The sequence below is a fragment of the Tamandua tetradactyla genome, chromosome 11 (genome assembly GCF_023851605.1).
Source record: "Tamandua tetradactyla isolate mTamTet1 chromosome 11, mTamTet1.pri, whole genome shotgun sequence".
NCBI lineage: Eukaryota > Metazoa > Chordata > Mammalia > Pilosa > Myrmecophagidae > Tamandua > Tamandua tetradactyla.
In genome coordinates, this window is record NC_135337.1 from 37,699,516 (window position 1) to 38,184,795 (window position 485,280).

Genomic DNA, 485,280 nt, shown 5'->3' on the forward strand with positions numbered 1-485,280 from the left:
AGTTTCCTAAATGCTAAATGGGGAAAAGAATATCTACTTAGCAGGTTTGTGGTGAGACACGAACAGTATACTGCAGGTAAAATGCCTTGTACCTAGAAAATTGCTGTTAATGTGCCAGTAAATTCCTTGCTTTGATTTATACTTGTTGCTTATAGCATTTGCACGCTCCTCAACTCATTTGAGTCTCCTAAACACCCTGTGATAAAGGCAAGGCAGTACCATGAGTCCAACCACCTGAAAAGGCCAATATTTGACATTTTGACCTACAAAAATGGATTATAGATCCACCCTAATATTTCCTTATTTTCTAGAGAAGTAATCAACAGTATATAGTAGTTCTGTCTCTCAGAACTGGCTTGTTTTGCCAAGTGATCAATGGATTGTTCATTGTGGCTCAGTGGCAGAATTCTCACCAGCCATGCCAGAGACACAGGTTTGATTCCTGCTGCCTGCCCATGCAAACAACAACAACAAAAAGACAAACACACCAAAAGAAACATGCAAAGATTATAAACAGACATTTCAGAGAAGAAACACAAATGGCAGATAAATGCATAAAATTGGGCAAACTTACCAGCAATCAAGGCATACAAATAAAACAAAAATTAGATGCATTTTTTCCCATATCAAATTAGCAGTTTTTAAATGTTACTCCCCAGTGTAGGAGAAGGTATAGGAAGCATAAAATAGCATAACTTCTCTGATAGTAATTCAAAATATGTACAAATACCTAAAACAATTCAGGAGTCAATGTCCAGGAATTTACTTCGAAACACACCCAAAGATTTAAAAATGCAAAGGTGTTTATTACAGTGTTATTTACAGTATGAAATTATAAACAATATAAATGTCCAAAATAGAGAATTGATGAAATAAATTCAAAACGTATGTAATATGTACTCTGCACCCGTTAAAAATCATACCTCAGAAGAATATTTAATGACATGAAAAATATTAATTTGTTGTATCAAATAAAACATACAGTTACAACTTGGAATAAATAGGATATGGTCTCAATTATGTAATTAATTATACATGCACACATACACACTCAAGTGTAAAAGAAGTCCAGCAAGAAATCTACAGCACTCTCAGCAATTATTATTGCAAAACAATTGTGGAATTCTTTCCCTGTTTTTGTATTTTCCTGGATTTTCTTTAGTGAACATTTATTTATTATCAAAAAATGTTTTGCAAAATATTAATGTTTTAAAGTAAAACTTTACTCAATTTTCCTAGAGAACATAAAGTAAGTCATCGTGCATCATCTTGCCAGATGAAACACTATTTTGATGTGCTAATATATGCAAAAATCTTACAGAACATTATACTAAAAAGAGGTGCCAACCCCCACCCATTCAGCACATGATTGAACCCGACCCAGCCATCAGCAACGGGATGAGAGATATGGAGGAAGAGCGGGATGTGGAATTTAACTCACTCATCAAACCAGAAGTCAGTATTTTCAGAGTATTGAACACAAGGCACCTGGGTGCAAAGTTCAATGATGAGGAATCCAGGAGTTGGTGAAAATTCTATAATAATCCAGTATTATGATAGAATGGGTGAGGAAAGAAAGGTAAGAAATTAGAAAATGTGTCCACAACAGATGTATCCAAAAGCTTTCATGCATTTTGTTCCATAAACTTACTCAATAGATGATAGTTTCTGTCCCTTGAAGCTTCCCAACTGTCTGGGAAGTTATCAGACTTCCAACACTTGCAATGAAATATTCTTTATTAATAGAGCTTCTTTCTCCTCTGTTTTTTCAGTATGTTACTGATGCAACTGGATGCGTTTTAAGGGCCCCTATTCCTAGGAGGACCAGCAGGTACAGGAGAAAGGTCTTATGTTTCTTGTCTTGTCCTTTGGACATTAGTGAAATCTAGAGAGCTAAACAGGTGTGTGAGCACAGAGAAAATGGGTTTTGTCTTACATTCATAGGGCAAAACTACTCCTTGTGATTCCATGATCTCCTTTTCAGTTCACCAAAGTAGTGAAGCCATACTCTAGCTATTAATAAAATATCTCCCCCTTGGGAAAACTTTAATAGTTACCCAGAGAGCATGTAGTTGGGAGTCTCATATCCCCCCCTCCCCTCCCCCACACTTTCTTATTCCTGGACATGCAGATAAAATACATTTTTCAGCCTCCCTTGTGGTCAGATATGGCAATATGACTAGGCTCCAGTCAAAAGAATGTGAATTAAAATGTTTTATTTTATTCATTCAGTAGTTATTTCTGAGCAGCTAAAATGGAACTCAAGGTGGGCTCTGGGTCTTTGCCAAGAGTTAAAGGTCTAATTTTCAGAACTTAGATACAAGGGACAGAGTACTAGTAACAGAGTCATTATTTTAACTTCAAAGATGATGGAAAGGAGGTTTTATATCATTTCTTCCATGGTCAGCATTGTTCGTTGAGTCCAGTGGTGAGAGTACAGTGAAGTCTGCAGTTAGAGCTAAAGGGCTCACAACTAAAGGGAGAAAATGGTTGCAGAAGTCAGGAGCCTAAAGGATCTGGTAATAATGGTAGTCGCTATGCATATTGATCTTTGCTGGACTACCTCTCTATCTGTTTTACTAAACAAATAAGCATATACTCAATCACATAGTACCAAGCATTGAGGAGATATTAGGACTACAAAGAAGATTAAGAGTTTCTTCTCATGTAATAAAGTTATACATAAGGTGATATGGGAGCCTAGGAAGAGGAAGGACTTGAGGTCCCTTGGAAGTCTTCCCAAAGTGCAGTTATTTGGGATAATTCATGAGTAGCGGGATATGTGCAAAGGAGGAGAAGTCTGGAGGTACAAAAAGGGCATGGCATTTTCAGAGAATGGCAAGAATTTTTGTGTGACTAAAACATAAAATAATTCCAGAGAGTGTTGAAGAAGAAGAATTGTAGAGTATCTGAGAAACTTCAAATTTCTTATTCTATGAGCTAATATTGTAAGTAAAAGACTGGAAAGATAAGGCGAGAAGAGAAGAGAGAGGACATCTATCTGCATCGATAGAACCCCCAGGTATCCATTCATTTAACAAAAATTTCTTGTGTCAGATACCATTCTAGGTGCTTGAAATGTATCTGCATAAAACAAAGATACTCTCTCTTAAGGAGCTTACATACTAATGTGGAGATAGGCAATTAACAACACATATAATAAACATGCAAATTCCAGAGTAAGGTAGATGATATGTAAAAGAAGAAAGAAGAGGGTAGGATAAGAGGGATCAGGAGTGCTGAATTTGTTTGTGGGAAAGAGGGTGTTGTAAGACTAACTAGGTAGTCAGGGCAGGCCTCACTGAGAGAGAAGATTTGAGCAGAAACTTAAAGTAGGAAAGGGATTCAGCCAAGCAGATATCTGGAAGAAGAGCATCTCAGACAGAAGAGCAAGACAAATAAGGGTTCTAATGTTCGAGGAACAGCAAAGAGTCCAGGGAGTCTGAAGTAAAGTAAGCAAAGGGAAGAGAAGCAGAAGATGAAGTCAGAGAAGTAATGGAGGAGGTGGGCTTTTGGGGCCATGCAGGTTTCCATAAGGATTTTGGTTTTTATTCTGAGTAAATTGGGGTACCAGGCTGATGGGAAAGTCCCAATGGAGAGTTGGGACATTGATGATGTCTTTCTGTAGAAGGGGAATGGGGCATGTTGTACAAGCAGAGAGCTGGCTTTAGCTAGATGGGACCATGGGTAATTCACAGTTCATCTGTGGAAACAGGCCACAAGGCAGAGTATGTGGGTGCAAATGTTAGTAGAGATTGGAAGTGGGCAGGAATCTGTGAACATTCTCTTCTGATTGCTTCCATGTTCTAATTGAAGTAAGAAGCAAGGACTTTAACTGAGAATGAGTATGGGGAGGAGGAAAACTTGGTTAACTGAGAGAATAAAAGGACCAAGAACTAAGAGGGTGCTTGTCTGGCAACATTAAGGATCCACTTAGCCACAGCTGAGTGGCTGTGTGATTTTCTACTGCATGGATGGGAGAGAAAGAGTCCGATTTAACCAAGATTATGGTTTAACCAAATGAGTTTGAGGAAATGAGAGAGGGTCGAGGGAGAGGCCAGGGCTTACAGCAGGATGTGATTATGATGACTGAGCATGGGATTTAAGCTCAATTAGGAGAATGAGGACATGAAGTGTGTGAGGGACAAAGGTAGAAGAATCAATAGAGTATAGTCCTGTTGGATCAGGGGATTGTATGGTCTGGGATTCTATAGAGAATGAGCTGGAAAGATAGGATGAGGTAGCCAAGAGAGGATAGCATTAACTTGAAATTCTGGAGCAGCTGCTATTGTTAGTATGAGAAAGTCACAGAAGTGAGACTTAGAAAAACCATATTTGGTTGAGCCAAACTAGAGATAAAGAGTCACAGGTCATTGAAGCCATGTTGTGATTGAGTATCCCAGAAAAAGTATGTAGAAGGCAGAATGAACAGGGTGGAGTTCAGAGCCCTGGGGGGAGTACATCATGGTCATAAGGAAAGGGCCCAAGGAGTGGGAAAAAGAGAATCAGGAAAAACTAGTGTTATGCAAGCCAAAAGAGGAACATAGAAATCAAAGGAGAAAGTTTGCTGGCAAAGTCAGATTCTTCAAAAAGGTACAGTAAGGTAAGGACCAAACATCGTCCATTAGACTTGGAAATTCATACATCAATGTATGAATTTAGCAGCTGGTGGGATGAGGAATGAGGAGTAGATAAAGATAGGAAGGCAGCAAGCACGGACCTCACTCTTTGATGAAGCTCAGGAACAAGTCAAGAGGTTGTTAGACTACATCTGATGGTTAGTCCCCTGTGGCTGTAAGCTAAGCCTACTAACAGGACCTTCCCTGGAAACACAAAATGAAAAAAAAAGAAAATATAAAAATGTCTCCACTGCTTTAAATCATGCAGATCAGTATGCGCACATCTGTAAAACACTGTTGTCAAGACAACTGGCAAAGCCTGGCAATCCCATCCTTCACTTCACTCATCCATCACCTTGTTCTGTGCCTGTGGGCGCCTGCCTTTTTCTCTCTGTTGCTGTTAGATAACCTAATTTAGATGAGGACCTACCCATTTCAGAAACAGTGAAATCGTTATCATCTTTGGATTGGATTATTGCCCATTTGAGGTGGTGGGAGTGAAGAGGACCTGAGGTAGTCACGAGATGTAGGGATGAGCGTGACAATGTTTAATGACTTAGGCACGAAGCCATATGTCAGCATAGCCAAGTTACAATCCTAGCCTGAAAAACCCAGCCATTCGTTAGAACAAAGCCTTTAAAGGCCGGGTATTTTCTTATTTGAGAAAATGAGAATGAAAGTATGAGCCATCTCTTTCACAGGATTGTTGGAAAATATATGTCGAATAGCTACAAAGTATCCCAAGAAAAACCAAGGCTTTTAGAATGATATTTTATTGATTCTAGGTGTTATGAAAAACTATTGGGCATTGGTTGGTTTCAGCCATAAATATGGGAAGCATGATATGTCACCTAACTTACTGACAAAGGCATATGGTAATAAGGTAACTTCAGGATAGTCAATGGAAGCAGCCTCTAAGTTTTATAGTATAATAAACATAATCATTCGTATTAGGCCTGTATCTAGAGTAGACAAACACCTCTAGTAAGTCAAGAAAGAAAGCTATCTTGGCATTCCAGATCAGCTCTGCAATGTCTTTAAATGCCCTCTAGCATTTGCAATGCCCCTTTTTATCAAGGATGTTTTGACTGTCCTTGCCCTAGTTAAGAAAACAATTATCTAACCACGAACTCATTTCTACCCATTCTTTCAAGTAACATGGGGCCTCAGGATTCTGGGGATTGGTTCACTCCTTTGGGGATACCTGAAGCCAGAGTCCAGCTGCCTGTGTCAGGCTGAACCTTGGGACAGCCTTCCCTTCAGCTGAGCTTGGCCCCTGGGTGCCCTGTGTCAGGTCTGTGTTTTAGATCTACTGTTCATCCTCTTCCCCCATCTCCGTCTGCTCTCCATCTTCCACCATTATCAACTGCCCTATCCTGGGGAACCTCTACTTTAGCCAATCCCTTCATTTTTCAGGATGAATATTGATGAGTATGTTTCAAGAATACTGTTATCTCACATATGTATTGCATATTAAAATTAATACGCTCTCCCATAATTGTCTCATTTGAGCCTTCCAGCCAACCTGTGAGAGATAGGGCAAATGTCAGTAGTAGCACCTCCGTTTGGAAAGACCAAGGCTTAGAGAGGGCAAACATGACCAAAATTACACATTAATTTCCTATGGATGTTGTTGTAAATTACCACAAACTTGGTGGCTTAAATCAACATGAATTTATTCTCTTATCATCTAGAATTCAGAGATCTGAACTCAATTTCAGTGGGCTAAAATCAAGGTGTCTGCTGAGCTGTTCCTTCTGGGGGCTCTAGGGGAGAATCCATTTCTTTGCCTTTTCCAGGGTGAATGCTTTTCTCATTCCTTGGCCAATGGCGCCAAATCACAACACCTTTTCTCCCCCTCTTTCTCTGATCACACTGCCTTACTCCTCTTCTCTAGCCAAATCTCCAACTTCCACCCTCTTATGAGGATGAGTGGGATGACATTTAGAGTTCACCTGGTAATCCAGGATGATCTCCCCATCCCATGATCTTTAATTTAGACATCTGCAAAGTCTCTTCTGCCATACACACATTCACAGGTTCCAGAGATTGGGAAGTGGTATCTTTGGGAGCCATTATTCAGCCTACCACACACATCAAGGAACTGGCAAGGGTTCTACACTCTCGGCCGCCCTCTCTTTGGAATTTACAGTCACTGAAAACATTAGTTTCCTTCTTGCTAAGGAGACCCTGGCACTTTTTTTTTTTTTTTTGACTTTCTTAGTCAAGGGATGATCAAGAGACTCCTTTGAGTTCCTTGTGGACAGAACAGGCTACATAGCAACTGGCCATATCGCTTAAATGCCTCCAGTAAGCTGCATGTTGTTTTCATGATTCCACATCTGAGCTTTCAGTCCTCTTTCTCTGGATACATCTTCTTTCTCTTTTTTCTTTTTCCCCATTGTGAAATATGCTCTTTTTTGCCTCATTCCTCCACGCCTGGTGTCCATGGGTTGCTGCTCCAGTTCACCAGAGCTGACAGCATCCTAATTTAGTGTCATCTGCAGTTCTCGTTGATCTTCTGTTTACTTCCTGTAGGCCTAGTTATTAATGGGGCTTTCACCGTTCTATTGCAATATACAAAGACCTCTCCCCCACGACACCAAGTTACAAAATGGCCCATTAGAGAAAGTGTTGTGCCTCACATTTGGCAAAGGAAAAGCAAACACATACAGACAGCCAGCTCTTCTTTGGGGCAGTTAATTTTAAAAATCACTTGATCCTTTCTGGGCCCCATCAATTTAATTACCAAGATTAAAATATGAAAGAACATTTTACTCAGAAAATCAGACCCAACCCAGGTGAGGGAGTACTGTGTGCCTGCTGGCTGAGAGCAGATGACTCCAAGGGTTCCCTACTGGCCCAGGAACCTGTGGCCACCTCTGCAGTCTGTCATATGAGGCTCTTGCAGCAGGAAGCTGGGGTCAGACCATCTACATCCCTCCATGACCACCCATAGCCTTGTCAGGGAAACCCATGGGTAGGGGGCATTACCTCTGTATGGTAGATGAGAAGTGGGATAATAAGCCCAAGATCCCAACACTTTAAGTGCCAGAATTAGAATTTGAACCTAGATCTACTTGACTTCAAGGTCAGCAATGAGGGAAAATTGGAGGCAAATGCCATGTTTATGACACCCTCTTCACCAATCCCCAGTGGATCCATTCCAAGAATTCAGAGCATCCCCGAATAGAGATTTGAGTCCACTAAAACACATGTGGAAGAAATAAAACCTAGATGTGAAGACATTCATAGTCTACCTCCTCCCATCTCAAATTGTTTAGTTTATACAATTTAGATAAAATAACTTTTTAAACAACATTTCCTTTTTATTTTCTACTTTTTATATTGAAATAATTTTAAACTTGAAGGACCATTTAAAAAATAATGCAAACCCTGCACAGAGAGCTCCAACATAATCCCCCTTCCCCCCAATACCCAGATACCCAGATCTACCAGTTTTAACATTTGCTGCATTTGCCGTATCATTCTGTCTGTCTATCTAACTCATTCATCATACTCCTTGAGCACATAATATCACCAAATACATTTCCTATGAACAAGAATATTCACTTATATAATCACCTTAACTGTAGTAATCAAATTTAAGTAATTTAACATTGATATAAAACTTAAATTCTATATTCCAATTTTTTCCTATGTCCCATTAATGTTCTCGTGAGCCTTTTCTCTTGCATTCTTAAATTCCATCCAGTTTCATGTATGACATGTAATTGTCATTACCTGTTTATCTTCCTTTCTTTTATTTTTTTTAATTGTGGAAACATATTCAACATAAATCTTCCCATCCCAACCCCTCCCAAGCACACCATTCATTGGGATTAACCACGTTCACAGTGTTGCAGTGCCCTCACCACCACTCATTACTAGAACTCCTCTTTTACCCAAAAAGAAACCCTGCACTCATGTTGCATTAACTCTCCATTCTCCTTGCCTGCTCCCACACCCACCCTAGTAACCTGTACTCTACTTTCTGTCTCTGTGAGTTTGCACATTGTCTGAGATTTCCTTGTGGTTACCATAGGATTTATATTTAACATCCTAAATCTATAATAATCTCATTTCTTTGATTCCAGCTTAACTTTTTTTAACTTAAATTTAATAGCATGTATAAACTATGTTCCAAAACCCCTTCATCCCCCAGATTTTATGTAGCTCTTGTCCCAAATTGTATATTTATACATTGAATCTAAAACCATTTATTTATCTTTACATTTTATGTATTTGTCTTTTAAATCCTGTAGGAAGTAAAATGTGGTGTTACAGATCAAAAATATGGTAGTACTGGAACTCATATTTACTTACGTCGTTTTCTTTGCCGAGATCTTTATTTCCTCATGTGGCTTAGTCAACTGTCCAGTGTCCCAGAACTCACTTTAGCATTTCTTGTAGGGCCATCCTTTTGGTGATGAACCCCTCAGCTATTGCTTATCTGAGAATAACTTATTTCTGAAAGATGGTATTGCCAAATATAAAATTCTTGGTTGGCAATTTTTTACTTTCAGCACTTTAATATGTCATCTCACTGCCTTCTTTCCTCCATGGTTTCTGATGAGAAATGGATGTTTAATCTTATTCAGGGTCCCTTGAATATGGCATATTGCTTTCAGAATTTTTTCTTTATCTTTACCATTCAACAGTCTGATTATAACATAATATGGTATGGGCTTATTTGAGTTTATTCTGTTTGGATTTCATTGAGGATCTTGGTTGTGTATATTCATGTCTTTTGTTAAATTTGGTAAGTTTTTAGCCATGATGTCTTTGAATATTCTCTGTACCTATTTCTCTCTTCTCCTTCTGGGACTCCCTCAGTATGTATATTGGCACACTTGATGGTGTCCCACAAATTCCTCAGACTCTGTCCACTTTTCTTCATTTATTCCTCTTTCTGTACCTCAGACTGATGACTTCAATTGTCTTAACTTCAAAGTCACTAATTCTTTCTTCTGCCAGCTCCAATCTACTGTAGAACCCCTCCAATGAATTTTTAATTTCTTTGACTGGGATCTTCAGCTCTGTTTGTATCCTTTAATAATTTCCATCTTCTACTGATATGCTGTTTGTGTTCAACTATTATTTTCCTGATTTCCTATAGTGCTTTGTCTATATTTTCCTTTAGGTTGTTGAACATATTTAGTGCTATTTTTTAAAAGTCTTTGCCTGGAATATCCCAGGTTTGATCCTCCTTATTGATGGTTTCTAACTCTTTAATCCTGTCCTTTGCCTTGGCCATCTTTTCCTGTTAATTTGTTTGTTTTGTAATCTTTTGTTGAGACATGGACATTTTGATATTTTAATGTGTTATCTTCGGAATTCAAACTCTGAGGCATCTATTCCTTAAAGTTGTATCCAGCTATTGTTATAATGGAGCTTTCCTTAAATTCTGGGAGCTAGCAATGAAAAGGAAAAAGGGAGGAAATAAAAAAACACCTTTTGCCATCTTTACAGATTGACCTGTACAAGCACTCTCTTTTGGAGCTAACCCATACAAAGAGTTTAGAGAGTACTCCAAGCCAAAATTAAGAGGCTTTCTGGTCCTTTGTATGCACAAGTCTTATTTTAGGCATGGGTATGTGGCCCTGGGAATTCCCCCATTTACATGGCTACAAATATCTCCTCTTCCCTAGGAAACAGTCTCCTCATGGTTCCAGGTACCACAATGTATGTCCTACAGCCAGCCCCAGGCAGCCACTAGACTGATCTCCCACAGCATTCGATAGGAGAGCTCTGTGAACTATCTTCTATACCCAGGGTAAGTTCCGGGCTGGCAAGTCCTTCAGACTATCGCCAGACAGACTGGGCCAACATACAGGCTATCAGTGCATGCACATGGGCTACTCTGTTCCCTCCAGAACAAGGACCAGGATCTGCACTGGGAGCTTGGGCCAGCATGAGCAAAGCCAATGAGAAACCAGCCAGGGTGACAGAAAATTTAGCCACTTTTGAGTGGTCTTTTTCTTGATTCAGCACTTGCCCTTTACTGTGGTCTTTTTAACTGTTTTCTGAAGCTTTGAGAGAGATGCTTCTGCCAGTGCTTGCTGATTGTCAGTGCTTCCATGGGTGGACAGAGCACTGGAGCTTCTCACTCTGCTATTTTGATGGGGACCAGACAATGTACCTTTTCAAAAACTATTGGTTTCTGCTTATCTGTACTGCTCAACTCTTTTAAAAAGGGTCTTTTTGTTGAAAATGTGAATTGTCTGTTTGTTTTCTATATGCTCAGCTCTTTGACCACAAAACAGAATGGAGCCTTCCCAGTGGGGCATGTACATTACTTCCATTTCTTTTTCCCTTTTCCCTTTGGATGTGCTTCAGGAAGCCCGTTTGGGTCATCAGGCTCTCCTGGGTTCATATTTACAGGCCATTTCCACAGCATGTCAATTTTCTGTGGGTACCCAAGTTTCATGCATAACAGCAATGGGTCATTAGTCCAATTAAGTCCACAGCTTCTATAAGGGAAGATGGAACACAATATGTAATTTCATCTTTTTTTTCTGTGAGGGTTTTCAATCCTTCCACGAACTAAATCATTTTATCAGTTTAAATTTTTTTTTTTACTTGTCTCATTAAACTACAGAACTGGAACATACTCATGAATGGTTTCTTTCTGCTTTAACTCAAGCAGTTCCTGACATAACAAAAACTGGTAATTAACTGGCTCGGAGACTTTTACAATAGCCTCTTTAAATAAGTTCCAGTATGCGGCATTCACAGCTCAGACATTGCTGATACCCCGCAATACACCCTCTATTAAACAAGCTATCATTTCATGCCATCATCTCCCCCAGCTCTTCGCTACTGTCGTTCTGCTTGGAAATACCTTCCTCTCTCCAATTTCCTTCTTTAGCAAAGTCATTCCCTGTATGTGTGGCTCCTCCCTCTCCATTCTCAGCCAGGCACCTCACTCCTCAAAGAATTCAGTCTTGCCAGCATCATGGGGCCATGACTTGGGTTTCCTAAGGTTCATTTTAAATTTAAATGCAGGGACTCAATCAAGAGGAATGTCACCTTGATATTGGCTTTCAGAGTGAGAGGTTGTTGAACCTTGCTCTGTTATTCCACTTCTCCTTTCCACTACCAACCTTGGCAAGGACAGTACCAATTTCTTTCTGGAAATAATCAATTCAGTACAACAAATTACCATAAAAGCCCCCTAACTGGTCTCTCTGCTTACAAACTTTCCCACCCTCACCCGCTAGCTTCTTTGCCACAAAGCAGCCAGAGTGCTCTTTGAAAATGTAAATTAAAGTGTGTCACTCTCCTGTCTGAAAACCTCAAATGTTCCCATTGCCCTTAGAATAAAATAGAATTCCTTACCAAGGCAGGCAAGATCTGGAACATGCCCATCCCACCAGGCTCATCTCTTACGCTTTCCTCCCGTTCACTGCTCCTGCCTCCCTCAAAACCTCCTCAAAGCCAAGAGTCTTCCTGCTTAGGGGCCTTTGCATTAGCTGCTCCCTCAGCCTGCAAAGCTCATTTTATGGCTGGATCCTTCTTGTCCTCAGCTCTCAGCCTAGAAGTCACCTCTTCTGGGAGCCTTTCCTTGACCCCTCCTACAGCCCCCGCTCCACACACGGGGTCAGTCATTGTATCACCTCCTCCGATTTTATTTTCAATAACAATCGTACTTGACAAATTATCACTACAGTCTTTTGCATACCTGTACCTGTGTCTCACCCCATAGAGTGTAAGGCCCTGGTGAGCAGAGATCTTGTTTGTCTTGTTCACTGTCACATCTACAGCACGTGGCGTATAATAGATACTTGGAAATGTTCCTCAAATGAAGGATTTTAATGCAGGAGCTCTATTTGGCACTGGAGTTACAGTAGTGATGAAGTTCCTGCCCTCTGGAGGTTCACTTGTCTCCGCAGTCTGGAGGAGGAGACAGGAAAATATCATCGGTGTTCGCATACTCTTTGAAAATGCAGCAGCGATATGCCATGGTGGAGTGCAGCACGGGGCCTGGTTGGAGCAGAGCCCTCCCTTGTGCTCTGCCACCACGGCCATCTCTAAATCAAGGAAAGGTGATCTTTGGCAGAGATGTGGTGCTGAAACACAGTGACTGGGCCCTCAAGTCAAACAGCAAAAACCAAACTGAAAAGAAGGTGGGTCTTGGTTAAATATACCAACCCTGTTATAACTCACCCTGCTGTGCAAATTTATTAAAGTGGTCTCCAAATAAACAAGTCTTAAAACTAATCAGGAAGTGGAAAAACATAAAAATAATCCCCAGCCCACAACACATACCCATGAAAACAAGAAATACCAAGAAAAAAAAAAGTTCTATATAAAACCCGTAGGGCCAACTCTGTCCTCAATTAGTGGTGCATGCTGCCAGCTGAAGTCAATGGAGGTTTTCAGTCCAAAACAGAAGCAGGATTTGGGACTCACTATGCATTGCATTCACTTTTAGGTAATAAATTGGTTCATCAAGTGGGTGTGTGTTGGCCTCCTTGACGAGGTAATTAAACTGAACAACACCATCTTCCACATCGAGATTGACAAGGGCCAATGAGACAGTAAAGAGATACCCTTGTATGGGCTGTGTGGCCATCAGTGAGGTGGGGGGGAGCTCTTGGCAGCCAGGCCTATGCCCCACCCAGGGCCACCTACATTAATTTGGGGGTCCCAGTGCAAAATGAAAATGCCCCTTGTTCAGAAATTATTAGAAATTCCAAGATGGCGATAAAACAGCGTTAAACCAAGGCCCAGTCTCCTCTGAACACAGGGTCCTGTGCAGCTGCAGAGCATGCATGCCTGTGAAGCCAGCTCTGAGGGGGGAAATAATTCTGGAAAGAAAGCCTAGAGTCAAGTTTAGAGCTTTCCATCAGGGTCACAGCTGACAATTTTGGGGCACTTCCCATGTGCCAGTTACTGTTTTAAGCTCTTTTTATGGTTTCACTCATTTGTTGCTTACCACCAGCCCATAAGATAAGAAACCAAATTATCCCCATTTTATAACGAGGAAACTGAGATCCCCAAAGTCATGCAGTTTGTAAGTGACCAAGCTGAGATTCAGAACCAGGTGGTCTGGATCTATTAGTCAAAGTCTACCACCTCTTACCATGCTCATCAATGGACATGTCATTCTATGTTTCTCTCATTTTGACAAGACTCTGACCCCACCTCCTGACAATTTCCGTCACTCACCCTGCCTGAATTCAAGTATCTACTTTGTGGATTGCCACCTATGTGAGCTTGAACAAGTTCCTTGATGACTCTAAGTCCCCCTTTCCTCATCTGAATGAGGAGATTAAAATAGAACCTATCTAGTGGTGTTTGGAGATGTTATTGAGAGAACTGAAGTGTCAGATGCATGGGAAGTGCTTAACAAATGTTAGCTGCTATTGTTGTTGTTATTTGCAAATCTTACATGAAGAATCTCAGACTGATTGCTGCCATTTGTTCTCTCCTACTTGTGGAATTTCTAGCACGGAAGAACTATGACCTATCATATTTTGCTTAGGAATTTCCCCATTAGCCTAATAACAGTAAGAATAATAATAGTCACCACGTGTTGAAGTTTATGAACCATGAACTTTACTTAGATTGTATCATTTATTCCTCAAAGTCTAATGAGTCTCTCTGTACTTCTGCATCAATTTTCTATAAACCTAAAACTGCTCTAAAAAGTAAAATCTGCTGAAAACAAACAAACAAACAAATGAACCTATTAAGGGGTGCCAAGACAACCGAATAGGGAAAGAACAGCCTTTCCACAAATAATGCTAGGACAACTGGGTATCCATATACAAAAGAGTAAAAGTAGGCCCCTACCTCACACCATATGCAAAAATTAACTCAAAGTCAATCCTAGACCTAAACACAACTATAAAACACTTGGAAGGAAACATAGGAAACATCTTCATGACCTTGAGTTAAGCATTATATCTTAGATATGGCACCCAAAACACAAAGTACAAAAGAAAAAAAACAGACAAATTAGAATGTACCCAAATTGAAAAGTGTTCATCCTTCAAAGACCACCTCACAAAAGTGAAAGTGAAAAGACAAACCATATATAAAAGCATATATTTGATAAGGGACTTATGTCCAGAATATATAAAGAACTCTTTATAATTCAACAATAAAAAGTCAAATAACTCAAGCAAAAATCACAAAGGATTTGGATAAACCATTTCTCCAAAGAAGATACACAAATGACCAAGCACATGAAAAGACGTCCCACATCAGCAGTATTAGGGAAACGCAAATCAAAACCACAATGAGATACCACCTCATACTGCCTGAGATGACTAAAATAAAAAAGACAGATAATAATTAGTGTTTTTGAGGATGTGAAAAAATTAGAATCTCAGGTCAGTATTAGTGAGATTCTAAAATGATGCAGCTGCTTTAGAAAACAGGTAGGAAGTTCCTCAAAATTTAGTATTACCACATGACCCAGCAACTCTATTCCTAGATACATAGCCGAGAGAAATGAAGACGTGTCCATGCAAAAATGGGTAATGAATGTTCATAGCAGCAGTAATAATATCCAAAAAATGGAAACAACACAAATGTCTATTGATGATGAATGAATAAACAAAATATGGTATATCCCTATAAAGGAATACTGTTCAGCAATATGAAGAAATGAAGTACTGATGCATACTACAACATGGGTGAATCTTGAAAACATATTAAGTAAAATAAGCTGGTCAGAAAAGTGCACATTGTGTGATTCCATTTATATGAAATGTCTAAAATAGACAAATCCACAGAGACATAAGTTGTCAAGGGATGAGGGAGGGGAAAGGTGACTGATTACTAATACGTAAAGTGTTTCTTTTTTTTTTTTTTTTTTTTTTTAAAGGAAAGACAGAGAGAAGGGAGGAAGGATAGAAGGAAGGAAGGAAGGAAGAAAGGGAAACATTTTTAAACATTTTCTTGTTTTATTGTATTCTGTTTCTCCGTTTTTGTTACATGGGCTGGGGCCGGGAATCGAACCGAGGTCCTCCGGCATAGCAGGCAAGCACTTTGCCCGCTGAGCCACCGCGGCCCGCCCAAAGTGTTTCTTTTTGAGGTGATGAAAATGTTCTCAAATTGGTGGTGATGGTTACACAACTCTGTAAATATACTATAAACCACAAAACCAGTTTAAATGACTGATTTTATACTATGTAAATTATACATCAATAACACTTACTAAAAACAAAACTAATGAAATAGTTCTCATTCCCTGTTTACTAGACAAGGAAACTGAGGTTCAGAGTAACTTTAAGTAACTTAGGATCAAAAGCAGGGAACTTAGAGTTACTATTTGAACCCCCATTTATCTCATTTCCACATCTATGCCCTTAACTAAACCACCTCCAAAGCATTGGGAATGAAAAGATTTCTGACTCATAAGAAGGCAGAGGCTCCACTAGATCTGAGGTCACATAATTCAGTCCTCATCTTCTCCAGCTCCGTCCTAAGTCCCAGGCAGATGTGCATGTGGTCAGATGCATAGGAAGCCTATGAAAGGCATAAACCTAATGTCAATGTGACATCAACCCAGACTGTCGCCCATTGGCTCTTATGGAGAAGGCTTCCCCAACAATCGATCGTAATGACTGAGGCTCAATTCAATTGCTTAGAAATCCTCATCCATCATTAGGACAGCAGAATAGCAGAGCTGGCCTTGCTAGACCTGGTCTTTCACATTCACAGGCTTAATGCAAGTGGATGTCCCTTTGCCCCTAATAATTCCCCATTTTGGAGCACTGAAGCTGCTTCTGAAGTGGTACTCAATATATCCCTATTATTTATTATCCTAGTGTATGCTAGGTGCAATATATATGCAATGCATATATATATGCTATGTGATATATATATATATATATATATTGCAATTATGTGCTGATCCCTCTTCCTCTATCCTCTCCTCAGTGAGATTCTTAAAGGAAAGACCATGTCATATTCATTTTTAACTTTCCCACAGCACGGAAACTTCCCATGGCTTATTATAAAAAAATTCTAGCACGATTTCCTGAATGTATACTGCGTGCCATGCTCTGGGCTGAAGTTTTAATGAGTTATCATTTTTGATTATCCTAACAATCCTGTGAAATAGAAACTATCGCAACTTCAATTTTTCAGCTAGTAAATGGCAATTTTACAGCTAGTTGAATGTCTCTGAAATTTCCTCTCTTTTGTGGCTTGCCTTGGTAAAGCCATGGAATTTAGAGCTTCTTATATAGACTTGGTAAATAGAGATGCCAGAGACAGTGGTGTCAACTTGAACATGTCATACAGAAAGCACTCCCCTTAAATGTGGCCATACCAGCCATCCCAGGGCCCAGGCTGCTTACAATCCAACCTTTCCATGCAAAAATTAGTTAATACCATGGGGCATACTTGAGAATTACCTTTGCTAGAATTTCTCTTTCTACGCAAAGGCAAAGTGAGAAATGGTACTGCATTCTTAAAGTCTGAGTAATTTATTTGGAAGCTTTTCTCCTTTCTTTGGGTAGAGCTTGGAATGTTTTCCTAATACTTGGGATTGTTTCACTTCTAAAGCTCATATCACTTAGTCCGATGGCGGGTAACAATTTTTTGGAGTACAGGAAATCACCTTTAGTGACTAAGGTAGGCTAGAAAAAAATAGGACTATTATCTATCTATTCACGATTGACTGGGTGAAGAAGTTGAGGTGTTTTACTCACATCCCAAACACACATAATGTCCTCTTTTGAAACCACTTATTCAGTTCAAAATCCATCAGCCAGGCCTTCAAAGGGGATTTTCTCATATTCTTTCTTTGTGATGTCAGCCGTGGGCAGGACTCCCACACCTTTATCAGCTCTGCAGCACTCATGAAGGCCAAATTTATATCATTCCAGTTTCAACTTCACACCCGGGGACAGAATTTAGGACATGAGTTCTCCCTGGCTTGTAGATGTGAATAACTGTAAACTCTGGAATATCCCCATGGCCACCTTCTGTTGGCCCAGCATCCAGTCTTGGATTGCTGTTTGTGCCCCCAATGTTTTGCTGTCCTTGCCAGGTCTCCCTTCACCTTACCAATATCAAGAAAGTGGGGCAGTTTTGTTGTTTTTCCCTATTTTGTGTTACTTTTGGTTTTGATATGCATTCGTTTTGCTTTCTTTCCCTTGTGAAGAGTGAGATTTATGAAACAGAATTTCTTTTTTAATTTAACTGTTCCTCTATCTTTTTTGGACCCTGCCCCTCTTCTACCACCTGGTACTCCGTCTTCCTTTACTTCCTTGCTGCCAGGAACTCAACACCCTCATACCACCAGTTGAGTATCCTGAGCCTGCCCAAGGCCCAAGCAGAGTAATGGAGAAGAAGGAAGGGAAGGATTGATTCCAGTGAAGACCAGAACAGTTAGTTTGGGAAAGCCAAGGGCTATTGGGAGCTAGGGTAATCCAGATGTCAATCAGAGACACTTATCCAGTCAAGATCTTGGGGAATATAAAGAAAATTGTCCAGAACCCGCCACCCATTCTGTTGCTTTGGAAACCCAAAGCTCTCTTTTAGATTTCTTTTCATTCTAGGGGTCCTTCCTCAAGATCTTTGGCTCCAACTTCTTAATTTGCTACCTTTGTCCCATACACAGCAACCTCAGTGTGGAATTCCATTCTTCCTTCATGTTCTACAGTCAAATTTTAAAGAAATTCTTCACTCAATTCTTTCACAGTTTTATTAAACTTTATTGAAATGTCCCAGGAAGGTTTACATTCTTTTGCCCCATTCCATCTCTGGTCCTCCTCATCTCACTGTTCAATTCCACTCATCCATCTTCAAACTTTTCTCCATTTGTTGCACAAAGCTGCTTCCCTCACCCACTGAAGCCTGCATGCCATCCTGAGGCCCGTGCTCCAAGCGCTCACCAAATCATCTTTTTTAAAACCAAGGACACTGCTCCCCTAAAAGAAACTCTGTTGCCAAATACTGGAGTCATAGAATTTTCTCTGCCTGTTACCCTAAGAAATCCTGGGATTGTGCAGAAAGTTGGGAGATGTCATGTTCTTCTGAGATGCTGATGGGTGCAAAGAGGAAGTTAAGAAATAGATAGGAAAGGCAGGGAGGGACCAAACAGGGAGATTAAGAATGGGTTGCACAGATGCCAAATGAGGAAGGGAAGTGAGAAAGAGTGAGAGAGGTAGTATTCAAGAGGAAGAAAAATCATTGTTTGGAGGTCTGAAGGAAAACCTCTGTGTCAAAGACATTAGACAACGAGAGTGAGATAATCCCTCGCTGGACCTCGGCTGCCCCAGGAACTATCTGCCAGTGCTATGGAGACTTACAAGGACTTATTTTCAGCGTAGCTGGAAATTTGGGTCTCCCTGAGTGCCAGCCTCTCATCCATCACTCCTGAGTCATGGGCAGGAGAAATGAGGCATTTGAAGTTCTGCTTCTGAATTTTGATCCCGGGTTTGAACAAGAAGCTTCAAAGTACTTTTGCTTCCCACATGATCCCCTCGCTGCAGCTATATCAGTCAATCTCAAAAATACACTCATTAATCCTAGAATGAGCTGGGACTCAGCATCAAGGGATTGAGAAAACCTTCTCGACCAAAAGGGGGAAGAGCGAAATGAGACAAAATAAAGCTCTCAGTCAATGGCTGAGAGATTCCAAAGAGTCGAGAGGCTATCCTGGAGGTTATTCTTGCACATTATATAGATATCACCTTTTTAGTTAAGGTGTAATGGAGAGGCTGGAGGAATTGCCCGAAAATGTAGAGTTATGTTCCAGTAGCCATGTTTCTTGAAGATGATTGTATAATGATATAGCTTTCACAATGTGACTGGGTGATTGTGAAAACCTTGTGTCTGATGCTCCTTTTATCTACCTTATGGACAGATGAGTAAAACATATGGATTAAAAATAAACAAATAGTAAGGAGAACAAATGTTAAAATAAATTTGATAGATTGAAATGCTGGTGTTCTGGTTTGCTAGCTGCCGAAATGCAATATACCAGAAACGGAATGGCTTTTAAAAGGGGAATTTAATAAGTTGGTAGTTTACAATTCTGAGGCTGAGAAAATGTCCCAATCATAGCAAGTCTATAGAAATGTTCAATCTAAGGCATCCAGGGAAAGATACCTTGGTTCAAGAAGGCTGATGAAGTTCAGAGTTTCTTTCTCAAGTGAGAAGGCACATGGTGAACACGGTCAGGGTTCCTCTCTCATCTGGAAGGGCACATGGTGAACACAGCATCACCTGCTGTATTTCTATTCTGGCTTTCTGTTTCATGAAGCTCCTTGGGAGGCATTTTTCTTCTTCATCTCCAAAGGTCGCTGGCTGGTGGACTCTGCTTCTCATGGCTGTGTCGTTCTGTTCTGCTCTCTCTGAATCGCTTCATTCTCCAAAATGTTTCCTCTTTTATAGGACTCCAAAAACTTATCAAGACCCACCCAAACAGGTGGAGACATGTTGTCACCTAATCCAGCTTAACAACCACTCTCGATTGGGTTATGTCCCCAGGGAGATGATCTAATTACAGATCCAAACATACAGTATTGAATAGGGATTATTCTGCCTTTATGAAATGGGATTTAGATTAAAACATGGCTTTTCTAGGGGACCTACATTCTTTCAAACCAGCACAGCTGGTGATAGGTGAGGGGGAGCGGGAAGGAGTATGGTATGTATGAATTTTTTTCTGTTTTCTTTTTATTTCTTTTTCTGGATTGATGCAAATGTCCTAAGAAATGATCATGGTGATGAATATACAACTATGTGATGATATCACGAGTAATTGTTTATATACCAAGAATGAAATGATCGTATGGTAAGAATGTCCATGTTTGTATGTTGTTTTGTTTAAAAAATTAAAAAAAGAAAATGCACTCATTACAGGAGGGAAGTGTGGTGGGTTCGAATCCTGACTGAGTACTCACTACTTCACTACTGACTGTAGGCAATCGTTTTGTGACTCAGTTTGAGTTTTGGTTCCTTTGTCTCTTAGATGGAGACAAAAACATTGTTTTGCAGGGCTAAGAGGATCAGAGACTATCTGTAAAAGGCACAGGGTCTGATACATAGCAGGGGGCTCAGTAAAGGACAGCTGGTCCCATACATGGGTCATCATCATTTAGGTTTCATTAGAGCAAACAATAAAAAATGCACTATGCCCCATTGATTTGGTTATGGTCAGTGGTGTGGTGTGCTGGTAAATCTATAGCCCTGATTATAGAGAAGTTACAACCCAATGGGGGGAGAAGCTGATTCATAGCAGTCCCTGGTTTCCATGGTGTCACTACCCCACCATGGCTGACTTCAGACTGCCAACGTGATGTGATGTCATCAAGGGCAGACGTGGGAAGAGATGGTGCAGGTAGAGCCATGTGTTTCCAGCATGCACCTGCCTGCAATGCTCAGGGCTTTTCAAATACGTTCCCACACCACATTTGATGCTCACAAATTACGGTCATGAATTTCCAACTAAAATAAAATGGGAAGAAGATATTGTATAATATTCCCCCCAAGTCAAGAATAGACTCTTAACAGGAAGCTGGGATTGTTCCTTTGGATTCTTTTATTGCCACTTTTTGTCACCATTCCAGTTTTCATGATTTTTAAAGAAACATACCATTAAGAGGCACATGTGTGTGTGTTTGCATGCATGCGCTAGGCTTTTCCCACCCTCTTCTCTGGCTATCTACGTAAGTATGAATTATATTTGAAAATCAGTCTTGACTAAACTCTTCTAATAGCTTGTAACATCAATTTAATGGCAGATAAAATAAAGGAAAATTATATTCTCCCTCATTTCAGCATTAAGACCTTTTAATTGTTTTATTAAAAGAAAAAGAACTAATTTCCCCCTGTAATTACCAATGTATTTCCATCACCCCAAGAAATAAAAAAATGCTCCTTTCAGGGGCAATTTTAACACCTGTAAATACCCCAGATGGTAGAATAAGTTTGTGAGAGCTAGAGAGGAGAAGTGTTTGTTTTTTAGTCTGGCAGTTTCTCAGTTTGCTTTTTATTTTTTTTAATTCTTTCATTGTAATTTTGATTAGTGCTGGATAAATAGTGCTTGAATTAAAAATCCCTCCTGTATGATTACACTCAGCATTCTTGCTACCACTTTCCCAGATTCAACATTTAATGAAAATATATGTAGGTCTCAATATAAGATTCAAGTTGGTCATATTTAGCACTAGAGCAGGCTGCAAAGGTCATCGCAGTCAACCTTTGCACTGCAAATGAGCAAACTGAGGTTCAGAGAATACCATGATTTACCCACAGGGAATTGTATAGCCTTTTATTTAACTCCAGATGATTAGAGCCAGCCCAGCCCTCCAGCCTCCCATCCTCTCCACACACACACACACACACACACACACACACACACACACACACAAGGTAAGACATGCAGTCACAAAATGCTGGTGAGGCTAAAAATTTGAATATGCAAAAAATTCAAGAGCATTATGATATAATAATACAAAAAGTTATATAAATACTCATTTATTCATTCAGTAAATGTTTATTGAACACCTGCTCTATGCTGGGGAATGCCATTTGCTATTATATATATTTATATTTGATAATATATATTTTAAGCTTATGAGAGATACTCTTTCCTCGAGCTCCTACACTGTTAGTATGACATGCAGTCCTCTCAGATGGAAATAAACCATTAAAGGAAGTGTGTGTAGACTTGCCCTCTATTTTTTCACCAGAAACTTGACTGCAAGGTAGCCATAAGGTCCAGAATTCTTTATAGCAAAACCTGGAGAATTTTGCTGTTTGTTGTTTATTTGTTTTACTCTGGACTTTAGAAAGACAAAAAGGATTTGTCAAAATGATCAAACCCTTACCATGGCAAGAGAACACTATATTGTTTACCAGGCACATAATTTAAACATGTTTGCCATCCATTGGTAAGTTCTTCCTATCAGTCATATCACCAATGAAATGAGGATGACTCTTTGAATTAGGCACTTCTAGGAAAGGAGCTAGCTCCATCATTTACCTGCTGGGTGAACTTTGGCAAGGTCCCCCAGAGCTCTGAACCTTAGACTTCTCATCGGAAAAAAAAAAAATGGGAATAATCCTACTTAGCTCAAAGGCTTTCAGGAGATAAAAACGTAACTAGTTATGTAGAACTTCCACACAGCAACCCACAGGAGAATCACACTGTTTATGGCAACTCCCTCTCCTTTTTTATGGAAGGGTTGTCAACCAGAAGAAAGAAACTTCAGGGAAATGAACCAGAGGAGGGGATGGATGTGAAAAGAAAGGGGTGGGGGATATGAAAAAGAATTGCTTAGATCTGAGACCCAAAGATTCAGGGTGGAAGAGACTGCTAGCAGAGAGCAAAGGGCCCTCTCTGAGTGTTCTTTATGCGATGTGAATCCCTAGAAGTTTCAGGAAAAGTCAACTCTGCTGGTTTAAATATGTTTCATAACCCAGAAAAGCCCCTGTTCTTTTAATCCAATCTGGTGGGGCCGACCCATTGTTGGGTGGGACCTTCTGATTAAGTTGTTTCCATGGAGATGTAACCCCGTCCATTGAAAGTGGGTTTTAATCTCTTTAAAGAGAGACATTTTTGGAGAGTGCTCAGAGAAGCTACAGATGAAAATGCTCCAGGAGAAGCCAGAAGGACTCATAGTCATTGACAGAGCCATTTTGAAACCAGGAGAGAAGATCCAGCACTCATCACCATGTGCCTTCCCATGTGACAGAGGAACCCAGATGCCATCGGCCTTTCTTAAGAGTCAAGATATCTTTCTCTGGATGTATTAATTTAGACATTTTGATGGCCTGAGAACTAACAATTTATAACCTAATAAATCCCCTTTGAAAAAGCCAACCCATTTCTGGTATATTGCATTCTGGCAGCTTTAGCAAACTGAAACAGCAACCTTAGCTCAGAATGAGAAAGCAAAAGGGCTTTCTCTCAGTCAGAGACCTAATACCCTCTACAGAAGTCCCAGTTAGAAAAATGAATGCTAATACACCTACAAACATATGTATACCACAAGTCCCCATGTTCTGAGGGAGACATTTTCATATAGCAAGACTGTGACCACTCTTACAATTGGCAGTTTTATTTCCAAAGCCTAATATCCTTTCAGTGGTCTTCCAATTTGGGGAAAGCTCCAAAGCAGTCCTGAACTCAGAAAATAATTCTCTAATAGACTATTCTCTAGTAGTTGAATCCATATGACTGAGCTGTTCATTTCTCAGCCTGGGATTTCTACCTTGTGACATATTTTAAATCTGATTAATTCATAGACCACCCCATGGGGCATAAAGAATTCTCGTTAGCTGTTGCCATGGCTCATGCAGAAATGATATTGATTCCACATCAAGATAATTCTACTGAGTAGAAAACAAAGTAGGAAATCATGTAAGAAATGAACTCTACTCCCTGTTAAGGGGCATGTTAATAAGGGGGTGATAATAATGTAGGCCATAGCCAGTTTATTTTCTAATAGAGGATAAATTTGTTGTTGTTGCTGTTATTTTCATTTTTGTTTTTCAAGTAACATAGAGGATTCTAAAGGGATTAAATGGGAGTGATAGGGGATAATCCTGTCTCTTTGCTGTATAACAAAGTACCTTAAAACATAGTGACTTATAACAACAATTATTTTTTTATATCTCATGAATTTAGTAAGTCAGGAAATTCAGGCAAGACTCAGTTTGCTGATTCACCTGCTCCATGTGAAATCAACCAGGATTATTCTGTGCTTTTCAGGTATCAGATAACTTCAAGATGGCTTCACACACATGTCTGGCACCTTGGTGGAAATGGCTGGAAGGCTGAGCTTCTTTGGGACTGCTGATCAGAGTACTTACGCCTGACCTCTCCAACATGGTGGTCCTCAAGGAAGTTGAAAAGACCTAGATTGCTTTGAAGAGACCGTTGGTAGAAATATGGATGCTAACGGTACTTCTGATGAGGTCTTACAAGAAAATGATGAATGTGTTATTGGAAACTGGAAGAAAGGTGAACCTTATTTTAAAGTGGTAGAGAACTTGGCAAAATTGAGTTGATGTTGGATGGAAGGCAGAATTTGAGAACAACGATTTTGAATATTTGGTCATAAGGTTTACATGTAAATGTGGAAAGTGCAGCCTGGTTTCTCTTCACAACTTATAGTAAAATATGAGAGGAAAGGGACAAGCTGAGACCTGAACTCCTGTAAAATTCTGAGTTTCTGGAATGCAAGTCCCCAGAGAATAGTGTTCCATGTGAGAGTCAAACTGAACATGGACCCAGTCAACCATTTCACTGCAAGTCAGGATTGGAGGTGAAGTCATGCAGAAAGGATCTATGGAAAGTCCTACTGTCTGATGGCTTGGACTCTTGTATACTACATGCAAAGCTGACAGGCTTTTTTTGGTGAGATCTGTATGAATGGAACCACTACCAGCCTGAATTAAAAGGAACAGAAAAGGGCCAGATTGAAAGAGAAATCATTTCAAGGGCAAGACCATGGAAGTTGAGATCTGGACTGAAGACTTCTTCTTGGGCCGAGAGAGCGGACCCACCCATGTGTGTGGAAAAGGTGAGTATGCCCCAGCACTTGGAGAGGGCAGGTCTTCTTCCCTGTTGTTCAAGAAGACTGCTACCATCCTAATTTTCTCAGATGCCCAGAGGATTGTGGAGAGTCTGGCCCTCACCCCAATGCTGGATGAAGGTGAACCTTATGTCCCAGGGATTACAGAGAGGCTGGTTTCCACCCAATGTTGAAAAAGTTAGTTGGGGAGAGCCTGGCCACTGTGCATGTCCTTGGAAGGGTTGGGGCTGCTGCTCCATCAGGCCTGAAAGACAAAGCATCCTTCCATAGAAAACTCTCAGACCTTGAAATCTAATGGCATAGACCCTCCTGAGTTTTAGGATTGTTTGAGACCCATGACCCTTATTTTCCTTCCAATTTCTCCCTATGGGAATGGTAACGTTTATCTTATGCCTGTCTCTCCTTTGTATATTGGAAGCAGATAACTTGTTCTCTAGGTTTCACAAGCCAACAGATGGAGGGGAATTGTGCCCAGGATGGAACACACCCATAACAGATTTTGATGAGACTTTGTACTCATTGAAATGACTTAAGGTTTTTGGGCTATTTGATGGAATGGATGCATTTTGCATATAGGAAGAACATGTCTTTTGGGGGGTCCAGATGGGGAAATGTAGTGGTTTGAAGTTGTATGTACCCCAGAAAAACACATTCTTAAATGTAGTTCATTCCTGTGGGTGTGGACCCATTGTAAATAGGACATTTTGATAAGGCTATTTCAGCTAAAGTGTGACCTACATCATCAGGATGAGTCTTAATCCTCCTACTGGAGTCCTTTATAAATGAAATGAATACAGAGACAGAGAGAGAGAAAGCCACAGAGGCAAGTAGCTGAAAGTAACAAAGCCTAAAAGAGAAGGAAGAGATCAGCAGATGCCACCATGTGCTTTGTCATGTGGCAAAGGGGCCAAGGATCATTGGCAGCTGTCTTCAGGAAGTAAGCATTGCCTTGATGATCCTTTGACTTGGAAATTCTCTCAGCCTCAAAACTGTAAGCTAATAAATTCCATTATTCAACCAAACCATTTCATGGTATTCACTTTAAGCAGCCTAGGAAATTAAAACAGGTGGGAAGTGAGACTCAAAAGAGGCATGATCAAGTACCATCAGAGGGTCACTGAAGTGCATTTATAGGAGATTGGATCTGGCCAACTCAGAACTTCTGCTTTCCTGGGTGTATTATGCAAGTCTGGGGCTGGAGCTGAATTGCTCATGAAAGTAGAGGAGAGGCAGGGTGCTGTCACCAGGGGTCCTTCTTCTCTGCCCATCCCCCATGCAATTCTCAGCCTCTCCTCTAAAGAAATATTTAGCATTAATTAAAGGATGTTGTGCCATTGTGTGACCCTAGATTCCAGATCTGTTCTAAGCATAAAATCTCCCCCAAAGTAACCTTGGATCAAGGTTGAGTGATGGTCACGATGCTGGAACAATGGGGTTGAGACTCAGGGTGCAGTTCTGCCTCCTCCAGGCCTTGCACCCTGGAGTTCACTCTGCACTTTGAAAGTGTCTTGATCAATATTTTAATTTGTAAAACAGGGGTAATAATGTCATTACCACTGGCATAGAATTTTTGTGTGAATTAAATTAGAAAATGTTCTTGAGCAGTCAGTGAATACTAGAGATGGCATTATTGTTATTGTTATTGTTTTGTAATGGTGGTAGTGTTTTTTTCCTTCTTCCTAAACACTTGCACAGCTGCCTCATTGGCCATAGAACAGTTTCAGAATAGCATAGGGTTTATCAGGGCCACCTTCACCATTACAAAACTATTCCTCCCTAAAAAGAGTTTGGTAAATGGTCCTCATATTAAATAAACACAAAATACAATCTACCAGTAGGAACACAGTGCTGGATATTGCAGAGCAGGGAGCTTGCATTCTCCTGGAGCTATTCTTTCTACCTTGGCAACAGTCATTTTCAAATAAATATAAATTCCAGTTGTGGCAGTACCAAGACCCAGTTGTGACAAAAGTGGCCAGTCAAGCCAGCGGAATTATTAGGGCTAATCTATTAAGAAGAAAGCTAACTGTTGGTTGGGTGTGAAAGCTATGTAAAGCTGGAGCTTCACTTATCAGGATAGTTTTCTTCAGTATTTGGGGCAAACTACTTAATTTCCAAATGCCTGAATATATTCAGAAGTCAAACCATCTAGGCTTTACTTAGAAAGAATGAGATGAACCAAAGAACTCACCTGAAGATAACTCAGAGGAGATGCCTCCCCTTATAGCCCCGCTTGTTCTCACCCTTTGCAGATGTAAATATGCCATGAAATGGGGCAAGACCTTTGTGAATAAGCTTTGCAGGTGCTTCATTATTCTGCTAATATCAATATTAATTTTTGCAGACTTTTTTTTGTCAGAGCACCAGGCTAGTGTTGCAACTTGTACACAACCTGATATTTGGCCAGGGGATTTGTGAGCCTGCTCTAAAGTCACCTCCCCCGCCACTTGCCCTGTGGCACCATGTGAAAATCTGGTTCAAACCCAAGACAGTGGGGGAAAGAGAGGGCGATGCAAAGTCAGGCCACTTCTCCCAGGCCAAATCGCAGAAGCTTGAAAACGAATACCTGGGTATTATATGCCTGCCTCTCGGGTGTTTTCGGCGCCAGTTTCCCACTTGGCCGCATGTGCGCATTTAATTAACGCTCTGCTCATCACCTCCTTGGAGTCATTAATAATGATGCTCTGTGGATAACGGCCTGTCGCAGAGCCTTCCAGAAGCACACCGCTGGCCACCATCTCCCAGCCATCTCACGGCCACCCACTGGCAGCTGGCGTGGCCTTCTAGCCAGGGTTCAAGCTATGAGTCGGCTCTCAGGACCAGCTCAGCTGAATTCGTCTTTCCAGTGAGATGTCTGCATGCAGCCATTTCATGTCCTTCACCCGCTAATGTTGTGGAGGTTTTTTTTTTTTTTAATTCTATTAAAAAATGCAATTAAATTTGTCTCATGGAATTTGCTCTTTAAAAATCCAGACAGCTGCTTGCTCATAGTGGCATTATGCTCTTGATTCTTACACATTTTTTTTCTTCATCTCCATTCCATTACTTTACTGAGGATTAAAGACAGGCTTACCAGATGGCAAATGCCAGGATCTCTTCCCACCCCCACCTCCCGTTCGGAAGACTAGTATCATATTGGCCATAATACTCAGCCCAGGTTCCTCTGTGCAGCTTTTGGAAGAGACGAGCTATTGTTTCACTTAAATTCATTAGCTGATGCCTAAACCACAATTAAGGAGCGGGGGGGGGGGGGGGGGGGGGGGGGAGGTAGAAAATCTAGGTGCTGCTCCCAGGAACTTCCTGGGTCTCTCTCTCTGTGCCTCAGTTTCTTCATCTCTTCAATCTCACTTCTTCCCCAACCACTTCCCAGCCATAAAGCATTCATTAGGCTGTGAAGTAAATGAGGTAATGTCTGTGGTGAGATGGTTTGTGCATTTCCAAAGAAAGACACCATATAAAAAGCATTCTGATTGCTGACAGTTAGGGATGCTTAGAATTTGGCCTGGCTGGCTTTATAAACTATTTAACTGCCGCTTCTTGCAAAAAAAACCTATTTTTATCAGTTAATTACACAGTTTTCTTATTAAATAACAATGTGAAAGCTTTTCTTACTCATTTTCTCGTCATGATTAATTTAATCTGCCTCCCTTTATTAAAAGTCCAGGTTTTTTCCCCCCTCATCTTATCTACTCTGGTAGGTTGGGAAAAACCCCACAGCTGTTCTGCTCCTCTCAGCAACATTAACCCATTCTACTTCCATTCTTTTTTTCCTTGTCCCAAATTCCTAAAACAGTCTCTTTCTCTCACAAGAATGTGTCTGATTTCTAAGGAAGCACCAAACACCAAGGACAGACCTTGCCCCCACAGACGGCTTTCCTTCTCCTTTTCTTTCTTGCACACTCCCTCAACAGTTCTCAGAGGTAGACCAGATTTTAACCCACCCCTGGTTATATCTCACACAGAGAGGGGCAAGAGAATTGGATAGGAAAGCAACTGCTCATGCTCTATTTCAAAACAGGTTCATAGGGTGTGACCAGAATTAGAGAGGAGTAGGAAAAGAACGACAATGCCAGAGGCATTTACCACACTTGGGGACTCTTTTCTAATATTATCAATGACAACAATCATTAATCTCTTGACCCAGAAATGGGTCCTACATGAGGCAGATCCTCACACGGTTACTTGAACCAACAGAAAGAGAATAGAGTTGGGAGAAGAGAAGTCAGATTTTAGAGGTGAAGCAGCCACAACAATTACAGAAAAGATCATAGAAAAAAATTTCATGTGTGTGTGTGTGTGTTTTTTTTTTCACTTGCCACTTGACTTGTGGTAAGTAGGAAGCTCCTAAGATGGCCCCCGCTGATGCCCACCACCTGGCAGTCACTCCTTTGTGTGATCCCCTCTCCTTGAGTCTGGGCTGGACTTATTGTGATGCCTGTCCAATAAAGAGAATACTGTGTAAGTGATGGATGTCACTCCCAAAATTAGATTACAGAAATGACCGTGGCTTCTGTCTCAGCTACTGTCTTCAGCTGTCTCACCCCCTCTGAGGGAAACCACCTAGCACGCTGTGAGTTGCCCATCGATGAGATTCATGCTGCGAGGACCTGAGGATCTGCTAGAGAGCAATGATGGTCCCCAGACCAACAGCCTGAGAGGAACTGAATCCTACCAGCAATCACATGAGTGAGCCTGGAAGCAAATCCTCCCCCGGCTGAGCCTTCATATGAGATTGCAGCCCCATCCGAGAGCTTGATTGCAAGAGCCTTAGAGACTTTGAGCTAGAGGCAGCTAGATAAGTCATACCCAGATTCCTGGCCTGCAGAAACTGTGAGATAATAAATGTTGTTTGTTTCTTAAGTCACCAAGCCTCGGGGTGATTTGCAACTCAGCAATAGATAACTAATATAGCACTGTTCCCACAGTAAAGTCAATTCAGAGTTATATGACATACTACCATGCCCCTGTTCCCCTTTCTTTTCTCAGCAAAATAATTAATCAACCATACCTTCTTCCATATTGGATATAGCCTTAAAACCCTTCACAGCACAACTTTCCAAGCAGCCACCCCCAATGAATTCACTGGACAGATGAGAGAAAATCTATTTGCCATCCCTGGAATGATGTAAACAGAAAAAGAGGCAGAGTTAGAAGACCTGATTTCTACTTACAAGTCAAGGGTCTTACACTTTTTGAACTTCCGTTTATTTGTTGATAAAAATAGAGATGATTTGGGTGGATGCTTTGAGGTATAAGTAACAGAACTGAAGACAGCATAAAAAAAGGACTCTTCTTCTTTCCATTCCGTCATCTTCAGTATGTTGGCAACTCCCCTATCGACATAAGATAGTTGTAGCAACTCAAAGCCTCAAGTCCTCCCAACCCATGGCCCATGGCATGAAAGGGAAGCAGTCTTGCCTTGTGTCCCATAAGTCAGGAAAAATTTCCTCAGAAATCCCCCAGCAGACTTCCCCAAGACATGGCTTGTATACCTACACCTAAAGTTATTACAGACTAAGGAAAACAAGATTACTATGAAAGGTTTGGACCACCCACATTTCACCACCAAGGCTAGGAGAGTACTAGACACCCCTGAAGTAGAAGACTATCCAGCAGAAAAAAGCTGGCAGAATTTAAAGATCTGCGAGCATGAACTGGCTGTTGGGTAAATGTATTAGTTCACTTAGGCTGGGGTATAACATTCATGGCTTAACCCAACAAAATCTTATTTCTTGTTCACACTACATAGCCAATGCTAGTCAGCTAAGGGATCTGTCCTACTCCACAGAGTTACCCAGGGCCGCAGTGACAGAATTCCCCCTTATCAGCACAGGGCCCCAGAATTTACTGAAGCAGGAGAAGAGAGAAGCTGGGGTGGCCCCTTCTGCTATGTCACTTTCACTCACATTTTCCTGGCCTGAACCAGTCAGTAGCTCCATCTAATTGCATGGGAGCTGGAAAGTATGGTTTTCCATGTACCTGAAAGAGGAAAATGAAATAAGAATTGGTCAACATATGGCATTTTCTTGACCCGGTAGGTAAACAACAGTGTCTGTAAAAAGGCCTCATCTCCTCATACTGTTTTGTGGGTTCAAATGATGCAATGTCCTTATTCATATCTCAAATATTCATTAAACACAAAAGATCTACCAAGTACTGGGCAAGAAGAGGTCATACAAAGATTAGTAAGATATAGTTACCTGTCTTCACAGATACAACCACTGAGAAAATAATCAAACATCTGAATGTTATTCAAAAGGTCTTTGCCCTTTTCTTCTGCTTCCAGGCCCCGAGTACTCAGCTTGCAAATTTCAAAGTTTTTGCAATGCTCTCAGGAGGTGTTACAACCAGAAAGCACAAAGGACTGATCTGAAGTGGCTGAGTGTCCAGGGATGCATGGCAATAGATGGTTGAGACAACTCTCTGGGCAAATCGGCAGAAGACATCCTCTCCCTCATCTCACAGTGTGTCAAAAGAATGAGTTGTTACCTTGTTTCTTTCCAAATCCCTTTTTGTGTGGCTCCTTTGCCTCTTGAGAGTGAAGAGATTCCCACTCGAATCAATTCTATCAATCCATTCACATCTCTCCTCAAGCCCTCCTCCCTTAGCCAAAGTTATCAGCAACTGTTTGTTATTTTGCCTCATTCACAAATGCCAGCTTCTCATAGAGGGTGTCGTGATTCTGTTATGATTGTGTGACCTGCATTTACAGATAGACTACAAATGTTAGTGATGATACAAATTGCTCACAAGGATTGCCTGGTTGTCTCACATCAGTACAAGAGGGTCTTCTCTAGCCAGTCACCAGAGTGATGGTGGTTTTCCATCTTTAACAATGGTTTCCAGGGTTGCCTTGAGCACTGACAGCCCCATAAACCAGAGAAAACAGATCATGGCAGAGTATACAAGGGAGATGATTTTCCGTGAGCCAGGCCTGTATATGGCACCCATCACTTCTGCTCACAGACCATTGAAGAGAATTTAGTCACGTGCCCACACTTAACTGCAAGGAAGGCTGGGAGATATAATTTAATTGTGTTCCCAGGAAGAAAGGAGAACAGATTTTGTTAGACTCAAGCAGTCTCTCCCACACTCACCCACACAACTTCCTATTTTTCAACTTGGCAAAAGCTGAGACCACAGAGTATTTCTATACAGCAATGTACTCTATGGCCTGCCAAGGCAGTGTTTTTTTATGGAAGACGATTCACAAAACTCATGGTGCAATTAATGGACAGAGACATGACCTACCGCCTTGCTTTCCTGTAGTATACCTCTACCTAACTTCTTGGTCAGGTCTTCAAATTAAGAATATGGTGTGATCTAGATATTTCCAACATGGGGACAAAAATGGATATTCCCCAAGTAAGCATCATTCTTTTTCAAACAGTAACCAAAAGGAGAAAGGCTTGAGGAAAACTCAGACATTTCAACAGCCATAAAACTTGGGAAGAGATGCTTCTGTAAGCATCTTCCATTCATTCATTCATTGAAAAAACATTTATTGAACACCTAGTTTGTGGCAGGCTGAGCACCTAGTGGGTGCCAGGCAATATGTTAAGTACCAGAGATACACTGACATGTTACTACTGACATGATTTCCTGGATCTTACAGTATAGACCCAAAGGAAAGCATATAAAAACACAAAGTAAATATGTATCATAATATGCAATCATAAAAGGAAAAATGAGCCAAAGAATAATAGCAAGTAACTTCCAGGGAAGACAATAGAGTAGGGAACTACTCTATTCTATTTGAGGGACTCACTCCTCCTCAAAAAGCAGCTAAGAGGGGCGGGCCGCGGTGGCTCAGCGGGCAAAGTGCTTGCCTGCTATGCCGGAGGACCTCGGTTCGATTCCCGGCCCCAGCCCATGTAACAAAAACGGAGAAACAGAATACAATAAAACAAGAAAATGTTTCCCTTCCTTCCTTCTATCCTTCCTTCCTTCTCTCTGTCTTTCCTTTAAAAAAAAAAAAAAAAAAAAAAAAAGCAGCTAAGAACAAGCAAAACTGTCTGTAACAACTGCTCTGAGGCTCCAGAAGCTACAGGAGCACTGTAGAGCATCCACTGAAGAGAAGGATAAAGAGGCTGAGAAACTACAGTGAACTATGACTAACTCACTCTGCAGTGGTAGCTGGCGCCCATCCCCAACCCTCAAAGTGAACCACATTGGGTCTGATACTGCAGACAGAGAGGGTCGTAGAAGCCGTCCTCACCAAGAACAGAGGATGTCTTCAATGAGTGCTGATCACAGCTCTTGATCAGCTGCTCCCACCCTGGCCATTGTTTCAGCCCTCCCCATTACAGAGACAGAGCCAAAAAAAAAAAAAGGTTTAAAGATGTACTGACTACTTAGAGCTTCAGAGAAGATTTTGCCAAAGAGCACCATTTGCTGGGCAGGACAGGAAAGTGCAAGTTTGGGGAGCTGACAAAAGAGCTTTATGGAATCTTTCCTGAGCTCTTACCTACAGCCCTGTGGAACTGGCCTATGCCCCTTCATAAGTTCCTAGATGTGCTTTGGCTATGAATGACTGACTTGAGAAAGTCCTTTGCAGGTGACCCTCCTTCCAGATTTGCCTTCCAAGCAAAAGTAGCTAGAGACAATGAAAGGAGAGTTTAAAAATAAACCTCAAGGGCAAAACAAACAGAACAGAACAAGATCTCTGGAGAAGGAACAGAGGAAAGGAAGCTTACTCCTGAGGATGAGCAATTGCACAAATAAAGAATACATAAAAATTATACCAGAAACCCAGGACAAGAATCAGATGTAGAAGAGTTGAATAAATATGATCAGATAAATACAGGCAATTCTAAAGGTTTAGAAGAAGTTGAACCAAATGTTAAAGAAACCCTTAACACTGAGCCAATTAACAACAAAACCCAAGACAAGAGACAGAAACTGACGTTTAAAATAAACTCATCAAGATAATCAGAGGCCTAGATGTCAGCAAAAAACAACAAGCAATATAAGAAACAGGAAGATATGGTCCAGTCAAAGGGACAAATTAAAAAAATTAGAGGAGACACAGAATTTGGAACAACTAATCAAAGATGTTCAAATAAATTCCCTGAATCAATTCAAGGAAATGAAGGAAAATATGGCTAAAGAGATAAAGAATGTTAAAAAGGCAGTGGGTGAGTATAAAGAAGAATTTGAAGTTTGAAAAGAAACATAGCAGAACATACAGGAATGAACGGTGCAATAGAAGAAATTAAAAAGACAATAAATGCATACAACAGCAGATTTGAAAAGGCAGAAGGAAAAATCAATGAACTAGAAGATAGTACATTTGAAATCTCATAGACATAAAAACAGATAGAGAAAACAATGGAAAAAATTGAGCAGGGTCTCAGGGAATTGAATGACAGCACAAAGCATACCAACATATGTGTTATGGGTGTTCCAGAAAGATAGAAAGGAAAAGGGGCACAAAGAATATTTGAGGATATAATGGCCCCATTCCCCCCAAATCTTATGAAAGACATAAACATGTCTAAGAAGCACAATGTACTTCAAGCAGAATAAATCCTAACAGACCTACTCTGAGACATATATTAATCAGAATGTCAAATGCCAAATATAAAGACAGAATCCTGAAAACAGCAGAGAAAAGAGATTCTTCCATACAACAGCAGTAAGATGATGTGCTGATGTCTCATCAGATACCATGAAAGTGAAAAGGCAGTACATGATAAATTTAAGTTACTGAAACAGAAAAACTGCCAACCTAGAATTCTTTATCCACCAAAACTGTTCTTCAAAAATGAGGGAGAGTTCAAATATTCACAGATAAACACAAACTGAGAGACTTGATCAATAAGAGACCAGCCCTACTAGAAATACTAAAGGGAGTTCTGCAGGTGGAAAGAAAAAGATAGGAGAGAGTGACTTGGAGTAGTGTGAAGAAATGAAGATTATCAGTAAGGGAAACTAAAAAAGAGACAAATATAAGATATGATATATAAAAATCAAAGGATAAAATGATTGAAGGAAGTATGCCCTTTACAGTAATATCATTGAACATATGGGAATGAAAGATGCAATAGAAGAAATTAAAAATACTTCTATTTTTAAGAAATTAAAAACACTTCCAATTTAATTTATTTTAAAAAACTGTATTTTTTATTATTCCCCAGTCAAAAGACATAGATTGGCAGAACGATAAAAAAAAAAAAAGATCAATCTATGCATATATCCACAAGAGACTCACCTTAAACCCAAGGACACAAATAAGTTGAAAGCGAAAGGGTATTTCATGCAAACAGTAACCAAAACAGAACTGGGAAAGCTATACCAATATGAGGCAAAATAAAATAGACTTTACATGCAAAACTGTTATAGGAGACAAAAAAGGATGTCATATATTTTTAAAAGGGGCACTCCACCAAGGAGAAATAATAATCATAAATATTTATGCACCTAACCAGAGTGCCCCAAAACATATGAGACAGACACTGGCAAAACTGAAGGGAGAAACAAATGTCTCTACAATAATTGTTGGATACTTCAGTGTACCACTCTCATCAATAGATGGAACATCAACGTCCAGACAGAGGATAAAGAAGGAAATAGAGAACTTAAATGTTATGATGAATGAATTAGACCTAAAAGACAAGTACTGAATATTTTACCCCAAATAGCAGGTTATGCATTCTTCTTGAGTGCTAATGGATCATTCTCCAGGTTGTCCTGTGACCCACATGTTGGGTCACAAAACAAGTTTACATAAAGTTTAAAAGATTGAAATTACACAAAGCACTCTCTCTGACCATAATGGATTAAAGATACAAATCAGGGTGGGCCATGGTGGCTCAGTGGCAGAATTCTCACCTGCCATGCCAGAGACACTGTTTGTTTCCTGGTGCCTGCCCATGTTAATTAAAAAAAAAAAAAGACACAAATCAATAACAGGTGGAGAAATGGGGAATTCACAAGTATTTGGAGATTAAACTACATGTTTTTAAACAATCAGTAGGCCAAAGAAGAAATTAAGAGAAATCAGTAAATATCTTGAGACAAATACAAGAACCCAAAATATCAAAACTTGTGGGATGCTGTGAAGAAATTGCTAAGAGAAAAATTTATAGCCCTAAATGCCTACATTAAAAAGAAGAAAGAGTTAAAATCAAAGCCATAATTGCACAATTGGAAGATAGAAAAAGAACAGCAACTCTAATCCCAAAGCAAGCTGAAGGAAAGAAATAACAAATATTAGAGCAGAAATGAATGAATTTGAGAACATTAAAACAACAGAGAGAATCGACAAAACCAAAAGTTGGTTCTTTGAGAATATCTCAACAAAACCAAAAGTTGGTATCTTTGAGAATAAAGTTGATGAACCCTTAGCTAGACTGACAAAGAGAAAGAAGATGCAAATAAGTAAATTAGAAATGACAGGGGGTACATTACAACTGAGCCCACAGAAATAAAAAGGATCATAACAGGATAATATGAAAAACTGTGCGCTAAAACTTAGACAACTTAGATGAAGTGGACTAACTCCTAGGGACACACGAACAACCAATACTAACTCTAGAAGAAATAGAAGACCTCAACAGACTAATTACAAAAAATTGAATCAGTCATCAAAACCTCCCAAAAAAGGAAGCCCAGGAACAGATGATTTCACAGGTGAATTTTACCAAGATTTCAAGAAGAATTAATAGTGACCCGGCTTCAACTCTTCTAGTAAATTGAAGAGGTGGAACACTATCTAACTCATTCTATGAAGCCAGCATTACCCGAATACCAAAGCCAGGTAAAAATACAACAAGAAAATAAAATTACAGACCAATCTCTCCAATGAATATATATGCAAAAATCCTTAGCAAAATACTTGCAAATTGAATCCAACAACACATTAAAAGAATTATATTCCATGATCAAGTGCTTTATTCCAGGTATGCAGGGGTTCCTCAACACAAGAAAATCAATTAATCAATATATCACACTAACAAATCAAAGTAGAAAAACCACATGATCATCTCAGTTTGATGCAGAAAAGGAAGGCATTTGACAAAATCAAGCACCCTGTCTTGATGAAAAGTACTTCAAAACACAGGAATAGAAGGAAACCTTAACATGATAAAGGGAATATATGAAAAACTCTCAGCTAACATCATACTCAATGGTGAAAGACTGAAAGCTTTTCTCTAAATCTGGAACAAGACAAGGAAATTTATTGTCACCAATGACATTCAACAATGTGCTAGAAATTTTAGCTAGAGCAGTTAGGCAAGAAAACAAAATAAAAGGCATCCAAATTGGAAAGGAAGAAGTAAAACTTTCACTATTTGCAGATGACAAAATCCTACATGTAGAAAGTTCTGAAAAAGCTACAACAAAGCTACCAGAGCTAGTAAGTGAGCTCAGCAAAGTGGTGGGATATCAGATAAACATGCAAAAAAACAGCAGTGTTTCTATACACTAGTAATAAGCAATAAGAGGAGAAAATTAAAAAAAAATTCCACTTACAATAGCTACTAAAAAATCAAATATCTAGGAAAAAAAATCTAACCAATGATTTAAAGGATCTATACACAGAAAACTACAATGCATTGCTCAAGGAAATCAAAGAAGACATAATTAAATGGAAGAACATTCTGTGTTCATGGATTGGAAGAATACATATCATTAAGATGTAAATTATACCCAAATTGATTTATAGATTCAATGCAATCCCAATAAAAATTCCAAGAACCTACTTTGCATAAATGGAAAAACCAATTAACAAATTTATTTGGAAGGGTAAGGGGCCCTGAATAGCCAAAAGATCTTGAAAAGGAAGAGGACTCACACTTCCTGACTTTAAAGCATAAAGCTTCAATCTTCAGAACAGTATGGTACTGGTATAAACATAGATATATTGACTTATAGAATTAAATTGAGGGGTCAAAAATAGGCCTTAACATCTATGGTCAATTGATTTTTTTTTTTTTTTTTTTTTTTGGTGCATGGTCAAGGAATCGAACCCAGGCCTCCCACATGGAAGGCGAGCATTCTACCACTGAACCACCCATGTGCCCTAAAAGGATTTTTTTTTTTTTTGCATGGGCCAGCACTGGGAATTGAACTCAGGTCTCTGGCCTGTCAGTTGAGAATTCTACCTATTGTGCCACCATGGTCTGCCCTTGGTCAATTGATTTTTGGCAAGGCTGCCAAGTTCACTCAACTGGAACTGAAAAGACTCTTCAACAAATGGTGCTGGGAGAACTGCATATCTATATCCACAAAAATATAAGAGGACACCTATCTCACATCCTATACAAAAATGAACTCAAAATGAATTAAAGAACCAGGACCATAAAACTCATAGAGAAGCCTCTTCAAGATCTTGTGTTAGGCAATGGTTTCTTAGACCTTACACCTAAAGCACAAGCAACAATAGAAAAAATAGATAAATGGGCTTCCTCAAAATAAAAACTTCTGTGCTTCAAAAGACTTTGTCAAAAAAAGTGAAAAGGCAGCCTCACCTTTTTTCTCCTTCTCTCAATAGGAGAAACTATTTGGAAACCACATATCCAATAAGCATTGAATAACCAGAATGTATAAAGAAATTCTACAACACAACAATAAAAAGGCAAACAATCTAATGTTAAAATGGGCAAAAGACTTGAATAGACATTTTTCCAAAGAGGAAATACCAATGGTGAAAAAATACATGAAAAGATGCTCAACATCACTATTAGGGAAATGCAAATAAAAACCAAGCTAAGATATCATTTCACACCTACCAGATGGTCACTATGTAAAAAACAGAAAACTACAAGTATTGGAGAAAATGTGGAGAAATTGGGAAACTGTTTCTTTGCTGGTAGCAATGTAAAATGGTGCAGCCATTGTAGAAGACAGTTTGGCAGTCCTTTAGAAGCTAAACATAGAATTGCATATGATCCGGCAATCCTGCTACTAGATATATACTCAGAAATACTGAAAGCAGGCATGCAAACAGATGCTTTGCACCAATGTTCATAGCAGTATTATTCACAATTGCCAAATGATGAAATCAACCCAAGTGTCCATCAACCAATGAATGAATAAACAAAATGTGCTTTATACATACAATGGAATAGTATTCATCTGTAAAAAAAATGAAGACCTGATGCATATGATAACATGGATAAACCTTCAGGACATTATGTTGAGTGAAATGAACAAAAGGACAAATATTGTATGATCTCATTAATATGAACTAATTATAATAAGCAAACTCTTAGAATTAGAACCCGGAATATAGGTTACCTGAACATAGAATGAATGTAGAGAATGGGGAGCCAATGCTTAATTTGTGCAGTGTTTTCATAAGGTTGAATGTAAATGTTTGGAAATGGGTAGAGGTGATGGTAGTACATTATTGTGAGTGAAATTAACAGCATTGAATTATGCATGTGAAATGTGGTTGAAAAGGGACTTTTAGGGTTGGATATGTCACTGGAAAGAAAGTTAGAGGATAAACCATTGGACTATAGAGCACAGTGAATCCTGTTGTGGATGATGACTGTGGTCAATAATTACAAATACAAGAATGTTCTTTCATGAACTAGAGCAAATATACATCACTATTATGAAGTGTTAATAATAAGGAAAAATACACTTAAATCATACTGTGGACCATAGCTAACATTGATATTTTAATACAATTGTAACAAATATACCACGTCAATGCTAAATTTCAATAATATGAGGGCATAAGAGGTGTGGGGTTTTTCTTTTTGGAATAATGAAAATGTTCTAAAATTGTGGTGATGAATGCACAAGTCCGATTATACTGAGAGCTATTGACTGGACACTTTGGATGGATTGGATGGTGTGTGAATATATCTCTAAAAGTGCTTAACAAATAAAAAAGATAAGAATAACAGAAGGGGTGGGAAGACATGACATTTAAGCTAAGTCTTTGAGGGTAGGGCTTAAAAGAAAGTGGGGGGAGCGGAGAGAGCATGCCAAGTAACAGACACAAGTGTAAAGGTTGTGTGAAGGGTAAGAGTTTGGCTTGACTGAGGAAGAAAAGGGCAATCAGTCTGGCTGAAGATGGTAAGAGAAGAACTGGCATGAGATGAAACTGGAAAAACAGGCAGCAGCTAGATCATGAAGAGTTTGGTAGGTCATGATCAGGAGTTCAAATTTTAATCTAAATAAAACAGGAAGCCTTTGGGGACTTTAAGTAGTGAAGTGAGTAAGTGCACACATCTTAAGATTACTTTCTGCTGAGTGTGAATCAGGGGAGGAGGTAGTTAGAGTGGAGGCAGGAGATAAATTGGGAAGCTGATGTAGTTATCCAGACAAGAGATGGTATGTCCCTGTCTAGGTCTCCAAGGAAACTGAGGTAGATTTTGTTAAAGCCAGCATGACTGCTGATAGATTGAATTTCATTGGTGAAGGAAAAGAGTGAATCAAGGATGACTGTTAGGTTTCTAGCTTGAGCAAGAAGGAAGTTGGTGGTGTAATTTATGAGTTGAGGAGGAGGTGAGGGATAAAGACACATCTTGGAGTGGAGCCCATGGTTTTATTTGGAATATGTTACGTTTGATAATATGTATGAACCACCCAAGTCAATATGCCAAGTAGAGAGCGGTATTGAAGAGTCTGGAGCTCCAAAGAGGGGTCTGCGGTACAGATATAAATGGGGAGTCATCTGCATATAGAGTATTTAAGATTCCTCACAATCTTAAGAGTGGCCCTAGCAGAGAGTTTCCTCCTCCCAGCACCTCCTGCTCCCCAGTCTACTCCAGCAGTACCAGTGTCTTTTATCTTGGAGTCTTATGGAGCAGCAGCTGCGGCCTACAGAGGTTTTGCACAAGATATCTAAAGGTTTTCTCCTGCTCTTCTCAGAGGGCTGAGCATACTGCAACAATCCTAATTGTTCCAATGTGACAATCCTCGCTGGGCAGAGCCCTAGTTGGGCTCTACCCAGCTGCTATGGTTCCTTGGTTTGGGGAGAAGACAAAGACAGCATTTCCAATTCCCTCCCAGGTTTATACAAAACATTCATCACCTATGCCCAAGATAACCCATATGGCCCAATATATGCAGCTACCTGAATCCTATGGTGAACACACATACACACATCCCATCCCTTCAACAGAATTGACCTAAACTTTGTGAGGTTCACATGTCCCTGGAGATGATCTCATTTGCCTGCTTCAAAAGCGCTTTGGTCTGCACAGCCTGTAGCAGCAAATTTACACTTCAAAAAGCAGACAGCTTTTTCCACATCTTATTCACTTAATGGGTGAGAATGTAAAATTAGTTCCGTTGCTGATGAGGACCTTGAGCCAAATGAAAAGTGTTCATTTGTCAGCACAGACTTACAGCCTGAGACATGATTATATAGCTAATCCAATAATGGGTTTTGATGCTGAGCATTTATTTATATACAGTATGTCTTGTTATCTGTTGATAATCAGGACCTACAATTTACTCTTTCTTGTGCATGTAGTGTGAAATAGCAACATCTCCCAGACATATTGCATTTAAGTACCAACATGCAAACACATACAAAAAGCGCCATCATCAGCAAAATATTTTATTTGCTTTCTTATAAAAAAAAAAAAGAGAAACAATGCTTGAATTCAGGCTTTTACATTTTAAAATAAAAATATTAAATAATGCAGGCCGTCTCTCTCCCAGGACTGCATAAGGGTTAAAAAACAAAACAAAAAACTGGAAACAAGATTTCCTTTATCATCTAGAAACACCCTAATCAAGTAAGTTCTTCTTGCTCTTTAAACATTCTGAGGGTTAAATCCCATATGTAGTTTTACATAAAACAATATAAACCAAAAAGATACCTGGCATAAACCTTCACAATGCCACCACCTGACTCTCTGGCTACCTGAATCTTACAAACACTCTGCTTATTGCAAAGATGCACATTATCACCCTGTGAGCATGGAAACTGTAATAATTATCTTAGGTAAACTCTTCTTTTAAAAAACAGTAAGTTAAGATTAAATATAAAACCACCACATTCTTATAAACTCTTGCAGAGACAACATACTGCTACATTATATTGTTTCTTACCCTGTGGACCAGTGTAAATGTCTATCACTAAAATATAGGGATACTTTCGGCCTAATATAAACGTAAAATGCATAAAATCCAACATTTAAAACAAGCCAGCATTTTTATAGTTATTGTAGAGTATGATGCATTGTAACGTATCCCAGATATAATAGAGCCTATGGGAAAGGAAAGGCACGTCAGGATTAAGTATTCTGTTAATTTTCAAACGGGTGATGCACCTGTAAAAATCTGTGAAAAATCCTACAACACTTGGGAAAAGTCAGTGCAAGTCCCTTTCCATGTAACCATGTCTTGGATGGGCCTAGAAAAATCCAGAACAAGGAGGCATCTGAAAGCAGTTATCTCCAGCTGCCACTTTTCTCCACTTAGCAATCTCCAGCCCAAATGAGACTGAAAGGCCCAGTCACTCTGTGATATACGAGAAGGAAGGGGGGCAAGTGCACTTTTTTAAGCTGAAATTTATTCCGCAATAAATACTTCAATGTTGGTGTGACATGATGTTTTATTGGATTACACTAGTTTGCTAAAGAAATCACTTTGGGAATAGCAGAGCTTGTGGTTTTGTGGGTAATGCGTTTGTAGATGTGAAGGCTTTACACTGGGAGAGTGTTGGAGAAGGATAACGAGCCAAATTAGGAAATGGCTAAATACATGCAAATCTATGTTATGGCAATGTTTTGCCTCTTAAGTCCAAGTGGGATTTTTTTTTTTTTTTTTTTTTTTGTGGTTGTTGCTTTACCTAGGCTGGATAATTCATTAGGCTTTGACTCAGGTAAAGAATAAATGAATATAGCATACATTTACATTCTTACTTTAGTCGCAGAAACAAATCTTTCTTGTACCAGCCAATGTAATCTTCAGAGTTTTTGTTATATAAAACACCTCAAGAAAAATGCACCTTGGTAAGATTTACACTTTATTACTCTAATGATTCTACAAACACTCCCACAATGTGATGAAAGACAGAGCAGTCCCGGACTGATTGAGAGCTAATAAAAATCAGTACTGAAAACTGAAAAGAGCACCCTTATCATCTTTCTTTCATTTAGAGCTGATTACTAGGGGATTATAATGCAATCACAGCTATGTGTGAGAGGTAGCTATGGGAACCAGTTTTAACTGTTTATCTAGCCAAAGATCTTAATTTAAGTTTGAACACTCTGATTCATTTATATGTAAGACACCAAGGAGACAAAATGCAGTAGAAACAGATGCGCACTTGTTCTTTCCATTTAACTTCATAAGCTACCAGCCAATTTGTCTTTCAGGGACAAAATTAATTTCTGATGACAATGTGAGCAAGTAATAAACTAGAAGTTCCTGTCCTGGGAAACTTGTTAATGCCATGTAATGTTCTGGAGTTATTTAGGAGGGGAAAAAGGAGATTTGCTCCTGGAGCTGCAGGGGTGTCTGTAACAGACTTGCCTTTGTGCCAGCCTGTAGTCACTCCAGCAGAGGTTATGACGCCTTCTCTAGACGTTGGCTTGAGAAAGTTCAAAAGAAAGCATGTTGCTTACTCTTTCTTTCCTAAGGGGTATTTTTGAACTGCTGGGTTTTTCCTCCTATTCTGTCCCATGATTCAGATTTGCTCATAGCACAAACCTCCAGCCCGTGGCTGCCCAACCCTGGCCTGGGGACAAGGCAACTAATGATGAAACGAAAATGAATCACAAGACCTCTTCCTTGGATCCTCGGTTGCTGATAAAACATAGCCCTCTGCATGCTGGTGCGCAGCACCTGAGAAGTTTCATGTCCAGAGGAACCCAGGATGTGTGCAAGGAACTCCCAGAAATGGGGTTAAGTGTGTTAATCTATTGCTATCCGGAGAGAAGGTGCCAGCGCGTTTAACAAAGCACATGTACATACAATTCAGATGAAAAATAGGACTGGCAAATACCTCAAAAGTACTCTATGGAACAATTTATGCCCCCTGTCAGTAACAACAACAATAATAAAAATAATAATAATGCTAATAATAAAAGCTAACCTTTATTGCACTTCTACTGTATACCAGAGAATAAATTGGGCACCATACATGCATTATTTCATTTCATTAGCATATCTAGCCTCTAAGGAAGTTATTTCTATGGCCATTGTCTAGATGAAGAAACTGAGTCACACAAAAATTAATAGTCCAGTGTCACAGCTAGCAAGTGGAAAAGATATTTGAACTTGGTCTGCCAGACTCCAAAACTTGTGTTTTCAAGCACTCTGCTCAGCCAAACCTCAAAAGTCTTTATCTTGGCCAGTATTGTTTTCCCATCTCATTATGCATCCAGTTTTTTAGTATCTCTAAACCATATTCAACCCTTAATCCTAAACCCGTAGTTTTTATACTCTGCCTCCCTCTTCCAACCCCTGCCTTCCCCTGTCTGTGTGTTTCTGTTCTGGGGGGGATCTCCCCACAGCATAATGGCTGTCCATTAGTGTGTCTCTCCCATCCTCCGACAGTTTTCATATGCTCCACATGAACGATCCTTTTCCAGAAATACTTTTGAAGAAAGTCTAAAGTAAGCTGAAAAGTATTGCATTTTTTCATCTCAACGGGGAAATGGATTTAAGAAAAGGAGAGAAGAGCCTGCAGGTCTTTCAGATTTTAAAAAGAATTCAGCACACTGACGCATTGGCACTGGGTTTCTATCACAGAAGCCATGAGAGCATCTGCATTTACACACTGACACGGTTCTCTTCGTCCTTGATCATGATAATGGCTTAGAGTTCTGCTGAGCCTTTCATCCAGAAGGTGGCATTTGCCCCTGCTGAAGCTGGCCCCTTGAGAACCTCCCACGACCACCAAGTGTGTCTCCTCCAAGGGGAAAGGGGAAAACTGCTCCATTAGGGGAGAATTGAAAGGACAAGAGAGCACCATAAACTCTATTTCCAAAGGCAAGGAAATAACCGTCGGACTCTCCGTATTGACTGCCCCATCTGGAACTCAGGTCCTGCAGAAACCATCTACAGGGCAGCATGAGAAATTCTTTCAGGGCGGAGGGAAAGCCCTGTGTTGGGAGCACCAGGACATTTTACTAATGGTCCGATTTCCCTCTTTTGTTTTTTTTTTAACCACATCAAGCAACAGGGGGACACTCCTTAGGACAATTCTCACCTGCTTCCCCTCACCCTGCAGGGGTCAGTACTGTTTGATGAGCATGAGTAATAAAGACAGATAGGAGCTGGTTTGTTGTTTGGGGATAAATGGGATCTAGCACAGATTCCCTCGCCCAGTACAAACAATTGTGTGACACATGACTTAAGGAAATCAGGTAAAAGTCAGACGCACTCTCCGCAGGGCCCGGGTTCAACCCAGGTGTCATCTCCGGGCAGCGTTCCTTGACATCCCTGAAGCTAAGCCAAATGTCTGTCCTCCATGTTGCCCTAGCCTCATATATATACCTGGGAACTTCGCTTTCCATCATTGTGTGATAAATAACCATCCTTTTTTTTTTGAATATTTAGTATGTGCCAATCACTGTGCTAAGCACTTGACACATAAATATCTCATTTAAGCCTTACAATCATCCAAGGTACTATCATCCCCATTGGACAGGTGAGAAAATTGAGAGTCAACAATATTGCAAGTCCTCAACCAGTACGTGGCAGAACTGGAATTTGAAAGTAGGTCTTCCTGTCCCCAAAGCCGGTGCTTATCCCCACTGATCTTAGAAGCCTGAGGCTGGAATCGCGCTGTGTCCTGTCTCCTCAGCACCTACCACATTACCAGGTGTACAGAGACCCTTGACACACACTTGTTGAGCTGAACACCACTTTGAGGGGCGCATCTGTGGGGAGCTAACTGGGCCATACTAGGATAAACAGAGCAAACCGGCATTCTACCAGTTGACTATTCTGACTTGCCTGAGACAACAATAGAGAGTTAAAAAATAACCCAAAATAGTAGAAGGCTTTAAGCAGGGTCCTTGGTGTCATGCTGACACACCAGAAAATGTGTTGTCTTCCTGAATTCAGGTGTTCTTTTCACTGAATTCAGTCAAACCAGTTCTGCATATTGACACAGGAGGTGTAACTTATAGCGATACAATTGTTATGCATCACTGCATAATCACTTCTGTCATCCATCGCTGTCCTTCCCTGTCAACACCGCTGCTGCCGCTGCTGCTGCTGTGGCAGCAGCTGTATATTTCCCCAGAGAGTGGGGAAATCTCCTTGGGATAACAAGAGTCCTTTATGTCTGAGAAATGAGCAACCTTACTCATCCTTCTCTTTTGTCTCCATATCCAGGAACTTAAGCCCACCTGTTTTGTCTTCATCACTGGTCTCTCTTCTGTCCTTCCCATCGTCCCTACTACTGTCCTAGCTCAAGTCTTGATCAGGTCCCTTCTGACTGTCTGTCTCCACCTGGTCCAGGTCATTCTGTAAGTCCCCACCAAATTATTTCTTAAACATGACTTCTTTAATAGGTCACCCCTTCCTACACCCAAAAGCTATCAATGGCTCCTCATTGTCTTCAGGAAAAAGTCTGCACTCTCTTGTTTGACGTTCAAGGCCTCCACCATCTGGCTTTAACTTAAAACCCCAAATTTGTTTCCCATTCTTCACCCAACTCAATGTCCCTGAACCACCCAGCCGGTCTCTTCACTGGTTTACAAACAAGCCATGCCCTGTACTGGGCTCAATGCCATCCACACCCTACCCTTTCTTCAAGGCTCAGTTCCAGTGCCTCCTCTTCTCGGGAATCCCCAGTTACCTTTCCCTTCTGTGAACTCTCATAGTTTTTCCTGTCCGCATTAAAGTCACTGAGTGGTACATGTGAAGAGTTATGGTCCAACTACAAAGCCTGAGGAAACAGTCACCACAAGGCTGCCCTCAAATCAGACACTAGCTGTAAGTTCAAGGGTCTCCTGGACTACCCTTCTTCTGATCAGCTGGTTACATAATTGGGGGTTCCCACTACTACCTTCAGGGTTCCATAATTTGCTAGAATGACTCATTACCCTCACACAACGTAAGTGTGACAATACTCAAAAAAGTCCTGCCAACCAGGGAAGCTCACATAAGCTTCAGTGTCCAGAGCTTTTGTTGATGCCTCATTATGTAGGCATGATTGAATCATTGGCCACATAGTTGGACACAGTCTCCAGTGCCTGTCCTCCCCCTCCTTCCCAACCCCTGCCCCAGGTGGGGCTGATATTACAGGGCTCAAGGCCCTGACCTTCTATTCATATGGCCAGCCCCCATCCTAAGGCATATCTCCAGCATAGACTGTCAGGTGGAGTGGAAGGGCCCTACATGAATAACAAAGACACTCCCAACACTTGGGAAATTCCAGGGAACTGGGGACAAAGTCCAGCCAATTGCTTCATTATACCATACATCATTGTATATAACTTTGCATTGTGATTTTACTGTGTGAATATTTGTGTGCAAAGTCCCTGGCAAGTCATGGGCTCCTTGAGGGTAGAGACCATCTCTCTTTTCTATCTGCTCCCATATGGCCTAGGGCAGTCAGCATTTTATTGATTGTTCTAAAGCTGTTTTGTAAGACTTGTATTTGGTCTGAAATGATCTGTGTACTCTCCAATCCAGAGACATCAGAGTCCTTGTGCTTCCCCAAGTGTCATTTCAGCTCTTATTTCTAACTATTTGCACAAGATGTTCCTTCTGCATGGAACTCTTAACCTCTGACACTCACCTTCCCCCAACCCATTTTCATGGAGAGCTACCTGGTCTTAGCTTTGATGTCACTCTCTCCAGGAAGTCCTCCCTGAACCCACAAGACTAGGTGAGGGTGGGTTCCCCAGCACCTTATTATGTTTAAGCCAATGAGCAGTTATCACACCATGTGTTAGTTAGATCTCTTTTGGTTACATGGAATGGAAAATGACTCCAACTAGGAAAAAAGAGCATTTATTGTCTCAGGTAACTGCAATGGCCAAGTTGGCACTGGACTCCAAATGTGTAGTCAATTCATTTTCATTCTTTCTCTCTTCTTTCTCTCTCTCTTTCTCATCTACTGACTGCTTCTCTCTGTGTGGACTTCATCTTCTAAATATTAAAAAGTCAGGGCATGAGGGTAGGGAGGGAAGAGAGCATGACTGTAGAGACCACTGGGTTTATACCATCCCAGTGAACTCAGGGGAAACAGAGCTGTTTTCTTTCAACAACCAGATACTAAACCTTAGGGAATAATCTTGATTGCCTTTGGTTGGGTTTATTCCTAGGCTAATCACTGCAGCCACAGGTACAGAAGTCAAGTCTGAATCACCTGCCACCCCATCAGTGTCATATTAACTACTATGACTGGTACTCTCCCAGCACCACCTGAAATTAGAAAAGGGAACTTTGCCATAAGAAGGAGTAATCTGTTACTAGATACATGGGGAAAGGATACTGGGTAGACCAAAATAATAGATGTTCACTATACAACATCTGCTCCCTCTATCTACTGTATACTCCCTTAAGATGCTGTTACACAAGATGCCAGAAGGTGATGAATTTTTGGGTGCAGGTGGAAAGGTAGTGCTCTCTGGGACTTTGGCCTCAAGGTTGTAGGAAATCAAGGCAGGGGCCAGGATGGAGTGCAGTTCTTTGGATGTCACCCAAAGTATTGAAGATGACCCCCTTCTGGATGCTCAGCTCCTCCCACATCACTCATTACATGTTCATTTTAAACCCAGATTCCAACTTCTTTCTACAGTGTGCCAATTTGAAACTGCACTGTACCCTAGAAAAGCCATGTTCTTTAATCTTGTTTCAATATTGCTGGATCTTTATGATTAAGTTGTTTCCATGGAGATGTGACCCATCCAATTGTGGGTGGGATCTGTTGATTAGGTGGTTTCCATAGAGATGTGTCTCCACCCATTCAAGGTGGGGTTGCTTACTGGAGTCTTTTAAGAGGGAACCATTTTGGAAAAAGCTTCAGAGCAGGCAAAGAAAGAGATGTTTGGAGATGTAGAAAGAAAATGCCCCCAGGGAAGCTGTTTGAAATGAGAAGCCAAAGACTCCAGTACAGTACACACCAGCCACATGCCTTCCCAGCGGATAGAAGTGTTCTGGACCCATCAGCCTTTCTTGAGTCAAGGAATTTACCCTGGATGCCTTAGTTTGGACATTTTTATAGCCTTAGAATTGTAAACTTGCAACTCAATAAATTCTCTTTTTAAAATTCTCTTTTTTAAAAACTGAATAAATTCTCTTTGAGAAAGGAAATGAAGTAGGAGGTTTCACTATACCTGACTTTAGAGCATATTACAAAGCTACAGTAGTCAAAACAGCAAAATGGCATAAAGATAGATACAGTGACCAATGGAATCTAATTGAGTATTCAGAAATAGACCCTCTCATCTATGGACAATTCATCTTTGATAAGGCAGTCAAGCCAACCCACCTGGGATAGAGCAGTCTGTTCAAAAAAATGGTCCTTGGAGAACTGGATATCCATATGTAAAATGAAAAAGGATCCATATCTTACACCTTAGACAAAAATTAACTCAAAATGGACTAAACATTAGAGTTAAGACCATAAAACTTTCAGAAGAAAAAGTAGGAAAATATAAATCTAGTAATAGGAGGTGGTTTCCTAGACTTCACACCCAAAGCATGAGCATTGAAAAAGGAAATAGATAAATGGGATCTCCTCAAAATTAAACACTTTTGTATATTAAAGAATTTTTTCAGGAAAGTAAAAAGGCTGCCTAAGCAATGGGAGATATAATTTGTAAACCACATCTCAGATAAGGGTTTAGTATCCAGAATATATAAAGAGATTCTTCAACTCAACAACAAAAAGACAAACAACCCAACTTAAAAATGGGCAGAAGACATGGACAGACACTTCTCAGAAAAGGCTAAACAGCACATGAAAAGATGCTCAATCACTGGCTATTAGGAAAATGCAAGTAAAACCACAATAGGTATCATCTCACACCCACTAGAATGGCCATTATCAAAAAAACAGAAAACAACAAGTGCTGGAGAGAATGTGAAGAAAGAGGCACATTTCTCCACAGTTGGTGGGAATGTAAAATGGTACAACCACTGTGGAAGGCAGTTTGGTGGTTCCTCAGGAAGCTAAGTATAGAATTGCCATATGATCCAACAGTCCCAATACTAGGTATATATTCAGAGGATCTGAAGGCAAGGATGCAAACAGACATTTGCACACCTTTATAGCAGCATTATTTATGATTGCCAAGAGATGGAAGCAGCCCAAATGTCCATCAACAGATGAGTGGTTAAACAAGATGTGGTCTATACATATGATAGAACATTACACAGCAGTAAGACAGAATAAAGTCATGAAGCATGTAACAACATGGATGAACATTGAGGACATTATGCTGAATGAAATTAGCCAGAAACAAAAGGACAAATACTCTACAGTTTCACTACTATGAACTAACACTAATGAGTAAACTTTGAGAGTTGACGTTAAGAATATAGGTTATTAGGAGACAGAAAAAAGGTAGAGACTGGGCATTTGGTACTGAAGGAATACAGATTGTGCAACAAGACTGACTGTAAAAATTCAGAAATGGATAGCACAATACTACCTCACTGTAGCACAATAATATAAGCACACTGAATGAAGCTGAATGTGATTGAGGGGGACGGGCTGGGGGCACAGATGAAACCAAAAGGAAAGATAGAGGATAAAGACTGAAATGGTATAACTTAGGAATGCCTAGAGTGGACAATGATCATGATTAAATATACAAATATAAAAACATTTTTGCATGAGGCAGAACAAATAAATGTCAACTTTGCAAGGTGTTGAAAATGGATGGTATAAAGGAAAAAGTATAATCAATGCAAGCTAGTGTCTATAGTCAACAGTAACAGTGTAATACGCTTCCACCGAACCTAACAAAGGCATTATGCCAAAGCTAAATGTCAAGGGGAGCAGGGCATGGGGGAGGGGCATGGATTATCTGCTGAAGAAAAGGAAATGTCTTCAATAGATTATGGTAGTAAAGGCATGTCTATACACTTAGGTTGGATTGTATAATGTAGGAATAAAACTATTTAAAAATGAACAGAAAGAAACAAGTGCTAGAAAAAATATGGAGAAAGAGGTGTACCTATTTGCTGTTGGTAGGAAAACTGAGTGGTGCAGCCCCTTGGAGGGGAGTATGGTGGTTCTACAGGAGGCTAGGTTGGGCTGCCACATGATCCTGAAACCCCAGTAATCATTATATACCTGGAGGAACTGCATGTGAAACATGAATGGACATGTGCACACTGGTGTTTATGGTGGCAGTGTTCACGATTCACAATGGATGGAGTTGGCCTAATGGTACAATGACTGAGAGAAGGTAAGGAGAACTGTAGTATATACGTACAATGGACTACTGAGCAACCACAAGAAGGAATGAAGTTATGAGGCATGTAATTAGGTGAATGAACTTTAAGAACTAATATAGAATGAAATATCAGAAAGAAAAAACAAATATTATCATGCCTCACTCATATGGATTAATTATAATATACAAAGTTGGTGAATTGAAGTCGAGAGCATGGGTTGTCAGGTTGGGGCCTATTGTAAAGGGTCTTGATTGTAAGCTCTTATAGCAGTTATATATATTCAGGAGTTGTAACTGTTACTTCTAAATTCTGAGATACTGAGCTATTTGTATATAACCTAGGTTTGTCCTAGAAACCTTGGGTATTTATGTGACACCTGAAACTCAGAGTTATAGCTCTGAAGCTATGAATGTCAACATTACCCCATGTAGGAACTGTTAACAAAGTTGAAAAAAGGATCAAACTTCAGCTAGAGATATGAATGAAGCTGATCTGCATAGGACTAAGATAAATTGGAATATAGGGTAAAGGATGATATGATCCGTATTTTAAATGGTGAAACCAAAGGGAGAGATATTTATTTGGTGCAAAAAAAATTTTTTTGGAATAGCACATTACCTAATTTAATGTGTATGGTCAGTTAATTGAACACCATAAGTACAGGGAATCTTGAATAGGATATCAGATTTTGCTGGTTTGTTCAGGTGAGTGTGATGCCCCATATATCCCAGAGTAATTTGGGCAAGGAATAAAAAAGCATTTGCAAAGTCCCCTTGGGGAACTGAGGAGAAAGGAGGAAATATTTTCCCATTTGGGGAATTCCTCATATTCTCACAAGCAGTGGGGGTAACTGCTTCAACAGGATAAGCCTATTGAGGTTTGCCCCTGCGAAATTTATTTCTGTAAAGGATAAGCTAAACCTACTTGTAATTATGCCTAAGAGTCACCCGTAGGGAATCTCTTTTGTTGCTCAGATATAGCCTTTCTCTCTAAGCCTACCCAGCATGTGGATTCACTGCCCTCCCCACTACATGGGACATGACTCCCAGGGGTATAAATCTCCATGGCAACATGGGGTAGAATTCCCAGGATGAGCTGAGACCCAGCATCAAGGGATTGAGAAAGCTTTCTTGACCAAAAGGGGGAAGAGAGAAATGAGACAAAATAAAGTTTCAATACCTGAGAGATTTCAAACAGAGTCAAGAAGTTATCCTGGAGGTTATTCTTATGCATTATATCGATATCTCTTTTTAGTTTATGATGTATTGGAGTGACTGGGAGAGAAGTACCGTAAACTTTTGAGCTGTGATCCAGAAGCCTTAACTCCTGAAGATGATTGTTTAATGATACAGCTTTTATAATGTGACTGTGTGATTGTGAAAACCTTGTGTCTGATGCTCCTTTTAACCAGGGTATGGGCAGATGAGCAAAAAAAAAAAAAAAAAAAAAAAAAAAAGGATAAAAAAATAAATAAATAATAGGGGGGATAAATGGTCATACAATTTGGATAGATTGAAATACTAGTGGTTAATGAGAGGGAAAGTACGGGGTATAGGATGTATGAGTTTTTCTTTTTTCTTTTTATTTCTTTTTCCAGTTCTAAAAATTATCACAGTGATGAATACACAGCCATGTGATGATACTGTGAGCCACTGATTGTACACCATGTAAGGACTGTATGTGTGTAAAGATATCTCAATTGAAATTTATTAAAAAAAAAAAGCCCTTGCATTTTTGATATATTGCATTCTGACAGCATTTACCAAACCAATACATAGCAAATCTTCTCTTGGTCATACATATAAGTTGTCTGGAGAGAAAGTAATTCATCCAGAGTTGATGTTCTTAAAAAATATATAAGCTCTTCAGAAGGCCATGTGGCTATCTCAGTAACATTTAAAATGCAGTTTTCTTTTTGGGGTGTATGGGTGGTTCAGCAGTGGTTCCGTGATGGAGACCGAGGTTCAATTCCCGGACCATGCACCACTCCCGCAAAGAACAAAATGTATTTACTTTTTCACTCATATCTCTATTTCAAAGAATTTATCATAGATGTATTTGTACACATGTAAAGATGTTTTTAATAGCAATATTGTCTGTAATATCAAGAGATTGAAAACTACTTACCATCAAGAGAACACTTTGTAGCCCCACCTATATAAGAGAATGCTATGCAACTGTTAAGAAATGGGCTAGAGGGCTGACTTCCTGAGGCTGCTCATGAGGATGTCACATCTGCCCCCTGGTGCACTTCAGCCCCGAGATAAGATCACCGTGGAGCCCAGGAGCCAGCCTGCCTGAGGTGGTGCCTCTCCTCCCAGATTTTATCATGTAGGCAACCTGCTACAATTGGTTCTGCCTGCATGGACAGCCTAAAGAGGCCCCTTGGCCCCAGGGAGCCAGGATGCAAGCCTCTTTCAACTCTAGTACTGCTCCTTCCCTTCTCCAACAGGCTCTGAATCAAGCTGCAAGGTCTGTGGGCCTCCTTCACAAACACAGCCAGGAAGACAAAAAAATCTGAGACCCAGAGACACTAAGGCACTTAGATACAACAGTGCAAGGCCACACAGCAGCAGACCTGCTCGAACTAAGAAAAATTTCATACATGACTTGTTCAAACCGAGTGGGGACTGGACCCTGCCTCTGTCTTCTCTGCCAATGGTTCTAGGCTACAGCCCTTCAGAGGGAGGAGCTCACAAAGATGAAGGTGAGGGTCCTGAGGAGCAATTTCAGTCTCCAGACAACTTTACTGAAATGTGCCAGAAGAAGGAGGAGCTGGTGTTCTTGGTGCTTGGCTAGCTGCTGTAATCTCCCAGGAAGCAGTTCTCATGCCCCCATCTTGTCCCTGGAGTTCCCCGAGCAGCAGGCCTTCCTGACCCAGCCTCACATCACCACTGCATCTTCTACCTCATCCAACCTTTCTTCTTTATCTACCCAAGCCACCTCTCTTGGTCCAAACCAGTCTCACAAAAATCCGCAGGCCAATGGCCATGAGTCTCAAGACAATGAGAATCCATTTACTTGGAGAGTACAGACAGTCCAGACTCAGAGGACAACTTCATGCCAGCCCAGAGAGCATCTCTGTCTGACCTGACTAATCTGGAAGACATTGAGGCTGGCTATGTAGAAGCTGTAAGAGATCCTGGTTTTCAACTTTGTCAATTACAAGGGCTGCTGTGAGATGCAGGAGTTGATGGAGAGGATGACTCAGATGTACAAGGATCAAAAAGGACTCTAACACCTGGTGTGCAGTGCTGAAGCTCAAAATGGAGAACAGTTTCATCCAGCATGGAAGAGAACCTGTGTAAGATCTGTATGGGCTCATCCACGGACTATTCTGCTGGAGTGTGGCCACATGGTAACTTGCACCCAGTGTGGCAAGCACATGAATGAGTATTCCATCTGCTGGCAGTATGTGATCTGAACAGTGTACATCTTCTGACCCTGAGGGCTTGCACTGGCTTCCTTAGTGCCTTTCAAGGACACAGCCCTGGGTGTCTGGGCTCAGAGCTGGCCAGCTTGCAGAGGGGTGGGCTAATAAAAGAAAATTTGCAGAGTGTTCCCAAGACTAGGGCAGGCAAAGATGCCATGTCACTCTGGGTTTGCCCTTCTTGCCATGAGGGTGTATCTCTTGGCTTGACAGGGCCCCTGAGGCCAGGAGAGACTGGCACAACTTGCATGGGCAAGCCCTTGTTTTTATGATCTTGGGGTGATGATGGTAACTGATGAGTAGAGACTTTCCAGAACTTGGATCATGTCTTCCTACATTCTCTGAGACCCTAGACAACTTCTCGGGCAGTTCCACTCTTCCTTCCATTCCCCACCCAATCCCTTGGGAGGCTTGCATCTGTTTCACCAATCAGAAGTCCTGCTAGAAATGGTTCTATTTCTGTCTAGTATATTTGGATTTATTTATGGTCTCCCTGGCTTTCTGTGCTTTAGCCTAACTTTACTAAAGTCTTTGGCTACATTGCCTAAATTCCATTTGTTTCTTTGGACCAAAGAGATAGCTTACCAGACCAACAGTGGTCCTCACAAGGATAGAATTTTAGACCAATGAACTTAGACTTTGGTGAGAAAGTAAACACACATACTGTTGAAAATCTTCAAAATTGCTAATGGTTGCTTCTTTAAATGCTGAGATTGGAAGCTATCAGTCTTTTGACCTGACAATGGGAGCCAACAGAAGATCTGGCTCCCCAACCACTGGGAAATTCCAATCTCATCTGTGCTGCTTCCTCTCTTGGGGCCTGACTCTGCACCATTCTTAGTTTTATTTTTATTTTATGATGAAAGGGGTATTTTGGGGAAGGCAGTGTCTTTCTGCTTAACTGTCAGGAGTTTTTATCTACTTCCCCTGAGACTGAAGTCCGTGCCTTTCCCATGGAGTTTCTAAAGCATGGACTCGCTGACTTTACATTTGAGGCATACAGACTTGGGCAAAGCGCCTCACTCTTCTCTAGTCAGACTTTTCATGGAGACCAAACCTTTAAAACAGAGCACCTAAGAGGGATCAGAAGGTACTGAATTAGGCTGGATTCTCTCCTTGAAACGGCAGTCAGAAGTCATAATCCCCCAATTTAGTGGGAAGTCCCTACTCCCATTTCCTTTCTCAGCCCACATTTGCAAGAAGGTCAGGAAGAAGCATTCTCTAAGCCCTTTAAGGAGGACCATGTACTCAGTAGATGATGTTCTTGAACGCTCTTAGGGTCTTTATACCAGTGGAGACATGAAGGGCTTGAGGAAAGTCCACTGGAGAAGCTTAGTCAATCACAAAACACATGCTGTCAGAACATCTGTGTGTGTTCCAATTACCAATGGAAGAACTATGCAAATCCAAAACATCTGAGGGCCTTGGCAGAGCCCCCTCTTCAACCAAGATCTCTCAGACTAGAGGAACCAATAATGACTTTGGGAGGCAGTGGGCAACCCCTACTGGGGGGACCTATATTATATTGGTCCAGACATACTTATACTTCTCCTTCATCACCAACCACTAACTCCTGTTGGGGAAATAAAATTATTTCAGGAAGTAGTTCGTCAGCTGAATACTGGACTACTTACTTTGGCATTATACCAAGTTCTGGATGATTTGATTCTGAACCATAGCCTTTGTAGAAGTTGGGAGAATCAAGATTTCCCCATGAAGACATCATCTTTTAACCTTTCTGCTGGACAGCAAATACTATAGTTCACAGTGCCTACCAACTTAGCAAAAGACCATTCATTCAACTACTCTGTAATTTCACTGCAAACCAGGTCTCTATATATACAACTTAGTTAAGATCTAGCAATAACTTCAGAGCAGAAATTGGCTCTCTGCCTACTCATAAACTGCTTTCTCTCTTGAGGCCTTGCCTGTCCAACCTTACTCCCCACATTCCCTCTTAGTCATGATTTGAAAATAAAGGTCCAATGGCTGATTAGTAACCTCCATAAAAATTAGAACTGATGTCATTCACTCATTTTGGAGAAAGAACTTTCCTTAAATTTTTAAATCTCTTTTAGTGAAGATTTCATTTAAGGAAAAAAAGTGTTAAACAACCCTGATATTTTGTACCTTCTTTATTGTAATACCAAATAAAAATTGGGAGTACCAAAAAATAGAAAGAAAAGAAATGGGGTAAGATAAGAAAAATAAAATTGAAAGAAGGGGGAAAAAATTATGATGCTTTGACTCTTTTTCCTCAACACCTGGCACATGAAGCTGCCCAGCCAATATTTGATAAATGAATGAATGAATGAATGCTTTGGGTGTTGATCAAACACCTTGAGTCCTAGACAAAGAAACACGGTGTCATGTTCAAAAAGCATAGATTTGTACGCTGTGGTCACTGACTGCTGCTGCTTTCCTTTCCCAGTGAATGAGACAGAGGATTCATAAATGGATTCTTGGAGGGTCTACCTTGGCTGCTCAAAAAATCTATAAAGCAACATCCAAAGGAGAACTCAAAACTTACCTTGGATCTGGCAGGATATGAACCTAAGGTCAGAAATCTACCTCCTTAGGCCTGAATTATTAATTATGTGATAAAAAAAAAAACATCCAGAGCCACACTCACCTTAATCAATGATAACTTCAGCAGCAAAGCAACTTAAAGGAAAGCCAAGGTCAGGGAACCTCTCTCTACACTGAAGAGAAGACTGTTGTATCTCCTGTTCTTTCTGGATAGAAGAAGTTATATCCTTTATTTATAGTAAAGAAATTCATATTCTTAAAAAAAAATACTCCAGAGCAGTTTGCTATCAAGGCAAAGGACAGCAGGGTGATGCTTTCAGAAAATCACCGTGAAGATATCACATTTCTCATCATTTGGGAGCAAAGAGAGGAGCAAGTAAGATCCTATAAGTATGCACTCATAGCATAAGAATAATTCCATTCAGAGATCATAATAAAGTTTGGCTTCCATAACCCTGTCTGATGGTTAGTTCTTTGAGATCAAAGATCCTATCTTTATCTCCTTGTAATCCCTGTAGGGACTGGCACAACAAAAATGCAGAAAGAGGAGTTTGGAACTGAAGTATTTCAACCCATCTGGAGTTTTTACCAACCTAATTTTATAAAATGTAATTTTGCTAAATCTGATGTGATCTTGACTTTCAGAAACAGAACCACCATCTTGAGTTATTGCTTCCAGAAGAACTTCACTTATAATGGTGTAGCTCATCGTAGGCTCTTTAATTAAGGCAAACTAGATGCTTTTAAAATTCATTGTTGGTCTTACTCATCTTCCTGTTATCTGCCAAATGCCTGTAGTCTTTTTGTAATGAATTAGGCCACAATATAATGAATGTGGTGCTCACACCCAATGCTGTATAACTTTAAGTAATTTTTGCCAAAACACAGACACATATACACACCAACAATTATCTTTAAACAATAAGCTTATCTTTAACTTCAGGTTATAAACTTAAGGACTAAGTTTATTATTCTTTTAAAAAATAAATGCTTTTAGAATCCTTGTTAGCTATGAGATGAGAAAGCCCTACTCCTTTATCTTATAGCACTCAAGCATTTGCACACAAAAAAATTGGAAAAAACTTTTAAAAGGCTTAATTTAATTCTTAAACTCATTAAAATTTTTGGTTCATCACTAAACAAATATTGTCATTTAATAATTGCTGATATGGTCACCTATTTTACTTTCCAAAGCTTTCAATTAACATTAAACTTAAATTGGTAACTTTTTAATTAATACCATTGACATAATTATTTCCTATCTTTCTATCTGATCTTTCCATCATTCTTTCCCCATCCTTTACAGCTTTTATTGCAGCCTTCGGAAATACCATCCTAATCAAGTACTCCTTCTCAAAGTCTTCACTTGCTAGGTTAAAGTTGAAACTCCTTAGCTGGTTTTCTGGGTTGAATAGTGTCCCCCCAAAATTCATGTCTGTGCAGAATCTCACAATGTGACCTTATATGGAAACAGAGTCTTTGCAGATACAATTAGTTAAGATGAGATCATATTATATCTCATTAGATTAGAAAAGGCTCTAAATCCAATACAACTGGTGTCCTAAAACGGAAATCTGGACACAGCAACACAGACAGAGGGGAGAATGCCATGGGAAAACAGAGACACCCAGGGAGAAGACAGCGCATGATGGTAGAGGCAGAGATTGGAGCGATGCAGCCACTAGCCAAGAAACATCTGGGGCCAACAGAAGCTAGGAAGATACAAGAAAGGAGCAAGACCCTTTTGACCCCTTGATTTCAGACTTCCAAACTCCCAAACTATGAGTGAAATTTTTCTGTTATTTTAAGCCACCCAGTGTGTGGTTCTTTGTTACACAGCCCTAGGCTATTAATACAGAGCATGCACAAAACACCAGCCTCCTCAATAACTCCCCTCACTGTTGCAACACTGATGCTTTCTGCTAATCTCAGCAATTCACTGTCACTGACCTAGGCAGCCTCAGCCTCCTCTTTTTTGCCTGGATTGTTTGCCCTCACTTCTCCAACTGTCTAAGTGCTACTCTTTCTTCAAAGGTCAGAGTATGTCTCACAACCACAAGCCTTGCATGAAACCCCAGCTTATAGGTAGGTCTCCAACCTGTGAATTCATGAACCTGGAGTTCAGGCCTCTGGCTTGGTACTTAAGTATTGACATGTGACTTTGTCTCTGTTGTTACCTACCTTTCCCAGCATATATTTCAGTTCTGCTGGGTAATGAGCATATTGAGGTCAGATCTTACCTTGTACTTCTTAGAATTCCCTACAGCATTGTGTTCAACACTGAAGTAGATCCTCTTCAGAGGTTTTTGTCTTTTTAAAATTTATTTATTTTTTTACTCTTTCTGACATATCCAAAGACAGAATAAACAGTATTCTATTTCAAACTACTTAATCATCCCATTTTAAATTCAGAGCAGGTGTGAGCTAAGACAGTGAAGTAGAGAGTGAGTAAAGTGTTAGTTAAGAAAGTTCTCTCCTGAGAATTGATTCCTTCATGAAGTGTGGGGTAAGGAGTTTATTTAGGAAAGGAAAGGACAAAATAGAAAAACTGGAAATGTGTCCTTCTCAGTCTTACTTCATTAGTTACTTTGAGGTGGTGTATATACCAGAAAAGCAGAAGCATGCATGTTCAGATACATGTGTCATATCTGGGTCACACAGAACAGGGCATTCTGGTTTACACAGTGTCCTAAGCACAAATATCTGCCTCCCCTTCCTCCAAAGATCCTGTGAAATTACAGAAAAGAAGCATTGTAAAATAAGGAAACCAAACCAGCTCTGGAAAACTAGAATGTGACATCAGTGGACCAGAAATGGAGGAATTCCTGGACGATAGAAAACACATGGGATTAGAAAGACAGTAAAATGAGAACTGAGGAAATGGCTAGGAAGTTCTGGACCAGCTCCAAGCTCAGATTCAACACATAGCAAATGCAATGCTGGAAGATTAGTAGGAGGTGGCAGGGTGGGGTGAGAAATCATAAGAGCAATTAATTAAAGAACTGCATTTGGAACAGCTGAACCAAAGAGGCATTACCCTCCTCCCCTCAACTCCTGCACACCAGCTAACAATTAGTGGCTTTTGCCTTCTGGGGAAGCCTGGAGGATTGCTCCCTAGAGAAGGGGACAAAGTGCCTATTGAGGGATACTAGATAGGGGCTGGGCCCTGAAGTAGAAGCATGGTAGAGCTCAAGGCCTGCAACAGCCACCAACGAAAAAAGTAAAAGTGTTCAGCCTTGAAGAGGATGATCAATCATTCAGGGTTGACCAGATGGTTCTGATTTGTGTCATAATCTCCATCCAACTTTTGATAGTTTTATTTTCACTTTCAAAAATATCCCAGTGTGGAAATTTTCTGTAGCGCATAATCTAACTCAACCTATCTGTAATAGCTCATTTGAACAATTGAAACACAGGGAACCCAGAATAAGGAGGAAGTCCTTTGATCCTGTATAGATTATTGCAATGCCTGGATACATCCTAGAGTATATTACACAGATAATCAAAAAGTATTGGCAAAGTCCCTTGAGAAATGGGAGAAAGAATTAAACCTTACCAACAGGGAGTTCCCTGATACTGTGTCAAACTTTAGGGACACCCAAATTAATAGGCCATGCCTTTGATCAGGAGGCTTACTCTTGTGGAGTTTATGTAGGTAGTGGAGAAGCTTAGGCCACCTATAGGCATGCCTAAGAGTTACTTCTGAAGGACTTCTTTTGGTGCTCAGATGTGGCCTCACTAAGCTGAGCTCTGCAAGTTAAATCATTACCCTCCCCCCCACCCCCACTACATGGGACATGACATCCAGGGGTGAAAGTCTCCCTGGAGGCCTGGGAGATGACTCCCAGGGATGAATCCAACCCTGGCACCGTGGGATCAACAATATTTTCCTGACAAAAAGGGGAAAAGAAGTGTAACTTATAAAGTATTAGTGGCAGAGAGAGTTCAAATAGAGTCCAGAGGCTACTCTGGAGGTCGCGCTCTTACATGAACCTCAGGTAGACCTTGCTACCTATCATAACCTGCCAAACCCCAACCAGGACCATTCCAGCCAATCCCAAAGAATACTTAGGGTAATATATAAGATTCCACAGGGTCTCATGCACTAGAGTAACTTTCCAGAAAACTACAACCTCCAGGTGGGTCCCTGGTCCAGATAAGTCCTGAAACCTAGAGGGCCCAGCCTCTCCAGAACATCAGTAGTTCCATTGCCCTATCCCATATTAGTGACAGACATTTCCGATATGAAAAATTTAGAATGGCCATAACCCAAACACCCCTAAAAAGAGGGATGGAAAGATCACAGATGATCTTGTGGAGTTATACAGTGAAGATAGGATTTAACAAAGGAATGTGAATGCTGAATCATTACATTATATCTCTTAATCTCCAGTATCTTAGAGCAACTAGAAGTAAAAACCTAAAATTGTAAATTGTAACCCATGTCAAACTCTGTAATATATTCTACAACTAATTGTGGTGCTGTGCTTTAAAATTTATTGTTTTTTGTGAATATGTTATTTTTTCACCAAAAAAAGTCGATTGTGATGATAAAAAAATATTTAAGCCTTCTAGCCTCCTATATTCTGGAGCAGCTAGAAGGAAAAATTCTGAGAGGATGGTATGGTAGCCCATGACAAACTCTGGGATCTGTCCTGTAACTACTTGTTGAAGAGTGCTTTGAAAACTATTGCTTTTTTATTTCTTTGCTTTGTATATATGTTATACTATACAATAAAAAAGTTTTTTTTTAAAAATCCCAGTTTGAGTAATAAATTACACAGGCACCTTATTCATGACGTAAATAAATCGAAGCCATTTTACTCAGACCAGGACCCAGACTCCACGTGGGTATTCAAGCCTCCCCAACCTCATCTCTGTCTGTGCAAATCATTATCCATGCGATGGGCTCCTGTTTCATTTGGCCAGCACATGACATGGATGCCACAGTTGACACAAATGCATAATGCAGGTTCTGAAATTTTTTCTTGCCGCAAATGTTACAGGATGTGCAATCAACATTTTAAAAGTGTTAGGTTAGCTCCCCCCCACCCCCACCGCTACCATGAAGTAAACAACCCTTAGCAAACATTCCAAGAAACTTCCCTCACCCATAACTTCCCGAAGGCCCTTTGCAAAACCTAACCTGCCCGAGCTCATGCGGCATTCCCGTTCCTGTCCTTGCATCCGGTAGCTACAATCTTGCGATAGCGCCCCTTATCCAGCATCTGCCCTCTGGCAGTTACAGCTCAGGCAGCCACAAGCTTGCGATAACTCCCCTCTTAGCCCCCTGATTTAAACCAATCAATAAAAACCTGCCAACTAACTACCCAAGCTCAAGCGAGCTTCCCCCTCAGTCATCCTATCTACGCTGTAAATTGGGGTTGTGACCAGCTGAGGCGTCAGCCTGCCTGTGCATAGCCTGGCAATAAACCTCCTGTGATCGAGTTTTGGTCTTTTCTCCGTCCTCCTGGTCGAAAATTTAACAAAAAAAACTATTACTAAAATGAAAACCAAACTTTAAAATTCTCTTAGAGTCTTCATGGACTACTAAGAATGTCTGGGAACACATTTTTAAGGATCACTAAATATGTAAGGAAATTAGGAAAAGGGAGAAGCAACCCTCTCAGAGAAAACAAAGACCATTAAGAAAATAAAAAAATAACTTTAAAGGCTCAATTCATTTTTGAAGAGATTCAAGAAGACCATTTTTCCAATGAGCACGAAGTGTATTGTTTTTTTAAAAAGCATTGAAAGAACAAGGGTACAAAACAGTATTCTTGGAAATAGAAAAACATAATGCCTAGATAAGAAATTCGGTGGACAAGCTACACAATTGAGTGCATTATGGAAGACAAATCAGAGATCTAGCAAACAAACCCCGGAAAATTTCTCAAAATATGAAATGAAATAAGCAATGTATAAAGTATAAGAAAAGAGAGATATCTATGAGTTAGCAGAGATTCTGGAAGCAGAGGACAGAGATGACAGAAAGGAGGAAATAATCAAAGACATAATACATGAAAAGTTATTTGAACTCAAGGAAAGACCAGTCTCCAGATTTAAAGGACCCATTAAATGATGAACAGTGTGAATTATGAAAGAGATCCATATCAAGATACATCTTAATAAAATTTCAGAAACCCAAAGACAAAGAGAAAATCTCAAAGATTTCCAGAGAGAAAAATTAGACTGCTCACAACAGAATGAAGAGTGGACTGGCATCAGAGGATTTATTCACATTTGATGCTGGAAAATAGAAAATTTCAAAATCCTAAGGGAAAACTATTTTAAACCTAGGACTCTATATTTGACTAAACTAAAAATCTAGAATGAGGATAAAAGAAAGATATTTGCAGAAATACAAAGGCTGAAAGTTTTCCACCATGTATTCTATATGACAAAACAGATTATTCAAGCAGCCATTTCTGAAAAGCAAAAAAAAAAAAAAAGAAACGGAGTCTAAAATAGAAGACTACATGAAATAAGCCAAAGAATACAATTGACGCAGGAGAAATTCATAAGGCAAGGAAGAATCCGCTTAGCTTTAATTCTCTTTTGAGGGAAAGTCTGAGAATATCGGGTTACTTTTCCTTCTCTATAGGTTCAACCACAGATTCTTTGGTTTTGCAGTGAACAATGTCAACATAACCACAGGGCTATTTTACTGGGGTTTAGTTATGAAAATCAAAATGTAAACTAAGTACAGAAAATACTATAATGACGAAACAAAACATAAATATAAACTTTAACAATGTGCTATTAATCAAAACTGGGAGAAAAGAGATGAGCTATAAGAAAGGATAAGTAAACTAATCTAATTTTTTAAAGCAGGAAGAAATAGATGCTCATTTCAATGAGTCAAGAAGCAGATATTAAGTACATTTGTTAAGATTGTAAAGATGATCTTTGGGATAACTAAATGTAACGAACAAGCCCTGAGAACAGAGTGGCACAGATGAGTCATATTGTGATTCTACTAAATTCTGTGTGTTCCAGAACAAGCCGTCACTAGATGCTGTCCAACACCCCTTTTTGCTATAAGTAAATTTGTTATTTTTATTACTCCCCTTCTTACTATTATTTACATGTGCAAGTATTGCTTTTCTAATTTAAAATAACTAGTTTAAAAACTTTGCATTAAGCACCCTTTACACAAAGCCCAAAAGAGGTGACTAAGTTTTGGAAATACCTGGTTTTGACAGATTGGTCCATCCATGAAACGAGAAACATTCACTTTAGCTCTGAGTTTCCCAGTTTGCTCTAACCAGTCCGCATGTCAGAATGATCACTCTTAGAGGGCCTGGACTACTTCTTTACAGGTCCAACTTTCCTGTCGCATCCTTTTTCTCTAACATTGTGACAGGGACAATTGCCAGCTACCAGAGGATTCTCGCGGTGAGACTCACCCGTTTCAAGTGCATTGTGCCTGGCCGTCTGGTGAAGGCATGAACCCCTGGGGTGGATATGGACAAAATTCTTATAAGCCCCACATTATAGATGATCAAATAGAGGTTCTGAGAAACTGACCTGCCCCAGGAGTTAAAGATCTCCTAAGTCACATCCCCCCTCCGCCTCTCACATGGGAAGGGAGGAAAGAATTTTTACTTTGCTCAAGGAAGGAAATAAATAGGCTACAGCGTCCATTTACTGGATGGCAACGAGGTTGATAAAAAGCATATCACCTCTACTGCATACACATCTCCAAACCATTAGAAATGCAATTACCCAAAGCTTGGGAGGGGAACCGCACAGCAGTCCTCTTTCTTAGTCTGATAGCTTGATCTGAACGATGATTTCAGAAGCCAAAACACTCTTCTGCAATGTGAAGCAAACTTAGACGATTGTTTTTGCATAACATTTCTCTATTATGCATAGATATAAAAGCAGACTTTTAGAAAAAAAAACAGTTTATAGTTACTCATGGACCAATTATTTGGTTGGTGCATTAACCAGACTTTGCCAATTTGTTCTTTTACTGAGTGTTTCAAATTTCATGCTTTTCTCTTCTAACCTTTCATCCTACCCACTTTCTTTAACCATTATGAAAAAGTTCACCACATTTACAGAAACAGGGGAAAGTATCAATGTTGGATATTCTGTTCCTGCGTATCATATCATATTTAAATAGCATTGACTTAACTTGAAGATAAATCTTGATCCTTATCAAAGGAACTTTTTTATCTTTTTTGGGGGTGTGAGAAAGTTTTCTTTAATATTGTCATATTAATCTTACAATAAAATGAGGATCAGAATTGAAAAACTGTTAATGTCTTCTCTAAAACAGAAACCTCAGTCCCTGAACAAAAAGTGTTGGTTACTAAGTTGACAGGGTACGCCTGACTGGATGTTTTCCCAAACTGCTCCCCAGCTCTGTATCAGAAAAGATCTGCCCAGAAGTATAAACTAATCAGCCAGGTCTTGGCAGGTCATTTTCAGAATCAAGTCTCTTCCATTCCTACCTCTTTTTCACCCAGGGGGAAAAACTGTCAACTTCACAAGTGAAGACTTCTGGGATAACTATAAATGGGCATTTGCCTTCCTTTTCTGTTCCTGCAACATTTTGCCAAAATGAACAGACTGAGGAGGGTTTAAAACTAAGGAAAGAATAAGAGCAGTTGAGAGCCGGAAGTGGTTACTGAGTTGAAGAAAGTAAGTTTCCCTTGGCTTGAGAAAGCTGGGCCCTGAGTTTTCTAAAGCTAATGGGGCCAGGGTGGGGGTTCCAAGAGGGCAAATTCCTTCCTCCAAAACTGTCCTCTCACATCCCAGTGTCCCCCACCCCATCCCGTCCCCTTCACTGCACCTGAAATCTACTATTAAAACTTCAGTCTTTGGGAAGGAGAGTTTTGCTGTCCTAGAGCATCCTCATACGTGCAAATTGCCCTGAAGCACTAATAAAGGAGACTGTTGTTCATATTCTCTAGGATAAGTTTGTCAAGTTGTCTTCCCAAAATAAATTGTAAGAGGAAGTAGGCTGGACAGGGAGAGGGAAGTTTGATGAGTGGTAAAATTGGAAAGATATGCCTGGATCTCAAAGCCCTGCCCAGGGAATGAAAGGGGAAGGAAACTGATATTTACTGAATGATTATGTCTCCCAGACATGGTCCTCAGTATGTCACACACACAGCCTCGTAGCAGCTCCAGGAGCAGGGATTACTGTTTCCATTTTCCAGGTAAGAAAATAAAATCCCAATAATGTTCCCTAACTTGCTTGTTTGGGTTGTCTGTTATTGCACAGCAAACAGCACCCCAAAATAATGGCTTAAAACAGTAATTTTCTCTCATGATTTTGTGGGTTGACTGGGGTTCAGCTAGACAGTTCTTCTGGTGGTCCTGCATGGGCGTCTCAGAAGACAGATGGAGCTGGAACAACCAAGAAGCCTCCCTCAAAGGACCAGTGCCTTGCTGGGGAGAGCCACAAGGACTGATGCTGGGAAGCTGGGATGCTAGGAAGACTGGGCCTCTCTCTTGCCACATGGTATCTCTGGTGGGAAAGCCTAACTTCTTACACCATGGCTCAGGGGTCCCAAGAGGAGGAAGGAGGCGCTGCCAGTCCTCCTAAAGGCGAGCCCACCAGGCACAGCATCATGTCCACCATATTCTATTGGTCACAAGCCAGTCACAAAGCCAACCTAGATGCTAGGGTGTGGAGAAATAAACTCCACCTTTGTAAAAGGGGAGTGACAACAAATTTGCAACCATCTTTAACCTACCACATGACCAAAGTTCACATAGGGGCAAAAGACCCAGAAGTTTTCACAGGTCTTGGTGCTTGTACAGCGTGGAGCAGGGATAGTGCTATAATATGGACTCAGGTTTATAATGGAGCTATGGCAACGGGCAAGGACAAGGACAATGAACAGCTGGGGAAGGAGTCTACTGATGCAAGTCCTCAGGAAGGTTAAGGACACAGGCTGGGGTCTCTAGGCTCTCCAGAAATCAGAGCATCAGCAGAAGATTGGACGAGTGTTTTCAATAAGTGAAAACATGCAGTGCCCACCTCCACTGAAGAAGCAGTCAATGCAGGCAAGGTACAAAGACATGCAAATGTATCAGGCCTATTCTGGGGGCCCCAAAATACCGAACACAGTTTATAATCACATTCATTCACCTTCTGCCTTCAGGGCAATCCTTTTTCTCCATCTTCAACTCATTCATTTATTTCTTCATTCACACAATAAATTATAATCGAAAAACTGATATGAGTCAAACGCTGTTGAGGGCTGCGGATGCAAAGAAAAACAAAACAGGAGATCCTTACCTTCAGGGAGTTTGCATTTTTTTAGTGGGAGTGACAGATAACAAGCAAAATTGTTTAGTAAATTACACAATATTTCATAAGTTGATACGAAGGAAGCCAGAGAGGAGGGTTGGGCAATTGTACACGCGAGGCCTCACAGATGCTCAAAGACCTGAAAAAGGTGAGGGAGTGAGTTCTGCCCATATTTGGGTAAAGAGAATTCCAGGCAGAGGAAACAGCAAAAGCAAACACCCGGAGCAGTTCTCCAGTATGCCTGCGGTACTTGACCCTCTGGTTTCTGTGCTGGGAGCAGAGAGCAAGGGCAGAAACATACACTCTTTGATTCATTAATTTAACAACATTTATTAAACCTACCACTCACCAGCATTGTACTCAGCACTGGAAATACAAAGATAGCTAGGCCTCTACCCTCAAGGAGCTGATAATCTAGACCAGGGAGACAGGTAAACAGAAATTTTAACCTGGCATAAAATGCCCGGTAGTGGATGTAAGCAGTTTCTCTGCAGGCAAGCTGCTCTGCTTAACTGAGATTGTCTGTCCTCAGTCCGTCTGTCGACAGATCAGAGAGACAAGGGTTATGTTTTGTACTCAAAATCGTTATCTCTGCCCATATCCTCAAATATTACAGAATCATAATTTTTATTAAATGCAAATTTTATTATTGCACTTTAAAGCAAAAGTGCTGGGTAAACTGCATAATATAATCACCATATGACTATCACTTTGAATTAGTATTGCAGATACTTCTAACTACTTAATTATTTATTTTTAAAATATATTCCAATATTTTAATTACGTTCAGTTAAGTGTACTTGAATATTTGCGGCACTCTGCATTATTTATATGAGAGAAAAAGCAGCCTAAATCAAATTGCCCTGGCATTCCGTAATTTGTGCTTGCAAATCTCTAAAATAGATTTATATATAGTTACCAAATGGTTATTCTGGATCTGCGAGGATTTTAAACTTTTATTTAAATTTTATTTTAACGTCCCACAAAAATGAAATTTATTGGTTTCTTTATACTACTGTCTTATCTGATTATTCATATTCAATATTTGAGGAATACTAACTAGAGCTGCACACTCTTCAAGTAAATACAAATGTGTAGATTTCATGTCATCATTCCTAACTCCCATTCCATACTCCCCACATCCCATCCCAATTCTGGAAATATTCTAGATTCAGACAAATCAAATTCCCCAGCTGCTGAAGGGTAAAGAGTTAGGGAAGCTGTGTGGGCTTAGAACAGATCATTACAAATGGGCAGCGGGGAGAAATTAGAGACTGCAAGGGAATGTGCCACCCTGTGCTAAGGAGCAAAGCGTATCACTGCTTTAAGGAAGAATCTTCACGGCGAAGCTTACACAGATGTGGGCACTGCTAGAACTGACCTCAGAAATAATGAGGGGCTACTCTGTTCTTCGGTATCTCTCCAATGTCTTTGCTAGTTTTTAAATTCATTTAGAGTCATTTTTGCCCAGAGAATAAAAAAAATTAAAGTTCCAGTGTTTCAATAACCTTCTTTATGTCACACAAATCCAATAGACAGACTCCCAGTAAAGAGATTACAGCTTGAATACTTAATCCCAATTTGGATGTTTTTAAACAAGGCAAACCTGGCCTTAAATGCAATGTGCGCAATTTAGCTAAGTATAAAATACTAATGCAAAAACACGGCTATAAATATAGCCAGAGAATCTGGCAGGTGGAAGCCACCCAATAGCCACCTCTGTACATTAGTCTTCCAAATCAAAGCCTGGGTGAATAATGAGTGTACCCATTTCCAGGTTGAACGTACAGGTGGCTCCCAGCGGGCCATCTCAAAGCCTGGGAAAGGAGGGCTGCTTAGACCAAAAGTGATTTCAAAAACTAGGCTAGGATAGCAGTTTTATTCGGACAGGGATTGGGCCTCCTCCAACCTCTCCTGCTTTCCTTGGTCATCCTAGATTGGATTCTCTTTTCTAAACAAAGAACCTGCATATATGCTAAATGCTCAGGGACCTGGTTTGCACCCAGGCAGCATAGAACCATGTTACAGGCCTGGGCTCAGGACCCAGAGTGCCAGGTTCACATCCCTTCCCCGCTACTTACTAGCTGTGTGACATTGGGTAAACTGCTTTATCTGTCTGTGCCTCAATTACTTCATGTGCCAAACGAGGATAGTAAGACTCACTCCATGAAGTCATGTGACAATTGAAAAGCACTTAGAACAATACTGGCCCATGAAAACAAGAGTCTGTTATTATTATTGCTGTTGCTATTAGAAAACCAGACACCAAGGCTGCTGGCGCTGCTTTGCGTGGTGAAAGTTTGGGCAGATTATTAACCCTTTCCAAATTCACTTCCTCGCCCACCTCATCCTCTTCACATTTCGCGCTGTTTGCCTCTTCTTAAATCTCTGTTAATAGTATGTGAGCTCCATAAATATTTGTTGGGTGAATGAAATCTCGGGTCACTAATCCTTGCCCACACCTCCTGCAGGCGCGCAGCCGCCATGCCCGTGAGGGAGAACGTATGAATGAAAGGCTCTTCGCTACTCCTAGCCCCAGCCAGGCACAGATTTGGTGAATGGAAGGAGGGAAGGAAGGGAGGGAGCACAGAGGGAGGGGCGGAGGGAAGAAAAGGAAGGTCTAATCATGCCCTCTGTCCTTGGAGAAACCAGTGACAATAATCCCAGTATAAGAATAAAAGGAAGTACTTTAGAATAACAAACCATCCCTTGCTTAATTCACAATCAAGGCCTATTTGCATTTTTACTGAACAGATAGCAATAAAATTATAAATTTCACATTTTAAAATCTCTCATACAAGACCTTCATAAAAATAAACACTGCTATTCTTCTCTTCAATAGGTGGAAGTAAAATCGTCATGACTAGTATAAATGTGAGTAAAATAATTCCCAAGGATTTTGCTTCTCGCTCCACAAACTTAAATAATTTCATCAAACATTGGTCTAATAATTATCACAGTTTGATCTTTGCAAATAAAAGTCATTCCTCCCCCCTTGAGTTTCTCATCTAACTCCAACAGAGGCCAATCCAAGCTCAGATACTTGAAGATATGTCTGGCTCTTCCCTCTCCTTCTCCAGAGGTGGGAATCCAACATTCAATTGCCAAATGAGAAACCAGAACAATTCAATATTTGTCCCAACTCTATGCTTCCCTGGCTCTTTGACAAATTTCCTTAACTATGAAATAGAAATAATCTCTGCTTCATTGGTTGTTGAAAAAGGTAAGGTAAGGAAGGAACATGTTTGTCAATTGGTTGATAGTAAATGCTCAAAAAATGTTAGTATCAATACAATTATTAGTAATATCTTTACTAAGCAGAGAAGTGGTCTTGGACAAATCATTAAAACACTCTTGATCTCTTTTTCCTTATCCATAAAACCAGGGTTCAGACAAGATTTTCTCTAAGGTCATTTCTGACTACAAAACCGACACATCTGTAAAGAGTTTTATAAGGCACTTTTGTGTACATTCACTCATTCATTTTTCACTCCCCTTTGGGGATAGGTGGTATTTCTTCCCATTTAAAGGTTAAAAATAGAGACTAAAAATAGCTAAGGAAATTGTCCACAATAAATGTCAATGACAGAAAAGGCAGCACTCAGCCCCTAGTCTACTGATACCAAAACCAGGTTGTTTTTCAATGCACAGTGCTGATTCCCTTCCCCAAATTTATACATCCATCCTATCCTTTCCATTTCTAGTGTCATCATCTCAGGTCAAACCCTCATTCACTCAGTCATGAGTGTCTGAGTCATTTCACTCAGACACTTTCACTCACTCATTTCATATATCTGAAACTGTCATTTTCATTAGTCAGAAGATTGCCCAACACTGCTCCAAGCACACTGCAACTTGACACCACAGACTCAGAAGGTTTCAGGATGTCCTATCCGCAATTGATGTCCTATCCGCAATTGCTAATCATATGAGTAAATCAGACACTCACCTACTCATTCAACAAATACTGACTGAGTACCATACACTGAGCTATGCAGTGAGAACACAATGGTGAGAAAGAAAGTTGCATTCTTTCCTCAGGGAATTTACAGTCTAGGAGAGGAGGCAAACATTAATTAGATAGTCACAGAAAAAGATGTACAATTAAAATCATGGTAATAGGGCAACCATGGTTCAGTGGCAGAGTTCTTACCTTCCATGCCAGAGAGCTGGGTTTGATTCCCGGAGCTTGCCCATGTAAAAAAAAAAACGTGGTCATAAAATGCATGTAGAACTCTGAACACATGAAACAACAGGATTTGACCTAAATTAAAGAAATCAATGAAGCTTTCCCTGAGGAAACGACAGTTGAGCAAATCCTCAAGGGTGAAGAGCAGTGGGAAAGGTCCGTCAGACAGAAAGAATGGCACATGCAAAGGCCCTGGGGAGGGAAGAAGCATGGCACAGTTGAAAGAGTCAGAGAAGGCCACTGCAGATGAAACCATGAGAATAATAAGGAGGATAATACATATTATTTCTACCACCTAGAATTTCCTCCCTCCTCCACATATACAAACCCATCTTTTTATGTTTTACTTAAGTCCCTTCTCATTTATTAAACAATCATCAAATGTTTATTGTGCATCTACTTCTATATTCCAGGCATTGTATTAGGTGATGGGGATACAGGAGTGAGTAAAACAAATCCCGATCTCGTGGTTCTAGAACTTGAGAACCATCCAGATCCTAATGTTCTGGGTCCCTTTGATCCTCCTAAACACATACCAAATTTATAGACCACATCTCACAAACCGATGCTGTCTTCTATTTTTCCATTTGTCTCATCACATTCATCTTGTCTCCTCAAATAAAAAGGAACCTCCTTGAAGACAGAGAAAAAAAGCGTTTACCTTCCACATCCTCTCTACACCACCTGCAAAATACCAAGTACTTAGAATTCTTGAAAAGACTGACAGTAATATGAAGACCCTGTATTTGCAGAACTCTTAGAATAAACAACATACTTTCACGTTCATTGTATCATTAGGACAATCTCTAAACTAGGAAGCTCTATAGGAATGTTGGTTGCTATTGTCAAGGTCAAAACTGCTATTTATTGTTGCTGTGGCTGTAGGTTCACAATACTTACCCACTAGACTTTAAGTCTATTTGCAGTCCTAATTTGGACAGGCTGTGAATGATAATTACTTCATAGTGGAAAATCTACAGGTGAGATAATATTCCTTTGTCAGGAAACTCAGTTCCCATCACTAAAGAACAATCAATATTCATTGACAGTCATCTAAAATAACATAGACATCAAAGGAATATAAATCCTCATTTACTTCTGTAGCTATAGGGAAGCTAAATTCCAAAGGAAAACCACCCAGTATATGGTCCTATATCAGTTTTCATTGTAGCACTTCTATATATGAAGCTGTCATTTTCACTAGTCAGAGGATTGTCCCACACCACTCCAAGCACACTGCAACTTGATACCACAGGCTCAGAAGAATTCATGATGTTCTATCTGCATTTGCTGATCAGCCCTCAATCCCCCAAATTCCAGAGAACAAGGATTAAGACAGTCCCTTTTTAGACAGATCATCTCTTGTGGAAGCCCATAGAAAAACAGATTTGAAAAGAAAATGAAAATGTAAGTTTTGACAAAGACTTAATTTTCCCCTTTAGGAACAAGAGTCGAAATTCATTGTGTCAAAAGCTTTTGCGTTTTCTTCCATCACAATCAATATCTTCCAGTGACCTGACTTGACTGAGAGTTTTGCATGGATCTTTAAAGATGAGAAGAACTGAAAAGGCTCAAGGAATATCAGACACCCACTGCTACTATACTTCATATAAAATAACTTAGGAACACATGCCTTCAATGACATATTTCTTTATATTTTAGAGACATATCAAGAGGTGATTATCAAGGATTTAAAGATCAACCCACAGAATCACATTAAAAATCATAAGCCCACCCCCAAAACCTGCGAAAATTCGCTTTAAAGGCACATGTTTTAATAAAATTTATTGCACATAGTCAAAAACATAATTTAAATATCCTGTTTCATGTGAATAGTTTAACCATTTAAACACATCTCCAGTTCAGGATTTAAACTACTCTCTAATTATGTAATTATAGTGGCCACATTTGTGGGTATCTGCTCTCACCTTATTCTCTCGGAATTTCTGCTATTCCATCTGGCTATACATGATGGGTCAAAAGTGGACACTTGACCCCAGTTAGGCCAACCAGATTCTGTACTAGATATTTGGAGTTGAAACCAAGGAAACATTCATCAGACTCTGTTGGTGCCTGAACAAAAAAAATAACTTCTTTTCATGTGATCTAAGAAGCAGAGAAACCCATGCAGACATGCAGAGATGCAGAGAGGGACAACAGTGAAGGAGATATATAAACAAGAGCAGAAAATAGAAAGGAAGAAATCCCTGATTTCTTTTATGTTTCCGGTTCCATTTTGGTCCATTCCTGCCCTGAAGCCTTATAACAAATTCCCTCCTCTTTAGAAACCATATTCAAGTTGGTTTTCTGTTGCTTATAGTCAAAGAGCCCTATTCAAAACACTCTTGGAAACAATCAAATGCAGCCTGGTCTAGAAGGCAATGCACTCATTTATTCCACAAACATTTGCCAAATGAGGCACCAAAGACCCAGCTAATTGTGAATTAGTCACAATCTCTGATTCCAAAAAGCTCATGTTTAGTCGGGAAGACAGAGAAATAAATTTGAAAAAAGAATACACAACGTAGGCAGTAGATTCAGTGTTGTAGGGTTGTGTAGGAACAGCGGGCTACAAAGGAAGGCAAGGTGAATTTCTCCTGGGGGTGTCTGAGAAGGTTGTTCAAAGAAAGTGATGCTGACAGAACAAAGACTAGGGTAGGCAAGGGGGAAAGCTCTCCCAGCAGAAGGAAGTGCACACACAAATATGGGTGGGATGAAACAGGGTGGTGTGTTTAGGGAACCATAAAGAGTTCCACAGCACCTGGTTCATGCGAGGACTAGGAGATGGGACAGACCACGAAGGGCGGGGTGGTATTCGATATGATGAATGTTAGGCTCGTCATTAGGCACTTGTCTCTAAAGTGAAAGGGCTCAAAAGCTTCCTTGTCCCCTCCAAGCCCTCTCATGTTCCTGAAGATATGGAGGTGGTACTGACCTCACTTTTCAAGGTAAGAAAAATGAGGCACTGACAGAGTAAAGGTCGTGCTCCTTCAGGTCATCTGAGAACTCTGGAGTTAGAGCTCTAAAGGACAATAAACTCTCTTTTTGCCCACAGTCATGGAAAGCTTCAAAAGAGGACATTCCTGAGAAAGTAACCCCAACACTGTAGGGCCTGGAAGGGGATGGAGATCAGAAAGCTGGGTTTCTCAAATATAGGTATAGAAATGATATAAAATCACATCAGGATGTATCTCAACAGAAGAGCCCTTTGGAACATTCTAATACATGCCTTTCCAGTCATATCTGTGATAGAAGACTAATGGGTAAGAAAAACAGGAAAATATTTTGGGAGAAGGATTAAATATGAAGAGGAGAACCCAAAAATATCAAGAAGAAAGGAATAAAGGACAAATTCCAAGAAGCGGAGGCATATAGGTAATTAAGAAAGCAAAGTCAAAGAGAGGTGTGGGTATATTTGTTCAGAGGGGGAGCAAGTATTGAATTTTGAAGGAAAGGTTATATTAGGATTAATTGAGATAGAATCAGTTACCCAGAGCAAGGTGTGAAAATAAAACAAACATCCCCAGTTCAACTCTCAACTCAAAAGTTTTTGTAAAAAAAACTTTCAGGAAGGAAAAAGAACAGGTGGGACTAAGAGTTTCCATTCTGAGCGATCTCAAAACAATTATTGATAATTGCTTATCCTGACTTGAATTATTTCATTCTAGGAGAACCAGATGGTCCAAGCTAGTCTTTTATTTGTCGGATTTAGTGAAGTTCAAACAAACTTTGCCACCACACAAAAATTTAATAAAGTCAGAGGAACGAGTAGTACTTTCTCTTAGGCTTTCTTAGAGCTCTAATCCAACAGCTCTGGCAGGGCAGCCTCAGTGCCTGGCCTGCTGTCTTTTTATGTTGGCCCTTGATTGCAAAATAGCTCCAGCTGTTGAAAGACTTATTAACCCTTTCCCATTAGAACTATGCAAGAAAAACAAAGCGTTCCTCTGGGCCTGGCTCAGTACCAGGTCAACTAAATCCAATCTCAGGAAAGCATTCTGCACCCAGGAATATCCAATATAACTCTTCCAACCCACCCTCCTCCTAAAGTCCTTCTTAAAATTTAATGTGCATATGAATCACCCAGGGGTCTTATCAAAATGCAGATTCTGATTCAGTAGGTGTGGGGTGGGATCTGAGACTCTGCGTTTCTCACAAGTGCCTGGTGATCTTGAAGCTGCTGGTCAATGGACCTCTTGGCCTAGAGAGGTCTTCTTAGAGGGCTCCCAAAGAGAAGCATCTGAATGATCATGTAAGAGGCTTAAAACATGTGTCTGTTTAGACCAGGTGAGTCCAAAGCAGAAACAACCATAATATATAGAAACTTTTGTAAAGCTTTCATATCAGCTGCTGCAACAATATCCCCCAAAACAGGGACTTTCACAATGTGCCAGCTGGAGGTTGAGATAATCACAGCACTTCAGACATGGACTTTATTGCCAGGGCAGATAATCACACCAAAAAGGGGAAGAGAGCCAGAAAGCATTCAAATCTCTGGGCGAATATGACTTGCAATTTATTATCATATGAAAAGCATAAGAAGCAACAGCATTGTGATTTTTTTTCAGGATATAGAAAAATTGATAACATCGGAGTTGAGCTATCTCCTGCCACTCTCCTGTCCTGATGCAGTCCCATCGTCTGCAGACCTGGAGGGTCTGGCTTATCTCCATCTATCAAGGGGTCATGTGTGGTTACCCAAGTTAGATAGAAAGATTGCAAAAGAAGCGTGACAGAGCGAAGGACCCTCTGCACCACAAGAAATAACGTTTGGAACAACGGACAGCTATTATCCCCGAGGCACTGTTTTATCTGCCATAGCTCCATTCCTGTTTTTGAAAGAAAAAGTCCCAGTGATGGTTGGGGAAGCCAATCCCAGGGGTGTACCTAGGATCCTGGAGCCTGGGTCTTCTTGCCTTCACATTTATCGTTCCTTGTGCCTAGAGCATCCTGGAAGCTTCTCCCTCCCAAGAAAGGTGTCATGACTCATGTCATTAAGAGGCCTTGGCTGTCTTCAGGCAATTGCTCAGATTTTTTTTTTTTTTTTTTTACCTTATTATCAGTCTGCCTTTCTTAGCAAAGGTCAGGAAATGGACAGGGGACGTCTCGTCTTCATTATAATCCACTGTTTGAAGCATTTCAATTAAACTTCAGATCAGGCCCCAGAACTGAGGCTGTTTTAACGAGGGTAAGTAATGACCTTCTGTTGCAGGTGGTTTCTGGCACACCATCAGTTTTAATTCTTCTTGATCTTTCTGCACCCTTTGATAGCCGGGATCAAGGGTTCCCTTTATATGCGTCAAGCACGTTGGAGGACTTTTAGGAACTGCACTGATATGGCTTTCATCCCTGCAGTCTCAGCCGAGCTGGTTGCCACCTGTAAGTTCTCCATGCTTGTTTAATTTAGCAAAGATTAAAAGACCACTGAAAAGACAGGGCCCATGTACTAAGCTGTGAGTATCTGCATGTGTCCCCAAAGCAAGTGAACCTCGGGAAGATTCCACCGAGATAGTGGGATAACCCCTTTGATGCTCCCTGGTCAGAAGGAAGCCACACGGGAGGACACAAGAGAAGCAGTGCAGGCACGGCAGGCTTAAGGGGCACACGCTGGGAGTGGGCAGGTGCATGCCTGTGTAAGCATGTGTGTGCGTGCATGTGTAAGCGTATGTGCGTGCATGTGTGTGTCTGGAATCTGAGACTTCCGAAAGTTGCACTGGTTTCATATCACTGGGTCCTGGCGCTTGTGAAATTTCATTTCCTTAACAGAGACATGGATACTTTAAAGAAAGGAATCCTTTTGAAAGGATTTATCACATTTTTCATTCTGGATACGGGGCAGGAAGGACAGATAAAATACCTACTGTCCTTTCAAAATCGAGGAATTTCATAATTGCACTCATTCTTTAACGATTACTGAACTCTACAATGTACCAGGCTCAGTGTTGGGCTGTCCCTACAGAAATAGCAGTGAATAAGACAAAAGATTTCTGCCTCAAGGAGTTTAGCCTGTTCTGAGAGATTTCTATTTAAAAAATATATATTTGAACAAATAAGGGTTTTGAGCAAAACATGAAAGCACTATGCAGGAGAGGGCCCGTTCCTGTGTGAATGTCTATTGGACAATCTACGTGGTCCGAAGGCTCATATTTGGTGCACATTCCAGAGGTTGCCCTCTGGGCACTGCAGTGGCGAGGCAGGACTTAGAAGGAAGATGAAGATATCCTCACCAATACAAGGCTATTAGCAGGTTTTGGTGGGTATGGATGTTCTCAAGAAACAAGTTCAGGAACTTTCAAAATTTATTCCAAGAAAACACAGTTAAATATCTGTGAACTACTGTCATCCGAATGGTGGAATAGCTTCCTGGCCAAAAGCTCGGACTCTGGAACCAGAGGACCTGATTCCACTCTTAGTTTGGTCACTCGCCAACTGTACAGCCTTGGGCAGGTCACTTAACTTCTCCCAGCCTCAGTTTCCTTAATTTTGCAAAATGGGACTTACGGGCAACCTCATAAGCTTGTTCAGAGGATTAAATGAATTAGCAAGTATAAAATGCAGAGAACAGTGCATGGAAGTGTTTACCATCATTCTGAAGGTCAAATACACTTGCTCCTGTTGGGAGTCAGCGTCATTCTCTCCAATCTAGGCCACTTCTCACACTTCTCCTTACCAGGGGCAGTTTGCCTCAGCAGGGCTTTTCCTGAGGTAGATCTGCTGCCTGCTTCCCACCGTGTTCCCATCTTCTGCAGTGAGGACTGTCCTCCCTCCAGGATGCTGGAAATGGATTATTTGAAAGAAATGGTTTCCTGCACCTTCTCATTCCTTAAGCTGTTTGCACATGCAACTAGACGGTTTATCAGGAAGGGTATCAGCAAACACTGTGTGCTTTACTGCCGTCAGACGGCACTGGCACTGAATTGAAAAAGCCTTAAAAATGGCCATCAATCATTTGATATACGTAGGCAGTGATCTATATTGATACGGCTGCAGCTACCACCTGAAATGGTTTGTCTTTCATTTTACCCTTTATATGAGGGTTATTGCAGTGCACACCACTTACAACAGACATGGTTATTATGGACAATTGGTTATAGTGGACGAAAACTGATTTCCCAAACCAAACATATTAAATCCAATACATTTTTCATAGGTTATAACCAACAGAAACCTTGGTTTCAGCTGACATTTTCCAGGGGCTTTAATGGCATTACTGTAGGACTCGAAAGAGGAAAAGGAGGGATGGCAGGATCGAAATGAGGCTGGGGAACACCAGAGGTTTCATTTCTGACAAAATAATTATCCAAGGGTGGGAAACTATTATGGAGTTAACCCCCAGAGAGCTCCTGTTCAGGTAGTGAGGTGTCTGTTAGCAGCTTTTCTGCAACCCCCACCCCAGCTGTGGGCCTCACGATGCCGGTGGCAGGGGAGAGTCAAGGAAATGCACAGCCTGTCTAACACAAGACTTCCTTTCCAGAAGCCAGCTGAACCGCAGCTGGTCACATCTTAGCCATGGGAACCTCTAGAGCAATGAGCACTTTTTATTTCTTGATGATATTTAGGCTAACTGACCCCTTTAAAGGAGTATTTAAGGGGTTGACTAGGGCAGGACAGGCTAAATGACCTTTGGAATGCATGCTTTAAATTCTCTGTTTCTTCTTAAACCTAAAGTCATGGAAAATGCATGGAAACCATCATCCTGATTTTTTAGCTCCACAGTCCAGCACATACCATGTGATAGGTTCTCCTTTGTGAGGGCTCTTCCTCCACAGAAGTTGAGATCAAAGATCATCAGAGCTTCCTAGTGGTTTTCAGAATGCAAGGTAACTTCCATTCTGTAACATGTCTACCTGTCTTTTACCCAAAACCCACTCCTATGCTCCCCTTTGTGCTGCACCCACCCCTTTGGATAGTCAAGGGAGAAAAAATAAGTAGAGTAGATTAAAAATGAAGCAGCACTTTGGTTGCTCAGGATGTGGACACCTCAAGCACACGTGAACTTTAGAGTCAATGAAATGTGTATTTGCATCATTCTTCTGCCCCCTAATAACAATATTGCCTTGAGAAAGCTTCTTCTTCATACGGAGGCTCATTTTCTATTCTTAAATATTGAGATGATAATGCCTATCTCACATGAGGCAAGAATCCTCTGACATATCATAGATGGAAGTGTCTAGAAAGTGCTGACACTAGAGGAGGCCAAAAGGAGCATTATTACGTAGGCCTCCGGTATCCCCCCTTAGCACCCCTCACATCTCTAGTTTACTACTCTTTACCCTTGTTATCACGGTTTCCTTGTCTATCTACCCCCACTTTCATCATGGACTAAGACACATCTAATTCATCTTCATATCCCCAATGCTAGAGGCACCATAAGTGTTTGTTAAATGTTGGTTGAACTTATAAATGTGAATGCTAGCTTCTTTTCCCACTTAGGTACCTTCCCTTGGGCATGCTTAAGATCTCAGCTTTAGGAATTCTGTCTTCAGTGTTTTATTTCCTAGACTTTGAACTTTGTGTTTCCCAATAAAAAACGAAGCAACCAACTCTCTGTTCTGAATCCATTCCCTGCTCCACCTGCAAGAGGTTGGCTGTTTGTCTCCTCTGGAGTTTCAGCCTTTATCAAGTTTGAACACTCTACTTGACCCCTTTCTCAATCCTGCTGGTCAGAAGTGAGAGCAGTCCTCTGCAAGCATAGTGCGGAGTTACTGAAGACCAGGAGGTGCTCAGCTGGGACCCACAGTCGATCCCAGCAGTGGACCCTGGTGTGGGGTGAGTTATGCAGAAGTCCTAACCCCCAGCACCTCAGAATGTGCCCTTTTCAGGAAGAAGGGTTACTGCAGATGGAATTAGTTGAGATCATATCAGAGCAGGGTGAGCCCTTAATCCAGTATGACTGGTGTCTTCAGGAAAAGGGGAGAAAAGACACAGACAGATCCAGGGGAAGAATGCCATGTGATGACTGTGGCAGAGGTTGAAATGCTGCAAGACAGGGACCACCAAAGATTGCCAGCAACTACCAGGAGCTAGGAAGGGGCGAGGAAGGCTCCTAGAACCTTCAGAGGGGAAAAGGCTCCTAGAACCTTCAGAGGGGAAAAGGCCCTGCTGACACTGTGATTTCTGACTTCCAACCTTCACAACTGTGAGACGACAAATTTCTGTGTTTTAAGACACCCCGTTTGTGGTACCTTCTTACAGCAGCCCTAGGAAATCAATACAGGCCCTTTACCAAGCCTCAGTTTCCTTATCTGTAAAATCTATGGGGTCCAGCTCTAGAATACATGAGAAATTGTCTTGAAAGCTGGGGAGTTACTATACAAAGGTTTTCAGACAAAATTGTACTTAACTTTTAAGGATGCTATTTGAATATGTCACTACTCAAATGAGTGTTGCACCCACTTTCTATCACGATCATTCTAATATAATTGAAAACTGGGCAGTGGAGCATCAGCTCCTCATTATCAGATCCTGGCACCCCCTCATTAGCCCACTGCCTGGGACCATCCACTCAAGTGGCTATAGATATCTCAAACATCATCCCAGAGCAGATATGTCCACTCTCAGCTGAATATCCCATTCTAATCCTCTGTATCAACAAGCCATTCTCCCCAAAGGGTCCCTTAGCTGTGCTGTGTGTGCCACTTTCTAAACCAGCCCATCAGTCTTTTCTTTTTGGTCATGTGGTAGCAGCAGAAAACAAGTGAAGTTCAAATCAATCAAGACAATCGATAGATAATAATTACTGTTATTTCCCCAGGTTTAGGAGGAAAAGGATTTGAGTGAGCCTTTTGGCTGAAACCAGGTTTTGAGGTTTTTTGTGGATTTCCCTTAACCCACTTATCTCTTATCTTGCCTTTCTCTCTCCCTTCACACCTTCCCTGCGTCACCACAGAGAACTGAGAAAGAATTTTTAGTTCACCAAATGTATTCTTTGGATCTGGACTGTCTTGAGCATTTTCCATTAAAAACTGCTTCCCTTTCTGGGGTCCCACCTTATCAGATGAGGCATTTCCAAGGAAGAGGCCCAGGAGATGCATGTCTGATCTAGACTTCTTTCAGGCCCTTCTGAAAATTGGTCCTCCAGGGAATTCCTTGTATTTTATGCTCAGAGAGACAACATTTTTACATTTGGTGTTTTTGTCTTTTTGTGTGCCTCTTGCATATAGCAGTCCCTCGTGTTTGATGAATGAACAAATGATTTCAGTTACATGCTTCCTCAAATACTGAGGCTGAGCTTCTGGTTCCAGGATTAACTTTTCACTAAACCCCGTTCAAGCCCAGACTCTTCATTTCCCAGGTTGGGCAGGCTGGATGGGTCGGCCCTTCCATTCAGTGACCCAAGGCGCAAAGGCCCACCCAGGGCACGCTAAAGGCACCCCTGCACGACCGACTGGTAGACAGAGACCACTTTCAGCCACCTCCACTTGCTGCTCTGTGGCCCTGGCACGTAGGTATCCTCAGCAGTAATGAGAAATAGAGAGAAACTGAGGCAGACACAAGCTCTTTTTTTTTGTCTTGTTCCTTGTAATGAGTGAGCAGCAGAGGTTACTAGTAGAATTGCTCTTTGCTATGAGTATTGGACTGTACTTCTTCCCAAACAGATTCCAGCTGCTCAATCTTCTGCCCCAGCCCTGGCCCAGGAATTCCAGCCCCGGGGTTTACCACATCAACTCCCTGAGGCCTCTGGAGGCATAGACCCCCCAGTGAGCTGGAACCGCTAAGTGATCATTATGTAGTGAAATAGATCAGACTCATATTAAGAATTTTGCCAATTGTAGGGTATGTGAATGATCTACCTTCAAACAGTTGCATTTGGATTCACTGACTTATTAATCCATTATTTAAGTGCTCCATAATTCAAAAACTCCCTTGCTTCATAAGTGGTAAGAATTTCCAGTTGAAGACAATCATTTAATCCCAACACCCACTGTATCCCTAAAGGGCTCTATAAGGAAAATACCAGTTAAAGAGAACTGAAGAAATCTTCATTGGGTAAAGTAAAATGTCCTTAATTTGGGGTTGTGTCCTTGATGAGCAGAAGCAGAAGTATATACACACACACTCACACGTATGACATTAAATATATATGTACCCATCTATAAATGTCCTCTTTTCATAGACTTTTCCACACACTCAAGCTTCACACACAAGCTGCACACCAAAGTTGTGACTCTCCTCATTTTTCAAAGAGGGTGAGTGGGAGAGAAGAGGGACAAAGCGAGACAACTTCACCCATTTAAACTTGCCTCATGAAAATAATGATATTGATCAAATTTATAAGGCTTGATCCTAAAGGGAATTGTTTAAGCTACTTCCAAATGAGAACAAGTGTAATAAAAAAAAATGCATGTAAAATGTAATGTTATCATATAAAGGGCTCATTTTTGCAACCTGTTAGCCTTGCTTTCCCTCATATTAAAGCAGTTAGGCCAGTCTACAACCTCCAGCAGTGATTTAGAGAAATCCCTGGGTATAGCACCTAAGTGGGGTCAGACAGACTCTATAAAGCTTCATGTAGTTTTGTATTTTTCTGGTACATAATACAAGAGAGGGAATAAAATCAGCTATGAACGAGAAGGAAAGATACTTCCTTTTTTTCTGTGTTTGCACTTTTTAAAATGTACCATTTTTCCCTGAGGGGACAGAATCACTATTGTGTTTATGAAATTCACAACTGTATACAGACAAATCAGGAAATACCAAAAACAAAAAACACTTCACAGTAAAACTGAGTTGCCAGAGTTGCCCGTGGCATGTAATGAAGTTATACACTGCCTTACTACTCAAGCACTCCAAATTCTGAAAGTGCCAAGGAAATCATTTCTTAATTATTGGTCGTTTTAATCCGTGTCCCCCAATTCTCCTCTGTCTCCCCACCCCCAACTCCCCTCCTAAGGCATTCTATGTATGTGTCCATTTCAGTGTATTACTTTTTACATCTTGAAACTAGATTTTTGTGTCCTTATACTTCAGTCAGGGAGAAAGGAATTTAGCACAAACATTCCAAAGGAAATTCTAGTAGGGTGATGAAACTAAGTGTGGAAATTTCTATCTCAAGGGGGATACAGGTTTGGGAAAGTTCTTATTAAGCAGCAATTTTCCATGGACTAAAACTGTACTCTTGTCACTGCTACTGTAAGCATAATGAGTCATATTTTTGAATGCCCCTTTACATTGCTGTATTTATTGTTCCGAATGAATTCTAAAATGGAATCTTGAAGTCTATGGGGCGTTTATGACTTTAAGGTTGATACAAAACAGATCACAAAGTGCCAATGATTTCTCTTCTTCCCTAGGAAGGACAAATCACCTTCCATGTGCGTTGTGGTGAAAACTCTAAAAAGCCCCAAAGGAGATACAGAGAAATAATGATCCATTGGTTGTAGCTGAAGATCAGACACATAATTTCTGGTAACCTGCACTTTCCTTCCCTCAGGTCTTGGAAATGAGGGAGAATTGTGGCTTCCATTTTTAAATACATGGAATCTTAAACGGGCAGTGACTTCCATCCACAGCCATAGAAAATATTGGGCTATCAGGCTACACCCCAAGATAAGAGCAAAACCAAGGTCTAAAAGGCTCAAACTTGAGCATCCTGACTCTGAGAAACCTATTAAACTTAGACAATTGTTTGCTCGAGTTTCTTTAGGAAGTTGGCCTCCCATCACATAGGAGATTCAGCACATCTCCTCATAGCATGTGATATTCTGTTTTTGGCTGAGAAAGCTGTACCCTACATCGCACAGCTCTGCAGCAGGACCTCTTCCTACTTAAACACTCTCGCTTCCCACATGAGCTGCCATATGTCTTACCCTTCATAGGAAGTTGGGTGTGAATCCATTTTTATTTTAGCAAGGACTCTGATTCTGTTCATCATTAATCTTCCCCCTTTGTCTCATCCCTCATCTCTTGCCAAGTGACTTTTCAAGTACTCACTGAACTTATTTTAAAGGACAAAGCATTCTTATACTCCCTCCGTTAAGAGATGTCATGAGGAATGAAGAAAATGGCTGGAGGAATTTTTTTGTTTAATGAGGGATTTGTGGAAAGGCTTTCACATTTGAGTAAATGTCTTTCACTAAAGGAACCCATTAAAGAAAGAGTGAAAATTATTCTAGCAGGCTCTAAGTAGAAACCAGTGCAAGGATTCTCAAGCTTTAGTGTTGTTAGGGACTCCTAGGAAATTTGTTGAAAATGCAGATCCTGCATTTTCTGATCCTGACTCCGTAATTCCTGGGGTCCGGGAATCTATATTTTTGAAAGCTCACCAGGTAAGTCAGATGCCGGTGGTCCCTAGACCACACTTTGAAAAACACTGACCCAGTGGATGTTTTTCCACATCATAAAGATAATTTGCAGCCCTGGCTGGGGAGAGTCTGGACTCAGGATATTGGAATGCTAAGAGGTCAGAGACCGAGGGCTTAGGCTGGGGCGTGGGGGCCTGGGAGGTCAGAGGTTGCCTGCCCACTTCTTTTCTGACTCTGAGTAACTTGGGTTTTCTTGTTTTCAGAGTTCCAAACTCACCCATTAGCAAAATAAAGAGGAGCCTGTTCAAATTCTTTCCGTGAATCTTTCCCGGGTTCCTTAGGAGCAAAAGGCCTGTGTTCTCCCTGGAGCTGGCTTTCTCTTTGTATAGCTGTGTGCTTCCTTCTTCCACTCAGTCGTCAGCACTTAGTCTATAAAAAGCCGTTTTTCTGTTCGGTTTCACATTTTTAATGTGTACCATAACTAATCTGGACTTTGAAAATCAAAATGGGGTGCCCACATGTGCCCCGAATGTAATTTCTTCTCAATCTCTGGAGCTCTTATATTTCATTTTGCTTACCGACCTGAGACACGGACCCGCAAGGATTACTATTTCTGCCCCATTCAATTCACACACAAAGTAGAATTCACAGAACCTGGCTTAATTTTTTTTTTCATATAAGTAATTAACTCTACATTTTAAAAACACGTTAAGATGTTTTATTTCTTAATCAGCTAATTTGACCGGGAAACAAAGATGCCTTTTATTCACATTTTCTTTGAGTCCGTGTTACTGTAGTAAAAGTTCCCCACAAGATTTGGCCTTCGCTCACAAGGTTTGCTGCTGCCAATTAGTTCCCAGAGCCGCTATTTCACAAAAATGCTTCTCACTTTTAAAAAATGTAATTGAATGTCTGTTCATCACAGAGCTTCTTGTGTTCAGCCCAGGGTGTTAAACATTTTTCGGGTTGACTTGGGTCAGCTTTGAAAAATTTCAGACAGTGAAACTTGAGAAGGGACTGTACGCTATAGAGTGTTCCTCACATCCTGTTAAGTATTAAGTGGATATTTAAAATGGAGTTGTTATACCTCTACCCCGACTTAAAGTGAGCTGTAGAGTTTACAAGACTATTAATTAAATGAGAGGATTGCATGGGATGCACATGTATTTTCATAATCATTCACATTGGCGCAGAGTTGCCCTCCAATTATCAGACTAATTAAAGTGACACATTGAGCTGCAAACTGTAGATGGCTGCATTTCTGCATAGATGCTAATGCTGATGAAAGTGGAATGGTAAAATTTTCCTTCTTAAAGGAAGGGAAAGGAGTGAGAGAAGAAGAAAGAATTCGCCCGAGTGAACCTGACTCCTTTCCATTCATGGCTCCCCATTTATTCCTCTCCTGGATCAAGTTTTTAATTTAACAAGACTGAGTTTTGGAGGGGAGGAGGGGGCGCTTTCAACCCCATCTGTGTGAGGCCAGAGTGTGCCCCACCTGGTGGTGCAATTGATTCTTGAATTAACAGGGCTTTATTTCGGCACAATAGAGCAATTGTTTGGTTGCTTTTAAGCACTAGGATTCTTGGAATCTGATGGGCAAAAAAAATAAATAAATAAATCAGACTGCAATGTGCAGCTCTTTGGGCTGCTAATTGCATTGGACCCATTATCCTCCACAGCTCTGGTTCAGACTCTGACACGGCCGACTTGGAGTCTGAAATGTAAATGGATGGGCTGCTTTTACAGGTCATACTGCTACTAAGGAAAGTCCGGCCCCCGGAGCATGTTCCTAGGCCTGGAAAAGAGAAGAACCAGGTAGGAGCAATTATTCCAGGGATGGTGTAGCTGCTGGGATTTGGGGCTGGAAGGGCACAGCCATAGGCTCCTTCCCCTCCAGCACCACCCAGTGCGGGGAGCTCAGGACAGAGCAAGTCAGGCTTGCTGGGTGACAGCAGAGGTATCAAACATCCATGCTTTTGCCCATCCATAGCATCCTGGGAAGTAGGAGCTGAGGGACATCTTCCTTCCTACCTCCCACACCCCACCCTTCAAAAGGATGTTTCATTAGCATAGATTTAGCAACTCTTTTCCCTGCATCTCCAGCTTTATCCTCACTCGGTGGCTGCCTCACTGCCCATAAACCCTCTTTGAAAAGACCACATAGTTTACAAAGATCCTCTCTTCCTCTATAAAGAAAAGTTCCTTTACTCCTGGAGGCTCATCCAAAAGAAATAGCCTGCACGGCTCCCCAGCCCGGATCTAACACAAGGATGGGAGTGTTCAACTTTGCAAGACTCACCCTCCTGCGGAGGTGTAGGCTCTAACCACAGCTCACTCCCTGAGGGGATCGACCATAAGTTTATTTAACAGTAACTTTAAAAGCAGGGACAGACCAGGCACGGACTGCAGCAAACTAGAGAGTGGATGCCCATCGGAAATGGGAAGTAAATACCCTGCTCCACCCAGCTGCTGGATTTTAGCCCAGATCTTCCAGAAATCAATATCTTGATTTTTAAATTATTCGCCACTAATTCCATTTTTTTTAAATAAAGACTTTTATTAAACATTGTAAATTGCATTCAGTAAAAAACAAAAAAACAGGGCCAGGGCCAGTGCTTTTACCTCTGGAGTTAGGCCCTGAGAGATGAGGAGGGAAAAGGATGAAGAGGGCATGGGTGAGGGAAAGGGTGATTTGCAAGTCAGGCAGTTCTGGGGGCTCAGAGGCAAACTGCAGCTGGGAGAGGGAACTGGATCCAAAACTCCAGCTCTCCAGCCTGGATAGAAAAGACCTGGAAGGGCAGGGAATGGGGAACTTCTAGGGAGCAGGGCCGCTGACAGCATGGGGCCACCTGTGCAGGAGCAGGGTCAGAGGGCGAGGGAGTCGGCAGGGTACCCCTGCGTACCGAAGCACTGGTTGCTGCACCGAAGGCAGGAGTCTAGAGGGGCTTTGGGGTGTTACTTCTGAGCCTAACTGCTCCAGTTCAAATCCCAGCTTTGCTACCTACTCCCTGTGTGATCCTTGCCAAGGTACAAAATGCTTCTTCCTCAGCTTATGAAATGCTAAAATGAGGACAATAGCAAGTAGTAACTACACAATCAGGTCATTGTGGGAAATTCAGTGTAAAAGCCTGATGTGTAGTAAGTGTTTAATAAATTCCAGGTAATCTGTCATTAGGAACCAGGCCAAGCCTCCTCTCCTTGTTTCCTGAGTTAGGTTCAGAAGTTCAATTTAGGGTCTCCCATGAGTCCAAGCGTCAATCAACAGCATTATTGCAGCACACGTCTAGGGAGACCTCGCTACTGGCAGGCTGAGTTTCTGGCTTTACAGAGTTCACCTTTAAGTGGAGGAGACAGAGGCAGCAACACCTGTGAGAGAGCAAAGGGGATATGTCTTATGATCCTCAAAGGGCCATTTGACTTTCTTTAGGTCCAATCTTTCAGAGCTCTCCACACTGTCCCCTTAGAGATTGCTGTCCCACTGTCTGCACCATGGAACTCTAGATCAGGCTGGGGCAGGTTCCCTGCCCACCACTATGCTCTGACCTCTCCCCAGACATCCGGAAGAACTCTCCCCAACCTGATCTTGCTGTTTGCTGAATTTGACCCTGATTTCTTTCCTCATCGGGAAATGAGAAGATGATGCTTTTGTCAGAGTGTAATTATTGCTCCTACGTGTATTAAAAGGTGTGAAGGCACCAACCTTGGCAGTTCTGCAACAAAGCCAACCCACCCATGCTCTTGGCTCAGAGATGGACAGATGTACTGTGTTTGGGGCCAGGTCAACACCACATCTGGATCCCTATATTTGCAAGTAAATAGAAGCGCATGGAGTTATTAGTTTGCATTTATAAATTCATTAGCATTCATAAGTAATGTCAACACAAGATGAGGAATTAAGCTGGATAGTTTGGGAAGGGAAGATGAGGGAAAAAACTCCCCCCTACTTGGATTCATATAAATGTTATTTCCTTACAATTGACCCCCACCTAGCAGTCAGCAGAAATAAACACAAACATACAGGGCAAGACGGTAAATTCCCTGTATATGAGGATGGCCTCTCTGGAGTTTCTGGTTCCCATTACTAATCTAGCTCATATTGAATGGATTTGAGACTTGGTGTAAAGAAAACACGCAGTAGCAATATTGCCATACAGGGTGGTCATATGTGATTCTTTTTCATGAAATTTTTAAGATGAAAGGGAGCTTGCATCAAATTCCACCACGCTTCAAATAAGGAAACCCAGATCCTAAAAGTCAGTAACAGAGCTGAGTCTAAACACTCCTTATCTCTACTTCTTTTTCTATGACTCAAAATGGGTGAAACCAATCCATCAGATTTGAGGCTAAAAAAGTTCACCTAGGCCCCATGTTATCACTTAAACTGCCCTTCTCTATCTTGAAGGCATGCTTCCTTCATTCTCTCTTTTGGGAACCAAGCAGCATTCACTTCCCCTTTTGGCCGATGTTTCAGCCCCAACTCAACAAGAGTCGGTAGCAGTCAGTGTCTATACTTTGTTCTCATTGCGGCAGGCCAACCAAGCGGGTAAACTACAGGAACGGGCCCACTTCTAATCGAAACAGGATGGAAATTGAACTGGGTTTAAAGAATTCAGCTAACAAGGAACATAAAGAGGCTTTGGGGGACTAGTGACAGTGATTGGGTGAAGAAGGTGACAGAGGCTTGGTTAGAAAAATAGAGACCCCGAGAGGGCTTTCAGCTATCAGTTCTTCCATCAGTTTGGAAATCTGATCATTTTAATATGGGCTTACAGCGTTTGAACCTAATTTAATATTGGTTTTAATAGGTTAAAGCCACTTTTCAAAGCTTTTCTCACATTCAGTTTATACCCAGGTGTTTTGGTTACAAAAAGTTACTCAGAAAAGGATAGCACCATAATTTTGGTTGTAGCTCTCACCCCTCATTGTCTTATGTAGTCTTTGCTGCATTAAATTTTCATCTAATTTCTTAAGGATCTCCTATATCTCTCAGTTATGATGCCTGGTTTCAAACTTGACTTTCAGTACCAGAGCATCACAGCCATTCAGCCCCCTATCTCTGTGTGCAGTATGTAGGTTGGCACCTTGGGCTATGTTAGAACATTCAGTGTTAGATCTATGTGGACTAGATGGGAAATGAAGGAAGACCAAGTGCCGACCCAGACTACAAACTGTTCAGATCCTAAAGATTTTTATGGATCCTTAATTTGGAATGGCTGCCCAAGCATGACATCCTGGTAATATAATTTTCATATTCCCTGTATCAAGGACAAAGCCTGGCGCATAGTATATGTTCAATGAATGTACAATGGATGAATAATAGGCCTCAAATATTATGAAAAGGCTGTATAAAGATGGTGAATGGCATCCAAAAGTCTAATCTGATGTATAAGAAATGGAAGCACTGATTTTGAGTCAAATGGTCAGGCTGCCTGAAAGACAAAGAAGCTCACGCACTAAAAGAAGCCATATCTATTTCCACTAGACCCAGCCCTGTAGACACAGCACTTATACTATAGCCAGGGCAAACTACAGCTGTAGCTGGTCTCGAGGTGGTAAGTCATACCATTATTTCCATTCACTAATGACCATTTTGGATTACCTTTACCATCAGCTAGTATCCCTACTGGTCTGGGTGGCTTACCTGGTGGGATGACCCAGACCCTTATCCTTGGGGGATTTCAGTCCCTGGTCACCATGATTTTCTCAGGCCATGGCTGCTGCATTTATTCATTTACCATAAAACTCAGTAAGGGAATACAAAAAAACACCCAGATGGATCACTTGGGTGCCAAACATAGGTCTCTCTGTCCCCATTGTATAAAAGCAGCCCTACCTCTTCTTGATGGTCAAGGTCAATTGCCACTGCTAAAATGGTGGTCCCTTGACACATGGAGTCCAAAGTGCCAAGGAGGTAACCATTGCTTAGAGTTCAATGGGACTCTTGCTGTGTCCTGTGGTAAAAGCTTTTTCCCTCTGGAAACTAGCACCACTAAGACCAAAGAATCCATAATTGTGGGGAAGAAAGCACAAATTCTGGAAATGATGGTAAGCAGGACCACATCTACTTTCATGCCTCAGTTCCTAGACTTATGAGTTCTTCCTACTGGGACATAGTTCCATATAATGATCATTATTTAAAATGCATACTGTATCCTGGAGAATACTACCCATCCTTACAGATACTATCCCCAGGTTGGTACTTCAACAGTCCATTCCATCACTTTTATCAGACAAGCTTCTTTTAGGTGGTACTATATGGGATAGGACCAGTGGGTCCCCTGGTATGTGTCCACTGCTGTACTTCCTTTGCCATGAAGTAGGTCCCTTGGTATGATATTATGTTATTTGGGATCCCTGTCAATGGATAAAATACTCTGAGCCCACAGATGGTGGTGTAGGCTAATGCCCTGACAGCAGGAAAGACAAACTCATACCTGGAACTTTGTTTTTTTCAAGTTTAAATCAGTTGCTTTGTTCCTTCTAGCAAAGTAGTTAATTTGCTGACTGGTTGGTGATCTCAAAAGATAATGACATGCTCAGGTCACAGATTTAGTCTCTTTGACCAACAGCTTGGACATTTGGCAGTAGCAATAGCTCTATTGGCTTGGTGAGTAGGGGCCCATACTAGGGACCCATGTATCATCTCCAGTCCTGCCGCTATGGTTACTCCATTTATTTGCCCACTGCACCCACACTAGGTGATTAAGGGCAGGGGCTGGCTGATTTCAACTTGCCTTGTCATTCTTTCTTCTTAATTGTTCCATGCCTCTTCTGTATTGGACACTGTGCAGTATAGGCTTCACCTTGTCCAAAAGAAGGTTTGGCCCTTGCCTAGCTCCTTGAAGGTAACCTCTAATCCCTTATAATGCCTTGCCTGATAAGGGTGTCTTTGATTACCTGGGTGCCTTGGGCCACACCAGATAATCTATGCTAACTAACAATGTGAATTATGTTGGGGCCTTGAGCCACATAGTGACAGATTGACCTTTGCAGGGGCTGGGGACTAAAGGTCAGCCAGGTGGGTGGTCAGTTATGCCTGTGTGGCCAGTCCCTCATAAAAACCCTGGACACCAAGGCTTGGGTGAACTTACCTGATTGGCAAAACTCTAAGTAACACAAAGTTACTGGGCGAAATGAGTGCTGTTCACACAATTCCACTCAGGGAAGACAACTAGAAGCTCATGCCTGGTATCTCCTGGACCCTGCCTATGTGTCTCTTCCCTTTATTGATTTTGCTTTGTATACTTTTGCTATAATAAACAGTAATCATGAGTATAGTGGTTTTTCTGAGTTCAATGAGCCATTTTAGCGAACCAATGAACCTGAGTGTGGTCTTGGAAACTCCTGAACCACAGTAATTCTCTGGTGGGTGCTAACATGGGTACAAAGATCTTCACACAGCATGTCTACTCCCAAGGAGTGCCTCTTTCCTAGATTCCCTTGTCACTGATATTCTAATCTTTCTCCTTCAAAGCTCCTGATCATTTGGCCAAGCCACTTACCACTACCCATGAGTTTATGTATATTCTCTTTCCACACAAAGTGGATGAGCAGATGCAACACTTGAAGTGCCCATTGGGAGGATTTCCCCTAACTGTTGACTTTCAAGGTCACCCCTGAGCAGGGCTATAGTGCAGCAGCAGTCCATTTTTTGCTTGTATTCACAAATCAAGACAACTCCTCTGAACCAAGCTCCATCTTGGTTCTCCATCAGTTGGTCATGAGAACAACCATGCATTCAGAGGTGCCCACTAAAGGAGAGGGCACATAGCAGTGGGGGTAGATGACAATCTGTATCATGCAGCTTCCATATACTCTCAGGCCTTGCTCACGCCCAATCCCAAATGTGCTGCATCTGTTTTACAATGGATTACTTTTGGGCTCACCCATCCAATCTTATGACTTGTTGGGTCTGACAGAAACCAGTCACAATGGGCGGTTCTGCCCTCAATCACTTGATAACTTTTCATCTGATGTTCCATGTATACCAGTGTCCCAAAGCAACCAGGAGCTGTTTTTCAAAATGTGTGTAATGTATTCTCTGGGTCCTCCCACTGAACATAGTTATCTGGTAGATTTTCCAATCTTATGCAATATATCCACTCTGGCACGTCCATTGCTCTGAAACTTGTGATCACTTCTTCCACCAACTGTCATGATAATTCACTTCCACTTTATTTTATATGGACTATTAGCACCATTTCTCAGGATCCTTGCCAGTTGTTAAATCTAATACCTCAGGAGAGTATTTCCATATTGATAAATTCTCCCTTATCCAACTTTATATTCTACCCACCTTGATCCAGTACTCTCAGCATCCAATCCCTTAAAAAGTGTCCCAAATCCTGCTAATACATGTTGGCTAGATCCTGCAGCTCCTTCATATATAGTAATTTTCCTCCCCTAGCAGGCTCCACTACTTAGTTGTGATTGAAACCTATTTATAGGTTCAGCTGTCAAGAAGAGAGGTGCAAATCTTGAGGGAGCACATTTGTCTTTTAAGGCAGAGGCCTCTGAATATTCTTCAAATTAGAGGGGAGTAGTGCTAGCCTACCAAAGAGGAAGGGGCTAGTCCTGGAGACCCAAAGAGTTGATGGAAATATGAAATCTCTAAATGTTCAAGTGCATCAACTCAAATGTTTCCATCTAGTATCTCAGGTATCATCAGAACCCTGGCTTTGGCATAGCACACCTACCTAGGTTGAGTATTCAACCTTCCTTGGAATTCTGCTAATCTTAAGATTAAATTCTGGTCTGCTCTTCAATTTTTTCTTCCTTCTAACTAGAGGGGATAGCACTCATTTTATATCCAGATAGGAGGCCTTCTGGTTTTCACACTGAGTCTTTAATTGCTAGTTAATCAGTCTCTTCAAAGCCTTTATTGTCCCCAGCCCATTCAGTCCCATTGTTCTTATAATTCCTGTTTCCCCCATGTTTCTCAGATACCTGATATTTTCACCCACTAGTGCATTCCTAGTGCATACCAGGACCAGGGTCTATCTCTACCCCATCCACCCTCATAAAATGGGGTCCTCATTACCAGCCAGTGGGTGACCCAGCTCCAGAATCCCATTTAAGCATCACCTTTCTCAGACTACTCCTGGTATCAAATGTTTAGGTGAGGTCCCCTGAGAAGTCAGCTTTGAATCAGAGATTTGTGTGCAGGAAGTGTACTAATGCATGCTCTTAGTAATCACCATTTTTAGAAGGGAAAGGGAAGAGAAGGAAACAAGCCTAGGGAGAAGCTGGGCTGTGATGCAGTCACAACAGCTTTGAAGCTGGTTGGCACTAAGGAGTTTTCCCAAGTTAAGGTGAGATGGACACAAGCACCCCTGCAAAGACCGGTCTTTGGATTCAGGTTATCCCAACAAAGGGGGTGTGACCTTGGGCAAATAGGTTCACTTAAGTAGAGAACAACTTGCAGAGAAATCTGCCAGTTGAGGGCTGTGAGTGAGAGCATTCCCAGGAGCTGGAGGAATAAGTCCTTCAATCCTGAAACAAGATTTGGGTGACGTGGCACAGTGATTAATAGAGTTCAGCTCTTCAAGTAATTGGGTGTATAAATGTGAATAAGTCCATCACATTCTATGAGTCTCCGTTTCCTGGTCTGTAAACTGGGAATGACAATAATTTCTACCTCATTCAGTTATCATAAAGATTAAATAAAATAATAACGCAATGCATCTGAATGCAGAGTTTTGTTTATAATGCACACTGTAGCTTCCTTTAGCTGTAAGATGCTTTGAATTTAGGTGGGAAGCAAAAGTTAAACCATAGGATACTACAGAAACAGTTGCTACATTGTGTGTAGGAGGAACTTAGAAGAGGGGAAGATCTGGAAGGGAAAAGAAAAGCAATTTCAAAGAGGAGATGGTCAATGGATACACGGAGCTGAAATGGGTGGAGTAGGGGGAGAAGACTTCCAGGTGAGATAGTAACAGGAGAAAAGGCTCAAGAAACAACAATGACATTTGTGAGGCAATGAGGAAGTTAGCATGATGGCTGTGGTGCTTCATACCCAGATGTAAACTAGAAAGGGGAGAGCATTATGGAAAGTTTAGAAATCTAGGCAAAAAGAGCAGCCCTGGAGACCCCCACAGACCATAGTTCAATTGGGTTCAGAAGTAGTTTGAGGAGCAGCCCTGTGGAATGGAACATCATGGCAGAAGAGGGACAGAGAAGATGGAGAGGGGGAAAAGAAAGGGATGAGGAGGAGGTAGAAATCTGATGACAAATTATGGATTAAAATCCAATCCAGTTGGTGAAAGAGAAAACCAGAAGAAAGGTAGAACAGAGCTTTAAGAAATGATGGCCATTTGATTTCAGAAGTTCCAACTTAAGGAGTTAGAGTATTATCAAACTAAATTTAAAAATAAGAGTTGGTGAGCCATGTAACTTCCATGAGAAACAATACAAATATACATATTAAGAAGCCCAATGTTTTGCTACATCATAAATAGTTCTGAAGTAATGACCTTTCCTAAAATGGCTACTTTATCAACAGGTGCAATATTATACACCTGCCCAACAAAAGAATCTAAACGTCACTAACTTCACAAGAAAGAGTAATTGGCTTCTAAAACCCTAGTTTATTATTATGCTATTTAATAATTTGTACTTATATATCATGTAAGGCAGAAATTGCCTTCTAAATTTAACTCTCTAACTTACACGTTAACTCTTTAGAAAGACAATAAACATGACACTTCACTTTTAACTGGTCCACTCATTTAACAAACATCATTTGGATTTCTACATGCTAGGCATTGTGATGATGTAGAAATTCTGCTATGTGGAATTTGATTGTGTGCCAGCTCCCCATTTAAAATGGGACCTTCCCAAGAAGAGAACCACAACTTGTTTTCTTCTCTAACATCCTGGGGTCCCTCAGTGCACCTGGACAAAGAAGAATTATCCCGTAAGTGTTTGTAGATACCCGGAATTAGCTATGTCTATGCTATTATTATTAAAAACATAAACCTAGAAATTTTTTTACTTCTAAGCCAAGAAGTTTCTTCTGAAGCCTGATCTGGCCTTATGTCTGCTTTCTTAGAATGGTAAAACATTCATTCATCCTCCGAATACAGTGAATTATGCAATTTCCACAGCCCTTTGCATTTGCTGTGGACAAGACCAAGGTTGAGGCTGAACCCCACACCAAGATCTGCTGTTTCTTAAAGATTTTGGCTTCCCTGAAGGTTTTTACATTGGGCAGAAAAATAGAATTCTGGATCTAAAAATCACTCCAAATCAATATCCTCTTGTTAGTCTGGGTCGGGTGTGGGGAAGTTCCATTTGGCAGTTCTGATTAATAATGCAGTCCCAACTGCTTTCAAGTGCCCAGCACAGAACAGAACTGAACTGGACACTGGGGCTTCTCTCCGACTCAGGCCTCGGAGTCTCACTGTGTGGGTGAGACCATGCTCCACCCAGCTTCTTTGCAGGTGTTTGGTAATTTAGCCCCCTTGCACAGATCCAAACCCATCCTGTGCCATCGCAAAATCCCAGGGAAGTCGGGAAGGATGTAAAGTCATAAGTATGTGCCAGAATCTTGCACTTTCTGTCCTTCCCACATCCCAGTGTATGGGCCATTATAAACCTGGACTGCTAAGACTGGGAAGGTCTCCTTTGCTCCCAGACCTGCAGGGGCAGAATCTGGCCCTACTCACAAAAGCAGCTCTCCAAGCCTGAGGACGGAAGTGGCACCAAAAGTTACAAGGTACTCCCCTCCAGGCCTGTACCAATGGGACGGTCAGGAAACAAGACCCATTTTGGCAAATGTCAAAAATCAGGCCCCAAACACTCAGCAGGCTAAAATCCAACTAAATAAATTGCTGGCCATTTTAATTGTACAAGTAACCACCCCTTGGATCAGGCTTTAACTTTTATTCCATGACATTGCTCAGAGAATGATGGTATTAGGCTACTGCTCTCTAAAGAGCTACAAATGAGTCACATTTAAACAGTGCATCTGAAGAGGGCTGTTCTGGTTTTCCTGATCTTTAAAAAATGTGGCCTATATCACTTAGTTGAATTTTGCAGGAAAAAAAAAACCTCTCCGAGTTTCTTTCTTTTTGCCTTTTAGGGTAAGAGGGTGGCACAGTCTGTCTGTGGCTGAGCCTACAGTTGTGCATGAAAGTTAATATTTCCAGAACCCTGCGTGGGATACCTTTCCCAGAATTCATGTTCTCAATGGGAAACTGAAATAGCACATGAGAGTTACCCTAAGTAGATTTAAATAATTAAATTCAAAAATTCTCAAACCACTTGCTGTTTCAAATTTATTTCTTTAATAACAACCCAGACTCAGCAACAGACTGGATTAAGATTTCATTTATTTGAAATTTAAGGTATATCCAGCTCTGGGTGTTGTTTATAAGTATTTAAGGGGAAATTTGTGCTTGGTGAAAATGAAGAGACTCCAGCATTATAAATTCATTTCCTCTATTATAAGCAGGGCCGCGCCTGCACACTGCAGCTGTTCCAGGAGGCAGTCCCGGCAGGCCTGAGGGCGAGCGGCAGAGCACACGACCCTTTGTTTCACCACGAGAGGAGACCTGGCCGGCCCCATAGCCTTAGCAACAACTATTTCCTCAGTGGCGCCAGGCAGTTGGGCAGGATCATCTGGGGTGGTTTTCATGTGGTGAAGTAAAGCATCCCTTGGGATTCCAGGGCGACTTCTAAGGCTCCATTTTCACCCCTGACCTCAAACCATGCCCAGACAGAAGGCCACGGCGGCCTGAGCCCAGGGCGCTGCCCTCGGAAACAAGCCCGCCCTGGTACATTCAGCAAAGCCGAGAGCAGGTGCTACATCGCAGGTAACAGCCCAGCGGTCCTTACTATTCATGCTAACAATTTTACAAACAAGTGAGTTTCTTATACAGTCATCACGACCCCCGGGCATTCATCTTCTTTTTAAGTACAGAAACCTTAATTAGATTTTGACCACAGACCCGGATTTGACTTTACCCTGACAGGGTTTCCATTAGTGTAATCTGTGGGGGAATTCACTGTTTTAACATCTGTGTGCCTGAGGCCTATCTCACATTTACTGCAAAACTCTGAAAAGCCTCCCTTGTACGGCTGTATGTTTCTTCATGCTCCCAATTTCACAGAAGTCATTTCAGCACCAAACGGTAATTAGCAAAGGGATGGGCCTCAGCTGACATGAATGCAATTTATTGTTTTCCACGAGGCCCTGAACCAAGCAAACAAAGAACACAGTCTAGCTGTCTGGCATTTTATTAACTTGTATTGTGCGCTGTACCTTACTGAAGGGAGATCTCCAAGACAAAATTCAGCAGTTTGTGTGTGGCAACACGCAGACTTTGGAAGAATATTAATTTCAGTTCAATTAGGCAAGTTTTGTGGGACCTCAGCCTGTATTATAGGACAGCCACTTTTATAATTATCTTCCATATTAACTTTATCATCACCAGACTTTTGCATAAATGCAACCTTTCATCTTTAAAATGCCAACACTTCTTCAATTTTGGCAACCGTACAGCACTGCTAATTATTTGCTCATTATGTGTGGTTAACTGATGAATCATTAATAAATGAATGTATGGCTAATATATTTTTATGGTAATTGGAGATATAACTGATTGCAGACTTCCTTAGCTTCTCCAAACGGCACTGAATGAGCAGTGGCTGCCTAATTGTTTACAGATGATATTAATGCCCCCCACCCAGCGTTTCCCACAGTTGTGGTTTATCACTGGCATATCCTCCTCAGCCCAGGGTGGTGGCTGAGCCTGGGCAGAGGGGAGTGGGTGGCAGCATGCTTCCTTTATTGTATTTCTATCACCTCATTTGTTTCCGCTCAGTTGACACATAACCACGTATGGGCCTTACGGCCATTTGCTAGCAGTTCGAAGACTCCTCATGGATTCTGTTTGCTCAGACCTTGGCAGGGCCGTAGCTATGACATTGTTGTGGTTGTCCCTAGTCAGAAATATATAAAGACTCAGAAGCTGACGCACAAACACATGTACCATCCTACTGCCACTTGTCTTGCTTGGCACAGCCAAAGGAGCAGAGGCCGGTGGCCACCCAGCCTGCTGTCTCTGTGGTTGAGTTGCTAAAGGACACCCTTTGCAAACTTTGGTTGGGAGCCTAGAGTTCAATTTACACCGCTGACAAAAGTCCAGAATACAAAATCAACCAGCAGTCCTATAACTCCATTCACTGGCTCACCGTTCCACAGCCAGTTAATGGGTTTGGTGATAACTGCTCCCTTACATAAATTATATCTATAATACTGCAAATCAGTCTCCACCTATAGGTTAAAAACAAAGAGTCTGTATTTGTTGACAATTCTTGTGAAAATGAAAGATAGAATACTGGCCAAATAAGGCTTGTTTAGCTTCATACAAACAGACGGAAGATCAAGTTAAAAATGCAAAGGAGATTACCAATCCTTAATTATAATTATTTAACCAGGTGGGTAGTTTCTCCTAATGAACATTTCCATGAAAACAGAATAACTAATGACAGTCTTAAAGAAGCCTTTGTCTTTCCATGTACTAATGATCACATTTATAAATATGCAGCAAGGCCCCCGTGTACATTGCTAATGATAAGTAATTAAGCACCAGGCGTGGGAAGCTAGTGAAAAGGGTCATGTTAATGCAGGAGAGGAAATTAAAAATGCAATAAAATAAGTTGCCTAGAAAAGATTAAATAAACTTCTGGCTTCTCCTCCTTCCAGAAGGAAAAGAATATTTTCCCCACTCTCACAGTAAAGCCATGCCAAGCCATCCAACAGCTGATTATAAAGTCAGTCAGTAAAAGTCATCGGCTTGCTCCCTGCCCCTCTCCCTGTTTTATCCTACTGGTTTGCAGTAAAGGGTGTGGCTAAAAGTAAAGGACACTTAGGGTCACTGAGAAAGAAGAAGGGCTCTAAGGAAAAAGGAAACATCTGCCAGTGAGGATAGATACCTGCCACTGGTGAAGTAAACAGGACTTTTGTTACTCTTGCTAATGCACCACGTTTCTTTCCTTTTTTTTAATTCAAAATTTCTGGTTTCCACTCTTGTACCCACCAAGCAACAATTCCTCCTTTCCCCCTCATCCCAGGCCCTAGTAAACTCTAATCTACTTTCTGTCTGAGGAACTTGCTATTTCTAGATCGTTCATTTACGTGGAATCATACCCTTTTTGTCCTTATGAACCTTGCTTATTTCACGTGGCACAATATCGTCAAGGTTCATCCATGTTGGCACACGCATGAGAACTCCATTTCTTTACATGGCTGAATAATATTCCATTGTGTATATATGAATAAACATTTCATCTGTTGATAGACACCAGGTTGTTTCCACCTTTTGGCTACTGAAAACATTGGTGTAGAAGCATTTTTCTGAGTCCCTGTTTCAATTCCTTTGAGTATATACCTAAAAGTGAGACTGCCTAGTTAAATGGTAATTCTATGTTTAACTTTTTGAGAAACCACCAAATTGCTTTCCAGGGAAGGTACACCATTTTACATCCCCACCAATGATGCATGAGGGTTTCAATTTCTCCACAGCCTCCCCAACACTTATTTTCCATTTTAAATTGTTAACCATTCTTACCACTTGTTAATAAAACCATGTTGACCAACTTGGATTTCTTCCTTCAGCTTTCCAATGGAAAAAAAAAAAAAGAGGATAAGGTAGGTGCCTCTTCCAATACAGTGGACTAATCTCTCTTCAGATTGTCTGCTACTGGCCTGATCCCCATTAGACTGCAAGTTCTCAGAAGGTGAGACTGTAACTTTATTTTATTCCACACCATGTCCCCCGTACCTAGTGCCACACAGATACCGTGAGTGCTTAATAAATGCAGGTTCTGTGAATGAATGACTGCATACTCAAAATAGATCATCTATAAACCAAGTGGCAGTTTGTCAAGAGGCCTTGAACCTCACTCCCAAACCAGACCGCCCTGCCACCTTTGTCAAACACTGTTACCCATTCAAAAGGGATGAGGCATTTCTCTCTCTTATTTGGTTCCTGAGAAAGGCTCTGCTACTTTCTTCAATATATCACCAAAAAGAATAGAAATTTGAAGCTTTAACAAAAAGTGATCTTTGTAAAAAAAATCGTACAGTTGGTTGTAAGACTCCTGTTTAGGGATTGAAAAAGGAATTCCAGCCTTTCCCTTAATCATTAAATACACATAAAATGAATATGTGGCTTTCTTGGCAAAGGAAAGGGGACTTGTGTTTAGATCTCCAAAGGTCTAAAATCGTGTAATTTTAATTCTTTTTTTAAGGTGTCTTAGCAAAGCTCTTAGGCCGCTGAAGATTTTCTCCTTCAAATATTTCAGACTCACTCATCACAAGTCTCTGAAGATCTCCGCATTCCCGAACTCTTCCATGTGGTTAAGCCCGCAGTGGGAGAACCTAATTTTCTGCTGCTGCAGTATAGGGTTAACAAGAAGGCAACCTTGATCTGAAGAAAACAGCAGCCACAAATGAAAATTAAAATTTTGGTTTGATATTTTGGGTAGTTCCCTCCCCACCCCCTTCCGCTCCCGCCCCCCACCTCCTGCGCCCTTCTTTCTTGAACATGTACTAAGAAAAGAGTCATAAAGCAGAAAATCCAGGGCTTGGCTGTTTCTTCCTTGTTTTAATACTCCTTCTGAATTGAAATGAATCATTTCCTTTCACATAAAATCTTCAACAAGGCCACACTTCCTTTGTTACCAGAGTGTTGTCATCAGCAAGCCGGCTTGACTCTTTGGAAGGCAATGGAGCACTTGACAGTGGGCGTGCGCCTGGCTTTGCCTTACAGAAAGGGCTGCCCAGGGACCCTCGGGGTTGAGGACGGCGCCGGCTCTGCCCCGGGGACACCTTGGGCGCGTCCCTCCCGGACCTCTCGGGCAGGCCTTTGGTTTCTCGGGGCTTGCCGGCTGTCCCTCGCCCGCGGGCGTCCGGGCTGGCGGCGCGGCGGCTCTGCAAGCTTCTCCTGACCCCCAGCGGCCGAGCCTGTCATCGGGCCCACGCCGGCTCCCAGCTCCCGGGGTAGGCAGGGGCAGAGGCGAGCCCCGCCCCGAGATGCCCCCAGATCCCGGGGAAGGCCAGCGCCCTTCGCTTTAATTGACAATTAAAACCGACTTGGGTTCTCACAAGAATCAACTGCGTGCAATTTCGCAACCGCGAGTTTCACAATCCGATTCCCTGGAAGCAAAACCCAACAGTTTCCCTGAGGTTTCCTTCGCGCCACACCTCTCCGTTTGCGGTTGAACTTCCCCCTCAAGTTTCTCTTCCCACACACGATTTCATTTTAGAGTCCGTCGTGGAAAAACAGTTTAATTATGTGGCTGGGGGTCCGCGCATCGCCCCTGGCCGGGTGCTGAGTCAGCACTCGCGCGCGGCCCCGGGACGGGAACTCTGCTGGCGAATGTTTATTACCAGAGCAGCGTGGCGCTTCCCCGGACGCTGGGGACGCGAGGGGGGGACTGATGGCCTCCGCCGGCCCGGCTGCCTGTGCAAGCTCTTTCGTTCCGTCAGCCACCGAAATCAAACAACCTGAAATAAAGCCTCCGTGGCCATGAATAGAATGGAGTCAGCAAACACTTCTGACCCTAGCGGTGAGGTTGCCAGATTTAGCAAATAAAAAAAAAACAAAACAAAACACGGGGCGCCGGTTTGGGTTTGAATTTCAGATAAACAACAAATAATTTTTAACATAAATACGGCCCCGTGCAATATTTGGGACACGTTTTATACTAAAAACGCATTTGTTTCTCCGGAATTCAGATTTAATTGGGAGAGGAGAGGAAGGGTGCTAGATTTCATCTGGCAGCCGTCCCTAGTGGAGAAAGGAGAGGTGCTGTTTTCATGGTTTTACAGCTCATCTTCTGACCGGTCCGTGGAGAATCCAAGGGACCTGAGATTCCCCTAAGAGTTAGGCAAGGATTTAAATGGTAGGAAAGAAGTCAGAACTTGGATTCTTAGAGCTTCCCTGTACTCTTCAGGCTTCCCTGAGCATTGACCCATTTCTCCGGTTTTTTGCTGTTCCTCTCTCCCGGTCTCTGTGTGCAGAGGGGAGCGCCCTGGGGTGGACAGTCCCTTTCCCACCCACAGCCAGCCTTTCCGAATCTGCCAGGGGCATCCTTGTTCTCAAATGTTGAAGCAAAAGCCAAAAAGGCAAGGTAACTATTTTTAGGGGTTAATAGATTAAACTGCAGCCCAGTTTTCAAGGGACAGAAGTGCTTACATTCTAAAACTGCTGTTTGTATCCACAGACATGTAAAAGGGGGCAAAAAAAAAAAAAAAAAAAACACCCAGAGAGTTTTGAATTACTATCTTCCATTAAAAAAAAAAAGGCTATGGCCTTGGGAATACTGTACATATCTGTTACCAGCAGTCCTGCAAACCACCTCTGCAAGCTTGTCAGTTAAACCAAATGTTAAATGGAAAATATTTGGCGGGATTTAAAATTAGACCCGCACACATTACTTACAGATGTTCCAATGAGAAACACTTGAAACTGAACCACGCCAAGTAATAAACCCCACAATGGTGTTTTTTTTATACCTCAAGTTAATTTTTATTATATAAGTAGCCATATGAAGAAGGTATTGCATACTGCTTAAATTAAATACGGAGGAATGGAATCAGCAGTATCCCTTTACAGCATATGGCCCAGCAAATCAAATTACAAAGCTTTCCACATCTCATTAACTGCAATGAGTACAGTGAGTTTTCTAATAAGTCACATCTTTTTCATGTGAGTGGTGAGCAGTGACTTATTGTAAGAATTCACAGGATGACCCTTGTGCTGAAATTAAGAACTAATCTAAAATGGGCAGGGTCATCTGGTCAAGGCTGATCATAACATTTCCTCATTATTGTTTTAGTTGGCATTGAAGCATATGTTTTTCTGGTGCCCCAGCTGAAAAATGCCTTTGATAATTTCACTGACAGCAAATAACCCACACACTGCCATTTAATGAGTTTGGGCAGGATTAGCTGACAATAAAAAATATAATATAAATGTTTTTATTAGAACTGATTTATTTTTTTGCTGGGGAAAAAAAAAAGTCACAGGGAAACGCAGAGCTGCCTTCTACCCTGGCCATCGTCGTGTTAGTGAGGCAGGTGAAAAGGCAGGAGGGCCTTACAGAGCCCAGGGCTGGCGAAGACAGTCCCTTTTGGCTGCAAATGGTGAAAGGCAAATACCAGCTGGAACTCACACTCAGATGTCTGGTTCCTCCTTTGCACAACAAGAAAAAAAATACTTCTACAATCGCTCATCATGTGGCCTTTGCTAGAGATGAATTACCAATTTACAACCTCTTGTGTTTGGAGAGAAGCAAACTGTGCTCTTTTGAGGCAAGAATCAGGAACTTAAAATCATTCAAGCCTTCTTGTTTATAAGGCCAGAATGAGGCCAGAAATCCATTTCCCTCATTCCAAGCCCTTTCAATGACGAGTTTCTCACCATCTGCACTAATAAATATGGACTGGTATGTGTGCAACCATACACTGTGGAGAAGGGAAGAGTGAAAGGATTTTAAATGGTTGCAAATTGCCCTCCTGCTGAGATAACAGCCGTTTGCATGTGAGCCTCAGTTGTTACACATTAAGAATGGGCATTTGGTTTCTTTTTTCCACAGCTGTGAGTGAAGGGGTACATTTCAGAATTACAAGCGAGGAAAAGAGTCTGTTGTTCTTTTCTGGCTGCCTCTTGCCCAAAAGCTCTGCCATCACAGCTCCAACATGATGAATGGGGACAAGATAAGCAGAACAGTCCCAGGAAGTGAGAGCAAAAGGATCATTGAAAACGGTGAGATGAGTCCTGAGATGGAGATCATAAGCTCCAAAACTCAGCAAAAACCAAAGGGATCAAATATCAGGGCAAGGCCAGAATGTCACTGTGACCTAGTAGGTAAGAAAGATATCCGTGAGGTCGAGGTGCGTTTCCCAGAAGGATTAGGAGGCTTCTGACTGGACCCTAGACACAAGTGGTCATAGGGAAAGCTCTCTCTTGGAAAGGTGCAAAAATAATTAAAAGAAGGTAGTGCCGTTTAGCAGAGCCCAGCAGTGAGTGTAGCACAGGAAAAGTAAACCCAGCATAGATTAAAGTTGAGCACCCAGGGCTAAGTGATAACGACAAGACTTGTAGGCTTCCACCCAGACAGAACGGAATGGCTCTGTCCTCAGCATAATGTAACGTACAATTGTGAAAGCTTCAAAGAGGTCATCAGATGATATACGAAAGAATCACAGGAGCAGAATAGCAGCCACAGTGAGACTGGAGTGCCCCTATATATCGGAAAGTGACCTTTGGGCCAGAATACTTCTAAATGCATCCTCCAACAGAAGGCAACCTACCCCAAGATGGGACTGTGAAACCCAAGTCACGTAGCTTCCCTCTCAGGGGATACCGAAGTGAGGGAGAAGGACCCTGGGAAACAAGGAGTATAGGATCTGAAACATCAAGGCCAAGGAAGGAGATGGAGAGCAAGAACTGAGCCTAGGAAAGACAGTGGAATCAGGTTTGGGAGGCAGAGATCAGAAAGGCCACCTGAGGAGGTACTCTTGAGAAGTACCTGTAATCGAGTCCACAGGGAGAGAAGGAGTAGTTAGGGTGCCAAGCCTCCAGGGACGCCCAAGACAGGATGTTGAAAAAAATTTTTTTTAATTGTATAAACATTAAATGCATGGCAAATCTCTAGTGAGGAGTTGGTAGTTAACATGCAAGGCAACTATCCAGGAAAATTATACACGGTTCATCTCTAGTGTTGTTTAAGGTCTTCAGAATAAAACCTGTAGTAGTCTTGCTCACCTGATTTCATCTTTCAGTTGTAACTGAGCCTGACTAGCCACCAGATGCTTAGACCCTGGTTTCTTAACTGGAACCTAGACAAGGACAATCCTTGAGTATTGCTAGGTAGCAACAAACTAAGTAATATTTGCACAGCTTTACAGTTTACAAAGTGTTATCATAGCTTTTCTCATTTACTCTTCATTACAATGTTGTGAAGAAGGTGGAGCAAGGATTATGAGTCTTACTTTAGGAAAGGCAACTTACCAGTAGCTAAGAAATAAAAGGGCCAGTTCTCAGAACCAAGTCTTCCAAGTCCAAACCCTGTGTAATTTGTATTACAGCAGATGTCTTTTATGTGCTCTTCAGATAACACCTTAAACTGCTCTGGCAGACTGAGGAAATATCCATGTTCTCCTGTGGAGGAAACGATCAGGGCTTTAGGCAAGAGTCTTCAGAAGAGACCATCCTCATCTAACCTCCCCTAAAATCTCTCTATAGCTAATGTGTCTGTGATGGACCTTCTGACTTTATTCGTCCCCTGACAGGCCCAGACAGCACAGTGCTGCCAAGATTGCATTCTTAAAAAAGATGACTTCTAGTACCCCCTTGGTAGCCACTCAGTAGCTGTGCTTGAAATTCTAGCAATCACTATGCTTAGAATTATTGCCATAGTTGCTTTCTTGGCAAAAAAAAGAACATGAGAAAAAAGTAAAGATATACACTTGGAAACATAGATTTGGACAACAGTCAAAGGAGCCACAATAAATAAACCTATGTGGCTTTACAAGCGGCATGAACCAAGGGAGCATCTAGCTCAAAGGAGGATGGCATTTGGAATTGAAGTTACGAAGGGGTATCTACCTTATGCACCTTTGATTTTTCTTCTCTCTACCATTTCCCCCTCTTTTTCCCACCTGTACTTTTGATGTTGCTCAGGATATAGTCAATATCTAAAAGGAAATGGGTGATTCTCTCCCTTCTCTCTGCATTTTGTCCCCCAACTCTAGCAGGGCTAAACCTGGAGAGGTTTCTTGTTGACACCGTACAAGTAGCAGATGAATGTTTAAAGTCGGCAAAAAAAATTTTTTTAAAGTAGAACACACCTTATCGCTGCGTGGGCAACGGTGGCTCAGTATCAGAGTGCTTGCCTGCCATGCCGATTCCCGGTGCCTGCCCATGCCAAAAAAAAGTACAAGTTGGTTGTGCAAGTGATTATGAGAATTCTGCCTCTATTTAGGAGGCATTGGTGACCTCATCCTTCATCACAGTTTCCTATGCTCGGTGTTACACACTTCCCTCTCATTTGTCCAAAGCAACCAAGCACAGAACAGAAAGCCCTGGCACACTTATGTAGACAATTGATACAAAATTTGAGCCTTATGCTGATGAATAAGAAAAAGGTTTAAGCCTAGGAAAACATTCCTACTGTTCTTACCTCTCAACCCCCCACTCCTGCTTTCTTTTCTAAACTTCCTACATGCTACCCATTGACTCTCCACAAATTCTTGCAGCCCTTGTTCATTCCCATCAACTATGGCTTCTGGTAGACTCACCGTTCCCCATCACTGACCTCCAAACTCCTGCCCAATGTACCCCCAATGCTGAAGGAATCTGCTCTGTGTTTTCTGTGTTGCTTTCCCCTCTTCCTATGAAGTTCCTTTCACTGTCTGTAGGAATAATTCCTGCAGCTCATTGCAGCCCCTAATGTGTTTAAGTGGTGGAAAATTCACCATTCACAAATTGATTGACAAGATCTTAGAGGTGGGAAGGGTCATTTGAATCAGAATTTGTCAGTTTTCATATTTTTCCAGTTTGTGACAACTTTTTTGCAAAATGAGGGTTCTGGGCCTTCGTTTCTAATGTTCTAGAAGTCTTCAAATTGCTCAAGGTCACACAGCTATAGTTACTAAAATTCATACCCAAAGTAGAACCTGCTCCCTTCTTAAGGCCACACACTTTTCAATCTGTTATGCTGTGTGTGTGCACCAGCACAAGATGACTTGCCTGCCTTGTCTTAAAATGGCAGTCAAACTATGAGCAATGATATGCCACAAAATTAGGTAACCTAGATGAAATGGACAAATTTCTAGAACAACCTACATGAACAACCTACACTGACTCTACAGGAAATAAAGGACTCCAACAGACCAATCATGAGTAAAGAGGTTGAGAGGTTGAATCCATGTTCAACGCTGAATGAAGCTGCATCTGAGCTATAGTTTTTTTTTTCTCTTATATATTTTTGTACTTTTTATTTTTAGTTTTGTTTTCTCTCTGTGTTATCACTTTATTTCTTTTTCTGTTGTCGTGCTATTTCTTTCTCTAAATCGATGCATATGTACTGAGAAATGATGACCATACACCTATGTGATGATATTAAGAATTACTGATTGCATATGTAGAATGGAATGATTTCTAAATGTTGTGTTAGTTAATTTTTTTTAATTAATAAAAAAATTAAAAAAAAAAGAATTTATGGAGAAAATGGTACATCAGTAGAACAAAAGTGATCACATTATATTTGTTCTTGATTTGGTGTTACATGATGTGAGACTGTCAATAAGACCGACTTTTTACAAGGTTTAATGTATTTTGGATACAGACAAAAAAAAAAAAAAAAAAAAAAGCTCCCATGAAGAAAAGCCCAGAACCATATGGCTTCATTGTTGAATTTTACCAAACATCCCAAGAAAAATTAACACCAATCCTGCTCAAACTCTTCCAAAAAATTGAAAAGGAGAGAACACTTCCTAACCCGTTCTATGAGGCCAACATCACCCTAATACTGCAGCCAGATAAAGACACCACAAGAAAAGAAAATTACAGACCAGTTTCCCTTATGAATATAGATGCAAATATCCTCCACAAAATACTAGTACACAGAATCCAACAGCACATTAAAAGAATGATATGCCATGGTCAAGTAGGATTTATCCCAGGTATGACAGGGTGGTATAATACAAGAAAATCACTTAATGTAATGCACAGCATTAATGGAACAAAAAAACCACATGGTCATCTCGATTGATGCAGAAAAGGCATTTGCCAAAATCCATACCACTCTTGATAAAAACACTTAGAAAACTAGCAATAGAAGGAAACTTCCTCAACATGACAAAGGGCATCTGTTTTTTTTTTAAAAAAACCCATAACTAGCATCATACTCAATGGTGAAATACTGAAAACTTTCCCTCCTTGATCAGAAACAAGACCAATGTCACCACTGTTATTCAACGTTTCACTAGAAGTCCTAGTCAAAGCAATTAGGCAAGAAAAAGAAATAAAGGCAACCACAATGGAAAGAGGTAAAATTTTGCCTATTTGCAGATGACATGATCTTACATATAGAAAATCCTGAAAAACCCACAATAAAGCTACTAGAACAAATAAGCGAATTCAGCAGTGGCAGCTTATGTGGTGGTTTGAAGTAGTATGTAACCTGGAAAATCATGTTCTTAAATGTAATTCATATCTGTGGTTATGAACTTTATTGTAGGTAGGACCCTTTGGTAAAGTTGGGTGTAAGCCCATCCCAATCAGGATGGGCTTAATCCTAATTATTGAAGTCCTTTATAAACAGGATAAAATTCGGACACAGAGAGAGCAAATCACTGAGAGCATGAAGGTGGACCTCAAAGAAACCCAGAAGAGAAGAGGGAGACCAGGAGATATTGTCATATGCCTTGCCATGTGACAGAGGAGCCAAGGATTGCTGGCAGCCAACTCCAGAATGCCAGTCTTCAGGAAGAAAGCATCACCTTCATGGTCCCTTGATTTGGATTTTATTTTAGCCTTAAAACTGTAAGCTAAATTCCCATTGTTTAAGCCAATTAATTTCATGGTATTTCCTTGAGCAGCTAAGGAAACTAAAATAGGGTACAAAATCAACAGGCAAAATCAGTAGTATTTCTATATACTTGTAAAGAAAAATTTAAAGAGGAAAGCAAGAAAAAAATCCATTTATAATAGCACTAAAAGAATCACATATCTAGGAATAAAGTTAACCAAGGATGTAAAGGATTTGTACATGGAAAATTGCAAAACATTGCTAAAGGAAATCAAAGACCTAAATAAATGGAAAGACAGTCTGTATTCATGGACTTGAAAACTAAATATTGTTAAGATGTCAAATCTATCCAAAGTGATTACAGATTCAATGCCTCCCAATCAAAATTCCAACTGCCTTCTTTGCAGATATGGAAAAGCCAATATGGCTTCCAATATGAAAGGAAGGGGCCTCAAATAGCCAAATAATCTTGATAAAGAAGAATGAAGTTAGAGGACTCACCCTTTTCAATATAAAAACATATTACACTGCTACAGTAATCAAAATAACATGGTGCTTGCAGAAGGACAGACATATAGATCAATGAAACAGAATTGAGAGTTCAGAAATAGACCCCTCACATCTATGGCAAACTGATTTTTGACAAGGGTGCCAGTCCACCCAATAGGGAAAAAATAGTCTTTAATAAATGGTGCTGGGAAAATAGGAGACCCATATACGAAAGAATGGAAGAGGACCCCAACCTTATATCATATACAAAAATTAACTCAAAATGGATCAAAGACCTAAATATAAGAAATAAGACTATAAAATTCCTAAAAGAAAACATGGGGACACATATTCAGGCCCTTTTTAAAGAAGTGGTTTCTCAGACTTTACACCAAAAGCACAAACTATAAAAGAAAACTAGATAAACAGGATTTCATCAAAATTAAAAGCTTTTGTATATTAAAGGACTTCTTCAAAAACATAAAAAGACAACATACAGAATGACAGAAAATATTTGGAAACCACCTATCCAATAAGGGTTTAATATCTAGACTATATAAAGAAATCCTACACCTTAACAATGAAAAAAAAACAACCCAATTTAAAAACGGGCAAAAAACTTGAATAGAAATTTTTCTAAAGAAGATATACAAAAAAGCCAAAAAGCACATAAAAAGTTGTTCAACATCATTAGCCATTGGGGAAATGCAAATCAAAACTACAACAAGATACCATTACACACCAATCAGAATGACTACTATTTAAAAAATAATAATAAAGAAAAGAAAATAGCAAGTGTTGGAGAGGATACAAAGAAATAGTAACACTCATAACCTATGTGGAAGACAGTTTTGTGGTTCCTCAGAAAGTTAAGTGTAGAATTACCATATGACCTGGAAATCCAACTTTTAGGTATATACCACAAAGAATTAAAAGCAGGGACTTGCAAAGATATTTACACATCAGTGTTCATGGTGATAGTATTTACAATTGCCAAAAGACGAAAGCAACCCAAATTTATATCAACAGACAAAAGATAAACAAAATGTGGTATATACATACAATGGAATATTATTCAGGCATAAAAAGAAATGGAGGGTGGGCCACGGTGGCTCAGTAGGCAGAGTTTTTGCCTGCCATGCCAGAGACCCAGGTTTGATTCCTGGTGCCTGCCCATGCAAAAAAAAAAAAAAGAAATGAAGTTCTGAAACAGACAACAACATGGATGAACCCTGAAGACATCATGTTGAGGTAAATAAACCAGACACAAAAGGTGAAATATTGTGTGATCTCACTGATATGAAATAATTAGAATTTTTCTATTCTAACAGAGTCAGAATAGAATTGTTCTACTCTAAGAGAGTCAGAAACTAGACTACAGTTTACCAGGAGCCAAGATGGAAACTGGGATTAGAAAGATAATGCTTAATTGTTTCCGAGTTTCTGTATGGGGTGATGAAAAAGTTTCAGTAATGGATGACGGTGATGGTGTCACAACATTGTGAATGTAATTAACACCATTGGATTATATGATTGAATGTGGTTGAAAGTGGAAATTTTAGCTTGGTTATAGATTACTCAAATAAATGTTAAACAACCATAGGACAACACAAACAGTGAACCCTAATGTAAACTATGGAGTATAGCTAATAATACAAGTAAAATAATATTCTTTCATCAGCTGTGCAAAGATACCACAGTAATGCAGAGTGCCATTAACTGGGGGTTATATAAAAACTCTGTGTTTTCTGCATGGTTATTCTGAAAATTTACAACTCTAATGAAAAAATTAATGTTTAAAAAATGGCAATCAATTTGAGACCAAGGCACAATTCTCATCTTTTATACACTTTAATACTTAATAGAGTATTGGTTACTGAATTGTGTCTCCTTAGATGCAAACACTACATTATCCATCTTTGTATCCTCCCACCACCAACTGCCACCCCCTCCTTTAATGTTAACATATCTAAGACGCCTAATAAATGCTTTTGAGTAAACACATGAATGAAGGACCTCCCATTTTTTATTACCTCAATGAATACTGCTCATCAATTGATTGGAACTGGGTTGCCCTAACTCCCAGGCTATTAGCCATCCAGATATATTTTCCTATGGTCCTGACTCCAGCATTAAATAGCTGTCACTCAGCAATCACATAAGTTTACTGTGCCACCATTTCCTCTTCTGTAATATGGGAATAAAATAGAACCTACCTCATAGAATTGTTGTCAGGGTTAAATGAGACAATCCATAATAAGCACCGAGAGCAGTGCCTAGCAATACATGACAAGATGTTCAATAAATAATAGCTATTATTATTCTATACTCTATGTAGTGTAATTCTTGCCATGCTTGTTGTGTCTTGGTCTAATCCCCATCACCGATGACCTGGCTGGTGGTAAATGGTCAACAAAAACATCTGAATGCATGCATGAGAGGATGAAAACCATGAGAGGTGCAACTCTCTGGAGTGTGTTGAGAAAAAGTGGATTGTTCATTGCTATTTCATAGCTGGCAGGAAATTCCCCAACCCTTGGACATTATAGACAATTGCTCTGGTTCACACTCCTATGCCATGTAAGAACAGGGGTACAGAGGGGCTCTACTGCAAAGTGGCTGTGAGCACAGATGATACAGCCACAACATGGATTTGAATCTGAGTTCCACCACTCACCAGAGGGTGACCATATGTTACTTAATTTCTGTGCCTCTGTTTCCTCATCTGTAAAATGGGGACAAGAACAGTACCTACTCAGAGAGCTTTTATGAAGATTGAATGAGTTAATATTTAGAAAGTGCTTAGTGTCTAGCTTACATAAGTGTTAGCTGTTGTTATTATTATTATTATTATCAAATCACCATCATCATCATCATCACTTGTGAGTGAGGACATGGCACAAAGAAGACCTGAGAGTTAAAACAGATGTGTTGCACTGTGTTTGTAGCAAAACCTTTTGCTGCAGATACAGAGAATCTATGGGATAATTAAAAGGCAGTGCTCAAAATAAAGATGATGTTGTGTCATGGCAATTTAGCTGTCATTAATATACCATTGGAATTATTTTAGGTTCACACAGTCAGAACCACACTTGAGGTAGGGGGTGATGGGAAGAGGGTTTTCAAAAGAGTTTCTGATTTGAAAATACAAAAGCTGCCTTGCCTACCAGCTCCCACCACAAACACTGCACTCCAATTAGGTGAAAACACATCTGCAGCCCAGCACTACTCCTCCCATCCTGCTGTGGCTGTGGACCACTTTTCCCTCCTTGCCAGCTCCTTCTGACGTAGATTTTCTCATCATGCTCCAGTTCAAGGACCCTCCAGAAACACAAGGAGGCCATTCCATTTGCTGATGTGTCTCCAAAGCCGTGGGGCTACCTGAGAAGCCAGCTGCCAGCACAACAGCCGCCCCTCTCTGGACCTTGCCACTGCGAGACTGCAGCTCGCCAAGGATGCCTGTTGCAGACCATGCCTCGCACGGGTTTCCCCCAACCTCCCCCAGGAAGCAGGGGGAGAACCTTAACCAGCTGTGCAGGGAGGGTAGCAGGACCCACCATGGGGAAGACCTGGAACACTGCAGCTTAAGGGAACTTCAGGAAAAGGAATCGAAAGACTCAGAGCTGTTAAACAGCAGAGTGGGATTGAAGCAAGGAATGAAGAGAGCTTTGCATTTCCTACTCTTCATCTATTTCACCATAATGTTTTGTTTTGACCCTCCTGCAGCCCAAAGTAGTAAGGTGGGTCACCGTATGCCACATTCAGCCACAGATTGAATTTTAAATTTTTCATGATTAGCCATCTCAAACCCTATCTACCTACCTCAAGATTAGAAGCTGCCACTATTTTACAATTCTCTTATAAGGGCTGAAATCAAAATCTCTTCATGAATGAAATTTATCTCATCAGTTGTGAATGTGCCTTGTGGTTTGTTATCATTGAGTTCTTTATTCTAGTATTTGCTCAATCTACCTATTCAGTTTACTACATGCCCTATTTTTTAAATTGCAAATGCTCTGTTGTTTGCAGAAAGAAAATTACAACAGAACCTGTCATAAGTCTATCACTATCAATACCTGTTGCATCTATTACATATCATGACCTTTTGATGTTTAATATCCAAAACTTCCCTTCCCCCACCCCACACAAACTAAAATGAGTCTCTGAAGATACATCACAAATGGGTCAAATTTGCTCAAGATTCATGGCTCTTTCATACTACTACTATAAAACACTTTTGTGCCTATTAAAGTAATATTTATAAGATATTAATATATAAATATAATTTCCATGGGATAGCCAAGCCATTGCATCAAAATTGCAACAATTTTGAAAATCGCTGGGATGAGTGACTGCCAAAGGTCCAGAAAGTGCCCAAAATGTGGTTCAATGGGTTTCTCATGTTTGGAGCAAGACAGAAGCTTCATTCACTTACTTACCTGGTCAGGTGCTCACTCTGCCTAACTGTGGTGGGCAGATTCCATCCATTTAACACGCAATTTTAATTTTTTTAAAAGAGGATATTGTCCCTCTTTAAATTATGCAAATAATGTTATAATGCTGAAATCAGAATTCCTCACATCCTTCCCATGAATGTCATCATGCTCTTTGGAGAGATGGGCAAGGGAAGGGTGGAAATCTGCATGCTGGAATGTGCTGGGTTTGTGACACTGCTCCTGTGGAATACAAGATAGGCACAGACCTCTTGAAGCTGGGTCGGAGTCCAAGGTAAACTGCTTCACAATCACTCAGCCAATAATAAAATGTTTTGAAAAGCACTTAAGCTTAATGGGTTGAGGTGTTAACTCAGTGGAAGCTTCTGTTACTATGGAGAGGGACCATGCGAGTACAGAGCAATGCCATGGGCCTGGGAAGGAAGCGTCCTTAGGAAGAGTCATGCATGCACAGTAAACACATAAGAACGAGGCCTTCTGTCCATGATGGGTGGCCATGTCCGGCCCAAAAACATGATGATGATGGGCTCAAGGGAGGTCTGCAGGGTTCTAGGACAGACCTCCAATAACCTTGATGTCTCTTGGTTTGAATCAACCCTCTTGATTCCCCCCTCTCCCCAGGCTGACACAGACCAGATCTCCAAGGACCAACCCCTGAAACTTCTCACTCCCAACACATCTTGGCCATCAGTGCAGATGCCTCAGACCATACCCAGACATTCTAGACTGTGTAGACCGGTAAGTGTCTGCTGGTCTCCCAGGTGTACATGTTACATCCCCAAACCTCCCAGACACAAGGCAGGCCAGGAGATATCACCAGATCCAGGAAGTTCTCCAGCAAGAAGGGTGATTTTAGCTCTTGCTGACTACTCATTCAATGGTCTTGATTAGTCATATTATAATGTGGTTTCTTGACAAATGAAGCATTGCCTTTAAAAGATTTCAGTCCAAGCTTCCTCTAACTGCACCATACTGTGAGTACTCATGTTCTAGCACTCCAAGCCATCTGGCACCAATCTAGTTCAAGGGCTGTGCACCAAAGGAGGAAACTGGTTCATCCTCACACCATTCAACATTCCTGATGGTCTTCTTTGGTGCAAGACATCCAGAGGGGCTGAGTCATCAGCAGTTAAGTGCCTTCTGCCCCATACTGTTGAGTCATCTGAACAGTACTCCAAGCCATTGCTGTTGGCTCAGCAACAATTTAATACTTTGACATTTATCCTTCACCAGGAGTATCCAGTCTCCTAGTCTAAGATTCAAAATGTTCTTTGAAACAGATAATGTATTCTTTTAGATGAAAGAAAAAAACAAAATAATCAATTACCCACAGATGAGTTTCTTGTGTGTGTGTGTGTGTGGGGGGATCTTTGCCACTCCAGGTGGAGATGATGAGCTAAGGGTTTGATTTTTCTAATTACACACAGCTTTCAGATAGGGGTGGGTAAAAAGAGACGTGATTCCTCTCCTTGTAGTCATGATTGCTCTGTTGCAGCTAATTAAACTCTAATTCATTAGAAACAGGGACAAGAAACAGAAAAGAAAAAGAAATAATGGGTTCCACCAGCCCTTAGCCCTATAGGAACCTCTAATTAAATTTGGCACATGAGCCCCACCAGAATGTGTGATCCAGGAGAGTACAGACCTCGTCTGGTTTGTTCACCAATGCATCTGCAGAACCTAGATAAGTGTCTGGCACATTGTAGTCACTCAATATTTATCTACTGAGTTAAGCAATAAATGATTGAATGAATGAAAGAATGAACAAACAAATGAACTTGGCCAGAGTCATCCAGAGCAGCAGAGGAACCAAATGTCATAGTGGATAGATCATGCAATTGAAATCAAATGTGTTGGGTTGCGTCCCAGTAATCCTGTCTTCTGACTGGGTGAATTTGGGTGACTTGTCTCACTTCCCTGAGTTATTTCCCCACCATAAAATGGAAGTAATAATAATATATATTCCCCAGGCTATTTTTAGGATTAGGTGATATAATACATGGAGAAATACCAGTTACCTACACTAGAAAGTTGGAAGTTACCCTATAACCCACTGCCTCATTCACCCCCATGACCTGTTGGCCTCCGAATCCTACAGATTCTACCTCCTGATGTCTCCCATTTCTTTGCTTCCTCTCTGTTCCCACCATCACTGCCTTAGTTATAGCCCTCATGACTCTCACTCAAATTATCTCAATTCTCTTGAGTCTGGCTCCTCCCCAGTCCCACTGGGACAGGCTTCATGGGTGAATGACCAGTGCAGTGGCACAGGCCCCCAAACTCAGAAGGGCCCCATGTGCTCTGTGCTCTGTAGCTGCTATTTTGAAGGTCTTAATAATTTGGTTTTGGGAAGTGAAATCTGATAGGACAATAGAGCATATGCTGGGGGCCTTGGCTCACAAGTGGTCTCATCTCCTGCCACCTCCCCCATCCTAGGACAGATTCTTGGTCACTCATTTCCCAGCCCAGCCCTGGTGCACTGGGTCCTATCTGGCCTCCCTCCTCTGAGCCCCTCCCAGTAACCATTGGCCACCCCCTCCACCCGCAAGGGGTCTTGGGTGTAAATGCAGGGAAGGTCAAAGTTGGACACAATCTTGCTCACAATATCTAGAGGAGGAGCATGGCAGTGGCAACCCCACCCTAGGCTGGCAGTGCCATAGCACATTTGGCAGGCAACTGGGTGCGGGTGAGCCTCTTGCCCACCCCAATCCAGGAACCTAGTGTGTCCTGGCAGACACAGAAGTTTCAGTGCTCTTGGGGCTCACCTGCCCATTGTGTGTTGGGTCACTGGGCCTGTGGGAAGGAGAGATGCATGGCTTGACTCTCCTACCCCTCATTGGGACATGGTGCATCAATCCAGCAGCTAGTGGGAGGGAGTACCCAGCAGGCAGCAGGGCACACATGTACACCAAGTCATGGGGAGGACTCCCAGGCTACCCATGAGTATTCCTGTACCCCAGGGAGTGTGACTTTAAATAGCAAATTTTAAAATGCATGACAGGTTGAGAGACTGCAAAATAAAGGGAAAAATTCAATTTTTGTACCTTTAAAGCCATTTTTTCCCTGGGTTTTTTTTTTTTTTGTATGCTGTATGGCAGGGTCACATTTCATTATTTTTCCATGTGAGTATCTCATTATTGTAGCACCATTTGTTGAATTTTTGTTTGGTTGGTTGGATTTTGTTTGTTTTTTTGAAGGGAAGTACACAAACCGGAAATCAAACCTGGGTCTCTCGCATGACAGGTGAGAATTCTACCACTGAACTACCCTTGCACCCCCTTTTCCTACTTTTTTTTTTAACAAGGGGCCCCACATTTTCATTTTTCATTGTGTGCAATACTGGTCCTGGCCGCCAACATGGACTTCCTAAAGCCTAACCCTGATCATGACACTGGCCTGTGAAACTTCTTCAGTACTTCCCCATAACTTAAGAGCATGAATTTCAAGTTTCTTGACTAGGATCTCAGAATCTTCCTGATCTGGCACTTGCTCCTTTCCTTAGCCTCTTCTTCTTCAGCGCCCCCTCACTATCCTGCTTCCTGAGCCATCCTGAAGCATCAGTGGCCTTCTGAACACGCTCTGCACCTTTCCGTCTCTGGTCCTTAGGTATTGGTTCCCCTGCCGGGAACCCTCTATTACCGTCCCCTACCCACATTTTTATGTAACTATGTTGACTCAAACGCCACTTCCTTCCACAAGGAGTCCCCAACCACCCCCAGCTCCCAGGCTGAGTTGAGGGCTCCTCCACTCTGCTCCTACAACCCCTCACCCCCACCCCGCAACACACCCCAGGAGACCTCTGTCATTGCTGTCATCATTTCACCCTAAAATCACTGATGGATCCACCTGGCCTCATCACCAACTCCACCCAATATGGTCCTGATGGCAGGGACCTTATCTTATGGAGCTTTCTATTTCTAGCATCTAGCACAGTGTCTGGCACTTTTTTTTTTTGAAATGAAATTTTTGAAACTGGCTCTCTCTGCTTAATGAGATCATGTGAATCAAACAAGTCATCATATCAACCCTTTTCTCCTGAAAGAGGAGTCTTTGCAATAACAAAAATGCCCAAGATACCATTTAAAACCTATTTTATAAACCCACCACTTACTGATCATGTTACCTTCATTGATCCCTTGGGCTTCAGCCCTGGCTCATCACTAAATCTTGGCCACAGAAATTGGAGATAGAAAACACTGGGTTCATTCTCTTAAGAGAATAAACTGTTTTTCCCTGCAATGCATTCATAAAGTTCTAGCAACCGATTCCCAGTACATGGATCTTCCCCCCGCCACTTCTCTGTGGAGACTGATGCCCCACATAAAGGGATTCGTGGCCCAGGATCTGGAATCTAAGCATGAGCTACTCGATCATCTGGTCCTGCTCCTCTATTTTTTTTTTTCTTAACTTTTTTATTGTATAGTATAACATATATGCAAAGCAAAGAAATAAAAAAGCAATAGTTTTCAAAATACTCTTCAACAAGTAGTTACAGGACAGATCTCAGAGTATATCATAGGCTACCATACCATCCTCTCAGAATTTTTCCTTCTAGCTGCTCTAGAACATAGGAAGCTAGAAGGCTTAAATAGTTTTTTATCATCACAATCGACTTTTTTTCCTTTTTTTTTGTGAACAATAACATATATACAAAAAAGCAAGAAATTTTAAAACACAGCACCACAATTAGTTATAGAACATATTTCTGAGTTTGACATGAGTTACAATTCCACAATTTTAGGTTTTTACTTCCAGCTGCTCTAAGATACTGGAGACTAAATGAGATATCAATTTAATGATTCATCGTTCATATCCATTTGTTAAATCCTGTTCCCACTGCATAACTCCACCATTACCTTTGCTCTTTCCATCCCCTCTTTAGGGGTGTTTGGGCGATGGCCATTCTAAATTTTTCATATTGAAAGGGTCTGTCACTAATATGGGGTAGGGAGATGGAACTATCTGATGTTCGGGAGAGGCTGGACCCTCTAGGTTTCAGGACTTATCTGGACCAGGACCCATCTGGAGGTTGTAGATCTCTGAAAAGTTATTCTAGTGCCTGGAACCCTTGTGGAATCTTCTATATTGCCCTAGGTGTCCTGGTTGGGGGTTGGCAGGTTATGATGGGTAGCAAGGGCTAACTGAAGCTTGCATAAGTGCAACCTCCAGAGTAGCCTCTCAGCTCTATTTGAACTCTCTCTGCCACTAATACTTTATTAGTTACACTTCTTTTCCCCTTTTTGGTCAGGATAGAATTGTTGATCCCATGGTGTCAGGGCTGGATTCATCCCTGGGAGTCATCTCCCGCGTCTCCAGGAAGACTTCCACCCCTGGAGGTCATGTCCCACACGGGGGGAGGGCAATGATTTCACTTGCAGAGTTGCTGCCCCTCATTTTATAGTTGAAGACTCTAAGGAGCAGGAGACCAAGTGGGTGCCCCCCTCCCCCATCCCAAACCCTCAGACCATGCTCTTTCCATACAACCTCTGGTGAACTTGGCTTTTGTTCCTTTTACCCAACTCTCTTTAACAATACGAGGTCATCCTTGCATTTGGGTTTCTTTGTTTCAGAATCTCTAGACAGCAATGTTACCCATCAACTGTCTATTAACTCAAAACCTATCAGCCTGTACTAAACCAAGCCCTGATTCTGACACTGTCTATTCTTATTTCTCAATGTAGCTTTTTGCTCTCCCCAAATGTCCATCAGGTAGTTAATTGAAAATCGGGAAGGGGGAGAGATGAGACTATTGATGAGCCATCAGCGACTAGAAAATCCGGTTTACTTCACAAAGTCAAGTTACCTGAATTGTTGGGGAGCCGATGACAAAGAAATGATCCTTGTTGATATGCAGGATTGACACAGTAGCCACACAAACCACATTCGATATCTCTGTAAACCAGCTGCTCGCTTGCTTCTTGGGACACGGCAATTGCTGCTACCGTCATTTCATGAACAGCTTCCTCCTTCTTTGGCCTCCATTAATGGATGAGTTAATCAGCTAGAAGCTTTCTGTTCCCGGAGCTTTCCAAACAGACTGGAAGAGGGTGATTCTATCGTACACATCCCCATCACATTGCTTGCAGCCCTCAGGTTTCAGATGTGTCAGTAAATATTCCTTTTAAGAAACACACGAACCCCTAAATGTTGCCTCCCTCATCCCTTTACTCTCCCCACCCCATCTCCATCCTTCAGGCACATTCTAAACTTACAGAAATGTGGCCAGGAGAGAGTTAGACTATTTAGTGTGATGCAATACAGCCTGTTCAACTTTTGCATAGCAATTCAGCAAACACAGTTTTAAGCATTCAATTCTACTTCTATAGCTTCTTAAAATTCCCTGCAATATAATTATACTGATGGGAATGCAGAAAGATAATTGCTTTTAGAGGAAAGTTTCTCCTTTGTTCCATGTTCATCTGGCTTCCAGAAATGGAACAAGAGCCCTTGAACAGCAGAAATACGCATCCATGTGTCTCTAGTTATCATTTATTTACAAAGATAGACCTTGACAAATGTAATTTGTTCAATAAAATTAAAAGGATGCACGATAATTCACTTAGACAAAGAGACTTGAAAGGGGACGTCATCAGCAGCAGCGCCGTCCATCATCCCAAATGATCAGCTGACTTTGAAGAAGTGGCAGGTGTTCCCCTTTTGGAATGCAGCACTGAAATAGTATTTAGGAGAGGAAGAAAAAGAAAGAGAGCTAGGAATTGGAGCAATTCTTTATTCAGGCAATAATTATACAAATTAGATCTATGAAAGCCAGCGAATGACTGTGCCTTGAACCCTGTCTGTGTGCATAGAACAATGGGGAAATTAATAATTAAATCTATTACATATGCTCATAATTCAATACAAAAGATACCTCAGTAGTTCAAACACTCCTGTATTTTCATTTGAATAAGGCTTTCATACATTCTCCTCATTATATATGTATTATATTTTAAATTTAACAGCTTATTTTGTTGCCTTTATGTTTGAATTAATAAGGGCACACTTTAATGCACTAATGGGGAATTGCATTAGCTGGCTTTGCAGGCACAACTTTGAAAAATCTCCAGTTCTCCAAGGGTGAAATCAATTTGTCTATAACATGTTGTCTCACAGACACATCTGGAATCTTGGAATAATAGCTCCCCTCTATAAGCTTCTGATTTGGGCCTCTGTATTTGGATCCCTAAAGTAAGAAACCTTAGCTAAATTGGACAAACCCATCAATATCATCTTCTGGATTTTGCAATCTCTTAGCCAGCTAACATGGTTTCCAGACTGGTCCATGCTAGTTTTCCAGAGAGCAAAAATAATTTTCCTATGAAAGAGTCAAGGTTTATTTTGAATATAATCACTCATTTTCTCTTTCTTGCTCCCTCTCTCCCTCTGGCTCTCTTCAGATCCCTATTTTTAACTCTTCATACTGCCTCTGAGCCATGGAGAGTGGAGAAGCTAAAGAAAGTAAAGAAAAAAAAAAAAAGAGAGAGAGAAAGGAAAATTTCTCTTATAGTGGCTAATGGTAGAAGACCCCCTACAATTACTGGGGTGCCAATTAATAGCACCAGGGTTACTGGAATTCTGGGAGGTAGGGTGGCAGTTATTCTACTGGAGCACTGAAATCCCAGGGAGCAAAAGGAAACATCAAAATGGGGGTCCCAGAGTGGGCCACGGTGGCTCAACAGGCAGAGTTCTTGCCTGCCATGTCGGAGAGCTGGGTTCGACTCCCGGTGCCTGTCCACGCAGAAAAAAAAAAGGGGGGTCTCAGTCATGTAGAAATTGGGGTGACTCCATCGGAGCACTGAATACTACGGATATGGCCAATGGAAAATGCCCACCACTCTGCAACCCAGGAAAAAAAAAGACAAAGAAGTCAGTAGCTGTGAGAGAGAAAGAGGGGAAACTCAACCAAAATTTGCTCACATCTTGGTGCAAAGTGGCTGCCAAAATAGGCGCCGCCGCCCAGGCTCGTGGAGCCTGCCACGGCAGTATGACAAGGAGTTGTGTGCCTTCGGAGGAGCGCCAAATCCAATGATGCTAATTGCATTGCAGATTTCTAGCATCATTAGCAATTCTTAAAATTGCATTTGCCCTGCTTAAGTTCTCTATTTTCAGCCTGGTATAGGGAGGGGGCAGGTCTCTGAAGGGGATTTGGGTTTCAGATAAATTCAATTGGACATGTTGGCTTCAGGTGTGCAGGTGGAGGCTGGCCGTCAGGGATTCACAGACCAGGAAAAATGCTTGTTTGTCTTATTTTAAATGCTGATTGCCGGGAGAATAAACAAAACCCGCAGCTAAATGGGCCTTAAAGGAACACTGGGAATTTTGGAAAGAAAGAAAGCCTTACAGAAAAACGGCTGGAAGTAGCCCTGTGGGTCCTATGGTGACAAGCACTATCCAACCACCCCGAGCGATGGAGTAACTTGCATTGGAAATAGTTAGTGCAGAAATAACCACTCCTCCCCTCTCCTTTTGTTTGTTTGTATTTAAAACAAATGAATAAAAGCCAGATGAATTGGTGTTTCTGCTTTGTTTGTTTCCTTAAAGAGAATATATTTGCTCATTAGCTAGACAGCCGGCTCCAGAAACGAAGTCCAAAGTCTATGTCTCTTGTGAGCTTTGGCAGGAGCACTGTCCCCCAACATTCCCCAGCTCAAGCATCTCAGTACCGTTGGGAAGGGAAAGAGACATTGCAAGAAGAGAGCAGAGGTTGGAGCCAGGCTCTCCCAAGGCTGCTGTTTGCTGCTAATAGGGCAGGACCCTGTACATTTAAGTCTTCCATTGTCATGTCATAGAGAGGTCACCAAAAGCATCCTCTCACGGGGTGCCTTCTACTCTGACTCTTGCAGCAGAAAAGGGGGCCAGCTCCTGGGTACTTTTCCCAATAAATTTATCCCATGTTATTAAATCACTAAGCACATGCATATATATGTATATATATACACACACATACACGCATATACTTACAAATGTATATATTATGCATTCAGCTCTATATATAAACACACACATAAAGGAAGTGTATCACTTTTAACTGCGTCGTCTTTTAAAAATAATTAAGCCAGTTTTAGCGAAATATTGTTTAAGGCTGCTGGCAAGCTAAGGAGCCATCTTTAGCAGAACATTAATAAACTGAGTCATGCTCACTAGGAGATGGCCAGGCCAGCTGTATCTGTTGCATTCGTAGAATTAAACAAGCTCAGCTTTCTGATGAGGATCACAGGGTCACAGGCACAGCCACAAGAGTAGTGAGTCCAGGTTCCTTTCCGTTCATTGCCACACACAGTCCTTGGAGCTGCACTGCAGTTCATGGACCTGAGCTAGAAGAAGGTTTGCCCTCATGGCAGAAAGCACCACAGCAGGGATCTAAGTCCATTTGCTCTGCCCCTGGAATATCAAGGTCACCAAACACCAGGGCTGGTCAGATGTCCAGACCTCCTTCACCTGTCCGTAGGCCATGTCCAACCAGGATTGGGAACTGGGCTGGAGAGTGATCAGAGCTTCCCTTCTCTGTGTCCCAGTTTCTTCAGCCACAAAGTGAAAGATGATAATCGCCTTCTCAATTCCATAGTACCAACAAGATAAAAAAAGGGTAGAGAATTAAGCTTTTAAAATAAGGGTGATCAGGTAACAGCATGTGGACAATCTCTGCAGAATAAAACCAGGAATTTGGATAGGACTTTTCTTTACATTTTTGGCAGCAGGAGGCATTAGAGGCAAAGGAATATTCTGTTTGGTTTTTAATCAAAGGAATGTCTTTTATTGAGAAATCTTCACAAACCATACTGACTTTCACTAAAAGCAGAATCAGAATTGCTGCCATGTGCAGTCCCATGGAAAGGAGGTGACCTGTATAAAATCTCCAGTGTACAGGAGAGATACTGACATGCACCAGGTCACACATTTATCCCCTGTGATCTGGCCATGTCATGAATCCCTCCTCAAGAGTCATGGGAGAAGAGGATTTTGGGCAGTGAATAAAAAAGTGTTTGTAAAGTCTCCTTGGGGGACTGGGGAGAAAGGAGGAAATATTCAACTTCCTCAACTGGGGATATTCCTGAAATTCTTGCAAGCAGTGGAGTTAACCAAATCAATAGGCTGAGCCCTCAATCTTGGGGTTCACCCCTCTGAATCTAATTCCTGCAAAGGAGAAGCTAAGACGACTTGTAATGATGCCTAAGAGTCACCCCCAGAAAACCTCTTTTGGTGCTCAGATGTGGCCTCTCTCTCTAAGCCAACTCAGCAGTTGAACTCACTGCCCTACACCTCTGTGTGGAACATGATTCCCAGGGGTGCAAATTCCCCTGGCAATACAAGACAGAACTCCTGGGAAGAGCCAGGACCTGGGATCATAAGATTGAGAAGGCCTTCTTGACCAAAAGGGGAAAGAGAGAAATGAGACAAAGTCTCAGTGGCTGAGAGATTTCAAACAGAGTTGAGACATTATCCTTCTTACACATTATATAGATATCCCTTTTTAGTTTATGGTGTATTGGAATGGTTGGAGCGAAGTACCCAAAATTGTTGTGTTCCAGTAGCCTTGATTCTTGAAGACAATTGTATAACGATATAGCTTTTACAGTGTGACTGTGTGATTGTGAAAACCTTGTGTGTGATGTTCCTTTTATCCAGTGTATGGACAGATAAGTGAAAAAATAAGGATAAAAAATCAATAAATAATGGGGAGGGGAGGGATAAAGGGTAAAAAAATCGGGTAGACTGAAATACTGGTGGTCAACAAGACGGAAGGGTAAGGGGTATGGGATGTATGAGTTTTTTCTTTTTTCTTTTTCTGTTGTGACACAAATGTTCTAAAAGTGATCACTGTGCTGAAGACACAGTGATGATACTGTGATGATGCTGTGAGCCACTGATTGTGCACCATGCATGGATTACATGTATGTGAAGATTTATCAATATTACATATATGTGAAGATTTATCAATAAAAACAAACAAAGAGTCATGGGAGAGGAAAGCAAGCCAGCTACCCTCTCTTCCTTTCTACCTTGAAGAGAAGAGAAAATAAATGGTAACCCATAAATGAAGGAAAACACTAATAACTTAGGGAACATGTCTCCTAATACTAGAAAAGGTAGTTTCTGAAAGATCAGTCTGGTGGAAAAACGAGCGGGATCATGATACCAGCTCCCATTTATCCAGCCCTTGTCATTTGCCAGGAGGGCATGCTATATGCATAGAAATTCATCAGCCTCACCACAACCCTATAAGGTAGGTAGTAGGGTTCCCATTTTAGAAAAAAGGAAACTGAGGCTCAGTGAGCTCCCACAGCCCAGAGCTCATAAACCAGATTCACAAGGCCTGCACATATGGGACCCCTGTGGTTCCTCTAATCCTTCCTGGTCCCCCCTCTTCCTTCTCCCTGGGTCAACTATTCCTGATCTCTCTAGCTTCTCTTTGGTCTCATAGCTAAGGCTAAGGTAGTTGAAATTTCTTTCCACTTCTCAGCCTCTACTCCAATCCCCATCCAATTCCCTGCCTCCACTTCCAGCCGATAGCTCCATGTGCGAAGTTTTAGACACAGAATTTGTATTAGTAAAAAGGCTACTTTTGGAGAAGAAAGAAATGCTATCCTTGCCCTCAAATCACTTTCAGATCTGTTAGGTCAGGGAAACGGGGAAGGGAATGGCAACCGGAGACATGCAGACTGTGTCGCCCCTCCCAACGTGGCTTCTGGAACTGCTCCTTCCGGACACCTGACTTCCGGAACTGATGACCCGCCCCTTCCCGACGTCACCTGACCCCCTTGCTCAAAAACTGCCCAGGTCATCACCCAGGCGCTGTCTCACCTCCCTCCATCTTGGATTCGGTGAGCTCAGTCCTGGAGCGCAGAAATACCCCCCACCCCCCTTTAAAGTTCCTTGTCTATGTTCCTTCTTTCTCACCCTTTTGCCTCCTAAACCTTTCAAGATCCTTCGGCCCTGGTAAACAAGAAAAGACTATGCGCTTCCAGCGTTCAGGCGCGAGGAAAGGGATCCAACCACTCCATTCTGGGTTCTCCACCTTCAAAAAATTGAAGGAAGTCTCACGCGGGTAGCGACCACGGGTCGGGCCTAAAACCAGCGCCCGGCCTGGCCGCAAGGGCCCGTGCTGAGGCCTTCGGAGAAAGGAGCCGCAAATTGGTGGCGCCTAACGGGGAGCAGAGAACGGAGAGCCGAGGGGGGCCAAGAACAAGAAGCTCTTTGTCAGGAGCGGCAGAGGAAATGGGTCAAGGTGTAATGCAGCCTGGAGGTGAGAGGACAACAGTTGACTTTGAAGCTAGGAAATTTCTGTTGTGATTCGAGAAAAAACTGGGAACCGTTGCGGGGTTGCCAGAATGGGAAACGACGTGAAGACGAAAGTGGAGCCCCACGAGCGGTGCGCCCAAGGCCGACCCCGCACTGCTCCGCGTCCAGCGCCCTGCACCCGGTTCCCCCCGCCGCCTCCAGGGGGCGCTCAGGGCGGCGGGGCTGGAGGAGAGGCCGCGTCCAGCACGCACCCGGCTGAACACCCGGCTGAACACCATGACCCGCGCGCCAGGCGCTTACACTCCCTCCGGCTCGACAGTCCCCACGGCAACCTCGTAAGGCCAAGTCTGAGGCGCCTATCATCAAGCATACTTTGTATCGTGGCTGCGGCCTTTTAAAAATAGGGAGGAATAAAAGAGGGGCGGGGTACATTTAGCACCCAAAACCCTCGTAATGATGCCACTGAAAACAAATGAATCATCAACAGCGCAGGCGGGCGGGAAGCGAGGGGGCAGCAACTGGGAAGCAAAAAAAAAAAAACCCCTTGGTATTTAAAAGGCTGATTTGGAAACTCCTAACACCATATGAAGCACGATTTCCGCCGCCTTGCGGGATAACATTAGGCTCTCCCCGCGGAAGAGCCGCGCTTTGGGTGGGCGGTCGGGGTGGCGAGGGGCGGCCGGCTTTCCGGAACCCTGACCTTGCGTGGAAAACCTGAGCATTCCGCGGCGAATCCTCCCGGGCTCTGAAGGCGCCGCGGGCCGCGAGGATGTTCCTATGGCGCCACCTAGTGTCGGAGCCGCAGACAAACGCCCGGGAGAAAGTAGCCAGAACTGAGGCCGGGATCAGTCCTGAGACCCGCCCCCTCCCCAGCGCACGCACCCGGGACCCCGGGATGGGATAGGCATGTCAGCCCTGGGGGCTGCTGGCTGTGGATCGCTCACATCTTTCGGGCCGGCAAAAAACAGAATAAATGACATTCCCTTTCAATGAGAAGTCCATGAGGTGATGTCTGGTTTTTTTAAAAATATAATGGCAAGTCGATTATTAATTCATCCAGAAAAAATATAGATGCTGTCATATAAACATGTGTCCCCGAGCATAAGTGAGCCTCAGACCATCTGGAGGTGGTGTGTCTGTGAAAGTCTGAACTCCAGGGCTTTTCTGTCTCTGATTGGAACAGAAAAGAATATTTCCATTAGTGATAAATTGAGGACCTCCAGAGAAGAATATTCTGCAGTGTAAAGGAAAAAAATTAAAGATCTGGGAGCCTGGGTAGGGTTCTGTCCGCAATTATTTGTGTGGCCTTGGTGAGGGGGAAACACCTTTTGCCTCTCAAGACAATGATGAGAGGTCGGGACTACACTGTCCCCACAGTAGGTGAGGAAACAGGGACTCTAGGAGGTTACCCGAGGTCAGACAGCAGGTCAATTGCAAAGCCAGGGCTCCAAGTTCAAGCACAAGACCATGCTCTTTTCACAAGGCTTTTACCCTGTCCGTACTTTGGCTTCCTCATCTCCAATAGGACGGGGCTGCATTAAGTAAAGTCACTTGGTCCCTCCCAGTTACAGCGCAGTTTCACTGGTCCTTTGAAACCCAGTTTTAGAGTTCACAGACCTCATGGTGATAATAAAAGGACTTTTCAAAAGGATTTATCCACCTATCATTGGATTTTACTTTTGGCTATGTACCAAAACAAATGTGTTGGAACATCAAACCGCCATTAAACTTCAGGACAGTGGAAAAGGAGAAAATCTCCACAGGGTGTGGACTGATAACTTATAGATTCTGTGGCAAACACCAGACCTGCAGGGCACTGCTTATCTCTTGCAGCCACTGGCCTCTCAGGGGATAATTGCCTTCTGATAATTGTTTAGACTTGATAAATACACGAAATCGGGCGGCCAACAGTTTATCTGGCTGCCAGTTCAGATCTGGACAGAACTAGATTAAGGAGTCAGGCACATTTGCAATAACCTCAACGATAAAACCTTCCTATCTGAGGCAGTTTATCTCCTCCTCGTGGGTCATGTTGTCCAGTAACTGCCAATTCCAGAAGAAGGAAGGAGAACAGACCAGGGGCCTGGGAACCTGGCCTGCTTGCCTTGAACCCTCTCTTCCTTCCATCCCCTCCAGGTCACTGCTTGCGGGTAGAGGGGGGTGGTACTCTGCCTTTGCCTGGAAAGCTTGGAGGAAGATGTTGCCAGACCTTCTTAGTGGGGAAACTGGGCAACTAGACCCCAAAGCCAAGGTCACCTAGCTCCAAGGTTCAGTTTTTCTCCCGGGCTCTTCCTCTACCTTAGAGGAGCAAGCTACAGAAACTTCAAACCTCACCAGCAAAGATAAGACCCTGAACCGCAGCTCAGAAGATCTTGGTCCCTTCTGGACCACAAACTCTCCATGTGACCAAAGGCAAACTAAAACTTCTCTAGACCTGTTTTCTCAACTCTGGCATGAGGGATTTGAACTAAATAATCTCTACGACCCTTCTGAGCCAGTTTATAGACCTGGGTCGAACCAACAGCTTGATTAAAATACCATCTCCCTTACATTCTTCTTCAGTTTCCTTTCCCTGCAGTCCTCAAACTCTTTCTCAACTGCTAGCATCTGACCATTCAACGCAGACTTAGGAGACCTGCCAAGCCCATTACCCGGATATAACAGCTTCGGCTGGGAGACCCACGTGCCATCCCACGGGTTAACCATACTCCCTTTATTTTTCATCTGTCATCAAGAAGGAAGGCCACCTGTTGCTCATTCTCTCCTCCTACCTTTTTTCCTTTCCACCAGTGGACTCTTTTGCCTTCCTTATACAAGAATCCTTGGGATCAATTATTGGGCAACTCCTGCCCTTGTCCCCTCCTCTCTCCTTCCCCCTCCAACCATAGAGCAATTGCTTCCATAAAGAAAGCCAACATCTCTAGCAGGACAGCAACCAAAAGTTGTGTTCAGGTGCCCTAAAGGCCTAGCCAGACATCTTTTTTAACCCTTCAGGGGCCTTATCCATAATTGAGTGGTAGTCCACTGAGAAGAACTTTTTAAAAGAAGAAAAAAACATTGTTTTTCCAAGAACATTTTGTACCCCTGCAAGAAATTCAAAGTGAACTAGGAATCCTGTGCCTTATGTTCCCTTGTAGTAGAAAGGACAAGGAAAGGGTACAATCCCTTTTTCTAGGAAGAGAAATCCTAGTTGATTTAATTCCTTTGTGGTGGCAGAAACATCCACTTCTTTCAGAGCTCCCCTGCTGTGCTGGCCTCAAAATAGGAACTTCTACTAGGTGCTGGCTAGTTGGGTGAGTGGATACAACAGTTCTGATGGCTTTATTCAGTGTCATAGATTTTTTTCAAAGATGCCAGCAAAGGATCACTAAACCACCCATCCTTCAGAAGCCACCCTCCATTTCCCTCTCTGCCCAACCTCTGACCAAAGCCATGGAAGGCTTCTAAGGAAGCCCCTCTCCTGACTCCTGGACCAGTATCTTCTCTCTGAGAGCCTTGTTTCGCCGACTTCCCTCTGAAAAATGATGATTCATAGCTGATAGTAGGGACAAAACAGCATCCTTTGATTCTTCTTACCATTTCTCTTATCTTTATAGGGTTCTTATTAAGCAGTATGTCTAAATTTATGTGATGTCGTGCTAGGAGACAGTGTTGTCAACATGCCATTTCCCATGAGCACTGAATTCAATATCAATAAGAGATCTTCTCCATGCAGAATCTTCTCTAGGCAAAACTGGGAGCTGAATATCCACAAAAAGAGGGTAGAGAACCCCTAAAGACAACCAAAATAACTGAAAAATTTGCTTCCTGGGGTCACTGAAGAGCTCTCCTCCTTTGGAGGCATTGATCTGAGAGATGCCAGCCTCTTGCTGGGGCACAACTTTGTAGAAACCAGTATGGAAGTAGGGACACAAAATCCTGGGGGACCACCCACTGCTAAGGGGTTGAATCATTACCCCTTACTTCATATTTTTGTAAGCTCTTTTTTTGAATATGCAAAATATATACATATAGAGTACTTTTATCCCTCTTTTCATATTGAAAATGAATCGGCTAGAGGAAGTGGAAAGGGGAAGAAACTAGCATTGAAACAGCTATGTGCCAAGCATTGTGTTAGATGTTAGGCATCATTCTTCTCTGGTCCTCCAGTCTTGACCAAGGAAGAAAGGACATGGCATTACCCTCTTCTTTCATATTCGAATAAATGCTCATATTTGTAAATGGTTTGTATGCCCAACAACAGACTGTGGGTTACGCCCACAGGATCTCCACATCTTGTCTGATTCTTCTAATCAAATAGACCGTGCTTCCTCCTGTCCATTATTTTGATTATGCTGCTCCCTATGCCTTCAGTGACTGCCTGCTCTCCATACCCATAATCCCATTCCTCTTCCATTTTCCAAGACTCTTCTAGGCTTCATTCCCTGGAAGTCTTCCTTGATTCCCTCCCTGATCAGTTCCATCTGAGTTTGCACCAATATAGATGTCTTGTCACCTCATAGAGATGTTACCTCTGTTGTAATAACCTGCTTATTTATCTGCTTCTCCAAGTTACTGTGAGCTCTTTGAAAACAAGATCTTGTTCATATTTGCATCCCCAGCCTCTGTTGGTAGAATTCTAGGCCACCACTTGTCTAAATAACCCTTCTATGTTCTAAGAAAAAGACACTCTTTCCGGAAAAGTGCAGGTCCATCCCTCTTCCCCCTTGTTCACACTAATGGCTTCCAAGCATATGATCCCATTGTTGAAATCAGAAAAAGGCTTCCCTACTTTCCTAAAGTACATGTCCCTGCAGCAAGGAGCAAGGCTTGGCAAATAGTGAATGAGCAGGATTTCTGAACCTACTTGCTTCTGCCTCCAGGCAATCTGCTCACTTGTATTTGGTGGCCCTGGTTGAATCATTCACTCACTCACTGAGACAATGGTCCACCTCTTTGGGTCTGGGGTGCAGCTTCCAAGATGGTAGGCTGCTTTTCTATCTTCCTATCACTCGCCACCCAACCGTAGCCATGAAGTGGACAGATTGTGTATCTCCAAAGGCAGAATTCCCCAGGAAGCACAAATCCAAAGCCTAGAAGAGAATGGCTGAAGAGGTCCAATTTCTTCCAGGCTCCTTGCCAATCTCCATGCAGGCCTGGGCACGTGGGCTCATTTACATGGCTGGTCTGGAGACTATGGCAGATGAAAGTACTCAGATAGTTTTATGTGTGTTGCTCATCATTAAACCTCCCCTTCAGGGTTTCTTGCCGCCTTTGGTTTGTGTCTCAATCTGGAGCAAATTTAAGCAAAGGTTTAGGCCTCTGTGTTTCCTTGCTTTAATTAATAATTCATATAAAATTTAATCAAGGCATAAGCTTTTGTGGAAGGTTATAAAACATTTTTATTTGCCCTGGAGATCAGAATGACCACTTTCTAAATCTGTGAAATGACTTTTTTTTCCCTAAATGAGGAAATTTTACTCTCAACTGTAAATTTCAGCTGTTTGCCATATGTAACCACAGAGAATCTGTTTATTGACTTAGTATATTAGAAGTAGTTAGGCAGGAAGAAAAATAAACCCAAACTCCAGACGGGAGAAACTGTGGGGAAGGAATAAAGAGATGGAGTTAGAATATAGCAAAACTCTAGCCTCGGAGAATAGCAGAGAGAGACAAATGACTGAACACACCTCCCAAAGGAGAGGATAGGTCTAGTAATCAGATTGAAGACAAAGAGATTGGCTGAATCTTTGGAGAAATAAGCAGAGAATACAAGGGGGTAAAACACAGATGTGGTCAGGAGAAAGGATACCCAGACATTGCAAGCGTTCTCCAGGGAGGGGAGTGTTCAGTCCTGATTAAATCTTTAAACATAGGACAGATTTTCACCTGCCTGGAATAGCAGAGGGATGGTCCAGGCAAGGAACACCTCCAATACCCATGCATCATCAAAGCCATACCACTGGGAAGCTACTTAAAAATGCTGATTCCTCAGCTTCCATTTTAAATCTCTTTTAAAGCTCTGCAGAGTAACTCCAAGACTCAACCAGGTTTGGGAACCAGTGGTCCAGATGACCTTTCAAGGTCCTTCAGCTCTACTGCTCTGATATTTTTAAAAATTAGGGTAAGGGAGAAAACATAAAGTTTGTGCAAAAAGAACTAGGCACCATCCATGGATTCAGATGATAATGTATAATAATTTGTTGTTCTCTATAATAATTACTGTGAAAACAGTAAGTTATTGAATAACCTGATAGTAGCCTGAAAGAAGGGTATTATTTTAAAGATGAGGAAATGGAGTCTCAGAGAAGTGAAGTGACCTGACCAAAGCCACACCACTCATAAGTAGCAGAGATGAGTTGAATCCAGTTCTCCAGAGTGCAAATACTGGACTCGATCCGTGTGACCTGCGTGGATCAGTCCTCCTTGAAGTTAAACTAAGTGTAACAAGGAAGTTCAACTGGTAGTAAAAGCTACTAAGTATTTTCTTTTTCTTGGCTGCTCAACCAAGTACCACACAATGGGCTGGTTTAAACAACTGGAATTTAATGGCTTATGGTATTGAGGCTAGGAAAAAGTCCAACTCAAGGCATTATCAAGGTGATGCTTTCATCCTAAAAACTAACTAGCTGGGTCTGGCTGCCAGTGGCCCTTGGTTCTTGACTTCTCTCTCACATGGTAATGCACGTGGTAGCCTCTCGTGGCTTCCCTCTTCTCTTCCGGGTTCCATTGATTTCAGCTTCTGGCTGCTCCCTTGTGGCTGTCTCTCTTTTTCTGTCTGAATTTCATTCTGCTTATAAAGGACTCCAGTAATATGCTTAAGACCTATCCTGATTGAGTTGGGCCACACAACTGAAGTAACCTCTTTAAAAGTTCCTACTTACAATGAGTTCACACCCACAGGAATGAATTAAGTTCAAGAACATGATTTTGGGGAGAACATAGCATCAAACCAGTGCACAAAGGAGAAACCCCTGGAATTCCAGCTACAAATCCCAAACAGCACAGTTTCAGGCTTAAGAGGCCAGCCCAGATTAACAAAACCAAATGGACTCTGTGGGGTCTGATGACCATCAACAATTTCCCAAAGTGGAAAAATAATTCCAAGAAATATAACTCTGACCCTAGTTTGGTAGTGTTAGCTATAAATAGGAAGCCTGAGCTTTTCCTCATTTAAGCTACACCCTTCCTCCCCCACCCAGCCTTAGCCCCAATCTTTTCCCCAAAATCCCTGTGTACCACGGCCAGAGTGGCTGGCCCGTGCATTTCCAATCATAGCACTTTGGAGACAAAGTGTTAATGTGGAGTCCCTGAAGGGCCTAGGAATTCCCAGTAAGATGTAGAATTGTTTTAGAAAGGTAAAGGGACTACCTTAGACCATACATCTAGTTATATAAAAAAGTAAACCACAATGAGTTCCTGAGCTCCTAAATGCACTGGCTTCAAAGTGAAGGGAGTCATCATGGAAGAAGAGGGGCTCCGCTGCCTGAGCCTCCTGCATCCAGGGATAAGGATGACCCGGGAGCATGGGTGAGTGTGCCGGTTTGAAAGGATTTATATACCCTAGAAAAGCCATGTTTTAATCCTGATCAATGTGGTGAGTCCAACAGTTTCTTCTAATCTTTATTCAGTACTCTAGGTTGGAAACTTGATTGGGTTATCTCCACAGAGATATGACTCAGTCAACTGTGGGTATTAAACTTGATTAAATGAAGACATGTCTCCACCTATTCTACACGGGTCTTGATTAGTTTACTGGAATCCTATAGAAGAGGAGATATTTTGGAGAGTCCCTTTTGACACCAAGGAGAGAGCTGCAGAACCACAACAGAAGGACGAGAGAACCACAGAGTCTACCAGCCAGTAGCCTTTGGAGATGAAGAAGGAAAATGCCTTCTGGGGAGCTTCACGAAGCAAGAGGCCTGAAGAGAAAGCTAGTAGATGCTGCCATGTTCGCCATGTGCCCTTTCAGCTGAGAGAGAAGCGCTGAATATCATCGGCCTTCTTGAACCAAGGTGTCTTTCCCTGGATGCCTTAGAGTGGACATTTCTATAGACTCGTTTTAATTTGGACAATTTCATGGCCTTAGACCTGTAAACAAGAAACATATTAAATTCCCCTTTTTCAAGCCGTTCGGTTTCTAGTATATTGCACTCTGGCAGCTAGCAAACTAGAACAATGAGCTTCAGGAAAGCGTTAGGAACCCACTTCACTGAGTGCCTGGCCTGCTCCCTAAGTCTTCCCATCAACTACTTGTTCTGTTTTTAAATGTGTATCCTTCCTTGTTTCAAAGGGAACTGGAGATACCTATAGAATGCCTATTATGATAAACACAAACTACAACTAATACAAGGCTATAAATAGAAAATGGAATACAGAACGAGGCTGTATCAATTCACATCAGACACATTTTTTTGGATCAGGCATAGATTTGGCTTCGCTTTCTAGCTGCCATGGCAAATGTAAAGTGGGGGTGGGTGGAGGTGGGGTGGGAGCACATCTGGTCCATTGGAGAATTCAGTGAGCATTCAGGCCCTCAGGAGAAGTTGGACTGCTTCAGATACTAATACCAGGAGACAGTTTCTCCTCGGAGCTCCACTAATAAGAGACTTGGTAAGATCATAAATATTGGTTTCAGCAACATGCTGACAGTCTATGCAGCAGTGATGTTTCCAGGGAACGTTTCTCAGCCTTCAGGGTAGGTTGATGGCTTGAAACTAAACTGCAGCTCCGCGGAAGAAATATCACAGGCAACGATGGATATGAAGTAGTCCAGGTAAACATGTGGGATGGTTGGGGGGCGGGGGAAGCATCTGTCTGTCACCTGGCTGTTGGGAGAGAGCCTGCCTGTCCCCTGCAGTGGCCTCGGCATATGTACAGGACCATATGACAGTCCCACCAGTGCTCAGTTTAAAAGTAAGACTTTCAAATAGCTTCTTAACCACCACCAGATTTAATGCTGATGTTTTGCCAATGTCCTCACGTTCTCCAGCCTCAGTTCCCTTCCTAGGAGGCTGCAGGAAAGCCAGTCTTTGGCAGGTTCTTCCCATCCCAGGTACTTCCAAGAATCCCTAAAGAAAATTTCCATGTCCCAGAGAGGGAGCCTATTTGTCACTTGTCTTGCCCAGGGCCGTTGCTTCTCTCCCTTCAGGTCTCCTCTGCCTTCTCCTGGTTCCCCTGCATGGACACAGGTCCCTTCCTTAGTTCCCCCAGAACATAATCGCAACCAATCTATAATACTGAGTTTTTCTAATTTCCTAATACTGAGGTTTTCTGAAAGCTTAAAAATAGTAGAAGGAAATTACAAAACAGAAAGGAAAAATATAAACCTTAGACACAGGGAACCTTAGTTAACATTGTCCTTAGCTCCAAAATGTACCCCCACATTTCAGGGACCCGCCCACTTTCCACCCAGTGAAATGCTTTGACTATGGCCTCTCCAACCAGAAGCCAGACTCCCCAATATTTCAAAAATTGTGAGGTGCCATATAAGCTCCGTGAGCACCCCCTTACACTCGCTTCCACGAAGCAGGAGGGGGCTGGCCATGTTCATCCTGCCAGACTCACTCCTCCTGGCAGAGGGTGGGATTGCTTTAAATGATTGTGGCTTGGTAATTTTTGGACTCATTTACAAGGAAATGCAACTATCTAAAATTAAGGTTCAGTCATGCAGGGCACTAGCTGAGGATTTGTTTGTTTTGTTTTGAAACCGCAGTCTTGCTTGCTAGACTGTTATCACAGGATCTAGCAAGGGGGCTGAAGGCTTGAATTCACTGTTTAAAATCTGTTCACTCCCCTGATGACACTCAAATGAAATGGCTTTAAATGAAGGGACTGTCCAGGTAAGGCGATTGGCCACATGCAGCTGCGTTCCAGTGCCGGTAGGGGAGGAACGGGCTGGAAAGCTAACCGTGCAGGGCATGTTACTGCCACTGGCTCTGGGCTCTGCTTCCCTTCGTGATGTGTGCGGGAGAGTGTCTGGTCAACTTCAAAGACCAATGCAACTTCCTTAGATCTTTATTTCAGATTCAACCCAAGTCTGATCCAAATTTGCCAAGGAGGGGAGCGGAGGGGTGCGCTGCGTTTATCTTAGTTTACTCTCAGCAAAACAGATCTTCCTGAGTCGAAGGGGGAAAAGAAACCAGCTTAGACAGAAGTAAACAGGCTCCAAGGCCCTTTGGACATCAAATCACACTAGCAAAACAACCTTTAGATGAGTTAAGTGTAAACCAATCAGAAACATATGGACCACATTTCCCTGAAAATACACAGGGGTTTACAAATTACAGGCACAGAGGGTTGGCAAAATATGATTCAGGTTTTGCCAAACCTAAAATGTTTGGAGAAGATTTAAAGAAAGTAGACTGGCCCAAAATGCCTCCCAACTTTGCCCATCCCTAACGCTGATAATATCCCACACAACCACAAGCATTTAAGTGTGTGGGTTTTAAGAGTTTTATACATTGAATAAACTTAACTACTCACAACAAGCTGAGATTCTTTTCCAGATGAATGTTCATAGAAAGCTGAAACTGCCAAATGACCACACTCACAAAAAGAAGAAAATATCAACCTTTTGAGTTGGGTCAAGGAAACACATTAAATGTTTAAACGCACATCAAAGTGGAATTTTCCAAGGGTAAAAGCCTGTAGGGTGATCAGCTATAATTGCATCTTCACGAAGAACAGCATCTGCTGCTTCTTTGGCTGGGGTCTAGCTCTGCATGACTCGGGCAGGCAGTGTCTTGTGTCCATTTGTTGTATACGGGACAATATATCAAATATATTCACTAGTGCCTCTGTTACTTTGTGACTCTCCCACGTGGGACAAGTTTGCCATGACGCATTTTTGTCTTAAAGAAGGGTAGTTTCAATGGGTCTGGAGCACCCAACATCCAAGTGTCTAGGTTTTGAGATTCAACAGTGACGTTCCATAAAAGATATCAACAATCTGGTGAATTCCACCCTCTACATCGTGCCCTGAGATGAGACCAAATCCCCAGGTGGGAGAGGATGCCAGGAAAGCTGACAGAAAACAAGGGGACTGCTCAGTGGGTCCCTGAGAACGAGCCTTATTGCGGATGCCTCCCCTAATCTGCACCAGACTAATTCGTGGAAGATGGAGAGGAATGAGAGAACTACCAATGGGTTTTGGGCAGCCAAGAGCATAGGATGCCTCTTCCCTTCTTTTCTCTGATGTGGGGCAGCAGCATCACAAAGGATCTCAGCCCCCAGCGTGGGCAGAAGCAGCAGAGTGGAAGTGGCTACTGATGTGCCCAGATAGAGAGGACTGCTGCAGTCTCACAGTTTCCATAGCTCAGAAGCCATGTGGGAGACAAGAGAATTTCCTCTAAGTGGGGAAAGAGAGAGAGAGAGAAAGTGCAGCTGCCAACCTGCATGGGCCATTGACCAAGGATCGGGTGGAATGATACAAATCTCAGAGGCTGGCATGGACAGACGATCTGGGTCAGAGGCCCCTTCTCTCCACCCACCCACCCCCATGCCTTGGTACTAAGAGGCCACCCAGAATGGAGACACAATCCCCAGGGATAGAAAAACTAACTAGAAGTAACTGAAAGTGCCAGCCTCTAAGTAGGATGGGGGACTTGAAGTAGAAATCACACTGATTTACTAAAAGAAGGTAATGTTTCTTGCACATACGAGCTGTGGCCTGAGATTCTTGCCTTCTTGTGTGGGTAAGGTCACAAAGCTGGTCGGAGGTGGTGTGCCTTTGAGAAAGTTCAGGATGTACTCTGACCTCTAGAAGGAGCACACTCCCCTCTTCATCCCCATCCAAGGAAGAAAGGAAACTTGGCCCGGGTCATATGGGATGAACTCAGGCTCTGGGAAGGGATGGAAATTTCAACTGAAGGAGCAAAGGATCTCAATGGAACTAGAGCATGTCAACAGCTACCTTTCACTGTTTCTCTCATCACTTCTTCATGGGACACCATGAACTTCTCTGTATGACTGAGGTAGTGAAATGAGGATGGGAGACAACCTTCCCACCCTACCCCCAGAGAAGGCCCCCAAGGAACACGCCACAGTAAAGCAAGTGTGGAGGGAGCTGCTTAGTCTGCCCTGTCCTGGGCCTCACTGAGACTCAGGCTCCCTCTTGTTGCATTGCTTCCTCCTGGCTAGAAGTTCTCTTCCAGGGCAAGGCCCTCAGGGCAGAGGGTGAGGAGGCCAGGCAGATACCTCCACAAGGGACCAGGTCCCTGCTATTACTGAACAGGGGAGGAGACTGACTTCCTGGCAGAGAAAATGCAATAGTGGTAAAAAATATATAGTGGGTTGTATTTTTTTTTTATCATTAAAAAACTTCTCACTCCTGCAGTGGAGATCTCTGAGACCGGGCTTTGGTAATTTCTGCATGTTGGTGCTTGACAGTAAGGACAAACTGGCCATTCCAGAATGATCAGAAAATTGAGTCCTAAGGGTCAAAGCTGGAATTTCTTTTTTGCAGAAGAGACATTCTTTGTTCTGGGGTTTCCTTCTAGTGACGCTCTGGGTCCTGTAGGTGTAAATTAAGTGTCTCCTTTGGACCTGACATCAGTGAAGCTATCCATGTGCAAAGAACATACTTTAGACAGAGGTGTCGGGAGCAGAAAGTCTTCATTATTTAATAATATGGGGAAGGACTCTTAATGAGAAACTATTCAATGGAGAAACTAAATTTTATAGTAAATAGGGGAGGAAAAAGGTTTAATTAGAGCTTGAACTTGAAAAGTTAAGCACAAAATTATGAAATTAAGTACTTTTAAACTTCTACTTAATAAAATTCAAGTTGCAGTTACAAACATGAATTAATTCTTAGGCTGAACAAAGAAACACCTCAAGTTCATATTAGAAAAATTTTTCCAAAAAAGCACACAATAGCCCTTTATCATTTGATTATATCTTACTTAAGAACCCATTATATAATGATACAATTTTACAAAAGTATTCAGGGGGTTATGAATTCTTCCAGAGCCTTCTTGGAACCATTTTTCTTAAAATATATTTTTTAATAGAGAAGTTGTAGGTTTACAGAAAAATCACGCAAAACACAGAGTAACCCATGTACCCTCCTTGTTTCGATTTGCTAATGCTGCCGGAGTGCAATATACCAGAAACGGATTGGCTTTTACAAAGGGATTTATTAGTTTACAAATTTACAGTTTTAAGGCTGTGAAAATATCCAAATTAAGGCATCCAGAGAAAGGTACTTTGAAGAAAGGCCAATGGCATCTGGAACACCTCTGTCATCTGGAAAGGCACGTGACTGGCATCTGCTAACCCTTGCTCTTGGTGCATTGCTTTCAGCTTGTGATTCCAGTGACTTTCTCTCTAAGCATCTGTGGGTCCTCACTTAGCTTCTCCACGGCAGACTCTGGGTTTCATCTCTTAGCTTAGCATCTCCAAACATCTTTGTCTTGGTTTCATCTCTCTGCTCTCTGTCGGCTCTCAGATCTCTTTCATACAGGGCTCCAGGGACGGATTAAAACCACCTAGAATGGGCAGGGTCACATCTTCATGGAAACAGTCTAATCAAGAGGTCCCACCCAACAACAGTTCTGATTCCACAAGACTGGATTAAAAGAACATGGCTTTTCTGGAGTACATCACAGTTTCAGACCAGCACACTCCTATTATTAACACTTCGCATTAATGTGGCAAACATGTTACAATTGATGAAAGAATATTATCCTAATTGTACTATTCACTATAGTCCATAGTTTACATTAGGTCTCACTGTGTGGAACAGTTCTTTGTATTATTTTTTTGTTTTTCATTTTTATTCTAGTAACTTATAGACAACTTAAAATTTCTCTTTTAACCACATTAAAATATATACTTGAGTGCTGGTAATTACATTCATAATGTTGTACTACCATCACCACAATCTATTATCAAACTTTTCCATCACCTCACACAGAAACTCTGTACCAAAATAACATTTACTTCCCATTCCTCGCCCCTAGTTTGGTTGGCTTACTTCACTCAACATGATATCTTCAAGATTCATTCATATTATCATATGTATCAGAACTTCATTCCTTTTTATGGCAAAATAGTAGTCCATTGTATGTATATACCACATTTTTTTCATCCATTCATCTGTTGATGGCCACTTGGGTTGTTTCTGTCTTCTGGCAATTGCAAATAATGCTGCTTTGAACATTGGTGTACAAATACCTGTTTGAGTCCCTACTTTTAATCCTTTGGGTAATATTGCCAGGCCATATCATAATTCTATGCTTAACTTCCTGAGGAACGGCCGAACTTGTCCACAGTGGCTGCGCCATTTTAAACTCTTACCAGCATCCTCTTCAACATTTGCTATTTTCTATTTTCTTAATAGTGGCCAAATATTCTAGTGATTGTGAAATGGTATCACCTTGTGTTTTTTTGAGCTCTTCAATAAAGTTTTATAATTTGTTTTCATTATTAGTGAAGTTGTGGGTTTGTAGAATGATCAGACATAAAATACAGGATTCCCACATACACACCATCCCCAACAACTTGCATTGGTGTGGAACATTTGTTACAATTTATGATAGGACATTTTTATACATGTACTATTAATTGGAGTCTATGGCTTAACTTGGGGTTCACAGTATACTGTAATTCCATGAATTTTTTTAAATTTTTATTCTGTAACCATATATACAATCTAACAGTTTCCCTTTTAAATTCAGGTGTATATTTCATTGCTGTTAATTGTGTTCAACATTTACCACCTTCCATTACCAAGACATTTCTATCATTCCAAATAGGAACCCTGTATATTTTGTCTTAACTTCCCCTTGCCTATTACCTCCCCATCCTTGGTAAACTATATTCTAGATTCTCACTCTATGTGTCTGCTTATTCTAGTTGTTTCAAATCAGAGAGATCATATAATATTTGTCCTTTTGTGTCTGGCTTATTTCACACAACATGACATCTCCAAGGTTCATTTATGTTGCATATATCAGGATTTCATTCCTTTTTACAGCTGAATAATATTCCATTGTATGAATACATTTTATTCATCCATTTATCTATTGATGGACACTTGGGTTGTTTCCATCTCTTGACAATTGTGAATAGTGTCACTATGAACATGGGTGTGTAAATATCTGTTTGAGTCCCTGTTTTCTGTTATTTTGTGTATATTCCTAGGAATAAACAACTTGATAAAACTAAGTATTTATCAGGAACTGTCAAACTGTCTTCCACAGTGTCGGTACCTTTCTACACTGCCACTAGTAATGAATGAGGGTTCCTATTTCTCCACATCCTTGTCAACACTTGCTATTTTATGTTTCTTTAATCATAGCCATTCTAGGGAGTATGAAATGGTATTTCACTGTGGTTTTAATTTGTATTTCCCTGATGGCTAATGGTGTTCTACACCTTTTCATGGGTTTCTACCCATTTGTATATCTTCTTTGGAGAGATGTCTGTCAAGTCTTTTGCCCATTTTTAATTGGGTTGTTGGTCTTTTTGTTGTCAAGTTGGAGGATTTCTTTAAATATTCTGGATATTAATCCTTTATCAGACAGATGGTTTCCAAATATTTTCTCCCATTGTGTACATTGCTGTTTTACTTTAATTATAAAGTCCTTTGAGGAATCAAAGGTTTTAATTTTGATGAGGTCCCACTGATCTATTTTTTCTTTTGTTACTAGTGCTTTGAATATAAAGTCTAAGAAACTATTGCCTAACACAAGGATCTGGAGATACTTCCCTATGTTTTCTTCAATGAGTTTGATAGTTCTAGCTCTTATATTAAGGTCTTTGATCCATTTTGAGTTGAATATTGTATATATTGTGAGATAGGGATCATCCTCCTTTTTTTTTTGCAAATGGAAATCCAGTTTTTCTCAGCACCATTTGTTGAAGAGACCGTTCTTTAACAATTGAGTGGTCTTTGCCCCCTTCTCAAAAATCAGTTGGTGTGCTGGTTTGAAATCGTTATCTATCCCACAAAAGCATGTTCTTTTCCTAATCCAATCTTGTGAAGGCAGATCCATTGTTCAGGGTGGAAAATTTGATTGTATTGTTTCCATGGAGATGTGACACACCCAAATGTGGGTATGACTTTTTTATTAGAAGGAGATATGATTTCACCCATTCAAGGTTGGTCTTGATTCGTTTATTGGAGTCCTTACAAGAGTTCATGGAGCAAGAGACAGGTCAGAGCCAACTCAGATGCAGACATTTGGATGCTTGGAGTGCCAACAGGGAGAGCAGACACCTAGACGCAGATGTTTGGAGATGCAGAGACCTGCAGACATGTGCCTTCCCATGAGATGATAAGCAAGCCAGAACCCAGAGTTGTGTCCCAGAGAAGATAAGTGATGGCCCACAGATGCTTAGAGAGGAAGCTACTGGCATCTGGAGCTGAAAGCAATGGAGCCGGAACAAGGACCAGCAGATGCCAGCCACTTGCCATCCCATATGACAGACATCAATCTTTCTTTGGAAACAAGTTATCTTTCTTGGGATGCCTTAGTTTGGACATTTTAAGACTTTACAACTGTACACTTGTAATTTAATAAATCATTTTTATAAAAAGCAATCATTTCTTGGTATATTGCCTTCCTCAGCATTAGCAATCTAAAATAGTTGGCCATAAATATGAGTATTGATTTCTGAGCTCTCAATTAAATTCCATTGTGCCAGAACCACCCTGTTTTGATTACTGTGGCTTTATAACAAGTTTGTTTGTTTGTTTTCTTAACATGGGCAGGCACCGGGAATCGAACCCGCGTCTCCAGCATGGCAGATGAGAATTCTGCCAGTGAGCCACCATTGCACTGCCCTGGAATAAGTTTTTTTTTTTCTTCTATTTTTGGCTTGTGCAGGGTTGAGGATTCAAGCGTGGGTCTCCTTCCTGGCTACAATAAGTCTACCATTGGATGGCCCCTGCACTGCCCTCTTGGTTGGAATAAGTTTTAAGATCAGGAAATATGAGTCCTCCAATTTCATTCTTCTTTTTCAAGATGGCTTTCGCTACTTGGGCCCCTTACCCTTCCATATAAATTTAATGATCGGCTTTTCCATTTCTGCAAAGAAGGCTGTTGGAATTTTGATTGGGATTGCATTGACTCTATAAATTGATTTGGGTAGGACATCTTAATGATATTTAGTCTTCCAATCCATAATGTCTTTCCATCTATTTAGGTTTTCTTAGATTTCTTTTAGCAATGTTTTGCAGATTTCTTTGTTCAAGTCCTTCACAAACGTGGTCATATTTATTCCTAGATATTTGATTCTTTTAGTTGCTTTTGTGAATAGAATTCTTTTCTTAATTTCTTCTTCTAATTGTTCATTGCCTGTGTATAAAAACCCTTTTGATTTTGAGGTGTTGCTCTTATACTCCGTCACTTTGCTGAGTTCATTTATTAGCTCCAGGAGCTTCTTTTGTGGATTTTCCAGAATTTTCCATTGTAGGATCATATCATCTGCAAATGGAAAGTTTTACTTCTTCCATTCCAATCCAAGTGCTTTAATTTCTTCTTACCAAATTGCTGTAGCTAGAACTTCCAGTACAGTGCTGAATAATAGTGGTGACATTGGGCATATTTGCTTTGTTCTTGTGCTCAGAGTGAAAATTTGTCTTTTACCACTGAGCATGATGCTATCTGTATGTTTTTCATATATGCCCCTGTTTTGGTTTTCTAAATGCTGCCAGAATGCAATACACTAGAAATGGAATAGCTTTTAAAAAGGAATTTATTTATTAAGTTACAAGTTTACAGTTCTGAGACCAGAAAAATTTCCAAACTAATGCATCCTGAGAGAGATACCTTGACTCAAGAAAGGCCAATGTCTGTCACATGGGAAGGTGCATGGCTGGCTTCTGAGGTTATTGCTCCCGGTTCCATTGCTTCCAACTCCTGATTCCAGTGGCTTCCTCTCTAAGTGTCTGTGAGTCTTCGCTTAGCTTCTCCAGGGGAAATTTCTGGGTTCTGGCTTGCTTATCATCTCATGGGAAGGCACATGGCAATGTCTGTTGGACTCTAGTTTCCTGTCTAACTTCTGTCAGCTCTCTTAGCTCCTGATGTCTCCTGGGGTTTCTGTGTTTCCAAATATCTGTGTTTCTGTCAGTTCTGAAGCAACTGTGCTTTCTCCAAAATGTCTTCCCTTTTAAAGGACTACAGTAAACTAATCAAGACACAACTTAAATGGGTGGGGTGACATCTTCATCTAGTCAAAAGTTCACACCCATAGTTGAGTGGATTATGTCTGCATACAATCTAATCAAATGGTCCTACCCTATAATATTGAATCAGGATTAGAAGAACAAGGCTTTTCTGGGGTACATAAGTTCAAACCAGCAGAGCCTCTTATCAGGTTGGGGAAATTTCCTTCTACTCCTAGTTTTCTAAGTGTTTTGTTTTTTTTTTTAATTTTTTTTATCAAGAAAGGGTTTCTAGACTTTGTCCAATGCCTTTTTTGTGTGTCAGTGGAGATGATTACGTGTTGTTGGTTTTGTGCCGTTCATTCTATTAATATCGTGTATTGCATCAATTGATTTTCTTACTCGAAACCCCATTGCATTCCTAGGATAAATCCCACTTGATCATTGTGGTACTTAGGGTAAGGCATCAACTTGGCCAGGCAATGGTGCCCAGTTTTGTTGCTGTGAACTTAAATCATCAGCATGTGAATCTCATCTATGGTGGATTACATCTGCAGTCAGAGGAATGTTTTCTGCAATGAGTGACATTTAATTAAAAGGAAGCACCAGAAGAGAGAGAGGCACATAGCTGAACTCAGCACAGGTCAGCAGCTCAGTGCACCTCAGAGCTAATATAGGCTTAGACATTTGGAGATGCAGAAGGGAAATGCCCCAGAGAAAGCTGTTTGGAACCAGAAACTGGGAGAAGGGGCTAGCAGACATTGCCATGTGACTTACCATGTGACAGAGAAACCCAGAGAAAAGCTAGCTACCTTTCCTCCAAGAAACTATAAATTTGTAACTAAATACATCCCCTTTATAAAAGCCAGTCCATCTCTGGCATCTTGCATTCTGGCAGCCTTAGCAAACTAAAACAATCATGCTGCATGATTCTTTTAATGTGCTTTTGGATTTGGTTTGCTGATATTTTGTTGACAATTTTTGTATCTATATTCATAGGGGAAACTGGTCTGTAATTTTCTTTTCTTGTAGTCTCTTTATTTGGTTGTGGTATTATAGTGATGCTAGCCTCTTAGAATGAGCTAGGAAGTGTTCCCTCCTCTTCAATTTTTTGGAAGAGTTTGAGCAGGATTAGTATTAATTCTTCTTGGAAATTTGGTAAAATTCATGAAATGAGCCATCTGGTCCTGGGCTTTTCTTGTTGGAAAGTTTTGAATTACAGATTCAATCTCTTCCTTACTATTGGTCTGTTGAGATCTTCTTTTACTTCCTGAGTCAGAGTTGGCAATTTGTGTATTTCTAGGAATTGGTCATGTCATATAGGTTACCTAATCTGTTGGCCTAAAGTTGTTCATAGCATCCTCTTATAATCCTTTTTATTTCTGTGGGGTCATTTGTAAGTTTCCCCTTCCTGTCTGATTTTAGTTATTGCATCCCCTCTCTTTTTTTGTCAATCTAGCTAAAAGTTTGTCACTTTTATTGATCTTTTCAAGGAGTCAAATTTAAACTTTGTTGATTCTCTCTGTTGTTTTTATTCTCAATTTCATTTATCTCCACCCTAATCCTTGATATTTCTTTCCTTCTATTGGCTTTATGTTTAGTTTGTTCTTCTTTTATGGTATCCTCCACTTACGTGTTTAGATCTCTGTCTTGAGATCTTTCTCCTTTTTTAAATGTAAGTATTTAGGACTATCACTTTCCTCTCAGCACTACCTTTGCTGCATCACATAAGTTTTAGTATGTTGTGTTTTCATTTTTAATTGCCTCAAGATATTTCCTAATTTCTTCTATGACTCACTGGTCGTTTAAGAATGTGTTGCTTAATTTTGCTGTATTTGTGAATTTGCCAATTCTTCTTCTGTGATTGATTTCTAGCTTAAATCCAGTGTGATCAGAGAAGATACATAGTATGATTTCAATTTTTTTTATTTATTAGGACTTGTTTTGTGACCTAGCATATGGTCTATCTTTGAGAATGATCCATGTGCACTAGAGAAAGAATGTATATCCTGCTGCTATTAGGTGATGTGTTCTATAAATGTCTGTTAGGTCTAGTTGGTTAGTAATATCATTCAAGTCTTCTATTTCCTTATTGGTCTTCTATCTGAATGCTCTATCATTCCATTATTAAAAGTTATATACTGAAGTCTCCTACTATTAATGTAGAACTGTCTGTTTCTCTCTTCAAATCTGTCAGCATGTGCTGCATATATTTTTGGGCTCTAACATTAGGTGCATATATAGTTATAACTGTTCTTTCGTTTTGTTAAATTGTCCCTTTTAAAATATATTGTGACCTTTTTTGTCCCTTATAACAGTTTTTTACTTAAAGCTTTTTTATTTGATATTAGTATAGCAACCTCTGCACTCTTTTGGCTACTATCTGAATAGTATATATTTTTTCCATCCTTTCACATTCAACTTTGAATTGTCTTTGAATTTCAGGAGAGTCTTTTGTATGCAGGATATAATTGAATCATACTTTTTTATTCACTCTGCCAATCTCTGCCTTTTAACTTTAACAGCTAAATCCATTTACATTTAAGTAACTACTGATAATGTAGGACTTTCTTCTGTCACTTTGTGTCATGGTTAGGGACACGTGTCAACTTGGCCAAATTGTGGTACCTGTTTATCTGATTGGGCAAGCGCTGGCCTGTCTGTTGCAATGAGGACATTTCATAGGATTAGGTCATGATCACATCAGCTGCATCCACAGCTGATTCCATTTGTAATCAGCCAAAGGGGAGTGTCTTCTGCAATTAATGATGCTAAATCTAATCATGGGTAGCCTTTTAAGGAGAACTCAGAGGAGACAGGTTCCATTCCTGCTTTGGCTGGTGAGCCTCTCCTGCGGAGTTCATCCAGGCCATTCATCAGAGTCGTCGGCTTTGCAGCCTGCCCTGTGGATTTTGGACTCTGCATTCCTGCGGTCACGTGAGACACTTTTATAAATTTTATATTTGCAAGTGTTCCCTGTTGATTCTGTTTCTCTAGCGAACCCTAACTAAAACACTTTGCTATTGGGTCTTTTTAAGTGTCATACTTTTTCTGTCCCTGAATTCTCCCTTTAATGCCTATTTTCATATTTATTTGATTTTTTGTATTGTACCACTTTGAGTCCCTTCTCATTTCTTTCTTTATATATTTTTCAAATATTTTCTTTTGTTGTTACAATGGGGCTTAAATTTAATGTCCTAAATCTAAAACAAACATGTTTGATTTGATGCTAACTTAACGTAAATAGTATATACATACACTGTTCATATATTCTCCATTCTACTACCTTTTTCTTGTACTTGTTATGAATTATATCTTTACATTGTATGTCCCAAACCATAGATTTATCATTAATTTTTATGTATTTGCAATTTAGAACCTGTAAGAAGTACCAAAAACCACCATACAATAGTACACTGGCATTTATAATTACCCACCTAGTTACTTTTACTGTAGGTCTTTATTTATTTATACTTCTTTGATATACCCTCTAGTTGTTTACTTTCAGTCTGAAGAACTCCCTTTTAGCATTGTTTCTAGGGCAAGTCTACTGGTGACAAATGCCATCACCTATTATTTGTTTTGGAAGTCTTAAGCTCTCCCTCCACTGTGGAAGAGAGTCTCACCAGATACAAAATTTTTGGTTAGCAATTGTTTCTTTTCAGCACTATAAATATTTCATTCCACTGGCTTCTTGGTTGCATGGTTTCTGATGAGAAATTAGAACTTAATCTTATTGAGACTCCTTTGTATATAACATGTTGCATTTCTCTTACAGCTTTCAGAACTCTTTCCTTGTACTTGGTATTCAACAATTTGACTACTATGTGTCTCGGTGTGGTTCTCTTTGAGTTTATCCTTTTTAATGTTCATCTGGCTTCTTTAACATGTATATTCATGTCTTTCATTAAGTTTAGAAAGTTCTCTGCCATTATTTCTTTGAATATTTCTTCTACCCCTTTATCGCTTCTCCCATAATGCATATTTTGGTGTGTTTAATGCACCCCACAGGTCCCGTAGGCTCTGTTTGCTTTTTAAAATTCCTTTTTTCTTTCTCCTCCTCAACCTGAATTATTTCAATTTTCTTGTCTTTGAATCCACTGATTCTTTCTTTGGCTATCTGCTGTAAAGACTCTCTAGAGAATTTTATATATCAGTTATTGTGGCCTGTAACTCCAGTAGTTCTGTTTGGTTACTTTTCAACTTTTTTTCTCTCTGAGATTCTCATACTGCTCATTCATTGCTGTCCTGATATGCTGTAGTTATTTTTCTGTGTTTTCCTTTTTCTCCTTGAGCATATCAAGGATCATTTTTTAAAAAGTCTTTGTCTGGTAGGTCCAAAGTCCAGTCTTCTTCACTATTTCTGAATTTTTATCTTGTTCCTTTGCATAGACCACTATTTCCTGTTTCTTCTTTTGTTCTGTAATCTTTTGCTGCACACTGTACATTTTAATATTTCAAATCTGGGATTTAGTTCCTGAGCTGTCTGTTTCTTATATTTGTATCCAGATAGTGATATGATAGAGAGTTCCTTAAGTGCCAGGAGTTAACAAAAACAAGCATATCAACACAAAAATCATTTTTCACAGTCTTGGTTTTGAGTTGCTTGGTACTCTCCTTCAGAGTTTAGCCCTGTAGTCAGAGATGACTATGAAGTGCAGTGTCATTTCTGTCTTTTCTGATGCTGTGTTTTGTCCTGGGCTCATGCTTGTTTGTGGTCTTAGGAATTTACCCATTTTTAAGAATACAAATGTCCCCTCTACTCCCTATGAAAAAGACTTTTTCCTCCTCCTGGATGCTTTATTGTATGATTTAAAGCCAAAAATTCCTTGCCCTGGGCTGCTTTGACTTAATTGTTTCTAATACTGCTTTGGCTGTCCACAAGCTGCTTCAGCCTTCAGGGCAAGTTCTGGTTTCTCCAAGTGGTTTCCCGGTTCAGATTTTTGGGTTGCTACCTGATAGATTGGCTCTGACATTTGGCACTCTGGTATGTGTATAGAGGTGTGGTAGTTTGGAGCTGTTATGTACCCAGAAAAGGTCAGGTTCTTTGAATTCATCCTTGTGGGTGCAGACCTATTGTAGGTGGGACCTTTTCATTAGGCTGTTTCTATTCAGATGTGACCCAACCTATTCAAGGTGGGTCTTAATCCTCTACTGGAGCCCTTTATGAGAGGATAAAAGGCAAAGATGGTTGGTGAGTGCTTAAAGAGAGAAAGGCCCTGAGAAGCAAGAAGGAAGTGAGAGAGGAAAGCTGCTGAAAAAGGAGCTGAAAGTAATGAATCACTGGAGTAAAGGACTAGCAGATACTGGCCATGTGTCTTCCCAAGTGACAGAGGAAGATTGGATGCCAATAGCCTTTCTTCAGAGAAGGTATCTTTCGCTTGATGCCTTAATTGGGACATTTTCACAGCCAGAGTAAATGTGTAAATTAATAAATCCCCATTGTAAAAGCCCACCTATTCCTGGTACATTACATTCCAGCAGCTTTAGCAAACCAAAACAAGGGTTATTCTGCTCCCTTCAGCACAAGACCATGGCCCCACAATGGGAGTGCAAGCTGGCTTCACACTATGCCGTGAAAATGAGGGTGGGGTGGAGTGATGACCTAGCAAGGGCACCATGAGCTCCCCTAACTCTTTTTAAAAACTGTTTTCTTGATTCAGCCCTTGCTGAGTTACTACAATCTTTTACTATTTGCTGGAGTTTTAAGGAAGATGACTCTACCAGCTCTTTCTTGTAGTTCAAAGATTCTTGGGACAATGGCATCCTGAATCATCTTGTGCCACCATCTTAGTTAACCAGACTTTATCATAATCATTTAATACATCCAGTTTTCTCTTTGAAGTGCCTACAGTTTCACTCTTTCTGTCCAGTTTTCTGTTTTCCGATTGTTAATTGTTAACCACACCACTATTTGCTAACAACATGCTATGCATCTGCTCAATGTCAGAAAATCCTCCATCTTTTGCAAGATTTGAACTTTGACTTAGCAACAGATTTGCATAGTTTGCATAATCCTGTCAGATATCTATAAAATACCACAGTCTTCAGCAGACTAATCCAAAGTGGGCTGGGGAGGAATGATGGTGAAATGTTCATTAGTAAAAATGTTTATGTTATCACAACTTTTCTTTCCTTGCAGGGACTCAGATAATGAGTATTTGGAAAACCTTTATAATTCTTCTGTTCATTAAAATTGGGGAAGAAAGCAGTACATCTCCAAGGAAAGTTTGTCCCCCCACTCCCAACCTTTTTCTCTCTCTTTCCCTCATTTTTACTGGTATTTTTGAGTGGGACAGAGGAAAGGATGCTTAGTCCTGAGATATTTTTGAGAAGGAACAAAGGAAAAGATGCTTATTTCGCAAGCTGCCAGAATTACAGAATATACTGTAACTAGAATAGCTTTTTAAAAAGAGAATTTAATAAGTTACAAGCTAACAGTTCTAAGCCTATAGAAATGCCCAACTAAGACATATAGGAAAAGATACCTTAATTCAAGGAAGGTTGATGGATACAGAACACATTGTCAGCTCGGTAGTCACATGCGGACATCTGTTTATCCCTTGCTCTTGGCTCCATTGCTTTCAGCTTCTGTTCTGGGGGGGTTCCTCCCTTTGCTTCTCTGTAGCGCTGTTTTCATCTCCTGGCTTTCCTTGGCTCTCTTCAGGTTCTGGTTTGCTTAACATCTCATGGTGACAGCTGCTGGGCTCCAAGCATTCTCCAAACATCCGTGTCTCTGTTCTCCAAGTGTCAGCATCTGTGTCAGGTCTGCTCTTAAGTTTTTGTTGGCTCTCTCATTTCTCATTCTCTCCAAAATGTTTCCTCTTTTAAAGGATTCCAGTAAACTAATCAAGACCCATCTGGAATGGGTGGAGTCACATCTCCTGATCAAAGGTCACACCCACAATCGGGCATGTCACATCGCGGTGGGATAATCTAATCAAATGTTTCCAACGTATGTTATTGGATCAGGATTAAAAGAAACAGCTGCCTCCACAAGATCGAATCAGGATCAAAACATGGCTTTTCTGGAGTACATAATCTTTTCAAACTGGCGCAGACACCCAGTAACATTAGCCTCTAGTTTAGGCTTAAATTTGCACTTCAAAATCATTCCCAGAGGCTCTCATGAGGTCCAGGGCAGATCATAAATGTAGGAGGTTGAACAAGATTTGATGCCAGAGTTATCCTTAGAAATAGTGTTCATTTGCCTGGGTGTGGAAATAATAATAGTGATGATGATAATAATAAACATAACTGGTGCTATTAATTTCCTAGGGCTGCTGTAACAAATTACCACAAACTTGGTGGCTTAAAACAATAGAAATATTCTCTCACAGTTGCAGAGCCCAGAAATCTGAAATAAAAATATTAGCAGGGCCACTTCCTATAAAGGTTCTATGGGAGAATCTGTCCCTCGCCTCTTCCAGCTTCTAATGCCTGCCGGCATTCCTGGTCTCGTGACTGTATCACTCCAAATTAACCTCTTCACCTGACTCCATCTTCAAATGGCTTTTTCTTCTCTAGTCTGTCAAATGTTTCCCACGTGTCTCTTAAAATGACATTTATCCAATGTTATTAGGACCCACCCTGATAATCCAGGATGATCTCATTACAAAATCCTTAACTTAATTACATCTGAAAATACCCTTTATCCATATAAGATCACATTCACAGATTCCTGAAATTAGGATGTGGACATCTATTTTGGGGAGCCACCGTTTAGCCTACTACACTGGTATTTTTAACAAGCATGAAATATAGGGTATAATGAGAAAATACTTTAATTTTTTTCCTTCCTTACTGCCCACTCAGATTAATTCTATGGGTTCCTGTTTCCTCTGCATCCCTGTGAACCTCAGGCTAGCTTTAGAGCTTATGTTTTTTGGGATAATTAAGTCCTCTGTTCACTTCTTATCACCAGAACAGACACACTCAGGAAGTAACGTGTCCAGTTCCATGTCATAATAAAACATGCCAAACTTACTTCTTCCATTCTCCAGCTTGGGCCTGTTTAGAGCTGGAAAATCTTCAGTGATAAAAGATAGGGGATAGGACCAGAATAGGGGGTATGCTTGGCTTTTCCATATCCTAGTCCAAGAGTCACATTTTTACCCCTCCTTTTTCTCACCAAAAGCTGCCATCCATTCTTTGCAAGAGAAAGGGGTCAGGTGGGAGGAGAGAGGAAAGGTCACAAACTATCAAAATGTGACATTCTTAGCCATTGTGGTTGACTCTGGTCTGCTAGGAGTTCTTCCTGGAGAGAAAGATGTTGGAGCCAGAGGAACGGTCTAGATCTAGTCACAGTAACATTTAGGAAGGCAGGAGCTTGGGATTGTTCATCTGTGTGCCATTGGCTGACAAGTGGGAAGTTAATTGGAAGACAGGAGTCATCGTCAGAAGAGGAAATTCTAGGAAGCTTTTCCTGTGTTTATGTAGCACACAGGATTGGTTCAAAGGCCACCCCTCAGGGTTCCTATTTACCCTGCGTCCTGCCTCTTGGTTAGAATGTGGTACCCAGGCCTAGTAGAACCTGTAGCAGTTGAAAGTGAGGCTGCATCCGTGTTCATGAAAACACCCCAAGATTTTTACACAGGCCTCATCTTGCATAAAATTCAGTGAAGACACAATAACCATCTCCCCTTATTAGTTTCCCGTGGCTGCTGTAAACAAATTAAGCAAATTTCATGGCTTAGAACAACACAAATTTATTATCTTACTGTTCTAGAGGTCAGAAGTCCAGAATGGGCTTCCCTGGGCTAAAACGGAGGTGTCTTTGTTCCTTTCTGGAGGCTCTTGGGGAGAACCTGTTTCTCTGGAGGTTCTTGGGGAAAACCTTTTCCAGCTTATAGAAGCCACCCACGTCCCTTGGCTTATGGCCCCTGTTTCCATCTTCAAAGCCAGCGATGGTCAGTTGAGTCTTTTTTACATCACATCACAACACTCTGATACTGATTCTTCTGCCACCCTCGTCCATCTTTAAAGGGCACTTGTGATTCCAGTGGGCCGACCAAATATTCCAACATAACCTCACTATTTTAAGGTCAGTTGGTTAGCAACCTTAATTCCATCTGCTACCTTAATCTTGCCATGTAAGGTAACGTGGTAACAGGTTGTGGGAATTAGGAGATGGACATCTTTGGGAGGCCATTAGTCTGATTCCCACACCTGCCTCAATCTGGCCAAGCATTGAGCTCACACACACACACACACAGTCACACAAGCTCACAGCTAACACACATACATGCTCCCAAAGAGGAAAGCTGAACAATGAGTGCACTCATTTTTAGTGGCTTCTGCATCAGTTATATATGGCCCCTCTTCTAAAAGAAGGCTTTTACTTTTACAGACTTTCAGATTCTTAATCACATATTAAATTAGAAATGCTTTAATCAATTATAAAGAGCATGATGCATGCAGATATGATCTTGAGACAGTTATTTAACTATTTAGATTGGGGCATCATCTGGGTGGAGTCCCCTGTTACCTGCACTCTTCTGGAGATCTGCTCGCATGGCTTGGCCCAATCTGCACAGCAACATCTGCACGTTTTTCCAGGCTGCTTCCTAGAATTGGAAGTGTTGACTGCCAGATTAGAGATGCTGAGAAGAAAGAAATATTTTATATATTTAAAACCCCACAGTTATCTACCTTTATTATTAAAAAAACATATGTGCCTCCCCTTCTTAGTGGATGTGTCCCTGTGTATGTAAATCAAATTCTTTATAAATTGAGTCATATTTTAAGTGCACTAGGGGAGCTGGCTATTTAAAGGGATCCTGCTGTGAATCTCTTTGTCAAGCCAAGAGCCTGTTTGTGATGCTAATTTTCACCCCTTAATTTGTCTGTTTTGTCAGTTTAGATTTTCATAAAATCCCCCAAATTCATAAACCAAAGCAAGGCACACCTGTATCCCATATTTCAAGGGTATCTTTTTCATAAGAGTTCAAAGAACTGTCAGGTGGATTATCTCATTTATCTTTCTAACATTCTTCCAAAGGAGTTTGGGGCAGTCATTATTATCCTCAAAGGAGGTTTAACTGTCTCCCAAATAGCCACTGAGTGGCAGGGGGCCCCATGAAAGGAGAAGGTGCTGCTCAGCTGGAGAACTATTTACTTTCCCAATTAAAAACCGGCTCTGTCCTGGAGGGGTGCTTTGGAGATTTCAAGACGCAGAATGCTTTTTCATACTTTTTGCCACTCCTGTCCAGATAGAGAAACTGAGGAAAAGAGAAGTTAAAGTGCTTGCAATTCATTGAATGTTAACTGAATGCCCACTGTGCCTAAGTGTTAGGTGGGGTAAATATTAAGATGACTGGCACAGTTCCTGACCCAGAGCTCTCAGCCTGGTGGAAGAGACAAGCAGATTAACAACACCTTGAATGAAATTAGGTATTATTGGTAAGGAGACCTAACTAGGTAACACTGATGTCTTCCTCTGGCTCACAACTTCCCCAAGAATTTTACAATATTACCTCATTCAATGCCCACAACATTGTAGGGTAAGGTGAGTTTGGGTTGCAATTTTTGCAGCACAAGGAAATTTAAAGATTAGTGATTTTCCAAAAGTCACATGGAAGGGAAGTGACCAAGCCAGGACTTTACCTAAGTCTGTCTCATTCCAAAAGCATGTGCTTCACTTGTCAGTGTTCTTGACCATAGGCACAAGCAATGGGTTTTGTTGGTTCAGTGACTGGAGAAATAGATTCTGACACTCAAAGATCTGTCTCTCAAAGAAATTGTCCCAGAGAGATGCCATTTGAGTTTGACCTTAAATGGTGTGCTGGTTTGAAAGGAAGTATGCCCCCTAGAAAAGCCATGTTTTAATCAAAATATCATTTCATAAAGGTATAATAATCTCTATTTAATACTGTATGTTTGAAACTGTAATCAGATCATCTCCCTGGATGATGTGATTTAGTCAAGAGTGGTTGTTAAACTGGATTAGGGGACGACATGTCTCCACCCTTTTGGGTGGGTCTTGATTAGTTTGTGAAGTCCTATAAAAGAGGAAATATTTTGGAGAATGAGAGATTCAGAGAGAGCAGAGCAGAACGAGAAGCCACAAGAAGCAGAGAGTCCACCAGCCAGCGACATTTGGGGATGAAGAAGGAAAACATCTCTTGGGGAGCTTCATGAAACAGGAAGCCAGGAGAAGAAGCTAGCAAATGATGCCGTGTTCGCCATGTGCCCTTCCAGATGAGAGAGGAACCATGACTGTGTTCACCATGTGCCTTCTCGGATGAGAGAGAGAGAGACCCTGAACTTCATCGGCCTTCTTGAACCAAGGTATCTTTCTCTGGATGCCTTAGATTGGACATTTCTATAGACGTGCTTTAACTGGGACATTTTCTCAGCCTTAGAACTGTACACTAGCAACTCATTAAATTCTCCTTTTTAAAAAGCCATTCCGTTTCTGGTATATTGCATTCTGGCAACTAGCAAACTAGAACAAATGGTGAGAAGGATTTCCAGAGAAAATTGGGAAAAGAATACCAGCAAGGGTATGAAAATATGCATAAATGGTCTGGTGGGCCCAGATTATAAGACAGTTTCCCAGGGAGACAAGACTGAAAACGGGGTTAGGGACTTACTGTAGAAGATCTCACATGTTACATTAAGGAGCCACAACTCCTTCTTACAGATGGGATGCTACTGAGACTTTGTGAGGAAGGTAGCAACATAACCTTTCTCTTTGAAAGACAATTCTGCCAGCAGTGTATAGAATGAGTTTGAGCCACATCAAATCTTAATATTTAAAGTTGGATGGTATTCTGTCTTCCAACAGAACCTCAAGGACATTATCAGAACCCCTGGTGAGAAAGGAGCAGCATCAGAACTGGAAACTATTTTGCCTGATTCTAAGTTTAGTTTTCTTTTCCATACTAAAAGGACCCTCGAGTGAAACAAAGGAGGGTAGGTCCTGGCCAAGGTCACCACAGGTGTGACTCCCCTCCCTCTGTGCCCAGAAATGTCATACACAGGAGTGGCTTCTGGTGTGTATTTCTCTCCACTCTCTGAGAATCTGCGATAGCGCTAATGGGGGTGTGTGACCAAGCTCAACTCTTGCCTTTTATGTTGACTATCTTTCAAGGCATTTACTGGAAGTTATCCTTGTTGTCTATTCTAAGGCACATAACAGCTATTAAACCCACAACCTCTGGGGCATGAAGAAACAAAGATAATCATATTGCATTGTATCTCTTCTAAATCATAAGTTTATTAGACTCATCTTGATGGAGTTGCAAGGTCTTCGAGCTGCAGAAACCACAGCTAGAGAAGATGGTGGAACCGGAGTGGTCTAAGGTAAGAAGAAAACCCCAGGTCCCCCTTTATCTCTATCTGCTCATCCTTCCCCACCCAAGTTTTTAAGTCTTTAAAGATCCATCCTCCAAAGCAATTGTACAAGGCCACAAAGAAGAACTGGAATAAGATATATTTTTTCTCTCTCTTTTTTTTTTTGCCTTTTGGCCTGCAACACAATTCTTACATTTGTTAAAGATCTTCTTTCCTGGAGGAAAGGAAATGTAAGCATAAAAGCCACTATAATAGTATTGTCATGAGCAGTTGTGGGTTTTGGCATGAGGCCGGGGCCACCTGGGCTCTAGAGGCCTCAGTGACTAAATGGGAGACTCAGGCTGACACGTGGAGCAAGGTTTTCAAAGCAAGCCTTCTCCCTTGCCTGCCTCAGTCTGACACAGATGGGTCTGATCTGTCAGTTGGGAAGGTGCTGAGAAAATCTCCCCAGAACACAAAGGGAATGTCTGGGAGTGGCAGATAGGGAGAGCAGTACGCGGGGTTGGGGAGAGGCAGCCACAGAGGGTATATTCTCATTTCAGAGCAGGTGCCACCTATGAATCAAGACTCTTGGGTGCAGGAGGCCCTCCAACCCCCCTGCCTCCATGCTGCCCACCCTCCTCTGCTAGAGGATAGCTCAGTTACCACAAGGCAGAGATTGTATGCCTTTGGCTTCAGACTTTGTGGGCACTGTGGAGATTCAGCCTGCCTTCTCACCTGGAATGTTACATTTGCTTATCAAGATATCTCTGAACCCCATCTTGGCAGACGGACCCCTGGACCCAGGACCACAGAATTAAATTAGGAGATGGCAGGAAGCGGCATAGGGACACTGGGAAAGAACCAGATCTATGGGGTCCCTGGGTTGTCTGCTCTGTGCAGGGCCTGGGATGTGGCATCAGCTGCTCAGCACCTCCCACCTCCTCAAAGCAACATGGATAATCTCCCACCACTGCGGCTGTTGTGCAAAGGCAAGTTTGCATGTGGAGACCTTGCTAGAACCAGAGAGCCCTGGAAGACTTCTTAGGATGCCCTGGCTCACCCCCAGGTGCCAAGGACTTGGACTTGACTTGCAGTCATTCCCATGCAGATGGAAAAGTGGATCCAAGGCATCCACAGTGATTTTTCAAATGCTGTGTCTTGTTATTCTTTGAACAACAATAATGACAACATAATACTTACCATCTATTGACCTGGAGGTTATATGCGAAATAATAAAGACTAGGAGGAAGCATTTTAATAAATCAAAGTGGCCTACATATGCCGAAAGGGAGAGAGGCTGCCTATTCTCCAGATGGAGAGGTGGTCATCAGTTCTTGCTTCTCTCAACTCCCAGTTGCAATCTTTCCCTTGGAGGGCCTAGAGGATTTGCAGTCACAGCTGCAGTACACATGGGTGAGTGTCACAACTCCACGGTCCCACTTCTCCCATTGCCAAGCCCTGTGGGCATTGTGTGAAAGAGGCTGAAAAAGACACGTGGCAAGGTTTTCAAAATAAGCCTTCTCCCTTGCCTGTCACAGCTGTCACAGCCTAGATCTCACAGTGGCTAAGAGCTGGAAATGTGTAGTCAGATCTGGATTTGAATCTCGCCTCTGGCACATCCTAGTGGTGTGATCTTGGAAAGGGCCTGGACCTCTAGGATCTTCGGTTTCTTCATCTATAAAATAGGGCTATTGGTAGTATCTTCCTCAGAGGATTGTGATAATGGTGAAATAAGATAACAAATACAGAATACTTGGTTTAACGCAGCACATAAAAAGTTCTCTATAAATCCCAACGGTTTTCCTCTTTTAAAAACAATGTGTTGAGAATGAATTGCACCTGAAGGTTCAAGCTGCTTCTTTGCTGCTCCATCCCCGGAGCGTGTGGAAGCAAGTCTGTCATTGCCAGGCAGGAAGATGATCAGTTCTGATTTCCCTGGAAGCCCCTTGAGCTTGGGCTCTTGCTTCAGGGAGAAAAAGTATGTAGATGGAATTCATGAGAAACAGCGGGCACTTCTATTTAAGCCACACTGCTGGAAGAGTCCACATGTAATTGCAGGTTTCAATCTCATACCACCACGAATAGTACCAGGGATTTCCAAGTAGCTCCACAGATGTCGCCAGGGCAGGACAAGGAGCCTTCTTGCCATTGAATCAATCACAGTAAAACATGAGGAGTGACCAAAGAACACTGGGTCAGGCCCACACCCATCAAAGGAAAGGTCAGGGAGAAAATGATTACTTGGTATCTATTTTGGACTCTTGGCTATGTTTCTGGATTTTCTGGCCATGGGTAGTCTAGTAGCCATTTTTTTGCTCATCCTCCCATATTCATCTCACCCAAAAAGCAGAAACTTATCATATGGGGCAGAATTAATACCTCAGTATGAAAGAGTGCATCCAGGAACCTTTTACTTCCTATTGAACTGCTCCCTTCCCTAGTGGATGTTTCAGAAAAGTTTACCAAGAATGGGAAATCGAGGAAAAACTATAGTTTATAAGGCAGCCCAGTGTAAATCAGATGGTGTTGGAGGTTGAGAGACCTGGGTTTAAATCCTAGTTCATAACTTATTTGAGGCCTTGCATGGGTTAACAACCTAGCTGAGCTTTGGTCATTTTACCTGTAGAATGGGTACCCTGATCTAGTGGTTTTTAAACTTCAGCCTGTATCAGTATCACTTGAAGGGCTTAATACCCAGGTTGTTGGGTCCCAACACCAGAGTTTCTGACAGAGAAGGTCTCAGGCCTGATAATTTGCCTCATAACAAGTTCCCAAGTGATGCTGATGTTGTTGGTCCAGGACTGGGCCTGTTTAGGAACCACTGTCCCTTTTTAATCTGTGTTACAGCCCTTGCTTACTTTGAGAGACAAGCATGTGGATGGATGGGGATCAGGTTTAGTCCATCTTCTGCTTACCAGCTGCATCAGTTTCCTCAATTGTACAATGAGGATAGTGATATCATCCACCTTCCAGGGTGAGAATCAAATGAGAAGACAAATGTCAAAGTGCCTCGTAAAGCATAAAGATCTATATAATTGTAAAGGATTAAAAATGAGGATTATTGTAAAGGTTAAAGCTGCCTGTAGCACAATGCCTGGCACATAGTAAGGGCTCACTAAATGTTAAATGGGAGCACAGAACCCAGTAGTTAAATGTAGTCACCGATTCTATGCCAGGGATTTCAGTCTCCATCATACATTAAAACAAAAAGTGGTGATAAAGTTACAACACATGAAGTTCATATTCCAGTCGTGGGTGGCAGGGACCTCCTTGGCTTCTGATCCAGTTCATTATTCAAATCCTTTTACATCAGAGTGCTCTGCTGCTTAACGTGGAACCAACTGTGGATCTTGATAAGAGGAAAGGGCTGGGCTCTGTTTCCACTTTGCTCTTGGCAGTCCTCAGGCCTCCAGTATAACTTTCTTACAAAATGAACAGTGTTGGCTCCCAGAGAGACCAATCTAATCTCCTCTAGTCCACGCAGAAGATACATATCAAACATTAGACTGTCTGACTGCATGAGCACAGCAGGAAAGGGCATCTAATTCCGTCTGGATTTGGATCAGTGTTTAAATGATCAAGTAGGGAGCTGTTAGCATGGTAGAAATACAGAAGCAAAATATAACTGGTCCACTTTTTAAAGATCGTTCTTGTCTAAGGTTTTATTTGAAGAGTCCCCCAACGAGACAAAGAGAGAAACAGAAAAAAAGTGAGAAAGAGAGACAAGGATGTTTAAAGTCCATAGCCTTTTTAAAAAAATACATGAATGAACTAACATCCTGCATTTTCACTTATGGGCACAACATTCAGATAACCATACTATGCCAAGAGACCTAATTACTAATCCTCTGGAGAGTTTTAAATTGCTTTTAAAGGAAAAAAAAATGTGTCTCTAGGTACTCATGGTTGAATAAAATGTCACTAATGCCCAGTCAGCCATTTTCAGAAAGTAGAATCACTGGTGATTTCCACTTCAAGTAGAATCACTGGTGAGCTCAGTTTCCCAGAGAAGGTATATTTCAGCAGTTTTCAGTTTTGAGAGATGCTTAAAAACATACAACAGTTTCTAACATTTAAGACTCTGAAAACTCTCCCCATTGTTTTTTCTTTTCTCTCTGCATTGTTTCTATGTTCCAACCTGATTGTAATGTCAAGGGGGGCACCTAGAATCAGTAAAGCAGATGCAAGGGAAATGTTATGGCCACAAACACTTCAAATAAGTCTCTAGAGATGCTGCATGCAATACCCTGATTTAGATCGAATTGCTTCACATTGTGAAAAAAAAAAAAACTAAAGTTTAGAAGACAGCTCACTTGGGAACTGTAAGCCTATCCTTTGCCAGATTTTTACACTCAATTAAATGCAGGTTAAAGCTTTAATTTGGTACTTTAGAAGGTGTAATCTTTTAAAAATCACAAGTTAGTAGAGTTTAAATGTCAGAGTTTCTTTGACATCAAGTTTCTATTAAGAGGTTGAAGGAGGGAGAGGGAGAAGCTGAGGAAAGAGGGAGAAAGAATGAGAGGAAGAAGGAAATTGTTTCTAGGGTCTCAGGGTAGTCACTCTTGGATCTGCCTGTGACTCCCAAATCCTTGGAGGGTGGCCATATCTAGTGGACTGCTCGGGGGGATGTATTCCCCAACGTTCTTAGAGTTCAAAATACTTTCTCTTTCTTTACAACAACCTCTTTTCTCCATTTTACTAAAGTCATCCTGCCTAGAACACAGATCAGATCCATCTGACTCAAATCCATGCCCTCTTCCTGTCCCTGTGGGAACAGACCAAATTTCCTGTTTAGAAAAGTCATCACTGAACTGGTATTTTATTCAACCCAATATCATATAATATCAAAGGAAACAATCAAGCACTGCTAAAGCAATGAGCCAGTGGCTGGGAATTGAAAACCATATAACTGAGATTTTCTCCTTTCTTAAAAACATAATCTTGAGAAATGTGTTTTCTCAATGAAACATATGGACATGTCCAACCTGGACAAAAATGTCAATCAGATTTTTTTTTCCTTACACATTTCCTTTTTATTCTAAGTAGAGAGTCCTTTCCTTATTTTTATTTTGTCTTTTTTCTAAGTGTATAACCTGAGAATACCTTGTATATTTTCTATCTGAAATTTTCATACCAGCAATCAAACACAAAGCAAAAAGCAGTAGAGACATGCCTGTCAGGAGAAAGCACTTTCATAACTAAGCTAAAAATCATTACAGGCCAGTGATAATGAAAACCTGGTGGCAACAATATCCAAGTTAAGGTGTTAAACACTGAACACTAAATCTGCTTGGAAAATGTCTGTCAGTGAATCCTACAGAAGAAAATATTAAAAAGGACACCAAACCACTTTTCCCCTTCCCACTGGGTGTTTATTTTATAGCTTTTGCATCAGGTAATCAACTGAAACACTTCAACAGAAAGCTGGCAGAAAGTGAAGGAAAAGGAGTGATTATCTCTCCAACAGATGTGACAAAATGGTTTCAAGTTGGAAACAGTATTGCATAAATGAATCAAATGGGAGGAGGGAAGAAATAAGAGAGAGAAACCAGAGACAGAAAAGAGTGAGCATCTTCCAACGTGGACTGTGAAGAAAAAAGGCACTATTTAGCTGTATATTTGTAAAATAAAACTCAAAATACACAATTCATATTTTTCAAAATTACATTCGACACGACTTTAAACATGCTCACATACCTGACTCTCAATTGACAGGCCATGAAAGCTGCCTAAAAGTCACATAGACAGCACCAGTATGTCTAAATCATAGGCTTGCCAATAATGTGTTTTACAGGTATCTTTGCCATCAGGGTGCATTTTATAAATAGTACTACAAGTTCACAAAGCTGTACAAATTTAAATTATAGAATAAAATCCAATTTACTGATCACCCATTTCAATCTCTAAAATTCCCACTCCAGGAAATCAGAAAGTAAGCTCCACTTTGGAGCTGAATTGGCAGTGAATCTGAAAAAGGGTTGCTTTTCTCTGAAGGCTGGCTGAGCAGTGGTTCAATTGGCATCATCTATCAATTTTGCACTGGGCAAATGGATGTGAAACTTTAGCAGCAATAGCACTGCTTCCTCTCAAAGTAAATAGCACTAATTTATGAAGAGGCAAACTTTCAAATCATATAGAAGCACCTGGGCCTCTTAGAGACAAACTTCATAAAAGGTCACACTGGGGGCTTCTCATAATAAAGGATTCTAGGGCACTGTAAGTGTGTCTGAGAATGACCAACGGGAAAACCCAGCTAAATGATTTACACAGATGTTCTCTTTGTAGAATCTCAATATAAATCAAAATACTGGCTATGCATTTGGGAACCAGTCTTTTGTTAAATTCTCTAGTGCTTTTAGAATTTTTATTTGACTTTATTAAAAAAAAAAGAGAGCCTCATTTACAAACTATTTTCTTTCTAACTATACAATGAACAAATCATCAGCAATATCAAAATACTGTTTGAAAATCACTAATGGCACTAACAATTTGGAGAATTTCCAGTAGGATATATGTTAAGAAAGGTAACAGATTACAAATCATAGGCATTAACTCAATTTTCAGAGTACAAAATAAAATTTTAGAAAGTCAGTAAGTTTAAGTTCTCTGATCGTCAATAGTTTAAATCCAATCACCTGGAATTCAGGAGCACCCAATATGATCAAAGTTGCACAAACGCTTATGGATGACAGAAAGTAATCCCCATGCAATATTTTAGGTGTTGCTATCAGATATATTTAAGTAATATTTTACAGATTAAAGCTGGGTAAATCAAAATATATCCTTCCCATTACATTTTAAAACAGTCACAATAATTGATTAACAGTTGCCATTTCACAGCAATCAGAAAACAGGAGTTGATACAAGTTGAACAAAAAGGTACTTTTTCCTCTTTTAGGAAATAACTATGTAGATATATAGTTATATGCACATACACACACACATTATCTTTTAAAATTCAAGGTGGTTAATTTACTTCTGTGTTATAAAAAAAATATCTCCTATGGTCAAAAATACTGAAAAAAGCTCAAAGGCTGAAAAAAGACCACATTTGCCACTTTAAAAAAATACATTATTGTCTCAGTGGTTCTATTTATGTAACTGATTATAAAGTTAGGCATTACCCTTGTAACTCTGCACTTGACTCCTGGGACTATACTGGACCAGATGGAATTAAATCCACCCTTTTCTCAGCCTCCAGGGACTTTCCTAACTTAAAAGATGATAGAATAAATCCCCCTATTCTCAACTGGTAATCTGGAAAAGAAAACATGCCCACTGGAAGCAATCTAAGTCATAAAAGTTTATGAATCTGTGGGAGAGACTGCATGAACCAGAGGGCTATTCTTTGGATATAAGTTAGAAGCTTCTGGAAGTGTATGAACTCTTTTTAGTTCACTAGAGAAAAATCAAAAAGGATTTCTCCATAAAAAATGATTTCTCTAGTGCAGATGTTATAAACCATAGCCCAGAGGCAAGAGCTGACATGTCACCTATTTTTATAGATCAAGTTTTACCAGAACACAGCCGCACACATATTGTTTATGGCAGCTTTTGCACTACAGTGGCAAAGTTGAGTAGCTGTGACATAGACTGTATGAACCGCAAAGCCTAAAATATTTACTCCCTACACAAAAAGTTAACTGACCCCGAGCTAGTGTGCTAAATACTATCCTGGTTACCATGTACCTCTAGAAGACTTTAGTTTGTGTTCCAAGAATAACCTGCACACTAGATAAATGTCACAAACTCCCAACTTGAAGTGGTGTTTTCTCCTTTTGGGCAAATAAATAATTTGCATATATTTTTAACAAGCACTTGTAAAAGCTAATTAATGTATTTAAAAAGAAGGGGGGGGGGAAGGAAAGTTAAAAGAAATACAAGTAAGAAAAGTACTCCTGAATGTGTTCTCTTAATATTTTTATACTACCGTGAAGAAAGGGTGAGAAAATGATTCTTTTTATCAACTTCCTTTAGTTTTTCTTCAAATTTGTTTGTAAAAGTTTTTTGATAAGTAGTGCTCCCCACCCCCCACTCAACACCTCTCCAGTTAGTAACCTTTAAGAAGTCCTGCCTAAAATGTTTACATAGTTTGGTAAGGCCTTGTTCAGGAATATTTATTTAAACTAAACATATTAAAGAACTATTCTTTTAGAAAATCTATTTCTAAAATTCTGTATCTCTGTTACTCCGAGAAGGGGAAAAGAATGCACAGGGAAATTAAACTCCACAAAATATATCTTAGAAATCATAAATATAAAATAGTCACCATTTCTGACTGGTAATGTAAAATAAAAACAAAAATCTTTCAAATTTGGAGACCAAAATCTCTCCTCCCCTAGTCAGCTAGTGAAGTCCACTTCTAACAGGGAAACTTGTGAACTCAAGCAGAGGCTCATGAAGTCTTAAGAGTTCACAGGTGTTTCATATTTCAAAAGCTGTGAAACATAGAAGATAAAACACTGAGAAGATATTTATCAAACATGAATTTACAGCATGATTAACTTTTTTTCAACCAGCTTATAAGTGGATTTTTCCCTTTCTTGTGTTAAAAAATGAATGGAATGAAACTACGTTAAGGATGTTTCTATAATAATACCTTACATTTATATAATGCTTTACTTTTCTCAAAGTGCTTTCACAGGCCATCTCATTTAATCCCCACAACATCCCTGTGAGGTAGGTACAGCAGGAATTATTACCCTCATTTGAAGATGAGGAAATTGAGGCAAGGAGCCTAAGGTCACACAGCTGCTAAGTGGCAGAGCCAGGACCAGAAATCAAGTTTTCTGACTCTCTGTCTGTACTCTCTCCACCATAAATACTGCCTCTAATATTGAATGATGTACTGTGTATCAAAATTGAAAGATTACTGAAATTCATTTCAGTGATGTCTTGACTGTAAAATTAAATGAAAAATACAAGAATAGTAGGTCTGATGGTTTTACTTGACATAAGAAAATTGGTGCAAAACCACTTTTGTTTAATTACTTATAACATTTTGGTCCAAATACATAAAATATGCAATATTTACAGCATTTTCCTTTTTTGTAAATGCAATGCTTTAAAACACATTATAAAGCACCTTAGTAAAAATAGTCTACAGGTAAAAGTACAGAAGAAGTAGGAAAACCCTACCCATACCACAGCTCACTAATGGAGTCAAATATAGAGTCACCGATATCTCAGTTTACAGCTATTACAAATAATCCACAGAGAAACAAATCTAAACTTACTTTTTTATATCAGTGTATGGAAGTCTTAACTAAAACTTCAGATAATGTCAACATTCTTTTAAATGTCCTCCCAATCTTGATACTGGGGAGACAGGAATGAGAATACTGCTCTGACTCCCTATTTTTTTTTTTCACAGTATTAGTTATGGTTTACTTTTAAAAAAAACAAAACAAAACACTAATCATCATTTAAAAAAATGAAAACAATCTACATAAATATGGGCAAATCCGACTACAGCAGAAACATTTCTTAGCAAACATGATAGAACATTCCAATAAATTTCATGGGACCTGATTCACGAAAACAAAGTACACACTGTCAATCAACTATTAACACTATTCAGTAGAAGTGTATAATCCAAACCTCCAGGTGAAGGTGGAAACAGTAAATGGATTCATCTTCATTCATATTAGTTTAAAAAATGCTTTGTCAAAAACGGAGTATCAGAACCTTTTCTGAAGTTGTATTTACCATCTTGATTAGACCTGCTAGGTGTTTATTTTAGGCGAAGTGTAGGGTTTTTTTTCAGGCAGGAGGTTATAACTCCCACCAACATTTAACCAGAAAAAAGAAAAAAATCTGACTCAAACTTCTCAGAACACTGACATACCAGCCAGTACCTACTTCCTTGACGTTATTGTCCTGTTTCCTAACTCAGTTCAATGCAAACTGTCTTCTACATCTATCAGCAATCCAGGTGGCGGAGCTGAGAACTATGGTGAAGAGAGGGTCAAAACATTAGTTCAAGAATCTAACAGCCACATCTTATACTTAGTTTGATTTAGGGTAAATCTTTTCATAAAAAAAGTTTTGTGCAAGGATGTAGAGGTCTCCATCTTTTTCTCTAACAGCGTGGGCTCTGATGAACTGGAACTGCTCTAGTGCAAATTCATAGAACTCGTTCTCCATTTTCCAAATGTCAGACTGCTGCAGCTTTGCAATGGTCTGTTTAGTGGGGAGTTTCTTCTCTGTGGTTTTCCTAAGATGAGATTTCTTTCCTACTTAGGAAGGAAAAAAAGAAAAGATAAATAATTCTTGGAGAACACACAAACGTCAATGCCTCTTTACTTGAAGAGATGGTTGAAATTAATAAGACAAACTGAAGGTTAGGTAATATAACAACTGTTTTATATTAATATAATTAGGGCAAAAATGGAGCCATAACATATAGAACTGTGATTTATTCCTTTATGAAATAAATTCTTAACCTATTAATGACTTAATGAGATGTCAAAAAATAAAGGTAAGGATCATCATGCAGTAAAGTGTAGGCTGTCACACGCTGTATTCTCAAATGACTGGTGCTCTGACAAGTTTATCTTTAAAAATATGATAAAATATCTATTGCTAAATTTCATCCTAATTTCTCATATTCTACATTCTCTATAATTTTGTGTTGGGAGCTAGGGCATAGAAAGAAATTCCTATGATTACCTCTTACCAAAGAAAAGTAAAAAAGCCAGAATTAGATGGGACCAGCATGATCACTTTCAGAGATACAATACTGTTGGGGTGCTGAAGCACACTTTTAGGGTTCTACAATATAATAGACACAGGAAATAATGGTCATTATTAGTATGACTTGGTCCACTACTCTTATAATGCCTTTATTAGTGTGACTTGGTCCACTACTCCTACAATGCCTTTTTAATTCTCAACTAATGCATGTTAGGCACATTAAAAAAAAAGATTCAATGAACACTTTCTATGTGCCAGGCATTCTTTTTTTGTTGTTTTGTTTTTAATACAGTTTTACTGAGATATATTCACACCGCATATAAACCATCTGAAGTATACATTTATGGGCTCACAGTATCATCACCTCGTCTTGCATACATCCTCATGATCAATTTTAGAACATTTTCATTACTCCAGAAAATAAAGAAAACCCAAATCCCCCCATATACCTTATTCCTCCATATTACTGGCCCATCACATTGATGCGGTACATTTGCTACTGCTGATGAAAGAGTATTAAAACATTACTGCTAACTGTAGTCCATAGTTAGCAATAGGTACATTTTTTCCCATATACCCCTCCATTATTAATCTCTTATAATAGTGTTGTAAATTTGTTCTAGTTCATGAGAGAACTTTTTTATATTTGTACAGTTAATCATTAACATTGTTCACTACAAGATTCATTGTGTTATACATTCCCATGTTTTAGTTTCCAACTTCCCTTCTGGTGACAAACATGACCCCGAACTTTTCCTTTCTACCACATTCACACACCATTCAGCACTATTTATTATCCTCACAAAAATATGCTACCATCACCTCTGTCCATCTCCAAATGTTTAAGTTCAATTAAACACTTTCACATATTAAGCAACTAGCCTCATTCTGTAACCTAGTAACCTATATTCTATATTTTGCCTATGAGTTTACATATTGTAATTAATTCATATCAGTGAGATCATAAAATGTTTGTCCGTTTTTGTCTGACATTTAATTTAACATATGTCCTCAAGTTTCATCCATGTTGTCATGTGCTTCAGGACTTCATTCCTTCTTACTGCTGAATAATATTCTATCATATATACATATATGCCACATTTTGTTTAGCCATTCATGTGCCCAGCAATTCTTTTGTACTGAAAATGGTGAGCCCAAGCAGACAATACACCTACTTTTTGGAGCTATTTCTTGTTTTATTCTGAAGAAATTTCAAATTATATATATTTTTCAAGTTGCAAACAAAAAAAAGTTAAAGAAGCTCTCAAAGGAAGGTTATCCCTGGCAATCCCATTGCACATTATACACCCAAAAGAACAGAAAGCACAGATTCAAACAGCACGCTGATGTTCATAGTGGCATTATTCACAATTGCCAAAAGATGGAAGCAACTCAAATATCCATCAACTGATGAATGAATAAGTAAAATGTGGTATATACATACAATGGAATATCATTCAGCCATGAAAAAAAGAAATGAAGTCCTGATATGTATAACAACATGGATGAACCCTGAAGATATCATGTTTAGTGAAATAAGTCAGACACAAAGGACAAATATTGAATATCTCACTGATTTGAAACAATCAGAATAAGCCAATTTACAGAGTCAGGATCTAAAACATAGGTTACCAGGGGATGGGGTTGTACATTTGGGAATAGGGAAGGGAAATGTTAAGGTTTAAAATGTATAGGGTTCCTTCTTGTAATGATAGAAACGTTTTGGTAATGGATGGTGCTGATGGTAGCACAGCATTGTGAATTAAATTAACAGCACTAAGATTATATATCTGAATGTGATTAAAAGGGGAGAGATGTAAGATTGTATATATAGTAACAGAATTAAAAGAGAAGAAACCCATCATTTATATACCTGTGCGATAGAGTTCTGTAGCACCCCTGAAGAACCGGGGCAAAGCTGCCTCCAATAACATGATAAAATCTTCCAGCTCTTCAGTAACTCCCACCAGGAAGTATTCATTAATGAGGTTATACTTGGCTTGATCCAAAGCCCACCTGCTTCCCACATTCCTAAAGCCAAAGAAAAGCATTAAAAACTTGGTTGTGAAATCTGCTAAGTATTTTTTCATGCCTATGACACTGTATATTATAAAGAAAAGAGAAAAAACACATGTATATCCAAAACCTCAATGTCCTTCTAGAAATGTCATTCGATGACACACGTGTTTTTAATTTCCTTGGCCTACACCTCTAGTTTCTGCTCACCTATGTAGTACTGTATCAGACAAGAACTCCTAAAATAAAGTTTAGTTTGAGGGCAGCTTTATATTCTTACCATTCGATTTAGTGTGAGTTTAACTTTTTTTAAACTAAATTTTGTTATATTAAAAGCTCTCTAGTAAAGTCTAAGCTATTTGCATTTAGTGCTTATCAATTTGTAAGCATAGGTTTTTTTTTGTGAGCATAGTTTTTCTGAAATTTCTGAGGAATAGAAAATATGTATGAAATGGTTCTTAGAATTTTTTTTTCATTATTAGCCGATGGTTATTAGAGATTTGGCCCAAAATAAACTATACTTTTGGGCTCTTTTTAGTATTAACATTCTTTAATAATAATTCTAGCACTGCCCTTACACAGCAGTGTGAGCTTCACCTGGTAATTTAATCTCTCTCACTTTTAGTTTTTTCAACAGTTAAAAAACAAGAAAAGGGCAAAGGTAAGGTGAATTACTTGATTTCTACAGTCCCTCCTATCTCATGAGTCTATGAAACATATAAAGAAATTCAAATAAATATCCTCAATTATACTCAATAGAGCAAAATACTCTTTATTGTTCTAAGACTCGGTTTGGAAAACTTTTTTGTAACGGGTCAGAGGGTAATTATTTTAGGCTTTGCAGGCCATATAGTTTCAGTCACAACTATTGCTCTGTTGTTTTAGTGTGAAAACAGCCACAGACAACAAGTAGGCTAAGGGATGTGGCTGTGTTCCAACAGAACTTTATTTATAAAACCTGGCAATGGACTGAAATGGTCTGTGGGTGGGAGTTTGCCAGTCCCTGTTCCAAGGCAAAGGTTAAACATGGAGAAGACTTCTTATGGTTCCAATTCTTCTTGTGCTACTATGATGTTTTGATACAGACCACTGAGTAGGACCTTAAGGTTCACAGTAACCTAACAATACATCTTAAATAATGAAGAGAAGAAAAAAGGCATTCCTGCATTTCTGATTAGTTTTGAGCAAGATAGTAACTTTAAATGTAATCTTATTTTTCTCTACTTTTCTTATTAAATGATGGAACAGAACAAATAAATATGTACATTATTTTCAAAATCTAAAAACTCAAACCATGAGGAAATAAATTTTTTATTAAAGAGAAAATATCTTTATTTTCCATCTCACATTTATCAGCAGACTAAAGCATAACCATAACCTTGGCTTCTCTCAAGGCCAAATACAATTTGACAGTAAAATCAGGTGAATAATTTACTCACTAAGCCTTGATCAATAAGCTTAGGAGAAAATGAGGTTTATGAAATGACCCCCTGGCCCCTAAATTCAGAGCTCTGCTGGAATAGAGCAAAACATATAATACCAAAAACAAACAAAAAGATTTAAAAAAACTATATCTAAGAAAACACTGCAAGAACATTATAATGAAGAAGCTTTTTAATGCATTTAAAAGTTAATACAGATTATAGAAATAAAAATGTTATCATTTTAAACTAACTTTATCTTACTTACCAGCATTCCGAGCTGTGGCCACAGAAGAATGGGATTTGAAGCCAGAGTTTCTCTGGAGCACAGTCTGAGCCGCCCTCAGCTACACATTCATCAAACGTCTAGAGCCAAGACAAAGCAGTACAGGTGAATGCACACACATACACACCACACACACACACATATGCAAGTCTTAACTTATCAAAGATCTCAGTGTGGTAAGTTTTAAATAAATGGGCAGGAGTGGGTAGATTGAGAGAGTAAAGGGAAAGGGATAGGCAGGTTAAGAAGACACACTTGAGATACTACGGAAAGTTAAATATTAACTTTCTCTTACAACTGTGTTTAATGCCATATTTGTAAGACTTTTTAATTTTGGAATGGAAAATCCTCCACATATTAATCTGTTCTTGAAAATAAGTACTGGCTTATGTTGAAGGTGTGTCATTTATAATTGGTTTGCCTTTCCCAAAGGAAATTGAAGAAAACACAAGGCTACATATATGTGTGATTCTTTGTGAAGTAAAAGCAGGACTAAACTTAAGTTCTGTTTTCTTTAAAACAAACACAAATCATTACAGAAAAGAGAAATGACTTCAGATACTTATGACTCACATGCCCTCCCCTTCCAAATGTATCTGACTGAATTAGAAGGGGGAGAGACTCACAGGCAATGGATCTAGCAAATTAATCAACTTCACTTTAACTGAGTACTTAAATATCTGTCACAGGCACTTGAGCAGTAAGGCATTATCTATTACAGATGATGTAACATAACCGGAGAACAAACGTGGGAGCTTTGGTTGGTATAGTGAGACATCTACAAATACTACCGGTTAATTCTGCAAAGAGGGAGAATGCAAGAGTAGAAAGAGCATTCATCCTGAGTTAAGGCTCCTGAGTTACTAGAATCAGGTTTGGTTCTTATTTAAATAAGTCTTTAAGGTCTCCAGCCCTCATGTTTCTAATCTATAAAATTAGATAAACTCAGAGGACATTTTGAGCCCAAAATCTATGAGAACAGATCCACAAAATTCTTAGATATGGCTATTAATGGAGCTACACTGAAACGATTCTCCTTATTTTGGCAACATTCAAGAGACAACAGAAAAATGCAGCCCATGTTTTTCTGTAAATTTCTCTTACAGAGATGACCTTCACTGTGATTTAAAGAAAAGAGGTATGACTTGAATTTGAATCCTGAATCTAGTAGACTGAAGTTTTGCATTAGTTTCCTTAAACAAACACCAAAAAAAAAAAAAAAACAAAAAACGAGGGCATAATCTTACTTTGAGTAACAAATAAAATTATAGATGCAAAATTATTTACCACAATTACTGCTTCATAGTAGGCAATCAATAAATGGAATGTGTCTTTGTCTCTCTCTCTCTCTCTTCCCATACCCCTCTCCTCCCAAATAGTCAAATACAATGTTTTGTTTGTTCCTGATCTCCTTGACTTCCATAGCACTTGGCCGCACTAACCACCCTATTCTTTCTGAAAACCTCTTGGTCTCTCTGCCACGAACACATTCTTTTCTCTTTCTTTGAACATTCCTTTATGGCCTCTTGTTGGTTCTCGTACATTTTTGAATTTACTATCATTATCTTCATTGAGGGTATGTTTTTGTCCTCCTACCAAATATGGAAAGTTATCTCACTTATCTTTTCTTTGCCTGCTCCCTTCCTTAGCCCACTTATCCCACTTCATTGGCTTCATTGAAAATTTCAAGCAAAAAACTTCCAAATCCATACCCCCAGATCTATTATTTTTTACTTATGTTCTAATACCTACTGCATATTTTCATCTGAATTTCAAGAATTACCTCATGATCAATTTTTCTGGCAATGGGATTATTTTTTATTCCCTTGTAATCCAGACTGAAGATCTCAGAACATTTTTTAATCTTCCTTCTTTTCCTCACTTCTGTGAGGTAATGTGTCTTTCCAATTCACCTTTTCCTTTTCAAACCTACCTACTGCGTCCTGGTTAACTTCCATCAGACATCTTACAATACTTCAAGTCTCAAAATAAAAAACTCTAGACTCTTTTCTTCTCCCACAATACTTAAGAGTTCAGTACACGAGAGAAATGAAGTTTTTAAAATTAAGAAATATGACCAGCTTTTCCTTTAAAAACCATCAATGATTAGAAAGATAAATTCTTTATGAACTAGGTAAAAATGATTTTTTTTGGCATGGGCAGGCTCCAGGAATCGAACCCGGGTCTCCAGCTCAGCAGGTGACAATTCTTGCCACTGAGCCACCGTTGTACCACCTTAAAAATGATTTTTATGCTTTTTTTTTTTTTGCATGGGCAGGTCTCTGGCATGGCAGGTGAGAATTCTGCCACTAAGCCTCTGTCGCACCACCCCCTAAAACTGATTTTTAAAAGCATAAAATATCAAAATATTCTTTAGACCATCAGGATGAGTTCAGATACAAAGTGTAGATAAAAGTAAAGATTAACAAAATTAAACACATTTGACTCTTGTATAGTGATGACAATAATATTTACATTCAAATCTCTCAGCAAATGATCTTGCTTCATATTTTATATAGAAAACTGAAGCTAAGGAGCTCTCTTGATTTCCCACTTAGATAAAATTTTATCTGCATCTGCAGCTCCCTACTACCCCCACCTTAAAGAGGTATTTCCTCCTCCTATCTATGAAAACCATTCTTATCACCTTCTCAGAGACCCTGCTCCAGCAATTTTTCTCCAGTTTCTTGTATCTTCTTGCTCTTGCTCTCTTCAGATACATAAATATGCTCAAGTGTCTGTCATCTTAAAGAAACATTCCCTGTTGTTTTCTGTTTCTTTCAAAGCCAAACTTCTCAAAAGTAGATGTCTCCCCCCCCAAAAAGAAAGAAAGTACTTTTTCTCCCTCCATCTCAACTTCCTCACCTCTCAGTTACTCGCTGGTTCCCATTTAAACTCCTTTCCCTGAAGTCACTACTGATTGCCCTCATTTCACTAACCTCTTTGTAATTGAAACTCTTCTTCCATCTATTTCAAGGCCTCCTCAGGCTTGCCTTTCTGATTTTCTGACCTCAGAATGCTCCTCTTTCTCTGTCTACCTCTTAAGTGTTGTTGCTCCCCAGATAGCGATATTTGGTGTAACCCCAACCCCTCTACTCTTTTCTTTTTCCATTTTCATTGGTCTTCTTTCACACTTTATATATTCCAAGTACAATTTCATTCAATTCTATGGTTTCACATCGCACTTCCTGTTGATGATTTCCAAATCTACAATTTAGTTCAGACATTTTTTCAGATAAAATTCTAGTGAATACCTCCACCTACATAAACACATATATAATATGATTCGATTAAGTCCAATTTGAACTCATCAACTCTTCCTTTAACTCCATTACGACTTGCTCTTCCTTCTGTTTCCTCTTTTGGTGTAAGGAACCACCTATGGTCCAATCAGAAATCTTGGAAAAGAAGAGGACAAGGTTGACTCCAGATTGAGCAACTTAGGCAGATACTAGGAACTTTTGCTGAGATAGAGAACAGTGGCACAGGAAAATTTACCCCATAAACAAAAGCTCTTTGGGGTCCTCAATAATTTTTAAATGTGTAAAAGGGGTTCTGAGGCTAAAATGTTTGAGAACTACTGATTTAATCTATATAGTTTTTTAATGCTGACCCTTTAGATTAATTAATATCCTGATTTTCCAGGTACTGGACAGAGATTAAATTAAATAAAACTTTAGTTCTAGTTTATGAAAAACAGAATTTGAAATCACCCAAAACAAAACAAACGTTTTGTTCCTTACAAGATCAACTGAAAACTATCATAGGTAGAGTACCTATACCTGAAATGTGTTTGAAATTACTGTTTGAGAGTGGAATCAGAAATCAGTTCAGATTACTGAAGCACTGTAGTTTGAAACATAATAATTGCCACGAGTGCCATATTGAATGTTGTCTAATATACTTCAAAGTATCACTTGAGGTGCAAATAATATACAATTTCATGGAAATGAAGCTATCTAGAGTTTTTGAGAATAAATGCCATTGAGAGGTTTTCCACATCATTGTGGCCACCCTTTAATCCCCATTATCCTCAAATACCCAGCAATTTTTAGGAATGGTATGTACCATGCAATTTTATCACCTTTATAGATATAAGTTTAGAAAAACTCTTGTCAATTAAGGATATATTGAGTTATTTGCAGTAAAGCAAGTATTAATGTCATCAAACTTATTTAGGTGTCAAAATGTTACCAAGATCTGTATCATGAAAAATAGACCAAATATTAAAAATGTGTAATCATCAATGAATTTCCAAAACTGAAAAAGTCCATTCAATCTATCATAAAGCAAAATATTTGTTCACTTTAATAAAGTACCCATAGATGGCCCTGCCCTTATAGAATTAAGGCAATAAAACAATAATGCTACATCTAAATAAGAAGGTGGGCTGATGTATATGTTGTAATGATATTAGAAATAAAAACAAACCCAAACCCTATCACAGCTAGGGTAAAGAATGATTAAATTCTAGGCTTGAGAGGGCATTTCTATCTAAAACTTTCAAGAATGAAATGGAGATGGTGCTAAAATATCTGAGTTTTTTTCCATGAGTATTGAATATGCAACCTGGAACATCTCTCACATAAAATCTGTGGAGTAACATGTTATATTCCTTCTCTCCTTTCTAAAGAGTATAGAGGGCGGGCCACGGTGGCTCAGCAGGCAAGAATGCTTGCCTGCGATGCCAGAGGACCCGGGTTCGATTCCCGGTGCCTGCCCATGTAAAAAAATAAAAAAATAATAAAAAAAAGAGTATAGATATTAACATGGTGGGTTCTGGAATTGGAGTTCTTGGGTTTAAATTTCAGCTCCACTACTTTCTAGGTGTACAACACTGGGCAACATAACCTTTCTGCACCTCAGTTTCCATGTAAAATGGGGACAATAACAACAAATAACTCATAAGATTGTTGGATGAGCTACGTGATATAAAAATGTAGTGCTTGGGGGCAGTGCAACGGTGGCTCTGTGGCAGAATTCTCGCCTGCCATGCCAGAGACCTGGGTTCAATTCCTGGTGTCTGCCCATGCAAAAAGAAAGGAAAAATATAGTGCTTGGTACATGATAAGCATTCAATAAATGTAAGTTTTCATTTTCATTAATATTATTAATTATTGAGGCTTATAGTTACCCTATCCCTCAACTACACTGGATACAACCAAAAAACCATGATATCCAGCACTGACAGTGACAGCTGATAGGGACCGACATAACCACAACTATTTTCTTTACCAACATTAAAATCCTTTTGGTTGAATGACAGAGATAGGCATTAAAATTTACTGAATAAGAGGTAGTGTAAATGATAGAGCTATAATAAAAGAAAAAGAAAGGAAGACTTGAAGTAAATTTAGAAATAAAAGATCAATAAATTCTAAAGCACTACATCACGAAAGAGTTATTTCAATAGATTTTGTAATACCATGTAGAATCTCCCTATACATATTTTAGGAGATTAATTCTAAAAGACAGCAGGGCACAAAAAAGGTTTGGTTGATGTTATGGGTTGAACAGAGTGTTTCAGAAAGATTGTTAAAGTTCTAACCCCTGGTACTTTTGAATGAGACCTTATTTGGAAATAGAGTTTTTGCAGAGGTTATCAAGTTAAGATAAGATCATACAGAATTAGAATGGGTCATAATTCAATATGACTAGAGCCTTACAAGAAGCAGTTTTAGTTTACTAGTTGTCAGAATGCAATATACCAGAAACAGAATGGCTTTTAAAAAGGGAAATTTAATAGGTTGCTAGTTTACAGTTCTAAGGCTAAGAAAATGTCCCAGTTAAAGCAAGTCTATAGAAATGTCCAATCTAAGGCATCCAGGGAAAGGTACCTTGATTTAAGAAGGCTGATGAAGTTCAGGGTTTCTCTCTCAAGTGGAAAGGGACAGAGCGAACACAGTTAGGGTTTCTCTCGCGGCTGGAAGGGCACACAGCAAACATGGCATCATCTGTTAGCTTCCTCTCCAGTTCCCTCAGAGAGGTTTTCCTTCTTCAACTCCAAAAGTCGCTGGCTGGTGGACTCTGCTTCTTGTGGCTGCATTGCTCTGCTCTCTCTGAATCTCTCTTTCTCCAAAACGTTTCTTCTTTTATAGGATTCCGGCAAACTAATCAAAACCCACCTGAATGGGTGGCCTCCACCTAATCCAACTTAACAACCACTCTTGATCACTCAAGATCACATCAAGATCACATCAAGATGTGATCCCAAGTCACATCTCCAGGGAGATGATCTAATTACAGTTTCAAACATACAGTACTGAATAGGGATTAAAAGAAATGGTGTCTTTACGAAATGGGTTTAGGATTAAAACATGGCTTTTCTAGGGTACATACATCCTTTCAAACCAGCACATTCCACCGTCTGGACCCTAAAAAGGACATGTTTTCCCCATATACAAAATATATTAATTTCATAATAATATCAGAAATCCTTAAACCATTTCAATAGCAATACAAATGAAATACAAAGTTAGAAATGTATAAAATCTCATCAAGTCAGTTATAGGCATGGTCTGTCCTGAGGCAGAATTATACTCTGGCTCTGGAACTGTAAAACTCAGAACATGCTATTTACTGCCAACATATGAAAGAGGAACATTCATAGGATACATATACCTATTTCTATAAGGAGGAAGGAACACAGGGGTCACCAGACCCATACAGTTTCAAAAAACCCACAGAGTAAAATCCATTAGATTTCAAATTCTGAGAATCACTTATCTTCGGGGCTTTAGAAAGCAGCAGTCCCACCCTTTCCAAAGATCTACACAGAGGCCTGCCTCTCTCCGAACACAACCTTGGGGGGGCACTGGGGAGACCACCTTTTTCTCGGCGCCACCCTCTATAAGCACTGGGGCGACATCTGGGCTCTCTGCCTTGTCCAGGGCACATGCTCAACACCTCCATGTGGTGGCAGCCAGGCTCTCCCCAAACCCCAAGGAATGAGCACATTCCTCAGTCAAGGCCTGAGGCGGCATGACTCTTCCACTGCAACGAGGTGGAAGCCCCATCCTCTCTGCCTTTGGGGCAATCTCACCCTCTCCCCAGGCTTGGGTAGGTCCACTCTCTTGGCCCAAGGCTTCTTGACTTCAGATCCCGGCCTCCACGGTTTGCCTCTGAAGTTATTTTTCCTCCAGTGTCCCTCCTCTGAACCCCCCAGTCCAGACTGGCAGTGGCTCTGTTTATACTGGTCCCACAGCACTCTCGTTGGCTTTCTACGCAGTAGCTTTGGATCATATCCATCAGAAATAAGGAGTTTCCACTAATCCTTCCTGGACAATTCCATGTCCAATCCTGGCTTTCTCTGAAATGGCTGGCTGGTTCCACATTTGGCCAAATCTTCATGTGGGGCACTATTCTCTGGGGTCTCCCTTCCTGGAAGCCCAGAATTTTCTAGAACATCAATTTCTGGTTTCTTTGTGTTCAAGAGTTCAGTTCTCAGCCTATCTCTTTCCTGTCACATTTCACTATAAGCTGTGAGGAGAAGCCAGGCTGCACTTTCCACATTTAATATGGAGATCTCTTCTGCTAAATATCCAAGTCATGGCTTTTAAACTCAGCCCCCAGCCAAAGATACTAGTCAATTTTGCCAAAATATCTGCTATTGTAAAACAAGGTTTGACCTCCTTCCAGTTTGCAATAACACGTGCCTCATTTCTAAGGCCTTATCAAAAGTATCTTCAGAGTCCTCATTTCCACCAACAGTCTCTTCAAAGCATTTTAGGCCTTCTCTATCAAGCTCCTCAGAACTCCTTCAAAATCTTCCCCTTATCCATTTAAAAAGCTGTTCCAACATGTTTGGTATCTGCAAACTGCAGCAGCACTCCACTCCTGGTACCAAAATCTGTTTTAGTTTGCTAGCTGCCGGAATGCAATAATATACCAGAAACAGAATGGCTTTTAAAAAGGGAAATTTAATAGGTTGCTAGTTTACAGTTCTAAAGCTGAGAAAATGTCCAAGTTAAAGTAAGTTTGTAGAAATGTACAATCTAAGGCATCCAGGGAAAGACACCTTGATTCAAGAAGGCTGATGAAGTTCAGGGTTTCTCCCTCAAGTGAAAAGGCACACGGCGAACATGGTCAGGGTTTCTCTCTCAGCTGAAAGGGTACATGGCCAACACGGTGTCATCTGCTAGCTTCCTCTCCAGCTCCCTGGGAGGCATTTTCCTTCTTCATCTCCAAAAGTTGCCGGCTAGTGGACTCTGCTTCTCATGGCTGTGTCGTTCTGCTCTCTCTGAATCTCTCTTTCCCAAAATATTTTCTCTTTTATAGGATTCCAGTACTACTCAAGACCCACCCAAATGGGTGGAGACATGACTCCACCTAATCCAGTTTAACAACCACTCTTGATCACTCAAGGTCACATCAAGATCACACCAAGATGTGAGTCCCTAAGTCACATCTCCAGGGAGATGATCTAATTTTAAACATACAGCACTGAAAAGGGATTAGAAGAAATGGTTGCCTTTACAAAATGGTATTAGGTATTAGGTATTAGGATTAAAACATGGCTTTTCTAGGGTATATACATCCTTTCAAACCAGCACAAGCAGAAAAGAGACAGATACACTATCATCATCTGTGAAGATGGAGGTAGTGATTGGAGTGACCCATCTATAAATCAAGAAACACCATATATTGTCAGCTACCACCAGAAGCTAGGAAGGGGCAAGGAAGATCTGTGAGCCTACTGACACCTTGATTTCAGGCTTCTAGCTTGGGCAATCCTCAGAACTTTGAGAGAATACACTTCTGTGGTTTTAAGCTACTCAGTTTTTTGTACTTTGTGACAGCAGCTCTAGTAAACTATAACACAGCTGGCTATCTACATTTGGATCGATCAGTACCTTCTGCCCAAAACTTTGTGACTAAGAAAAGAAAGAGTAATTTCTAGAAAATATAAAATAGTAAAACAAAACAAAAAAACATTGCCATCTCATGTGATACAAGGATGTTGATTTGTGTCATAATATACCAAGTATCTAGCACCACTGTGCAACACTATAGGTTTAAAAAGGTGCAGGAATCACCCAGTTAGTCATTTACTAGACATTTACAGATGAACTAGGTATGTACTGCACTGTATACTGGGAAAACAAAGTGAATGAGCTATAGCCCCTGCTTCAGGAAGTTCATAATATTTAGAAGACATATGTAAACAGATAATCCAAATATCACAAAATAAGTGTTTAAAAAAGAGATTTTAATGGAGCACTCCAGGATGACTTTTGAAATTCTGTCTAGAAAAGACTTTAAAGAAGAGTTAACATTTGAGCTGGATCTCAAAAGTTGGACACAGATTCTCTAGGGTGAAGGAAAGGTATCTTAAATATAGGTAACAACACTTGTACAAAAAGTACAAAGTAATGAGTTTGGAGGAAATGGTGACATTTCATATGGCTGAAGCACAGGACTTCTAAGGGTTTATGAGGCAGGAGAGGTGGGTCTCAGGTTACATCAGATTGTGTCTCTTATGCTTTGGGCAATCCTGAAGCATTGTGGTTCAATAAAGATGTTCCAGAAAAGTGACAAATTCGTTTGGTTTCTTAGAAAAATAACTCTGACAATACTCTGGAGAATGCATTATAATGGAAGACAACACAAATTTGAAATTGATAATTAAGAATTCTGTTGAGTCACTATTCTTTCCTTTCCTAAAAAGTAGCTGCTTTAGCAAGTGTTTCTACATTGATGATCACAAATCAATATAAATTGTCATCATCAAGATTAAGATAACCAAAGTACATATACAAATACATCATATTAGTGAATAATTATAATGGTTTGATAGAAAATTAGTTAACAGGGCTATAATAAAACAAATATTCAGCCCCGAAACCAAAGCAAAATGTATCTTATGCTCTACTATATCATTTGTATAACTGGTCTTACTTTTGCTTCTTTACAGTTTTCTGTTCTTTTCAAAATATCCACAATAAGTAGAACATTTATAATCAATAATAAATAAAAAGCACATTGTTCATCGCATTGCATAAACAATTATCTTTACAAACATCTTAAAACTAAGATATTACCTTTTTGTCTCCTTGTTTTCGTCTCCTTAACCCTGGTCTATAATCATCTCCAAATCTCAGAAAGTAATAGTAAGAAACTAGCCTCTCAATAGGATCCCTAATGACATTAATGTAAATGGGCTTCTTTTTCACCCCAAATCTGAAAAAGAACAAAATAACCAAAGATGAATTCAACATTTTCATTCTGTTTAAGGATGTCTTGAAATTATACGTAAAAGTTAGAAATCCTGCTCCTCTGTAGAAAGAAGAATATGAATTGTAGTAAAATAGAGCATGCAGATATTTGGGAAATGCTTTATGATTATTTGTGTCACAATAAAGTACACAAGAAATAAGAATTTTTAAATTATGGCTGACAATAAAGGAAAGACAAGGAAAATGATTGAAAAATAATTTTAAGCCTTACTGGTAAGAATTGTGTAAAACATTTTAATTCTATGCCTGCAATAGATTTCAAGTCCAAGTAGACAATTCCTTCTCAGGTTAGCAGGTACATACTTTTAAGAAAGTATTTAACATTTATAATTTAAAAGTGAACTTGTAAAAAAATGCTTTATTATACTCCATAATCAATCATCTGGCACTACAAAAAGAGTCACAAATCCTCATTAAATATGTAGTAATGATTTCTCAAGTTTCTGGCTCACCAAACTAGGTAAATATTATCAATGCAAGTAGCATAAGTCAACATAAACATGAACATTTGTTTCTGGTTTCTCCTGCTGCTGATTTTAAAAACAAGTTAGAAGTAAACTATGTTAAATTTTCAGCATTATTTCCTTAAGGAATGGTAAAGAGTTGAAGAAATAAAGAAGCCTTTTACTTCATCTATCATTATAGATTACAGATTTTGTAATGACAGCTGTCAAACAGGCTGGCTCCCTGTTTCAGTATCCTCTCTCACTTCTCCCAGTCTTTAAACTTCAGTTATTTTTGACTCTTTCTTTCCTTTATTCTTCATTTAATAAAGTTACCATGACCCTTTTGACTTTTCCTTTGTAAAGCTTTTCACAGATTTGATCTGCCTTCATCATTCCCTTTTTTTCTTTACCATTGCTTTCCTCCTAGGCCTCTTGCTTAGAATACTGCAATAAACTTCTAGCTGGTTTTCTGCCATCCAATCTCTACCCTTTCAATCTATCTTCCACACCAATTATCAATTGATATTTCTAAAACACCACCCATTAGATCACTCTTCTTAAGAGCCTGAAATAACTCTACTGTTCATACTGACATCAAGCCCAACCTTTGCTTTGTTGTTGGTAGCACTTTATTGATCTATCCTTACTTTCACCTCTCCTCAAACAAGAAACCATCTGTATAGTTAAGCTTATCTCTTCTATCTTCTCCCATATTATCTTAGTTATACCTATTTCTCCTTATATGCCTTTGCTTTTTCTGTTGCCTTTAACTAGAATGCTATTCTCATTTCTCTAATCTTTCTGCTCATCATTCACTCATTCAAAAGATACCTGTTGGGCACCTGATATAAGCCAGACACTATTTTAGATTCTAGGAATACACTGGTGAATAAGAGACAAAATTCCTGTCCTTATAGCTAATACTCTATCTAGGGAAGACAAACAAATTAACAAGCAAATATGCCAGTGTGATAAAGTGCCAAGGAGGAAAATAATACAGTAAAAGGGAATAGGGAGTGCTAGGGGGAGGTGGGAGAGTGTACAATTCAAAATAGGAGTTTTATTTGATGAGGGAGGAAGCCATGCAGATATTTTTGGGAACTGTTCCAGGAAGATGAGATGCCCAAGTATGCAGATTCCGAGGCAGCTAAGTGCTAGGTGTATTTGAGAAATAGTAAGGAGATCAATCTGGTGTAGATGAAGCAGAGAGGGAACAGCAGTAGTTGCTGAGAGTGGAGAGATAGGGGCATAGAGTGTAGGAAGCACAGATCGTGTGGGCATTATAGAACAGTATAAGCAGTAATTTTTACTTGGAGTCAGGAAGAAGGTCACTGGAGAGTTAAGGCAGAGAAATGCCATGCAATCACCACCACAAGCAGGATATAGTATATTTGTATCACTTTGTAGTCAATGCTCTTGCCCTACTCTCACCCCTAGCAACGACTGATCTGATTTCTGTCCTTCTAGTTTTGCCTTTTCCAGAATGTCATATAAATGGAATCTAAGACTCTAGTAAGTTAGAGATAGTGAAAGTTAGAGAGAAAAAACGTAAGTCCACAGAAATCCTCACTTTAGCTAACAGCTTTTAACTTAACCTTCCCTTCCAATATCATTTTCCAAAGACACTAAAAAGCATCTAGTTAACACAACCAATTTCACTTCTTCCCCTTTACCTCTGCCTATTACAACCAATGTGTCACATACAGTGGGTATTCTGTAAATGTTTTTTGTACTGAATTTTAAAATGAATAGTGAAAAGAGACTACAGAAGAGAAAAACCAATGAACCCAGATAATGCACTGATTCTTTCAGCTTCTGAACTATTGAAAAATTAACTGAACATGAAGCTCTTAACTTAAATGAAATCTTATGTTTATACAAAACCTGTATTCAAAAATTAAATCAGCCTGAACTGTTGTGCTTATAATGCTGTTGGGGAGAAAAAAAAACTTACAAGAGAAAACACTAGGAGGGTCAGTTAAGAGTTAAATTGCCTTGTAGAGTTAGCTCACAGGTGCAGAAAGTGCCAAATGAAAAAAGCACTGTCGGCTGGAGTTATCAGGAAAGGCTCTACATAACACAAGATTTTGTTACTGCCCCTCGACAGTTTATTCCATTCTCTATATTGCAAGTGGAATATTCTTAGGACACAAATCCATGCAGTCACTCTCCTGCTTTAAACTGTAGAAGTCTGTACAAATTCACAGGACTTTATACTTAAAAAGGATGAATTAAATTCTATCCCAATAAACAAACAAAAGCAAACACCTTATCAGTTACATCTTATATTTTCATATTTTAATTTATAAGAAATAATATAGAACTAGAAAAACCAATGGCTTACATTCCTTAATGTAAAAAGATACATGGTCATATGGTATGTTAGTTTTCCTTATGAATACTGCTGCACAATTCAGGATGATATTACTTTTTATTTACCAGATACAGTTGGTTTGGAAACTCAAAGTAAAAAACAAAAAGCAAAAAACAAAACCATATTTCTATTAAAACATCTCTCAAGTTTTGTTCACAAATACAAATTTGGAATGCATAAATATTATTGGCATTAAGTTGAACTATATGAAATTGCATTTTTTAAATGTCTTTTTTACTTTTTAATCTTTTTTAGTTATTTTTATTGCTATATATTATGTATTCCCATACCATGTAATCATCCAAAGTGTACAATCAATGTTTACAATATCAATACATAGCTGCACATTTATCACTATCGTTTTTTGTGTCTATGTGTGAAAAATAACACATATAAAAAAGCAATAAATTTCAAAGCACATCGCAACAATTAGTTGTAAAACAGATTTCAGAGTTTGGTATGGGTTACAATTCCACATTTTTAGGTTTTTACTTTTAGGTGCTCTAAGATACTGGAGACTAAAAGAAACACCAATATAATGAGACAGCAATCACACTCATTTGTTAAACCCTATCTCCTCTATATAACTCCACCATCATCTTTGATCTTTCTCCCCCTCTCTAGGGGTATTTGGACTATGTACATTCTAACTTTTTCATGTTGGAAGTGGATGCTGATAATACGGGATGGGGATGGAACTAGCTGATGTTCTGGAGAGGCTGGTTCCTCTGCATTTCAGGACTTCTCTGGTCCAGGGACCCATCTGGAGGTTGTGGGAAAGTTACCCTAGTGCATGGACCCTTTGTAGAATCTTATATAACGCCCTAGGTGTTCTTTAGGAATGGTTTTGGTCGGGGTTTGGTAAGTTATGGTAGTCTAACTGAAGTTTGCGTAAGAGTGACTTCCAGAGTAGCCTCTCGACTCTATTTGAATTTTCTCAAACACAGATACTTTATTTTGAAATTGTATTTTTAAAGATCAAAATAGCTGGTTATCAGCAATTTCATGTGGTCCAACTAAATAGTATTTGTTCCACTCAATGCTTTCTGGATATGTTTTACCCAGTCAAACAACACATAAACTTTTGAGAATCTATGTTCCTGGTCCTTTGTGCATTTGAGAAGATACTTGCTGTCAAGTTACTTAGACTTCAGTTTTGGAAGCAAGATGAACACCCATTCATAGGAAGTAATAGTTAAGAGCATGTACGGAGTGTGGAATCAAGTAGACCTCAGTATAAAGCCCAATTCTATCATTTAATAATTGTGTGACCCAGGACAAAGTATTTACCTTCTCTGCACATCATTCTCTTCACCAGCAATGTATACGATGCTATTTACATCACAGAATCATTTTGAAGATTAAAGGATAATGTTTGTAAAGTATTTTACTCAATGTCCAACATATACTATCCATTCAATAAAAGGTAGCCATTATTACTGAAAGTAGTAACAATAAAAAAAAAAAGAATAATAACAAAGAAATATGGGCAAACATTCTGAACACAGAGGAGTATAACAAGGAGAAAGTGTGTGCTAGGGAGTGGTAAAAGATAAGAGTTGAGAATTAGAGGTAGTAACTAGATCACAGAGGGACCTGAAAACTAGGCAGAGACGCCCAGAAGTGATGGGAAAGGCAATGAGAAGTCACTGTAGCTTCTTGAATCATCTTCGTGAAAATATTTTGGAAGGATTATATGAAATATTATTATGCAGGATTGCCTGGAAGGCGGGGAGGAGGAGGGAAAAGAAGAGTACCAGTGACAGGGAAATAAGTTAGAAAGCTATTTCAAAGATCAAGGTGGTAGATTGGTCTATAGTCCGGAAAACACAAAGGAAAAAGATGGGACTAATCTATAAATAATGAGGAAAACGCAATGATAGTATGCTGGTTTGAAAGGATTTGTGTACCCTAGAAAAACCATGCTCTAATCCTAATCCAATCTTGTGGGGGCAACCACCTCTCTTAAACCCCATCCAGAAATGAATGTTGGGGGCTTGACTGGATTATTTCCTTGCAGATGTGACATACCCAATTGTGAATATTAATCTTTGGTGAGAAAGAGATGTGACTTCACCCATTCCAGGTGGGTCTAGATGAGTTTACTAGAATCCTTTAAAAGAGGAAGCATTTTGGAAAAAGTTGGAGAGCAACAGAACCACGGAGAATGATGATAGCAACAAGAACTGCAAAGACCACACAGCCAGAGACCTTTGGAGATGAAAAAGGATAACGTTTCCAGGGGAGCTTCATAAAACAAGGAGCCAGGAGAGAAAGCTGGCAGACACCACCATGTTTGCCATGTGCCTTTCAAGTTGAGAGGGAAACCCTGAACTTCATTGGCTTTCTTGAGCGAAGGTAACCTCTTGTTGGTGCCTTAATTTGGACATCTTCTCAGCCTTAGAACTATAAACTGGCAACTTACTAAATTCCCCTTTTTTAAAGCCATTTCATTTCTGGTATATTGTATTCTAGCAGCTAGCAAACTAGAACAGATAGATACTTATTTTTAAAAGACTGTTTTGGTTTGCTAGTCAGGAAGACCCAATATATATATACATTGGGTAATATATATATACTTTTTTTTCCTTAGGTGCATGGTCTGGGAAGATATATATTTTTAAAAGACTATTTGGTTTGTTAAAGCTGCCAGAATGCACATATATCAGAAATGGGCTAGCTTTTACAATGCGGATTTATTTTAATTTATAGTTCTTATATCATGAAAATGTCCAACTCAAGTGTTCTAGTTTGCTAGCTGCCAGAATGTAATATACCAGAAACAAATGGTTTTTAAAGGGGGGAATTTAATAAGTTGCTAGTTTACAGTTCTAAGGCTGAGAAAATGTCCCAATTAAAACAAGTCTATAGAAACGTCCAACCAAAGGCATCCAGGGAAAGATACCTTGGTTCAAGAAGGCCAATAAAGTTCAGGGTTTCTATCTCAAGTGGAAAGGTACATGGCGAACACAGAGTTCCTCTCTCACCTGGAAAGGCACATGCTGAACACAGTCAGGGTTTCTCTCTCATCTGGAAGGGCATGTGGAAAACAGGGCGTCATCTGCTAGCTTCCTCTCCTGGCTTCCTTTTTCATGAAGCTCCCCAGGAGGCATTTTCCTTCTTCATCTCCAAAGGTCACTGACTGGTGGACTCTGCTTCTTGTGGCTATGTCGTTCTGCTCTGCTCTCTCCAAATCTCTCTCATTCTCCAAAATGTATCCTCTTTCATAGGACTTAAGAAACTAATCAAGACCCACCCAAATGGGTGGAGACAAGCCTCCAGCTAATCCAGCTTAACAACCACTCTTGATTAAATCACATCTCCAGGGAGACGATCTAATTACAGTTTCAAACATACAATACTAAATAGGGATTAGAAGAAACAGCTGCCCTTACAAAATGGGATTAGGATGAAAACATGGCTTTCCTAAGGTACATACATCATTTCAAACCAGCACATCAAGCCATCAACAGGATGATTCTTGGACTCTGAAGACAAGCTGCTGGCATCTGGGACACCTCTGTCACATGTGAAGGCATGTGGCTGGTGTTTGCTGGTCCCTATCTCCCAGGTTTCACTGCTTTCAGCTTCTAGCTTTAGTGGCTTCTTCTCTGTTTTTGGCATGTCCTCTCTCAGCTTCTGTCTCTCTTGGCTTCTCTGAGTTTCTCCTTGCTTCTGTGTGTTAGCTTCTCTGGGGGCTTATTCTGTCTTTTATCCTCTTACAGAGGGCTCCAGTAAAAGGATTAAGACCCACCTTGAATGAGGTGTGTCACATCTCAATTGAAAAATCAAAAGGTTCCATCTACAACAGGTCAAACCTACAGGAATAGAACAGGATCTTGTCTGGGGTACATAACAGCTTCAAACCATCACAAAGACCATTGTGGTTACTGTAGTTAATAGGAAGAGAAAGAAAGATTAAGACCACTTAAAAATTAAGTTACTAACTAATCTAGAAAAGAGCTAATGAGACCACAATTCATGGCAGAATGAAAAGAGAAATAGATTTGAGGAACATATTCATTTTTCCGTTCTATAAAACTAAAATCAGTAGTATTTAGTGACTGATTCAATATAGGTGGTAAAGAAAAGGCTGTTCAAGATTATTCTAAAGTTTCTTCCTTGTGTGTTATATTAGAATAGGATTAAGATAAAAAGGAACAAGATATACCAGGAATGCAAACATATAAAAAGGTAATTTGATATTGTTTTAGTTTCTTGGCTTCTAAATCAAAATCAGACAATGGGCTGGCTTAAACAATGGGAATTTATTGGCTCATGGTTTTGAAACTAGAAAAAGTCCAAACTGACACATCAACAAGAACACTATGGTGTTCTGGGGACAGCCGCTAGTGATCCTTGGTCCTTGGCTTCTCTGTCACATGGCAATGCACGTGACAGTGTCTCCTTTCTCTTCCAATTTCTACAGACTTCCAGCTCCTGGTTGCTCCTCAGGCTTCTCTTTCTGTGTCCAATTTTCTTTGCTTCTAAAGACTTAAGTCATATTATGTTAAAACCTAGCCGTATTCAGTTTGGGCACATCTTAACTAATATCTTAAAAGGTCCTATTTACAAATGAGTTCACACTTACAGAACCAGGAATAGTACCTGAACATGCCTTTTGTGGGGGTTATTGTTCAATTCCCAATAGTCTGTCTTCTGAACCCTCAAAAACTACCTTCTACACCCCCAAAGACATGTTCTTTTCACATGCAAAGTACTTTCATTCTATCACAACATCCTAAAAGCTTAAGTCATTTCAGTAATAAAGCTAAGTACAAAGTCTCATCAAAATTGGCAAAGGGTGTGGTAAACCCTGGGACAAAATTCCTCTCTGATGGACCTGTGAAACCTAGAAAACAAGTTATCCTTTTCCAATTTACAATGGTGGAGCAGGCATAAAAATAGACATTTCCATTCAAAAAGGAAGAAACTGGAAGGAAAACAGGTACCAAGGGTCCCACATATGTTGGAAACCCAACAAGGCAAATACCATTAAATCACAAGGTCTGAGAACCATCTGCTGCTTTGTCCTTTAGGCCTGATGGAGCAACAATCCCACCCCTTCCAAGTGCTTTTGCACCAGCCATACCCTCTCCAAACACTAGGGTGTAGTCCCCTCTCAGAGCATCCCAGGCTGTCTAGAAACACTGGAGCATAGGCCCCACCATCTATGAGCATTGGGATGGCGGCACTCTTTGTGAACAATGGGTCCCTCCAAGCACAGGGGTGGACCTGCTCTTTCCATGTACATCTGTGGGCCTACTCTCTTGGCCCAAGATATCTTCTGTATAGATTTCAGTTTTCATGGTTCTGTCGTTGAAGTCATTCTTCCTTCAATTTGTTCCTTCCCTGTCCCCTTCAGGCACTACCTCTATTCATATAAATTTCACAAAATCTTGTAGCTTTGGGTGCAATGCCAGGGGTCCAAACTATCAGACAGAACTTTCCTGGATAATTAATTGCATTCCCAATCCTGACTTCTACTGAAATGGATGAGTGGACCCATGTTCAACCACACCTTCTTTGTTCAATCAAACCCTTTTGTAGAGCCCTCTCCTCTGAGTACTCACTTCCTGAAAGTGAAATCCCTGATAGAGCTGCTTCTGGCACTAGTCTCAGAGGATGCTACTAGGATAGGCTGAGAATTTTCAGTGCCATCAATTTCTGGTTCCTTTGTGCTTAAGAGTTCAATTCTCAGCTTATCCCTTTTCTCTTGCATTTTACTTTAAGCTACAGGGCTGTACCTTCCACACTTAGCTTGGAAATCTCCTGAGTTAAATATCCAAGTTCGCTGCTCTCAAGTTCTTCCTTCCGTCCAACATCAGAACACAGCTTCACCAAATTCTCTGCCACTTTATAACAAGGATTATCCTTCCTTCAGTTTCAAATAACACATCATTTCCTTCTAAGGCCTCACTGGAAGTACCTTTGATATCTATATTTCCACCAACAGTCACTTCAAAGCAATATAGACTTTTTCTATCAATACCTCACAATTCTTCCAGCCTCTGTCCACTACCCAATTCCAAAGTTGTTTTCAGTATTTCAGAGTAGCATACCTCTCTTTCCAGTACCAAAACCTGATTTAGTTTCCAGGCCATTGAAACAAATACCACACAATGAGTTGGCTTAAACAATGGAAATTTACTGGCTCATGATTTTGAGGCTAGGAAAAGTCCAAAATTGAGGTATCAGCAAGGTGATGCTTTGCTCCTGAAGACTGTGGTGTTTTGAGGCTGGCTGCCAGCAATTTTTGGACCTTGATTTTTCTGTCACATGGCAATGCACATAGCATTAGTGTATTCTCCTTTCTCTTCCAGGTTCCAAAGACTTCCAACTTCTGGCTGCTCCCTTGGTGTTTTAGTTTGTTAAGCTGCCAGAATGCAATATACCAGAAATGGAATGCAGTTTCCTTTTAAAAAGGGAATTTATTAAGTTGCAAGTTTACACTTCTAAGGCCATGAAAATGTCCAAATTAAGGCACCAACAAGAGACTACCTTCACTCAAGAAAGGCTGAAGCTATCTGGAATCCTTCTGTCAGCTAGGAAGGCACCTGGCTGGCATCTGCTTGGGTCTATGGATTCTGGACACCACTGTCAGCTGGGAGGGCACATGGTGACGCCTGCTAGCTTTCTCTCCTCATTTCATAAGGCTTGCCTGGGGACAGTTTCCTTCCATATCTCCAAAGGTCTCTGGCTGTGCAGGCTCTGTTGGCACTAAAGCTTCTTCTAAAATGTTTCCCTCTTAAAGGACTCCAGTAAGCAACTCAACCTTGAATGGACACATCTCCATGGAAACAATAAAAACGATTCCACTCAGCAATACTGAATGAAGATTAAAGAAAAAGGCTTTTCTGGGGATACATGACAGTTTCAAACTGGCACGCATGGCTTCTTCTTCCATGTCTGACTTCCTTTGCTTATAAGGACTTCAGTCATATTGGATTAATACTCACTGTCCTTCAGTTTGGGTACACCTTAACTAATAACATCTTCAAAGGTCCTATTTACAAATGGGCTTACACCCAGACCCAGGGGTTGAGACCTGAACATGCCTTTTGTGGGTGGCATGATTCAATTCCCCACAGTTATTATTCTAAAGAACTGAATAAAATAAAAAATACAAAAACAAAAACAAAAAGGCTTGAGCAGACACAGACCTGCCAATAAAATGTGTGCTTCTTAGTGATCAGTCTAAACTATAAGAGACTTTTCATTTTTTTATTTTTCTATCTTATTTCCTAGGTTTACCGGATTTTACTGAATTTATATTCTTTTTAATGTTTCTGCTAAGGCAATTAAAAAACTATGTGATTAAATACTTTTTTCACCAAATATGACTATTTTCTCCTAAAGACAAATATTTTAAAGGACTCCACAAAGTACTGGGTCAGGCAAGAATATTTTTTGAAGAATAAGTTATTTAAAAAATTGGTAAGGTAATGTTTTTCCCCCTCTTCCTTACTGATTTACAGTGAGTACGGCTGTCAAACTTAAAAACATTTTAAAGGATAATAGTTACATCAACAATAGTTCTTGACTATATACATTAAAAAACATTTCTTCTAGTTGATTTTGTTTAGGTATTTGTTTAAAATCTTGTAAAGTTTATGAAAATATTCAAACCTTTAAACTTTTGGGTCAGTACCTAATAAATGAGATTAACTTTTTTAAAAAGCTTTATATTTTTTCAACTGTGAGAACTCCAGCATATATCAGGGCTTCATTCTAAGTACAAGATTTTTGCCAAAAGCAAAAGCACCCCATATATTATTTTAATAATGAAAACATAAGGTATTAGAAACTAAGCTGTATGAGGAAAAAAAAATCATTTAGGTGATAGGGTAACAAATATTCAATTCAAAGATAGTGCAGCCCTCTGGGAAAATATGCATATGAATGAAGTTTATGAAATTGGTTCAATGCCTCTGCAAAGAAAAAATAATTAGTTTATTTTAAAGATGCTTATAATATGTTTTCAATATTATAGTATAAATTATTTATAGAAAAATGTACATCTGACTTTAAAGCTACTATTTTATTAAAAGATCTAGAATACTAATATGAGCAACCAGAAATAGGAATATATCATTTTATATATATAATACTTGTTTTTTTTTTTTTTTGGGATAGGCAGGCTCTGGGAATTGAGCCCAGGTCTCTAGCACAGCAGTGTAATTCTTTTTTAATTACATGATTTTTAAAAAATTAAGTATGATTTCATTCTGTTTTTCTTTTCAAATTTAAGAAATTAAATTTAAGTGGGAGATATCAATTTAATTTTCAAATTTTACATAACATACCCTTTAAAGCTGACTAATACATGAATGGGTATTACTTTGAAATCATGACTGCTAATGAAAAGACTCAGCAAACAAGTTTAACTAAGAAGCAAAAATAATGAGTTTTAAATGTTAATCCAGAATCTTCTATTAGGGAAAAGATTTGGATTTGAGATTCTACTATAAAGGTTTCATGTGTATGGTAAAGAACTTTCAGATGAATCTAAGAGCAAATATTTAGAATATTGCTTTTGACTAATTGTCTGATTACTGCTTAATGTGGCATAGACTCTAGAGGGAGTCACATAGTGCTTGAAAACTGTAAATAGGGCTCTAGTTTTGTGAATTTTTCTTGAGAGAATTGTGATAGAAATACCATGGATGTGGTCCTCTCCAAAAATGTGAGAAAAGAGAGTTATCTTCATTTACAGGCAAATTCAAGCATAAAGGAAAATCACTAATTTGTTTTTTCATGTCTCTTCTTAATACATCACATTTTTTAAACTACATCCAGTTAGCTCAGGGGTTAGGGTTCAGTTTACTGAGACTTGGCTGAGAAGCAGACACATCGGGACACCAACAACTGAGTGACAGCTCTTTGCTTTCTCAGTCCTCAGTCAATGATGTGGAAAGTCACAGTCTGATTGGCTTCTAAGTTAAAACCTGAAATAGTATCATTCTGGTTGGGTAAGAAAACATACATGCAATAATGGTGAATAGTTCTTTTAAAGAACAATACCTAAATTTAATCTACCTTGAATTTCTATAATTAATGAGAATTGCCAATTTATGAACACTAGAGGGCAGTAAAATACTATAAGGTATATTTAAATTACAGAGCTAAAAGTGGCAAAAGTGAGACTGTACATTTGTTTTATTGAAAACCAAAATCATAACAATTTAATGAATTTATCCCTTTTTCAGTTGCTAAAGTTCAAATATTCTTTAGCATGTGATTTGAAGTGTAACTTACTTTGCAAAATCCAAATAAGCAACATGTCCATGATAAAACCCTGGTTTCATCTCTTTCCAGGAAGTTATATTCTTTACAAAGCGCACCTAGAAAAGGGAAAACACACTCATTACTTAAGTACAATTAAAAGAAAATAAAATTTGATGATAAAATACTTTCCATTTAGGCACACACCATTTTGACAATTACAGAGCCTGAAACTCAGGTTTTAGACTAAGGAAAGTATAGCAAAATGTGTAACAACTAACATCATAGCTACTACCACTACAGTCAGAAAAGAGTGAAAGCTGATTCTGAAAATAAAAACACAAAATGCAATCTTTTATAATGCTGCATAGGTGAGTGCATTTACAAGGGTGAGGGTGGAGGAAGAGTTCTTCTCTATCAGTATATACGAAGCAGTCAGCACTGTAGTATAGGGAGATTCTATGTATATTAAATCTGTTTTCCTCTCAGGGGCTTGTTATTAATAAAATTCATTTAAGCTTAGAGACTCAACAAATAAAATTTACTAACCCTTAAATAAAAGTGAATACGGAAAAGATGATGATTATAATAATAAAGAACTGAGATCAGACAGATAGCATAAATAGTTGATTAAAAAAAATTAGAGATGAGATTTAGGTCAAATAAAAAATTGAAAACATCTAAATATTACTTTTTTTGGGGTGCACAGTCGAGGAATCAAACCTGGGTCTCCCTCATGGAAGGCGAGCATTCTACCACTGAATCACCCGTGCACCCTAAATATTACTTATTTTAACTAATTAGAGTTACAATTATACAAAAGATTATTTAATATGAAAAATTCAAAAGGTATAAATACTTTTTTAAATTTTGAGAACTGATTAATATAGAGAACATGATATACTTAAGTATTGCCAGCAATAAAGCAGCGGTATTCAATTTCTCAAAGGAAAATAGTAAAGATTTTTGATATGTGAGTATCCGTATAATAAACAGCAAATAGTTAAAAACCTCTTATGAAGATAGATACAATTTATTGGGGAAAAGAGGGGAGACTGGACTTACTGCCTTGAAAGTTGTGATCTCAGCCTCTCAAACACAGGACTGCCATTTGTCAACTGGCTGTTTATCAGTATTTCATTTACATTTTGAATATGATTAGTTATATAGAGATATGCTGGAGCACTTCATACCAGATTAGAGTGAGTAAATGAAAAAAAGATTGATAGTAAAGGCTGCTGCCTCCTGTATGTAAACTGAGAAGTTAGGATTTGGGGGATGATTATTATTGAATCATTATACAGATACTACTTTTTACTTTCTAGTATATTAGAATAGAGGGAATTAGAATCAGAGGGAAATACCTGAAATCTCGGAACTCGAATCCAGCTGCCTTGATCTCTGATAATGATTGTATAGCCTTTAAATTGTACCCTTGTGATCAACTGACCCTCACTTGTACCCCCCTATTATCCATTATCTTGGTCATTTGAGTGCACTGGACAGAGAACCCACTGCTTTTTATCAGTATCATGGATAAGGCCTATTGGTGGGGTAGGGTAGAGAAATAGTGAAGAAACAGTCATATTTCAGAGTAGGTTAAGTAGGGAAAAATAAAAGGTTCTGGGAGTAGAATTTATTTTTTTAGTTAAAGTATTAGTCATATACTAAGATAAATAATGGTGCTTTTAAAGGGGAAATGAAAAGAAACTTATCCTAATATCTTCTCATACACACATACTCTTAAAATAAATATGAAAATCAAATATAGGCAAAATTATGCTGCATTAAAAAATATGCAATTTCATCTTAGCAGATACTTTCAGTTTTTCCCATCAAAACAAGGAGCCAAATAAATATGTGGTTTGAAGTTTTCATGTTCTCCCCACTTGTTTTTCAAGTAAAGCACTAAATAGAATGAAAATATCAAATGGCTAATAGAAATGAAACAGAAAATTAAAACTAGATAGATAATCTAAAAACTGAAGCCTTAAAAACTTTGTGTAGAATATGAAAAGGCTTTATAACTGCTACTTAATGGTAAATCATTTCATTATAAGTACTATGAAAATCAGTTTCAGTATTTTAGCCAAAAATGAGGGAGAAATAAAATGCATTAGGGAATAAGGAATTAGAGGTGGTGGTTAAAGGGAACTTAACATACTTCAATTCAGTTCTATTTTCCAGAGGCTGAGATTTAACATGAACATGGGGATGTAAGAGGAAAATAAAGAAGGGAGATGCTAGATTGTAGCCTGAGGAAACAGTGGTATATAAAGCCAAATGTCACAGAGGCTCACAGCACAAACTTGGAGTGCAATGTATTGAAAGAGTCAGGCATACACTTCAAGTGCCCTTTTCTCCTCCACCCTTCCTAAGGAAGGTCAACTTTAAACTAAATCCTAAGGATGAATGACACCTAACTGATTTGTGTCTTTCAATAGGAAGTGAAAAGCCCAGGAAGCTGGATAATATCTACACTGCTGCAGGAATTCTCAAGTTTGAATATTCAAATGAAACACCTGAGACTTTCGTTAAAACGCAGATTCTGATTCAATAGGTCTGGAGGGGGGCCCAAAAGTCTGTACTTCTAAAGAGTTCCCAGGTGATGATCGTGCTGCTGGTCCAGGGATCCTACTGAGAAGCAATGTCCAAGAACTGGCTCCTTGGTTTTGTTAATGGGAGACTTGTTTTTGTAGTGCCTGAAAGGAGACCCAGGACAACAGAAACTCTTTAGGAAGGATATTTTCATACCCATGGTTTCCATGAGACGAAAAGAAGTACATTCAAATAGAGCAACTTCTCAAAAGATTATCTTATAAGCTACCACAATATATAAAATAGAAGAGCGGGCAGGAGCCGGGTCAACCCTACCTGCTCAGTCTCTTTCCCTTACCCCCCACACAGTGGTGTCTGAGCATTCCAAGAAACTCAGTTCAAAACTAATGACAGGCGGGAGGCACAGTGGCAGAGTTTTCGTCTGCCATGTCAGAGACCTGGGTTTGGTTTCCGGTGACTGCCCATGTAAAAAGAAAAAAATACACACACGCATACTTATATATGTATATAATGACTTAAGAAAAAGGGAAAGAGTTAGAACAGGAAAAAGTATGAATCTTCCATTGCTGTCACCAATCTCAAATTCTCTTTTTTACAGAATCAGAATTTTAGAGGTAGAAGGGGGCCCTGGATTTACTGTTTTCTTTATTTCTAGTTTCAGCTTCCAGATAAGGAAACTGAAGCCCAAGAACCATGTGCCTTGGATTCTGGTCCAATAATCCTTTATACACTAGCTAATTTTCCTAATTTATTATTGTCTAACTTAAATAAGGGGGAAAACCCACAAGAATTTGAAAGGAAAAGAGAAGACATCTGATCAACAAACTTGACATTGAGATTTGCTCATCCACTGCTAAGGTAATCTCTCAGATCTGGCTGTTACCCAGAACTACTCCACCTCCAAGATCTGAAGGTTCTGCTAACAGTCCTCTCTCAATCTTCATCATAATCTCATTTTCCTTTCTACACTTGTTCACTACTCTTACTGGACAAACATTTCAAAAATGATCCCTTGATTCATTCACTTGTCTTTTTATATTTTGGGTAACTCCACAAGTTGCTGAGTGCTGCTGGTCAAAATCAAAGACTAAGTCTATATGTCTTTGTAGGAGTTTGAACTTTATTTCCTAAATTCATGCTCTCTAGGGTAAACTTAAGTGGGTGATTACTGCTTTTAAATTCTCTAGACTCTGTTATTGTTAAAGTCTCTAAAAAACACAGAATCTCTTTTTAATCTCCAACTAAGAGAATGCCAAAGAGAATATACTAATACTTAGCATATATGTATACCATGTATACATATGTATACATGGTATACATATATGTTAGAGTACAACAATGGTAGTAGTTGTACTCTATACAACTGAAAGATAACCATAAATACTGAAATAGAGAAAACTGAACCACTGTTTCTAGGGGAAAGACAGAGTTAGGTTCCTATGAGTCTCTGGTCACAATATTTTCATCAACTGATCAGTACATAACCTTATTTTATGTGTGTTTCTGTTAAAGGCACCTTATTTTCATATATTTAACATATATTGCTGATTCATTAACATTGACTCATAGCCAACAGCACTATAACTCATGCCTGAACGAAATTTATCCAACACATGTTTTCTCCACAAGGCACATCATAGCCTTTTTATGCTAAGAAACACTAGACAGTATTTTTTACTATCCTTAGGGGTGATTTTAAACAGCAAAATCACCACCAGAAAATATAAAACTGAAAAAAAAAAACAAAACATGGCACCAAATATACCATGGAAAGGACACAATACAGCAGAAAGCTGAAACAAGGAAGGCAGGGTGTCAGCTTGCTCAGCCTCATCTGGGAATACGTGTATTAGGCAACTCAAATTTTTCACCATGTGCCTACCCAATAAATGACCTCAAAAGCACCACAAATACTGATTAAAATTAATTTTAGTGAGTAGGCAAATTCATAAATATGGAATCTAATTAATCCCCTTTGAATAAAAGTATTTTTTGAAAGTTTTCTTTTCACAAAATTAATTTAGTCCCTTCTCCTTTTACCCATGTTCTCTAGAAAGTTCTCTGTGTAACTCTCTTTTTTTTATAATTTTTTTTTTTTTTTTAAACATGGGCAGGCACTGGGAATCGAACCCGGGTCCTCGGGCATGGCAGGCAAACACTCTTACCTGCTGAGCCACCGTGGCCCACCCTCTGTTTAACTCTCTTAATCTCCATTTTCCCTTCTTCCTCAGTCCAGCCCCGTTCCTGCTCTATCATTTTTTTGTTTTCTCACCACTCCTGCACCACTTGCTTGGTCTTTCAGTTTATTTTCTTACAATTCCTCTACAGTGGGACATTCCGTCCTAGACCTCAAGAAAAGTCTTCTGGAATACAGTGGAGTGAGGTGAGGAAATGGAGATTACGTGAGCAAGCTTTTACTCAGTTCATTTTATGGATGCTTACTGACTATATTTGAGACCAATGAAAGGTAAAATGATAGGCAAAACAGAGCAAAATTTAATCATATCAAATGAGGTCAAGGGGATTGAAGACACTGAAAACTCTAGCTTAGGGAGTATATCACATAGTGACTTGATTCAAAGAGACTTTTCATAGTCTAATTGAAATAGGCTATAAAGAAGGATGTTTCTAAAGTAGTAGTTAGATACAGTACATGAAAAAAAGATGCTTTTATGGCTAGCCTGGAGCAGAACCTAAACTGTGATTTCTGTCAGGTTTTATCACTCAAACAGAGTCAGGCTAGCAAGTAATCAGAGGAGACCTTTAGGGAAAACACAAGCAATATAGGTAGTGGTGGTGTGATTTATTTGCTTGTTGAATTAGATCTGAGCCAGTGCTATAGGAAGAAAAAGCTAAAAAAGCATCATTTCACTAACAGTTATCTAGATCCACATTCTTTTTTTTCTTTTCATTTTTTAAAAAATTAGGGCAGCTGCAGTTTTACAGAAAAATCATATAGAAAGTACAGTTTCCACATATATCCTTGCCCCATTTTCCCTTTTATTAACATTTTACATTAGTGTTAGTTCCACATTCTTATTAATCATATTAAGATTATTATAAATTAAGAACTAAACAGCATTGTGATTATCTGTGATCATAAAAGAACTTGTTTTCACTATCTAAAAGAGAAAGAATACCATCCTGAACGTCCTGGCCAAACTCCAATTTTGTAATTACTATCTATTGAATGAATACTACTATTACCTTCAATAATTACCATATACCAAACTACTACTCATGCATTTACTTAAAAATAAACATCCCTTGTACAACTCTGGGCTCTTCTTATATACAAAAGGGGAAAACTAAGTAATAGTTTGATGGAAGTATAAGAAACTTTCAGCAGGAATAGACATAATAGCTTCATTAAAGTTCAGAACTGTGTTGCTCAATCCCCCCTCCTTTTTTTTGTCCCAAATCTACACAAAGGATCAGGATAAATCATGCTCTCATTTATCAGAGTAGCTCCCTCTACCAGTAATAATCAACATGAATGGTATATTCATCTACAAACTACAATTAAAACTAAGTTGGTTCATTTGTTCATTCGATCATTCAACAAAGAATTTATGGAATATCTACTGTATCTCAAGCACTGCTCTAGGTACAAAGGATATAGTGGTAAACAAGAAAGGCAAGGCTCCTTCCCTAAGGAACGTACATTATAATGGAGGAAAAGACAGACAGTAAACACATAAATCAATAAATAAGTTAATTTCATAAGCTGATAAGTACTAGGAAGGATACAAAAAACATGATATGGTACAAGTACTTGGTAGAGCATTTAACAAATACAATGGCTAGGTAATGTTTTTCTAAGAGGATGCCATTTAAGCTGAAACTTTAAATGGATAAGATGAAGCCATTTGTGGAAGAAACCAGAAGAAGTACATTCTAAGAAGAAATGGCTAAATACAGAGGCCTTGAAGTAGGAAAGGCTTGGTACACTCAACAAACCTAAAGAAGGTCAATGAGGCTAAGGAATAAGAGATTAGAGCCATGGGCAGGGGCTTAGGTAAGAAATTTGGATTTTGTTGGGGAGGTAGGAATATGAATTTGAAGATAATTACTCCAACATTCTAGGGAGATTATAATGTGCAACTTCCCATTTCTTCAGTCTAGATTTGCTAGGACCAGCATCCTGACTTTTGGCAACAAGGGGAAACTTTTTAGAAATTCAGAATAGCAGGCCCCATCTTAGTCCTTCAGAATCAGAATCTGCATTTTAACAAGTAATTAGTTTACACACAAGATGCTGCCATTTACAGTTATTTGACAATTACTTTAAAGACAAGATATTTTTTATTGTAGAGATATTTTTATGATACCCAAGCAAACTCCTTCTTCCAGCTAGAAGGAAGTGGTCTGATTACCTGTCTCCGGCCAATTCTGATCTATTTGCTTAGTGAAAACCATCTATAAAATGTAGCTCTCAATAATAAGTCCACCTTATTCTTATTACTTAGTCTTCTCATCTCTTATATTTTCAAATGTTTATCTCCCCCCTTGTAATTTTTTATTTAACCCCAACTATTTAACTGAAAAATTTCTAAACTACATAAAAGTTAAATGAACTATACAATCAACATCCAAACACTCTTCATTTAAGGTTCACTTATTTTTAACACTTTGCCATTTTTGCTTATCTTCTTCCCCTTTTCTATATGCATATATGCACTTATTTTTTTTCTTAACCACTTGAAAGCAACTTGCAGACATCATACTTTATCCCTAGTTACCTTAGTATGTATTGTCTGTGGGTACAGTATAAGTTTTGATCCAGAATTCAATCACAGATCGTAAATTACATTTGCTTTTCATGTCTCTTTAATCTTAGGGGACACTGTCCAACCCCCCATTTTTTGGTTGTCATGATACTTTTAAAAGTGTCCAGAACAGTTGTTTTTTGTAGACTTTTCTATAATATGGATTTTTCTGTTTGCTCAGGATTATATCTAGCTTAAACATTTTGGTAAGAATACTATAGAAATTATATGTTTTCCATTAACTGTCCTCCTGGTTCTTATGTCTATGATTTATGTTTCTAAGTAAATTTTAAATATACTCCTTGAAAGATATGGTCTTGCTTTTTATTTCTTTCGTATTTCCCCAAGTAATATAGCACAATCTCTGTAGATATTACATATTCAATAAACAAAAAAAACCCTTGAAAGTGGACTTGACAACTGTTTCTAAGGATAGAAAGCTATGCAGAGCTATGATACAATGAATAGCGTTATGCTAGATTAAAAACATTTGGAATTTGTCTCTAAAATATCTGAGAAAAATAATTAAACAGGTAAATAATTTAGAACAGTGCCTAATACAAAATATGTCAGGGAAAGAGTTGGTGCTAAAGGCAGAGATCAAGCAGACTAAACTGCTGAGGTTAGAAGGATAATGGAATAAAGAGTGGCTGCCAACTGTATCCCAAAATATTTTTATTAGTAAACCGGGAAGATTGAGACAACAGCATATATAATAAATTCTCATTTCTTAAGTTTCACTTGAAGTAATACTGATTAGAAACTTTTGTAGGGAAGAAGGAACAGTAAAACAGGTCATTTAATTCCTATATAAAAAATAAAGCAGCTGAGAACAGCACACAGGGATGCTAAAAATATGATATTAAAATAAAGATACGTTATAATAAGGAATATTTAAAAATATATTTTCAAGGCATCCAGTATAATTTTAAAATTTTAGATTTAGAGTTTACTATAGTGAAAATAAAAATGCTCTCTGTCATGAAAAGGAAAGAGAAGCAAGCAATAAATGACTTGTTTGAAGAGCTGTTTCTATATAGAACAAGAGACTAATATATAGATATACTACATCAGAATATAGTTGGTATGTAAGCCATTCCTAATTAAGACCAGGTTTTGAATTACCAGCCAACATTTTGAAGTATGTCAGCTAACGATTAAAATTATTTCTCTTTTCTGACCCATAAAAACATATTCTGAGTATTGTCTGCTATATAATCCATTGCTTTTAAATTAGCATCCTAATTAAGACCAGGTTTTGAATTACCAGCCAACATTTTGAAGTATGTCAGCTAACGATTAAAATTATTTCTCTTTTCTGACCCATAAAAACATATTCTGAGTATTGTCTGCTATATAATCCATTGCTTTTAAATTAGCATCTATGCTTCTCTTCTGTGGATCACCCCCTTCCCCTGATAAATATATATATAAAACTAATAAGCTAATAAAAAGCAGAAATTTATCTCATCCAAATGCACCTAGGAAAATGTACTACTATAAATGCTATATCTGGTGAGCTTCTGTAGATTTTTATTTCATGATCAAAATGGTAGATGTCATTGCCAGACATCTTAATGTCATCAGACAACTTTGCTATGCTGGATGTAAAAGTGAACAAACAAGCTAAGATTATTTTTCTAAAAACAACTACTAAGTAATGTATTATTATTATATAAGCATTAGCAAATGTTCCTTTTAAACCACAATAGATTCTGAAAAACAACAATACAAATAGATTTAAAACCTACTAAACACTGTATAAAAACTGTATCCTTATTCTACTTGCCCTTGAGACATACAATATTAAATAATGAATAATTTTTATGACCCACTTAGCTAAATAAACTTATGTTTCTTCTCATTTATAAAAGACTTATTTGGTTTGGCAGACAAATGTAGATTTTCGTTTCTATGAAAAAGAATAATTGAGGATCCTGTGGAGTGCCAAGAATTGTATGGACAGATGATATGCCATATACCACTAGCCTTTACAAACAGCTGTCTGGCAAAGAAGCCAGTCGTAACCTTGTATATTAATGCTACTCTCTTGCTCCAATGTAAGGATTATAGTTTTGCCAAATAGTGTAGTAATTGTCGATTCTGTTACAATAAAAGAAATTTGGCTGTTTTCACAGAGGTAAATATTACTCTAACTATAGGACTAGCATAAATATATTTTTAATAAAGCTACTGTTACATGGTATTGGGTTCTAATAGTATTTTTCTTCTGTTGGGACCTAATTCCATCTATAGACAGAACTTTATTAATAATTCTAGACAGAACTCCAGGCATGAGAGAAATCTGTACCACTACTGTGAAAGAGATGGGAAAATGTGATGTTATTAGATAATCTGCCCCATTTTTCTTTAAATCATTTTATGAAAATACCTATCTATTCATCTTTTCACCAAAAATTTCTGAGAACTTAAAAGGCAAAAACTATATTAAAAATACAAGCCACAATCCTGTTCTCTAGGTAAAGATGAGATGAGGCTAGCTACAAAATTGGCCCACATAAAGTAGAGGAGGATAGTGACAAAACTGACCCATATAGAGCACAGGTGTTCTTCAATAAAATAAATATTTGTCTAACATAATTTGAGACAATATAATGACTTTTATTGCAGAATATCTTGCCAAAAATATCACATATTTTAAAACTGATACAATATTGAAGAGCATCAATTTCATTCTTCAAAAATTAACCCATTCATTAAATTACTTTTTGACAAATATCTAAATACTGAGTATATACAATAAAATGAGCCAACCACTATGAAAAAAGTAATATTATACAAACTTGGTAAGTTCCTTCCCCCAAGAGGCTTGTGATTAGTTGAGATCAGTATATATATTTCTTTAAAATGTTTTACCCTTTTGAGATACAAAATTTGAGTGAGAAAGTGACAGAAAGTATTTAGACGTTCCTAAGTGGTATTTACCTGATCTTGCAGTGACATCACTGGATTATTTTTGGTAGTATTGATGTGAAGGACATGGTATTTATTCTTTGCACACAAGTCATAAGCAATATTGGTAAAAGAGGTGCTTGCAGTTTTGGGGACTCTGTTATAAATGATCACCATGTCCTCTTCCTCAACTACAAACATATCTTGCCGAGGGCCATCCATTGTGTGTCGCTGCTCAATCTCTCGGACTTCATGTCTTGCGATAGCCCTTTCTGTAAAGAAAAACAGATAGAAATCATTATTAGTGAGACTATAAGGAAGTTATGAACACTAAATTTTAGGCCATAAAGAAAGACAAAAATATAATAAACAAAGAAAACAACAAAAAAGCAAAAGGCAGAGGCACATAAAAAATATGGGTAAATCAATTGAAATTTTAAGATGATCAATCCAGCTGATTCTAAAACAGCTACAGATAGGACAAAAGATAATTTTCCTATCCAAGAACTGGGTAAAAGCAGTTGAAAAAATGTTTTGAGGTCCAAAATTTCAGAATTATCTTTGAAGGATAACAAAAGAATAAATAGTCATCAAGTTTAGAACATCACAGACCAGAGAGTACTTCAGTGCCCTTCAAAAGGGTACTTTACATTCTAACAGAATTTCTACAGCCTGAATTAATTCTAAAATACACAAAGACAGATGGCATGGAAAATTAAACCTTGCAGTGAACAATGCATTTTGAAAATAAATGATTTTAATTTAAAGCAAAGATTTTGAAATTTACTATTTAGGATTTAGTTACTCCTTGGTTTACCAGAATGTAGTGAGGCAATGATTGTAAATGCTGATGTGACTTTGGGTAACAAGAGTACAAAAAATAGCACCACAAAACCTTTTTCTTTTTGATGTTGAGTTACAGGTAAGTCCTGGCTATGTTCATTCCTTAAATTCCTGTTTTCTCTAAATCAAATCACTGTCTACCATGCAGTTTTGCTTTCTACTTCTATTTAATGTAAACTTCAGCTTTAAATATTGTTTAGGAAAAGGAAGAAAGAGAAGAAGAAGGGAAAAGAAGGAGAAATGAGAAGGAAAACCTAACAAGATTGCAAATTACTTTGTATGGGGACAATATATCACATAAACCATGCACCCTCCTACCACCAGACCTTTCACAAGCTGTCCCACCTGCCTGGAACACTCTTGCACTCTCCTTCCCATTACCTTATTCTCCCAACCCGGCCATAGTTAACTTCTCAACTTTCACGTTTCAACTCAATCATCATTTCCCAGGGAAATGCTACCTGATCTCTAGGTCAAATCACCTTTATATATAGTCTAATACTACATGTCTCCTCGTACTCATCATTGTTGCAGTTTTAAATTTATATGTGTGATTACATAATTAGCATCTGCCTCCCACAGTGCTGACGATTTAATAAAATGACATGAAAAAGTAATGTGGCATAATTACAGCAGCCAGTTCAGGCTTCAAATATTGTCAGACCACACATCTTAAATTCTGGTTCAGAAGATATGGTCACCATGTTACAGATAAAGTCTACTTTGAGCTGAAAATTTGCATTCAGAAGACTTGAATTAAAGTTCCTGCCTTCCTTAAAAGTGGGCTTTGGGTTAACCAAACAGGAGGAAAGGCACATATATGACAGATGTACATATATGCTATATAACTTATGTGCACATGTATGTATTCTTTTTTAGAGGGGTGGGGAACAGGGAGAAAAAGAGATAATGAATGCAATGTTAAGCACATCAGGGACATCCAGGAGATATTACGTAGATGACTGGGAATATGGTTCTAGAGTAGAGAATAAAGGTTCAAGTAGATAAAAGACATCTGGGAAAACCACAGGAATAGATGAGGCAACTTAGAATAGTATCACGAAGAGTGATCCTATGGTATACAGGAGAAAATACAATCAATGCAAGCTAGGATCTATAGTCAACAATAACACTGGAATATGCTTCCACTGAATGTAACAAAGGCAGTACAGCAAAACTAAATGTCAATAAGCGGGGGATATGGGGGAGGGGAGTGGGATTCTTGGGGGAAATAAAGGAAGTGTCTTCATATAGACTGTGGTGGCAAAGGCATAGTGATTAAGGGAATAGGGCTTCTTCCCTCTTGTAGGTTTGCCATTCTCCAGGTCCTCAAAGTATTTACACTCAACTGCCAGACATGGGGAGACAGGGTGAAGAAAGCACAAAAACTTCTTAATCATTTTGGCAAAAGAACCAGTTATATGGCCCCACCTAGCTGCACGGGGGGTAGTTAAAATTTTAGTCGTTGGGTAGGCAGTTGCTTCTTAGCCATAAATACATAATATGAGAAGGAAAGCATGAATATTTGATGTGTAGTTTAGCCATCTACTCATGTAGGCACACAATGCAAGTCCACAAGTGATAAAAATAACATAGATAGGGATACATAAGAACTTTCTCTCTATCTACATGGAACATAGCATCCATCTTGGCACCCGAGGGCTCATTTACCCTGGCACTTCCACTTGGGGTAGTAGCAGAGATGATGATGCTTGATTGGAAATGGTAGTTGCTCAATAGACAAAGAGGTGATAAGCAGATGCTTGGAAGTGGGGGGTCATGGTGGGAATTTTCCTTTTCCTTTTTTTAAAACATATAGGAAACATCCCAGTGGGTTTCCAGAAATATTAGAACAGTATTTCAATAGAGAATGAGGTCCTGTGTGAACACGTGGGGTCAAGACCAAATGCGAAACAGGCTACTAATGTAACTCAGATTCCATATATAGTCACGGGGTTAATGAGGAGGACACTCGAGTTATCAGTTTTAGACACAGTGAGTTTGAGGTGCCCATGGAATATTTAAGCAGGTTGCTGAAGACATACATCTCAGGAGAAAGTCCTGAACTAAAGATAGAAATCTAGGAGTCCTAATACAACAGCAGCAACTGGTGTCAAAGAAGTGAATGAGATCATGCAGGAAGAGTATGGTGTTTAAAATAAAGAGTATCAAAACAAAATTTTGTTTTGACTTAAAGCTCTCTATTATCAACACGCCATACCATATGTACAATACAACCAACACCAAAACAGTAATATCACAACCAAAAAACAGTCTGTAAAATCATGTGCTAACCTATTGAGCACTGTGTTTTTAACCACATTGTCCACTTTTCAATATCTACTATTTAGCACCATTTCAACAGATAAAGCTGTTGAAAGGCACACGTTTGCATCATCTCTTACTGACATGCATTCGGAATGTTTCTGGAGGGCATTGATAAGCTTTGTAACTCAGAACACACACAGTTGGGTTTCATTATTATAGAATACACTTAATTAAAATAAATCTTTCTGGCATTCTTTTCAAAGTGAAAAGAAAGATGTTCTAATATCGAAGAAATGAAGTAGGTGGAAAGTAAACTATTCAGGAAAGAGATTTAAAAACTGTCTTTTAAAAGACGCAACTGGGGGAAATACAATAGGAGAGGTTCGGGCTTCGTAATCCAGCTAAAATATTAATTTTGACATTAAACTGGCAGGAAGATTCAGAGATTTTCTCAAGTCTTAGAAGCCCAAACTGCCATTAAAATAGTTATGCTTTCATTGTTGAAATAAATACCATACCAAGAAGATTAAAGCGATTTCAAAATCAAGAAGGAAATGCCAGCACTGTCTAAAAAGCTGAATTATTTTCACACTTCAACAACTGCACCTGGTGTTCCATTCATTACTAAGTAAAAAGAATAAAGAGTAACTAGTACTCAACTGCAGCTGGGTTTGAAGATCATTACTAAACCCTAATTCGGCAGCTGTCTGAAAATTAGAATTAGTGATGCTGAAGATGTGCTATCATTTCACAAGAGTCTGATATGCAAAATATTCTAAAGCAGTGATTCTCAATTTGGGTATGTATCAGAATCACTTGGAGGATTGTTTAAAATAGATTTCTGCTCCCCCACCTTCCTTGCTAATTTGGCAGGGCTTGAGCATTTGCATTTATTGTGAGTTCTCAGGTGATCCTGAAAGAATGGTCCAGGTAAGACTATAAGAACCAATGTTCTAAAGGGCATTTCTGTTTGTTTATTAAGAAGACAGATGCAGAATAGTCTCTTTCCCATGTAACTAATTAATTGGTATTTGTAATAATTTTATTTTGGAATTTGTGATAACTTTAGATATACTTTAGATTTGTGGAAAGCAATACTTACTCAACCTCCTAGTATAAACTAGTCCTGAGGTTGTTCTGATCATGACACCTCCAACTCATGGAGCTGATTGTGTGCCAAACAGAAGGCATTAGAAAGCAAACTTGCACACTGGAGCTTGGTTAATTCATTTTGGTTGACTTCAGTTTGTGACACTATAGGTATCACTCTCTTTAACCCTTCTGTAGCAAACATAGTATGGAAGACTATCAGTAGTATAATTTCTCATCTTTGGAGACCATTTAATTATTTTTTTTTTTTTTTTTTTTTTTTGAGAGAGGGAGGAAGGGAAGGAAAGACAGAGAGAAGGAAGGAAGGATGGAAGGAAGGAAGGGAGGAAGAAAGGGAAACATCTTTAAACATTTTCTTGTTTTATTATATTTTGTTTATTTGTTTGTTTCTTACATGGGCTGGGGCCGGGAATCGAACCGGGGTCCTCCGGCATAGCAGGCAAGCACTCTTGCCCACTGAGCCACCGCGGCCCGCCCGAGACCATTTACTTCTAATACAATTCCAGTTTATTTCTCCATATTAGCTTTTCTGTTTTTTTCTTTTGGTGACCCTAAGATAAAGTGGAAGTAAATAGTCTAAATAAAATAAAAGAGTTCTAAAAATAATTAAATTTTAGGAACAAAGTTATGTGATAGGACCCATCAAAGTATTCAAATTCTTATTTATTAAAATTGATATTTGCACATTAAGAGTAAATTACCTACATACCTCAAAGCAGAGATTGTCAGATGGGGTAAGATTCAACTACATGCTGCCTGAAAGAAGCTTACTTTAAATTGAAGAAACAAGTAGGTTAAGAGGAAAGGGATGGAACTATATCATGTCAACACAAATCAAAATAAAGTGGACATCAGAGAAATGCAAACCCAAACCACAATGACATATCACTTCACATCCACCAGAAATGGCTACTACTTAAAAACAGAACAGAACAAAACAGAAAACAAGAAGTGTTGGACCAGATGTGGAGAAAGAGGAACACTAATTCACTATTGGTGGGAATGTAAAATTGTGCAGGTACTATGGAAAACAGTTCAGCAGTTCCTCAGAAAGTTAAGAATAGAATTACCATATGACCCAGCAATCCCATTTCTAGGAAATGAAAGCAGGGGCTTGAACAGCTATTTGCACACTGATGATGTTCACAGTGGTATTATTCATTACTGCCAAAAGCTGGAAGCATCCCAAGTGACAATCAACAGATGAACAGATAAACAAAATGTGGCATATATCATGCCACATGAATATTATGCAGCTGTAAAAAGGAATGAAGTACCGATTCATGCAACAACATGGAAGAACCCTGAAGACATCATGTTGAGTGAAATACGCCAGATTTAAAGGATAAATATTGTATGATCTCATTTATATGAAATAATTAAACTATGCAAACTCACAGAACCAGAAACTACAATACAAATTACCAAGAGCTGGGAGCAGGGACAGGGAATAGGGAGTGAATACTTACTGGGTACAGAGCTTCTGCTTGGTTTGATGGAAAAGTTTTAGTAGTGGATGTTGGTGATGGTAGCCCAATATGTGAATGTAATTAACATCACTAAATTGTACACTTGAACGTGGTTAAAATGGGAAAGTTTTTGGTTGCGTATATGTTAAAATAAAAATTAAAGAAAAACAAAAGCAAAAAAAAAGAGGGCTAGAATGTTCATATTTAAAACAGTGGATTTCTGAGCAAAGAATGTTACTAAGGATAGAGGATTATTTCATAATAATATACATCAATTTATCAAAAGGACATAATCCCATTTGTGTGTGTCTCAAAACACACAAATAAAAAAAAATCCAAGGAAAACAGAAAATCCATAAGTATATTTAGTGATTTCACAATCATTCTCCCAAAAATTGATGCAAGGAGGCAGAAAATCAGTAAGGATATAGAAAATTTGAAAAATACTATCAACCAACTTCACTTGATATTTATAGAACACTCCAACCAGAATACAGAGATATATATTCTTTTCAAGTATACACAGAACACTTAACAAGACAGGCCATATCCTGGGATATACAACAAAACTCAATAAATTTAAAAGGATTAAAATCATGCCAAGTATGTTCTCTGACTTCAATGGAATGAAATTAGAAATAAATAAAAGAAACACACTTGAAAGGCCCACAGATGTTTGGGAACTAAATAATACACTTCAAATAACTCACTGATCAAATAAAAAAAAATCAAAAGGGAAATCAGAAAGGGATTTTGAAACTAATAAAAATGGAACATATCAAAATTTGAGAGATGTAGCTAGAGTAGTACTATATAACAATATGACTATATTACAAAAGCAGCCTAAGTTCCACCATAAGATACTAGAAAAAGAGCAAATAAAAGCAGAAGTCAGTGAAAGAAATTTAAAAAAATCAATAAAACCAAGATATGATTCTTTGATAAAAATCAATAAGTTGATAAACCTCTAGCCAGACTATTAAAAAAAATAAAGACACAAATTATTATTCTCGGGAATAAGAAAGGAGACAACAGAACAGACAAAAAGGGATTATTATAAACATACCAATAAACTTGATAACTTAGATGAAATGAACAAATATCTTAGGAAAGAAAAGGCTTACTCGAGAGGTTTACTGAATAATGTTTTATCTATTAAAAAAATACACTTATAGATAAAAAACTTTCCAACAAATAAAACAAGAGGCCCAGGTGGCTTCACTGGGGAATTCTACCAAACATAAAAAAAATAAGTAACACCAATTCAACACAAACTCTTGAAGAAAATTGAAGAGGAGAGCACTTGCCAATTCATTCTATTAGGCCAGCATTACTCTGATACCCCTATCAGACACATATAACAAGAAAACTAGAGACCAAAATACTTTATGAAGAACAGTCAAAAAGCAATAAAATTTAGCAAAGGAAATTCAATAATATATACATAAAATGATTATAAGCCACGTGATTTCTCCCAGGAGGCAAGATTGGTTTAATATACAAAAAAAATAAAAATAAAAAAAAACAAACTGTACGATCATCTCAACAGATGCAGAGAAAGCACCTGCCACAATCCACCATACATTCATGATAAAAAAAAATTTCAGCAAACTAGGAATAGAACTTTTTTTGATCTGATAAAAGGACAACTTTGAAAAATCTACAGTTAACATAATATTTCACTGAAGGACCAAATGGATGCTTTCACCCTAAGACAGGGAATAAGTCAAGGGGGTCTGCAGTTACTACTTCTACACAACACTGTCCTGGAGGCTCTCGCCAGTGCAAAAAAGGCAAGGAATAGACACAAATGCAGGGGAGACTTCTGGGGAAGAAGGCAGAGTACAGAGTGGGCTCAGTCTGTCCACCAAAATAGCTAGTAAACAAGCAAGAATTGTCTGAAACAATTGTTCTGGGGCTTCTGAAGACAGAACAATGTAGAAAATCTGGGGAAAAGTATGAGTGTTAATAATAGGGTGGTATATGGGGGAAAAATACAACTTGTGAAAACTACGGATTATAGTTAACAGTAATATTGTAATATTCTTTCATCAAGTATAAGGATGGTACTATACCAATCCCAAGTGTCAATAATAGGGGGGTATATGGGGTGGGATTTTTGTTTGTTTTCAGAGCAATCAGAATGTTCTCAAATCAATCATGATGGTGAATGCACAATTCTGTGATTATACCAGGAGCCACTGCTAGTACACTTTGCATGGACTCTATAGTATGCAAATAAAACTGTTTTTTTAAAAAAGCAAAACTGAGTGGCTCTCTCTGCATGGCAACTGCCGTGCACATTCCCCATCTTGCAGCAGGCTGCCTTGGCAAGATACAGTCCCTGGCTAGCTGATGCTGAGAGTAACAGACGTAAAAATCCTCTTCCCCAAGAATGGGGAGGGGGCATGGTTGAGCACTGATCATGGCTTCTGATTTGAGAATTTGGATTGGTGAATCTGGGCTCTGAGCTACTGTTTCAAACACTCCAGGCAAAGAAAGCAACAGCCATTGTTTCAACCTCAGGCCAGACAGGGGCAGAGACAGTGGAGATTTAAAGATGCAGGGTTTCCTCAGGGCTACAGAGAACGATTTGCTGAAGGACATCATATGATGGGAAGGAGCGGTAAGGATAGCTTCAGGGACCTATCTAAGAGGTTTTGGCATTCATCCTGATATTCTCCCCCCAGGGCACTCTGGAAAAGTTCTATGCCCCCTTTGTGGATCTTTGGCTGTTTTGACTGGGTAATATTTATTTGGCAAAGTCCTATCAGAATGACCCTCTTTCCAGAATTTACGGTCCAGGTGAAAGCCAGCATGAGACAATGAAAGGAGCATAAAGAAAGCTATAGAAGCAAATCTATAGATTCCCAGGGAAAGAACAGGAAAGGAAGCTTTATCTTGGGGGTAATGGAATTGTACAAAAAGTACAATTTAAAAAACTGTACCATATATCCAGAGCAAGAATCAGATGAAGAAGAGCAGAAAAAAATTTATAAATTAAACCAAGTTATTCTAAAGGTACAGAATAAGTTGAACCAGGTGTAAAAGAAGAGCCTTAATATATTGCCAATCAACAATAAAACCCTAAGCAAGAGAGAAACTGATATCAGAGTAAACTCACTAAGATAATTAAATGCCTTGACATCAGCAAAAGACTACAAGCCATACTAAGAAATAGGAAGATAAGGCCCAATCAATAAAACAAATTTAAACTTCAGAGGAGACACAGAATTTAGAACTAATCAAAGATATTCAAATAAAAGCCCTGAATCAATTCAAGGAGATGAAGGAAAATATGGTTAAAAAGACAAAGGATATTAACACACTTGTGTGAGTATAAAGAAGAATTTGAAGGTATGAAAAGAAATATAACAGAAATTATGGGAATGAAAGGAACAATAGAAGAGATTAAAATGACACTAGGGGCAAGATAACAGTAGATTTGAACATGCAGAAAAAAGAACCAGCAAACTAGAAGACAGACAATAGAAATCTTACAGACAGAAGAACAAATAGAAAGAAGAATGGAAAAATTAAACAGGTTCTCAGGGATATGAATGACAGCATGGAGTGCACAAATAAATGCATCCTGGGTGTCCCAGAAGGAGAAGAGAAGGGAAAAGGGGCAGAGAGAATATTTGAGGAAATCATGGCCCCCAATTTCCCAATTCTCATGAAATGTATCAATATATATGTCCAAGAAGTGCAACATACTCAAAACAGAATAAATTCTATTAGATGTACTCTAAGACACATACTAATCAGAATGTAAAATGCAAAAGATAAAAAGAAAATCCTGAAAGCAGCAAGAGGAAAGCGATTCATCACATAGAAGTGATGCTCAATAATAGTAAGTGCTAATTTCTTATCAGAAACCACGGGAGCAAGAAGGCAGAGGTGCGACATATTTAAGGTATTGAAGGAAAAAAGCTGCCAGTCGAAATTCTTCACCTGTGTGTTAGTTAGATTCAGTTGTCAACTTGGCCAGGTGAGCACACCTAATCTTGTTGCTGAGGACATAAGCCAACGGTACGTGAACCTCATCTGTTGCCAATTACATCTGCAGTCAGTTAGGAGGCGTGTCTGCTGCAATGAGTGATGTTTGACTTAATTGGCTGGTGCTTAAATGAGAGAGCGCAATGTAGCACTGCCTAAGCAGCTCAGCATTCCTCATCTCAGCACTCGCAGCTCAGCCCAGGCCTTTGGAGATGCAGAAAGAAGTCACCCCGGGGAAAGCTGTTGGAACCCAGGGGCCTGGAAAGAAGACCAGCAGAGACCATCCTGTGCCTTCCACGTAAGAAAGAGCCTCAGTGGGAAGTTAGCTGCCTTTCCTCTGAAGAACTAACAAAATAAATCCCCTTTTATTAAAAGCCAATCCGTCTCTGGTGTGTTACATTCCAGCAGCTAGCTACAACAACCTGGCAAAACCATCCTTCAAAAATGAGACAGAGTTTGAAATATTCACAGATAATCAGAAACTGAGAGAGATCCTCAACAAGAGATGTGGTCTGCAAGAAATGCTAAAAGGAGTTCTACAGGCCAAAAGGAAAAGAAAGGAAAGAAGGGCTTGGAGGAGAATGAAGAAATTAAGATTATTAATAAGAGTAAAAAGAGAGATAAAAAAAAATGACATATGGAAACCAAAGGATAAAATGGCTGAAGTAAGCACTGCATTTACAGTTACTAAATTGGGGAGTTTATCCCATTAATATTCAATCATTAGACACAGACTGGCAAAATTGATAAAAGAGTATATCCAACTATATACTGTTTACAAGAAACTCACTTTAGACCCAAAGTCACAAATCGGGTGAAAGTGAAAGGTTGGAAAAAGATATTCCTCACAAACAGTAACAAAAAAAGAAAAAAAAAAGAGTAGGTCTATCCTAATAGTGTACAAAATAGACTTTAAATGCAAAACTGTTACAAGAAACAAAGAAGGACATTATATACTAATAAAAGGGGCAAACCACCAAGAAGAAACAACAATCATAAATATTTATGTACCTAACCACGGTGCCCTAAAATATATGAGGAAAACACTGGAAAAAAAAAGAAAGAAATCTCTATCATAATAGTTGAAAACTTTATACATCACTATCATCAATTGATAGAACATCTAGACAGAGGATCAAAAGGGAAACAGAGAACTTGACTAATATGATAAATGAACAAGACCAAACAAATATATACAGAACTTTGCACCCCAAAACAGCAGGGTTTACATTCCTCTCAAGTACATGTGTACCATTCTCCAGAACAGATCACATGTTGGGTCACAAAACAAATCTCTACAAATTTTAAAAGACTGAAATTATACAAAGCACTTTTTCTGACCATAATGGAATGAAGCTGGAAATCAATAACAGGCAGAGAACCAGAAAAATAAAAAATATTTGGTGGTTGAACAATATATTTTAAACAATCAATGGGTCAAAGAATAAACTGCAAGAGAAATCAGTAAATATTTCAAGAAGAATGAAAATGAGAACAGAACACATGAAAACTTATGGGATACAGCGAAGGCAGTGCTGAGAGGGATATGTAAAGCCCTAAATGTTTACATTAAAAAGAGAAAAGAGCTAAACTCAAAGACCTAACTGCACACCTGGAGGAACTTGAAAAAGACGAGCAAACTAATCCCAAAGCAAGCTGAAGGAAAGAAATAAAGATTAGAGCAGAAATAAATGAAACTGAGAATTAAAAAACAATAGAAATTTAACAAAACCAAAAGTTGGTTCTTTGAGAAAATCAATAAAATTGACAAACCCTTAGCTTCACCGACAAAGATAAAGAGAAGATATAAATAAAATCAGAAATGAAAGGGGGTTATTTCTACTGATTCCACAGAAATAAAAAGGATCATAAGAGAATACTATGAACAACTGTATGATAACAAACTAGACAACTTATGATGAAATGGACAAATCCCCAGAAACACAAGAACAACCTACACTGACTCTAGAAGCAATAGAAGACCTCCACAGAACAATTACAGAGATTGAATCAGTCATGAAAACCTCCCAACAAAGAAAAGCCCAGAATTAGATGACTTCACAGGTGAATTTTACCAATCATTTGGAAACGACAAACCCTAGAAGGATTTAACATTCAGATATATAAAGAAACCCTACAATTCATCAATAAAAAGAGAAACAACCAAATTAAAAAACAGGCAAATGTGAAAAGACATTTCTCCAAAGTGAATACACACATGGCAAAAAAGCACACAAAAAGATGCTCACATCACTAGCTATTAGGGAAATGTAAATTAAAAACTACAATGAGGTATCATTTCACACCTACTAGAATGGCCACTATTAAAAAAACAGAAAACTACAAATGTTAGAGAGGAGGTGGAGTAATAGGAACACTCATTCATTACTGGTAAATGTAAAATACTGCAGTCATTGTGAAATACAGTTCAACAGTTCCTCAGGAAGCTAAGTATAGAATTGCCATATGATCCAGTATCCCAGCACTAGGTATATAGCCAGAAGAACCAAAAGCAGAAACATGAACAGATATTTGCACACCGATGTTCATAGCAGCATTATTCACAGTTGCCAAAGGAAGGAAGCAACCCAAATGCCCATCAACTGAAAAATGGATAAATGAAATGTGATATATACATACAATAGAATATTATTCACCTATAAAAAGAAATGAAGCCATGATGCAAACCATGACATGAGTGAACCCTGAAGACATTATGTTGAGTGAAATAATCCAGACACAAAAGGACAAATATTTTATAATGTCACTGTTATGAACTAATTATAATGAGCAAACTCATAGAGTTAAAATCCAGAGTATAGGTTACCAGGAGATAGACTGGGGGTAGAAAATGGTAAATTGAAGCTTAATTTGTATAGGTTTTCTATTTAGGCTGATGGTAAAGGTTTGGAAATGGATGGTGGTGATGGTAGCACATTACTGTGAGTGTAATCTACAACACTGAACTGCATAGGTGAATGTGGTTAGCAGAGGAAACGTTAGGATGTGTATATATTACTAGAATAGAAATTAAAAGTTAAAGCAAGGGCTACACAACATAGTGAACCCTACTTACATGATGGGCTATAGTTAACAGTATAAGAATTTTCTTTCATGAATTATAACAAATGTACAATACTAACACAAGCTGGTAATGGTAGGACGATAAGTGGCAAAAAATATATAATGTAAATAATGGATAGAACTATTTTAATAACCTTTCATCAAATGTAACCAAGGTAACTAACATTAAAAAAAATAATATAATTATAAAAAAAAGTACTATCATCAATATTAACAAATGTTCCATGCCTACACAAAGTGCTAGTGATAGGATGGTGTATGGGAATCTTGTACTTAATGCATGATTGTTTTGTAAGCTTACAACTACTATAAAAAAAGAAAGAAAGGCACACTGATTAGCAGGAAATAACTAAACTGTCTTTTCTCATAAGCAGCATCACTGTTTGTACAGGAATTCCTAAGGTATGTACAAAAAAGCTTAACAGAATTAAAAGCGAGTTTTGCAAAGCAGGATTCGAAATCAATATATACAAATCAATTTATTTTACTAATATCAGATAATGAAAAATTAACACATTTTAGCATGCAATTTTCATAGCATCACAAAATATGTGGAAGACCTATTCTGAAATAAAAGCATTTCTGAGAAAAATTAAATAAGACCTATATAGAAAGATATAACATGTTCATGGCTGAAAGACAAAATATTGTTAAGATGTCAATGTGCCCCCAAATTTATCCATAAATGTAATGCAATCACAATCAAAATCTCAGCAAGCTTTTTGGTATAAATTAACCAAATGATTCTAAAACTTACATGGAAATGCAAAGATCCAAGAACAGCCAAAATAATTTTGAAAAAGAAGAGTCAAATTAGAGGACTTATACCCTGATCTTAAGAGTTATCAGTTTCAGTAATCAAAAGAGTTTGCTACTGGTGCAAAGGCAGACACCTAGATCCATGGAATAGAAGAGTGAGTCCAGAAATACAACCATATACATGGTTAACTGATTTTCAACAAAGCTGGCAAGGTAATCAATGGGGAAATTATCATCTTTTCAACAAATGTTACAGGAACAACTAGATGGCTGTTATGTTAAAAAAGAAACAAAAAATTTCATTCTCACTTCATACCACATATAAAAATGATTTGAAAATTGATGATAGATCTAAATTGAAGAGCTAAAAGTACAAAACTTCCAGAAGTATAATTGTAGGAATCTTGGGGTTGGCAAAGTTATTTTACATGAGACACAAAAAGCAAGAACTACAAAAGCAAAGTCAATATATTAGACTTAATCAAAATTAAAAGACACTTGTGAAAATGAAAAGGCAAGCCACAGACCGGGAGAGAATATTTGCAAAATATATGATCAACATAAAGTTCCTACCTAAAAATATGGGACAAGCATTTTGAAAAACATTTTGACAGTTTCTTAAAAAGTTAAATATACATTCACTATATAACCAGCCATTCCACTCCTGGGAATTTACTGAAGAGGAATAAAAGCGTTATGTTCACACAGTGTCATGTATACAAATGTTCATGAAAGCTTTATTTTGAATAGGCCAAAGTGATAAACAATCCACATGCCCATCAATAAGTAAATGACTGAACAAATGGTGAAAAACCCATACAATGGGTTACTATTCACCAACAAAAGGAATGAGTTATTGATATATCTATAATAACATGAATCTCAAAATCATCATACTAAATTAAATAAGTCAGGCCTCACCCTCACCCATACCCCCAAATTGCAATAGACAACTGCAAAAGGCTTAATTGGAAATCTGAAGAAAATCTAGGTTATTTTGCAAAGAAGGTCTTAAAAGTTTTTTTTTCATTTTAAAACCCAAAGAGGAAAATACTAGCTGAGTATTATGAGTGTGCTTTATAGAACAAAGACAATATGGAACTCTTATAAATAGACTCATACTCAAAGACAAAAATTTTTTCTTTTATAATTTTGACATTTGCAGGAATGATTGAACACTTACATATTTTGCCTTAGGGTATTTAAGGTACAATTCCCTTGTGGGTCAATCAGTAAAATAGTAATTTAATCCCACTGAATAAAAGGAGTTCCCAGGATCTTTTGAGCATTTTTTTTCCTATTGTAAAAGCAAAACACTTCTGAAAAAGATGGATTTGCAGAGCCAGAAAGGAGGGGAATAATACATAATCTCATCATTTGAATACTCACTATAAATATTAGTGGCCTTTAATTTCTTATTTTCTAGTTTCACATAACATTTTTCTTTTTCCCCCCTTGCTTTTATTAAATCATAACATATACACACTTTCGTATCTTGCCTTCTTCCCTTAACTTTACAAACATGCTAGCTCTACCACTTTATTGAAAGGATTGTTATTTTAAATGGTTATATCTGGCATATGTTCTATAAAATACAGAAGTTAAATGTACACATATTGATGTCTACCTGTACTGAGGTACAAAGAGAGTCATTCATTTTTCACTCTTCTTGAATTGAAAACTAAGGATTACAGATAATATGGATTAAGAAGGGTAAAAATCAGATTCCTGATAAGATGATTGCATAGGCAATAAAAAATTACTTTACTTTTAAATAAAAATCTGACCTAATATTTCTCCTCTTTATTCTCAGTTATTACCTCAGTTTATTTAAATGTACAAGAACAGATTCTCCAAAAGACTTAAAAACGAAAAAGAATTGCTGCTATCAATTATCAAAAGCAGTTATCAAGAGACTACCTATGTAAAAAGAAAGCAATAAAAAAATTACCTATGTGAAATTTTTAAAAGGAACTTCAAAAACATCCCATATTTATGTGCTACCACAGAAATACACACTACATTTCACACTAGGTGCCTAGCTGTTGCTGTCCCTTATTTGCATTCTACAGAATCAATAAAATAAATATATTTGAAGGTGATAAGAATAGAAATGGTCTCAAATGAGAAGTCTAGAACAAGTTGAACTGTAAATGTCCAAAACTGTGGGTATTGCCTACAACTGCTTATTCAGTAGCCTTCAGTTTCTTATTTTCTGGTTTCACATAACAAAAGTTATTTCCACATTACAAAATTAAATGGCTACAGAATCCTTCTCTGGCTCAGTATTTTGGCCTGTTGAACTGGATAAAGGTTATTTACCAATGACTTCTTTTAAACCCAACTTTTAAAGGGCTGTAGATAAATTTTAAAGCATTTAACCCTCATTGCTATGAGACAAAGTATAGTGGCCTTTTTGGTATTTTCCCGATTTTCTAAAACAAACATCATTACTTTCATAATCCAAACAAAATTTAGCCTCATAAAATATATAATGGCACAAATGTAGTCACCAACTAAAATACAAAAGTGTATTTCTATACATGCATCTTCTGGCTAGATATGTACATTTGCTGATAAATACTAAAGATGATATAGAAACAAATTGATGCATTTAATGAAATTATATTTTTAGAAGCATTTTTTATGCACATTCAGACATATACATCTATATTTTTCAACAAGATAGATGCCATTTCGGTTTCAAAGGACCATATTTATTCCAGGGCACAGACTGAGCATGCAGTACTATAGTAATCAAGTCTTCATTTCCTTTTCTCTTCTGACTGCATTGAATAAATGGCAACTATCCATCACTTGGTTCCTTAAGATAGGAAAAAAATAAATTCAATGACTTTTGGTTTACAGAAAAATTTGTGTTAATTAAATCAGTTACCTTAATAGGCATTTTTAAAGTTTTTTGGCTTTTTTTTTGGTCTCATTAAATGGTTCAATCTAAGAGGTTAAGTTAGAGCCACTTACAAAAATAACTTTATGGAGTGGTCTTTACAATGTTAATCTTAAAGGTTCATAGTTCTTCAAGTTTATACACTTTCTTATTTTCTACCCAGAAATAAGGTTAATTTTAATGAAATGAATTTAGGTTATTTCTCTTTGTCATCAGCGCTTCTCTTCACAAAACAGTAACTGAAGTATTAGAAAGATTCTATATTTCTAATATCATTTATTTATCTTGTTATACATTTTGAATAAAAAGGCAAAATTAATGGAACTGTATTCTCTATAGAAAGATTGTTATGTGTCTTCCCTCATGCAAATATATCTTTCATTCCCCTAGCAAAATCTAATCTTAAAAGAGTGAAAAAATGGAAGAATGATCCACCTTCATCTAAACAGCCACCATGAGCAGACTGGGTTTTAGATAGCAAGCAGTCATTTTGCTTTTCCACATGGGTGCAAAACTTGAAAAAAAAAAGAGAGCCATAGACATGATACACTGCCTTTTTCAAAACCTATAGAATTCTACAACACAAAGTGTGAACTCTAATGTAAACTATAGACTTTGTTTACAAACAATGTGTTATTGGTTCATCAATTATAACAAATGTACCATACTAAAAACAGAACTTGTCGGTGATGGTGATGGTGAGGGTGGGGGAGTATAAGGGAAAGCTATACACACTATACAATTTTTTTGTAAACTTAAAACTGTTCTAAAAATAAAGTTTAGCTTCAAAAAAATTATAAGTAAAAATAAAAAGAACTTTCGAATTAAAAAAAAACCTCAGGGAAACTCCTATGAATCATATTTCAGAGTTCATTTAGTATGGTTCCAAAATATACAGTATTACAAAATACCACTAATTAACACCTGTCTAATGACTATAGATATTCATAATCTCCTCGAATAATACGTGTATCATCTTGATACTCTGGCAAAAGCTAAATAATATAGCTTCTTTTCATCAGGAAGGAATTTTTTTTTATTTTTTAATTTTTAAAAAATATATAACAACAAACACAAACATTCTTATGATCATTCTGTTCTACATATATAATCAGTAATTCACAATATCATCACATAGTTGCATATTCATCATGATTATTTCTTGGAACATTTGCATCAATTCAGAAAAAGAAATAAAAAGACAACAGAAAAAAATTCATACATACCATACCCCTTACCCCTCCCTTTCAATATCACTAGCATTTCAATCTAAATTTATTTTAACATTTGTTCCCCCTATTTATTTTTATTTCATATGTTTTACTCATTTTTCCATAAGGTAGATAAAAGAAGCATCAGGCACAAGGTTTTCACAATCACACAGTCACATTGTGACAGCTATATCATTATATAATCATCTTCAAGAAACATGGCTACTAGAACACAGCTCTACATTTTCAGGCAGTTCTCTCCAGCCTCCCCATTACATCTTGACTAACAAGGTGATATCTACTTAATGCGTAAGAATAACCTCCAGGATAACCTCTGGACTCTGTTTGGAATCTCTCAGCCATTGACACTTTGTCTCATTTCGCTCTTTCCCCTTTTTGGTCCAGAAGGTTTTCTCAATCCCTTGATGCTGAGTCTCAGCTCACTTTAGGATTTCTGTCCCACGTTGCCAGGAAGGTCCACACCTCTGGGAGTCATGTTCTATGTAGACAGGGGGAAGGTAGGGAGTTTGCTTGCTGTCTTGGCTGGAGAGAGGTCACATCTGAGCAACAAAAGAGGTTCTCTTGGGGGTGACTCTAAGGCCTAATTTTAAGTAGGCTTAGCCTTTTCTTTGTGGGATTAAGTTTCATATGAACAAACCCCAAGATTGGAGGCTGGGCCTATTGCTTTGGCTGTCCCCACTGCCTGTGAGAATATAAAGAATTCTCCACTCGGGGAAGTTGAATTTTCCCATTCTAGTTTGCTAGCTGGCAGAATGCAACAGATGGGTTGGCTTTTAATAAAAGGGGATTTATTTCATTAGTTCTTCAGAGGAAAGGCAGCTAACTTTTTTTTATTATTATTAATAAAAAAAAAATTAACTAACACAACATTTAGAAATCATTCCATTCTACATATGCAATCAGTAATTCTTAATATCATCACATAGATGTGTGATCATCATTTCTTAGTACATTTGCATCGATTTAGGAAAAGAACTAGCAAAACAACAGAAAAAGATATAGAATGATAATATAGAGAAAAAAATAAAAATAATGATAAAATAAAAAATAAAAAATAAATAAAAAAGGAAGAAAACAAAAAACACAAACAAAAAAAATATAGCTCAGATGCAGCTTCATTCAGTGTTTTAACATAATTACATTACAATTAGATAGTATTGTGCTGTCCATTTTTGAGTTTTTATATCTAGTTCTGTTGCACAGTCAGTAACCCTTCAGCTCCAATTACCCATTGTCTTACCCTGTTTCTAACTCCTGATGGTCTCTGTTACCAATGACATATTCCAAGTTTATTCTCGAATGTCGGTTCACATCAGTGGGACCATACAGTATCTGTCCTTTAGTTTTTGGCTAGTCTCACTCATCTTAATGTTCTCTAGGTCCATCCATGTTATTACATGCTTCATAAGTTTATTCTGTCATAAAGCTGCATAATATTCCATCGTATGTATATACCACAGTTTGTTAAGCCACTCGTCTGTTGATGGACATTTTGGCTGTTTCCATCTCTTTGCAATTGTAAATAATGCTGCTATAAACATTGGTGTGCAAATGCCCATTTGTGTCTTTGCCCTTAAGTCCTTTGAGTAGATACCTAGCAATGGTATTGCTGGGTCGTATGGCAATTCTATATTCAGCTTTTTGAGGAACCGCCAAACTGCCTTCCACAGTGGTTGCACCATTTGACATTCCCACCAACAGTGGATAAGTGTGCCTCTTTCACCGCATCCTCTCCAGCACTTGTCTTTTTCTGTTTTGTTGATAATGGCCATTCTGGTGGGTGTGAGATGATATCTCATTGTGGTTTTGATTTGCATTTCTCTGATGGCCAGGGACATTGAGCATCTCTTCATGTGTCTTTTGGCCATTTGCATTTCCTCTTCTGAGAGGTGTCTGTTCAAGTCTTTTTCCCATTTTGTAATTGGGTTGGCTGTCTTTTTGTTGTTGAGTTGAACAATCTCTTTATAAATTCTGGATACTAAACCTTTATCCGATATGTCGTTTCCAAATATTGTCTCCCATTGTGTAGGCTGTCTTTCTACTTTCTTGATGAAGTTCTTTGATGCACAAAAGTGTTTAATTTTGAGGAGCTCCCATTTATTTCTTTCTTTCTTCAGTGCTCTTGCTTTAGGTTTAAGGTCCATAAAACTGCCTCCAATTGTAAGTTTCATAAGATATCTCCCTACATTTTCCTCTAACTGTTTTATGGTCTTAGATCTAATGTTTAGATCTTTGATCCATTTTGAGTTAACTTTTGTATAGGGTGTGAGATACGGGTCCTCTTTCATTCTTTTGCATATGGATATCCAGTTCTCTAGGCACCATTTATTGAAGAGACTGTTCTGTCCCAGGTGAGTTGGCTTGACTGCCTTATCAAAGATCAAATGTCCATAGATGAGAGGGTCTATATCTGAGCACTCTATTCAATTCCATTGGTCGATATATCTATCTTTATGCCAATACCATACTGTTTTGACCACTGTGGCTTCATAATATGCTTTAAAGTCCAGCAGCGTGAGACCTCCAGCTTCCTTTTTTTTCCTCAAGATACTTTTAGCAATTCGGGGCGCCCTGCCCTTCCAGATAAATTTGCCTATTGGTTTTTCTATTTCTGAAAAATAAGTTGTTGGGATTTTGATTGGTATTGCATTGAATCTGTAAATCAATTTAGGTAGGATTGACATCTTAACTATATTTAGTCTTCCAATCCATGAACACAGTATGCCCTTCCATCTTTTTAGGTCTTCTGTGATTTCTTTTAACAGTTTTTTTGTAGTTTTCTTTGTATAGGTTTTTTGTCTCTTTACTTAAATTTATTCCTAGGTATTTTATTCTTTTAGTCGCAATTGTAAATGGAATTCATTTCTTGATTTCCCCCTCAGCTTGTTCATTGCTAGTGTATAGAAATGCTACAGATTTTTGAATGTTGATCTTGTAACCTGCTACTTTGCTGTACTCATTTACTAGCTCTAGTAGTTTTGTTGTGGATTTTTTTGGGTTTTCAACGTATAGTATCATATCGTCTGCAAACAGTGATAGTTTTACTTCTTCCTTTCCAATTTTGATGCCTTGTATTTCTTTTTAGGCAGCTAACTTTTAACTAAGGTTCTTTCTTACATGGGAAGGCACAGGATGATCTCTGCTGGCCTTCTCTCCAGGCTTTGGGTTCCAACAACTTTCGCCGGGGTGATTTCTTTCTGCATCTCCAAAGGCCTGGGCTGAGCTGTGAGTGCTGAGATGAGATATGCTGAGCTGCTTGGGCTGTGCTACCTTGAGCCTCTCATTTAAGCACCAGCCAATTAAGTCAAACCTTATTCATTGCAGCAGGCATGCCTCCAAGCTGACTGCAGATGTAATCTGCAACAGATGAGGCTCACATACCATCGGCTCATGCTCATAGCAATAGAACTAGGCACCTTCACCTGGCCAAGTTGACAAGTGAATCTAACTACCACATCCCTCTTTCTCACCATTCCTCCTAGGGGACTCTGCAAATACTTCCCTTTTTATTGTTCAAATCACTCTGGAATTTATCTGGGCATCACTCTGGACAAACCTACAAAATCTCATGCCCTATGCAAGGTTTGAAGTACTATGGTGTTTGATTAATCTGTCCACATAAATTATATTAGGAAATGCACTAGTCAAAATATAGATTTTGTATCAAATAAACATTTTTTGCTAGTCTCACAAATAAGTTAAAGTTTTAAAATATTAATTACCATCTATTTTCAACACCCTGCATTATTGACATTTCTTTGTCCTATCAGGAAGGGATTTTTAAGTTTAGTCATGCTTGGTAGATAATGCAAGAGACCAGCTCCTGTCTATTTAACTTAACTAAGGTTTTTCTATCCAAAAATATCAAAATAAGGCATGCATAAAAAGGAATATGGCTTTTCATTCTTATTTTTAAAACAACTTTTTAGAATGGCGATATATTCAAGTGGTTCAAATATAAAGAAATATAAAAAAGGTACCCAATTGCCCAATTCTCATCATTAACAATACGTAACCACTATTATTAATTTATTTAGAGATCATATTATGCACATACAAGTTAAAACAAATACATATTTACAAAAATATTTGCATAATACATACTTTACCTCCTTGCCTTTACTTTTTTTTTTGCCTTTACTTTTTAAACTTGAATATAATTAAAAAATTTTTCCATATCAAAACAAAGTCCATCCTTGTTTGTTTTTTTTATCAAAGCAACACAGCACTTTACTTCATGGATGCAACATTAATTTATTTATTGATTTCTGTTCTAGTTTGCTAGCTGCCAGAATGCAATATACCAGAAACAGAATGGCTTTTTTTCTTTTTCTTTTTTTCAGAATGGCTTTTAAAAAGGGGAATTTAATAAGTTGCTAGTTTATAGTTCTAAGGCCGAGAAAATGCCCAATTAAAACAAGTCTATAGAAATGTCCAATCAAAGGTATCCAGGGAAAGACACCTTGGTTCAAGAAGGTCAATGATGTTTGGGATTTCTCTCTCATCTGGAAAGGCACATGGCAAACACAGTCACAGTTTCCCTCTCAGCTGGAAGGGCACATGGTGAGCAAGGCATCATCTGCTACTTTCTCTCCTGGCTTCCTGTTTCATGAAGTTCCCTGGGAGGCATTTTCCTTCTTCATCTCCAAAGGTCACTGGCTAGTTGGCTCTCTGCTTCTCATGGCTATGTCATTCTGCTCTGCTCTCTCTGAATCTCTTTCATTCTCCAAAATGTTTCCTCTTTTATAGGACTCCAGAGACTTATCAAGACCCACCCAAATGAGTGGAGACATGTTGTCACTTAATCCAGCTTAATAACCACTCTTGATTAAATCACATCTCCAAGAAGATGATCTGATTAGTTTCAAACACAGTACTGAACAGGGATATCTAACTTTATGATATGAGATTTTGATTAAAAAATGGCTTTTCTAGGGTACATACATCCTTTCAAACCAGCACAATTTCCTTACCTATAGACAGTAAGGTGGTTTCTATTTTTGGCTATGACAAAAACATTCTGGTATACCTTTGTACATACATTAAGTTATAATCTTCTCGGATCCTTAAAGACAATAGTAAGAGTGCTATGAGCTTTAAGTACAGAAGTTCTTCAGCAAATCTGGCTAATACAACTTGTCAAACTTATTTTCTTTATCTGTAAAATGGGGGGGGGCTTGATTATCTCCATATTTTCTTCTAATTCTAATTTTTCCTGGACTTTTCAGAATGTCCTCTGCTGCGTACAACATTCATAGCTTTGATTTTACAAGCTTCAGTTTTATTGAACTTAAGTACTCATTTGAAATTTAGTTTTGAAAATGCTTCCATGATAGTCACCCTAAAAGTAGATGTTAGAGTAATATACAAAAGTAGTTTAATTTACATGTATATACAGTTTCTAGGAGGGTACCCCCAGACCTAAAATAAAATGTGGACATTATTAAATGTCAAATGCATAAAAAGAAAAGAATTGTGAACCAAAAGTTTTCTATCCAACAGGGACCATCTTTTGAAAATTCAGGAGATTAAGACATTTCCACATGAGCAAAAGCTAAGGGAGTTTGGCACTGTTCTAGTTTGCAAGCTGCCAGAATGCAACATATCAGAAATGGAATGGTTTTATATAGGGGAATTTATTAAGTTGCAAGTTTATAGTTCTAAGGCCATGAAAATGTGACATTTAAGGGAAGTCTATAAAAATGTCCAAATTAAGGCATCCAGGGAAAAATACCATGGTTCAAGAAGGCCAGTGATGTTCAGGATTTCTCTCTCAGCTAGAAAGGCACATGGCAATCTCTGCTAGTTTTCTCTCCAGGCTTCTTCAAGGGCTACCCTGGGCTCTGGCCATTCTGTTGGTTGTGTTCATTCTGGTGGCTCTAAAGCTTTTTACAAAATGGTTCCCTCTTAAAGGATTCCAGTAAGCAATTCCACCTTGAATGGGTGGAGACACATCTCCATAGAAACCATCTAATCAAAAGTTACCACCAACAATTGGGTGGGTCATATCTCCATGGAAACAATCAGAAAGATTCCACCCAGCAATATTGTATGAGGATTAAAGACATGGCTTTCCTCGGGTACGTAATAACTTCAAACTGGCACAGGCACCAAGATTTTTCTGTAAACGTACAAATTTTCTAATTAAAGAAGAAAGAAAAAAACCATCATGGATGAAAAAAATACCTTAATACCAAGAATTGTAATAATTAAGTTGCTTCTACAAAGTAACTCCTACAAAAATATAAAACTTATACAAATAGGAGATCAGAATTAGGGATGGTCAAAATAAGGTGATTTATTTCCTTCTTTGTACTTTTCTATCTTCTTTTAATACAAATTAAAAAAACAAAAAGAAAAATAAGGGCCACTTATCTACAGATTTACTGAATGAGAGAATTTTATATTATAATTACAAACATGCAAAATAAGTGGACTGATTAGAAAACATTTTAACTTGTGCTTTTCACAATAACATATGTCAGGTAATTATAACATTTATGGAACTCAAACTAACCAGCAAACCTTGTGGTCTGTCTCACATCATGGGGAGACATTTTCACTTTTGGAGCAAAACAGATCACTAAGATATTCACAACTCACAATATTGCATAATTAGCAATCATTCAGGTCTGATTTTCACAACCAGAAGATAAGTACATTCAAATGACAATAAAGCAAAACAGTTTGGAGTAGTTAAAGAAAATGTCAATGCCTGTAAATCCATGAATGTGATAAATTAGAAAATCAGAGAAACAAATATATCAATATACGATATTAATTTCATTAGAAAAGAAAAAACAAACACTTCAATTACCAAACTGAACAATGTTTCATTTAACAAATACCGTTTGGAAATAAAGTGACATAAGCAAGTGAATTTTCCAGATAATCGGAGTTTATCCTTTTAAGCATCAAAACCTTTCCATTTAATTTGGAAATCTCTCCAAAATTACATATTTCCTTGGGTCTTAAAATAAATGTACTGGGTAATACAGGTTGTGCAAGGGGACAGATTGTAAAAATTCAGAAATGGATAGCACAATATTACCTAACTGTAATACAATAACGTTAGAACTCTGAATGAAGCTGAATGTGAAAATGATAGAGGGAGGAAGCCTGGGGGCACAAATGAAATCAGAAGGAAGGATATGCGATAAAGACTGAGATGGTATAATCTAGGAATTCCTAGAGTATATAATGATAGTGACTAAATGTACAAATTTAACCATGTTTTGCATGAGGAAGAAGAAAGGAATGGCAATAATGCAAGGTGTTGAAAATAGATGGTAATTAACATTTTAAAACTTTAACTTATGTGTGAGACTAAAGCAAAAAAAGTTTATTTGGTACGAAATTTATATTTTGAGTAGTGCATTTCCTAATATACTTTATGTGGACAGCTTCATTGAATACCAAAGTACATGGAATCTTGAGTAGGGTATGGGATTTTGTAGGTTTGTCCAGAGTGATGATGACTCGATAAATCCCAGAAGGATTTGAACAGTGAATAAAAAAGTATTTGCAAAGTCCCTTTGGGGCAATGGTGATAAACGGGGAAAATTCAACTTCCCTAAGTGGAGAATTCTTGATATTCTCACAGGCAGTGGGGACAGCCAAAGCAGTAGGCCAAGCCTCCAATCTTGGGGTTTGTTCATATGAAACTTAATCCCGCAAAGGATAGGCCAAGCCTACTTAAAATTAGGCTTAAGAGTCACCCCGAAGAGAACCTCTTTTGTTGCTCAGATGTGGCCTCTCTCAGCCAATATGACAAGTAAACTCACTGCCCTCCCCCTTTCTACGGGGGACATGACTCCCAGGGGTGTGGACCTTCCTGGCAACGTGGGACAGAAATCCTAGAATGAGCTGGGACTCAGCACCAAGGGATTGAGAAAACTTTCTCGATTGAAAGGGGGAAGAGAGAAATGAGACAAAATAGTGTCAATGGCTGAGAGATTCCAAACAGAATCGAGAGGTTCTCCTGGAGGTTATTCTTATGCATTGAACAGATATCACCTTGTTAGTCAAGATGTAATGGGGAGGCTGGAGAGAACTGCCTGAAAATGTAGAGCTGTGTTCCAGTAGCCATGTTTCTTGAATATGATTGTATAATGATACAGCTTTCGCAATGTGACCGTGTGATTGTGAAAACCTTGTGTCTGATGCTTCTTTTATCTACCTTATGGACAGATGAGTAAAACATATGGATTAAAAATAAATAAATAATAAGGGGAACAAATGTTAAAATAAATTTAGTAGATTAAAATGCTAGTGACCGAAAGGCGGAAGATGGCGGCTTAGTAAGGTACGCACGTCTTAGTTCCTCCTCCAGAGCAACTACTAGGTGAACAGAAACAGTGCAGAACAGGTCCCGGGGCCACGGCAGGGAATGGACACACAGCGTACCCCAGTCTAGACTGGCTAGACTGACTGCAAGACTCTGCTGCAGTGAGATCCCCGAGTGGCGCGCGATTCCCCGAGCTGCGGCAGCTGGCGGCCGGAGTACCTCCCTCCCTCCTTCCCGAGCCGGCTGAGAGTCTCGGAGAGGCAAGTTTCCCAAGCCGCGGCAGCTGGTGCCCCTCTTTTGTGGGTGGCTTCCTGGACCAGCTACAAGTCTGGGATCAGAGGGCTACCCAAGCTGCGGTGGCCGGCAACTGGCGCGCCTCCCCCGTGGGCGGCTTCCTGGTCCGGTGGCGAGTTCCCCAGGCCGCAGCGGCCGGCGACCGGCACCCCTCCAGGGAGAGGAGGGAATTTCCGACGGTGGCAGGGACTGGGTCCAACCAAACACCAATAGGGGCATTAATAATAGGAGCCATAGGGTCCCCTCAAGCCGAGGCGGCTGACACCCCCACCACGCGCGGCCCCCCGGACCAACTGAGAGAATAGGATCGGAAATCCCCAGGTCACGGAGAATGGTGACCGGGGGAACCCCTTCCAAACACGTGAGACAAACGTGTGCCACGAGCACCACCTACTGGGCAGGATAAGAAAAACAGAACCCAGAGATTTCACAGAAAAATCTTACAACCTTGTTGGGTCCGACACCCAGGGAAATCTGACTAAATGCCCAGACGCCAGCAGAAGATAACGGTCCACGCTCAGAAGATTGAGAATATGGCCCAGTCAAAGGAACAAACCAATAGTTCAAATGAGATACAGGAGCTGAGACAACTAATGCTGAATATACGAACAGAAATGGAAAACCTCTTCAAAAACGAAATCAATAAATTGAGAGAGGACATGAAGAAAACATGGGCTGAACAAAAAGAAGAAATAGAAAAACTGAAAAAACAAATCACAGAACTTATGGGAGTGAAGGACAAAGTACAAAAGTTGGAAAAAACAATGGATACCTACAATGATAGATTTAAAGAAACAGAAGATAGAATTACTGATTTGGAGGATGGAACATCTGAATTCCAAAAAGAAACAGAAACTATAGGGAAAAGAATGGAGAAATTTGAACAGGGTATCAGGGAACTCAAGGACAATATGAACCGCACAAATATACGTGTTGTGGGTGTCCCAGAAGGAGAAGAGAAGGGAAAAGGAGGAGAAAAACTAATGGAAGAAATTTTCACTGAAAATTTCCCAACTCTTATGAAAGACCTAAAATTACAGATCCAAGAAGTGCAGCGCACCCCAAAGAGAATAGACCCAAATAGGTGTTCTCCAAGACACTTACTAGTTAGAATGTCAGAGGTCAAAGAGAAAGAGTGGATCTTGAAAGCAGCAAGAGAAAAACAATCCATCACATACAAGGGAAACCCAATAAGACTATGTGTAGATTTCTCAGCAGAAACCATGGAAGCTAGAAGACAGTGGGATGATATATTTAAATTACTAAAAGAGAAAAACTGACAACCAAGAATTCTATATCCAGCAAAATTGCCCTTCAAAAATGAGGGAGAAATTAAAACATTCTCAGACAAAAAGTCACTGAGAGAATTTCTGACCAAGAGACCAGCTCTGCAACAAATACTAAAGGGAGCACTAGAGTCAGATACAAAAAGATAGAAGAGAGAGGTATGGAGAAGAGTGTAGAAAGAAGGAAAATCAGATATGATATATATAATACAAAAGGCAAAATGTTAGAGGAAAATATTATCCAAGCAGTAATAACACTAAATGTTAATGGATTGAATTTCCCAATCAAAAGACATAGATTGGCAGAATGGATTAAAAAACAGGATCCTTCTATATGCTGTCTACAGGAAACACATCTTAGACCCAAAGATAAACATAGGTTGAAAGTGAAAGGTTGGGAAAAGATATTTCATGCAAATAACAACCAGAAAAGAGCAGGAGTGGCTATACTAATATCCAACAAATTAGACTTCAAATGTAAAACAGTTAAAAGAGACAAAGAAGGACACTATATACTAATAAAAGGAACAATTAAACAAGAAGACATAACAATCATAAATATTTACGCACCGAACCAGAATGCCCCAAAATACATGAGGAATACACTGCAAACACTGAAAAGGGAAATAGACACAAATACCATAATAGTTGGAGACTTCAATTCAACACTCTCATCAATGGACAGAACATCTAGACAGAGGATCGATAAAGAAATAGAGAATCTGAATATTACTATAAATGAGCTAGACTTAACAGACATTTATAGGACATTACATCCCACAACAGCAGGATACACCTTTTTCTCAAGTGCTCATGGATCATTCTCAAAGATAGACCATATGCTGGGTCACAAAGAAAGTCTTAATAAATTTAAAAAGATTGAAATCATACACAACACTTTCTCGGATCATAAAGGAATGATGTTGGAAATCAATAATAGGCAGAGTGCCAGAAAATTCACAAATACGTGGAGGCTCAACAACACACTCTTAAACAACCAGTGGGTCAAAGAAGAAATTGCAAGAGAAATTAGCAAATACCTCGAGGCAAATGAAAATGAAAACACAACATATCAAAACTTATGGGACGCAGCAAAGGCAGTGCTAAGAGGGAAATTTACTGCCCTAAATGCCTTTATCAGAAAAGAAGAAAAGGCAAAAATGCAGGAATTAACTGTCCACTTGGAAGAACTGGAGAAAGAACAGCAAACTAATCCCAAAGCAAGCAAAAGGAAAGAAATAACAAAGATTAGAGCAGAAATAATGAAATTGAAAACATGAAAACAATAGAGAAAATCAATAAGACCAGAAGTTGGTTCTATGAGAAAATCAATAAGATTGATGGGCCCTTAGCAAGATTGACAAAAAGAAGAAGAGAGAGGATACAAATAAATAAGATCAGAAATGGAAGAGGAGACATAACTACTGATCTCACAGAAATAAAGGAGGTAATAACAGGATACTATGAACAACTTTACGCTAATAAATACAACAATTTAGAGGAAATGGACGGGTTCCTGGAAAGACATGAACAACCAACTTTGACTCAAGAAGACATAGATGACCTCAATAAACCAATCACAAGTAAAGAAATTGAATTAGTCATTCAAAAGCTTCCTAAAAAGAAAAATCCAGGACCAGACGGCTTCACATGTGAATGCTATCAAACATTCCAGAAAGAATTAGTACCAACTCTCCTCAAACTCTTCAAAAAAATCGAAGTGGAGGGAAAACTACCTAATTCATTCTATGAAACCAACATCATCCTCATACCAAAACCAGGCAAAGATATTACAAAAAAAGAAAACTACAGGCCAATTTCTCTAATGAATATAGATGCAAAAATCCTCAATAAAATTCTAGCAAATCGTATCCAACAACACATTAAAAGAATTATTCATCATGACCAAGTAGGATTCATCCCAGGTATGCAAGGATGGTTCAACATAAGAAAATCAATTAATGTAATACACCATTTCAACAAATCAAAGCAGAAAAATCACATGATCATCTCAATTGATGCAGAGAAGGCATTTGACAAGATTCAACATCCTTTCCTGTTGAAAACACTTCAAAAGATAGGAATACAAGGGAACTTCCTTAAAATGATAGAGGGAATATATGAAAAACCCACAGCTAATATCATCCTCAATGGGGAAAAATTGAAAACTTTCCCCCTAAGATCAGGAACAAGACAAGGATGTCCACTATCACCACTATTATTCAACATTGTGTTGGAGGTTCTAGCCAGAGCAATTAGACAAGGAAAAGAAATACAAGGCATCAAAATTGGAAAGGAAGAAGTAAAACTATCACTGTTTGCAGACGATATGATACTATACGTCGAAAACCCGGAAAAATCCACAACAAAACTACTAGAGCTAATAAATGAATACAGCAAAGTAGCAGGTTACAAAATCAACATTCAACAATCTGTAGCATTTCTATACACTAGTAATGAACAAGCTGAGGGGGAAATCAAGAAACGAATCCCATTTACAATTGCAACTAAAAGAATAAAATACCTAGGAATAAATTTAACTAAAGAGACAAAAAACCTATATAAAGAAAACTACAAAAAACTGTTAAAAGAAATCACAGAAGACCTAAATAGATGGAAGGGCATACCGTGTTCATGGATTGCAAGACTAAATATAGTTAAGATGTCAATCCTACCTAAATTGATTTACAGATTCAATGCAATACCAATCAAAATCCCAACAACTTATTTTTCAGAAATAGAAAAACCAATAGGCAAATTTATCTGGAAGGGCAGGGTGCCCCGAATTGCTAAAAACATCTTGAGGAAAAAAAAGGAAGCTGGAGGTCTTGCGCTGCCTGACTTTAAGGCATATTATGAAGCCACAGTGGTCAAAACAGCATGGTATTGGCATAAAGATAGATATATCGACCAATGGAATCGAATAGATTGCTCAGATATAGACCCTCTCATCTATGGACATTTGATCTTTGATAAGGCAATCAAGCCAACTCACCTGGGACAGAACAGTCTCTTCAATAAATGGTGCCTAGAGAACTGGATATCCATATGCAAAAGAATGAAAGAGGACCTATATCTCACACCCTAATAAGTTAACTCAAAATGGATCAAAGATCTAAACATTAGGTCTAAGACCATAAAACAGTTAGAGGAAAATGTAGGGAGATATCTTATGAAACTTACAATTGGAGGCAGTTTTATGGACCTTAAACCTAAAGCAAGAGCACTGAAGAAAGAAAGAAATAAATGGGAGCTCCTCAAAATTAAACACTTTTGTGCATCAAAGAACTTCATCAAGAAAGTAGAAAGAGGAGATCCAAGATGGCGTCTTAGTAAGGTACATGCGTCTTAGTTCCTCCGACTCCAAATCAACTAATAGGTGAACAGAAACAGTACAAAACAACTCCTGGGGCTACAGCAGGGAATGGACACACAGCGTAACCAAGTCTGGGCTGGCTAGTCTGACTGCGAAACTCAGCTGCGGTGAGTGAGATCCCCGAGCGGCGGGCGATTTCCCGAGCAGCCGCAGTGGCGGCGGTCCGAGCTAATCCCTCCCTCCTTCCCGGGCTGGCTGAGGGACGCGGAGAGACAAGCTTCCCAGCCAAGGCGGCCGGCGCCACACTTTTGCGGGCGGCTTCGAGTCCACGACTACAAGTCTCGGATCAGAGGGCTATCCAAAGTCTGAGCTGGCAAGTCTGATTCCGAGTCTTGGCTGCGGCGAGACCCCCGAGCAGCCGCAGCTGCGGCGGTCCGAGCTAATCCCTCCCTCCTTCCGGGGCTGGCTGAGAGACTCGGAGAGACAAGCTTCCCAGCCAAGGCGGCCGGCGCCACACTTTTGCGGGCGGCTTCGAGTCCGCGACTAAAAGTCTCGGATCAGAGGGCTATCCAAAGTCTGAGCTGGCAAGTCTGATTCCGAGTCTTGGCTGCGGTGAGACCCCCGAGCGGCTGCAGCTGCGGCAGTCCGAGCTAATCCCTCCCTCCTTCCAGGGCTGGCTGAGAGACTCGGAGAGACAAGCTTCCCAGCCAAGGCGGCCGGCGCCACACTTTTGCGGGCGGCTTCGAGTCCGCGACTACAAGTCTCGGATCAGAGGGCTATCCAAAGTCTGAGCTGGCAAGTCTGATTCCGAGTCTTGGCTGCGGCGAGACCCCCGAGCGGCTGCAGCTGCGGCGGTCCGAGCTAATCCCTCCCTCCTTCCCGAGCCGGCTGAGAGACTCGGAGAAGTAAGTTCCCCAAGCCGAGGCAGGCGGCGCCCTTCTTTTGCGGGCGGCTTCGAGTCTCGGCGTTAAGTCCGCGGCTACGAGTCCCGGATCAGAGGGCTATCCAAAGTCTGGGCTGGCTAGACTGACTGCGAGACTAGGCTGCAGTGAGACCTCCGAGCGGCGTGCGATCTCCCGATCAGCGGCAGCTGCGGTGGTCCGAGCTATTCCCTTCCCCCTTTCCGGGCCGGCTGAGAGTATTGGAGAAGCAAGTTTCCCAAGCCGAGGCAGGTGGCACCCCTCTTTTGCGGGCGGCTTCGAGTCTCTGCTTCGAGTCCGCGGATACGAGTCTCAGATAGGAGGGCTATCCAAGCCGCGGAAGCCCCCCCCCCCCCCCACGGGAGGCTTCCTGGTCCGGTGGGGAATCCCCCAGGCCCGCTGCGGCCCGCAACCAGCCACAGGGTCCCCTCAAGCTGCGGCAGCTGACGCCCCCACCACGCGCGGCCCCTGAACCAACGGAGAGATTTGGATCCGAAAGCCCCAGGCCACGGAGATCGGTGACTGGGGGAGACCCATTCCAAACACTTGAGACAAACGTGTGCCACGTGCGCCATGTACTGGGCAAGATAAGAAAAACAGATCCCAGAGATTTCACAGAAAAATCTTACAACCTTGCTGGGTCCAACACCCAGAGAAATCTGAATAAATGCCCAGACTCCAGCAGCAGAAGATAACTGTCCACGCTCAAAAGACTGAGAATATGGCCCAGTCAAAGGAACAAACCAATAGCTCAAATGAGACACAAGAGCTGAGACAACTAATCCTGAATATACGAACAGAAATGGAAAACCTCTTCAAAAATGAAATCGATAAATTGAGGGAGGACATGAAGAGGACATGGGCTGAACATAAAGAAGAAATAGAAAAACTGAAAAAACAAATCGCAGAACTTATGGAAGTGAAGGATAAAGTAGCAAACATAGAAAAAATAATGGATAGTTACAATGATAGATTTAAAGAGACAGAAGATAGAATTAGTGATTTGGAGGATGGAACATCTGAATTCCAAAAAGAAACAGAAACTATAGGGAAAAGAATGGAGAAATTTGAACAGGGTATCAGGGAACTCAAGGACAATATGAACCGCACAAATATACGTGTTGTGGGTGTCCCAGAAGGAGAAGAGAAGGGAAAAGGAGGAGAAAAACTAATGGAAGAAATTTTCACTGAAAATTTCCCAACTCTTATGAAAGACCTAAAATTACAGATCCAAGAAGTGCAGCGCACCCCAAAGAGATTAGACCCAAATAGGCGTTCTCCAAGACACTTACTAGTTAGAATGTCAGAGGTCAATGAGAAAGAGAGGATCTTGAAAGCAGCAAGAGAAAAACAATCCATCACATACAAGGGAAACCCAATAAGACTATGTGTAGATTTCTCAGCAGAAATCATGGAAGCTAGAAGACAGTGGGATGATATATTTAAAATACTAAAAGAGAAAAACTGCCAACCAAGACTCCTATATCCAGCAAAATTATCCTTCAAAAATGAGGGAGAAATTAAAACATTCTCAGACAAAAAGTCACTGAAAGAATTCGTGACCAAGAGACCAGCTCTGCAAGAAATACTAAAGGGAGCATTAGAGTCAGATACAAAAAGACAGAAGAGAGAGATATGGAAAAGAGTGTAGAAAGAAGGAAAATCAGATATGATATATATAATACAAAAGGCAAAATGGTAGAGGAAAATATTATCCAAACAGTAATAACACTAAATGTCAATGGACTGAATTCCCCAATCAAAATACATAGATTGGCAGAATGGATTAAAAAACAGGATCCTTCTATATGCTGTCTACAGGAAACACATCTTAGACCCAAAGATAAACATAGGTTGAAAGTGAAAGGTTGGGAAAAGATATTTCATGCAAATAACAACCAGAAAAGAGCAGGAGTGGCTATACTAATATCCAACAAATTAGACTTCAAATGTAAAGCAGTTAAAAGAGACAAAGAAGGACACTATATACTAATAAAAGGAACAATTAAACAAGAAGACATAACAATCATAAATATTTACGCACCGAACCAGAATGCCCCAAAATACGTGAGGAATACACTGCAAACACTGAAAAGGGAAATAGACTCATATACTATAATAGTTGGAGACTTCAACTCACCACTCTCATCAAGGGACAGAACATCTAGACAGAAGATCAACAAAGAAATAGAGAATCTGAATATTACTATAAATGAACTAGACTTAATAGACATTTATAGGACATTACATCCCACAACAGCAGGATACACCTTTTTCTCAAGTGCTCATGGATCATTCTCAAAAATAGACCATATGCTGGGTCACAAAGCAAGTCTTAACAAATTTAAAAAGATTGAAATCTTACACAACACTTTCTCGGACCATAAAGGAATGATGTTGGAAATCAATAATAGGCAGAGTGCCAGAAAATTCACAAATACGTGGAGGCTCAACAACACACTCCTAAACAACGAGTGGGTCAAAGAAGAAATTGCTAGAGAAATTAGCAAATACCTCGAGGCGAATGAAAAGGAAAACACAACATATCAAAACTTATGGGACGCAGCAAAGGCAGTGCTAAGAGGGAAATTTATTGCTCTAAATGCCTATATCAGAAAAGAAGAAAAGGTAAAAATTCAGGAATTAACTATCCATTTGGAAGAACTTGAGAAAGAACAGCAAGCTAACCCCAAAGCAAGCAAAAGGAAAGAAATAACAAAGATTAGAGCACAAATAAATGAAATTGAAAACATGAAAACAATAGAGAAAATCAATAAGGCCAGAAGTTGGTTCTATGAGAAAATCAATAAGATTGATGGGCCCTTAGCAAGATTGACAAAAAGAAGAAGAGAGAGGATGCAAATAAATAAGATCAGAAATGGAAGAGGAGACATAACTACTGACCTCACAGAAATAAAGGAGGTAATAACAGGATACTATGAACAACTTTACGCTAATAAATACAACAATTTAGAGGAAATGGACGGGTTCCTGGAAAGACATGAACAACCAACTTTGTCTCAAGAAGAGATAGATGATCTCAACAAACCAATCACAAGTAAAGAAATCGAAGCAGTCATTCAAAAGCTTCCTAAAAAGAAAAGTCCAGGACCAGACGGCTTCACATGTGAATTCTATCAAACATTCCAGAAAGAATTAGTACCAACTCTCCTCAAACTCTTCAAAAAAATCGAAGTGGAGGGAAAACTACCTAACTCATTCTATGAAGCCAACATTACCCTCATACCAAAACCAGGCAAAGATATTACAAGAAAAGAAAACTACAGGCCGATCTCTCTAATGAATATTGATGCAAAAATCCTCAATAAAATTCTAGCAAATCGTATCCAACAACACACTAAAAGAATTATTCATCATGACCAAGTAGGATTCATCCCAGGTATGCAAGGATGGTTCAACATAACAAAATCAATTAATGTAATACACCATATCAACAAATTAAAGCAGAAAAATCACATGATCATCTCAATTGATGCAGAGAAGGCATTTGACAAGATTCAACATCCTTTCCTGTTGAAAACACTTCAAAAGATAGGAATACAAGGGAACTTCCTTAAAATGATAGAGGGAATATATGAAAAACCCACAGCTAATATCATCCTCAATGGGGAAAAATTGAAAACGTTCCCCCTAAGATCAGGAACAAGACAAGGATGTCCACTATCACCACTATTATTCAACATTGTGTTGGAGGTTCTAGCCAGAGCAATTAGACAAGAAAAAGAAATACAAGGCATCAAAATTGGAAAGGAAGAAGTAAAACTGTCACTGTTTGCAGACGATATGATACTATACGTCGAAAACCCAAAAAAATCCACAACAAAACTACTAGAGCTAATAAATGAGTACAGCAAAGTAGCAGGTTACAAGATCAACATTCAAAAATCTGTAGCATTTCTATACACTAGCAATGAACAAGCGGAGGGGGAAATCAAGAAACGAATCCCATTTACAATTGCAACTAAAAGAATAAAATACCTAGGAATAAATTTAACTAAAGAGACAAAAGACCTATACAAAGAAAACTACAAAAAACTGCTAAAAGAAATCACAGAAGACCTAAACAGATGGAAGGGCATACCGTGTTCATAGATTGGAAGACTAAATATAGTTAAGATGTCAATCCTACCTAAATTGATTTACAGATTCAGTGCAATACCAATCAAAATCCCAACAACTTATTTTTCAGAAATAGAAAAACCAATAAGCAAATTTATCTGGAAGGGCAGGGTGCCCCGAATTGCTAAAAACATCTTGAGGAAAAAAAACGAAGCTGGAGGTCTTGCGCTGCCAGACTTTAAGGCATATTATGAAGCCACAGTGGTCAAAACAGCATGGTATTGGCATAAAGATAGATATATCGACCAATGGAATCGAATAGAGTGCTCAGATATAGACCCTCTCATCTTTGGTCATTTGATCTTTGATAAGGGAGTCAAGCCAACTCACCTGGGACAGAACAGTCTCTTCAATAAATGGTGCCTAGAGAACTGGATATCCATATGCAAAAGAATGAAAGAAGACCCATATCTCACACCCTATACAAAAGTTAACTCAAAATGGATCAAAGATCTAAACATTAGGTCTAAGACCATAGAACAGTTAGAGGAAAATGTAGGGAGATATCTTATGAATCTTACAATTGGAGGCGGTTTTATGGACCTTACACCTAAAGCAAGAGCACTGAAGAAGGAAATAAATAAATGGGAACTCCTCAAAATTAAACACTTTTGTGCATCAAAGAACTTCATCAAGAAAGTAGAAAGACAGCCTACACAATGGGAATCAATATTTGGAAACGACATATCAGATAAAGGTCTAGTATCCAGAATTTATAATGAGATTGTTCAACTCAACAACAAAAAGATAGCCAACCCAATTACAAAATGGGAAAAAGACTTGAACAGACACCTCTCAGAGGAGGAAATACAAATGGCCAAAAGACACATGAAGGGATGCTCAATGTTCCTGGCCATTAGAGAAATGCAAATCAAAACCACAATGAGATATCATCTCACACCCACCAGAATGGCCATTATCAACAAAACAGAAAAAGACAAGTGCTGGAGAGGATGCGGAGAAAGAGGCACACTTATCCACTGTTGGTGGGAATGTCAAATGGTGCAACCACTGTGGAAAGCAGTTTGGCGGTTCCTCAAAAAGCTGAATATAGAATTGCCATACGATCCAGCAATACCATTGCTGGGAATCTACTCAAAGGAATTAAGGGCAAAAACTCAAACAGACATTTGCACACCAATGTTTATAGCAGCGTTATTTACAATTGCAAAGAGATGGAAACAGCCAAAATGTCCATCAACAGACGAGTGGCTAAACAAACTGTGGTATATACGTACAATGGAATATTATGCAGCGTTAAGACAGGATAAACTTATGAAGCATGTAATAACATGGATGGACCTAGAAAACATTATGCTGAGTGAGTCTAGCCAAAAGCTAAAAGACAAATACTGTATGGTCCCAATGATGTGAATCGACACTCGAGAATAAACTTGGAATATGTCATTGGTAACAGAGTTCAGCAGGAGTTAGAAACAGGGTAAGATAATGGGTAATCGGAGCTGATGGAATACAGACGGTGCAGTAGGACTAGATACAAAAACTCAAAAATGGACGGTACAATAATACCTAATTGTAAAGTAATCATGTTAAAATACTGAACGAAGCTGCATCCGAGCTATAGGTTTTTGTTTTGTTTTGTTTTGTTTGTTTTGTTCTTATTATTATTACTTTTATTTTTTTTTCTCTATATTAACATTCTATATCTTTTTCTGTTATAATGCTAGTTCTTCTAAACCGATGCAAATGTACTAAGAAACGATGATCATGCATCTATGTGATGATGTTAAGAATTACTGATTGCATATGTAGAATGGTATGACGTCTAAAAAAAAAAAAAATGGTCAGCACAATACTGCCTAATTGTATTGTAATTATCTTGGAACGCTGAATGAAGCTGCATCTGATCTATAGTTTTTTTTTGTTTGTTTTGTTTTTTTTCTCTTATATATTTTTGTACTTTTTATTTTTATTTGTGTTTTCTCTCTGTGTTATCACTTTATTTCTTTTTCTGTTGTAGTGCTATTTCTTTCTCTAAATCGATGCATATGTACTGAGAAATGATGACCATACACCTATGTGATGATATTAAGAATTACTGATTGCATATGTAGAATGGATTGATTTCTATTTTTGTGTTAGTTAATTTTTTTAATTAATAAAAAAAAAAAAAAAAGAAAGTAGAAAGACAGCCTACACAATGGGAGACAATATTTGGAAATGACATATCAGATAAAGGTCTAGTATCCAGAATTTATAAAGAGATTGTTCAACTCAACAACAAAAAGACAGCCAACCCAGTTACAAAATGGGAAAAAGACTTGAATAGACACCTCTCAGAGGAGGAAATACAAATGGCCAAAAGACACATGAAGAGATGCTCAATGTCCCTGGCCATTAGAGAAATGCAAATCAAAACCACAATGAGATATCATCTCACACCCACCAGAATGGCCATTATCAACAAAACAGAAAATGACAAGTGCTGGAGAGGATGCGGTGAAAGAGGCACACTTATCCATTGTTGGTAGGAATGTCAAATGGTGCAACCACTGTGGAAGGCAGTTTGGCGGTTCCTCAAAAAGCTGAATATAGAATAGCCATACGACCCAGCAATACCATTGCTGGGAATCTACTCAAAGGAATTAAGGGCAAAAACTCAAACGGACATTTGCACACCAATGTTTATAGCAGCGTTATTTACAATTGCAAAGAGATGGAAACAGCCAAAATGTCCATCAACAGACGAGTGGCTAAACAAACTGTGGTACATACATACGATGAAATATTATGCAGCTTTAAGACAGGATAAACTTATGAAGCATGTAATAACATGGATGGACCTAGAGAACATTATGCTGAGTGAGTCTAGCCAAAAACTAAAAGACAAATACTGTATGGTCCCAATGATGTGAATCGACATTTGAGAATAAACTTGGAATATGTCATTGGTAACAGAGTCCAGCAGGAGTTAGAAACAGGGTCAGATAATGTGTAATTGGAGCTGAAGGGATACAGACTGTGCAACAGGACTAGATACAAAAACTCAAAAATGGACAGCACAATAATACCTAATTGTAAAGTAATCATGTTAAAACACTGAATGAAGCTGCATCTGAGCTATAGGTTTTTGTTTTGTTTTGTTTTGTTTTTACTATTATTACTTTTATTTTTTTTCTCTATATTAACATTCTATATCTTTTTCGGTCGTGTTGCTAGTTATTCTAAACCGATGCAAATGTACCAAGAAACGATGATCATGCATCTATGTGATGATGTTAAGAATTACTGATTGCATATGTAGAATGGTATGATTTCTAAATTTTGGGTTAATTTCTTTTTTTCCGTTAATTAACAAAAAAAAATGCTAGTGACCAATGAAAGAGAGGGACAAGGGGTATGGTATGTATGAATTTTTTTCTGTTGTCTTTTTCTTTTTCTGAATTGATATAAATGTTCTAAGAAATGATCATGATGATGAATTTAAAAAAAATTAAAATAAAAAAATAAATGCACTGAAAACTATGAGTCATCATCATTCATGCATTCTCTCATTCATTCAGCAAATTAATAGTATATGTAAGATAAAAAGTAGATGATATAGTTCCTATCTGTCTTCAAGGGCTTAAAATCTAGATATTCCAACCTTGATTTAATAGTCTAATCAAGGTAACCTTACAATTAGTTCATCAACTGAATTAAAATGAAAATTAAAAATAAAAAAAGGAAATATCTAAGTGTCTTTCCAGCTTCATTCCAGGTATCTCTGCCCTTTCCTCAAAACAAATATTCTAACCAAAGTGTTATGTCCCCATAACCTAGTCTGTGATTTCACATCTTTGAGTCTCTGCTCAATATTCACTTCCCTTGGAATATACTCCCTCCAAATGCTGTCAAAAACCCACTCATCCTTCAGCCCATCTCAAACCTCATCCAATCAAATTAACAGTGTCTTAAAAAGTAAGATATTCATAGCTCCAAACAAGCTATTTTATTTCTTAAACAACAGTTTTGGAAGATGATTTTTAAATTCTACTGGGAGAGAGAGATTTTCACAACAATTTTTTTTTTGGGTGGGGGGGTGGCTACATGGTCCAGGAATCCAACACAGGTCTCCCACATGGAAGGCGAGCATTTTACCACTGAACCACCTGTGCACCCAACAAATGTTAATTTATTTTAAACTAATTGATTTGTTACACTCAGGATCCTCACTTGTAGACTATAGGTAGTACCAAACTTAAAAGATTATTGTAGAACTCATAATGTATATCAGGTGCCTACAACAATGTTAGATATGTAGTAGTTGCATAAAAATTGAAATACCACAGTCTATTCCATAAATAGAAAAACAAGTCAAGAAGTGTTTGCCAAATTATCATGATAATATTCTTTCACTGACATGAAGGAACATCAGAAAATCTCCTGGGCCATGGAAATCAACTATGTGATATCTTAAGAGGAAAAAGTAATTTGGAACAGGGTTCATTTTTTTCCTTGAGTGCAGTGCAGGGAAAGTCTTAATCCTAAAAGTTGATAAAGTTTTTCAAGGAAAGTCATGTTTGAAAAAATCTGTTAGAACTGATGCTTCTAATATCAACAGGCCAATGTCACTATTGAAAACTGTTCATGGGAACATTTGTTTCTTTTTATTGTTGTAATAACTGTCACAAACTCAGTGGTTTATCACAATACAAACTTATTATCTTATAGTTTTGGAGGTCAGAAGTCCTAAAATCAAGGTGTTGGCAGGTTTGCATTCCTTCCTTAGGCTATGGAAAAAGCCATTGCCTTGACTTCACTAGAAAGTGGTCTGTTGTTTTTAAAAGAAAATACGGCATTCTCAGAACTTTCTTCAGTGAAAACAACAACAAACTTTTAGAACTTTTTAGAATTTTTCTACAACAGTATTCTGTCAATTGATGAAGCAGGCACATCAATACAGAAAACTTCCCAGAGGCGAGTGCTTGGGCTGGATGGCAGTTCACAACTGCGTGGATCCAAAGCTGTCCCAGAACACACCTACAGCTTAGTAGCAGGGTTTGGGCTTGTGTCTGGTGTACTGGGTGTCAGGTATGATTTCCTTGCCCAAATACCTACAGTGCTCTTTCTTCTCCAGTACCCGTTCATACTTCTTTTGCACAATCCCCTGGCTCACAATCTTGTATGGAATCTCTGTCCAGGAGACATATGCTGTGAGCTGATAGACAAGAGTTGCCTGGCTGGCACCTGAGTTAATCCAGGTGGAGGGAAATGGCAAGTTCTTCTCCAAGTTAGATGGCCTCAGATCTCCCTTTTTCAAATGCTCAATCTCTACTTCCACAACAGAATTTTACACTTCTGAAGAAACACACCACAACTCCACACTCATCCACGGTAACATCCACTGCAGTCAAAGCAATTGTTTAGTGGGTCTAGAGGTAAGAGGTACCACTCCCTCATGGGCATCTTGGTGGGAGAGGACCCCTTGTTGAGCATGTACATACCCTGCTATGAGGCAAGCAGCAAAGCTACTTTTGGGGCAATCCAGGCCAGGATTAGTGTATAGAAAGAGAGCCTGCAAGTGGCCAAGGAAAGCTAGAAATCTCATGTCGTGCTGCCACTTAAGGTTTAAGTCAGGCTCTGGGTCATGCCTAGTATAGACTGAATGGGGTGGGATGGGGGGGCTCCCGAATAATTACAAATGGTTGGGTTAGGAATATAAGGCCTATTTCCTTGACTTTTCCAGCTTTCAGAGGTCACCTGTAAGGAAAAGTCTCTTTTCCTCCATCTTCAAAGCCAGCTGCACAGCATTTTCAAGTCTCTCTCAATGACGACTGCTTCCATAGTCAAATTTCCTTTTCAGAATCTGACTCTCTTGCCTCCCTCTTAAAAGGATATGTGGGATTATATTGGGCCCATCAGGATAACCCAGAATCATCTCCCCATCTCAAGATCCTTAATTTAATCACACCTGCAAGGTCCCTTTTACCATGTAAAATAACACAGTCACAGGTTCTAGAGATTAGGACATGGGTGTATTTAAAGGACCAATATTTAGCCCACCACAATGTGTATATTCAGTTAGTTCATTTTCTAAGCACTAGAGACTCTTTTATATTCTTTAATTCAATTTTATATAGTCCTTTAAAAGAAAAGAGCTTAGTATACATACTGATAGGATCTGAAAGGTTTCTGAAACCTCAAGATGCTTTCAAAACATGGTTCTGATTTCTCAGAACATCATTCTATTAGCCTGACACACTATATTTGCATTTTTAAAAAATATACTTTTAAATGGTCATATTCAGCACATTTACAAGATGAGGACAATTTCGCTAAATAGTGTAAAACCTCATTATGAAAACAACTTTCAATTCATAGTTTGAATAATAAAATTATCAATCCACTGTTAATTTATATTTTCCTCTCCGGAATCTGGGAAAACCATCCATAATAGTTACGCTGGAGTCCCCAAATCATAAAACTTGGGGACAAAAATCTAACTTCTCTAAAATAATTTTTCAAGTATTTGCTGAATACTAGCCATCCCCTTGCTACAAACAGTCACAATCCAAAAAGTTTACATTTTTTTATTTTATTTTTTTTACATAGGCAGGCACCGGGAATCGAACCTGGGTCCTCGGGCATGGCAGGCAAGCACTCTTACCTGCTGAGCCACCGTGGCCTGCCCCCAAAAGTTTACATTTTAATTTGTCATGGAATAAAAACATACTGTAAACTCTGTGGCAGCTCAAAGCCATTCTCACACTAATTTTGTTTTTATTTAACCCTTAGAAATAAATCAAAGGTTAGGTGATCCACTCATTATCCTACATAAGTTTAAGAATTGTTATCTCTTTATATTTGAAAGTTAATAACCCTTGCACATTTGCCAAAAATTACTCATTAAATAAGTAATGCAATCACAGTTCAGTTACTGGGTCTCAACTGATAAACCAGTAAAACTGTAATGTTTTCCCACTCCTGTCTCTCATTATTAAACTCATTCTTGCTCACTGTGGCAGTATACTGTTGTTATTCCATATAAGGAATCAAAATCCACTAACACAAGTAAAGGCATAGATGACCTAAAAAAATTACCTTTTAAAATTAAAATGTGGATTCCAGAATCAGAAAAAGAAGATATTTTTCAGAGTTTTACTGTGGAGCTGCTGTGAGGGCATTTCACGCTCTCTCTGCACAGTCCTAGTAAAACAGTTACTATGTGACACAGTCTTTCAACTCCAGCAGAAAATTATATATTTCTTTCTAACATAGGTTCTTTATTATCTATTACTCCGAGGAGCCAATGGGGTTATGGGACTACTTTCATTTTAGTTCATGAATTATATTTCAATAATCCCTATGAGGAACATTTATGGATAAAGTGATCTGATATCTGAGATACACTGCTGTGGGGAAGATATGGATGAAATATTAGACATGAGTTGATAATTGCTGAAGCAAGGTGATATGTGGGGATATTTTTTTTCTGATTCTTACGGCTAAGTTTTTTTTGTTGCTGTTTATCTAGATAAGCTGTAGGTTTGCAGAAAAGACAGAGTTCCCATATAGACCCACAGTTTTCCCTACTTTCAACACTTTGCATTCGTGTGTAGCTTTGTTTACAACTGATGAAATATTATAATTATAGTCCATAGTTTATATGGGTACACTGAGTTGTACAGCCCTATGATTTTTAAAAATTTTTATTCTAACAACATATATACAATCTAAAAATTCACCTTTTAATCACATTCAAATATATAATTCAGTGCTGCTCATTACATTCACAACATTGTGCCACCATCACCACCTTTCATCACTAAAACTTTTCCAGCATCTGTGGGGATTCATTTTACTACTCAATTCATGAATGCCTATTTTCTGAATGTCTGTAACTATTCTTAAATATATACGATTTCAGGTTCTATAACATTTTAAAAACATTTAAACAATGGCATTTATTATTTTTATTTATCAGAGGCCCATCATGATTAGAAGATGAGGTTTAGAACATACTAAATGGATTAAGAAAAACCAAACACTGGAAATGAATAGATGAAAGGAAAAAAATTATTTTTATAAAGGACGGCATTCACATATGGTTAAATTGAAACAGCTGCTCATCCAGAAAATTTATGGGAGTTAATCCATTGCGGAGGCTATTCAAAACTTTTAATTGCACTGGTCTTCCATATATACATTTCATAGCTTTTAAGGCCAAGAATAGCTGTTATGGGGCCTACGTTTTCTGTCCACATAGTTGGGAAAAAAGCAATAAAAAGAAGAGAAAAACAAAATTCACTTTTACTAAAAGCAAGAACTCAAAGTAGGTAAGTAGCAAGCTGGACCATGAATAAAGGAAATTCTGATTACTTTTGGAAATTAACTATTAGAGAGCAGTTAAGTGCCAATCTAAAACAATCTATGAATACTTGCTGAGATATTTAAAGAAAATAAATACTTACGATGATTTATAAATTAATCATGACAAAAAAAGAAGAAAATCTCAAATGTATCAATAAAAGAAATAAATTTTAAAAGTGACTGGAAGGTTCAGAATGACCTCAAGTTAACATTCTAGTATTTGGGTCCACTTTTGACCTTTAACAGATAAAATTATGTGGGACTGGGAAGGAGAACTGACATACTACAATTATTCCAAAATAGAGTTTCACCCAGTGATGTTTATAATATCACTACCTTCAGATAAAAAGGAGTCTACAAATTAATCAATTTTAAATGTTGTCATAATAGTTCAAACTTTCTCCTAGGCCCATTTCTCTACAGGTGGTATTCTTTACAGGTGGACTGAGAACGAGTGAAGTTGTCGACAGAATAGGGTTTATTGATTAAACAGATATGTTTAAGAGCAATTATTTTCTTTTTCTCAGCTATCATTATTGGGGCCTGATTATATATCACTTAAACAGAATATTTTGAAACAGTTTTGCTTTTAATAGTTATCCATGGTACATCAAAGTGACAAATAATGCCATGAAATATTAGCGTTACAATATCATGGTGGTAGAGGGGACCATCACCCATTTTAGAAGAATGACACCTAAACTTTTTTGTTTGTTCTTTAAAATATCCAACATTCTTAACATATCAAAATTTTCCATTTCCATCATCTAAAGAGCATCTTCCCATTTTTTATAATTAAATTAGTATTCCAATAGGCCCTGCCCTGAACAAAATAGTGGAATGGGGTGCTTCAGTGCTCTATCTCCCCACATAAGCTTTGAACAACCAGCAGCAACTGACAAAACTTATTTTTCAGGGCTCCAGAAAACACTTAAAGGACCTCGTAACAGGGTGAGTGCCAAATAAGAAAATAAGTAAATAAAAGAAAAAAAAAAGGTATCTTAAAAATGGTAGGATCTCAGATGGGTCCCTGGACCAGATAAGTACTGAAATACAGACGGGCCAGCCCTTCTAGAACACCAACTAGTTCCATCTCCCTATCCTATATTATTGACAGCCCCTTTCTACATGAAAAGAATGGGAATAGCCCAAATATCCCTAAAGAGTGGGAGAAAGATGGTGGAGTTATACAGAGATGGTAGGGTTTAACAAACAAGTAGGACTGCTGAATCATTATACTGATATTGCTTTTAGCCTCCAGTACCTTCAAGCAGCTAGAAATAAAAGCCTAAAATTGGGGAACTGAACCCACCAAACTCTGAAATCTTTTCTACAACTAATTGTTGCAATGTACTTTGAAATTTATGGCTTATATATATATATATGTTATTTAAAGAGAAGGAGGAGTATAACAAAGAAGGAAGGATTTAAAAATGGGAGAATCTCCTGGCACCTGGCTGGCCCTAGCACATGTGCTTCGCCAGCTCCAGGCAGAGCCAGCCCATGCGTCCAGTATGGATCCATGGTTCCAGTTACAGAAGGAACAGAGTAATGTTCATGCACATATTGGGAGCATGCATGCTTGGCCCAATCTGTCTGGTGGTGGCTAGAGGGACTTGCCATCCCAGAACTTGCCCTGTGTATAGAAAGCAGAACAGAGAACTCTACTACAGAAGACTGTGCGACAGCAGTCAAGTTGTGACTGCCTGGGGCAAAGGACCGCTTGCCGTCGAATATACGGTACACTACCCAAGACTACGAGGAAACTGTTTCCTAGGAAAGAGAGGATACTTATAACCAGGTAAATTGGGAGTGGGGTGCTGGAGATGGAAATTCCTAGGTTCTGCGTACCTCAGACAAGACATGTACAGAAAGGATCAGGGAGGCCCCTACACTTTGGCCCGGAGCTATTATCATACAACTCATATTATGGATAAAAAGCGTTCTAAGGAAGAACACTTGCACAGGTCAATCTGCAAAGATTGTGTGATGGTTTAAAGCTGTATGTACCCCCAAAAGTATGTTCTTAAAGTTAATCCATTCCTGTGGGGGTGGACCCACTGTAAATAGGATCTTTAGGTAAGTAGGACCTTAACTTACAATGTGACCTATTTTAGTCCTCTTACTGGAGTCCTTTATAAGACAGTGAAATTCAGATGAAGGAGAGAAAACCACAGAAGCAAGAAGCTGAAAGCAATGAAACCCAGAAAAGAAGGGAGAGACCAGGCCTTGCCATAGGATGGAGTCACCCAGGATTGCTGGCAATCAGTCTTCAGGCAGAAAGCATCACCTAATGATGCCTTGATTTGGACATTTTTTTCAGCCTCAAAACTGTAAACTTGTAAGCTAATAAATCTTCACAGTTAAAGCCAATGCATTTTATGGTATCTACTTTTGGCATTTTAGCAAACTAGAATAACTGGGAAACGTGTTTACTTTTTTTCTTTTCTTTTTTTTTTTTTTCAATTAGCTCCAGGCAGTCAAGGAAAACGTGTTCACAACACTAGCTGGCTACAAGCTTAAGAGTATAATTCCAGCAATAGGACATTAAAGTATTAAAAACATCCAGGTTTCAATAAAAGATTACAAAACAGAAAAACCCAGGCAAAGGAGAACATTAAAGCATAAGAAATCATCACTGAGAAAAACCAGACCTGGACTATACCAGGCAAAGACTTTTAAATAATAGTCCTAAACAGGGGGGTGCAAAGGTTGTTCAGTGGTAGAATTTTCGCTTGCCATGTGGGAGACCCGAGTTTGATTCCTAGTCCATGCACGTCCCAAAACGAAGAAACCAACAAAAACAAACAAACAAAATTTCAACATAATGGTGCTGCAATAATGGGATACTCACATGGAAAAAGAATGAGATGTGACCCACCATATAGCATACAAAAAAAAAAAGTCCTAAATAAGCTCAAAGAGCTAAAGGAGAATATAGACAAACAGCTAACGGAAATCAGAAAAATGATAGATACACCAAAGAGAATATGAACAGATATGAAAATTATTAAAAGAAACCAAACAGAACTAGTGCTGGTTTGAAAGTATTATGTAGCCCAGAAAAGCCATGTTTTAATTCTGATTTGATCCTGTAAGGGCAGCTGTTTCTTTTAATCCTGATTCAAGATTGTAGAGCAGAAATTTTTTATTAGATTATCCCCATGGAGATGAGGCATGCCCAATTGTGGGTGTGACCTTTTAATTAGATGAGATGTGACTCTATCCATTCCAGGTAGGTCTTGATTAGTTTACTGGAATCCTTTACAATAGGAAACATTTTGGAGAAAGTTCAGAGCTGCCAGAGCAGATGCAGATGCTTGGAGAACAGTTACTTCAAAGACACTGATGTTTGGAGATGCTTGGAGTGCCCACAGAGAAAGATGCCAAGACATAGGCAGAGCCCAGCAGACATCACCATGTGCCTTCCCATGAGATGCTAAGAAAGCCCAAACCCAGAGTTGTGTCCCAGAGGAACTGAGTGAAACACCACAGATGCTTAGAGAGGTAAGTACTGGCATCAGAAGCTGGAAGCAATGAACCAGGAACAAGGACCAGAGATGCTAGCATGTGCCTTTCCAGCTGACAGAGGTGTTCTGGATGGCATCAGCCTTTCTTAAGTGAAGGTAACCTCTTGCTGGTGCCTTTAATTTGGACATCTTCACTTCCTTAGAACTGTAAACTAACATAATAAATTCTCTTTTTGAAAGCCATTCCATTTCTGGTATATTGCATTCTGGCAGCTTAACAGACTAATACAGAGCTGAAGACCACAGTTACAGAAATAAAAAATTCCCTAGATGGTCCATCAGCAGACTGGAGCTGGCAGAAGAAAGAATCATGTAACTTGAAGATAAGAACATGGAAATCATTCAGTCTGAGAGGCAGAAAGGAGAAAGAATGAAGGAAGGTGAACAGAACCTGAGGATACTGTGGGACACTAACAAGCATACCAATATATGCATTGTGGGAGTCCTAGAAGGAAAAGAAAGAGAGGAAGGGGCAGAGAGACTATTCAAGGAAATAATGGCTGTAAACTAAACAAATTTACCAAAAGACATAAATATATATATCCCAGATGCTCAATGAATTCCAAGCAAGATAAACCCAAATAGACACATGCCACAGCATATTATAATCAGACTGTTGAATGCAAAGACAAAGTGAGAATTCTGGAAGCTGCAACGAGACCAATGTGACACATACATGGGAGTCTTAATAAGATTAAGTACCAATTTCTCATTGGAAACCATGGAGGCAAAAAGACAGTGAAAAGTGCTGGAAAAAAAATTGCCAGCCAAAAATTACATATCCAGCAAAACTGCCTTTCAAAAATGAGGGAGAGATTAAGACATTCCTGGATAAACAAAAGCTGAGGGAGTTCATCACCACTAGACTTGCCCTACAAGAGGGATGCTAAAGAATTACATGGCAAATTTATATTCCTAGAAGAATTAATTATATTTTCCTTAAGTAATTTCTGTACTTGGACAAATCCAAAAAGAGATATTATTAGGTTAAAAAGGGCAAAGTTATTCATAACAGATACTATAATTTTCTTTAAAATGCTGCTTCATCAACTTCTGAGCAACAAACCAGAGACTGTTTCAATGACAAGTGGAAACACATTTCCCTCCCCCACCCCAATTTGAAAAGATTCTGTGAACATAAAAACCAAATAGACTTTCACATGCTTCTCTCCTTTCTTAATGCTCCTCATAAAACTGTTAAACAGCATATCCTTGTCAGTAACAAGGGTGTGCTGGTTAAATAAGGACTCCAGGGCTTTATAATTCTTTCTGAAAGTCTTATAAACAGGCAAAAATCATAGATGGGAGCAAGCTGAAATTAATATTTGTAACTCCCAAGTACTTTGCTTCTTCTACATTTGAAAGGAAAACTGTGGCACTAAATCCCTTTTATTTTTACTGAAGAATTTTTTTCTCTAGGGCATGAACCCAAAAAGTGGTGTACATATTACAGAATCAAACAATTCTATTTGGAAGACCACTGGCTGCTGGAGTGGGAACTGATACATTTAAATCTTGCCTTTACTCATTTGTATGTGTCCTTGAATATTTTTCTTCACCTTTTGGAGCTTCAGTTTCCATATCTGGATAAATCTTCTGAACACTTTGTCTAAAATCATCTTTCTGGCCTGTCCCACTCAGCTGAATTAAGTGCCTCTCCTCCTTGTTCCCTTAGGCCTCAATATGCACAGGACGTCTCATTTTAATGAGAAAAATTTGTTCCTGAAAATTTGACAGTAAGTCAATACTCAGTGATAAATACTAATTTGTTCATAGGAAAGAAAAAGTATGGGTGATAGGTGTGAGAACATATAAGTATATAATTATTCTAACATCAAAGAACAGTAAATTGCTCTCTCTGCACGGCCACCACCAGTGCCAATCACCACTCTACTCTCATAGCCAACCACTGTGGAGCCCAAACCCTGACTAGCTTGCTGGTGACAGAGAGGGACGTAAAAATCCTTGACCCCAAGAAAAGGGGTGGGCACAGCTCATCACTGATAATGGCTTTTCATTAGTGACTTCAGATCACTGGGTATCCAACTTTGCGGGCAGCCATTGTTTCATCTAGCCCCAGAAAAAATCCACAGTGTTGGAGACAAATATGCTATCTTTCCTCTGGGCTGCAGGGATAGTTAGTTGAAGGGCTGCATTTGCTGACAGGCCAAGAAAGCCCAACTTTGGGGAGCCATGAAGAAGCTCTTGGCACCTATCCCAATCCCCTCCCCAGGGCACTTTGGAGCTATTCTGCACTCCCTTCGTGGGTCCCTGGCTCTGCTTCAGCTGGAAAAGACTGACTTGGGAAAGTCCACACTGGATTTTCCTCTCAGAATGACCCTCCTCTCAGAATTTGCCCTCCAGGCAAAAGCTGTTTGAGACAAGGAAAGACCTGTAAGCAGAGAAATAGGAACACTCATTCATTATTGGTAGGAAGGAAGAATGGTGCACATACTGTGGAAGATATTTTGGTGGTTCCTCAGAAATGTAAGTACAGAACTACCATATGACCTGGCAATCCCACTACTAGGTATATACCCAAAAGAAATGAAAGCAGGAAACTCATACAGACGTTTGCATACTGATGCTCCTTCATAGTGGCATTAATCACAATTGCCAAGAGATGGAAGCAAAACAAGGTTCCATCAACAGATAAACGGATAAATAAAATATAGCATATCCTCACGACAGGATATTTATTTGACTGTAAAAAGGAATGAAGTTCTGGGCAGGCCATGGTGGCTCAGCAAGCAGAGTTCTCACCTGCCATGCCAGAGACCCAGGTTCAATTCCCGGATCTCTGCAAAAAAAAAAAAAAGGAATGAAGTTCTGACACATGCAACAACATGGATGAATCTTGAAGCCTTCATGTTGAGTGAAATAAGCCAGGCACAAATGACAAATATTGGAAGATCTCACTGATACACAATAATTAGAATAAGCAAACTCATAGACTCAGAATCCAGAATAAAGGTTACCAGGGAACTGGGTGGGAAGAGGGAAGGGGAAATGTTTTGGTTTGTTAAAGCTGCCAGAACGTCATATACCAGAATTGGAATGGCTTTTAAAATGAGAATTAATTAAGTTACAAGGTTATAGTTCAAAGGTCTTCATAGAAATGTTCAAACTAAGGCATCCAAGAGAAAGATACCTTAACCTCAAACAAAGTGCCAATGAAGTTTGGGGTCTCTCTCTCAGCTGAGAAGGCACACGGAGAAGTCTGCTAGCTTTCTCTGCCAGCTTCTTCAAATGGCTTCCCTGGGGGTGTTTACTTTCTGCATTTCCAAAAGTCTCTGTGTGCGCTCTCAAGCTTTTTCCAAAATGGTTCCCTCTTAAAAGGGATCCAGTAAGCAACCCCACCTTGAGTGGGTGGAGACATCTCCATGGAAACCACCAAATCAAAAGGTAACACCCACAAATGGGTAGGTCACATCTCCATGGAAACAATAAAAAAGATCTCATCCAACAATACTGAATGAGGATTAAAGAACATGGCTTTCTGGGGTACCAACAGTTTCTAACGGGCACAGGAGGTAAGGCTTAGTATGTACAAGGTTCCTATTTGGAATGACCGAAACGTTTTGGTAATGGAAGGTGGTGACAGTAGCACAACGTTCTGAATGGAATTAACAGCCTTGAAAATATACAGCTGAATGTGACTAAAATGGGAAATGCTAGATGGCATATATGGTAACAGAATAAAAATTTGAAAAACAAATCCATGGAACTACATTATATAAACAGTGAACCTTAAGTTAAACATGGACTATAGTTAATAATACAATTATAAAAATGTGCTATCATCAATTGTAACAAATGTTCCACACCACTGAATGGTGTTATAATAGGATGTTATATGGAAAATCTGTATTTTATGCATGACTGTTGTATAAACCCAGAAGTTCTCTAATAATGAAAAAAAAAAGTAGGTTCAAGACATCTTATACAAATTTAAAACCAAAATATCTTTTTAAATACTGATAAAACCACAAAACCAATATAACTTAAATTGAAATTAATTTAATGTTATATTCATTCTAAAAAAAAATAAAGCTGTTCTAAATGTAAATGTGGTACTTAAATCCACAATGCAGGTTTTTTTATTCCCCAATTTGAAAGCTGCTACTGCTTATTAATTGACCAGATGACAAAAATAATCATAGTAGACACCTTAGTTCATCCTTTTCTGAGTTCAGCAAGCCTAGCCTACTATGTCCCACATGATAATTTACTTCTTCCAATGCTTTTCTCTATCTGGACTACTGTGCAACTCGGAAAATATGCAATCACCAAAGCAAATCTCAAATAAAAATAAGCATAGGCATTGAATTCATGGACCAGTTCTCTGCTAGATGATTGAGAGCAAACTTTTATATTTAAGATCATCATGAAAATGAAAACCCAAAATTATTTTTTTAAAGAATTCCTGGACTACAGACAATAATAAGCTCATGGGTGTCCATAAAAATACCATCATATGAATACATGATTTCTGCAGGCTTTGAAATGGTTTTGCCCAGTATTAGTAAAGGATTTCTTTTCTGGTTCTCTCTCTCTCTCTCTTTTTTTTAATGACTTTATTAGCAAATCTTCACATACATACAGTCCAGACATGGTGTATAATCAGGGGCTCACAACATCATTCCATACCCCTTACCCTCCCTTTCAGTGACCACTAGTACTTCAATCTACCCAATTTATTTTATCCCATACCCATCCTATTATTTATTTTTTATCCATATTTTTTTACTCATCTGAACATACGCTGGATAAAAGGAGTATGAGACGCAAGTTTTCATAATCACAATCATACCGTAAATCTATATTATTATACAATAGTCTTCAAGAATCAAGGCTACTGGAATACAGGTCAACAGTTTCAGGTACTTCCCCCAGCCACTCCAATACACCACACTAAAAAAGGGATATCTACATAATGCATAAGAACAACCTCCAGGATAACCTCTCAACTATGCTTGAAATCTCCTAGCCACTGAAACTTTGTCTCATTTCTCTATTTCTGCTTTTGGTCAAGAAGGCTTTCTCAATCCCATGATGCCAGGTCCCAGTTCATTCCGGGAGTTTGGTCCCATATTGCTAAAGAGATTTACACCCCTGGGAGTCATGTCCCACGTAGCAGGGAGGGCAGTGAGTTCACCTACTGAGTTAACTTAGAGAGAGGGTACATCTGAGAAAGAAAAGAGGTTCTCTGGGGTTGCCTTTTAGGCATAATTATAAGTAGGCTTAGCCTATCCTTTGCAGGAATAAGTTTCATAGGGGCGAACCCCAAGATCAAGGGCTTAGCCTATTATTCCTACTGCCTACGAAAATATCAGAAATTCTCCAAATGGGGAAGTTGGATACTTCCCCTTTTCTCCTAAGTCCCCCAAGCAGACTTTGCAAATACTTCTTTATTCACTGCACAAATTACTCTGGGATATATTGAGGCATCATACTAACCTGGACAAACCAATGAGATCTCATGCCCTATTCAAGATTCCATGTACTGATAGTATTCAACTAAATTGACCATACAAGTTTAACTAGGTAATGAGCTACACAAAATATAAATTTTGTACCACATAAACATTTCTCCCTTTGGATTCATACAGAAGTTGAAGTTTTAAAATATGGACAATATCACCCTTTACCCCATTTTCTGATCTACTCCAGTCCTATCCCGATCAGCTTCATTCGTATCACTAAATGAAGTCTGATCCCTTCTTCAACTTTTTAACAGTTCCTATATGGGATAGTGCTGACTTTCACATCTTCAGAGCTCTAACTCTGAGTCTAAGGTGTCACATAATACCTGAAGTTTCTGGGAACGACTAGGTCATATACAAACAGCTCAGTATCTCAGAATTTAGGAATAACAGTTACAACTCCTGAATATATGTGACTGCTGCAAGAGTTTATAATCTAGGACCTTTTACAATAGGCCCCAATGCAATGCTCTCAAAGTCAGTTCACTGAGTTTTTATATTATAGTTAGTACATATGAGTGGGGTATGATAATATGTCTTTTTGTTTCTGACATTTTTTTCAACTTATATCCCTTAAGGTTCATTTACTTAGTTGCACACCTCACAACTTCATTCCTTCTTGTCGAGGCTCAGCAGCCCATTGTATGTATACACCACAGTTCCCCATTCCACATTCTATTCCTAGTGGTTGTACCCTTAGGCCACCTCCTCCATTGTGAAACAGAAACAGTGCAGCCATAAACACCAGTATGGAAATGTCCATTCCTGTCTTCACACTGAGTTCCTCCAGGTATACACTGAGCAATGGGGCTGCAAGATCACATGGCAACCCACCACTAGCCTCCTGTGGAGCCATCACATTGCCCGCCAAAGGACTGAACTTCTCAGTTTTCCTATTGACAGTGAATAGGTACATCTCCTTTTTTTTTTTTTTTTTTTTTTTTAAACATGGGTAGGCACCGGGAATCAAACACAGGTTTCCAGTATGGCAGAAATCTGCCTGCTGAACCACCATGGCCCACCCAGGTACATTTCTTTCTCCACATTTTCTCTAGCACTTGTTTCTCTGTTCATTTTTAAAGTTTTACTTGTACATCATACAATCAACCTAAGTAAACAGACATGTCTTCACTACCACAATCTGCATGAACACATTTCCTTTTTTTCCACCAAGAATCTATACCCCTCCCCAATGCCCACCTGCATGCTGACATTAGTTTTGGCATAATGCCTTTGTTACATTCAGTGGAAGCATATTGTTCTAGTTTGCTAGCTGTTGGAATGCAACACACCAGAGACAGATTGGCTTTCAATAAAAGGGAATTTATTTAGTTATAAACATATAGTTCTTCAGAGGAAAAGCAGCTACTTTCAACTGAGGTTCTTTCTTACGCAGGATGGCACAGGTTGACGTCTGCTGGCCTTCCCTCCAGGCCTCTGGGTTCCAACAACTTTCCCCGGGGTGATTCCTTTCTGTATCTTCAAAGGCCTGGGCTGAGCTGGGAGTGCTGAGATGAGGTATGCTGAGCTGCTTGGGCTGTGCTACATTGCGCTCTCTCATTTAAGCACCAGCCAATTCAATCAAACATCATTCACTGCAGCAGGCACGCCTCCTAATCACTGCAGATGTAATCAGCAACAGAGGAGGTTTGCATGCCATTGGCTCACACCCACAGCAATAGAACTAGGCACCTTCACCTAGCCAAGTTGACAACTGAATCTACCACTTGTCCACCCCTTGTCAACTTGGCAACTACACGCATCACCTTAAACAATATTAAAGTGCAAAAAATTCTCTTCTGGCTGTGGGCCTATGAATCTCAAAAACAAGTTATCTGGTGCCAGTGTGCAAAGGAGGATAGTCACAGGATACAGGTTTTCATTTCCATAGAGAGAAATTGGAAGAAACACAGATGCAAAACCTGCAGGGCAAAAGCCATTGGATTTCAAAGTTTGAAAGTCATTTATCCTTCAGCTTTAGAAAGTGGCAGTCCTACCCTTTCCAAGGGCCTATGCAGTGGCCCGCCTCTTTCTCTGCTCCACTCTCTCTAGGCATCGGGGCCACCCCTGAGGCTCCCTGCCATTTCCTGGGCACACGCTCAACCCCGCCATGTGGTGGCAGCCAGGCTCTCCCCAGTTTCCAAGGAGTGTGCTACACCTGTTCCAAAGCCTGAGGCAGCATAATTCTTCCACTGCAACGAGATGGGAGACTCATTCTCTGCCCTCAGGGAAAACTCACCCTTTCCATGTATATGGGTGGGTCTACTCTTCTGGCTGAGGTTTCTTGGCTTCAGACCTGAGCTTCCATGGTTTTCACTCTGCAAACTCCAATTTTTCCCTTTTGTGTCCTCCCTTTTCCAGATTGGCAGTGGTTCCGTTTACACCAACAGTCTCTTCAAGCACTCCAGGACTTCTCATTCATTCTCTTCAAAGTTCCTCCAAAATCTTCCCCTTAACCATTTAAAAAACTGGTCCAACATGACTGGTATTTGCAAACTGAAGCAGCACCCCACTTCTCCGGTACCAAATCTGTTCTAGTTTTTTAGCTGCTGGAATGCAACACATCAGAGACAGATTGGCTTTCAATAAAAGGGGATTTATTTATTAAACGTATAGTTCTTCAGAGGAAAGGCAGTTAACTTTCAACTGAGGTTCTTTCTTACGTGGGAAGGCACAGGATGATCTCTGCTGGCCTTCTCTACAGGCCTCTGGATTCCAACAACTTACCCCGAGGTGATTCCTTTCTGCATCTCCAGAGGACTGGGCTGAGCTAGAGTGCTGAGATGAAGTATGCTGAGTTGCTTGGGCTATGTTACATTGAACGCTCTCATTTAAGCACTAGCCGCTTAAATCAAACATTATTCACTGCAGTAGGCACTAGCCGCTTAAATCAAACATTATTCACTGCAGCAGGCACGCCTCCTAACCCACTGCAGATGTAATCAACAACAGATGAGGTTCACATGCCATTGGCTCATGTCCACAGCAGTAGAACTAGGCACTCTCACCTAGCCAAATTAACACCTGAATCTAACTACCACACATATTATACTGCTACTGTTGACTACAGAACCTACTTGAATCGACTGTACTTTTTCTGTGTACTTGCTATTCATTTTCAACACCTTGCAATGTCGACATTCTTTTGTTCTCCATCATGCAAAAATCATTTTTTATTTGTACATTTAATCATCATCATTGTCCACTCTAAGCATTACTAAGTTATACCATCTTAGTCTTTATCCTTATCATTCCTTCTGGTTTCTTATGTGATCCCAGCCCTTTTCCCTCAATTATACTCACATGTTCTAGTTTGCTAACTGCCAGAATGCGATATACTAGAAATGGAACTGCTTTTAAAGCCATTAAAAACAGTTTATTAAGTTGAAAGTTTACAGTTCTAAGGCCGTGAAAATGTCCCAATTAAAGCAAGTCTATAAAAATGTTCAAATTAAGGCGCCAATATGAGGCTCACTCAAGAAAGGCCAATGAAGTTCTGGGTTTCTCTCTCAACTGGAAAAGCACATGGCGAACATGGTGACGTCTGCTAGCTTTCTCCCCAGGCTTCCTGTTTCATGAAGTTTGCCCAGAGGCATTTTCCTTCTTCATCTCCAAAGGTCTCTGGTTTCATGGGCTCTGTTGCTCTTGCGGCTCTGAAGCTTCAAAATGTTTCCTCTTTTAAAAGATTCTGGTAAAATAATCAAGACCCACCTGGAATGGGTAGAGTCACAATTCCCTCTAATGAAAGGTTAATACCCACAATTAGGCATCACATCTCCATGAAGATATTCTAATCAAGTTTCCAACCTACAGTATTCAATAGGGATTAAAAGAAACGGCTACCTCCACAAGATGGACCAGGATTAAAACATGGCTTTTCGATACTCTTGAATTAGGGAGGGGCCAAGATGGCAGCTTAACAATGTGCGCGTTTTAGTTCGTCCTCCAGAATAACTACTAAATAACCAGAAACAGCACAGAACAGCTCCTGGGCCACCTCAGTGACCGGACACACAGCGTACCCCAGTCTGGACCAGCTGGACCGGTTGTGAGCCTCCCCAGAACCGTGAGTTTCCCAAGGTGTGGCGGCCAGTGCCCCTCCCCCACAGGCTGCTTCCCAGAGGGGAAAGGAAAGAGCTTTAACAGCAGCAGGGGCTGAGTCCAACCAAACACCAATTGTGGTGTTAATTAACAAATTCTGACTACTAAAAATAGGCCCCCAGCTCAGGTGAACCTGGTCAAAGTGGAGGTTACTCATTGGGCTAACAGAAAAAGAAAAAAGAAAAGAAACAGAGGTTTTTATGGCTGTGTTTCTACAAAGGCTTGACTGCCTTTGGATATAGCGGCAGGACTTCTCAGGCTGCAGCTGCCCCAGGTATAGGAAGAAACAAGCTCATTTGAGGGCTTGTCTGGAGCCTGTGCCTTCCCCAGGGGAGGGATGAAGCCCAACTCGGGTGGAACCCTCCCTCAAGGAATTCAGACCCCAGTACTTGGTAATTTGAAGCCATTAAAACCAGCCTACAACCTCTCCTCTGTCTCCACCACGCCCCCAGCAGGGAGAGTCTGCCAAAGTTAAAGGTTCCACATTATCTTATCCTGGTGGGACCTGCAGGCAGATAAGTGCCACACACTGGGCATACAGAGCCCAGAGACTCCACAGGAAAGTCTTTCAACATGCTGGGTCACACCCTCAGGGAAAATTGACGCAGGTGACTCCTTCCCCCTGATAGGAGGTCAGTTTAGTCTGGGAAAATCCGGCTGGGGTCTATAATACCAACATAGACCCTCCTAAGGGTGGGGGGATAAAAGGCATCATACAAGCAGGGCAAGAAACAAGAAAACAAAAACTGAAAAATTCTCCTCTATTAAACAAAATCTAAGCTAGAGGTCCAGAAAAAACTGAACTGAAAGTAAAATAACAGATAGACAACAAATTCATCCAGCAAGAAAACCCTAGGTAAAAGAAGTGAAAGTAATCTCCAGAATAAACTAACTAAGATAATTAAATGTCTAGACGCCAGCAAAAAATAACAAATCACACCAGGAAAATTGAAGACATGGCCCAGTCAAAGGAACAAACCAACAATTCAAATGAGATTCAGGAGCTGAAACAATTAATTCAGAATATACGAACAGACATGGAAAACCTCATCAAAAATCAAATCAATGAATTGAGGGAGGATATAAAGAAGGTAAGGAATGAACAAAAAGAAGAAATTGAAAGTCTAAAAAAACAAATCACAGAACTTATGGGAATGAAAGGCACAGTAGAAGAGATGGAAGAAAAACAATGGAAACCTACAATGGTAGATTTTGAGAGGCAGAAGATAGGATTAGTGAACTGGAGGACAGAACATCTGAAATCTGACAAGAAACCGAAACTATAGGGAAAAAATGGAAAAATATGAGCAGAGACTCAGGGAACTGAATGACAACATGAAGTGCACGAATATACGTGCTATGGGTGTTCCAGAAGGAGAAGAGAAGGGAAAAGGAGGAGAAAAACTAATGGAGGAAATTACCACTGAAAATTTCCCAACTCTTATGAAAGATTTAAAATTACTGATCTAAGAAGTGCAGCATACCCCAAAGAGAACAGATCCAAATAGACGTTCTCCAAGACACTTACTAATCAGAATGTCAGAGGTCAAAGAGAAAGAGAGGATCTTGAAAGCAGCAAGAGAAAAACAATCCATCACATACAAGGGAAACCCAATAAGACTATGCATAGATTTCTCAGCAGAAACCATGGAGGTGAGAAGACAGTGGGATGCTATATTTAAATTACTAAAAGAGAAAACTGCCAACCAAGAATTCTATATCCAGCAAAGTTATCCTTCAAAAAATGAGGGAGAAATTAAAACATTTTCAGACAAAAAATCACTGAGAGAATGTGTGACCAAGAGACCAGCTCTACAAGAAATACTAAAGGGAACACTAGAGACAGATACAAAAAGACAAAAGAGAGAAGTGTGGAGAAGAGTGTAGAAAGGAAGACTATGAGTAAAGGTAAAAGAAAGAAAATTAGATATGACATATAAAATCCAAAAGGCAAAATGGTAGAAGAAAGTACTACCCGTACAGTAATAACACTGAATGTCAATGGATTAAACTCCCCAATCAAAAGACATAGACTGGCAGAATGGATTAAAAAACAGGATCCTTCTATATGCTGTCTACAGGAAACACATCTTAGACCCAAAGATAAGCATAGGTTGAAAGTGAAATGTTGGGAAAAGATATTTCATGCAAATAACAACCAGAAAAGAGCAGGAGTAGCTATACTAATATCCAACAAATTAGACTTCAAATGTAAAACAGCTAAAAGAGACAAAGAAGGATACTATGTACTAATAAAAGGAACAATTCAGCACGAAGACATAACAATCATAAATATTTATGCACCAAACCAGAATGCTCCAAAATACATGTGGCAAACACTGAAAAGAGAAATAGACACATCTACTACAATAGTTGGAAACTTCAATTCCCCATTCTCATCAATGGACAGAACATCTAGACAGAGGATCAATAAAGAAACAGAGAATTTGAATAATACAATAAATGAGCTAGACTTAACAGACATTTATAGAACATTATACCCCACAACAGCAAGATATACCTTTTTCTCAAGTGCCCATGGATCATTCTCAAAGATAGACCATATGCTGGGTCACAAAGCAAGTCTCAATAAATTTAAAGAGACTGAAATCATACAAAACACTTTCTCAGACCATAAAGGAATGAAGTTGGAAATCAATAATAGGCAGAGTGCCAGAAAATTCAAAAATATGTGGAGGCTCAAAACACACTCTTAAACAACCAGAGAGTCAAGGAAGAAGTTACAAGAGAAATCAGTAAATATCTCGAAGCAACTGAAAATGAAGACACAACATATCAAAACTTATGGGACGCAGCAAAGGCAGTGCTAAGAGGGAAATTTATTGCCCTAAATGCCTAGATCAAAAAAGAAGAAAGGGCAAAAATCGAGGAATTAACTGTCCATTTGGAAGAACTAGAGAAAGGACATCAAACTAACCCCAAAGCAAGCAAAAGGAAAGAAAAAACAAAGATTAGAGCAGAAATAAATGAAATTTAGAACATGAAAAACAATCGAGAAAACCAATAAAACCAGAAGCTGGTTCTATAAAACATGGCTTTTCTAGGTTATATAATCCTTTCAAACAGCCTATCACATTCAGCTTCATTCAGTGTACTCATATTACTGTGCTACAATCAGGTAGTATTGTGTTATCCATTTCTGAAGTTTTACAATCAGTCCTCTTGTACACTCTAGATTCTTTCAACATCAAATGCACAATCTCTACCCTATTTCTATCTTCTAATAATCTGTGTTCTTAACTTCAACTCCCAAAGTTCATGTATTAATGTTAATTCTTATTAGTGAGACCATACACTATTCATTGTTTTGTTTCTGGCTAATTTCATTCAACATAAAGTCCTCAAGGTTCATTCACGTTGTTACATGCTTCAGTGACTTTATTCTGTCTCACACCTGCATAATTTTCCAACACACGTATATACCACAGCTTGTTTAACCACTCATTCACTGATGGACATTTGAGATGTTCCATCTCTTGGCAATCATAAATAATGCTGCTATAAAGAACAGTGTGAAAATGTCCATTTGTATCCTTTTCTTCAGTTCCTCTGAAAATATACCTAGTAATGGGATGGCTGGATCATACGGCACTTCTATACCTAGCTTTCTGAGGAACTACCAAACTGCCTTCCAGAATGGTACCATTTTACATTCCCACCAACAGCGGATAAGCGAATCTCTTCACATCCTCTCCAGCACTTGTTGTTTTATTTTTTGGATAACAGCCATTCTAGTGGGTGTGAGATATCTCATTGCGGTTTTGATTTGCATTTCCCTAATGGGCAGTGAAACTGAGCATCTCTTCATGTGCCTTTTAGTCATTTGTTTTTCCTCTTCTGAGAAGTGGCTCTTCATGTTTTTGCACATTTTTAATTGGGTTGTTTATCTTTTGTTGTTGAGTTGAAGAATCTCTTTATTTTCTAGATACTACACCCTTATCTGATATGTGGTTTCCAAATATTGTCTCCCATTGCATAGGTTGCCTTTTTACTTTCCTGACAAAGTTCTTTGATGCACAAAGTATTTAATTCTAAGGAGATCTCATTTATCTATTTTAGTTTTCAATACTTGTGCATTGGGTGTAAGGTCTAGGAAACTGCCTCCTATTACAAGATTTATAAGATATTTCCCTATTTTCTTCTAAGAGTTTTACTGTCTTAACTCTAATGTCTAGGTCTTTGATTTATTTTTGAGTTAATTTTTGTATATGGTGTAAGATATGGATCCTTTTTCATTCTTTTGCATATGGATATCCAGTTCTCCAAACACCATTTATTGAAGAGGCTGCTCTGCCTCAGGTGGGTTGGCTTGACCACCTTATCAAAGATCAGCTGTCCATAAGTGAGAGGGTCTATTTCTGAACACTCAATTCAATTCCACTGGTCAGTATATCTATTTTTATGCCATTTTGCTGTTTTGACCACTGTAGCTTCATAATATGCTTAAAAGCCAGGTAGTGTGAGACCTCCCACTTCATTTTTCATTCTCAAGATATCTTTACCTATTTGGGGCATGCTGCCCTTCCAAATAAATTTGGTTATTGGCTATTCTATTTCTGCAAAGTAAGTTGTTGGGATTTTAATTGGTATTGCATTGAATCTATAAGTCAGTTTGGGTAGAAGTGACATCTTAACTATATTTAATCTTCCAATACATGATCATGGTATGATCTTCCATTTATTTAGGTCTCCCATGATTTCTTTTAGCAATTTCTTATAGTTTTCTGTGTATAGGTCTTTTGTGTCCAAATATTTAGTTAAATTTATTCCTAAATATTTTATTCTTTTGGTTGCTATTGTAAATGGAATTTTTTTTCTTGGTGTCTTAATCAGATTGCTCATCACTGGTGTATAGAAACAATACTAATTTGGGGATGTTATGTCTTCTTGCTGAATTGTTCCTTTTATTAATATATAGTGTCCTTCTCTGTCTCTTCTAATTGTTTTACATTTGAAGTCTAATTTGTCAGATATTTGTAAAGCTACTCCTGGCCTTTTCTGATTGTTGTTTGCATGAAATATCTCTTCCCAACCTTTTACTTTCATCCTATTTTTGTCCTTGGGTCTAAAATGAGTCTCCTGTAGACAGCATATAGATGAGTCCTGTTTTTTAATCAATTTTTTTTTGATTGGGGAGTTTTATCCATTAACATTTAATGTTTTACTATAAAGGCAGTACTTTACCATTTTGTCTTTTGGATTTTATGTCATATCTCATTTTTGTTTCTCTTTTTATCTTCCCTGATAGTGAAGATGACAACTTGGGAGGATTTGTTCCTAAATTACAAAATAAAGACATACAATTATTGTTCAACCAACGTATAGAACACTAGGGCAAATGTTCTGTTTTGCTACCTTTTGTGTAAAACAGGCTCTGATTTCAACAGAAGTTTTTTTTTTAAACCCCACACTTTTTGGAGGAAATTTATTTCTAAACTGAAAAATAATAAAAGAACAGTGACAGTAAACTTCAGAAATACCAGCTTTCCTGTTTTTACACTAGATTTTTCAACCATCCACTCTAAAAATTATGGGTCAACATTATTTTTAGTTTTAGGGAAAAAAACTGCAGTATCTCAGTCACAGGTTGTGCATTCAAATAGAGTACCAGCTCCTTAGAAATTCCTTTAAGAATATTTTGCTATTAAGAATTTGCAAGTATGGGGCCACAGTGCCTCAGCAGGCAGAGTTCTTGCCTGCCATGCTGGAGACCCAGGTTCGTCTCCTGGTGCTTGCCCATGCAAAAAAATAAAAAGTAATAATAATAATAAAAAGAATTTGCAAGTATGTATACTATGTATCTCCAGTATGTAGTATATATCCTCTGTTGAAATATCTATAATAAATGAGATTTTAATTCATTTCTAACTTTTCTACAATTTATTTACTGTATGGTCTTTAGAAAAAGAAAGTTTTCTGAGTAGCTACACCAACCACAAGAAGGAAAATAGCATTTGTGGGAATGCTATTCAATCATTATCCAAATTATTATTTTTTAAGCCAGTGGAATTATCTTCTTCCCCTAGTAAACTACTGCAAATAAAACCAATTTAAAAAAAACAAATAAAAGCAAAAAAAAAAAAAGTGAAAGTGCTCTGATTTGAACAGGAAGAGAAAGCCCAGTTAAGCTTTGCCTCTGGCTCTCAAAGTTAGTCTTAAGGCCACTCTTATAGGGCTCTGGGTTCTCTAGCATGCTGTTTAGACATGTCGAGTCTTAACAGAGCTGTGGGCTTTAGTCTTAATTATAACAGGACATTTGCCATGAATACCAGTATCTGAAAAAAATTACTTTCTTCAAAGATACCATATTATTCTTAGTAAAAAATGAGTTTACAAACAATTGGCTCACTTTTGTAAAGGAGACAGCTTAACATAATATGTTAGAGACAGTCTTATCTCTACAAGTTAACCCTGCTTCAACTGCGAAAACCCAGACTAATAATTTTATTCAAATGATAGACTTGTGATTGCAAAGATGAAGTCATTTCTTCAGGTTATAATTTTTAATTTGTGTTATATTCTGCAAATCTTAATTTCTGGAAGAATCACAATCAGGAAGGAAAAAGTTTTCTAGAGACTCTTGAGGCTTCAGATCAAAATCTTTTTTTTTTATTAATAAAATATATCAACATACAACACGAACATTCTTAATATATGAACATTCCATAACTGGTATGCAATCAAGGGCTCACAATATCATCACATAGTTGTATATTCATCACCATGTAGATCAAATCTTAACAAAAAGTTTGGAAGCGAAAGTAAACTGTATGGAATTCTTAGCGAATTAAGTCATTCCTTCTGAAAGAAATATATCAAAGCACTGATGGAAAGTATATGGCTAGGTAAGTGCCTTCTACAAAAGAAAAGAACTTCAAAACACAGGTTTTCTACACAAATATATATATATATATATACACACACACAAATTTGATTTTTAAAATATGACATAAAAGATATTCTATACGGAAGTCTAAGTGCCATTTATTAAGCCATTGTTTCTTAATTTCAAATTCACCCTTTTATACTCAGCTGTGTGATCCTGAGACTCAGGGGCTCAGGATCTACAAACTGTATTTCTCCTCTCCTTTGCCACTGGCTTCCTTCTAAGTTCTGCCAATGAGAGACTTTAAAAGGAGACTGAAAGGCAAGAGAAGGGGAAAGAACTTCCTCCCAATTGGCTAGATATTCCTCTCAGTGCTATTCTAGTAACAGTGCTTTGCCCTTGACAGCAGCCGTGGATTCTAGCCTCAAGCTTCACTGTAACTCTTTAGAGGTAGCAGCAACCATCAGACAGGACGATTTCCTCAGAGAGATGTTGGGTCCCTCGGCAATTTTTTTCCTCCTGCCCTATGTGGGATGTGGGAGCTGCTTTCAGCATTTATCTTTCAGTTATCTCTGTGCTTTCATCTCATTTCATACCTCCAACACTGATGTATGTTAAATTCCCTCCGTGGAAAAACATGGCGAGTTTGTTTTACTGACTGAATTCTTAATGACACAGTCTCTATTGTACTATTTCTAGGTATTTAGCATTAGGCAATGAATTTAACTGTCAAAACATCCTTTAATTATTAAAATACACATTAAGAATGATTCAAATAGTATAAGGACTTTACTAAACAATTTTTCATAATTCAAAATTATATTTTAGTAATGACAACTCCAACACTAACATTTATAAATGTACCTTACTTAAGACAGTAGGTAAAATAAAACTTATAAAATAATAACTTTAGAATGGACCTTAGAGGCCAAATAGTATAACCTTCTATCCAACAAGGTATTTCTACTTCAGTGGCAACAGTGATCACTTATTGAAGGCCTGCTACATAACATGCTGATCATGGTATTGGATACTTTACATTTCCTTCATCCTCATAGCAACCCTAGGAAATACATTTTATTTTCCCATTTCATAGTAAAGGAAATTAAAAAGGTTCCCTTTTCTTGTTCAAGGCCACAATATTTCCTAAGTGGTACAGCATGCATTCAAACTCAGATCTGCTTGATTCTAAAAAAGGATTACATATTCTGTTCATTTTACCAAGCTTCCTTCTTTCATTAATCCTGACAAGAACCTTTGCACAAACAATTGCTATGAAAAGCTTTTATAATGTTGCTCTTACAACTGTTATTAAATATTAACATGCTCTTATATTAAGCTGAAATCCATTAGTCTTATTTTTGTCCTTTGGAAAAACAGAGAACTTAAATACTCCTCCAAATGATAGCTCTTCAAAAATTAAATAACTTAACACGTCTGCCCTTTGTCCTATGTCCTCCCTTCTCCAGGTTCTTCAGTGACTCTTCATAAATTAGTTTCTAGAGCCATTATCATTAGGGTTACCCTACTATGGATATGTCCCAATAGTGTGACCTCAAAAGGCACATTTAAAATCCTGAAAATATAATAATGTTCTAAACATAGGAAATAAATTCATTCTTTAGAAAAAAAAAAAGGCCAACAGTAATATGAACGAATACCTTAGTGACAGAATTGTCACCAGTCTGTTTCATATTTGGAATTTTGTATAACAATTTTTCTTTAAGATATAGGAGTTAAGAGACACAATAATTTATCCCATTCAACGTATCCTGTTTGCACATCTAGTGAGAACTAGGCACCATGCTACCTGTTGGGAGAAGGTACACAAATAAGATATAGTTTCTGTCCTTAAGTAACTTAAAGTCTGGCATTGTCAAGACACTAGCTTGTGCCTCAGTTTTATTCTGTGCATACAGGCACAAAAATATATATTATTTTTATGCAAGGGATAACATATTAGACATATTATTCTAAACCCTGCTTTTAAATAATGTGTCTTGGAGAACATTACAAATCATTTCATATACGTGGTTCTCCTCAACCATAACTTACATAACCACTGATATATGAACAGACATTTAAGATGTTTATATTCTTTTTTACTGCAAACAATGCTGCAACGAATATCCTTGTAAAAGTATCAGTTTGCATAAATACTTATCCATCACTAGAATAACTAGAATTTGTAGGTAAAAAGGCATGTATATTTAATATATGTATATACATATACATACATACACATATATAAACATTCATATTTGTATTTTCCCAAATTGCTTTGTATTGAAGTTATACCGGTTTAATGAGTTCTACTATAACAGTTGCTTAGAAATGTGAATTTGTTCAAACAAGAATGATATACTGGGAACGATTTGAGTGTAACATAAATTTCACGTTTGCTTATGCCTGATTTCATCCCCAAAAGGCTCTACATAAACACAGAACTACACAGCTAAACTGAGCAGGACAGTAACACACAAAATGCAAATAGAGTTTCTCAAACAACTGCCAACCACCTCACAGACAGGCATGAACCACTCCCATTTACATTTGATATTACAAATTTCTGGCCCATTCCAGATAAACTTCCTTCCACCACTTCACAATAATTCACCAAGTGCAACCTTCTCAAGGCCCACTTCCATAAGCAAACTTTCTTTTTCAAGGTAAAGTACCATATTTATTACAGTATTTACAAATTTCTTCACCATTTGACGGTAAAAAAAAGTGGCTGCCATTTTTATTAGGTTCTTACTTTTTTTGATGATGATGTTTTCAAGTACTATGCTCCTAACTCATTTTTCTAACAAAGATGGAAGTCTTTTTGCAGGGCTTGCAAACACTGACTGCAGCAATAATCAATATCATGTGGTCTCTGAACAAGGTTTAAATGTGAACTTCTTGCAAACTCAAAATACGCATGCTGGGAGTGGGGGCACATACCTGAATGCTGGTGGGGTGGCCCTGCTGAGGATCTATTTGTGTACAATGGAAGAACATGATGAGAAAGATAAAGCAGTGGAAAACTTCAGGTAGATAGCACATTCCTGCACTGAATCCCTTAACTGTTAGGATACAGAAGTTAACCCTGTAAGCAACTTCTCTACTAAAAAAATTTTTAATGCGGTTTTAAAAAGTGTTAACCGTTAACTAATTTCCCAGCCAAGGTCACCCTAAGAGGAAAAGAGGAGTAACTGAGGTACAAAAGAATTTGATGAGGCGTAGGGAAGAAGGGGCTATAAAAACAAATTAATAAATTTAAAAATGTATCTAAAGTCTGTTTGAAACTCAAGAACACAGGGTTATTTTGTGAATTAAGAGTGGGCTGCAGCACTGGTAGTAGATGTGTGCTTTACCCCATTTACTTTAGCATTGCACATACCAGAGAAGAAAACAGAAAAGTAAAAGCCCAGAGAGCAGCAGATTAGACAAGAGAATGAGAAGCATTTTATAATACTGATACAGAGGCAAATATACACCATGTGAACTAGAAGTCATGCAGTGACTCAACACTTTCAACAATCATTTTATTTCTTTTCCTCTTAGAGCCAAAGAGATATGAAGTGGCTAGAGGTCCATGCGATAAGGGGAATCTGTTTTATTTAATAAATGTGAACAGACTTCCAGAATAAAATTTAGCAAAAAATGCTATCTAAAAATAAAATCAAAATAACTCCCTCTCTCCCACCCCTAGTCAAGGCACACAAGATAATGGAAGAGATTCTCTATGCTAATAGAAAAAAGAATTTTTTTAACATTATTAAAGTGATTAATACAGTCTCCCTGCTTTGCCTGGCTTCCAATATTCATATACATATGAACAAATTGATATATTTCTATAGGAACCAACAAAAGGTTTTATTGTTGACAGCACAAACCCAATCTGTAGAGCAGATGCTGTCATCAAATTGTAGTATTCAGTTACTATGCTTAGAAATTAAGTGAAGTACTTGTTTAAAAATGTTTTCTCATTAGAATGTACAATGATCACTTTAAATTCTATCTGCTTAGTAATAGGATACTTCTATCACATTGCAATCTGGACTACACCGTAAACATTATTGTACTTGAACAGATGGGAATTATAAAGTGATATTTAGCCACATATTTCTTGTCATATAGTTTTGCAAACTGAAAAAGGAGAAATCAACACTTGCAACCAACTAAAAACAAAATATTATCTAGTAAGTTAAAGTGATGTTAATGTGACACAAGAATATTAATGCCTTCAATTTAAGTACTGGGGTTTTCAGAGAAAATATTAAAATGATGTCTCCCTGTGATGATTAGGTTTTGGTGTCAACTTGGCCAAGTGATGAAGCCCAGTTGTTGGGTCAGGCGAGCACTGGCCTGACCATTGCTGCAAGGGTATTCCCTGGCTGGTTGATAAATCAGAAGGCGGGTGTATTAAATCATAAGTCAGCTGACTTATGCATCTGTGGCTGATTACATCTGCAATCAGCTAAGGCATGCCTTCCACCAATGAGATAATCCAATCAGTTGGAAACCCTTAAGAAGAAGAGAGACTTTTTCACTGCTTCTTCAGTTAGCAAGCCTCTCTGGTGGAGTTTGCCCAGACCCTTCATTGGAGCTGCCTGCTTCACAGTCTGCCCTATGGATTTTGGACTCTTCCATTCCCGTGGTTATGTGAGACACTTTTATAAATCTCACCTTTATAAACCAACAGATATCTCCAGTTGGTTCTGTTTCTCTAGAGAATGCTGACTAATACACTCCCCAAATTAGTCAATACTGTAATTGGGGTGGGTCAGGGTTAGGGGAAGGGGTGATAATGACCTGAAAGACACTTCAAAGATAATGGCTTTAACTGATGAAGTGATTTGTTCTAATGAACTGACCATTTGACAGTTAAGAAATATCCAATGAGAAACCTGTGAACTTTACTTTACAGTTTCAATTTCGTCTTACAGAAAATTGGGTGATAATACCTGCCACCAACTTCAAAAAATAATAAGGTAATTAATAGATTTATGCAAAGTACTATATATTGCAAAGTTGGTTTTTTTCTTATTTTTTTTAACTTTTGTATTGTGCAGTATAACATATACAAAGCAAAGTTTTATTGTAGAGTATAACGTATATACAAGGCAAAGAAATAAAAAAGCAATAGTTTTCAAAGCACTCTTCAACAAGTAGTTACAGGACAGATCTCAGAGTTTGTCATGGGTACCATACCATCCTCTCAGAATTTTTCCTTCTAGCTACTCCAGAATATAGGAGGCTAGAAGGTTTAAATATTTTTTTTATCATCACAATTGACTTTTTTTTCTTCTTTCTTTATGAAAAATAACATATATACAAAAAAGCAATAAATTTCAAAGCACACTACCACAATTGTAGAACATATTTCAGAGCTTGACATGGGTTACAATTCAAGTTTTTACTTCTAGCTTCTCTAAAACACTTGAAACTAAAATAGATATCAATTTAATGATTCAGCATTCAGATACACTCACCTTTGATCTTTACATCCCTTTCGTTGGAGATTTATGTTTGTGTTATGGCCATTCCAAATTTTTCATATTGGAAGGGTCTGTCACTAATATGCGGTAGGGAGATGGAACTATCTGATGTTCTGGACAGGCTGGGCCCTCTAGGTTTCAGGACTTATCTGGATCAGGGACCTATCTGGAGGTTGTAGATTTCTGGAAAGTTACTCTAGTGCTTGGAACTCTTGTGGAATCTTATATATTGCCCTAAGTGTTCTTTGGGATTGGCTGGAATGGCCCTGGTTGGAGCTTGGCAGATTATGACAGGTAGCAAGGTCTACCTGAAGCTTGCACAAGTGCGTCCTCAAGAGTAGCCACTCAACTCTATTTGAACTCTCTCTGCCACTGATACTTTATTAGTTACATTTCTTTTCCCCTTTTGGTCAGGATGGAATTATTGATCCCACGGTGTCAGGGCCACATTCATCCCTGGGAGTCATCTCCCATATCTCCAGGGAGACTTTCACCCCCTGGATGTTATGTTCCACATAGGGGGGAGGGCAATGATTTCACTTGCAGAGTTGGCTTAGACAGAATGAGGCCACATCTGAGCAACAAATGAGGTCCTCCAGAAGTAACCCTTAGACATGCCTATAGGTATTCTAAACTTCTCCACTACCTATATAAGCTTCACAAGAGTAAGCCTCAGGATCGAGGGCTTGGCCTGTTGATATGGGTCCCTAACGTTTGAAACAGTATCAGGGTATTCCCTGATGGTAAGGTTTAATGGTTACATATTCTTTCTCCCATCCCTCAAGGGAGTTTGTCAATACTTTTTGATTATCTGCTTAGTATACTCTAGGATGTAGTCAGGCATTACAATAATCTATACAGAATTAAAGGGCCTCTTTCTTATTCCGTGTGTTTCAATTGTTCAAATGAGCTATACAGATAAATTGAGTTAGATTATGTGCTACAGAAAATTTCAGTTCCAGTCCAAATAAACCTTTCTTCCTTAGGTCTCAAAGAGTATGTGTGGTACTAAAATATCGACACTGTCCTCCTTACCCTTATGATACAAATTACTTTAACCCCAACCTGATTGGTTTCACTTTTATCTCTAAATATCAGGATAAGATATTTATAATACTTATAAGAAAACAAGGGCCTAGATTGTAAACTTTTAGAGCAGACACGTTAAAACACCATCTATATTTTTCGAGAGCAGACAATTAAGGGTGAATATGGAGTTGAGAGGTAATAAATTGATGATTGCATACTGAGCTAGACTTTCAAATTACTATTCATTTTTATCTTGGGAAACAAAGTAAAGATGTAAGTGAATGAGTCAAGGACAGGAAGATCTTAAATAAAATTCATCTCTTAAACCTCAGTTTTCCTAATTTTAACTTTTTTTTTTCATGGGCAGGCACTGGGAATCGAACCAGTTTTCCTAATTTTATAATAAAGGAACAATCATTCCTATTTCAGACACACTGTGGAGGATAGATCAATAAAGTATGAAAATTCTGATATGGGGCCTATTTTTCCTCTGAAACTTAAACTCAGCTAAGGGAAAGGACATGCTTGTCCAAACAAAAAAACAAAAAAGTATGTTCCTTATATTTATATGCAAATGAATATTTTTCACAAGTCTATTATGTTGAAACTAGAGACCTAATGACTATCTCCATTTCCTTTTGCTACCATGCCTGCCAAGCATTGCGAAGCACTGCCAAGCATGATTTAAAAGTGGCCATTTACCATTGCCATGCGAGTATAATATACTGGTTTTAATGGTTAAACTATAGCATATAAGTATAAAAACTGGTCATTTTTTAAAATGGGCTGCTATTACAGGTGTAAGTTTTGTTCTTGGTTCTCTTCTCTTTTAATTTTTCAGCCTGGGCCTAGAAACTTCATTCACTCTCATGCTGATGTCTAAATCTTCATCTACAGACTAACCAACCTCTTTCCCAAGTTCCAGACTCTTAAAACACCTCAAATACAATATGCCATATGAAATGGTCAAATTACTAGGAAATTATAAATGATAAAAACTGACTCCCCACCCCCTACCAAAGAAAAAGAGAACCTGAAAAAGCCAATAACCATTACAGAAACTAAAATTGGTAGTCAAAAATCCCCACAACCCTCCCACCAACCTATACTGTGTCAAATGCATGAGATTCAGATGGTTTTAAAGTGAATTTTATCAAAACCATCTATGGGTGGTTCAATGATAGAATGCTTGTCTTCCATGTGGGAGACCTGGGTTTGATTCCTGGACCATGCACCCAATTAAAAACAAACGAAAACCATCAAAAAAAAAAAAAAAAAAAAAAAAAAAAAGTCAGCATATGTTTCAGTTTACTAAAGCTTCCCAAATGCAAAATACCAAAAATGGGTTGGACCTCTACAATGGGAATTTATTAGCTTACAAATTTACAGCTCTAAAGGCCATGAAAATGTTCAAAATAAGGCATCAGCAGAATGATACCTTCTCTGAAGACCAGTCACAGGTTTCTCTGTCACATGGGAAGGCACAAGGCAACATCTGTTGCTCCTTCTCTCCTAGGTTTCATTGCTTCAGCTTCTGGTTCCAGTAGCCTTCTCCTCTCTGAGCTGCTGTGGGTCCTCTCTTAACTTCTTTGAGCCTTTTGTCTGAGATTCTCTTAATTTCACCTCTCTTATAGCACTCCAGTAAAAGGACTAAGACCCACCTGGAATGGGGTGGTCACATCTCAACTGAAATAACCTAAGCAAAAGGTCCAACCTACAGTAGGTCCACAACCAAAGTAACGGCTTAAAAGAACATGGCCCTTTCTGGGGTACATAACAGCTTCAAACCACCAGATCACATAAAAGGAAGAAGAAATACCATTTTGTGAAGCATTCAATACCTTATACCAATCTTAATAACAAAATCGGATACACACAACAAAATAACCTTATAGACCAATATCCCTTATGAATACAGATGTAAAAACCCAAAGTAAAATATCAGCAAATTGAATCCAATAATGTTAATAATGACAACAATACATCAAAACAAAATAGGGTTTATCCCAGGAATGGTGGGATGGTTCACTAATAGAAAAGTTTGTGTAATTTATTATAGTAACAGATTTGAGGAAAAACCCAAATTATCATTTTAGTGAATACCAAAAATTTAATTTGTCTAAAAGCAAATTTAGTTTTTTTGCCTTTAGTGGTATTCCTTTTCCTACATTTTAGATGGTCAGATAACAAATGTATCATGTTCATGAATTTTTCCCTCTTCCTCACTTTTAAATCATCCAATTAGTTCTTAAACCTCTTGACCACAGCTCCATAATGCCTTTATTTGTTTATGGAATAGAAATACAACAATTCTCCATTTGATTCCTTGTCCCTAAAAAGACCCTCATGTCTCATGCATAGAAAGAGTCTATTAATGAGTCTTTCTGTTTCTAGCTCCTTTACTTCATGCAGTGAATGTTTTTATACCCTTCATTTCTTTCCAAAGAATACATTTATTTTTAAAAGACATCTGCAACAAGATTCATGAAAAATAAAGCAACTGAGATGTCAATCTTTAAGAGGCAGCATACTTACTATACTTGTAAAGCCCTCAAGCAACTGAGGCAATAAAGAAAATTCAATTATTTATAAAAATCTTTTTCAAAAACAAGAAAATACATAAATCCCTTAGAAAAGATAAAGATTTTTCACCAATATAAACTTCTTAGAAGCCATTCATAAGCAAAATTATGTAATGCAATGAACAATGTCCTGAGTAATAGTCTGCCAGTACATAAGGAAATAAAATTCACAAAACTGGTTCTTCCAAAGACCAGCAAAGGAGTGGATAGTATAAACTGAGGTACAACTTAGTTTTCACAGAAAATCAGGCTGATGTGATTGAAATATGTATCTTCATAGTAACCCAAGTTTATCCAAGGAGAAGATTAAGAATACTTAGAGGAAAAGATGGGTTGCCTGTTCTAACTATATTCCTCAGAGCCCATGGTGTTCCCTGAGAATACTAAAAAGGCATGTTGGTAAAGAGCAGGAAGTGAAGGACAAGGTGGGATTTAATCCCCTTCATAAATCAGTCACTCTACTTTTATGTGTGTATGTATGTGTGTGTTTGTATGTATGTATATACATGTGTGTGTATATGTGTATATATATATACACACACACACATACATATATGCAGACATCTGCACTATAAGTAATCTGTTGAGTTCCAAGAGGGAAAAAAGAAAGGAGGGAAAAAAGAAAGCAGTGAAAAAAAAACAAAACAAAACTCATGTTCTGCAAGGTTGCACACAATAAATAATTGGCCTTGGGAGGAAAAACAGGGTTTGTATAGACCACTCTAAAACCTAAGCAATTTTGAATCATAAAACTAACAAATATTATAATAATTCTAATAAAAAGAAATATTAAATTTCTATTAAATTACTACAAAAATTATAGGCATTGTTTTTAAAATAAAAGTGAAGACAGCTTGACAGAAGAGGATATAAAGTCTGGGTTATGGATAAAAAGGCAAAGTAAACAAAAACCATGGAGCCCAGCAGAATAAATACTTTTAAGACACATCACGTGGCCAGAGACAAAAGGTGGAGAGTATGGAGAATGGATTGCAGGCATTCAGGTGCCTCTTTCAATTTAGTGTGTTTTGTATTCAGTTGCTGAAACTTGAAGGGGCTGGAAAATACTATTACAATTCAAGTCTACTTTCATATTATACTGACACCATCCCCTTATTTACCAGCCAAATTTTTTTAAAAATAAGCTGTATACATACATATGTAATATGTGCACTAATATGTAATAAAAATAGACTGTACTGTGATTTTGTAAAATTTTATTTGAAAAAGAATTCTATAGGAAAGAGGGGAAAAGGGAGAGAGGAATAGAAAGAGAGGAAAGGAGAGAGACAGAGCAAGAAAGAGTGAGGAATTAACTGAGTTATTAATATGGGGAATGTGCTGGCTTGAATCTGTGGTGGACCCCAGAAAAGCCATGCCCTTTGACCCTCATTCAATATTGCTAGGTGGGAGCATTTAGATTGTTACCATGAAGATGTGACCCACCCAACTGTGGGTGGTAACTTTTGATTAGATGATTTCCATGGAGGTGTGTCTCCACCCACTGAAGGTGGAGTTGCTTGCTGGAATCCTTTAAAAGAGGAAACATTTTGGAGAGAGTCTCTTTTTGGTAGAGCCATGAGAAAGCCAGCAGATGCCACCATGTTCGCCATGTGCCCTCCCAGCTCAGAGAGAAACGTTGTACGTCGTCGGCCTTCTTGAAGGTATCTTTCCCTGGATGCCTTAAATTGGACATTTCTATAGACTTGTTTTAATTGGGACATTTTCTCGGCCTTAGAACTGTAAACTAGCAACTTATTAAATTCCCTTTAAAGGCCATTCTGTTTCTGGTATGTTGTATTCCGGCAGCTAGCAAACTAGAACAGGGAATAAGTTCTTTAACCATGTTCTCTAAAACTCACTTCTCCCATATAGATAGAGGTAATGCGCCCTAAGATTAAATATCACTGATGATAAGCTAACGGTCCTGAAAACTATTCCATTCTGTGTTTTTCAGTGGGTCTATCCACAGCAGGTAGACATATTTGGTGTTAAATTCTGAGTTACATAAAGACAGAAAAACCTGCATTCTCATTGCAAAAACAAAAATTACTTTTATGGCTTCAGTTTCCAACTCTATGACAGAAATTCAAAGTTGTACCACTATAAACCAGAAATTTTAACTTTGAGGAAAATGGGCCACCACAAAGCATCCCTGTCTCAGTTTGCCAGAGGTGCTATAGCAATACCACACAATGAGTTGTCTTAAGCAACAGGAATGTATTGGCTCATGATTTCAGAGACTAGTAGTCCAAATTTAAAGTGTCAGCAAGGCCATGCTTTTTCCCTGGTCTGCAGCATTCTGGTACTTGGCTTGCCATCTCCACCTCCTATCACATGGTGATTTGTCTCTCTCTGTGTCTTGCTCTTTTGGTTTCTTGCTGACTTCTAGCTACTTCCTACGGCCTTTTCTGACTCACTGCATCGAAACTTCTGCTTATAAAGGACTTCAGTAATTCAGAATAAGGCCCATCTTCAAAGAATCCTATTTACAAATGGGTTTACACTCACAGGAACACAGATTAAGATTAAGAATATATCTTTTGTTGGACCACACATCTCCTCCCAAATACTCTTCTAGAAAACAACTAGCAAAAAAGCAATAGCAAAATAAGGCACTGCTAAGTAAAATTATGCTTTCTACTGTTCAAAATTCCATTTTGCAAAATGCATGTTAACAGTTGTGCTGGCTTGAAAGAATTTATGCACCCTAGAAAAGCCATGTTCTAAACCTAATCAATCTTGTGGAAGCAAAGGTTTCTTCTAATCCCTATTCAGCAGCATACTCGGAAATTTGATTAGGTTATCTCCACAGAGATGCGACTCAATTAATTGTGGGTATTATACTTGATTAGATGGATATGTGGCTCCACCCATTCAATGTGGGTCTTGATTAGTTTACTGGAATCCTATAAAAGAGGAGACATTTTGGAGAGAGTTCTTTTTTGAGGATGAGGAGAGAGCCGCAGAGCCACGACAGAAGGACGAGAGAACCACAGAGTCCACCAGCCAGCGACCTTTGGAGATGAAGAAGGAGAACGCCGCCGGGGAGCTTCCTGAAGCAAGAGGCCTGGAGAGGAAGCGAGGAGACGTCATCCTGTCCACCACATGCCTTCACAGTGGACAGAGAAACCCTGAACATCACCACCCTTCTTGAACCAAGGTATCTTTCCCCAGATGCCTTAGATCGGACATTTCTATAGACTTATTTTTGGACATTTCCATGGCCTTAGAACTGCAAACTAGGAATTTATTAAATTCTCCTTTTCAACAGCCATTCCAGTTCTGGTATATCGCATCCTGACAACAATGATAGGAAAAAATATGACTTAAATATAAGGGATAGTAGAAATGTGAAACCTGATGGAGAAGTAATCCTTAAATAAAAAAAAATGTGGGAATCTTCTAAGCAGTTTTTATCCTCTGAAATTACTGAAAATAATGTTGTAGAGATATGAATCAATTAGTTCTGAATTAATGCATGGATACATACTGTCTAAACTTTGAAAATTATATGTTACTATGCAGATACAAAGAGAAAATGTATCAAACAAGATTTCAAGTTAACCTTCCCTAGCCAATTCAAAATATAAATTCTTATGTCCTAGATATACCACTTGTAACAGCATCAATTCCTCAAGGTACACACCTTGGACCTAAATCTGTCATTCTGACAAATTATCTTTGGCTCCAGACTGCAATGTTACCAAATAAGAAAAATTCTTGTCTACTTTGTTAGAAGAGCTCAATATGATATTAAGAATTAAATTATGCTGATTTTGCTAGATAAGACAGATGACTGTCTATAAAACAACAATATACAATGCCCTGATTGTATTATTGATGAGTGAATTGAGGAACGAAAAGGAAAGAGAACATGTTTATAAACCAAACTTTTGAAATGTATTAAGAATACTGAGGATACAAGTTCGATAAAAAGTAAGTGATGAATAACTGAACAAAAACACACCTAAACTTGGTATCCTTTTGGGACAGGCTTGATAGGAAGTTATGGATCTCAATAATGTTCAGAATGATTTGCTGTGCACATCTTGAACCTAAGACTATTTCTCTATAACGGATTTACGGAAGCCTAAAAATTCTTATATAATAGGACTGCCACTATTTCTATACCTCCTAATATTTTTCTGTGTAGGGTAATTTTGTTACTCTCAGTTGATTATCACCAGGACACCAAATACCCTGCCAAATAACTTGCCTCAAAATTCTTCACAACAGCCCTACAAGATAGGTACTATTCTTAGCTCTTCTTTATTGACGAAGATAAAATAAAACTATACCATGGAGAGGTATAGGAACTTGTTCAATATATCACAATTGGTAGAGCAGAGTTGAGATATGTACCTAAACTATGGGTAGAATAAAAGTTTCTGGTTTCTTTCCATCCCATTTTCCTATGTTATAATTAATATCAATGGCAGTTGGTTTTCCATGTGAGTTGATACTGTCAGTTAAAAGCAATTTCCACAGGAAAACAAATGCTGAATTACAAAAAAACTAACAAATTTTCCAGAACAAAACTTTTTTTTTTTATTTTAAGAACTCCCGGTATCTGGCCACATCTATTATCTTGAATGCAATAATATGGTGGAAGTAAAACAAAGGCAGATATCTCACAGGTGCTTTTAAAGAGTAGAGCCACAGGGTAACGTTATAATGTTTTTAATTATATTAAAGCTTACTTATTAGCACATAATTCAATTTTGTTTGAATATTCACTAACTTTACAGTTCACTTTGTTTTGTTTTTTAAACACTACAAATTTATCATCGTACAGTTCCATAGGCTAGAAGTCTGAAATGGATCTCACTGGTCTGGGTTCCTTCCTTGAGACTCAAAGGGAGCGTTCATTTCCTTGCCTTTTTCAGCTTCGCAAGGCCATTCCTATTCCTTGGAACATGATTCCCCTCCTCTGCCTTCAAACCCAGCAATGGTGCATATCTCTCTGTCTCTCTTCCTCTCTTCGATACTTACATCTTCCTCTGACTGACCCTATTCTCCTGGCTCCTTCTTCCACTTCTTTTTTATATTTTTACTGAGAAATTTTTGCACTCATACAATCCATCTTGGGTATACAATCAATGGCTCACAATATCATCACATAGTTGTACATACATCACCATGATCACTTTTTGAACATTTGTATTCCAGAAAAATAAAATGAAAAAACTCATTACCTTTTACCTCTCCCTCTCATTGACCACTAGTATTTCAATCTACCCAATTTTTTTACCCTTTGTCCCCCCCATTACTTATTTATTTTTTGCCCTTATTTTTTTTTACCCATCTGTCCATATCCTGGATAAAAGGAGCATCAGACAAGGTTTTCACAATCACTCAGTCACACTGTAAAAGTTCTCCAGTATTAAGTTACAATACTTCATTTCCATGAAGAGATAATAGAACACACTTTACATTTATCCACCAGTTAAATGTCTGCATTCCCCATCAGAGGAGTTCCTTAAGAGTAGTAACAAGCATGTCTACTTTATCTTTATAACCCAAGCTTCTAGTCCGGAGCCTGACATATAATAAATGTGTGATGGTATCTGTTGTTCATGGAATTGAAGAATACAATGCTGATGAATGGCATCAATTGGGATATCTGCAGACTAAGCTTGCCAAAAGACAAAGAGTGCTTACTAAATCTGCCAGTAATAGATGGTTCAGGTTCCTGAGACTGAAATGTATAATATTACAAAAGAGAAAATTATAAACAGATACAACTTCCAAAGGGAGAATACCAGGGTGAAGACTGCCAATTTACTATAAGAGCAAGTTAGGACTTTTAAATACAAGGAAGGATACTTAAAATTTGAGCAGGGAAATAATGGGAAGAAAAATCTATTCTGATTGATAGCATTGTACATTTGAGAGAGGAGGTGAGGCTCATTTGTATTGTGCAGTAGTCTACCGGTAACAACAAACTTGAGGTGAAGTCACAAACAAAATCGGGATGAGGGGAGGGTAGAAGGCAGCAGAGAGGAACAGATAACCAAGATTCTTGATGGTATTTTGAGTAAGGAGAGTCAGAGTTCTGTGGAATTCTTACAGACACAAACTTTACTTCAGAATCTAAGCCAAGAATTAGTAAAGAGTTTGATTTACTGAGAACAGTGTACCTATCAACAAGCTTGGTGACATCAACTCTTAAGTGCTGGCATAGATTCTCTTATTAAGAGAGAAAAAGTAGTAATTTGGGAACATACACAAGCTATCAAACCCTTCCCTGAGTCCAATACTTACTTAAATGAGAAAATGCATATAAAAGTGCATTGTAAATTAGAAAGTTAGGTATCAGTTCTTTATAGTAAACAGATTTATAGTTATATTTTATTGCTATTAGTTAAGTAATATTCATAAAAAATATTCACATAGCAATATTTGTATATGGCTAATTTCTAATACAATCTGAGTTCCTGTAACTATCTTATGACAGATAATCTAAGACATCCAGATTTCTTTAGTATCACACATAAAACATTAATGAAATTACAGTAATTTTCTGTTTATCAAATAGTAAAAGTAAAACGTAGAGGTTGCAAGGGTAGTTCAGTGGTAAAATTCTCGCCTGCCATGGGGAAGACCCAGGTTCGATTCCTGGCTTATGCACTTCCCAAACAAACAAAGAAAAACAACCAAAAATTCAACAAATGGTGCTGCAATAAGGGGATATTCACATGAAAATAAAATGAAATGTGACCCCCACCATACAGCATACAAAAAAAAGTAAAACTTACCAGTTTGTAGTATATTATGCTTTTATCAAACATTATTTATCTAGTATTTTGTTATTTTTACTAATATAGCATGTGAATATATATATATATTTTTTACCAATCTCTACAAAAATGTGGCTATAACAGTACTAGACACATGGCAGGCACTAAAAAAAATTCCTTTCATTATAGTATTCCACAGACTGTCTCACATCATTTTGTAATTGACAGGTGGAGAATATGCTTACCCTAGCTGAGTTTAGCAATCTACTCTTTGTACTTAGTTTCCAGGACACGGGCCAGACCTTCTCAGTTCTGCTTACAGGAATAAGATAACAATAATATCGGGAACACTCTGTAGTCCACTGTATCAGTGACTTCTTCCTCCAAAGAGAAAAGTTCGAAAAGAGTCATGAAGACCCTTCATGCAAGAGCCTGCACATCAATATTTAAATCTGATCCCTGAAGCTGGAACAACAAGAAGTGCTTGTGACCACACAAGATTAAGAAATTGCTCATGCCCCTCTCATGAAGATCCAATATCATGACCTGACAAGAATGAGTCATGTGATCTTAGTTTTTGATCCCTTTCCCCTTTCCTTTACCTATACAACCCTAACTCACAGCCCCACTTTGAACTGATTTGGGGAAGATTCCTCCAGTTTCTTGCAAAGTGCACTTGCAATAAATGACCTTCATACTGAGAGACACGTCTCTCCTTTGTAGCACCAGGTTAGGAGGGCCCTTCTATGGAAAGACCCGTGCTTGCAGTATCATAGCTACATATCCTAAAACCCAAAGTCCCTTGCATTGATTAAGTAGCAAATATTTGTTGCTGATCTGTTTTTAATTCTAAGTTAATCTAGCAAACAATAATACTGTACATTATACCTAATATAATAATGCAACAGACATTTCTTAAATTTCTAGAGGCTAATTTTTTTCTTAGAAGTTATTTATAATAAACCATGTGGCCTTTATGGTTTACATATTTGCATCCATTTTGTCTCCTTCACCTTGATTTAATTACATGAACATTTTAAAAATATATATTCCCACAAATATTTGGGGTTCAAAGATATTCTGCAGTGATATAAAATGAGTTAGAATTTAGTGATTTAACTTTAGAAGACTGTATCAAGTAAACCAACCAACAAATCTGTTTCAATTATTTTAGTACTAAACACGGCATTCATTATTATAATCCAAACAATTGAAAACTGTTGACGACCTTTTAAGCAAAACCATCAAGGATTTGCAAAATCAAAAAGAAATAACTCCAAGAAGAAAAGCTATCTATTTAAAATGTGGCTTATTAAAGTCTATTTGGACTGCTCCAACTTTGTTTTCTGTCTATCCTAATATCCTGAGACCAATTTTCTTCTCTAATTTCAGGAAACTACATGAAAAACTAATCAAGGAGCCTAAGTACTGTTTTCTATCTATTTCAATGGAAGATGGGGAGGAGAAGAGCCAGGAAAATCTGAAACACATCAATACCAAGTTCCAGTCACTGTATATGGAAGGGGCACTTCAGGTTTAGTTAGCTTTTGTTCAAATGGGGTGACTTCAGCTCAACAATCCCATTAGCCAGAGCAGATAAGGGAAGCAGTTTTTCCACTGTAGGGGAAAAAATAAACTGAAAACTTGTAAGTGTGGATACTATCTTAGACCTACACAGTCTTTAAGGAGTGGGTTTCAAGAAGCCCAAGCAGAGGTCTAAGAATATCTCAATTTAATAATTAAATGAAACCTGGCTTTATAATATATAAAATCACTAGTATATACTTCCATTATAGTACTTATATTATATATTAATTATGTCTTCCTCAGGAGACTGAATTTTTCATGGGTAACAACAACCCATAACCTAGAACATGATAAGCAGTCTGCTGGATGAATGAACAGTTACGCTCTTAAAAGACTTCTGAAAGATGTGTTCCAAAATTTACCTAGTTGGTTTAAAACCAAATAATACAAACCAAACAAAGTTGTAATTTTTAAAAGTAAAAATAAATTCAGTGTATTCAAACTAGATGTAGGAAACAACCAAACAACCAAGCAGAAAACTACTATGGTATGCAAAATATAAAAAGCCACAATCTACAAATGAGTCAGTATCCCTCAAAATATTAAAATTTACCAAAAGGTATGTTTTTAAAAGAAAGGCATCCAAATGCCCATGAACAGATTCCAAATGCCCATTAACAGACGAGTGGTCCAAATGTTCATCAACAGACAAGTAGATTAACAAAATGTGATAAATATGTACGATGGAACATTATGCAGCAGTAAGACAAAGAAATGACGACCTGGATGAACCTTGAGGACATAATGCTGAGTGCAATAAGGCAGACTCAAAAGGATAGATACTATATGACTGCACTTTTACGACCATGAAAGTGCAGGGACTGAGAATCAAACTTGGGTCTCCCGCATGGCTGGCAAGAATACTATCACTGAACTACCCTTGCACCCCCACAACTGTATACTTTAAGACAGGGTTATATGGCATATAAATTACATCTCAATAAAACTATTGTTAAAAACCTGTAACAAAAAAAAAAAGAAAGGTAATTGGACTTACAATTAACCTTGACAATTTCCAGGGTAGTGATTTGTATTATTAGCAGTCAGTGGCTAAATTTATGTGCCAGATACATGTATACACTAAAATTATGGTACTGCCTTTTTCCAAATGTTAAAATCAAAAGCTTGTTTAACAGTATGTAAATGTGCCTCCATTCTGATTAGAATCACAACGGAGCATTTTATTAAGATATGCACACCATATACTGAAGTTAGTTCATATTACCACAATAATATGTCTACAATAATAACTGAGTATTAATCCAAACAAGGAATTCTCTATTATTTTTTATCAAAGCGAAAGTATGGATATCTACATTGATTTTTATGTATTTAAATGATGCTTTAAATAAATAAGAAATCTTATAAAAGCTTTGGTATTTCAGTATTTCAAATTTATAGCCATATGAATATAAGAGGAAAGCATCTAGCTTTAGTCTACTTATGGAAATATCTAGCACGAGATACAAAAACGTATAATACAAAGGTAAAGTAATTTTTTTGTTATTCTACATTTCTCTCCTGGTTTCTGAACCCCTAAAAAGGGGTTCATATAAAGAAGGGGTTTATATAATGAAAAGGGGAAGTAAAATTTGTTTCTACATTTCATCAATTCAGAAGAGGTTGCAAGAATGAATAAGAATGACGTGGGCAGGTCACAGTGGCTCAGCTCAGCAGGCAGAGTTCTCACCTGCCATGCCAGAGCCTACCCATGAAAAAAAAAAAAGAAAAGAAAAGAGTAAGTTCTGTAAACTTATGTCTTTACATACCACTGCCAGTGATTTCAATGTTACTTCTTAATTTCTGTTCTACAATATGAAAATCAAAATTAAGAAAAAAAAGACAAGAATCACATAATCAAAATTCCTTTATTTCTTCACCACAATCAGCAGGAGCAAGGGCTAATGGTGATAGAAATGTTAACTCTTATGTATTACTGTCCTATTGTCAATTGCTCCATACTGAGTCTATTCCTATAGGATGGTTAAACTTCCTGCCTCCACCAATGAAGTGTGTTAAGTTACATGTCTTCTTCCCTCTCCTTCAGCCTAGGTCTCAGAATGAAGTGGGCATAGACGGAACCACAGTAGATGTCAAAGTACACATAACACGAGAAGAACAAAGCCACAGAGAATTTGGAGTTGTTTCTTATCTACCATATGGTGTCAGAGAGATATCTGATATTATAAACAAGATTGACATTAATAATGACCAAATGTTTATATATCCATGGCAAATGTTCAATAAAAAGCCCATTTCTGTGTTAATTAATACCAGCCTAATTACATGTTAGGAGACAACTACCATAAGAAAGCTTAGTTGATCACATTTCCTTGATTGTTCCTCTGATGTGTGAGGTTCCACTGAATTTGAGCTTGCTTACCCCTTCTTTCTCTTAATTTCCAAAGATTACAGGTCAATAATTATAGTTATAATATTATATACAGTTTCAGGGAGTGGAGAAAGATAACACACAACATACATTATATAAAAGAGAGGTAGTACCAGTCAGCTGGATATTAGAAATATTGGGCACAGTTATTTTCCAATTCCAAGCTCCATCTGAATTTCCCATTTGGGTATCTAGAGAATTAGCACCTAGATTTCTTTTTTTCATTGCATGGGCAGGCTCCAGGAATTGAAGTGGGTTTCCGGAATGGTAGATGAAAGCTTTGCCACTGAATCACAGTTGCCTGCTCAGCACCTAGATTTTAATATTAGTTATGAGGGATTTTACTACAATGGGGCTTACTGAATCTCAAGATATATCTAGTGAAATAAAATATCATTACACCTATACAAAGTCTTCCTAATTTTATCCTGCATTGTTTCCTAATAAATTCACCTACTTGCCATTTTAAAAGGCTTGTCAAACATGAATTTATGAGCTGGGCTAAAAGGTTACTTGCTGCTGAATTTGGAAAGTTCACTGAAAAAATGTACTGAAGCTTTTAAATAACTGAAAGTAGAGTAAATGCAATTAAATAAAGCATGCACATGTCATATTTTGTTCAGCAATTATTTCAAAACATGACAGTTTATAAATGCTTTGTCAAAACATGGCACAAGCAATCAGCCTTCACTTTTGTTTAAGTGCTAGAAATAATTAAATTATTGAATTTCAAATATGAGTCATTAACTAATGGTATATGTACTTCAACATATCATACATTATTTTGTTCTAAGAACAAGAGTTGTATCAAGAAAAATGAGATAGATTTCCGTGCAGGACTTGTTGAACTCGTCTTATTTTTTAGTTACCCTATACACGTCTGATTATACCTAGAGAAGATCTTAAGGTAATCTGACTTGGCTTTTCTGATATTAAACACAAAAAGACATTCACTTTAAATCATTTGTCAGGAAGACTAGACCTAAAGCAGTGACCAAAATGTCCAACTAAGTAATTTTCTTTCTACATCATTATTATTTTCTCTTCCTCATAATTTGGAAATCTGACTATCTTTTTCAGTTGTTATATACTATAATTCAAAATAACAATTTTTAGTTTAAGATTAATTTTGCAAATAGGATTAGAAATTAGAAAGATTTATACCATTTCATTTTACAGAAAATAAAGGTAACAGTTGAGATTGTTGACAGTTTTAAAAAAGGACAAAAGTACAGAGAAAGTACTTGTAATTATGTATCAGCATGATGCATAAAAGATAAACTACTTACATTATAACAGACTGCTTAAAGAATTCTATAAAGCTGTGTGTCATCAGAAATATGAGTAGTACCAAACTAGGTTTTTTGTTTGTTTTACTTTTTTTAACATGGGCAGGCACCAGGAATTGAACCCTGGTCTCCAGCATGGCAGCTGAGAACTCTGCCACTGAGCCACCACTGCCCATCCAAGCTGGGTTTTATATGCTTTAAATTTCATTTTATTTATAAAAATTTAAATTTATAACAGAATTTTCTATTTTAACCATTTAAAGTATACAATTAAGTGGCATTAATTACATTTACAATGTTGTGTTACCATCACCACTATGCATATCAAAACTTTATCACCCCAAAAGGAACTTCCATTAAGCAATAACTCCCCAAATCCTCCCTCCCCCTAGTCCCTGGTAACCTCTAATCTACTTTCTGTCTCTATGAATTCGCTTATTCTAGATATTTCAAATAAGTAACCAAATGTTTTAAGGTGAATTTTTCTTTAATGGAAAATAACAGGTATGATGTTAAACAGAAATGGCAGTTTCTTCCATCACATCTTAACCAGCCTTGCCATGTCAGCAAAGTATTGGTATGGGTGTAACCCTCGCCTGAATTCATGTTCTTCTGTATGTTCTCCGTAATACCCAGTGGCCCAACTCAATCACTGTGGGAATCTTGGCAAGATCTACAAATTAAACATTTTGTAGATATTTTTATTCATGTGTTAGCAAGCTAAGGACCACAAAATCAAAAGGTATATATACATATATATGTATCTCTTAAGGTTTTATATAAATGTATGCATATGAGCGTATGTATGAAAGACAATGTATTCTAGAATACAACTTTTTAAAAAGCTAAAACAAGTAGTTGTATAAACTGAAAATTCTGAGTTTCTAAATGACTTCCATTAGTTTTTGGTGTGACCTTAACATGCCATGGCAGTAGCAGTGTGGCTGAAGGAAAGAGAGTAAGAGTTAATTTAGAGAATGCATACAGCTATGGCCAGCTGGTTTTCAACAAGTGCACCAAGTACATTAAATGGGGAAAGAAAGGTCTCTTTAACAATGGGGCTGGAAAACTGGACATCCACATGCAAAAGGATGAAGATGGAGCCTTACCTCAAACCATAAACAGAAATTAACTCAAAATGGACCAAGGAAGCCCTACTTAGGGTAGATACATAAATGAGAGTTCTTGTACCTAGGAAATGTACATGGAATTGTTAGGTGTTAAAGGAACAGAACATATGCAAGCTATCCTCAAATATTTAGAAAACAAATAAAGATAGAATGACATAACAAATGTGACAAAATGCCAATAGTTGGTAAATTTGGGTATCTGAAGGAGAAGTATGTTGGAGTACTGTGTATTTGGTATTTGTTTTGTATGCTACTTTCCTGTAAATCTGAACTTATTTTTAAAAACGTTAAAAAAATGGATGAAGGGTGTAAACTTAAGAACTAAAACAATAAAAATCTTAGAAGAAAACATAAGGGAAAATCTTCATGACTTTAGATTTGGTAATTTTTTTTTTTTTTAATTAACACAAAAAGCAAGAGGAGATAAGAGAAGAGGACACAATCAAAAGGAAAAATATACCCAACAGAATGGGAGAAAACAGTTGCAAATTACAGAACTAATAAAGACTTAATAGGCTGAATTTATAAATAAATCCTACACAACAAATAACTCAACTGAAAAATGAGCAAAGGACTTGAATAGATGTGCCTCCAATGAAGATAAACAAATGACCAATAATCACATGAAAAGATATTCAATACCACTAGCCATTAGGGAAATGTAAATCAAAACCACATTTCACACCCATTCACACCCATTAGAAGGACTACTATTAAAAAAATAATAATAAAATAAGTGTCGGTCAGGATGTAGAAAATTAGGAACCCTCATACATTGTTGATGGGAATGTAAAACTGTACAGCTGCAATGGAAAACAATTTGAGAGTTCCTCAGAAAGTTAAGTATAGAATTGGCAATCCCACATCTAGTTTACACTAGTTTATATATCTAGTATAAACCCAAAAGAAATGAAAGCAGGGCCTCAAACATATAGATGTGCACACCAATATTCACAGTGGTATTATTCACAATTACCAAAAAGATGGAAGCAACTCATTTACCCATCAACATATGAATGGATAAACAAAATGTTTTATCTATATACAATGAAATATTATTCAACTGTAAAAAGAAACTCTGATACGTTACAACATAAACCCTGAAGACTTCATAGTGAGCAAAATAAGCCAGATACAAAGTGACAAATATTGTTATGATTCCATTTACCTGAAATACCTGAAATACGCAAATTCATAGAGACAGAAAGTACATTACAGATTGTGGGGGGAATGCGGAGTTATTGCTTAATGGGCACAGAGTTCTGTTTAAGGTGACAAAAAAATTTTGGTAATGCTTGGTGGTGATAATTACACAATATTTTGACAATTTTATATCACTAAATTGTACACAAGTGGTTAAAATGGGAGATTTTGAGGTGTGTGTGTGTGTGTGTGTGTGTGTGTGTGTGTGTGCATGTGTGTCACAATTAGAAAACATAATAACAATAAAAGAAGTCATTTGGGTATAATCCATACAGCGTATGTTTATCAACAAGCTCTGATATTGTTGTTGGAAGAGAATTCAACTCTTCTTCCTACTGCATTCTTCAGCAATGGATAGCCATCAAGACTAGTGAAAAGCACTAGTTTAAAATGTCTTTCAGATTTTTATAAGACGCACTTTTACTTAATCCACATTATAGAGAAAAAAAGTTTTTAGATTAAAAAGTACTTGTACCACATAATAAAAGGACTAGAAGAACTATATCAAATATTATTAAAATATTAAATGATGTGTAGATTAAGGAATTACAATAATATCTTACATTAGCAAATACTTGAAGATTTATTTTAAATTAACACTAATATGTTAATATTAAAAAATTTACTAAAATGATTCAAACCTTATTTAGAATACTCATAGTATGACCTAACTTTAAGTAGCTATCTTAAACCTTAATAATTTCAAGTAGAATGAATCAATATAATAGAAGGATTCAATTTAATTTCATTCACGATTTTTATCTTTACTTGCCCATTCGAATAAACTAAAACCTTCTATAATCATTAGGCTATCAGTCATTTGTGCATAGAATTCTTACGTGTTGCTTTAATAAATACATCTCAGGGTAATAGGCCTATTAATCAGTAGGCAGGCATTGCTTCTATATGCAAACAAGCCCCTGCTGACTACTAAATGCTCTGTGTGTATTATTTACTTTGATGCCCTTTATTTAAGGATTCCCTGCATATTTGGGTTGTGCTATAATAGCAAACTAGCTCAGCAATTCCTAGTCTCACAGCATTACTAAATGTCTCCTCCAGAATATTTTGGCAGCAAAAAATAAGCTGAGCGGGTCATGTCAATGCTAAAATTTTTCATTAATTCATTTCTATCCCTAGGCATTTGTGGTGCACTTTAAGGTGATGGAAAACATCAGGAGGAAAACAGGAAGTGTTTCTCCAAATCTCACTGAGATGCTAAATAGCCTATTATAAAAACTGTCACGTTTCAACAATTTCATTTTAAAAAAATGTTTATCTAATATTTCAAAGATTACGAATTATCTTACTTTTAACACAAAAATAATAGCTCTAGAAAAACATCTTCTCTTCACTCAATTAAAAATGTAATGAGGATATATTCTTCATATGGAAGAAGAGATGCAAAGGTAATTTCAACTTCTGCTAACAAAACTGATAATAGAAATCCACATTTTTCTGCAATTATACTTTTCTAAAAAAACTTAATAAAAAGCTATTTCACCAGAGGAGAATTCTTCCAAATATACTAAATTTTGGTAATGTGATTTGACAAGAGCAAGGATAGACATATGATGTCTCTAACTGCATTTCAGGAACATCTCAGTTCACCTAGTATAAGAGAATATTTTTTTAAACATGCCACAAAAGCAATGTGAATACTCATGCATTAAGCAAACAGTAATACAGAATAAGTTCTAAAATTATTGTTTTTAATGTTATTATTCATTAGTTTCTATTTGTATAATCTAATAAAACCTTAAGAAATAATGGTCTGCTTTATGCTAATCAATTAAATTGAAATGTTCACTCCATTTCTTTTGTTTCACCATCTAAAATGTGACCCAACGGTGGGAGCACTGTTGATTTGCTTTATAAGAAACATTCTATTGTTGGGGTTTTCATTTAGTCATAATGAAAACGAGTCAAAACATTTAACATGAGTTGGTTACGGCATAACATGTAAAACACAAAAACATAAAAATTATTCACAAATAACCAATTGGCAAGGTATACGTTCTGACACGAGTATTCTCAATTTAATGATTTAATGTAATATTTTAAAATGAAAAAGATGCATCCCAAAGTCATATTTTACCGTCAGAAAGGATGGAGGTAGAATTATGGTGGGAATAGGGAGTATGTTAAAGCCATAGATTCTATCTCCATCGTTTACAGGAGAGATAAAAAGGGTTATAGAAGTAAGAAAGAGGAAAATCACTGGAAATTAGAAAGTTATGAACAGACTTACAGAGAATATAAGACTTTTCTGGACCTAAACAGATAGCTGATTAACAAAAGAAAGTTAGAAGAGGAAAAAGGGTTTGGAAAGGATGATCATATATTCCATCTGGGGCATGATGAATGTCCTATGAGAAGTCAGAAATATAAGATAAGAGCCAAGTGAGAGAGGTTAGGGCTGATAGTGTTTTTAAAAGTCTACAGCACAGAGCTGAGAGCTAAAGATGTTAGACTAGATTAGATAAACAAGAAGGAAGGGGAGTATAACAAATGACATGGTAAAACCATTAGGAACATAATAAATATAATTTTCTAAAATGTACCAGATTACATCAGCTTCTGAAATATTCCTTAAAAGCTTTTAAAATACTTTGATCATTGTGTTTTGTATATTTTCTGAAGTATAAGGCTCTTTTCCTTTAAGGGTCAGGTAGATTGCAAATAAGCATTAGGAAACAGGCCTTTAGATCAGTGCTTTTCAAACTTTCAAGCGCATATGGATCATTTGAGCATATTAAAACGCAGGCTATGAGTCAGTATATCTGGGTTGGGACCCAAGAGTCTGCATTTCTAATAAGCTCCCAATTGATGGGCATACAGGACTGGTCTATGGACCACAATTTGAATAGTAAGGTTTTAGATGAATTTCTAAAAAACTGGCATTGGTATTAAAATTGGATTTGGGGGAAGAAGCAACAAAGTAATACATTTAGTGAATTTCATTGTAAAGTTTAATAGAAAATGCTTGAAATATGGTAAAAATAAATTCTGATTAAAGGAGCACTAACTTACTAACCATATCAAATATATGTGTGTATAGAAAGAAACCTAAGAAAATTCAAGATCTCAAGACCTAATAAAAGCAATATGTTAAAAGTCCCCCAAATTAATAATTTCTACTAAGAAAAAAGTAATGACTTTTGTGTTTTGTAGTAAAATTATTGTGAACAGTAAGTAAAACAGATTATATCACTTGAGAGAATAACAACAATTTATTTAGTGCTTTGCTTTATTTATAGCCTGGAAACTTTCTAGTGCAATTGACTTACTGACTTAGACAAGCATATTTGAGAAGTCACTTTAAAAATAATTCTCAGCAATAGTTCTGTTGAAAATTCACTGACCTGTATAAAAACGTGCTCCTGAGTGCTGTACATTCCTGTGGATGCTAAATGCATTTGGTCAAGCATTAACTATACTAGTCATTCCTGAAGACATTTTAGCACTTATATCAAATTTCCCTAACATGTAAAATTGATTGTATATGAGAACAAACAAAAGTTGGAAACCTTCAGCAAAATAAAAATAGAAAGATAATTATGTATAAACCGACACAAGGATAGCTTTGAAACCTCTAAGTACTTTTTACCTCCTGCAGCAATCAAGTATAGCAAATGAAGTCAGTAAGGATCATTTATTGCTTCAATTAAATATTGGACAGTTTTGAGCCAAAGATGTATTATTTTCATAGTTCAATCTCTAAAACTTCAACCACCATTTGCATTTGGGACGTAGCCTAACTCTTCAATATGATAAAAGATCACAGTCCCTGGTCTATTATTGCATTTGTTTAATCGTATTCTCCTTCTTACTTAACTCCTAAGAACAAAGTAACTACACCATCCTGGAAGTACATGAAGTACATGATTTTTAAATAATGACCTAAGTGTACCACTTACTAGTTTTTGAGGGACTCTTATCTCCCAAGGCTGCTGACATTTCTACCCAGCTCTTTTAGCTTCATAGCCACAGTTTTCTCTTGGCTTTCAGGGAATCCTGCTCTAGGACTGGTAATTAATAAACTAAGCCATTGAGGAGAACTTATATGCAGATATTCTTAGCAGTTCACTCCCCTCCAGGATTTGGCCTCAATTCCCAGCTTCTTTGGCAAGAATGCACTCTAACCTCTGCCTTCCTAGCCTAGCAAAACTGGGCTAAACTTTCTGTTTGAGCTTTATCCAGCACTGAGAATTGGAAAATTCCTTCAAGGAAAAAGCCAGAGTGAACTGGAGATTACTTCAAGAGCTTCCCTTTTCTCAAGAATCATAGTCCCTCAAGTCCAGCCAGAACTAGTTGCTCTTCAATGCCTTCAAAGAGTTATTTTATGTATATGGTCCAACTTTTATAATTGATTTCAGTGAAAGGGTTCATTTGATACAAACTACTTAGAGTCTAACAGGCAGAAACAGAAGGCTCATTGAATTTCAATTATCTTGTTTCTCATTTCTAGAAATTTTGTCTAGCTACTTTTCATATCTATGTTGCTTTTTATGGTTTCCTTGCATATATTCTCATGTGTCATAATTCAAAAGCACAGTTGTTTTAAATCTGTGCCTAATTCTTTCAATAGCTAAAGTCTATAGCATTCTCATTCTGCTGTCTGTTTCTTACTTAGCTGTGTTTCTTTGTGTGCCTTATTAATTTGACTAGTTGCTTGAAAATTTATTTGTAGGGATTCAGGGGGCCTAGAATAATGTGCCTGAACTGTAGAAACTTACATTTGCTTCTGGAATCACTACTAGATTGGAACATCTCAAACCAAGTTGGGCTATATGTACCTATGACACAAATATGTGTGAGCCATAACTCTCAGGTATTTCTATTAAAAATCTCTTCCTATTTTATTTTCCTGTTCTGCTCAGCAGTGAAACAGTCTCCATTCTTTAACAGTCTCAGTCTGGTTATGGCTGTCATCTAAAATGTGGCTTTCTTTTCAGAGCTTAGGTGTTTTTAAAGAACTTAAAAATATATTTTATACAGTATATTTCATTAATATCAATGAAAAGTTTGATCTGAATCATTTAATTCACTAATTTAAGAAACTAAACCTTCCTGAGAAGGAGCCACTCATCATAACTATTACCTTTTCAGAAACACTGCTGAGCACTGGATATAAAATAGCTTCCCAATCATTCTCCATTACTCTGTCCCCTTTTGTTACCTTCACAGCATTTATTACTCTATGGAATTATTTTCCTTATTTATTTTTTGTTATTGCTGAGTAGAATGTAAGCTCCAACGAAACAGGGCGCTTGTCTGTCCTGTTTAGTATTGTATCCTCAGAATTTAACTGACATAAGGTGGTGCTCCAATTGGCATTTATTAAAGTAACATGTCAAATCAATAAAAAGTTTATAAACCTGAGATTTCCAAGTAAACTAATACTCCCTGATCTGTTAGAAACAATCACAAGTGGACTAATTTAATTTCCTACAGCTTGTTCTATGTCATCTCTACATTGTCAAGGAACTTCTAAATATAAAGAAATAAAATATAATGTGGGGCGGGCCATGGTGGCTCAGGAGGCAGAGTTCTCACCTGCCATGCTGGAGACGTGGGTTTGATTCCGGGTGCCTACCCATGCAAAAAAAAGAAAAAAGAAAAAAAATAATAATAATGTGGGTGTTTTTAAGAGTGTTCAAATATCAGACTATGAAAATGACTGTGGATCATACTCTTGTATATAAATTAATGCTCATGAGAGCTCTTAAACAGTGAGGTAATTATTCATATAATAGGAATGGCTATTTTTACACATATTAATGATTCAGGTAAATGGTTTACTTTACATTTAAAATTGTATATATAAATACAGTTTTGAAAACAATAAATCAACTATAAAATCAAATATGGATTTTTTAAAAATTTCTAATTGAGAAATAAGAAATTCAAAACTTTGGTAAAATAAAGGTTTAGACTTCTTCAAAGAACAATGATAAAATGACAAAGTTGGGAAAGAGAGAAAAACTCCCTACAACTTTATCAAGTTGAAACTTTATTTTTGGCACCTATAATACCTGTTCTATTAAAAGTTCTTTTTTTTAAGCAAGTAATAACCAACTTTATTCTTTGTTGTGCATAAACTTTTGTCAAAAGAATTATTAGAAATTTAAAGCATTCACATTTCTATTCTAAGTACCCTTACTCAGTTAACAGAATTCCAGAAAACTGCATGTACTTTCTTCAGTTGCAGACATGTGGTCAAAATATTTCAAATCAATTACATGTCCACACAAGTAAGCAAAAGGATGTATTTTTTAGTTTACCAATGTTTCAAGAAATAGTGCCGCTTCCATCTATAATAAAAGATAGAGCCTAAAACAGCTTTATTTGTTTTAAGCATTAGGTTTAAACATTGCCAATCTCTTCATGATCTCACTGTTAAAAATGAAACTGTACTTTCACACTTCCCTTTTTGAAACTGCCACTATGGGTAATTTATTTTTAAATACTAAATTGAATACCCAGAACAGGGGAAAAACCACCTTTGTATGGTGGTTGTATGAGACGTCAATCTCATACTGCAGCTTTTTTTTTTTTAATCACAAGTACTTTTATACTCTAGAATTAGCCAACAGCCAACTTTAAGCTATTTTCACTCAAGGACCTAGTAAGCTGTAATAAGCAAAGGAATTCTGTTGCCCAGAATGAAGCTGAAAGAAAATATGTACTTCATCCAATTTTTCTAGGATACATCCCACACACACATACCCACTGAAGAGCTCTGAAAATCAAAATACATAAAACTGCATTAGCTGTGGAACATTACCTTGTATCTACACAAAGTCTGGTTTATCAAATTATATCAAGAGAAAATGCAATCATACTGACTCAATTATATAATTGTGGAATGATTATATTAAGTTTTCCCTCTTGGTGTAATGTGGGAAATGTGAATTTATATAAATGTGAACTAATGATTTACTGGTAATGTAATTCACACAGAAATACTATACAGATATGGGAATAAGGTGTTTATTTAACATGCTTCTTAGACACTACACATATAAATTGTGTCAATATAATAAGTTTGAGTAGTTGTTGCTTTTTCTTTAAACTGTTAAACGACATGAGCTATACAGACTCAAGATGGGTCATATAAGAAATCATGTATATCTTCCAGGTAAGACTACATTTATAAACCTGTAAAAAGAGGGTACCTAACCAACCTTTAAATTACCTACAAATAAAGACAACAAATCCTTAAATAGCATGTTCCAGCAGATACTTAAATAGGGGGAAAAAAAACCTGATTTTTTGCAAAGGGCTAACAATTTTGATCTAAGCACTAGGTAAGCACCTATGGTAGATATGGGGCAAATCACCCCTGCCCCAATCTTCCTGTATGTCTTTAGATTTCTAAATATGGTTGCAGAAATTAACAACAGGACTTTTCATTACAGAGGATTAAAAAGCTTTTGAAATAAAAGCAAGTACATATAGGGTGGTGCACTGGTGTTTCAGTGGCAGAATTCTCACCTGCTGTGCTGGAGACCCGGGTTTGATTCCCGGAGCTGCCCATGCCAAAAAAAAAAAAAGCAAGTATATATAAAGGAACAGAAAATCAAAGTATAACTAAACTTCAAATAATGTGCACCCTAGGAATAAGAGTTACTAAAGACAGGAAAGCTTTCCAGATAGTTAAAACCTAATCTCTTTAAGGGGCCCAAAGTACAGTTAATAATTTTATTACTAAGATCTATCTTCCTTCTTAGAAAGGATATTTTTTATATATTTTATTCTATATAGAATCATGTTAATGTCAGTCTCAAAGGGTCAAACTCTACTAGATATTTTTATACAACTTCTCATTTAATGCTTACAATAACTCTGAGACATGTCTTAACATCCCCATTTAGCAGATAAGAAAACAGGGCCTTGGATGGCTTAAGTTTCTTGCCAAAGGAAGTGGCATATTTGGGAGTTAAACTGAGTAAAGTTTAGTCTGAGTACAGGCTCCTTATACCACATCATAAATTGTATACTCCAATTCTAAAACTGGTTTTTATCTTAGATGCACATACACTGAGCTTCAGCAGGAAATGTAGGCCCACTATATGCTAAGAGTCAAAATCTTAAAAGTAGTGGGAGATAGAGGCAAATATGTGATAAGAATTAAACTGAAGTATATTTAAGACTATGGGATTATGGGCCTATGTTTTTCAAAAAGGAAGAAAACAAAGAGTAAAATAGAAAAAGAGAGGAAAAAAAAACAAACAAAAAAATGAGACTTTAAAGTGCTAAGAAACATAGTATGAGGAGCCTCTTAGGTGAGGAAACAAAGACCCCAGGGGTTAAGGAAGAAAAAATACTACAGTAAAACAGACAGGAGGGCAGAGTCTAAACCCTCACTGAGACCTGTTATGATGGCATTTGTGTTTCCACTTTTTAAGATGCTGCTTTAGAGGTGACCCACAATTTCCTCTTCCCACAGGAGCAGGCAGGACAGGAAAAAGTGCTGGACAATAGTCACAATGACATCTGCCAACCCCAACGCCATCCCCATCATCTTTAATTCTAATTAAGTCATCGAAAGATTTAGAAAAGGGATTAGGCCCTGGACATCTCTGAATGGGCCATTATTCTGTTTACCACAGATGAGAGAATCAGAAGGCTAGCTGGATAATGGGATACCTGGGATGGAGATGTGCAAGTACAAAGATACTGAACTAGCGGCATTAATGCAGCCCTGAAATTGACAAATTATGCAGCTAATATAAGTGTTATATGGCCCAGGAAAGGTTTTCTGTCTTGCGAATTTACATGATAAATATTTACCTGAAAAAAATTGTAAAAACAAATAAAAACCTTAATGATATACATCAAATCACCGACTTAATGAATTACTTTAATTAAAATAATATTCAGTACATACATCAGAGAAAATAGTCCTTGACTGTATGAATTAGGGATGTTCTGGAAAATTGCAAAGGAGATCTTTCCGTATTTTTTGAAGAAATAAAGCCAACCTCATTAATCATTACAAACTGATAATGAGCACTTACAACATGCCAGGCAAAACTATAAACTTAAGATGATTTTATAAAAGGAGAGTGATTTGTGTTACTTTCTAAAAACTCAAGTATCAATTCCTACTTTCTAACTGAATAGAAAGGTCGGTCCTTTATATGATTGCTATATAATAACATTTTTAAGTATGAATTAAGGTAGAAAGTAAGGGGGAACAAGCATGCAATAAAATATCATAGAAGCTTTGGCCCTTGAAAATACATTCTTCCTACAGATAAAATCGCTCTAAACTAATGAGACCAAGAGTGTTATTTATGCTCTTGCCAGGTTTTTTTTTTTTTTTAAGCAAAAACACAGACCTTTTTCTTTTTTGAGAAAACTTACACTCAAACACATTAAAAAAAAAAATCAATAGTAATTGTATACCAAGATAGGAATTGGGATTATTCTGTGATAGACATACTTTTAGAAACTATTTGACCACAAAGAGAGGGAAAAATATTGTAGAGTAGGCTTAAACCAACAAAATCAACATTTTTATGTAAAGAGAGAGGGAGCAAATAACAACAATGGGTTAAAATTAACCAAAGATTAGCTTTCCAAAGATTTACTAACAACTTTGAGGAACTAATTCATATTAAGCAAACACAGAGGACCTGATTTATAAACCAGAATGCCAATGTATAGTGTCAACAGAAAAGCTAAAATAAGGGATGGGTGTTCTCTCTCCCTATCTTTCAATGGCCACTTCAATAAATATGTGCATTAAAAAAAATCACCAACTTGGTGATTAAAAGATACTAGTAATTAAAGAGTAAAACAGAATGAATAAATGTCAGTGTCTAGTCTATTTAGCAAGTTATATGCTTCTTTGAATTTCCTGCTGTTAACAGGATATTTAACAAAGAATTTATTGCATTTAATTGAATTAAACTATTATCTGTAAAAAATGACACAGCTTAATCTCTTTTTAATATTTAACTCACATGAAGTAACTAAAAACCCATAAAAATGGGATTAAGCAAGTATTTCTTAGATCTCTCATATTCCTTTGTTTTCTTGAATTCTTATATGTATAAGCCCTAATTTAGTTATCTTACCTCCTTTTTCTCTTATTTCAATTAGAGGAGTAAGGATTTGAGAAAAGCTTCCTCCTAGAGTGAGTTAAGGTATAAAATGAATTCAAAGCTAGATAACTTGCAAACCAGGTAGGTTAGCCCAAAAATGTGGCTAGTAATTTTTAATCAGACATCATAACTTTTTTTCAGACATCAGAATTTTATGAATACATCCATTTTTAGGCTTTATTAGGAAATATAAGGTAAGTTTCTTGGTATCTATTTTTTTAAACCTCAGATCTACATATTAATTTGTGACTCTGGAAAAATTAAATAACATTGCTAGGATTTAGTTTTCTCATCTGCAACATCTGCTTTTAGAAGATTAGAGACAGTGCATGCTAAATGCTTCATGTAATGATGCTTGGTAACTATCAGGCATCCAATAAATGGTTATTACTCAGTTGAAATTATGTATTTTTTAAAGGGGGCATTTTCCATAGCAGTCAGGAAACATTTGGGGAAGAAGGGAGGGCAGATCACAGAAAGGTTTTCAGTGCTGCTGTGCTGCAGTGAGAATATCAGAGCCCAGGATGAAAGGGAGTGAGAAGGCCAGGATCAAGGTTGACAGATACCCTTCCTTCCAAGGTACTGGAACTACTGCAATAGCTTCAGTTCCTCCTGTAAACACCCTGCTCTCTCTCCAGAGCTCTTTTCCAGGAGCATTATTGCATACTAGAGAATATATGATACCTGTTATGCTGAGGGGTACTCTTCAAATCAGAATGAGACATCAATTCAAAATAACAGGGTTATCCAAAATACCGTAATCTTTTATTGTCTTATACATTACTAATGCATTGTATTAGCCAGAAAGAGCAGACTACAATGTTTTCCACTACCTCTTTTCTTTTTGATAAAAATGACAAGTTTCCATTAACAAAAATTAAGCTGCTTTAAAAATGGCATTTTTTATTTAGGTTACAGTATTCTGATAGTGCTGGAAACTGACCAAAAATAAAACTATTTATCTAAAGTAAATTTAAATTCTCCTTCGATCACAATAAACTCTCAATTCATTTGGCATAAAATCAAGATAGATAAAATTTCAGTAATACTTAGCATTTTGGGCCACTATCTTGGTAGCATAAGAAAAAGAAAGACTAAATATCATTCCTAAATTACTCTTCTTTATTAATTATGTAATTATTTGCAATTTCTAAAGTAACAATGAATGCACAATGCAAAAAATTTTAGGAAATTAAGGGGAAAAAAATGAATTGTTTCATTATCCTAGAACTACTGTTACCAGTTTTTAACCTCATCTTACAGTCTTCTCACAGGCATTTTTTAAAATGAGGTTTTAATTGGTATTTATACAATATATAATTTTGCAATATGCATTCATTTAATATTACTATTTTCACCCAATATTGTATGCACTGTCTTTGAACTCACAATCTTAAATTCCACAATAGTTACATTAACTATATATTATGTTTTCTTCATTCGTTTAATATCTGTCTCTCCCATTAGTTTACAAGTTCCCTTGGTATAGAGGCTGTGATCTTCATTCATCACTACATACTTAATGCTTAGGAAGTAGGCATTAATAATTAATAATTAATTAATAATTTTGAATGAACAGTTTAATTTAACCATTCTCCTTTTGTTAATAATTCTTTTTCAAAGCAACAAGATATTAAAATTATCACACCAAACTTTACCCAGTCTAGTACTCTGCCTTTCATACTGACTAAAATTTCCCAAGGAAAAATAATAAATCTAGTTAAGAAGAAGAATAATCTTAAACAGAACAGAGGAGGAAAAAGAAAAAAAAAAGGCTGAAGATTCATAAATGAAAACCCTAGGAATCAGCATTTTCTAATGAAAAGATTTCATCTTTTAGGTGAGACACTGAGGTATAGTACTATTTCTATTTTTTACCACTATCAATATATTATATTCCCAATTAAAACTAATTCCAGACTATTATTACAGACATATTATCACTCAGGAATGTAATTACGATGGAATACATTATTCTCAGTGTTCTGATATTCTCCAACATTCAAAGTTATACAACCACAAATTTATTAAACAATCAATTACAATATCATTTGATAATTTAGGTGCTAGTATTTTTAAATACAGTGCGTCTGACTCTTGACCATATATGGTTATGAGGATGCAAAGAAAAGAACCTGTCTCGAGAATTTCACAAAGTGGTACTCTAAACTTAGAAAGCAGAATACAGAACTGCTTTTTTAAAAAAAAAAAGTTAAAATATTAGGTATTAGCTTTTAGACTAAAACTTATCCAATATAGATATATTTGAATTTTTCCCATCTGTGACACTGATCAGAATTTAATGTGAATAAACGTACAAGGTACATAATAGTTGATAAATTCTTAAGATACTCTAAAAACTTAAAAATATTTAGGATTCTCTAAGATGTTTATTAACTATGTGTATTAGCACCATGCAAATTAATGTCCTGAACTTTCCTTTACTTTTAAATTTCTGATGCTTTCCACACCTCTACATTTCTGCACCTCTCAAAACAGAAAGTAAGCATAATTGTCAGCTATTAAACTCAATTCTCTCAAGTTACCAAAAGATAAAGAGACAAGACTTGAGAGATTTATGACACTATCTTGTTTTCTGGGGCTTACCTTAAGGCTAAAAATACCTTTCCTATTTGAAAAGCTGCCTGCCTATTAAGTGGGTGTGCGGGTTTGAAAGTGTTATACACTCTAGAAAAGCCATTTCCTTTAATCCTGATTCAATATTGTAGGATGCGCGGGTCACGGTGGCTCAGCAGGCAAGAATGCTTGCCTGCCATGCCAGAGGACCCGGGTTCGATTCCCGGTGCCTGCCCATATTAAAAAATAAATAAATAAATAAATAAATATATATATATATATAGTAGGTTGGAAACCCTTTTGATTAGATATCTCCTGGGAAACTGGGACGTCCAATTGTGGATATGGCCTTTTGGTTGGATGGAGATAAGGCTCCGCCTATTGAAGGTGGGTCTTGATTCTGGAGTCCTTTAAAAGGAGAAACATTTTGAAGAAAGCTTAGATGCAGATGCTTGGAGAATAGCTGCTTCAAAGCGCACAGAGCCAACATGAGCCCCAGACGTGTGGTGATGCAGGGCCCAGAAGATGTTGCCATGTTCCTTTCCATGAGATGCTAAACAAGCCAGAACCCAAGGTTGTGTTCCAGAAGACCTAAGTGACTTCAAGCAAAGAACCCCACAGAATCAGAGGCTGAAAGCAATGAAGCCCAGGAGCAAGGAACTAGCAAATGCCAGCCATCCCCCTTCCCAGATGACAAAAGTGCTCCGGATGCATCAATCTCTCTTGAATGAAGGTAAACTCTTGTCGGTACCTTAGTTTGGACATTTTCTAGGCACTAGAACTGTAAACTTGCAACTTATTAAATTCCTTTTTTAAAAGCCATTCCATTTCTGATATATTGCTTTCTGGCAGCATTAGCAAACTAATACAGAGAGTACACTCATTTACAGATAAGACTTTCCATGTTTTTTAAAGATGGTCTTTTTCTTTTAAATACCAAAAAACACCAAACAAACACAAATATTCTTAACTTTTGATCGTCCATTCTACATATATAATCAGTAATTCACAATATCATCACAGTTGCATATTCATCATCATGATCATTTCTTGGAACATTGGCATCTATTCAGAAAAAGAAATAAAAAGAAAACAGAAAAAAATTTATACATACCATACCCCTTACCCCTCCCCTTCATTGATCACTAGCATTTCAATCTAAATTTATTTTAACATTTGTTCCCCCTATTATTTATATTTATTCTGTATGTTCTACTCGTTTGCTGACAAGGTAGATAAAAGGAGCATCAGACACAATCACACAGTCACATTGTGACAGCTATATCATTATACAATCATCTTCAAGAAACATGGCTACTGGAACACAGCTCTACATTTTCAGGCAGTTCCCTCCAGCCTCTCCATTACATCTTGACTAACAAGGTGATATCTATTTAATGCATAAGAATAACCTCCAGGATAACCTCTACACTGTGTTTGGAATCTCTCAGCCATTGACACTTTATTTTGTCTAATTTCACTCTTCCCCCTTTTGGTCAAGAAGGTTTTCTCAATCCCTTGATGCTGAGTCTCAGCTCACTCTAGGATTTCTGTTTCACGTTGCCAGGAAGGTCCACACCTCTGGGAGTCATGTCCCATGTAGACAGGGAGAGGGCAGTGAGTTTGCTTGTGTTGGCTGGTGAGAGAGGCCACATCTGAGCAACAAAAGAGGTTCTCTCGGGGGTGACTCTTGGGCCTAAGTTTAAGTAGACTTGACCTATCTTTTGTGGGGTTAAGTTTCATATGAAGAACCCCCAAGATTGGGGGCTCAGCCTATAACTTTGGTTGTCCTCACTGCTTGTGAGAATATCAAGAATTCAACTTAGGGAAGTTGAATTTCCCCCTTTCTCACCATTCCCCCAAGGGGACTTTGCAAATACTTTTTTATTCACTGTTCAAATCACTCTGGGATTTATCAGGGCATCACTCTGGACAAACCAACAAAATCTCATGTCCTACTTAAGGTTCCATGTATTTATGGTGTTCAATTAAGCTACCTACATAAGTTATATTAGGAAATGCACTAGTCAAAATATAAATTTTGTACCAAATAAACATCTTTTGCTTTAGTTTCACACGTAAGTTAAAATTTTAAAACATTAATTACCATTAAAGATGGTCTTTTATATGTTCAGATGACCAAGGATCATAATTCTGTCCCAAGAAATGTCACTACAATAGCTGCATTATTTCAGAATATGACATTACAAATATATAGCATGTCTTAAAGCTGCTGAACCAATGATGCAAAATACCACAAATTAATCAGACATATCTGTTAGCCTTACAATACACCCAGATACTGCTCAATGTGTACATTAATAGTCCAAGCTACACAAACTGAGTAAACAGCAATTGGCTAATAGTCATTTTGTCAACAAAGGCCTCCTAAATAAAATAATGTAACTTTCAGAGTCAAACACAATGGAGTGAGAAAATTTCTTCCAGTAGTTCTACATTGTCTAATGACAAAAACAAGTAAAGAAAAAGACTAGGCTTTAGCATGGGGTTAATATCCATCATGAAGGTAATTATTTGTTTAGCAAGAACTGAATGAATATTCTTCCTTTTAGAATTACGTTAATGTAAAACAAAATATTTAATCAGTCTTTAAGAATCACTTAGGTCAGATTATGATGTTATGGTTTTCAAGAGCAGTGAAAAAATGAAGGGCCATGTAGAAGCAAGAGGGACTGAGTATGTTACCTTCTTAAGAAAATATAGATATCATTGTACAAAGAAAGAGAGGATCAATTTACACATTTCTCATGCTCTAAAAATAGGCATTTGTATAAAGAAAACCCTTTTCATAGCATACAATTTAGATATGTTATTCATTGAGTAAGTCAAAAGTAATGTTAAATTGGGTTCATATTTTTCTTCTTTAAAAACGTTCTAGCATCATAGTGCTTGTTTTTAATTGAGAAGAATCAATTCTAATTATACCTAGCCAGAGCCAACAGTTGCAGAATGCTTTAGTCTCTTACATATCCCATTAGGAAGCATTCAGTGTTATCCTAATGAAAGCTTTCCAACAGAACAGTTCATCCTCCCTACTCATGGGAATAAGCAGCCAGATAGACCACTTTCAATGGCAAAGATAAAAGATGAGATAGGAAGTAGCTTTGCCATGGAAACAACTTATAAAATTCTAAACAGATCACTTTCTTCTATTTAAATATAAATGCTGTCTAAAGCAGCTGCTACAATGACTGACAAGTTCTCAATCAAAATCTATCACCATGAGGGTTTCCAACTCAAAATGTGTAACAATATCTGATATTCAACAGAAACAGAAGCTTTAAATACATTTTAAAAATAGTTTAAATAAACTATGTTTCCGTTTAGATACCTAAATGGTAACGTTAGTGGCTAATTTTAAACCTGTATTTAATGAAAGTGTACTTCGATTTTATTCTAGAGAATTATAGAAAAATATCCAAGTTTCTCATCTGCCATGGACTCGTAATTTGAGTTTGTAAACTACCTCTCATGAGAACTATTTAATTCCTCCAGAAAAAATGACTGACATTTACAGAGGGTAGAAAGATAGTGGTTTTTTTTAGTTATTAGCTTTTATACCTCACCCTAAAAAAGTCACATTCCCACAGTAATATATAATCTGAGAATGAAATCAGTAAGCTTTTTGATCAACACGATTTTCTACGTACATAGTTACTAAATGCCATCAGTCATATTCCAAAGAATATAGCATTTGACACAAGATATAAAATATACAACATCAAACAATCTGTCCAGTCCAATCCTGATTTGTACCTCAGACTGAAACAGAACACATCTGTAATTTATCCAGCATAATTTAATGTCATTTTGAGATCAACAAAATTTTATTAAAACACTACTACATGTGAGTCAAATCCCCTGTCCTTGCCTTTAAGCAAGCAGTCTATCACTTAGTAGCTTATTTACAGATGCAGAACTTCTATTTAAATATCTTACTTTCCTAATAACTATAAGTCTTTGTGAGTTCTCTTTTCAGCCTTGATCTTTCCAGGGAGAGCTACCAACTAATTATACCTTAAGCAGAGAAAAAAAAAAAAAAAAAATATATATATATATATGCTACTTTTATATGCTGCCAGTTAGCATGTGGAGCACTACAAATTCCAACAGTATTCCTTCCTTTGCCTAGTGCCAAAATAGGAAAAGCTAGAATTATAAAGCACTAAGATTCTTTCCACAGAATGTGACATATTTTAAATCACATGGAAAGCAACCAGATTTCCAAATATACATACACAAATTATTTTTCTACCGAAGTCCTTAAGTACTTTGAAAGAAGATAAAGTAAATGTAAGGCATATATATATATATATATACACACACACACACACACACAGGTATGTTAACAAAATAAATCTTAAAAACTACAGATTACCAAATAGTTCTCATTTCCAGGAGCTTGTCAGGACCCAGCTAATTCTGGTGTTATATAGGGAAAGGGATAACATTCTGTAATCAAAATGTCTCATGGTGTTCTCTTCCATCAATCTGACCCCCTAAATAATCAAATCCTCTTGATAATCAATTTATAAGATTCTATGGAGAATAAAAAGGATCAAAAAGACACTAAGAGTCTGGGATCAACTTAAAAATATATCCATCGAGAGTCCTAGACTTAAAGATCTGATAACTTAAATACTCAGGCATCACAAGGCTCCTCAGGACTAAGGGAAGGCAAGGTGATTTCCAAAACCCAAAGACCTATATGGATTCCAAGTTTAAAAACATTTTATTATTATTAATAGGAAAACAGGATTTAAGGAGAATAACTAGTTTTTAAATCAACCTCACTAAGTATAATTTACATACAATAAAATGTGTCCATTTCAAATGTACAACATGATGAACTTCAGGGTAAAAAATTAAGATATAGGCTTCTTTTTTTATCGCAGAAAGCTTCCTAAACTCCCTGTGAAGTCAATTTCCCACCCTCAGCCCCAGACAACCAATGATGTCTGTCATTATAAATTAGTTTTGCCTTTTCCAGAATCTTATATAACTTGAATTATACTGTAAGTACGCTTTTGATCTGGCTTCTTTTGTTCAGTTTAATCTTTTGAGATTGACACAGTTTGTTGCACTTATCAGTAGTAGGGTTTTTTTTATTACTGAGTAATACTTCATGTATAAATACACCACAATTTGTTTTTCCAAATTGACTAATTTTTCTTTGAAGAATTTACACATATCATTTTTAGCTCATGACATTCATTGATTACCACAGTTTAACTACTTCCACTGGTTCTTGATAATTAGCTAGGTCAATTACGATGCCTCCCTCCAAAATTTCATGGAAAAGAACCTGTAAACTAGTAGCAGGAGGATAAATAAGACAAGAAGCAGATGCCAAATATGGAGCAAAGTATTCTTAAATGTAGACCAGTAGAGTGAAGTTCTAGTAAATTAAGCTTTATTTAGAGTAGAGAAAAAAGGTGGAGATAGAAGGTGGGGGTAGTTCACCTACTCCTTTGAGCTAAATGATGATTTATAAAAGAATGAGTTCCAATAAGATACCAGACTTCTATAGACAGGATAAACCTTGGAATAAAAAAAGTCCAAAAATAATATTAAAATTATCACTGCCAATTACTAAACATGTACTCTGTGTCAAGCACCATGATATACATTTTACATGCTTCATTTATCCTTTGCTAGTAATTCTGTGGGAAAATCTGAGGCTCAATGAAGTTAAGCAACTTGCACAACTTCACACGGCTGTAAGATCTGAATTCAGGATTTGAGTCTAGGTCTGCTGATGCCAAAGCCTACTGTTAATAGACACAACAGAGATTGAGTCTTATTTCTTTTTGTACTCCTAGCACAATATCTGGACTCTAAACAATGAAATGAATTTAAAAAAACTGATCTGTAATGCAACTCAAGAAAAAGAAAAATCCATTAGGAATAATAAGTCGGTAGGTTTTGGTCATTAGTTAAAGGGACAAAGAAAGGTAGAGTCCTTGGATTTTATTTGCATAGCCTCAAAATATTTACCCCAAGAAATTTATTAATTACAAAGGGAAAGACAGTAACTTTACACTGGAGAAATCTGGCAGAAGCCACTTTAACAAATGATCAAGATCAACATTACCAGCAAATGAGGCACACAGATACCAGGAACCCACAATATGATGTGTTAAGAAAGACATACACAATTTCTGTGGTGTTCTTGTCAAATATGAATCACTTCAGTCCAATTGTGAGAACACTGGACAAACCCAGAATGAAGTCATGAAGGACTAATTCTGAGGACATTTACAGACTTCAAGAGAATAAAGACAAATAACAACTAAATCCAATATGGGATCCTAAATTGGGTCCTGGAGCTTGTGCTCCAGGACATTAGTGGAAAAACTGGTGAAATTCAAATAAGGTCTGTAATTCATTTAATAGTATCATATCAATATTAATTTCCTGGTTTTAATAATTGTTCAATGGTTATGTTAAGATGTTAACATTAGATGAAGCTAGGTAAGAGATCCACTCACAATTGAGTGGGTCACATTTCCACAGAAATAATCAAAAGATCCCACTCAGCAATACCGAATGAGGATTAAAGAACTTTGATTTTCTGGGATACACAATGGTTTCAAACCAGCATAGATGTTTTCCATGGAGATAAGTCTCCACCCATACAAGGTAGGGTTGCTTACTGGAGCCCTTTAAGAGGGAACTGTCCTGGAAAAAGCTTCAAAGTCAACAGACACCACACAGCCAGAGACCTTTGGAGATGCTGAAGAAAAATGCACCCTAGGAAGCCTTATGAAATGAGGAGAGAAAGCTAAAAGATGTTGCCATATGCCTTCCCAGCTGAGAAAGAAACCCCAAATTTCATTGGCCCTTTCTTAGAAGTTAAGGTATCTTTCTCTGGATATTTAGTTTGGATATTTCTATGGCCTTACAACTGTAAACCTGCAACTTAATTAATTCCCTTTTTAAAAGCCATTCCATTTCTGGTATATCGCATTCTGGTAGCTTTAGCAAACTAAAAGACCATCCCTATCCTAGTTCCATCAAATTAGAATCTCTGAAAATGGGCTTGGGCACCAAGATATTGTTTTTAATTCCCCAAGTAATTCTAAGTGAAACCATGCTTGAAAATGACAGCTTTAAGTAGTGAGGGTTTGGGAAAGGGGATAATTTGCAAGGATTTTCAGAAAATCCAGTCAGCAATTTAGAATTCTATGGATAAACAGATAGATACGGGGAAACACTGATTTAAAAAAAGACTTGAGTGCTAGTGTCAGGACCAACCAAGGATGTAAGATTAAAAGCAGAAAGGAGGAATGGCCCATGGGCCAGGTATTTCTAAGGTCAATGGGCAGAGCTCCGCAACTTGGAAAAGATCAAGCTGAGATGCCAGGACTTCTTTTTGGGATACCGACTGTTGGCAGGAATTTAAAATTGGAATGTCCCTCAACCAGACCTCAGAAAATTTTAAATAATGTTAAAGAGGGGACTTCAGAATACATTTCAGCCAACTCAGAGCAACTTATGGATAAGAGGAGGGTGAGCAAAAATTGGACAATCTGTAGAACCTAAAAGGTTCTAAAGCTCTAAAAGGAGAAAAGCTGTAATCCAGGGGTCACTAAAATTAGAAGTCAGGATAAACTACCTAGTGCTTTGGGTGGGATTCAAGAAGTAAGGGTGAATCAGAAATAAAAGCACCCTTGGACAGACTGCAGCAGCCTGGCTTTAGTTCATTTGTATGGCCCAGTAAACCTCAATTTCCAAAACTGAAGGTTCTGCTTTGCTAACAAGTGACTAGCACAAATGTAGGAAAATCCTTTCTAGAAGAAAATACCAACATCTAGGGCTTCAAACTATCTCTCAAATAATTTACAAATGCAATACCCAAAATGTATTAAAAAATAACCAGACAGGGGTTGCAAGGGTAATTCTGTGGTAGAATTCTCGACTGCCATGCGGGAGACCCAGGTTTGATTCCTGGCCCAAGCACTCCCCGCCCCCACAAAAACAAACAAACAAACAAAGCAAAGCAAGCAAAAATTCAACAAATGGTGCTGCAATAACAGGATAGTCACATGGAAAAAGAATGAAATGTGACCCCACCATACAGCATACAAAATAATAATAATAATAATAATAATAATAATAATAATAATAATCACACACATGCAAACAAGAAAAAGCAAGGAAAGGGGTGTGGGGATGACACCAACAATAACATACCTTCCAGGACTGAAGGTATTGGAATTGTCCATCATCTATCATAAATCAATTACTTCTATGTTTTTTAAAGACTAGAAAACTTTGGCAGAGACCTAGAAAATGTTTAGAAAATCGTAAAAAGCAACTAAGCATGTGTGAAAAAGAACAAAGTGGAAATTCTACAAATGAAAAATAAATTATGTAGTAGTTAGGTTCAGGATTCAAATTGGCAGATGATGGTGCCCAGCTGTTCTGCTGCTGTGAACTTAAATCATCAGCACATGAAATTCAGCTATGGCTGATTACATCCGCCCTTGGCTAAGCTGAGTGCCCTTCAAAATGAGTGACATTAATTTAATTAGCCGGAGGTAAGAAGAGAGCTCAGCAGCTCAGCACAGCATAGTACAACTCAGCTCAGAGCCCAGAGCCCATATATACCCAGACTTTTTGGTGAAACAGAAAGGAAGTGCCCCAGGGAATACCATTTGAACCCATGGGCCAGAGAAAGGGCCATCCTCTGAAAAACTATAAATTTGTAACTAAATAAATCCCCTTAATAAAAGCCAGTTCATTTCTGGTACATTGCAATCCAGCAGCATTAGCAAATTAAAACACCAATATTAAAGAATTAAATGGATAAGTTGAAAAGCAAAGTAAACATATCTGAAGAGAGTTATTGAACTAAAAGGTCAAAAAAACTTATGCAGGAAAAAACAGAAAAAAAATTACAAAAGAGAAGAGATATAGAGAATACAATGAGAGTTCTAATATACATTTAAGATGAGTTGAGAACAGAGAGAATGAAAAGCACAGGCAATATTTGAAGAGACAAAGGCTGCCAATTTCCCAAAAGTATTAAGACACTTGGATACACATTCCAGAAGCCGAACCACAAATAACAAGAAAGATGACACCCCATATTAAAGGAAACAATAACAGATATTCTTCAGGAAAAAGAAAAACTATCCCAGAAGAAGTGAAAATGGAAAAGCAACAAAAATGGACAGTAGTGGGGCATCTAATGAATTTTAAAAGATCTCAGACTAGAGTATAAAAAAGTAGTAAGAAAAAAGAAAAAGAAAAAGATGTTTCATTCCCAGAAGTGAAAAAATTCTTCCACCCCATCATCTTGGTTCATGACCACTACAGAGAAATGATTTAAAAATAAATAAAAATACAAAACTAAACTAAACTCTAGAAAAGCAGAGAAAACATACTATGAGATTTCATGGCCCACCTCTCCCCAAGTCCAGCACCAGATTACTTTTAACATGTTGATGGACTGAATTTGAAAGTATTTTGATGAGGATTTTTGCATCTGTATTCAATAAAGAGATTGTTCTGTAATTTTCTTTTCTTGTAGTATCGTTGTTTGGCTTTGGTATCAGGATGATGGTGGCTTCATGGAATGAGTTAGGTAGCTTTCCCTCCACTTCAATTTTTTTGAAGACGTTCAGCAATATTTTTTTTTCACTTTATGCACAAAAAAAATAGAAATTTATACTCTCAAGATGTAGCTACATTTTTCTGATTCCTAAAGGATAAGTCAGCATTTCAGGGTCTAAGAACATATTAGTCTTTTTATCTCTTGGAGTTGAATTCACTGTTCACTGAAGGGTGTCTTTTTTAACTTCAAAATCTTATATAGAAAATGTTCAGTATTCAAGAATTTAGCTCAATCATTTTCAGCTGCAACTGCTACAATAGACAAATCTGTCTCTTTATGGATCAATATATATTATTTAATGCAGAAGCTAGCAGTTGATGAACAGAGCCTTTCTGTCAAACAAAACGAGTAATCTTAGTAAAAATCTGGACTTCATGCAGATTCATCCAATGTCTGAAATTCGTATTTATATTTTCAGTTTTCACATTTGAGTTATCTATCATATTTCTTTTTAAGACACATTTGTTCTTTTTTTAAACTTTTTTTATTAATAAAAACATTAACAAACAAAGCATTAAGATATCATTCCATTCTACATATACAATCAGTAATTCTTAATATCATCACATAGTTGCATATTCATCATTTCTTAGAACATTTGCATCGATTTAGAAAAAGAAATAAAAAGACAACAGAAAAAGAAATAAAACGATAACAGAGAAAAAAAAAGATTATACATACCACAACCCTTACCCCTCGCTTTCATTTACCACTAGCATTTCAAACTAAATTTATTTTAACATTTGTTCCCCCTATTATTCATTTTTATTCCATATGTTCTACTCTTCTGTTGATATAGTAGCTAAAAGGAGCATCAGGCTTAAGGTTTTCACATTCACAGAGTCTCATTGTGAAAGCTATATCATTGTTCAATCATCATCAAGAAACATGGCTACTGGAACACAGCTCTACATTTTCAGGCAATTCCCTCCAGCCTCTCCACTACATCTTGAACAACAAGGTGATATCTACTTAATACGTAAGAATAACCTCCAGGATAACCTCTGGACTCTGTTTGGAATCTCTCAGCCATTGACGCTTTGTCTCATTTTACTCTTTCCCCTTTTGGCTGAGAAGGTTCTCTCAATCCCTTGATGTTAATTCTCAGCTCATTCTAGGGTTTTTCTCAGTCCCTTGATGCTGAGTCTCAGCTCATTCCAGGATCTCTGTCCCTCATTGCCAAGAAGGCCCACACCCCTGGGAGTCATGTCCCACACAGAGAGGGCGAGGGTGGTGAGACTGCTCGTCGTGTTGGCTGGAGAGAGAGGCTACATCTGACAACAAAAGAGGCTCTATTGGGGGTGACTCTTAGGCCTAAATTTTAAGTAGACTTGACCTATCCTTTGTGGGGTTAAATTTCATATGAAAAAACCCCAAGACTAGGGGCTCAGCCTATAGCTTTGGTTGTCCACACTGCTTGTGAGAATATCAAGGATTCAACCTGGGGAAGTTGAATTTCTCCCCACTCTCACCATTCCCCGAAGGGGGCTTGCAAATACTTTTCCAGTCACTGATCAAATCATTCTGGGATTCATCGGGGGATCACTCTGGACAAACCAACAAAATCTCATGTGCTACCTGAGATTCCAAGTACTCATGACATTCAATCAAACTATCTACATGAGTTATATTAGGAAATGCTCTAGTCAAAATATAAATTTTGTAACAAATAAACATTTTTTGCTTTAGTCTCACACATCAGGTGACATTTTAAAGTATTAATTATCATCTATTTTCAGCACCCTGCAATAATGACATTCCTTTGTTCTTCCTCATGCCAAAACATTTTTTAAATTTGTACATTGTACATTTCACTATTATTATACACTCTAGGCATTCCTAGATTATACCATCTCGATCTTTAACATCTGTCTTTCTTTCTCATTTCATTTCTGTCCCCAGCCCTTCTCCCTCTATCATTCTCACATGCAGCTTCATTCAGTGTTTTAACATAATTACATTACAGTTAGGTAGTATTGTGCTGTCCATTTCTGAGTTTTTGTATCCAGTCCTGTTGGACAGTCTGTATCCCTTCAGCTCCAATTACCCACTATCTTACCGTATTTCTATCTCCTGATGGTCTCTGTTACCAACGACATATTCCAAGTTCATTCATTAATGTCAGTTCATATCAGTGAGACCATACAGTATTTGTCCTTTAGTTTTGAGCTAGTCTCACTCAGCATAATGTTCTCAATGTCCATCCATGTTGTTACATACTTCATAAGTTTATTCTGTCTTAGAGCTGCATAATATTCCATCGTATGTATATACCACAGTTTGTTTAGCCACTCGTCTGTTGATGGACATTTTGGCTGTTTCCATCTCTTGGTAATTGTAAATAATGCTGCTATAAACATTGGTGTGTAAATGTCCATTTGTGTCCTTGGCCTCGTGTCCTTTGAGTAGAGACAGCATATAGATGGGTCCTGTTTTTTAGTCCATTCTGCCAGACTGTCATTTGATTAGAGAGTTTAATCCATTAACATTCAGTGTTATTACTGCATGGGTAGAACTTTCTTCTACTATTTCGCCTTCTGGATTTTATATGTCATATCTAATTTTCCTTCTTTTTACCTTTACTCATACTCTTCCTTTCTACACACTTCTCCACACCTCTCTCTTCTGTCTTCGTATCTGTCTCTAGTGTTTCCTTTAGTATTTCTTGTAGAGCTGGTCTCTTGGTCACAAATTCTCTCAGTGATTTTTTTGTCTGAAAATGTTTTAATATCTCCCTCATTTTTGAAGGACACTTTTGCTGGATATAGAATTCTTGGTTGGCAGTTTTTCTCTTTTAATAATTTAAATATATTATCCCACTGTCTTCTCGTCTCCATGGTTTCTGCTGAGAGATCTGCGCAGAGCCTTATTGGGCTTCCCTTGTATGTGATGGATTGCTTTTCTCTTGCTGCTTTCAAGATCCTCTCTTTCTCTTTGACCTCTGACATTCTGATTATTAAATGTCTTGGAGTATGTCTATTTGGATCTATTCTCTTTGGGGTACGCTGTACTTCTTGGATCTGTAATTTTAAGTCTTTCATAAGAGTCGGGAAATTTTCAGTGATAATTTCCTCCATTAGTTTTTCTCCTCCTTTTCTCTTCTCTTCTCCTTCTGGGACACCCACAACACGTATATGCGTGCACTTCATATTGTCTTTCAATTCCCCGAGTCCCTGCTCATATTTTTCCTTTTTCTTCCCTATAGTTTCTGTTTCTTGTTGGATTTCAGATGTTCTGTCCTCCAGTTTTGAAATCCTATGTTCTATCTCTCGAAATCTACCATTGTAGGTTTCCATTGTTTTTTTTCATCTCTTCTACTGTGTCTTTCATTCCCAAAAGTTCTGTGATTTGTTTTTTCAGACTTTCAGTTTCTTCTTTTTGTTCTTTCCTTGCCTTCTTTATATCCTCCCTCAATTCATTGATTTGGTTTTTGATGAGGTTTTCCATGTCTGTCCATACATTCTGAATTAATTGTTTCAGCTCCTGTATGTCATTTGAATTGTTGGTTTGTTCCTTTGACTGGGCCCTATCTTCAATTTTCCTTAGTGTGATTTGTTATTTTTTGCTGGCGTCTAGGCATTTAGTTACCTTAATTAGTTTATTCTGGAGTTTGCTTTCACTTCTTTTATCTAGGGTTTTCTTGCTGGATGAATTTGTTGTCTATCTGTTCTTTGACATTCCGTTCAGCTTTATCTGGACCTTTAGCTTAACTTTTGTTTAACAGAGGAGAATTTTTCAGTTCTTGTTTTCTTGTTTCTTGCCCTGCTTGTGTGGTGCCTTCCTCCCCCCCTACACACACACTTAGGAGGGTCTACTTAGATATTATATACCCCAGTCAGATTTTCCCAGACCAAACTGGCCTCCTATCAGGAGGAAAGAGTCACCTGCATTGGTTTTCCCTGAAGTTGAGACCCAGCAGGTTGAAAGACTTTCCTGTGAAGTCTCTGGACTCTGTTTTTCTTATCCTGCCCAGTATGTGGCGCTTGTCTGACTGCAGGTCCCACCAGCATAAGGTGATGCGGTACCTTTAACTTTGGCAGACTCTCCCTGCTGGGGGCGTGGTGGAGACAGAGGAGAGTTTGTAGGCTGATTTTAATGGCTTCAAATTACCAAGCCCTGGTGTCTGAATTCCTTGATGGAGGGATTCCACTTAGGTGGGGCTTCACCCCTCCCCTGGGGAAGGCACAAGCTCCAGATAAGCCCCCAAAAGAGCTCACTTCTGCCTATGCCTGGGGCAGTTGCAGCCTGGAAAGTCCTGCCACTGTATCCAGAGGCAGTCCAGCCTTTGTAGATACACAGCCACAAAAAACCTGTTTCCTTCTTTTTTTTCCCCCTTTTTCTGTCAGTCCTGCCCCCTTGGCGCCAGGGCAAAAATGAGCAACCTCCGCTTTGATCGGGTTCACCTAAGCTGGGGGCCTATTTTTAGTAGTCAGAATTTGTTAATTAGTTCCACAATTGGCGTTTGATTGTGCCCAGCCCCTGCTGCTGGTAAAGTCCTTTCCTTTCCCCTCTGGGAAGCAGCCTATGAGGGAGGAGCGCTGGCTGCCGCAGCTTTGGAAAGTCACGGTTTTGGTGGGTGCTCGCAGCCGGTCCAGCTGGTCCAGACTGGGGTACGCTGTGTGTCTGGTCACTGACGTGGCCCCAGGAGCTGTTCTGTACTGTTTCTGGTTATTTGGTAGTTGTTCTGGAGGACAAACTAAAACGCGCACGTTGTTAAGCCGCCATTTTGACCCGGAAGTCCACTTTGAGCAATACTGATACTAATTCTTTCTTGAATGCTTGGTAGAATTCACATGTGAAGCCATCTGGTCCTGGACTTTTCTTTTTGGGAGCTTCCTGATGACTGGGTTCAATCTCTTTACTTGTGATTGGTTTTTTGAGATCATCTATTCCTTCTTGAGCCAATGTTGGTTGGCTCATGCCTTTCTAATAAGTTGTCTATTTCACCTACATTTTCCAGTTTATTGGCATATAGTTGCTCACAGTATCCTTTAATAACCTTTTATTTCTGTGGGGTCAGTTGTTATGCCCCTTCTTCCATTTATGATTTTATTTACTTGCATCCTCTTTTTTTTTTGGTCAGCCTAGCAAAGGATCCATCAATTTAACTGATTTTCTCAAAGAACCAACTTCTGATTTTGTTGGGTTTTTTTATTGTTTTTATATTCTCAATTTCATTTATTTCTTCTCTGATCTTTGTAATTTATTTCCTTTTGCTTGCTTTGGGGTTAGCATGCTGTTCTTTCTCTGGTTTTCCAAGCGAACAGTTAATTCCTTGATTTTTGCTTTCTCCTTTTTTAATATAGGCACTCCAGGCAACAAGTTTCCCTCTCAGCACTGTCTTTGTTGCATCCCATAAATTTTGATATGTTGTGTTTTCACTTTCATTTGCCTCAGTATTTGAAATGATTTCTCTTGTAATTTCTTCCTTGACCCAATGGTTGTTAAAGAGTGTGTTGTTTAGCCTCTATATGTTTGTGAATTTTCTGATGCTCAACTTGTTATAGATTTCCAACTTCATTCCATTATGATCTAAGAAAGTGTTTTACATAATTTCAATCTTTTTAAATTTATTGAGACTTGCTATGTGATCCAGCATATGATCTATCCTGGAGAATGATCCATGAACATTTGAGAAAAATGTGTATCCTGCTGTTATGGAGTGTAATGTTCTGTAAATGTCTGTTAAGTCTAGTTCATTTATTGTATTATTCTAAATCTGTCTCCATACTGATCCTCTGCCTACATGTTTTATCCATTTTTAAGAGCAGGCAATTGAAGTCTCCAACTGTTATGGTAGAGGAATCTACTTCTTTCTTCAGTGTCGTGAATATTGCCTTATGTACTTTGAAGCAGACTGGCTTGCTGCATAAATATTTATGATTGTTATGTCCTCTTGTTGAATTGTTCCTTTTATTAATCTTTCTATACTTTCTCCTTTTATTAATATATAGTACCCTTCTCTTTTTTAATTGTTTTACATTTGAAATCTAATTTGTCAGATATTAATATAGCTATCCCTGATCTTTTTTGGTTGTTGTTTGAATAAATATCTTTTTCCAACCTTTGACTTTCGACTTATTTCTGTCCTTGGATCTAAAGTGAGTCTCCTGTAGATAGCATATAGATGGGTCCTGTTTCTTAATCCATTCTGCCAGTCTGTCTTTTGAGTGGTGAGTTTAATCCATTAACATTTAATGTTATTACTGAAAAGGCAGTACTTTCTTCCACCATTTTGTCTTTTGGACTTTATGTCATATATAATTTTTTTCCTCTATTTATCTTTACTGATACTCTTCATTTCTATACTTTCTCCAGACCACTCTCTCCTGCCTTTTCCTATCTACCTATACTGCTCCCGTCAGTATTTCTTATAGAGCTGGTCTCTTAGTCACAAATTCTCTCAGTGATTGTTTGTCTGAAAATATTTTAATGTCTCTTTCTTCTTTTCTGACAAATCTGCTAATTTTTACTTTACCAAGTAAATTTAAAAATAGATAAAATATTTTAATTTTTATAGCACAACCTTAGTTTTCATATTCATTAAAACATTTCACATTACTCAAGCATGAGAATTGGAAATCTGTGTGCTTATTTGGAAGAGAACTACTGAATTTATTCTCTAGAAGAAAAAGCAGACCTGAAGGATGGCATTATACTGGAATATTTTAAACCTGTTGGCATGTTCTTATCTTCTAAACGTCAACAAAAGTTGGTTGTACAAACTATTTAAACAATATCTGCCACTGTTAAACAAGCTAGATATCTGAAGTATTAGAGAAGCCAGAAGATATGGCCCTTCATTTCTTTCTGTGGCTTCCAGTTGCTAGCATACTAGCAACTCACATAAATATATTTAATGTATCCATATAGATTCCCATCATCAAATTATGGGATATTTTTTACCTTCATATAATGGTTCTACTTCGGCACACCTGATCACTGTCTGGGTGTCATACAGGAGGAACATGCTAAAAAGAACCAATCTACTCTAAATTGCCACTGAGGACAGAGTGGCACCAGCAATTGTGGTGGGTGCAACATATATAGATCCCAGTGAGGACACAAAGGCGAGAGCTAGGCCCACTCCCAGCAGTGTGCCCATGTTCATAAACTTCTCACTGGGAGCACATATGGCCATAATAGAGGGTCTGCCTACAGTGCCAGCTGTATACCAAGCAGCACTGATGAGAAGAGGGCCCCTGAGTATTGTCAGAGGAGCCACCATTGACCCATCACACCAGAATGCAGCAACAAAGCAAGATGCTTTCAGTCAGGGCTCTGGTCATAGGGTATCCATCGTATCAGCATTCCAGCTCCAGTCATGGTTACAAAGGTTGCACCTTCTCACCCAAAAGCCTCTCATCATGAAGTTTATGAGAATAGGAGATCTGATCATTGCCAAGGTATACAAAGCTGTTCAACCAATACTTCTGCTAAGTACATGTAGCAGAATTCTATCCTTCACATACTGAGGCCAAATTACAGCATTTTCAATAGCTCCAATCTCATTAGACATTCCCAAGCCACAGTAGCACAATGCTCCAAGACCAGCAGCAAACCATCTTCCCATCTGATCAACCTTAAATATTTTTTCTATTGGTTCCAATGCTGTATCTTTGAGTACTTGGCCAGTTTTTCCATGCCAGATGCCAATTCTTGTCTTGCTGGAATACTCCCTGTTAAGTTTTAAGAGCCACTGATTCTCCGTGATGGAATTCCTCAGATCAGGGGAGGCCTTGATGAAAGCCAGGTGGGAAACCCTGGAAGGCAGTGTCTGGAGACACAATAAACCTTGCTATCAGCATGATGGTGCACCAGATTTACCAAGCAGATCTGAAATGCTTGGTGCCCAGTCACCTCTACCACATAGGTTCCCTTCCAAGTCGCCAAAATGCACCACAGCCCAACCTTCCCTGGTCTTCTACCTAACTTACTACATCTGCACACACAGGCCCTGTCTTCCTCTCACTTATGAAGGGCAGTTTTGCTAGGTACAGAATTCTTGGCTGGCAGTTTTTTTTCTTTCAGAATCTTAAATATATCATACCACTACCCTCTTGCCTCCATGGTTTCTGCTCAGAAATCATACAGTCTTATAGAGCTTCTCTTGTATGTGATGGATTGCATTTCTCCTGCTGCTTCCAAAATTCTCTCTTTGCCTTTGACATTTGACAAGCTAATTAGTGTCTTGGAGTATGTCTACCTGGATCTATCCTGTTTGGGGTACGCTGCACTTCTTGGATCTGAAATTTTATGTCTTTCATAAGAGATGGGAAATTTTCAGTGATTATTTTCTCTATTAGTCTTTCTCCTCCTTTTCCCTTCTCTTCTTCTTCTGGAACACCTACAACAAGTACATTTGTGTGCTTCATGTTGTCATTCAATTTCCTGAGATCCTATTCATATTTTTCCATTCTTTACTCTGTATTTTCTTATATGTGTTGGATTTCGGATGTCCACTCCTCTAGTTCACTAATCCTTTCTTCTGCCTCTTCAAATCTATTGTTGTAGGTTTCCATTTTTTTCATCTTTCCTATTATACCTTTCATTCCCATAATTTCTGCAATTTGTGTTTTTTCAAATTGTTGAGTTCTTCTTTATGTTCACCAAATGTCTTCTTTATATCCTCCTTCAACTTGTTGATTTCATTTTTTTGTATGAGATTTTGCATGTCTGTTCGAATATCCTGAATTAGTTGTTTCAACTCCTGTATCTCATTTAAGTGTTGGTTTGTTCCTTTGACTGGGCCATATCTTCAATTTCCCTAGTATGATTCTTTTTTTTTTTTTTTTTTTTGCTGGCATCTAGGCATTTGATTACCTTAAACAGTTTATTCTGGAAGTTATTTTCACTTTTACCTAGGGTTTTCTTCCAAGATGACTTTGTTCTCTATCTGTTCTTTGACATTCAGTTCAACTTACTCTAGACCTCTAGCACAGCTTCTGTTTAACTGATCAGAATTTTTCAATTCTTGTTTTTCTGTTTCTTGCTCTGCCTATATGGAGACTTTTTTTTGAGGAGGAGGAGGAGGAGGATCTCCTCAGATGTTATAGACCCCAGTCAGATTTTCCCAGACCAGATAGGCCCACGTTTCAGAAGGAGAGAGTAGCCAGCATCAGTTTTCCCTGAGGGTGAGACCCAGCAGGTTGTCAGACTTTCCTATGAAGCCTCTAAACTTTGTGTTTTTCCTATCCTGCCCAGCATATGGTACTCTTCTGCCCTCAGCTTCTCACCAGTTTAAAGTGATGTGGTGCCTTTAATTTCAGCAGACTCTCTCTACCAGGGGCATGGTTGAAACAGAGGTGAAGTAGCAGGTGGGCTTTGATTGCTTCTGTTTTTCAGCCCCAAGGGCCTGAATTCTTGAAGGAAGGATTCCATTTGATCTGGGCCCTGCCCCCCTTTTCTTGGGGAAGATATACCCTTTAGGGACCTTACTAGTTACTTTCTCTCTCAGACTTGCCTTAGATCCACTCTTGCCTGGGGCAGTGCTGGAGCCCGAGAGTGCTTGCAGTTCTATCTAATGAGTTCTTTATAGGATTTCAGCCATTCCACTTCATCCAGACTGGTGTACACTGTGTATCCAGTCACTGATTTTCCCCTAGCAGTTGTTTTGTATTGTTCTTGGCTACTTACTTCAGATTAATTTTAATAAAAACCTTAGAGCAGACATAAAATTTGCCTTCAAAGGAATAATCTAAAACCTCATTTGTGACTTTGATGTTTAGATCTTGAAACACATTTTACCAAACCAATGAAGTTATATAAATGGTTTATATGTCAGATCCCCAGGTCACTACTTAAAAACATATTTCACCTATAAATTGCTTGTTTCAATGACTCTGATATAGCACTATTGTACTCAAGTAAAACAAACAAACAAATAAAAAAAAAACATGAGAAAATGTTTTAGAGCTTCAATGTCAGGAAATCTTTTTCTCAATTGCTCAGGCACTGAACTGTCTCTTTTCTTATTTTACTTACCTCATACCCTTATGTAGCATCAGAATAATTCTACGGCTGGACCAGGATACAGGGATAGGTGTCGTTGCTCATACCTAAAAAGGGTTTGTTCTGCTCTTGGAATAATACACAGTTAAGTAGGTGCAGGGGCAAAGAAGTTTGTACTCATTAAGGGGAACAGAATGATGAGGTCATGGGAAAAATGAACTTTAAAAAAAGCAGTTCTGTTTTTATCTTAAAACAAGCAAGCAAACAGATATTCCTGCCTAAAGGATACACGTGTCAAGAAACCATATATTAAAATAAGCTTACATGGTATTCTTACAAAGAAGAATTATTTTTATTCCATTTCTTCAGCCAAAAATACAGTTTTCTATTACTCAGCTATCCAGCTGGTACTTATGATTTCATGTTTTAGTCTCTGCATGAATAAGAAAGTGTTAAATTTGTTTATGGCATTCTTTTTTTAAAAAAAATTTTATTGCAATAATTCATATATAAAATTTGCCATATTAACCGCTTTTAAGTGCACAATTCAGTGGTACTACTACATTCAAAATGCTGTGCAACCATCATCACCATCCATTAACAAAACTTTTCTATCATTTGAAACAGAAACTCTGGACCCATTAAACAATAACTCCCATTATTCCCTCTCCATGTCCATGTAACCTCTAATTTTCTTTCTCTATATACGGATTTGTATATACTAGAACCATCATATAAGTGGAATGATTCAATCTCTTTCCTTTTGTATCTGGCTTATTTCATTAGCATAACACTCATTTTTAAAATGGCTATAATTAAATTTCCAAATACAAGATTTCTTAAATCTTTGTTCTTTCATAACAAACTTTAAAAGCAAAGACACAGCATTCAACAGAAAGACAGGAACTAAGAAGACCCACTTATGTTTCAAAAATTGGAGAAATAGGAAATCTGAAGACAACCTAAGTCAAAAACATACAAACACCCATAACATTTTTGCCAGGATTTCAAAAATTCTACTTCCAAAAAGCATATAAATACTTCCAAAAGCATATAAATACTTTGGATGTGATACAAACACTCCACCTGAATGAAACCCACAGTGTAAGAAATATAATGAAATAGTTACATATTAATGAACTATTTTGAAAAAATAAAGATCTTAAAATTCTTTTCAAAGACTAAATAAAGAACTACGATTTTACTAGCAAAGTAAGCAAATGTCTCCTGTTAACTGGTTTAATATTGTATTCTCAAGAATGATCTTAAAAAAAAAAAGTTCAAGAATCGATTAGGTAAATTCGGAATACTATGCTTTAACAAATAAGGTAATACAATTTACTAAATCTCGCTTTCAAAAGGAACCAGAGGGCCCATGCTCAAATAAAGTGCTTGTGTGTTAGAATTCTAGACTCCAAAGAATGAAATGCATTTTTATTTTTTGAAATGATCCAAAATAAAGTTCAATAAGAAAGATTTGTACCATGGGTTAAAACATAAAGAACAAAAAGCAGTAACAACAGTATTCTTTCTATTTCTTTCAATGAGACAAATTTTATTTCTATATTTAATAAAACACACATAGTGTCTACAAAGTGCCAAGAACTTCTCTAACTACTTTACTCATTAATTCAGTCCTCATAAACCCTATAAGGTAAGCACTATAATTACCAATATTATACAGAACCAGATATTGAGGAACAGAAAAGTTATCTAACTTGCTTAATGTCAAACATAGGCATCTTAAGCCCAGGCAGTCCTGGCACAAGAAACAGACTTCTTTCCGCTGCCTCTCGATGTTGATAAGCATTTCTAGGTGATTGTCTGAAACTTTTGCTATTATTGCTTTCAAGAAGATATTATTACTTCCGGAGAAGATGGCGGCTTAGTAAGACGCGCGGGTCTTAGTTCCTCCTCCAGAAAAACAACTAAAGAAACAGAAACAATACGAAACAGCTCCCGGAGCCACGACAGAGACCAAAAAGACAGCGTACCCCATTCTGGAACAGCTGAACGGGCAGGGAGAATCTGCTGCGGTGAGATACCCAAGGGGCGCGCGTTTTCCCGGCCAGGGCGACTGGCAACTGGGGTCCCCTCCACGCACGTGGCTCCCCGGTCTGACTGGGAACGTTGGATAGCGGGGCCCTCCCGTCACGCTTGGCGTTTCGGGCCAGCTGGGCAATTAGGACCGGCACTCTCCCAAGCCGCGGTGGCCAGCGAACCCCCTCCACGCGCGGTTTCCCGGGCCGACTGCCGTGCAGACAGACGAGCGCCACGAGGGCCACCTACTGGGCAGGAAAAGAAAAACAGAGCCCAGAGATTTCACAGAAAAAGCTTTCAACCAGCTGGGTCCCACACCCAGGGAAATCTGATCAAATGCCCAGACACCAGCAGAAAATAATGGATGACGCTCGGAAAATTGAAGATATAGCCCAGTCAAAGGAACAAACCAATAGTTCAAATGAGATACAGGAGCTGAGACAACTAATGCTGAATATACGAACAGAAATGGAAAAACTCTTCAAAAACCAAATCAATAAATTGAGGGAGGACATGAAGAAGGCAAGGAATGAACAAAAAGAAGAATTGGAAAGTCTGAAAAAACAAATCACAGAACTTATGGGAATGAAAGATACAGTAGAAGAGATGAAAAAAACAATGGAAACCTACAATGGTAGATTTCAAGAGACAGAGGTTAGGATTAGTGAACTGGAGGATGGAACATCTGAAACCCAAAAAGAAACAGAAACTATAGGGAAAAGAACGGAAAAATATGAGCAGGGACTCATGGAATTGAATGATAATATGAACCACACAAATATATGCGTTGTGGGCGTCCCAGAAGGAGAAGAGAAGGGAAAAGGAGGAGAAAAACTAATGGAAGAAATTATCACTGAAAATTTCCCAACTCTTATGAAAGACCTAAAATTACAGATCCAAGAAGTGCAGCACACCCCAGAGAGAATAGATCCAAATAGACGTTCTCCAAGACACTTACTAGTCAGAATGTCAGAGGTCAAGAGAAAGAGAGGATCTTGAAAGCAGCACGAGAAAAGCAATCCATCAAATACAAGGGAAACTCAATAAGCCTATGTGTATATTTCTCAGCAGAAACCATGGAGGCGAGAAGACAGTGGGATGATTTATTTAAATTACTAAAAGAGAAAAACTGCCAACCAAGAATTCTATATCCAGCAAAATTGTCCTTCAAAAATGAGGGAGAAATTAAAACATTCTCAGACAAAAAGTCACTGAGAGAATTTGTGACCAAGAAACCAGCTCTGCAAGAAATACTAAAGGTAGCACTAGAGACAGATATGAAAAGACAGAAGAGACAGGTGTGGAGAAGAGTGTAGAAAGAAGGAAAATTAGATATGACATATAAAATCAAAAAGGCAAAATGGTAGAGGAAAGTACTATCCAAACAGTAATAACACTAAATGTTAATGGACTGAACTCCCCAATCAAAAGACATAGACTGGCAGAATGGATTAAAAAACAGGATGCTTCTATATACTGTCTAGAGGAAACACATCTTAGACCCAAAGATAAACATAGGTTGAAAGTGAAAGGTTGGGAAAAGATATTTCATGCAAATAATAACTAGAAAAGAGCAGGAGTAGCTATACTAATATCCAACAAATTAGACTTCAAATGTAAAACAGTTTAAAGAGACAAAGAAGGATACTATCTACTAATAAAAGGAACAATTCAACAAGAAGACATAACAATCATAAATATTTATGCACCGAACCAGAATGCCCCAAAATATGTGAGGCAAACACTGCAAATACTGAAAAGGGAAATAGACACATCTACCATAATAGTTGGAGACTTCAATTCCCCACTCTCATCAATGGACAGAACATCTAGACAGAGGATCAATAAAGAAACAGAGAATTTGAATATTACAATAAATGAGCTAGATTTAACAGACATTTATAGGACATTACACCCCATAACAGCAGGATACACCTTTTTCTCAAATGCTCATGGATCATTCTCAAAGATAGTCCATATGCTGGGTCACAAAGCAAGTCTCAACAAATTTAAAAAGATTGAAATCATACACAAAACTTTTTCAGATCATAAAGGAATGAAGTTGGAAATCAACAATAGGCAGAATGCCAGAAAATTCACAAATACGTGGAGGCTCAACAACACACTCTTAAACGACCAGTGGGTCAAGGAAGAAATTACAAGAGAAATTAGTAAATATCTCGAGGCGAATGAAAATGAAAACACAACATATCAAAACCTATGGGACGCAGCAAAGGCAGTGCTAAGAGGGAAATTTATTGCCCTAAATGCCTATATCAGAAAAGAAGAAAAGGCAAAAATTCAGGAATTAACTGTTCGCTTCGAAGAACTGGAGAAAGAACAGCAAACTAACCCCAAAGCAAGCAAAAGGAAAGAAATAGCAAAGATTAGAGCAGAAATAAATGAAATTGAGAACATGAAAACAATAGAGAAAATCAATAAGACCAGAAGTTGGTTCTATGAGAAAATCAATAAGATTGATGGGCCCTTAGCAAGATTGACAAAAAGAAGAAGAGAGAGGATGCAAATTAATAAGATCAGAGATGGAAGAGGAGACATAACCACTGACCTCACAGAAATAAAGGAGGTAATAACAGGATACTATGAACAACTTTCTGCTAATAAATACAACAATGTAGATGAAATGGACAAGTTCCTAGAAAGGCATGAACAACCAACTTTGACTCAAGAAGAAATACACAACCTCAACAAACCAATCACAAGTAAAGAAATTGAATCAGTCATTCAAAAGCTTCCCAAAAAGAAAAGCCCAGGACCAGACAGCTTCACATGTGAATTCTACCAAACATTCCAGAAAGAATTAGTACCAATCCTGCTCAAACTCTTCAAAAAAACTGAAGTGGAAGGAAAGCTACCTAATTCATTCTGTGAAGCCAAAATCACCCTCATACCAAAACCAGGCAAAGATATTACCAAAAAAAAAAAAAACTACAGGCCAATCTCTCTAATGAATATAGATGCAAAAATTCTCAACAAAATTCTAGCAAGTCGAATCCAGCAACACATAAAAAGAATTATACATCATGAGCAAGTAGGATTCATCCCAGGTATGCAAGGATGGTTCAACATAAGAAAATCAATTAATGTAATACACCATATCAACAAATCAAAGCAGAAAAATCACATGATCATTTCAATTGATGCAGAGAAGGCATCTGATAAGATTCAACATCCTTTCCTGTTGAAAACACTTCAAAGGATAGGAATACAAGGGAACTTCCTTAAAATGATAGAGGGAATATATGAAAAACCCACAGCTAATATCATCCTCAATGGGGAAAAATTGAAAACTTTCCCCCTAAGATCAGGAACAACACAAGGATGTCCATTATCACCACTGTTATTCAACATCGTGTTGGAAGTTCTAGCCAGAGCAATTAGGCAAGAAAAAGAAATACCAGGCATCAAAATTGGAAAGGAAGAAGTAAAACTATCACTGTTTGCAGATGATATGATACTATACGTCGAAAACCCTGAAAAATCCACAGCAAAACTACTAGAGGTAATAAACGAGTACAGCAAAGTGGCAGGTTACAAGATTAACATTCAAAAATCTGTAGTGTTTCTATACACTTGTAATGAACAAGCTGAGGGGGAAATCAAGAAACAAATTCCATTTACAATTGCGACTAAAAGAATAAAATACTTAGGAATAAATTTAAGTAAAGAGAAAAAAGACCTATACAAAGAAAACTACAAAAAACTGTTAAAAGAAATCACAGAAGACCTAAATAGATGGAAGGGCATACCGTGTTCATGGATTGGAAGACTAAATATAGTTAAGATGTCAATTCTACCTAAATTGATTTACAGATTCAACGCAATACCAATCAAAATCCCAACAACTTACTTTTCAGAAATAGAAAAACCAATTAGCAAATTTATCTGGAAGGGCAGGGTGCCCCGAATTGCTAAAAGTATCTTGAGGAAAAAAAACAAAGCTGGAGGTCTCACGCTGCCTACTTTAAGGCATATTATGAAGCCACAGTGCTCAGAACAGCATGGTACTGCCATAAAGATAGATATATCGACCAATGGAATCGAATAGAGTGCTCAGATATAGACCCTCTCATCTATGGACATTTGATCTTTGATAAGGCAGTCAAGCCAACTCACCTGGGACAGAACAGTCTCTTCAATAAATGGTGCCTAGAGAACTGGATATCTATATGCAAAAGAATGAAAGAGGACCCATATCTCACAACCTATACAAAAGTTAACTCAAAATGGATCAAAGATCTAAACATTAGATCTAAGACCATAAAACAGTAAGAGGAAAATGTAGGGAGATATCTTATGGATCTTACAACTGGAGGCGGTTTTATGGACCTTAAACCTAAAGCAAGAGCACTGAAGAAGGAAATAAATAAATGGGAACTCCTCAAAATTAAACACTTTTGTGCATCAAAGAACTTCATCAAGAAAGTAAAAAGACAGCCTACACAATGGGAGACAATATTTGGAAACGACATATCAGATAAAGGTCTAGTATCCAGAATTTATAAAGAGATTGTTCAACTCAACAACTAAAAGACAGCCAATCCAATTACAAAATGGGAAAAAGACTTGAACAGACACTTCTCAGAAGAGGAAATACAAATGGCCAAAAGGCACAAGAAGAGATGCTCAATGTCCCTGGCTATTAGAGAAATGCAAATCATTGTGAGATAACATCTCACACCCACCAGAATGGCCATTGTCAACAAAACAGAAAATGAAAAGTGCTGGAGAGGATGTGGAGAAAGAGGCACACTTATTCACTGTTGGTGGGAATGTCAAATGGTGCAAACACTGTGGAAGGCAGTTTGGCAGTTCCTCAAAAGCTGAATATAGAATTGCCATATGACCCAGCAATACCATTGCTAGGTATCTACTCAGAGGACTTAAGGGCAAAGACACAAACAGAAATTTGCACACCAATGTTTACAGCAGCATTATTTACAATTGCAAGGAGATGGAAACAGCCAAAATGTCCATCAACAGACGAGTGGCTAAACAAACTGTGGTATATACATACGATGGAATATTATGCAGCTCTAAGACAGAATAACCTTTTGAAGTATGTAACAACATGGATCGACATTGAGAACATTATGCTGAGTAAGACTAGCCCAAAACTAAAGGACAAATACTGTATGGTCTCACTGATATGAACTGACATTAATGAATGAACTTGGAATATGTCGTTGGTAACAGAGACCATCAGGAGATAGAAATACGGTAAGATAGTGGGTAATTGGAGCTGAAGGGATACAGACTGTCCAACAGGACTGGATACAAAAACTCAGAAATGGACAGCACAATACTACCTAACTGTAATGTAATTATGTTAAAACACTGAATGAAGCTGCATGTGAGAATGATAGAGGGAGAAGGGCTGGGGACAGAAATGAAATGAGAAAGAAAGACAGATGTTAAAGATCGAGATGGTATAATCTAGGAATGCCTAGAGTGTATAATAATAGTGAAATGTACAATGTACAAATTTAAAAAATGTTTTGGCATGAGGAAGAACAAAGGAATGTCATTATTGCAGGGTGCTGAAAATAGATGATAATTAATACTTTAAAATGTCACCTGATGTGTGAGACTAAAGCAAAAAATGTTTATTTGTTACAAAATTTATATTTTGACTAGAGCATTTCCTAATATAACTCATGTAGATAGTTTGATTGAATGTCATGAGTACTTGGAATCTCAGGTAGCACATGAGATTTTGTTGGTTTGTCCAGAGTGATCCCCCGATGAATCCCAGAATGATTTGATCAGTGACTGGAAAAGTATTTGCAAGCCCCCTTCGGGGAATGGTGAGAGTGGGGAGAAATTCAACTTCCCCAGGTTGAATCCTTGATATTCTCACAAGCAGTGTGGACAACCAAAGCTATAGGCTGAGCCCCTAGTCTTGGGGTTTTTTCATATGAAATTTAACCCCACAAAGGATACGTCAAGTCTACTTAAAATTTAGGCCTAAGAGTCACCCCCAAGAGAGCCTCTTTTGTTGCTCAGATGTGGCCCCTCTCTCCAGCCAACACGACGAGCAGTCTCACCACCCTCTCCCTCTCTGCGTGGGACATGACTCCCAGGGGTGTGGGCCTTCTTGGCAATGAGGGACAGAGATCCTGGAATGAGCTGAGACTCAGCATCAAGGGACTGAGAAAAACCCTAGAATGAGCTGAGAATTAACATCAAGGGATTGAGAGAACCTTCTCAGCCAAAAGGGGAAAGAGTAAAATGAGACAAAGTGTCAATGGCTGAGAGATTCCAAACAGAGTCCAGAGGTTATCCTGGAGGTTATTCTTACGTATTAAGTAGATATCACCTTGTTGTTCAAGATGTAGTGGAGAGGCTGGAGGGAACTGCCTGAAAATGTAGAGCTGTGTTCCAGTAGCCATGTTTCTTGATGATGATTGAACAATGATATAGCTTTCACAATGAGACTCTGTGAATGTGAAAACCTTAAGCCTGATGCTCCTTCTAGCTACTATATCAACAGAAGAGTAGAACATATGGAATAAAAATAAATAATAGGGTGAACAAATGTTAAAATAAATCCAGTTTGAAATAGTGGTAAATGAAAGCGAGGGGGGTAAGGGGTATGGTATGTATAGTCTTTTTTTTCTCTATTATCATTTTATTTCTTTTTCTGTTGTCTTTTTATTTCTTTTTCTAAATCGATGCAAAGGTACTAAGAAATGATGAATATGCAACTATGTGATGATATTAAGAATTACTGATTGTATATGTAGAATGGAATGATATCTAAATGTTTTTTTGTTAATTTTTTTTAATTAATAAAAAAAGTTAAAAAAGAAAAAAAAAGTAAATCAATGCCCAGGGCCCAACCTAGATCAATAATATCAGAATATACAAAAGTGGGTACCAGTAATTTTTTTAAAGCTCCTCACAGACAGGTTGGAGAACCACTGGTCTATCTGAGATACTGCAGGAATTCTAAAGATTGAAAACTAAAATATGCTCAATGACACCCAAATGGCACAGCCAGAAGAGGGCAGCAAGGTGCTATTCTGCAAAGTAGATACAGGGAATGAAGGGAAAACTAAGGTATTAAGTAGGAAGCTGTCCCAGGAAATACCCCACAGAAATTCAAATGTTCTAAGAAAAATGCCACACTTCCAGAATTGAAATTAATGATACCAACCTCTGCTTGGTAAGGATACAAGCAGAGATAAGTTAGCAAGGAGAATTATCTGAAAGAATAACAGCAAGAAAGGAAATGCCAGAGGAGAACCTGGCACAAAAGGACCACTCGACTGATGAAGATGCTAAGAGTCAGAAGCAAGCAAAAAAATAATTATCCAAAATGAGAGAGGCATAGGTTAAAACAGCTTCTAGAAGCTTCCATGTCAACAATTAACAGTCTGGCTGACCTAGAGAAATAGCATGAATCTTGAAAAAATAGTCTTGGAACTTAGAATAACTGTAGCATAAATAAGGTAGCTAAAAAAAATCCTGGATAACATAATAAAAGGAATCAATGTGAATGTCAGAGTAATTCACAATGAAGAATATATTCTCATTTTAAAATCCAACTGTGGAACTTACTACCTTTAGCAATATGCATATGACTATCCCTCTTCTAGAGTATGCTTGGGGCTGGTGGTGGGGAGGGATGTTCCAAATCAGGCACCTATCTACAACTCTATAATCTACATATATTTTGGACAAAAAAAAAAAAGAAACTGCATCTGTACAGAATAGTTCTTCTTTTCACTAGCTGGTATTAGTTACAGTTCTATAGAGAAACAGAATCAAATTTTATATTCACAAATATAAAATTTATAGAAGTGTCTCATGTAACCATGGGAACGTAGAGTCCAAAATCCACAGGGAAGGCTGTGAAGCTGATGACTCCGATGGAGGGTCTGGATGAACTCCACAGGAGAGGCTCGTCAGCCAAAGCAAGGAGAGAGCCTGTCTCTTCTGAATCCTCCTTAAAAGGCTTCCAGTGATTAGATTAAGCATCACTCACTAAAGAAGACATTCTCCTCGGCTGAGTACAAGTGGAATCAGCTGTGAATGTAGCCAAAATGAACATGATTTAATTCTATGAAATGTCCTCACAGCAAAAGACAGGCCAGCACTTGTCCAACCAGGCAAACAGATGCCACAACCTTGCCAAGTTGACACATGAACCTGACCATGACAGTCCACCCCTTGTCAACTTGGCAGTTATACTCATCACCTTCAACCATATGTAATTTCTAAATAAATAAACAATAAAAGACACATTTTTTTCTCACCTAACAATACTCAACTGTCCTGTACATAACCAGAAACACATTAAATCTCTCCAAAATAGGGTGGAAGTCCTTGGATAATATTCATTCTTAAACTTGATATCTTACAACTTAAATAGTATAACATGAAAAAAACAGCATTACAGTCCTCATTTTTGTAACAGATCACATGGTCGTAGTTCATATTTATCATTACCTTCTTCCACTCCCCATTCCATGTTCCCTCTACCCTCAGCAAGCACATCAGCTGGCTGCGGTTCCTTGCCTGGTGGGGTGACTCAAACCTTCATTCCTGAAGTTTCAGAGTCATTGGTAGTCCTGCCTGGATTGGGTTGTTGCAGTTTTCCATTGATTTTAATCAGAGGGCATGGTAGTACTAAAAGATGCCCTAAGGGATCTGCTATATTCCAGGAAAACTCTCCCTTACCTCCATTCTGTAGCTGCAGTTCTAGTTCCCCCTGAGAGTCAGGGCCAATCACCCCAGCCAGTAACACAATCCCTTTCTTGGCTTGTTGATCCAGGGGTATGAGTAGCCCAAAGTAATCAGGTGGCCGTCTTTGATTCCAGTTCAATGGAATCATTGTTGTTTCTCCTGGTAGAAGCACTCCCCCTTTTGGAACTAAAACCTGCAGACCAGCAGAGCTCAGGGTCGCAAGGACAGGAAGCAAATTTTTTCCTAGTAGTTCACTAGGGGTAATAGTGAGTGGTGTCACTGCCATTTCCACCCCTTGGTTTCTAGACCCATGGATCCTGGCTATGGGAAAAACAGCACCATACAGTAGACGCTGATTCACAATGTACACAGATTGCTGAAGAACATTACCCCAGTCCTTCAAAGTATTGCCACCTAGTTGGCACCGTAATTGAGTTTTCAAAAGGCCATTCCACCGTTCTATCAATCCAGCTGCTTCTGGATGATGGGGAACATGGTAAGACCAGAGAATTCCATGAGCATGTGCCCATTCCCGCACTTCATTTGCTGGGATCTGTGTTCCCTGATCAGAAGCAATGCTGTGTGGAATACCATGACGATGGATAAGGCATTCTGCAAGTCCACGGATGGTAGTTTTGGCAGAAGCATTGTGTGAAGGGAAAGCAAACCCATGTCCAGAGTATGTGTCTATTCCAGTTGGAAAAAATCGATGCCTCTTACATGAAGGGAGTGGTCCAATGTAATCAACCTGCCACCATGCAGCCGGCTGGTCACCTTGGGGAATGGTGTCATATCGGGGGCTGAGTGCAGATCTTTGCTGCTGACAGACTGGGCACTCAGCAGTGGCTGTAGCCAGGTTAGCCTTGGTGAGTGGAAATCTATGTTGCTGAGCCCATGCATAACCTCCATTCAAACCACCATGACCACTTTGTTTGTTCATGAGCCCACTGGGCAAAGACAGGAGTTGCTAGGGAAAGAGGCTGACTGGGATCCAAAGAACGGGTCATCTTATCCACTTGCTTATTAAAACCTTGCTCTACTTAAGTCACCATCTGGTGCGCATTTACACGGGACACAAATATCTTCACATTTTCAGCCCACTCAGAAAGCTCTATCCATGTACTTCTTCCCCAGACCTCTTTGTCACCAATTTTCCAATTATGATCTTTCCAAGTCCCTAACCATCCAGCCAACAGCCCATGAGTCAGTATACAAACGCAACTCTGGCCAGTTCTCCTTCCAAGCAAAATGAACAAAAAGGTGCACTGCTCGAAGTTCTGCCCACTGGGAGGATTTCCCTCACCACTGTCCTTCAAGGACACCCCAGAAAGGGATTGTAATGCTGCAGCTGTCCATTTTCAGGTGATACCTTCATATCATGCCAAACCATCTGTAAACCAGGCCCGAGTTTTCTCTTCCTCAGTCAATTCACTACAAGGAACTCCCCAAGATAGCTCTAGTCTAGGAAAGAGAAGGTAATGTGGCAGAAGTGGAGACCATGGGCATTTGGGCCACTTCCTCATGTAACTTACTTGTGCCTTCAGGACCTGCTCTGGCTCTATCTTGTATAAACCATTTCCATTTTATAATGGAGAGCTGCTGCACATGCCCAACTTTATGGCTTGGTGGGTCAGACAACACCCAGCTCATAATAGGCAACTCAGGTCTCATGGTAACTTGGTGGCCCAAGGTTAAGCATTTGGTCTCTACTAAGGCCCAGTAGCAGGCCAAAAGCTGTTTCTCAAAAGGAGAGTAGTTACCTGCAGCAGATGGTAAGGCTTTGCTCCAAAATCCTAAGGGTCTGCATTGTGATTCTCCTATAGGGGCCTCCCAGAGGCTCCAAACAGCATCTCTATTTGCCACTGACACTTCCAGCACCATTGGATCTGCTGGATCATATGGTCTAAGTGGGAGAGCAGCTTGTATAGCAGCCTGCACCTGTCACAGAGCCTCCTCTTGTTCAGGTCCCCACTCAAAATTAGCAGCTTTTCTGGTCACTGAAATCGGCCAGAGTAGCATACCGGAATGAGGAATATGTTGTCGCCAAAATTCAAAGAGACCAACTAGGCATTGTGCCTCTTTTTTGTTGTAGGAGAGGCCAGATACAGCAACTCATCCTTCACCTTAGAAGGGATACTTTGACATGTCCCATATCAGTGGACACCTAGAAATTTCACTGAGGTGGAAGACCCCTGTATTTTGGTTGGATTTATCTCCCATCCTCTGACACACAAATGCCTTACCAATAAGTCTAGAGTAGTTGCTACTTCTTGCTCACTAGGTCCAATCACCATGATATCATCAATATAATGGACCAGTGTGATGTCTTGTGGGAGGCAGAAACTATCAAGTTCCCTGCAGACAAGATTATGACATAGGGCTGGAGAGCTGATACACCCCTGAGGTAGGACAGTAAAAGTATATTGCTGACCTTGCCAGCTGAAAGCAAATTGTTTCTGGTAGTCCTTACTAACAGCTATTGAGAAAAAAAGCATTTGCTAGATCAATAGCTGCATATCAGGTACCAGGGGATGTACTGATTTGCTCAAGCAATGATACCACATCCGGAACAGCAGCTGCAATTGGAGTTACCACCTGGTTGAGCTTATGATAATCCACTGTCATCCTCCAAGACCCATCTGTGTTCTGCACAGGCCAAATAGGAGAGTTGAATGGAGATGTGGTGGGAATCATCACCCCTACCTACATCTTTCAAGATCTTAAGAGTGGCAGTAATCTCTGCAAATCCCTTCCACCATAACAGCCCTCACTGCATGAGTTAGAGAGACAATGTGGGGATTCTACCAGTTGCTCAATAAATCTATTCCAATTATACATAAATAACTAAAGAATGGGTCCAGGGGCCACTGGACCCACTGTGAGACAGACCTGAACTAAAACTTCACTCTCACTGGTAGACCAAAGTGACGTTTTAGGTCCCCTGGAATTAATGTCACTTCTGAACCGGTGTCCAATAATTCCCAAAATATCTGACCATTTTCTTTTTCCCAGTGCACAGTTACCCTGGTAAAAGGCCTTCAGTCTCCTTGGGGAAGGCTTGCAGGAAGATTAACAGTATAAATCTGTGGCAGTGTAACAGGGTTCTCTCCCAAAGGGACTTGGCCTCCCCTTCATTCAAGGGGCTCTGGGTCTGTAAACCGTTTCAAGTCTGGAAATTGATTAAGGGGTCGTGACTCTGTGTTTTTGTAATTCAAGTTAGACTTCTGTTCATTTGACCTAGAACTCTTTTGTTTGTACAGCTCAAATAAGAATTTAGTAGACTGCCCATCTGTTATACTTCTAGGTACCCCATGATATACTAGCCAATGCCACAAATCTCTGCAAGTCAGATTATTTTGACTCCTGTTTTGAGTGTGTTGTCTATTATAAAAGCCATGTTCACCCTGTCTTTGGTGATTAACTGCTGACACCTGGCTTCTGCCAACTCGGGATCTAGTCATCCCATTGCGTTTAAGGATTCCAGCTCAGTTATGGCAGCTCCTACAGTAATATCTGACCTACAGAGCTCTTCAGGAATAATGGGGCTATTATTTCCTTACTGTTTTTTTTTTTCACAAATTTATTTCTCACTGTTCTAGTAAAAGATGCATCCTATGGACATTCCTGGGGTGTAAGAGCAGGCTTTGCATGATAAATCTATCTAACATTCCAACCTCTCTAAATCTCTGTTGTGCTGATTTGAAATGACGTATGTAACCTAGAAAAGCCATGCTTTAATCCTAATCCCATTTTGTAAAGGCAACCATTTCTTCTAATCCCTATTCAGTACTGTATGTTTGAAATTGTAATTAGATCATCTCCCTGGAGATACGATTTAGGGTGTTGATTAGTTTGCTGGAAACCTATAAAAAAGAAAACATTTTGGAGAAAGGGAGACTCAGAGAGCAGAGCAGAATGACATCGCCACGAGAAGCAGAGTCCATCAACCAGTGATCTTTGAAGATGAAGAAGGAAAATGCCTCCTGGGGAGCTTCATAAAACAGGAAGCCAGGAGAGGAAGCTAGCAGATGATGCCACATTCGCCATGTGCATTTCCAGATGAGAGAGAAACCCAGACCATGTTCACCAAGTGCCTTTCCAGATGAGAGAGAAACTCTGTGTTCGCCATGTGCCTTTCCACTTGAGAGAGAGAATCTCTGTTCATCGGCCTTCTTGAACCAAGGTATCTCTCCAAGGATGCCTCAGATTGGACATTTCTATAGACTTGTTTTAATCGGGACATTTTCTTGGCTTTAGAACTGTAAACTAGCAACTTATTAAATCCCCCTTTTTAAAAGCCATTCTGTTTCTGGTATATTGCATTCCGGCAGCTAGCAAACTAGAACACCCTGGATCTCCTCATCTACCTTATACCAGGGCAGTTCTGGCATTTCAACCTCAGGTAGTGTCGGCCACCTTTTGATCCATGTTTCAGCCAACCATCCAAACAAACTGTTAATGCTTTTTCTAACCCTTCGAGCTATAACATTGAATGCAGAACTCAGCTTAGTGGGCCCATATCAATAAATTCAGCCTGATCCAGCCTTATATTCCTCCCATCATTATTCCACATCCTTAAAATCCATTACCACACATATTCTCCTGATTTCTGTCAATATAAATTGGAAAACTCAAACAGTTCTTTTGGAGTATAACATACCTCCTCATGTATGATACTTTGTATCTCACCTTTAGGGGCCTGTAGGGACTTCAGTCTAGTTTTAGGTCTGGAAGAAATGAGGGGTGATGGGGATGGGTCATGAAAAGATTTAGAAGTATCTTCCAAGCCATTTGCTTCAGGGCATTCATTTGCAGTTTTACTTGGAGAAACAGGACTAATTACTCTGGGCTAATCCCTTCAGTTAGAGGCTGGGTGGCCAACTCCTCAAGGTAGGCTGGAGGTGGGGCAGCTATGTCCTCATGGCAGACCATTACAGGGTACTCTAGAGAAGACTCGGCATGACCTAGGGTTTTAACCTCGCCCCCGACAACATTATCTAGTCAAATCTCACCATCCCATTTTCCAGGGTCCCACTCCTTTCCAACCAATGCCCTCACTTTAACGGCAGACACCATGCAAGACTGAGATTTCAGTTTATGTTGTAAAGTTGCTACTCTAACAATAAGATTCTAAGTATACGGCTACAGGAAATAAGATTTTCCTTTAGGATACTCATAGAAACATTTACATCTGTCAGAGGGCATGTAAGCGTCTCGTTTGCAGCCTTAAGCCCAACTCTTTCACTCACTAATAAATACAGTATATCTAACAACAACCAGCCAACATCTCTATACCTTCTATTTCCACAAAACTCCATAAAGATGTCAAAAACATTATCCCCTAAAGCCTGGCTTCGTGCAAGCAAAGCATTAGAAGAATTGAATGGCGATATTTTGACTATCTCTTTTGCCAACTCACTCCATGGATTGGCAGTGTCATTCTGATTATGGGAATTACAGTCTTAGTGCCTTTGTGTCCAGTCAGAGTAGAAAACCATTCATAAAAACCCATTTTTAAGATTCTGTTTCTTAAGAACCACTCTTGGTACCACGTTGTATTAGTTAGGATTCTGAGAAACAGAATCAACAGGAAATATTCATAAATATAAAATTTATAAAAGTGTCTCATGTAACCGTGGGAACGTAGAGTCCAAAATCCGTAGGGTAGGCTGTGAAGCTGATGACTCCAATGGAGGGTCTGGAGGAACTCCACAGGAGAGGCTCGCCAGCCAAAGCAGGAAGAGAGCCTGTCTCTTCTGAATCCTCCTTAAAAAGCTTTCAGTGATTACATTAAGCATCACTCATTAAAGAAGACACTCTCCTTGGCTGATTACAGATGGAATCAGCTGTGGATGCAGCCAACATGATTATGAATTTAATTCTATGAAATGTCCTCATAGCAACAGACAGGCCAGCACTTGCTCAACCAGACAAACAGGTACCACCACCTGGCCAAGTTGACACAATAACCTGACCATGACACTAGCCATTAGGAATCTGTCTTATTTTTATATTTTTTAAGTTTTATTCACACACCATACAATCCATCCTAAGTGTGCAATCAATGGCTCTTGGTATAATCACATAGCTATGCATTCACCAACCACAATCAATACAAGAACATTCTCATTTCTTAAAAAAAAAAAAATTCCATGCCCCTCATTGCCCCCTACTATTAATATTTAGCTTTGGTATACTGTCTTCGTTATAATTAATTAAAGAATATTACAATGTTATAATTAACTATATTTCTTAGCATTAATTGTATTTTTTCCCACATAATACCCTATATTTAACACATTTTAATACTGACATACATTTCTTTAGCTAATGCAAGATCTTTATTTGTACAATTAACCACAGTCATCCTCCACTCTACGTTTTGGTAAGTTATACAGTCTCAGGTTTTATCCTCTACCTTTCCTTCTGGTGACAATATGATCCAAGCTGCCTTCTTTCAACCATACTCACATTCAACATTGTTAATTACATTTAAAGTGCTGTGCTAGCATCACAAAATATTGTGCTATCAATTTCTGAACATTTACCATCAACCTTATTAAACATTCTGTACTCCTTAAGCATCATTTGCCTAATCTCTACTTTTTTGCTACCTCCTTAATTCATGCTCTCAAATTTAAATCCCAGAGATTGCGCACTACAATTGGTATCTATTAGTGAGACCATACAGTATATGTCCTTTTGTTTCTGGCTTATTTCATTCAACATATCCTCAAGGTTCATCCACATCATTGCATGCATCATGACTTCATTCCTTCTTGAAACTGCATAATATTCCATCATATGTATATATCAGATTGTTTATCCACTCATTGGTTGACAGAAATTTGGATGGTTTCCATTTATTGGCAATCATAAATACCACCATAAACATAGGTGTGCAAATGTCTATTTGTGTTCCTGCTTTCTGGTATATATTTCTTCTAAGTATACACCTAGTAACAAGATTGTGGTATCATATGACACAATTCTGTACTTAGCTTTCTGAGGAACCACCAAACTGTCTTCCAGAGCAACTACATCATTCTACATTCCCACCAACAGTAAGTATATCTACTTCTCTACATCCTCTCCAGCACCTGTAGTTTTGTTTTTTTGGGTTTTTTGAATAATGGCCATTCTAGTAGGTGTAAAATGGAATCTCATTATGGTTTTGACTGGCATTTCCTTAACAGCGAGTGAAATTGAACATCTTTTCATGTGCTTTTTAGCCATTTGTATTACCTCTTTGGAAAAGTGTCTATCCATGCCTTTTGCCCATAATTTAATTGGGTTGTATGTTTTTTGCTGTTGAGTTATATAAGATTTCTTTATATATCTATATATTACACTCTTATCAAACATGAGGTTTCTGAATATTTTCTCCCATTGAGTAGGCTACCTTTATACTTTCATGAAAAAGTCTTTTGACCAACAAAAGTATTCAGTTTTAAGGAGATCTTTATCTATTTCTTCTTTCATTACTTATGCTTTAGGTGTAAAGCCTAAGAAACCATACCTCTTACCACAAGATCTTTAAGATGTTTCCCTACAATTTCTTCTAGGAATTTTATGGCCCTAGCTTTAATGTTTAGGTCTTTGATCCATTTTGAGTTAATTTTTGTATAGGGTGTGAGACCGGGATCCCCTTTCATTATGTTGAAAGTTCTCCCAGCATCATTTTTTTAAAAGGCTGTTCTGTGTCAGTTGAGTGGACTTGCCCACCTTGTCTAAAATCAACTGGCCATCACTCTCTCTAAGCCCAACTCTTGCAAGAGAAATCACTGCCCTCCCCCCAACGTGGGACATAACATCCAGGGGTTATAGTCTCCCTGGTGGCATAGGAGATAACTGCCAGAGATGAATTCGGCCCTAGTACCATAGGATCAAACAATTCCATCATGACCAAAAGGGGGAAAAGAAGTGTAACTAATAAAGAATCAGTGCTGAGAAAGCTCAAATAGAATCGAGAGGCTACTCTGGAGGTCCTCTTACACAAGCTTCAGTTAGCCATTTCTACCTATCATAACTTGCCAAACCCCAACCAAAACCATTCCTGCCAATCCTAAAGGACACTCAGGGCAATATATAAGATTCTACAAAGGTTACATGCACCAGGGTAACTTTCCAGAAACCTATAGCCTCCAGATGGGTCCCTGGACCAGATAAGTCCTGAAACTTAGAGGGCCCAGCCTTTCCAGAACACCAGCTAATTTCATTTCCCTACCCCATATTACTGACAGCCCCTTCCAACATGAAAAAGTTAGAATGACCACAGTCTAAATACTCCTAAAGAGAAGGATAGAAAGATCAAAGGTGATGGGGGAGTTATACAGAAAAGGTAGGGTTTAACAAATAAATATAACTGCTGAATCACTAAATTGATATTTCTTTTAGTCTCCAGTATCTTAGAGCAACTAGAAGTAAAAACCAAAAAACTGTGGAAGTATAACCCATACCAAACTTTGAAATTTGTCCTACAACTAATTGTTGTGCTGTGTTTTGAAACTTATTGCTTTTTTCGTATACATGTTAATTTTCACAAAAGAAGAAAAAAGTTGATTGTGATGATAAAAATATATATATTTATTCCTTCTAGCCTCTTATGCTCTGGAGCAGCTAGAAAGAAAAATCTGAGATGATAGCATGGTAGCCCATGACAAACTCTGGGATCTGTCCTGTAACTATTTATTGAAGAGTGCTTTAAAAACTATTGCTTTTGTTTTGTACAAATGTTATATAATACAGTTTAAAAAGTTAAACAAAAAATCAACTGGCCATGCATTAGAGAATCTATTTCTGAATCCAAATCTGATTCTATTGTTCAATATATCTGTCCTTACAACAGTACCGTGCTGTTTTGACTACTGTGGCTTTGTAAAGAAATGTGACATCTCCAACTTCATTTTTCTTTCTCAAGATATTTTAAGCTATTCAGGACACCCTGCCCTTCCAAGTAAATCTGGTTATCTGTTTTTTTATTTCTTCAAAGTAAGCTGCTAGGATTTTGATTGATATTGCATTGATCTGTAAATTAATTTGGTTAGAACTGACATCTTAACCATGGCATCCTTGTCTTGATCCAGATCCTAGGGGAAAAGGTTTCAGTCTTTCCCCACTGAGTCTGATGTTAGCTATGGGTTTTTCATATATGCCCTTTATCATGTTGAGGAAGTTTCTTTCTATACCTATCTTTCAAAGTGTTTTTATCAAGAAAGCATGTTGGATTTTGTCAATTGTAAAATGCCTTTTCCACATCAATTGATATGAACATGTTATTTTTCCACTTCAATTTATTAATGTGGCGTATTACATTAAGTGATTTACATTAAGTGTTCAACCATCCTTGCATACCTGGAACAAAATCCAATTTCAAAGGAACAATATAAAAATCCAGAAATAATAAACACTTGTAATGTGCTATTGTATTTGATTTGTAAATATTTTGTTGAGGATTTTGAATCTATATTCATTAGAGAAATTGATCTGTAATTTTCTTATAGTATCTTTGTCTGGCTTTGGTATTAGGGTGATGTTGGCTTTATAGAATGAGTTAGGTAGCACACCATCCTCGTCAATATTTTGGAAGAGTTTGAGCAGGATTTGAATTAATCCTTTTTGGAATGTTTGGTTGAATTCACCTGTAATGCCATCTGATCCTGGGCTTTTCTTTGTTGGGAGGTTTTGATGACTGATTCAATCTCTTTACCTGTGATTGGTCTGTTGAAATCTTCTCCTTCTTCTAGTGTCAGTGTAGTTGTTCATATGTTTCTAGGAAGTTGTCTATCTCATCTAAGGTGTCTAATTTATTGGCATAAAGTTGCTCATAGTATTCTCTTATGATTTCTTTTATTTCTGTGGGTACAGAACTAATGTTCTCCTCCTCCCATTTCTGATTCTATTTATTTGCATCCTCACTTTTTTGGTCAGTCTAGCTAAGGGTCCATCAATTTTATTGATTTTCTCAAAGAATCTACTTCTGGTTTTGCTGATTCTTTTTTTTGGGGGGGGGGGTGTCTCAATTTATTTCTGTACTAATCTTTCTTTCTTACCTTCTGCTTGTTTTGGGATTAGTACACTGTTCTTTTTGTGGTTCCTCCAGGCATGCAGTTAAGTCTTCAATTTTTAGCTCTTTTTCTAATATAGGTGCTTAGTGCACTACCTTCACTGCATTGCATAAGTTTTGATATATTGTGTTCTCATTATCATTAATCTCAAGATATTTACTAATTTATCTGATGATTTCTAACTGGTTCATTTTTTTTAAGTTTGAATATTATAGCACACATTTCTGTGTATTAATATTATTGTGCTGGTTTGAAACCATTATGTAGTCCCAGAAAAGCCATGTTCTTTAATCCTCATTCAATATTGCTGGATGGGATCTGTTGATTAAGTGGTTTCCGTGAAGATGTGAGCCAATCAATTGTGGGCAGGACCTTCTGATTAGGTGGTTTCCATGGAGATGTATCTCCACCCATTCAAGGTAGGTTGCTTACTGGAGTCCTTTAAGAGGGAGTCATTTTGGAAAAAGCATCTGAAGTGACAGAGCCAAAAGGAGAACCAGACATCTGGAGATGCAGAAAGTAAATGCTCCCAGGGAAGCTGTTTGAAACCAGAAGGCAAAGACCCCAGCAGATGCCAGTCCTTTCCTAGCTAACAGAGGTGTTCTGGACCCATCAGTCTTTCTTGAGTCAAGGTATGTTTCCCTGGACCCCTAGTTTGGACATTTTTATAGACATTTTTACAGTAAACAGTAAACTGTAAATTCCATTTTTAAAAGTAGTTCCACTTTTGGTATATTGCATTCCAGCACATTTAACAAACCAATACAATTATCCTTAGATTTCTCTTCTCTGGGCTTGTTTTCCACTCATCCTCATTTACTTTATTCTATTGTATTTTGAAAGATGCCTAAGTTTTTCTGAAATGAAGCTGAGATTAGAGAATCAATTAAAATATGGCCCAGATTCATCTAATTTTTGTTATCTGATTAATTTAGCACTTCATAAGCACTATCAGTTATACCAAAAATGTATGATGTTTGAGGCGGTCTTGTTTGAGTTTTACCAGTGTAAATCCATCACAATTACTAGAAAAACAGCTTTGTGCATATGTGAGATTACTGTCACTTTTCATATATGAAGACAGTGAATTTACTAATAATACTGCTGCAACAATTACTGGTAATACTATACCACATAGCAATAAAAATTATACATTTAACTCTATAACTATCACTTTAACAATAAGACTGGCACTGAACAACTGTTACTTGTTTGTTATTTTTTTAAAAATACAAAGAATGCTATTACTGGAGAGTATTTTTTAAAATGTTTTAGGTTTAAAATTTTAATGGACACAATTTTTTCTGTGCTTTTTGATAAAAGAAACATGGGAAGTATTTAAAATCTCAGCTAAAATTTAGCCTCCACCCTTTAGTTTATTCAAAAATAAACTGCAATACACCACCTTTTTCTAAGGGTCAGGGAATAAAAAAGGATCATAACCTTGGAAAAGAATAAATCAATTATTAGAGGTTTTCACTTGTAATTCACTTGTAATCATGGATGGCTAGTTGACCACAGCTGTCAAATGAGCCCAAGGTCCTAATAGTCATCTGTGTGCAATTTTCATATTTTATAATTGTCTGTATTAACTCAATCTGTACTACCTGAAAACTACTTAAAGGGGAGCCTCAATTCTATGCTGTGGCTCTTTCTTTGTAGAAGGTACACTGATAGTTAAATGTTTTTGTAATTCCACAATAAAATTCCACATGCTTAATTTTGGAGGAGTAAGGAACATTGCTAAATTCATCTTTGCAACTATTAACATTTAGCCTAGTACCATTGGTGGTAGTACATACGGTTCCAATGAGATCTTTTTCCTTCGCATTATTTTTCTTAAATGCACTATATTGCATAAAAGTTTGTACACAACTTAAAGGGTTATAAAATGACCACCTTTATAACTAACATCAGATTGGGAAATAGAACTTTTCTAGTACCCCAGAGGCCCCACAAATGTCCCTCTGTAATCTGCCCTTTTCCAGAGACAAAAATTATCCTGATTTTCAATAATTTCTAAATAGTTTTCTTTGTACATTTATCAGCTATATTCCTAACCTTAAAGAATACTGTAAAATTCTCATGTCTTATTTTCTTGCACTCAACACTATATTTGTAAGATTCATTCATGGTGTTGTATGTACTATGGTTTGTTTTCATTGCTTGAGTAGTACAGGAATAAAACATTCAGTTTTCAGGTAGATATGTGGAGGCAAAATAATAGTAGTTGCCCATTTTTAAACCCCTAATATGTTCCAGGCAATCATTCTAATACTTAAATATATAGTCTGACAAAGGTTCTAACACTTTAACAATAGTATCCTTGTAATTTTCCACAAACTTATGAATTAAGTCCCTTATTACAAATAAGGCAAGTGAGCTCAAATAAAATCATTTGCCTGTGGACACACAGCTACATAGAGAGATAAGATTCAGTCTTTTAACCCTAGTATGTTTAACACTAAAACTTCTATTTCCAATAGAATTTATAAATAAAACAAGAAAAAAATGGGAGTCAGGGAAGTGAACAGAAAAGTACAGTGAATGAAAGAGGAGACACCTTGGCATTTGGCCTTAGGAGAAAGATAGGAGGTAACATGCTGCAAGGGTACTTATTCTACACTTTTTAGGAAAAAGCTCAGCATAGTGGTTAAAAGTAAGACTGTCCAGGTTTAAATCTTAATTCCATCACTTGCTAGATGTGTGACTGTGGGTCATTTGCCCCTGGGAAGCCATGTTTCCTACTTGGTAAAATGGGATGACTAATTTATATTACACGCTCTTACCAGTTATAAAGTTTAAATTACCAAATTAATAATCTAATCCAGGTAAAGAATGTAAATAAAAGTTAGGACTTATTTGCCACTGCTATTTAAAATGACAAAATTTATTCAAGGAATTAAGACTCTGAATGTTCAGAAACTTACTCATTACCTAAAAATTCATTTTGCCCATACTGACTAAATGATTTGTAGTCTACAAGTCATTTGCCAATTAAAGTTAACACAGCCCCATTCATAGCATAAGGAATAAAATGTGGTAGACCTATTCACAGCATTATCATCTGTACTTTCATATGACGAAATCATGAATGATTTCAATGTTAAACAAAATACATTTTTACAATCCAAAGATTCAGGTATGAGTTCTATTTTGCAGTTTCTGGATGTATTTCCTAATTCCTTAAATTCCACTATTAAGGATCCATGGGTAATTAACAAGAAATTGTTACTCATAGTTTGCAGAAGGAAAACTACTGTAACAGTATTAATCTCTCCAGCTGCAGGGTAATTTACAATGGAGATACATTAAGCACCAAAGATTAAGGTGTTATTTTTCCTCTTGGAAAATTCTTGGTGGCACCCAATGACTAAACCATAGGTTTGCCTACAAAACAGCAGAAATCAAGGCAGAAGGACAAAAAGTTAGATCACAGACAGGAAGTGGGAGTAATGGCACCACAAAGAGAACATTTTAAGGAAAAAAATCCCTTTTACGACAGCTCCTTATGAACAAGTATACACCCAATTTCATGGCAGTATTGCTGATATTTTCCATAGTCAGTGTGGCCAACTGGTAACACTTGCTTTAAAACTACCTCACAGCTAAAAGTATCTAGGCCATGCTATATGTGAAAAAACTTTGAGAAATTGACCAACAACTCATGTTCAACATTGAATCAGATATAGAATTGCTTCTTCAGAAAAAGCCAGCTTCACCTGCCAGTTCTCTACTGGCCTACTTTTCCCCAAATGTGGGGCAATCTTGGGTTCAAATGGAACTCTTTTTCAAAATCATAAATTTTCATAGAAAGATGTCAATATTATTCCTTAAAGCAATGGATCCACCCCTAGTCAATAATCCAAAATAATTGCTGCTCAAATTGTCTCTGCCCAGTTCTTATCAACAAAGAGATTCAAAGAAGTAATATATACATCTTTATACATACACACATGCATGCATATGTATATTTTGTGTGTGTATATAGTGAGGGAGAAAGAGAGAGAGGATTATTTTATTTGAAGGATATGCAGATCAACCATTTCTTGATATACTCCAAATTTGTTTTTGGGTAAAGATTACTTTTTAGCTCCCCATCCTTCACCCCAGTAAGAACTGCACCTCAGCATCATGACCTCAGCTTTCAATTAAGAACATTATAAGTAAATAGGTTTATGAAACTTCACACTGAATTCACTAAAGGGATATTGGGAGGACAATACTCATCACATGGTTCAGGGTTCCCTATAGGAAGTCCCACACAAGAAATGTTTTTCAGAAATAAGTGCTAGAAAAAGTTTTGCCTCCTCCAAGGAATGAGTGTGTTTTCTTTTCTTTTCTTTTTTGACTTTAGGCCAAAGGAAACTCATAACCAAATTTCTAGGTCAAATTCATCAAGCTGTAAACTTAAGATCTGTACATTTTACTATAAGTAAATTATGGTTCAGTAAAAAAATTTGTGATCAACTTTAGTGGATAATTTAGAATTCTGAGACAGAATATATGTTCTAACTGTTTCTGTAGTCATGACTTTCTATTCTAATTTGTATTCTGCTCTGATCTTAAAAACTCTATCTCTTTTTCACTTGTTTTATTTTTCCACTGAGGTGCTCACAGAAGGAAAGTATAAATGCCTTCTCACATACATGAAAAGAAAACAGAACCAAACAGACTAGGGCTTTGACACAGCCAATCCTGGCCAGTGTATTTACCATCAATTTCCAAAAGAAGAAGAAATAATGGTCAAAATAAAATTCATACTTGTGGCTTACTGTAAACAGGACGTTTATATTCAGTGAAATAATACGTAAGTAAACAATTTAGTAAGCCTATTAACAATGTATGTATATTGAACATGAAGACATTATTCTCAAATGTCTTTTCATTTTAAAATCCCAAATCAAGATCCTTAGCCATATTTATAAACATCTGAATATAGATGTTCAGAATGATAAGAAGGCAGAAACAAACGATCTCTAATTGAGTCTACCTGCAGTTGCCTACCTTTTAAGGTACTGAAAACATAGGTTTCAGGAGAAACTGATATTAGAGAACTGATATGCAAATGCTTCTCACATGCACTGTAATTTTCATAAAGGGAAGAACAAATCTGAACAATCTACTGTCAACAACTTCTTGTTTTAACAAAGATTGAACATATAAACTACTAAAGATGCTTTTACTTATGTTGTTCCCTCACCTGAAATACGGTTTTTCCTACTAGCTGGTTTGACCAACTTACAACTCATTATCTAATATTCAGCTAGCTCATGAAAGCATTGTAGAAACTTAACATATCCATTCCACTGCAACCACATCGGAGAAAAAAGAGAAGGGAAATTCCTAGATTGCCTGCTAGGCAGACAGAATAAGATGCCATTTCTTTTTCCCAAACTTTTTATTTTGAAAAATTTCAAACCCAAAATAAGACTGCAAGAAAGTACAATGAACAATCTTACATCTTTCGACTAGATCATGCAGTCTCAGTGGGGGTAGTACTGCCCTCAAAGAAACAAATATTGATTCCTGGCAGATGAAAAAAACAGAGATATTACAAAAATGCTGAGAAATGTGGACTGACTAATTGTTAACATTTTGCCACATTTATTTTTCTCTTGCTTACACACATGAACACAATACATACATGTACAGCGCTGCTACCAGATCTAGAAAAAGAAGGGAAAACATAATAAATGGCTTATTGAAATTATATTACAATTCATGTTAAAATAATATTACTTGTGTCTCCAGAATTTATGGTCACATACTTTTTTGGGAAGTTGATCCATTTGAAGGTTACTTGTAGCATCATTAACATTTCACTCTTAAACATCAGAATGCACCCCCACAAGAGCAAGGGTATTTTCCTACTTAATTACAATTATCACACGCAGATATTATAATAGCATTATCATTGAATTCATATTATTATCTAATATACCATTCACTCTCAAATTTCTCTTGTCATCCCAATACTGTCCTTTATATCTGTTTTATCCTCAAATCTAAGAATCAAAGAAGGATCAATCATACTACATAGTGAATTACTATGTCTTTTAGTCTCCTAACTTCTCTGAGTTTTTCAATTTTTTTATTTTTTGACCTTTCATGATGTTAACATTTTTAAGGGTCTAAACCAGTGGTTTTACAGATTTCTTACACGGATTTTTCTATTGTTGCCTAGTTAAATTCTGGTTTAAATAACTGGGGGCAGTAGTACCACACTGGTGATGTGTTGTGAGTGCATCACAAGGAGAAACACATTGTCAGTCTGTCCCATAACAATGATGTCAAGTTTGATCTTCTGGTTAAAGTGGTCAGATTGCTCCATATCTGCCCCAACAATCTTTCAACCAACGGTTTTAGCATCCTCTAAAGAGTCTTGTCTCAATTAACTATTTCTATGGTGCTTGTTCTATATATGGACTTTCTGTTTCCAACATTCTACATGTTTAAGAATAAAAAATTTAAAAAAGAGCAAATGGTCACTATCTATAGTCCTAAAAGGCCTGTATTCTAAGTGCCCACAGGTTACGTGGAATGAATTCTAATTCTCCTGATGCATCTTAACACTTTTTATTCGGGATTCTGTTTAAAATGTTATGAATAAAGGGCTCCACTAATAGGCAAGAAAAATGAAAACTTAGCTTCGAACAGGAATCTCCAACAGAGCTTTCTGTAACGATGAAAATGTTCAATATCTATATTGCTGAACAGTTGGCCACCAGCCACATGCAGCCACTGAGCACATGATATGTGGCTAGTGAGACCAAGGAAAATAATTTTTTATTAAATTTAAATTTAAATAATCACATGTGGCTAATGGCTACAGTATTATACAGTACAGGCATGAGGAACTCCACTTTAAAACTTTCATCAACATTTTTTGGGATATTTTGACATCTAAATGCAAATACATGTAACAAACTAATTATCTTTTAAAAATAACAATAAGCACACTATATACAAAAGTAACTCAAAATGTATCAAAGTGCTAAAACTTTAGGATCTTGTATTAGGCAATGGATAATTAGACTTCATACTAAAAGCAAAAGCAACAAAAGAAAAAATAGCTAAATGGGCTTCAACAAAATTAAAAACTTAGGTGCATCAAAGGACATTAACAAGAAAGTGAAAAGACAACCTACAGAATGGGAGAAAATATTTAGAAATTACACATCTGAAATGGGTTTAATATCTAGAATATATAAAGAACTACTATAACTCAACAACAAAAGGACCAAAAAAAGGCAAGAAGAGGAAATCACAATAAAATGATATTAATAATAACAATGTAAGAGGAATGCTATCACTTGAGAACTTTCTATCTGCCAAGTTTTATATTAGATGCTTTACATATATTTTCATTTAATTCTCATTATGACCTTCTAATCAAGAGTATATCTTTTTGAGAAATGTTTTTTAATGAAATTACCCATGTAATTATAGTAGACCTCTCTTGAACAAAACATATTAAGAAAAACAAGGGCCACTTAAATTAACTGAATATGCATTTTAAAGAATTAAAAATTTTCATACAAAAAATAGGCCAAGCCCTGTATTTTGAGGCTTGCCCTTCTGAAACTTATTTCTGTAGGGGAGAAGCTAAGACTACCCATAACGAGGCCTAAGAGTTGCTTCCAGGAAGCCTCTGTTGCTCAGATTATGCCCCTCTCTCTCTAGACCCAATTCTGCAAGGAAAATCGTTGCTCTCCCTGCCCCCCACTACATGGTACAAGTCATTCAGGGATGAAAATCTCACTGACAATGTGGGGCGTCACTCCCTGGCACTATGGGATTGACAATGACTTCCCGACCAAAAGGGTGAAAAGAAGTAAATTAAAATAAGGCATCAGTGACCAAGAGAGTTCAAGTGGAATCAAGAGGCTATTCTGGAGGCATAGAGCTCTTCTGGAGGAAGCTCTTATGCAAGCTTCAGTGAGACAGTGCTAATTGCCATGGTTTGCTAATCGCTGAACAACATCACTCCCACTGACTCATAAGAACATCTAGGGCTCTAACAGAGACTCTAAAAAGGTTTTGTGCACTAAGTTTGCCTTCCTGTAACATGTAATTCCCGGAGGGTTCCCAGGTTAGACAAATCCTGAAACTCAAAGAGACCAGCCTCTCCAAAATTATCGATTAATTACATCCCTCTGTCTTGCAGTGTTAACATCCCTTCTCAACACACACAAAAAAATCAGAGTGGGCATTGCCCAAACATCCCTATAGAATGGAAGAAGGATTAAAGAGAAGGAGGAAGTATAATAGAGAAAATGGGATTTATCAAGCAAGTACAGCTGCTCAATCACTATATTAATACTCCTTCCCACCTCCAGTGTTTTAGAGCAGCTAGAAGGAAAAATCTAAGATGGTGGAATGGGAGCCCATGACAAACTGGGCTCTGTTCTGTAACTACTTGCTGGCGCGTTCTTTGAAAATTATTGCTTTCTTCTTTCTTTGTTTTGTATATGTTATTTTTTTACAAGAAAACAGTCTAAAATTTTTTCTCATACAAGAGTAAAAGCATTAGTTGGAAGAAAGTAATAGCTAATAAAAACCTCTAATTTCAAGACTTAAAAAAATGTAGCAACAACTTTTCTATTCTGATTTAAAATAAATGGCATAGGAGAATTTTTAATTTCTAATGTCAATGGCTCGCACAACATGAACCATGTATCGTATAGCAAGTGGTAAGTTTTTCAAGGGAAAATCCAAACCACAATTCCGGTCAAGAGGCAAATATAGAAATGTGGTTAAACAAAGCTATTTTGAACTTTTCAGTCCTGATATTTAACCATAAAGGAATGAAAATCATGTTTTACACTATAGCAACTATGCCATAAATACTTTTCTTAAAAACCTAGTATCTTTTATACTGTAGCATTCTAACACTTAAAAAAAGGATCGTGATTTGCACCCCCACTCTCGCCTCTCATAATAAAATGGAAGATTTGAGAAGTCTGCATAAAAGGCTTCGTATACGTTAACTATATGATAAGCAGAACCAGTGAAATCCATAAAATCAGAACTTCACACTCTACAAAGTACAATTTTCAAAAACCTCAACAGATTAAATTCTAAATGTTAAAAAATAAAAAACAGGTCACTATCAATATCATGAAATGCTCACAATTCTACTTTTTTAGCTCTTCTGGACGTTCATGTGTTTCGCACTTCTGCTCAAGATGCCTTTTTCTACCAATCTCATCTTCTCTGAACATTTTGCACATTGCTGCTCAATCTCCCAGAAACCTTCAGTCACTCATCTCTTTCCCTCAAATGGCAGCAGGTTGGTGTGAGAATTATATGAAAATAAAAATGCCTGGCATCTACTTTCCCCCCTATGTGGGACATGACAACCAGGGGTGAAAGTCTCCCTGGTGGTATAGGAGATGACTCCTAGGGATGAGTCCAGCCCTGGAACCATGGATCAACAACTCTATCTTGATCAAAAGTGGAAAAGAAGTGTAACTAATAAAGTATCAGTGGCTGAGAGAAATCAAATAGAGTCTAGAGGCTACTCTGGAGGTTGTTTATGCAAGCTTCAGTTAGGCATTTCTACTTATTGTAATTTGCCAAACCCAACCAAAACCATTCCAGCCAATCCTAAAGAACACCTAGGACAAAATATAAGATTCTACAAAGGTTCTGTCCACCAGGGTAACTTTTCAGAAACCTACAACCTCCAGATAGGTCCCTGGACCAGATAAGTCCTGAAACCTAGAGGGCCCAGCCTCTCCAGAATATCAGATAGTTCCATCTCCTTACTCCATATTAGTGACATGAATGTTAGAAGGGCCATAGCCCAAATACCAATAAAGAGGATAGAAAGATCAAAGGTGATGGTGAGTTATACAGAGAAGATAGGATTTAACAAATGAATATGATTGCTGAATCATTAAATTGATATCTCCTTTAGTTTCCAGTATCTTAGAGCAGCTAGAAGTAAAACCTAAAATTGGAGAACTGTAACCCATGCCAAACTATGAAATCCGTTCAACAATTGTGGTGCTGTGCTTTGAAATTTATTGCTTTTTTGGATATATGTTATTTTTCACAGATAAGAAAAAAAAAGTCAATTGTGATGGTAAAAAAAAATATTTATTCCTACTAGCCTCCTATATTCTAGAGCAGCTAGAAGGAAAAATCTGAGAGGATCATATGGTAGCTCATGACAAACTCTGGGATCTGTCCTGTAATTACTTGGTGAAGAATGCTTTGAAAACCATTGCATTTTTTCTTTGCTTTATATAAATGTTATATTATACAATAAAAAAAAGTTACCAAAAAAAGTGCCTGGCATTTAATTCTGAATAAATGATACACATATCTATATCTCTAGCTACCATATAATATCTGGCTCATGATATGCACACTAAGTATTTGCTGAAATAAAAACATGGAAGAAAACTGTTTTGTGCTCAAAACTGGGAGGGAAGATAGAGGAATAGGTAAGTCTTTTTTAAATAGAAGAATCTGAATATTTAAAAAGAAAATCCAGTTAAACAGAACGCTCTTCATCAAAACTAAACAAGTTAATTTTCTTGCTACTATATTTATGGAAACATGTACTGTGAAAACAAGAATTTTTCCTGGAATTAAAAACAAAGTTCCTGAGGGTCCCACTTCTGACTCCCTGTTTAGGATTTTTGAACATATTTCATTTAGATTGGGAATAAACAATGATCTAGTGTGTCAGATAAAATATCACAAAGATATTGGTTTCCCAAGTTTCTACACACCCTGAGAGCAGAGGCATTGATTATCCTTTGTTCCAATCTCTTTTCAAGCGTGGCTGTATAGCAAGAACCTTGGAAGAGAGAATAAACATTTGGGTTCCCTGAACTTGGGGTATCTTTCCAAGAATGCACCCCACTGTGTGTACAGTTCTTATCCAGCCCACTTATGACACCTTGTGCTATAAGTGGAGCTCAGGAAATCATGACAAAAAATATTAGCATCCATGAAATTCTCGCATGCTAATTTGTAAGCTTATAATAAAATCTCATACTCTTCACGGTTTTTGACAATGAGAACTTGAACATCCATAAAAATAATAGTGTGGAAAAATCAAAGGCCTTACAAGTCCAATATATTTATAGAACATTTATGGTAACCCAGTCAAATCTCTTTTACTAATGAACACTGATGAATACTTTTATGGCATCCATCTATTATTATTATTATTACTGCTATTATATAAGTTATTAATCTATAATTTTCTAGAAATCTATTTTAAAAAATTATTTTACATGTCTTTAGCCACAGGAATTATGCTTACACTAATTAAAAATGATCTTCAAAGTGTTTTCAAAGAGGGGTCAATATATGTATTATGTGAGTGATTCCCCCAAGATTCTAATATGTAACCACCTTAACATCTCAACATCTCACCCAGCTAACCCTACTGGCTTCAGGCAGTCAGGGCTTCTACTTGTTAGAAGTAGAAGACTAATGTACTGTCATGGTGGTTTAACCCTCTTGTAACATTGGAGATAGTGAAGTTTAGTTAAAAAAGAGAGAGAGAGAGTTCTAATCCTAGTTCTAATGGCATTAACTGATCATGTAACCACAGTCACATCACACAATACCGTGCTTCATTTGCCTTACCTGTACAATTAAAAAGATGTCACTGAATTACTGCAAAATCCCTTCAAATCTAAAATTCTTTAATTTTACATACAACCAGTTACTAAAATTGTTATGATTAAATGGAAGACATTCACTTACCTAACTGCAACAACAAAAATATTTCATATTCTTTTAAAATACAAACAATGCCACTTTTGGGTAAAGACAAAAATTAGAACACATAAGAATCAACTTCTAAATTCCAGAGACAAATAATAGATAGCCATATTTTTAGTAAAACAAGAGGCTTTTTGGTCCACACTTAATTTTTGAAATACATATGGCATAGAAACAGTAATAAGACTCTCCTTGAATATACAGCTTTGAACATTTGTCTCACAGGCTCCTATATTTTTTTAAAGCACCTCAGATATCAAGAAGTTATTTTATTATTCAGGCCATCAGTTTATGCAAACAGTGAGCTATTATTTGAAGTTCCTCAAAAGTATTAATTAACACACTGATATGCATTAACACATTGATAAGCATGGTTCTTCCTATTAGTGCAAGAAAACAATAATCACCTAGTTTTTCTTAATTATATTAATCACCTAGTCTATAAATTCAGATTGCTGCAAATTTCTTCTTGTATAACAATCTAGAGGTCACTGCAAAGCAACATTAATTAGGAGAGGTCTATGATGGTAATATATTTTAAAGGTAATCTAGATTCAAATCCAACTTACTAGCTTTACGAGTCTCATCAACCTATTAAATCTCCCTAAAATCCAGTTTCTTTCGAGTATAACATCTGCAACACAGAACTGCTGTTTATAAGAATTAAATTAGTTTATTTCTTAAAAGTCAAACAGAGTTGGACACAGAGTAAGCGTTCATTATGACAAGCATTATTACTTAATAACCCGATCTCACTGAATTTCACGATCTTTTATCTTCACACTCATACTTTACTCTATCCTAACAGTGCTCTATATTCCGACCATGCCATATCACATGTCTTATGTCAAATATACACTAGTGCCTCCTTTTTATATCTTTGAACACACTATCCTCTCTGCCTGAATCTTCTGTCAAATTCCCATTCATCCTTAAAAACCTTGATCAAATCCCATTCTCCATCTGGAGAACTTCAAATACCTGCTCCTTTCAAAAAGTCAACCTGACCTCCTGTGCTTACAGCTGGTGTGTAAAGGGAAGCAAACTATATTAACCTCCAAGAAAATTGAGAGGATTCTAAGAGATAATAGGTATTGGCTTTGTGGAAAGTTGAAGGTAGTAGCTTGAATATTAGAAATAGGCCAAAGGAATAAATATTCAGTTTGAAGCAAAACTGATAATGGAAGGGGGAGGCTAAGACAGCAGTGTCCAGTGTACATAGAAGGTGCTTTGTGACTATTTGAATTATGAACATATGCAAATAGGTATGGGAAGTTAAAAATACTTCCATTCACGGTTCTGTGAATATTCAGTAAGAGAATGTTAGAGAAAAAATCTCACCATAGTCTTTATAAGCCATAAAGCAAATATGTCTTCATTAAAAAGAAATCCTAAATCCCAAGATACCTTTTAGGAAAATATGTCAATTTTTACTAATGATTACTCTTTTTAATCACTAGGTCAAAAAAGTTTTGTCATTATGTCACTTAACATTTTCTGATTTACCTATCTTAATTTACTGCCCACTCTGTCTCAAAAGGCCTATCTTCAAAACAATCTGTCCTCAAAACTTTGTTTCCCACCCACTCCATCGGACAGCTCTCCCTTTCTACTACCAAAGACATTTGCTCTTAATTTTGTAGTATTTGCATAAGACCAACCTATACACAATAGTCTCTTTTGAAAATTTGTGATTCCCCAAAGAAATGAATAACAGACACTATTTCAAAGTAATCAGAAATCCTTTTTAAAGTCTTCAGAAATGCAACTTTGAATTAAAATTTTTATATCTTTTGGGACCAGGTTCTCCCAGTGTCAGGAGGTAAGTGTTCTACTTGCCCAGATGCTTGTTGATAAGACATTACAGGACATTTACTTGCCTTTCTTCAAAAAGAATTCGAAATTTTTCCTTCAAAGAAAAGCTTCATGCAAAGCTCAATATTAGACATAAAACCATATTAATAAATATTCACTAACTAATGTAATATTAATACTAAGACGTCACACTAAATATAAAGTAATAAATGTCTTCCACTGAATTTTTTGGATCCTTTTTAATGGAATCTAACCTAAAATCAGTTATTTTCTTTTCAAATGTATTATTACTATTACTTCAATAAGCCTGTAACTGTCCACTCCAACAAGTAATTTTAGATCTAAAAGGTCCAGGTCGTCCACATGGCGGGTGAATTCCTACCACTGAACCACCGTGCAGCCCTGGTCAGAGGATTTTAAAGTGTAAGGAACCTCTAGTGTCTCATGTCTGCTATGAACTGTACAGCTTCTAAATTTTATTATTAAAGTAACCCTAAAAGAGAAAAGTGTTAGAATCCAGAAAGCAATCAAAGCCAATGCCTGGTTTTCAAGCTTAGGAGATATGGAAAAATGCAGGAATGACTGAGTGAAACAGAGCCCAGAAGGTAAGTTAATTCGAGAGTAGGAAAATTAGAAGAAGAGTAGGATAGTTTTGTTTGTTTTATAAACTGAGTCTGAAGCACTAGGACATCAAAACAGAGACACTTACCTTATCAAAGAAAAAAGCTTATTTCTTCTTAGAAAGATAGAGGTGGGGGAATGGAAAAGAGGGGGTTCTTAGTCATTGTCTCAGCATGAAGCAGAAAATCTGTCTCAACTTCAACATGTGAACAGGGTACTATTATATGGTCCTCCCCCCAAAAGTTGATTTTATTAGAAATAATAAAAGCATTTTCATTATTTCTGAAATAATTTTACTTACATTTGGAACCTTAAAAATAATTTTATTCTCTTTGTATCTCCCTCTTCAACATTACTTCAACCCTTTCCACCCGAACCAAACAGAAGAGCATAAAGAACTAAGACAATATAATCAAGGATAACCTATTACAGCTGCATTGTAAATTAAAGTCAAAATGAAGTCAGTTCATTATCTAAAACAGGAAGAGATCTCTTATTAGACAAGAATATTTACTAAAAACAAAAGAGTTGGACAATTTGAGTGATGCTGGCAGTGTTAACTGTGCCTGCCACATTAACACTAAATTTTGTTCATCCACTGGTTCCTTTTCAACAAGACATAATCACCTTTTGACATGCAATATTAGGTTTTAATGGAGTAGAATCAATCCTTTGTGTCTGTGATCCCTTTATAGCCTAGGTTTGCTAACTTTTACAATTTTTTTAACCTGAAAGTTTTTAAACAAACAATAATGAGCATTAAAATAAAGAAGAATGAAAAAATTCCAGATGCAGAACTGGCATCAACAAGTATTTATAACCTTTTCAGTGAGGTATCAGCTTCTTCTTAACAAATATTCTCTCCCAAATTTCATTCATTTTGATTTATTACTTAAAAGATTGGTTTATAAAAATGTGGGGGAAAAAAACTCCATACAACAGTTATCTGTGCAGAAGAAGAGAGGAAGATGAGTTCAAGGAGAAGAACCAGAAGCTTCAACACATCTGTAATGTTTATTATAAATGAGTAAATACACTTATATTTAATAAAGTCTGGTGGTAAGGACACAGGCTATATAGTAGGTATATGGTTGAAGGGTGTTATGGTTTGGGTTCATGTGTCAACTTGGCCAGGTGGTGGTGCTCAGTTGTCTGGTCAGGCAAGTATTGACCTAACCATTACTATAAGAACATTTCACAGCTGGTTAATAAACCAGAACGCTGGTTTATTAAATCATCAGTACATATTGCATCCATGGCTGATGACATCTGCAGTGAGCCAAGGAGAGTCTCTTCAGCAATAAGTGATTTTTAATCTAATCAGCTGAAGGCTTTAAAGGGAGACACCAGAAGAGAGAATCTACCTTCTGCTTCAGATGGCCGGCTCCTCCTGGGGGATTCATTAAGACCTTCATCGGAGCTGTCAGCCTACCCTACAGAATTTGGACTTGGGCATCCCCACAGTAGCATGAGACACCTTTATATAATCTCATATTTACAGATATCTCCTGTATCTGTAAGGTTCTGTTTCCTTAGAGAACTCTGACTAATACAAGGGCAAATGGTGTAAAATGGCTTTGTCAGTCTGTCAAACTGCCTCCCTCCCCAACTAGAATGAAAACCCCATGATGAAGAAGAAATTCTGGCTAAAGGGGAAAAAGAAATAGTTTGGGAATATTGTATATGAAGACAAAGCCAGGTGGTTCAATGGAAGGTAAATGAGAGCGACAGTGTCATAGCACTACAGGGAGAGTTGGTGGGATTCCAGAAAATAGGAAAACACCAAGTACAAACTAACATAATTTTGCCAAAAATCAGCCTGAATGAGCAACTATCAATGAAGCGATCTCTAAAATTAGCCTTAAAAATTTTTTCCAGGTCTTATAACATATTACAGAAGTTTGGGCCACATGTCAGCAACTTTTCTATATTCCAATGTGTTTCTAATAGTCATCTTTATCCAAAGCCATGTGAGAATTTTGGTTTAATTAATTTTCCTATACCTAAGTATGCTGAAATAAGAAGACAGCCTCTCCACAAGTCACATCAATTATTCTAAGAGTAAAACATTAAATATCAATTAAGATATCTGGAGTCACCTAGAGAAGCTCTTAAACATGTGACTCTGGTAAACAGTAATTAGGTATTAAAATGATAAATCTATTTTAATAATGCCTACACACAGAACTTCAAAAATCTCTATTCCACAGGAAAAATTGATAAATAGGACCTCATCAAATAAAGAAAAAACTTTTGTTCCTCAAAGAACTTTATCATAAAAATAAAAGATGGATGACCTACACAATGAGAGAAAATATTTGGAAACCACATATCCAACAAATGACTAATATCCATTACATAAAAAGAAATCCTTCAACTTAACAACAAAAAAAAAAACCAAACAACCCAATTGAAAAGTGGGCAAAAGACTTGAACATACATCTCTCCAAAGAAAATATACAAATGACCAGAAGCACATGAAAAGATGCTCAGCATCATTAGCTATCAGACAAATGCAAATAAAAACCACAATAATACCATTTCATACCCATGAGAATGCTTGTTATTAAAACACACACACAAATAACAAGTGTTGGAGAGGATGTGGGGAAATAGGAACACTCATACATTGCTGGAGGCAATGTAAAATGATGCACCTGCTATAGAAAAGTTTGGTGGTTCATCAGAAAGCTAAGTATAGAACCCAGCAATACCATAGCAATGTATACCCCAGCAATCCCACATACTGGGTATATACCAAAAAGAGTTGAAAGCAGGGTCTTAAACAGATATTTGCACAATGATGTTCATAGCAGCACTATTCACAATTGCCAAAAGCAAAAGCAGCCCAGTGTCCATCAACCAATGAATGGATAAAAAAATGTGGTATATATATATATATAATGGAAGATTATTCAGTTGCAAAAAGGAAAGAAGCTCTGAAACATGTGATAACATGGATGAACCTTGAAGACATCAGTTGAGGGAAATAAACCAAAACAAAAGGACAAATATTATATGATCTCTGTGATTTGAAACAATTAGAATAAGCAAACTCATGGAGTCAGAATCTAGAGTACAGGTTACCAGAGAAGGTGTGGGGATAGGGAATGGCAAGTTAAGATTTAAAAGGTATAAGGTTCCTATTTGGAATGATGAAAATGTTTTAGTAATGGATGGTGGTGATGGTAGCACATTGTGAATGCAATTAATAGCACTGAAATAGATATCTGAATATGATTAAAAAGAGAAATGTTAGACTGTATATTTGGCAACAGAATAAAAATTTAAAAAAAAATCCATGGAACTACACTATACAGTAACCTTGCTAAAGCATGAACTTTATTGACCGTATAATTATAAAAATTTTTGCTAACATCAATTGTAACAAGTGTTCCACACCAATACAAGGTGTTGGTGCTGGGATGGTATGTGGGAATTTGTATTTTATGTATAATTGTTCTGTAAATCCACAACTTCTCTAATGAAGAAAAAAAACCTCTTCCAGTTTTAAGAATGAGAGAAAAAGGAATAGAAGATGCACTGCAGATTTACAAACACCTTATGAATAATTATTGCTAGCAGGAAACAGACTAACTGGGATGCTACTCATACCCCTGAAATATGTAAGCTTTTGAGCAAGCAAAGAAAGCACCTTCTTTCTTACATCTCCATACATTTTAAAGGAAATGACACTTCACAATCAAAGCCTATAATTGTTGAACCATTTGTTGTTATAGTTGAATATGGTAAACAACTTTCAAAATACATGTAGTATTAATGCTCATTTTAAGGTAACCATGTTAAACTCAAGAACACAACTTAAAATATTCATAATAAAGTACTCTTCTAACAATGACAAGAATAATTTTAAAAATGTTATTGTAAGTGATAAGTGAGTAGGTACAGTATGAGTCTCCAGAACAGAACGAGGCTCTCAACCTTAGCTTTAGCAACACATGAAATCATAGGGAACTGAAGCCAAGGCCATACCTCAAGCCAATGGAAATCAACCTCTGGAAGTAGGACCCAGTAGTTTTAAAAGCGTCCCAGGTGATTTCTGTCACATAACCGAGGTTGAGAACCACTGCTCTAAGACCCTACTAGTACTAGTACAAACAGAAAATACAAACACATACATGATGTGTAGTTAAAAAGGCTAAGGAGAGTTTTTTTTTTTTTTTGGTGGGATGACACATACAATAACTTTTTTCTAAGCAATCCTGACACAGTTCTGCTCAAATTAATATTCCCACCACAGAAATGAATTCACAGCAAACTGATGATATGAGAAATAAGCCATAATAACCGGGGAAGTATAGTCACAGCTTTTTACAACTCGTTAATGAGTTGTATAATGAACCTGAAATAAGTGTGAGATGAAAAACATTTATTTTTACTAAGGACTTACATTTAATTCTCATCCTTAATAAAAACAAAAGGTGAAATGTAATGACAGAAATGCTTCCTCCCTCTCAACGATAAAACACTACGTTTGAAAACAAACCTCAAGACCTCCTATACATTTTATATGGCAAGAAATTTCAATGGAAACCATTTGCATAAACATTTAGCAACTATATTTTAAAAAAAGAACAGAAATTTTTCATATCTTCAAGTACTAATTAGCATTCAGAATGAAAGACCATAGAAACTCAAATCAAATAAATCCTCCCTTAAAGATCGGTTTCTTGTACCAGTTGAATCACTTTTTTTCAAAGCAAGTTTTATTTTGTCATAATAGTAAGCTGCATCTATAGTGATTTGATATTTCCTAGGCTCTCTAAGAATTAATTAATCCATCCAACACCTCTGTGAGGTGGATACTAATCAGTTACCCAGGCATTACTGTCAACTCTTTATTTTCTGAGACTGTGTGAAAAATTCACTCATAAGCAGTTACTAAAATGTGCCAAGGTGAGATAAAAGAAGAAATAGCTGAACACTTGCCAACATTTACTTTTTTTTTTTTTAACTAATCCACCCCACCCCAGCCAAAACCAGGGAGTTATAACATGTGAACGTTTATCCCACTGTTTTCATAACAAAAGCTACATAGGGAGTCCCCGCCTTCCAAAAAAAAAAAATGCTGTCAAAGAGAAGAATATAGAACTCAATGTGAAGAGAATGAAAAAGAAAGCTCAAGAGAAATAAATGGGTGGGAGAAATTATTCCATAGCAACTTAATGAAAGCAACTGATATTTTAAGTATTGGGAAAGAAGACCCTCATTAAAAAAAATTGAGCCACAGTGCTCTAGTCTAGAAAATTCTTTCATTCCCTTACAGAAAAGCCTATGCACATGTTAATTTCCATATTTCAAGTTCTTTGCCTCTGCAAAAAAAAAGCTCACCCAATTTCTCATGAACTTAGCACGGCTGAAAAAGAGATGTTTCTATGGGCAAGTCCATCTTAAATATAAAACGAAGTAATACAGTTTATGCATCCTATTCTACCAATGTGCCTTTCCACTGATCAGAAGAAATCTAACATAATTTTATTTTTTTCTCTCCAGAGGATTTCAGAGCATCACTGTAATGGCTCAGTGCTAGAGATGCAAGCTAAAAACATTTAACAAATGCTCTAGTTAGACGTCAGAGAATGATTATTGTCTCAGTACACAAGTAATCAAGATCAGTAAGCTCACATAATACATTTTAAAGAGTATACTACTAGTTAAGATCTATAAGGAGTTACTAAAATGTGCCAAGGTGAGATAAAAGAAGAAATATCTGAACACTTGCCAACATTCACTTTTTTTTATAAAAAGTGTAAAAAAAAAAAGCATGGTTTTACAGATTTTACCTAATTAAAGTAATGAAATAAGAGTAAGATGTGAAAGCGAGAATGCTAAAAAATCTGGTAATACAATGTCAAGAAACACTAATGAAGAGAAAGGAACGTAAAGAAAAAATAGCTAGACAAAAATTTTGATAGGCTCAGATGTGAAAAGGACATATAAACACAACAGAAGGAAAGGCAAGAACAAAAACAAGAGTGACACAAACTTTTCAGAAAACTGCCTGAAACTGAAGCGAATTAAAAAAAAAAAAAAAAAAAAAAGCCAGAAGGAAATACCAGGAGGGATTGCTAACTGGAAGGAAACTGAATAAACTGCTCTTCAAAGTGCCTTTTCTATTATTTTAGGATTCATTCACTGGAAGTCACAGTAAATTTTTGACATTATCTTAAAGAAATAAAAAAAATTAATACTATAGGACTTACATTTGCTGTTCCTCAACAAACTATATGTTGTCCCTCATATTTAAGATACAAAATATCAGTTTCTTTAGGCTCCCACATTTAATTCCAAATCTGTCTAACTTTTAAATTTATGTGTACTTAGATATTCAATAGTGGCTACACCTTCTAACAAATACTTATGACTTTAAATGAGAAAGGAAAGACGGAAGGAAGGGATGGAGGGAGGGAAGGAAGGAGAGAGGAACAGGCTAGCTTAATGTTCAGTAGCAATCCTTTAAAAAATAAACATAGGAGGTGCAAGGTGGTTCAATGGTAGAATTCTCGCCTGCCATGCAGAAGTCTGGGGTTCAATTTCCAGCCCATGCACTTCCCGAAAACAAAACAAACAAAAATTCAACAAACGATGCTGCAATAACGGGATACTCATATGGAAAAAGAACGAAATGTGACCCCTGCCATACAGCATACAAAAAAAAAAAAGTACAATGTTTATGAAGTCTACTTAAACATTAGAATATCAGTTTGCAATAATTTTATTTATGAAATCAATTTAATTCTAAAATACCATTTCCTAGGACTAAATGCACACTCTAGAAACAAATTCATCTGAGTAGCTTCCAATTTATGCTTTTATTGCTATAAAAAATAATATAAAAGAACTGCTAAATGGAAAATGAATAAAATTTTTTTAAAAACTTGGGTTTGAATCACTTCCTAGGCTATGTGATCTTAAATAAGTTCTTTAACCTAAGCTAATTTACTCATCTGTAAACAGGGAAATCATGACAACTCTCTCACAAGGTTGTGAGGATTACATGAGATGATTCATTTGAAGTGATCAGAATTCCTGAAATTTGGTAAAAGCATTTGTGATGGTAAATTTCACGTGTCAACTTGGCTAGTTGTTTGGTCAACATCAGTTTATTCCAGTTGTTTGGTCAAACATTAGTCTAGATACTGCAGTGAAGATGTTTTGTAAATATTATCATCATCTACAAATCAATGAACTTTAAGAGATTTTCCTCAGTAATGGCCTCATTCAATCAGTTGAAAGCCTTAAGAATAAAAATCTGACACTTTCAGAGAAGAAATTCTGCCTCAAGATTTTACAACATCAACTCTTGTCCAAATTTCCAAGCTGCTAGCCTCTATAGATTTAGTACTTGCCAGTCTATAAAAAAGTTTTTATATATAAGACTTTTTTTTAAATGCAGAAAATATATCTCAAATGAAATCTGAGACAAATTATAAAACCAACAAAATGTAAAAGAATATTTGAATAAACAAAGAGAAATATCTTTCCACATGGGGAAGTCCAAACCTCATATTATCATCTAATCATATTCTAAACTGTAAGCAGTTCTATTTATAATCTAGCCCTTAGTTTAATATGACCAAATGACTCTGAGATTCAACTGGAATAGTAAATAGGCAAGTAAAGAAGAGTCATGTAGGAAGGATTAGCCCAGTTAGATACTGAAGAATACTATAAAAAAGTCATTACTGAAAATGGTATAATCTTAACACAAGAATTGCTAAAGCAGAGTAAGTGGATGACTCAGAAATATACCTAATTCCCTATATCCTTACATGTCTAAATATTAGATGGCCTGAAGAATAAATCAATCAAAATCTAAAAGTAAGGAAAAAATAAGTGGCAACTTATATATTAAATGCATACATAGATAAAATTACATTTATTACATCTTTATTTAAATACATATATATATATATAACCAAAGGCAAAAACCGTAAAAGACTAGGTTTTGACTACATAAAAATCAAAATCTATTCCATATTTTAAAAATGTCATGAACAAAATTGAAAAGCCAATTACTATATAGGGAAAAATATGAGTTAACAATTATAAAAATGAAAAATTACATAGAAGAAGAAGAAAGCAGCTCAGTGTAGAAAGGAAGAGAGTGAAGGACTGACTTATATAAGTGGTGAATTTGGGAGAAAGAACTGGGTAGGCTTTTTTCAGCATCTCACAGGGATCTCTCTCTTAGAGCCTGTCTTATTTGCAGATGCACCTAAGTTCTGCTTCTCAATGCTATAAGGCTCACAGGACCACATTTTGGCCCTGTAAAGAGGCCTACAGTTGCCTAATGCAGTGACTAGCTGGATACATCTAATTCAGATACCAGGTATTAGGAAGCCCATTGTTGCTACAGATCTAAGCCTCATCTTTAAATACAGCTTTAGCCAACCAAAATTCTGATCATCATTTGATTCTTTTTTATAGTTACTCAATTGGTACTGAATTCAGGGGGGAAAAAAAGGATATTAATTACCTGCCTAGAAACCACCTGGTTATCTCCAACACTAGCCAGGTCTTATAATGTCATGCAAATGTTTCACAAACCATGTACTCACAATTTAAAGGGCTGGGACGAATATACAGAGATATGAATGTATAGATGAAGATGTAAACATAAATTATTTGTTTTAAAGGAAAAAAACAGCTCTGCAGCACTTCAGAGACTGCTTTCCATCTTGGACTTAAGGTTTTCAAGGTATCAGAATGAAAACAGAGATGGATTTATACTGTAAAAGTAATCAAGTTAAAACTTAAGAACTATATCTATACTTAGCAAGGGCCCCTTCCAAGGCTCTGTATCAGATTTTATATTCATGATTTTGTACTTTATTTTTTTCTTAAAAAGGACCTTTGAAATCATAAAGCATTGAGGCTCCATAAAACCTAGATCAACCCTGGATGAAACCCATTAGGGAAAGCCGAATAAAGCCAAATGTATTCTGGATTGAGATCTAAATTTTAGTACAACTAACTCATAAGTTATTGTAAATATTCTAGAACACAGCAACAGAATGAAACAAAAATCAATCCAAGTAGTTACTTCACAGTTTATTAGAATAAAAACCTTTAACACTTTTTAAAGGAAAAACTCTTCCCCATTTTAAAGATGGAGTTTATTATTCCACTTTTATGTTAGCTATTATGGTAGCAAGCTATAAAAATATTTATTATCTGATGACAAATGAAAATATAAAGATATTATGATTACTTCTAAGAAACCTGTATGAAAGAATTATTTATATATATATATATATATATATTTTTTTTTTTTTTTTTACATGGGCAGGCACGGGGAATAGAACCAGGGTCTCTAGCACGGCAGGTGAGAACTCTGCCACTGAGCCACCACTGACTGCCCAAGAATAATATTTTATTTGTACAGTGAAATAAGTTACTTGTTCTTTCTTATTTTTCCAAATATTTTATATATTTATAATTTAAAATTATATTTTTTATACTGTGGCAATAACAAAATAAAAAATGATCTTGTATGGTTTTAAGACATTCTGAAACCAATTCCACCAATAGTCTTAACAACTGCATTTTTTAATGTATAACTTTCTTAATGTGACTACTTTGAAAAATATTTGTATTTTTTGTCCCATTACTTCATGAGCACACCACAATCACATAACCTTCAGAGCTGTACTCAAAGTTTTTGAAAAAGAGAGGTTCAACATATTAACAACCTAGACTGTTGAGCTTTTCCTGTCTTCCTCTTTTTCCTTTGAAAAGAGCTCCCATTTCCTATGACTGACATGGCATGTGCTTTTATAAATAAACTAATTACTTCTTACTACAAAAGTTGTTCTAATTTAGAAAGAGGAAAAGACTGACAGATACTAATTATTAAATAGTCATTTTAATTTTATGAGCCATAAATCAACATATATGATCATGACTCTAGCCTACAATGAAAATTACATGACTTTAGCGCATCACTTTAATTTTTCAAGAATATTTTTATCCCCAAGCAGAATTTAGGCTGCTGTTCTGTGGCTATAAAATAAATGAGTATATTACATTAACTGTGAAATTTAAATATTGTATCATGGACAACCAGAGGAATAGGAGAAATACTCTCCCAAAAGTGTGTATGTTTTTAATATTTTTATTGTAAACAACAAATAAACAAACATTTCTGACATGCAAACATTCTTGACATGGTTACAATCAATGGCTCACAATATCACATAGTTGTGTATTCATCACTGTTCTAGTTTGCTAGGGGCCGGCAAACTAGATGGATTGGCTTTTAATAAAAGGGGATCTATTTAGTTAGTTCTTCAGAGGAAAGGCAGCAAACTTTCAACTGAGGTTCTTTCTTACGTAGGAAGGCACAGAGTGATCTCTGCTGGCCTTCTCTCCAGGCCTCTGGGTTCCAACAACTTTTCCTGGGGTGATTCCTTTCTGCATCTCTAAAGGCTTGGGCTGAGTTGCAAGTGCTGAGATGAGGTATGCTGAGCTGCTTGGGCTGTGCTACGTTCTGCTCTCTCATTTAAGCACCAGCCAATTAAATCAAACATCATTCACTGCAGCAGGCACACCTCTTAGCTGACTGCAGATGTAATGAGCAACAGATGAGGTTCACATGCCATTGGCTCATGGCCACAGCAACAGAACTAGGCTTCACCTGGCCAAGTTGACACCTGAACCTAACTACCACAATCACCATGATCAAATTTTTTGAACATCTGTATCTCTCCAGCAAAAGAAAGAAAAAACTCATACATGTCACACCCTTTACCCCTTCCTCTCATTGAACACTAGTACTTCAACCTATTCAATTTATTTTAACCTTTGCTTCCCTATTATTTTTAATTCTTTATCCATATTTTTCTCATCTGTCTATACTGTAGATAAGAGGAACAACAGATACAAGGTAGACTGATGATGTCACATGTATCAGAACTTCATTCGTTCTTAGGGATGAATAATTTCTCATTGTATGCACAGACCACAACATGTTTATCCATTCATCTGCTGATGAACACATGGGTTGTTACCATCTTTTGACTACCATGAATAAAGTTGCTGCGAACACTGGTGTGCAATTATCTATCTGTTTATGTCCCTGCTTTTAATTCTTTAGAGTAAATAACTAGAAACAGGATTTCCAGGTCATTTGGTAATTCTATATTTAACTTTCTTTCGTGGTTTACACCTTTGATCTCATACTTAAGTCTATCGTCAAATCTGAGATTATGAACATTTACGCCCCAAGTTTTCTTTGAAGAGCTTTATGGTTTTAGCTCTTACATATAAGTCCTTGACATATTTACTTTTATTAATTAAAGAAAAAAAAGAAATTAACACATTTAGAAATCATTCCATTCTATATATGCAATGAGTAATTCTTATCATCACATAGATGCATGATCATCATTTCTTAGTACATTTGCATCGATTTAGGAAAAGAACTAGCAAAACATCAGAAAAAGATATAGAATGTTAGTATAGAGAAAAAATAAAAATAATAATAACAGTAAAAAAAGAAAAGGAAAAAGAAAGAAAAAAAGACACAAACAAAAATAAAAACCTATAGCTCAGATGCAGCTTCATTCAGTGTTTTAACATGATTACTTTACAATTAGGTATTATTGTGCTGTCCATTTTTGAGTTTTTGTATCTAGTCCTGTTGCACAGTCTGTATCCCTTCAGCTCCAATTACCCACTATCTTACCCTGTTTCTAACTCCTGCTGGTCTCTGTTACCAATAACATACTCCAAGTTTATTCTCGAATGTCGGTTCACATCAGTGGGACCATACAGTATTTGTCCTTTTCGTTTTTGGCTAGACTCACTCAGCATAATGTTCTCTAGGTCCATCCATGTTATTACATGCTTCATAAGTTTACTCTGTCTTAAAGCTGCATAATATTTCATCATATGTATATACCACAGTTTGTTTAGCCACTCGTCTGTTGATGGACATTTTGGCTGTTTCCATCTCTTTGCAATTGTAAATAACGCTGCTATAAACATTGGTGTGCAAATGTCCGTTTGTGTCTTTCCCTTAAGTCCTTTGAGTAGATACCTAGCAATGGTATTGCAGGGTCATATGGCAATTCTATATTCAGTGTTTTGAGGAACCGCCAAACTACCTTCCACAGTGGTTGCACCATTTGACATTCCCACCAGCAGTGGATAAGTGTGCCTCTTTCTCCGCATCCTCTCCAGCACTTGTCATTTTCTGTTTTGTTGATAATGGCCATTCTGGTGGGTGTGAGATGATACCTCATTGTGGTTTACATTTGCATTTCTCTAATGGCCAGGGACATTGAGCATCTCTTCATGTGCCTTTTGGCCATTTGTATTTCCTCTTCTGAGAGGTGTCTGTTCAAGTCTTTTTCCCATTTTGTAATTGGGTTGGCTGTCTTTTTGTTGTTGCGTTGGACAATCTCTTTATAAATTCTGGATACTAGACCTTTATCTGATATGTCATTTCCAAATATTGTCTCCCTTTGTGTAGGCTGTCTTTCTACTTTCTTGATGAAGTTCTTTGATGCACAAAAGTGTTTAATTTTGAGGAGCTCCCATTTATTTATTTCTTTCTTCAGTGTTCTTGCTTTACGTTTAAGGTCCATAAAACCACCTCCAATTGTAAGTTTCATTAAGATATCTCCCTACATTTTCCTCTAACTGTTTTATGGTCTTAGACCTAATGTTTAGATCTTTGATCCATTTTGAGTTAACTTTTGTATAGGGTGTGAGACACGGGTCTTCTTTCATTCTTTTGCATATGGATATCCAGTTCTCTAGGCACCATTTATTGAAGAGACTGTTCTGTCCCAGGTTGAGTTGGCTTGACTGCCTTATCAAAGATCAAATGTCCATAGATGAGAGGGTCTATATCTGAGCACTCTATTCGATTCCATTGGTCAATATATCTATTTTTATGCCAATACCATGCTGTTTTGACCACTGTGGCTTCATAATATGCCTTAAAGTCAGGCAGCGCGAGACCTCCAGCTTCGTTTTTTTTCCTCAAGATACTTTTAGCAATTCAGGGCACCTGGTCCTTCCAGATAAATTTGCTTATTGGATTTTCTATTTCTGAAAAATAAGTTGTTGGGATTTTGATTGGTATTGCATAGAATCTGTAAATCAATTTAGGTAGAATTGACATCTTAACTATATTTAGTCTTCCAATCCATGAACACGGTATGCCCTTCCATCTATTTAGGTCTTCTGTGATTTCTTTTAACAGTTTTTTGTAGTTTTCTTTGTATAGGTTTTTTGTCTCTTTAGTTAAATTTATTCCTAGGTATTTTATTCTTTTAGTTGCAATTGTAAATGGGATTCATTTCTTGATTTCCCCCTCAGCTTGTTCATTACTAGTGTATAGAAATGCTACAGATTTTTGAATGTTGATCTTGTAACCTGCTACTTTGCTGTACTCATTTATTAGTTCTAGTAGTTTTGTTGTGGATTTTTCCGGGTTTTCGACATATAGCATCATATCGTCTGCAAACAGTGATAGTTTTACTTCTTCCTTTCCAATTTTGATGCCTTGTATTTCTTTTTCTTGTCTAATTGCTCTGGCTAGAACCTCCAACACAATGTTGAATAATAGTGGTGATAGTGGACATCCTTGTCTTGTCCCTGATCTTAGGGGGAAAGTTTTCAATTTTTCCCCATTGAGGATGATATTAGCTGTGGGTTTTTCATATATTCCCTCTATCATTTTAAGGAAGTTCCCTTGTATTCCTATTTTTTGAAGTGTTTCAACAGGAAAGGATGTTGAATCTTGTCAAATGCCTTCTCTGCATCAATTGAGATGATCATGTGATTTTTTTTGCTTTGATTTGTTGATACGGGGTATTACATTAATTGATTTTCTTATGTTGAACCATCCTTGCATACCTGGGATGAATCCTACTTGGTCATGATGTATAATTCTTTTAATGTGTTGTTGGATTCGATTTGCTAGAAAAATTGTTGAGGATTTTTGCATCTATATTCATTAGAGAGATTGGTCTGTAGTTTTCTTTTTTTGTAATATCTTTGCCTGGTTTTGGTATGAGGGTGATGTTGTCTTCGTAGAATGAATTAGGTAGTTTTCCCTCCACTTCGATTTTTTTGAAGAGTTTGAGGAGAGTTGGTACTAATTCTTTCTGGAATGTTTGATAGAATTCAGATGTGAAGCCATCTGGTCCTGGACTTTTCTTTTTAGGAAGCTTTTGAATAACTGATTCAATTTCTTTACTTGTGATTGGTTTGTTGAGGTCATCTATTTCTTCTTGAGTCAAAGTTGGTTGTTCATGTCTTTCCAGGAACCCGTCCATTTCATCTAAATTGTTCTATTTATTAGCGTAAAGTTGTTCATAGTATCCTGTTATTACCTCCTTTATTTCTGTGAGGTCAGTGGTTATATCTCCTCTTCCATTTCTGATCTTATTTATTTGCATCCTCTCTCTTCTTCTTTTTGTCAATCTTGCTAAGGGCCCATCAATCTTATTGATTTTCTCATAGAACCAACTTCTGGTCTTATTGATTTTCTCTATTGTTTTCATGTTCTCAATTTCATTTATTTCTGCTCTAATCTTTGTTATTTCTTTCCTTTTGCTTGCTTTGGGATTAGTTTCTGTTCTTTCTCCAGTTCTTCCAAGCAGACAGTTAATTCCTGAATTTTTGCCTTTTCTTCTTTTCTGATATAGGCATTTAGGGCAATAAATTTCCCTCTTAGCACTGCCTTTGCTGCATCCCATAAGTTTTGATATGTTGTGTTTTCGTTTTCATTCGCCTCGAGGTATTTGCTAATTTCTCTTGCAATTTCTTCTTTGACCCACTCGTTGTTTAAGAGTGTGTTGTTGAGCCTCCACGTATTTGTGGATTTTCTGGCACTCCGCCTATTATTGATTTCCAACTTCATTCCTTTATGATCCGAGAAAGTGTTGTGTATGATTTCAATCTTTTTAAATTTGTTAAGACTTGTTATGTGACCCAGCATAGGTCTATCTTTGAGAATGATCCATGAGCACTTGAAAAATGTGTATCCTGCTGTTGTGGGATGTAATGTCCTATAAATGTCTGTTAAGTCTAGCTCATTTATAGTAATATTCAGATTCTCTATTTCTTTATTAATCCTCTGTCTAGATGTTCTGTCCATTGATGAGAGTGGGGAATTGAAGTCTCCAACTATTATGGTATATGTATCTATTTCCCTTTTCAGTGTTTGCAGTGTATTCCTCACGTATTTTGGGGCATTCTGGTTCGCTGCATAAATACTTATGATTGTTATGTCTTCTTGTTGAATTGTTCCTTTTATTAGTAGATAGTGTCCTTCTTTGTCTCTTTTAACTGTTTTACATTTGAAGTCTAATTTGTTGGATATTAGTATAGCCACTCCTGCTCTTTTCTGGTTATTTGCATGAAATATCTTTTCCCAACCTTTCACTTTCAACCTATGTTTATCTTTGGGTCTAAGATGTGTTTCCTCTAGACAGTATATAGAAGCATCCTGTTTTTTAATCCATTCTGCCAGTCTATGTCTTTTGATTGGGGAATTCAGTCCATTAACATTTAGTGTTATTACTGTTTGGATAATATTTTCCTCTAACATTTTGCCTTTTGTATTATATATATCATATCTGATTTTCCTTCTTTCTACACTCTTCTCCGTACCTCTCTCTTCTGTCTTTTCGTATCTGACTCGAGTGCTCCCTTTAGTATATCTTGCAGAGCTGGTCTCTTGGTCAAAAATTCTCTCAGTGACTTTTTGTCTATAAATGTTTTAATTTCTCCCTCATTTTTGAAGGACAATTTTGCTGGATATAGAAGTCTTGTTGGCAGTTTTTCTCTTTTAGTAATTTAAATATATCATCCCACTGTCTTCTAGCTTCCATGGTTTCTGCTGAGAAATCTACACATAGTCTTATTGGGTTTCCCTTGTATGTGATGGATTGTTTTTCTCTTGCTGCTTTCAAGATCCTCTCTTTCTCTTTGACCTCTGACATTCTAACTAGTAAGTGTCTTGGAGAACACCTATTTGGGTCTAATCTCTTTGGGGTGCGCTGCACTTCTTGGATCTGTAATTTTAGATCTTTCATAAGGTTTGGGAAATTTTCAGTGATAATTTGTTCCATTAGTTTTTCTCCTCCTTTTCCCTTCTCTTCTCCTTCTGGGACACCCACAACATGTATATTTGTGCGGTTCATATTGTCCTTGAGTTCCCTGATCCCCTGTTCAAATTTTTCCATTCTTTTTCCTATAGTTTCTGTTTCTTTTTGGAATTCAGATGTTCCATCCTCCAATTCACTAATTCTAGCTTCTGTCTCTTTAAATCTACCATTGTAGGTATCCATTGTTTTTTCCAGCTTTTCTACTTTGTCCTTCACTCCCATAAGTTCTGTGATTTGTTTTTTCAGTTTTTCTATTTCTTCTTTTTGTTCAGCCCATGTCTTCTTCATGTCCTCCCTCAATTTATCGATTTGGTTTTTGAAGAGGTTTTCCATTTATTGTTCGTATATTCAGCATTAGTTGTCTCAGCTCCTGTATCTCATTTGAACTATTGGTTTGTTCCTTTGACTGGGCCATATCTTCAATTTTCTGAGCGTGATCCGTTATCTTCTGCTGGTGTCTGGGCATTTAATCAGATTTCCCTGGGTGTGAGACCCAGCAGGTTGATAGATTTTTCTGTGAAATCTCTGGGCTCTGTTTTTCTTATCCTGCCCAGTAGGTGTGCTCATGGCACTCATCTGTCTGCGGGTCCCACCAGTAAAAGATGCTGTGGCTCCTTTAACTTTGGAAAACTCTCGCTGTAGGGGGGGGTCGCCAGCCGAAGCGGCTTGGGGGAGTGCCAATCCGAATCTCCCAACCGGCCCGGGGATCCGCACGCAGGGAGGGTTGCCGGCCTCTGCGGCTTGGGGGAGCGCCTGTCCAAATTTCCCAGCCGGCCCGGGATGCCAAGCGTGGTGGGGGGGCGCCGGCCTCCGAAGCTTGGGGGAGCGCCTGTCTAAATTTCCCAGCCGGCCCGGGGCGCCAAGCGTGGTGGGGGGGCACCACCCACCGCGGCTTGTGGGAGTGCCTATCCACTGTTCCCAGCCAGACCAGGAAGGCACATGTTTGGAAGGGACCCCAGTCGCCGTTCTCCGCGGCTTGGGGATCTCCGATCCAATTCTCCCAGCTGGTCCGGGGGGCCGCGTGTGGGGGGGTGGGACTGCCTGTCCAATTCTCCCAGCCGTCCCGGGAAGGAGGGAGGGAGGGAGGGACTCCGGCCGGCTGCCGCCCCGGCCTGGGGATGCCCGCGTCCCTCGGCGATCTCACCGGAGCAGATTCTCCCAGCCAGTCAGCCGTTCCAGAATGGGGTACACTGTCTTCTTGGTCTCTGTCGTGGCTCCGGGAGCTGTTCTGTATCATTTCTCCTTCCCTAGTAGCTGTTCTGGAGGAGGAACTAAGACCCATGTGTCTTACTAAGCCGCCATCTTCTCCGGAAGCCCCCTTGACACATTTTGAATTCATTTTTGTATATGAAGGGAAGTAGGGGTTCATCTTCATTTTAGTGCATGTTTGGCAGCCATTTTTCCGAGTACCAGTTATTGAAGAGACTGTTCCTGTAGAGAATCAGCTGGCCATCAATGTGCTGGGTTATTCCTGGACTCTCTATTTTATTCCACTAGTCCATGTCTATCCTTAATTTCTACACTGTTTTTTTTTGAGGGGAGGGACACATGAACCAGGAATCAAACCTGGGCCTCCCACCTAGCAGATGAGCATTCTACCACTGAATCCACCTTGCACCCATCCACATTATTTTGATTACTCAAGCTTTGTAGTAAGTTTTGAAACCAGGAAGTGTTAGACCTCAAACCTTGTTGTTCTTCTTCAAGACTGTTTTGGCCCTTTGGAGTCTCTTGTGATTCCACATAAGTAATTCTCATCTCAAAGAATATTCTCTTTAGAGAATAATAGGGGGAACGAAAGTTAAAATAAATTTAGTAGATTGAAATGTTAGTGATCAATGAAAGGGAGTAGTGAGGGGTATAGAAAAAATGGGGGAAACAAAGTCTAAAATATATTGGGTAGATGGAAATACTAGCAGTCAATGAAAGGAAGGGGTAAGGGTTATGGTATGTATGAGTTTTTTTCTTTTTTCTTTTTATTTCTTTTTCTGAATTGATGCAAATGTTCCAAGAAATGATCATGGTGATGAATATACAACTATGTGATGATACTGTGATTACATACCAAGAATGGAATGATCATATGGTAAGAATGTTCGTGTTTGATTGCTGTTATGTTAAAAATATTTTAAAAAATAAATAACATTATAACATCTGAAAAAAGAAGTAATGATAATATATGATGAGAGAGGTGAGCACAATACAGTTCATCTCTTCTAGTCTCTATCGTTCTGGCCTATCAAAATGTCTTACTGTAGAATGGCAAAGGATTGTTCACCTGAATTAAGAGCCTTTGAAGCTGTGTAAGATTCAAGAATTTTGTTTTTTTCTAAAATCACTCTTCAGATCCAGCAACAATTATAAAAGTACAATCTAATCTACCATATATTCTAGTGAAAAAATTAAAAGCTGAACTTTTCAAATTAAAATGAAAGATATTTCCTCTCTTTAAGGCTATGACAATGAATCACTATGGAAAAACTGACTATATAATAAAGATACAGCATACAACTTTTTCCAAAGTGAAGAAAATAGGTTTGTTCCTTTCCTCCTTCACTAATTTGGTTATCACTTATGCTTTTAAAAAATTATTTAGAAGCCAAGAAGTACATTTTATAAATACTTACATACATAAATATACATTTATAAATATGTACACAAACAATACACACACACACACAGAAATTCCCTTGCCATAATTCAAATTTAACTTGTATTTTATAAAAAACTATCCCCAAGCTGCCAAATTGGCAAAGCTTATAGGAAGAAGTCAAGAGAATTCAGAAGCATTAAAAAGCTGGAACTTTTCTATAATTTATACAAAAGCAAATAAATTTCTCTCTTTTGGTGCAAAAAATAATATAAACTGCTGGTAGTTTTTGCTCCTTTCTAGGAGAGAAAGGAAATAAATAAATAGCTGATCTGAAAGTCAAATCTATAACTAATATAACAACATCATCATTTGATTTATCTGAATTCTTATCATACAAGTGCCATTCCACAAGATGGGGTACTGGGATAGCCTATACCAGCAAGAAATGTAGACACTAGACTATACTAAACCATAAAGACAACAAGAACAAAGACAAAGTAGTTTTATCTTGTCACAATTAATAACTTCTAATTGCACTGTTTTCATAGTTCATAAACATTTTCACATTCATTATATCATTTGATCTTCACAGGAATTCTCTAAAGACAGAGTATTGTTTATACTAATTTAAGATATATATGTAAAACACTTAGACTCTGCCTAGTACACAATAAGTATTCAACAATTGTTAGTTATTATTGTCAGGATTACAGATCAAGATTCAGAGGTCACATGGCTTGCGTTGTTGCGAAAAGCCAAAAAAAAACCTTTAAGAAACATGAGCCCTAATAGTAAAAAAAGGAAGAGACTCAAAACAAGTTTAAAAAAAACATCAAGAGTCAGAATGGTCATGAGGAAGGTTAGGCTCTAATCACAAGGTTATTTAGTCACAAAGTTTAAACCTTGGAATAAAAATTTTAAAAAGAACAATTGTGTGCAGCAACAGTTAAAACCAATCACACCTCTCAGTACCTAAAAGTATATATAAACTCAAAAATATGCAAGAAGCTGGAAAGGGTGCTACTGCAGGACTGCACAGCAAAGTCCTCTCTATTGTAAGAACTTTGACAAGAAAAGTTATGTTTTGTATATCTCTGCACCCCAGGGCCCAGTACCTAGGATAGTACATAGGTGAAAATATATATTGAACAAATTAAGTACTTAGAGAAAAGAAAAATATATTGGTTTTGGTAATGGCACATTCAGTTGGAAAGTCCTGCAGATGAGAAAACAAAAGAAGGAATGGTAAATTTGGGAATTAGTATATCCAGCAAGAATCTTAAAAACTTATAATGAAGTATATAAATATATACATTTTTCCCAATATAGTCTAAGAACATCTGGAAAATAGGAAGTCTGGAATAATCACATCTATATGAGTAAAATTACCAAATGAGATACAGAAAGGTCAGCTTAAAAATTAAAGAAATAGATTCCTCTATTTTAACTTCAAAACCAGTTTCATCTTCCTAAACCTAAGCTACTATCCATAACAGCATAGTATGAAATATTGGGAAGGAGGTTCATCTCTGCTAGCAGGGATTTCTACGGGGAAATATCTTTTAAAGCTGATAATTAAAATAGCAATTAATAACAAGCTTTGACAAAAATCTGTGATATGAGGAATTTCCTTGAAGTCTAGTTGTAGAGCTTGCATTCTAGGTCAACTAGTAAACAGAACTGGATTACTTGAATAAAAGTGTTTTAATTTTTTCTCAAGTTAGTTCAGTTGCTAAATGTATCTAATTTCATTTACATTCATTACTTAAGATGAAGAAGGAAGAAAATTTTTCATTAAAAATCTCTGATCAAAGAATATTTAATGTATGGTTATATAGACCAATTTTTAAAATGCTAAAGATATCAGGAATATCAACACACCCTCCAAAGTACCATTCCAACAGTACACACCTCCTTGCAGAATTTCTGGTTTTGAAGGGGAAATGCTTTTTTTTAAGTCTCCATACATTAAAGTGGAACAAAGTATTAAATGCCAAATAAAAAAAATTTTTACACAGAAATTATTATTATTTTCTCCCTTTAATCTTTCAATGTTTGTATTTTGTAGTTATTCAACAATGATAAAATAAAAGGGAATTTAAAAAATACAAAATGAAGAACTAAAAGAATCTTGGGAAATTCTAGAAGGACTTTCAGGAAGAAGGGAATGGAATACCCTTTCAGAAAATTCAAAGACAATAAATATTTATTTAAAAGCCTACTACTCTTTCCACCATGTTGAGGCCTGCTGGGAACAGGCTTTCTAAAACAGCAAATATGTTGGAAGGCTGTAGTACAGGGCCATTTTTGCTAGTTATAAATGGAGTCTCCAGAACCAGCGGGAGCCGCAGCTCTTCTTAAAATTGAAGGCATTTGTTTCTCTTATATTCTGGAGCAGCTAGAAGGAAAAACTTGAGAGGATCGTATGGCAGCCCATGACAAACTCTGAGATCTATCCTGCCACCACGTTTTGAAGAGTGCTTTGAAAACTATTGCTTTTTTATTTATTCTGCTTTGTATATATGTTATACTATACAATAAAAAAAGTCAAAAAAAAAAAAATTGAAGGTGTTTATGCCCGAGATGAAACTGAATTCTATTTAGGCAAGAGGTGTGCTTATGTGTACAAAGCAAAAACAACACAGTGACTCCTGGCGGCAAACCTAACAAAACCACAGTAATCTGGGGAGAGGTAACTTGTGCCCATGGAAATAGTGGCATGGTTCATGCCAAATTCCGAAGCAACCTTCCCACTAAGCCATTGGACACTAAATTCGTGTTATGCTGTACCCTTCAAGGATTTGAACTTATTGAAAAACAAATAAACGAAATTATGGACTTGTTCTCTTGTAAAAGAAAAAAAAAACCTAATACAAAGTGTTACTATATGTACTATGATACAAAAATGAGCAAGACACTGTTACTCCAACCCCTAGAAATTTCACTAATCACTTAAAATAGAAAGCAGCCTACCACAGAGAAATGTGCAAATAAAGTCCCCAATTTAAGGAATCTAGTTTTGCCTCCAACTCAATACTGCTTAGGTCTAAGAGTTTCTCTATTTCTCATGTAGCTATCTGTTACAGTGACTCCTGGTAGACTCTACCAAGAAGGAAGAGAAGATGCCAAGACTGCACACTGATTCCATGATATACCTAAGTTTTACAGGGCAGCTTTACCTAGTTGCTTCAGGGAATTTTAAGAAAAGCAAAGATTCTAAAGCTCACCAAAAACAAACATTTTTAACTTCATTATAGATAACCACCAAATATTGGCTCTAACTGGTAAATTCTGGACAAATACTGTTCATAAAACTTACTTCCATTGATTTGTAGGACATTGTAAAAAGTCCTACTACTTAAAATTCAGGAAGATGTTACTCTCAGCAGCAGATGAAGAACTAAGCTGAGGGAAGATGGTGGAATAGGATAGGTCGAGTTCACTCCCACTTCAAAGAACAGCTAGAAAAGGGACAGAAAAAAGACTGGAGAGTGATTCCAGGGTGTGACCTGGGAGGGTCCTCAACACCACAAAGGGAGGCCCTGGTTGAAAAAGCAGAAGAATTGACATGCAGAGAACTACAGACCGACCTGCTAGTGCAAATAGCCTAGCATGCCCATTTCCAAACAGAGGCCTGGAGCCATCAGGAGTGCAGGGACAGGGAGACAGGGGCAAGGAAGTAAGCCAAGCTGCATTCTTTGAAAGCACTACCCTCACGCCTGCCGCCCCCACCAGTGGCCTGTGACTCCCCCACACCTCACACACCTGAACTCTGTCACCCATCCCCTACCATACCATGCTTCAAGCACCCCTGCCCCAACTCTCCTCCCAGCACAATCCCAACCCACACATGCACACAAGCCTGTCTCAGCCCAACCCACCACTGGCTGCAAATGCAGTCTCACCCCTCCTGAGACCTACATACCAGACACCAGCCCCTCGAACCTCACTTTCCCTCCTTTCTCCCTACAGGCAGTTCACCTGCGTCCTACAGGCAGTCACCTGCGCATCAGGGCTGCAGGCACTCACCTTTATACCCAGGCCACATCTGGACCCAAGCCCAGTCATTCAACCCTGCCCAGCGCCCCCCTGAGATATGCACACATGCTTATCAGCATCCGGCCCCCCCAGGTGCATGCATGTGCATGCACCCACTCACGCCATGTCCCCTCAGCTCTGGGGAAGCGCTGATCTGCATCTGGGCACCCCCATCCCCAGCCCATGAAGGCACAGTCCCACCCCACTGTCCCTGAGCTCTGGCTTCATGCACACCAGGGCCCCGCCCCCCAGACCAGCATACAACAGAGCCCTGCCCCCAGATTCAAACACTGGTGCAGCCACATCCTCCCTGACGCCCTCCCTGGCACCCACATATCCGTGCGTGAACCTCTTGACTCTTGCACTACTACCCACATGGCCTGCAATCGTGCACACCCTTTCCCCACCCCATGGCACAAGTGCCCTTCTCTCACATCTGGCAGGTGCTCTCAGGCACATCTCTGCACACAGCCTATGCCCTGCACAAGCAGGCACCCCTAACCCACTCCTGCATCTGCAGACCGGCACCAGGGCCCTATCCACCTGTCATCATTCCCCCTGATATGTCCCACAATCTCCGTGACCTGTGCATGGCCCTAGCTACACATTCGCACATCTGCATCCCGGCCCCCCGGATCCCTCCCCCTGAGAAAGGATACTTCCACATCCAAACCTCCCTGTGCCCGGACTTCTGTGCCATGGACCCCACATCCTGACATCCACTACCCAAACACTTTACATGCCTACCCACATCCTGCCCACATACATCCACCACCTGTCCTCAATGAGCCCCCCTGCTCCTGTGCTCCAAGGCCTGGCTGAGCTGTACCTTCCCCTACAGCCTCCACACTGCACATCCACAACCCCGTGAACCACACCCCATGCTCACAGCCACCAGGGTAGAGTCCCCAACTAGTATATCTACCTACACCACAACCCACGAGCACACTGTTGTGCCCCTCCCCACACCATGTATCCTGCTCCACACCTGTCCCACAAATTCAAAGCTTTAGACTACTGAAGGTAATCAACATCCAAAGTAATCCTATCAAGATATTTACATGCCGCAAAGACAACAAATCTAACGAACCATTTGAAGATGCAGACAGATACAGCCCAGTCTAATGACCAAATTAAAACACTGGAGGAGACATAGACTTTGGAACAACTAATCAAAGATGTTCATTTAACTTTACTAAATAAAATCAGTGCATGGCTAATGAAATAAAGGAGATCAAGAAGACACTAGAAGAGCATATAGAGGAATTTGAAAGAATAAATAGAAAAATAGCACATATCACAGAGATTAAAGATACCGTCAATCAAATAAAAAAAATACTAAAGACACACAACAGCAGGTTTGAAGAAGCAGAACAAATAAAGGGGAGGACAACTGATTGTAAACATATAAAAGAGAAAATGACAAAAAAAATGGAAAAATTTGAACTGGATCTCAGGGAAATGATGGACAAAAAAAGCACACAAATATAAGAATCATTGGTGTCCCAGAAGGAAAAGAGTAAAGGGCTAGGAAGATTAGTGCAGGATATAATGGGGAAAATTTCCCAACCTTTATAAATGACATAAATATGCAAATGAAAGAAGCCCAAAGAACTCCAAATAGAATAAATCCAAAGAGACTAACCCAAGACATATAATAATTAGTCTGTCAAATGTTGAAGAGAAGTAGAAAATCCTGAAAGCAGCAAACAATCTACTACATACAAAGAAAACCACTTAAGACTAAGTTCAGACTACTCAACTGGCACTACGGAAGCGAAAAGGCAGTGTTATGATATATTTAAGATCCTGAAAGAGAAAGACTTCTAGCCAAGAATTGGGTACCCAGCCAAACTGTACTTCAAAACTGAGGGAGAAATTAAAATTTCACGTACAAAAATGGCTGAGAGAATATATCAACAAGAGACCAGCCCTACAAGAAATACTAAAGGAGTTCTACCAGCTGAAAAAGACAGGAGAGGGAGGTCTGGAGGAGGGCACAGAATTGAAGAAGATCAGTAAGAGTAAAAATAGAAATAGGGAAAATAACATATAGATCTTACAGATAAAATCCACAGAATAAGATGGTGGATTCAAGAAATGCCTTTACGGTAATAACTTTGAATGTTAATGGATTAAGCTTACCAATTAAAAGATATAGATTGGCAGAATGGATTTAGAAATATAATCTAGCTATATGCTGTTTACAAGAGACTCATCTTAGACACAAGGATGCAAATAGACTGAAAGTGAAAGGATAGAAAAAGATGTTCTAAGCAAGCTGTAACCAAAAGAAAGCAGGAGTAGCTATACTAATAGACAAAACAGACTTTAAATATAAAGACATCATAACAGACAAAGAAGGACACTATATATTAGCAAAAGGGACAATTAACCAAGAGGAAAAACCAAGCTGATAAATGTAATAATCCTATCAGGGAATAGGTGTGAAAAAGTCCTCAATCTAAGAACAAATCTGATCATTATTAATAGCAGCAAGATGTCAACTGAAGATGGCTTTGCCTAGATATGTACCAATACTACATACCAACCATACCACCAAGACATAAAACTCTAGGAATGGTCTCATTAGGAGGAAGAAATTCACCAAGTTTCTCATATATAAGTTAAATACCATGTTACTCTTAGCCCATTTCGTTTTGTTCTTCCACTGGCCTGACTACACAAGAGCATTTCATTGACAGATGTCCCTGGGACAGGCTCCTCCCAAGTTAATCAGAAAATATCACTAACAATTTCCAGAGTCAGGAACAAAAGTCATACACACCCTTAATTTTCCTCACAGAGAGACCTATTTCAAGACATTAAAAACTATTACCACGTGAGTCTGTTTTTTTGTTTAACCTTGAAAACATCAAGGGAAGTTAAAAAATGTATGTTCTAGAAGACAATAGTGAACGGTTTTTATTCTATCCTACTTAACAAAGGAAAAACTTGTCAATTAACACATTCCTTGAGATTATGTCAAGTCAGTCTTTCAATCAGCTCTTCTATGGAGGAAACAACTGAGCTAAGTTGATTTTCTGCCAAAGACATATAACACAACAGCAACCAAGAATGCTTTATAAAAGAGATGGATATGCTTTTGTCAAAAAGTATAAAACTAGGGTGAAATAAAAAGTGCTAGCAATTGGAAGCAGCCTCCTAACATCTGAATAAAACATAATCATGAATTTGAGTCATATTTGATAAAAAAAAATTTTTTTTAGTATCAAAACTAATTGCTGGACTAGTTTCCATTTGGAGTGGAAACGACCAAGTTAAATGCAAGACTGAAGGAGAATTTTATTGTCTTTGTTTTGAGCCAATAACTTAATTCTACTGAAAATTCCAACATTGCTCCCTATACCCAAAATATAACATTTTTTATCACTGAATACTTAAGATAATGTGCATTCACATCACACCATAGAAATTGGAAGGATATCAGACAGTCCTAATTAATCACCTAGCTTTTAAAAGGAATGAAAGTAAAGTAGAATTTACAACTGTGTTGAACACCAAATAAAAATTTGATTTTACAGTAGGATTTTAGTTATGGTATTTATGCAGAGCAGCTAAAGTTTTAAAAAGACTTCACATTTTTTAAAGTTACTATTAACTAAAAACACATACTTGTAACAGGGCATTATTTAAAATTATTTTAAAAGCATCATAGTAACATAGAATATGATAAATGTATGTGTGTTAAGAAACTTCCTGAGGCCCAGGAAAAAATCATTCATAAGGGGCAGATGGGAAAATCTCTGGGGCTTACTCAACCATTGTTCCCACCAGCCCAAATGAAAAACCTCATAACAGATGGGGCACTGGGTAGAATAATCTGAAAGGTACTGCCTCAGTAGTAGAGAAAAAGGAGACCTAGACCAAAACTATTCTAGTGCCAACTAACAAAACTTAAAAGCAAGCCTTAAAAGGAACAAACTATTTCCAGGTAACTTAAATTTATCCCAAAACAAAGCTGAAGAATATTTATAGGAATACAAAAATAATCATTACCTAACAGCAAAATTCATAATATCTGAAATCCAATTAAAATTACCAGGCATATAATGAAGCAGGAAAATATGAACTATAATGAGGAGAAAAAAGATCAACAGAAAGTAAGCCAGCAATGACAAACATGACAGGATTAGCAGACAAGGACATTGTGCTGGTTTGAAACTGTTGTATACCCCAGAAAAGCCATGTTCCTTAATCCTCATTCAATATTGCTGGGTGGGATCTTGTTGATTAAGTTGTTTCCATGGAAACTTGACCCACTCAATTGCAGGTGGAACCTTCTGATTAGGTGGTTTCCACAGAGATGTGTCTCCACCCATTCAAGGTTGTCTTAATCTGCCTACTAGGGTTCCTAAGAAGGAACCATTTTAGAAAATCTTCAGAGCCCAAACAGCCAGAGACCTCTGGAGATGAAGAAGGGAAATGCCCCCAGGGAAGCCTTACAAAACAACAAGCTAGGAGAGAAAGCTAGCAGATATATCCATGTTCCTTCCCAGCTGACAGAGATGTCCAGAAGCCAAAGACCCCAGCAGATGCCAGCCAGGTGCCTTCCCAGAAAGCATCAGCCTTTCTTAAGTGAAGGTAATCTCTTGTTAGTTTCTTAATTTGGACATTTTCATGACCATAGAACTGTAAACTAGCAACTTAATAAATTCTCTTTTAAAAGCCTTTCTATTTCTGGTATATTGCATTCTGGAAGCTTTAAAAACTAATACAAATTTTGGTAACAGGAGTGGGGTACTACGGTTTGCAAATACCAAACATGTTGGAACAGCTTTTTAAATGGATAAGGGGAAGATTCTGGAAGAGTTGTGAGGAGTTTGATAGAGAAAGCCTAGAGTGCTTTGAAGAGACTGTTGGCAGAAATGTGGACTCTAAAGATTCTTCTGATGAGGGCTTAGATAGAAATGATGCATGTGTTATTGCAAACTGGAAGGAAGTTGATCTTATTTTAAAGTGGCAAAAAAAATTTAGCAAAATAGGCTACTGGTTTTGAAAGGAAGGCAGATTTTAAAAGCTACGAGTTGGGGGCGGGCCGCGGTGGCTCAGCGGGCAAAGTGCTTGCCTGCTATGCCGGAGGACCTCGGTTCGATTCCCGGCCCCAGCCCATGTAACAAATACGGAGAAACAGAATACAATAAAACAAGAAAATGTTTAAAGATGTTTCCCTTTCTTCCTTCCTTCCTTCCTTCTATCCTTCCTTCCTTCTCTCTGTCTTTCCTTTAAAAAAAAAAAAAAAAAAAAAAAAAAAAAAAGCTACGAGTTGGGATACTTAGTTGAAGAGATTTCCAAATTAAATGTGGAATATACATATCCAAGATGATCAACAAGCTCCAAACACAATAAACCCACACAGTACCATATTATAATCAAGCTATCAAATACCAAAGGATAAGAGAATTATGGAAGCTACAAGAGAGAAGCAACGTGTCACATATGAGGGAGCCTCAATAAGATGGAGTGCTAATTTCTCATAGAAACCACGGAGGCAAGAAAGCAGTGGAAAGACATTTAAAGTACTGAAAGCAAGGAATTGCCAAACAAGAGTTCTGTACCTGGCAAAATGTCTTTCGAAAATAAGGGAGGAGCGGGTCCATGGGTGGTTCAGTGGTAGAATGCTTGCCTTTCATGTGAGAGACCCGGGTTCAATTCCCAGACCACGCACCCCAAAAATAAAAATAAAAGTAAGGGAAGAATTAAGACATTCCCAGATAAACAAAAGCTAAGAGACTTTATCACCCCTTGACTGGACCTACAAGAAATGCTGAAGGAAGTTCTGTGGGTTGAAAGGAAAAGTCATTAGACATTTGAATGATACCATACCAAGAAATAAAGATTTCAGGTAAAGATAATGACATGGAAAAATATAAATACTAGTATTTTTGGTTTGTAACTCCACTTTTTACTTTCTACAGGATCCAAAAGGCAAATACATAAAATGTAATGATAAATCAATGGTTTGGGACTCAGTGTATAAATATATAATTAGTAACAAGAACTACATAAAGGTGAGGGGACAGAGAGATATAGGAGATAGTTTATGTACGTTATTGAAACTGTTAAGTTGGTATGAAAGCAAAGGAAAGTGTTATAAATTTAGGATGTCAAATTTAAATCCCATGGTGTGCTGTTTAGAAGCTGTGTATCCCAGAAAAGCCATGTTCTTTAATCCACATTCAATATTGCTCAGTGTGATCCTTTTTATTGTTTCCATGGAGATGTGACCCACCCAATCATGGATGGTTACTTTTGAGTAGGTTTCCATAGAGATGTGTCTCCACCTATTCAAGGTGGGGTTGCTTACTGGAGTCCTTTAAGAGGAAACATTTTTTTGTTGATAGTTCTCACAAGAAGCCTTGTTTTATTTATTTATTTATTTATGAAACATAACCACATACAAACATTCCTACCATATGATCATTCCATTCTTGTTGTATAATCAATAACTCACAATATCATCACATAGTTGTATATCATCATCATGATCATTTCTTAGAACATTGGCATCAATTCAGAAAAAGAAATAAAAGAAAAACAGAAAAAAATTCCTACATACCATACCCCTTACCCCTCCCTTTCATTGATTTCATCTACTAAATTTCTTTTAACATTTGTTCCCCCAATTATTTATTTATTTTTAATCCATGTTTCATCTGTCTGTTGAGAAGGTAGATAAAAGGAGCATCAGACACAAGGTTTTCACAATCACAGTCACATTGTGACAGCTATATCATTATACAATCATCTTCAAGAAACATGGTTACTGGAGCATAGCTCTACATTTTCAGGCAGTTCCCTCTAGCTTCTCCATTATACCTTAACTAAACAGGTGATATCTATTTAATGTGTAAAAATAACCTCCAGGATAACCTCTGGACTCTGTTTGGAATCTCTCATACATTGACACTTTATTTTGTCTCATTTCACTCTTTCCCCTTCTGCTCTAGGTTTTCAATCCCTTGATGCTGAGTCCCAGCTCATTCTAGGATTTCTGTCCCACGTTGCCAGGAAGGTCCACACCCCTGGGAGTCAGGTCCCATGCAGACAGGGGGAAGACAGTGAGTTTGCTTGTCCTGTTAGCTGAGAGAGAGAGGGGACACATCTGAGCAACAGAAGAGGTTCTCCTGGGGGTGACTTTTAGGACTAATTTTAAGTAAGCTTAGCCTATCCTTTGCGGGGTTACATTTCATATGAACAAACCCCAAGATTGGGGGCTCAGCCTATTGCTTTGATTGTCCGCACTGCTTGTGAGAATATCAAGAATTCTCCACCTGCAGAAGTTGAATTTTCCCCCTTTCTCACCATTCCCCCTTGGGACTTTGTGAATACTTTTTTATTCACTGTTCAAATCATTCTGGGATTTATCAGGGCATCACACTCAACAAACCTACAAAATCTCATGCCCTACTCAAGGTTCCAAGTACTATGGTGTTCAATTAAGCTGGCCACATAAGTCATATTAGGAAATGTATTAGTCAAAATATAAATTTTGTACCAAATAAACATTTTTTGCTTTAGTCTCACACATAAGTTAAAGTTTTAAAATATGAATTACCATCTATTTTCAACACCCTGCAGTATTGACCATTCCCTTGTTCTTCCTCACACAAAAACATTTTAAATTTGTACATTTAGTCACTATCATTATACACTCTAGGCATTCCTATATTGTACTATCTCAGTCTTTATCATCTATCTTTCAAGGGGAAAACATTTTGAAAAAAGCTTTAGTACCAACAGAGCCCACACTGCCAGAGATCTTTGGAGATGCAGAAGGAAAACATCTCCAGGGAAGCCCTATAAAATGAGGAGAGAAAGCTAGCAGACATCGCCATGTACCTTCCCATATGAAAGAGGTGTCCAATAGCCAGAGACCACAGCAGACACCAGCCACATGCCTTCCCAGCTGACAGAGGTGTTTGGGACAATATTAACCTTTGTTGAGTGATGGGAACCTCTTGTTGGTGCCTTAATTTGGACGTGTGCATGGCCTTAGATCTGCAAACTTGCAACTTAATAAATTCCCTTTTAAAAGCTGTTCCATTTCTGGTATATTGCATTCCAGCAACTTAACAAACTAAAACACATGATAACCACAAAAATATTAGAAAATATGCAAAAAAAAAAATAGAGGAAGGAAGGGAGGGAGGGAGAGAGGGATGAAGGAAAGAAAAAAGAAGAAAACAAATTGAAATGGCTATGTTAATATCAGGCAAAGTAGATATCAGGGCAAAGACTATTACCAAGGATAAAGAGAATCATTTCATAATGAAAAAGGGGTTAATTAATCAAGTAAACATGACAGACCTAAACAGTCATGCACCTAATAACGAAACTTCAAAATACATGAAGTACAAAAAGGCAAGGAGAAATAGCAAATCTAAAATTAAAGATTTTAAAACCCTTCTTTCTATAACTGATAGAACAAGTAGGCAGAATATCAGTAAGAATATAGAAAACTTGAAATAACAGTACCAACCAACTTGACCTACGTGACGTTTATAACAGAATGTATATATTTTTTCACATTCACAAGGAACATTTACCAAGACTGTTTCTATCGTGGGCCACAAAACACATCTAAATAAATTTTAGGATTTATTAAAAGGGTTCAAAAATTCAAATGTATGCTCCCTCTTCCACAATACACAGTTGTAGCTGATAGTGACTGCCAGCTAAAAACCCCATTGCCCAGCTTCGCCTGTTACATATCAGTGGTGACTAATCCTCACTAATAAATAAGAGTAAAAGAATCAAAATCAGTTTAGGTGAATATCCTTACCCTTCTCTTATTTCTTCCCCAGACTGAAAGCAGTGAACATTAAGGCCCAGAAAAATGACAGAACCACAAAACAAAAGGTGCCAGAGAACCTGAAAGCACCTTGCAGGGGAAAACTGCCCACAAAAAGACCATCTAAAACATGAGGGAAAAAAATATATTTTTTATCATGTTAAGTGAATAAAATTGTAGGCCCTTTAAAAGCAGCTAGCATTATTCTAATTCAGGAAGCTACTGAAGAATTTAATCCAGAGGAATGATATTATTTTGTCTACATTTTAAAAGGATCACTTCAGTTGCTATACTGAGAATAGCTGGTAGGGAGTCAAGTGTGGGAAAGCAGAGACTGTTAATATGTGGCAATAATCCAGGGACGAGATAATGGTTGCTTGAATTAGGATGATAACAGTGGAAATATCCAGAAGTAGTCATATTCTAGAAATATTTTAAAGTAAGGACAATGGGATTTTCCTAACAGATTATCTGATGAACGATGTGATATAAGAAAAGTCAAGGAAAACCCTAAGAACTGGAGGGATGGAGCTGCCATCAATGGGTAGGAAAGGATACAGGTGAAACAATTTAGGACTATGTGCAGTGAGGTGTAAGACAGACCAAAAGATGTAGTTTGGACATACTGAGTATGAGAAGTCTATTACTTACCTAAAGAAAATTGTGAACAGGCAGCTGATTATATGAACCTAATGTTTAGGATATTTTTTGGAAGTTAATGGTACACATATATAAATTACCAACTAAGGGAGAGTATATAGAACAGAGAAGAGTTCCAAAAACTGAGCACTGGCACATTCTTATGTTGAGAGGTTGGGAAGAAAACGACAATCCAACATTACACATAGAAAAGTGGCCAATGAGGTGAGAAGAAAACCAAGAGTGGGGTATCATGAAAACCAAATGAAAAAAGTCTATGGAGAAAACAGAAGTGATCAACTGTGTCAAATTCTGCTGATGGGTCAAGTAAAATCAGGACTAAAAATTGACCACTGGTTTTAGGGTGATTACTGGTGACTTTAGCAATTAGAGACAGCAAGCATAGACAATTTTCTAGAGTTTTGCTGCAAAAGGGAGCAGAAATATGAAGCTGAGGTTGTTTGAGGGATGGGAGGAGGTCAAGAGAAGTATTGTTTTGTTTTACTGGTTGGGAAAAATAGCATGTTCACATGCTAACAAAAATTACCCAGCAGGGCAAAAATCATGATTATAGGAAAGTGAGGAAGAACTTCCAAAGCCATGTCCTTAGGTAGATGGGAGGATATGATCAGGTGCACAAGTGGCCCAAGAAGCATTGACAGTTAATCTATGATTAGAGAACTTTGGGTTAATAGGAATACAGTTATCCTAGATTTGCTAATGGTGCCTCACTTAAGAGTCCTGCATATCTAGTACATAGGTGCAGTTACTGACATATGGGTAGATAATCGCAAATAATTAGGCTGTAGTGAACCATGATTTTAAGGTCTATCTATAAGTAAATCCATTAAAAGGAGTCTTTCTGAAGAGCAGTGTTCGAATATTCATTATTCCAATTTCACTAAGTGCCAAAAAACTGTTAGAAGGTTTAACAAGAGTGGTAGACAGACATTCTGAAATTACCTTAATTGAGATCAACTGTTTCAGGTGAGTACTCCATGGCACTAGATATCTAGGACTCATAAATGAAGCACCAAGTAGCAATTCTAGAATAACTGCATTCCTATTAACCCAAGTCCCCTTAGCAGCAACTATTATGAAAAACTTTCAAACAATTTCAGAAGTGTGGAAATGTAGCATAATTGGGATCGTTTTACAGGTATCCTTGGACGGTATGAGGCACTGGTAAAAATGACCAAATTCCAAAAAGCAGTCTCACCCTTGGGCATGGAGTTAATTCACAAGTTTAGGAGGATTTTAAGAATACAGTAAACAACATAATTCTCACTAATGCAGATGGCTACATAGCCCATTCTGAATTACTGCCCTCCCTTAAGTTATATCCTAATGCATTCATAAACTTATGCAGTTGTTACAAGCATATGACTAACAAATATTGCTTAAAATGCTTACATTAACCTACAGAAGATAAAACTATATTGGACACATAATTTTAACATAATTAATAAAAGAAGTTTCATGATACTGTTTCCTCAGTCAGCCTTAGCAAAAATCTCATGCTCCTGAAATTCAGAAAGAACTGTATTTTAAGAGCAAAAAAAATCTGGTTTATACAATTCTAAGACAAAAGTAGTTTTCACTTTGACTCCATCATTCTCTATTTCTCCTTAGAAAAATTAAGTAAACATTTTAATAAAGTGAAGTCTTTTCACCATAACTTACTACTCTCCCTACAGAATTTTTTCTCATTATTAATGTGCTTGCCTCCTAGACTGAACTCACAAGTTGCCTGTCATACTATGTTAATATTAAAAACAGACAAAGGGCGGGCCACAGTGGCTCAGAAGGCAGAGGTCTCACCTGCCATGGTTCAATTCCTGGGGCCTGTCCATGCAAAAAAAAAAAAAAAAATACACCACTAAATACAAAACATAGCTACTATAATTCAGTGATTTTACCATTAAAGGGATCACATACTCTTTTGCAAAACTAACAAAAGCTATGCATATAGATTCAGGGAATTTATGGATCCCCTGAATCTTATATATGGATTTCTGAGGTTTAAAAAAAAATCTGATTCATTAAGTCTGGAGTAGTGATCATTATTTCTGGATTTTAAGAGGCTGTTTTATGTATATAATCTGAAATTCAGAGGTAAGAACAAAACCGAATAGGATGGGGTTAAAGTAATTCAGAACATAGGGGTAAAGGAGAAAGTGCCCATATTTTAGAACCACACACACTCTTTGAGACCAATGGAAGAAAGGTTCATTTGATCTGGAACTGAAATTTTCTGTAGTGCATAATCTAATTCAACCTATCTGTATAGTTCATTTGAACAAATGAAACACAGAGAGCACAGAATGAGAAACAGGTCCTTTAATCATGTATAGATTATAGATGTCCTAGAAATATCCTAGAGTATATTAACCAGATAATCAAAAAGTATTGGCAAAGTCCCCTGAGGGAAGGAAGAAAGGTTATGGAACTATTACACCTTACCATTAGGGAATCCCCTAATACTGTGTCAAACTTTAGGGACACCCAAACCAATAGGCCATGCCCTCAATCATGAGGCTTACTCTTGTGAAGCTTATGTAAGTAGGATAGAAGCTTAGACTACCTATAGGCATGCCTAAGAGTTACTTCTGGAGGACCTCTGTTGTTGCTCAGATGTGGCCTAAGTCTAAGCCCAACTCTGCAAGTGAAATCATTGCCCTTTCCCCTACATGAGACATGACATTCAGGGTGCAAAAATCTCCCTGGCTATGTGGGAGATGACTTCCAGGAATGAATCCAGTCCTGGCACCGTGAGATCAACAATTCCATTCTGACTAAATAGGGAAAAAGAAGTGTAATTAATAAAGTATCAGTGGCAGAGAGAGTTCAAATAGAGTCAAGAGGCTACTCTGGAGGTTGCTCTTACTCAAGCTTTAGATAGACCTCACTCCTATCATAACCTGCCAACCCCCAATCAGGACCATTCCAGCCAATCCTAAAGAATGCCTAGCAATTTATAAGATTTCACAAGGGTTCCAGGCACTGGAGTAACTTGCCAGAAATCTACAACCTCCAGATAAGTCCTGAAACCTAGAGAGCCCAGCCTCTCCAGAACACCAGATAGTTTCATCTTCCTACCCCATATTAGTCACAGACCCTTTCAAAATCAAAAATTTAGGGTGGGCCACGGTGGCTCATCAGGCAAGAATGCTTGCCTGCCATGCCAGAGGACCCGGGTTCAATTCCCGGTGCCTGCCCATGTAAAAAAAATAAATTAAAAAATCAAAAATTTAGAATTGCCATAGACCAAACAACCCCAATAAGAGGCATGGAAAGATCAAAGGTGATGGTGGAATTATACATGGAAGATAGGACTTAACAAATGAATATGAATGTGCTGAATCATTAAACTGGTATCTCTTCTAGTCTCCAGTATTCTAGAGCAGCTAGAAATAAAAATCTAAAATTTGTGAACTTGTAACCCATGTCAAAGTCTGAAATATGTTCTACAACTAATTGTGGTGCTTTGCTTGGAAATTTATAGCTTTTTTGTATATATGTTATTGTTCACAAAAAAAAAAGAAGGAAAAAAGTCGATTGCGATGATGATAAAGTATTTAAGTCTGCTAGCCTCCTATATTCTGGAGCAGCTAGAAGGCAAAATATGAGAGGATCATATGGTAGCCCATGACAAACTCTGGGATCTATCCTGTAACCACTTTCTGTAGTGTGCTTTGAAAACTATTGCTTTATTTCTTTGTTTTGTATATATATTATACTATACAATAAAAAAGTTTAAAAAAAAAACCTGATTAACAGGAAATTGAGTCCAGAAAAATTCCAATAACATATGAAAACATAACTTGTGATTAAACAAAAGATTATATGATACAAGTACAAAAATGCATTGTTTAGTAATATACAACTTGGCATAAGTGGCTATTCACTGAGAGAACTTAAAACTCTATAAGCATATGAATGGTTTAAGGAGCTAAGTTTAAAAAGCAAAACTACAAAATACTGTAAGAAAATATAGAGAATGTTTATAATCTTGGCTGGGAAGAGGTCTTTTTAGGCAATATAAAAAAAACTACTTGCCTAATTTGATAGATTTGAGTGTATCCATTTAAAGGCTTCTTTATAAGCAAAGACACCATAAACAAAGTCAGACTTGGAGAAAAGCAGAGGCAAGATATATGGCAGATTAAGGTTTACTAAATCTAATATTAAAAAAAAACACCAAAAATTGGTAAGATAAACTACTCCATGTAAAAACACAAAAATGAAAATGAAGTAGCAAGTAAAAGGGCAATTCACATTTGTGAAGATATGTGAAGAAAAGGGCAATTCATATTTGTGAAGAACAACCAAGTAGATGTTGAAGAAATGCATATTTATTTAACAACATATCATTTCACAGCCTCAGACTAGCAAAAATTAAAAGCTGATAGCATTCAATGCCTGTGAATATGTAGTGGCAGTATAAATTAATGTAGCTTTTTGGAAAAAAATTTTTTGGAAAGTAACAGGTTTTTAAAACACGTATATCCTTTGTCCCAGCAATTTCACACATAGGCAGAAAATCCATTCTACTCAAAGATAGCACCAGCACAAAATGGACATATCAGGATGTTTCTTATGGCATTGTTTGTGATAACCAATAAAGAAGAGAAGATAAAAGAAAACATAAAATAAAAGGTGAGAGGAAGGTGGAAGGGCTGCGGAGGCAACCACCTGAATGTCCGTTACTAGCATATTGATTTAATAATTTATGGCACACATATGCTATCAAATATACAGCTATTAGAATAAGTCAAATTTATATGTAATAACCAGGAAAGATGCCTATAACAGTAAATGAAAAAACAACCATGCTTAAGAATAATATTTATATCATGATCTCATATTTAAAAGAAAAAACATAAATAACACTGTATTATGTGATATCGGGTTTTTTTAGAAGTCTTATTTATAATATTTAATTTCCCAAATGGCCAATGAATACATGCTACTTTTGAATACACCTATTGCTCTATTAGATGTCTCATCATCAAACTACCTCAAATCAAGGGGTGACAAGGCCATTATCAAGCAATACAATACTTTGGAATATTCTACAAAAAGTCAATAAACAATAAAAAAAACTGCTTTTTAAGGCAAAATATTTAATAATTTTTCCAATGCCAAATAAAAATGTTTTTAAATGTGATCTTACACTTACAGAAAAAAAAAAAACACAGATTTTTTTCTTCTATAACATTAATAACCTATTATATTTCAGTCATTTCACTGGGTCATATAATTGTTTACATGGATATAAACAAGAGGCAGACATTATACTAAACCAATTCCTTTGTGTCATAAATTGGATTTTCTCAGAATGATATTTATTCTTGGCAATAAAGGCAACAACTACTGATATTACAGTTTAAAAATTCTATTCACACAGCTAAATCTTGGTGTAACACCACTATAAAGTCTCAAGCAGTATTGTATATTAAAGGAGCACTGGATATGGAATCAGACATCCTGGCTCTGCCACTTGCTAGCTATATGGTCTTGGGAGAGTTATATAACCTCTGAGCCTGTTCTTGCATCTGTAAAAATGGTTTCTATGGCATTCTTAGACGATGAAATAAGGCCAATGCAGATGAAAGTGCCAGAGTGTGTAGTACAGTGTGGTGGTCAATATATACCTCCTGCCTTCTTTTTCTAAGGGGTCAGAGTACCAACTGGCAACATCTCTTTTAATACTGCCTTATATAAGTCACTTTTTAAAAATCAAAAGACTACTGATGTAAACATAAACTCATACTTTTTTTTTTTTTTTTTTTTTGCCATGTGTTTGCATCTCCAGAGAATTATCACATCCTTCAACTGTTCTGTTTTCGAGGCTCCTTCTCTGGCATCATTTTTAACAATTACTTATTTTCATCCATATTTACTATTTTGATGGAATTTAAAGGTCTCTTTTTTTTCAAAACATGCTTTCTACCTGTGGCTTTCTATATCTTTAGATAACTTCTTTTTTAAATCATTCAGGTTTGCCACTGGAAACCACTTTCAAGTCTACGAAAAAATGTTAGCATGGAAAAACAATCAAAGTTCAAGTTATTCTAACAGTGTCTAAGAAATCAATTCTGGAGAATTCAAAATAGCAATACAACAAAATATAAGAGGAGTCATTTTTGTCTGTAAAACTAGATCACTGAGTTCAGAATATGACCCTGAATGCTGCTAAAGGGATCCAAATACAAATTGTGGGCAACCTTCAACATTAAAGTGAACACTTTTCCCCTAATAGGAGACGCATATTAATAAAATCATGGTAAATAATTGTGATGGCTTCAGAATCATATAGTTTCACTCTAATGTTGAAACTAAGGTTCCGTCTAACTCCTCTTCAACTTTAGTTGCACTTCAATCAGACTTCTTCAAGGCTCTCTAATGCACTGCTCACCAAAATATCTAGAAGGCTTCTGCATGTCTACCAAAACTGGAAATTGTCAGCCATCACACTATTGTTTTTTAATATTTTTCCCAAAAATTGATCATCCCTCACAGTAGCATCTACCTATTTCCAACAGTCACTACTTAATCCAAATTTTACTTCTCAAAATGATGCTGAAGTCAAAGAGTATACACAACAGTTCCCATTATTTTCTATTTCCAAATTAGAGCCATTTAAGCTGATTTAAAGTGCCACATACATTTTCAAATCAAAATTTATCGTTGACATTTTTGCAACATTCCCTCCCATTCTGAGCTCTTTGAAAGGTCAGTTTCCTACTAATCTGAAAGTACCTATTTGTGCATTTTCCTGGTGTTTCACAACTTCACATTTCAACTTTGTACTTCGGTCCCCTTCACACAATAAAGAAAGTGCACTTAGCCGTATGGTTAACTTTTTGCATAATCGTACTTTAACTCTCATAAACGTAAATCTCACTAATTCCTATTCAGATTTCCCTACTCTCTTAAAATTTCCCTCCTCACCAGTGCCGCGGAGGAACTTATTCATTCTCATTCTTAAGCCCAACACATTAACCAGTTTGGCTCCACTAAAAAAAGAATTTAAAGCCCCGGATGCCGCGTTTCAGTACTCGACCTAAGCTAATTATTTGCTTTCTGTCCAGTCCTAGGCAACCTACCTATTCCGTCAGTTGTGTGGTCCCTTGCTACCCCCAGCACAAGAGTACAACTCACTACAAGGTATTTCTTTTACTATTCACCATTATTCCCCGCATCTCCTTCCCTTTCTACGCATCTATCCCTTAGTGTAAACCCCCATCACCAAAAGACTGCGTATCCAGGTGCCAACGTTTCAAATTAGAATATCCCTCGCCTGGATAGCCGCGGCTTTCTGGAGGACTTAAGAGAACATACTAGGCTGAGGGTTTCTTTCTCCTCCAGCAGCCGACCACTACCCACCTTCTCCCTTCGCTCGCTCTCGCTTGCTCTCTCTCTCGAATGTCCACTTCGGGGCAACCCTTTCGCTGGGGGAAGCCCAAACTTGCAGCCTCTGCCCCGTGATCTCAAGCTACATTCGCCCCATTCTTGGAGCCTGTGCTCTCGATACCACCCCGTCCCAACTCTGCTTGCAACCTTTCAGCCTCCTGCCTCCAGAGCCAGTCCCCAGCTTAGACGAACGCCCACTTGCTCCAGGTGCAACGCCTCCCAGGCCCCGGACCCTTCCACATCACTCAGCCCGGAGTGGGTCGGCTCCTTACCTAGCTTCGACTGGGACTCCTCCAGTTTCTGGATCTGGTTCACCAAGATGACAATCGCCACTGCGAAGGCCACCAATGCCAGCAGCTGCAACTTGGGCAGCATCATAATCCTGAGAAGCCCCATGAAACCCGCTGCTCGGGATCAAGACATACCGCGGGGGGCGGGAAGCGGGGCTCCAGAGGCGAGGGAGATGCCGGGAGGAGCCCAAAGAGCCGGGAGATGGGCAAGGAGAGCGCGACAGCGAGAGAACCACCGCAGCGACCCCCCTTCTCGCCTCCCCGGTCCCCCGCCCCCAGGCACCAGCACCAACGCCACTGGTACCGACTCAACGGCCACAGCCGACTCAACGGCCGCCCCCTCTAGAAGCCCGCGCAGCAAGCACAGAAAGAGGCGACTGCCGGGCTCTCTCCTCTTTCTACTGCCTCAGTCCCCGACCCCCTGCACCCGGCTGCCCGCCCGCCTCCTTCCCTTCCTTCCTTCCCTCCCTCCTGTGCCGGCGGCCGCGCGCTGCTCCACCAGCGCTGCGGCTGCGCCGCCCTCGGCCCCGCCCCCTTGGCCCTCCCCCTCCGCCACCACGCGCACGCATCCACGTACGCTGCTCAGCAACCCGAGGCTCCGCCCTTTCTCCCTGTTCGGTAGCGCTTATTGGACCGAAGAATCGCGGCACTTCGCCCTCACTTCGTGTTGTGGTAGGTTTCTTCGCCCACAGGTCTCAACCAAGACAGTATTCGATTGGGTAAACTCAGAGAAGGAGGCAGGCCGAAAACTGGAGAAGGCAGGGCCTCTTGGCTGCTTGACGGAATGTCGTGAATGAAAGGAAGGAGCCCGAAAATGTACTGATATGGGGAGTTTAGAAAACTGCCTGATTTGGGTTATCGAAGGGTCCCGGCGACAGTCTTCATATTTTGTCACCTCTAAGTCTTCATACTCCTTTAGGTAATACACATTTCCTTAGAGTGAGATATTTGATGGTAGCGGCCTTTAGCGGCTTGTTTTGGGTCAGGCTCTGGAGTGGACGCCCCTAGCTGAGGGGACCTTTGGGCAGCTGGAGACCTACGGAAGATGTTGGCGATGGCGGTTGGACCTAGCGGTTGGCTTGGGCCGGCACTTGGGCTGAGGTTACTGGTGGTGACTATTCTTCAAGCGGTGAGTAGAATTCACTTCCTTAGCTGCCCCAGGACTGATGGGAGGAATTGCAGCTGAGGAAGACGGGGTCATGGACCCGGTTTAGGAGTCACACTTGAAGAGGGCGGGAGGACAGCTTCCTTAACGAATGCTGCGAGTGAAGTGCGACGTGGCTTATTTCCTCGTTTGACTCTTATCTTTCCCCACCCTGGCTTCCAGCGGCTGTTTTCTCACTTCAAACAGCATCTTGGCTACTTATTTTCCCTTACGGAGCTTCAGCAAAAAACATTCTCCAAACCGCAGTGAAGGTTGCTTCTAAACAGGCAAAATTTTTTCCAGACAGGCAGAACTGCAAGGGACTAACTACCGTTCCTTATGACGAGGATCCCAAGTCTTTAGAGGGTAGCACCCAAATTTTAGGTCCAGGCGTACAGTTCTTGTTTACATTTCCCTCTCAATTGTTACTGTTCTCTACTCCACTGTTGCACAGTCGATCTCCTCTGGCATTCACAGCTGGGTACATCTAAACGCGATTTGTGGTTTTAAACAAAGCTGCTGCAATAAGAGGAGTCACTCTATACCAGGGTATACTTTATTTCTAAAGTTTATTTTTTAAAATAATGGCCTTAATCGCGTATAAGGTTGTGCATTGCTGCCAAGTTTATTTCGTTTCTCCCCCATTAACATAATTTCACTCTAAATCTTAGAATGGAAAACGGACAATTTGACATATTTTCCTATTTATTCACGAAACAACCAGATATTGGTTAACTCATATGTTCTTCAGTCTACGTTTTACTGTATGAATAATAAGACATTTTTTAGGCACTGTGCTAGGTACCTTTGCCTTTCTTATCTCGGTGTAATTCATGAGGTATTTTCTTTACTGAGCTTGCTGAAAAGCTTTCTTTTATCCAAAGTTTGGAAAGAAAAGAACTGCTTTTCTTTCATGTAGGAATTTATCCTACCTATTTGCTTTTACTACCTTGCCTAAAAGAATTCTTCTCTGATTAACATCCAGAACCCCAACTCAGGCATTTGGTGCCTTAGAAATTAGTGGAAGATACCAAACTGTGCCCCCAACTTATTTTCTCCTTTAACATTGTTTACCAATCTTAGGTCATTTCAGGTGAGTTCATCACCAGGCAAAGATAAGAAGGAATAACAATTTCAGGTTTCCTTCTCCTGATTTTCCTCCCTAAGTTATATGTGGCTGTTTAACCACTACAAAATTTAGTGACTTAAAACAACATTGATTTCTCATAATTCTGTGATTTGATTGGGCAGTTCCACTGCTGATGTTTTCTGGCCTCATTTCTACAACTGTTTTGAGTTAATGGGTCAACTGGACTGGAAGGTTCAAGATGGCTTCGTTTGTAGTTGTTTCTGCTAACTCGGGCAACTTGGTTGTGCCTGTGGTCTTTCACCCTCCAATAGGTTAGATGAACTTCTATACATGGCAGTCTCAGGGCAGTGCTGCAAAACAGAATGTTTGGAGGTCACATTCATCACTTCCACTGTAAAGTATTTGCTAAAACAAGATACAAGGCCAGCCAAGATTTCAGGGTGGGGAAATAGACTCTCTCTCTTCATGAAACGAGTGACAGTCACATTAAAAGTATGATGCACTTCAGGATAGGGTGAACTTTTGACCATTGAGCAATCTACCATAGTGACTGTTCTGGTTTGAAACTGCCGTGTACCCCCATAAAAGCCATTTCTTTCAATCGTGATTCAAGCTTGTGGGGCCAGACCTTTTGATTAGGGTGGAACTTTTGATTAGATTGTTTCCATGGAGATTGACCCACTCTGTTGTGGGTGTGGCCTTTTGATCAGATTACTTCCACAGAGATGTGACTCCACCCATTTAAAGTGGGTCTTGATTAGTTTGCTGGAGTCCTTTAAAAGGGGAAACATTTTGGAGAAACCTCAGATGCAGACCCAGATGTTTGGAAATGCAGAAATCCCAGGATACACCAGGAGCTGAGAGAACTGATAGAAGCAAGACAGAAACCAGAAGCGATAAAGATGCAAACATTTGAAGAAGCTTGGAGTGCCAAGAGAGAGAGAGCAGACGCCTAGACAAGGATGTTTGGAGATGCAGAGCCCAACATACTTTGCCATGTACCTTCCCATGAGATACTGAGCAAGCCAAAAGCCAGAAGGATCCACAAGGGCTGAGAGCCGTTTGAAACCAGAAGCCAGGAGAGGATATAGATGCCAGCCACATGTCTTCTCATGTGTCAGACATAGGCCTTTCTTTCAAGTCAAGGTATCTTTTTCTGGATGCCTTAATTTAGACATTTTTAAGGCCTTAGAACTGTAAGCTTGTAACTTAATAAATCCTCTATATAAAAGACAATTCATTTCTGGTATTTTGCATTACACCTGCATTAGCAAACCAAAGCAGTGACCATTGACAGAATCCAAGCCAGAAACTTCCTTTCCTTACATATTTCACATCCAAGCAATTTCCAAATCCTGCTGATTTTACTTCCTAAAGATCTCTCAAATCCACCCATGTAACTCCTTGTTCAGGCCACCATCATCTCTCTCATTAGATATAACAGCCTTCTGCATCACTTTGAATTATCTTTCTATATTCAGAATCCGTGTGGTAGACTTTGCAAGCATCCTGATTGCCCAAGCCAGAAATGACTCACTTTAAATTCACCTATTTCCTTTCATTTTCCAAATCCAATTAGTCATAAATCCTTACATTTCTGATCCTTAAATATTCTGTTTCCGCAGATAGTATCTAAATTCAGGCCACTGTCTTTGCTTGCCTGGAATTATCACAACAGCTTTTTAACTGATCTCCCTATCTCATTTCCTCCTTTTTTAGTCTCTACAATGCATCCAGAGTAATCTTTCTTAAACTTAAATGTGTCATGCTTAAAATTCTTCATTGGTTCCCTGTTGCTTTTCAGGTGGAGTCCGCCCTCCTTAGCATGCTTGCACCAAAGCCTTTTGACCTGACACTTGACTCTTTTCTGTGCAGGGTTATTTCCCAACATTTACCTCAATTAGAGGCAGGGTAGGGGTATAGGAGTAGAGATTGGGTTGGTTTGTTTTAGCATATCTCACATACCTATGTTCTGCCTATGCCGGGCTTTTGAAAGGTGTTTCCTCTACCAAGAAGCTACTTTCCAACTTCCATCTTCTAATCTACCTCTCTCTTCCCCCAACACAAATTTGACTGTTTTTTACTTATCCTTTAACCCTTCAGTTCTCAGTTGAGAAATCACATCCTTCAGGGCAGCCTCTCTGTACCTCAAGTCTAGGTTGAGTTTCTCCTGTGAACTCCAATGGTGATAAATACAAGTACTTGTTCTCTCAGCACTGTTCATGGTTTGCTTTTGCAACTTTTTTATACTTGGCATTTTCCCTCTGAGTTGACTAGAGCCCCATAATGAGAGACCTATTCTTTCCTCTCCACTGTTTTATCCCTAGTGACATCCATATGAATTAATATAATACCTGATATATAAATGAAATATTTGATGAATGAATCAGGGAATCACTGAGCAAAGTCTGGAATCATGGAGGTGTGAGACCTTGAAAACTATATGAAAGGAATACTTGTCGTTTATCATTTATTTCAGTTAGTTGTAAAGATCTCTACTTGCAGTGGTCCCAAGTACAGGTGTGTATCAGAATTGTGAAAGAAAAGGAGTTAAGACACAGATGCTTGGACTCTGCCTTATATCTAATCCAAGATCTCCTTGTAACTTTACAACTGTAGCTAGTAAGTACATACCAAACTGAAACCTTTTGAGGACAGGAATCAACTTAACCATCCATTTCTGAATTTGACCCCCACTGGGCTTAGCATCCTAACTTACACACAGTAAGCTACTAAATAAAATTGCTGAGTCTTTCTAATCTGTGAGAATTCATTTCTCAGATCACATAACACACCTTGTTTATTTTGAACTTATGCAGTAAACACCAAAATTTCCAAGTTAATTCACATCAGTGGGCTTTTCTCTTAAGGGAAAAAAATAATCAAGGTAATTTTACTGTCTAATTTCTATGTGAATCATTTTGGGGGGAAATAACTTTGTTATACACATTATTGAATAAATCCTATAGGTCAAGATGTTGGTGTCTTGCAAATAAATTGGAAACAGATGCCGTCTGTTGGACGTTTGAACTGTGGTATCTGCAGTGTAGTCACAGCTGGCAGGTCTCTTTTCTACAATTGTAAAGAACAGAGACGTTCCTCAGGCCAGACAGCCAAGCTGTTTTATGGGAAGTCACAGCACATACATGGCTCCCAAAGACAAAAGATAGTGAAAAGGCCTTCCTTTACTACTCAAATGATGTTTCTTTTTCTTTCTTCTAGCACTGTTTAAATTTTTACATTAGGGTGGAATTATATGTGAAAATTCCTAGTCATTTAACTGTACTAATATGAAAACATTTCACCAAGAGAACACTTAAGAATATAATTAAGCATCGTGCCAGAAAAATATGTATCAGCTACTCCAGGGCAAACTCGATATGCTGGTTTGAAACTATTATGTACCCTGGGAAAGCCATATTAATCCTGAGCCCATCTTGTGGTGCCAGACCTTTTGTTTAGGGTAGGAAACTTTGATTGGATTGCTTGTGTGGAGATGTGACACACCCAGTTGTGGATGTGGGATTCTGGTTAGATGGAGATGTGACCCCACGCTTTACAGGTGGGTCTTAATTGTTTACTGGAGTCCTTTAAAAGGGGAAACATTTTGGAGAAACCTCAAATGCAGAAGCAACAAAGCCAACATGAAACCCAGATGTTTGGAGATGCAGGGCCCAGCATACTTCACCATCTGCCTTCCCATGAGATGCTAAGCAAGCCAGAACCTAGAGAGAGCTAAGGGAAGCCAAGAGATGAAACCCAGCCCTGGAGAAACCACGTGAGGAACCCCCACAGGAGACAGAAGCTGAAAGCAACAGAGCCCAGGAGCAGGGTCCAGCATATACTAGCCAGATGCCTTCCCAGCTGACAGAGGTGTTCCAGATAGCATCACCCTTTCTTGAGTGAAGGTAACCTCTTGTTGGTGCCTTAATTTGGACATTTTCACAACCTTAGAACCATAAACTTGTAACTTAATAAATCCCCTTTATGAAAACTGTTCCATTTCTGGTATATTGCTTTCCTGCAACTTTAGCAACCCGCACACCCAATAATTCAGAGCTCCCACCAACTCATAGTTTTATGAAGAAAGAATCATCAAATCCCTCTGGGCTCCTGGTTATAGTAGACTAAAGTGTCAGTGGTTTTGAGTTATATCTCCAGACACTTACTGGTCACCACCTTCAAGAGTTAGCATTACCAAGATTCTTGCACATCTGTAGAGTGTTCATTCTCAAAGTCTGTTTGGCCTCAGGTTGAATACATGAATCACATGTGCACCTTCCTTTAACACAAGTCCTTCCTAAAAACTAGTGTTAAATCTCATGACCCCGTAGGTCCTTAAAATCACCTTCCCCTCCTTTAAAATCTCACTGGAGACTGTCTGACATTCCTGGACCTAGAATTTTTCTTTCCCAGCTTTGCTGGGTAATTGAACTGAGTAGAAATTTTGACTTGAAAGCACCACAGTTTTCCATAGCTCTGTGAGACCCATAGTATTGGTTTCTTGCTTCATCTTTGCCTACTAGGCACTCACCCAAACACAATGCACGATGTCATCTGCTTTCTACAAACCCAGCCTTTAGATGACCTGACTGGTTTTCCCCCAGATATTAAACTCCTATGATTGATTCGTTGCTGATGAGAATTCCATAGAGAAACCAATTTTTGGTGAAAGTCATTGTTATCATTTGAACTGGGACTAAACGTGTAACAAAAATGGCAGAAGTTCAACTGATTTTCTCTAGTAAAAAACTGACTTTGCCTTTTAGTTATTATCCAAAATAGGTGTACAGTCTTACATAGAAACCATGGAGATAAAAGTCCCAGTATTAATTGTCAAGGTCATGATCAAATATGGCAAAAAAAAAAAAACTGCTGGCTTATCAGCCATAATCGTATTCCACCCTAATATTCCCAAACAGCCATTTCTCTCAGTGTTCTCTGTAAGATCTGCTTATGTAATTATACTCATGATGCAGTGCAACTTAGTGGAAAGAACACAAAAGTTTGAGGAAATGTATTTTCTAGTTTTAACTGTTAATGATGATACAATTTACAGCAAATTAATTTACTCGTGGCTTTAATATCCTTACATTCTTCTCTGTAAAGAAAGGTGGTTACTTAAAATGTAGACTCAACTGACATTGCACTTCCGGGTTGTAAAATAAGATATTATCTCTTCCTTGCATATTCTGTCATTATACTTTATACTGTATTTCTCTGGTCCATAGTTTTAACCTTGTCATAACTCTGTTCTCTTGTGTCCTTCCGCTTTCCCTGCCTCTTTACCAATTAGAATGTAGCCAAAGGGGATACAGGGTCTATTGTTCTTTTGTTTTTTAATTCATGCCTCACTGTATTTGTTCATTTGAATCCCCCTGAGGTACAAATGACTTCTTAGTTTGTGTTCCATGCAGTCAGAGTCATCAGTGTAATTGTAGTTTGTATAGGACAGTGATAAGCTCCACCCACTCCCAAAATGCAAAATAACTCAAGAAAGAGACTTCTAGAAGTTGGAACCAGGACATTTCACCTTTGTTTAACTGTTTTAGTTTCCATAAGGAAGGTTTATAGCAGTATGTGCAAATCCTGCCTCTTTCCTCCATAATGACTAGTGTTTTTTTCAATAATAAATAACATTTTAAGTAAAGAAAACAACAAAAGCCTTGAGGATAAAAAGGGGCGTGAGTCTTGTTTCAACAGTAAAAATTAGAAAACTCTTCCATTTCAGTGTTAGCCCAAGGGAAAAGAAAGCCAGGTAAAGTTAAATATTTGGCAGTAATGAAAATTAGCCAAATCTTTAGCACCTGACAGATGAATAAAAGATAAATGAGGGAAAGATTCTTTGACACCTTGAGGTAAAGGTACTGCTATGAATAGAGGATAAAACTGCCAGCGGGATTTAGCTCATACTTTCTTAATTTACACCTCTTAGTTCTTAGCTCAGAAGAATTAGTTTTTATCATTGCTTCTACACCTCTGAATAGCTGTAATTTCAAGTTAATAGTAATGCATACCTATTAGCACTTCAATGAAGTGACAACTGGGAGGGTGTAAAGTGATTTAATCTGAAAGTACATTCTGAGTATGTGTCAACTTTAGAAAAGTAGTATTTCAGAGCAGCCTAAGGGAGCTGTTTACTTTAGCATCCCATAACCAGGTAATACTTGATCTTTCATTCAAATCATGTCTATTTCTTCATTCAGTAAGGTGCTGATATTGTATCACTGATTCTGAGACTCCCATGTTTATACAGGTTAACATCTGGATAGAGCTTATCTTAGTGGGAAACAGTTAAAATTGTCCACATTTTTGTTGTTATTCTTAGTGGTACGTATAATAATGGTCCAACATAGATTCTGTGAAATATGGTAGTTAAGAACATTGTATAAGGGTTTGAGGGCAGGCCAGGATTAAAATCTTGATGCTACCTCCTGTTATTTCTGTGTAGTCTTAAAAGTGTTACCTTCTATCCTAAGCCTCTGTTTAGGGAATAATACTGAATTTTAATGGAGATAATAGTACTTATTTTATAGAATGGTTAAGATTAAATGGACTAGTAATGTAAAGTGCTTAGCAAAATATTTGGTGCTTTGTAAGAGCTCATTCTAATGACTATGCTTCTGTTACTCATTTTCATGAGTTTATTAGTTTCCCCACACCATAAACAAGATGGCTTAAACCAAAAGAAATTTATTTTCTCCCAGTTCTGGAGGCCAGGAGTCTAAAATCAAGGTATCAGCAGGGCCACTCTCCCTCTGAAGGTTCTAGGAGAGAATCATTCCTTACCTATTCCACCTTCTGGTGGCTCCTGGCATTCATTGGCTTGTGACAGCATAACTGTAATCTCTCTTACATCTTTTTTCTCATGGCCTTCTCTGTGTGTTTATATGTCCTAATCTGCCTCTCATAAGGACACTTCCATTGGCTATAATATCCGTCCTAAACCACTATGGTCTCATGTCAGTCCTACCTAATTACATTTGCAAAGACCTGTTACCAAATGAGGTCCACATTCTGTGGTTCTGGGTGGAAACCAATTTTTAGAGAACACTACACAACCACTGCATTGGGGTTCATTCTATAAGCCAATCTATTTGCTTTTATTTCAGATTTGAAATCTGTTCTGTATTAGAAACCTATGAGTTTCCTAAGAGTAAAAACTAGTTAAGGGGCAACTAATCATATGTACTTATAAGTAAAATAAGATATGTAACCAGACTTTTGCCAGAAAAGGTAATGTTACAATATGGTTAACCCAGTTCCTTGCTGACAACATGCATCCACAAAGAACTCATTAATACTAGAAAAATAAACCAGTGAGTAGTACACGGGGCAAGGGTAGTCAGGATCATGTCCTTGGAATCTGTCTTCCTTATAAGTGGCTAATTACTTTTAAATCTTCTATTTGACCTTAGTGTGCAAATTTAAGTGTTATTCTTTTTTTTTGTAATAAAAGAATGAGTAAGCGTAATTTAAAATTTTGAACTCTTCTATAACTATCTAGCATTTGGTATTTATCTCTGAAGTGCTTAAAAATATATGTTAATGTCCTCAGTTAGATTTTTGCCTTACATCAAAACAAATTAATAATAGAGCACCTAGAAAAAGTTAATTATAAAATAATACTTAAAGCATTTATACAGTATTTTGTAGTTCTCAAGTGTGCTCTCACAGTGGAGGGTGAGAAATACCTTATGTATTCCTCAGGCAGAATACAAATGCTTTCTGTACATATCTCATTTAATCCTCAAAACTTTGTGAAATAAGTGATAATTATTCCTGTTCTGAAGCTCAAGAGATAAGGTTGCTCTGACTAATGCTTGAATCAAGATGTCTTCAGATTCTAAAATATCTGTTTTGCATAACCCATGCCACTCCTCAGTAAGTGATCAGTGATTGCTAGCATAAAACCAAATAGTTTTTTAAGATCCTTATTTTGTAAAACATGCTTTGGTACCAATTCCTTAGTTTATTAAGCAAGTTAAGTTTTCAAAGTGATTTTATTTTCATTGACTGTTTCAGTTAAAATAATAAATTACTGTAAAATTTAGAGATTTAAAATAATTTGTTTATTTTGATCACAGAAATTAAAATAGGGCAGAGGGGGCTTGTTTGTTCCATGGTGTTTCAGGATTTGGCTGAAAGACTTGAATTCTAGGGCCAGAACTCATTTGAAGGCTTTTTATTCATATGTATAGTACTTGATGCTAGTTCTTGACTAGGAGCTTCTGTTGCTCTCCACATCGGCTTCTCCATGTGGTCTGTTTAGTTTAGGCTTTCTTACAGCATGTTGGCTAAGTTCTAAAGGTGATTATTCCCAGAGAGCTTGCTAGCTAGGCAGAGGTTGTTTCCTTTTATATGACCTGGTCTCAGAAGTTAGAATATCACATCTCCTACACTTTATTGGTCAGAATAGTCACAAGCCTCCACTCGGACAAGAGGAGTGAACACAGACCCCACATTTCAGTGGAGGACTGCCAGCCACTTTTAAGAAAAATATGTGGGATGATGTGAATATATCAATGTGGCCATCTTTGTAAAACAGTCTGCCACATTGCTGTACTTGATTTCTAATTAACTTGTGAACTAGATCAAATAGATCACTTTAAAAATAGGGTAAGTACCCAAAGTAAAATATTAAGTGTTCTATAGCAGAACTAGAGGAATCTAACACAAAACTAACCAATAAACTCATAGATCTTTCACACTAGGCTGGGATACTTGATCTGTTTTGAAGATCATATACATTCCATGTCCCTGAAGGGAAAAGGCATAAGATGTATAAGGAATCAAAATAGAGTGTTGACCAACATAAGAACAGTGAGACAGTCAGCATTTTGGGTAAGTGAGACAACAATCTTGCAGTTTTTTACATAGGGAAATGCCATGGGATTTTAATCCACCTGGTCAGTCTAGAAGAGGACCTACGAACTGCAGCAGCTGGGTGATACCACCTAGCAACCTATTTTTGTGAATAAAGTTTTATGGAACACAAACATACCCATTAATTTATGTATCATCTGTGGCTGCTTTTGCAGTACAATAGCAGAGTTGAAAAAGTTTTGAAAGAAAACATGGCCAGCAAAGCCTAAAATATTGCCATCTGGTGCTTTACATAGAAAGTTTGCAGATCCTTGGTCTAGATGATCAATTGTTTACAGTCAAACAATCTTAAATTCCCTTTAATAAAGAAGCTATGATTTTGTCCAGTTCATTTATTCAGCAAAAAGTGAGAACTAGTACAAGTGCTGGAAATACAAATAATTTAATACTTGCCTGCAAAAGAGCTCACAGCATTGTTGGGAGAAAGACAGTCCTCGATTTATAAAGTATAAAGTGTCATGAGTGGTACTCTTGCACCTATGCATAGAATTCTTTCTCAGAAGAGCAATAACGTGACTAAAGATTAGAATCTGATTTTTTTTTCAGAGAAGCTATCCTGGAAGATTGATACTGGGTAGATTCTTGGAAATTCGTATTAATTAACAAGTTGAAGAAGTAGAAAAGTACAAGTAAAGACATGTTGTAGTAGGCATTTTATACTTTCAGGGACTACAGGAATTCATTATTTCTGGAAAGTAGAGTGGAAATGGGGAAGTGATAAAATGTGTATTAGTTTGTAACGCTGCCAGAAATACAATATACCAGAAATAGGTTGTTGTTTATAAAGTGAATTTATTGAGTTTACAGTTTACAGTTCTAAGGCCATAAAAATGTCCAAACTTTAAGGCATCCAGGAAAAGATACCTTGACTCAAGAAATGGCCAATGACATTTGAGGTTTCTCTGTCAGCTGAGAATGCACATGGTGATGTCTACTAGCATTCTCTCCTGGCTTCTCTTTTCAAACATCTTACCCAGGGGCATATTCTTTCTGCATCTCCCAAGGTCTCTGTCTGTGTCGGCTCTGAAGCTTTTTCTAAAAATGGTTCCCTCTTAAAGGACTCCAATAAATGACTCACCTTGAGTGGGTAGAGATATGTTTTCATGGAAAACCATCTAATCAAAAGTTCCCATCCACAGTTTGGTGGATCATATCTCCATGGAAACAACTTAATAAAAAAAGATGCCACCCAACAATACTGAATCAAGATTAAAGAACATGACTTTCCTGAGGTACACAATAGTCTCACACCGGCACAGGAGGTTAGGGCTGGCAGTGACTATTTTCTCCCCATTGGGGCATGAAAAGATAAGAGAACCTTTAAAGAAACAGAATTGTCAAAGCCTGTTAATTGATTAGTTGTGATACTGGTGAGAAAGAATAAGGAGTCTGTTATGATTGCTCTGGTTAATTAGGTGGTCAGGAAAAATGTTGCCATTTTACTGAGACTCCAAATACATCAGAAGAAATGGATTTTGAAAGAGAACATAAGTTTCATTGTTGGAGATTTCCAATTTGTGTTGTGTATGCAACATCTAAATGAAACATCCAATAGGCTGTTGGATCTAGAAGCAGATTTGAGAGTTTTCAATAAATGGGTTTTGAAGACATGAATAGAAATGAGGCTGTCCATAGAAAGTATAAAGTATGAAGAGAGGGCCAAAAACAGAGCTTTTGGAAACAACACCCTTTAAGAGATCCATAGAAAGGCCCTAGATTGTAAGCTCTTATACCAGATACATTTAGTCCAAAGGGGTAATTATTATTTCTGGATTTTGAGAGGCTGTTTTATATATCTATAACCTGGTATTTAGAGATAAGAATGAAGCTAATCAGGTCGGGATTAAAGTAATTCAGAATGCAGGAGTAAGGAATACCTTGTCTATATTTTAGAACCACACCTACTCTTTGAGACCAAGGGTAGAAAGGTTCATTTTGTCTGGAACCTGAATTTTCTATAATGCATAATCTAACTCAGTCTGTCTGGATAGCTCATTGAGCAGTTGAAACACAGGGTGCCCAGAATAAGAATGAGGGCCTATAATACTATGTAGCTTAACGTAATTCCTGGATACATCCTAGAATATATTAAGCAGATAAACAAAAAGTATGGCAAAGTCCCTTGAGGAATTGAAGAAAAAATTATGGAACTATTGAACTGTACCATCAAGGAATCTCCTGATAACAGTGTCAAACTTAGGGACACCCAAATCAATAGACCAAACCCTTGATCTTGAGGCTTACCCCTGTGAAGATTATGTAGATAGCAGAGAAGCTTAGCCTGCCTATAGGTGTGGCTAAGAGTTACTTCCAGAGGATCTCTGATGTTGCCTCACTCTCTAAGCCCAACTCTGCAAGTGAAATCATTGTCCTCCCTACTATGTGGGGCATGACATCCAGTGGTGAAAGTCTCCATAGCGGCATGGGAGATGACTCCCAGGAATGAGTCCGGCCTTCGCACAGTGAGATCAACAATTCTACTCTGATCAAAAGGGGAAAAAGAAGTATAACTAATAAAATATCTGGCAGAGAGAGTTCAGCTAGAGTCGAGAGGCCACTCTGGAGGTCACTCTTAATGCAGGCTTCAGTTAGACATTGCTGCCTATCATAACTTGCCAAATCCCAACCAAAACCATTCCAGCCAATCTTAAAGAACACATAGGGCAATATATAAGATTCTACAAAGGTTCTGTGCACTAGAGTAACTTTGCAGAAACTTACAACCTCCAGATGGGTCTCTGGACCAGCTAAGTCCTGAAACCTAAAGGGGCCAGCCTCTCTAGAACATCAGCTAATTCCATCTCCCTACCACATATTATCGACAGCCCCCTCCAACATGAAAAAGTTAGAATGACTATCACCCAGTACCCCTAAAGAGAGGGATAGAAAGATCAAAGGTGATGGTGGAGTTATACAGAGAAGATTTATCAAATGAATATGACTGCTGAATCATTAAATTGATATCTCTTTTAGTCTCCAATATCTAAGAGCAGCTAGAAGTAGAAACCTGAAATTGCGGAATTGTAACCCATGCCAACTCTGAAATCTTCTACAACTAATTGTTGTGCTATGCTTTGAAATTTATTGCTTTTGTATATGTATGTTACTGTACAGAAGAAAAAACATGTCGATTATGATGATAAAAAATATTCCTTCTAGCCTCCTGTATTCTGGTGTAGCTAGAAGGAAAAATCTGAGAGGATGGTATGGTAGCCAATGACAAACTGTCCTATAACTATTTGTTGAAGGATGCTTTGAAAGCTACTGCTATTTTCTTTCTTTGCTTTGTATATATGTTATATTATTCAATAAAAAAGAGAGAGAGAGAAAGAGCCATAGAGAAGGGAAGAGAAAAAAGGAAATGCTTATGGAAGGAGCAGCTAGAGCAGCAAGAGATGATGAAGGAAAGCTAGTAAAGTGGTGTCACAGAAGCCAAGAGAGGAAGTAGTTTCAAGAAAGGGCTAACTTTTGAATGTCTTTGCATTTGGTAATTTTTGGCAAATTTAGTGAAGTGGTAGGATCAGAAACCAGATTATGGTACAAATCAGAAATATCAGAATGTGGGGAGAGTGATTAGAAGCAGAAGGCTTGAATACAGTGAAGGATTGAGTTATTTATGAAATGAAGAACCTGAGAAAATGGAAGAGGATAGAATCCAATACATAGAGAGGTTGGCCTTAGACAAGAAAAACCACATTCACTGAGACATTAGAGAAGAATGGACAAGGGAAGATAATATTTTTTGGAAGTCTTCTTTTACCAGTCATTCTGATTGGTTTCTTTACATAAGTCATCTCATTTAATCTTTACAACAGTATGTTTGCTGTAGGAAAGAGTGCCCTCTGCTCTATCAATGAAATTAAAACTTAAGAAAGTTACCTTGCCCCAGCTCACACATCTTCTATGTGGTGGAACTAGTACAAATCCATTTTTGTTTCTGATGTGCTCAGGCCTTCCTATACTGGATCCCATTGCATATATGTTTATAAGTTATGATAGGAACCTGGAAATTAATGTAACTCTAAGGACTCATTAATAGATGCTAAGGTCTTAAAATGAAGTGGTGATTCCTTTTTCTTCTAACGAAATTGCTTTAAAAAATAACCGCTAAATGTCTAATAAAATAATGATTCTGTGTAATATCATACATATTATTAAAAAGTATATTGTCTTTTTTTGCCAATCCATATTTTAGCTAATCCTAAAGATGGCAAGTTTTTAAGAAAAAGGCTTGTGAGGGATATGAAGGAAATAGGAGAAGTCAGAAAAGACTCTTGTATGAAGCCACAGGATTTTAAAAAAATTAAGAATTTGTCTCCAAATAAAACGTTTCTCTTCTTCAGTGTGTTAGATTTTGATAGGCCCAGTTATCTTATATCTGGAAGCTCTAAAATACAAATTTTATTTTTTATTGTATTTATTTTATTTGTGTTATTTCTCATTCTTTACTTTCAGGTATCTGCATTTGGGGCAGAGTTTTCGTCAGAAGCATGCAGAGAGTTAGGCTTCTCTAGCAACTTACTCTGCAGCTCTTGTGATCTTCTTGGACAGTTTAACCTGCTGCAGCTGGATCCTGACTGCAGAGGATGCTGTCAGGAAGAAGCACAGTATGAAACCAAAAAGGTATTGCTTTCTATTATGTGTCTTCCATTAGATGTTTTGGTTGAAATATGGTAAAATATAGTAAATCGCTTAATCAATTTAAGTATAAAGAAGTATCTATTATAGTCTTTGGTTTTAGAAATTCAACTGATTTTTTGCCTGACCCATTAGATTAGTCAAATCAAATAAGAAAGAAAAGTATGGTTCCGTACCAGAATCCCATTCCACCATGGTTGTGGCAACATGTTGCAGCAGAACCACTATAGCACACTTGGATCCTATAGTTCTCCAGTCTTTGTAACTTCTGGCCAAATAAAACCAAAGAATAAATTAAGTCCTTTTATTCATTTTTGTAAGAACTTAGTATTATGATAAAATATGAGGTGAAAATAATATCTAATATCTGACATAAAATTATTAATAGGCAATAGATTATTACTTTTCATCTAATAAAGACTATAGTCTTAATTTTAATTCACACCTTTTACCAATATTTGCAGACACCTAATCTCACTTGTAACTTAAGAAAATTTAGCCAAGAATCTAAGTAAAATCTATTGTTATGCTTTGAATATAATGAAATTCAAACTGAAATTATTGTGAATTTTCTCATTTAAATCTTCTCATTAAAATCCTCAGATTTCTTTAAATTATAAAGTGGCCTGAAAAAATCATTCATATTATCCAAATAAAACTGAATTAGTGAAATCTGTGTGTTTGGGATGAGAAATAATTTTAACACCTCTCTCTTATGGTTCCTTTAATCTCTTTGATTTCTTCATGCTGAACTCTATTTGAGGTGTCATGGTTCATGAAGCTTTCAAACAGTAATTGAATCTTATGTTAAGTAGTAAAAGTTCATTCTTAACACTGAATATAGTTATATATTTCTAAAAGAAAAACACGGGATAAGCTTTTAGATTTAATATTCAGTCGCTAAAACCTAATGATTGAATTCTTAATATGTGAACCAGAAATTCTCAGTTTTCAAAATATCAGACATAAGCTAGTAATGCATTTTAATGTTTAGAAGATCTCTATACACTTAAGTGAGTCTTTAGTGTATGTAAATAAAATCTAATCAAGTGTTTTAAGCTTGATTTTAAATTGATTAAGATGTAGAGTTTAACTGGTTTAATATAACCATTCTCCCTTGTTTGTTTTTTAAATGAGATATTCATATGGGACAAATTCCTCATGGAATGTATATGAGGCATCCTCTCCTTATCTTAAAGCTATTTTTATGTGGACTGTACTATTCTACATGACCAACAGTGATTATTCACTGAGATGCCACGCTTACAAGGATTAAATAACTAGAAATATTTTAAAATAAACTATCTTTATCACATACCACCTTCTTGTGATTAAGGAAAATTTGAGAGGGTCTACCCTGGAAATGGTATCAGATGTGCCTAAATTGTAAACTAAGTGCATGTAAAGGCTATTTTTACTTTTTGCCGTCATAATAAGTAATAATTCTGCATATATTCATAATACTACAGTTCTGTGATAAAATTTTCATAGAACTATACTTGAACCATGTGCTTTTAACTTTTCAGTTACATTCTTGTTCAGTTTTCAGTATTAATTGAGCCACCTGTGATTTCTTGGCACCTTTTAGTGGTTACATCTTGACAGTAACAATAGGCAGGTTTGTCAGTTAATAAGTGCCCAACAAATTACAATCTGGAATGATTGTTAAATCTAATGAGCCTGTCTCCTAAATGTACTTTGGTTTGGTTTGGTTTGGTTTGGTTTGGTTTGCATGGGCAGTCTCTGGGAATCAAACCCGGGGCTCTGGCATGGCAGGTGAGAATTCTGCCACTGAGCCACCGTTGCCCACCCCTAAATGTACTTTTTGCTAAGTCCAGTGTTCTTTCTTTGCTCTTTGGACCCAACCTCTAAGATAAACTTATTTGTCATTAAGCTTTTGCTAACACACTGTTGCACAATATGGGTGAATATTTTTCTTAAATGAGCACAATGAAACCAAAACAGCAAGAACATTTAGAAATATTGCTGGAAACATAAACATACTGGATGTTGGGTAAACCCCTATTTAGATATAAATCACACTGAAGTACAGAAATATGACTTGATTTAGACTGTGCGGTACTATTGTCTGGATTATTGGTACATGATCATAGATAACACAATACATTTCTCACTCAACTCCAGTTCAAGGTATAATTTTGAAACCATAGTTTAATCCTAGTTAATAAAAGTAAAAATTGGCAATATATAGACTAATGCCTTACATTAATAATACCTAAACATGGCCATATTTGTGGGTATGCAAATCATACTGTGATTTTCAGTTCTTTAGAAGAAAAAGTTATAATTTATACACAGGAATGTTTTAGTCAGTGCTGTATAATAAAGAAATATTATCAGAACATTCATTTTGGCTTTTGCTTAGTTGCGTGCTTTGTGGGTCTGTCCAAGGACGAAGAAGATGAAGCTAATACTTTTTAATAATGCTTGCTAACAGAAGCAGCTGAATTTAGATGCTAATAGCCAGAAGCATAAAATTTGCTCTTAAAAACTTACCCACAAACCTTACTTCTTGCACAAAATTAATTCAAATGGATCATACAATGTGATGTTATTGTGAGCCATTGATTGTAACCATGTCAAGAATGTATGTTTTTTGTTTACAATAAAAATATCAAATAAATGGATCATAGACCTAAATGTAAGACATAAAAGTCTAAAGGTTCTAGAACATAACATAGAAGAAAATCTAGGTGATCTTGAGTTTGGTGTTTTTTCAAATACAATACCAAAAGCATGAGCCATGTAAAAAAAATTTTGATGTTCGTTCTAGTTTGCTAACTGCCAGAATGCAACACACCAGAGATGGATTGGCTTTCAATAAAAGGGGATTTATTTAGTTATAAATTTATAGTTCTTCAGAGGAAAGGCAGCTTTCAACTGAGGTTCTTTCTTTCGTGGGAAGGCACAGGGTGATCTCTGCTGGCCTTCTCTCCAGGCCTCTGGGTTCCAACAGCTTTTCCCAAGTGACTCCTTTCTGCATCTCCAGGGCCTGGGCTGAGCTGCGAGTGCTGTGATGAGGTATGCTGAGCTGATTGGGCTGCATGAAGTTGAGTCTCTCATTTAAGTACCAGCCAATTAAATCAAACATCATTCATTGCAGCAGGCACTCCTCCTAGCTGACTGCAGATGTAATCAGCAACAGCTGAGGTTCACATGCCATTGGCTCATGTCCACAGCAATAGAACAAGACACCTTCACCTGGCCAATTTGACACCAGAATGTAACTACACAATGTTAGACTTTTAAAAACTTCTGCTTTGAAAAGAACACTGAGAATGAAAAGACAAGCCACAGACTGGGAGAAAATATTTGCAAAACACATCTGGTAAAGGATATATATTGAAAACATACCAAAAATTCTTAAAACCCAATTTAAAAATGGACAAAAGATCTGAATAGACATCTCACCAAAGAAGAAATACAGATGGCAAATAAGCATTTTAAAAGATGCTTAACATCTTATATCGTTAGGGAATTGTGAATTATATCACAAGGTACACACCTATTAGAGTGGCTAAAATCGAAAGCATTAACAACAACAAATCATGGCAAGGATGTAGAGCGACAGGAACTGTCACTCATTGCTGGAGGGAATGCAAAATGGTTCAGCCACTTTGGAAGACAGGTACTTTTTTACAAAGCTAAACACAGGCTTACCATACAGTCCAGCAATCACACTCCTAGGGTGTTACCCAAAGGAGTTGAAAACTTAGGTCCACACAGAAACCTGGACATAAATGTTTATAGCAGCTTTATTCATAACTGCCATAAGAAGAAATTACCTATCAAGCCAAAAAGATTTGGAGGAACCTTAACTACATATTGCTAAATGAAATAAACCAGTTCGGAAAGAGTTCATAAGTATATTCCAACAAAATGACATTCTGGGAAAGGCAAAACTATAGAAATAGTAAAAAAAATCAGAGTTTTACGGCAAAGGATAAATGGGATTTTTAGCACAGTGAATCTATTCTGTATAGGTGGGTTATTTTTGTTCTGTTTATAATCTTTTCAATTCTGTGAACTTGAACTTACTTATGACAGACATTTTTCCACCCTCATCACTTTTTTAAGATTTTCATATCTGAATAATAACAACTTCAGCTTCTTTCAGGCATTTTTATTGTAGAACTTTTGTGTTTGTCCTTGACTGGTTATACACCCCTATTCTATAACTAATACATGTTCTTCTATAGATCTTGATTTATCAAGATCTTGTAGTCATGTTGGTTTCTCTTTTCTTCTTCTTTAAAAATATTTATGTAATTTGGTTTTTTTCTACACTTTCTGTTTTGTATTTACACCGCCCTCATTTCTGAACAACTAGTCTGGTTACCAAACCAGAACACCTTCTTGGAAATAAGACTTCACTTAGCTGAATTACACATTTATATGAGCCAATAAGCAAATAATTTCAGTTTAATCTGTTATTCAGTCAGTCTAGATCAGAAAAAAGTATAGGCTCTGGAACCAGACTACTTAGCTTGAAATCCACTCTCTGGTTGAAAGGCTACTCTGGAGGTTGCTCTTACGCAAGCTTCAGTTAGACATTGTTACCTATCATAACTTGCAAAAACATTCCAGCCAATCCTACAGAACACCTAGGGCAGTATATAAGAATCTACAAAGGTTCCATGCACTAGAGTAACTTTCCAGAAACCTACAATTTCCAGATGGGTTCCTGGACCATATAAATCCTGAAACCTAGAGGGCCCAGCCTCTCCAGAACATCAACTAGTTCCATCTCCCTACCCCATATTATTGACAGCCGCTTCCAAAATGAAAAAGTTAGAATGACCATAGTCCAAATACCCCTAAAGAGAGGGATAGAAAGATCAAAGGTGATGGTGGAGAAGATAGAATTTAACAAATGAATTATGATTGCTGAGTCATTTAATTGATATCTCTTTAAGTCTCCAGTATCTAAGAGCAGCTAGAAGTAAAAATCTAAAATTGTGGAATTTAACCCATGCCAAACTCTGAACTCTGTTCTACAACTAACTGTTGTGCTGTGCTTTGATATTTATTACTTTTGTGTATATATGTTATTTTACACAAAAAAGAAAAAAAATGTCTATTGTGATGATAAAAAAAATATTTATTCCTTCTAGCCTCCTATATTCTAGAGCAGCCAAAAGGAAAAATCTGAGAGGATGGTATGGTTGCCCATGACAAACTCTGGGATCTGTCCTGTAACTACTTGTTGAAGAATGCTTTGAAAACTATTGCTTTTATCTTTCTTTGCTTTGTGTATATATATATATGTTACATTATGCAATAAATAAAGTTAAAAAAAAAAATCCACTCTGCCACTTAGCTAGTGATCTTGGACAAATTACTTGATCACTCTTTGGCTTGGTTTTTTCATCTATAAATTAGGGGATGATAATAGGACCTACCATATAGGGTGGTTGTGAGAATTAAATAGTTAATACATGTATATATGGCTTAGAATAGTTTCTGGTATACAGTAAGTACTCGGTAAATGTGAGCTGATGGTGATGGCAGTAATAGCAACAGTAGTAGTATCTGGTTTGCTGGTAAAAAACAGGAACAAAAAAATTTGAAGAAGTCAGTAAATAGCATAATGATGATCGATTAAGAAAGTAAGGTTAAAAGAAAATAGATAAGCAATATAGCATAACTTGCTCCACTTTAAGCTCCTGGATGAATTGAATCAAGAGGAAGTATCTGATGACAGTTTGAGTAGTATGAAAACATTTCTTGTTTATAACTACTTATCTCTATGTGAAACAAAACATGGAAATAAATTAATTATGGCAGATATAATCCAAAATTTCAAATTTTCAAGCCCTGCTAATTGAGACATTTTAATAAGGAAAATATCACAAATTTGAACTTTAAGAATGTGTGCCATTTTAGTGAATTAAAAATATTTTATGAAAGATTGAATTTGGGAAGAAAAGGCTTTTGCTACTAAAAAAAAAATTTTTTAAACCTATCAGTGAAGAAGCATTCAGTTTTGTCAGGACAGACCTATTCTGAAAATTGAAGGAGGCCCATATTTTAAAGTCATTTTAGAATAAGATGTATTACTGATTTTCAAGCATTTTCAGATGGCAAAGTAGATGGAAGCCATGGTATTCTTTGAATTCAATAATAGTATGGCAGGTAATAAATTATATGTTTACAATATTAAAGGAATCACTGTGAAAAAGGCAGACTAGCAAACTAATGACAAGTATTTCTAGTTTTTCCACTGACATTCCTCTGCTACTTACATCTTTACACTTGGTAACATTACAGAGAATGTTTTTTGTTTTTTTGGTTTTTTATGGTTTTTTTTCTTTTCCAACTTAGCAACACAGGAGGTTTCATATCATTTATTGTAAAGGACGAAACAGGCATTTTATATTTTATAAGTGAAAGTAATTTTTTTTAAAAACTGTACAGATTAAGAAGAATTTTTTTTATTTGAATTTTGGCCTCAACACAGAATACCAGTACTGGTCCAGGAAAATAGCTCAGCAGTTCAGGTATTTGAGAAAGAGCTTTTATTTCCACTGACTCAGAAATCTCCTTTTCAGATAATAAGGGGAAAAAAAGAATGAAAATATTTACCTTCAATAATAGTCTTAATACACTAAACTTAAACAAACATGCACCTTAGTAGTGCGTAAAATAAATTCAAGAGTATAGTTGGATCTATTCCACTTCCCACTCCATTATCTAATTGGAGTTAGACTAATTTGAATTGATCAGCTTTATATCACAGCATTATCATTTTCATACACACATTTCACATTTTACATGCCCTCCATGTAGGTCAGATGCAGAACAGAGAATATGCACGTCTGTAGTTCATTAGAAGTTTATTCCCTTCTTTTTTGACAAAGGTTTTTGAGAGACAGTTGAATTTTCAACTCAGCTTCATTGCTTATTTAGAACTCGGTACTATTTTTGCTTCTCATCTTGAAAATGTTCATAGTAATTCCTACTATGAACACAAAACTACTGTAAAAAAAAATTTAGGAATTAAATATAAAATACCAGACTGGCTTTCTGAAGGTCCTTTTTGCATTTATAGTCAACAGTTTTAATAACACAACCCCATCACTATTTTTTATTTTTAATTATCAAATCTTTATTCCTCAATTTACCAGTTTTTAGTAGCTGCCATTTTAATGAGTGTTTTTTCATGGATTTATCACCAAATTATCTTATCTAAGGCCCAACCACACAACGTTTTAAATCTGTTACCTATTTTTTTCTCAATTCTGTTAAAAGAGCAGCAAGTGTTGGGTTATATTCAATTTACATGGAAATTCTATGGCCAATTTCAGAATAATTCAGAAGCCAGCTTAAACAGCATCATTGAAGGCAGTGGCAAATTTTAAACCTATCAGAAACAGAATACTACTAGTGTGTAAAACATAGAAGGATGAAATAGAGGTTAAGCTAACTATGCATGAAATTGTAGTCACTGAAGAAATTTCACAGATGCTTAAAATAGTTTCACTTTTTACTGTGTCTGTAACATCAATATATGAACTAATTTCTTCAAAGGAAACAAAAATATAAACATTTTTCAACAGATTGTTCTAATTATAATATAAAAACATTTCACAAAGAAACTTTTTTAAAGATGAATAATGTTTGACAATGGGTCAGTTTCAAAGTATCACTTAAGAATACTTGAATAACAACCATACTAAATAATGACACAAATATTTACTTGACAATAATAACTACTAATATTCATTAAGTTCTTATGCTGTTCCAAGAACTTTACATGAATTAATTTATATAATCCTAGCATCAACTCTTGTAATTTCCATTCTCTCCATTTCATAGTTGAGGACTCTGAAGCATGAATATCTTAATTGCCAAGTTCACACAGCTAATAAGTAGCCATAAATATATGTATCATTTGTGTATGTCAAAAAAAAAGTTTTAGAGCTTATCTTATGGAGTTATTTAGTTGAGGTAAAAAGATTATTTAAAATTTTTTTTATGTTTTTTAAATGTGTTATTTTGCCTTGAATATGAAAAATAAATATAGTTGGCTTTTGGGGGGTATTTACAAATGAGAATCAACTTATATCTAAGCATATTAAAAGATTTTGTCACATCTGCAGATTGTAATGTTTCAAGAGGAAGTAACCCTTAAAGTCATTCATGGTCTATCACCAGGCTGCCTTAAACTATGTTTCTTAGACACACCTAACTCAGAATCATAATCAACTTTGCATTCACACACTATTTCTTCTTTGTATAGGCTGTAAGAATGCCAAAGTAAGACAAAAGTCACTGCCTCCAAGCAGTAGAAAAAAACAGACATATAAGCTGGACTGCTAGAATGCCATTGGCAGGATATTCTTTCTTTGTTGGACTAAAACATGACGCTAATGTACTGAATGTAAGCACTAAAAGAATTTTAAAATAAAATAAATGAAAATTGGAAGGAGGAGAAAATCAGTAGATCTCTTAAAGTTGATGGTAGATTGGAAATTGGTTAAAAAAGGGCTGACAATGCAGAGGCCTGAAACAGTATGGTAATCTAAGATAAATCTCAGGTATCTTGGTTATCATGAAAGATGATGGTTAGGTAAGCCTGTGAGATTGGGGCTTACATACCTTGATAAGAAATTTAGATTTTATCCTGTAGGCATTGGACCAAATTAAAGGATTATAAACACTAAACAGGTATCATATTTGTATTTTAACACCTTTTGTTGGTGGTGGAATGATAGTTGATAGGGCCAAAGAGAATGCTATTTCCAGAAAAATAACATAATTATTTTCCAGAGAGAAGATATAAGGCCTTGAAATGAACATGGAGTAAGAATAAATTTGGAAGAGATTTAAGCAGTAAAAACTGCAGGAGTTTTTCACTTACTGGACTGAAGGAAGAAAGGGATGAGGGAGATGATTCCCAGTATTCTAATTTGCGGAGCTGGTAACCCCACAGAACAGGGCTACAATAGACTCAACGAATTGGTGGCTTCTTAATGGAATGGTAGCGAATGGGTGAATGGATGGATGGGAAAAGGGAATAACTTTTAACAGAGCATACCCCCCTTAAGCTGCAAACTACATTTTCAATTTTTGAAGAAATAAGTATTAAAAGCTTTAATTTAGAGAACTATTAATTTTATCCTGGTACCATAATGAATTCCAAAATAGGTAATATGCTATCAAAGAGTGAGCAAACAATTAAAATGTGTGGAATGCCCTAATTGCTTTTTTTCTAGTGTTATATTGTTGCTCTTAAGTTTTGCAGAAGATTTAAACCTTTGGATTATTGTCTCTGCTCTTAAAATATATCAAGAGATTACTTTCTTCAGTTTAAGTAGAGTATTATATTTGTGCCAACTGTTTTTTTTTTTTGCTGTCAGATGTAACCTTTCTTAAAGAGTATCATATTTTCCCCTTTTAATGCCAAGCAATATTCAGTATTGGAGTGGTTTCAACACCAAACAAGGAATTAAGTTTTCTTTTGAATTCAGGCTTTTGCTGCCATATATGTCAGCTTCATGATCAGTTTCTGACAATAGCTACTGAATGTTGAATGCTGAACCTTATTTTGCCTGGATCTCAGTTTTTCAAATTAATGGAAAATTAGGTTGTATTGTTTAAACACTAAGAGGAAAAAACGTATTTTCACGTTCATTACTATACACTAAATGTTTGTTGTTTTCTAAAAAAATTTTTTTAAGTTTTCACTTACTACCATGAGACAGGTTGATTTTACTTTAAAACTACTTACTAAAGAGCTATTCAAGCTTAGGATTATTTTTACCAATTCCTTAGGTATTTTGACTTCAGGAAATAAAATTGTCTTATTCAGGTTGTCTCAAATTATTTCTTCTCATTGTGTAATATTTCCTAAATATCAGAATTAAATGTAGTATTCCCAAGTGATGACCATGGATCGATCATTCCTACTTCTAGCTGAAGTATATGTGGGGGAGGGCATTGTTTCCAGTTAAAGTCTCATGGTTATGGTCTCACAGCCTTGTTGATGAAATTTAAATTGTTTTGGGGGTATTTCTCATATTCATACATCATTGAAAGAAACCGGTTTCTTTTTCTCATGCTTCACAGTTTGGTCTGATGTAGAATGTGGTGAGGGCAAAGAAACATTTTCAATTTATTTTATTTTTGTGTGTTTTGATTGAACTTTTTAGTGGAACATAATATATTTATGGAAAAATTCCCCCAGTGTATCCTTACCTTCTTTAGAGCCTAATTTAAATTAAGTAGATAATACTTTACTTGTTTTATAATTTTTCTTCTCAATCTCAAGGCAGGAAGTGAGACCCTATAAGAAATAGCATGTTAATAATGTAGTAGAATAAGTTTAAACTTAGTGAGCTTCCTTAGGCATAGAGTCATTCCTTTCTATTTTTTTCAGAGTTCAGTAGGAAAGACCTAAAAATAAGTTTATTCTCAGGGGTATAATATTGGAGAATTTATATTTGCGAAAGCAAAATGGATTTTTTTTCCCGAATCCTCAGTCTTCATTGCTCCTAAGCAAATATGCTATCAATAAGTCAGAGTAGGTATGAAAGTGTAACAGATACACTGTTCGCTTTATACTTTGCAAGAAATCTGTTGCTTTCGTGGCCTAAATGATAAAATTCTGACAAAAGCTTAACTGGTTCACAAAAAATTTAGTCTATAGTGTGCAATTGTAGCTTATTGTTTCTAGCACTCTGAGTACTTTTTAAAATGTCAGAAAGTTTTGTAATTTGATGATGAACAGTGAATAAAAATTTAAAACAGCAACAGATCACTAAACACAGGATTTTGGTGAAAGCATTTTCCCTGAGAATTAATTGGCCAAATTTTGCTAAGAATAGCTTCTGAGTGGTACATTTTTCCACTATATAAAGGAATAAAATTTATTTTAAGAAATTACACTGGCAATTAATTTTTGGATGAGTGAGTCTCGTATATTTGAGCGTATCATAATTGCTTTTTAGATTAGGATCTCAAGACATAACATTATTCAGATTTTATCATAGTATAGCTGTACTTATTTATATTTAAATTCCTTTATTTTATTTTAAGGGCAAGCCATCAGTAGACCAATAAATTAGTTACCCTCCTACCTGAATTCTTTTCAGTAATTAACACTTTTACTTTTGTACACCTAACAGTATTTTCTTCATATTACTACATAATATTCATAATTATGTCACTTAATGCTATTTAATACTATAACATAATTTAGCATATTAATGTAATTATTGTGTTAATGGAAAGTTGGTTTGAAAATTTTTAATATGAACAGAACTAGCTGTTTTGGCAAATAAAAATATTAATTATAGTTTTTTCAGAGAGTCATCACTTTTTTCTAATGTTGAATTTCTTTCAAACTAAAATTTTGCCTTTAAATAAAGGTTATCCAAAATGAGAAAATATGCTGCAGCATTTATCTTGCTTTAGTCATTGCTTATCCTATTTTCCTTTTAGAATTAATTTGATTAGACTATTGAGCCAAAGCATACTCTGTAGTGTAGTGTAGTCCAAGGCAGGAGTTCTCAGCTCTGATTGCATATAACACAACGACTTGGGGAGCTTTAAAAGTAATAATAATACTTAAAATACTGATTTCTGGGCCTCCTCCATCACAGATCCTAATCTAATTGGGTTGGACTGAGTTCAGAGATCAGTATTTTTCAAAACCTTTCCAGGTGATTGTAGTGTATAGCCAGTTTGGGAATCACTAGTCTAAGGTAATATGCATTTTGAAAGCTTGAAAAATTTTGCAGTGGCTGTTCTAATTATAGAGGAACAATAGATGTTAGCCCTGAATAGTACAGGAACAGAAAACTGCATTAACCATGCCTGAAGTACTCTACTTGAATTTAACAAATGGTGTGAAAGAAAGTATTATAATAATAGTGTTCTAGTTTGCTAGGTGCCGGAATATAATATACCAGAAATGGAATGGCTTTTAAAAAGGGGAATTTAATAAGTTGCTAGTTTACAGTTCTCAGGCCGAGAAGATGTCCCAATTAAAGCAAGTCTATAGAAATGTCCAATCTAAGGCATTCAGGGACAGATACCTTGATTCAAAAAGGCCGATGAAGTTCAGAGTTTCTCTCTCTGGAAAAGTACATGGTGGATATGGTCAGGGTTCTTCTCACATCTGGAAGGGCATATAGTGAACATGGCATCATCAGCTAGCTTCTTCTCCTGGCTTCCTATTTCATGAATCTCCCCAGGAGGCATTTTCCGTCTTCATCTCCAGAGGTCGCTGGCTCATGGACTCTGCTTCTCGTGGCTATGCCATTCTGTCCTGCTCTCTCTGAATCTCTTTCTTTCTCCAAAATGTTTCTTCTTTTATAGGACTCCTGAAATTAATCAAGACCCACGCAAATGGGTAGAGATATGCCTCTACCTAATCCAGCTTTCACACTCTTGATTAAATCACATCTCTTGGGAGGTGATCTAATTATAGTTTCGAGCATACAGTGCTGAATAGGGATTAGAAGAAACGGATTAGGATTAAAACATGGCTTTTCTAGGGTACATACATCATTTCAAACCAGCACAAATAGCTACTGTCATTTGTTTAGCATTTAAAGTATCCAGGCATTTTGTTCATATATATATTTTTTTAATTCCTTATAGAAACCTGGGAAGGTTGATAATATTTCTTTTGTTCAAGCAGCAGTTGAGGCTCAGAGATTGATTTGTCTAAGAGGCCATGTTGCTTGTAAGTAGCAGAGCCAGAATAGGACCACATAAACGTTGACTTCATAACTTGAAATCTTTTCACCATACCATGCAGTTTGAAAATTTGATAATTTGACTCCGCTTAAATAATTCAAGGTTTAATTTTTGACATGTTTCTTTAGAACCATGGTTATCATCATCAACAAAAATATATTAGTATTTAGTGCTGGGAAGTAGTAGAAAATTTCTGGCTTGAACCAGGTTTACAGATTTCGTTGTTACGATATGGTATTAGCAAATGCAATACTTGTTTAAATTCAGAAAATTTACATAACTCACAAGTGTTATAATGTTCAATGTCAAAAATTATTTTGAGAGCTGTCTATCATGAAAGACAACATAAATCAGTTTTATCTTACTATTTATATATGAACCTTTTTGTAGCAACATAGTTGAACTTGAATTATAACAAAATTATAGCACAAAATAAAGTGTTGACCTTTTTCTGTTGGTGAAACCTCACTACAAACCCTTACTAAATAAATGGGAAATTTCACAACAAGAGATTGATTAGGTAGATATGAGGGAAAAATCATATATTTCAACAGTTTTACTACCAGGAAAGGAGTATATTGTTCCAAATATACTCAATGAAATAGTATGAAATGCTCACAATCTAAATTGGCCTACAAATAATATTCTTAATAATAATTAAAATATATTAATTTAAATGGAAAAATCAGCTAATCACAAGCTGGAATTTATTTTAAGAATGGATGAAAATCATTTGTTTTTAAATGAGAGCATCTTCAAAAATCCTGTTACACCATAAGTATGTGGAATCTTGAATAGGGCATGAGATTTTTTGGTTTGTCCAGGTTAGTGTGATGCCCTGATGTATCCCAGAATAATTTAGGCAGTGAGTAAAGTATTTCCTTTGGGGCACTGGGGGAGAAAGGAGGAAATATTCATCTTCCCCATTTGGAGAAATTCTGATTTCTCCCAGGCAATGGGGACAAACAAATCACTGGACCAAACCCTCGATCTTGGGGTTTACCCCTATGATACTTAATCCTGCAAAGGATAGGCTAAGCCTACTTAAAATTATGCCTTAGAGTCACCCCAAGAGAGCCTCTTTTGTTACTCAGATGTGGCCTCTTTCTCTAAGCCAACTTAGCAAGTGAACTCATTGCCCTCCTCATGGAACATGACTCCCCGGAGTGTAAATCTCTCTGGTTTGGGACAGAACTCCTGAACTCCCAGGATGAGCTGGGACCCAGCATCAAGTGATCCAGAAGGCCTTCTTGACCAAAAGGAAGAAGAGAGAAATGAAACAAAGTTTCAGTGGCTGAGATTTCAGAGTCAAGAGGTTATACTAGAGATTATTCTTATGCATTATATAAATATCCTTATAGTATATGCATTATATATGCATTTAATATGCAATATGCATTATATAGATATCCATAAACTTTTTAGTTTATGGTATATTGGAGTGGCTGGAGGGAAGTACCTGAAACTGTTGAGCTGTGTTGAGCTTGATTCCTGAAGATGATTGCATAAAGATGTAACTTCTACAATGTGACTGTGGGGTTATGAAAACCTTGTGTCTGTTGCTCCTTTTATTCAGGGTATAAACAGATGAATTAAAAATATGGATTAAAAAGTAAGTAAATAATGGGGATAAAGTATAAAATAAATTAGATAGATGGAAATACCTAGTGGTCAATGAGAGGGAGAGTTAAGGAGTATGAGATGTATGAGTGTTTTCTTCTTTTTTTCTTTCTCTGGAGTAATGCAAATGTTGTTAAAAATGATCATGGTGACGAATACACAACTATGTGATGATATTGTGAGCCATTGACTGTACATCATGTATAGACTGTATGTGTGTGATAATTTGTCAATAAAAATATTTTTGTAAAAAATCCTGTTACAAATAAGGTAAATTAGTGATAAAACTGAGGTGGTTAGATATTTCTTACTTCCTACCTGAAGGACCTTATCAATTATCAGCAGTTTAGGAAAACCTAGTAATCATAACTAACATGGAAAAGATAGGTACTCCAAAGAAAGAAAATGCAGTTTTGTGTACCTATAAAAAAAAAGAGGCCTATCATCTTGCTATTAAAAATTATATAGCTTGCTGCTTTAATTTTTCTCCTCTGTTTAAATATTTCCCTAAATGTTTAAGAGTTAGCGTTTTTCTATGCCAGTGATATAACTTCAAAAAGTAACAATGCTAGGGTTGAAATTCAGTGAAAGTCGAAGGAATCAAGTTTATTCTTTTTCATGCTTTCGTATTTTATATCCTAATGAATTCCTATTATTTATAAGTACCTTACATTTCATTATGTGTGAATTTTGATCTGTGATGCCAGAGATGTTTATGGTTATATTAAAGGGCATTTAAAATTTATCAGAGTCTGGGTTAAATTGTTTACTTGCCATGAAAAACAGATGCTTTCCTACTAACATTGCAGGTCCATAAGTAAAATGCCAACTAGCATCACAAATTAATGCTTTCAGAATTTGATTTTAATAGTGGTTATGCAACTTTGAATTACATTTTCTTTTTTGATTACCCTAGACTGGAATTAAACAGTCTACTGTATAGTATGTCAAAAGAACTTGAATTTTTATTTATGTTATGAAAAAATGAGCATTTAATTATGTTAAGTGAATAATTCTTTTCAGCACCCATATATTGAGCAGTTATGTGTCTGGTTCTGGGGGAAATTAAGATAAATATGACATTTCCTGCCCAATCCAGTTAGAGAGTATTTACAGTACAAAGCAGAGTTCTGTAGAAGTTCACTAGGAAAGCCTCTGAGACTAGAAAATCAGTAAAAGGTTTCCTGGAGATCATATCTGAGCTGCCTATTCTTTTAAATAATATGTTTCTAATATTTTGAATTAGTAAGTTGGTGTTTTGTGGTACAGAGAAGTGCTTTCTATAGATGGGTTGCAAAAGTACTAGGATCCTGAGTCCTTCAGCCCTTGCGTCAGCCAGGTAGCGCCTGGAGAGAGCAGTTCCTCCAAGCTAGTCATTTTCAGCTACAAACATCCTCCTCCTTTTACTCCAATGGACCATAAGATTATCACCATTTTCCACATGTGTTATGAATGATATGAAGAATAATTTGGAAATAATGGTGTGGAAGATGCTGTTGTGTAAGGTAATGGAATCTTCATCAGGAGTTTCCAAGGGATACAAATTTGCCAATAAATGATAAATCTGATAAACAAGTTTTTAAATATTTTTCCTGGGCATTGTCTATTAAACTAAGATAAGCTAGTTTATCAGCTCTGTGGTAGTTAGATTCAGTTGTCAGCTTGGCCAGGTGAAGGCATCTAGTTCTGTTGCTGCGGACATGAGCCAATGGTACGTGAACCTCGTCTGTTGCTGATTACATCTGCAGTAGGCTAGGAGGCATGCCTGCTGCAGTGAATGATTTTTGACTTAATTGGCTGTTGCTTAAATGAGAGAACACAATTTAGCACAGCCCAAGCAGCTCGGCATACCTCATCTCAGCACTCGCAGCTCAGCCCAGGCCTTTGGAGATGCAGAAGGGAATCACCCCGGGGAAAGTTGTTGCAACTCAGAGGCCTGGAGAGAAGGCCAGCAGAGATTACCCTGAGCCTTCCCACATAAGAATGAATCCTCAGATGAAAGTTAGCTGCCTTTCCTCTGAAGAACTAACAAAATAAATCCCCTTTTATTGAAAACCAGTCCGTCTCTGGTGTGTTGCATTCCAGCAGCTAGCAAACTAGAACAAGCTAGTTTATATTTATTATATAAAATTAGATCAACTGAATCTTAAATTGTTGCTGGAAAGAACTTAGATCATCAAAGTTCTTAATCTAAAATATGTCATTGGTTTAGGGAATTAAAACTAAATTCCACTTAATTTTCAAAAGGATCTGTGACCCTCAAAAACTTAAGAACTATGAATCAACAAAATATTAAATGTTAAAAGTTAATCTTTTGAGTAGATAGAATTATGCTGATTTTAATTTGTACTTTGTACTTTTCTGTATTTTCTAAAGTACCTAAAATAAACAGGCATAGCACAATTTTAAAATTGAATAAATGTTATTTTAGAAGTCAAAAAGTAAAATCCATCTTTAGCTCTTAGACCTGCAAGTCTAAAAGCTAAGGAGAAATGGAGTAGATGTGCTCTAATTAAGAGCCTGCCTTTGCTTGGCCTCACAGCAATCCCACGTCATTATAAAAAGAATAGGTAGGCTCTGCAGATACGAAAAAGTGATGTTTACCGCTGAATACATTTCAGCTGAACTCATTGCAATAGAATATTTGCATTTGATTTTTTTATAATGAGCTTTTATTATAAAGAGACAGGCTCTGTAGCTAGAGAGGAAATATTTACTATTGAATCCCCTTCACCTGAATTTCATTAAAGGTAAATATTTGCATTTGCATTCCTTTTAATGAGATTTTACTGGTTTTCCTATATCTTTACATAGTACTTATTATAGTAATTAATTTTTAAAGAATTGGGCTTTCTTTTTAAAATAATTGGGTTTTCATTTTAATTTTAAAACATTGATCACTTATAATAAAAGCAACCAGAAAGAATTTACACTAAATATCTACTTTGAACAGACAAATGCATACTTGTATTGCTTATCACCCTTAAAAAAAAAGGGTAGGGAGTCTTTAAAATCTTATGGACCTTCTTAGACCACTATCCTGTTCAAGTTCCTTCGGTCATTTTGCCCAGATTTAGGAATGCTCCAAGTAGGAATTAAACACCTCTACCTGCATAAGCCACTTAATATCCTTTGGCCTCTGTTTCCTCTTCTTTTTGGACTAAAACTAGATGGTCCTATCCAGTCTGACATTTATTTGACTATACCTCTGTTTAACTGTAATTTTTATGCTGTAAAATTTGATATATATTTTATAAATACATTTAAAAGTTTATGTCCGTTTTTAATTCTTGTTTTTCATTTTGTAGCTGTATGCAGGAGCTATTCTTGAAGTCTGTGGATGAAAATTGGGGAGGTTCCCTCAAGTCCAAGGTATATAAATTTATATTAGTAAACTATCTTTTAATAATTTAAAATCTGCATCTCAAAAAATAGTTTCATTAACTATCCCCAGGAATATTTCTTTTTAGGGTTATGTTTTATTAGTAGTGTGTGATTTTTTTTTTAACATTTGTTTTTGTGAAGGTGAAATGTTAAAGTAATTGGTGAATACTAGATTACTTTACTTTAGGCAAGCCCAATATATGAAATTCACATTTTAGAAGAACGTATGAGGTGGTTATTTTCGTACAAGGAGAGCCTTTCCTATACCAGTTGTAAATGTAATCCTTTAAATAGCACACCATTCTTCCATATTTAAATGTGAATTGATTCATATTAAACTCCTAAGAAATAATTTTAAAGGAGAGTAAACCTGTACAAAATAACAAATCAGGAAGATATATAATTACCGTGGTATTCAGGGTATAGAAGAATTAAGGAGTAAACCATAGAAATATTTTGGAGGAGGAGTGGGCATGGTCCAGGAATGGAACCTGGGTCTCCCACATGGAAGGCGAGCATTCTACCACGAACCATCCATGCACCCTTCACGGGAGATTTTAAGAATAATTGTGAAAGTATTTTCTTTTACTTAACATCAAACAGTAACTGAGCTTTGTGTCACCAAGAAGGCATGGACTAAGGCTTTTCTGTTCTGTTCTTGCATATCACTTAAAAATCAGTTCTATGAAACTGAACTTGTCTGAAGGTAATGAAGCTTTTTTTTAACTGAAATGTATAACCTCTATATGCCTTCAAGTCTGCTTTGATTTCTGCTGACTCTTCTAAAATTTATTGCCTTTTTTTACCTAATAGTAAGATAATTTTTTGGATTTAGTATGTTATTATATTGCCTGTGTTAGTCATGCCTTTTATTCTGACCTAAAGTAGTTTATAATAAAATATTGCTCATTTTGGCACAGAAATGGAATAATCTTTTGACTTAAAAACATTTTATATGAGAGCCTCTAAGAAGATGCATACCTAATTAAATATATCCCTTGTTAGAATAAGCACTATTTTGATATAGCACAGAATGTAACTCTACTTCTGCTTGGGAAATTTTCTCTGTGGGTTTTTGCATCAAACATTTAAACTCAGAGTTGTACCACATTTGTTTAGCCTTTTTTATATAAGCTCTCTGAATGATATAGTATGATCATTCTTGTTCCTAAAAAGTTTTGGCATTTGCTTTTTAATTGTATTGATTATTCATATTTACTAAGTTATTTTATTAATAATATTTTTGTAACTTAGATTTTCATGAGGACCAAGAGTAGCTTTGATGTAACAATTAGCCCTCCTATTAGTGATTTCAAATTTTATTGCATCTGCAATAATGGTTTCTCAGGTTGATAGAGTGGTTAGTTTTTAAAAGCTTAGGTGTCATTTATCAGTCCTGAAATAGGGCTTAATTGTATGTACTTCTTACTTATATGGTTAAATTATCAAACCTTTTGGTGAATAATGTCGTTTCCTTTTAAGAATAGTTGTGTTTTTTTAACTCTATATAAATATTTAACTAAATACAAACAAAATTTCTAACAGTCCACACTTCAAATAGAAAGGCCTTAAACCCAACATTTCCAAAAATTTGAGTTAATCCTTTTCTCTGATATAAAACTATACCATCTTACTCCCTGTCTCCACAAGTGGCAGTATCGTCAGGCAAAAACATAAGCATAAACCCGAGAGTCATATTTAGTCTTGTTTTTTAACTTTATACCCAATTAGTCACCAAGGTGTATCTCTTTTTCCTCCTTGATAACTTTCAAATCTTATTCCCTTCTCCTTCCCTTTGCTTTTGATTCAAGCTCTTAGCATCTTTACCATAATGGATTCAGTTGCTTGTTATCTGATCTACCTGTGTCTGTTCCCTTCTCTTACTTTTATTGCCTCTTACATATATCTGCCCCAGAAAGACCTTTTTATAATGTGTATTTTATTATGTGGCTCCTTTGCTTAAAATATTTTATAGTTTCCTATCATATACACAATAAATATCAATTTCGGTAGCATTACCAGGATCTGCTGCAATGTGTATTTGCTTTTGTGGGTTCGCATCTCTTTTCCCCAAAGCAGCTATACAGAACTGTTTGCAGTTCTCTGACCTCTGTATCTCTCCACACACTGCGTGTTCTGCCTAACATGTGCCCGTTCATATATGTCCTGTGGTGAACTCAAAATTTTATTTCAGGCATTATTTTTGGACAAAATTGTTCACTCCCCTTTAGCTCCATAGCAAAATGTCATTCTGTCTTACAAGTACCATGTGGATCCATTGAATCCTTTTGTATACTTAAGGTATTTATGGAATCATTAATCATCAGATATCCCAACTATGCTTTAAAAAAAAGATTGAAATTATAAGAAGTATGATAAATAATAGTGAAATGAATCTTCACTATTACATCATTCTTCAGTAGCCTTATTGTGTTGCCCAATGTATAAAATAATCCAGATACACTATTGTTTGTTGTCTTTATTTTATTCATTGAATACATTTGAGAATTTGAAGTGTTTCACTTTCTGTCCATAATTGCAAAGAGAAGAAAATTGACCAAAAAAGTTTCATAATGATTAATGGATCAGAAAATGAGTGCAAAAGAAACAAATAGTTGCACTTTAAGCCTGCACTATCTAGTTAGGTTGCCATTAAACACATGTGCCTTTTTATATTAATTAAAATTAAATAACAGTCCACACTTTGAATAGAAAGGCCTTAAACCCAGCATTTCCAAAAATTTGAGTTAATCTTCTTCTCTGATAATATTTTGGTTATTACTGGAAGTACTAATGGACTGTGATGCTTTAGGCTTTAATGATGGTAAAATTGCTCATATAAGCAAATTGATCATTATAAGAGTGTAAAATCTCATTCCATAATATCCTGGATGAATTTTCTCAAAATCAAGAATCAATATATTTCCAAGGACAGAAATGAAATAAAGTATTTTCATTTAGGAAGAAATTTATCACAAGATATTTTGCAACAAGAATCTGGATCCCCACCATCAGAATTTCATAGCCTCAGAAGTAGTCGTTAAGATTCTCTGTCACATTAGTAGGAACAACATTTCCCTCAGAGTTACACAGCAGTTGCTGGCAAATATAATCTCACTTTTGGCAAGAGCTGATATTTGCCAAGCTCATTTTCGGATTTGTTCTTCTCAGAAACACTGTGATGTAGGCAGGGAAGTTTTTATGGACAAACAAGAAAAATGAGACTCAGCAAAGCGTTGCATTGCCCTAGAGCAGTGGTTCTCAAGGTGTGTATTCTGGACCAGCAACCTCAGCCTCACCGAGGAACTTGTTAGAAATACAGATCCTCAGGCCCCATCCAGACTTACTAACTCAGAAACTCTCATTTTTTGGGGCCCAGCAATTTATGTTCTAACGAGTCCTCTGGGTGATTCTGTTTGTGTGGTTAAGGCCACGAACCATTGCCCTGGAATATGTGGTTAATAAGTGGGCTAGTAAGACATGGATACCAACTTTCAATCCAAGTCTTCAGAGGACAGTGGGATTTGCATCCCTTCAAATGATTGAAAAATACTAAACTGAATTTATAAAAGGACAATAAAAATTTGAACGTAAGGAAGGCTGGCTTTAAGGCAGTGAGTTCCAAAGGATATGTTTTCATCTGTTTGTTTAATTATTTTCAAATAAATTAACTTTATGTAAAAAAAGAATCTGGACCACCCTATTTTGATTTTTTTTTAAAGTGACATGTTTTCAGCTTATTTGATGTTCATACACTAAAAGTTTTTTGATAGAGTTCATAAGTAGACAAATGCTGAAAGAAGCCATCAGTATTTCCAAAAGCATTACACTTTGACAAGGTAAGTGCAAAAACAACAACCAAAGGTCATAACATACTAGAGATGTATTTGAGATCTGGAATTATTGTTTACAACATAACTATATTCCGGATTTATGCATAACAGTTATGAGCATTTAGTTGTATTCAAAGTGCATTTGCCCATTTTGTTTACATTTACCTTCAAAACCAGGAAAATATGGAATAAATATTTGAATTTACTGTGTTTAAATTTTTATTAAAACTTCTAATAAAGTTGTTTTTTAACTTTCCCTTATTCTTTTGTAAAATTATTCATTAACATCATTTAAAAATATATAAAATAAAATTAAAAGACTACACTAGACTGAGATGGTAAATGGTGATGACTTTTTCCTGGTATACTGAGAATTAAATGTTCCAACTCTCCTCTTCCAGATTCGTTTAATGGGAACTAAAAAAAAATGCCTCTTAAAAAGTGTACTGTAAACATCTTTATTTGCTTTCTTCAAGTCATGGAGCTTGTAAAGTACATAAAATTTGATTACAGTGTAAATCTGTAATAATTAAATCAGGAATGCTATGAGTGACAATATTACATATTGAAATACTAGTCTTTTTACAAATGTTTTTAAAAACTCACTGATATGATTTTGATTATAATTTGTGAAACATGAGAATTTCCCCCCCTTGGTCATAACTGACCCAACTATATTTTTACACTGAGAAATTAAATACAATGCAAATTCATTAGTAAAAGTGGGACAAAAGAATTAGACTTAAAGAGCTATATATTTTTTCCTGGTTGGCTGAAAATATACTAGTAGCCTTTCTTAGAATTTTCACCAAACTTTTATGGTTTACTTTCTCCACCTAAACATTTCAAGTTGATTTTAGGTATTTTGACCATTATGATATGTCAAATTTTAGGAATAAACTGAAGTAGTAGGAGAAAAAAATCTTTTGTATCTTTTATAATTATTTCGAAGGAAGGATATCGTTTATGTTCAAGTATATATATAAATTCTCAGTTCTCATCAAATGCTACAACATAGTAGAATATTAGTTTTTTGAACTCAGAGTATTTATCTATTGTTAATTGACAGCTTTTTTTTTTTTTTTTTTACATGGGCAGGCACCGGGAAGTGAACGCAGTGGCAGGCGAGAATTCTGCCATTGAGCTACCATTGCACCCGACAGCACTGTTTTTATGACTTCCTTTTATCTTTTTATTTGTTGCAGACCTGTTTAATTAAATAGACTGTAGGTTTCTTGAAGTTAAAGAACCCAATTTCCTTATTTTCTCATTTAGCCTACCCTGGTGCCATGTACACTCAAATATTTAAGTTTCATTTACTACATGTAAAATGTGATTTGCTACTACAGGATTTCTAAAGATATCCCCCTCATTCAAAATTAGGCGTGTGTATCTATCTTTAGCAAAGAGAATAGAAAAGAACTGATGAAAATAGTCACTGGTGACTCATCTTCCTATACCCTTTAAATTTGTTCACTCATTCCAGTCTGGTTGAGAATGAAAAGTGTTCTAAACTCTGTTACAGATACAGAGAAGCATAAGAATAGTGATTTCCCAGAGAGCTTTCTTATGTAGTAGGGAAAGTAGATAGACACAATCACTATGTGTTGTTTTGCATTCTTACTGCCTCTGTGACTTGGGATATTAATAACCAGTGGAATAAATTGTACTTCCATATTTTACTTCTTTTAAACTGCCCTGACTATTTTTACATATACTATTAAAGATGAGCTTTGTTTAGTCTTTCCATCCAGAACATGGTTATATCTCTCCATCTATTCATTTCCTGGTTATTCTCTATAGGGCCTAACTGTTTTATTTCTTAAGTTATTTCTACTTTTGGTTTTGCTTTTATAGCTAGCTTGTGCCTGAAATTGAACATTTTCAATATTTTTTTCTTTTTTTCTTAAGCTTTTGTCAGGAGTGATAAACCCAAACTATTCAGAGGACTACAAATCAAGGCAAGTATGATTTTAATGGAATCTCTTTTTTTCCAGTGTTAGTTTTTCATTTCTTTTTGAATTAAAGTAAGTAAATATTTGAATATATAGATAATTTTTTAAAAAACAGTACATATAGCTCACCTTATATAGATAACATTTAAATATTAATGTTATTTTTGATTCATTAGCTGAAGGCCTATAATTTAGGAGGCAGCTTTTCCTAAAGCTTGGATTCTTTCTATGCTCAATGAGAATAGTGTATGTATTTTAGTTATTTTCAAATTACAGAACTTGCAGTTGATATGAGTGACAAAAAAACAAAAACTGAGATCCATATCCTAATGTTATTAATCAAGTGTCTGTCTAGCATGAGTAGCAAAAATGATAATTTAACTTTTTGATTTGGGTCTCAGGGTTAAAAGGTTTCCCAGCATTTGCTTCATAGCTAATGTTAGTGATTATTATCCTTCTTGGTCACCCAAAGCCCAGTGCCAGTAACAGTATATCTCTGAGGTCAGACATGCACAGATCTCAACTTACATATATAAACTCCACAAATGGGTTAAGAATGTACCAATAGTAAATACATCAGCACTTGCCTCCACCTGAAGTGTTCTGAAAACTAGAAAAATGAAGTATAATTGTTGAGTTTGAGCACCCTTCATCGTCACTACTACATTTAGTTCTGCCTAATTTTAAATGGAAGCTGTGATCTCTTAATGAATTGTATCATCTTTGTTGTCACATTTACCCAGAGTTAGAATTTCTCAGAGCTGTCTAGAGATATACTAGGCCCAACTAGTAGGTCTGAAGTTTCAAGAATCCAGCCCAATTCTTGACTGATTATACTCCATTGTGGAATTCTGAGTCTGAATGCACAGCCTATTTCAGTATTGCTTTAATACCATCATTGTCTCTTGTGAATTATTTTGAACTTGTCTGTCTCCTCCATTAGATTTTTTTTTCTTTATAGAGAACTTGTGGGTTTACAAAACAATCATGCATAATTGATTGCATGAGATTTTAAGCTCTTTTGAAACTTTGAGGGTTTCATGTATAAATAAAATAATTATTTTTTTAATTCCATTATAAGCTTAAATCCAATGTAATTTTTTAATTCTCATATTTGAGAATTAAATTTTTTCCAAAAACTTCCTTTAATACATGTTGATTCTGGTGTTATGTCTGAAAGCTTTTAAAAATTACTGTTGAATTTAATTAAGCTGGGATGATTTGGTTGGACTGAGAAAGCTCTTTTGAAACAGAAGATAATGAAGACGTCCCTCTTCTTTTGCAGTATGTTCGTGGTTCAGACCCTGTGCTAAAGCTTTTGGACGACAATGGGAACATTGCTGAAGAATTGAGCATCCTCAAATGGAACACAGACAGCGTAGAAGAATTCCTCAGTGAAAAGTTGGAACGCTTATAAATCTTGCTTAAATTTTCTCCTCTTCTTTTGTTATCTTCTCAAATGAAATATTGCAGCATGTAAAAAAATCAGTTTTTTGCTTTCTTGCACTGAACAGTCTTTTACTGTGAGGCATTCTGTCAGCTTCTAACATCTAATTAGAAGCTGAAATGGCAGCACAGACCATGATATCTAATAAGTTGGCAAGCTTAACAAATCCAATTTTTTATAAAGTTCCATCCTCCTTCATTTGTTGATACCACTAACAAAATCCTTTTAAAAGACTTGTGGTTAATTATGAAAATGACAGTTTGTGATAATTGGTCCAGTTTTACAAACAACGGATTTTTAAATTTAAGGGATTAGTAAGAGATAATTACTATTCCTTGTGCTGTTTGCTCTTTGAAAGTAATGGCAGAAAACTACAAAGCAAATAGGATACACCGAGCCTCAACAGTTTGTCTGCTCCTCAGTTCTCTTGTATTTTTGTATTATCCAGTTTCTTCTTAATAGAAATGTATTTATAGTTTATCATGAAAAAGTATGTAGTTTCATTATTGTGAAACAGTCAGGATCTACGTGAGAGTGAAACATTCACAGAGATTTGTGTTAATGAAGACTACACAGAAAACCTTTTAAGGGTTTGTGTGGATCTGATATTTAACAAATTTTTGTGTTGTACACTCTTGCAGAAAAATGAATTTTAAAAGGATCATTTGTAAGACCAAAATATAAATAAAAGTTTTCAAAAATCTGAATTTGAAGTTTTTCTATTTTGTCTTTTCATGGTTCAGAATGATCTCATTGCATTTTTTCATTTTCTTATGTCTTTTTTTAGCCAAATTTATTTAAAATGTTTCATCACTTCATATTATTGGTAACTGCTTAATATTTGTGTAGTGATTTTTAATATTTAAGTTTGCATTTATGATCACGTTTTCATTGGTTTCTTATAATAAGGAATACCTCTTTTAATATAGATTATTTATGAGCTGTTAAAAATGCTGATTTTCTCTTTTGTTCAGCCTTCTATTTGGTCAAAGTAACATCTTCATAGAGGTGTTTCACTAAGATTTAACATTCATCCAGTGACTTCTAGGGCATTTAAAGCTCTTACTAGCTTATCTAATTACTATATCAACTTAGTCTCAGGATAAATTCTTATAATCTGAAGACTTTCCTAAATGCTAATTTTGAGTTAAAATCCAATATATGTAAATATCAGTGTTTGATATTTGGGAAGCTTTAAATGCAACTGTACCAGAAGATGTTTGTAAAATATTTGTTTTTAATAGGGATCAATTAGCTCTATTAGCAGTTTCTATCAGGTAATACTACTTGAAAAGTCTGTTTTTAAAGTAAGCAAGAGCAGGAAAAAACTGTGGGCAATTTGGCTAATCAAGATAGAATGATGTGAGAAATCCCAGCAAACAGCTATGGTCTATTTCTGATCATCCATAGTAATGGAGAAGACCTTCATTTTTGTATTACAAAGTACTAGTTGTTATTATTTCAGGACAAGATTGAATTAAAGCCAGTCACGGACTCGGATAAACAGTAAAAAGGGAGTCACCATTATATGCATTATAGTGAGAAAGAAGGGATGAAATATCAACACTTCTAAGATTGGCATGAACAAGTAAATTGGACTGTTTTCTGGCCAGGAAGAGCCAGTTAAATGAATATCTGGCACTGAGTTTTTTTTTTGTTTGGTTTTTTGTTTGGTTTTTTTTAAGTGAAGAGAGGGCTAAAAAAAATCTATTACATTCAATTATTATTATAAGGGATTAAAAGAGGCGGAAGAATCTTAGTGCTTGAAATTCTCAAATTAATGAATAAAAATGTTTCTACCAAACCTCACTATTTTAATTAGGAGATTGACATTCATTTAGACTGCATTTCACCAGTTCCAGTCAAAGAACAGCTAAAAACTTTTCAAAGAAACAAAACCACTGATTACCAAGAAACTGCTATAAATACTGATCTAAAAAGAACTATTTTGTAGCCAAATTCTGACATTTGATTGAGCTTATTCAAATTCACAAATATGGGTATGTAGTAGTCATCTGATATTTGTGGATTTGCTCTCCACTATCAAAATTATATATTAGTTAAAACTTTACACAGTTAATTTATAAATTTCTGAGTTTGACAAAACTTCTTATAAGGGGCTATGAGAAGTACTGATTTCCTGTTCAAAGACAATTTGAGCCTTGAAAGCCATTCTAAAAATTTGTAAAATGCAGAAAATACTTTTCAAAGCATATACTGCAAAATTTTAAGTCAAATTTGGCAGCAGGTAGTATGTGAAAACCTGTCTATAGATGCATAGAAGGTAGGAATACAGATTCCAGATAAGAGCACAATTAGGTAAGTATTTCTTTTCCTTGGGGTTTATACCTTTTAGTTACATTCTGTGATGGCAGAGGACTTTTGTGAGGAAGGGGGAAGAGGGTATACGCTTGTGATAAAAAAAACTCAAAATAGACTTCTTCTGGTTAGAAATAAACATTTTGTCTTTCAACTGGCCCTTGGCCCAGGAATGATTAGTATGAAACATGGGTATTCGGAAACACTGAAGAAAAACTTCAGACCCAGGCTAAGGATAATTATCTTAAGCCTATAAAAATTAGTTCTTTCCTTTAACCACTCCTGAAATACACTGTTCTTGTGTTTATCCAGCATTATAAAGAGATATATATTAGACCTTTAAATTCAAAACATTTTTAAAAACCATTTGGTACAAAAACTTTTTAGCATCTTTATGAAATATGTCTCATAAAATTCACCCATTAGTCTATATAATTCAGTAGTTTTTAGCATTTTCACAGAATTTTACAACCATCCCCATAATCTAAGTTTAGAATATTTTCATTACCCCAAAAAGAAACCCCTTCGCCTTTTGTACTCTCCTCATTCCCCACTCCTCCAGCTCTAGGCAACCACTAACCTACTCTCTGCTGCCAGTGCGCTGCATATTCTGCACATTTCATATAAATGGAACACATGATCCTTTGTTGCAGGCTCCTTTCACTTAGCCTCATGTTTTTTTGTTTGATTTTGTATGCTGTATGGCAGGGGTTACATTTTATTCTTTATTATATGAGTATATTGCAGTACCATTTGTTGAATTTTTTGTTTTTTTTTTGTTGTTTACTTGTTGGGGGGGGGGTGCATAGGCCAGGAATCGAACCCAGGTCTCCCTCATGGTAGCCTAATGTTTTAAGGTTCATCTATGTTGTAACATTTATCAGTACGTCATTTCTTTTTATGGTTGAATAATATTCCATTGTACAGATATGCCACATTTTATTTGTCCATTCATCAGTTGTTGAACATTTGTGTTTTGAACAATTGTCTCCAGTTTTTGGCTCTTATGAATAATGCTGCCATATACATTGATGTACGTTTTCACATGGAGATGTTTGCATTTCTCTTAGATATTTACCCAGAATTAGAATAGCTTACTCTTATGTTAACTCTAACTTTTTGAGGAACTGACAAACTTTTCCAAATCAGTTACACCATTTTACAGTCCCTCCAGCAGTGAATGAAGGTTCCAATTTCTGCACAGTCTAAAGTTTCTTGATATCTCATTAAGAGTATTGAGATGTGTTAAGCACTCTGCCGTTTCACACAGTGTTCTTTAGACTGCTATTCTTTTTTATTCTTTTTTTATGGTATAAATCTCTTGATTTTAGCTGCCTCTTCTACCTGTCTTTACTGGATTTTAACTCAATTTTCCTCTTCCTGCTGCTTCAGTCTTGGGAACAGCCGACAATGACCCTAAATCATATTCTAGTGTGAAAGGCAACCATTAAACAAATGAGAACACCAGTCATAATTGTGGTTAAAAAAAAAAGCAATGAAGAAAATAATGTTCTAGGAGATAATTACAGAAGAGACAAATGAATTTAGGAGTTAAAGGATCTCTGAAGATGTAACATTTAACTGAAGTCTAAAAGATGAGCAGGAATTATCCATTTAAAGACTGAATGAAAATGTCTACCAAGTCAAAGGCAAGAGTATGTGCAAAGGCCTGACTTTACAAACTGACAGAAAGCCAGTTGTGTTTGGAACCTGATGAGCCATGGGGTAAGGTAGTTGGAAAAATAAAGGTGGGAAGTTAAGCAAGTTCCTGCCATCTTAAGAATTTAATTTTAAGTTGTTTTTCGAATAAAACCAGGAAAGTACAAATAATAGGAATAATAATCCAATTTGATTTCAGAAGGTCAACTCTAAAGGTCATGAACAATCAGCAAATATTCCATTATGCCTATGTAAATACAAGCCCTTTATCTAGTGACTTCACTAATGACTCTAGGAACTTCTTGAGTATAGTTTGCTTTTTTAAACTAATCATCAATTTGCTTTGAAAACAAAAAAAGAGAAGCATAAATGTTAAGTTTTATGAGACTCCAATGTTCATTTGTATAGACTCAAAAGATTCTTAGAATTTTCACTAGTGTGAATTAAAAGGTAATGTCTGACACTACACTCAGATACTCCTCCTGCCCTATCTTTTAGCTGAGTACTAATCTCAACTTGGCCTGTGAAAGTATTGGGGTCCAGCCCTGGAACCAGTTGATTCCATATCTAGGACAGTCTTCCTGTCCCCATCCCCACGGTAACTCATACCAGGATCTTGGTGCTGAGTTTTGCTTCCTACATCCAGACTTCACCAACTGCCTAATTCCTGTTACCTGATGTCTCATATCCTAAATACCCTAATGACCCACTGGACCACACTTATTTGCTATTCCTGATTTTGAAATGATCCTAGCTTCCTAGACTGAATTGTGGTCCTGTTTCTTCCTGGGTTGATGTCTTGATACTGGCATGTAGCCCAAACTCTGATCTGATTTCTGTTTTCCTGCCAAGTCTGAATAATGACGCAAATCCATCTGCTTTAAATCCATACATCTCATCATCTTAGCCTGACAATCTAGAACTCTTAAGCTTGGAACCACATCAATATTACATGGTTCTTCCCCATATGGAATGAAGCCCTGTTCTACCCTTTACTTATCTACTCAGTATCAGCCAGATCTTACCCTATAGACCCAGCCCAGATCTCAACCAAGCCTCTTCTAATCTAGTCTGTCCCACTGTTCTGGTTACCTATTGCTGCATACCAAACCATCCTAAAATTTAATGGTTTAATAAAACAACAGTTATTTATTTTGCTCACAAATCTGTAATTCAGGCCAGGTACAGTGAAAATGACTCCTCTCTGCTCTGCAAGGTGTCGCCTTGAGCAGCTCAACTGGAGCTAGAAGATGCACTTACAAGTTAGCTCATTCATTCAGCTAGCAAATGGACACTGGCTCTCCATTGGACAGTTTCCATATAATATGTCTGAGTTCCAAAAGCAAGCATCCCTTAGAATGCTTAGGAAAGTGGGTGCTTCCAATTCCTTAGGGTCTGGGCTCAGAAACAGCACAGGGTCACTTTTACCACATTTTATGGATCAAGCACTTACAGAACCAAGATACAGAGGGAGAGAACACAGACTCAGTAGAGAAATGTTGAAGTTTGGAACCATGTTTTTAAACCACCACACATATTCATCTAGCCAATGCATTGGATGGCTTTTGTTTCCTTTGTTTTTTCTTTTGCCTTGAGGGGCTTCAGGCTTGGTCTTGAGCAGTATGAAAGGGCTATTTGAGAAATTCTGAATTGCCACAAGTGCTTCTAGGTCTGTCAACTGTTGAAGCAGAACAGACCTAGGAACAATCTAAGTAGGAACCAGAACTTGCCTCCCAGACTACTCTGCCAAGGTAATTTTCAAAGCAACTTGGAAGATCTCAAAGTTTGCTTCACACAAGACACTCCCAACCTTAAAGCAGTGCTGGCAGAGGACACCTACCTGCCCACTCTTGCAACACATCAATAATTTTGTATATCTGGCCATCATATTTGTAATAAATTCATAAGTATGATGGTTAGGTTTGATACCTTAATACTCCCTCTTGCAATATTCTGTACATTGATGATAAAATTTCACTTGTAAAGATTTGCAAGGAAAAGATCAACTTCAGTCTGGACTATTGTAGGCTTTATAAACAATCTATGTTCAGAGATTGTCAGTCTGTGATAATACAGTTTTAACAAAATTTTGACAGGCTTCACAGCCATGTAGCCAAGTGCCTTTGTCATGGTAGTGGTGTTTTCCTCATTAGCAGTAAAATATGAGATTGTGTTTATATTTAACTGTATATACCATCAAAACTGATTAAATGAGTCATCTAGCACTGTTTATGAAGAAAGATTTAACAATGTAAAAGGAATTGTAAAAGGAAGTCATATTTTGAGTATAAACAATGGTGTTGATTGGTTCAGAAGTTTCTGAAAGGCAGAACAATAGTGGGGAAAAACTGCTTTGTAATAGATTTGCAAACAGACGTGAAAAGTTATTGGATAATAAACCAGCGTAGCTCTGGAAGAAATACATCTTATCAAATTAATGCAGTCTTCTTTGACAGAGTTATTGGCATATTAGAACAGGGGGAAATGATGGATGTAATCTGTCTTCAGTGTAGCCAGGTATTTTATCCTATTTGACATTAGATAGTTCATTATAAACTAGAAAAATTTTATCTAATACCCCAGTTCTTAAGTGGGTGTATTTGAAAATGCTGGAGGATTGTTCTCATTAGCAACATAGAGCAAAGCAAGTAGCATCTTCAGGTTTCCATTATGTTGCTAGAATCATGATACTTGACAGTGAGTAGCCAAGAGGGAAAAAAGGGTACCAACAATTAGAGATTATCTTATTCTCTGTCATTTTTTTCCATTAGCACTTGATTTTATAGTTTCCTTTATAAATTTGCTCTAGCACCTAGTGCCAGTCATCTATTATAAAGATAGCCTCTCTGTCCTCTTTCCTCTCTTTTTTAAAATTGTTATTGTTATAACATTCATGCAATATATTTTCCTATTTTTACCACTTTCAAGTATACAATTAGTGTTAAGTACATTCACAATGTTGTGCTATCATCACCGCCATTCATTACCAAAACTTTTCCATTGCCCCAAACAAAAACTATACCAACCAAACAATAGCTACCATTTCCCACCCCGACTCCCACCCCTACCCTTGCCCCTGGTAACTTCTAATTTTTTAATATGAATTTGCATATTCTAATATTTTGTATAAGTGGGCTCATACAGTTTTTGTCCCATTGTGTGATTTATTTCATTGAACATGACATCTTCATGGTCCATCCATGTTGTAGAATGTATCAACTTCATTCCTTTTTACAGCTGAATAGTATTCCATTGTATGCATATACCACATGTTGTTTATACATCTGTTGAGGGACACTTGAGTTGCTTCCACCTTTTGGCTATTGTGAATAACACTGCTATAGATATCAGTGTACAAATATCTGTTTGAGTCCCTGCTTTGAATTCTTTTGGGTATATACCTATGTTTTAGTTAGGGTTCTCTAGAGAAACAGGATCTACAGGAAATATCTGTAAAAATAAAATTTATGAAAGTGTCTCGGGTTACTGTGGGAACACAAAGTCCAAAATCTGTAGGGCAGGCTGGGAAGCTGACAACTCCGATGGAGGGTGTGGGCGAACTCCACAGGAGAGGCTCATTGGCCAAAGCAGGGAGAGAGCCTGTCTCTTCTGAATCCTCCTTAAAAGGCTTCCCGTGATTAGATTAAGCATCATTTATTGCAGAAGACACTCCCCTTGGCTGATTACAAATGGAATCAGCTATGGATGCAGCCGACGTGATCATAATTTAATTCTATGAAATGTCCTCATAGCAACAGACAGGCCAGCACTTGCCCAACCAACCAAACAGGTACCACCACCTGACCAAGTTGGCACATGAACCTGACCATGACAACCTAGAAATGGGATTGTTGGATCATAGGATAATTCTACACTTAACTTTCTGAAGAACAACCAAGCTGTTTTCCAGAACAGCTGCACCATTTTACATGTTACTATGTTATATTACCACCGACAATGTGTAAGTATTCCTATTTTTCCCCATGCTCACCAGCCCTTGTTATTTTGTTTCTTAGATAGCCATTCTAGTGGGTGTAAAGTGTTATCTCATTGTGGTTTTAATTTGCATTTCCCTAATGGCTAATGATATTGAGCATCTTTTGATGTGCCTGCTGGCCATTTGTATATTTTCTTTGGAAAAATGACTTTTCAAGTCTGTTGTCCATTTTTTAACAGGATTTTTTATCTTTTTCTTGAAGAATTGTAAGTATTCTTTATATATTTAGGATATTAAAACCAGATATATTGTTACCAAATACTTTCTCCTGTTCTGTAGGTTGTCTTTTCACTTTCTTGATAATATCCTTTGATACACAAAACTTTTTAATTTAGATGAAGACCCATTAATCTTTTTTTTTTCATTTATTGCTCATGCTTTTGGTGTAAAGTCTAAGAATCCATTGCCTAACACAAGGAATAAAGATATTCCCCTACATTTTCTAGGCGTTTTATAATTTTAGATCTTATGTTGGGGTCTTTGATTCATTTTCAACTAATTTTTATATATGGTGTAAGGTAGGGGTCCACTTTCATTCTTTTGCATATGGATATCCAGTTTTCCCAGCACTACTTGTTGAAGATGCGGTGATTTTTCCATAAAGCAGACTCTTTTCAAAAGCTAATTGGCAACATGGAGAATTTCATTGGTAACAGAGACCATCAGGAGATAGAAATAGGGTAAAATATTGGGTAGTTGGAGCTGAAGGGATATAGACTGCAACATGACTGAATGTTAAAACTCAGAAATGGACAGCACAATTCTACCTAACTGTAATACAATTATGTTAAAACAATGAAGCTGAATGTGAGAATAATAGAGGGAGAAGGGCTGGGGGCACAAATGAAATCAGAAAGAAAGATAGACGATGAAGACTGAGATGGTATAATCTAGGAATGCCTAGAGTGTATAATGATAGTGACTAAATGTACAAATTAAAAAAAAATGTTTTTGCATGAGGAAGAACAAAGGAATTTCATTACTGCAGGGTGCTGAAAATAGATGGTAATTCATATTCTAAAATGTCACCTTATGTGTGAGACTAAAGCAAGAAATGTTTATTTGGTACAAAATTTGTATTTTGACTAGTGCATTTTCTAATATAACTTATGTAGACAGCTTAATTGAACACCATAAGTACATGGAACCTTGAGTAGGACATGAGATTTTATTGGTTTGTCCAGAGTGATGCCTCGATAAATCCCAGAGTGATTTGAACAGTGAATAAAAAAATATTTGCAAAGTCCCCTTCAGGGAATGGTGAGAAAGGGGGAAAATTCAGCTTCCCCAAGTTGAATTCTTGATATTCTCACGAGCAATGTGGACAACCAGAGCTATAGGCTAAGCCCCCATTCTTGGGGTTTGTTCATGTGAAACTTAACCCCACGAAGGAAAGGTCAAGCCTACTTAAAATTAGGCCTAAGAGTCACCCCCAAGAGAACCTCTTTTGTTGCTCAGATGTGACCTCTCTCTCCAGCCAATACAACAAGCAAACTCACCACCCTCCCACTGTCTAGGTGGGACATGATTCCCAGGGATGTGGACCTCCTGACAAAGTGGGACAGAAATCCTGGAATGAGAAATCCTGGATTGAGAAAACCCCTAGAATGAACTGAGACTCAGCATCATGGGATTGAGAAAACATTCTCAACCAAAAGGGGGAAGAGTGAAATGAAACAAAAGAAGGTATCAATGGCTGAGAGTTTCCAAACAGAGTCAAGAGGTTATCCTGGAGGTTATTCTTATGCATTAAATAAATATCACCTTGTTAGTCAAGATATAGTGGAGAGGCTGGAGGGAACTGCCTGAAAATGTGAAGCTGTGTTTCAGTAGCCATGTTTCTTGAGGATGATTGTATAATGATATAGCTTTCACAATGTGACTGTGTGATTGTGAATACCTTGTGTCTGATGCTCCTTTTATCTACCTTATCAACAGACGAGTAAAACATTTGGAATAAACATGAATAATAGGGGGAACAAATGTTAAAATAAATTTAGATTGAAATGCTGGTGATTGGTGAGGGGAAGGGGTGGGGGGTATGATATGTATAAATTTTTTCTGTTTTCTTTTTATTTCTTTTTCTGAATAGATGCAAATGTTCCAAGAAATGATCATGATGATGAGTATGCAACTATGTGATGATATTGTGAATTACTGATTATATATGTAGAATTGAATGATCGAAAGTTAGAATGTTTGCGTTTGGTGGTGATTTTTTTTTTTTTTTTGTATTTAAAAAAAATTTTTTTAATTAATTAAAAAAAAGAGCTAATTGGCCATACCTATCTCTCAGCCAACATGACAAGCAAACTCACTGCCCTCCCCCTCTCTACTTGGGACATGACTCCCAGGGATGTAAGCCTCTCTGGCAATGTGGGACAGAAATCCTAGAATGAGCTGGGACTCAGCATCAAGGGATTGAGAAAACCTGCTCAACTGAAAAGGGGAAGAAAGAAATGAGACATAATAAAGTGTCAGTGGCTGAGAGATTTCAAATAGAGTCAAAAGGTTATCCTGGAGGTTATTCTTACGCATTATATAGATAATCCCTTTTTAGTTTAAGGTGTATTCAAGAGGCTAGAGGGAAGTACCTGAAACTGTAGAGCTATGTTGCAGTACCCAAGTTTCTTTAAGATAATTGTATAATGATATCGCTTTCACAAAGTGACTGTGTGATTGTGAAAAACTTATTCTGATGCTCCTTTTATCTACGGTATGGACAGATGAGTAAAAAATGTGGATTAAAAATAAATAAATAATAGGGGGAATAAATGTTAAATTGGGTAGAGAGAAATACTAGTGGTCAGTGAGAGGGAGGGATAAGGGGTATGGTATGTATGAGTTTTTTCTTTTTTCTTTTTATTTCTTTTTCTGGAGTGATGTAAATGTTCTGAGAAATGATCATAGTGATGAATATACAACTATGTGATGATATTGTGAGCCACTGATTGCACACCAAGTATGGGATGTTCATAGGTTAAGAATGTTCGTATTGTCTGTTGATTGGTTTTATTAATAAAAATAAAAAAATAAATAAAAGCCAATTGGCCATAGATGTGAGGATTTATTTTTAAACCCTCAAGTCTATTCCATTGATCTATATGTCTGTCCTTGTGCCAGTGCTACACTGTTTTGATTACTGTAGCTTGTCATAAGTATTTAAATTTGGACAGTGTGAATCCTCCACACTAATACTTTTTCAAGATGGTTTTGGCTGTCTGGTCTGGCCTCTCTTTAATATTTGGCATGACTTACTGATTTTCTCATGACTACTATGTGCATTGGAGCATGGTCTCTTCTGTGCTCTAATCCAGGGAAAAGCCGTCTTAGATTCCAGTCTTTGAACTTTGTCCTTTTCAATGATCCTGTCTTTCTTGGTCATGAATCATCATCTGTTGGCTTTAGAAGTCTGTCCCATATTAAGATCATACCACTCACATTTTCTGAACAAATAAATTAAGAAGAAATTACATTTCCAAGGGATTCTTTATTGAGTGATATATCACATCTTGTCTTTATATGACAAAATTAACCTAATATGTTTATATTATGGCTTAATTTATAAAAGTTCAGCTTAGCAAGCAACTTTTCAAGAAGTCAGCAGTGCATGTTGAAAAGCTTGGACTTAACCTATGGATTAATGGGCCTCAAAATCTAGAATACATAGAATTTCCTGCAAAAGTTGTAAAAAGTGCAGTCTGAAGCCCTAGTTTCAGAGTTTCTGTTTCATATGTCTGGTTCCATGAGTGGCATTTTTCTTTTTTTTAGAAATCATTCCATTCTACATATGCAATCAGTAATTCTTAACATCATCACATAGATGCATGATCATCATTTCTTAGTACATTTGCATCGATTTAGGAAAAGAACTAGCAAAACAATAGAAAAAGATGTAGAATGTTAATATAGAGAAAAAATAAAAATAATAATAATAATAATAAAAAGAAAAGGAAAAAGAAAAAAACAAAAGACACAAACAAACAAACAAACAAACAAAAACTATAGCTCAGATGCAGCTTCATTCAGTGTTTTAACATAATTACATTACAATTAGGTATTATTGTGCTGTCCATTTTTGAGTTTTTGTATCTAGTCCTGTAGCACATTCTGTATCCCTTCAGCTCCAATTACCCATTATCTTACCCTGTTTCTAACTCCTGCTGGTCTCTGTTAATGAGTGGCATTTTTAACAAGCACCACACATAACTGTGATAGAGGAAGTCCTTAGACCACACTGAAAAGCAGTTGTAGGAAGAAAACTACTTTACACATTCGATGGAGGCCAAACGTTTTTAGACCCACAAATCATCAATTTGCAACCTCTTATTTGCACAAGGAGGGAAAAGGAAATATCAAGGATGACTTGACTGACATATGGATACTGAAAATGAGAATTCAATTAAGGGGGATATGGGAACATCTGAGAGGTGACTGGATGGCAGTTCCTATAAATGCCAAAAGCTCAGAAAAGAGATCTGAGTAGGAGGTAGAGGATTGGAAGTCATTAGAAATACACTGGTACAATGGAATTGATTGTACATAAATTTACCCTTACAAATCCAATCAAACACACTTGGCAAAATAAAGAGAGCAGTAACAATTTAAATAGAGTGATTTCTTAAGTCAACATATGCACCAAAGTGAGTTTGTCTCAGTTCCCACAATTCTGGGTGCTTTCCTAAAGGATTTTCAATAGTAAATTTCACTATACACAATGTTTTTGCCTTACATGCTGATTTTTGGAACCTACCTCTCATCTGAGTCCACTGTGTTTAAACCATGAAAAAGCGTGAGATCATTCTAGAAAATAATATAATGAAAAAAGCAGTAGTGTAAGTTCTGAATTCAGGAAAAAATCAGCGTTTAAGAAGGAAAGCAAAGAATGAGGAACCAATGAAAAAGAAAGGGAACAAATAGGAAGACATGAAGAGGCACAAGAGAATATTATGAGGGATTGAGCTATCAAAGCGCATGCAGAAGAAAGATCTAGTAAAATCAGGACTAAAAAAAATGTCCACAGAGATTTTGCAATGGGAAGGTCATTGGTGATGCTAGTAGGAACCTTCACAAACTGCCTAAACCAGAGGAGAGAAGTGATTTTACAAGAGATTGGGAGGTGGAAAGTAGTGACAGCCATTTGGAGAAACTTGGAGGAGACTAGAAAAAGTTAGGTTGGATTGTTAGGTCAAAGGATGGGTTTTTCAGCCTGAGTGAAACTTAACTATGTTTATGAAGTGAGGGGAGAAGGAGGGGTAAAAGTGAGGGAAAGAGGCAATGGCCCAAATTTTGGGGTAAAGAAACTTAGCTTTAAACAAAAGTGAGAGGGCCTGGCAGAAAAGGAGGTGAGGGCGGGCCAGAATATTCACAACCTGAGCAGAAAGTTCAGAAATCTCAGCTTTCTCAGAGATATAAAGGCAAAGTCATCAATTTCAGAGAGTAAATGGGAGGGTTGGGCAGTGGATTAGTACGGAAAGTTGAGGACAATTGCTGAGAAAAAATAGAAGAGGGAGAGTAGAGGACAAATCTAGAGTAGCACTGCTGTCTAACCCTGCCTCTTCACTGACTTGCTGTGTGACATTGGCTCAATCATTTATCTTCCCTCACATTCTCATCTATGAAATAGGTCTAATAGTAGCTAGTGTGAACACTTCACACAATTGTAAAGATTAAATAAGAAAAAGATTTAAATTTTACATGAAAGTTTTAAAATACAATGCAATTTTTAGCAACATTATTAGTGGCTTACTGCTTCTTAAATTAACCAACTCTGGTACCCTGGTTTAGCAAACTAGTTCTAACTTCTAATTTTTCATTACTCAAGCTTCACCTGAGCCATTTACAAAGGGTCTTTTTGTCTGATTGTATACATTTGATCATGGTACTCCTATTTCCCATTCAAAAATTAAGCCTGGAGGTGTTACCTTGCCCATTGAGTCTTAACTATTTCCAGAGCATCCCAAATGAAGTCTGTTTTTTCTCAAAAAAAGTAAAACATACACACACCAAAACATTTTCAAATTAAAATAGACACTGGACAGATTTAACTTCTGCCAGGAATACTCTCTGCTCTACTCAAAGCAGGTTTGCAGGCTTGTAAACTGAGACCATCCTTTGCTTCCTACCCTATAGGGGCAGTGAGTCAGGATTTACTGAAATTAAGCAATGATGTAAAATGCATTAGCAGCTTCTAGAATATCTCAGACCTCCTTGTGCCAAGAAATTAAACTGCTTTCTACTTGGCATCTCTTTCATATTCCCCAATGACCTCACTTAAGGTCTTGCCCCTAGCCTCAGATTCCATATGACAATGTAGCTAAGATTCATCACTGAAAGTTTATTTTTTCTGGAAATGTAAAAGCCTGGTGATGATTACTATGTATCAGTGGGAGGGTTGGATTCTAAATCTGAATCACGATTTTTTTTTTGAAGCTGAAAAGTATAAACTTTATTTTGTATGCGGTGAGGAGTCATCAGCGAGTTTTGAACAGGAAGTGAAGTGATCATCTTTCTCTTTTTCTTTTTTGGTCTTCTTATTTGTTTATTTTTGGCTGTGAAGACCCTCCAGAGTTTTGTCTGTATAATTTTTTTGCATATAGCTGTGCATTTATCATCACAATCGACTTTTTTTCTTTTTTGTGAAAAAAATATATATACAAAAAAAGCAATAAATTTCAAAGCACATTGCAGTAAATAGTTGTAGACAGATTTCAGAGTTTAGTATGGGTTGCAATTCCACATTTTTAGGTTTTTACTGCTAGCTGCTCCAAGACACTGGAGATTTAAAAAATTATCAATATAATGATTCAGCACTCATACTCATTGTTAAAACCTATCTTCTCTATAACTCCACTATCACTTTTGATCTTTCTCCCACTCTTTAGGAGTTTTTGGAAGGGACTGTCAATAATATGGGATAGGGAAATGGAACTAGTTGATGTTTGAATCATGATTTTATAGTCAAGGCTACACTAGCTATTAGTCCTTCAATTCCTGCTTTGCTTGACCCAATCATATTTTGTTTCCTGCATGTCAGTTTTTTCTACCTCTCTTCTATCCTCTTTCATTGGTTACTCCTTGTCCGAGTTTGCTAAACTCGCCAGAATGCAATATACTGGAAATGGGTTGGCTTTTTCAATGGGGATTTATTAATTTACGGATTTACAGCTCTAAGGCCATGAAAATGTCAAGAGGAAGATACCTTCTATGAGGAAAGGCTGGTGACATCTGGAATTCCTCTGTCACAGGGACATGACAAAGTCTACTGGTCCTTCTTTCCTGGTTTCTGATTTCAGTGGCTCTCTCAGTTTTTATGAGTTCATGCTTAGCATCTCCAGGGTCTTTCTCTCTAAACTATCAGTGTTTCTGCCCGTTATCCTCTCATGAAGGACTCCAGTAAAGGATTAAGACACCTGCCCACCCTTGAACTGGGCAGCTCACGTGGCAATTGAAATACCCTAAGCAAAAGGTCCTACCCACAACAGGCTTGCACCCACAAGCTCTATACCCACAAGATTAAAAGAACGTGACCTTTTCTGGGGTATCTAAATATTGCAGTTACCCCACTGTTGCCTCATTGCCCCTCCTTTCTCCGTCAAGTATCAGCAATTCAAATGGCAGCAGGGGTCAGGCCAGGCAGGTAATACAAAGATCAAATATAATTAATAGGGACTGGGAAAGGCACCCACAATTGAAAAATTTTAAAACTCTATCCTGGCCTAGGGCTTTAGAGCTGGTTAGTGACAGAGCAGTTCTCAGAATCCCCTGTGCCTTCCCTCCCAGGAGCCTCAACACAGATCCCATTTATAGTGTGGTTTGTGTACCATTTAACCCCTGCGTAATAGAGTAATAATCATTCCCGGCTTTGAATTCAGGGACCTTGGATAAGTCACTCAACCCAATTTACTACTTTTTTAATCTATACAATAAGGTTCCCTAGAGGTACATTTAAATTTCTTTCTCAGCACGACACAAAAACCTTTTACTAAGTAGTAGTGGCATCATTTAAATTGTAAAAGTTTTCCAAAGGGCCCTTTTTCTCCTTCTCTAACTTAGCAATGTCACCTTCACATGTCTTGAGGTTCCCTCTCATCTGTGCCCCCAGCTCAGAGTTTACTTACATTCTTACATCTGACATTTGTGCAGAATCCATAAGGGAACATCATAACTCATAAAGGAACTCACCTTCATCCAGAAATCGTAGTTTTATGCTCTGCCTGCGCAGGATTTGAAGACTATTCTCCTGGGTATAGCAACTGCAAATATGCATTTGTTAAACATCCTCTCTTACTGAGGTTCAATTTTCTATGAGAAAATTTGTCTCAAAGAAGAATCCAAACAAAACTCTACATCTGAAGGTGTCTTTCCCTCCCCATTCAGAGTAAACATTTTTAAAAAAATGGAATTTTTTTTGAGAAAGAACTTGAAGTGGTTATGACCTCACATAGTAGTCTAGTTTGTTGAAGCTTCTGTGATGACATAGAAATAATCTTCCGGTAGAGACCGAAAAGATTCTATTCCTTCTCCACAGTGTGTCCAACAGCTCAAGTGGGCCAATCTGCTTTGACTCAAGAACCAACGGCCCTTATTTCACTGGATGCTAAACATGGGAAGCAGGCCCTACCTTTTAGCTAGAAATGAAAAAGGACTCAGATTGTTGTGGTACAAGACAAAAGCAGGCATAGGGCGAAACCCATGGCTGGAGCTCTGACTTTTCCACCATTCTCCCACATTCATATTGGCCTTCATTATTCTACTTCCTCCTACCTCACCCCCTCTATACACCAGGGGTTCAAACACCATGCGTTTTCATCACATCCTGCCTTGAGGCAGTCCCATCATTTCCATGCTCCTCCATCTCAAGTGGCCTGACCTTTCTCTCCCAATTGGTGCCTCCAATAATTTATATAAATAAATTATTTATCTATATATTTATATAGATAAATCAATTATGTCAATTCAGACCAGTGTTCCCCGCATACCCCACCAGACTATTAAATACCACGAGCACAGGGACTCTGTTCCTCTTAGAACCACTCATGGTGCCAACTCCAATATCTGACACAAAGGAGGTGCTTAATAAACATCTGTCAAATTAAATGGAATGTGCCATTTAATTTAACACAGTGCCAGGTCTTTGTCCCTATAATTCTTCCACCGCAAGGATCCTCACTCACAATTCTGCCATGAGGCCTTCTTCAAATTCTCTAAACTATGTTAATCTCACTCTTCTAACAGGAATAACATCTCAAATTCGCTCTGAATGATTCAGTATTTGATTCTATCCTACCCTGGTCCTTCAATCTCCAGTAAAAATGTTGATGACTGTTAAGTTCTTGGCTGCTCCTACGCATTTGATTTCTCAGTGCACGCTGAAACTCCTTAAGTAGACACTTACACATAAAATCCACAACCTGCCAGCAGGAGCTCTACTTATGTTTTGAAGATCAGGCCTGCAGTGTTCATCTTTCAAATGTCAGTTTAATTCCAGGAAAATGTGAGTAACTGCATGAAATTAGAAAGGATAGAACAAGCAGCACTGATCCAGGGAACATGAGATCCTCCATATAGCAAAGTCATTTCCTAGGAAGAGTGATAAATTTCCTTGACAGGAACATTTGGCCATGGGTTTTCTAAAGACCCCGTCCTCCCCCTCCACACAATATACCCACACTCCTATTCTGACGTGGCTTGGATAAGAACCCTTCTACAGGATTCTTAAATATCTGAAGATGGCAACAACTGGGACCATGCTGTTCTAAAATAATTCAGGTGAGTATTTTGATCTCTTGTTGGACTGCATCCTCTAAGACAAAGACTCATGGGGTAACTCTTTCTCCTTCACAACAAAAATGGGGTAAGTTCCCATTAAAATCCAACATCTGTGGCAGCAACACAAGCCTTAAAAAACAACTAGCAATTGCAGAGTGGACTTAGAGGAATTTCAACCCCAAATAAAGTTTCCATTTTATGACTGGAATGACCAATTACTCACCATTAAATAATGTGTGATATACTAGATGAATTAAGATCATATGTTGTCAAATGGAAACTTGTATCAACTCTTTCCATTGTGATTATAGGAATGTAACTCAAACTGGCTCAAGCCAAAAAGGGAATTTAATGGCAAACCTAACTAACAGCCCAAAGGTTGCCTGGCTTTAGAGATGGCAGAGAGCGAGACTCAGCAAACTACAGCTCCTGTGTTGGAAAATAAAGGTTTATTGATACACAGCCACACCTATACTTTTGTGTATTGTCTATGGCTCCTTTTACACTACAATGTCAGAGTTAAGTAGCTGCAAGATAAACCCTATGACCCAAAAAACCTGAAATATTTACTATTTCTGCATTTGCAGAAAAAGTTTGCCAACCCCTGGCTCAGATGATCTCATTGCAATTCTCTCTCCATCTCTTAGCTATGATTTTTCTCTGAGATGGCCTCACTCTTTGGTTCAACATATTCCTGGAAACTCTGTGTTGATATCACCCCTTTCTGCTAATAGTCTCAGCTGAAAAGAGCACTTCTTTTATACTAACTCTTACAAAAGCCCTTGGATTTACCCTGTACCAGCCTACCTTGTCTTATTGTGCTTCACTTTTTCGCACTTTATAGATACGTGTTTTTTTACAAATTGAAGGTTTGTAGCAACCCTTCTTCAAACAAGAGTATTGGTGCCATTTTTCCAGCAGCATGTGCTCACTTCATGTTTCTGTGTCACATTTTGGTAATGCCTGCAATATTTCAAGCTTTTTCATTATTATTGTTATATCTGTTATGGTGATCTGTGATACGTTATCTTTGATATTACCATTGTAATTGTCTTGAAGCACCACGAATCATACCAAATAAGATAGCGAACTTAATCAATAAACGTCATGTGTTTTCTGACTGCTCTAACCAACAGGCCATTCCCCTTTCTCTCTCCCTCTTCTTTAGCCTCCCTATTCCCTGAGACCCTACAATATGGAAATTAGGCCAATTAACAACCCTACAATGGCCACTAAGTGTTCAAGTGAAAGGAAGAGTTGCCTGTCTCTCACTTTAAATAAAAAACTAGTAATGATTAAGTTTAGTGAGGAAGGCATGTTGAAAGCTGAGATATGCCAAAACCTATGCCTCTTACACCAAACAGTTAACCAAGGTGTGAATACCAAGGGAAAGTTCTTGAAGGAAATTGAAAGTGCTACTCCAGTGAACACACGATTGATAAGAAAGCAAAACAACCTAATTGCTGATATGGAGAATGTTTTAGTGGGTTTGGATAGAAGATCAAACCAGCCACAAAATGTGGTCCTTGAGCCAATGCTTAATCCAAAAGAAGGTCCTAACTCTCTTCAATTCCGTGAAGTCTGTGAGAGATGGGGAAGCTGCAGAAGAAAAGTTTGAAGCTAGAAGATGTTGTCTCATGAGGTTTGAGGAAAAAGGCTATCTCTGCAACATAAAAGTGCAAGGTAGCGCATCAAGTGCTGATATAGACACTGCAGCAGGTCATCCAAATGTAGCTAAGATCTTCATGAAGGTGGTGACACCAAACAACAGATTGTCAATGTAGATGAAAGAGCCTTCTATTGGAAGAAGATGCTGTCTATGGTTTTCATAGCTAGAGAGGAGAAATCAAAGCCTGGCTTCAAAGCTTCAAGGGAAGGCTGACTCTCTTGTGAGGGGCTAATGCAGCTGGTAACTTTTAGTTGAAGCCAATGCTCATTTACCATTCTGAAAATCCTAGGACCCTTAAAAGTTGTGTTAAATCTACTCCGCCTGTGCTCTATAAATGGAACAAAGCCTGTATGACAGCACATCTGTTTGCAACATGGTTTACTGAATATTTTAAGCTCACTATTGAGACCTACTGCTCAGAGAAAAATATTCCTTTCAAAATATTACTGACTGCCTGCAGGCACGGTGTGCGTGCCTGGAGGCAGCAGCATTGTCCAGTAACCCAGGCACCAGCAGTGGACTTGCACTCGTTCACCCTCTCCCCCACCACCCCCAGGGTGCTCTCCCTGCCTGGTTCCAAGATGTAAATCTTTGAAGGAGATGGATTCAATTACAGGTTCTGAGTCAGAGGGTTACTGCTACAATCAAAATGTCCGAATGGAATGGAAATACATGTGGTCAACTGTGCAGGTGAAAATTACCAGCTCAGGGCTGCTCAGGATTGTACATATCACAGAAAGACATAAATGCCAGTATCCAGAAAGCATTATAACTTTTATCAAATGTGTGATTCATAACTTTTGGATGCCAAAGGAGACTAATGAATTAACCATAATTGTCAATTCAAATGGGGAGACTGCATGTTTCTCTGTGAATCCTGTCAGGAATATATTTGTCTATACAGTAAAAGTGAATTCAAAGGTCATGGCTTTCAAACTCTTCCTTGTATTTGCGGTGGGTATTTTCCTCTTCTTTTATGCAAAGACGTTGAGTCAAAGCCCTATTTTGTATTACTCTTCAGGGACTATGCTCGATGTTCTGATGATGTTAATCTTTGTCCTGCTGCTGGTGAAAAGGTATATTCCAAAGTACAGCATGTTTGGGGCTGTAATGGTTGGTTGTTGGTTTGCTTCAGTTTATGTTCCGTGCCAATTAATGGAAGAGCTGATATGGCTGTGGTATGCAAACAGAATTTATGTATCCGGCTACATCTTGATAGTTGGATTTTTCAGCTTTGCTGTTTATTACAAACATGGCACCCTTGTTGACAAAAGGAGCATAAATCTTCTGACGTGGACGCTACATTTCTTCTCCCTGGTCCTCACCTATTCTGGTGTCCACATGCCTCAGGCACGTCATCATGTCTTCAGATCCTCATCATGTCCTCCAGAAGTCTTGTGCTGCCCATTGAAAGCAGTCTCTTACTTGTGCTGGAAGGTGAAGAAATGGTTTGCATCAGAAAAGCTGGTGGTTGAATATCTCACTGAGGAAGAGTACCGGGAACAAGCTGATGCCGAAATGGCCAGTGCTCTGGAGGACCTGTGCCAAGCCTGCTGCAGACCTGACTTCCCCTCGTGGCTGGCTGTCTCCAGGCTCCAGGCTCCTAAAAAATTTGATGAAGTCTACAAATTTTTTAGGAGCCTGGAGCCTGGATAGACTTCATTCTTGGAGCAAGCCATTTGTCATCTGAAGAAATTGGTATGCATGAAGAACAATATGGTCTTGGAGGTGCCTTCTTGGAAGAATAGCTCTTTAACCTAAGGACTGCCTGACAATGCTACCTATAAGATTTTCTTCTAGACAAGGAAATGGATAAACAGCAGGGACCCTATTGAAGTTGGCAGAATTAGGGAACAGTTTTACAAGCATTTGCTATGAACAAAACTCAGGTTCTACTAGGAGGAAAAACTAAACTATATTGAAGATAACTTACCATCCTTGGCAAGTTCTACTACTTATTATTCTGTAGGTAGCCATCAAGATCCAGTGACAGAGCCATTCCCACTTCCCTTGAATGAAGACTTTCATTAGGAACAAGGGAATTTTGTTACTCTTCAAGGGGCCAATCAGAATGAACAGGTGCTTTGTCAACATGGGGGCATTAAATCCTCTGAATCTCCAGAATCATATCAAAAGACTACATTGCTCTTCCTGTAAGGGCTAGAAGAGACCTAAAATGTACTGGACCAACTTTCCAAAGTCTAGTCTACAAAATGCTAACAGGTGCTAGTCAGTAAAGGGACTCTGAGGTCAACTACGTTGGATACGAAGTTAAAGAAATGCATTGCAGGACTTATTAGAGCCTTTAATAATGCTACTGCACACCGTTAATCTTCTAGAGGGAAGAATATTGTGTACAGTGGTTTCCAGTTTCATCACATAACCATTTTTCTGAAGATGAATATTCCATGGAACACAAATGCTAACATATTACCACTCTGCTATTTTACTGATGGAGGAATTGAGGTCTGGGGAGGTTAAATAACTTGTTCAAGACCATAAAGCTATGTAAAGGCAGCACTGGGATAGAACTCTAGCCCCAGGGTGTGCTACGACTCAGGTAGAAGTAGAGACCTTTACAGGCAAGCCAGGGGCCATTTCCCTAGAGACTTGAGTTTCACAACAGTGGTGATGTTTTTATTTTATTATTATTTTTTTAATAATGGGAAACCAGCTATTTGGTAAGTGTGAAAAAGAAACATTTCTTAGGATTCTTTTTTAATTTTGATAAGATTTTTATAGCAATATATATGGATTAGAAATTAGAAGCACTTTGTATATTGTTTTGTATTGTGAACTTGAAGGCATTTAACCTCTTGTGACATATTGAGTTGACAGATCAGTTTATTTAAATTGTTTGATTATATACATTTGCTACAGTTTTCTACACAACAGATTGGTGATCTTTCTTAGAAAGAACAAATCCTTTTTTCTTGATTCATGATGTTCAACTCAAGAATGAAAGAACCGACTTCCGGAGAAGATGGCGGCTTAGTAAGACATGCGGGTCTTAGTTCCTCCTCCAGAAAAGCAACTAAAGAAACAGAAACAATACGAAACAGCTCCCGGAGCCACGACAGAGACCAAAAAGACAGCGTACCCCATTCTGGAACGGCTGAACGGGCAGGGATAATCCGCTGCGGTGAGATACCCGAGGGGCGCGCACTTTCCCAGCCAGGGCGGCTGGCGACCGGGGTCCCTTCCACACACATGGCTTCCAGGTCCGACTGGGAACGTTGGATAGTGGGGCCTCCCGCCACGCTTGGTGTCTCGGGCCAGCTGGGCAATTTGGACCGGCACTTCCCCAAGCCGCAGCGGCCGGCGACCTCCCTCCACGCGTGCGGTTTCCCAGGCCGACTGCGAGATTCAGATTGGCAAGTTAAAGGAGCCACAGCATCTTTTACTGGTGGGACCCGCAGACAGACGAGCCCCACGAGCGCCACCTACTGGGCAGGAAAAGAAAAACAGAGCCCAGAGATTACACAGAAAAACCTTTCAACCAGCCGGGTCCCACACCCAGGGAAATCTGATCAAATGCCCAGACACCAGCAGAAAATAATGGATGACGCTCGGAAAATTGAAGATATGGCCCAGTCAAAGGAACAAACCAATAGTTCAAATGAGATACAGGAGCTGAGACAACTAATGCTGAATATACGAACAGAAATGGAAAAACTCTTCAAAAACCAAATCAGTAAATTGAGGGAGGACATGAAGAAGACATGGGCTGAACAAAAAGAAGAAATAGAAAATCTGAAAAAACAAATCACAGAACTTATGGGAGTGAAGGACAAAGAAGAAAAAATGGAAAAAACAATGGATACCTACAATGGTAGATCTAAAGAGACAGAAGCTACAATTAGTGAACTGGAGGATGGAACATCTGAATTCCAAAAAGAAACAGAAACTATCGGGAAAAGAATGGAAAAACTTGAGCAGGGGATCAGGGAACTGAATGACAATATGAAGCACACAAATATACATGTTGTGGGTGTCCCAGAAGGAGAAGAGAAGGGAAAAGGAGGAGAAAAACTAATGGAAGAAATTATCACTGAAAATTTCCCAACTCTTATGAAAGACCTAAATTTACAGATCCAAGAAGTGCAGTGCACCCCAAAGAGAAAAGACCCAAATAGGCATTCTCCAAGACACTTACTAGTTAGAATGTCAGAGGTCAAAGAGAAAGAGAGGATCTTGAAAGCAGCAAGAGAAAAACAATCCATCACATACAAGGGAAACCCAATAAGACTATGTGTAGATTTCTCAGCAGAAACCATGGAAGCTAGAAGACAGTGGGATGATATATTTAAATTACTAAAAGAGAAAAACTGCTAACAAGACTTCTATATCCAGCAAAATTGTCCTTCAAAAATGAAGGAGAAATTAAAACATTTATAGACAAAAAGTCACTGAGAGAATTTGTGACCAAGAGACCAGCTCTGCAAGAAATACTAAAGGGAGCACTAGAGTCAGATACGAAAAGACAGAAGAGAGAGGTATGGAGTAAAGTGTAGAAAGAAGGAAAATCAGATATGATATATATAATACAAAAGGCAAAATGGTAGAGGAAAATATTATCCAAACAGTAATAACACTAAAAGGTAATGGACTGAATTTCTCAATCAAAAGACATAGACTGGCAGAATGGATTACGACCCAGCAATACCACTGCTAGGTATCTACTCAAAGGACTTAAGGGCAAAAACACAGACGGACATTTGCACACCAGTGTCTATAGCAGTATTATCTACAATTGCAAAGAGATGGAAACAGCCAAAATGTCCATCAACAGACGAGTGGCTAAACAAACTTTGGTGTATACCTACGATGGAATATTATGCAGCTTTAAGACAGAATAAACTTATGAAGCATGTAATAACATGGATGGACCTAGAGAACATTATGCTGAGTGAGTCTAGCCAAAAACTAAAGGACAAATACTGTATGGTCCCACTGATGTGAACCGACATTCGAGAATCAGCTTGGAATATATCATTGGTAACAGAGACCAGCAGGAGTTAGAAACAGGGTAAGATAATGGCTAATTGGAGCTGAAGGGATACAGACTGTGCAACAGGACTAGATACAAAAACTCAAAAATGGACAGCACAATAATACCTAAGTGTAATGTAACTATGTTGGAACACTGAATGAAGCTGCACCTGAAATATAGTTTTTTGTTTGTTTGTTTGTATCTTTTGTTTTTGTTTTTTCTTTTTCCTTTTTATATATATATTTTTTTATTAGTATTATTATTTTAATTCTCTTCTCTATATTAACATTCTATATCTTTTTCTGTTGTTTTGCTAGTTCTTTTCCTAAATCGATGCAAATGTACTAAGAAATGATGATCATACATCTATGTGATGATACTAAGAATTACTGAGTGCATGTGTAGAATGGAATGATTTCTAAATGTTGTGTTAATTTCTTTTCTTTTTTTTGATTAATAAAAAAAAATTTTTTAAAAATCCTAAAAAAAAGAATGAAAGAACCAATAACTGTGTGTTTCATCCTGAGGAAAGGAGGCCAAAACACAGGTCTGAGAAAAGGGAACGTGGCAAAACAATCTTCAGAGTTAAGATGTTGCGGGCGGGCAAGGGTGGCTCAATGGCAGAGTTCCCACCTGCCATGCTGGAGACTCAGGTTTGTTTCCCAGTTCTTCCCAGGTTAAAAAAAAAAAAAAGAGTTAAGATGTTGCTAAACTGATTCTCTTTCAGACTCAAACATGGGCCTTTTCTGCTCTGATGGGATCATAGGCATTCCTGAGTAATCCCGTTTTATAGAAGGGTTGTAGGAAATGGTGTACAGAGAAGTAATGACCTTTGCTCTCTGCAGTCAAATTTAATAGAATTTTTAAAAATTATTGAATAAAAACATGGCTACTAAAATTTGGAACTTTTATAGATTGATTTTCAAAGGATATTTCCTCTTTAAAGCATAATATTAGTGTTTTGTAAGTCTCTTTTTGGTCAGACACCTTTTACTATTAGGAGCTTTGCTCTCTTTTCCGAAAATGCAATTAATTCAGTCTGAGCTTTCACATAGACTTTGATTTTTTAAAAAAAGTCAAAGAAAGTATCTACCATTCAGACTTATATGACTACTTTTTTCTATATAAACAGAAGTAGAGCTTTAACATCTTAGCTATATTTTAATCTGATTTTTAATTTTTTCTAAATATATTTATTGGTGATACGGTATGAAAGTATAAAACGTATCAGTGTTTGTGTCACCATCTTTACCTCCCATTTTACAATTTGTCTAGGATGAAATGTGTGTGTAATGACAGGAGAACAGGCTGGGCGTTCCCAGGGGATGTGTGGTCCAAGCCAGCATCTCGGCTTCACCTGTGCAGGGGGCAGAGGTGCTGATGGTGGAAGGAAGCGGCTCCTGGGGGCCAGCACCTGGGTGTGACCATCTCATTAGGAATGGCTGAAAAGAGAGAAAAAAACCCACAGACTTCCAGGATCTTGTTTCTCATGTTTATTTTTCAAGGAAATCATGGATTTTGTCAGTTTTTGTTATGTGAGAACTCTGAAAACTAAACAATTAAAAGAATCACTTGTATGAAAAAAAAATCATACATTACTGCTCGTTGACAATGCCTCGAGTCATTCAAATGCTCTGAAGGAGACATACAGTGAGATGAAAGTTGTTTTCATGACAGCTAACCCATATATGAAGGAGTCATTTTGACTTTCAAGACTTATTATTTAAGAAATACATTTTGTGAGGCTATTGCTGCCATGAATTGTGATTCCTGTGGTGGATCTGGGCAAAGTCCAAGTTGAAAACCTTCAGGAAAGGATTCACCCTTCTAGATGCCTTTAAAAATATTCATGATTCATAGGAAGAAGTCAAAATTTCAACATTGACAGGCGTTTATCAACCCTTTCGCGTGACTTTGAAGGGTTCAAGACTTCATTGGAAGAAGTACCTTTAAATGTGGTGGAAATAGCAAGAGAATTAGAAGTGGAGCCTGAAGCTTGGCTGAATTGCTGCAATCTCATGATGAACTTAACAGACGAGGAATTGTTTCTTATGAATGAACAAAGAAAGTGGCTTCTTGAGATGGAATCTACTCGTGGTGAAGATGCTGTGGACATTTTTGAAATGACAACAAAAGATTGAAAATATTACATGAATTAAGTTGATAATGCAGTAGCAGGGTGTGTGAGAGGATTTGACTCCAGTTTTGAAAGAAGTTCCATAGTGGGCAAAATGCGTTCAAACAATATCACACACTACAGAAAATTTTTTTATGAAAGGAAGAGTCAATCGACATGACACACTTCATTGTAGTCTTAAGAAATTGTCACAGCCACCCCAACCTGCAGCAACCAACACCCTGTCAATCAGCAGTCATAGACATTAAGGCACAACCCTTCACCAGCAAAAAGCTATGACTTGCCGAGGGCTCAGAAAATGGTCAGTATTTTTTAGCAATAAAGAATTTTTTAAATTAAGCTATGTACATTGTTTTTTAGACATAATGCTATTGCACTCTTATTAGATTGCAGTATAGTGTAAGCATAACTTTTATATGTACTGGGACACCAAAAAATTCCTATGACTCAATGTGATATTCACAATATTGCAGTGGTCTGGAACTAAAACCACAGTGTCTCTGAGGTTTGCCTGTACTGACAACTCAGGTGTGATATCCATCCTTGGATAGATCCCTTATGGCAAAGAGGGTAGATTTACACTAATCGGCTTAGGCCTGGGCCACACCACCTGTTGTGGTCCTGGGCTTGGAGTCAGTCACACCCAAGCATCATTGAATGGGAATGAGATGAGGTTCTCCAAATCCCCTGTTTCCAGAAGAGGGGATGGATGCCAGGATGGCAAAAGCAACAAATGTCCATTATGAGATCTCACTCTCCACCTCGTGATTGGCATTCTGGTCATAAACATTTCTCAAGGAATATCAATGAGAAATTTGCATGATTTAAGGGAACTTTAAGGCATCGCTATTAATAAAAAATGACCAAATTTTGATGAGGTTGAGTACCAGACACTGTTCTACACACTTTAAAAACACTATCTTGTTGATGTGATGGAGAGGCTGGAGGAAACTGCCTGAAAATGTGGAGCTGTGTTCCAGTAGCCATGTTTCTTGAGGATGATTGTATAATGATATAGCTTTCACAGTGTGACTATGTGATTATGAAAACCTTGTGTCTGATGCTCCTTTTATCTACCTTATCAACAGACGAGTAAAACATATGGAATAAAAATAAATGATAGGGGGAACAAATGTTAAAATAAACTTAGATTGAAATGCTAGTGATCAATGAAAGGGAGGGGTAAGGGGGGTGGTATGAATAAGTTTTTTTCTGTTGCTTTTTATTTCTTTTTCTGAACTGATGCAAATGTTCTAAGAAAGGATCATGATAATGAATATGCAACTATGTGATGATATTGTGAATTACTGATTATATATGTAGAACGGACTGATCATATGTTAAGAATGTTTGTGTTTCTTTGTTGTCATAATTTTTTTTAATTTAGAAATTAATAAAAAAAACAACAACACTATCTTGTTTATCTTCCCAACAACTAGGTATTCTACTGGAGCAAATGAGGATGAGAGGTTTAATAATAACTTGCCCTAAAAGCCCCAGAGGCAGGATTTGAACCTAAGTCTGTCTGACTTCAAACTTGGACTACACTCTCACGCCAACCTAGCAGAGCCTCACATTTCTGGAAATTCTCTACCGTCAGTGCTTGAATCATGTCTGAGCACTGAACTGGGAACCAGGAGGCCCAATTTCTAACAGTCAACTCTGCTTCTAACTCACTGGGTGATTTTTAGCTAGTTGCTCAGTTTTTCAAATTTCAGTGTCCTCATTTGTAAAATGAACAGACTGAACTACCAGGGATTTCTAAACTATGTTTCACATAGGGTTTCTGTGGCAGTATCTTTGGGTATGATATAGGGAGCAGCAAGACACGTGTAAGATACCTCCCACATCCATTCCATCACATTATCACCACTGCTTTCTTTTGTGCATCTTCTCAAGTCTAATATACAAAGGATAAAAGTTTCTGGTGCACACACACACAAATTTTACCATGGGATTAGAACTCTAAGATGTCTGTCAATATTCTCTGCTTGCTTTTGCAAAACCCTTCTTCACCTTTTCTGGCATGGCTCTGTGCACTGGGAGGCTGGCCTGTATGGACCACGTGCCTCAGCTGGTTCCCTTGTGCTCTGGTTTCCTTTTGGATTTGGCCAGTAGGAAGCAGTAGCAGAAAAGCAAAGGATGAGAGGAGAGAGAGGTTGGGGGACAGTGTTCCCCCTGGCTCAGTGGCTGAGTTCCTTTATCAAAGTCCACAGCTCCTGTTGGGTGGCCCTCTCCTTCAGCTCTCTCTGGGTTTGAATAACTGCTCCATGCTCTAGCCCCTCCAACCTAAGGGTGGTAATATGTCACTGCTGCTGCTAGGCCTGGAATACATCACCATTCTTTGCAATCTTGTTGCAATGAAAAACGTGTCCGTTTTCTACCCATACCTTTATAAGTGGTCCCTTCATAAAGCACTCCTTCATCACCCATTTTGAGTGGGCCATCTATTTCCTGCCAAAATTCTGACTATAAAACCTCTTAGGACTTTGGTATCTACGGTTCTATGTATAGAAAATTTAGGTTTACCTATCGCATTTTCAGATCCATTCCCACACCACATGAATGTCCACTAAATGCCAGGCACAGTTGACAATGGAAATTTCCTGTAGCACTAACATTCTTTGAGCCTATGACTCAAAACCCTTCATTAGAAATGATTTTAATGCTCCTTTTTTTTTTTTTAAGCAGAAGTGGGCAAAAGACAACAAATTAAACTGATGTCTGGGGAATTCTTTCAAAGGCTCTGAAAGAATAAGAAGAGTAAGCAGGTATTTTTCCCAATTATTATTGCTTTTATTCCTTCACTCTTCCTTTTTTCAAACACTTATGGAGTGCCTATTATGTTCTAGGTACCAGGCTTAGCCTTGGAGATTTAGGTCCAATGCAGGTATCAAGGAGCTGACAGGCCCATGAGGGAATGACAAGCAAATGAGCAGTTTACCTATCCTACTCACTCAAGGGGAACTCCTATCCCCGAAAGTATTCATCTTCCTATTGATTCAAATTTCTAAATATGGTCATTCCTTCCTCTGCTGATGATCAGCCTTTTTCATGAGTAAGAGGAATACAATCCAAAATCTAGGGTTGTTTGAACTAAGATAAATATATAAGTAACTAAAATATAATGGGAAGATGGGAGAAATGTGAGAGTTGTTGATGCTCAGAAAAGGAAGGGTTTATATCCAAGGGCAGTGAGGAGATTTTTATCTGAATAATGAGGGTGAAGGAGGATTGGCAGGAGCGGTTGGAAAAAGGCAATCAAGTTTCCCAGACTAAGAAAAGAGCATGACCACACTTGCCAGCAGGAAAGTACAGAATGTGCTTCTGACACCACAAATAGTTCAATATGACTAGAATGTAGGTGTGAGAGACATCTGTTGTTTTTGCCACTCAACAGCCATTCATCCTTTTAGTAGAAATGATATCCCAATACTTAGAGACTAACCCTTTCTCATTCTTATCTCATAAAGTATGAGTGAGGTTGACAACTTTCAGTTCTTAGACTAGGCCACAAATGATCTTAATATATCAACATATTCTAGGTCCCTGACTGAAGTGATTGGTTCAGTTATGGGCATATGACCCAGTTTAGATAAATGAGAATCAGATCCAAGCCTTCTGTTTGTGTGTAGCAGAGAGGTAGTCAGAATTCAACTTTAAGAGTTCTCTTTCCACTGAATTTAAGCTAAGAGGACGTGAAGGCAGGAGCTGCTGCCGCTAACTTGTGACCATGAGGGAAGATCCTCACTGAGAATAGAGACAGCACAGAAGAAGCCAAAAGATGTAAAAAAACCAGTTAATGATCAAGTCACCCCTGACACTGAAATATTCCTTGAGTATTCCATTAGCCAGTCAACTAAATATTATGTTAACCAATAAATTCTCTCCATTTGTTAAGCCAGTTTTGATTGGGAGTTCTATAATTTCTGCTTAAAAACATATAGAAGAAAGATAAGACTGGAAAAATAGCTTGGAACCAGAACACAAAAGACCTTGAACTAAATTCAATAGCAAGATTTTAAGCAGAGAATTGACATAATTCTTACACTTCCTTTCAGAGTGTACAAAGCAATTCCACATAAATGATCTCATCAAAACTTCACAGTTAATCAATGCAGTGCATATTATTATCCATAATTTGCAAATGAGGAAATGGAGTCCCAGAAAGGCTAAAATAACTTGCTTAAAGTCATGTAGTTAAAAAAAAAAAAAGAGTAACGTCTCAATCTTAGATCTTTTGATTCAAAATCCATGACACTAATACCAAAGCTGCCTCACCACCATATTCAAAGAGTTGAATCTGAAGATTCCCCGGGGCAGGGTGGGGGGGAAGACTTACTACTGAGTTAACTGTTCTAGTTTTCTAGCTGCCAGAATACAATACATCAGAGACAGATTGGCTTTTTTTAGTTAGCTCTTCAGATGAAAGGTAGTTAACTTTCAACTGAGGTTCTTTCTTACCTGGGTAGGCACAGGGTGATCTCTTCTGGCCTTCTCTCCAAGCCTCTGGGTTCCAACAACTTTCTCCGAGGGGATTTCTTTCTGCATCTTCAAAGACCTGGGCTGAGCTGGGGGTGCTGAGATGAGGTACGCTGAGCTGTTTGGACTGTACTACATTGTGCTCTCTCATTTAAGCACCAGCCAATTAAATCAAACATCATTCATTGCAGGAGGCAGCCTCTTAGTCGACTGCAGATGTAATTAGCAACAGATGAGGTTCACGTATCATTGGCTCATGTCCACAGCAACAGAACTAGGTGCCTTCACCCGGCCAAGTTGATGCCTGAACCTAACCACAACATGTCCACCCCTTGTCAACTTGGCAACTATATGCATCACCTTAAACGATATTAAAGTGGCACAAATTCTCTTCTGGCTGTGGACCTATGAATCTCAAAAACAAGGTATCTGGTGCCAATATGCAAAGGAGGATATTCACAGGATACAGATTTTCATTTCCATAGGGAGAAACTGGAAGGAACACAGATGTAAAACCTGCAGGGCAAACGCCCTTGGATTTCAAAGTCTGAAAGTCATTTATCCTTCAGCTTTAGAAAGTGGCAGTCCCACACTTTCCAAGGGCCTGTGCAGTAGCCCACCTCTTTCCAAATCAACCTTGGGGAACATTGAGGAGACCACCTTTTTCTCGGCTCCACTTTCTCCAGGCATTGGGGCCACACCTGGGCTCTCTGCCATCTTTGGGGCACATGCTCACCCTCTCCATGTGGTGGCAGCCAGGCTCTCCTCCATCCCCAACGAGCATGTTGTACCTTCTCCAAGGCCTGAGGCTGCATGACTCTTCCACTGCAATGAGGTGGGAGACTCATCCTTGCCCTTCAGGGTAAATTCACCCTCTCCATGTCTATGGGTGCATCCACTCTCCTGGCCGAAGTTTCTGGGCTTCAGACCCAAGCTTCCATGGCTCTCACTCTGTAAACTCCAATTTGTCCCTTTTGTGTCCCCCTTTGTCCAGATTGGCAGTTGTTCCATTTACACCAACAGTCTCTTCAAGCACTCCAGAACTTCTCCATCATTCTCTTCACAGTTCCTCCAAAATCTTCCCCTTAACCATCCAAAAAAACGTTCCAACATATCTGGAATTTGCAAACTGCAGCAGCACCCCACTCTCCGGTACCAAATTTGTTCTAGTTTGCTAGCTGCCGGAATGCAACACACCAGAGATGGATAGGCTTTTAATGAAAGGGGATTTATTTTGTTAGTTCTTCAGAGGAAAAGCAGCTAACTTTCAACTGAGGTTCTTTCTTACATGGGAAGGCACAGTGTGCTGGTTTGAAAGGATGTATGCCCCCTAGAAAAGCCATGTTTTAATCTAAATCCCATTTCATAAAGACAGAATAATCCCTATTCAATACTGTATGTTTGGATCTGTAGATGTAACCCAGATTGTTAAACTGGATTACATGATGACATGTCTCCACCCATTTGGGTGGGTCTTGATAAGTTTCTGGAGTCCTTTAAAAGAGGAAACATTTTAGAGAATGGGAGAGATTCAGAGAGAGCAGAGCAGAACAACATAGCCACAAGAAGCAGAGTCTGCCAGCCAGTGACCTTTGGAAATGAAGAAGGAAAATGCCTCTTGGGGAGCTTCATGAAACAGGAAGCCAGGAGGGAAAGCTAGCAGATGACACTGTGTTTGCCACGTGCTCTTCCAGCTGAGATAGAAGCCCTGACTATGTTCACCATGTGCCTTCTCACTTGAGAGAGAAACCCTGAACTTCATCGGCCTTCTTGATCCAAGGTATCTTTCCCTGGATGGATGCCTTAGATTGGACATTTCTATAGACTTGTTGTAATTGGGACATTTTCTCAGCCTTAGAACTGTAAACTAGCAACTTATTAAATTCCCCTTTTTAAAAGCCATTCTGTTTCTGGTATATTGCATTCCGGCAGCTAGCAAACTACAACACACAGGGTGATCTCTGCTGGTCTTCTCTCCAGGCCTCTGGGTTCCAACAACTTTCCCCAGGATGATTTCTTTCTGCATCTCCAAAGGCCTGGGCTGAGCTGTGAGTGCTGGAATGAGATATACTGAGCTGCTTGGGCTGTGCTACATTGAGCTCTCTTATTTAAGCACCAGCCAATTAAATCAAATATCGTTCATCGCAGCAGGCAGCCTCCTAGCCAACTGCAGAATTAATGAGCAACAGATGAGGTTCACATACCATTGGCTCATGTCCACAGCAACACAATGAGGCACGCTCACCTGGCCAAGTTGACACCTGAACCTAACTACCACATTAGCATTGTGATGTCATGACCTGCCTGTATTGGAGTTGATGTAACTTCTGGACTAAATCAGGATGGGGATGGTGCAGATCTCTCCTGATTCTAGGATGCATCTAGAATGCACTGCCATGGAAAGAACATGGCTTCCAACAAGGGCCTTGACTACGAGTTATCCTTGTTTGTAAAAAGGTGATGATGATAAGTTCTCACCTCACTGAGTTGGATACAAAAATTAAATAATATGTAAAGCTCCTGGCACATAAAGCAGGCATTCAGTAAAATTAGCTGTCTTATTATAAAAGGCAGAAAGAGCAAGACTTTTGAATCATACAGAATTCAAATCCTGACTCTGCCCCTAACTAGCCATATGGCACTCAGCCAGACACTAAGTTCCAGGAAGGCAGGGACCCTGTCTGTCCTGATCCCTGCTGAATCCACAGTGCATTAGGAGGCACTCTGTTAATGCTCTAAGGAATTTAGGCAAACAGTCTCAATTTACTGAGCCTGAATTTTTTACTTGACATAATAAAACATATGGGTTCAAGACTGTCGTAAGTAATAGGTGACACAAGTCATATAAAACAGCCCAATGCCTGGCCTGTAGTGAGTACTCAGTAAATAATAGTTGCACTTAATTTGTATTGAGTGCTTACCATGTGCCAGCTGCTGTTCTAAGCACTCTATGTATATTTACTCACCTAATTTGCAAAACTTCCCTATTCCAATGATACAGATAAAGGAACTGAGGATGTCTTTTTTTATTATGATTGTCATAAGTACTTGTGTCACGTTAAGCTCCAAGACTAGTGAGTCCAATTCTCCTCTTTTTAAAGTTTGGGCCTCCCAAGGCATCTGGTTCAGCCTCCATTAAATGTTGGCTTTTCTTTTTCTCCTTTACATTATTAGGAAGTAATAAAAGCTTCTTTCTTTAAAAACACAATGAAGACTTCTTTCCCAGTCTTCTACCTTCCCCCATTATTCCCACCGAGTGAGGCTGGATTGCCTGAGGTTTTGTTGTCTGGCAGGAATACTTTGATTCAAAGACTGCCAACTCGATGAGCCAGCCAGGCCTCTGCCCCTCTCCCGGTTCAGTGACACGGAAGCAGCAGCTGGGACACGGGCCTCCCAGCTCTGGTTCTCGCTGGTTCTTTCCCTGAATTGCCTGCTGCCATCTGCTGGACAAAATAAGCTAAACCCTGGCATTCTTTCATCAATACTAACAGCTTGAGCAAGACTTGTATTGCCATGACAATCTTCTACTTAATTTTTCTTTGGAAACAGTTTCACACAGAAAAGTTGCAAGAATAGTGCAAAGAACTCCCCTATATCCTTCTCCCACAGACCCCATTCAAGTTTTCCCAGTTGTCTCAGTGGCGTCCTTTATAGCAGAGGATGCTTTCTACCATCGCATGGTGCATCCAGCCAGTTGTCATGGTTCTCTGGTGCCTTCCAATCTGGAGCATTCCTCAGTCTTTCCTTGACTTTCATCAACTAGCCATTTTTGAAAATTACGGACCAATCATTTTGCAGAATGCCCTCAGTATGAGTTTGTCCCATGTTGTCTCATGATTAAATGCAGTTCATGCCTTATGGGCTGAAATATAACAGATGCTATATCATTTCATCACTCCATCCTGGGGGGTAGTGCACGATATCTATTTATCCATTTCTGATGGTGTTATTTTTTTTCAATTTTATTGAAATAATATTCACACATTATACGAACCATCTAAAAGATATAATCACTGGCTCACAGTGTCATTACATATCTGTGCATACATCCCCATGATCAAGTTTAGAACACTTTCATAATTCCAGAACAGAAACAAGAATAAAAATAAAACCCAAATGCTCCCATTCCCCTTATTATTGACCCTCAGCATTGGTATAGTGAATTTATTACTCTACAATTATTACTGATGCCAAATGATGATTTTCTAACTCCATAATTCCTTCTACATTTACTAGCTGGATTTCTACCGTAACAGGAGCTTTCTCTTCTCTCCATTCATTCATTCATTATTTATATCAATGTGGACTCATGGGTTCCTATTTTATCCAATAGGCTATGATCCATATGATCCAAAATAAATTGGTATTTATTTTGATGATTGACTTGTCCCAGATTTTGCTAGTGGAAGCTCCTTCATGCTGCCTTTGGTTTCCATTTAATTTTCTTCATCATTTGAACACTTCCTTACTTTCTGTCTAAAAAGACAAGTCTATCTTGTCATTTCCTGTCCCAATCCTGAAATCAGCCTTTTCTCCAAGGAAACCTGGTTCCTTTTTGTGGAGGGAGGTGTTTGGAAACCAACATCTGGGCAACGGGTGTCCTCCTTGCTACTGGGGTCACACTGCCCCAGAGCTAGGGAATATCTGTATGTATATACACACATATTCACATGTCTCTGTCTACATGTATTGAAAACCAAGAGTTCATCATGATACTTCTAATTCTCCTCTACATCACAGGGTTTGTTCTAGCTTTTCTTCTTTCCATATTTATGCCTCCCTTCTCCAACAGGGAGAAACCTGGCTCAGATTTCCTATATTCCTCAATATATTGACTTATTTGCTCAATCCTCCTGCATGCGATCACTCAGCCCTACTGGGATGCTGTTCCCTCTTGTGCAGGTTGCAGTCCCTGCTCCTCCTGCCTCCATGCAGCCGGCCTGCTTAAAGCCTGTTTTGAGGGAGGAAGGCATGAAGACAAGGAGCAGGGAGGGAGGCAGGAGGGCAAGTGGGTAATAATTTATTTTTTAAAGGAAGGGAAGGAAAGGAAAGGGGAAGAGACACTCACATCGGTTTATTCCTTTTTTTTAGAGAAGTTGTAGGTTTACAGAAAAAACCATGCGGAAATGACAGAATTCCCATATACCACCCTGCCCCTGTCCCCACAGTTTTACCTGTTATCAGCACTTTGCATTAGTGTGGTACTGTTACAATTGATAAAACAATATTATTATAATTATACTATTAACTATGGCCCATATCATGTATGTTTTTAATGGACCATTTTACCACCCTTGCAATGAATTATTTGTTAATGGTTAACTTCTCCACTAAAATATAAGCTCTATGGAGCAGAGACCATGCTTTGCTCATTGTGTGACCCCAGGGACCAGCTCAATACCCAGCTTATAGTGTGTGGCAGTTAAGATTCAGGTGTCAACTTGGTCAGGTGAAGGTGTCTAGTTTTGTTGCTGTGGACATGAGCCAATGGCGTGTGAACCTCATCTGTTCCTGATTACATCTGGAGTCAGCTAGGAGGTGTGCCTGCTGCAATGAACGATGTTTGATTTAATTGGCTGTATGCTTAAGTGAGAGACTCAACGTAGCATAGCCCAAGCAGCTCGGCATACCTCATCTCAGCACTCGCAGCTCAGCCCAAGTCTTTGGAGATGGAGAAAGGAATCACCCCAGGGAAAGTTGTTGGAACCCAGAGGCCTGGAGAGAAGGCCAGCAGAGATCGCCCTGTGCCTTCCCACGTAAGAAAGAACCTCAGTTGAAAGTTAGCTGCCTTTCCTCTGAAGAACAATATATTTTTAACTAAATAAATCCCCTTTTATTAAGAGCTAATACAACTTTGGTGTGTTGCATTCCGGCAGCTAGCAAACGAGAACATAGTGGATACTCATATTTTTTAAATAAATAATTGTCATAGAAAGCAACAATAACAAATTAACTATTACATGGTTTATAACATAACCAAGAGTCCACCGCAATTGCCAGCATCTACAGAGCTCAAATCGCCTATGACCTTTCTCTAGCAAATACCAAATCTTGACAACTTAAATAATCTTGATTCTTTTTCTCTCTTATGCTGGGGGCCCTGAGGTAAAGAGCTCTTCTGAAGTATTGAGATTGATTGAGAAATATTATTGAAATATTTCTTTTGGTTTGAGGGTCTGATTTTGTTAAAACAAATCTTTTTAAACTAAGAATTTGAACACAAAGTTGTACTTCAAGACAATTTCAAGCACTGATACCCATAGCATTGGGTAGAATTGGTGTTGGTCACATAGACAAGACAATAGAGCCTTCCAGAATTGTGCACAATAACTGTCCTTCATACCTACCAGTGTGCCAAGAAAGCAGTTGTATTCAGTTACAGATAGACATGTCATATAATTTTCCTATAAGCAGTGTTTTTAAATAACTGTAATTATTTGCTCCCAACTCCTACAAGCAGAGGTCAAAGCTGTGCTCACCGTCTCCCCTCTCCCCCAACCCTTTTTCCCTCCAGAAACAAAGTCCTGATGTATTTGCGCTTTCCCCCAGAAAAAGGCATCCTTTTCAGTGACTGATGGAAACAAACAGCTGGACTCTTAGAGGATGCATTAGGAAGAGACGAGTATGCTGAAATACAGCTGCCACAGTGGCTGAAAGTAAATGCCCAGCACAGAGGGCTAAAACTCCAGGCATTAAAAGCCATATTTTCCTCCTTCTTTAGAAAACCTCCCTCTCAAGGGTCATTGTGGTTCAATGGAAAATAAGCAAAGTGCTGCCTGCCCCTACCCCCACCCCCACCCCCACCGAAGTTAAAGCATCAGGAACCGGAAGGGGCCCGAGCACACGAATTTAGAGACTGCTTTTGGTGCCCCAAGATTTCAGCCTCTCACTGTTCTCAATGATGAGGTCCCCAGTGTGCCCCACTCCCTTTCAAACCCCCAGCTGCAGCACCTGGCTGCTGGCCTTGTGCACCCAGCAAAGGTAAAAGATTTGAAACCCCAAGGGCTACGTCTGAATTGACCTCCTTGCTTTTAATGACCTCATCTGCAACCAGATTTCCTAACCCAGTGGTTCTCAACCCTGACTACCTTTGGAATGATGTACAATCGTGTTATTAACATACCCAGGACCAAAGACCAAAGATTCTGATTTAGTTGGTTTGGGTGGGGCCCAGGCATGCGTCTTTCTGAAGGTGTTTCAGTGATTCCTCCCACCCTTTATCCTCAACCAGATATGTGAGGGTGAAACTAAGAACCAAACCAAAGAACCGAAGCTTTTCCCTGGCACAATGGTTCTTGGCCTTGAGCACATCACCTAGGAATCTTTAAAAAGAAACCCAGGGCGGGCAATGGTGGCTCAGAGGCAGCGTTCTCACCTGCCATGCCGGTGCCTGCCCATGCAAAAAAAAAAAGCAAAGAAAGCCCAGTACCCAGGCTGCTCACCAGAACAATTCCATCACAGTCTCTGGGAGTGGGACTCAGGATTTGTGTTTGTTTTTTTTTAATTCCTCTGGAGATTAAAACGGGCAGCCAAGGTTGACAGCCTCTGCTCCAGCAGGTTTCCCACGGTGTCTTCTGAGTCAGTGCTTCTCAAACTAGCCGTGGTGATGGGCCAACTTTGTGTTTTTTCAATTGCTAATCCTTTGTTGACGAATACTTTCATAAAATACTATAAAAATGAAATACTAGAAAAGTGAAATAAAACAAAGACATATAAAATACAAGCCCAGCTATTTTAATTGTTAGATTCAAAGACAGATTGCTTTGAAAGTTGCTAAACAGTCTGGATTTCTGAATTTATCTCATCATGGGTTATTAATAGTTTGTGACCCACTTCTGGTTTGTGGGCCATGCTTTGAGAACAATCTTCTGGGAAACGCTTTTACAGGAAATATCAATAAATGTGTGGTGGGAGCCGGCAGTGGGGAGGGGATGGGGACAAGGGGATTGTGTGTGAGGGGATGAGGCACCGAAATAAATTTGATAAATGTAATAGATTATATATCCCAGTTTAGGACATAAGGGTGGGCCCTGGGCCTCCAGGACTCTGAGTAGTTCTGAAGTAATAAAAACTATACTGCATCATTTAATTCATTGCTTCCCATTTGTAGGAACCCTATTAACACATAATGAAGTGTAATGTCTGTTTAATGATTTATTCTCAGTCTTCTGAAGCATGCTGACAACCCAAAACAGAGACACATCTTTGCAGAATTATTTCCCTCCTTGCCCGAGCCCGGCTGGGCCTCATTTCTTCTGTGACCTGATCAGAGAAACTGGTATTAGCAGCCATTCAAAGATCCCAGCTGCAGTTCTCCCTCTTCCTCACCCCCGACAACCAAGCAGTCACCAGGGCCTGCCAGCTCTCTCCCTGGATGTCTCTGGCTCTGCCCACTCATGCCTACTGGTCCTACTGGCCACGCTGTCATCTCTTGCTCAGATTTCTGAAACAACCTCCCTACTGTCTCCTGCCCTTTGCTGTACCTACTCTTGGACTTGCTTTCTACACTGGAACCAGGGTGATCTTCCTGAAACCCAAATCTGATCATGTCACATCCCTGTCTAAAACTTTGGCTGTCCATTGTCTTTCGTATAAAGTTGCACCCTTGTCCTGACAAGCAACACCCTTTAGGGTCTGCCTCTGCCTCTTCCTACCCCTCCAGCCTCATCTTTTATCATCCTCCACTTGTCCATGCCAAACAACTGACAGTTCCTCTAGCTTTCCCTCCCCTCCCCTATCTTCTTGCCCTATCTGGCTGATTCAGGCTTTGGGGTCAATATAGAGGTCGTCTCCAAGGGAAGGCTCCCCTATCTGCCCAGAATAGGGTAGGTGCCCCTTGTCTGTGAATCCTTAGGACCATTTTCATACTACTTGCCTCCTTCAGGACAGGGCTTGCTATCTCCCTCGTTAGTCTATCTTAGCACCTAGCACTCTGCCTGGCACAAACAAGTAATCAATACACATTTGCTGTGAATTAATCTCATGCCATTGCATGACTGAACCACTAGAATAGCCCTCAAGAGCACATTTTAGCATCTCAGAAAGGTCCCAGCTCCAGCTGCAGCCCCGTCCCTCCAGTCCAAACTTCAGCATCAGCCCTGTTTCTAAGAGTGCTCCTTCTCCCAGATTTCTCACTCTCTGCTTCTCTCCTTCAGGCTGACACGTCTGTTGAGCCATCTGCATGGTTTGCTGTTTGGGTTTTGCTTTTTAGGGGCTGCTTTTCCAGCTGCTCTCAGAGCCATAGTCCACATTCCGGGGTCATCAAGATCCCCGTTTTCCTGACACTGAATCGCAATTTGCTCTCTGTATTAGTTCCCTCGGGCTGTCATAATAAATGACCACAAACTGGGTGGCTTAAAATAATAGAAATTTAGCCTCTCACAGTTCTGGAGGACAGAAGTCCAAAATCAAGGGATTAGCAGGGTGGGCTACTTTGGGACGATCTGAGAATCCGTTCCTGGCCCCTCTCCAAGCTTCTGGTGGCTGCTGGCAATTCTCGGTGTTCCTTGGTTTGTGGCAGTTTAGAGCCACTCTCTGTCTCCAATTTCACATGGCTTTCTCCACTCTGTCTCCTCTGTGAGCCTGTCTCTTCTCTTCTTATAAGGACACCAGGGAGTGGATGTAGGACGCATCCTAATCCCCAAAGGCCTCATCTTAATTATGTCTTAATTACATTTGCAAAGACCCTTTTCCAAATAAGCTCACATTCACAGTTACTGGGGGTTAGGACTTCAACATATCCGGGAATACAATTCAAACCACAACAGGCTCCCACTTTTCCTGGGGAGGGTTAGGACATCTACTGCCAGGCTACTCCTCCCACTTCACACGATCCTCCAGTCGGGGTTGTCCTGGCCATTGCAGGGAACTTCCTGATGCTTTTGGACTTATAAACCTACTGGGCTAGTTCCCCTCAGTTTGTCCCTCTAGCTCATTCTCCACCCTTCTCTGTCTTGAAGGCTTCCTTGCCCTATGGTTTCCTGTTGGATTCAGCCAATGCAAGGCATCAGCAGTAGACTGAAGGTCAGGAGGAGAGAGAAGTCTGAAATGCACTCCTCTGCTACTCCCTGCTGTGCTGGGGATTTGGTGGCCGCTGTGTTCCTCTAGAACCACAGATCTGTGGATTGGCTTCTCTTTCAGGGCTCTAATTCTCCCCAGGTTCTTACCCTTAACTCTATGAGGCTGGGGCTGGCAATGGCTTCTGCTGCTGACCCTGGATGCTCCGTGGTCTCTCTTGTTGGTTTCTTTAACTTACCCAGGCAGCTATAAATAAATAATCCCTTTATTAAACTCTTCAGTTCCATCCTTTGAGTGCACCATCTGTGTTTCTTGTTTGGATCCTCATCTAGATCAGGTCCCTTCATTTCATAGCATGGAAGTTGACCAGCTAGAATTTAGATCTCTGGATTAGTCCAGGTAACACCATCATTACCTTCCTTGCTATTGAAACTAGACTGCTAGGTGTAAATATTAAATATCTAATAATAAGAAGAGTAACTAATATTTGAGTTTTAATTGCTTTTGAGGCAGCTTTTTTTTAATATCCTTATTTTTTAAATGAGTAATTCACATCTTAGAAACGTTAAGTAATCTGGTAACAGACACACAGCAAGTAAAGGGCAGAGCAGGGATTTTTGTCTGGCCACTTGACTCTGAACCTGGAATTTTATAACTACTAGGTTATTTGCTCTTGGGATGACCCCCTCACCCTGTTGATTCTTTGAGCCCATTGTCAAACTAAACCCACCAAATGATTGATGTTGTCTGGCTGTGGCCTACTGCGAAATCAGTATGAGAGTAAAACCAGACCAGAAAAATAGCACTCAGAGAGACATAGTTTTGCTTGAACAATAGTGTTGGCAAAGAGTCAGAGATAAAAAGGCAAAGGTGGCGGCTTAGCAAAGACAAGGTCAGAACAGGCTTCAGGTGGAAAAAGCTGCAAGCAGGTCACATCATCAACTCCCCTCCCCCACAGAGCAACCAAACTCTGCGACCATAACATTAAGTAACAAGGGCTGGAGTTCCCATAGTGAAGCCAGACTTGCACTCGGATTTTAGAGACAGAGGAGCACAATCTTGGCCACTGATTGTCCTGGGAGCCATGGTAGGGCATCCAGGCCAGAATGAAAGTAAACACTGTTTACTTATGACTGACCTCTCCAGGCAAAGAAAAGAAAACAAGAGCCTTTGAACACAGAAAGACCAAATGTCCTTCTCCCACAGTCCTGTTTTCAAGTGGCCCCAAAGTGATCACCAGGAGTCCTTTCTTTCGTCACCTAATTCACTTAATTGTCTCTCCATAGGAGGCAGAAAACTGAATTCTTTACCTTTTTTTGAACGTCGTTAAATTTGCAACTTTGAAATTTTTAAATAATATTGTTTTTGTCTCTTATAAAAATACATTTTTGTGGAAACAAAAGAATCCAGAGAGAAAAATGAAAGAACAAAAAAAAATCACCTTTAATCTCACTATCCGCAGATAACCATTAATAACATTTTGGTATACAATATTGTTTTTAAACTGTGTGCTGGAGAATTCCTCAGCATATGGACACCAGGACAACCAAGAGAACGAGTGGAAAGCATTCCAGCCCCCACCCCCCACCCCCACTTGGATTACACCAGTGCTGTTCCCTTCAACATCCTCTTATGGTTTAGGGTTCTGCATAAGACCTTGAATAGGGCTAAAAAAAAAAAAAAGCTGCTTTAAAAAAGTATGAAAACTGTTAATATACATTATTGTTTTTCATGGCTTCTTAGTATATGGAAGGATCATAATTTCTTCAACCATTCACCCAAAATTAGACAAGCCCTGACTTCAGAGAGGTATCTGAGAGAGGACAATAAGAGATAGCCACTTGAGAGAGTTTCAAACACTCTCCCAATTGAACACCAAGGCATTTATTTTACTAGGATTAAATTCAAAACTCTCCAGTTCCCACAAGACTCCTTCAGATCGTCAGTCCTGTAACACCTCAGTTTCCTTCTCCATCAAACACGTGGTTAAATTCAACCCCACGAAGCAGAACCACTTGACTTTGTAATGGTGAAAGAACCCCTCTGCTCCTTCCAAAGACAGTGGTAAACTACTCCAAGATGTTTTCTAAGAAACATGGAGAGTTGAGAGATTTTTCCCGTTCTAACTTGCTGAGTGAAGCTCTTAATGTTAGTGGCACTTCTCCACCATAGGGTTAGTCACAGAAAATGAAAACAGACATGTCGTGTTTAACTATTTTCCCAAGCAAACCGTATTATATGTTCTTTGAAGGGTGAGGTTATTTTCGAGTATGTATTATCATGAGTACTTTTCAGTAAGGAGCTATGATTTCAAAAGCACTACATTGAAGAGGTGGTAGTTTTGGATAACAATATTAAATATACGATGTGAGAAGCAGAAAATGCACTTCAGCAGACACTGTACCCCTAGAAGGAGGAGAATCAGTAACGGTCAAGATGCCTTTTCCTTCCCCTTACACAAATCACAATGCCTGTATTGAGGCTCAGGCTATACTTTATATCAATACCTAGTCTTACGCTTTTAAGAGTGTTTTATTTGTGGAGGTACAACTTTCAGATCTCGTTCTTCTTTGAAGTGGCAATTTCCCAGTTTATTACTCCAATTTTAACAATTTTGCTTCCACCCAAAATTGTGTGGAGACGTCTTAAAACTTTATTTCCGTTTGCAATACTAAATAATTCCCCTTCAATCGTTCATGTCAGACATTTATTAACATTTCTTAAAAATTTATAAAATAATTCTAAGCTGTCAGAAAAAGAAAAGCCTCTTTAAATTTCAGATTATTAACTTGATGCCTGTTCTCCATGTTAATGTGTTTTCTATCAGTCACTGGTGTCAGAAACCTATTTGTACAAGGCTTAATATTCAGAAAGTAATTATATATTTCTACCTATGGGAAATGTTTTCCCACATTATTCCAATCTAAAATATGCTGTCCATCAACCTCTTCTACTTCTTTTGTTCTGCTTTTTCTTCTCAGGGTCTTTCATCTGAAGGGGCTGGTAGACCACTGCTTATGGGACATGAGGCAGCCTTAAGTGTAACAGTTAAGGGCATGCCTTTGGAATCAGACAAGCCTTGGCATGAGTCTCAGCGTGGCTGCTTCCTACTTAGGTGATCCTGAGCAAGCCAAACCTTCTCTGAGCCTCAGAACTGCACCTGTTAAAAGCAGCACATGGTACCTAGTGTCTGGCCCATAGTAAACACTTAATCAATTGAGACACACGCGCACATAAACACACACACACACACACACAGTACATGTCTGTTACTGAGTGTCAAAGGTACTGTTTGTCCTTCATTTTCCAGGTAAAATGAGTTGAAAGCCATTTCTATTACTGCTTCAGAACTCACAGGACCTACTGGAATTTAGGCTTAACAGAAAGCTGCAGATTAGGGATAAAAGTCATCAAGGCTTGCTGCCTTCATCTACAGCACTGGAAATGGACTACATTGATAAAAATTGTGGATACTGAATAAAAACTGATTCCAGATAAGTGAATAATATGACATGAGTCACAAGAGATTGTTAGACATTGTGAAGATTTTTTTCTAATCCTCTTCCATTTATAAATAGTTTTTGTTAAGGACAAATCAGAGATTTCAAATAAGCAAAATAAATGGGTAGTTAATAAAAAAAAATGATTGAGTATTACTCCATACCTAATACATTCTGAGGAGAATACAAAAGATATGAGATAACTTCTGCTGGTGTCATGGAGAGAGAGGCCCAAGGGTCTAGGTAAAAATCCTGTCTTTGTAAAAATTCCATCTGCTCTGGAGTCTTGGACCAACAACTTACAGTGCCACACTTTCCTCACCTGTGAAGTGGGATAAGGATAAACACCTCACAGAGGTGTTGTGAAAGAGAGGCAATGGATGTATAAGTACCTAGCTCTGTGCCTGCCCCAAGAGAGTGCTCGATAAATACCTGCCCCTTTCCTTCAAAACAGCTTACAGGTTTAGTGAGGAGAAATCATTAGATGAATCTTAATGTAATTCGGTGCTGGTGAGAAAGAAGTGGTAAATACACCTGGAAATTCATGCAATTTTCTACTCTTCATGAAGGTAGGGCCTAAGTTTGGGTAAGAGTATGCCCCAGCCTCAATGACTGAAAGTCCTTCAGCCTATGAATCCTGAGCAGCAGCTGGATGGAGTAACGTGCTTTAGTTTCCCTCCCAAAAAGCCAATTTAAGCAGAGTGGGCTCAGAATCAAATGGAAGGCCCGATTCCATTACTTCCTGGGCTTGAAAAAAGGGAGAGGCCCTGCCTGCTGTGATCTGAGTTTTAAAATAGAACCTCATTCTTTTCATCAACAATTATATTTCAGTTTTTATAAAGCAAAGAAGAAGTGAAACAAACCTCTGCTGTCCTCTTAAGTCTAAGTTCCCCATTCTCCTCTTTTCTTGCCTACTTTGGAACTCCAGATAAGCTCAGCATCCAGCAGCAGACTCTCACCCTAGCAAAGCACAGAGGCCCAAGGCACAGAACACA

The 485,280-nt window shown here is 38.1% G+C and overlaps 2 protein-coding genes, 1 long non-coding RNA gene and 3 pseudogenes across 10 annotated transcripts; 3 read left to right on the forward strand and 3 right to left on the reverse strand.

Moving 5' to 3' along the window:
* The first annotated feature begins 53,759 nt into the window (after positions 1–53,759).
* Positions 53,760–54,872, forward strand: LOC143649477 (E3 ubiquitin-protein ligase rififylin-like; annotated as a pseudogene).
* A 66,301-nt stretch (positions 54,873–121,173) lies between these two features.
* LOC143649478 (uncharacterized) lies at positions 121,174–126,266 on the reverse strand. Its single transcript, XR_013159031.1, has 3 exons — positions 126,190–126,266; positions 123,729–124,136; positions 121,174–121,257 (listed from the first exon to the last, which is right to left on the reverse strand). It is a non-coding gene; the product is annotated as an uncharacterized LOC143649478 (long non-coding RNA).
* Positions 126,267–162,535: 36,269 nt separating this feature from the next.
* HS2ST1 (heparan sulfate 2-O-sulfotransferase 1) lies at positions 162,536–473,028 on the reverse strand. Of its 7 annotated transcripts, none has more exons than XM_077120374.1 (8): positions 472,973–473,028; positions 414,950–415,041; positions 204,173–204,411; positions 193,932–194,017; positions 181,659–181,797; positions 171,601–171,698; positions 169,769–169,926; positions 162,536–167,438 (listed from the first exon to the last, which is right to left on the reverse strand). In XM_077120374.1, the coding sequence occupies exons 2-8, from the start codon at positions 414,966–414,968 to the stop codon at positions 167,209–167,211; spliced, it is 969 nt and encodes a 322-aa protein (XP_076976489.1). In that variant the 5' UTR covers positions 414,969–415,041; positions 472,973–473,028; the 3' UTR covers positions 162,536–167,208. The 7 variants fall into 7 exon arrangements, with proteins under 7 accessions (XP_076976489.1, XP_076976488.1, XP_076976487.1 ...); XM_077120373.1 differs by lacking the exon at positions 472,973–473,028 and adding an exon at positions 470,751–472,068; XM_077120372.1 differs by lacking the exon at positions 472,973–473,028 and adding an exon at positions 455,901–456,109.
* LOC143650931 (growth hormone-inducible transmembrane protein pseudogene) lies at positions 314,680–351,214 on the reverse strand (annotated as a pseudogene).
* On the forward strand, positions 399,718–440,448 carry SELENOF (selenoprotein F). Of its 2 annotated transcripts, XM_077120377.1 has the most exons (5): positions 400,009–400,144; positions 414,591–414,758; positions 432,431–432,494; positions 438,251–438,300; positions 439,580–440,448. In XM_077120377.1, exons 1-5 carry the CDS (start codon positions 400,061–400,063, stop codon positions 439,709–439,711), a joined length of 498 nt encoding a protein of 165 aa, XP_076976492.1. In that variant the 5' UTR covers positions 400,009–400,060; the 3' UTR covers positions 439,712–440,448. The 2 variants fall into 2 exon arrangements, with proteins under 2 accessions (XP_076976493.1, XP_076976492.1); XM_077120378.1 differs by lacking the exon at positions 438,251–438,300 and having other exon boundaries at positions 399,718–400,144.
* Positions 459,730–460,928, forward strand: LOC143650932 (nuclear envelope integral membrane protein 2 pseudogene; annotated as a pseudogene).
* Positions 473,029–485,280: the final 12,252 nt, after the last annotated feature.

Excerpts from the sequence above, each read along its gene's own strand:
- HS2ST1 (XM_077120370.1), bottom strand. The coding sequence starts at position 399,121 with ATGGGGCTTCTCAGGATTATGATGCTGCCCAAGTTGCAGCTGCTGGCA. Across the intron at positions 204,412-398,997 it reads GGAGTCCCAGTCGAAGCTAG|AAAGGGCTATCGCAAGACAT; the intron begins GTAAGGAGCCGA and ends TTTTCTTTACAG. Across the intron at positions 167,439-169,768 it reads TACAGAACTCTATCGCACAG|TAGGAAAGAAATCTCATCTT; the intron begins GTATATAAATGA and ends TTCCTTCCTAAG.